The sequence below is a fragment of the Rhinichthys klamathensis genome, unplaced genomic scaffold (assembly GCF_029890125.1).
Source record: "Rhinichthys klamathensis goyatoka isolate OS25496 unplaced genomic scaffold, OSU_Roscu_1.1 h1tg000090l_1, whole genome shotgun sequence".
NCBI classification, from domain to species: domain Eukaryota; kingdom Metazoa; phylum Chordata; class Actinopteri; order Cypriniformes; family Leuciscidae; genus Rhinichthys; species Rhinichthys klamathensis.
This window is the reverse complement of record NW_026606629.1, coordinates 1,940,603-2,517,318: the sequence shown is the minus strand read 5'-3', so window position 1 is coordinate 2,517,318 and position 576,716 is coordinate 1,940,603. Positions and strand designations below refer to the sequence as shown.

The window sequence follows — 576,716 nt, the reverse complement described above, 5'->3', positions numbered from 1 at the left end:
TATGGCGGCCTCTAAAGCCTTGTTATTTGGGGTTTCCCTCCAAGACGTTTGTGATGCGGCAGGCTGGTCCTCACCGCTCACATTCGTCAGGTTTTACAGCTTAGACCTGGATGCTGCCCCAGGTTCTCAGGTGCTTAGTGCTTAGTTTCAACAGACTGACACTCAGGTACTTGGAATTCTGGCGTTTTGGGTATTCTCGCTCCCAAGGCGTCAAGTGACGCATCGAGAGTTCCCTCGAAAGGGAACGTCTCAGGTTACGACTGTAACCGTAGTTCCCTGAGAAAGGGAACGAGACGATGCGTCACCCTGCCATACTTCCTGCTTCCCTGTGATCGGCTTGCTTCGACTTTTTGAAGCTAATGCCGCGTTTCACCGGGTGAGCCTTTATCCCTTCCTGGTCATGACGTCACCCGCCCGTGACGCTCATTCTTTCCATTGGACTAGTTGACATTGATGCTCAGACGCATGCACGCTGGGGGCGTTCCCAAGGCGTCAAGTGACGCATCGTCTCGTTCCCTTTCTCAGGGAACTACGGTTACAGTCGTAACCTGAGACGATTTATGTAATAGTACACAGAAAAACACCCATGATTGAGCATTAATTATGAACACCTGCTGTTAACAAGCAGAATGACTGAAGGAAAGATAAACACAAGAACTACAACTGACTTCACCCACAGCTTAGATGAAATCAACTGAAGATAAAATAAGACATTAAATCTCTCAAGATCTCTGCAGAGGAGGGTTTAAACAACTCCACAAATTACCAGCTTCACTTATTACTAACCAGATTTACTTTATTTAATTTCCGGTTTAATGAAATAAACAGTTGTCACCATGATGGTGGTCAGTGTTTGCTTTAGTTGGGCTCTTGACCCTTGACTCTTTAATATTAGATTTTCTCTGGCTGTTGTAACTTTGTGTTTATAAAGCACATTAGCTGTAGCAAAAAAGCCAAGAGAAAATGAGATCGAAATTTCCTGACCAAATTTACCATTTTGATCAACAGTACATTTTTTGTTAACCTTTTACAATGTCTTGGAGTATCGCCATAATATCGTATTGTTGGTTCAGTATCATGATATGTATCGAATTGTGACATGTGGGTATCGTTACACCCCTAAATTGCAATATTTTCAAGAAATGGATGCAAATATGAATATACACCTTTATACCTGTAGTGATTGTATTGCACAATTTTGTTCTTAGAAACACCACTTACAGGGCTCTTTGCAAAATGCAAGTCTCCTTCTCAAAGTCAAGGTTGTGAGTAATATGTTCTGCAGCTCAACAAGAGAGGGAGTGGTGCATCATTCATTGTGTATGCACAGCGCTGATCTACGGTATATGACAATGCTTAATGTCCATAGAGAGCATATACCGCATTGGCATTAGCATATCTCAGAGATCTTACACACACACACACACACACACACCAATGCATTGATTAATGCCTGAGGCAACCCCGCAGAGGACTTTAATGGCTGATACAGATACAGATCTACTGGTAATTGGTGCGTCAACACTGAAACAGACGCAGAAGTCTAATATGATGGTAGCAATACATCACATTGCATAGATGACAGTTAAGGATCGTAAAACACATACTTGTTTGTCATGCAATGAAACGTGTCATTACCCTCATTATCATCAGGTGTAATGTTTTACTTTCTGTGGCCTTAACTCATCTGTCAAACAGATGAGTTAAGAAGATTACCTTCCAGAAAAAAACAAATATGTTTCAGATTAAGGGCTTTTAAGCAGCTCCATAAGTCATAATTCAGACATTACTGCTTCCAATTCTTCAAAAAAGGACAGCAGATTCTTTCCGACTAGCGTCTCTTACGCAAAATATTGAGTCAAATATTGTCATCTCCTGTGTTTTGAAAGAATTCTATTTTTTTGTCACATATTTTTGTGCAATATCTGGATTAATCACTATCTGCGAATACACAATTTAAAGGCTGGAGGGTTGTGGAAAGCACCTAAATTTCATTTTTTTTCACACAAGGCGAAGGTTTGGGGACTCCTTTTGGTTTTGATATCTCTGAAAAGAAAACCCAATATAGTATCTTCACGTCGTGACATTAATGAGGGGTCTCCCTCAAAAGCAGACGACCTTTCAGAAATAGAGGACACGCCACCCACGCAAAAGACTATGAAAGTCTCCGTAGGAGTTTCTTGGTGTTGGTGGTGAGACATTAAACAAACTTTTCCGCTTCATTTCTGGTGGTGTCAAAAAGTTTTCTGAGTCATGGTGGAAATGGAATAGACCGAAAGAATAAACAAACAAGACACTGGACAACTGCAGAAATGCCAGAGCATCACTCGAGAGAAAAAAAATGGATAAGGGGAATGAGGTAGAAACAGTTGATGGGGGAGGCAAATCAACACGATACCTCCTCCACAGACCGAGGAAGAAAGGTGAAAAAAAAAAAACAGGTCATCCCACGCTGCTGGTTAATCTGTGCTCAGCTGGAGGAATGCAAACACAATGCAAAGAAATGAGCTGACTCAAATGTCATGCTTTCACCTGACTATACCTAAAGCATCAATGCTGCACTGCCCTAAAGGTCACACGCTAGCAGTGGAGCTCTGCACATACCGCAGCACACGCTTTGCATTGCAGATGACTTTAACCCAACCTGTTTGCATATCTTTCTGCTTTGAATGTAATATTACTTTCATATGATCCTGTTTGTTATGCAACCTGTCACATGATGCCACCTGGCTCTGCTCTAGACTCTTGACCTTGAGTGATTTAATCCCAACAAACATTTAGGTCATTGCACAGTTATAATATTGATTCTCAAATTAGACTTTTTCAGAGAAACTGCCCTTTCACATTAAAGTCAACCTCAAATGCCATTTGCAAACCATTTAGGTTCCATATTCTGACATTCTGCACCATTATTATTATTAAGATGCATTATTGAGCTAAAGTAGAGGGAAATATTCATGAGCACTCAGACATGTCTTATTTGATCATAAAACACAAATTATTACATTTTAATAGAACTTTTTTACAAGGAAACAGAAAGACAATGTACATTTATCATCTGTGGAAGTCTCAGGACCAAAAAATGTCCGAATGTAATGGATAAGATGTCCTACCTGCCAGTCAACGTATGTATTTTCATCACACGTCATCAGCGCTTGTTCCTTAAGGCAATGAGACAGATGTCAGTCACCGAGCGCCATAAACAAAGAGCAGTTATCTTTTACAGTTCCTCCTGAACCAAAACAACAAGTTTATGCTGTGTTCACGCCATATCATAACTGTTGACTGTAACTACGAGATGGCAATCTGTGACGTTCTGTTCCCATCCTCAGACTCAAATTTTATGTATTTCTATGTCAACACTATCAACACCGAAATGAACCTGCAGCAGTCAGGTGGTACAAGTAAGAGCTCTGTCAGTTGTTTACGTTCATTATCATTGTAATGTTATGTGCTTTGAGACATGAGGTAATTTTACTCTGATGCTTTGCAAACTCTGCTCTGGCTGTGCGTGTTCACGTGTTTTGAAGGATACATGGCTTTGGAGACGCTCTGAATGGAGGGTGGGATCTTATGCTTTCAAAGCTAGCTTACTATTGCCTCTCCCTACCTTTAATTGTAATAGTCAAAAACATTTAAAATATAAAAAAATGTAACATGTTAAAATATATTAATCAGAGCGATGGTTATAGATGTATTATATTGTGTGATACTTGAATTTCATCATTCTCATTTTCAGTTATTTCTGCTCATGAAAGGGGGGAAGGGGTATTTTTTTGTATGACAGATCGATAAATAAAATTTCAATAAATAAAAAAGAAATCTCATGGTTAAGCAAAGAAGATCATCGTATGTTTGTGTGCAATCAATCATTCTGAGATTTTCTGTATTGATGCCACATAAAGATGATGAAAAGAAACGTACTACATCTTTCTAATTAATTTAAAGAAACACTACCATGTGTAAAAGGTGCATTAAATAATTATTCAATAACACATGCAAATACATACACAAATTTTCCCTAAATGGTCAGGAAAGGCTATTGGCATAGGAAATGATTCATGGTATAACTTGCAGTTTTCTTCTGACGTTACTGTGAAGATGACCCAAGAGAATGTTTGGATATGTGTGTTTATAGGAGAGAGAACGAGGCCTGAATATAACAGTTTGTTACAAAAGCCTGTGTAGTGGTTTGACTAATTGTATTAACTGACTTCAGTTGTCTAAAGTGTTTTAGCTGTGATCTGATGATGACTAACCACCCACGGCCTAGCCATACTACTCCATACTGCTTTGCAAACATCCCATCCAATCAAAACAGACATGGTGGCACCCAAAACAATCACTGTTTACTCAAAGCTATAGAATTAGCATTCTGTCCAAGTCATATTGCCATATCATTACCCAGTTACACCCTATTTACCTTCACTTTTTTGTGTCATAAAATAATGGCTCTAATCTTTGCTTTTCATTCCTCCATTATACACATACATGGCATACTTTGAATTTTTTTAAATGGTATCGTTTGCGAAACTAATGCCATCACATCTGCTTTTGAAAGCTGCATTTCTCTGTACCACCCCATTGTTTGCAAATTCCTTGTTCTCGTACGTCATTTATCACCACAGCATGATAAATTACACTCACATTCAGCTGCTAATCTACAGAGCTATAATGAAAGGAATGAACATGTTTAAAGTCTTGTCATACCAAAACATTATAAACTATGTTAGGAGTGGCAAAATTTCACAAGCCTTTGTTAGCACGTGACATTAACTCTCTCACCACCAATGACCGAATTTTCAGAAAACAGAAGCTCTGGACCAAAACACAGGCAAAAAAGGAGCAGGAACAAGTGATTAAAGCATTGCTCATGCACGTTGTAGTCTTTTCGGGGCTGATTTTTCTCAGCTTTTTGTTCAAAATGTAGCTTTTTTAATTAGACTTACCCTCATTTAAGTCTTGATCATTTTTTTTTTTTTTTTAAGACTGCATAAATAAAACGTTTTTATTTTAAGTAGAGACTCTGTTCTTTTGATATATTGCATGTTCAGATAATCATTCAACAAAATTGAAAATGCTGAAGGTGGCTGCAATTTTTTTTTTTTAAATCTGGCGGGGAAATAGTTAAATGGCTTTTTTTTATTTTACACTGGTTTATAATAATGGGTCAGAAAGGATTTCCCTTGAAAACAGAGTTTGCGATGGAAATTACCACAGCTCTTTTGTGTTTTTTAGGAAATACCACAACAGCAACCACCATTGTTAACCTTAGTCACACTGAAATACAACTCCCACTAAATTACACTCATCTTAGTTACACATAGCTATTGATGTCAGAATGCTGCATTGTTTTCTCTGTTATCTTCATTGTCATGTAACCACTGTACATTATTATGCATTGAACATGTCCAAATGTTTAATTTCAAGTTGAGTCTTTCCTGTTTTCTCATAAAGACAATCCAGATTCAGAGTCAACTGCTGCCCACTATTTAACACTTTCCACAAAAATATTGAGCAGCACTATTGATTTCAACAATGATAATAATAAGAAATGTTTCTTGAGCATCATGTGTCACTGAAGACTGGAGTAATGATGCGGAAAAATCAATTACATTTTAAAATATATACAAATAGAAGACAGTTATTTTAAATTGTAATAATATTTCACAATACTTTTTTTTACTGTATTTTTCATCAAATAAAGCAGCCTTTGCAACCATTAAATACCCTGAACTTTTGAACGGTATTGTATCTAACTAATTTGAACCAAAACAAACTCTGTTTGGTCGCATTTCATGCCGGTCCGCCAGACCTTCTCCTGCCCAAGTGTTGGCCCAAATAAGCTACAAAGTAGACCAGACAAAGTCGAATAGACACATTTTGTGATCCAAAATGTGTTGTGACCCAAAACTATTGTGGGGATGATGAAGAGAGAGAAGAGGGAAGGAAAGAGAGAATAGAGAAGCTTTTCTTCTTTGACTGATTATTGACTTTGTTTTCCCAGTATCTGTTGATTTTGGCAGCTACATCCCCACCTCGTGAGTTAGGACGTCAAAGCATAATTTTCAAAGAAGTCTTTTTTTACAAACAACAGTACTGACTATTTGGAGCTTCTGTCCTCAGAATTGAACGCACAATGTTAATGAAACACATCCTGCACATGCACACAAAAAAACACAGACAAAGGACGTGCAGGAACATTTTGTATCTGAATCCCTATTTGGCTAATGGGTCAGAGTTCAAAGTTCATAAAGCAAAGCAGTGCTGGCATCTGCAGGGTATATGTCAGGCAAACATACGGTCATTTCCCGTAACTCAATCATCTCTGCTGTGTTAATCAATGAGCCATCAGCTAAATGAGAGACAGCTCCAGATATTTATTGATTACTCTGTCAATGAATCAATACCTTGACATATATATTTAAAGATATGCTGACAGTACATTTTATGCTTCCTTGCCGTAATTTCCCTAATATGACCAAGTGTATTGTGTTTTATGATCCGGAAAACTTAGAAAACTGAGATATTAATCAAACACCCCTTCCTAAGACATTCTCTCTCATACATGACACATTGGGCCATCTGATTCATTTAGTGAATCAGTTTGTTTGAATGATTCATCTGAATGAATTGGTCCGTTGATGTAGCCTGGCTAACGTCAGACCCAAGTCTCATTGAGACTTGGGTCTGGGAACCATATGTTCATTTTCTCGTATTTGAGGCGTGGTTTACGAATGCCCAGAGCCATTTATTGGGTGCTAAGAATGTCTATCAAATGCGCCTGTACGTAGCTCATAGCCAATCGTTTCAATTATACCAGATGACGTATGCAGAGCGACAGCAATTAGACAAGGAAGAAGACGATGGGTCCGAGATTTATGTGTACACGATGGCGTGTATCTAACGGCCGTTTCACATCGCATGCATGAGCGGCGCGTATTTTTTTCGGCATGCATGATAATCAATGAGTGCAATCACACCGGGAGCAGGAGCAGCGCGTGAGCGTCGAGCGAGCAGCAGTGAAGCGGGGATTTCGGCGTCGAGTCTGTTTTTGCTGCACTGCTCACGCTAAATTAAAGTGAAAGCACACTTTTGATGGACAAAAATAAAAATGATTTCACACAAAAAGTGCCCAAAATGCACAGAATAAGCAAGTCTAGTGAGTTTTAACAAGAACTTGAATAAAAGAAAATCAAGACTCAAAAATATTTATAGAAGATTTAGGCTACCCGGTAAAAACTTGTTTTTAATTATTCAGTTTGGGTGAAAGTTGTGTATTATATAAAAACAACTAGAGAAAATATTATATATAAACGTTCTTGTAGTTTATGTAACACACAGACAGCTACATAGGCTAGGACAACCCAAATCAAACCCGAGTGTGTGGTTTATTTGTGTGTTTTGTTTTTTATCCGCGGAGTTTGCAGTCTTGTAAACATATCGAAAGTATGACTGAAACTAATAGATTGGAGCCATTTTCTGGGTTGTTTTGTTGTTTAACATTTATGCGAATGTTGTACACCTTCCCATAACAAACTTTCAAGACTATCAATGTTAGAAATGACCAACTTCTAAAAACAAATGTATAGTTGTCTTTGTAAAGAATTGCTCGCTTATGTAGCTTTGGAGCCGCTGCTGTGACACTGTACAAACGCTTCCAGTGTGAATACTCTCGCGCGTCTGCAGCTGCAGTGACGATGTACGCTGACGCGCTGCTCAAGTGCCGCTCATGCTTGCGGTGTAAAACGGCCGTAAGGCTGCATCGAAAGGTAACTTCGTGTCTGCTGCCATGTTGGATCAATAGGTATAAACAAACTGCTTCAGTGTGTCGCATAGACGTCGTCATCGTCTTGCTGCTCCCCCCCCGTTCTGTGATTGGTTCCCTAGATGAGGCGAAAATCTGGATCATGGAATCCAGACTGCCTAGCAGCGTGAATAAAATCGAGCTGCGGCAAGGCAGTATGGGGAAACGTCTCGGTTACGTAAGGTAACCCTCGTTCCCTGAGTAGGGAACGGAGACGTCTCGTCGGAGGAGTTTCCAACGAATTGGGATCACGCTAGGGAGACCAATTGCCTTCGAGTGAATTAAAACGAGCCAATGAATATTGGCATGCAGGACTTGCATTCCGCATCCCGCCTACTAGTGCGGGTATAAAGCGGAAGCGAGCGCACACACATTTGCTTTACCCTGAGGAGCCGGACGGTGTCCAGTCCTCCGTGAAGGTACAGCAAGCATGGCGATGGGACGAGACGCCTCCGTTCCCTACTCAGGGAACGAGGGTTACCATACGTAACCGAGACGTTCCCGTTTGTATGGGAACTCCTACGTCTCGTCGGAGGAGTTTCCAACGAATTGGGATCCCAAATAAAGCGCCATGGTGCTGGCCCCTTCCAGCGCCCAGCTGAGCTCCCCGCCAAGCAGTTTCTTAGTTTCTTTAGGGCGGGGGCTAGCTAGGAAGAAATCACACTGCTGTTCCGCAAGACCCGCTCAGTGGATTTGGATAACACTGGGGAAACGTGCCCATGTGGGAACGTTGCGGAGCCCCCGGCCAGCCCGAAGGGAGGCACTGAATGCACATATGAACTAGCCCGTAGGGTAGTAAAACATATGGGAGTCCTCGAGGTAGTCCCAGCCCGTAGGGTGGGGAGCATACTCAGCAAGGACGACAGAGTGAGTCTGTCGAGGGGAAGACACGGAGCTAGCCCGTAGGGTAGCAGGAACGTGGAAAAATGATCACGAGGAAGTCATCGTGAAGGTCACCCAGTCTACTAGCAACTTCTTAAGAGAGGTAATAGACCTAGCGACAGGCGGTCCGCCACGCCTGATGCCGAGGGGTGATGGAGGAGCTCAGAAGGTTAGCCGTTTGTTGGGGAACCAAGGAGCAAAAAGGCGCACGGATCCAGCTCATAAGGCGGAATGGCGCAGCAAGCCGACAGAACCTATTCCCTCGCGCCACTGACCGTAGCGAGTAAACGGGAGGAAACCGGTTCAACACGTAAGCTATAAAACCTGGCAAACGTGTTAGGTGTCGCCCAGCCCGCAGCTCTGCAGATATCTGTCAGTGAGGCACCTTGCGCCAAAGCCCAAGAGGAAGCGACACTCCTAGTGGAGTGAGCCGTCAACCTGGGTGGGCAAGGTACGTCCTGGGATTCATAAGCCCGGACGATAGCATCCACTAGCCAGTGGGCTAACCTTTGCTTGGAGACAGCCTTCCCCTTCTGTTGGCCTCCGTAACAGACGAAGAGCTGCTCTGAGGTCCTGAAGCTTTTGCGTTCTGTCCACATAAAAATGTAGTGCACGTACGGGACAGAGAAAAGCCAGGGCTGGGTCTGCCTCCTCCACGGGCAGCGCTTGCAGGTTCACTACCTGATCTACAAATGGAGTGGTAGGAACCTTGGGCACATATCCGAACCGGGGTCTCAGAACCACGTGAGAAAGGCCCGGTCCGAACTCTAGGCACGATTCGTCGACCGAAAAAGCCTGCAGATCCCCGACCCTCTTGAAGGAAGCTAGAGCCAATTGAAGAGCAGTTTTTTCAGACAAAACGTTTAGCTCTATATCATTTAAGGGCTCAAATGGGGGCCTTTGAAGCGCTCTCAGCACCAGGGCTAAGTCCCAAGAGGGTACAGGGTGCAAATTTCGAGGGGGATTTAACCTCCTAGCACCCTTAAGGAATCTGATGATCAGGTCGTGCTTCCCTAACGACTTCCCGTCGATCACAGCATGATGGGCAGCTATTGCGGCCACATATACTTTGAGGGTGGAGGGAGACAGCCTTCGGTCCAACCCGTCTTGTAAAAAGGAAAGCACGACACTGATCGGGCAAGTTCGGGGGTCTTCCCGGCGGGAAGAGCACCAAACGACGAACAGGTTCCACTTCAACGTATAGAGGGGGCTCTAGTGGAAGCGATGGTATCTACCACTGCCTGTGGTAGGCCACCTAGAACCTCCGCGTCCCGTCCAGGGACCAGACATGAAGTCTCCACAGGTCTGGACGCGGGTGCCAAAGAGTGCCCCGTCTCTGAGAAAGCAGGTCCTTCCTCAGAGGAATGGGCCAAGGAGGTGCTGTCGCGAGGAGCATGAGTTCCGGGAACCAGGTCCGGTTGGGCCAGTACGGCGCAACTAGCAAGACCTGCTCCTCGTCCTCCCTGACTTTGCACAGTGTCTGTGCGAGAAGGCTCACTGGGGGAAACGCATACTTGCGTGGGCCCCGGGGCCAGCTGTGTGCCAGTGCATCCGTGCCGAGGGACCCTCCGGTCAGGGAATAAAACAACTGGCAATGGGTCGTGTCCGGAGAGGCAAACAGATCTATCTGAGCGGCTCCGAAGATTCGCCATATCAGCTGGACCGCCTGGGGATGGAGTCGCCATTCTCCCAGAAGGGGTGGTTGCCGTGAGAGCTCGTCTGCCACGCGGTTGAGCGCACCCGGGATGTGAACAGCACGAAGCGACCTCAGAAACTTCTGACTCCATAGGAGGAGATGGTGGGCGAGTCGCGACATACGGCGGGAGCGTAGACCACCTTGATGATTGATGTACGCAACGGCCGCAGTGCTGTCCGAACGGACCAGTACGTGCTTGTGACGAAGCAACCCTTTGAGGCGGCACAAGGCTAAGCGTACTGCTTGCAACTCTAGGCAGTTGATGTGCCAATGCAGCTGATGCCCCGTCCACAGACCTGAGACTGCATGCCCGTTGTACGTGGCCCCCCATCCGATGGCTGAGGCATCCGTGGAGACTACAGCATGCCTGGACACCTGGACTAGGGGCACTCCGGCCCGTAGAAACGCAGGGTCCGACCAAGGGATAAAGGTTTGGCGACAGTGCGGGGTGACTTTGACCCGGAACGTGCCGATCTGCCACGCCCATCTCGGGACTCGATCGTGAACCCAGCGCTGAAGCGGTCTCATATGTAACAGGCCGAGCGGCGTTACTGCGGCTGCCATATGCCCCAGGAGCCTCTGAAATTGCTTCAGTGGGACCGCTGACCTGCCTCGAAAGGACCTGAGGCAGTTGAGCACTGACTGGACGCGCTCCTCGGTGAGGCGCGAAGTCTGGTTGACCGAGTCCAGCTCCATAACGAGATAAGAGATCCTCTGCGCAGGGCAAAGTTTGCTCTTGTCCCGGTTGACCTGAAGCCCCAAACGGCTGAGGTGCCGGAGCACCAGGTCCCTGTGATCGCACAACAGATCTCGCGAGTGAGCCATTATCAGCCAGTCGTCGAGATAGTTGAGAATGCGAACGCCATGTTCTCTCATGGGAACAATGGCCGTCTCCACGACCTTCGTAAAGACGCGGGGTGACAGGGCCAGGCCGAAGGGTAGGACCTTGTACTGACATGCCCGACCCTCGAACGCAAACCGAAGAAACGGTCTGTGTCGAGGCAGAATCGAGACATGAAAGTACGCATCCTTCAGGTCGATCGCTGCAAACCAATCCTGGGGACGGATGCACTCGAAGATGCGCTTCTGCGTAAGCATTTTGAACGGGAGCTTGTGAAGGGCCCGATTCAAAACACAGAGATCCAGGATTGGTCGTAACCCACCGCCTTTCTTGGGTACAATGACGTAAGGGCTGTAGAACCCAGATCTCATCTCGGCTGGAGGGACCGGCTCGATCGCGCCCTTCGCCAGCAGGGCAACGATCTTTTTTCTCAAGACAGGGACGTCGCCACTCCGCACTTGGGTGAATAGGATGCCCCTGAACCTGGGAGGCCGGCAGGCAAACTGAATTGCATAGCCGAACCGGATGGCGCGGATGAGCCACCTAGACGACCTCGGAAGAGCTAGCCAGGCTTCGAGAGACCATACCAACGAGCCCACCCGGACCACCGGCGTACCCGCGGAGGGGCAGCGAGGTGGAAGGCAGAGACCCGCCTCCGGAGGCATTACTGCGGCCAAAGGAGGGGTCTGGGTGTGTGGTGCAACACTTACCTGCTTCCACCGGGGGGCAAGCAGCAGGGAAGGCCCATCTTTCTCTGGGGCGTTCGATTGCTGACTGTCCCGAGGCGAAGGTAGGAGGGGAAACGAGGAGCGAGGCTGGGAGGCGTCGAGTCCTGGCTTCTGCGCCTCCTTGCCCGGCGACAGATGAAAGTGACGAGGTCATAGCGTTGACACTGGCATCTGAGTGCTTTGGCCAGCGACAGACGAGAGCGACGAGGCCGTAGCGGCGTCACTGCCATCTGAGCGCTGGGGCGAGGGGAATGAGAGCGGCGAGGCAACGTGGCGGCACGCACTGTCATTCTCACCCTCTAGGAGGGGAAACCAGGAGCGAGGCCCGGGGGCGTCGAGTCCTGGCTTCCGCGCCTCCTTGGCCAGCGACAGACGAGAGTGACGAGGCCGTAGCGGCGTCACTGCCATCTCAGTGCTGGAAGAGGGGGAAAGGAGTGGCGAGGCATGGGAGCGTCACTCACTGCAGTCCGCACCTCTTGTGACCCAGAGATGGAAGAAATTGCTCTATTGATAATGTGGGTACCACTGGACTCAGGGAGCCAGCAGCGGAACAGGAACTGAACAAATTCTCCACCCGGCCCTCCTCCGGGGGCGGGAGAGGTGAGGACACCATCTCCCTGAGAGCAACTACCTCCAACCCTGTGTCACCCGTCTCAGGGCTGCTGAGACAGGTGGCGCCGTCCTCCTGCGAAAGCTAGACGTCACCATAAAGCTGGCTGACATCTTTTTCACAGGGGGCTGACACCCTTGGCGACAAACAGACCGAGGAGAAACCAGGAGTGAGTCGACAGCATATCGGGTCAGCTCCTGGTCTCCTCAACCTGCTTCTGAACTGTGGAGAGCCGCTGGGCACAGTCTCCAACAGTGTCGCCGAAAACGGCAAACCCTGTGAGATAGGAGCACCGAGAAAGCGAACTTTGGCGATGTCTCGTACCCCACAAGGCTTAGCCGAGGGATGCTTCTGGACCACCAGTGTGGACATCGTCTGACCGAGGGCCAGTGCTATAACTTGCACAGCTCAACCCCGACTCAGAACTACCCTTGTGTAGTCAAAGCCACCCCACCACTAAGGGTAGTGAGAGAGGAAAAAACTTTCTGCAGATTTTGGCATGTCTGGCTTTCCACAGCAGCAACATGCTTCCATACTGCCAAAAGCTTTTTCACACGCATCCGGGCAGGCACGGGGGCGGGGCAGGGCGATTACGCGTTGCACTGCGCCCCCAGAGTAGCCCAGGAAGTGTGACTGTCAAGTCTGAATCCGATTCAGCATGAGCACACACACCATTACAGTGGGAACTCAGCGTCATCATTTCCAGAGTGTAACAGCCCTCTCTCCGATGCAGCGATCGACATCTGATCCTCCCCTGGAGCCCTGAATGAAATAGCTGGCCCCTCATGAGAAGGACCAGAGATTCCACCCGAAAGCTGCCAGGCATGCAAAACAGTGAACGTGGCCATACCTGATGGCACACGGCACGCTGAGCGCTCAACCCCTCGAGAAAGGCAAGACGAACAACGTGCCGACGTGGTCATGCTCTCGTAAGAGAGCATAAACCACCCACGAACACAGTCTCAGCATGTTTGCGATGCGCTAGAGGAGTGAGGGTTCCGAGGAGGTGGTCTCGTCAGAGAACACTCACTGTAATCCTCTAATCACCAATGCTATTAGCCAAAATAGCCCTCCACCGTTGGCCACCAGAAGAGGTACTAGATCGGGGAACAGTCAAAGGCGCGCATCTAGAGCGCCGAATGACGTGCGCTGGGTTGCCGTGACAACCCGTGCTGACAGCCGGCAGCTCGACGGCACACGGCACGCTGAGCGGCTCAAGCCTTTACGAGAAAGGGGAGACGAACAACGTGCCGACGTGGTCAAGCTCTCACGAGAGAACATAAACCACCCACGAACGCAGTCTCATCATGCTTAAGCCCAGGCACGTGAAACAGTGATCGTGGCCGTCAAATGAGGACAGGAAACGACCGCATCCAGAAACACACGGGTGAAACGTCATCCTGAAAAGGACGCGATCTTCACCCGTGTTGCTCTTTTCACAGAAAACGCTCTCTTATTGTGCTGAAGCACACAGGGATAAACGCGGCAACACAGCGGGGAAACTGCAAGCCCGCTGTGCGCACTCAACCGAATACCAGCTGTGACAACAGCTCTTTGAAAAAACAGCAGATCGCGTGAAGCAGCAGCTGGTACCCGGGAGATCGCGAAGATCGCTGAAGCGCCGTCACACCAACACAGAGAGGTCTCGGAGAAAACAGCAGACTCGTTGAGCGTGAAGATAAATTATTAATCTTGAAGCTCATCCACTCAGAGGACACCACCGGTCGGCTCCGAAGCTAAAAGCAAATGTGTGTGCGCTCGCTTCCGCTTTATACCCGCACTAGTAGGCGGGATGCGGAATGCAAGTCCTGCATGCCAATATTCATTGGCTCGTTTTAATTCACTCGAAGGCAATTGGTCTCCCTAGCGTGATCCCAATTCGTTGGAAACTCCTCCGACGAGACGTAGGAGTTCCCATACGAAAGGGAACCCAGGCTGCCGTTGATGCATTTGTCTATGCAGTTTTACATTGTGTTTTTATTGGTTAGCAATATATATATATATATATAAATATTTTAATGTTTATTGCAATAATTTTACAAAACAATATAATATTTAGTCAGTCACTTTTGTTTTCTCATCATCCCTAATGTGAGATAAATTATGGTGTTTTCTAGCTTTAATGGTGGTATTTGGTGTAATCCGATTTGTTCAAATGCTGTTTTATGTTGTTACATTAAATGGGATACTAATTGTTTTTGTAGAACAAGTAGATATTGATACAAATTTTTATAGTCTGTAATGCACACTAATTGTTTTAAAAAAAATAGTTAAATTGCATCATGTCTCAAAGCACATAACATTACAATAAAAATGAACATAAACAACTTAAAGAGTACCTGTACCACCTGACTGCTGCAGTTTCATTTCGGCGTTGATAGCGTTGACATTGAAAAGCATAAATTCGAGTCACAAACTGCTCCAAGTATAACGTCACAGGTTTACAACTCTTTCAAATTACAGTAGTTTTGGCATGAACTCGTTATTTTGGTTCAGGAGGAACTGTAAAAGGTGGCTGCTGTTTCGTTTGCGGTGCTCTGTGACTGACGTCTGTCTAACTCTGCGTGATATCTGCACGAGCAGGTGCTCGGAGGTATACGTTGACAGAATGAACATTTTATGGTCCTACCCCTTCCACAGACAAGATATGTACACGTGTACATAGTGTTTCTGGAACAAATCACCTACCCTGCCTTTATATGGAAAATAATTATTTTAAATTCTAATATTATTTCACAATATTACTGTTTCTACAGTATGTTTTGATCGAATAAATGCAGCATTGGTGAGCATAAGAGTCTTTCATAAACAAAATCGTTCCAACAGTTGTGAACAGTTGTGCATCCAACTAATTTGTAAAAAGAGAAGCTTGACAGTAGTTAACTTTTGCTGGCAAGTCCACAAAACTCCTGAATATGTCAAGACCTCAGTCACATCTTTTCTTAGAACGTCTCTCTCTCTCTTAAGACAACAAACATCAAAGACTCTATCAAACGCTCTATCAACCACTGAACGGCTTACAAAGTTTCCTGTAAATATGGCAATAATGAGGTACGCTCACATGGTATAAAGGTCCAAATGCATGTGATATTGTCACAGGGCAACTTTTACATCACTAAGCAGCCCATCGCAAGATCCAGACGAGGACACATGAAATATGTCATCCATTCTGATTAGAGGAGCAACAAAACATTCATTAGCACAGTCTCAACCCATATTCAGTAGTCTATGAATCACCATATTCTGATATTTGAGTCATAACATGCATAACGTTATTGGAAGATTAGTCAACGGGAGTGTGTTCACACCTGCTGAGGTGAGATGAGATATATGACCCTCACAGCCAGCATTCATTAGTGAGAAATACTGTTTATTACCTGGCATGCCTTCACACGCATGGCTCATGTTCATGTACAGTTCATGTCCCCAGCATGTCTCTCTCTCTCTCTCTCTCTCTCTCTCTCTCTCTCTCTCTCTCTCTCTCTCTCTCTCTCTCTCTCTCTCTCTCTCTCTCTCTCTCTCTCTCTCTCTCTCTCTCTCACCTCCTTTTTAGAGAAACGAATATGTTTGTTCAAATGCCTCTCTGCACAAAAACCCTAAGTGCGTCATTGCTGGTAGACAGTCCTTTGTCCCTAAGGAGAAAAGAGAGGCAGAGAGGCAGAGAGACAGCGGTGATACAAAGAGTATTGGAGGGAAAAAGTGAAAATTAGGGTAAAAGCTAAAAGGATTTAGAAACATGAAATACAGAGAGGAAAAAAAGAGAAAGAGAGAGAGAGAGAGAGAAGCAAAGCATGGATTGAATAGAGAGGTCGAGAGATAAAGAGGTCAGACATTTGGTTTTATTATGCAACTATTATTATAGGCTACCTCCCAAAATCAGAATAAAATGTCCAAAACTCTTTTTATAAAACTCTTTGCTTTAACTCTGATTGGATGAAGCACATTCAAAGCTGCTATGAAATTCAGATGATACACTCAATTGACATATTCTGTATTAAATACCCAGTGATATCACTTTTTTCCTGTGTTGATGTATTTCACAGATCTAGGCATTTATTAGTTAGTAATGCCTAGCATTGAATATTTTCAGAATCAATTTTTTTTAAATATTTTGTTGTTACTATTTATACAATAATTATTTATAATAATAATAATCTGAATAAAATAATGATTTCAGTTTATGATTTATTTATTTAGTTAATTAATTATTAATAAAATATTACTTTTTAATTAGTAATTTTTAAGTTTAATTAATTAAGTTAATTTAAATTCAAAATAAATTAAAGAATAAATTATTATTATTATTATTATATATTAGGGTTTTTGTTGTTAATCAGAACAATAATAAATAAAATAAAAATAATATTTTCTTCTTTATTTCTTTATTTGATTATTACTTTTTTCATTTAAATGTATTTAGTTGTATTTATTTTTATATTTCAAAGTGAATTAGCCTAATGGAAATTAAAGAATAAATTAAAATAGTTAACAAATTATTACTATTATGTTTGTTGTTATGTCATATCAATAATACAATATATTTATATTTGTTTAGATTTATTTTCATCCATTCATTAATACTGATTTATTATTATTTATGTGAGCACATATTTTGTGGCCTGCCCTTTAGACAGACAAATACACATAGACAATAATAATAATTAAAAACAAATCAGAGGTATTTTCATTCATTATTAATAATAATAATAATCATTTATTATTATTTTGTGAGTGCAGATTTTGTGACCTGCCCATTAGACAGACAAATACACATGGACACAAGCACACACACTGCAGTAATTATTGTAAACAGTACAGAATGACTGACTGAGAGGCAGAGAGAGAGAATGCGGGGGTTTGCATGTGAGACAGAGAAAGAGAAAATCCACAGGATGCTATTTCTATGAAATGAATGAATTTAATATGCAGGCCACTGGGTTTGATTAAATGTGTAGGAGGTAAATAAGAGCAAAATAAATATGTCAGAGTGGACGAGTGTCTCTCAGACGCCCAGTGAGTCAACAGAAAGACGTATGAGTGGAGAGAAATGAGGTAGATGGCATATGAGCACAGTATATATTAATAGCAGACGTCACATATTGCATATAGGCCTACTGTGTGTGAAAGAGAAAGTATGAAAAATCCAAAGCTGAAATCCAAAAATCTGCATTTAAAAAAAAAAAAAAACATCACTTATGATTATAAGCTGTTTTACACACACACACACACACACACACATTTATATATATATATATATATATATATATATATATATATATATATATATATATATATATATATATATATATATATATATATATATATATATATATATATATATTTCTTTAACCCTTTGATGCGCAAGCTATGGATACCCCTTCTAATGCGCAACATGGGTCTAAAAAGACCCGTATTCATTTCCTATGTTATTTCAGTCATGGCTGAATGTTTCTTTGCTGAATCTTTAAAATATATGCATTTTATCATTTGTTATTCCAGGTATTGATTAAATATCTTGTTTTTGATTTCCACAAATCATTATGTTTATGTTTCCTTTCTTACTTTATAAACAAACACAGTTTTTGTATTTCTACATCAATTTTACATACATGGGTCTAAAATGACCCGTATTCATTTCCTATGTTATTTCAACCATGGCTTAGTGTTTCTTTGCTGAATCTTTAAAATATATGTATTTTATCATTTGTTATTCCAGGTATTGATTAAATATCTTGTTTTTGATTTCCACAAATCATTATGTTTATTTTTTCTTTCTTACTTTATAAACAAACACAGTTTTTATTTCTACATCAATTTTACATACACGGGTCTAAAATAACTGTATTCATTTCCTATGTTATTTCAGGTGGCTTTGACAGTTACAGATTTTAAAATCAAAAGGCGGGGAAAAAAGGACCCTAAACTCTTAACACATCGAACCATTTCAGCATAATGGCTTATTCAAGACTATACGGTTCTTAATAGAACTTTTAGGCCTATTACATGTAAATAAGCTTTAAAGGGGCATTTGGCAACTATTTCAACTTAATGAAACCGTTTAGAAATCATTTGGATGGTTTAATAATTGTTCTGGTGAAAATGGTGACTTTCCCTGCTCCCCCCAACGTTCCTAGGCGGAAAACCAACCTTGCAACATGGGGACTAACGTCCCAGTAAGTTGGAAACAGGAAGTCTTGTGAGAAGCGAGAACGAGCGAGAAACACAAAATGCTTTATGGCAATTCGACATAAACACACACGCCGCCCTCAATGTGTATGATGTATTACCCACCTCGGTATAGCTCCACACGATAAAGTTGGCCGGCTCCGATAATAACAAATGCTCATGAGCAGCGGTAGAAAGGGGGAGGAGGGGCTGCAAGTGAGTTTTTTTACAACATTGTTGTGAAATATACATCCCACAGCTGTAGGGGGAGCTCGTTGAGAAAACATGCGACAACAAAAGTGAAAATCAGCGAAGAAATAGCTAGAGTTGCTGAGTTCCCCTTTAAAAACCCATCTTTTTTTAGTGTAGCTAACATTAGCTAGCTAGAATAGAATATGTCGACAGCTAGCTAGCTAATAGTATTGGATATGTTTCTCTTTCTCACAAGTAATTTCTCACTAGGATTTCGTGGTCAAGTAACCATAGCCTAATATTCAAATATTATGTCCAGTTATCTTTTACAAAATATCAAATATTTTCTGTGGTTAAAATAAAATAAGACTTGCATCAAATATACAAAAGCAGCAGTGTTGAATTGTGAAATGTGTGGCAGGTGAATAGTATTATGTAATAATACCATAGTAATAGTATTTATGCAGTAAATATGTTCCTACTTGCAAATATGTGCAAATATCAAAGGTTTCTATATGGGTCATTTTTGACCCATGTATGTAAAATGTATGTAGAAATACAAAAACTCTGTTTGTATATAAAGTAAGAAAGAAAACATAAATATCAATATTTAATGAATATCTGGAATAACAAATGATAAAATGCATATATTTTAAAGATTCAGCAAAGAAACACTCAGCCATGACTGAAATAACATAGGAAATGAATACGGGTCATTTTAGACCCATGTATGTAAAATTGATGTAGAAATACAAAAACTGTGTTTGTTTATAAAGTAAGAAAGGAAACATAAACATAATGATTTGTGGAAATCAAAAACAAGATATTTAATGAATACATGGAATAACAAATGATAAAATACATATATTTTAAAGATTCAGCAAAGAAAACACTCAGCCATGACTGAAATAACATAGGAAATGAATACGGGTCATTTTACTAGAGGTCTGCTACCCGACCCGAGCCCGACGGGTCCCGAAAAATGTGCGGGTTTCGGGTCGGGTTCGGGTTAATGTTAATGAACAGCCTCGGGTTCGGGTCGGGTTCGGGTTTAACTAAGAAAAACGAAATAGGCTATATATAGTTTGCGTGCCGTGTGCTTTGCCTGCTTGCTGTGTTGTGGTGACCGGCACGCGCGAGAGAGAAAGTATAGGCTACGTCCGCAGATGTGCAATATGTGCATACAGGCTCTCTCTCTCAAATATAATGATATATGAATATAATATTTTTAATTATTTGTTTTATTTTATCATATCATTTATATCACAAAACTGTTTTGCGCATGTGCTACCGCTCTCGCGCGCTATTTCAGTCAAAATACAAACAGCCGACGACAACAAGCAAACCATGAGTCTGATAAAGCAAAAAATTACTTGGTAAGTTTTTTCTCTTACTGCTGTGCTGCCTGCTGATAGGGCCGCTGCGCCTACATGTATTTGTTTAATATGTCAAGCAATCATTAAATACAACATAGCATATTGCAAAAATGGTATTGCTGTGAGAAACAGAATGGACCTCGGGTTCGGGTCGGGTTCGGGCTTAATATGTAAATGTAATTGTCGGGTCGGGTCGGGTCGGGTCGGGTTAAATGATCGCGGGTACGGGCCGGGTTCGGGCTTCAGTTTAAAGCCCGTGCAGACCTCTATTTTAGACCCATGTATGTAAAATTGATGTAGAAATACAAAAACTGTGTTTGTTTATAAAGTAAGAAAGGAAACATAAACATAATGATTTGTGGAAATCAAAAACAAGATATTTAATGAATACATGGAATAACAAATGATAAAATACATATATTTTAAAGATTCAGCAAAGAAAACACTCAGCCATCACTGAAATAACATAGGAAATGAATACGGGTCTTTTTAGACCCATGTTGCGCATTAGAAGGGTTGTGATACAAAAACTATTTTTATTCAAAAAGTAAGAAAGTAAAAATAAAAATAAGGATTTGTGATGATCAAAAACAAGTTAATTGAGGAATACCTGGAATACTGAATGATGAAATTAATTTCTTGCAAAGATATAGAAAATTAAAACTCAGTCGGGTCTATTTAGACCCATGTTGTGCATCAAAGGGTTAATTTAGTAATCCATGTCCACTGTATGTTTATTATGTTTATTCATGTCCAGTAAAGTATGTCGGATCTTGTATGTCTTTGTATGAAATATAGAGAGGAAAAATGAGAAAGAGAGAGAGAGAGAGAGAAGCAAAGCATGGATTGAATATAGAGAGGTCGAGAGATAAAGAGGTCAGACATTTGGTTTTATTATGCAACTATTATAATAGGCTACCTCCCAAAATCAGAATAAAATGTCTTTTTTATAAAACCCTCAGATAAATTGCTGTATCCTCCACAAGCTAACGCTCAGAACTGACTTGCACGATCATGATTGAATTGCATTCAGCTAAATTGCAATCAGCATATAGGCCTATTATGTATAGTAAATGCTATCATGAGGTGCAGAACATTCTTGTGATTCACCGCTCGCAAGAGTGTTTTGTTTTCGCACCTGCACAGAAAAACAGTAAGTAGCCTAGAGCATAGAATATAGAGTAAAGAGCAGCTCAGCAGGGATTAGAGGATGTATGTGTTTGTTTGTGGGGTGTGGGAGGGGTGAGGGACACCTGTTGGGCTGTTTTTGCCATGTGAGGGTAGATAACACACCACACACACACACACACACACACACACACACAAGATACAATATATTTTTTAGGGATGATAACCAAAAGTAGGAAAATTAATAATAGTTGTACTCAGAGTAAATCTTAGACTCAGACATGGTTTCCTGCCATAGATTTTCAATCCAAAGTACAATTTACAGGGGCAGTATAAACAAAAATAAAGATGCCATTGGATAAGCTTTTCAGGTTCCTGTAACGCTGTTGGAAATCCTAATAAAGTTCTATGGCTGGTTATCTTCTGTCTTGCTGGAAGATGCGGTAAAATATCATTCAGATGCCACAAAGCAGCTTCTGATGGTCATTCAGAAGTAGCCACATATTCTGACATGAAAATATTTTAAATAAACAGTTTTTTGGATGGCCTTCAATGGAGAGAGATGGTTTTTGGAAGCCTAAGTTACATATCATGTGGAAACAGTCTATATTAATTTATGTTTCAGTGGTAGGCTACAAGTTGGAGCTCTCTGAAAATTCAGAGTTTACAGATTGAAATGATAAGATCTTTGAGTTACGGCTTTTTACAAGTTAAGAATCTCGTAATTACAGTAATTTCCACATGGCATGAACGTACCTTTTTTCTTTGTCTGCTGTATTTGACATCGCAGCTCTGGAAAAACCTAGAGAAGGTTTTAAGACTATGTGTGATTTTCTGGTTTCATCTGCCAATGAGCACTTTTGTACTTTAATACAGAAAAAAAAAAAAAAACCTGCTTGAACTTCGTGCCAGAGATGGCAGCATCCAAACCTTACACTTCTGAGGGAATGCTAATGCTAACAAACTCACTCAACTCACTTCAGCTATTATAGACCTCCTCGGTCGCATGTTTAATATTACTCACATCCCCTGACACCATTATTCTATGCTTGACATTATTAACAAATTCAGCAAGCACAAATTAAACTACTTAATCTACTAGTAACTTCAATGTTGTATATGAAACACTGCTAACATCTGAATGTAATGGCATAGAGACAATGTCTAATTTATTCCCGTATGCTTAAGAGCACTCTGGAAAAAAAATGTCATGCTGGGAAATGTCACTTCATAGAAAAAGGACTTGTTTCGACAGAACAGCAGAGCGTAGCCTAAATCAGGAAGTATCGATCACTCCTGAGGGTCTCATTCACAGGAAGTAGGAGGAGCGTCACAGGAAGGAGGAAATGGAAAGCACGGTAGTGTTTGCGTCACAGAGAGAAGAGGACTAGTGGAGGGAACACGGGAAACACAGTGGAAACGGCAGCTGACTCAGTTCAATTAACGATACTATGGCACTGGACTTTCTGACATGTTCCAGATTTAGACGCAGTAATTTATTAAGTGGTTTACATCACATACAAACGAAAACACACCAAACACAAAGTAGCACAGCCACCCTGGGAACTACAGAAGTCAGAAGTACTGGTAAACCTCAAACAGGAAATGAAGCGCTTCAGTTCTTGTGCAAAATAGGAAGCATTGAAATGTGAAAGAAAGAGTGCATACATTTACTTGAAGTAAAGCAGCATTGAGACTAGCCATGCATCAGACGCATCCACAGGATTAGCTCGACATCCATGAGTTCAAAAGACAGTTGTAGTTAAGAGTAAGACAGTACTTGGCTCCTAGGGGTAGAAGTCTGCATGAAATACAAGTGATATATTTACAAAATATTTCTTCTCATTCAGAGCTGTATAGCTCTCTTTCCTGAACGGCCCCTTCCCACAATCTTGTGTTCCTTTTCCAAGTAATAGCCAGGTTCTCTGCCAAAGAAATAAATCCTGTGGGAGACTCTCTCCCCCTCTTTCCCTCTTATCACGCCAAGCTTGGAAATGATCTACAGTCAGCAGAGAAACAATGCTGTCACTAAGATATTAATATTGAGATTTAATATTAATATTAAAGGGATACTTCAGGATTTAGCATTAAGCTTTGTATCAGTAGAAAACCAGTAGTATTTTCGAATTACTGTGCTTCCCCCCTCCCCCTCCCCCCCTCCCCCTCCCCCTCCCCCTCCCCCTCCTCCTCCCCCTCCCCCTCCTGGTTTGTAGACAAGATAGAATCGTTGGGTGACAGAGTTGTTGTCAACTCGTGTAGTGCGTTACCTCCTGTTGCGGATCAATCACGTTGCGTCGTGTGGTGTGAACTAGCTCAACAACTTGAACACTCCTGATTTCACAGAGAGCAAGTCATGTAGTGTGAACCGCACAGTTCAGCCCGACGTTTTAAAATCATGTAGTGTGAACTAGGCTTAAGCTACTCTGTTGACATGGTCCTGCCTTGCATCATATTTTTAATGTGAAAGTCTAAGTTGTGTTATATACATTAGGCTATACATCCCGGTACAACGCAATTTAGCACCATTTCGATGGAAATTTATCAAATAACTCACGATGTATCAAAGCAAGCCTAGTTGTATCCCTTTTTCGGATTCTGCCGCCTGTAACCGGTAGGCGTGGTTTGGGAGTGGCCTCGTAAGGGCAGCAAAGCAAGTGCATTCTGGGAGTTGTTGTCTTTCAGCCACATGAGTAAAAAATACATTTTCTGCCTTTTCTCAGTCTAGAATGGTTCAATTTCAAAAATAATTTCATATTTCTACTTAAATGACCAATATTAAATACACATTCATCTTCCCAGAGGTGAAGTATCCCTTTAATATTGAGGACAATTCACAAGGTTCAGGAGCACATTTTTATGGACGAACCTGCGCTTCCTCAGGGCAAACGAGAAGGCTTTACCATAGTTGATCTCCTCATCACAGGTCCCTGGACAACATTCCCAGCTTTATTATACGGCTTTCTAGCATATTTGATTTTAGACTTGTTGGTCAAGTATGGGTGTAAGTAAGGGTGACTAGATTGATCCTGAAGTATCAATGCAGAGAAGAATCGTCCTCACATTAAAAAAGAGCAGTCCTAAGTGTTTTAAACTAATTATTTTATTTTATTTTTTAAACAAAAATCCCTTTTAATGTTTAAGTACATTTAAATGAAATTAAAAAAAGTATCATGCAATTAAGGCCTATTTAATGTAAAAAAAAAAAACATAAAACAAACACAAAAAAACACTGTGTGAATTGTGTGATTAGAAGGTCTCTGCTCCCTGACATAGTATAAATGTGCATAGTGCTCATCCAAAAAACAAACAAACAAAAAAATACCAGAGGTAGAGCTAGACAGACAGATTGGAGTAGAATAATTAGGTAGTAATTTTACCCACTTCTGTCACCCTCTCCACAAATGAATATTAAGTAAGGTTATGCTCCTTCTTATTGTCCCAGCTGTAGTACATAGCTGGCTGTGTTGCCATAGCAACTTCCTATTCTCTATGACAGTGTGGCTGAGCAGTCAGATGTTGGTATGCACTTAGCCGAGGCTAATGTCTATTTTACTGGTAGCTCTGCTCTGATGATCTGTACCGTCCTGGAGCCTGGCTAGGAACTGGTTCATGGGTCCCTTTTGGGCATGGAAGCTGCAAGGCATTTCCTAAAGCACTGAAACTAGTGGCTAAAAGAAAAAAAAAGAACCTAAATGTAGAGCTAGACAGAAGATTGGAGTGAACAAATAAATGATTATTATACTCTCTTCTGTCACCTTCTCCAGAACTGGATGTTAATTAAGGAAACTTCATATTCTGAATTATAGCCTGGTTGAGCAGTTAGATGCAGGTATGGACTTAGCTGAGGCTAAGGTCTATTATCCTGGTAGCTCTGCTCTGAGGATCTGCACCGTCCTGGAGCTTGGCTCATACTGGTTTATGGTTCCCTTTCGGGCATGGAAGCTTAAGGGCCTTACCTAATGCTCTGACACTAGTTGCTGGGAGCAATGGTGTTACAGGTTAAATACCACTTGCTTGCTAATGCCCGATGCTGAGGCCTTTTAGAAACCTAGACCTGAGGTAATGTAAGAGGTGAAAAGTAATTTTCACAAGAGTCAAGTCAAGTCAAGTCACCTTTATTTATATAGCGCTTTTTACTATACAGATTGTATCAAAGCAGCTTCACAGTGATAACATGAAAATAATACAACAAAGTTTGATTCTAGAAGAAAATTGCGTCATCGTCCACCTGAAGTAAGGCAGATCAATAATATTGTTGAATATTAAATGTCCCCAACTAAGCAAGCCAAAAGCCAAGGCAACAGTGGCAAGGAACCAAAACTCCATCAGGTGACAGAATGGAGAAAAAAACCTTGGGAGAAACCAGGCTCAGTCGGGGGCCAGTTCTCCTCTGGCCAACGAACGAACAGTGTATGATTATGATTTAGGCAACATTACAGGTCAGAAGTCAAACTGAATCAGAACATTCACAATATTTATCCAGTTCCATCTGGTTGGAGGTCGGAGTCATCATGCCGGTATGGAGACGAGTTTGTTGAGGTGTCCTTGAGGCCTTCACAGGGCTGATGAGGCTGGCACTTCAGGGATGCGTTATGGTCGTGTCCAGGCGCAGGTTCACCATCTGATCTGGATACGGCCCGGATCCGGCTGACTTCAGTAAACCTCGGAATAAACGGAAAGACTAACATTTGCGTAGATGCCATTCTTCTTATGATGTGACGAATACACCGGGTGTTATAGGAAGTGTCCCCGGTTCCGGCTGACCTAATTTAACTGACTTAAATAATAGAAATGTATAATGTTCTGTGTGAATGCCAGGTAAAAGAGATGTGTTTTTAGTCTAGATTTAAACTAACAGAGTATGTCTGCTTCCCGGGAAATGTTAGGGAGACTGTTCCAAAGTTTAGGTGCTAAATAGGAAAATGATCTACCGCCAGCAGTTGATTTTGATATTCTGGGTATCATCAACTGGCCAGAATTTTGAGATCGCAATGGACGTGAATGACTATAATGTATTAAGAGCTCGCTCAAGTACTGGGGAGCTAAACCATTTAATGCTTTGTAAGTAGTTAGCAATTTTTTAAAATGTATACGATGTTTAATAGGGAGCCAATGCAATGTTGACAGAACGGGGCTAATATGGTCATACTTCCTGGTTCTAGTGAGAACTCTAGCTGCTGCGTTTTGGTCCAACTGGACTTTGTTTATTAAGCGTGCAGGGCAGCCACCCAGTAGAGCATTACAATAATCTAGCCTTGAGGTCATGAACGCATGAACTAACTGTTCCGCATTTTTCATTGAAAGCATATGTCATAATTGAGATATTTTTAAGATGGAAGAATGCAGTTCTCTTACGAGAGTATCTCTCGTACTGCGTAATAGCTTACGCTAGGGGAAAAACTCTTTTCCGCGAGATATTGAAGCCAAAAATTATCCTTAATTTTTTATTAATGTAAAACGCTTTGCAGCAGCAAGCAGACATAGGCGAAACAGCTCGCGCGCCTATTGGTTGCTCTGCAGCAAATGCAGCAGCCTATCGAGAGAGACTCTGCGTGACGTAATGACCAATGGGGGCAATTCGCGCCCATATCGTCACGTCCCGCCAGAAGGGGCGTGGTCTCACCCTATAAATGTGCTCGTTAGGCTGATACAAGCTGATTTTTACCTCTTCAGCGAAGCACACGCATCGCTGGATCCGGAGTGAGAAGCCGCGCCGTCGAAGCAAGCCTTTCAGCGGGACGAGCTCTGGAGTCGCTGGCCTCGCCGCCTTCAACTGCCGTACCTGCTGCGCTTTCCGGCGTTCTATATCCTTTTCATACTCTGTGTGTATTTACTCTGTTGAGAGTGTGCGCTCGCTTACTTGACGCGACTCACACTTCTCTCACAAAAAGAGCTGCGTCTTTTTAAAGATGCCTTCCTGTGGCTCGTGCCGCGCCCCGCTCAGCGATGGAGACCGGCACGTCATCTGTGTTTCCTGCCTGGGTGAGGATCACGCGGCTCTCGCGCTCGCTGACGGCGGATGCCCTCATTGCGAGCTTTTGCCCATGGTGACTCTGAGGACTCGCCTGGCATCATTCTCCGAGCCTTCACCGCAGCCCGCCGTGGTGCCGCGCCGCAAGAAGCGCCGCGCCCAGCGCGCTCCCGAGCTTTCTCCAGCCCGCCAAAGCTCGCCGGTTCGCCCGCCAGCTTCGCCGGTTTCGCTCGAGTCGCTCACTGACGGACAACGGCCGCCGCCTGCCGCCGCGTCCATCCACGAGTTTGACGAACCCACCGAGGCGTGTTCTCTTCTGGCATCCGATAGTGAGGATTGGGCGAGCTCCGTGGATCTCCCCTCCGCTAGCGTTTCCCGCCAGACCACTGGTAAGAGAGCCGGCATTGAGACTGAGCTGATGCGTCTGCTCTCTCAGGCCGTGGAAAGCATCGGCCTCGATTGGGAGGCGCCCGCGCAGCCGCCGCGCAACAGAATGGACGGACGCTTTCTCGGAAATGACGAGGCTCCGACGAAATCGCGGCCCGCGCCCTTCCTCCCGGAACTTCACGAGGAAGTGACTAAATCGTGGAACGCCCCCTTCTCCGCCAGGCTGCGTACCTCTGCCTCTGCTGCTTTCTCCTCGGTGGATGGCGCGAAGGACAGAGGATACCTTTCTGTTCCTCCGGTGGAACCAGCTGTAGCGTCTCATCTCTGCCCGCCCTCCGCTGGACGGCGCGCTCACACGACGCTACCCTCTAAAGCCTGCCGAGTGACGTCAACCATGCACGGTCGCGCTTACACCGCCGCCGGGCAAGCAGTTTCAGCGCTGCACACTATGGCTATCCTGCAGATCTACCAAGCCGACCTTCTCCTTAAATTGGACGAGGAAGGACCCGGAGCGATCTGCGTGGCGGACCTGAGAAGCGCTACAGACCTCGCTCTTCACGCTACTAAAGCCGCTGCACAGGCCATAGGACGGAACATGGCCTCTCTCACCGTGGCTGAGAGACATTTATGGCTGACGCTGTCCGAGATGACGGAAGCCGAGCGCTCTGTGTTCCTCGACGCGCCCATTTCACAAGCGGGCCTTTTCGGATCTGCCGTCAAAGATTTCGCGGACAGATTCATGGAGGTGCAAAAGACTTCGCAGGCCATGAAGCACTTCCTTCCGAAGCGCTCGAGCTCCGCTGCAGGTCGCTCAAAACAGCCGTCTGCTCGCAGTTCTCAGCCGCAGCCTGCACCGCCCAAAACACGCCCCGCTGTGCGGCCCAGATGCTGAGTTTACTGCAGCCCCATGAGTGTTGACACACGTATGGCCACCCAGATCAGGCTGAAAGCTTTCACCCTGGCTGCGCGTTTTATTGTCATATAATAGCCCCGCTGGGTGCTTTTTTATAGGGAATGACGCTTCCAGCCTCTCTTCCTCCACTCTATGTGAGTTTATGGTGATTATGCATTACATGAGCCCTGGGCTTCGGCCCCCGGGACTTTGGTGTTGGATCCCTGTACGCACGGCGTGTTGCATTGTGTTCCCCTAGCGTAAGCTATTACGCAGTACGAGAGATACTCTCGTAAGAGAACGTACTCGGTTACTAACGTAACCTCGGTTCTCTCTAGAGAGGGAACGAGTACTGCGTATCTTGCCGTGCTTGGAATACGCTCTGGTTCGCTTCAGTGATAAAAACCAGCTTGTATCAGCCTAACGAGCATATTTATAGGGTGAGACCACGCCCCTTCAGGCGGGACGTGACGATATGGGCGCGAATTGCCCCCATTGGTCATTACGTCACGCAGAGTCTCTCTCGATAGGCTGCTGCATTTGCTGCAGAGCAACCAATAGGCGCGCGAGCTGTTTCGCCTATGTCTGCTTGCTGCTGCAAAGCGTTTTACATTAATAAAAAATTAAGGATAATTTTTGGCTTCAATATCTCGCGGAAAAGAGTTTTTCCCCTAGCATAAGCTATTACGCAGTACTCGTTCCCTCTCTAGAGAGAACCGAGGTTACGTTAGTAACCGAGTACGTTTTACAGATGCTAGAAATGTGACTTGCAAATGAAAGATTGGTATCAAAGAGCACACCCAGGTTCCTAACCAACAACGAAGACTTGACAGAGCAGCCATTTATTGTTTAGTATTCTAGTTTATAAAGTGAGTAAGTTTTTTGGCCCATAATTAGAATCTCTGTTTTTCCAGAGTTAAGTAGTAGGAAATTACTAGTCATCCAAATTTTTATATCAGCTATGCATTCCGTTAATTTTGTGAATTGATGCGTTTCGTTGGGGCGCGAAGAAATATAGAGCTGCGTATCATCAGCTTAACAGTGAAAACTAATGCCATGCTTCCTAATGATATCTCGCAAGGGTAGAATGTACAGAGTGAATAGCAATGGTCCTAGTACTGAGCCTTGTGGTACTCCATACTGAACTTTTGATCGATATGACATCTCTTCGTTTACTGCTACAAACTGATAACGGTCAGATAATTATGATTTGAACCATGCTAGTGCAATTCCACTAATGCCAACATAATTTTCGAGTCTATTCAAAAGAATGTTGTGGTAGATGCTATCAAATGCAGCACTAAGATCCAGTAACACTAATAGAGAGATACAACCACGATCGGATGATAAGAGCAAATCATTTGTAACTCTAATGAGAGCAGTCTCAGTACTATGGTACGGTCTAAATCCTGACTGGAAATCCTCGCAGATACCATTTCTTTCTAAAAAGGAACATAGTTGTGAGAATACTGCCTTTTCTCGTAATTTTGACAGAAAAGGTAGATTCGAGATCGGCCTGTAATTGACTAATTCTCTAGGATCAAGTTGCATTTTTTAATAAGAGGTTTTATGACAGCCAGCTTAAAAGTTTTCGGTACATATCCTAGTGACAAAGATGAATTAATGATATTAAGAAGAGGATCTATGACCTCTGGAAGCATCTCTTTCAATAGCTTAGTCGGTGTAGAGTCTAACATACATGCTGTTGATTTAGATGATTTAACGGGTTGAGAAAATTCTTCCTCTCCTATAGTAATGAATGAATGGAATTTTTCCTCAGGGAGACTACAATGCACTGTCTGATGCGATACTGTAGTAGACGGTTGCATAGTTATAATTTTTTCTCTAATATTATCAATCTTGTAAGTAAAGAAGTTCATAAAGTCATTACTGCTGTGCTGTTTGAAAACATCCAGTGTTGAAGTTTTATTTTTCGTTAATTTAGCTATTGTTTCGAATGAATACCTAGGGTTGTGTTTGTTTTCTTCTAAGAGTGTTGAAAAATAAGCAGTTTTTAAGGCCTCTCTGTACACAATCGTGCTCTCTCTCCGCGAAATGCGAAAATTTCTGGCTGCTCTCTTAAGGGCCTGAGTGTGCTCGTTGTACCACGGCGTTGGACTATTTTCTTATTATTATTATCTTATTTAAGCGCAATGGAGCAACTGTGTCTAAAGTTCTGGAAAAGAGAGAGTCAATCATTTCTGTTGCAATATCGAGTTCTTCTAAGCTATCTGGTATGCTGACGAGATTAAACTGATCAGGAAGATTATTTATAAAGCAATTTTTAGTGGCAGAGGTGATAGTTCTACCTTATTTATAACACAGAGTCGGCTTTGCAACCTTGGCTAAATTAAGTATACATGATATTAAATAATGATCTGAGATGTCATCGCTCTGCTGCAGAATTTCAACGGCATCAAGGATAGGCACCGGTCAGCATGGTGTAGTTGATATTGACGTCCCCATAGTGTCATTCGACACAGCGTGGAGTTCCCTCAAAAGGGAACGTCTAGATTACGTATGTAACCCCAGTTCCCTGAGAGGGAATGAGATGTTGCGTCACGTTGTCATGCTTTGGGCATGGCTGCGTGTTCTTCAGAAAATATTAACCAGATGACGTGTTTATATGGCGCCCTCCTTATACACTTTGGCGCACCTTGTGACGTCATCGCACTGCGTTGGCCAACGTTCCTCAGGCACTGGTTCAGCTGGATGCGTCCCCATATAGCGTCGTTCGGCACAGTGCCCCATTCCCTCTCTTACATACATAACCTAGATCTTTCTCTGGGAAACACAATACTGTTGTGAGAGAGAACACAAAAGAGTGAATGCAAAAGTGGTAAAATATCATTTTTCCCTCTTATCTCACCATGTTCACTTAGGGGGTCCATAGATACTGGCCTTTATATAGAATGAAAAGAAAATATGTGGTATTGCCCATCCCTAGTATTTTTGTGTAATGACCACAAAACTGTATACTTGACTTAATTTCTTCTTATATAACATTCAGAATAATGTCAACCCAAATCAATACTGATATAAATCAATATTAAATCAAAATGATGATTTATGTAAATCAATCAAGGTCCATTTATTTGACCCATGTCTGCTTTGTGTCAGGGTTTGTTTTGTTATGACAAGTTGTACATTATATCTCATATCTAATATTTGGGCAGCTGAAGTGTGTATGAGCTAAGTTGTAATATCTGGTTGTGTGTGTGTGTGTGTGTGTGTGTGTGTGTGTGTGTGTGTGCGCGTGTGTTATAAAATGACTGATTTGACAGAGCAGTACTGACAGATGGGCTGGTAAAGTGAGGATGAACATCAGCACATCCTTCCTTTCTAACACATCTTTTTCTGCCTCTGTCTGGGTGATCCGTCTGTCCTCATATCTGTCTCTCTGCTTTTATCTTACCAACATCCTTCTCTCACTCTCTCTCAATAATTGAGCATTTACCCTCCGGCTTATGACCGAGAGCTGTTGGCTGGTGGTCACCTGTCTTCATCTGTCACCATGAACAATCTCCATTCACACGTTGAAAACGAGCCGGCGACACCAGGCAACCATTGGGGTGTGCGAGACGTCACTGGGCCAGACTGAAAGCAGCGTGACGCAGAAAGAGCGGGATTGGGTTACCTGGGCAGGGTGACCTTCCAGCAAACAACAAGAGTGAAATAAAGAGCTGTAGGGGAGAAGGGTGTCAGGTTAGATGAATCTCCAGTGTGTTCACTCAGCCTTTTTTTCTGTACATCTCACTCTGTCTGTGAGAAGAAAAAAAAAACTAACACATAACAAGCCCATCTTGCACTCATGTAACAGCTCTGTACCACTCTTTTTTTTCTTGTAACTATAGGCTTTCTCTGCCTACATGAGGTGAACCACCACGCCCACTGCTAAGTGTCAGTTTGGGGGTGAGTGATATTTAAATTGATTTTCAATGCGTGCACTCGAAAAAGTTGAGGTTATGGTCCCCATTTTGGATGAAGCTTAAAAGGGCAGAGGTCAGGGCTACAAACAAATGAAATACATATTTTATGTTACATTTTATTTGTGTGTGTATGCATTTATCTATTTTTTTATTTATTTTATATTACAATTTATTTATTTGTTTATTTGCATTTACTGTATGTTTTCATTCATTCATTCATGCACTGGTGCCATAAGTAAGACAAGACATGGAGGGGGACAAAAGCAAAAACTAAATTTGACAACCAGTTCCCTTTCGAGGGAACTCAAACTGCGTCGATACGACACTTTGGAGAACGCCCTTAGCGTAACGCATCTGAAGTATGAATGAAACCAATCCAATCCTGATTTGTGCTGCGTCTTGACGTAACATGTGACGGCGAGGTGGTGAAATCGATATGCGAGAGGTTCGGCCCAGTGGAAGTGAATTTGTTCGCGTCTCGAGGGACGTCCCACTGTCCTCTGTGGTTTTCTCTCACCCATCCAGCCCCATTGGGGTTGGATGCCTTGGTACAGACGTGGCCGAGGCTACGCCTGTACGCTTTTCCCCTGATCCCTCTGCTCCCGGGAGTTCTGGAGAGGGTCCATCGAGACGGGATCAGCCTACTTCTAGTAGCCCCGTACTGGCCGGCCCGAGTATATGGTTTTCAGACATCATAGCACTCCTGGCAGGTCAGCCTTGGCAGACCCCTTTGAAGAGAGACCTGTTTCCACAGGCCGGGGGCTCAATATTCACCCTGGACCAGACCTGTGGAAACTTTGGGCCTGGCCTCTGAGGGGGCTCAGTAACTAGAGGCTGGCCTGTCGGCTGGAGTGGTTGAGACCATACTCAGTTCCAAAGCTCCTTCCACGAGGAGATTGTACGGCCTAAAGTGGAATGTGTTTCCACTTGGTGTAGAGAGCGTGAGGTGGACCCAGTTAACTGCCTGGTTGGCTTCAGTGCTGGAGCTCCTCCAAGATCGCCTCTCGGCTGGTCTTACCCTGTCCACACTCAAGGTGTAAGTGGCTGCCATTGCGGCTTTCCACGCTCCTCTGGGTGATGGGCCTCTGGGGAGACATTAGCTAGTCGTACGATTCCTCCGCTCGGAGGATGAGACCTGTGGCTCGTACCAGAGTTCCCACATGGGACTACTTCTCTGAGGAGAGTAGGATACCTTCAGGCGCTCTCTATATCTCATGGGTGCCTGAAGTTGGCTCCAGGCGACATTAAGGCTATCTTGCATCCCAGGCCGGGCTATGTGCCTAAAGTGCCATCTAATGTGGCATGGCCTACGGTTCTGCAGGCTTTTCATTCTCCACCTCACGAGACTGCGGATGAAGAAAAACTTAATTTGCTCTGCCCTGTCAGAGTTCTCAAGATTTATGTCCAGAGGTCTTCTTCATGGCGGAAGTCAGACCAGTTGCTGGTGTGCTTCGGGTCGCCCAAGAAGGGGCTTCCCGCATCCAAACAGACCATCAGTAACTGGATCGTTCAGGCTATCTCTATGGCCTATCAGGTGCGCAGCTTGCCTTGACCTTTGGTCATGAGGGCTCATTCAACCAGAGGCATGGCGTCCTCTAGAGCAGGGGTTCCCAAACTTTTCAGCCCATGACCCCCAAAATAAAGGTGAGACTGACTCGCGACCCCTACTATCCTCTGAGGTGGTTAAAGTATACAAATGTTGCGTAAAACTGTACACACGCACTAATAGGACTATGCAAACAATAGCATAATTACAACACAAAAGAACACAACAGTCAAAACAACCATTATATTATTTCATAGTAATTTACTCATTACTTTCATTTAAATATTAACATCACCTAATGAGATGGGTGGGCACAATGTCGTTGCGTGCAACGGTGCACACCCACTGATAGGCCTATCCAAACACGAGAATGTTTATAACACAAAAGAACACAACAGTCAAAACAACCATTATAATATTTCATAGTAATTTACTCATTACTGTCATTTAAATATTAACATCACCTAATGAGATGGGTGGGCACAATGCTTGGAGCACAGCAAGTCCATTCTTGGTTTAATTTTGGAGACCGCCACTCGGAGTTCATCCTCTACATTCAGTCGCGATCTGTATTTATTTTTAATGTATGTGAGTCCCGAGAAAGTCTTTTCGCACAAGTAGGTAGTGCCAAACGGCATCAGTACATCCATAGCGGCCTTGGATAGCTGTGGGTATTCCCTCTCAACTGAAATCCAAAACTCAGCCAGCGTATTGGAATTAAACGCTGTCTTTAAGGTTCGGCCGCTTGACAGTTCAACCAATGCGTTCTCCAGGTCGGATGTCAGATGATTTGCCCTCGTCACAGTGAACGGTGATCTTGTCCAGTTATATTGTTCTGGAGCTGTTTCCTCTGGGAACTACTTGTTGAATTGTTCCAGGAGGGCTTGAAGATGAGTAGTGATAGACTTCTTCACTATGTTAACACTCATTTTCCTCCATGAACTCGTCCAGCTCAGAAAACATGTCAATCCTACCCATTTCAACTCGCTCAGTCCAGCGCTCAAGTTTTCTCGTGAATGCGCAGATTTTATCATTCAGTGACATGATGCTTGTGTTTTCACCTTGCAATGACATATTAAGGCCATTTAGTTTTTCAAATATGCAAGACAAATACGCTAGCCTTGTTAACCAGTCAGGATCAGTGAGGTGGTCAGCTAGTTGGGACCCATGCTCCATCAGAAATAAGCACACTTCGTCCCGCAGCTCAAACAGGCGGCTGAGCACATTCCCTCGCGAAAGCCACCAGAGTTCTGTGTGGAACAGCAAGCACTTATGCTCCGATCCCAGTTCGTGACAGAGAGTGGCAAACAGCCTGATATTGAATGGACGCACTTTTATGTAGTTGACCATTTTTATCGCAGTCTCAAGAACACGTTTAAGTTCTGGGTCAAGTGTTCTGCTCGCAAGAGCTTCTCTGTGTATAATACAACGCGTGAAATTTACATGAGGCGCCACTTGCAAGACTCTTGCTTTAAGACCTTTATTTTTCCCCAGCATCGCTCCAGCATCGTCTGTACACACACCGATGCACTTGCCCCAAGACAGTCCCTCTTCTCTTAGTTTGTTGTCAAGTTTTGTGAAAATGTCCTCGCCTGTGCACGTTACCTCAAGCAGGGTGCAAAACAGAATGTCCTCATTAAGTTTTCCGTCAAAACTGTATCTGACAAATACAAGCAGCTGGGGAGAGTTTGATACATCTGTGGATTCGTCTAACTGTAAAGCATATTTCCCTTTCTTCACTCTGTCCACCAGCTGACACTTTATGTCCTGGACCATGTCAGAGATACACCAGGCAATAGTCCCGTTAGACAGAGGCACTGATTCTAGCTCACGGGCCAGTTTATCCCCATGCATAGCCCGACTTATTGCTATAGCAGCGGGTTTGATAAGGGTTTCCCCGATCGTGTGTGGCTTTTTTGCCTGTGCAATTAAATATGCCACCTCATATGATGCCTGTTGAGCTTTGGCAGGGATTGTTGTTTGTTTAGTTAGAGCTTTCTTTTGGCCTTGCAACTCTCACTTCTTTCGTCGGAAAAAATCTACTGGTTTAGCAGCAAAGAGAGCGGTGCTTGGTTTTGAAGTGTCGTAGCATTTTTACAGGCTTTAGGCTTTCATGTGCAAGCACCTCAGTGCACACTACACATTGGGGATGTTGTACTTCGTTGACGATGACGCATGTGAATACATACTGAATAAATTTGTCTCGATACTTTCGACACTTGGAGGAAGGCTGATCCGACTGCTGATGGATGTCCTCTTTATGCACACGCCGGTCTCTTTCCGTACTTTAGGTCGATGGCGTTTCTGACGGTGGTGCTTCTCCTCCACTGGCCCCTCTGCTGGCCTTCCTTCATTGTCTTTGGTCGATATTAACCAACGTTTCATTTCGACAAAAATATTATCCTAAGCTTAAAGCCAAAAAAATTACCTACGTGTCAGAATGTTTAACTTGGTGCTGTAAATTGACCGGTCATTAATCTGTCGTCATCACCTCAGGAGTAACAGTCAAGGAAAATCGAAAGGCTGATGGCTTTTTTTATTTGCATTATTTAAAAAAAAAAATTTTAACTATTCTTAGTATTTTGTTAAAATTTTGGATAAAATATGCTATTTCTAATTGTTATACATTTTTGGGGGGGATTTTTGGAAATCATCTTGCGACCCCCCTTCGCTGTCTCGCGACCCCCGGGGGGTCTCAACCTCTTCTTTGGGAACCACTGCTCTAGAGCCCTCCTTTCATGGGGCCACCCCTCATAGTTTTATCAGATTTTATAGCCTGGACATTCCTTCTATGCCAGGCACTCTAGTGCTCTCGTCCTAATTGTGCCTGTGCGCAGCTTCACACAAATATTACTTTAATTCTCAGAGTTTACATCTCGGAATTCAGTTGGTTTTTTTTCGCCACGGAATAACAAAAAGGACTTTTTATCTGAAAATTCTGACTTTTTTCTCGCAAATCCGAGTTTATATCCCACAATTCTGACTTGTCTTCTCAAAATGTATAGTTTACACCTCGCAATTCTGAGTTTATGTCTGAATAATTTATATCTGAATCACGAAATAAAAAAATAAAAAGGAAATTGGACTTTATAACTCGAATTGGGGGTTTATATTGAAAAAATTCAGAATTTTTTTCTTGTAATTACAAATTTATATCCTACAATTCTAACTTTATTTCTCACAAAGATTAACACAATTCTGACCTTTCTCTTTTTTTGTTTATAGAGAGTTTATAACTCTTGAGTTTATATCCTGCAGTTCAGAAAAAAAGTCTGAATTGTGAGATAAAAGTCGCAATTACCTTGTTATTGCATCTTTATTAATTCTTCATATGTTATTGTACTCTGTGACTCTTTTTATTGGTCCATACACACTGTGTTCTCTTATTATCATTGTTATCTGTCTTCTTCTCATTTCATTACCAGTTTCATTCTGTGCCTCAAAAAGTGCTTGTTTTCCTGCCCCTCTCTCGTCTGAGTCGTCTGTGCTGGTCAGATGGTGAGATGTGGAGTGATGTCAGCAGAGTGCGTCAGTCACAAGATGCATGTGCCCATTCTCACTCTCAGGCAATGAAGAAGGCTCATTAAACACTACTCAAAGTGATCAGTCCACAGAGTCAGTGTTTGCCTTTGACAACCGTGTTTACTCCTGAATAATCCTGTTCATACAACAATTTACAGCCCATACAGTGAAAAAAAAAAACTTTTTTAATTATATATTAATACTAAATGGTTTTGTAATGTATCAATAATAATATACAATAAATGTTTCAAAAATATATTGTTCACTCACATAGATAATAACATGTATTTACATATATATTTCTGCTATCTTTAAGTTACTTATATTTCTTATTCTTATTTCTTATTTTCTTATATATTATCACATATTTTTTTCTCTTTTATTTTTAGGCTTTATATATATATATATATATATATATAATGTATATTGAATTTGCCCAGAATTTATTTTAAAATTAGAAATCATTTTGCCAGCCCCATTTTTTCACATTTAAAGATCTTAAAGAAGATATAAAAACAAAATATATTTTAAATTTGAAATATATATTTCCTTATGCTCACAGCATATATTTAGCATATATTTGAAATGTATTTTGGGCAAAATATAATTTATCATAATTTACACTAAGTTATAAACAATTAAGATTTGATGGATGAACTTCCATCACAAGTTTATTCATCAAATCTTAATTTACCAGTTAATCCGGATCATTTCCATTCACACAGCATGCTTTTTTTTTTTTATTTTTTTTACCTTTTCTCAATTTAAACCAATCAGTTTGGTTACTGAATGTGGTTTTCACTCTTGTTTATAACTGAACTGTGTGCGAACATAACCACATTTTATGCATAATTGAGCATAATTGCTTTGCTGTTATCATAAATATATCTAAGCAAATGTCTCTGCACACATGAAGGCATACTAAAAAACAAGTGCACACAGAATGCCATTTTGTTAAACAGAAATGCAGCTGGAATGGTCCATTAGAAAGCACAGGATTGCTCATGTGGCGAGTTTTTCTCTCAAGACTGATCAATGAAGCCGGTCGATCACATCCAAGGCTTACTGATTTCCTTGTGTCCTCCAACTGTGACTTTCACAGGAATGAGGCACATGCACTATTCACTTTGCTATTCCACTGATAAATACAAAGAGATCTGCAAATTTGGCAAACAGATGTGCTTTGAGTGTTGACCAATTTAATGCATCCCTAATCAAATCCTGTGCTTTTGCATGCAGGATGGTGCAAAACATACAGAACAAAGGACAACCCTATCCTTCTCCCTCCCTTCACAAAAACAGTCATAAGCACCAGGCCATATACCATGTGACACTCCGAATAAAATACAAGCTGGAGGATTCAACTACACACACACATATCACACCCACACAGGAACATCCTCTGTCCAAGCATTTTCCCAAGAACATCATGACACAAAATTTGCAACAATTTGCCTTTTGCAAGAGAAGTGCACAAGGTTGTAGGCATGAGATAGCAGCCAGTGCTACAGATGGGCTCAGAGACAAGCAGCTTAACACATTAGATGTTTTGCTCTGTCAGTTAAAGTTCAGACCACACAAACAAAGCAGTTGTGTTGTATTTACGTCAGCAAGAGACCACAGACAGACTTGAGGCCACTCACTCTCACACACACACACACGCACACACACACACACACACACGCACACGCACACATGCACACACATCAACAAAATAAGACGTTGCCATGGGTAAAAGGACATAACACTAATAAATTAAATACATTAGAGACAATTGCTGATCTGTTCAAACTGTACACAATAAAAAATAAATATAAAACAGTATGGTAATGGTGCAGATTAAAACAAATTATTTATCTTGTGGCTTTTCAATGTATCCTGACTGGTATTTGTTTAGAATCCAGAGACGTAAGAGGAATACTACGAAATGTAAAATATATAAGAATATAAGATAGATAGATAGATAGATAGATAGATAGATAGATAGATAGATAGATAGATAGATAGATAGATAGATAGATAGATAGATAGATAGATAGATAGATAGATAGATAGATAGATAGATAGATAGATAGATAGATAGACAGATAGACAGATAGATAGACAGACAGATAGAGTGTAAGCAAAAGTTACTTTTAAAAGTAATGCGTTACAATATTGCACTACTCCCTGAAAAAGTAACTAATTACGATACTTTTAATGGAAAGTAATGCATTGTTACTTTTGCTTTACTTTTTATCATCTGGCTGAGGCTTGCTCTCTTTCAAGCCTTTAAGGTGTTTTTGACTGAAGTTCTTTCTCGCAAGTGTTTAGCGCAGTAATGCATTCTACAAGCCTTTATAACATACGCCTTCATTTTCTTTTAAAAACGCATTTAGTATGTTATATTCTGACCACTTGGAATATTTTCTGATCCCTAGAGCTATGTATGCCAAACAAAAGATCTCTCAACATTACGGGTTAATGTCCTTGTTGTACAACCATTTTTACTGAAAATTTGAACTTTTTTGTACTTTTTGTCTGTTCCCACATACTTGCTGTTGCATGTGTATGTATTTGTGTATACAAGCATTTTAAATATGCACATACACATACTATACACAAGTACCATCTACGTTATTTCTGGAATACATCTGCCTTATTCAATACTCCAAATAATAAAAAAATAAATCTCTATATTTGTGTCACGTTGTCATAATCTTAGTTTGTTTTAGTCATGTTTTCTTGTCATGTTCTATTTTGTCATTGCTTTGAGCTTGTTAATTAGTTCAGTTCTCCTTTGTTCCCTGCCGTTTAGTTTCTATGGTTACAGTCCTCAGTTCAGGTGTGTATTGTTGAGTTACCTCTTTTATGGCTCGTTTCCACTCAGCGGTACGGTACGGTAGAGTACATTACAGTACGATTTGGGACGGTAAACCCTGATCCGGCTTGCGCTTCCACCGCCAAGAGTACCCTTACTTGATAGGCGTGGTGTAGCCTATGCCATAAAAAAAGCGATCGACGTCATTTTTGCTCGAAGAAGAACATATTTGCTCGACATAGTAAACAACAATGTAGGACATACAGCAGATCTTGTTCTTGCTTCTCGGCATGTGGCTGCGATCGGTCTCTCTCCACCCTACGGCTTCCGTCTGGCTCTGCCCTTCCTCCGGCTCCACCTCGGCCCTCAGTTGCTCTGGCTCCACCTCAGAACTCCGGTACTCTGGTTCCACCTCGGGGGGTCGTCGCTACGGCTCTGTCGCGGCCTTCGAAGCCTGCGGTGTCGTTCTGGTCCATCTGCTCTCCGTCTGCGCTCTGGGCACCCTCTCCACTGGCTCCGTCTCCATTTGTTGTCCCCATGGCTTAGAGGAAATCTCCACCATTCCTGCTCCCTCCCTTGACTTCACCGTGGGGCATCGTTCTGGCTGGACTCTGGGTCACCATCTGGATCCTCCTGCTCCTGTCTCTGCCCACCATCTTTGCCACCCTGGTCTCCTTCTCAGTCTTCATCCCTGTTTCCCTTTCCTCTTCCTGCTCTGTGCCCTCCTCAAGAGCCCCGGCCCTTCCTCCTCAGTTGGACTTTTTACTCCTCGAGGCCGCACCTTTTCAGGGGGTATTTTTGTTGTATTTAATTTATTGCAGATCATTAAATTGTTATGCTGCCTCAGAAGCCTGCCCAAAATCAGTTTTGTGAGCTACCTTCATGAGCAAATGCCGCCTGCAAAGTTATTGCCTGATGGCAAGGCAACAAGTCAGCTGCCCAAGATTTCGGACACAGCCTTAAGACAGAGACACACCAAGCCGACGTTTTTTTATTTATTTTCTGCCCTATTTAACATGTAGAATCTGTGTCGGCCTGTCAGTGAGAGAAAGAGAACTCTGATTGGCTGTTCAGTTTAGCAAACGAGTCAGTGCACGAGTTTAAAAGCAAAAGTGATGAAAGCGATCAAAAAAGTCATGACAGCACAGACAGAAGTCCAATTTTATGTCATCTTACGTGAACATTACACTACATGAATATTTTCAGAATAATATGAGCGGAGTGGAATAAAGAACGTGATTAGCATGATTTATATTCAAAATGGTAAGCAAGCTTTGCTTAGTTTATGGTTTGTATACCTGCAGTCTTAGTTCGCTTTCTTTTTTTGAATGACAAATATAGACGAATATAACTGCTTTTAGACAGTTATCTCCTTTACACGCAGGCTCAGAACACACGTGCTAGTTGACATTCGCATGTAGTCCTTTCAGTGTGTTAAAGAACAGATTTTTTTCCCCGACGCAAGGCGCACAGTCGGCTTTCATCAGCGATTCAGCGCTCTTTGGCGTCTGTTTGGTGTGTCCCTACCCTTAGAATACTGTTGATCATTAGCCTAGCAACATGCTAACGCCAAACTGTATTAGTTGTGAGTTGCTACTACTGTGTGTTTAGCATGCAGAGTGTTATTTGTGTTTCTGTAAAAGTATGCTTGAAATTAATATTAAATGTGCTCCAACAAAATTGGACTGTACTGACAAGAGCACTGCAATACAGCACATCTTCTGACTGACATTTTCATTGTGCACTTCAGGTCCTCAGTGAAGGAAATTATGTATATGGATTGAATTAATGTTTTATTAGGGACCTATACAACATGAAGGTAAAATAATACAAGTATTCTGACATACCTTGATTATAAATGTGTTTTCAGAGAATGGGAGAGGCTGTAGTACTAGAGAAGCTACAGTACTGATAACAGCAGGTAGGCTACATTCATACATTCAGCATTCAGTACAAACTTTGACACTGTTTGTGACAAGTAGATAGGCTGCGTTACTGTCAGTCTGTTCTAAAATGCCACACTGAAATATCATATAAAACAGAATGACACCAAATAAAACAAAATAAAGCAACCATTTACGAGGAGTCTGGCCAGTGGAAAAAAAGCTTAAGAACGTTTTAACAGAATGAGATCAGCACTGCCACCCTGAACAACCGTCTGCCTCTTTCACTGCAGGGAAATGCAAGAAAGCCTTATTTTTTCCTAAAAGCAACATTTATTTCGTAAATAAAGTCGTTAAGCAGAGAAAATACGGCATGTCTGACGTCAGTGGTGTCCTGAGGGAAAGACTTGATGAATATGATAGGGCCAGGCTTTATTTATTATAAACCCACTAAAGTATACTGCAAATTGTACACTGCAACTAAATGTGAATGCTTTCATGGAAATGTTACAATTTGCTTTCTACAAAGGGCACACTCCAAAACTGTACTCACTAGATATTAGAATGGATATTTTTATTTACTATACAAATGTATTTATGTATACAAGCATTTTACACACACACACACACACACACACACACACACACACACACACACACACACACACAATATTATACTTAATTCACACTGCATATTGCAGAGTTTGCATTGGTATGTACATACTATATTATTCCTACTACAAGTACTACTACATTCTAAGAGCATACAATGCACTGCATTCTAGTAAAGTACAAAGAACAGCAAACTATTTTAGGCCACAGATGATTCACTGCTCAATTTCGCAGGCCTGGAAGTGACAGGGGCCTGGCAGAACGGGGCGACAATGGAGGGAGCGAGGACCAACGTGGAACCGGAGGGAAGGAAGATCCCGATTCAAAGCCGAGCTGAAGGGCTGACAGGTTGAGGTGAAACAATGGGCCTGGAGGCCTAAGGTGTAGCCAGGGTGATCCACTTCACAGAGTGGATCACCCTGTGTTTTCATAAATGTGTGGAGCTGGTGGTGAATGAGGAGCCAAAGAGGAGCTGCAAGACACCAGTGGTGCAGGTAAGTCTGGGGACTTAGATGGAGTCAGCTGAGAAGATGTTGACAATGGAATGGGCAGGATATTGGGTAGGATTGGGTCATCCATGATGTCGAGGGTTGTGGGCGGGAGAGGGACGAGCTCTGTGGCTAAATTGATAAGCCAGCGCTCCTCAATTGGCTCATCAGAGAACTCTCACTGGACTTGACTCATTGCTGGATCTGGCGATCGGCTCCAGCCTCGGGACGGGTGCGATGACCTGCTCTGGCTCCGGGTAGTGATGTTACGTCTGACACCGACGCTCCGAAGCTTGCTTCAAACTCGAACGGTCCTTGCAATGAACTAGTCACATGAAAATGACGTATGAAGCAAACACACTGGTTCACTCCTGTAGTGAACCACCTGACTGCTTTGACAGCCCAATCCAGTGTTGACAGGTTTGAAACCTGGCGGCTGTATTTCTTATAAAAGTGAAGCCAAACCATGGCAACTCCGTGGGTTGTAGTAGTCAGTGTTTGGATTGGCGTTATTGTTGAGGAGAGTGGATTGAGTTTATTTCAGTGTTGTGATGGAGCCAGTGAGAAAGAGAAGTCGTTCCCAAGTTTGGGAACACTTTAAACTTATTTTCCCGAATAAGGTTAGTTCTTTGACATTTCTGCATACAAATATTTTTACATATGTAGTGAATGATACTGGAGAAAGACAGAAACTTCAAAAACCCTATGCTACATTATCCAAGTACAACCAGTTACACAAGCACATCCTTTTCAACATACAAAAATATCAGTCCCACCAGTTAACAAGTTATAGAGTTCTGCTTCCCACAGCTAAACAAGATAAAGCTTTCACACGTGATACTGCCCTGCTAAAAAAAAACAATAGAAACTATTACAGAAATTCTATTGGATTTAATGGTTTTCATGGGAATTTTATTGGTTGTAATGGGAATTCTGGTGGTCTCTGTGGGTCTCTACTGATATGTGTTGGGTTCTATTGGTGGGGGCATTAAATCCTAATGGAATATGTCCCAAACACAGAACAAAAAAGAATTCTGTAGTGGTTTAAATGGTAAAAGCCAATGGTTCCTATTGGTATTTTAATAGAAACCATTAGAATTTCTGTGATGTTTCCAACTTCTTTTAAGCTGGTCTGATCTTCTGTCCTTGTCTAAAGAAATAATTACACACACACATCATGCTTAATGTTTTATTATCAAGGTGAACACATGAAATTCTAGCCTGACTACGTCAGACTTCGTACTTCCGCTCAATTTCAGTTCGCTTCTGTACTCAGTCTGAGACAGCGGCCTATCTATCCGTTTTCCTCCGGCCTGAAAACAGCCGGGCCAATCAACGAACAGAGGGCGGGCTGAAAGCCGCGACGTAGTCGCTAAGCGCCGACTCCGAGTTTAAGATTAGGTCAGGGAAATCGAAAACGACCACGGATATGGGGGCGCGGATGCAATTCGCTCAGTTGTGGAGAATATTACCGGCATTAGCAAACTGAAGCCCGAACAAGAAGAGTGTGTATTAAACATTTTGAATGGAGGTGATGTTGTGGCCCTACTCCCTTTGGGAAAAGTTTAATTTATCAACTATTACCGATCGTCAGCGAGAAACTGGGGAGCCTTTTGACAGGTCAGTGTCTCCTTTCTTTTCCAGGTCTTAAATATTGCCATGACATGCTGTAATCTTGCAATTAAGTTGCAGCATTTCCGACAGACTCAAGATGAACAAAGAGCTGTGTTTAACAGAACTAATCCTAACTTTGACAGTTGGCTGCAAATATTTTTTTGTTTCTCTTTACTGTCAAATATCAGTTTAGAGGCCCTGATTTTACCGTGGATGCGTAGATTAACTTCGCATAATCTGCAAAAGTCGTTTACAGCCATGTTCACTCCGGTATTTCGCTCGCATCATCAAGTGCTTCAACCAGCAGGTTTACAGTGGAAGTTCGATCATAGATTTGAGTTCGATGCATGATGTCTGTGGTTCGATGTGGCTGTGTTGGCACATAACATATATCATATATAAACTTATCTGATTGGCTTACGAGTAACCAATGATTTTAAATTTCAGACAAGCGCCCCCTAGCGAGAGAGAAAACACTTCTCTATTATGCCATTCCAGACTCTGTCTACGAAGCAAAGTGAAGTAGCAGAGTCTGGTATTACCAGGCTAATGAAATTCATCAGTATCTGTAAAATTCACCTACATAAATGAGTAGGTGAATGATCTGAATTTGCCTGAATGAAGCTTCGAGTAATGAACCATTTTCGACACAATTGTATCAGAAAGCAATAATGCTTCGAAACGCTTCATTTGGCCATCACTAGCTCCGGGGTCTCATCGTTCCAGCGCGCCTTGTTGTAAAGTTGAAGATAGAATATCCACATATTGCTCCAGCGTTCATCCATCTAGCATGAGACAGTCCATATTTTTGCTCCTTTTAACTGGTCGGTGATTCTGTCACGTTTGGTAATACTATTGAAAACAAGAACACAGGAATTCAGTCCAATAATACTTTAATCCACAAAATAGAGTTACGCAGAAAAACACAACCGTTTACCACATTAAATACTGACAATCACAGACAAAGAACTGAACAAAACAGGGAGTACTTATACACATAGGTATCAAGGAAACTAACGATCAACAGCTGAACGTAATAAGTAACCAAGGAGACAAACTAGGAAACAATCAAGGCTAAACTGAACTGAAGCACAAATAGGTACAAACAGATAACTAAACTTTTATCCTGAGAGTGCCAACTAAAGTGTGTGAATTGGCACCATTTTGACTAATGGTGTTCAACCTTGAAATCCCATTTAAAGACCCTGAGGTAGAGGGCAAAATAGATTCCATCTGTAAGGGTTATGAAGAGGAAATATCTGACCTCATAATCGTTGAGAAGATTATGACCAATGATTGATAAGCTGACACGGGGCCTGCCAGCTGTAAGAGGTCTGGCCTTCAAACACAAGGGCAGAGTGAAATTGTAAAAATCAATCACAGTTAAGTTTGGAAGATCAATCTATCTGGACATATTTAAAGGACATTTTATCTTCCAAGGCACTCTCTGACATTTGTCTAAACAAGGTCAAAAGTAATGGAGCAGACAGCTTTCTGTCTAATGTCAAAGTGTTTCTTTTGTAGGGTCCCTCGAACCATTTAAGGATGCATATACATTCAGCAGCGTCTACTACAGTTTGTGACGTAGTGTGAAACAGTGACCTTTCAAAAACCTCTCTACTTCCAGTTTAGATGAGCTCAACACTGTGTACTGGAGAGTTAATACACGTGCATTACATTTTTCTGAGAACAAATGCGAGTGGTGCTCTAACAAGCCTTACTTTAGGTAGTAAACAACTTGTCCAAATGTTTTGTGAGGTTATTTCTGAAGGGAAAAACACACTGATGTTAATAGCATTGCGTCAGGAAGCATATGACTCTTTTGAACAGGCGGATGATCTGAAGGAGGAAAGGAAAGGGGAGAGAGACCGGGAGGTGAATTCGGGACAGTAGATGAGGATGACATTGGGTAAACAAGCTGAGACAACACCTTTATACACTTTATTTCGATAGTCCACTTTAGACATTCTACTAACTATAAGTAACTTTGCAACTACATGTTAACTAACTCTCATTAGAGTATTGGTAGAGTGTAGTAGACTGTCAGTAGACTGTTAGGTTATGGTTAGGTGTTAGGGTTCGGGTTAGTAGAATTAGTTGACTTGTATTTGCCAAGTTACTTATAGTCAGTAGATATCTGTTGGGGGACCATTAAAATAAAGTGTTAGCAGATATTAAGCAGACAGTCTAATACTCTAATGACAGTTAGTTGACATGTAGTTGCAAAGTTACTCATAGTTAGTGGAATGTCTAAAGTGGACTATCGAAATAAAGTGTTACCACACCCTTTGAATGAGTCAGTAGATTAAGTGCCCCACCTTTGTGATTGTAAATCATTCAGGGTGTCACACGGCACATTAGAGGAAAATATTGCTCATAAATTAAACTGCTCTTTTCACAGGAAATTCTTTTTGGGTTCTTCATGGTGGAAGTATTATATTTCATTAATCAACTTTGTTTCAGGTGTTTCCTTAAATGGACAGACCGTAATTAATTTGTTATATTGCACTGATATGGCAGTCAATGCATGGATGCATTGTTCTATTTTTTATGTGTAAACTTTTTTTTTAATAGAACTATACTTTTTACATTAAACTCTCTTCGAAGGATTTATTTTCTTTTAGTTTTTATTGCAGACATTTACTCTAAAATTCTAAATGAATCATACACTATCAATCAAAAGTTTGGATTGTTTGTTCATTCGTTCTTTCGCTTATGATACATTGACAACAAAAATAAATGTTCCTTGAGCAGCAAATCATCATATTAGAATGATTTCTGAAGTATCATGTGACAGTGAAGACTGGAGTAATGATGATAAAAATACAGCTTTGCCATAGGAATAAATTCCATTTTTAAATATTTAATTAGAAAACAGTTATTGTAATAATATTTCACATTATAACTGTTTTTACTGTATTTTTGTGCAAATATTTTTGAGCAGAAGAGACTCCTTTTAAAGACACTAAAAATCTTACCAACCCAAACCTTTAAACTATAGTGTGAGTAATCATTTTCATTATGATATCAAAGAAATAGGAGACTCAAGCGAAGTTTTCATTTTAATCTCATTACTATCTAGGGGAAACAATTGAAATATTAATTTGAAATATTAATCTCGCTTCTGTTTTTTCTTTTTCCTGTGGGTTTTTCCCATTTCATGTAAATGAAAATTAGTGCATACGAGGAATGCATAAGAGGTCCTCTTTTTAATAAAATTCGGTGAGGTTGTGTCTTTCTTCCCAGACTCAGCGATGCACCATCCACATAAGTGTGTTTGTGTGCATAAGCGTATCTGACTATGTGTGTGTGCGTAAGTGTGCACGCAATAAAGCAGTCAGTCTTAATCATCTCCTCTCCTCTCCTCGACACGTGAGAACTGCTTGGCGTCAGAGAGCTGTGAGTAGATAAAGCTTGATGTCACTGGGAGAACATCCCCTCCTCCTCCGCCTGTTCTGAGTCCAGATGGGCCACACTGATCCAAAGCACAGGAACTCCAGATATGCCAATATAAACTGATAAATTAACCATCTCTTGTTGACAGTCACATATTGTTGTAGATATTTATGGCTGTTTTGACCGAATAGAAGCCTATAAGTGATCAATAATGCCCCCCTCCTTTTCCCTGTGCACCTGTCACTCCCCGAAAAAGGGAATCTCCCTCATAAAAGGATTATTGGGACTTGAGTTAAGAGACTTACCTATGGTAATGAGATTAATGTGGAACTCTAGCCCTTTGGGTCCAATGGTGAGAGTGTCAGCATAGAGGCCACACACACACACACATGCTAGAATGCTATGCTGACGTCATATGCCAAACATGCATAAACCGATAGATAAACAAGAGACGTAAAAGACCACATGTAGGCTACAGGTGTTTGAAATTTCATGCAACCAGTAAAGAACATGCCTGGGTCCTCAAAATTTACCTCAGAATAAGAAATTCTATTTTGCATAAAGAAAATGCAATTGACTAATATTCTTGCAATAGACTATTTATAAAACTATTAGGATTTTTTTTTTTTATCGACATTATTTTGATTATAGTTGATAGTTCACCCAAAAATGAAACTTCAGTCATCATTTACTCACTCACATATCGTTCCAAACCTGTGTGACTGATTTTCTTCTTCTGATCACAAAAAAAATGTTGACAACCAAACATTATGGTGACCACTGACTTTCATTATGGCCAAAATGCAAACCAACAAACAATAAAACATTTCTCAGAATATCATATTTTATGTTACACAGAAGAGAGTCAAACGGGTTTGGAACGACATGAGAGTGAGTAAATTTTGACAGAATTTTCATTTTTGGGTAAACTATTCCTTTAAATATTCTAATATTCATAATCTGCTATGTATGTGTTCTAATATTTATAAATGTTAATGTTAAATCAATACATATAGATGTTATAATTATTGTTACGAATGTTAAATATTGCAATTTAAAAAAAAAGAAGGGAATTTGGGGATAAAATGTTCTAAATTGTCTTGTACATATGCCCCCCCCCCCCCCCCCCAAAAAAAAAATCACAATGCTGAAAAATGTTAATGGTCTTTATGCAAAATATATAATTTGTGTTCTGTTATTTAATGGTAAAATGTGACCTGAGAATGTTAACCTCTTTCAGATTAGTAAAAAAAAAAGGTCCAAACTAAGGTATAATACATTCATATTATTCCAACCAAACAAATAGGCTACACAATCACAAAGTAGAAGCAAAAGCAACTGAAACACGGGTGTGCATAAAATGCAGTTACAGTTAAAGTTACGAGAAAGAAGACAAAAGATAACAGAGAGTATTTGAGGAAGCAGCTGGGTGTCATTGCTCTGTCTGGCTGTGGGCTGTGTGGGTTCCTTTGCCGTTAATGACCGCAGTGGTGTAACACACGAGAGTAATTTACAGGTTTCGTGGAAGTCACATTTAATCTCACGCAATCCACGTCAAATATTCAGGAAAGGGAAGGCTTTGTTCTTTTATTGAACTGTTAGAAGCCAATCTTACTGAAACTCATGATTTAAAGCATAAGGAACAAGTGTTTGTAGGCTGAACGCTGCCATAGCATGTGCAGAGCAGGCGGTGACTCAAGAAGACTGCATGCTAATAGAACTGAGTCCAACCCTCAACAAACAGACATGATTCATCTCTGAAGGGACGTGTCCCTCATGTCTGCATAAATGAAAACTGACAGGACTCAGACATGTCAGATTCAGTCGCTCCAGGAACCCACCGAACGCACGACAAATCTGCAGAATAATGATAAAGCACATAAGAAGTGAACAACATCCCTTTATACCAACGCATCCCAATGAGATTACACTTTTGTAGCTAAATAAAGTGGTAAATTATGTTTTTTTTGCACAAACAAAGCATTCATGTCATAAAATTGAGGTTAACCACTTTAATGATGTCTTTACCTTTCTGGGGCTTGAAAGTGGTATTGCTTAGGAGGCTGTGTCAACGGAGGGAGAGAAACCTCTCAGATTTCATTAAAAAGATCTTAATTTATGTTCCGAAGATGAGCGAAAGTCTTACAGGTTTGGAGCGACATGAGAGTGAGTGATTAATGACAGAAGTTTCATTTTTGGGTGAACTATCGCTTTAAAAATGTAGCTGTTTATTATCTTAAAATCCTTTTACAGTGTGATACGAGAGACATAAAAGAAGCGCCGGACTCAAATACCCGGATGAGAGGTCATTATACAGCATTACTATTGACGACAGTCATTTTTGGGGAATAACCGACCTCGGAATGTCACGACTGACCAATCAGAATCAAGCGTTTCGGAGAGCTGTGTAATAAGCATGTACCAATGGGCAGTATGTAATTGGCGGTAATTTCATATCATATAAACAGTATATCACAATATAGTAATTAAAAAAAATAATCATGTGGTAATGTCATTTAGGTAATCCAGGAAATAAATAGGCCTACTTAAGAAATGACACTTTATTCAAATGAAAGGCACTGTAGAACTTAATGGATGCGAAAACAAATAGGGCTGACAACAAGTCTGTGCAAAGGCAGGTTTAAAATTAGTACCAGTTGACACATTTCTACAGTTGTCTGGTAAATGCCGCCCAGCCCTAATGTGAACTCTCTTTTGGAACAGTCTTCACGTCAGGAGTGGGCTTACGATGTCATAAAAAGCTACCTACGTAGGCAGATCACTCGGCTTTGGAAGAAATCCACACTGAGGACCAGCCGCACTCTTTAGACCCTTCATTCTGAGCTCTCCACAGTAATCAAGCAAGTTAAGACTAACCTCAGCTGAACAGCAGCAGCATTTGCGATCAGGTGACTGCTTTAAACTTGCCAAACAGTTGGTGAGGTATGAGGACAGGGCTGTGATGTAACCTATCCTCTGCATTTTGAGACCTGAAGCTGGACGAGACACGGGCCCAAGTCGTTTTAGCAGAGCTTTGGTCTCATTTGAGGATGTGAACAACTGCTCTGCCACATGTGTAAAACGCCAGTGGAATAAAGTAGGTTTTTTGGATTAGGAGCATGATTGCGAACATACCGGTCTGTTACGTTCACCGCAGAATTTCCGGTCTTTCATTCCTGCACAGAAGGAAACATCAATCTCTCCCTCCTCATACTCAGGAAGTCTTGTGTAATGTCTCATTTTTGTCTCACCTCTTTCAGCTGGATGTGCTGTTCATGTGCTGCACACATGCGGTTTCCCTCTCTCTCTCTCTCTCTCTCTCTCTCTCTCTCTCTCTCTCTCTCTCTCTCTCTCTCTCTCTCTCTCTCTCTCTCTCTCTCTCTCTCTCTCTCTCTCTCTTCCTCCTTTTCTTCCTCTTATCTCAACAGTGCACCTGCAAGACAAGGAGACTTTCCATATGCAGACTGCAAAGAAATGTTATTCCTCCCACTCTTTTTTTCTTTTTTCCTCCACCGTCTCCACATGCATACGTGCACACAATACGAGCACACTTTCCGTCCCTCTTCCTTAAAATACTATTAAAGAAATACACACCATCGCACAGATGCATTACAGTAGAGGAACTACGTCAGCGTGAAGCTTGAGTAACAAAAGACAGACTCCATGAAGAAAAGAAATGAGAAAGAGAAACAGGAAAGGGAAACTTTGTCTGAGGTAATCTATCAAAGTAAGTCTCAATTGGTGGGTCTTTTCTAATGAAAAGATCAGCAGGGGAAAATACTAAATGCATACTAGAAGCAAATAATAAAATGCACTAGATTTGCATAGTTTGTATAAATAAATAGGCTTATCAAATTTTAACAGTGAGGAAAAGTCTTTTCCCATATCTTTTGTTGTTGACGTCAAAATGTTAAAATGCCGTAATCCACAAACAGTGCTGGGTAGATTACTTACAAATTTTAGTCGGTTACTGATTCCAAATTACATGAGAATAATTGTAGTTAGTAACGTAATCCATTATATTACACATTTAAGGTAATATAATCCGACTACTTTTGGATTACTTTTAGATTACTTTTGAACTAACTCGTTTATACTTACAAATTTTAGTCGGTTACTGATTCCAAATTACATGAGAATAATTGTAGTTAGTAACGTAATCCATTATATTACACATTTAAGGTAATATAATCCGACTACTTTTGGATTACTTTTAGATTACTTTTGAACTAACTCGTTTATCACATTGATTTGAATAGGATAATATTGTACCATATTGATAAAAATATGCAAAGAGAAAAAAAAATATTCCAATCTTTGTTATCAATAACATGAAGTGCATTAAATATTACAATACGGGTCAGGGTTTCCCAGACTAGGGCTTGAACTGTACTGTAACTGTAATCTGAATACGAGTATTTTAAAATGTAATTACATGTAATCAGTTACTATAAAAAGGACAAACTACGCATGGTAAAAGAAAATACATATAAACAGCCCATCTGAAAAAACAGACAACAATGTTTTTGTGCTGTGAGGTGAAGACCAAAATTATGTTTTCCTATTCAGTTTATCTCAATAATTGGCTTATGTTAATACTTTTCCTATGTAGTTCACAGTAAAATGAATCCGAATTTGTTCAACTAGCTTTGTGTAACAGTCCACTGGTGTAAAACCAACAAGGTGTTAAGAGTGTTAAGAGTGAATGACTATTGGGAAATTTCTGAAACTGAATTGTGTCAATGGAGTTACTGGCAGAGGAAAGTCAAACAAAATGTGATACATTATATAGGGGTGTAACGATAGCCTCATGTCACGATTCGATGCATACTGTATCACTATACTGAACTCATGATGCAATATTATTGCGATACTCCAAGACACTCAGGTTAACAAAAAATGTACTGGTAATTTAAAATGCTAAATTTGATATTACATTGTGGGTGTAAATGAATATGCTTGGACTTGGTGCTGATAACCCAATGCACCGGACAATGGTGAGACCAGAATAAAAATATTAATGCTTCTGAAGCTGAAAATACAGAATTATTTTAGACAAATATGCTTACACTCTGTCACTGACTAGATGTATTTAAAATAATGTAGGCCACTTTTTACTGGTAACATAAGACATGGCATTATCATTACCCACAAATATTCCCCCATTGCATAATTATACATTATATTCAACATTATATATAGTAGTTTAATATAGTACTGACACTAAAACTCTGAAAACTGATTTTTTTTCTCACAGTAATTTTTTTATTTTAGTAATTTAGTAAAAACTATACACAATACATATTGTTGCATTTTTAATTGCGATATATTGTGACACGATATATTGTTACACCCCTAATATTCTATAATATATTATTTTAATATCAAATAATAGACTCACCTAAAGGATTATTAGGAACACCCTTTTCAATTTCTCATTAATGCAATTATCTAATCAACCAATCACATGGCAGTTGCTTCAATGCATTTAGGGGTGTGGTCCTGGTCAAGACAATCTCCTGAACTCCAAACTGAATGTCAGAATGGGAAAGAAAGGTGATTTAAGCAATTTTGAGCGTGGCATGGTTGTTGGTGCCAGACGGGCTGGTCTGAGTATTTCACAATCTGCTCAGTTACTGGGATTTTCACGCACAACCATTTCTAGGGTTTACAAAGAATGGTGTGAAAAGGGAAAAACATCCAGTATGCGGCAGTCCTGTGGGCGAAAATGCCTTGTTGATGCTAGAGGTCAGAGGAGAATGGGCCGACTGATTCAAGCTGATAGAAGAGCAACTTTGACTGAAATAACCACTAGTTACAACCGAGGTATGCAGCAAAGCATTTGTGAAGCCACAACACACACAACCTAGAGGCGGATGGGCTACAACAGCAGAAGACCCCACCGGGTACCACTCATCTCCACTACAAATAGGAAAAAGAGGCTACAATTTGCAAGAGCTCACCAAAATTGGACAGTTGAAGACTGGAAAAATGTTGCCTTGTCTGATGAGTCTCGATTTCTGTTGAGACATTCAGATGGTAGAGTCAGAATTTGGCGTAAACAGAATGAGCACATGGATCCATCATGCCTTGTTACCACTGTGCAGGCTGGTGGTGGTGGTGTAATGGTGTGGGGGATGTTTTCTTGGCACACTTTAGGCCCCTTAGTGCCAATTGGGCATCGTTTAAATGCCACGGCCTACCTGAGCATTGTTTCTGACCATGTCCATCCCTTTATGGCCACCATGTACCCATCCTCTGATGGCTACTTCCAGCAGGATAATGCACAAAGCTCGAATCATTTCAAATTGATTTCTTGAACATGACAATGAGTTCACTCTACTAAAATGGCCCCCACAGTCACCAGATCTCAACAAAATAGAGCATCTTTAGGATATGGTGGAACGGGAGCTTCGTGCCCTGGATGTGCATCCCACAAATCTCCATCAACTGCAAGATGCTATCCTATCAATATGTATGGGATGATTATAGTATCAAAATGCTTAACACGTGCAAGCACACTTATCAATGAACTTGATACATGTTGCAGAAATGTTTTATCCATGCCTTTCAACTTGCGTGTGCAAAATTCAAAATTGAATGAATGTGAAGCAATTTGTACAAATAGAGACATTTTTGTGAATACAAATGTTTTCCTTTGTATTAGTGTATCATAATTTGCACATGCAACACAGAAGATGTGCATGTGTGGATCAGGTAACACGCGTGCATTCATTGACGTCTTTTCTTTGTCGATCTCATTTGATTCATTTGGATTTTGAGACTTTCTTTTCGCGGTTTTTAAGCATTTCACAACCCACACACAAACAACTACAAATGAATAGGCCTAGTGCTAATTATTAATGTGTGCACAACTACCCATCTATTTGACAAATTCACAAATGTGCGTCACTACATTTAAACTAATACAATACAACTTGTGTGTGCAAAATCCAAAATCACATGAATGTGCAGCATTTTGTACAAATAGAGATCGTTGTTAATACAAAACCTCGATTTTGTATTAATGTAGGCCAGAATTTGTGCATGCAACAAGTAAGATGTGCAGGTGTGGATCAGGTGACACGCGTGCATTCATTGACTCGTTTCTGAGTCGATTCTATTTGATTCATTTGGATTTTGAGACTTTCATTTCGCGGGTTTCGCCTTCCACGATCCACACACAGCTGTCTGAGAAAACCTGCTACCACTAGATGGCAGTATTCTGCTAAAACAGACAACGGCAGCATAATCAGGCGTTCTTCCGCATTTAAGACGCTTAATGAGAGTGATATTGAAGCACCAAATTTAGTACACAATAATATAGGCCTACCCTATTAATAAAGCATATTTTATAGAGGCAAACATTACATCAGATTATGAACAACACCCATAGAAAACCATTATAAAACGCTTAACGTGCAATCGCGCGTTGCATGATAGGTGTATTGGCTACTGAGTTTAAATATCACCGTCTTACTGCATTGACGTTAAGCTTTTTCTTTATAATATGCTCTATGGGAGGAAAACTATATACATTTTATTAACTTGAAACGCCGTACGTTGCGTTCATGTAGTCTCTTGTCTGTAGGCTATATAGTTTTCCTCCCATAAAGCATATTATAAAGAAAACTTTGGATTGCACGTTAAGCGTTTTATAATGGTATTCTATGGGTGTTGTTCATAATCTGATGTAATGTTTGCCTCTATAAAGTATGCTTTATTAATAGGGTAGGCCTATATTATTGTGTACTAAATTTGGTGCTTCAATATCACTCTCATTGAGCGTCTTAAATGCGGAAGAATGCCTGATTATGCTGCCGTTGTCTGTTTTAGCAGAATACTGCCATCTAGTGGTAGCAGGTTTTCTCAGACAGCTGTGTGTGGATCGTGGAAGGCGAAACCCGCGAAATGAAAGTCTCAAAATCCAAATGAATCAAATAGAATCGACTCAGAAACGAGTCAATGAATGCACGCGTGTCACCTGATCCACACATGCACATCTTACTTGTTGCATGCACAAATTCTGGCCTACATTAATACAAAATCGAGGTTTTGTATTAACAACTATGTCTCTATTTGTACAAAATGCTGCACATTCATGTGATTTTGGATTTTGCACACACAAGTTGTATTGCATTAGTTTAAATGTAGTGACGCACATTTGTGAATTTGTCAAATAGATGGGTAGTTGTGCACACATTAATCATTAGCACCAGGCCTATTCATTTGTAGTTGTTTGTGTGTGGGTTGTGAAATGCTTAAAAACCGTGAAAAGAAAGTCTCAAAATCCAAATGAATCAAATGAGATCGACAAAGAAAAGACGTCAATGAATGCACGCGTGTTACCTGATCCACACATGCACATCTTCTGTGTTGCATGTGCAAATTATGATACACTAATACAAAGGAAAACGTTTCTATTCACAAAAATGTCTCTATTTGTACAAATTGCTTCACATTCATTCAATTTTGAATTTTGCACACGCAAGTTGAAAGGCATGGATAAAACATATCTGCAACATGTATCAAGTTCATTGATAAGTGTGCTTGCACGTGTTAATCATTTTGATACTATAATCATCCCATAAATATGGGCCAACATTTCTAAAGAATGCTTTCAGCACCTTGTTGAATCAATGCCACGTAGAATTAAGGCAGTTCTGAAGGTGAAAGGGGGTCAAACACAGTATTAGTATTGTGTTCCTAATAATCCTTTAGGTGAGTGTATATTCATATATTGGTGTTTCAGTTACTTGAAATAACAATCAAAATAACCACAGTCAAAACTGGTATTTATGGAAATTGATATACAGTATAACTCAAATTAATATTCCATGTCCAAATATTTATTTATCTGGCAAGTATAATAAGCAGGATAATGTACAGCCAGCCTGTTCTTTCACAAAATAAACCCCTTCAGAGTGACAAGACCCCTTAGCTTATAGTTTATTTTGCGATAATGACCAGTTAACTGTACATTAACACTAATTTGTGTGAATCAAATTTGTGCAATTCAAAGTTTTCCATCTGATTTGTTTTTAAGATCTTTGTTCGTGGCAGGGTTGTAAGCAGCCATATTGTGCTGCCAGAAATCTACAACCCAAATAAACATCTTCAACAACAAAAACAGCCTCCCACTATTCATTACCAGAACTGCATGTGCTGAATGCAAGGCCCCAGTGTGTGTCGGCGGATGTGTGCTGCGGGTATTTTTAGAGGTGCCTCACATATGCGCAGTTGATGTCTGTGGCTCACTCATATGGCTAAATGTGGACAGCAGTTTGAGCTCTCGAGAACACATGAACAAACGTGCGTACTACTTTACAGCCAAACACGCAGGGCCTCCATGTGCACCCACCCACAGCACGAGAAACCATTACACTGTACATTAAGCATGAATGATCTGCTTCCAAATCATATAAATCGTCCAAAATGTGCATGTAAGTTTTTAAGTAATCGAAATACCCTTACACGCAGTGATGTAAAAAGTGTGCTGTCAGAGGCTACCAGAACTGTCACACAAAAAATTTAATGATTTCACACTGGCAGTATGAATCTAGTGCACCATGTCACAGTCTCTTTTATGCTAGCATGTTAACCCTTCAAGGATTATTGGCATCTGTTAACTGGATCGTATTAATAATACACTAGAGGGTTATTATTATTGCATTACCAATATATTTTTTATTGTATTTTATTGGGATTTTACCATGGGTACGGGGTGCTTTTAGGTACAACATGAAGCAGAGGGACAATTTGGCTGATAAATGCACACTTTGTGACTGCACATGCTATATTAATATGTCAAGTTGCTACATTGTTTGGCAACCACAAACAGTCTAATGCATAATGCCAGCCTATGGTCTTCATTGGCTTCTTTGACCATCTCTCAAACACTGTAGTGGTAGTTGAGGCCTGGAAGAGTTTGGTTCATGTTGTCGACATGTCGAGAAGATGCTGTTTTTAGATCTTCGAATCCAATTTTCATGCACTTCCAAAGGATGAGGACTTGGGCTTGAATTGAAACGGTAAAAATACGGCATTGTTTCTGTTCGTATCACTGTGTATTCAAGTGCCGAGGAAGCTAAAATTCAGATATGGTAATGGCTGTTTCATTTCCGAAATGCGCTGTAAGCGGTAGACCAATCACAATTAACTGGGCCATCTGACCAATCAGAGTAGAGTAGGCTCTCAGAAAGGAGGGATTTAGAGAGACTGAATCATTGATCCAACCATTTCAGACACTGTGAGAAAAGAGGTGATTCTGCAATGTATATTATGAGAAAATTACGGTGTATTTTTTACCTTAGATGCATGTAAATCTATTGTAGGAGACTTCCAAAATAAAAGTAGGAACCTTTAAAATAGTAATAATAATAACAATCTTGTTATAGCACCTTTCCAGAGCTCAAGGATGCTTTACAATGGTGGTACAATAATACACAGACAATGACAGTCATAGGCAAACACAAATGATGATGGCATGACATTACAGTATCACTTTTCCAATTATACAATCGTTGAGAACGACTCCATGCATAATTTAAGACATATAGCATTTGTGTTATAGCAGAAAACAGTTTTTGAGTTGAAATATGAACTCCGCGATTGACATTGTGTTGAGTTTCAGATCTTGGGTGCTACTGCAGTACAATGATTGACCTGAAATCTAGGGACAGAGAGGAACCATTTTACTTGCTAAATTAAAATTTATTCTCTCTTATTGTTGTTATGATTATTACTAAAAATGTACATTTTTAGCAAATTTCTTAATGTGTAGATATTTGTATTAACATATAAAGACTGAACATTGATGGGGCACATCTGGGGAGACATATGGTTACACACTGTTTGGCACTGCAAGGACGATCAGCTGTCCTTCCCGTCTCCCTGTAGCACTGTCTTAGGCATCTCACATTACAGTTTATTATTGCTCTGGCCACATCTGCAGTCCTCGTGCCTCCTGCAGCAGGACTATGGCATGTTCACAGCTGATCAGGGACCCTGGGCATCTTTCTCCTGGAGTCAGTAGAAAGTCTCTTTAGTGTCCCAAGTTATTAGTGTCTTAAGGACTGTTGCATGTGCACAGGTGCATGTGCAAGAATTATTTATGGTTCATTGAACAAGCATGAAAAACACTGTTTTTTTTAAAACCCTTTCCTAAAAAGATCTGTAAAGCTTATTTGGATTTTAAAAACAGTATCTTGAAAAGGGCATCAGTTGGGTGCCGAATGTAAAAATTCCGTTCATTTTCTCGGAATTTATTTTTAATAATAACTTATGAACAGTTAAAGACAGACCTACTGTTGGCTACAAGGTTATTAATTGATGGTATTTGCCTTTGTTGAAGCTTCATGGGATTGTAGTTCTTTACCTCATTAAAGACATTCAGTTTTAAAGTATAGAGTTCGTCCCAGATCCAAGTGGGTTTGGGTCCAAGAATCCAAGTGCCAGACATGGGTTAAGTATTAGTATTAGTTTTGAGTTTTAGTGGCCTTGGGCAGTTTTAAATGAATGTGCTTTTACAAAATGGATCTCTGAAGGCCTAAATTCTTTTAAAATACACTTTTAAATGATGTTTCTTATTTGTAATCTCTGATTTCGGTCTATGTCATACCCGGTCCTGCAGGCTGTGCAGAGGTCGCTGCTTATTACATGACACCTACTTACATTCGGGTCAAGTCAGGATTATAAAAATAATGCCATAGGGTCAAATCAGACTGCCATTTTGAATGATCCATGTTAATTTTCCATCCTTGCTTTTTCTCATTACTTCCACACAATTGCCAAAGTAGCCAGAGCTACTTTTGTCTTTGCATGACATGACAGAAATGGGCAAAATGACATATCTATGCAATTTCCCACAAAATCTGTCCCGACAGCTCTAAAAAAGAAATCATTATTATAATTTATGAGAGTGTATATGGGTAAAGATCTAATTTTATTTTTAAAAAGTTACAGTACGAGTTATATACATACACACATATACATATACATACACATACACTCATACATATACACTCTATATAGTGCTGGTGATGAGGACTATATGAGATCCAGGTAGATGGGTAGATAGATCGTAGTTAGGTGCCGAGGAGGAGGATGGGAAATGCTGTCTGTGACAAAATCAAACTAATGTTGTGATTCACCTCGTGGCTGGTTATTATCAAACCATTAAACTATTAAACGTTTCAAAAATCCCTATGACAAAAAAATGTATGGGAAAAATACTTTTGGAAACAAGGTTGCTTAAAAGTGGGCAGACACTGTTATATAACATGTTATTGTTGTTACCATAATTTTATAGAGGCAAAAAAATTTAAATTGTGTATTACACAATTGTGTATTGCAAGGCTGAATTTTTGGTGCAACATGCAGCTTCTTTTGTGCAGGGCTTCAATAAAAGTGCAGCAAACGCATTATGTTAAAAGATCTAACCTAATAAAATGCTATACGTATTCGTTTATTATCATCGGAATAAACAATTTTTCAGCCATCAAGCTCATCCACATCAATCAGAATTTAGTTTCAGAATATATTAAAATCAACCGGTTAACATACAACACTGTCTCTCTTTCCCCCCACACATTCATAAACAAACACAGGCACATGCAAATTACATTTACTGCGGGCAGAACATCGTCTCTATTCAAAACGCTATCTCATTCTCACGCTCTCCTCCTCTCACAAGCACACAGATCCAGCAATGATGTGAAAAGCATTAGACTTGACGGTTTTCCTGGTTCTCTCCCCTGGGCAGATTGAATCGTCACAGTGAAGGCTGGTATAAATATTTAACCTGCCTCCTGATGGGGTCACCCTGTCCGGGGCTGTTGGTTTTTCACAACAGCCCGCATGGTTCGTGTCTTACACACACACACACAAAACTAGGGCGATGACCCGACAACAACCTCAGAGACCTCACACGTCAAACGAACACATGAGCGAGCTGATATATTGACCTCACACCCTCATCTCTCAAAGCATCTGGACGCTCACAGTGCAGTCGCAGCGGGCTGCCCCATCTGATTTCATCCCCATTGGCTACAACTCTCTCACACACTGTGACATTTACGCAAGACAGATGAAACACATGCACATGACCCAGCAGGGAGGCTTATCGTGCACGAAACGAACCAGTAAGTGACACCATGACGGCACAAGGCCTTTTTATTTGTGTTTGTGTGTGCATTTGCACACACACCTGAGCGTCACAACCCTATTAGCCATTCCCATGAATGAGGCATGAAAATAATGAGGTTTTTTGTTAGACCTTCCATGTACCTCACTAACCTGACAATATTTGTCTCATCATAAGTCATGAATCACTGTTTGAAGGCATAATCCGAACCCTTACCCCAAATCTACTCTTAGTCTAATTATAACCTTATCCCTATAGTCTTGACCCTCAAACAGGCCTTTAAAGGGCTCTCACAAAGTCAGGACCAGACAAAATGTCCTCACTTTACTCTCTTTGTCCATACACAGTGAAAACCTATAAATGGTTTAGCATCACATTATATGTAATTTTAATGTAAAATACTGTCTGAAAATACAAATCTGCATTTATTTTGTAGAATTACTATATAAATTCCAGTGAAAAGCAGTTCAGAAGTTCTCAGTTTTAATTTTAGTTTTGTTTATTCTTATTTTTGTTATCAGTAATGTACATTAGGGTGTTTTGTGTTACATTTTGGGTTATGTAATATATTTGTATTTTTTTTCGTGTCGTGTGTTACCCTGATGATGTTTTGTCTTTGCATCTATGTCCCTGTGTAAGTATTGGAAATGTGTGGCCCATCTTTCTACCCTACGGTCTGTATTATGGTGGTTATAAATACACTATAAGTTATCAAACGTACAGGCAAAATATGCCATCCTTGCAATAACGGAAACATTGACCTCATATTTTTTATGGTGAATTTCTGGCAACCATTGCTGCTGTTTTTTGTACTATACATTTTTACAAGATATTATATTTATAACAGGCTAACCCTACTTGTTTGTGCATTTTTAGAATAAAAACCCTTATTATGCTGTAATTTTTATGCAATTTATTATTTACACTATCAATGGAAAAATTAGTCTGCAGCAGTCGGTACAGATGGGACAAGGGTCACACAAGGTAAAAGTCGGAGCTCTCCAAAAATTCTGAGTTTACAATTTGAAATAATAAGTACTACGAGGACATGAACGCTTTTTACGTCGGGATCTCGTAATTGCGGTAATTCCAACATGGACATGAATGCACCTTTAATTTGGCAAAAACTTTACAAAAAAGTTCAATAAAATGGTTGTAGAAAGTTTTATAATCTAAATTGATCATTTAATTAATTTAGTTAATGCATTAGATATAATGAACTAGCAACATTTATTACAACATTTATTAATCTTGGTTAAAATTAATTTCCACATATATTCATACATTTTAAGTTCTATGTATTAACATTTGATAAGATTATTAATGAATGGATGAACAATAGTATATTTATAAATTACCGTTAATATTTATTAAATGTAAAATGCTGTAAAAGTATTATTGTTAGTTGCGTTTATGTTTATGTTATGTTACCTAATGCGTTTATGCGTCTAACTAATTGAACCTATTTGTTAAGTGTGTGAATCCTTTTGTCAAATGACGACATCACTAAATATTCCCAAAGGGAGGTTGTCACATTTATCTCACTGTAGGGTGCAGATTTGCCAGCAAACTAGTAAGTACACACACAGAGACACACACACACACACACATTCAAAACATAATTAACTGATGAAAGGTCAAATCTCGGTTCCACGCATACTTTTCAAACCCGACTGGAAGCAACACCTTGAGTTCTATTTTAACCTCTAAAGACGTGGAGACATACATATAGACCAGCGTCTGCATTATTGTCACAACTCTGCGTCATCGCCTTTCATCATCCCTGCGCTCACAGACCTGACTCATGGATCACAAAAAAAATGCATTTGTGGGTCTCGCATTGAGGCTAGACACACACCTACCTCTGCTCTTTCTTTTGAACAGAGGTGAACCATCACCACTCTGTGTCAAGGCGTTTGTATTGATTGCTCTGTTGTGTCACCGTAGGACTGGGTCATTTCTGACGCACCTGCAATGACGCCCCCCACCCCCATGGTCAGTCTGACCGACCTAGACAAACAGAGACAGGGTAGGAGGGAGTGCTAAAAACAGTTCGATGTTTACCAACTGATAGCGTACGAACCCACATTCCTCTGGTTGAGATAACAGCAGAGCTCTGGAAAGCAGACTGGGATCAGAGCCATGCAGACGGGTACAGGAATTATATTGCAATCAGAAAGTATTCACACTGAATACTATTTTATGTTGCAGCCTTATGCTAAAATGCTTGACAGTGCAGTGAAAGAGGTTTCAAAGACGGATGTTGTCACGGTCTTGTGACCAAAGATAGCCTGTGATAATTTAGCACGATCATCTCACGGTGCGTGTGCTGCTACGATCTAGCCAGTAAAAACGTAACATGAAATGGCGTATTGATCAACGCAACATGGCGCTGAAACTTGAAACTACCTCAAGCTCCATTTGCAAAATTGGCATGCCAAGTTGGCCTCTTTTCCCTAGCCACATCCATATTCTCCTCTTACGCTTCCTCCTCTTTTTTTCAGCGCACATAAAAATTCATCTTGCTCTATTTGTTTACCACTAGCGATTTATTCTTCTATACTAACTTGAGTTGTAGCCTACGATTCAATAGGTGCCATCATCGTACAGTCTACATACATGTCATACCCAAGTTTATTAGATCCATGTCGTACAGTGTGTGTTTTATAATGATCTTATAGGATTGCTGAAATCGAACAGTCTGTAGCAGACATTAAAAAAGCTATAATAAAACAAATCTCTTATGAGTAGGTAAGTAGCTGTTGCCACTGTTGTTTTGACCTGTTGAAATCGATTGTTTTAAAATGTTACAAGTTTGCCAATGCTGACATTAGACAATGGAGGAAGTTTTAAGTTGGCAAGACTATTTATAGGCAAACAGACCAAAACAGTAAGTGGTTTAGAGACTGGCATTGTTACCAACATAAACATTGTTTTGTGAACCTATAGTCAATGCACAGCAAATGTGATCATATGCAAATTATGTAGATTCGTATTTCATTACTTTCGCTTTCCCTTATTTGCTAGCAAACTCATTTTGTTTTGAGATTCAGTTGCTTCAATCAAATCTGTCCAGACAGCACTACAATATAAAAAAATATTAGGCTTTCTAATATTTTCCAAAGTGACTGGGAAGGCAAAAACAGGTTTTGAAGGATTGTTTTATGATGTGCCTTTTTAAATCATGTCCAATCAAGCGAATTTGCAGAAGGACACCAATCAAAGTGTACAATATCTTAAAGGCCCCCTGAAATCAAAATTTAAGTTTTTTAGCTTTTAGTACGAATATGTTAGGCTTAAGGTTATGAATATGCTGGTGTGTTCCAAACCAATGACAAAATTTGCATTTAGGAGATATAAACATTCAAAACTTACAGTCTCTCACTTCCGCTAAAATGGATCACGGATTTTTATGACATCACAGCGGACTTCAGCTTCTCATCACATCTTCTGTCCAATCAAAAGCTCTCTAGAATCTAAAGCGTCCCGCCCCCTATGCTATAAACACCACCATGGCCAAAGCGACCGTTGACATGTCGCGAAGCAATATGGGGTTTTGCCAGGAATTGTCCCCACCACTTTTTGAAACAACTCGCACGGATGTACACGGATGTATAATACAAATAAATAAAACATCTCCAGTTAACTAGCAGAGTATTCATTGCGTTCATTTGTCAAATAAGAGGCGTTCTAGCCCTGAAATGTGTTGTTTTTTAAATCAAGCTGCTGAGCTCGTTGCCGCTGCTATCAGTGGCGCGGATACAGTGTTCTCTTGTGGCTCTTAAAAGTATTCAAGCAATGTTTACATTTGAAAAAAATATTAAGTCTGAAACTGGACTGTAAATTTATCAAAAGAGCATTTTCATCTTTCTTTTATCTTCTCGGTCACTATACTCTCATTGTTCTCCTGCTAGATGACACAACAAAATTAACCAATAATAATCACCATCTAAACATCACACAGTGCCAAACTGCAATCTTCTTGCACTTAGAAGATGCTCTCTGACTGCTGTGGTTAACTAGACAGGATGTGAGAGAAGATTATGAAATGATAATCAAAAATATTGTACAATAGCTTCACTGCTGAACGAAACAAAAAGAGGAGAACTCAGACAAGGGAACGAGCACATTCAAAGGTGAGTGAAAAGGGAGTCTGACCAGAGATTTGAAGCGATGGCGAACAGCTGGATATTGACGGTCATCCTCCTAAGCATCTTTGGACCAGGAAGTCACACACGAGGTGAGTTTAATTTTGTAATATGGTTACAATTACATCTCTTAATAAATGGTTTGGCCTTTCATTGTATTATAGCATAATATGTTTGCAGATGCCACTTATATTTTACTGAGATTTTATGGAATGAGATTCACACATTTCTATGTGTGGCTAAAGTCCCCGAACACTGTATTTGTTTCATGGCGAAAATCATGGCCTTGTTTAAATCTGTCACAAAAAAAAGTATCAAATAAATTATTGTGGCTAAGTTTTGTGGATAAACAGGTATAACGGACAATAACTGTTGATCAGGATTTTTTTTTTTAACTTTTAAGCACAATGCTTCTTTGATTTAATGGTCATAATGATTGTACAGAAGAATGAGGAATTTGTTATTTCATGCACATGTGTTGGATTTGTGTTTGAAATATGACAAATGTATGAAATAAAAGCTTCCTCGTAACCTTTAATATCCCACATTTACATTTGTGTAAGAGACAGGAATACTCACTTCTGTTTCCAGCACTCACACGAACCTGTACTAACATGCTGTGCACTAACTGTCCTAGGAGAACACATATCACATCAGAATCGAGAGGCTGTGATTGAAAAAAAACATACAGGTCAGACAATATGCACTTTTATTTATTTAAAGCTGTATTGTCGATGAATGGGATACAAAATAGAAAATGAAGGGAAAAAACAAAAAAACAGAATGGTGAGTGAAGGGAGGAGATTGACCTCGCAAAAACATTTTTTTTTTTGTCAACCTCAAGAGGTCAAACTAAATCTTATCTGAACTATTTGTTACCTTTTTAAAACAATGACCATTACACTGTTTTGCATCTATTGTAAGAGCTGCTGCATGTTGTAACTATTAGGGTTAAAGAAGGAAGTGACACATGTAAGGATAAAACCAGTCTGGATTGGCAGGGAAATATAGGTTCCCTTTCGTAGTCACTCCGAGTTACGTCGGATGACGGAGAATGGGGGTTTCGCCAGAAAGCCTATCATCTTCGAGTATTAAAAAACGAGCCTATGGCAATGAAATGCCATGGGTCTGCGCAATTTGCATAATGTATCTCCGCCTCACCGCGTGAGTATTTAAGGAGAGACACCTGCAACAGCAGATCATGTTTTCGCTTCGGAGCCAAGAGCATCTCTTCACTCCACAAGCCAAATCCTGAGTTTCCAGTGACTTTCATCTCTTCGAGACGAGCGAACTCTCCGGTGTTGGTGTTACGGTGGCATCCAGCGAGCTTCACATTGCCTGCGATCTGAGCAGTGGTCTGCTGTCTGTGTGTCTCTCCCTGGTCGCCCCAGCATCGCAGAGTTTTTCCTCTCTAAAAGAGCTGCACGTGGCACGTCTTTTTAAAGATGTCTCGCCCGTGTTCTTCTGGGTGCGGTCGATATTTGTCATCCTTTGATGGGCACAATCGCTGCTTTGCGTGTCTGGGCTTAGAGCACGCTAAAGCAGCGCTTGTGGATGACTCATGTTCCTTCTGTGGGAACATGACCATCGCAACACTGAGGTCGAGACTCAATGATCTCGTTCGAGAGAGAGTCCCCTCATCCACACCCCGATCTACACCCTCCACGAGAGGTGGTACTTCGGCTGGTGGACAGGGTGACTTGAGGGTGACGGTGTGGAGTAATCCGACGATGCGTCCTCGGACCACGCCCCCCTCTACAGTGTTGCAACCCGCGAGTGCCGCGGTGATTCAGGCGGGTCCATCTGCGGATGCCCCGCGTGTTTCATTCGGCGCTCCAGAGGAGGATTCAATGTCGATCGCGGCATCACAAGGCGGGCAAGAGTCATCGGGAAGTGATGATGCGGCTGCGTTGCCTCCCCTCAGGAGTGCCAGCGTTGCCCGTATCAGATCCCGAGATGACCACCATGCTCTCCCGGGCCGCCGCGAGCATCGGGCTAGAGTGGAACCCTCCGCCCTGCCCCGAGCGCTCGCGGCTGGATGATTGGTTTTTGGGTGGCTTGGTTTTTTGCCTCACGGCCACAGCCAACCCCAATTCCATTCCATTCCATTCACGAGGGCAGGACTGACCCCGAGCTCCTCGATGAGCTGCGTGCCGCCACTGACCTCGCTCTCCGAGCGACGAAAGTGGCCTCACGTTCCTTGGGTCAGGTGATGGCCACCTCTGTGGTCCAGGAGCGTCATCTGTGGCTGAACCTGGCCGATATGCGGGACGTTGAGCGGACTCGGCGGAGCGGTTGAAGACTTCGCCCAGCAGTTTTCAACCGCACAGAAGCAGTCTGAGGCGATTAAACATATTCTGCCCCGACGGCCAGCTGCTGCCTCCACCCAGCCGTCGGCACAGACGCCTCAGCCTGCTCGCCGCCGAGGGCGCCCTCCTGTGGCTCCCGCCCCTCCCGCACGGCCCCAGCAGCAGCCTTCACCCGGGCCGCGTCGTGGAGGAAGCCGCAGGAAGGCGCCCCAGCCCTCTCCAGCCCCGCGCCCCGCTAAACGCCAGGCCAAGCGGCGCTCCTGAGACGGGCTGCTCAGTGATGGTGTCGGTTTTTTCCCAGGAGGCGGTTGCAGGCCCCCTCCTTCCCCTGGTGGAGGGCCGGGGGAGAATCTTTTGTTCTACACTCCCCGCTGCTCACCCACGGGTGGGCAGCACCCTAATGTGGTTAAAGATAGAACCGAAATATCCATCACTGAGCACACAGAGCCGGATGACAGTGCGCGACGCCCCCGGGCCTCGCCGCTCTCGTCCCCCTCTGTCCCTGAGGGCGCGGATGACAGTGTGTGCCGTCTCCGGACCACACCACTCTCGTCCCCCTCTGTCGCCAGACCCCTGGCAGAGCAGACCCCCGTGGAACGCTGGTCCTTCCCTGGTCTCCTCTGTCAGGACGCGGAGTATGACCGCGCCCCCGCACAAGGCCGCTATGCCACCCACGCCTGGGCCGGTCACTCCGCTTCGCTGCCCCTCCGGGGGGACGTCTGTGGTTCGGATGATTCCACTGGTTCAGTTCTTGGGAGCTTGGTTAGAGCTTCCCAACCTGTCCCGCTGGGTCGCCCGAACTATCAGGCTCGGCTATGCGATTCAATTCCTCCCCGCTTCAGGGGAGTCCGCTTTACGATGGTCGGTGCCAATGCCCCGGTCATGAGAGCGGAGGTTGCCACCCTGCTGGCGAAGGGTGCAATCGAGACTGTCCCTCCAGCCGAAATGAGGTCAGGGTTTTACAGCCCGTACTTCATTGTCCCCAAGAAGACCGGTGGGTTACGGCCAATCCTGGATCTGCGCGTCTTGAACCGCTCCCTTCGCAGGCTGCCGTTCAAGATGCTCACGGCCGAACGCATTTTCAAATGCGTGCGGCCACAGGATTGGTTTGCAGCGATAGACCTGAAGGACGCCTACTTTCATGTCTCCATTTTACCTCGACACAGACCGTTTCTTCGGTTTGCTTTCGAGGGGCAGGCATACCAGTACGCGGTTCTCCCTTTCGGGCTGGCTCTGTCTCCTCGCGTCTTTACGAAGGTCGTCGAGGCAGCCCTTGTTCCCCTACGCGAACACGGGGTTCGCATCCTGAATTATCTCGACGACTGGCTAATATTAGCTCACTCTCGAGATCAGGTTTGCGAACACAGAGACCTTGTGCTCCGGCACCTAGCCCGTCTGGGCCTTCGGGTCAACTGGGAGAAGAGCAAACTCTGCCCCGTGCAGAGGATCTCTTTTCTCGGTATGGAGATTGACTCGGTCGCCATGTCCGCGCAGCTTACGAGCGAGCGTGCACACTCACTGCTGACTTGTCTTCGACAGTTCGATGGCAAGAGTGCGGTCCCACTGAAATTGTTTCAGAGGCTCCTGGGGCATATGGCATCTGCAGCCGCGGCAACGCCACTCGGATTGCTTCATATGAGACCGCTTCAGCTGTGGCTTCGCGATCGAGTCCCGAGGTGGGCATGGCATCATGGCACGCTCCGAGTCCCAGTGACTCCGACCTGCCGTCAGACCTTCACCCCGTGGAGGAACCTCAGTTTTCTACGGGTCGGAGTTCCCCTAGAACGAGTTTCCAGGCATGTTCTTGTCTCCACAGATGCCTCGTCCACGGGCTGGGGCGCCATGTGCAACGGACATGCTGCCGCGGGCTCCTGGACAGGACCCCAGCGCCTTCTGCATGTCAATTGCCTCGAGTTGCTGGTAGTACGCCTTGCCCTGCACCGTTTTCGAACGTTGCTCAGGGGTCAACACGTACTAGTCGGTTCAGACAATACAGCGACAGTAGCGTACATCAACCATCAAGGTGGTCTACGCTCCCGCCGTATGTCGCAACTCGCACGCCACCTCCTCCTATGGAGTCAGAAGCACCTGAGGTCCCTTCGTGCTATCTACATTCCGGGAGATCGGAACTTTGCAGCCGACGAGCTGTCACGGTTTCGGCCCATCTCCGGCGAATGGCGACTCCATCCCCAGTCGGTCCAGCTGATTTGGGACCAGTTCGGGGACACACAGGTAGACCTGTTTGCCTCCCACGACTCATCCCACTGCGCCCTGTATTACTCCCTGACCGAGGGCACGCTCGGCACGGATGCACTGGCGCACAGCTGGCCGCGGGGCCTCCGCTTATATGCGTTTCCCCCAGTGAGCCTTCTCGCACGGACTCTGTGCAAGATCAAGGAGGACGAGGAGCAGGAATCTCCACGTGTGGCTCCTGGACGGGACGAGGCAGGTTTGAGTACCCTGCCACCAGCGGTGGCGGCTACCATCACTTCCGCTAGAGCATCGTCCACGAGACATGTCTATGCGTTGAAGTGGAACCTCTTCGTCAACTGGTGCTCTTCTCGCCGAGAAGACCCCAGGAGATGCTCGATCAGTGTCGTGCTTTCCTTCCTGCAAGACGGGTTGGAGCGAAGGCTGTCTCCCTCCACCCTGAAGGTGTATGTGGCCGCTATCGCCGCTTATCACGAAGCAGTTGAAGGTAAGTCTCTTGGAAAGCACGGCCTGATCATCAGGTTCCTGAGAGGAGCGAGGAGACTGAATCCTCCTCGCCCTCCTCTCGTTCCCTCTTGGGACCCCTCAGTGGTGTTAAATGCCCTGCAGAGGGCTCCCTTTGAGCCTCTGCAATCAGCTGAGCTTAAGTTCCTGTCAATGAAGACAGCGCTCCTGGTTGCACTGGCCTCCATCAAGAGGGTAGGGGACCTGCACGCATTCTCCGTTGACGAAGCGTGCCTGGAGTTCGGGCCGGGTCACTCTCACATGATCCTGAGACCCCGGCCTGGATATGTGCCCAAGGTTCCTACCACTCACTTCCGGGACCAGGTGGTGAACCTGCAAGCGCTGCCCCGGGAGGAGGCAGACCCAGCCTTGGCACTGCTCTGTCCAGTACGCGCTCTCCGTGCTTACGTAGACAGGACGCAGTGTTTCAGGACCTCAGACCAGCTCTTTGTCTGTTATGGTGGGAGACTGAAGGGAAAGGCTCTCTCAAAGCAGAGGTTGTCTCACTGGATAGTGGATGCCATTGCTTTGGCTTACCAACAGCAAGGCCGACCGTGCCCCCTTGGTGTGACAGCGCACTCCACCCGGAGTGTGGCTTCCTCTTGGGCTCAAGCGCATGGCGCCTCGCTGGCAGACATCTGTAGAGCTGCAGGCTGGGCGACACACATTCACCAGATTTTATAATCTTCCCAAATCAGCTGGACTGGATAGTCCAGAGGACTATCTCTGGAGCCTGTGTCCTCTCGTGTACTCGCTTCAGTTAGCTAGTACTGGACCCGCTCAGGTGCCTTCGCTTGCTCGCCATTCCACTCCACGGACTGGATACGTGTGATATTTCCTCAGGTGAGCCTTCCTCTCTGAAGCCCTGAGTTCCTCCAGCACTGTTGACGCTGGCGCCAGTGTCTATTGCCTGTGCGTCGGCTAGGTGGCTCCGTGTGCATGGTTCCTCCTCTGAGCAACCCCCACATGTGTATTTCCACTGTAAGCCTCTTTGAGCATGTGTCTTTCCCTCGGCAAGCCACCTTGCCACTCCTGGAGTTCAAAGTTGCCACCCCACGGGCTGGTCACTCCAGTGTTCCTTAATATGAAGCCCCCTCGGGCCATATGTGTATTCCTAAGTCCTCCCTACGGGTAGGCATGCTGCGGCATATCTCCCCTGAGATATGCTTCCCGGTGTGCCTTGGTATTCATGTGTTAAGTAGGACTCCTTCGTCCGTGCCTATATCACGACAGGGAGGTCAGACTTCGCAGGGCACTGGAAGACAGCTGTGAAGGTGGCGTGATTACACGGGGACCCCCATTCTCCGTCATCCGACGTAACTCGGAGTGACTACGAAAGGGAACGTCTCGGTTACGGATGTAACCCTCGTTCCCTGAGTAGGGAACGGAGACGTTACGTCTCCTTGCCACTTCCCCTGTACCGCTGGGTAGACGCCTGAGTTCAGTCTCGGCTCCTCAGCGAAGACATGATCTGCTGTTGCAGGTGTCTCTCCTTAAATACTCACGCGGTGAGGCGGAGATACATTATGCAAATTCCGCAGACCCATGGCATTTCATTGCCATTGGCTCGTTTTTTAATACTTGAAGATGATAGGCTTTCTGGCGAAACCCCCATTCTCCGTCATCCGACGTAACGTCTCCGTTCCCTACTCAGGGAACGAGGGTTACATCCGTAACCGAGACGTTTTGTGTATAAAGAAAAAAAGGCAAAAGACGTTGTAATACCCAAATTTTATTATATTTTAATATATTTTAAAAAATCACCTCAGCGTGTCAAAAGCAGATCACATTTATTTATATATTTATTTTAGTTCGAATAAACATACAATTTACTTTAGTCCAATATTTAATCTATATTTAAAGACGATTTAAAGATTTGTTTTCCTTTTTTTTTCAGATTTCAAAGAGCAGATCTTTGTGGCGGGCAGCGATGTGTCTTTATGGTGTGCCAATAATGTCACTGATGTCAAATGGAATAAATTAATTTTTATTGTGTGGAACATCAGCATGCAGGGCAGAAAATGTTTTCTTGGTTTGGCGAAATTGGCACCCAAACTGGACAACACTTGTAATGATGGAAAGAGGCTGTACAACACTTCAAATGGAGTTTCATTATTCATTCCCAAGATTTCAGTGGAAGATGAAGGATTTTACTATTGTGATTTAGCAATAACAGGAGGAAGCAAAACTGTAAATGTCTCTGTAAGCGGTGAGTACAATTTCAAATTATTGCAACACTATTGTAAAAACTGAAAATTTTAAAACACAGGTTAGGTGAAATTCCACTAACTGAACACTAACAACTAATGTTACCTAGTTTCATTCAGTGATAGATTACTTACATCTCTCTGTTTCATTGTAGTCATCATGAACCAGTGAATAATTCAATTTGTTATACAAAAAATAGTATTTAGAATTAGCATAAGACAACAATATATAATGATGATATCTTACAGATATTCAAATTAAATTAAATTTCTTTGTTTTTAAGTTACCCGCCTGAAAACTCGTCTGGACATTGAAAATGGTCAGAGGATTGCTGTCTGTGAGGCCACATATAAAAAGACGAAACGTCTCAGGTTACGTATGTAACCCTGGTTCCCTGAGAGGGAACGAGACGCTGCGTTTGAGACGCGGTGGGAACGCTCTGCGTGATTGCGTCATGAAGCACGTGTAAAATCAGTCCAATGGAAGCCCGATACGTCAAAGGTGACGTCATAGACCAGGAAACTATAAAGCACCCTTGAAAACAGACCGCGACAGCTTCTGAAAAGTCTGAAGTAAGTCGATCAGGGTATGCAGGAAGTATGGCAGGCAAACGCAGCGTCTCGTTCCCTCTCAGGGAACCAGGGTTACATACGTAACCTGAGACGTTCCCTTACAAGGGAACTTCGAGCTGCGTTTGAGACGCGGTGGGAACCCCATACCCACTACGCCATAGTGACAAATGCCCGTTCTGTGTGAAGTCCTTGGCGCACACTAAGAAGCAAGCAACCTCGCCCCAGGAGTGGAGAGGTCAAGGTCATAAAACCTGACAAATGTATGCGGAGAGGACCAGCCTGCCGCATTACAAATGTCAAGAAGGGAAACACCCGAAACTAAGGCCGTAGAGGCCGCCATACTCCTAGTAGAATGGGCCCGTACAGCCATAGGTGAAGGCTGACCGGCCGCTTCATAAGCCAATGAAATAGCCTCGACTATCCATTTGCTCATAACCTGTTTCGATGCAGGGCACCCTCTTCTGGGTGACCCAAAACATACAAATAATTGCTCTGACTTACGCCACAGGGCAGCTCTGTGAACGTAGGCATCTAATGCCCGAACTGGACATAACAGGTTCAATTGTTCCTGATCTGGGGTATTAAAAGGTGGAGGATAAAAGGCCTGCAACACTATTGGACCCCCAACATTCACTGGGACCTTAGGTATATAGCCCGGTTTAGGGTATAGAAATGCCTTCACCATACCAGGTGCAAATTCCAGGCATGAAGGAGCAACCGACAGGGCATGTAAATCTCCAATTCTCTTGATAGAAGAAATAGCAAGGAGAAACAAAGCTTTCAAAGTGAGGAATTTTTCTGAAACCTCTTCAATAGGCTCGAAGGGAGCCAGAGCCAGACCCTCAAGTACAATGGCTAAATCCCAAGCCGGTGCTCTAGAGTGCAGTGCAGGTCTCAACCTCAATGTACCACGGAGAAAACGAATAATCAGAGGATCTCTCCCAATAGAAGTACCCCCCAGAGGGGTATGATAGGCCGCTATAGCCGCCACATACACTTTTAAGGTGGAAGGAGATAATCCAGCAGAGAAACGGTCTTGCAGAAAATCGAGAACTGAACCAACAGGGCAGTTAACAGGATCTAACTGACGCTCACCACACCAGGTGGAGAATAATTTCCATTTCAGCGCATAAAGTCTTCTCGTGGAAGGGGCTCTGGAATGGAGAATGGTCTCAACGACCTCAGTCGAGAGACCGGATTCTATGAGCCTGGCCCCCTCAGAGGCCAGGCCCACAGTTTCCACAACTCCGGCCGAGGGTGAAAAATCGTGCCCTCTACCTGGGACAGCAGGTCCCTCCTGATTGGAATCTCCATGGGAGAGCCGTTCAGAAGAGACACCAAGTCCGAGAACCAAACTCGAGTCGGCCAGTAAGGGGCTATTATTAGCAGACGGGCCCCTTCCCGGCGAACCCTCTCCAGAACCCCCGGGAGCAATGATATCGGGGGAAAAGCATACAGGTGCAGCCTCGGCCACACCTGCACCATCGCATACAGTCCGAGAGGAGCTGGGTGCGTGAGAGAGAACCACATGGGACAATGGGTTGTATCTGAGGATGCGAAAAGGTCTATCTGAGCACGACCAAATTTCTCCCACAGGAGCTCCACCACCTCGGGGTGAAGTCTCCACTCCCCGGGCCTCAGCCCCTGCCTTGACAGTATATCTGCTCCCACATTCTGACGCCCCGGAATGTAAACTGCTCTGAGAGATAGCAACTTCCCCTGGGCCCATAGGAGGATCTGATGGGCCTGCTTGCAAAGGTGACGTGACCTCAGACCCCCCTGATGGTTGATATAAGAAACCACTGACGTGTTGTCCGTACGAACCAACACATGATGGCCTCTCAGGTCTGGCAGGAAATATTTGAGAGCTCGAAATACCGCCATCATCTCCAAACGATTTATGTGCCATGACAGATGATGGTCCTGCCAAAGACCTTGCGCCGAGCGGCCACTCATGACCGCCCCCCATCCTGTGAGGGAAGCATCCGTCGAAAGCGTGACGCGTCGACAAGAAGCTCCCAGCACTGGGCCCTGGGCGAGGAACCAAGGTTTCTTCCACATGACCAAAGCACGAAGGCATAGCCGCGTGACCTTGATCTTGCGGAACGGATTTCCCCTCGGAGAAAACCCCTTGGTTCTGAGCCACCACTGCAGGGGTCTCATGTACAGCAGGCCAAAAGTAATCACGTTGGACGCTGCTGCCATGAGCCCCAACAGTCTCTGAAACTGTTTCACAGTGAGTGACTGGCCTAGTTTTACATTTTTTACGGCTGTGAGAATCGCAGTGATCCGAGCAGGAGACAGACGTGCCTGCATTGTGGTCGAATCCCAAATTACACCTAAAAAAGTGGTCCTCTGAGTAGGGAGGAGAACACTCTTCTTGGTGTTGAGCCGCAACCCCAACTCCTTTATGTGAGACAGAACGACATCTCGATGCCGAACCGCCAACTGCTCTGACTGAGCTAAAATCAACCAATCGTCGATATAATTTAATACGCGAATGCCCTGGAGTCTCAAGGGAGCCAGAGCTGCATCCACGCATTTTGTAAAGGTGCGGGGTGATAAACCTAGGCCAAACGGCAGAACCCGATACTGGTAAGCTTCGCCCCCGAAAGCGAACCTCAGGAACTTCCTGTGATGAGGATGGATAGATACATGGAAATAGGCGTCTTTCAGGTCTATTGTGACAAACCAGTCCTCGGACTGAATCTGTGAACAATTTGCTTGAGTGTGAGCATCCTGAACTTGAGTTTCTGAACTCTGCTGTTTAACTGGCGCAGATCTAGAATAGGACGCAACCCTCCATCCTTTTTCGGAACAATGAAGTAACGGCTGTAAAACCCTGACTCTCTGCTGGGAGGAGGCACCCTCTCTATCGCTCCTTTTTGAAGAAGTGTCAGAACTTCCTGCTCCATAACCAGAGCCTGCTGCGGGTCCACCACTGTGGGAAGGACCCCTTGAAATCTGGGCGGACGAGAACCGAACTGAATTCTGTAACCCTTTTCTATTATGTGCAGGACCCATAAAGAAATATTTGGCAGAAGTTTCCACGCTGCCAGAAATTCTGATAAGGGAACCAGTCCCTCGAGACTGGCCTCTGGATTTGATTGAACAATCATTTCGGCGCCCTGAAGCGGCGAACCGGCAGGGAACAACCGAACTGACCGTTCTACAACCCTCCTCAGAGGATTGTACGGGGACGCTGACACCTCGGTGCCCTGAAACGGCGAACCGGCAGGGAACAACCGACGTGGCAACGCTGCGACTCTCCTCGGAGAATCGCCCCCCGGAGGGCGCCAAAGAGAAACGGTTCCTCGGAATCGTTCCTCCTTGGAAGGGACCACCCTCAGAAGCCTGGCACACTCGGCGTCAGGACTTCTTCTTAGTCCAGGCTCTCTTGGAGATGACAGTCCTCAGATCCTGTCTACCCCCACCAGGCCTGGACTGCGAACGCCACTCGGGAACCCCAGATTGTGGAGGAGCCCGAGCAGCGACGCTCTGTTTCTGCTGGAATCTGTGTGCGGAGCTCGTAGACGGACGAGGCTGCTCTATCTTTATATTACGCGCAGCCTCGGGGACACTGGACCGGCGAGGAAGAAACCTCTGAAACGCAGCCGCTTGTTTTTTATTTTCTTGAAACCTATCGACAACACAATTTATAGCATCGCCGAACAGACTTGTAGGAGAAAGCGGTGCGTCCAGAAGAACAGATCTATCTTTATCCTTGATTTCAGAAAGATTCAACCATAAATGACGCTCCGTGGCCACCAGGGCTGCCATAGAACGGCCAACTGATTTAGCCGTCTCCTTGGTGGCCCGGAGAGATAGATCGGTTGTGCGACGTAATTCACGAACAGTCTCAGCACTAACTTCCTCACAATCATCCATGTCCCTCAGCAGGTCAGCCTGAAAAGCTTGTAAAATCGACATCGTATGTAAACATGCTGCAGCCTGACCTTCTGCCGAATACGCTTTACCCACCAGCATTGATGTATTTAATGGTCTGGTGGGTAACGTCGGGGCTTTCAGTGATGACGCTGACTCGGGGGAGAGATAGCTCGCAAGCGTCTCTTCCGCACGAGGCATCGTCAAATAACCGTAATTATCCATACCTCTAACTTTACTATAATTACTAGTTTGAGGATTATGAACTCTGAAAGACGCCGGTTTATTCCACGATCTGGACACCTCAGTGTGAAGATCAGGAAAAAACGGGAGTTCCCGACGAGGAGGTCGTGATCTAGATGGTAAATAACGTTCATCTAGAAGACTCTTTCTTGATTCAACATCAATATCATCAGCTGGCCACTCAATATTTAATTTAGTAACAGCACGAGATAAAACCTCCATAAGCTCCTCATCAGCAGGGGTATGAGCTGGCGAAAACTCAAATTCCCCCATATCCACGACATCCAGTTCCTCAGAACTGGATAGCCGCAACAGTGGTGCCTCAACCTGGGGAGGAGAAACCGCAGAGCGGGCTCCTTCCTGGGCTGGGACACCGGGTCCAGCAGGTAAGGGCTGAGAAAGGGCGGGGCCCGTCTCAAACCCCGCTACTAAATCCATATGTGAACCCCAAGATGAACGCCGCCGCAGTGCCTCGGCAGCCGCGGGACCCGCACCTCGGGGAACACGAACCGAACCATCCTCCTCAAAGAATGCCCGGCGAGAGCGGAGAGTTTTCATGGACAAACTCATGCAATGCTCGCAGTCAGCCCCCTCGAGGACCGACTGAGCATGCTCCACTCCCAAACAAGCAACACACATCTGATGTGTGTCCCCACCCGTAATGAAACGAGGGCAAGGGACAACACAACGTTTGTAATCTTGCTTGCTCGCCATAATGATATATATATAAATGATCGGACAGACAACAATAAATAGACAAGGACAGAGTAACAGAGAGCGCTTACTGAAGACAACAGAAGCTGTCGCGGTCTGTTTTCAAGGGTGCTTTATAGTTTCCTGGTCTATGACGTCACCTATGACGTATCGGGCTTCCATTGGACTGATTTTACACGTGCTTCATGACGCAATCACGCAGAGCGTTCCCACCGCGTCTCAAACGCAGCTCGAAGTTCCCTTGAAAGGGAACCCACTCTTCACTGGGAACCTGCCTTGAACTTTTCCTTCAAACACACTTCTGTCAAGAAGGTTGACACGTTTTTTATTATGGAGAATCGAGTACATCTTCCTGATGATGTGACCATCAGTAACCTCAGCTGTGTGGCGTCATACCCCTCTGTGTCCGGCTCTCTGCAACAGAAGAGCACACTGCATATTACAACACAAGGTGAACACACTTTATTTGAAAAGGAATTGACAATCGTTCTTTTACAAGCACATTTACAGTGTCAGTGCATTTAGAAAGTATTCACACCCCTTAATACTGTTATCATTTTGTTATGTTGCAGCCTTATGTTAAAATGCTTTTTTTTTTTTTTTTAAATCACAATCTACACTCCAGGCCCCATAATTACAAAGTAAAAAACTAATTTGTGATACTTTTATAAATGTATTAAAAAGAAACTCCTGAAATATGCCAATGCATAAGTATTCGGACCCATAACTATATAATGAAGGACCTTTTTGAAAATGATGCAACAAGCTTTGCACATCTGGATTTGGGGATTTTCTGCAATTTTCCTCCGCAGATCCTCGGACCGTCGGGAGACAGAGATTTCAGCCCGTTCTCATCCTTTGACGTCATACATGTGACGCTTTGTACATTTCGTTGAAATCTTACGCACATGGCATCCTTTAGCATCAATATGAGACGCAGAACCCAAGGCGTCATACAGGTGACGCTCGTCTAAATCCAACGCACATGGCATCGTTTAGCGTGAATATGAGACGCAGATCCCAAGGCGTCATAACCGTACCCTACCCCAGACCTAAACCTACCCATAACAGTGCGTGTTATATTGACGCTAAAGGATGCCATGTGCGTAAGATTTCGACGAAATGTCATATGGCGTCACCTATATGACGCAGTTCTTGCTTTGCCATGAAGTGTAGAGTGTAGATTGTTGTGGAAAAGAATTTTAATTGAAAACATTTCGCATAAGGCAGCAACATAAAATATAAAAAGTTTTTAGGGGTCTGGATACTTTCTAAATGCACTGTAGCACTATCTACTACATTAAAGCTTAAAGTCTCCAGGCTGATTAGCCGCCAGTGATGCCGGAAAAGACACCAGCCAGTGAGAGGAAACCAGTATGACAGGAGAGGGAATGAATGTCCTTATCAAGCAGTGGCACTGAGCAGCTCGAAGACCATAAAAAGTCAAAATCATGTTGATTAACTGCTTGTCACCATAAGAGGAGACAGCGATCCACCGGCTTCTCATTCTTCGTCTCTAGTTTCACTATATACACGGGCTCTCACACACATACAATACACACCCCGCGTAACAGCATGCCAGGATATTCTCCATCTAAACTTTATAAACAAGAGTGAATCTAACTGATTTAGGGACTATATGACTGTATCACAGAAAAATGTCTGATCACATATACATGTACAAGTAGTCACTGTTTCTCAGACTATGCAATCTAGTTACATAAATAGTCTGTGTGTAGACTTATGTGTTGTACATTGACTAGTAGGAACATGTGGAGAGGGAGAGCCTCTTCATGTATGTCTGCAATGTCAACAAAGATACATTCAAGAGTAACATAAGTGTGACTGCGCAGTTATTCACCTATTAATTGGTTAATAGAAATCTTAAGTTTTGTACAGGGAGTTTTTCCGCATCTAAATTGTGTTCTCTTTTCCCAACAACTTCTGGGGTCGTACAGGAATAAGATTTTGTCTCAGAATGAAGGAAGAAACACCAACCAAGAGATGAAGAAATACGGAGGATAAACAGGAAGTGGGTGGCAAAAAACAGGCACGATAAGAAAGTGAATTGGAGGAAGGGGTTTATCTGAGAACCGCTGACATTGCATTTGAGCATCTGAAAAAGTACAGCAAAAGCAGCAAAGAGGGCATTAAAAAATGTAATTTATGGTCTTAGTTTTATGTTTATTTTTGTCTTGAATGAAGATGCAATTAAATTTGATTTGGCCTTTGAGTCAACAGTATTTATTAGTAATAATATGGTCCAACATTTTGCTTGTACTGTCATTCTTCCATATAAATGCCATGCCATTTGATATTTTGTTATATAATGTCAAGACATTTAAGTGTAGTTTAAGAGTCCAAATGCTTTTGGGTCAATTGTAAAGCTAGCAGTTATTTGAAGTCTCACAAATGTCCACAAATCCTTTTTTAAAGAAATACAAGTACTGAGATGCATTAAACACAACCTTACACAAAGAAAAAATAAATCTGGGTCTCCTATTTCCCTTTATTTATGGTAATCTGAAGTGATTTAATAATTTAAACTTACGCAATAAATTCCAGGGTCATTGTGTGTGTGTGTGTGTGTGTGTGTGTGTGTGTGTGTGTGTGTGTGAGAGAGAGAGAGAGAGAGAGAGAGAGAGAGAGAGAGAGAGAGAGAGAGAGAGAGAGAGAGAGAGAGAGAGAGAGAGAGAGAGAGAGAGAGAGAGAGAGAGAGAGAGACTGGAGAGGAGTTAGGCTACTCACCAGGAGGCTCAGCACCATCAGCACTTATTTAACTTGTATTGATGAACTCATTGATGAAGTCAATCAACGTTCCTAACCTTTCTAACCCCCACCCATTACCAAATACCTGAAAACCAATTCGGATGACTCTAAACCATGAGCCTAATTACATATTATCCAACGGAAATGAATTGACTGTGGAAGAGTACTTAAAGTGAGCTAACGGTAACTGTAATCTATAGGACATTGTGACTCTATGATGGGTCATGAGATTCATCAAAGACAAGAGGAGTGTTTATACTGAAAGGGCCTGGACAATGAGTTTACGTCATGGGAAATCTGGAGTCATTAATTCTCGGCAGCTTCCTGAAGAAAAGAAATAGACGGGAGCAAACATTCTGTAATCCTTTTACAGCATGTTATGGTAAATATTAAGATTTAACAAATATACTACAAATAATTAAGACCCTTTAAGGTACGCACCATGAAAAAAGCAAAGGAAAAATTATTTCTTTGCATTTTTTATTCAATTATGATAACAATAACAACAATCAAAAAAAATTTTTTAATTAGACCTTACAGTATTTTAGATATCCTCTACCAAACGGTTGAGACGTCTGTTCATAATAAAAGAACAACATTCAGAACAAGTCATATTAAGTGCATTTTCTTGACCAATAAAAAAATCTGTGGCTGCTATTGATGGCTCTTACAATGCTAGTCATATAGTAATACACAAACATAGTCAATTTTAAATTATGAAATTAGTAGTAACACCAGAATTGGTTTTAATTCTTCAAATGTATTCTTGATATTTACCATAATACAGTACAGAAATGCAGGAAAAATGATATTGATCAAATATTTTTCATCAAATATGTAATTGAATAATATTAAAATTAATCATTTTAACAACACTAACCCTTTTGTTCATTGTAAATAGCTAATTTTACCAACATTAGCTAATTTTATTAGCTAATTTTTACTACCTTAAAAGGACAACTCAACCGTTTGGTAGAGCACGTTTAAAAAAAATTATTTGACCCTTATAAGACTTATTTTTGTTTAATTAAATTACATAATTATGTTTAACAACTCCTCTGAAACGATATGTCAACCAAATAGTCTTACCTTTAAAAGTCCCGCCGATATGCGTCATCAAAGGAGGAGCAAATTTTCGCTGTGTCATCCATGTGTGTCATGTGCTGTTTGAAGGAACCATGGAAGGAACACTGAAATGGCATGCTGCTCACAGACACAGTGCCATCTAGTGGATTTTTTTAGCATTGCACAACTACACCAAACGGTAGAGATGGCTCATTCAGGTTTAGTTAAGCTTGATGCATTTTTCAATAAAATATAGTGACTTTAAGTGTGGTCTACCAAATGGTTGAGTAGTACCTTAAAGGGTTATTAAGAGCTTGCACAATAAGATAAAGTACTGAAGTGGGGAATTTATATAATTGAAATGCAAAATAAAGTTGTGGATTGACTATGTATCGGGAAATGTATGCTGATTCATGGGATCTGATCATTTGACAGAAAAACAAAATCTAAGAATACGAATTAAATTGTAAGAGTATTAATTAAAAAGTGAAAAGTATGTGGAAAATGACTATTCATAGAAAACAACAACAAAATATGGTAACACTTTATTTTAAGGTGCTTGTAATAAGCAGTAATTAACAGTTAATAAGACACTTATAAGACCTTATACGATGCATATAAGATGCATATAAGCATTAACTAATGATAATAAATAAATTAAATTAAATAATAAATTTCTCAAGTATCAATACATTGCACTTTTAGAACAGCCGAACAAACATAAATGGTAACACAAACTCCCAGGCCCTTAAAAATTGACCTTCCCAAGAGGGAGTAGTTTCCCTGATCTCTTCAGGGCCTGGACCTTTAATTAACCCTTATATGAACTAGTTAATGCTTATATGCATCTTATATGCATCTTATAAGGTCTTATAAGTGTCTTATAAGGTCTTATAAGTGTCTTATTAACTGTTAATTACTGCTTATTACAAGCACCTTAAAATAAAGTGTTACCCAAAATATTACCTTCAGAGCGTCTCTAAATCCACGCCTCCTCCTCCTCCTTCAAAAAAAAAAAACCTTAAATGGTCATTATCCCTAGCTTGCGAGCGTTTACTCAACACCCTGATTCTTGACATTAAGTTAATGTGGAAAGTGACCAATGGTCCAAACTCTGAATCCTCCATTGACACTGAAATGCGTAAGAGGTGATTTTTTACAACACCGCTCGGGTCAGAGTACGTAAGACTAGAAGACTGCTGTTCTGGCCTCTGGAGAACTTTATACACATTTTCCCCTCTCACTGTGACATTTCAGTCATCTGACATTCTTACTGCTAATAATACAGATGTACAAAGAACTACTTTACAGTTTTTTAAAGGTCATTCTCACAACTGTTAAAAATGTAGGATAACTCTTCAGGGCTGTAACGGAAACAAGAGAAAAATCAAGAGAAAATAATATAGATGTTGTTCCAGTAAACAACAGAGCTGAGGATAAACAACATTTCAGAGTCTCATTGCCTTAACATAAGTGACCCCTGCAGGACATTCATGGTGCTTTAAGAATGCAACTTTTAACCTTTCAGCACAAGATTTAAATGATCCAAGTATCTAAAGAATATTTAGAGAGGACAAAATTCAAGATGTCTGAGTGAGATATTAAAATAATACATGAAAGACTACAGGCATTCACAGGTGTTTAGATTGACTGACAGTACTCTGAATGTAATAGGCTATTAATGATATTGAATATCTTACTTGATAATGAAGCTAAAATATCAGAATAACAAGAAGGGAGAAACACAACACAACACACACACACACACACACACACACACACACGTTGGTATATGGTTTACAAGGACTCTCAATAGGCCGAATAGATTCTCTACACATACAAACCATATTTTCTACACTAGCCCAAACCCTACCCATCACAGTAAACTTTATATTTTAAGAGACACTTAATACTAATGCAGTTATTGTCAAATAAAGGTTGGATAAAAGCACTTAATTAATGACATTTTCCCATTTTCTGTGACCTAATAAAGTGAGAACTATTTACGGTTAATTGTTAACAAACATGATCTAACTCTTTACATATGAACTAATTAAACAATAATAATAATTTGGTTAATTATGAAGTCCTCAGTATTTACTATAGCCTATTAATAGCCTATAGAGACTACAATATATAAACTATGCATTAACTATAAACTAATAGTTTGCAAAATGATTTATAGTAAGTATACAGTAATAAATTACTTACAAAGTATTACTGATTTTCTTTTTATTTGAATTCACGTTTATATTTATTAATTTGTACATTTTTTTGTAAATCTTATTTATTTATTTTTCTCTAGACTTTTATACAGTTCCCAGTTCGAAAATTCCTGTTCAGCCCATTCCACCCAAGCCTAAAACTAACATAGACGTGTCGGTCATTCATCTAAAATTACCGTTGCGTCGAAGTCTTGCTATCAAACGCCACCAAGCGTCGTTACGTGCAACTACCGTTATTCTGCGTCTCTGTTCTGCGTTAAAGGTTTTGCTCATGAATATTAATTAGATTCCGCGTGCCTAGACACCCCTTTGGAAGGTTACGGAGTAACGTCGGCGTAAGGTAATTTATATTCATGAGCTCAGTCTCCGCCATAGAAGCGTCACTGGTCCTGCAAAAATCAATACAACACGTACATGAGTAACTTTTCTCAGCTGCCCAGACTTTTAATTCTTAAGACTAGGATACAATTATTATTATTTCTATTGCCCTACCAACCTCTTAAATGCGTTTGAAAAGATGCTGAACCCTTCTTCAAACGGCGAGTCGTCTCATGTTGTGGTGAAATATGTTGAGGAGTATTTGGAGCTGGTCGAGTCTTTGCCGCTGGACCTACAGAGATGTGTGTCTCTCATGAAGGAAATAGACGCCAGATATCAAGGTGAGACTATACGGACACTCGCACTCGTGTAAGAAGAAAACACTGCATTGTTTGAGCAACGGGTGTTAGATGTCACACTAACTAGCTGGCTAGCGGCTAACAGTTAGCACATGAAACTCGCAGGTTTCCCCCCCACTGAGAGGTTAAATCTACAAAGTTGGTTAAATATGTATGGTTAATGTATTTGTCATTTATACCTTAAATAATCTAATTTATAACTCAATTGTGTAGCGACTTCTATGAAACCGAGGGGTCTGGCAAATTCTAAGCGCCACTAAACTTCCTGTCTAAATTATTATGCAGCTTGAAATCACAGTTGTGTGCTAGTGTTGCGTTAATACGAAATATCATAAAGACTGCACATATACACATGAATGGCCAGCGACTGTGTCAACCGAATGTAAAATGTCGACGCTACAGGAAAAAAAACATTGTTGTTCTTTTTTTTCATGCACTGGTAAATTTTAATACTTTGGGCTACATTTCAATGTTTATTTTATTACACTTAATTTATTTGTATCTGTTAATTTCAATTACAATATAGTTAAAGGCCGTTTTCTCAAAATGAGTTTTTTTCATCAAGCACCAACTCCACTTCAGTAGCACTTACATATACCAAACTTTACAGTTTTATTCCTATTTATATTATGAATGTTTTTACAGATGGCTTTGCTCCTTTATTAATAATTTTATTCCTAAAACATGATGGGGTTTTTCTGGCGGTAGATACAAAATTAATTAAATCCCTTCTGTTAAACACATTTGTGTCTCTAGTATGTAAAAAAAAAAAAAACTGAACCTGACTTTAAAGAAAGTCCAGATGCCAAATGAGTGCATATTTAATTAAATAACGCTGCAATTGCCTGGCAATTACTCATTACGCTCTCAATCAAGTTATAATCTTTGTGTGCCCCTTGTCAGAACTGAGCTTGGTAAAACTTCCTTCAAATATGACGCCTGCCACCCCGGATTGGAATCTTCTCCAGACGGAGATGAAGCTACAAAACTTTCATTTTAAATTTTTACTACGTAACCTAGAAAGTGAATTAATGGTGTGTACATGTTTTTATCTGGTTTCATGTTGGATTTAGTATTGTATGTATAATTGTATATGCAAACTCGGCTACCTATCTTGGCCAGGACACTCCTGTAAAAGAGATTTTTCAATCTGTCTTTTCTCCTGGTTAAATAAAGGTACTTTTTTTTTTTTTTTAAGTGCATAGATTGACATACAGTCTGTGCCAGTATGATATATATATATTTTTACACAAATCCTCGTTTATTTGTCTTGCAGAGATCCTCAATGAATTGGACGAGGCTTACGAAAAGCACAGACATGAATCAGACCCTGTGCAGAGGCGGCGTCTACTTCACTGCATCCAGCGCTCTTTGATCCGCACTGAAGAACTCGGTGATGAAAAGATCCAGATCGCTGGCCAAATGGTGGAAATGGTGGAGAATCGCAGCCGGCAGCTTGAGTGGCAGGGTGAGATTTTCCAGGCCTCCCAGGACTCTCCGGAGAGCACCGTGTCGGTGGGCAGCACCCCCAGTGCCGTAGCAACCGTTACTATGACACCACTTTCTGCTGCGATGCTGTCGGCCAGTAAGCCGTCTGTGGACCGTAGACGAGATGAGACCCCGACTTCAGTTGACAAATCTGGTGGAAAGCGTTCACGCAGGCAGAAAAACGGTTCCGAGAACCGGGAAAACTCCAGTTGCACCATGGAGCAAAGCGAGGAGGTTGCTTCAGGCACGCCGAAAGAGAAGAAGGCTAAGACGTCATCCACGTCATCGAAGAAGAAGAAGAGGTCTAAAAGCAAGCAGGACAGGGAGCCGTCACCGACGGACCTGCCGATTGATCCCAACGAACCCACTTACTGCCTGTGTGAGCAAGTGTCCTTTGGAGAGATGATAGGGTGTGATAATGAAGAATGCACTATTGAATGGTTTCACTTCTCATGCGTTGGCCTGTACCATAAGCCCAAAGGGAAATGGTACTGTCCGAAGTGCAGAGGAGACAATGAGAAGACAATGGACAAAGCATTAGAAAGGTCGAAAAAAGACCGATCGTACAACAGGTAGTGACACGTGTACCTGGTTGCCATGCAATGTTTTTCTATTCAGGAGTTTAGTACCCAGCTTTGAGATGTTACAAACTAGAGTTGGTCATCAGTTAGTAAATGTATATCTTTTAGGGATATATTTGAGATAGGCTTCACTTATCAGCTACTTAGTTATCAACGTTCTACAGTATTGGAAGTATCCTGTTCATCCAACCACAAGTATAATGCATTTTTGTAAAAATCATTTTCAACTATCGGTTTTGTATTTATGCTTTGCATAACTGTACATATGTTCATTAAAAAAATAATAAACCATGCTTCTTGTAGTGTTGTTTTAAGTAAACATTTAGACGAGGCCTTAAAGTACATCGCAAATGTGGGCCAAAAAATGTGTCTTTAACTCTTCTGTGTTGCATCATCCACTTTGCATGTTCTCGGTTTCTTACAATAATTGTGTGATCGTTTTTTTTTTTTTTTACAGTCTATGGTTTCAACTAACTTTGTGTTAGTTTTGAAAATTGTGTTATTAAATGGAAAGATGAAAGGCTCCGTTTTAGTAAATAGAAAAGAACTGCTATTACTATAACGATAATGATGATATGGTGCCAAAAATCCTTCTAAATACACAATAATAGCAGTCCTCAGCACAACTATAACGCCACAGATAAACAATATCGTTGGAAACACTTTCAGATTATTATTTTTTTTACAACTGATGAACGTCAAAAGCTTAGAACAAACAAAATAATATTGTCTGCTGGTGTAAACACTAACACACTTTTCCCTTTTCTGTTGAAGTCGACCGAAATAATAACTAACTAATAAAGTTATTGTTATAAGTATCTTCTGTAGTTAGCATTCTCGGTGTGAAAACTGAACAGGTATTAAGAAATTATGCATTACTCACAAAGGTAGTTTCACCTTTTATTTAAGTAGCCTATTTACAAGTGCTGGAAAATGAGACTGCCAACCAGTGCAAAATCTGTACACAAAATTTTGTATATACAAGATTAGTAGAGGAAAGGACACGCTCGGCCATTCATGCATGTAACAGGGAATACATCTGCAAAGATTAAGGGCTTGGAAAAAGACCTGAAGACATTATTTGACTTGATTGATTGGACTTGTGATGCAAGCCATGACCAGTAAATAACTGCAGTGAATGTATATCTCAATAGTATTTTAAAGGATATTTGTGACATTTTTGAATTCCAGCAAAATCTCTTTTTTTTTTCAACTAGTAAATATATATATTTTATACTCCACACATATTGCCATTTTCTGTCAACATATTTTGACCATTTATATAAACCCTCACATCTGTCTACCAACATTGAATGTGTTTTCAGTGCGTACTATAGATTCTTACCACTCTTGTGGTAACATGCCAACCATCCTCTGGCAGAGCCAAGAAGAGTCGTGACTAAATCAGCATAACGAATCCAGAAAAAAAATGGAAGCAAAACAGAAATTAAAAGGACACTTTTAACGGCATGATATTAAAATTGGCAATGAAGCACCAAGAACATTTTCATCAACACTACTATGACTTAGATTAAAGTCTCTTAATGAGTCATGTGTATCCAGATTAGAACGCCTTGATTGAATCATCCATAATGTGTTTTTCTTTAGAGATGCAAATGCATTTTGCAAATATGGACAATTACTGCATGTTCATGCCGGATGCAAAATTAGTCGAGCCTTATACACCAGGGGTATTTCCCCTTTCAGTGATCTTAATGCGGGCTGAAAATCAGTCCAGGCAAAAATGTGGGAGAGAAATAAAACGAAACAAAAGAAAAAAAAAACAAATCACAATCTTGCATGAGTAAAGTGCATGAAAACTTAAAAATGGAGATTAGAAAAACTATCCTCCAACAACAGAGCCAAACAAAAGGAAAACAAAGTTTCAGTGAGAACATGGTTTTGAGAATGTGGTCAACTGTCCCTCCAGCTCTGCTCTACAATGGCTGACACCCGTTTCTCATATTCTCGTTTATTTTCTTGATACAGTTGTGCTGCCTGGCTGTTTGCGGGGCTGTTGGGATTGGGCTCATCTAGAAGCGACTGTAAAGAAAGAGAAATCAAATTTTAGGCCTCAAAGGTATAACCTTTTCACATACTGTGATGACACGTTTACAGTTATCAACATCCCATGTCTAGTAAAGCTTTTTATATTTTCATAAACATTTTTTTTATACATTTATAACTATATAATGTTTTACATTACCTTGTCAGTAAAAAAAACAAATGAAAACAAAAACAAATGAACGCTTTTAAAGGGTGTTTCTAATAGACCAACTGAAGGAGTGATGACAAATTTGATATCTTTCTCTCTTCTGACCAACGTAATCAATCTCTATATTTTTTTACTCTTTTGGAAAGTCGTGAAAACTCCAGCACAGATTTTTTGGAGCAAATGGAAATACAAAAATTATATTTGCTGTCGTCTCCCGTTCCCCGCTATAGAAGTTTACCCAACTATGACGACTTCCGAAATGTGAAAAGGGTCCATTTTAAAGGGATACTCCACCGTTTTTTCATATTAAACTATGTTATCCCCTTAACTAAGACGAGTTGATACATGCCTCTCTCGTCTCAGTGTGTGCACTGAATCGCTCTGGCGCGCGAGACACTTTGATAGCACTTAACTTAGCCCAGTTCATTCATTAGGATCCAAGCAATGGTGACACAAAATAAAACGTTGCGCTTTTCTAAGCGTGTAAAGTGGATAACTATAATGTATGGCGGAATACCACAGCAAGTTCTTGGGAGCACTTTGACTCGGCGCAGTAATATCATCACTCGTGAAAAATCCTCTCCCTCTCCGGAGTGATGATATTACTGCACCGAGTCCATATATATATATATATATATATATATGCGCCGAGTCGAAGTGCTCCCAAGCACTTGCTATGGTATTCCACCATACATTATAGTTATCCACTTTACACGCTTAGAAAAGCGCAACGTTTTATTTTGTGTCACCATTCTTGGTCGAGTTACACTACTCGTGTAACTGTATTTAAATAGGGAAAACGTGGAGGTGTTTGCTCGCTTCTCTGCTTGGCCCGTATTGAATGAACTGGGCTAGTTAAGTGCTATCACAGTGTCTCGCGCGCCAGAGCGATTGAGTGCACGCACTGAGACGAGAGAGGTATGTATCAACTCGTCTTAGTTAAGGGAATAACAGTTTAATATGAAAAAACGGTGGAGTATCCCTTTAAATTTTAAGTTACATTTTGAAGTATTGCAAGCAAAACTGCACTCTCTAAACCACAAATCAAAACAAGCATTCTAGACAATTCTCAGATTTAATAATGTCAAAATGCAACAGAAAGCCGTTTTTGTTTTGTTTTTTTACTGGACTATAAAACAAAGTTAATTAACACACCTGAATTGATGTCAGAATAGAAGAAACATCGTAAGTTGGACTCCAACGATTCTGAAGAATATCTAGGCAGATACTGCCATCAGCATACACTGAGAAAAACAGCAAAAGTTAGAGCAACATATTCCCTACATTCACAGTCAATACATAAATTAAATAGAACATAAATGCAGTAACTTTTTTTTTTTTTTTTTTTTTTAAATGGTAAAATAACTTTTAGAATGCTTCCAAAACATCTTAACACCGCTTACTAATACTGTACAGAAAATATGACAGCAGTAACTGATAATTGCTTTGAAAATATTGAAAGTAAATATTAGGGCTGGTGAGCCAGTTGGTACTAAATAAATACAGTAGGCATGTCGGTAAGTTGTACTGTATCTTTTTCCATTTATGTTTATTTTGCGCTGTAACTGGTAGTAAAGAGGAAGAGATGATCAGTTCACTGCTGCTTCGCTAGATCTGAGGCAGCAACAGCGATCTGTCACGCCACATTAAAACGGTATTAATTAGGGCTGCCCCTGACTAAAGATTTTTCTAGTCTACTATTAGTTGTACAATTAAGCCATTAGTCGACTAATCATTCATTTATATTAATTTCATTTCTTAAAGGCCCACTGAACTATTTTCACAGCATTATTTAATGTGTTGACGTAATCTCCACTGAAACAGGAAGACAGAGCGGGACATATAGAACAGCTCCTCCCCTTTTTAAAAACAGCCAATAGCGTTTCATTTATATCACAGCTAGGCCAGAGACGTTGAGCTCAGTAAAGCCGCATTTGACAGCCACTGTCTAATAGATTCCTCTTTTAGATTTAATATGAAACTGTTACTAAAACTACACATCCTCCTCATGACTATGTATATAGCATTCTGTACATAATTTAAATGGGTCCTATACGTTTTGTGGTCTGCGCCGACTCACGCATGAGATTCGCTCTGTGCTTTTGTCAAGTCAAGTCAAATATATTTATATAGCGCTTTTCACAATACAGATTGTATCAAAGCTGCTTCACAGTATCAATCAAAACAACTTAACAGTGTTTGTTTATTACTGGAAAAGACATCCAAGTTTGGTAGAGCTGATCAGTGGTATGATGGGTCATTTAATTTGAATATCCCCAACTGAGCAAGCCAAAGGCAACAGAGGCAAGGAACCGAAAAACTCCATGTGTCCTTTTGTGTCTCTAAAATGAAGCAGGATCACGTGACCCTAATGTGAAAAACCACACTTCATTTGCCCCAATGAAAAGCATATTTACACTGTCCGAATCATTCCCTGCCCCCTATATAGTGCACTATGTGGCATTCACCATGTAGAAAATAGTAATTGTGAGAACAAGTGACCGATTTCAGCTTATAGATAACAGTAAGGCTAACATATTCATACAAAAACAAAAACATAAATTTTGATTTCTTGGAGACTTCAAATATAGCTATATACTATATATTATATAGGCGTAATGTATAGCCTATTCCGTGCTGAAGCGCCTATACACTGGGTTTCGGTTCTTCAATTTGAAATCTGAGACATTTCATATCAAAAGTAAAGTTCAAAAGTTATAGTGATTTATTAGATGGGAGGCACGATATAATGTTCTGTTCATTCATCATTTGAAAACAGCAGAGACTAAAAGATCAATTCTTGGGATTTAATAATCCATATCGGTTCATAAAAACGATAATAGATTAAAATAGTGAAATCGATATTTTTTTTACCCAGCCCTAGTAAATACGGTCACAAATTTATATTATTGACCAAGAAATGCATATGCATTAATTATTATTAAATATTTTTGCTGAATTGGTTTATTACTACATTTTTTTTTTTTATCAAAACATTTTATTATTATATTAACGTTATGTGTAGAACTTTGTAAATGAGGGACTAAATAAATCCTACAGGAGCAGATTCTGTGTGGGAACATACTTGATCTCGAGTAGACTTTAGAGAGCAACGGGGTTCAGATTGTCTTTGACAAGGTTTCTAATTTGAGACAAACAGGAAGCACCACTCACCATTTGGATGAAACATCTTTGAGACAAACCGCACAGTTGGGGGCTTGTTTGGATATTCCTCTGTAAACTCAACTGTGAGTTTGAAGGTACCTTGTGTGCAGAGCAGAAACAACATTGTATCTTTAATCAGTAAAAGACAATTGCAACTAATTTTCTTTACACATGCAATTGACCACGCGTGAGGTGTCTAAGTCACTTACCATCTTCAAAAGGCGTTCCCTCTGGACTACATGTAAAAACATGAAACACAATAATCAAGTCAAAGGCAGGAGGAAACTGACATGAAACATTTGTGTCACTAAAAGTACAGCATGTTGTCCACGATATCAAATAACAACAATGCACATGCTGCACATATGAACCAGATTTACTCCAGTCAAGCCCTCAAACTCAAAGGAGTAATATGCACACAATAAAATATAGTAGAAAAAAGGACAACAACAACAATAATAATAAATAAAAAAAGTGTGTTTATTTTCCCAAACTAATTTTCAAAAATTTAGGGTCGGTAAGATTAAGCTCTTTTTTCCCCCTCTTACGCTCACCAAGGCTCCATATTATTTGATAAAAAAAAAATACAATAAAACCAGTAAAATTGTAAATATTACAATTTGTACAACTGTTTGCTGCTTTGATATATTTTAAAATAATTAGAAATCATTCTAACATTTCTCAATATTATCAATGTTGAAAACAGTTGTGCGGATAAAGATTTGGCAGAATTCTGTGATGCATTTTTTCTTCAGGATTCTTTTAGGCCAACAGACACTTCGTCAGGTTTAGTCAGATCAGTGTTACATGCTGAATTAGTATGTCTGAGAAGGGATGTGCAGTAAGTAATCTGGTGACTGTCTGCATCTGTCGGTTCAGTGTGAATTGACCTTTTGATGAACGGAAAGTTCAAAAGAACAGCATTTCTTTAACAGAAATCTTTTTTGACATTATAAATATCTTAAATGTCCACTTTTGATCAATTTAAGTCTTTGGGTTTCTAGAGTTTTGCTGAATTAAAGTATGAATTCTTTCAAAAAACATTCTCACTGACCCCAAGCTTTATTTAACAGGGAGTTGCATAATTTTTAAACATAACATTTACAGGCCTGGAAATGTCCATTTTAAAATTCTCTCATATTTTCCATGATCGTGGGAACCCTGTTAGCCTGGTTGTCTCAGCCTCCACTCGATCAGCTTGATTTGCTCTCTTCTTACCCGAATATAACTGCATTCCACACCATGATGTTGTTCTCAGATGGAGCTCCACTAACGCCGGCTGGCGGATCCTCCTGGAGCCTGTGCGGAACCAACACAGAACACCGAGTCAAAACTATATTTTAGTGCCTCGATCAGGTTCATTTATTAAAAACCTGTGATATTACACGACAAAGTGTGGCTTCTGTTTACTTTATATTTTTTAGCCAATATCTCTATTTCTAGTAATGTTTATAATCACATTCAGACAAGTCAAGCTTGAATAACTTCTCTAACCGGCTTACACTATCTAGCTAGCTACCTAACTTAGCTAATACGCTAAGATAAACGTGGAGTTTCTGTGAATCCTCACAATGTAAAAAGGCAATGTGATACTACCGACAGACTCACATCAATAAGAACAACATTAAATGTCGTGTTTTTAATCGTTTATGTTACGTTTAATAATCGCCTACCGAGCTGAGTGTTATGAAGCTAACTAGCTAGCTAGCCTGCTATTCCAAACAGATCTATCATTTTTCAGCTACTCACCGCTTAAAATCTCGCATGAGCCGCCTTCTAGCTGGAGTAGACATCTTTAACTACACTAAAAGCGTCAGGGATTATTTTTAGAGCCCTACTAACAAATCCTAATGTAACAGTATATATGTCACAACAACAGTGATGATTAATATTCCTTTCTGAGTACAAGACGTCTTTTCACGATACACGATTATACCACCTGTCCAACACAGGGGGATATTTGCGACTGAAAATACAAAATCATCATACACTATGTAAATTAATCAATTTTGAGATTTGTTTTTAGAGACGGAATGATTGACATATCACTAATCGTTTGAAGTATTTATAGGTTAAGAAAAGCAATAAGATAATCTGCCTGAAATGTTCTTCTCAGACTACGTAAATGGCAGAGGTCCCCCTATTGTTCTAATAGTTGGCACGGTCTTAGTCGGAGGAACAGCCTCGATGACGTTTCTGTGGGAGGAATGAGGTCAGTGTCCACCTAGCGGTTAAGGGCGGGAAATGCAATAAACGACTATCATTGTACTCTGACGTGAAGGATATTTCACAACAGGTAAACGATTACTGTTCATTTGTTGTTCACATTTTCAGTCATATATCTGATAATAATTAGGAGGGATGGCCTTTGATTTTAGAAGTGTGTGAACTATAGTATAAATATAACCAAAATTGTACAGGTCAATAAAACCAGTGAACACCAACAGGTTATCTTACCATAAGTTATATGCTACAAGCGGTGACAAATGTAAAAATGGTCGAGGGTGGAAATTGATTCATGATTCAGTCAATTCATCAACCATTTTATTCATACAGTACACAGCTACTATGTAAGAAAATGCTGGCAGTAAACAATTACATTTTATATGTAGGCACAATTAATACAATAAATGTCCTTACAAATACATAAAAATCAACAGCTTCTGGGATTCTCCAACTGAATTAAATGGCCAAAATTAGAAAACAATTTAAAAAAAAATGTTTTTACAACATAAATACAAATACAGTGACCCTGTCAAAGTACACGGACTTAAAGCAATTCAGCACATTCTCTATGGATATATAAAGGCATATGAGTCCGGACGGGACATCCTAACAACCATGATAGAGGTGCATGGTGTTGAAGGTGATGTGGTCATACTGCTCCTCTACACTGACTGACTTGCGGTGCTCTATCTGACTGCTTGCGTCCTCCATGTTCTCAGCTGTATCTCCATTATGATGCCCAAAGGGAAGGCCTTTGTCAAAGTAACCAATATGTAAAGAAACACCCACATTTCCAATATGATCACAGTTCTCAACCTCGGTTGAATTCCCATTTACGTTCCCACGCGTCAGGTCACCACCATTGAGGTGCTGCACAGGATGGCAGCGCCCATTTAAAGGAAGTCCTGCTGTCAAAGAGAACAAATGAATTATAATCTCATCAACACTAAAATATTAACTGAATGGGTTTGTTTTGCACAACAATTTCTAACAGGTTTCGTCTTTGATCCAAACTGAATTCTGCATCGTTAATGTTCTTTAGTGGACATTTCAGGGGTACACGGTAGATTGTTCAGTTTAGGGTTTTCAAAATCCCATCCAGTTTGGTTCACATAACATGATTACATCTGAACATTTGACCCCGAGATTAAAGTCCTGCTTCAAGTCGCTGCAACCTTCAACATTTTGCCGAATTAATATTTATTCAATATTAAATAACAGGGATTAAATCTTAATCTCATTTATGTTAAGTGTGGAAGCAGCAAAGTTGTTTAGGGGTTACAAAGGAAAGTGCAAACCACTGGATTATAATCTATGAAAAAGGGTATCAAATGACCATGCATGTGGCTTCTATTTTGATAAGTTCTAGTAAACAATTCATAAGTACAAACCCAAGAGTCAATTGTGATTGTTAAATGACAGAACATTTAATGAGTATAGAAATTACATTTGCATCAATCTTAGGCATCCACACATGAACAATATTTTCCATCTCAATCTCATGTTTAAATGAGCACTTACAGTCAGACGTCCCTTTGTAATTCAGAATAGTTTGAGTAGGAAATCATGCGTTAGTCTATATGCAGTTCTAAATTTCTGCCATTTGTTCTGTGTGAAATATGACAATTTTTATATGAATTTATATAAAGTACAATGTAATCAAATAACCAACTTTTTTTCAATTAATAGCTACTATCATACGAAATCAGTTTAGCAAATATTTTCTACACTGAAATTCTATGCAAAACATTAGCTGGGGGAAAAAAAGCCTCGTACAGTAACCTGACTGATAAACACTTGAGACTGAATAAATCTAACGAGACAGATCCTCTTCATCAGATTTTGCAATAACAGCAACAGAAAGAAAGAGAACAACAATCTAAAATATAGTAAAATAGTCTAAGGTTAAAGAAGTGACTGAATAGCACCTAGACTTCCAAACAAGAACACACACATGAAAGCTGCACAGCGAAGGTCCATGGATGTTCTCTATACATTCATGAAAAGATATGCTTTGGCATAACAAGATAATAAAAAGTTCAAGAAAAAAAAAAAAGATTGAAAATAAAATGCACAATATTTCATGTTTCAAACATGGAAAAAAATGCATTCACCTGGAATTCTTTTTTTTTTTTTTTTGCTACTCTACAGGAAAATAATAAGGGCTAATTAACCAGCAACAGCCTGAACCAAAATCCAACAACATTACAAAACTCAAGGGCAGGAACTTGGCAGGGAAAATACGAATTCACAGCAAAACCTGTCAATCAGTATCGTACTAAGACTGAAAAGAAAATAACATTGACAAACTTTCCAAGTGATGATTTCAGGGCATAAACAGCCTCATAACAAACTTTAGAGAGAAAGAAAAATATCTGAATATTTTAATTGTTCTTGCAACGCTTTGGAATCATAATTAAAATGGCATTTAGGGAAGTCATTGTGCAAAACAAAACTCAATTTGCTCCTACTGAGCAAAAGAATTTCTCCATTTTAGTTTAAAACAAAGTGCATACCACCAAAAGTTAAAAGGACGTGGTGGTGTGAGTAATTTATGATCAAATGTTTTATACATGCGATGTGTGCCAAATTAAATTATTTTCCCTCCCAGACACACATCACCAAAAGAGTTGAAATGAAGCAAGGCAAATGCCCCTACAAATAGGCATAGGAATTAGTGCAACGACACGGTATCTGCATGGAGGTCACGGTGAAGACCTCCAACTCTTTGTGGACTGAAGGTCCACTTGAGGATGAGCTCTCCATGTGGACCCCCCTGTCTTGCTCTGGACTCATGTAGCCATTGGACGCCAAAGGCAAGGATCCATTTAAGAGTCGGTTCCCACCTGTGGTACTCAGTGGTGGGCCAAACTCCATGTGCATGTTCTCCATCTGGTCCTTTCCGCTGGATCCGTTTATTGGCTGATAACCGAGATCTGCAATGACACATGTTGAGGTATTAACATGTGGTGATGACAGTCCAATGATTTTGCTTTAGGACCAAATGCAGGGTTTCACGAGAAGAATTTTATTGTACAGACTCGATTGGGTTTTTACCTGCCCTGTCAAAAAAGTAGTTGTTGTTTTGTACCCATGTAACCTTTTTTTTAATAAGCATTTTAACCGTATTTAATAAGCAAATGACACCAACATTTCACAATTCTCGATTCCAATTTCAATACAATATCAAAAACGAGCCTAACTAATATAAAGTTCAAACATTAAAGACAAGTGAACTGTCAGTAATACAATAAAGAACAGATAAACAAATTACAAGCAATAGCAAAAATAAATACAACAGAACAAAAATTAAAATTACATCAATTTTCTTTACATCAAAAGGTTTTAAGGTAGTTCTACCAGTAGTATTTCAGGTACAGAAACTAAATAAATGTAAAACAACAGGGCATAGTCTTCACTCTAAAAATAATACAAAAAAAAAAACCCGGATTAATCCTTGTTAAAGCTAATGATAATTATACAGACAGCAGCAGGTGTATTAGTCTGCTGTCACTTTAAGATCTAATGCACTTAATATAATGATGATACAAACCTGATTTCTTTATCAACTGTTTACACTTACTTAAAACTTGGGCTACGTTCAGACTGTCAGTCCAAATTATTTGTCTATCCGATTGAAATCGGATCTAAAATGATTGATGTCCACACTGTGTATCACAACTGTTCAGATCCGATTTGTGGCTTTCGTTTTCCAGAATATCTGCATTGGTTTCTATGGCAATGATGTTGCGTTGGTAGGCATATGCCAAAAACAACAACAACAACAACCACCACAACATGGAGGGGTTTGCAATAGAGATGTCTTATTTAAATGTTACAACATGGAAATGTGTAGCCGCTGCGATGGACTATGCATCTTCTGAGGCCGTGGTAGAACCGGAGGCGGCTGGTATGCACAGCTTTTTTCCACGCTGTCGTCTCCGCCGGTTTCAAAATATGTCTCAGTTATATTGTCCTTTTCTGCTCATCCGGCACTTTGCAACAACACAACCTTGTTTCGGCAGAGACTTTCAGCATGTTTCCTAAAACAACGTCTGACGGTTATGTTTTATGCGGCGTGAGAAAGTCACAAACCACGCGAAATCCGATCAGAGCAGTCAGACTGAAACGTATTTCGAGAAATGCAATTTGAATAGGATTTCAAACCACATATTGATGTAGGTTGAAACGGATTTAAAAAAAACGTCCATGTGATTTTTTTTGCCGTTCACACTTGCTAAATCTGATCGGATTTCGATCGGATATGCACACAAATCGGATTTGGACTGGCAGTCTGAACGTAGCCATATTCAACTGTTAACGAGGATACGCAGCACAATGGGTATTTTGTCATTGTGTGTGTATTTGTCTGCTCAAGTGTAAGGAGACACAAAAGAGAATTCTGTCAATTCGGTGTTTAAGTACTCTAAATACCAAATTGAGTTTTGTGTTGCATCTCCTTGCACTTGAATGGTAAATTCACTTGAATTTTTAATCTTTGAAATATTCAGTCAAGACTTACCATCTGTTCTGGCCTTTTTAATGTGATTGGACTCCATGCAATCAAGAGACCTCTTTCGGCTGGGAACCCCATTAAGGGTGCTCCGCTCTTGGATTAGCTTGCGGTCCCCAAAGCACACAGAGCCATTGGTTGAGAACCCGTTAAGCTGACTGAGCTGCTGGTTCTGGGCATTGGAAAGCAGCTGGGCACACTCTTGAAAGCCCTGGGCATGGGCTAGGTCAGCTGCGGTCAGTCCACTAGCGTTCCTCATGCTGCGCAATGATAAAATTAGCGTGTTAACACTGCTGCACTATGGCAAATGTTTGTAAACCACTCATATATACACACACACACACACACACACTGTCCCTTTCTGCATTTCATATCCTATTTTATTTCTGACATATGTTCTTTAATCAGGGTAAAAAAAATTCTGGACAAATCATTTAAAATGTATATAATTTAAAGACATTTATAATGTTGTGACTTCTCAACTGCAATAGAAAATGAAAAACCATTGAAGCATACACAAGTAGACAAGAACATGAAAAGAATACATGAAAAATACAACCATAATTCAATTACACCAGTCAATGGTAAATATCTGTTAATGGCAAATTTGCACAAGTGGAGAGATTATTTCCACAAGATTGACTGGCAAGAGGAGTTTGGCACTGCTAAATGAATTTTTCCAAGAATTCTCTTAAATGCAAGAGATGAACTGGACAGATGATTCATTTAAAAATAGTGAAAAGGAAACAATGCTATTGTTTATTAATGCCATTAATAAACATAGTAAAGCAGTTGCAATTAAGATGACAATAACTGTAGATAGAAAAGTCTTCTTGAATCTGTAATAAGTGGCCTGGAAAGCTGAATGAAAATATCATGGCAATCCATCTTCTGATAAGAAAAAAAGAAAGAGTGACTTGTCCCTTAAAGAGGTTTTATGGTGGGTGAATCTTCATTTGCATGGCTGAAAAAGGACAGCTTGGAAGCGACAAGAGGAGCGAGACCTGGTCAGGAAATTCTTCTTTAAACACTCAAAGATAACAGTACAGCAAGTTAAAGAGAAAAGCATCCTGGCTTCATCAAGAGGAAGATTTGATCAAATGGTGAAAGCTGATACCGTAAAGCATTAAAAGGCTAATGTGAGATGCAATCCCATTTAAAATTAGACATGACAACAAGAAAGGATTGAGAGTGTGCATTTGGCATCAACAGTCATTTTTTATTGCAGTGAAGAACCAGAATACATGAATGAACAAAATCAAGGACAAAATAACTGTTCACACTTACCCCTGGGACTCCAGTTAACACTTCTATCCTGAATGCAGTGAGAATACAGAAATGTCACTCTTGGCAGCGCAGTGCACTGTATACACACAGACTAGCCTCAGACAATCCAAACCAATTTATATCAGACACCGATAATTTGTTTAATGTCACTAATTTGTGTGTTGTTCTCTCTTATAAGCAAATGTGTGTGTATCTGTATGGGGTTTGAGTAACTGCCAGCTTTTGCCGCACTCTTTATTCATATTACATGTAACATCGAAGCTAGGACTAGACGCAAGATTTGTTACCAACTACATTTAAATTGACTGGGGATACGAGCAATTTATACCTACAATACATCATTCCACATTGCATTAAGGACCCATTAAGAAAATTGTACTGAATCTATTGCAGAAAAGCATAACCTAAATCAATGTTTTCCAACCCTTTTCCAACCAACAGAACACATTTTGGATATCTCCCTTACCATCCATTTTAGGAGCCACTTGGGAGGAGCCTCCAAAGTTAGGAAAAAATGGATGAATGAAGTCCGGACATACTACATCTGCACAGTACTTATGACCTACAGCACCAGTTAAGTTGCTTCACTTCCATTCACAACACCCATCTCGTGGCCTCATGGGACATTAAAGTGTCCATCAGTTGTGCGCTTCAGAACCTAGGCAGTAGGTAATCTGGGTATTTTACACTTACCGTTTTATGAAAACTATGAATTCAGAGATACTACTCTTTTTATGTACTGTTATTTTCCAACTGTATAGTAGGGAATTAGCCTAGGCATATTCAAATGAAGGGCATCTCTGTTTTAAGTCTCTACCAACAAGCTTATGAGCTGAATTGTGTTTGATTAGGAAGAGTCTGAAAATGTGTACTGTTGGTCTGCCTCCAAAACAGTCCAAGATATTTTAGCACATCAATAGCACTGTACTGTGGGGAAACAAAAAGTCTAAAGAACAAGTAAATCACTGTGAGTGAGGAGGACATGATGCTTAGGTGCCAAGACCTTGGTATTTGATTGGAAAGAGGAAGGAAAATGCTGGCAGTCTCCTAAACCCTATATCTCATTTTCATGAATCTGAACCTGTGTGGAATTTGTGCAAAAGAAAGCATTTCATAAATATTTTAAACTAAGCATTGTTACATTATAATATATTTCATATTAAATGTTAGACTGAGCAAATAATCAATAGGTAACAATTAAACTCACTTTATCCATTTTAACTGATGTATTTTATGCGCTACCACTGAGTTACATACATGAAGTAAGGGGTTTGCTTGTGGCTTTAAGAAAAAGTTTTGTTCATTCATGGATTCATTATAAAACCATCATCATAGTATTCATTAGAACATGTTTTTTTTTAATCTCTAACTATATCACAGTCCATACACCCACATTCATTCCAACACATAAAACATCTTCAAATCATACATCTAAAAATAAAATACAATTTCCAGCAAATAAAGTAAAAATAAAACAATTTCCATTGTACAGACCCTCCCCAATTATTCCTACCCAAATCTGAAGAAAAATATGAATGCTTCTCGGATGTTCTGATGTCAAAAAGACATTTGTAATAAATACTTCAGAAGATGTGTGGCCATCCTGGCAGGTCTCAATTGGAAATGAACCTCTTAGGGTGCAAGAAATCTGAAATAATTACCAACACAAACACAAATGATCATGTGGACAACAGCTTCATAGTTCACATTTTTCCACTGTTGTTTATTGGCCCAAATCTGAGTGACTTGAACATAAAATACAATTCAGATTAATTTGTTCCTTAGGGTTAGTTACTTTTGCTGCTTTTATGACCTCAATAGTTATTTATATTGTACATTCATATTGCCAATATAGGACAAATACCGTTGTTAAACATCACTTAAAGGACAAGTTCGGTATTTTACACTTAAAGGCCTGTTTTAAAGGGATAGTTCACTTTGAAATTAATTTTTGATATGTTTTAGCTTACCTCAAGGGCATCCAAGATGTAGGTGTCTTTGTTTCCGCAGTAGTTTCACTTTTGATATTTTTAGGTCAAACCGTTGTTGTCTGTCAGTCATATAATGCAGGTCTATGGTCACCAGATCAAAGAGCATGCACAGAGAAGTCCAAATTAAACATGATTTAATGACTTGTAAGTACACATTGATGGCCTAAGACACGAAACGAGCGGTTTGTGTGAGAAAACAAACAGTATTTATTAGAGCCCGACCGATATATCGGCGGGCCGATATTATCGGCCGATTTTAGGCATTTTTCTAACTATCGGTATCGGCATTTATAATGGCCGATAAATGAATATTTAAAAAAATGCGGGTGCGGTGATTCATAGGGTGGCGCTGCCAATAAAGCACCTAAAAGCTGTCACAAGAACTGGCAAAAGTAATGATTATGAATACAACAAATATAGCAAGGAGACATTTTAATTGTTTATTAATAAACAAGTGTTTTCAGTCAGTGTCAGCCAAAGATGAAGTTGACGATGCTGACTCGCGATCTTCAGTGAGCGCGCGCCAGAGAGAAATGCACATTTCATACGATTGCATGAATCTGTCTGTCTTTCGTTTTGAATTGTTCTGTTTAAAAGTAGACATTTCAATATAGATATATTTCAATTCTCAGGTCTATACGCTGAGTTTCGGTTCATGAGACGAGCTCCAGCTCACCCGCAGGCGCCTCCGTGTCGAGATTAAATTAAGATATAAATTAAATCCAGGCAAATGGCTGATGAAACATTGATTAAAATTAAGATACAATTAATACAAAACGAAATTCACTTTGAAACGAAAGGTTTTGTGCTTTCTGTTTGATGTCTATGTGAAAGTTTCAAACGCCTATTTTAGTGCCGCTTTCAGAGCGCTCACGTCCGTAGTGCTGAACTGTCGCGTCTGTAACATCATGGTTTTTTCCTCATAAATGCGAACACGAAAAATAAAATAAAATAAAATGAATATTTTATGTAGCCTGAGCTTCTTCATCCGGTGGGTAGTAGCCTACTTGTGATTTGCGCAGTGTAATTCATAGAATTGATTTCTCTGCTACAAGCCTCTGTCACGTATTGTGTGAGCTTGTGACTATTGCAAGCGCGCAGCTGAGAAGTCCTGATTATATTGTCTGCTATATTTAGGCCTACTTCTTATTTATTAAGGCAATTGGTTGATGAAACATTGATTAAAATGCGTGGCGCGAGCGATCTCCGACAGTAAACTGATTCTGCTTTGTCTAGGGTAAACAGCTGTTGCGACGCGAGCAATAACGGCCGCGTCCGGTGTAGACACCGTGTTAAAGCTCATTCTGCCTGATAACGCTACGTTTCAACATCAAGCAATATTCCAAAAATGTATATAATTATAACACTTTATATAGGGCCATTTTGCATTAAGAGTAGCCTAGTTTCACGTTTAGTACATTTTGCTTACTAATTATTTAAAATAGTATAAAAGTACTGTACATATGTAATTAAAAACGTTTTCATTATGATATTATTCATTTTACTTTAGTAAAAAGATCTGAGTTATTCCTCCACTGGTAGAGATTAGAGGAATTAAGAGCAAAAATAGAAGATAATAATGTTTTGTCAGGGACACTTTTTATATATGTATTGATACAAGTTATGACTAAATTAAAAGACAAAGTCGTCGTTAGTAAAGATTATGCAACAGTATTTAGAATATAATATAATATAACATGCAATGCAAACTAGTTTGGTTACAGCTCAGCTGTATAATTCTCATTCTATCATTCCCCCTGCCTCCATTACATATCTGTGTCACACAAGTGTTTGATTACCACATTTGAGTGATCATTGCAAAACGTGTTTATAAAATATATTTATTCTGTTTATAGCTACTGTGTAAAGTACCCATCAAAAGTTTGTACACACCAATAGGAAAGTGTCCAAACTTTTGACTGGTATACTGTACTATAATACACATAAATAATATTGCTACTGTATTATAATATACACATAAATAATATCGGCCGATATATCGGTATCGGGCTTTTTTACTCCCTAATATCGGTATCGGCCCCCAAAAATCCATATCGGTCGGGCTCTAGTATTTATATCGTTTTTCCTCTTGTAACCACAGCCACGTCCAAGTGATCTGAGGGCGCGGGCGCTTCGGTCTGCGCAAGCGCCGGAAACCGCCGGAAGTGATCTCTCGCGCGTGTACGTCACTCATTGTTTACACAGAGATTTCGGAAGTGTTACCTTTCACTGTGAAGATCTAAACATATTTAGATATACAGGAAATCGCAATGGAAGACGATTTCGATATATATCAACAGACAACGTTGAATTTTTTTCCCAACCGCACGAGAGATCACTTCTGGCGCTTTCCGGAAAAGACTGAAGCGCCCGCGCCCTCAGATCACTTGGACGTGTCTGTGGTTACAAGAGGTAAAAACGATATAAATACTGTTCGTTTTCTCACACAAACCGCTCGTTTCGTGTCTTAGGCCATCAATGTGTACTTACGAGTCATTAAATCATGTTTAATTTGGACTTCTCTGTGCATGCTCTTTGAGGTGGTGACCATAGACCTGCATTATATGACTGACAGACAACAACGGTTTGACCTAAAAATATCAAAATTGAAACTACTGCGGAAACAAAGACACCTACATCTTGGATGCCCTTGAGGTAAACTAAAACATATCAAAAATTCATTTCAAAGTGAACTATCCCTTTAAGATCGTTTCTGATGAAATAGAACGGTTAAGATTGAAATTTGGACACATGCTGCTGGCCCGAGAATTTTCGGTTTCTGTGTTTGCACCCCCCCACCCCCACAATGGTTGCATAGGTGCACTGGAACAATCCTTCATAAAACGCATTAAACTTTAGTTTACAAAGACGTTAAACTCACCGAGTGGTCTGGGGTGTTCACTGATATGCTCACACAAAAATCGCTGCAAAAGATGCTTTCCAACAGGTTTTATCGTAGTGTTTGTCGTTTAATGCGTTTTATGAAGGATTGTTCCAGTGCACCTATGCAACCATTGGGGGGCAACCATATTCTCTGAAGGCGAAGCACTGCTACTTGGGCGGAGTGATAACCGCAGCACCTGAGACGTGCCGTGGTGAGGAGCAGAGAGAGCGTCTCAGGTGCTGCGGTTATCACTCCGCCCAAGTTGCAGTGCTTCGCCTTCAGAGAATATAGTTCCCAGTATTTATACGGTTAAAATATGTCTGTGTCTCATGTGACTTTGTTTTTTGTACACTCTGTGACTATACAAATCACAACATGTAAATAGGAAAATGTTTGCGTTATTTTGTCACTTATTTGGATTAGTATGCTAGCTGCAACCATTTACATCCAGTCTTTGTGCTAAGCTAGGCTAGCGGTGGGTGCGTCAAACAGACTTATAGCACGCACGGAGATGAGAAAGGTATGTATGGACTTATCTAACTCTGGGGGATAAGGTGAATAGGCTAAAGTCCCAAAAAGTCGGAGTGTTCCTTTAAAACAGGGCTTTAGGTGTAAAATACCGAACTTGTCCTTTAAACAAATGAGAAATAAAAAAAGTATCATGTAATCTGAAATAGTACATTTTACTTTGATGGTTGCAAGGTGTCTAACCCTTGCTACGGTGGTGAAATGCGTAATGTCCCCCGAATTAGATGCCTGAAACCTAAGTGTCAGTTCAGTTTAGAAAGCCAGATTTTCTGAAAACTGTTTAGTGTTTTGTTTACATATTGTCCACAATGTTGACAGAGTTGCATCAGATTTCTGGTACCTTTAATTAGAGGTCATTTCAGTTAACGTAAATGTAAAAGATACATGAACAGAAACCCTGTTATTCATTTGCATTGATTTGCATTTAGTTTCCTCACTGCTACTTGTGTTCTTATTATTTGGAATTGAAATAAATTTAATTAGAAATGTGGCAGTTAATACAATAAGTTATGTTTATTTACTTTGCTTTTTGAACGGAGACATATTTTAGTGTTTGGGCCAAACTTTACAGTAATTTGATTACACTATGGTCACGCACACCCTGCAAAGTTTTCAGAATCCCCTCTCATTCTGTGTGTACAGAATATAAGATTCAGTCTAGAAGTTGCCAAGTTAGGTAATTTCCCATTATGTGACAGTAAACAAGAAACTTTGATGCCAACAGTAGATGAAACCGTTAATGAAATAATTATTAGCAACTGAACATGCTAATATTTGGCTTTTTTTTTTTTTGTAGACTGCTGTCGACGTTTTGTTTATATGCTGTTGCATTAAACTATGCAATTGCAAATACTTAACCATTTTTCTGTACTAATCAGATTCAGTTGAATTAAAGAGTTCACCCCAAAAAAAATTCTGCCATCATTTACTCACCCCTCAAGTTGTTCTAAACCAGTATTCATTTCTTTCTTCTGCTGAACACAAAAGAAGATATTTTGAAGAAAATGGGTAACCAAACAGTTGATGGACCCCATTGACTTCCATAGTATTTTTTTTCTCCAAACAATATGGTATTTAATATTTCTACAATAGGGTACATCAACTGCTTGGTTACCGACGTTCTTCAAAATATCTTCTTTTGCATTCAGCAGAAGAACGAAATGAATACAGGTTTGGAGCAACTTGAGGATTGAGTAAATTACATAATTTTCAATTTTGGGTGAACTATCACTTTAACAGCTATTTTAACAGACAATATAGAACCTCTCTGACAATATCAAACACTAATTTACAAAGACTGTTTAGATACATGCATATATTCATACTTAGACACGCAGATATGTCAAACATTCTTGAGGTTTTAAATAATAATCAATCTTGGATTACTCTAACCTATTGCTCATAATTTTTTCGTAGTTCACAAATTGCTTGAATTAGCCTCTTAAATGTAACCAAGATGGTTTATTACCACAGATGTATTCTGGTGGCCTTCTCATTAATTTTAGTACCTCAAATGGCGTTTTGCTAAATTTCTGGATTGGATTCACAAATACATTCACAATTTTTCACGATTTTCAGTAGGGATGTGCGAGACTTGTCGACTAAACGATGATGCTGCTACGTCGACATTGGAAATACTAGTAGTTTACATTAAATCTTTTTTTTTTTTTGCACATTTATGTTTTGCTTTATGTTGTTACAAAGCCCATGTTCAAATTACTGTCATGTTAATGTTACATTTAAAAAATGATACATTATTTATTGCATATCTGGAGTGGGGGAAAAATCAGTAATATCCACTCGGAAGCCGAGAAAGGTGAAGGAGTATTGTGGCATAACAATTAGGCTCGCTTATTGGATTGTTATATTAACGGTTATGAGGGAAAATAGCCTACTGAAATACACTGCCCCGGCCAAAAAATAGTCGCTGATTGGATTTGAATAGGCAAATACTTTATATAGTCTATGACTGGATCCTTATTGCTGTGATCTTAAATTCAGACCTTAAATTCATTGAAAGTCTTTGGGTTGTGCTGAAGTAGACTTTATAGTGTGCTGGACTCTTGAATTGTCAATACAAGATCTTGACCAAAAATTGGTGCACATCTGGATGTAAATGAATGTTGTCATCCCAAAAACTTTCAATGAATTTGAGGTCTGGACTCAGAGGTGCCAATTCATGTTTGAAAATAATTCTTCATGCTCCTCCCAACCATTCTTTCACAATTTGAGCCTGTATATCTTGACATTGTCATCCTGGAATATGGCCATGATGTGTCTTCCTACATGGGTGTTTAATAAATTAAAAGCTACATTCTCCATCAATTAGGGTTAGAAGACATGTTGCCAAACATATAACATGCTAGAAACATAATAATCACTGCAATAATGATCCAGTCATAAACTCTTAAGCATTTGCCTATTTAAATCCAAGGAGCGACTTTTCCCCACCGGGCAGTGTATTTTTATACTGGTTTAAAGGAAAACCATTATGAATGAAACTTTAAAATAACAAATAGAATACCCTTAAATAATGTACAGTTGCACATCAAGCTTTTCTTGCAATGTTGTCACCAGTCATGTGTACAGGTACTTTTCACACAAGACATGTTAAAACCTGGACACTGAAGCGGTGGTAATGAACAGCAAATCCTTGACATACTGATTTACTTATGTTGGCTAACTTTTAGAGACAGGGATAGCTCCAGGTCGTAATGGGCATGCTGAAACGTAACTACAACAGAAACTAACCCCTAAACTTACAACACACCCTAACAGCTTAAGTAACCAATTGAAAAGACCTTTCAGCACGCCCATTACTCCAACCTGCAGATACCCACACTTGAACTTTTAATTAGGGAATTATCTTTTTGATATGCTATTGAGATAGTACTTACAGGTCTGCACTGCTTATTGATTCGGTTGATTTTAATGCATATATTTAATAATTTTAATTAAAACTAAGGAGTTGCACATTACGGGTTAGTTCACCATGAAATTAAAGTTCTGTCATAATTTACACACCCTCATGTCGTTACAAACCTTTCATTTATCTTCGAAGCACAACATGAAGAAATTAATTAAACCCAAGAGATTTCGGTCTCTCTATTGAAAGTCCATTACACCAAAACTTTGACGCTCAACCAACAAACAAAGTGGTATGGCAAACAGAAGCTCAAACGTGCTTGCTTGAGGCATAAGAACCAACAAGATTTATTCTCATGCGTCAAACAAGTTCGGTTGAGCTTCGTGTTCATGTGCTCTATGTATGTGGATTGTTCAATGTTTATATGTGAACAAAAGCCTACATTAAATCGGTTCATTGCATAACGCAATCATGTCTTTTCAGAAGACTTCTAAGTCATATGGATTACTTTTCCAATCTCTTTAGGACCTGTTGAATTGTTGGTGGAATAAAATTGTCAATGGAGGGAAAGAAATCATTCAGTTTTCATTAAATTTCATCGTTTCGAAGATTAACAAAAGTCAAATAGGTTTGGAATAACATGAGTGGGTAATTGATGACAATTTAAATTTTTGGGCAAACAATTCCTTTAACTTGCAATTTTCTAACATAAAAAGTAAAATAGGTTTATATATACACATTAGACCTGCCAGGTTTGCCACTGTTTCCTGGTAATTTCAATGTTCAATACAGTGTGAATAACTGTATCACTTTGGCAAATTACAATTTCACTTTGGCGAATTAAAGTTTTATTTCAGTAATGAAACAGAAGCATTCATTTTGTTTCTTCATTCCTGATATGCTTTGCTACTCTCTATTTCAACTTCATAAATTCTCTTCCATAGCCCTACCACATATCTTCCTGAGCATCAGACCATGCTTACTCTGGACGTGACTAAGGGACTGATTAGACCTGTCCTATATACGTCCTATGGTTAGTCTATAAAAAAAGAGGAAATACATAAACATCAACTGCATTGATTTAAGGGCACAATTAAGCAAAGCATGCAGGTCAAAAACAAAAACTAGATTTAAAAAAAACAACAAAAAACTTTGTCTTTTGAAAGTTCTAGTTACAAAATGTCCTATCAGTAAAACCAATCACCGCATGAAATACCTCAACAGTTTGCCAGTGTGTTGATACTGAAGGGAGCGATAGTGAGAACACTCCTAATGCCACAACAGTGTAGTTTCGTTGAGGGAACTTGGAGTGAGTCAGCAGTGTCTATTTGGAATGCTCTCCCCCTTTTCTAGGATTACTTGAAAAAGTCAAGTCATTTCGAATTCAATAGCTGCAAAACATTGAGATGTGTAGATGTTCTCTAGAATTTTGCCGTAACAGTTAACAAAATGCAATCTCCATTTCTTTTGTCATCATGCCACTTTCATAAGGACAAAGGTGACAGATGATTCATAAAGAACATGTTTTATTATAAGGTAATCATATCATAGGTTAAATTCTGCAGGCGACATTGTAAATACAAACAGTTTCTCTCTATGAACAAAGTCTCAGAATAATAGATGCAGACAGGTTAAAACAAAATAGTAATGCTATTACTACTATTAAGGTCTAGTAATGCAAACCCTCTGATATTTAAGCCTGTGCTTTACCCTGCTCTCCTTTACTATTATAGTACCTAAACCACACTTTCTCCTGTCAGACTTTTGGATCGAGGGCTTTGGGAGACTGGAGAAAAAGAAAAAAAAAGATAATAGTCATGGCAGGAGGACCATCTACTGTATGTTTTAAAATGGTTTAGGACTAACTAGAAGTGTTGTTTTTCCCATATGATTTACTTTAGAGAAGGGACAGGAAGTGATAAAGAGAAATTGGACATGTTCCAATCAGACTTGTGCCGTCCGGATGTCAGAGTTACATATTTAAGCCTCAAAAATATAGTGTGCCTTAAAAAGAACAAGTTAAATTTAAGTTAAATGGACAAGTTAAGTTAAATGGACATTTAAACATAATTTATAAGGATATTAGACCAAACTCTGTAATTTCAACTGGACATTTTATCTGAAATACCTCCTTTGCAGAATTTAAATAAAACAAGGCAATAAAGAAAGATAATTGTCAAAATGTACACTAGAAGCCTTGCACGTCACTGGTAAAGAACACAAGAAGCTGAACAAAGTGAATTTAAACCAACATGAGAACCATGAGGCTTTAAAAGAGAAGGGAGTGCAAACCTTTCTGTATCACAGAAAGAGATAAAAGAAAGAAAGAAAATGTGACAAAGCACTTTTTTTTCCCCAAAGGACTTGGCCTTCTGAAATTATAGACATGTTTGATAAAGACAGAATTATTGAAGACATCTGAGATAAAGACAGAATTATTGAAGACATCTGAGTGAAGTAAGAACCAAGATTTCAATGACGAGACGGGAGATGTATGAAGTGTGTCCATCCATCAAACATAGTTAAAGATGGGGATGTCTTTTCAGTAAGCCATGAACAACTGGAGACGTCCAATAGAAAAAGAAAAACATATTTAGATGAGAATACACATTTGTGCAGTTGATAATTGTGAATCTGATTCCAGTGCATTTAAGATTCAAGCAGAATTTGGTGGGGATCCATTCTCACTCTCTTTGAAAAAAAAAAAAAAGGTTTTCAGAGGACATTAAGCAATTCCTTTGTTGCTGTTTTTTTTTATTTAAATTTGCTGGGATCTGGTGGAACAGTTCCAGCAATAAGGCAATAAATGAATGTTTGTTTCTTGTAAGCTCATTTGTCTTCTCTTCGCCATTTATGTTGTTTAGGTTTCAGTTTCCAAGAGATCTTCAAGGAATATCAGACAATTTGATCAGAATGAAATGATGCTCTTTAGCCAGCTTTTAGGGTAGGAAAATGGTGGTCTGTTCAAGTGTCCAGAATATTTTCACTGGTGGGCGACATGTTTTCTCCAGTAAAGTAAAGCATCATCTGGACTCGGGTCTCAAGAAATCAATTCAAATAAAAGCTAGAAATAGATAGTGAGGAATCAGATAAAACATCCAGTTTTGCATTTTTTTTTAGGTCATGTAGATTTAGAAAAAAAATCATATTACTCTGTCTGTACTAAGAATAACTCCAAGTTTCCATGTATTACACTGATAATATGGTGAACAAGACAATTCTGTCGTTTGTGTCCTATTGTGTTTGAACTTACAAATCTAATGAAAATTATGTAAACGATTTCAGAATAGACAACAAAATGCAAGTGAGTGTTAAGACAAGACCTCACCATGGATGAGGAGCAAACTAACTCAACCTAAAACTAGTTAGCTGAAGTTTTCAGATTTAGCAATATGAAAAAAAGTAGCTTTAATTTTGTTAAAAGTGGGAGAATTATATTTTGTCTAGGATTCAAGGCAAATGTTTAAATAGATTTTTTTAAATATAAAAACCCAAAACCCTCGTTCCTTTCAATCTCCTACCTAGGCCTATATATTATAAAAACCCTTTTATTTTAAACCTTCCCTTCTGCTTTGAATTGGGTCAGTCTGACACACTATAGCTGTCATCAGAATTAATGTTGCCTGGGGCTTCAGTGCCACTACCACTGCAAGACTTTTGAAACATTGCTTATACTGCCATAATAAAAATCCTACTTGTGTGGCTGCTAAATGCACATTTCATCATTATCTCAAAAGCATTTCCAATACGGCAATAAACATGCACTAATATAAATTGAACACTTAAAAACAACCCCTAGTTCCAAGATGTTTCTCCTCTGTTTTTTTTTAATGCCACGTACTCAGGGAAAAGTAAGGGATATTCCACGGCTAGCTATGGATTAAATTATTCTAATGCACGACGTCGAGGCAAAGAACCACCCGACGTGAATCAAAGTGCATTCAAATAGTTTAATGCACAGCTAGCAGTGGATTATCCTGCTTATACCATGGTCATTTGCCAGCATAAGATGTTATTGATGTTTGCAGTACAATATTTGACCAAAAGGGTAAACATTACGGTTATTTTTGTCAGTTATGGCTCGTTAGATCTAGCCCTCTGACCGCTTTGAATCAGACACAGAGATAAAGTAGTGCTGTAAGATTGCATTTATTTGAATGAATGAATGCACTTATTTGAATTAATTATCGAGAGAGAGAGAGAGAGAGAGAGAGAGGGAGAGAGAGAGATATTAATTACCTGTCTCTGTGCAGTGTCTCCCTCTCTCTCTATTAAAAACGAAGCTGTGAGTTTAATTACTTAAAAACCAGCGATGTCACCCCTGTTGCTGAGAAATATAATGTAGCGATTCAGAAGTGAAATCATTTTATTAAAAGTCGCGGGCAGCGTTGATAAGTTTCTGTGCTCCTGAAAGTTTCTGTGTGCAGCGTGATCTCTGGTCTCTGTGTGCGTCTGTGCGAGTGACGTAGGTGTGAGTGTGCTTCAATGAAACCAGCGCATTAATATAGAACAGTTATTAAACTGATTTGGAATAGCCTGTGCATTAAACTATTTTATTGCACACATTTCAGCCAATCAGAATCGTGTATTCAGACAGACGATTGTATAAAGCAATATAACCTTAAGTAATCAGACTACTTCTAACACTGATTTGTTTAAAAAAAATAAAAGGTTATCAATTAAAATATAGCATGGTCTAATTTAGATAGTAGGTATGGTACCACTGGGCAGGATATAAACGGTTTAATCAAGACTTTTGATGCAATTATTTCTCTCTCTGGTGCCTGTTTGTCTTCCTAGACAACTGTCTGTGAAACTTCAGGTGTGTGAGGTCTCTCTTTTTCCTTAAACACAAGGCCGTGAACTATTCAATCTAAAGAAAAAAGTTAAAAGCTTCTCTAGTTAAAAGACTATCTGTTATGAATCACAAACAGATTTGCCATGTCAATTTAGAATGAACATATCGTATTTAGAATAATTTCAATTGACAAAATGCTACCCCTGAATTGAAGAATGTTTGAAGTGGTTTTACACTGCATTGTTTTTCAATATTTTCTATTGACTGGAAGTGAATTAAATGCTGCGAAGTCCACAAGTTAGCCAAACAGTTGCTATATTTTAATACAAATGCTAGTGTACTGCTCAATTAAATGTACCATGTGACAATAACAGAATGCAGCCTTCTAGTCATTTCTATACTGTACATTTTTAACAAATGTAATTGATTTCTTTTTTTTTCTTTCAATGTAGCAACTATCTTAGTTTTATTGCAAAACTTTACTATAAGATTCAATTTGTTAACATCAGTTAATTCATTAGGTATCCTGAACTAACAATGTACAATACGAGAATAGCATTTATTTATTTAAGTAAATGGTAATTTACATTTACGGTTATTTTCGTCAGTTATGGCTCGTTAGATCTAGCATTGACCGCTTTGAATCAGACACATAGATAAAGTAGTGTGGTAACATGACATTTATTTGAATGGATGAATTATAGCACTTCATTATCTAGAGAGAGAGAGAGAGATGAGAGATGCGTGTGTGAATTACCTGCATCTGTGCAGCGTCTCTCTCTCTCTATTAACGACAAAGCTGTGAGTTTAATTACTTCAAAACCGATGTTACCACAGGGTTCCAGACTGCGACCGTTTTTTGAGAATGTGCGAGTTAAAATTGTATGTGGTCGCATTTGTGCGAGTGGACGCTCGCGCAACAGAACGCCGTTGTATCAGCAGCTGCTGCAGTCCGTAACGTAACTTATGTTGAAAATGAACGAGTGCATCATAAATACATTATCAAAACCGTGTTTTTGATTTATCCGGAATCACTACGGTACGCCTATAATAAGTGTTTATATTCTGACTATTTTATCCCAGGCTCGGCTCGGTTGCGGAGTTGCCCAGTGCCTGCGTGACTCGCCATAGACATTAACGGAGAGAAGGAGCTCCGGCTACAGTGTTCTTCCGCAAGACACGTGCAGTTTATTTATTGACGAACGTACACGTCACGCGCATTGCACACTGATGGTGAAACGCGCCAATTAGGAATTCAGGAATTAAGGCATATAAAAATGAAAAGGTCTCACGAAACACCGAGCCCCTTCCTACGTCTTTTCAGCGGTTAGATGAGAGTAATCACTCCACAGAGGAAAAGGAAATGATTATAAAATGCAGAAGGTAAGGTGTGAGATTTCTGATTTTTGTTACAACTATAAACTTTGATAACGAAAATCTGTATCAGCGTATTTAATATTTTAAAATGTAATGCATACATTTGAATGTTTAATGATTTTTAAAAGATAGAAAGATGATAATAGACAGAAAGATGATAATAGATAGATATAATATAATTCAAATGTAAATATATAGATTGTATAATTCAAATGTAAAATGCTTAAAATTACAGATTAAAATTACTGTCCAAAATCCATGAAAATCCTGAAATTTGGCAATGATAATTACCATATATTACATGTGTTTTTATATAATATATTACAGGCAGGCTATTTATGCTGCAACCCAGAAAGCCTTTGCTAACCTTGGTCCATTAAAACCACAATTCATCAGCTCAGCATGCATTGATTAATCCCATGGCATGTAGCAAAAAAAAAGAAAAAAAAGGTGCGACCAAATCATATGCTGGTGCGACCAACTGAGAAAGTTGGTAGCACCAGTGCAACCAGTGGAAAAGTTAGTCTGGAGCCCTGTACCCCCGTTGCTGAGAAATATAATGTAGCCATTAAGTAATGCAGCTATTTTATTAATAAAAGTCGCGGGGCAGCGTTCATCAGTTTCTGTGGTCCTGAACGTTTCTGTGTGCAGTGTGATCTCTGGTCTCTGTGCGCGAGTGACGTATGTGAGTGTGCTTCAACGCTGAATAAACTGACTTGGAACAGTCTGTCTTCCAGCCAATCAAAATCGAATATTCAGACAGACCATGGTATAAACATGAATTAACAATAGTACATTTACAAATTATCCTTAACATAGATGAATAAATTAATAATTTTAGTTCATGATACAAAATGCAACTGTTAACAAATTAAAGTTAATAGTAAAGTATCACCAGTTTTAATGAAATGGCATAGACTATTGTTATAAATTATATTAATGTATGTTAACACTTTTCTGAAAATAACCATATGGCATTCAAAAGAGGAGCACAACATCTGCAGATCAAATTTGCTGTTGTAGTGCTTTCTGCAGACATGTGCTCTTTAGACCAAATGCCTGCAAGAAACACTACTAAGATGACCGCTGTTCCACAAAACACATCATACTTTGTTTTACAAAATAGGACTTTGTTTGAGTCAACTAACGCTAGTTTGAGCATAGAAAACACATGTAAATAGCATAAATACACATATATTACGAACCAATCAAGCACAATAGATTTTAGACTATTTTGCAATTTCATGATCTGGTAGTGTAAAATGACAATGAACAGATTTTCAATTTCAACTTCAAATTGAGCCAAAATGTATTAAAACGTTTCAGTCAGTAATAGAAAGGTTGTTTTGATGTATAGATGTGCCTCTGTGGAAGAACAGATCATTTCCAGTTATTCATTATGTCCACTATCATCATTAAAGTATGCCTTAAATTCCCAAGTGGCATTTTTCATTGTCAAGAGATATGAAATGGTGAGAGTCTGTTAAGATTCAACCGTTGTATTTCTCCAGAATGAGCAACAAGGACACTCCTGCACCATTGAATGTGTGCGATGCATTTTTCATTCAAGTGACAATTCTTAATATACAGTAGGTTATACTTCCAAAACCAAATCTTAGTACGAGAGCCTTGTTGCAAAACTCTGGAGATCTGTAGACAAACGATCAAGATCATGTATGAGCTTCCATCAAAATCCCTCTGCAAAGTCAACTGCGGGTTTTATAAAAAATGCTGTATGAGCAGGTCAAACTACAGCCATATACTAACATCTAAATGCTGAACAAGGTGTTGGTGAAGAGAATGTGAAGTAGATCTACACATGTCTAAGGCATATGACTGTCAGTGGTGTCCAATACTGCTCCTAGGCTTTTCTGCTTAGTTTAGCTCCAACCCTAATAACAAACACCAGAACCAGCTTATCAGGATAACTAGAAACTTTCAAACAGGTATGTTGCAGCAGGTTGGAAATAAACTCTTCAGGATTGGATGATGAACACTATCGGCATAGATTTGCAGCTACCATTTATTTTCTTTTAAAATATAATACAGTGTTTTCACACAAATACAGAAGAATACACCCAAAAATAAATTCTGTCATCATTTACTCACCCTCAAATTGTTCCAAACCAGTATGAGAAAGAAGAAGATATTTTGAAGAATGTCGGGTAACCAAACAGTTGATGGGCCACATTGACTTCCATAGTATTTTTTTTCTATACTACTCCAACCATTTGGTTACCAACATTCTTCAAATTATCTTCTTTTGTGTTCAGCAGAACAGGTTTGCAACAACATAAGGGTGAGTAAATGATGACAATTTAAATTTGAAAAGAAAATATTTTATTATTTTAAATAACGATAAAGATATAGTTTAAAAAGTGTCTTAAAAATAAAAGAATAGTCCGCACCACAACTATAACGATAACAGATCAGAGAAAAAAAAAATGTATCGTTCTAATCACTTTAAGAACAATTTTCCAGCTGATGAATGATAAAAACATTGACAGCCAATCATAATCCATCCTGCTTTAAAGAGATCGAGCATTTTAAGTAGCAGACAACAAAACTGCAGCGCGTGCTTATAGTAAACAGGACATTATCGTACGTTGGTGTGGACGCTAATGTAGTTATCGTTATAGGTGTGAACGGGCCTTTAGAATTCTAGGAAAACCTAAGAAAATATCAAATGCAATAAAATGCATTTATTAGCCAAATAATGACACTGCAGAGACATTGTGAATGGAGCTCAATTCATCCTTGATACTATAGGGGCTCTCACACTTTATTTCATCTCATCTCCCAACAAGGAAAAAAAATCCTTCTCAGGACAATTAAAATAGCAACAGTTGTTGTTCGCTTTTGAGCTATGAGGAAATGTGCAACGGTTTGCAACCTTGTTATGACAACACATTTAAAATCAAAAAGTGAAGAAAACAAAAAGGATATTACTGTACCTCCGCACTTCACAGGGGATTATAGAAGACATGATAGAGATCATCAAATTACTAAATTCAGAATACATTTCACATTTAGGCAAAATCAAGCCAATAACACCAAATCTGGTCAAATATTTCAGAAGAGCTCCATCAAAATACATTTCAAAATGGATTGAGTGTATTTAGGTCACTTTTCAAAATCACATTTTCAGCTTTAATGACAAAAAAATAATTGAATCTTGATATATTCAGTTCCAACCCTGATCTTGCTCCTGAATATCTTAATTAGCTGCTTCAGTTGTGTTTGATCAGGGTTGGACCTGAACTTTGCAGGAAGATCTCCAGGAACAGGATTGGGCAACCCTGGTCTAGCACAATGGACGAAAGCTGTACTAAACTGTGTATAGTGATACATAACAGTAGGGTTCAATTTGTTAAAATCAGTTAATCCATTAGGCATCATGAACTAACAAGAACAGCATGTAGTAATCTTGGATAAATGTTAATACATTTTTGTTTTATCCATAATGTATTATGAACAAACATCAATAAACAAAAATATACATTTATAAATTAACTAATTAAATGCTGTAGAAATTGTTAGTTCATGGCAATTCATTAAAGGGTCAGTTCACCCAAAACTTTGTCAATTCTGTGAATAATCACTCACTCATGTCGTTCCAAACCCGTAAGACTTTCGTTAATTTTCAGAACACAAATGAAGATCTTTTTAATAAAATCTGAGAGGTTTCTATCCCTCCAATTACAGCCTAAGCAACTACCACTTTTTAACCCCAGAAAGGTAGTGAAGACATTATTAAAGTAATCCATGTGACTCCAGTGGTTTAACCTCAATTTTACGAAGCGATGCGAGTGCATTGTTTGTGCAAAAAGACAATTTACCAACACGCATTCACAAGAGCACCCCGACGCATTCGTGTTGTGTTGACACAAGAGCAGACGTTGTTGCGTTGAACGTGCGTCGGAGATTAATATTTTGTAAATAAAGTGGCAAATTATGTTTTTTGCGCAAACAAAGCACTTACATCGCTTCATAAAATTTAGGTTAAACACTGGAGTTACACATGGATTACTTTAATGATGTTGTGTATGTTGTTTGTTGTTGTTTATTTATTCATTGTATTTCTATGCTGTTGTGACACATAAATTTCCCCCTGTGGATTAATAAAGTAAATCAAATCAAATACTACATTTCTGGGGCTTGTAAGCTCTCAATTTCATTAAAAATATTTTTATTTGTGTTCCGAAGATGAACGAAAGTCTTACGCGTTTGGAACGACATGAGGGTGAGTAATTAATGACAGAATTGTCATTTTTGGGTGAACTATCTCTTTAAAGGTTTACATGTTTTGTTACTCTGTTAACACAAACTTTAGTGAAAAATATCTAATAAACACTCGTCATCCAAAAACACTGTAGGGGGGATTTTTTTTTATAGTAGCAATATACAGACTTGTATTGTCCAAGACTTTACCATTTTTCATAAACTTAAAATCAATTTCCCTCACATATTAAAAAGCTTTCAAATCATTATAAAATCCAAAATAATCAGCAGAAAAATCTGACTAACAGATCTGACTGGTTTACAATGTTGTTAAAGGGTTAGTTCACCCAAAAATGAAAATTCTGTCAGTATTTACTCACCCTCATGTTGTTCCAACCCCGTAAGACCTTCGTTCATCTTCGGAACACGAATTAAGATATTTTTGATGAAATCTGAGAGCTGGATCACTCCTTCATACTAGTCCATAGGCTTCTTCAGAGATTGAAACTTGCCGGCCTCGAAAAGTTATTAAAGACATCGTTAAAATAGTCCGAGTGACTACAGTGGCTCAATCTAAAGTATATCATGCGACGAGAATACTTTTTGTGCGCAAAAACAAACATAAATAACGACTTTATTTCAACTATTCATTTCCTTCTTTTTGGGCCTCTAGTCAGTTAACGTAGTGTGATTCCGTAGAGCTACGTCACACGTAGGCTCACTATTGGCCGACGCTGGTCATGTGCGTGATGCATGTGACGTATAACAACAGAAGCTTACGCTATTACACTAGTGAACTGACTCGAGGCCCACAGAGAAGGAAATGAATAGTTGAAATAAAGTCGTTATTTTTGTTTTTTTTGCGCACAAAAAGTGTTCTCGTCGTTTGATAAACTTAAGATTGAGCCACTGTAGTCACTTGGACTATTTTAACGATGTCTTTAATAACTTTTCGAGGCCGGCAAGTTCAATCCCTGAAGAAGCCTATGGAGGAGTGATCCAGCTCTCAGATTTCATCAAAAATATCTTAATTCGTGTTCCGAAGATGAACGAAGGTCTTATGGGGTTGGAACAACATGAGGGTGAGTAAATACTGACAGAATTTTCATTTTTGGGTGAACTAACCCTTTAACTTGTTAATATATGCATATTTATTCAATATTTATGTCTTTTTAATATTGGTTGCATGTCATCCAATGCCAGATAACATTTTTAGGTACAAATTGTAACAGCCTCACTTCCATGGCGTAAATCTTTAACAGTTAACAGCATAATAAAGAGAATATAAACATAGGCTATATATAAACATAGTTCAAATTATTTTATTTATAACTCATGCATGCAAGTTTTAAAATCAAGTGAAAATGTGAGATTGAAAACCAGTCAGTTTTCTCCCACTCAGGACAATGGGGCTCATTTGTCTTTACAGAAAAGGGTTAATAAAATCTTAATTCAAGATGGTCTAACTATAATTCAGCCCGTATTGTCATGCAGCAGAAGAAATGACATGTAGAGCCCTACATTCAAGAGAATCCACATTTCAGTTTTGATGGAGCCCTTCTTAAATGAGGCACCCGTGGGGCATTTGAATGGATGCAAGGGACAGAGAGAGAGATACAGCAGTTAGAGATGACTTACTCTGCCTTGGCTCCCTGGACCAGGAGGGTGGTAATGCAGTCAATGCTGCCTGCACGGGCCGCTTTGTGGAGGGGGGTTTCACCAACATAGTCCTACAAAACAGACAGACAGAGAGAGAGAGAGAGAGAGAGAGAGAGAGAGAGAGAGAGAGAGAGAGAGAGAGAGAGAGAGAGAGAGAGAGAGAGAGAGAGAGAGAGAGAGAGAGAGAGAGAGAGAGAGAGAGAGAGAGAGAGAGAGAGAGAGAGAGAGAGAGAGAGAGAGAGAGAGAGAGAGAGAGAGAGAGAGAGAGAGAGAGATTTTTGATTTTTATAAAACAACTTTATTACATGTCACTTCAATTCATCAAAAAGTCAACACCACAAAATATCAAAACACAACTCTCCCTCCTCCACTGTACAGATAGCATCATTGTAACACCACTGCTGTACAAAAGTTCCCACATCATTCATTGCTCTGTAATACCTAAAATCTATTGTGATTCTAGATCTTACAAAAGCTTTGAAAACAGGCAAAAGCTCCTGACCATGTGTATTCTCAATTGTATTTCTTCTTGTGATAAGTGTGGCAAGTTTTGCTTGACCTACCAAAAAATTTATCAACTGCCATTTTATCTTTTGATTCTGCCTATAGCCAGCTCCCAAAATAAAAGTGCTTTGAGTATATACCTCTCCACACTTTAAAAAAAACTGGCTTAATATATCAAACAGTGGCATCAATCTTTCACATTCTGAATAGCAATGAAATACAGTCTCTCTGTGCCCACAAAAAATACACTTGTCATCAACACTAGGGTTGATAACAGATATAAAAGCATTTACTGCCACAACACCATGTAAGATTCTCCACTGTAAATCACCAACACGTTTTATCAATGGTGGTTTATACAGCACCCTCCACACTGGTTTTACTTCATCATCTATTGCAAGTTTACTTCTCCACACGGTGTCAGGTCTTTTATCTAACATTGTTTTGTTATACACTTTCACAAAACATTTGTACATCAATTTACCCCCCAACATGGTCAAGTCCAAATCCGTTAAAACTTTCAAATCCAATAAAGGTCCTGTTGCATCTTTAAAATCTGGTGTAAGACCAAGTTTTGGAAAGGAATCAGTCTCATCCAAACTTACAGACCCATCTTCAAATCCTTTTAACAACTTTAAATCATCATCTGTTAATTTTCCCTTCCAAAGTTCAATTATTTTTGCAGTTTGGCGAGTTGATCTCTGCCCCAGCAAAGTAGCCACCGCATTAATGTCATTCAGTTCAGGCCCGGCCACATCAATGATATGCTTCAATTGAACATTTTTGGAGGTGCACAGTATCTGGGTGAGACCCATCATGCTCTCGCCTGTTACATCCAGCCTAGCTCCTTTAACCAGGGGTTCTTCAAGCAACCAGAACAAAGAGTCTGTTTTCTCCAGTCTATGAATGACAAAAAGTCTCCAGACTTTAAAAAGTCCACGATAGAAAGATGGTAGTCCATTAAGGCAAATGTTCTTGTGGTCCATTAAAAACAGTGCAGCATCCAGGCCAAGACCTTCTACTCTTTGTAAGATCGTTTTGGCCATCATTCTCCACACCAGATCCGCAGATCCCTTCAAAAACTTTTGTACAAATTGTAAGCGGAAGGTCGCTAGCCGACTTTGCAGGTGTACCAGGCCCTGCCCACCCTCCTCTCTGGGCAAATAAAGCACACTTTGAGGAATCCAGTGTAGTTTGTCCCAGAAAAAATTTACCAAAATTGTCTGTAATTTTCTAAATTATTAATGACTAGCACTCTTCCTCGAAAAGACATTTGTGGATGGATCCATTTCCATTTTTTAAGTCTGCCCTCTATCTTTTCCACAATTCCCTCCCAATTTTTCTGTTGTGCAGCTTCATCACCAAGGTATACTCCCAAGTATTTGAAACCCCCCCTTTTCCATATCATCTCACCAGGTAACTTTGGTAAGCCCTCCTCCCATTTTCCAATTGCCAGAGCATCACTCTTCTCCCAATTTACTCTAGCAGATGAAATTAAACCAAAGTCCTTTACCACAGACACCAAGTTTTCAATATCCTTTTGACTATTAACTATTATTATAACATCGTCAGCATATGCTGACACCTGATGCTGTAACTCTGTGCAATGCAATGATAACCCCACAATTTTATTTCTTAGCTTAATTAGCAAAGGTTCAATGGCTAGGGAGTTTAACATACCTGATAGTGCACACCCTTGTCTTATACCCCTACTGATATTAAACGGGGCGCTTAAACCACCATTGACTTTCAGCATGCTTTCAATGCTCTGGTACAACACTCGAATCATTTTAACAAATTTTGATCCAAAACCAAAAGACTCTAAAGCCTTCCACAGATACTGATGTTCAATTCTGTCAAAGGCTTTTTCCTGGTCAAGCGAGATGAGCCCTAAATCCACCCCCAAAAAACCAGAAACATCCAAAACATCTCTTATTAGATGAATATTATCTAAAATGTATCTACCTGGCACACAATACGTCTGATCCAAATGAACAACTTGGTCCATTACTTCTTTCAGTCTGTTAGCCAAGGCCTTAGATAGAATCTTCATATCAGAACATAACAAGCTTATAGGACGCCAGTTCTTAATCTCCTGTAGATTGCCCTTCTTAGGAAGCAGTGTTATAACAGCTCTTCTGCAACTCAAAGGCAACGAGCCTTCTGTCAGACTCTCATTAAGAACACTTAATAAGTCCTCACCAAGCACAGACCAGAACTCCTTATAAAACTCCACAGGGAGTCCGTCAATACCAGGAGACTTCCCACCCTCCATATCTTTAAGGGCATTCAAAAGTTCCTGATTGGACAAGGGTCTTTCCAGATGTGCCTTTGAGTCTTCAGCAACACTGGGCAATCCTTCAAGGAAACCGGCAGACAGCTGAACATTCTCTTTATATTCACTCTTGAACAGTTTGTTGTAGAAGCTTACAGCTCTCCGTCTTATTTCATTTGCTTCAGTTAAATCCTGGCCACTTTCTGACCGTAGAGAGTGAATATATCTGCATTGTCCATTCTTTTTCTCCAAGCTGAAGAAAAATTTAGTTGGGGCGTCCATTTCAGTTACATTCTGCTGCCTTGACCTTATCAGAGCTCCTTGTGCCTTTATACCAAGCATATTTTCCAAAAGAGACCTTTTGGACTTTAATGTCTCAGCTTGTCTTGGTTCTCTTTTAACATCAGCCAACGCTTGTAAGTTAACAATTTCAGATTCCAATTGTCTCATGTCTCGAGTGATGTCTCGAGAAACATTGAAAGCATACTGTTGACAGAGCATTTTTATTTCGATTTTTCCATAGTCCCACCATTGTCTCAAATCATTAAAACCTTGCTTTCTTAATTTAAATTGACTCCAAAAGAAAAATTCAAATCGCTCAACAAAGAGGTATTCAAATGCCAATACGCACTTTTAACTTTAACATTTGCAATAAACACCTGACATGAAACCAAGAAATGATCAGTAAAACCAACTGGCACAATTTCACATTTCTTCACAACATTTACATGGTGTTTAAAGCAATAAAAACGATCAAGTCTTGCCATGGAAAGAAAATTATCTCTTGTATGGAACCACGTATACTGCTTCACATTGCTATTAAATTCTCTCCATAAATCACATAAACTATGTGTCTCTATTAATTCACGAAGAACTCGGCTTGAAGCCGCATGAGGCTCAACATGGTTCCTGTCCAACATATCATTTTCTGTGCAGTTGAAGTCTCCACCCAAAAACACATATTCATCAGTTTTACAACTCTGTAAAGTTGTATTTAAACTATTAAGAAAACCAATTCGTTCTACACCATTTGTAGGGGCATACACATTTATAAACACCATCTTGCACTTTTCAAAAGTAGCCCGTATTATCATGAGCCTGCCAGCTATTACCTCTTCCACCTGACATGATACAGGCAAAAACCTTTTTGCAAATAAAACAGCCCCTCCTCCTCTGTTAGAACTCATATGTGTTAGCAGACTTCTCCCTCCATTCTCTTTTCCAATCAATTGCATTCATGCAGTCGCTATGAGTTTCCTGTACATACATTACATCTATATTCTTTTGTTTTATTAACTCATACAGCAACATCCTTTTCTGAACATCTCTTGCACCGTTTATATTAAGTGAGCCCACCCTTATTGCACTCATTAATAAAAGTGTAAAAAACTGGCACAAAATATTCCTTAAAATAAAGGAACACATGGAATTATGTTGTTTCAAACCATTTTCTGTTTGTATCTCTTGTCTCAATTTAGCGACAAACTTTTTAAGCCTGTAAATTTCTTGCACAGTGAATTGTTCAGTTCCTTCACCCCTCATTAGTGTTCCAACTGCCTCAATAAACAATCTCCGATCAGGAAACGAATCCACAACATGTACGTTTTTCATATTCTTAGTTTTGTGCAAAAAAGCCCTGATTTTCACAAACGAATATTCACTCTGTTTTCCTCTATTTTTACTATCAGTTGCCTCATCTGAATCATCCACTGTGCTGTATTCACTATCATCATGTTTAACATCACTGTCACTAAAATGACTGGCTCTTTCCATCTTTGTCTTAGCCCTTTTCCTCTTGATAGTAGGAGTTTTGAATTTGTTTTCCTCATTGACTGGTTCACTGTCACTCCTCCTCCCTCTAAAACAGCCTCTGCAGCCTCAACCACATGACTACATTCAACAAGCACTTCCCCATCTGTCCCCTCTATCTCCATGTCATTCACCTGTTCACTCACATTCTCTTGTGTTTTCTCACCATCCATCACATTATCCTGTACCTGCTCTTCCACTACACCTTCACCACCATCCTCAGCAGTGACAACATTAGCACCATCAGTCTTTTCTGGACACGCACGTCTTATGTGGCCCTCTCGTCCGCATCCAAAACACTTCATTGTCTCAGATGAAACAAAAACGATCTAATCAAATCCATCAATCTTAAATTTAAAAGCCACACTGAGTTCATCTATTTCACTTTTCAAAATCATGTGAACCTGACGTCTAAAACATTCAACATGTTTTTAATAACGGCGATTTACAGCCTAAAGGAATCTTTTTCATTTGAGAGACTACCTTTCCGTGCCTTGATAATTCTGCCAACAATATCTCATCCTTTATGAAGGGAGGGACATTTGACAGTGTAACTTTCCTTGCTGGGCTGAACCAAAGGTATTACCGGGGTAAAAGTATCTTTTATTACCACCCCACTTTGAACCACACTAGTCACTTTCTCTATACTGTCGAGAAAAATAACGACGGGACTACTCAATCGTGACGCTGACATGATACTCTCATACCCGACGGCCTTTCCAACCGCGAGACTGCACTCTTCAACCGAGCAATTCATCACCGGCACGATTTTAATTCCGTGCCTGCGTGAGATTCTGTCAAACGCCGCTCGCTCTAAAGCCGCCGGCGCCGCCATTGCCAGTGTGCAATGCACCTGGCCAGCAAACGCTGGCAGGCGGCGTTCTCAGCTTATAACCTCGCACAAAGACTTTCTTTCCTACACAAGAACTCGAACTTTAAACTCCTTCAAAAAAAAAAAACCGTTGTACTCAAACACAGCAAGAGAAAAAAGGACAGAAAAGGACAGAAAAAACTCACTCGTTTCGCACCACACTCTCACGCAGCCTCCGCTCACACTCACTCCCAACATCCGCTCAGAGAGAGAGAGAGAGAGAGAGAGAGAGAGAGAGAGAGAGAGAGAGAGAGAGAGAGAGAGACAGAGAGAGAGAGAGAGACAGAGAGAGAGAGAGAGAGAGAGAGAGAGAGAGAGAGAGAGAGAGAGAGAGGAGAGAGAGACAGACAGACAGAGAAGAGAGAGAGAGAGAGAGAGAGAGAGACAGACAGACAGACAGAGAGAGAGAGAGAGAGAGAGAGAGACAGACAAGACAGACAGAGACGAGAGAGAGAGAGAAGAGACAGACAGAGAGAGAGAGAGAAGAGAGAGAGAGAGAGAGAGAGAAGAGAGAGGAGAGGAGGAGAGAGAGAGAGAGAGAGAGAGAGAGGAGTGAGAGAGAGGAGAGAGAGAGAGAGGAGAGAGAGAGTTCACTTTTTAACTCGTCGTCTGATAACCAAAACAGCAAAAAATAACCAGCAAAACTTACTACATTATGTGAACCTTAAAATAAAGTGAGAGCAGAATGTCAGCGTGCAGCGAGAAACGACACTCTCCAGAGGATGCTACTCAATCTTTCAGTCCAAATATAGAAATGCTATGAAATCAGCCTTTTGCTTAAAATGTGGGACAATTGTGGTTCTCAAAATAATCTAGATTAAATTAACTCAACTAATTGCAATCATGTTAATAATCGTGACAGGCTGAGCTGATCTATTAGATAAAGCAAATGTCTGCAAAGTGTTATTTTAGCATTATTCATTATTACCTTTATAGCGTTTATTAATAAAAGGAGCTAATTCACTTTCATTTTAGTTAGTTTTAGTAATTTTGTCATGTGATTTTTTTTATTTAGCTTTTCAGTTTTAGTAATTTTAGTACTTCAACTGTACTTCAAACCGTCCTCCTCTTAGCTAGTTGCTAAGGCAACATTTCTAATTTTTTATTTATTTATTTATTTATTTTTAATTGTTTGTTTGTAATTTTTCTTCAGCTTTATGCCAATTTTGGTTACACTTTACTGTAAGGTGAGGTAGATACATTGTACTTAATGAAGTACAGCACATCAATTAACGACATGTACTTAATATACAGTTAAGGTTAGGTTTAGTGTTAGTTACTTGTAGTCATGCATAATTTACTGTTATTACTATAGTAAGTACATGTAGTAATAACAGTAAATTATGCATGTATTTACTGTTGTTACTAAAGTAAGTACATGTCATGTAGTAACATGTAAATGTCACCTTAAAATAAAATGTAATGTGTGTAGACTACCCAGAGTGCTGCTGAATATGGCAGCATTCACCATTTTGCTGGAAGTGAAAGTGCAATCTCTCCGTCACAACCCAGCATCATCATTTATTTAGAAGCTGGTGGATCATCCTGGCAGAGCAGCAAAGGCGCTCCCAGCAGGAGCAATACACTTTTCTCTTTGACAGAGAGCTACAGTAAACACTTAAATGAGTGGCTGAGCTTCACCCAGCCCTTTCAGCAAAAATGATTCACTGGAAAAGAATGTGTGCAAAACTCATCGAGGTATCAAAAGACAAGACTGTGTGAGAGAGCAGTCGATGGGAAGGGTCATGCCCTTAAATGAATAATGCTGAACTGTCTGAGCCACCGGGGATGTGAAACTAGCCTATATTTGGAGAACACATCACGGGTTATGTAACAATGGCCTAGTAATCTCATTTCTCTGCTGTAACACACCAATGAATGGTTGGGGTGGAGAATACATGAACAATCGGAAATGTGCTCATATGCTGACGGGGATTACCACATTCTGCACATATGGAAAACATAATAGTGATGCAGTACACGAACACAGCGAAACAACCACAGTCGTGATTGAAGGGCCCAGGGCCGCAAAAAACTCTGCACCGAGTAAACTCAGGCTGATTGGGTCTGGTATAAGCCATATTTTCATAAAAACCTCTACTTTCAAATGGGGAAACCGTAGGGGTTTACGGTATGACTACAGTCTTAAATCAAGCTGGGACTCGATATCTTGTTAGATTTACAGAAGCGGTTGCCAGAAATTCACCTTAAAAACTACAGTGACAATGTTTCAGGTTTTACAGGATGGCATATTGGTACCTTTTTATTTTAGAACTCATAACCAAATAATTTCATTAAGTGATAGGCTATAATGTTTAGGCCCCCATATAAGTAAAGCAAAATCGGATAAAGAACTTGACAATTTCAAACAAAATCAGGCCAAAATGAAGTTCGTTTGGAGTTTGAACAAGCTTGCCAAAGCGAACTATCCGAAAAAGGTCGTGGTCAGGTCAGACGTCCGCCAGTAAAAACACGAACATACTGTAGAGCCACTTTATAGTAGAAATTAAATTACGTAAACAAATTAAAAGTTATTTAAAAAGTACAAAATATCGAGCACTATATAGAATTTTTTTTTATATCGTTACCGACAATGGTGTACCGTCGATAAATACCGATACCGTTTTATCGCCCAGCCCTAATCAGGGCCTTTAATATACCAATCTACCAAACTTACGAACAACCAAAATCTGTTTTTTTACCTTAAATGTACTGTTAACCACCATGATAAATCATAAACGGCCTGTCCATAAAACATGGTCAAAACTCCTATATAGACACAGGATCATACACACAAACACCACACTAAAATAATGCAATAAACATTAAACAAATAAAACTAAACATCCTAATGTACATTACTGATAAAAAAAATGAGAAGAAACCAAGTCACATCATTCCAGTTTTTCCACAGAAAATTATGACCACAGAAATCATAGTTTTTACTATGACACTACAAACAAATTTTAATGTATTTTATTGTAAAATGACAATTCAATGTTAGGCCATACAGTTTTTTTTTGTTGTTGTTGCAAAAACAGCTTCATGTTCTTGAATTAAAAACAAAAGTTGTTTGAGATTTGTTTTTTTTTGTAAATTTAGGCTAGTTCAAATATAGCATAGTTCAAATTATCAAAAAATGTGTTAATAACAAATGATCTGTGTGGCGGTATTTATGACAGTTTTTCCTGTGGTATCGAAAATCGATATTTTTCAAGGTATTGTATGGAAGTTGGAAATTCCAGGATCGTGACAACACTACTGCTTGGTTTTCTCACATAACTCCACGTTGATAGCTGCAGTTTTAAATAGGCCTAGCCTTAGAACGCCGATGCATCTCGTATATCGCCTCATAAGACAGTGATGTCTTACCTGTCTGTTTAGATCAGCTCCAGCTTGCAGCAGCCAGAGCAAGCACTGAGGATGACCCCCAAAGGCAGCAATGTGAGCAGGCGTCTGGGCAAACCGAGAGGTCACAGAGTTCACACCACATCCCACCTGCACCAGACGCATTACACACTCCAGCTGGGTGATGGGAGAGGACAAAGGAAAAGTGCATTTAAATAGTGCTCAACTGATATGGGCTTTTCAATAGCTGATGGTAATTGATACCGATAGAGCAGGATAGCAGATGTAATGCCGATATTGAAAATACAATACATAAATGCATAAAACAATTTAATGATAACAAATGAGATGTAGACAAACTGCTGAAATTTCTGTAGTTTTGTATATGGACCCTTCACATTTCCGGGGTTCTCAGTAGTGGAAGTCGTCATAAGTTGGGTAAACTTGTATAGTGGTGAACGAAAACTACACCTAATATAATTTTTACGTTCCCATTTGCTCCAATAGCAAAAGAAAAAAATCCACAATGACATTTCTATGACTTTACAAAAGTGGAAACAAATATTTAGCTAGAGATTGATTACGATGGTCAGAAGAGAAAAATGTCAAATTTGCCATCACTCCCTTAGCCGTTGTATAGGCCACATATTCTAAACACAATCATCGCTTTGACCAGTCGAATGAGAAAAGACAGCTGTCCGTTACTGCATTCACTACTACAGGTAAGAAGATAGCTGAGAAGATAACTTATCTGATCCGAGGGAGACGAGTTTAAGAACAGAACACACAAAGCGCAGTACGAAACTGTGTTTAGCACACCGTTATTTGTGTCCATGCACCATCTGTGTTGTTTTCTCTGCAGCCTCTCTGGCCTTCTGAGGAGCCAACTTTCACCCGAGCATATTCATATTCGAGCATGAACATGTAAAACAATATAAAAACACGATAACCATATGTCACAGTCTGTGAAATGAGTCCATTATTCTCCAATAGGTTTAACAACACCTCTGTTAATCATCTAAATCAGACATAATAATTGGTCTTGCTTTAACGCACGTGACTAAGAAAACAATTGCATTTGACAAAGGAGCCATTTAGTACATTTGATAGATGGTTACTGTTGTGTTTTCAACATTCCTTGATCCTCGTTCCTGCAAGATCTCAAATGTCACCCTGACTCTTCCTGTTATTCATCTAATCAACAGTGCAGTGCCTTAAAAACGATTCTACTCTAGACACTCCCATGCTTAGAAGACATTACACCCATCCAGATGAAGCAAACAACACAGAGAAAGTGGGAGTGGCACCAGAACAGAGAAGTTTATAGCTTCCTCATTCTCTCTTTTAGAAGTCATATATCAGATTTGGCATCACTTTAATTCAACTGGAATCTAAAACCCTTTTGATCAAGCTCATACACACTGACACTGCCTTGAAACATTGCGGTGCAAGTTCATGCATGCATCCTGTGGAGCTATAAACGTGCAGAAAATGTTTTCCCTTTTCAGTAACACATTTCTAAAAATAAACCGATGGGTTGATGATGTTTATATCAGCCTGCTGTCTCTCATACTTCATCTGGTTGGGTAACTTTGAGACATCTGAGAACACGACACATCAGGCATCAGTTACATGAATAATGTAGCCATTCAGAAAGTGAGGGGAACCTGAAGTTCAGCATCATTACCTGAGAAAAGACTACACCCACAGGTATCAATCTAAAAATACACCTGTATGAATACTGACATGTATGACCATGTGAATCAAAAACACTTATTCATAAACTTATGTCATCATTTATTCACCCTCAAGTTGAACCAAACCTGTATGAGTTTCTTCAGTTGAAGACAAAAGAAGATATTTTGAAAAATGTTGTTAACCAGACAGTTGACAGTAGCATTGACTTCCATTGTATTTTTTCCCCAACTATGAATGTAAATGGGTAACGTTACCGTCCACTGTCTGGTTCACAACATTATTTAAAATATCTTCTTTTGAAGGAACTCGTGCAGGTTTGGAACAACTTGGTAATTTTTGGGGTGAACCATCCCTTTAAATCAGTGTAACCATATTTCATCGTGTCCAAACAGAAATTATCTAAATATTCTTCTGAGGCCGGTTATTCATATGGCAACGTAAAATGAAAGTGTTATTTATTTGTCATAAGCTATATAGTATAAAATGAATGAATAAATCAATGCAACATTTTAGTTCGTGTGATATTTTATTTTATATGGAATGCATTCAATTCATTTTTGGTGCGTTATATCTGCTCTTTTGAATGTCATCGTCAGTAACAACTGCATTTCTTTTCTACGTCTTCAAAATACGAAAGGGTCGGTAACGGTTTTAACGGCAGCGTTAAAAAAAACATTCGTCTTCGTATCATTCTTGGCTTCTTGCTCTTTTATATTCACTAAGGGTTTATAATCACTAGACAAGCCTGTTATAATCACGACACAGTAAAATGGGAAACCAAATGAAAAGGAAAGATCAAGCCAAACTGCCGCCTTTTCAACTAGATCGTCAGCGCACGTCAGATCCAACACGATGACATTTGCATGGATTAATGATCTGCTTCTGACGCGGTTTGGGTAGCATCGCGAATAACTTAACATCTTTATGGGAAGTAACGAATACATTTGTCCACATTGTGGCTGGGTGATAATTTAACTGTGCATGATGATGATGTACCTTGCCGAAGTGTGCAGCCCAGTGTAGAGGCGTCCACCCGTAGAAGGAGTCCTCCACCGAGAGCTGGTCTGCGCTGCACTGGAGGAGCGAGCACAGCGCGCCCACATCTCCATCTCTGCACGCCCGGTGAAGAGGGAAGCGAATATTCAGCACCTCCTCGCTAGAAAACCCAGACTCCAGTCCCACCGACATTACTGAACACTCGCCTTTACAAATGCGTGCAAACAGGAATTGTCTCAAAAATGGTGGACTTTACACGATGTCTGCTCTTATTAAGTGCACCGCCCAAACAAAGAGCTTACAAGGGGGAGGCGACGCGAGACTAGACGCACAGCGTGCTCACATACACACACTGCGCGCTCGCTGAAGGAACGAAACTTCACATTGGGAATCTCTCGAAACCTAAAACGGATCATTTTAGATTCAGGACTGGAGCTATGCCCACTACAATATGACCGTACACCAAAGCCCGAAACGGATCACTTGAGACTCCGTACCGAGGCTGCGCATGCCCACTACAATCTAAACCTAACACAAAACCAGACACGGAATGTTTCAGACCCGGACGGGGCCTGCGCGTGCCCACTAAACGACCCTCAAAACCAGAAACGGATCCCTTGAGACTTCGAACTGACACTGCGCATGCTCACTACAAAATAAACGTACCACAAAACCAGATAAGGGAGACCTCGAGGATCCGGAGGATGGAGTCACGCATGCGCTTTGCAATCTGAACGTGGCGTGGCGAAGAGCACGGTTGCAACAATGTGGCAGAACCGTCACATAAAAATATATATTTTGAAAGTAGCCTACTAAAATGAAATACTTATCTCCCATAAGAAAATACGGGAACACTTTATTTTATAGTTTCATTGTTACATATGTTGCATGTTGTTACTATAGTAATAACTTTACATTATGCATTATTACATGCAACTAAACCAAACCTAACCCTATAGTAATATACCCTGAAGTTACTTAATATTACTCCATTCTTAAATGTATAACAGTGTAACAAAGACACCTTAGAATCAAGTGTAACCGATAATACATTTTAGCCCATTAAATGTTTTGTAAGATTAAAATGAATAGATTTTTGTTGGATAAAGTTAGAAACTACACCTTTTGTCAGGTATTCGTCATACAATTTACAAATTGTTTGGTGACTAATTTATCACAAAAAAGTATTTGAATGCATTTTTTTAAACAAGTGTAATGCAAATGAGACATAGCATAGGTGTGAATTTACCTAATAAAAGCCCCATACTCTATGGTTCTCAAGATATTGTAAACCTTATAGAAACTACAGTGAGTACAAACAGGAATGCTATTAACTGGACACTTTTTGAACAGTTTTTTCACCATTTGATTTTTGTTTCAACCATCTCCATCATACCAACCAAAATCATGTCCAGACACATTCATTATCCACACAGAGGGAATAATACAAAAGATAAACAGTTATAAGTAAAACTTTCATGTTAGTTTAATATGTAGAATAACAAACTATATCTAAAAGTGACAGCCACTTTCAATTATTTGTAATTTGACCCACACATTAAATGGGGATTGTGAGTTATTGACAGAAAACAATGTGTTAAACAGCTTATTGTAAGTAGAACATCCACTATAAAGGTATTTTTTTGAATACTTGAAAGTGAGCATTTTTCAAGCAGACCAATAAATAAATTGCAGCTGGTAGTAAGACAGCAATTCATTCATAGAGGGACATTGTTAAAACTATCTCTTGGTGGATTATCATATACAAATCTAAACAATCGCAAACTAACACACATCAATAGACATACATAAAAACAATAAAAAAAAACAGTGTTTGGACGTTTATAGAGGGCCACCACACAGATATGAAAGTGGAGAAGTAGTTGATACTGTATCGCAGAACTACAAGAGGCACTTTAAAATAAAAGGGAAAAGAAAAAAAGAACATAGATGCTCAACAATGTACTTCATGTTTATTTAACAAGTAGCGTTAAGATGCAGACCTTTAGTCTTTATAATGGCCATAAAAAGATAATGGATACACACACAATTTAGCTTTCAAACAACTTCTTGAAAGCGCTGCTTATTTCCTGGATCATGTCAGAGGTGGTGGTTGATCTGCTGTGTTTGTGGAAGGCCTGGCGATTACATTGCCTTGTCAGAGACGTAGCACCGAATGCAGCTACCAGCGAGGGATTCATGCTGAAAAAAAAAGAGAAACATTTACAATTAGAGTGGCCATATTTTCTTTTACAAATCTCTATTTTGATTTTGAGGTCTACTAGAATAGGTTAAATGCTTTTTTTCACATATTTGACATTGCAGCACCTCGCTTCCCAGTCTGTCAGTAACACCGTTTAGTTCCTGTCTCTATGAAGCCCAGTGTGTGTGTTCTGATTAGTCAACTGGGCCATTGTGTTGTGATTGGTCAACCGCATCAAGTGTGTTTTGGAAGTATCATGCCCTTTACCATAACCGTGAGTTTCAACACACGCAACTCAACCAAATTTTTTGGGTGGGAATTATTTAAAAGAAGAATATTGTCACGTTTCCAGTCGAAAACTAAAGACTACAACAGTGTTTACTGATATTAGAGAATAACTCCCTTTGGATTGACTTTGTTACATTTTCAACATTTCTTCAGTGTGTAATGCTGCAGTTTGAGCATGAAAAAAGTACAAAGCATAATTGGTCCTCTTTAAACTCAGAGTGATATTCAATGACGCATCAAATAACTACTGAAGACGGAGCACTCTACCCTTTAGTGGCATCTGGAGGTGAGCTGAACGCCCAATGAGCGAAAACTCCTAAGGAACCAGACAGCAGATCTCCCTGTCCTCCGCAGCGCCGCCCACTGCCCTCTTGACTACAGGTCAGGACTGAAAGTATGTAGAAACACAACACATAAGAGAAAGAAAATGGTGCATTGGAACCTTATAAAGTCTAAATATTTCAAGAAAGCCACTTACTGTTCTTTCCATCAGTAATAATGTCCTCTTCCCCCTTTAAAACCATGGTCAGATTGCCCAAGGCGATGGTCAGTTGTTGAGCACTTCTCTTGTGGTCAGTGCTGTCCAGAGGTTCATGATGCTGAAATCAAAGTTTAATTTAGCATGTACACTGCAACTGTTTGAATTAGGTGTCTGTAAAAGCCCAGATATACTCTGGGTGAAGTTCTTTTTCGCCTAAAGGAGAACTCCGGCACAAAATGAACCTTTGGTCTAATTACACATTGTTACCTAGTCAACCGTTATCTGAGATTTGTTTTCATGATTATCGAATGTAAATAGTTTTATCTCTAAAAACAGTTTAGCCTATAAAGCTAGTATAACGCTAGTATATTGGGCATAGTGTAATGACAAATAAAAATCGCTTGTTAATACCACTAACAAGGCTGAAAATAGACCCACACTAACACGGTAGCATAATGAGGGTCCCTACCTTCAAACCGAAGCATTGAGAACTTTGTCAGTGTCCAGACAGTTTAATAAGAAGATATTTTAAACATACAGTCAACTTCGCGTATACAGGCAGGAGCCATCTTTGAAATACAGTCTTTACCAGTCGATCTACGAATGCCGATCCAAGTGCGCTGGTGAGAATGTGAACGAGCTATAAGTTGTGATAAGGTGAGTGCGAACAGCAGGCTTGGATCGGCGTTCGTAGATCGACTGGTAAAGACTGTATTTCAAAGATGGCTCCTGTCTGTATACGCGAAGTTGACTGTATGTTTAAAATATCTTCTTATTAAACTGTCTGGACACTGACAAAGTTCTCAATGCTTCGGTTTGAAGGTAGGGACCCTCATTATGCTACCGTGTTAGTGTGGGTCTATTTTCAGCCTTGTTATTGGTATTAACAAGCGATTTTTATTTGTCATTACACTATGCCCAATATACTAGCGTTATACTAGCTTTATAGGCTAAACTGTTTTTAGAGATAAAACTATTTACATTCGATAATCATGAAAACAAATCTCAGATAACGGTTGACTAGGTAACAATGTGTAATTAGACCAAAGGTTCATTTTGCGCCGGAGTTCTCCTTTAAGGGTAAAAAGAAGATTTAAATGCATGACCCGTGATAATACTGTTAGTGAACAACCCGATGCCACCCACACAGTTTAGAGGAATATGAAAATATGTGCTGCACACGTGGCTTTCAACAATAAATTAAATAGGGATGCTAACGATTAATCGATGATTGATTCAATTTCAATTGATAAAACGTGCAAGGTCAAGGTCAACCGCGAAACACGTAAAGCAGCTGAGGAAAGATGAAGCGAGCGCGCCGGAGGTTATGTGTGGGGTCATTTTATGTTTAAAGGCTAGAGTAACACCTTTATGACTATACGTTTGCATTCGCAGAATTTTGTTGTGTGTAAATGTAAGTTGTAATATGGTGTTTATTTTGCGTAGGCCTATATGTATCCGATTTATCCTCGGTTGCGAATTAATGGTGTATAAAGCACGCCGGCGATCATCTTCAGCGCATGCAGCTCACACAGCAATGCATGACTAACAACAACTATGACTGGAACTGTCATATTACATAACATTAAAAAGAGAAAAATATAGTAATAAAACATTGTTAAATCCACTATAATAATAATAAATTTTTTTTGAGGCGCCTTTCTTGGCACTCAAGGACACCGTACAGAAATGCAAGACATTAAAAGCAGCAAAGCCAAAACAATAGAACATTAAAACAAGATAAAAGCAAAATCACATGTGGTAGGCAGTTTTAAACAGATGCGTTTTGAGTTGTGATTTAAAATGAGAGAATTAATCGATGTTTCTAAGGTGAGGTGGTAAAGAGTTCCAGAGGCGGGGGGCAGAGCGGCTGAATGCTCTGCTCCCCATTGTGGTGAGACGAGCAGGGGGGACAGACAGGTGTATGGAGGAAGAGGATCTAAGGGAGCGGGTGGAAGTTGGACCGTGCAGGAGATCAGATAGGTATAATGGGGCAAGGTTGTGGATGGCCTTGAATGTGAACAGAAGGATTTTGAATTGGATACGGGACAGGACCGGGAGCCAGTGAAGCTGTTGGAGAACAGGAGTGATGTGGTGGAAGGAGGGTGTTCGGGTTATGATGCGGGCAGCTGAATTCTGGACCAGTTGAAGTTTATGGAGGTATTTGTGAGGGAGGCCGAAAAGCAGAGAGTTGCAATAGTCCAAACGGGAGGTGACTAGACTGTGAACAAGAATGGCGGCAGTGTGGGGGGTAAGGGAGGGGCGAAGGCGATTGATATTACGTAGATGGAAATAGGCAGACCGGGTAATGTTATTGATATGGGACTGAAAGGATAAAGTGCCGTCGAGGATGACTCCCAGACTCTTAACCTGGGGGGAGGGTGAGACGGAGGAATTGTCAATAATGAGAGAAAAGCTGTCAGTTTTGGATAAAGTGGATTTACTTCCAATGAGAAGGATCTCAGTTTTATCACTGTTTAATTTGAGGAAATTATTTGTAAACCAGGTTTTTATTTCCGAGACACAGTCAGTGAGTGAGGTAGGGGGGAGAGAGGACGATGGCTTGGTCGAGAGGTAGAGCTGGGTGTCATCGGCATAGCAGTGGAATTGAATATTAAATTTGCGGAAGATATTGCCCAGGGGAAGGAGATAAATGATGAAAAGTAAGGGCCCCAGGACAGAGCCCTGGGGCACACCTGAAGTGACAGGGGAGGGAGAGGATTTAAAAGACTTAAGTCTTTTAGATATTAGATATTCTAGATATTCTGAATAGCACATAACATTCGTATCATTTTGTGCACATATAATTTGTAATATTATGTTTACTTTGTATATTATATCAGATTAATCTCAAATAGGATGCGTTACGTTGAGTTAAATAACCCGCTAGCAAAGGGCTTCAGTTTACCAGTGTTCATTCAGCGCATGCAGTTCAAACAGCAATGCACGACTAATAATAGCTATGATTGCGACTGTCATATTACATCACGTTTTATTACAATTTTGTTCTCTTTATAATGTTAATTCATCGGGTTTAGTTGCAGTGTTGTTCCAGGAAGAGCGCATCCACAACAGGAGTTACACATTCTGACTAGCAAGCATCTGAGGCAGCGCTGGTGACACATTGTACTAGTCGTTATATTTCATTATTAAACAATTTAATTAAATGATCAATCACACCGACTCATTTTACAATCCTACTAGCCCTTTATTTAAACTAAAAACCCTTTTTAATCATTTGGTGAGGAACATTCCAGTCACATTTATACAATAGATTACTTTAAAGGGTTAGTTCACCCAAAAATGAAAATTCTGTCAGTAATTACTCACCCTCATGTTGTTCCAACCCCGTAAGACTTACGTTCATCTTCGGAACACAAATTAAGATATTTTTTATTAAATCTGAGAGCTGGATCACGTACAACCTAGAAGCTTTGCGTAGACACTACGTGAACTCACTCGATGCCCACAGGGAAGGAAATGAATAGTTGAATAAAGTCGTTATTTTTGTTTGTTTTTTTTGCCCAAAAAAAGTATTCTCGTCGCTTGATAAACTTAAGATTGAGCCACTGTAGTCACTCGGACTATTTTAACGATGTCTTTCATAACTTTTGGGCCGGCCAGTTTCGATCCCCTAAGAAGCCTATGGAGGAGGGATCCAGCTCTCAGAATTAATCAAAAATATCTTAATTTGTGTTCCGAAGATGAACGAAAGTCTTATGGGGTTGGAACAACATGAGGGTGAGTAATTACTGACAGAATTTTCATTTTTGGGTGAACTAACCCTTTAAAGTAAGCAGGACAAAAACACAGTGTTGCTTTTAATTGGAATTGCAACTTCATATTCTACTACAATATTTGTATTTTCAATATTTGTTTTTACACTTGTGAAGCACTTTGAAACGCATTTCGATATATGAAAAGTGCTACACAAATAAACGTTTATTATTATAATTATGAAGTGGCTCTCCGGTGTGTTCGTGTTTTTACTCGCGGATGTCTGACTGAACAGAAGAAATGGACCACAGACCATTTCTACATCAACGTCGGCAGAGCCACACCTGCCTATTACAATGATAGTTCGAAGGCGTTTACCAGCAAGAGCGAACTTTTCCGGAAGATTCGTTTTGGCAAACTGTTTCAAACTCCAGAAACAAACTATAACAATATTCATTTCGGCCTGATTTTGTTTGAAATGACATCATTGCAGTTTCTTTGATCTGGCGTGAAGTTTATATGGGCCTTTATGATTCTCTATTTCAATGTTCTAGGACAGGTTCTTAAAGTCCCCATGAATTCAAAATTGACCATACTTACTTTGTTTGCCTAAATTGATAGTTTTGTGGTAAACAATTCATCCATGCAAGTCAATCCACACAAAAAAATTTTTTGGCTTCAAAATCTTTAATCAAAATCTGAAATTTCCCCTCCCCTCTGCATTGGAGGACCTTCCCTGATGACGTAGGTTTGACGGTTTGGGTGTCTGCTTAACATCCGTAATCACGCCCCTCCAACTGACAGTAGACAGGCTGAATGAAAACACCTACTTTTCTAGATCCAATCAGGTGCTAGTTGGAAAAAAAGCCACTCCCACTATTTTGCCTCATTTAGTATTCCGTTTCTCTCGGAAATACGTCAAAACACTGGAGAAAAGTCGTTTGCAACTTCCGGTTCACGGGGACTTTAACCTTTTTGGATTCAGCCTTCGTCCAAGACAATATTCGAAGGCCCTCCTATCTAAGCTGATATGTGCCTCTGGTACTGCTTTTGTAATTTAAATAAATAAACTAAATCAAAAAATATAATGTCAGTTTAATGTTGTATATTGTTATTTTTGGTTTCTTTTAGTATTTTAATTAGGATAGTGTTAATGCAACAACATTTAAATAATTGTAAGTCCCATCTGAGATACCAGATTCAAACAGAGCCTTAGATATTACATATAAATAGAACTTGTGCAGCTACATAGAATGTTTTAGCACGTCCAAAACTCACCATGGCCTCGTACAGACGAGTAAACTCCATAAAGTTGGGTGTGAGGATTCCTCTCTGATATCCTTGAATGACTGATGGTTCTTTTGCCACTAACCAAAGGCCATCCTGTATAAGAAAATTAAATCAAATAAAAACACTTTAGTTTACAAAATTGACTATTTTATTCAGCATTTAGATTTAGATCATGCAATATGCATTAATACTGTAATATTTAAAAGCTATGACGGAGCTATTATCTCTGACCCAGTTCACTGAATCTATTGGCAACATGCCCAGTAATGAAAGCTTATTGATCAGTGAAGTGACGTTAAGGCCAAGTATGGTAACCCATACTCTGAATTTGTCCTCTGCATTTAACCTATGTAAGTTAGTGCACTTTAGGAGCAGTGAGTAGTAAACACACACACTGCAAACCATGACTAACCCGTGTGATTGGGGTAAGGTGACACCTCGGTCATTTCCTGCTGGTATTGAGAGTCGTACCCGCGACCTTCTGGTTGCAAGTCCGACTCTCGAACCATTAGGCCACGACTGCCAGTGTCAGTTAAACAGTACTCACAGCATCAATGATGATTGGTATTCCTCGGAGTTTTGACCTCTCAATAATCTCCTAAAAAGAAACATGAGCCAAACATAAATTAAACCAACATGAACACAAATGTGAAAATACATAATGTTAGCAAGCTCTCTAGAAATAAAATTTTCAAAATCTTAATTTACACAAGCAGTTAAAAGTGCGCGCACTCCTGGTTTGTGTATCATCGACCGTTCAGTTATTCCATTAAATCTGTCAAACGAAATGCTGGTGTTTCATGGAGGAATGCGTGATAAATGGAAAAATGGCTTTTTTCGTTTTGTTTAACAAATGGAAAACAAGATTTTGGATAGATATCCCCCTATTTTTTTGTGGTTCATGGCTTCAATATTTAATTTGCGAAGGTGGCACAGTAACGCCCCTTTTATCTGACTGGTCAAATCGCATCATCTTCAGTACAGCATTAACTCATAAACGGTCGGCACAGCACTGCCAATGTTTTTACACTTTAATAAAATATTGTCGCACACGGTTAACTGCGCTTGCCATTTTAGGCAGAAATGTGTTTCTGGGCACATAATTAGACCTGCTGTGGTCTACACAGCCTATTGTATATTACTTGTTCAGCCTATTCTTTTTATATTTAATAAAATGTTATGATATCAACACAAGTTCCATTAATGAATACAATGAAAATAGTTCTGTGACTTTGGACAAAAGTGAAATGTTTGGTTTGCGTGTTTCTGTATGGGAATTTGGGCAACAATTCTACATCGCTACATTATCACGACTGTGTGTGTGTGTGTGTGTGTGTGTGTGTGTGTGAGACTGATGAATAAATCATTGTGAAGATGATGTCCCACAACTGCACTGAATTCGTTTTTCATAGGTGCATTTAAGTATTTCAAATTAATATTGATTTTACTATTTCACAATCATATTATTGCCTATTGTTGTAATGTTTTCGCATTTATTTTACAATTAAAAAGTAGGCTACGGTCAGAGATTCATTAGAAATATAATATTTAAAAAGTCTATAAAAGTTTTTTTTTTTTTTTTTTTTTAGTGGTAAAGCTTTAGCAAGAGGGACGGTTTCTGCAGGTATCTTAAAATTAAATGTTATACTTTTTAATGCCATTTTTATTTTTTATTTTAATGCCATACATGACTAACCACAGATATATATATATTTTTTTTTAAAGTTTTTTTTTAAGTTTTTAAATAGACATGTCCCAAATTCTGAATTTCAACCATTCAGTTTGACAATGATGCAATGATGAATCTAGATCACTCTGAACTGAATTAGAAATGGCTCATGAGGCAGCTAAAAAAGTCAATTTATTTGGAGAAATTTCTAAATTTCTCATTCTATCAGCCTGGACAATGAAGAAAAAAACTCTGAAACTCTGAACTTTTAAAGGCTGAAACTGAATGTGAGTCCATCAAATGTTTGCCTAAATTTTACAGTATTATAGGACATAGCCTACATTATATTAAGTGGGCTCCTTAAATTTTAGGTTTGATAATATTAAATTTCATCTCACAAGCTCAAACAGGATAGTATAAATTGGCGCTGGATCAATTGCGCAGCAGCGTGTATCTCTTGTATGGTTTCACACGTTAAAAAAAAACAGACATTTGCATGTAGGTTCTGAATTAATGATTTGGTGAGATTGGAAATGTTTTCATTCCTATTAAAACTTTTGTACCTAAATAAATTAGCCGGGCTCCGATCAATGCCTACTCCTTTTAGATTGGAGATTACTGTAATGGTAGTAGCTACTTATACCCAAGCGGTTTACTTTTAACCAATGAGGAAACTATTGCATTTATCAATAGCACATGGAAAAACAGTTAGGATCTACTTCAAAAACATAATTAATGTTATTACATAAAAAATAATAAACAACCCTCCGTATCAGCATGGGCTTATTAGCCTATACCAGTGGTATTCAAATGGCGGACAGCCAATTCAAACCCTGCACCCCCAGTATCTTTTCTCATTCCCAAGGCCTTCTATGTGGCATACACGTAGGCGTCTAAATGTAAAATAAAAAAAATATCTGATCTAACCTTTTTATAATATTCATATCCAGATGGGAGAAACATTCACTCTCTTTGGTAAATATTGGTAAAACAAATCTTAGAGATCACATCTTTTATGAGTATTTTGAGTGTTTAGGATTTTTTTCTTTCACAAAGTACGACGGCTGCTCTGATGGAAATGTTTAGAGTAAGAGGCATTTAAGGTTTAAAGGGTTAGTTCACCCAAAAATATAAATTATTCCATAATTTACTCCATCCTAGGTGTATATGACTTTCTTCGTTCAGCCAAACGGAGTTATGTTAAAAAATATCCTGACTCTTCCAAGTTTTATAATGGGAGTGAATAGTAACTGAATTTTTGAAGCCCAAAAAAGCACATCCATCTATCATAAAAGTAATCCACACGGCTCCGGAGGGTTAATAAAGGCCTTCTGAAGCAAAGCGATGCGTTTTTGTAAGAAAAATATCCATAGAAATATCCATATCCATACCTTTAATATGGATTGCTATAATCTATAATCACTATAAAGCAGTGGTCTCAAACTCGCGGCCCTGATATTTTGTGGCCCCCTACTTGACATTAAAGTTTAATGTTAGTGCGGCCCGTCGTTGCGTGTGCCGCGTTTTAAAAAAAAATATATTTTTTAAACCCTTTTGGGCTACCATAGATAGTCTCATGACAGCTTACGGTGGGTTTGTTGTCAATAGTTGTCATAGACAACCGCGAAGTACAAACTTACTGCGCCTGGAAAAAATGAGCGTGTCGCTTATGAGCGCGCTTCCCGCGCGCCTACATTTGAAATAACGAACTTGAGCAAGCAAAATATGTGAGCGCGATATGTGAACATGCCACGAGCTACTGGTAGCTCGCGAGCGACGTGTTGGAGACCCCTGCTCTAAAACAATGTGAGAATAATCATTTTGAGCTTGTAATATGTGTCCAGCAGGTTGATAAGAAGGTTTGCTTTGATTTGTGCAAAGTCAGTAATTTGCCTGAGACACTATACATGTGTAGAAATAATTAAATAAGGCTGAATTCACATTTAGCACCCAAAAACGCGTAGAAAACGCTAGGCGCGCCGCGTTCTCCTTTTTCCAAAGCGCTAGGGCGGTTGCGCTCCGTAGGCGTCTGTCGTTGCTAAGCTACGGTGCGCTTGCGGCATTCTGAAAAGTTGAGATGTTTTTATCTCGATGCGGCGCGCACGCGCTTGGAAAAAACGAGCGCGTCGCACCACGACCGCGTCGCTTCCATTATGAGCGCGCATTCCGCGCACCTACATTTGAAATAACGAACTTGAGCGCGCAAAAGACGCGATATGTGAACAGGCCCTAAGACAGGCAGACATGACTGCAAATATTTGTATTTCAAAAGCAATAATCGTTTTTCTAAGTATGATAAAAGGAAATGTGCCTTCCAAAAAACATCCAATAGCATTAATGTGTTGTATAAAGAAAATAAAAAGGACATAAGCAAATATAAGTATCACAAATATGTATTATAAGGAAAAGAAAAAGAATGTTTGTAAAATGAAGTATCACAAAGATTTTGTGTATAAGGAAAATGAACTTCAACTGTCAGAAGGACAGCTCATGAAGATTGAATCAGTTGTGCTCCTTTTTTGGAATACTTGAATACTATTTTTTGTGGAATACTTGATGTGGCCCAGCCTGACCCAGACTCTACCTCCAGCGGCCCCCAGTTAAGTTGAGTTTGAGACCCCTGCTATAAAGTATAAATCACTGGCTTCTGGTAAAGGCCGTATGCAAATCTTGTTCTGGCCGAACAGTGACCTCTGACCCGACGCATGATGTAGGAGTAGCGTAAGCTTAGGTGAGAATAGACGCCTCTCGCAGTTCAAACAAATAAGGCTGGTCAATAAACTCAAGCTCCTCTGACATTTCTCTTTAAAAATTCTCATTTTAGGCTTCAAATTTGTGACTGGCGTTTTGTTTTGCTCTATCCTCTGCCCTTCCGCGTTCATCAATACATCATGCGTCGGGTCAGAGGTCCCTCTTCAGCCGGAACTAGACTCGCATACGGCCATTATTAAGTTATAAATATGTATATTTTTCATACAAAAACGGATCACTTATGGCTCGTTTCCACTGAGCGCTACGGTACAGTACAGTATGGTTCGGGTCGGTAAACCATGATCCGGCTAGCGTTTCCACCGCCAACAGTACCCTTACTTGATAGGCGTGGTGTTTGCCGGAAAGCAGCAATTGACGTAATTTTCGCGCAAAGAAGAAAGCGACATAGTAAACAACAATGGATGACATACAGCAGATCTTGGTCTTGCTTCTCGGCATGTTTGTCACAAGACGACAAGCGCCGACATTAGGCGTTTCTCAATACCAAGTACGCAAAGTTTGGACTTGCCAAGACCGACTCAGTATACAAATATACAAATTCAGCGCTCAAATATATGAAACTTCACTTAGCCCTCAGCCAAAACGATTGGCCACGGAAAGAATTATAGAATCACGAGACCAAAGATCGCCCGTTAGGTCTACACAAGACGAATTGTTTAACCACTACAGAGACGTCAGAGTCAGCGGCAAACATCAGAACGACTAGCCGAGGAAAGGCTGTTCCAGGCGAGGAACATGATCGCCTGGAATGGATCTCATAACCTGGATCAAATTATCATAAATCTTTATAAATAAACCACAGATTTGAGCTTTAAACAACTACATTCTCGCCTGAAAAACTCTTAAAACTACATTTCGTGACACAATAACAGTAGTATTATATTTCAACTGTATATAAAAAAAAAAATTGGCGCTTCTAATCTTGTCATTCCCCTTGCAGCACGCGCAAGTGACGATACTCTGTCAACCAATCAACGTTCTGCAGTGAGTCTAGCTCCACCCTTAAAGGGATACTCCACTTTTTTTGGAAATATTTTACAACTCCCCCAGAGTTAAACTGTTGAGTTTTACCGTTTTTGAATCCATTCAGCCGATCTCCGGTTCTGGCGGTACCACTTTTAGCATAGCTTAGCATACATCATTGAAGTGGACAAGCCCATTAGCATTTCTAAAAAAAAAATTACCAAGGAGTTTCGATATTTTTTCTATTTAAAACTTGACTCTTCTGTAGTTACATCGTGCACTAAGACCGACGGAAAATGTAAATTTGCGATTTTCTAGGCTGATATGGCTAGGAACTATACTCTCATTCCTGCGTAATAATCAAGAAACTTTACTGCCGTACCATGAGTGCAGCAGGCGTAATGATATGACGCAGCGCCTGGGTTAATAAAGGGCTTCTGAAGCTAATGGCTCGTTTCCACTTAGCGGAACGATACGGTACAGTACGGTACGCAATTATTTGCGTTTCCACTGTCAAAAGTTGTGAATGGTACCAAAATGCCGAACCGTACCACTTTTTGGGTACCCTTCCGTTGGGGTACCTACTAGCACAGTGGTACGGTACGGTTCGGTATTTTGGTACCATTCACAACTTTTGACAGTGGAAACGCAAATAATTGCGTACCGTACTGTACCGTATCGTTCCGCTAAGTGGAAACGAGCCATTAGCTTCAGAAGGCCTTTATTAACCCCCTGGAGTCGGGTGGACTACTTTTATGATGGATGGATATGCTTTTTTGGGCTTAAAAAAAATATTTGTTTAATATAACTCTGATTTTTGCTTAAAGGCGAGTACATTTTCATTTCTGGGTGAACTAACCCTTTACCCATGTCTAAATTTGTGATCGATACTACATAATAGATTCAGAAAGAAATTGACCTTTTAAAATGAAATGCTTTTAGTGTTGCATATTAGTATTGACTACATTACCACAAGACATGTTCATAAAGCATCATTTCTCTTGCCTTTGCATTCTTCAGAAGCATATCCTCCCTCCCCAGACCTGGTCCCACAACCAGACTGTGAAGCCTGGGCAGCCATTTTTCAATCTCCTCCACAGCATTGGGACTGTCTCTGGAGAAACACACAGCCAGGAGCGAAACAGCACCACATAAGAACCGTCATACAAAATTTTCTCACGATATGACATTGACAATAAATAAAAAAATGTTTTAGCCTGCATGATACACAGAATCAATTCACTGGTAATCAAAGTTCCTGCTCACAGCACTGGATGAACGATGAGTTCAGGACTGTAGGACTTGATGACCGGAGCTGCATCTTTGGTGCAGAACACATGAGACAGATCGGCTCCCTGGAAACAGAAAGGAAGAGTAGAAAGTTAATGACTAGTGATTTAATTGATAAATAAGTGACGAAGTGATCGATAAATGAGTCGATCTGGAAATGCAACCACTTAAGGATTTTGGAGACAATTTACTGTGCATCTCCCTAAACCAGGGAAAAGTACTTACTACTTTCAAAGCCGAAATAGCTGCAAAGAAAGGTGCTCCTGTGTACCTAACAAGAAAAATACAAAGACTTAAGTTTCACCAAGCAAAAATACATACAGAGAGGTTAAAACAGCTTGCTAAGTACTATAACTCACATCACATAGCACCTTATAATACTATTTGCGGCAGAGAATGACTTGATGGTATGTGGTTGAAAGTGAAAAAGTGAGTTAGGTGCAAGCTCTAGAAATTAGACAGTCTAAACATACCAACATTGGGAAAAGAGAAAATGTAAGATGGGATGAAATTGTAAAATTGTAATACAATAGGTTGATTAATACAATATGTGATCGTTTAGCTGACCATGAATTAACAAACCATTGAAGCGCCATTACAGCAGCTTACCAAGTAATTTGTTAAGTGTATAGCCCTGAGAAAGAGCTGTGCGTCACTTACTCTTGACATCCTCCGATGATCCCAATGCGCCCATCCTGACCCTTGTGTTTTTTGGATGTCAATGGAGGAATTGTCTTTCTTACAAGAGGAATGACACTGTCCATTCCTCCCGTGCCCAGAGAGAAAGAGCGCTCTATGACTGAAGGAAGAACACAGTAACAATCAATCAATAATAAACAAATAACAATCTTTAGTTTCATTACAAACCAGAGCTGCTTTGTTCAGTTCCATGCACTGGGACTATACTAGTTGACAGAGATACAGTCATCTTAGCTGGTTTGTTAAAATGACTGTTTAACAGAACTTGTTTACCTAAAATGAAAATTCTGTCATTATTTATTCATCATTTATTTATCTTATTTTAAACCATGTTGTTTTTCAACGAAACACAAAAAAGATATTAAGAATGATGCACGATATATCGGCCACCATATAGCTATTGGGACATATATTTTCATTTTTAATGTTATCGCTAGCAGCCCGATAAGAAAATATGACCGATATATTAAAGCTCAGAAATAATGTATTATTTCCTTCAGCTGAGACACTTCAGATGCGCACTGTTCAACATGATGGTTTTGAATTGCTTGAAATATGATTGGAATCACTTAAAAAAGGGAAAATACAGTAAAGTTCATATAGGCTACATAAAATTATAATGAGAATGATGGCTTTTAATTGTGAGACTTTTGTTTTTGTAATCAGGCTCTCAAAAATTATTACAAAATTTGGATTTAGATTTATCGGCCAATATATCGGTTATCAGCTTTAAAATATAAAGAATTATCGGTATCGGCCAAAATTTTCCTATCGGTGCATCCCTAATAAAACCAGTCCATACAGCTTGTACTTTCAGAGTCTTCTGAAACCACTTGAACTTTAGGCTTTTATTCACTGAAAATCTTCCCTTCTGCTGTAGCTCATATTTCTGTATTTTACATACTCAACCCACAGGTTCACTTATGATAAACTTGAAAACCAACGCCGTTTTAGCACCAATGACATCAAACCTACCACTATTTTTTTAATTCTGAGCTTGAACCCAAATTATATTTCAGAGCTTGAGTGGTGAGGAGGATTATCAGTGAACGATGACTAAAATATATGTTCCACATAAAGCTATAATATTGCTTTAGAAGACTTGGAATATAGCTGTATGGACCACTTTTATGATGTTTTTGGGAGCCTTTTCAGTCACAATGTAGCATCATCAATGTATGGAAAATATGTCCATTGTGTTCCAAAAGAAAAACCGAGCCGAATTTTTCTTGTTTTTTGGGGGGGGGGTTTAAGTCTTTTTTTGGAAAAATAAACGTTTCTAATTATTCTGCTTTCAATATTAAAAAGGGTAAAAAAAAACACTTGAACAATGCGAACAAACTAAAAAACAACAACAGAATTTCCATCTTTGGATGAACTACCTTTTCATTTTATTTTAGCATTAAAGCATTGGATAAAATGACGGTTTTTGATTTCATATTTGGCAATTCAAAGTAAATGGCAACTCTAGACGAACATTTAGCTTCACCCTCTTCCATGAGCAGACCTGGGCCAGCTGGTTGGCTGTGGCTGGCAAACTCGTTCAAGGCAGACGGATGGTTACGATTCCCAAAAGAGGGACGCATGAGTGGTACGGTGGGGTTAGTCTGGGGTATACAAGAGGGCTGCGGAGTGGCAGGCTGCACAGGAGAGGATGTGCTAATGCCAGCGAAAATCTGGCCCAACATCTGCAGCATCTGCAACTCTCTGGAATGTTCCTCCTCCCTGCGCTTATCCTCAGCCTGAAGACGCTGCTCCTCGAGCCGGTAGAAGTTGTCTTCTGCTTCCATGCTCTGCTCCAAGAACTTCTCCATCAGCTTCTCCAGCGACATGTTCGCGAATCGCTTCTTGCTTCTCCGTGGCCTGCTCGACGAGGATGCGGGCGGGTTGGTCTTTGTCAGGCTGCTCTGTTTGGTTGGAAATGAACCTTCGAAAGAAAAAGATACAGATATTAACATGCACATACATAGAGCAAACCAGGCCGATTGGGCTAAAGATGGCAGATCATTGCTTTCTGACTGATCAGAATAAGTTGACATACTCATGCCTCCTACTGTCACCGGAATGGGGCAGGATGGATACTCAGTTTTGACTGTATGCTCCATAAAAGAGCATTCACCACTGCCATCCATGTGAGCCTCCTGCAAGAGTTCAGTACTCTCAGCATCTTCATCCATCGTTTCATCTCCCCCAACGGCAATACTATCAATATCCTGCCTCTCTACTAACGGTCTATTGCTCAATATCCTCTCCATCTCGTCGTAGAACTTGCACATCTTGTGGTACTGCCCATTTTTCCTGGATCCCTCCTTCGCTTGGAAATACTGCCTCTTTAAGCTCTTAACCCGTATTCTGCATTGGTCTGGTGTCCTATCGAAGCCCAGTTCGCACAAACGGTTCGCGACGTCTCTGTAAACGTGGCTATTCCTAAAGTTTCCGTCCAGCGCCGTCTGCACATCGTGCTCACCCCAGATATTCAACAGCGCTCTGGTCTCCATGTCCGACCACAGGAAACCGCGCGTTGCATTCACTAGCATGATGGTCGAAGCAACCGAGCACGGATGCAACTCGGTTTCGCATCGAACAGGCGGCGGCGATATCTAGGCCTTGCTTTGACGACGTCTCATGCAGTTTCCGAGCGCATAGCGACAAAGGCCTCGCCGAGATTAACTGAGCTGGTTTATGCAAAGCTGCTTAGAACTTCGCCAGTGTTTACCGCGCCAACAACAGTAAGAACGTCACCACAACGTTGTGTACTACGTCATCGCAATCGTGCGCTCCACGCCACGGCTCAGTGGCGAAAGACGTAAAATAGCTTTGAGAATGTTTCCAAGAATACTTTTAAGAAAACACTTTCACTCTGCATGTTCAACTTATCGTGTTCAGTGTTTGAAAAGTGAGTAAAGCTTAATAAACAAAATAAACTAATACAATAAAGTGTGGTTCAAAACTTACAGGGTGAGGATATGCGATTCAGTTTAAACCGGACAATAAGCTGAAGAATCTTAAATGAATAAAACATTAATGAAAAACAAACAAACATTTGTGACATGTGAACTCCTTCGGAACATACTCAAATCATACATAAATCACCAGGCTTTGCATAAACTCGTGGAGTTCACTCAAAACGTTGATGCTTTCATTTATAATGAAAATGCATTCAATTAAAAATAGATCGGAAGCATTTGGACTCCACTACTAAGTGGCACTTTCCTTTGGCATTTACCTTTATCATACAGCAACACTGCTACAATCGCAATGGTTACAGTTATCACGCCGAGAAGTGAGCATTTACGTCCATGCATTCCGTCCTCCTCAACCTACTCATAGTTTGGGAAAGCAACCAACGATAAACTCCGATCTTACCAATTGCCAGAATTAGTGGCTGTTCAGAGAAAATGAAGGTGGCACGTTTGAGCAGATTCATCAAGTTCACGGGTAAACAAACACTGTTCAGGTAGAGAGTGGGCGCTGTGGAGCTTTGTACAGGGATTAGATGCAGTATCCAGTCAGATAACAGGAACAAAGTTCAATATTTGTTCTAATTAATGAATCTGTGATCGGACTTCTCTCGATCAGATAGACACAGATTGTCCTCCCTCTACAATCGTCAGACTTCCGCTGACGCTCTGCTTTTGTCGCTTATGCGTGATGACATAAGCGAAATTCAGTCCACATGTGACATGAAATACACCCAAAACAATGCCACTCACTGTAGCGACGACTGTTTACAATGATATTAAAACTGCAAAAACAGCGATATTTATTTAGCGCCGCCTTAACTGTTTTACTTCCTGTGACGTTGGCACTGAAGTTAAATTTGCTCCGCCCCCCACTGTTAAGCTGGAAAGAACTCTGACTCATGTAGGCGAATCGGTTCTTATGAACAGCCATTTTCAAAGAACCAATTACAAAAGTGATTCAATTGATTTATTTAAAGGGATAGTTTACTCAAAAATTAAAATACTGTCATTTATTACTCACCCTCATGACGACTTTCGTTCATCTTCAGAACACTAACGAAGATAATTTTGATGAAATCTGAGAGCTTTCTGTCCCAGACAGCTACACAACTATCACTTTGATGCTTCAAAAAGTCCATAAAGAGATCGTAAAACTAATCCATATGAATTGAGCGGTTTAGTCGATTAACCAATGAGGTTCATTCTCGTGTGTTATGCAGCACATTTGAGCTTTGGCAAGAACCAATAATGTTAATTCTTGTGTTACGCAGCACTTTGTGCTTCAGCAAGAACCAATTAGGTTAATTCTCGTGTTACGCAGCACATTTGTGCTTCAGCAAGAACCAATTAGGTTAATTCTCGTGTTAAGCAGCACGTTTGAGCTTCCACAAGAACCAATGAGTTTCATTCTTGTGTTACACATGCACATTTGAGCTTCATTAAGAACCAATGAGTTTCATTCTCATGTGTTACCATGCAGCATGTTTGAGCTTCCACAAAATGTTTGTTCTTGTTCGTCATGCAGATTTGGTTGAGCTTCTGTTTATGTTCACTGATCAATGTTTATGTGAATAAAAGCCCTTAATTAAATCTGTTCATCATACAAAGCGATCGAGTCTCTTCAGAAAATTTGGATTAACCGCTCAATTGAAATGGATTAGTTTTATGTCAAAGTGGTAGTTGCGTAGGCTGTCAACGGAGGGACAGAATCTCTCAGATTTGATCAAAAAGATCTTCATTTGTGTTCAGAAGATGAACGAAAGTTTTACGAGTGGACGACATGAGGGTGAGTAATTAATGACAGAATTTTTCAATGAACAATCCCTTTAAGCCAGGATGTCATCACATGGTCCCTTGATCCAAGCATATGCTCTAAAATGTTAGCAATATCATTTGATGATTTCATTCTTTGTATATTTATTTTATTTAGTTGTATTTTTATTTTCCTTAGAACTGTCCTGTACCACCTATTGTTGTAAAAAAAAAAATGCTCAAACATTTTCAAATAAAGATAATGTAGACATATGATTACATTGTATCAATTAGACATTGACATAGACATATTGATTATGTTTGTATTAATTAGCGCATTCTGCATTTTCATGTGTCCCAGTTTATGTTACAGGCATCATTACAATTATAAAAACACAATTAGCATTTGCATTAAACAATAACAAAACTTCATTTAAATAGGGAGCTGGTTTTTAGCACGAAAAGCACTCGGACTGATTCAATCAGATTCTTGAACGAATCTTGACTCAAAAGAATGATTCGCTGACGAATCGGACAGCCCAGCATTACCGCTGAACACAACTTGAAAGTTCTTTAGTTAGAAAATCGGCGTCGTTACTAATTTTCTGTCAAATCTTTTTTTTTTATTTTGTTTATTTTCTGACTTAACCCACACAAATGGGATTTATTTCGCCAAGCTTTGTACGGAGGACGTAATAAGATCATGCACTTTAAAACGCATGGTTCGAAAGCCCGTCCTCTGGATTGTTTATGTAGAGGTTTTACCTGTAAGAGTTGAGTGTGCATGAGTGGCATGTGTTTGGAGACATGCCTCAAGCCTCAAGGACCAAGAAACCCGACGTGAAAGTCGTCATTCTGGGGGACATGAACGTAGGAAAGACTTCTCTCCTCCACAGATACACGGAGAGGAAATTTAAGGACACTATAAGCACCGTCGGAGGGGCGTTCTTCCTCAAACAGTGGGGACCCTACAACATATCCATATGGGACACTGCAGGTTGGCTACTTCTACTCTTTTTTTTTAGGAAAACAGAGCCCAAAATATATAAACACGTTATCACAGTGTGTTTCGCAAAAGCTGGATGTCTTTTAAAAGAATACCAACCAAGTCAGCTGAACTTTTAACTAAATAAACACAGTCTTATGTCAGATGATAGTTATTTCAATAATATCTTGTTTTGTTACTATGTTTTTTATGAGTTTCTGCTTTATTTGTTGGCATTTGTTACATCCTGATTTAAGAGCTCAGAAATGCTTTCTCACAGTGATGGTAATTGGCCTTTTTTTCGTAAATGTCAGCACTTTTTGTTCCTCATTCAGATAACTGGCCCTGTCATGCGTGAAGTTCATACTTGACCTACTTCAAAATTTACAGGAAAAAAAATATATATATATTTGGCCTATTTTATTTATATTTAGAATGTCATATGGAGACCGTGTTTTTTTTTTACTTCTGCATATTTTATCTGATTTGTATGTAAATGAGTAAATGCCTAAATGCCTTGGTCAATGTTTGAAAACTTCACCCATTAAAGGCACTTTTTAACTCTTTTGTTTAGTGTAAAATAATAACATTCTTAAGGTCTAAACAGACGACATATTATCATTGTATATGGATATAATCTATCTATCTATCTATCTATCTATCTATCTATCTATCTATCTATCTATCTATCTATCTATCTATCTATCTATCTATCTAATGTAGAAAGTAGCCTATGTCATTTCCTGTGGAATTTTATTTTGTTCAGATGACAGATGACCCCGTGTACTGCTGTTTGGTCTCTTATCTGACAAAAAGTCACATGCTTGTGTTGTGTGCTAGTCAGATGTGTGTGTGTGTGTGTGTGTGTGTGTGTGTGTGTGTGTGTGTGTGTGTGTGTGTGTGTGTGTGTGTGTGTGTGTGTGTGTGTGTGTGTGTGTGGAAACTAAAGGTTTTACTGGTCACACAGTTGTTTCTCAGGGGTGGGGATCTAGGAGGGAGGAACGAAAGACATTCACCATCAAGTTATGAAGCTGTACATTTCTCAGTTTTTCCTAAATGTGGGAGTGTGGCTCTATTTGTGTTTAATGGAAAAAAATAACCTGGATTTCCAGGAATGTAAAGCATGCAGATCATCATATGAGCAAATTGACAGTTTGTCATATATTTTTATTATTATTTAATTTTCATGTTCCAAGACTTTAACCCCGTAAAGCCCTCTAAATTACCTGCATGATCAAAACATTGCTTCTGCCCTCTGACTGATCTGATCTGATCTCATTTTTACAAAGTAAAAGCCCTTTTAGTATATTTAGAAAAAAAAAAATTGTCAGGTCATTGTTACTCCTATATTTTGTTGGGAGATATAGAGTGGCAACTGATATTTATATGCATTTTATCTAAGTAGTCTATGGAAGTTTGTTACTGCCACAGAATACAAAATAAAAAAGGTATTGCAACTTTTATCTCACAATTCTAACTTTTTTTTCCCACAATTGCAAGTTTACATCTCACAATTCTGACTTTGTTTATGTAAAAAATGTAATTTAACGTGTAAAACACGTGATGACGTCAAACTTTAGCGCTTCAGTAATTTTTTTTAATTATTAACACATTAACAGCTCATTAACACATTTTACCCTTATCATTAGTTCATCTGGTGATGGTAGTAATAGTATATATGGCTTACTTTCTCTGTATTACCTCACCATGTCTGAGTGGATATTGTTGGTGCTTCTGAAGCTCATACAGCAGAGCACAATGCCAAGTTCATGCGTTTGAATTCAGGGAAAGTATGGACTAATAAATTGTACACCATGTATATACTGTAAATCCCAATGTTAAGTGTATTCATTTTTATGACATCTCGATGTTGTGTAAGCTTATTTCACTGGGGAAGGAGTTTTTAGTTGTTAAAGTTACAGTATGTACAAATTTATGTACGAACTTGGGATGGTCCAATTGATCAGCCGCAGATCATTATCAGCCGATAACCACATTCGATGGCTGCGTCTGAAATCGCATACTCTCTTGAGTAGGTACTTGTTTTCAATAAGTAATTACTTCATAACCGCAAAAAAAAAAGCATGTTCTATAAGGTATGAATGTGTGTAGTATGAATTTAATCTGGACGTAGTACATTCACCATGTTGTCATTATCATGTGACCTACCCAGCCTCAGTTATGTCGCTTCACTGCAAGTCATAAATCCTCTCCCGTGGCATCATGGGATAGTAAGGTGTCCATCATATGCACACTTCAGAATCTCACTGAAAGAAATAAGTCATCCTGCTACTTTTAGCTTACTCTTTTATGAGTACAGTGAATTCGGACATAGGCTACTTATTTTGCCGAACACTGTTTTTTTGCCTACTATATTGTAGGGAAGTATACGATTTTGAATGCAGCCTATGATTCGATCGGCATAACATAGTCACTAAATTTGGCCAATCTCACAAACCTATACCAATTTGATGACATCAAACACGCGATGACGTCATACTTTTTTTAAAATTACATTTCAAGAAACATACAAAAAACATTTAACAACCAACAGACATGGGGGATACATAACAGAGCTTTCATAGACATTTTCAGAAGAAAATCTTTTGGTCATCTCTGTGTCTAGGTGGCTGAGGCAGCTCCTCCTCCTCACACTCTTTCTCACACACATACACACACTCACACACACACACACACACAGAGCAGACAGCGTGTGTGATTACCTGCGTCTGTCCTTCATCAGGTCAAGTCATATATTTGTGAAAAAATCAGTTTGCCATCAGTTGTCAGAAGATGAAAGCGATATCTTTGTTGAAGTATCCTTTCAACGTTTAAGGGGATTTTCCATCCGTCAACGCTGTTCAATGCATTGAATCAATGTGAAGCTTCAGCGTTACCCAGGTGACGTGTTACACAACGATTGAGCCTTGTAAAGTGGTGCTCAAAGTTAAATTAATTTCAACACCTTGTTTCATCCGCATTTTTAAGCGTATTATTGAATGAACTCCATCACTTTCTTTGCCCGCCTCTGGATGAAGATACGGAGCCAGGGCTGGCACCAAGGGGAGGCATTCATGGGCCATTCTCCCTCTCCCAAAAAATAAAAACGAGTTACTGTTTAAAGTCTTCTAGGCTCTTTGATAAGCCGAAGCATCTTAATATGGATAGTGTTTTGTGGAAACTCTGTTTTTAAAGGCCTATTAACATGTTCATTGTAAAATGAATATTTGTTGTGCTTGTTTATTTGATTGTCAATTAAAATAAAATAGGCCTACAACATTACTGTAAATAATATAACCAAGGCAACATCTGTGGTATTACTTTATCAGAAAAAAAAAAGGTTAGCCGTGACAGTCAACGGAGAGCTTACATATCACTTAAATAAAGCTTGAATGATCGGGATCAGTACTGGCCGATCATGATAACAAAAAAATCAGTGGTCGCATCGGCTGCAAAAATCCTGATCGGATCATCCCTACGATGAACATTTGATCTCAAATAGGAATTAATTAGAATGAATTTCTTATGATTTTAACTTTGAACTTGATTTGGTGGCATGCAAGTATTTGAAAAATTAAAATGAGCCATGCTTATTATAAGTATTAGACGTTTAATTTTCATTAGAGGTCTATAATTTTACACATTTTGCTGCATGAAATGCATAAGAATAAGGAACAAAGCTCTCTCTCACATCCTTCAGACACAGACAGTAGAAGCCAAGTTGGTTGAAGACCACTACATATTTTTACAACAATAAGCTCTTGTATTTCTGCTGTTACAGCTCTCAGTATGATGACTGACAACCTTTGGCTTTCTTTTTTTATAGGAGAAAGTGAAAAGAGAAAGTGATAAGTTTACCCCCATCCGTAACTTTTTATTTCTTTAACTAAGTAGATTTGGCCCCTTAGAACTATTCAGGCTACTTGTGTTTAATTCTGTTGACCTTTGTACCGTTGAATCCTCATCAGTAGGGTTGTAAAACGTACAACATTTTCTAACTGTAACGGTAATGCACAAACTTTGTATACAGCAGGCAGGTTGTATTTAATGTTTAATATGTTTTACTTTGTAAGTCTCAAATATACACCATATTTAGTTCAACTCAAACCAATGTCCTGAAAACTGTTACCTAACCGTTACCTTTGTGTTGTTGTGACTGATGAAACATTTCCATTTTTGAGAACAAATGATCTAGTTGTGGCCAAATACATTTTACACTCGAATGGATTTCATTGAATATATTGACAAAAGTATTAGGACACCTGACCATTACACCAACAGTGACTGTAATGATGTCACATTCTAAATACATAGACATTAATATGGAGTTGGCTGCCCCTTTTCAGCTATAACAGCTTCCACTCTTCTGGGAAGGGTTTCCACAAGATCTTAGATTGTTTCTGTGGGAATGTTTGCCCATTCATCCAGTATAGCATTTGTGTGGTCAGGCACTGAGGTTGGACAAGAAGGCCTGGCTCACAATCTCCGTTCCAGTTAAACCCAACGATGTTCGATGGGGTTGAGGTCAGGGCCAGTCAAGTTCTTCCACACAAATCTCATCCAAACCATGTATTTATAGACCCTGGTTTGTGCACTAGGGCACAGTCATGCTGGAATAGAAAAGGGCCTTTCCGAAACTGTTCCCACAAAGTTTGAAGCATAGCATGGTCCAATAAGTCTTGGTGTGCTGAAGCATTGAGATTTCCCTTCACTGGAAGTAAGGCACATAGCCTGAAAAACAGCCCCACACCATTATCCCTCCTCCACCAAATTTGACAGTTGGCACAATGCAGTCAGACAGGTCATGTTCAACTGGTTTCTGCCAAACCCAATTTCGCCCATCAGACTTCAAAATACAGAAGCGTGATTCGTCACTCCACAGAACCTGTTTCCACTGCTCCAGTCCAGTGGCGGCATGCTTTACTCCACTCCATCCGACTGCTTGGCATTGTACTTGGTGATGTGAGGCGTGCGTGCTGCTGCCCAGCCATGGAAACCCATTCCGTGAAGCTCCCGCCCCACAGTTTTTGTGCTGATATTAATGCCAGAGTTTGGAACTCTTCAGCGATGGAATCAGCAGAGCGTAGGCGAGTTTTACGCACCATGCTCCTCAGCACTCGGTGAACCGCTCAGTGACTTAATGTGGTCTTGTGTTTCATGGCTGAGTTCCTAAATGCTTACACGTTTTTGATAATACCACTTTCAGTTGACCTTGGAATATCTAGCAAGGATCAAAATTTCATGAACTGACTTAAGGTGTGTTCACACTTGTAGTTTGGTTCGCTTGGTTTGTTTGGTCCGGAGTCCGAACCTAACACTGAACCTAAAGATACCAAACCTAAAGGCATAGGGTTATGTTCACAACCTGATTGGTCGGCTTTTATTATGTATATTTCGATACGCAACTGACAGAACATCCAAAACAATGCTGTGTGCTAGGTCGGATAAATGCACTCGTTGTATGTGCGTAGCCTACATATGATGGTATTCCCGACCAGCTGCGAACTCGCGAAGAGCTTATAAATGTGTAAAGGAGTCAAAACAGTGGCAGGAATCCCTCTGTCACACACACAAACATAGATCTGCTGCTAGGGGTCGCGGTTCTGATGCCTGTACTGAAATGTGATGGGCAATATTGTGACTATGATGAGAAAAAAACAGGTATGCTTGAGCATTGTCCTTTTTAGAGACGCATCTTGTGACATCATGTCCCTTTTTTGGTCTGTGTTGCATTCATATATCATTCGAACCGCACCAGAGTTCATTTGGAAGCGGGGCGAGACCCATCTTTTCAGCGATCTTGGTCCACTTGTTTGGTGCGTACCAGGGCAGCGTTCACACTTATTCAAATGAACCGCACTAACTGAGCAATCGCACCAGGGTTCGTTTTAATCGAACCAAACTGGCCAAGTGTGAACACACCCTTATTGTAAAGGTGGCATCCTATCACAGTACCATGCTAGAAATCACAGAGCTCCTCTGAATTACCTTTTTTTTTTTTCATAAATGTTTTTAAATGAAAACTTCCTTCCTAGGTGCTTGATTTTATACACCCGGCCAATGGGTCTGTTTGAAACACCTGATTAAGTGTGTCAGTGTCCCAATACTATAATATAATTTTTTTTGTCTTAGAAAAGTAATGTACAAGTATTCCGTTTAAATTGTACTCAAGTAAAGTGCAAATTCTCCAAATGAATACTGATTGTCACATTCGGTGCTGTGCAGGTCGAGAGCAGTTCCATGGCCTGGGCTCCATGTACTGCCGTGGCGCGGCTGCAGTCATTCTCACCTATGACGTTACCAACTGGCAGAGCCTGGCAGAGCTGGAGAACCGCTTCCTGTCCCTGACCGACACCGCCAACACTGACTGCATATTCGCCATAGTGGGTAACAAAGCAGACCTTACGGACGCTCTAGCTCAAGGGCCAGACACAGAGAGCGAGCGAGCGGACGAAGCCCAGCCCGAGGTCACGTGTCCGACTCCTCCCGGCACTGCGCTCCAGCACAAACAGGTGAGCAGAGAGGACGCCGTCGCTCTGTACGCCCGCGTGCTGCGCTACAAAGGCCTGGAGGAGAAGGCCTGTCTGCCTGCCGAGACCGTGTGCTTTGAGACGAGTGCTAAAACGGGTTACAATGTGGACGTTTTGTTTGAAACCCTCTTCGATCTGGTTCTGCCCTCCATTCTGAAGAAACGGAGCGAAGGAGAGAGTTCCACTGTGGACCTGGAGACGCCAATGGAGGTGAAAAGGACTAAAGCAGGATGTTGTACCTAGAGCCAGGCAAACATAGGAGGCGTGAGGATTGTGGGATTGTGTTGTCAATCAGTGCCAAAGAAGGAATGGATATAAATCATACCGCCACTAACTTAAACTAGAGTTTATTTGAACTACTGCTATGTGCTGATTTTTTTATTTTACTCCAGAGCAGTATTAAAACAAACTTTTTTGGGGGGGAGGAATTAAAAGATAGAATAACTTGATCTTGCTGAATAGTCTTTGTTTTAATTTTGTGAAATAGGTTTTATTTTCTTTGTTGTTCTTTGCATTAATGGAACGGAATGGTCATGATCTCTGTGATTATTATTATTTTTTTGAAATTATTTCTACATTATATTTTGTAAAAATTCTATGAGCATTTTCTGATACTGCCTCACTAATTCTAATATGAGAAAAATAAAAATTCTTAAATCTTGGAATAAATGGGTTAATCTGTGTGGTTAGTGTGAGAAAGCTTCACGAAGTACACTGTCATTCAAAATGCTGGTAGTTATGCTGATTTGCTGCTCAAGAAACATTATAATCAATGTATAATCAAGAGTTGTGCTGCTTAATATTGTTGTAGAAACCATGATACATTTCTTTAGAATTTTTTGATGAATAGAAAGTTCAAAAGAATAGCATATGTTTGAAATAGACAGAAAGTGGTCTTCAATTACTTTTATTTTTACAAGAATTGATGTGGGCCCTATATAAGGTGCTTTATAAATGAATAAATAAATAAACTTCATACTTTCTAAAAGGTAGATCTTGTTCAGATATAATTAAAATGAGAGATGACACAAATGTAACAAACAAAAAGCATTTATTGTTGTTTTATTCAATAACACTATGATTCAAAATCAATGTCTTCAAATATTCCACATAATTACATTGAAAGTACAAAAAAAGAAAATATGCAAAAAAAAAAAAAAAAGCAGTGACATTCTAAATGCAAATATTCTGAATTATAATCTTATTTGGTTCTCTTTACTGGTATCACATACATGTTAGTGGTTTATGGGCTTCAGGGCAATAATACTTGTGCAATGTGCACTGAAAAGTCCAAAACTTTTAGGTGACATTGTTTACAGACTCAATGGAGAATATAGCCTGTTTGTGCATTTATGTGGAAGTGGGACAAAGATTGAACTACAGTCTTCTAATGACCTGACCATGTGTCATGTAAACATCAGTGAAATCAGTGCAATTGGTGTAACCAACAGAGGGTTCAAACAAACAAACCAGAATGAGCCTCTTGACTGGACAAAATTCTAGTAAAAAGCTTCAAGTCTCAAAGTTTATGACCTTTTATGAAATAAAATACCCAATGAATAGTGTGTGACAACATTAGATGATAAAGGGTTCATGCTAAAAAAATACATATCCAAGAGTGATGATTCGAAGCTGTTCATTACATAAACAAACACAAAGCAAAAATAATATACAGGCATCAGAAGATGGTGTTAGTGTAAGTCTTGTGAAATTATATTTATATAATGAATAAAAATAGCAGATAGCATTGTGTTTAAACGGCCTTGTGGTTAAGCATTGTGTCATTGAGCCTTAATAATCATGTGTTATTAAATTATTCTGGTTCAGATTCTGATTCAGTTAGTTCCTCAATGGTTCTGTTAACAATTATTTTAGTAATTTTAAAGAAGAGGGAACGTTCTTATTGAAATTTTGATTGCCATCACTATCCTCAGAAATCATGTTGTCAAATGATTAGATCCTTTCAGATTCCAATAGAACAAAGCAACAATCTAAAAATGAACTGTATATAATTCAAATTGTATTTTGCAACTTTGCTATCTGTTGTTGAATTCAGATGTTCAAAAAGCCATTAAAGTCCCCCTGCAGTCAATAGTTTTATCCCTTAAAACTAATCTTTGATCATAAAAATTACATATTTAAAGTTTTTTCCTTTGAAAAAAAATCTTCATGCCTTAAAATAGTTTGAATGGAACTCTGCACCCTTGCCTCATTTAGTACGTGCGGTTCTATGAATATGCAAATTATCCCCGCCTCCACTCACTCACACCAGCTCAGAGATCCACTCGTTGATGATCACATGTTGACGTGATTGGTTACAAGGTAGTTTGTGACGTCAGAAACACCAGCGATTTCAAACCGTGTTTTTGAAACTGTCTTTGGTTCACTGCAGTTTTAAGGAGGAAATACTCAGCAATGGTGTTGACTTGTGAATTTGCACATGGTTTGTCTTAAAGCATATTAAAAACACCACATAGACATAAACAACATTAAAAGCTTGATTTTCACCACAGGGGGACTTTAACTGAAATCACTGGGTTCCAGTTTTTTTAAAAGGCAGTGAAAGAGATGGCAGATGCCACTTCCATGTGTGGTCCTAAAACAGATACAGATTGGATGTTTTGCAATGGGACATCAGTTTGAAGTCATATCGTTCGTAATCCATGTGACTTTTACGCAACATTCGTCACAATTCTGCCCTGATGGAAGTCACTCTTTGGTTCTTTTAGTTCTTTGGAAGTACGTGAATAACTTGAACAGCCAAAAAGGAAAAACAATTCTAATCTGAGCAATAAATCAGAATTGAGTACTAAGGCTTGCAGTGTGAATGTAGCCTAAGTGTAACAAAAAGTAGATTCTGTTTACACCAAATGTGAACAGCAACAAATTGCAATAGACGCTTAATAGAAGTCATATGCTATTTGTACTAAGGATAAATAGCCTTTGCTAACAATGTCGGCTATTTGCATTTAATATATAAATAGACACTGCCTTTTAAAACAATGGAACCAGTTCTGAATAAGAACCGGTTCTTGATTCACATAAAGCACTACCACATAACACGAAAGGGCAGAGAAGTGCATAAGCATGGGCTTCTTTGGTTCAGCTGTATGTATTAATAACAAGAGATTCAGGTTTCATAATGCTGAGGTAATAAGTTAGAAACTAAGCACCATTTCATACATAGAAAAGTAAATAATACAGAGAAATATCATAGCTATGCTTTCATGCATCTCTTGCTTCACTTCTCATTATGCACACGTACGTATATCTTCGGTCATAAGGCACACAGTAGTGATGAAGAGTGAATCCGAGGGCATGTCATATGTGATGCATTAAATACATGAAGTCATTTCAAAAGCCTAACTTGCAACATTGACATCCGATTGCAATTTGGAATGAAGAATTCTGAATTGTGCAGGTGTTACTTGTAATGCTGCTGCAATAGTGTCAAAGTTCATAGGTTACAGGTCACAGGTTCTTCATACACACTTGGCAGCGGCTGATGCGTGACAGGAGCTGACCGGCTTTAAGTGTCTCAGAGACAGGGGAACTCTGGAAGGACTGATCGATAGAGGTCAACCAGAAACTCTGCTTGTTGGCGAAGTAGTGACATGTACCTTTGGCCCCGTTACACTCGATGAAGGGAGTGGTGCGGAAATCTTCGAGACAAGAGCCCGGAGACACCAGAGACTGACCGCCACCTTCATCTCCAGCTGCCGTGTGCTGTGTGAGTGTGACAGAACCAGTTAGAGGTCTTGGCAAACACGTTTCAATGATGAAAGTGTAACAATTTTGAACTGAAGTCTCACCATAAGGAAGGAATAGCCAATCCAGAGACTTCTCCAGCCTGCTGGGCATTGTGGGATAGTTATATCTTGGCTGTGTATGGCGATGGCCACAGTTGGAGCTTCACACACGGAACAGCGGCTGATGTATGGTTTTATCTCGGCCTCCTCCACAGGCATCATGGGAATTGGTGCGTTGGTGGACAGCCAATAGGATTTGTCATTGCGGCTGGCATAGTAGCATACGTCTCCCGGATTGCAGTACAGGAAGGGCATGGTGTTAAAACGGGGGAGACACGAGCCGGCTAGACCTGGAAAACAAAACAGAGACCTGTGAGGCATTTTAAAGCTTTCAGAGAATCACAAAGTAGTTACTGATAATTAAAAAAAAGAAGAAGAAGAATAGAACAGAACTTGCCAGTTTCGGTTTTCAAGTTTATACATGTCCTATCAAAAGCATGTTTAAACTAACCCTTACAATCCATACCGCATTTGGCCAATTCATTTCGAATGATGCTGTTACATATGACTTTTTCTGACTGTGCTACTAGTCCGGTTTCAAACTAATATTAGGGTCCATGTAAATGCAGATACTGTAGAAAATGCACTTTCAATTTCATAAGCGAACACTACACAATGCTATGTAATTCAACATTCATATTCTGGATCTAAAGTTGTGATGGCGGTGTCAGACATGCAATGACTCAACATCTTGTTATTGATTTTATTACGTTGTCATCTGCACTCACCCAGGTCTTGGTTGTGGGCCTTCTCCTGTCCCTCAAAGTACAGAAGGCTATAACCATCCCATAACTTGGACATGCCCACAGGGCACATGGGGGTCTGTTCCGACTGACTGTGCTTCACCAGCAGGTAGCCAACGTTGACACTGCGGCCAGCCATTCCAATTGGACCGGGTAAACCAGAGCGTCCTCGGGACCCTGTGAATTCAGATTCATTATCGACTTGTAATTCAAGTGTGCAGCCAGACAGAAAAACAATTCACATGGAAATTATTTCCATTCTTTTCATTTAATTCTTTCTGTTTATACAAAACCAATAATTTAAAAATGAATACAATCTAGAAACTTTGTTTTAAACAATGACATTGTCCTAACTGAACAAATTAAAGAATGTTACCAGTTCCCAAAATTACACAACGAAAAATAAACTCATAATCATTTAAAAATAAACCTGGACCTCTTGGTGACCAGTCGTCTGCAACCCTTAATCCACTAATCTAGCCCAGAATCCCATAATCCTCATCCATCTACACAAACACACTATTTACCTTCTTCTCCTTGAAGACCAGGGTGGCCCATTTGTCCAGATTTTCCACGGAAGCCTGGATTTCCTGGTATTCCAGGGAGACCTGGCATGCCCTTGTGCCCCTTTGGACCCAAAAACCCTGTAAACAGATAATAGCTATTTACACAATGAACTGTGATTCTGGAGCGCAGCAACAGTACCACAGAAGAAGTTTATATGTCACATTCATGACTGCATTAGTTGAGGCTAAAATTGATGCTTTGAATTCTTGTACCTGCATCACCAGGAGGTCCAGCAGGGCCTGGATTTCCATTGTGTCCATGAGGTCCTTGAATACCCATTGGGCCAGGTGCTCCTATCTCCCCTGGAAGTTTCTTTGGAATTGGTGGAAGTCCTTTAGCACCAGGTAACCCAGGAAAACCTGAAAGAACAAGGTAGAGAGAATGAATAAGGAGCAGTCAAACTAGATTTGTATTTCGAACACTGCAACAAATGCTTCTGAACCCGTTTATGGTCTGAATAAACCAGTAATTTTAAATGTTCAATATACAATCTAGATCCAGCCAACACATTTAGATGTACTGGTCAAGCATCTTGTTACTATATACTGTATATATAAATTGCAGGCCAGACAACATGAATGCATGAATACAGTATGCAGACTAAATTCGTTGTATGTGGAAGTATATGTACATGGAAACACTGACTAATGTCTTTGAAACAAAAAAGCATGTTGAATTGCACTAATTAAAAAAAATGTATTGCATTAACAGTGCTTGCATTTTAATGCATTGTATTTTCACGGCTTGCATTTTTGGGGGCTGAAATTCAACATGGTTGTATATTCAAGCTGTGAATATTTCAAATGAAAACATTTCATTCACAATGTCATTATTAAAAATTCAAAAGTCTGTTTAAAAATACCACCTATAATATTCGACAGGCAATTTTCAGTCCATTTTATTTTGCTTTTAAAAAAAAAAAATCACTTCAACAAATTCAGTGGGTCAAATTCAGCAGAATATTCAACATTGTTCATCAACTGCAGGAATAGCAGTCGATTACCGATGCTGTTGGTCACCTAACAAGCAGGTGGTGCAAGTGGGTGATGCGGAAGACCAAAACAACAGGTAGGCTGCATTAGAAATCGCATACTTCTCTACTATATAGTAAGTGAATAACAGTATGTGACAAAAGAATTATGTCCTAATTCACAGTAAAAGATTCCACAGGAATCAGCAGAGGATTTATGAATGACAGTGAAGCGACGCAACTGAGGTAGATGTGATTATGTGGTAGGTCACATGATAATGACAACATGGTGAATGTTGAACGTCCATATTACATTCATACTACACACATTCATACTATATAGAACATACTTTTTTAGCGGTCATTAAAACTTATTCAAAATAAGTACCTACTCAAGAGAGTATGCAGTTTCGGACACAGATGTGATTAACTCATTCTGTGTTTGTTGCATTCATTCATTCATTCACAAAAACTGATTTACAGAAATGGAGCAAATCTTACTTCCTCCGACGCTGATGAGCAGATCATATATTACATTTCAAGACTTTTGCGCCAAGTCAGAGGTCACTTTTCCACCGGAACAAGACTCGTATCCGGCCGTTACCAGAAGCCCGTGATTATAATTTATAGTTATAAATATGGATATTTTTCTTACAAAAACGAATCGGTTACCTAACGTAACCTCGGTTCTCTCTAGAAGAGGGAACGAGTATTGCGTAAGCTAGCTTACGCTGCGGGAAAGATTCATCTTTGCTGAGATATTGAAGCCAAAAAATTATTTCATAATTTTGTATCCATACACAACGCAGTTCCTCTGCGGCAGACCTAGAGCGGGCTAGCTAGCAGCTCATTGGTTCGCTCAGAGAGAACTGCTTAAGCCTATGGGAGAGCGGGGCTGAACCCGCTTCCAATGAGAGGCGCCCGCGCGCTCATTGCGTCATGACCCGCCAGAATGGGCGTGGCCATGGTGTATATAAGGCGCTCTCCCAGGCTTATATGTTGATTTATTTCAGCGTGAAGCGAAACGCTAGTAGCGCAAGCACGGCCGGGAACGCAATACTCGTTCCCTCTTCTAGAGAGAACCGAGGTTACGTTAGGTAACCGATTCGTTCTCTTACGAGAGGTTCTCTCGTATTGCGTAAGCTAGCTTACGCTGCGGGAACACCTGGCCAACGCCGTGCGCGCTACGAATCCACTCATGAAAAACCCAGGGATATACCGGGGGAATTTCTTAACGTGGAGTGAAAGTACAAAGAGGCCGCAGAGCGGGCTCATGAAGTGTACACATAAGCATGTATGGGGCCAGCAGAGCGGGCACATGAAGTGTATAAGCATTACAGGAGAGCACAAGGGGCGAACCGGTTGTGAGGGACCTCCAGAAATGCAGCTTCTTAGAGAGCTGTTCGTCAGACAGCTAGTAATTTTGCCTGCAAGGCGGGAACTTCCAAGTTATAAAACCTGACAAAAGTGGACGGGGAGGCCCATCCCGCGGCCACACAAATGTCATGAATGGAAATTCCACAGGACCATGCCCACGATGAGGCCATGCCTCTAGTGGAGTGCGCCCTGATGCCCAGAGGGCAGGGCAGGCATTTAGATGCGTAAGCAGAGGCGATAGCGTCCACTATCCATCTAGACAGTGTCTGTTTTGAGGCGGCCAGACCCTTGGTGCGCCCCCCAAACGACACGAAAAGCTGCTCAGCGCGTCTGAACGCGGCAGCGCGCGTAGTGTACAATCTCAGAGCCCGCACCGGACAAAGGAGATTGGCATCGCGCTCACTATCGGATGAAGGCAGAGCCGATAGGGAGATAATCTGAGCCCTGAACGGGGTACCAATCGCCTTCGGGACATAGCCATGCCTAGGTTTGAGAATGACAATCGAATCATTCGGTCCAAACTCAAGACACGCGGCGCTGGATGAGAGCGCGTGAAGATCCCCAACGCGTTTAACTGAGGACAGAGCCGTCAGGAAAACGGTTTTGAGCGAGAGGTATTTCAGATCCACAGACTCGAGCGGTTCGAACGGGGGTGCTTTCATAGCTTCAAGGACTATAGAAAGATCCCAAACCGGAACCGACGGGGGCCGCGGAGGGTTCATCCTCTTAGCTCCCCTGAGGAAGCGGATGACTAACTCGTCTTTGCCCAATGACTGAGCGCGTCGGGGTTCAGCGAACGCCGCGACGGCTGCCACATAAACCTTGAGAGTGGAGGGGGACCTGCCCTTGTCCAGCATCTCTTGAAGGAAAACAAGCAAAGACGGCACCTCGCACGACCGTGGGTCCAGCTGTTTGTCGGTGCACCATTTTGAGAACACAGACCATTTAGACGCATAGAGCCTTCTCGTGGAAGGTGCTCTAGCCTGTATGACAGTGTTTCTTACTCCCTCTGGCAAATCAACGAATAGTCGTTGATCACCCATGCATGCAGCGCCCAGCGCTGTGGATGGGGGTGCCAGATCGTGCCGCGAGCTTGAGAGAGGAGATCTGCTCTGACTGGGATGGGCCACGGGGCTGTCTGTGACAGCTGCGTGAGCTCCGGAACCCAATTCTGACTCTCCCAACGCGGGGCTATGAGGAGCACCGAGTGGCGTGTGTCCCTGATCCTCTGAATTACCTGTGGTAACAGAGCGATCGGAGGGAATGCATAGAGCGGGCGGCGAGGCCATTCCTGGGCTAGCGCGTCCTCGCTCTTCGAGAAATATATTGGGCAGTGAGCGTTCTCTTCTGACGCGAAGAGGTCTACTTCTGCTCTGCCGAATAGTCGCCACAGTAACTGGACCGTCTGTGAGTTCAGGGACCATTCTCCTGTGGAGATGAGGTTCCTGGACAGTATGTCTGGACCGTCGTTCAGATGGCCCGGCACGTGCGTCGCTCTGAGCGAGAGCAGGCGGCTCTGAGACCAAACTAGAATGCGGTGCGTCAGTCGACAGAGATTTCTGGATCTGACACCGCCCTGACGGTTGAGATAGGAGACCACGGCCATATTGTCCGAACGGATCAGGACGTGGTGTCCCTGGATGCGCGGGAGAAAGTGCGAGAGCGCGTTCTCGACCGCCAGCATTTCCAGACAGTTTATATGTAATGGGCTTTCCTGAATCGACCAGTGGCCGAAGGCCGGTGAGCCCTCGCAGACTGCACCCCAACCCGTGTTGGATGCACCTGTCGAGATGACTTTTCGGCAGGAAAAGGTCCCCATCGTGACGCCTAGACGAAACCATTCTGCTACTGTCCATGGCTGCAGCGCCGTGAGACACGTTTGCGTAACCCTGATCAGCTGGCGACCCGTGTTCCACGCGCGGTGGGGTACACGGCTGTTCAACCAGAACTGAAGCGGGCGCATGTGCAGAAGGCCCAGCTGAAGTACAGCGGAGGCTGAGGCCATGTAACCCAGCATCCTCTGAAAAGTTTTCAGAGGCCTGCGGGTGCCCATCTGGAACGAGGCGGCTAGACGCTGAACACTGCGCGCGCGCTGTGTAGACAGGCGAGCCGTCATCGTGACCGAGTCCAAATCTATTCCTAGGAAGGAAATCGATTGACTGGGATGAAGGGAGCTCTTTGTCCAGTTGACAGAGAGGCCCAGCGTTTCCAAATGGTCGAGGAGAACTGCGCGGTGCGACAGAAGCTCCGTCTGTGATTGGGCCAAAATCAGCCAGTCGTCCAGATAATTCAGAATGCGCAGCCCCTGGCTTCGCAGGGGGGCGAGCGCCGTATCCATGCACTTCGTGAATGTACGGGGCGCCAGAGATAAGCCGAACGGGAGAACGGCGTATTGATAAACAAGACCCTCGAAGGCGAAACGTAAGAATGGCCTGTGACGGGGATTTATCTGGATCTGAAAATAGGCGTCTTTCAGGTCTAGAGATATGAACCAGTCCCCTTGGCGCACCTGCGCGAGGAGTTTCCTGGTAGTGAGCATCTTGAACGGTCTCTTCATGAGCGCTTTGTTCAAAGACCTGAGATCTAAGATCGGTCTGAGGCCGCCGTCTTTCTTGGGAACCAGAAAATAACGGCCGTAAAACCCCGACTCGGTCATAGATGGCGGGACTCTCTCTATCGCGCCCTTTTGCAACAGCGTCGCAATTTCTGAGCGGAGCGTGCCGGCGGCCAGCGGGCTGACAGAAGATTCGAGCTGCGCGCGCGCACGAGGCGGGCGGCGGCGAAACTGTAGCAGGTAGCCGTTCTTTATAATGCTTAACACCCACGGGGAAATGCCTGGAATGGCTTCCCACGCTTTGGAGCATGCGGCTAGTGGCCGAATGGCTGTATTGCCCTGATTGCTGCACATAGCGGGCTGGACACAGTGTGTGGGCGCGCTTTGAATGTGTGTGGCAACGGGATTTGCACTCAGAGAGGAGTCTATGGGCCGTGACACAGAGCGAGCAGAGAGGGGACACGTGCACGAGCTCGTGGGCGTGTTTATGTTCTCTGATATTAGAGCGGGCTGTGCCCGTTTCATGTGATGGGGCTCTGATAGAGACACGGGATATGTTATGCTTGTGTGTATGGGTGAACACATGATAGTGGGCACATTTTCTACACAACTGGCAAAATTTCTCTTTTTGAGATTTCTCTGGGTAGCCGTAAAAACGGCTTTTTGTCGCTCGCAAGCGGGCTGGGACACCGGCTTGTTTGTGGCGGTCAACACTACAGCAGTCGGCGAAATAACGGGGACTGGCAGAGGGCGAAGCTTTGACGGCGGTCCGGCCGCGGCGGGAGAGCACCGTCGTTTTCTTGACATTGTTAGGCAGACTTCTGATGATCAGGCTTCAGCGTGATCTTGGGTCGCGGGCCACGGGGGGGCGGCGGTCTGCGGCGGCTGTCAGAGCGAGAGCGAGGGCGAGGGCGGCCGCTCTGACTGCGCTGAGTTGTTTGAGTCTGCGGAGGGGGGCGCTGTGATGGGGCTCTGGCGGAGGGCTCGTGAGAGCGGCCCGCTGAAGAGCTAGCGCGGCGGGGTAGAAACAAGTTCATCGCCTGAGAAGCTTTCTGTACTTCAGAAAAGCGATCGACAATTCCCGTGACGGCAGATCCAAACAGGCCCGTCGGGGAGAGGGGCGCGTTGAGAAACGCGGCGCGCTCAGAATCTCCCATGTCGGCGAGCGTGAGCCATAAGTGTCTCTCAGCAACACAAAGGCTGGCCATGCATTTCCCCAGAGCTTGTGCGGCGGCTTTAGTGGCGCGAAGGGCGAGATCCGTAGCACTTCTCAAATCCGTGACGGCGGGGGGGGGTTTTCTACCGCCTTCGGCCCATTCACGGAGAATATCGCTCTGTAACACTTGGAGGACAGACATAGAGTGAAGCGCAGCGGCGGCCTGACCGGCGGCGGCGTAAGCGCGAGCATGAAAGCTCGAGGTCGCTCTGCAAGCCTTCGAAGGAAGCGTGGGTGAAGAACGCCATCTAGCGGAGGGCGGGCAGAGGTGTGTGGCGACCAAGTCCTCGACGGGCGGCATGGCTGCATAGCCTTTCTCGGCGGCTCCGTCCACCGAGCGCAGCGAGGCGGATACATCGGAGCGATTTCTAGCCGAGAGCGGTGCATTCCAGGATTTTGTCAGCTCTGCGTGAAGTTCAGGCAGGAATGGAGCGGCCCGGGTGCACGCGGGGGTCGAGCGCCGATGAAAAAAGCTACCGTCCATTCGGTTCGGGGCCTGCTCGGGTGGAGGAGACCACTCGAGACCGAGGCGTTCGACGGCCTGTGAGAGGAGGCGCATCAGCTCCTCTTCTATCCCGGCGCGGGTCCCCGTCGACTCTCTCGCGGATCCGAGAGATGACCAGTCTTCACTGTCAGAAGCGAGCAGTGAACAGGAGTCCTTCTCCTCCGCGGCGTCATCGGAAACAACAGAGCGGCCACTCGGCGGCAACTGAATGTCCGGCAGGGGCGGGGAGGGAGAGCGGGAAGCGGGAGGCGGCGGCGGCGGCCCGCATGTTTCCGCTGGGGGCTCCGGCGGCCTTTGAGAGCGGCGTTTCTTTTTACGCGGCGAGAGAATAGGCGGCGCGGGAGCGGTTTTCACTGCCAGAAGTCGTGCCCGCAGGGACGATAACGGCAGGCTTTCACAGAGGTCGCATCCTCCATCAGCGAGGGCGAGTTCTGCATGCTCGAGTCCCAAGCAGAGAGCGCAGATGACATGGCGGTCTCCGTCCTCGAGACGAGCGCGGCAAGAGCCGCAGGAAAAACGAGACATCTTTAAAAAGACGCTCGGCTCTTTTAGAAATAGAGAAAGGATACAATCGTCGGATGGCCTAGCTTGCTGGGCGGCTGAAGGTGGCGAAGACGGCCGGCTTCTTCAGGGTCCTTGAGCTCGCTAGAGGATGCCTTCTTCGACGGCGATGGCTTTTCTCAGGAACAGCAGAAGCGTGCAGCTTGCTGAAGATGAAATGAATCAACATATAAGCCTGGGAGAGCGCCTTATATACACCATGGCCACGCCCATTCTGGCGGGTCATGACGCAATGAGCGCGCGGGCGCCTCTCATTGGAAGCGGGTTCAGCCCCGCTCTCCCATAGGCTTAAGCAGTTCTCTCTGAGCGAACCAATGAGCTGCTAGCTAGCCCGCTCTAGGTCTGCCGCAGAGGAACTGCGTTGTGTATGGATACAAAATTATGAAATAATTTTTTGGCTTCAATATCTCAGCAAAGATGAATCTTTCCCGCAGCGTAAGCTAGCTTACGCAATACGAGAGAACCTCTCGTAAGAGAACGCATCGCTTCGCTTCAGAAGGCCTTTATTAACCCCCTGGAGCCGTATGGATTACTTTTATGATGGATGAATAGCCAGAATATTTTTTAATATAACTCTAAAAAAGCTAAAAAAAAAAAGCTAAAGTTTAGCTAAAAAAAGAAAGTCATATACACCTAGGATGGCTTGGGGGTGAGTAAATTATAGGACAGTTTTCTTTATTGGGTGAATTAGCCCTTTAAGGCCTGGGTATACTTCATTTTCCGCGTTCCGCTCCGTCTAGCGCACGGTTGAGTGCACAAGCCTTTCAAAGTACACTCCTTTGGCCATGAGCGCAGAAAGAGGGGTTGGGCGCGTGCACACTGTCTAGCGGATTTTGTTTTCAAGCGCTCAAGTTACTCACACATGCTCTGTTGTACACGCATCATCTGTGCGGTCACAAAAATTGTGCTACATGTGGACGGGGTGTCGGACTTCTGCGGACCCTCCTGATGTCGAAAATTACGTCACGCGGACGGTGCACGGACACGGATGGCTGAAGTCAATTTTGGGCATACAAACCCTTAAAATACAATGCAATGCAAGCACTGTTAATGCAATGTATTATTTTTCAATTAGTGCAATTCAACATTTTTTTTTTCAAAGAGATTAGTCATTATTTTACTTCCATATTTGTATAACCAAAATACTATAACCAAAATATGAAACATATGATTGAACTGGTTGACTAGAAAAACCATATAGTAGAGCTATTTCAGCATATTAAGTTTGGATAGTAAATTGAAAATATTTTATTAAATTAAACAAAAAATGATCATACAGACAAATCATTTAGTGGTTTCAAATAATCACCTGGGGGTCCAGTATCTCCTTTAGGTCCAACAGGTCCCCTGTCGCCTTCAAAACCACGTCTTCCTGGAAAGCCCATCATTCCTTGTTCTCCTTTTTCACCTTTAAAAGAAATAAAGCATTCCTACATGACTCAAGTTCTTTTTCAGTTAACAGGTCTCATACCAAAACAAAGTGAGCAAAATATGTGAGTGTAAAACAGGGTGTTTTGCTCAGCTCATCTAAAACAGTTGAATATGATTTACATATAAGAATTCCACATTTTGTCACATTTAACAATTTTATTCTCTATTTATTTCTCTTTTGTTCACGTTTGCCAATGCAATGACCTTTACCATATTCATATTTCATAATCTACCTTTTCTTCCTGACACTCCAGGCTCCCCAGACGGTCCTTTTTCTCCTCTGTCCCCCAGGACTCCTTTTTCTCCGGTGAATCCGAAATCACCTGAATTTCCTTTATCTCCTTTTGCTCCGAATGGAGATGGTTCACCTGTAATCCCTCTAGGACCAGGAAAACCTGAAGAATGACAGCAACAGGTATCAAGACATTTTTTTCAAAATTCATTTTCAAGAAAGATTTTAGATTAAGAAATAAGTTATTTTTGTTTGACAAAGTGACACTTTATATTTACTTCACTAATTTACAAAACATATTTAACCCTCTTTTGCAAAATAATATTGTAAATAAATAATAATTCGTTGTGAATAATTTGGACAAACGGGGACCAAAGTCCCTTTAATTAGTCAATCTCCTTCTTCTTATACAGTCTATAGTACTCATTACTAATGTTTATTGTAAATATATAGTAATGGGTCCTTCACCTGGAAGTCCTTTAGTGCCTGGAAAGCCATAGTCGCCTGGAACTCCTTGTATATCAGAGAATCCTTGTGCGCCTGGAGGACCTGGGACACCTGGACGCCCAGATTCACCCTTATCACCTGTAAACACAGCAGTTCCAGTGTTAAGAACTAATGCATAGTTGCATCAAATAAACAATGCACAATGCACAAAACGTCATTTTTGGAACAGGGGAGGTGCTAGCGGTGGGCTATGGGGGATTAAGCCCCTAAAGTTTTGTTACCTTGTTTTTCTTTTAGAGCTCAACACTTAATCAGAAAAATAATTGTGAATACGATTACAGCTGACGCGATGACCTAATTATGAAAAAAAAAAATCCCCTTTGGCATCAAAGGTTACTACTTACAACATGCTTTTTCAGCGTTGAGCATTGTAGCCAATCACAGACATGTCTGTTGAACGCAACGGCCAATCAGAGGTGTTTCAATATGCTGCGCTGAAGATCTGATTTGCGCAAGCTCGCTGAGTTCTACACTTTTGCGATCCTGTCATTATAGCCAATAAACCGTATATGGAAATTATAGATTCGCTGCAATGTATTTTAAATTATTGATGCTGATCTGTCGCACTCCATTACACACTGCTTGGTTTGTTGACTAAAAGTTCAGCAGTCAAACACAGTGCTCGTCAATGGCCAATCAGATAAAAGAAGGCGGGGCTTACGTTCACAGAAGACGAGTGCGAATTCCAACACGATGCTTTAGTTTTAACAGTGAAAGAGTGCTAAAGCGCCGCATTTCCAAGGACTATTGAACTGCCCCTGATTCAGAAAATGATATGCATTTTAAGCTACCTAGATCTCCAGTGGAGCCCTTGAGGCCCAGATCTCCAGGGATGCCAGCCTCAGTGCTGGGGATACCGCTCTCTCCTCTATCTCCTTTCGCTCCTGCGTCACCTGGAGGACCCCAGTTGTCAGTGCCTTGCAGGGAACAAAATACACCAAAGATATCATTAATTCTGCATAAAAACAATGAGGCTTTACATAAGGTAATATACATGAAAATCTAAATAATATTAATTTATAATGATAATAATTAATAATAATGATACAATTGCTAAACTGTAAATCATGATATATAATTAATATTTATTAGTTAATATAAGATTTATAATGTTCAAATTTCTAAGATAACAAATACAACTGAAGAGGTACCTGGAACACCCTGGATACCCTTTTGACCTTTCAGGCCATCCAATCCAAAAATGCCTTTAAGACCAGGAAATCCTAGAGGAAAAATTAGCCAGGAAATGTTTGAGCATATATTGAAATATATAGTGGTAGAAATGACAGAGATTATTAATAAATAATTTCAGATACTATAAATAATGTGATAATGATGATCATGGAAGTGCAGGCCTCAAAAACCTGAACGAGCGGACATTATATAGTGTTGCTATTGACAACTGTCATTATGACCGATTTCGGAATGTTACGATTGACCAATTAGAATCAAGCATTCCAGAAAGAATATACAAATAAGGTGTATTAACATATCTGTGTTTTTGTTTCATTAAATTTGACAATTAGAGCCACAAACCTCGTTGTCCCGGTTGGCCTTGGAATCCAGGGGTACCTTTCTTCCCAGGCTCTCCTGGCCAGCCCTTATGACCTTGATTTCCTGGGAAACCCTGTTGGCCATCAGAGCCTGATGAAAAAGTGGATCCAGTTAAAAACTATTTTCGAAAACAACGAAATTGCTTAATAAAAGAAAAATGATCAAAACTCTTATACCTGGTGGTCCAGATTTTCCTGGTTCACCCGGCTGGCCTTTCATCCCTTCAATGCCATCAAAACCAGGACCTCCTCTATCTCCAGGTTGACCTGCGACTCCCTTCTCACCTAAGATATGTAAATTAAAAACTCATTTAAGAAGTGGTTCACAGGGACCAGGGCCACCTGCAGGATTTTATCTCAGGGTACAGAAGTACCCACGTCCCCACCCGTCCGCAAATAGCTATTAAATAAATTATTGCTTTGATACCATATTTGTTGCGTTCTATTGTGTCTTGGTGTTAACGATCTAATATTGTACAAATCGACAGTCTCTTTCCATACACTTAGAAAAGCTGATGCAAGTAACTGAGTACACTCTGGCTGCTGTAAATCTTACCTGGCAAAAGATGGCACTGTTTTTGACACTCTTGAAGCTTCGAATCTTCCCGAAAGCTTCAAAGATTTAAGAGGCTTCGTTGTTCCATCCCTACTAAAAAGTTTTAGGTCTTTTTGCAAATGTTTCAATCAAGTGTAGCTGTTTTAGAGAGCGTTTACTCATTTTGAGCCTGGTTTTAAACATTAACTATCTGTAATGTCTTTTTCGTGTGTAAACTAAACTAGACAACTAAACTTTTCATTCATCCCCCACCCATGCACGCACATACACACATTTGACTTTACAACACACAAATGCAAACCTTTATTTATTCTCAATCTCTTTTGTTTCTCAATGTCATGAGTGTTGTACATGTTAATAATCTTTAAAAAAAAGATGATGTAAAAAATTAAAATGGCATTAATTAACCCCTCTCAAGGTACGCACAGTGCGTACAGCAATACGGCTGCAGGCGCCACTGACAGGGACAGTAAAATATCATAATAATATCATAATATTATATAATTGTCACGCTTATTCAGTTGTGTTTGTTCCTAGTTCCATTTTCATGGACTTTTAGTTTGTTTTCATCAGTCACATGTGTTCTTTGTCTTCATTACCTGTCACTTATCTGTTTCTATAGTACACTAAAAACCTTAGAGACGTCTATTTGATGTCTGTATTTACATCTGCAAGATGTATTTTTTAGAGTGTTTGCTCATCTGCAATACGTCTCTGAGACGTCTCCTGTCAGATGATATATAGACATAAGATGCCTATATTTAGAATGTATGTAAAACTGCTAAGTAAGATGTTTCTCAGATGTTTTCCAGATCTCCAGATCTCCAGCAGACATCTTACAGACGTACCTGTGCTATAATCATCCTCACAGCTGCTCATCATTCAGTTCATCACCATCATGTATTTAAGTTCCTCCCTGTGGACCCTCAGTTGTCGGACGATGTTTGTTTTTGTGTTTGCTTTGCTGCACGCACACACTGTTACACCATCTGTCTGTACCTGAGTTTTTTCTATTATTAAAAGACTTTTTGTACAGGAACCTATTGTTATCATCTTCTTCTTCATCCTGTGACAATAATATTGTTTGATCAACTATAGAATATGGAAATTCCTAACCTGAAGTTCCAGACAGCCCAGTTTCGCCTCTCAGTCCTGTTGATCCTGGAAGACTCATGGTAGGACCCAAGTCACCTTAAATAAAGGTATCGTACGTAAACTTTTTTGGCAGTTTATTCCAGGATTATGAGAAAGTCATACATCAAGCATAATATGGACACTTCAGAGGTTTATTTAGGAGCACCTTTTATTCCTTTAATTCCAGAATCTCCAGGCCGTCCATAGGCACCAGGTGAGCCTTTGTCACCCTGCAATATAAGCCACAATGACTAAAAGCACAACACCCAAAACATTCTAACAGGACCCCATATACAAGGAGATTATCTGCAATGTTTTAATTCATAAATAGTTTTAGGAGTCAGAAAGAGATGGGGCTCATTTTCCTACCCTGGGTCCAGGCATTCCAGGGAAACCTTCAATTCCAGACTGTCCTGTAGGCCCTGGCATTCCCTTAGGCCCTGAATGACCTTCTTCTCCGGGAACACCTTTAGTACCTTTTGCATCACTGGGCTCACCTGGATGTCCATCTTTCCCATCGCCTCCTGGATAACCTGGCCCACCTTTTGTACCTATAGCCAAAGGCAAGTTGAAAGAAAAGCTCTAAGTATCTATCTGAAAGGGATCTTTTTGTTCTATTCACATCAGCAAAAACCAAACGCAGAAATGTAAATAACCAGAATATGACCAAATTCTGATTTAACCCTCCTATTGAATCCGGGTCCGTTTTGACCTGGAAGACGTACAAAAACACTTCTAAAAAAAAATCCATAGTTTTTAGTATGAAAATGAAACTTGACTGTTTTCAGATTTAGGAGAACTACTTGAACTAAATTGTTACACCTTTTGCAAACAAGTAAGTTTTGACCCGAAAGTGAACTGTGGCTTAACACGTAACTTTTTTCTCTCCATCTATTAGATAAGCTGCTTTTCTACCATCTGGCCAAACCCTTCTCATTGCTTAACCGTTCCATTTCGTGGCGATCAGGCCCAGTCGTTACGGATATGTTTTCATTTTGCACTGTGGGGCTCTATGTATTGTGATACAAATGCATCAACCTACCATCAGTCCGGGCTGAGAATGGTTTGTAATCGTGCCGTGCCAAATCAAGCTCAAGTTGAAAAAATAACTGGAACTGTTCCTTACCATTCTTAGAACTATTCCCCCGACAGTGAAAAACAGCTTTAGATAGGTCTCGAATTACTGCCTTTTAGCTTTTTTCCTACACTCACGCAAATTAAAATAAAATTATAATGTCTGTTTGTAGATCAAAAGTCCATAGACCAAATAGTCTAAATTTGAAGAGAAAGAGGGTTTGAAAAGGAAGAAGTCCACATTTCACTCTACTGCCGCCTTATTGATGAAGCACTGCAGCATGAAAAGGAGATTGTTTATCATCTTTTTTTTTTCATCTGAAAGTAAACGTTTATGCAAGTAAAATGAACATATTTTGTTTGAAAACATTTCAGACTAATATTGATATTGAAAAAGAACATGCAGATTTCATACATTTGGACTGTTTTGAGCAGTCATGAGTTATAAGTTCAAAGGAATTTAATAAAATCTCATAATTCTCATATTATATGTTCTTATAAATTTCACATGATATGTTCAAATAACTTATTCAGTAAATATTGATAAAAATAGATATTATTTCGTATCACACTGGTTTTTGCTGCAGTTCTTGTAACAATTTCTTCATATTTTAATTAATAAACGGGGGTAAATATAATAATAGCATGGTGAAAACCGAATGGACCCGGAAATGCAACAGGTGTATCCAGTTTTTTTCAATGCATTAAAAGGGTTAATATATGGAAGTAAAATAATGCCAAATGTTTTTGAAACAAAAAAGCCTGTTGAATTGCACTACCTGAAAAAAATAGGCATTGCATTTTTTTAACCATGCTTGCATTTTAATACATTGTATTTTTAGGGCTTGCATTTTTATGGGATGAAATTCAACATGGTTGAATATTTAAGCTGTGAATATCTCAATTCAAAACATTTCAAACACATTTTCATTATTAAAAATCCAATAATCCATTATTCACCTTTCATATTTCACTTCCAAAATATTCAAACTGTTTAAAAATACAACCTATAATATTCAACAGGCAATTTCCGGTCCATTTTATTTCGCTTTGCAAATTCACTTCCACAAATTCAGTGGTTCAAATTCAACAGTAAATTCAACGTTGACATCCAGGAACTGCAGGAAAAGCAGTAGATTACCGAGCATTATCTCCATCTGCTGTTAGTTCGTCTCACCAGCAGGGGGCGCAAAACCGCGTGTTGTGTTGACGAAGACCAGAACAACAGTTAGAGAAAGCCATTCATTCATAAAAACTCATTTACAGCAATTGAGCATTCATTACGTTTTTGTGATGATTTTCTGGGTCAGTAGCAGCAGAAAAGATGATAAAGACACAAAAGCTGTGTTCATGTTTCATTCAATAACTTCATTGTTACTTTCCCTGTGTAGCCTTACATGTTATCAGCTTTTTCTACCATGAACGGGATTATAATCGGTTTCCCTCAATACCTCATCATACTCAAGGATTCCCCTTCCGTCAGGACAAAACGCTTAACGTAGCTTAATGGACTAATAGCCTGTGATATAAAAGACCAAACTGGCACCTTATTGGGGATGTAGGCTTTACTATATAGGCTACAGGCAAGCAGATGGACTCAGAATATGAACATAAAGTCAAAGTTTCATGCTGAGCGTTTCCCAGTGATATACTGGCATTCAATCAACACTTGATCAATTAATACTAACACTTTCTATTCTATTCTATTCTATTCTATTCTATTCTATTCTATGGTGCTTTGGATAATGACTAAATGTAAAATTAGCTTGACATTGGACATTCGGGACCGTCTCTAAAGTTGCATACAACATTGGTATACACGTTTCTAACTTCAATAGCAAACTTCAATTTATTTGAATAAATATCAAAAATCTAAAAGGTGCACATTATGCCTGACACCTACATGAACTCTTTACAGTTGGTTGACTGTAAGTCGTTCTCTTCAAATGCTATTGAAGTTAGAAACGTGTATACCAATGTCATATATAACTTTAGAGACGGTCCCTAAATGTGCGAATGTCCAATGTCAAGCCAACTGTATTTCACCTGGAAATGCTCAGCATTAAACTTTGCACATTAAGTTCATATTCTGAGTACATCTGCTTGCCTGTGAGTTTGGTCTTTTATATCACTGTGTTAGTCCATTAAGCTACGTTAAGCGTTTTATATGTCCAGCAGGGGAATCCTGAAGTATTGAGGGAAACCTAGAAGCCTACTGCATGCAGCACATCGCCGCAATATAACGTTAAGGCAACTAAACAACCAGGAGTTGTTAATATATGTCAACCTCAAATGTAACATTGGATCTGTACATCCACATCGGGGGAATAACATTATAATCTCGTTCACGGTAGAGAAAGATGCATGTAGGCTACACAGGAAAAGTAACCGTGAAGACACCGAATTTAACATAAAACCGCGTCATAATAATCACAAATACACTAGTTTTTATGAATGAATGGCTTGCTCTAACTGTTGTTCTGGTCTTCGTCAACACAACACGCGGTTTTGCGCCCCCTGCTGGTGAGACAAACTAACAGCAGATGGAGATAATGCTCGGTAATCTACTGCTTTTCCTGCAGTTCCTGGATGTCAACGTTGAATTTGAACCACTGAATTTGTGGAAGTGAATTCGCAAAGCGAAATAAAATGGACCGAAAATTGCCTGTTGAATATTTTTAAACAGTTTGAATATTTTGCAAGTGAAATATGAAAGGTAAATATGGATTATTGAATTTTTAGTAATGAAAATGTGTTAGAAATGTTTTGAATTGAAATATTCACAGCTTAAATATTCAACCATAAAAATGCAAGCCCTAAAAATACAATGCATTAAAATGCAATGCATACTTTTTTCAAGTAGTGCAATTCAACAGGCTGTTTTGTTTCAAAAACATTTGGCATTATTTTACTTCCATATTAATATTGTAATGTACTCGTACATGTAAACGTGGTCAGTGTATGCAGAAATAAGGCTTCTACTAAATACACAGAAAATATGAGACATTCAGACATTTCAACATTTAGAGCTCTCATAGCTTCTGAAATTCATATGAACAGGTTTGAAATTAACAACCACCAACACGTCATATGCGGGTAAAGATCAACTGTGGCAGGTAACGCTGTCAAATCACTAGCCAATTTGGCGAGTTACTATATTTACTCACTTACTCGTGTAAGCCAAATCTGCGCATATTTGGCGCAATACAGTCATCATGATATATTAAATACAGCGTATTGCACTGAATCTGCGCATACTGTATCTGGCTTACTTGTACATGCACGTCAACAAATAACGGCGAGCGCTTGTTCAATCAATAGCGAAGATTAAAAAGCATTTGGTTAACAGAAAAGTTATTTTCCAACATCCTACATTTTTTTTATTTTCTTTGTACTGTATTGATCTGTCTGTCCACCTAAAATGCATTTTTGGTGATGAGGATAAAAGAGGAAGGGATGAGATGGCTGGATGACAGGATTTTGTTTGAATAAGAAATGAATGTATGAAATCCAAATTGTATAATATATATATATATATATATATATATATATATATATATATATATATATATAAAGCTGTGATTTAGTTAATCTGGTTTATTTATTTTTTTATTATTATTATTATTGGCTAGTAGAAGTTCTGAATGGCCGTTAACCTAAAGATTTTGTAGCCAAATTGGCTGGTGAGTGAAAAAGTTAATTTCAAACCCTGCATATGAAGTATGCTACCCTTTGTGTCCTTGAGTAGAAAATAAATATGATTGTAGTCACCTCTGGGACCTGTGAAGCCAGGTTCTCCCATTGTTCCATGGTCACCTTTAGTTCCCTTCATGTTGTCTATCATCTGTGGTGGTATTTTCATGATTGCCTTTTCACCTGGAGGTCCCACCACCCCTCTGTCACCTTGAGAAAAAGTATGTACACCACATACTCAAGACATTATGCATATTTCATTTTCAATATAATCTTAAAGAGTCCACCAAGATTACAATATATATACTACAATGAAACATACGTCATTAATAAAGATGTTATATAATGAGAAATTCAAGCAAAAGTTCCTCCACAGTCCAAATACAGGTTGCAAATCATTTCAGTCTAACCTTTGGTTTGAGCAGCACATTTAAGCACAGATTGTTTAATCAGTCTGTTATTTTGCAAAGAGGCTGTTGTTAACAGATGGAACAGTTAAAAATATTTTAAAAACACTAAAAAGAAAAGCCAAGAAAAGGCCATGAAAAACGGAATTATGGAATTATTACATTTATAAGGGAAACGTGTAATTGGGGAAAAATAAATAATAAATCAAACATATGACCACAGTAGAATGTATATTACATATTTTGCATACACATGCATACATTATCATGCTCTTGATTCACCTTTTTCTCCTGGAAGGCCATCAAATCCTTTTGCACCTTGTTGTCCTTGAAAGCCTATCTGCCCTTTCTTTCCTGAGGGTCCTTTCAAACCTTGCTCACCTAGGTTTCCAGGAAAACCTGACATGCCCTGACCACCTTTGGAACCTTTGTTGTTTATATAAAAAAAAAAAAATCGCAACATTCAATTAGTGCCATTTTGAGTTTAAGCACCATCAATGATCAAACTATTTATATCTGCTTATTGCAAACTATACATATTTAAATCTGCCAATTCTAAGTAACATTAAATCAAGAACAAAAAGACTTACCTCTTAACCCTGGAAGACCACTAAATCCATAGGGCCCTGGTTGTCCTGGATCTCCTGGGGCCCCAATATTTCCTGGTACCCCAACATTTCCAGGGTCTCCAATGGCACCCTTTACTCCACTGGGTCCATAAAGGCCTGGGTCTCCCTGGTCTCCCCTTATTCCACTTGGACCTACAGAGACATAGTATATTTAAGCATTGTTAGGAGAAAGAGGATTTTCTTCATACCACTGAAATCAAATCTAATCTAATGTATAATATACACTACAAGTCAATTGGTTTGGACATACTTGACTGAATTTATGTTTCTGATCCTAAAGACCATTAGATTAAGAATCTCCTAAAGACCAATTACCTTGATTTATATTATAGAGTTGGAGCAGAGAATAAAGGAAAATAAGTCAATAAGAGTCCAGTACACTGGCCATTGATTTCCCAGTCTGTTTCCACGTACGGTACTGTTGAATGATTGCTAGATAAACATGCATGCTTAAAGGTGCCATGTGGAATGTCTGCCAAAAAATAAATTCATACTCCACATATTCCATACCAAATGGGGGCAGTATACCTCCAGAAAGTTGGCCTACTCTAGTCTGTTTTTTAGTTTCGGGTTGTTAATCTTCTAAAACCGTCAAATCGTCCGCTTTGTCCCGCCAAAGCCTATTTTGATCGGTGAGTGATGTAGAATATAATGACTGCTGCGCCTGACAGGGCTTATAACGAGCAGAGAGAGAGAGCGCCCCGGCCGCGCGCGCGCACTCTCACGTCTTCAAACAACACGAGCGCAGTCCTCCTGCTCTCTCTCTCCCTCGTGCATACTAATCAAATCAATTGACACGATAGTAAGACCGCAGTTCATTTGGAGATTTTTAGAGATTAGAGACTCAATGAACAACATCTCAACACTAAATTATAAAGGCCGGTCTCATATAGACGCGATTGACATCAGGTTTAAGTTCAAGTACGCCCACAAGCCGTGCGAGTTATTCGTGTACTGCAGTTTGGCTGGTGGTTATGTATGTTGCCCGCATACCGCCTCCCATGGCCGAAACTGGTATTACGACACCAGTCGGGCCGGCGCTAGTAATTTAGCATGCTAATTTAGGTTTATATCTCGGCAGCACTATAACTCGTCAATTTTTTAATGACATCATTGCACTTATTTCTTCTCATTCTTTTGATGCGTGTAGCTTATTTTTTGGATAATTTTACCTCAATTTTTACATAGGGCACCTTTAACTGACCCTAACATTAAAAAATGAGGAGTGAGCTTTGGTAGATCCCCTGTTATTGAAGGTATTTGGTAGTTCTGGGTTTATTCTCTACTTTTCTTATCCGGTATGAGGGCAACAAAAAAAGATTGTTTTTTCCAGTCAGTTTAGTTACCTGGTTCTCCATTTTTTCCTGATGGTCCGGGAGGTCCTTTGTAACCGGGCTGCCCAGGAAAGCCAAATGTCCCTTGCGGTCCAGGTTTTCCTATCTCTCCTTGAAGACCCGGAGGACCACCTTCACCCTTGAGGCCGATCATACCTGGCATCCCCTCCATACCTGTGTGACATCGCATCCTTTAGTGAGTGTCAATAACAACAGAACTGATCCACCTTAATCATAGAAAGACTTTCACTTTTGAGCTTCTGAGGGTTGGAGACAGAGAAGTTTTATAAGTGGCATAAAATATGCTCTTTTTTTACAGATGCATGAGGTGGCATAAATGTTTTTACATAGGATTCACAATCACTAAATCATACATTTCATACATGGATTGTTGACACACTAAACATTTTAAAACTATTTTGGATTTGGCACATGACTTTAATATGCAGCCCTAGCAAGAAACTAGAAAAGGAAAGTTTGTTTGCCTGAAATTTAAAATGCTTATAAAAGTCCTGAAGTCAGAAGACTATAAACCATTAGCATATATGTCAATCATTATGGGTTTGACAGACACCTGGGGCCCGTTCTTCGTACGTTGCTTAAAACATCCGAGATCAAATGAGACATCCAAGATCATATCATCGTGCTAAGCATGATCCTGCTAATTGGGTTCTTCGAACACACCTGTTGTTTATGATTAGTATCGCTGGATTGAGTTATCTGAGATAATTGCGTGTTCATGCGCTGGTTTAAAAGGGGATATGTATCGATAGTAGAAACATTGATCAGCAACGCTGCTATTGGCTGCTCAGCGTGGCCAAAGAGCGCGCTCAGTTTTCACCGCAGCAGAGCAAGAGTTATTGCTTGAAGAATATGCAGAATTTGAAAACTTAATTAAAAGTTTTCACCTCAAATGTGCAAAAAGCACCAAATTAAGTTTGTAGTGACCCATGTTAGATGTTTTTATCACTTATTACAGTATATATTTTTGTATTTTAATAATTTCTAAATAATTAACAACTTTGTTCATTGTAATGTCAGAGTCACCACCCACTACTAGAACATGGGAACAAGTAAAAGTGAAGTACTAGAATATTCTACATAATGGTAATTTGAACAACTTATACTAATCTATTTTAAAAAGGCACTGTTAATAAATGTTTGCCTGTTTATAAAAACAACCAAGAAAAAGGCTGAGAAAAAAAAAGAAAAGAAAAACAAACAGGTGGTGGTCCTGCACCCCCGCATTATACCCCGTCAGAAGAGCTGGCCCTTATTGAATGTGAACCGACCCATTGTGGAGGGCATCCCTGGGTTCAGCTCTTCCTCAGACCCACAGCCAGAGGCCAGGAGCAGCAACACCTTCACTGCTGGTAAATGAACTTTAAATGATCCTAGTACACTGTAAAATAATTTGTTGCTGCATTAAATTAAGTAGGCCTATAATCCCAATGGCTGGTCCAGTCATATCAACTGTTAAACGTTGAGTAGTAATGAATTGCTTTGACTTGTGAAACATGTGTGAAACTACATTAATGTAAAAAAAGATGTTGCCATGAGTTATTGATTAATGAAATTGTGTTTTCCTCTTTTGTGCAGTTGTAAACAATACACCAACACTTTTATCTGTTCCCAAGAACGTGTTGGCTGAAGCATGTGCAGTAAGACTTTTTTTATCTTTACATCAAAAGGGAAGAAAGTACAACACTTTGTAATGCCCATTTTTCCCCAATGCACAGTGACAGTGAAGAAACCCTCTCAGATGAATGTCTTTTGGAGAGAGTAGGCTATCTGTAACTGCTTAAATAACTTAACTTAATTTACACTTGAGTACCTATTATTTCTGAATGCAATATGAGTTGCAAGAGTCCACATCAACAGAAAAGCCTACAGAAGAGTCCGCACAAAGCAGTGATACAGAGGTGGCCAGTGTTCTACTTTTCCTTTTAATTTTTGTTGGCATGTGTTGACAGGTTTACCCCAAGTCCCCCTCACCCTAGAAAATAGAGTATTTTGAAAGAAAACTTGACAACTTAAAGAAAAAAAAACGTCTCGGGTTATGACTATAACCCTTGTTCCCTGAGAAGGGAACGAGACACTGCGTCGTAAGATCGACACTTTGGGGACGCTCCCTAAGCGTGCGCCTCTGAAGTAAGAATGAAACTAATCCAATCCTGATTGGTGTTGCGTCGTGACGTAACATGTGACGGCATAACCGGATGCATAAAAGTGACGCTGACACATACACATATCAGCTCCGCGATGAAGCAAGACGCTCTCAGGCCTCGAGGGGCGTGGCAGGACGACGCAGTGTCTCGTTCCCTTCTCAGGGAACAAGGGTTATAGTCATAACCCGAGACGTTCCCTTTCGAGGGAACTCGAACTGCGTCGTAAGATCGACACTTTGGGGAACGAATGCCCACAGGCCTACCCCGGAGTGAAACTGATTCAGGCACTCAGCTAGGACGAGAGCACATGTGCGCCAGGCATACTAGGGAGGTGCAGACTATAGAACCTAACAAAAGTGTGTGGGGTAGCCCAACTGGCTGCCTCACAGATCTCCTTGATGGGAACTCCCGAAAGGAGGGCCCTAGAGGACGCCATGCCTCTAGTAGAATGAGCCCTAACGGCCAAAGGTGAAGGCAAATTGTGCACCTTGTAGGCCTACTTATGGTTTGTATAGCCGGGAGCCCCTAATAGGTGATCCAAAACACACTACAGTAGGTCCGACCTCGTCCAAGAAGAGGACCTCCCAAGGTAATACTCGGAACTCTGACTGGCAGAGCAAGGAACCTCTCCTTTTCTGCCGACACATGAGGTGGAGGATGAAATACTTGCAGGACCATGGACCTAGCCATGATAAATTGCACTTAAGGCACATAGCTGGGTCTCGGATGCAGGATGGCCTTAACTCCGCCGGGGGCACACCCCAAGCAAACTGGCGATAATGCCAGGGCTTGAAGATCTCCCAGTCTCTTTAAAGAAATAGCTAAGAGAAAGGCTATCTTGAACGTAAGGTCCTAGGCGAAGCCGACTGGAGGTATTCGAAGGGAGCCAGGGATAGCCCTTCGAGAACCACCGCCAGGTCCCAGGAAGGAACCCTGGACCTGACTGTCGGTCTCATCCTCCAATACCATGGAGAAAATAGTATGACTAGTTGGTGCCTCCCCAAAGGCCCAACATTTAGTGGTGCATGGAACGCCGTAATGGCAGCCACGTACACCCTACGTGTGGATGGGGAGAGATTCGCAGAGAAACGATCTTGAAGAAACTCCAGAACTGAAGCCATTGGGCAGTTAACTGGGCCTAACTCAAGTTCTCTACACCAAGTAGAAAAATATTCCACTTGAGGCCATATAATCTCCTAGTAGACGGAGCCCTAGAGATAAGTATGGTTTCGACCACTCCAGATGATAGACCAGCATCTAGGTACTGCGCCCCCTCAGAGGCCAGACCCACAATTTCCACAGCTCTGGATGAGGATGGAATATAGTGCCCTCCGCCTGAGACAACAGACCCCTCCTCAGAGGAATCTGCCATGGCGGAGCTATCAGGAGTGAAATTAAGTCTGAAAACCATACTCGGGCTGGCCAAAACAGGGCTATCAGAAGAAGACTGATGGCCTCCTGACGGACCCTCTCCAGGACTCCCGGGAGCAGAGCGATCGGGGGAAAAAGCGTACAGGCGAAGCCTTGGCCAGGCCTGTACCATGGCATCCAACCCCAGCGTGGCTGGATGAGTGAGGGAGAACCAAAGTGGACAGTGGGACGGACGTCCCTCGAGACGCAAACAGATCCACTTCCACTGGTCCAAACCTCTGCCATATGAACTCCACCACCTCTGGATGGAGTCTCCATTCCCCGGGCCTCAGCCCCTGCCTCGACAGGATGTCTGCTCCCTGATTCAGAACCCCCGGGACATATATTGCTCTTATAGATAATATTTTCCCTTGGGACCATAAAATGATCTGATGCGCCAATCTGGATAGAGGGCGCGATCTGAGTGTCCTTTGTCGGTTTAGATAAGCTACCACTGAGACATGGTAACCTTTGATGTCTGTGAGGAAGCTCCTCAGAGCCCTGAACACAGCCAACATCTCTAGGCAATTTATATGCCAAGAATGATGATGGTCCTGCCACAGACCCCTGGCAAAGCGGCCGTCCGAGACCGCGCCCCAGCCAGCGAGGGAAGCGTCTGTCGAAACAGTTTCCCGGCGACATGACGCCCCTAACACTGGCCCTTGGGACAAGAACCAAGGTTTCTTCCATATTAATAGGGAACGAAGGCATCTGCGTGTAACCTTTATTATACGGAACGGATTCCCCTAGGGGAAAAAACCCTTGAGCCACCACTGAAGGGGCCTCATGTGAAACAGGCCCAAAAGAATTATGTTGGATGCCGCTGTTATGAGGCCCAGCAGTCTTTGAAATTGCTTACAGTGATGGCCTGGCCTAGCTTTATCCCGGACACCATGGCCAGGATGGATTCGATACGAGCGGGAGACATACGTGCCCGCATCGTAACCAAATTCTATACCACGCCCAGAAGAGTAGTCTTCTGAGCTGGGTCCAACACATTTTTCTTAGTGTTGAGCCTCAACCCCCGGTTCTGAATGTGGCCAAGGACGTCATCTCGATGCCGAACTGCCATTTCTCGAGACTGGGCCAATATGAGCCAGTCGTCGATGTAATTCAGTATATGGATGCCCTGAAGCCTCAGTGGAGCCAGAGCCGCATCCATACACTTTGTGAACGTGCGGGGAGAGAGTGCTAGGCCGAACGGAAGAACCCGATTTTGGTATGCTTCGCCCCCGAAAGCAACCTCAGGAACCTCCTGTGACATGGAAGGATGGAGACACGAAATAAGCGTCTTTTAGATCCATCGTGACAAACCAGTCCTCGGATCTGATTTGGTTCACGATAATGGGAATAGTAAGCATTTTGAACCTGAATCTCCTCAAAGAACGATTCAAAAGCCCTAGATCTAAAATTGGCCTCAGTCCGCCATCCTTCTTTGGAACTATAAAGTACCGGCTGTAAAACCCGGACTCCCTGTCTGGTAGGGGAACACATTCTATGGCCCCTTAATTCCAGTAGAGTCTGTACCTCTTGTTCCATAACCCGAGCCTGTTCTGGAACCACTGCAAACTAGGGAGGTCGGTGACCGAACTGCAATCTGTACCCATATTTTATAATATTTTATAATATACAGGACCCATATAGATATATTCGGAAGGCATTGCCATTCTTCTACAAAATCTACTAAGGGAACCAGCCCCTTGAGACTGGCCTCGGGTATTTTTCGAGCACTATTCTCGACTTCCTGAAGCGGAGGACCGGCAGGAAAAAAGTCGATACAGATTTTGTGACCATAGTCGGTGCCCTGTTGCAAGCTTTTGGGGCGAACGCCACGGTGTGCGTTCGCTGGAAATCGATGTGGCCCGAAGCGTCAAAGACGGCGGGACAACATCTTCTTCCCCGAGGGCACCTGCTGCTAGAACAACCTCGATTGTTCCATAGCGGGGGGGCAGCCCTCAGAGGTCCTACACTACCATTAGGACCTCTTTCCCGAAGCCTTCTTCGCCTGAAGGACGGCCCTCAGGTCACCCTTCTGGCTGGAGGACTTCGGTTGAGAGTGCTTCCTCTGTTGCCAAACTCCCGCAGGAGGGGCTCTAGAGGCAACGCTCTCTTTTTTTTTTTTTTTTTTTCGCTTCCTGAAACCTGTCAACGACTGTAGTGACAGCGTTGGAAAACAGGCCAGAAGGAGATAGCGGAGCGGCCAACAGGAAATATTTGCCTCACTTAGATCTTTAAGAAGATCGGCCTGGTACGCCTGCAAAATCGTCATAGAGTGCGGCACGCACCAGCCTGACCTTTTCTTTTCTAAATATTTTACCAAAGGAACCAGGCTCTCGAGCCTGGCTTCGGGTATTAATCGGGATTCGTTCTCGACCCCCTGAAGCGGGTTTCCGGCAGGGCTGGACCGAAAACGATTCTCGATTGGCGAACGCGAATGCTGCCTGGCCGCAAGCCTGTGGGGCGGACAGTGCAGCCTGCGTTCGCTGGAAACCGATGTGTCTCGAAACGTTTTTAACGGCGGAAGAGCAACATCGATTTCCTGCACCATATAAGCCCAGCCAACCAGTGCAGAGGTGTCCCTGCACGGTTTGTTGGGCAGCGCCGGGGCTTAAAGCGAAGATGCCGGATCAGGACAAAGATAGCTCGCAAAAGGTTCCTCCATCTGCGGCATCTTGCCATAACCCGACTCTCTCGCACCCACCACATTCGAATAAACATATAATGAATGTGGTGAGATACGTAAAGAGTGGGGTTTTTCCCAGGATCTACACATAAATATATATTTTTTATAAAGATCTGGGAAAAACAGTAAGCCCCGGCTCTGAGGTTGTGAACGGTGCTGCAGGAATCTCTCGTCTAGTTCATTTTGACGGGGATCATCCTGCTTATTTTGTGGCCAGCTGATATATTTTATATATATATATATATTTATTTAGTCTGGCCACAGCACGCATCACAACCTCCACGAGCTCTACATAAGCAGAAACATAAGCCGGCGAGTGTGACTCATGTTGCTCGTTCCCGATGCTGTAGCACATTTACTTCCTTATAAACAGATAGCTCGAGCACTGGGCACTCGTCACGGGCAGAAGAAGCCGCATCGCGGGCTTCTGCGTCGTGAACGAGTGTCATAGAATCTGCGGATGATGAACGAAAAGGTGCCTCAGCAGTCTCGTTCTCATCCGCGAGATCCTTCTGCGATCTCCACGATCTAAGCCGTCGCGCCGCCTCAACGGACGCGGGACCCGAATCGCGGGGATCGCGAGCCTGGCCATCATCAGGAAATAATATAACCAAGCGGGAGCGCAGCACTCTAATAGGAAGTGCTTCACAGTGTTCACAGGCAGCCCTCTCGAGAGCTGACTGTGAGTGCTGCGCCCCTAAACAATACACACACACACAGCTGATGCGTGTCCCCACCCGTGGCACATATATATATATAATCTTGGGCAGGGGTGCACACACTTAGTGTATTGTTCACTCGCCATAATATAGAGCTTTGCACAGACAAACAACACCAAATAAGACAGACAGTTTCACAGAGAGCGCTTGCTGAAGAGCGAAAGCTGATATGTGTATGTGTCAGCGTCACTTTTATGCATCCGGTTATGCCGTCACATGTTACGTCACGACGCAACACCAATCAGGATTGGATTAGTTTCATTCTTACTTCAGAGGCGCACGCTTAGGGAGCGTCCCCAAAGTGTCGATCTTACGACGCAGTTCGAGTTCCCTCGAAAGGGAACTAGCACTAGAGATAGAGTTGCTTCAAAGGAACTTCAGATTAAGTGCTAATACTTCACACAGAGCACTATTGCTGACCTTGCATAATATCTCTTATTGCAGGCAAAAGATGACTTGATCACTGGCTTTTCTTTACAAAGAAAAATTGAAATAAAACTCAAGGAACTAAGCATGTTTGCCTTGTCTTTTATTAATGAAATGTTTTCTTTTTCTGATGATGGCAATGTTGTGTAATATGGCACATGCAATGTCACAGGCCCTGTCAGGTGCAATCCTCAGACTTTTCAGACACTGAAATCTTCCCTTTAGTTGGCCAAAGTTCACTTCATTGTGTGCCCTTGTCCTGATAGAGCTGCATTGTAACTGGTCTGGGGTTTGGGTCAGGGAATGGGGTCACCTGTTTGCCTTTGTGTATATAACACAGTGAGCTTGATATTTATATTTTCCCTTACCACGTTCAAATAATGTGCATAAATGTGAATCTCTGAAAATTCTTGAGTCATGCACAGATCCTCCCCATTTTGCTTCCACATTTGTGATATGGAACATAGTCACACATCATCTAAGAGATTTTAGTCTGTTAACTGCCTTTTTTAAACATTTTATATAATATTAAGAATCTGGAATATTAAGAATCACTATAGTAACTTGCCTACACATTTACATTGTCATCCCCCTTTCGGTTCACAAAATCCCCTTCATTGAGGCCATGATGGGAACATGTGCAGTCTATGGCACCAATCACATTAAGCCTGAGGGACATATAGGCTACTGTAAGTCATATTAATCGGCATGGTCATGATTGCATGATCTTCATTAAAAATTATAATGTACCTGCGTTGGAAAAAAAACCCCCCAAAAAAACAACCTGCTATAGCCTACAACATTGGGTCTTAAGTAGCTTGGAAATGCCACAAAAAAACCTAAAATTTGCGAATGGCACAACAGACAGACAGCACTTATCAAGTTCTCCGCATCTCTGCATGAAAGAGCCGCTCACAAAAAATACATGGATTTTGATTAAAATCGCTGTTAATATTCACATCATTTCAATTCGCTTCCTTTTGCCCTTGCTCGTAAGCATAATGGCTTCATTCATTAAATTTTTTGCGTTGCAGTTTGCACTTCTGCGAAAGTGATGTAGAGTGTGACAAAAACAGAAGGAAGGGTCTACTCTTGACGGAATCTGAACAAAAAACAGGAGATGCATTTAAAATGCATGTTAAAAATACCAGTCATAAACCGTAATGCATCTAGGCTGACCACCTGTGATCGGTTCACTGAAAACTCATCTTATCAGGTGTAAACAGGGCCATAGATACATGAAGTTCTCACCTGGGTATCCTTTTTGGCCTGGGTCTCCTGGAAGGCCAGTTTCACCCCTCTGTCCTGGCAGTCCTGGTTCTCCAGGAGCTCCAGTAGATGCTCCTAAAACTTCTCCATGTTCACCCTTTTCCCCTGAAGCACCATCCAAACCTGGTATACCAAAGATGCCTGGAGCTCCTTCCACACCTTTGGTGCCAGGATATCCTAAATTGCCCCGAGGTCCAACAAAACCTATGTGGTCAAAATCAAATGATCAGAGCTAAAAAGGAGACAGACCTAATAGACAGACAGGGGTTAAAGTATACAGAATGGTTAAATAAAATGTACAATAACATACAGGCCATTCAATGCTTACCCCTTGGCCCAAGTGGGCCTCCTCTTCCTGGTTCACCTTGCTCTCCTTTGGCCCCGGGTCCTCCAGAAAGACCTGGCATGCCTTTGGCACCTGGTACTCCTAAAACGTAAATAGAGAGAAAATTATTATAATAATAATAGTTTTTTTTATTGTGGAAAATATTACAATAATACTTCCAATTACCAGGAAATCCTTCCAACCCTGGGAGTCCAGGCTGCCCCGTCTCTCCAGGTGGCCCGGGATCTCCAATACACTCCACTGTAATAAGATTAACATATGGGATGATTATAGTATCAAAATGCTTAACAGGTGCAAGCACACTTATCAATGAACTTGATACATGTTGCAGAAATGTTTTATCCATGCCTTTCAACTTGCGTGTGCAAAATTCAAAATTGAATGAATGTGAAGCAATTTGTACAAATAGAGACATTTTTGTGAATACAAACGTTTTCCTTTGTATTAGTGTATCATAATTTGCACATGCAACACAGAAGATGTGCATGTGTGGATCAGGTGACACGCGTGCATTCATTGACGTCTTTTCTTTGTCGATCTCATTTGATTCATTTGGATTTTGAGACTTTCTTTTCGCGGTTTTTAAGCATTTCACAACCCACACACAAACAACTACAAATGAATAGGCCTAGTGCTAATTATTAATGTGTGCACAACTACCCATCTATTTGACAAATTCACAAATGTGCGTCACTACATTTAAACTAATACAATACAACTTGTGTGTGCAAAATCCAAAATCACATGAATGTGCAGCATTTTGTACAAATAGAGACATAGTTGTTAATACAAAACCTCGATTTTGTATTAATGTAGGCCAGAATTTGTGCATGCAACAAGTAAGATGTGCAGGTGTGGATCAGGTGACACGCGTGCATTCATTGACTCGTTTCTGAGTCGATCCTATTTGATTCATTTGGATTTTGAGACTTTCATTTCGCGGGTTTCGCCTTCCACGATCCACACACAGCTGTCTGAGAAAACCTGCTACCACTAGATGGCAGTATTCTGCTAAAACAGACAACGGCAGCATAATCAGGCGTTCTTCCGCATTTAAGACGCTTAATGAGAGTGATATTGAAGCACCAAATTTAGTACACAATAATATAGGCCTACCCTATTAATAAAGCATATTTTATAGAGGCAAACATTACATCAGATTATGAACAACACCCATAGAAAACCATTATAAAACGCTTAACGTGCAATCGCGCGTTGCATGATAGGTGTATTGGCTACTGAGTTTAAATATCACCGTCTTACTGCATTGACGTTAAGCTTTTTCTTTATAATATGCTCTATGGGAGGAAAACTATATACATTTTATTAACTTGAAACGCCGTACGTTGCGTTCATGTAGTCTCTTGTCTGTAGGCTATATAGTTTTCCTCCCATAAAGCATATTATAAAGAAAACTTTGGATTGCACGTTAAGCGTTTTATAATGGTTTTCTATGGGTGTTGTTCATAATCTGATGTAATGTTTGCCTCTATAAAGTATGCTTTATTAATAGGGTAGGCCTATATTATTGTGTACTAAATTTGGTGCTTCAATATCACTCTCATTGAGCGTCTTAAATGCGGAAGAATGCCTGATTATGCTGCCGTTGTCTGTTTTAGCAGAATACTGCCATCTAGTGGTAGCAGGTTTTCTCAGACAGCTGTGTGTGGATCGTGGAAGGCGAAACCCGCGAAATGAAAGTCTCAAAATCCAAATGAATCAAATAGGATCAACTCAGAAACGAGTCAATGAATGCACGCGTGTCACCTGATCCACACCTGCACATCTTACTTGTTGCATGCACAAATTCTGGCCTACATTAATACAAAATCGAGGTTTTGTATTAACAACTGTCTCTATTTGTACAAAATGCTGCACATTCATGTGATTTTGGATTTTGCACACACAAGTTGTATTGTATTAGTTTAAATGTAGTGACGCACATTTGTGAATTTGTCAAATAGATGGGTAGTTGTGCACACATTAATCATTAGCACCAGGCCTATTCATTTGTAGTTGTTTGTGTGTGGGTTGTGAAATGCTTAAAAACCGCGAAAAGAAAGTCTCAAAATCCAAATGAATCAAATGAGATCGACAAAGAAAAGACGTCAATGAATGCACGCGTGTCACCTGATCCACACATGCACATCTTCTGTGTTGCATGTGCAAATTATGATACACTAATACAAAGGAAAACGTTTGTATTCACAAAAATGTCTCTATTTGTACAAATTGCTTCACATTCATTCAATTTTGAATTTTGCACACGCAAGTTGAAAGGCATGGATAAAACATTTCTGCAACATGTATCAAGTTCATTGATAAGTGTGCTTGCACGTGTTAATCATTTTGATACTATAATCATCCCATATTAACATGTCAAACAATATATATATATATATATATATATATATATATATATATATAAAAAACTATAAAAATAAACACAGTTGGTTATTGGTGATCATGGATGGTGGATTGACTGCAATGTGGTGAAGCACTAAAGGCCCGTTCATGCCAAGGGTTACATATCACTGGATAAACTTTAAGAACAGTTTCCAGCTGATGAATGATAAAAACATTGACAGCAAATCAAAATTCACCTGTCTTTAAAGTGTTCCAGTGTTTAAAGTGGAAGATGACAACTGCAGTGCTTGCTTATTATAAACACAATGTTATTATCCATTGGTATGGACAACAACAGTTAACGTCATAGTTATCTTTACAGTTATCTTTTTTAAGATCTTGTTGTAGATTTGATCCAGCTACCTTCGATATTCCATTGATCTTCTCTTGAGCTACAGTCTCCTGTAAAACACATGTAAGATAGACATGAATACAAAGACTAAGAAGAAGAGTATAACATACTGTGCATTTGTTAAACTCACAAGGAAAAAAAAGAAAAATATTCAATACAAAAAGCAAAACACAGAAATTACAAATTTCTAGTGGTCTTAGGGCATTTTCACACCTGGCTCGTTTGCTCAATCCGCACCCAAACATTGTTTATTTACTTTATAATAACTTTCATTAATATCTGCTAACTCTTTATTGTGATGGTCCTCCAACAGACATTTTACTGACTATAAGTAACTTTGCAAATACATGTCAACTTATTCTAACCCTAATGAGAGTTAGTAGACATGTAGGTGGAACGTTACTTATAGTCAACAGAATGTGTTAAAGGGACCATCAAAATGAAATGTTCATTCTTATATTGTTAAATTTTCTGTTGAACATTTGGATCACTCATAGCTACCAAACAGCTTTTTGTATTTCTACTTTTGTAAATCTAAAACAAAAAGTGCACTAGGTTATATATGAACTGAAGTTTAATGACATTTGCAAGCATTTTAATGCACATTAAATAATGATCTGTTAAGCAGACAGTCTAAATTTAATAAGAGTTAGTTGACATGTAGTTGCATAGTTGCTTATAGTCAGCAGACTGTTCAAAAGGGACCGTCAAAATAAAGTGTTACCAGAATAACTGGTTCCACTTTATATTATATTTATATGCACATTTTATTTCACCCACATAAGGAGCAGGACGTAACTCCAGCCAAGTGCGGTGGCTGCGATATGCCCTATCGTTTAAAGACACGGTGTCTAATAAAAATGACAATATCAAACAACAAACGCGCTACTCCCTCTAACCCCTGGTTATCTGAGGTTCTTCGTGAACACCGGACCAAACTCAGGGCAATGGAGAGGAAATGGCGCAAATCAAAAGACACGACTGACCTAAGTATGTATCAATCTCTGCTCTCTGCCTTTTCTGCTGATGTTCACGCTGCAAAATCTTCATATTTCCACAGCAAGATCAACAGTGCCTCTAACACACGAACACTTTTCAAGACATTCAACTCTCTCCTCTGTCCACCTCCACCATCACCCACCTCCTCTTTAACTGCTGATGACTTTGCAAACTTCTTCACCAACAAAACAACCTCTATCAGCAGTCAGTTCTCAACTCCACACACACAGGAACCCAAACCATCCTCTCCCACTACCAGAAACCTTCTCTTTACCTTCTCTCCGCTAACCGAGGAAGAAGTATCTAAACTTCTCCTTTCCAGTCATCCTACCACCTGCCCTCTAGACCCCATCCCCTCTCACCTTCTACAAGCCATCTCTCCCACACTTCTACCAGCACTCACACACATCATCAACTCATCCCTCCACACTGGCATTTTCCCTACAGCATTCAAGCAGGCTCGGGTAACTCCGCTGCTTAAAAAAAACAACATTAGACACATCACTTTTAGAGAATTACAGACCTGTCTCTCTCCTACCATTCATTGCGAAAACACTTGAACGAGTTGCTTTCAACCAAGTGTCATCTTTCCTGTCTCTGACCAACCAGCTAGATGTCAACCAATCTGGCTTCAAGAAAGGCCATTCAACCGAGACTGCATTGCTGTCGGTCACAGAAGCCCTGCGGATCGCAAAAGCTGCTTCCAAATCTTCAGTTCTCATTCTGCTGGATCTTTCTGCTGCCTTCGACACTGTGAACCATCAGATCCTTCTGTCCACCCTCTCATCACTGGGCATCAAAGGAACTTCCCTCCACTGGTTTGAGTCCTATCTCACAGGTAGGTCTTTCAGGGTTACATGGAGAGGCGAGGTATCCAAAGCACATCAACTGAACACAGGGGTTCCTCAGGGTTCAGTTCTTGGACCGCTCCTCTTCTCCATTTACACCACATCATTGGGACCCATCATACAGGCACATGGCTTCTCTTACCATTGCTATGCTGATGACACACAGCTCCACCTCTCATTTCAACCAGATGATCCCACAGTAGCTGCACGTATCTCAAGCTGTCTGGCGGACATCTCGGTATGGATGAAGGAACATCACCTGCAGCTCAACCTGGCAAAGACTGAGCTTCTCGTTCTCCCTGCTAATCCGTCTCTACAGCACGACTTCACTATCCAGCTAGAGTCATCCTCAATCACCCCATCAAGGTCAGTCAGAAATCTTGGAGTAATCTTTGATGATCAGCTGACCTTCACAGACCACATCACAAAGGCAGCTCGATCATGCAGGTTTGCAATGTATAACATCAGGAAGATCAGGCCTTTCCTAACTGAGCATGCAACACAACTTCTCGTCCAGGCCCTGGTTATTTCTAGGCTTGATTACTGCAATGCTCTTCTGGCTGGACTTCCATCATGTGTTACTAAACCTCTACAAATGATCCAGAATGCTGCAGCCCGCCTTGTCTTCAACGAGCCCAAAAGGGCCCACGTCACTCCGCTGTTCATCTCCCTGCATTGGCTACCACTCGCTGCTCGCATCAAATTCAAAGCTTTGACGCTTGCTTACAGATCTACCACAGACTCAGCTCCGTCCTACTTTCACTCCCTACTACAAGTCTACGTCCCTACCAGAAGCCTACGATCGGCCAAGGAGCGACGTCTCGCGGTGCCATCACAGCGAGGCACTAAATCACTCTCCAGAACATTCTCATTCAAGGTTCCATGCTGGTGGAATGATCTCCCCACCCTCGTCCGTAATGCAGAATCCCTGACAGCATTCAAAAGACAACTGAAAACTCATCTCTTCCGTGAGTACTTAACATAAAAAAAAAAAAAAAAAAAAAATCTTCTCTTTTAAATCTTGTCTGGCTTGTCTTCCCTTGTCTGGCTTTTGCTACTCTGAGCAATGCCTGAACTTTGTATTTTGAGCACTTCTTGCGTCGTTCTTCCGTCTTCACGATAACTCGCTTGCTTTAGTCCTCAGATGTAAGTCGCTTTGGATAAAAGTGTCTGCTAAATGACTAAATGTAAATGTAAATGTAAATGTAAAATGAGCAATTCTTTAAAATGACAAAAATTAAAGTGAAAACAGAAAAGATAAAAATTAAAACCTAATTCAAAATATGAACACAAACTATAATAATACTGTATATTGATGATACACAAATAACACTGATACACACCTGGAGCACCAGGCAAACCTTTTACTCCTTCAAAACCAATTTGTCCGTTATCTCCAGGAAGGCCCCTTACACCTTTAGTAGCTCCAAGAACTTGGCCAGGTTGTCCTGTTAGGCCTTTTGGACCCGGAAGACCTGGAGCACCTTGGTATCCCTTCTCTCCAGGCTCACCTACAGGACCATCTCCCTGAAGGAAAAACAAGCATGCAGATACATCTAAATTACATACTTTGGTTAAGACTGGCATCAGAGTTAAAACTTTTCCTGATCAATATCACGGACGTCACTACAGAATGGACCGTGCACATCAATACAGATTAGTGTTGTTTTGAAGTGTTTTGAAATTCAAGACTCACAGGAGATCCTCTAAGACCTGGTTCACCATCTTCTCCACTAGGTCCAGGCCTTCCCTGCACTCCTGGGAAACCAACAGCACCTGGGTCCCCTGGGTCACCAGGTAATCCTGCATTTCACAAGTGCAGACAAAATATTACAATTTTCACATCGTTGCTTTCAGGAGGAAACCTTGTATGTCCAAACCGCTACTTTTCAGAATTGTTTTATTTTTATTTTTTATATAATTAAACACTGTGTTGTCAAAGTTGATATTGTGGCTTTATATATGATCAGACACTTACATGTGTCATTATATTATTAACATTTTACCAAAAGCAAGCTCACAAGGTTTTTGACCAGCGAATGTCAGATATATGTGTTTTGTCCATCATTAGGCTGCATTTGAGGCACTAAGTACAGTGCATCATATTAGGTTCTCTTTCAAGGGAATATAGACGTCGCACCATGGTGTTGACGCAATGGGATTGCCTTCAACGTGAAGCGGTGTCTGAGTCATGTGTAGTACACGCTAAGCCATTGGCCTGTGACGATGGCAGAGTACGCAACGACGTGCGTGCTTAATCATGCTTAATCATTTCTACAAATAACACCTGCACGTGAGTGTCAACAGCTTCTTGTTTTCAGACGCCGCTTTGTCTGTCACTGTGTGTGCAAATCTGTCTATTTTTCTTAGAACAGGAGTGGAAAAAAAGGAAATAAATCATGTGCTATTCCTGGGGACGACAAACACGAGTTGTGTGTTCTCTGTCTCAGAGTGGAGCACGTTTGATCAGCTCTCGAGGGAGCGAGTGCGACCGGCAGGCGGTCTACATCTTCCTCTAAGACGTATGAGAAACTGCTAGAGGTCATCACTCGTGCGGTGGCTACATTAAATATCGAGTGGCCCGATTAGAAGAGGGAAGCGGCGTGTAGTAAACAGGACGAGCACTTCTTTACTAGCAATCGGGCCCAGCCACCCAAAATGAACCTCCCCTTTCCTGATCTTCATGATGAGATCTTGAAGTCATGGAAAGCTCCTTATTCTGCCCGTGTTCATAACCCAATGACGTCAGATTATTCAACTATCATTGGGTTTACTGAGCATGGGTAATAAGTTGATGCCTCGGGTAGAAGAGACCCTCACAGCCATGCAGAGTAATGTCTTTCTTAGTGGGCAAGGCTTATGAGGTGACAGGTCAGGCTGGTGGGTCCCAGCACACCATGTCGGTGTTACAGGCCAACCAGGCTAACCTGCTCAGAAAACTTGACACTGGTGAGGACCTTAGCCCCAAAGCGGTTAAATAGACCCACATGGCCACAGATCTCCACCACTAAGCAGATGGCCCGTGCTATCGACTGTTCTATGGCTGCTTTGGTGGCTACGGAGAGGCATCTGTGGCTCAACCTTTCGGGGATATCGAATAAAGAAAGAGATTTTCTGCTGGGCGTCCCGATCTCGCCATCTGGCTTGTTTGGCGGCGCTGTCAGTACAGTCATCGACGGGTTTTAGGTAGCAAAGCAATCCGAGGCGTTCCGGAAGTTCATCCCTTGCCGGATTCAGCAGGCTGGTCTTTCAACCGGTTGACATTAAAACTTATTGTATCTCACATCCAATACGAGGATTGGTTTGTCACAATAGATCTGAAAGACACATAATTTCACATCGAAATTTTACCCATTCACAAGAGGTTCACTTTTGGGGGGCAGTGGGAAGCGTACCAATATCGGGTTCTTCCTTTTGACATAGCCTTGTCTCCTCAATCCTTTACCAAGTGCATGGATGCAGCCCTGGCTCCACTGCGACTCCAGGGGATCCGTGTACTTAATTTGAGTCAAGTCGCAGGAGATGGCAGTTCGACATCAAGGTATCGTTCTCGCTCACAGCAGGAATTTAGTTTGCTCTGGATGGCAAACTGCTTTCCCTGAGGGCAGTTTACATCCCGGGACACCTCAATACGGGAGCAGACATCCTGTCGAAGGCAAAGGCTGAGGTCCGGGATTGGCGACTCCACTTTCAAATAGTGGAGTCCATATGGCAGAAGTTTGGCAGGGCGGAAGTGGACTTGTTTGCCTCCGAGAAGTCAACGCACCGTCTCCTTTGGTTTTCTCTCCATCCTCTTGCTCCTTTGGGGCTGGATGCCATGTCACAGACGTGACAGGGAGTTCTGTCAAGAGGGGTTGTGGTTAATTTTGGTAACCCTGTTCTGTCTGGCCTGATCTCTCCTTGAAAGTTCTCCATGGGAGATTCCAACCAGGAGGGACCTTCTGTGTCAGGCTTGGGGGACATTCTTTACCCCCTGACCGGAAATCTGGAAACTGTGGTTCTGGCCCTTAAAGGGGTACCAGTTCATAGATTCTGGTCTCTCAACCGATGTTATTGATACCATCCTAAATGCTAGAGCTCCTTTTACTAGAAAGCTGTATACTCTTAAATGGCATCTTTTCTCATCATGGTGTGAACAATGCCATCTTAACCCAGCCGACTGCCCAGTTGATTCAATACTGGAGTTGATTCAGTACTGGAGTTTCTTCAAGAGCATCTCCCAGTTGGACTGACCCCCCCCTACCCTTAAGGTTTATGTGGCCGCTATTTCAGCTTGCCACAACCAGATTGAAGGGGCTTCAGTGGGGAAGCATGCCCTGGTGTTCGGTTTCTTGCGTGATGCTAAACAGCTGAGGCCTGGCTGCAGCCCGCAGGTTCCCTCATGGGATCTCTCTATTGTATTGGAAGGGTTGTCAAATGCTCCCTTCGAAACCTTGGAGTCAGACTCTGTGAAGCTTCTGACTCTCAAGGTAGCTTTGCTTATTGAAGTTGATGTTAATCAATTATGTTATTGAAGTTAATCAAGTTGATACTGCACCCTAGGCCTATGAGGTGCACGGGGTCGCTTCGCCTCTAGGAGTTAGGACCCATTCTACCCAAAGTTTTGCTGATTCTAGGGTGTTAGCAAGAGAGGTGTACAATGTTCGTGCTGGGGTAGACTTGTCCTCTCCACACACATTCATCAGGTTTTATAGTGTGGATGTGGAGTCAACCCCAGGATGTCAGGTCCTCTCAGGATGAGGCCTTCCTTTACTACAGTGCTTTTGCAAACTTCCACAACCTGTATGCAGGCATCCTCTCAGTATGGCAGCATGGGTATTGTCGTTGCCATTGGGTGAACACCATGACGTGGCGTCAAAATACACATGGTGCCATACTTCAAGTATGCCTGAGCAACTTCTTCAGACAACTGAATCTAGTGACAATCTCCTGCAGGTGTTATTTATAGAAATTATTAAGCTATCATTGCGTCACCTGACTTCGTCCCAGGCCAATGGCTTGGCGTGTCCTACATGTGACTCAGACACCGGGTCACGCTGATAGCATTTCAATTGCGTCAACACCATGACGCGGCATCTCGTTCTATCTTTTGGTCAAAATCTCATGTTATAAAAGATGAAGTGCTATACACAGGCTATTTAAGACAGCATTAGCTATGACTTGATGACAAATGCTAGACTAAGACACTCTTCTCCGCTACAAATATACTATAGCCTTTATATATGGTGTTTCTTGAGTAAAGAAAACGTTGTACTTATTTAAAGAACCAGTTCAGTATTTACCCTTGCATTGCAAACAAGCAGAGACAGTCTAAACATGTGCGACACTTCATTCAAGATTGAGGCGGGGTGGAGGTATGAGGTTTTACTACAGTTTTAGGAGCCAATGGAGTTACGAGGTTTAGTCAAAAGCTCTTTTTAATACTTTTCATTGGTTAAATACTTGCAAAACCCACAGATGTAAAGGGTGACCAATAGTAATGATTATTTAAAAAAAATTAAATAAAAGTGATGAAATACAGAGATATGGAGGTTCCTGCCCGACAGCAACAATGTACTTTCTGTTTGTTTCCTAAACATATAACGGATGACTATTGCACCTTTCTGTATAGCTGCTCTCATCTCTCCTTTTCTGCCTTTGGGTCCAGATAATCCACTAGCACCATGATGACCCTGCAAATCGGAAACATCGCAAAAGTTAAATGGATTTAATTGGATAATGTAAAGATTTCATATACCTTGTGACCTTAACAAGGCATGACATCAAGGCATGGTGTATGTCTACTTACAAGTACACCATCAACACCTTTGGGTCCTGCATCTCCCTGATCACCCTGCTGACCCCACTCCCCTGCCATTCCAGGGTCCCCAGCATCACCAGGAGGGCCCGTAAGGCCAGGCTGGGATTTTACACTGCATTCACACAGACCATGGTCACCTGATCAAATGATAAAAACATAACCAATATAGCAGGATTAGCAACTGACAAATATCAAACACCTTCTATGTTCATAGAGAAGATAGAATAATTTATGTCCCTGCTCTAAAATAAAAACATTCCCACAATGCCATGTACAACATGACATGATCTTGGCCATGCAAATAACCCTAGCAGTTTATTAAAAACTTAAAGCAACTTTGTTTCCACTTATCTTACCCTTTGGTCCCTTTTTTCCTGCATTCCCTGGACGTCCACGTTGTCCGGCTGGGCCTCTGAAGAAGTCTTCCACTGTATAAAGACATATTAATAGTTTTTAATAAAGTCTTTAGTTCTAATTCAGTTTAATGTAACTTTAAGATAAATCACTTCCATCAGAGTCATTTTGGCCATCACAGTCAATAATCCTGGGCTATTTTTTGAAGCAATAGTCATACAAGTGGGGAGAGACTGAAATCTTCAGTCAAATGGAAAATATTATATTTAATAATTGCACCACACACACACACACACACACACACTATATACACTACTGTTCAAAAGAACAGTCAGATAAGGTCAGTAAGATTTTCTTGAGCAGCAAATCATCATATTAGAATGATTTCTGAAGGATCATGTGAATTTGAAGACTGAAGTAATGATGCTGAAATTTCAGCTTTGCCATCAAAGGAATAAATTACATTTTAAAACATTTTTTTATTAAATAAATGGAGTCTTGGTGAGACTTTCAAAAACATTAAAAATCTTACCGACCACACACTTTTGAATGGTAGTGTGTATACAAAAAGTACTTGCTTTATTAGCATCACACTTATCACACTTACATGACCCCTTGGGTCCAGGTGGTCCCTGAAATCCAGGCAGCCCATCGGAGCCAGGCGGCCCAGACTGAGTGGCAGGATTACCAGGTTCTCCAGCTTCACCTTTGCCTCCCTTTGGTCCCCGTGGTCCCTCTGGACCCCACATATCCACTGTGGATCAGAGAAACAATCATATCAGAGACAGAATTTGGTTAAAGTAATGTCTAAAGCCGCGTTTCCATCTAAATTACCCGGGAACTTTTAGAACTAAATTACCCGGGAACTTTTTAGGAACTTTTTCCCCCCCAGACCTATTGCTGTCTGCATTTCCATCGCGGTCTAAAGTACTGTGAAGATAAGGCAAATTAGTCTGGTGACGTAGGACTGCGACTATCCAGTTCTCGCTGAATTTCGTCCTCCGCATATGAGCTTAAAGGTACAATATGTAGGAATTTTTCACCACAAGAGGGCGCAGTTACCAACAATAACAAAGGCGAAGCTTGGTGACGCTATGAGGGAGAGTTGAACGATGGGAGATGTCGTTTTCACCATCCAGAGATGTTATGGAATTAATGAATCATGATCACGGATGAGGTAATTTATTTGTTTTTGTGTTACCTGTACGTCTGATTGCAATATTTTATGTCACCATAATGAATTAACTGCAAGGAATGCGAAATGTTATGCTATATTATCCTGTTACAGCTATTTGTCAAATGATTTGTTGGGTTAATGCTGCGCAGTTTTACATGTTTATGGTTAATGCCGTGTTGTTTTACGTGTTCAAACCAATCGTACTCAAAGTAAATTTGAACAAACATTTGCAAGTAATGGCTAAATATTGTTTAACAACACATATCCGATTGTATTTAATTGCACTGCCATAATCTCGGTCAAAAACACAAGTGATAAAAAGCATTACCAAAGTACAAAGAGCAATATAACTGTGAATTTTCATCAGCATAACGATCACTAGATAGTTTTTGAGGTGAATCAACATATGCATAATGATTGATCTGTCACGTCATATAGGCCTATGTATCTCGCATTGTTTATAAGTGATATTATTGACAGTTGCATGTGTTGCAAGGAAACACAGATACATCCTTTTGTTTTATGTACATTTGCTCACCTGTCTAATAAAGTATATGAAAGAGCGGTGTTGCTCCAAATTAGTCGCGGACGTGGAGCTCTCTGTATCTCGAAAACGCCACGCTGATATTGATCCTCATTTTAGTTCTCCTTTTTTGTCCCAAAGTCTGCTTGCCATGGTCCATAATGTTTGAACGAAACAATAACAGCGTGCAGCTAAACATTACGCACTACACAGTTGTCCACGTCTGTCGCCATGGTTACACAGCAAAATATCCAGTGTAGTTTAGAGTTGTTTTTATGGTGTTAAATTATCAGAGTTAAAAAGTGTTGATTCTGGTGTTAATTTGAATTGCATTAACACTTGCAGAGTAAATCAGTGGCCGGAGTCAGCGTAATTACAGCGAGTTGACATAATTGACACTGGTGATGAGTTGATCCGATTTCCGGTTCTTGCACATTATTTCCTTTTTCATTAATGGCGGACGACCACGAGGAGAGGAGTGTTCAAACAGGTATAATATGTTTTAACCAATTTATTTTTTAACCAATTTTCTTGTTTAGTTTACATTTATCACCATTTAGAATAATATTAATACATTTCTCAACATTGCCTGAGTGCTAACATAATTTCCTTTTAGATAACACGACAGACCGATCGGACCTCGAGGACGTTTTGTTAGTTCACTGGCAAATTGAGGTAAGAGTTGCATAGTTTATGTTAGTTAGCAGTTGTAAGCTTACGTTTTCTTATTTTTTAGAATCTGGGATAGATAACAGTGTAATTTCTGTGATTTGTTTAACGTTAACTGTTTAATTACTGCAAATTGCGTAGCATCCACATTCTCCCTTCTTGGGGAGCCCTCACGTTATTTGTTTTGCCAAAATAAGGCATTGTAAATGTGTAATGCATTTTTATCTCCAATATTTCAGTATAACTGTGCACTTGTTCCACAAATAATCTCTGACTGTTTAAGTGGGCAGCAGTAACGCGCGAATCTATTATTTTTTAACCTTGAACGCGCCGCTTCGGTAATCTGGTATTTTGAAGTAAGTTATAGGCCTACGTTATAGCGTTTACTCTTATCTACAAGGTAAAAGGCAACGGAGATAAATTATCAGATAATCAAGCTCTAATGGTGTGTTCACACCGAACGCGAGCGTCAAATACGCGTCTATCGCGTCTAGTTAGACGCTTGAACATTCGCTCGAGTTCAAATTTTTCAACTTGCGCGGAAGACATTCGCGGCAAACGCGTCGCCCAGTTCGCGTCATTCGCAACGCCCGGCGCGAATGATGTGTCTATTCGGGTCTTTGCATTGACTTTGTATGTAATCTACTCGCGCAAATAATTAAATTCGCGTTCGGTGTGAACACACTATAAGGGTTTTGCCTAACTTTCTGCCAGTGCATATGAACTGTTTGCTCATCATATGAGACACGTGTTTGACGTGCACGCTTCATCTGCAATCGTATGCATTTATGAAAGTAGATATACGAATTAATTTGCTGCAACTTCACTTGTGGGGTGACAAATGGAGCTTCTTACAACAGCAGCTCGTAGGAACTTCTTTAATATTAATATCTTCATAATCTGCATTTTTCTTGACCAACAGCTTTCATCATGCTGGTTAAAGTTCAGTATCAAGGTGTAAAGAAATTTGTGAAATTGCTCAGCGATCGTACGTTCCAAGATTTTCTCAATGAAGGTAAGTGAAGAAGCTTGTGCTACTTCTTAGAAATGTACTTAAGTCATATAGCAATATTGTATAAGCCCACTCAAGTCCACAGGGCTTGTGCATGTTAACACTTTACAATAAGGTCTCATTTGTTAACATTAATATGCTAACTAACTTTATGATTAGTTAATAAAAGTATAACTGCTTGTTGTGTTAATTTTAGTTCATAGTGCATTCATGTTAAAAGAGACAACTTTTGATTTGTATAATGTATTCAAAAATGTTGATTAACATTAACACATGCCATAGAAGTATTGTTCATTCTTAGTCCATGTTAACTAATGAAACTTTTTATATATATATATATAATTTTTTTCATGTTATTGTTAAAATTATTTTCAGTTAAAAGCAAATTTGGTTTGGCAAGAACAGCAGCTCTTCAAGTCTTTGATGTGGAAGAGGACATCTTTCATGAATTGATCGAAGGCAGTCCACATTTATGCCTAACTGTAAGATGTCAAGAAGAAAATATTACTGCTGGTTTGTCTGATGGTAAGTCTATAATAACACTTGAGACATACTTTTAAGGACTCAACTGTAATCCCGGGGACAAAATGCATTTGGGTCAGATAAACACATTTATCTTTAGCAGACACTAATACAAAAAGGGATTCATCATGAGATGGCAATGACATGAGAAGTGCTAATAATGCATACATTGTCTAAAATAGTCCAGGTTACAACATTAGCTAGATACAATTAAGTGCTCACTTATCAGTTTATTGAATATTGTCACAGATTTGTTTGGGTTAATATCTAAAACAGGGAACTGAAGTTTTTTAGATCCAGTGATGAAAAGGTGGACAAAAGGATCTGGTGGTTAACAGTGTCAACTGCAACTAGATATAGCAGAATGAGAATTTACAAGGGTGTATCCTTATTTTTATTTTAAAGGGTTGGTTCACCCAAAAATGAAAATGTCATTAATTACTCACCCTCATGCCGTATCAAACCCGTGAGACCTTCATTCATCTTCAGAACAAAAATAAAGATATTTTCAATGAAATCCGAGAGCTTTCTGAACCATCCATATAGGCAGCAACGTAATTACCACTTTCAAGGCCCAGAAAGGTAGTAAATACTTCGTTAAAATAGTCCATGTGACTCCAGCGTTTCAACTTTAATGTTATGAAGCAACGAGAATACTTTCAGTGGGCAAAAACAACGACTTTATTCAATAATCTCTTCTCTTCCATGTCATTCTACTACACTATCCATGTAGTAAAGAGCAGGACAGCACTGGGCCATGAAAGTTGCAATGTTGTTGCTGCCTATGGATGGTTCAGAAAGCTCTGATTTTTAAAAAAATATCTTAATCTCTCTTTCCGAATATGAACGGAGGTCTTTTGGGTTTGGAAGTAATGAGGGCGAGTAATTAATGACAATTTCAATTTCTTCTAAACTAACCCTTTGATTTGATAAAATTCTTGCTTCAGAAGTAAATAACATTTTGACAAAGCCCTTTTTGATTTAATGCCTTTAGAGAAAACATTAAAATTATGTTTTGCTTTTCCCTGTCAAGAGTTTTCACCCACAAGATCCTCAACCCCCAGCACATGCACTGATACTCTTTCACTCTCTTCAACTGACCATGAAGAGACCGAGAGAGCAGTGCAAAATCAAACAGCAATGGTCAGCAACACTTTTAGCATAGACGCTGAAAAGGCAAAACGGGTATGTATACATGTTTTTCCTTATGGTTAACTTGTCCTTATTATTCTTTCACCATTTTATTAGTCTTCATGTGTTCACCTGTATGTGGTCATGTTTAATCAGATTGTCCGTCATGCACTGGAAAAAAAATCTGGTGGTGAGGAAGTGCTTGAAGAATACCAGACAACTAAAACTTTAAAGCACAGCACCAGACGTCAGCTTGTTAATATTGTTGTCAGTCACATGACAGAGATTCATGGGTAAGACTTCAATGCACAAATGCATGAAATACACACAGCTGTCAATTGATGTAGAAAACAAGGTTAAGTTTACCATTAACCATATATATTTTTTTACATTGCAGGAGGATTCCCACCCGCAAACAGCGGGAAACTTATGCTTTGGGCATTATTTCTCTCTTTCCTACCCTGAGAGACCCATTTTCAACAAAGGGCTATGTAAGAATCTTTTGTATTGATGTAATTGAAATACAAGTTTGACATGAAGTTAAATGCTCCTTTTTTGTGGCATGTAATGGCAGTTTCTGTTAATATCTATCCATGTAACACAATGATTGTTCAGATTTTTCAAAAATTGTTCTTGTCTTTTTGACAGGAGCATTTCTATGATCCGGAAAAGGGAACAGGGTTCATCTCCTGGCGCCTTAAAACTTTGTCGAGGAAGAACCCAAAATGTGTTCGCTTGGAGATGACTGAAAGTGGGGGACCAAGTCGACGAAGGAGGATAGATGATGTGCAACAACTTGAAGGAGATGCATGCAGAGAGGCAATTTATTTTCTTATCCACACAGCTGATGAAGCTGAAGTTATGCAGAAGATGAAGGAAACGTTTAAGCATAGACAAGAACTGGTACATAATCCTGAAAGATCAGCTGACGTCCTTGATGTCTTCCCAAGATATTTGGATGTAAAAGGATTGGTAAATAAAACATTTATTGTACTTTTCAAAGATTGTTTTAAGTGTGTTTTAGATATGCCTGGTTTTTTTTTTTTTTTTTTTTTTTTTTTTTTTATGAGGTTACACTAACATAATTGCTACTTTGACTCATTTGTTCATAGATTTATCACTCTTGCTCGTACATGCCTTTCAGACATGGTGATAGATTTTGAAAGAATTCAAGTAAATACACATTCATGATTTCTTAGTCTATCAAAACATGCGCACACTATCCATTTTGGTGCTAAAGGATGAAAAAGTCCCAAGTAACCTCTTAGCAATCTTGTAATATGCTTTGTCATTAGATAAATCAGGACTTTGCTCTGCTGTTCAATGCTGAAACATCCAACAAGTTTCTTAAGAGGTGGGAGACGGCATTCAAGCAAAAGATCATCAACGAAGCCAAGTCTCTTACTTCAACAGCAGAAATGCGGTGTCTTCTCAATGCAGCAGGTGGACAAGGATCTGAAAATGGTTGGCATGATTTGTGAGGATGTCATAATTTCATATTTGCTCTGGTTTCTTGTTGTGAGCACTAAATCTTTTTTCTTTTTTTTATCTTAAATCGCCCACCAATCCCTAAACATCTACTTATTCAGATTGGGACAGTGACATGTCATCTGTCCTGCTGCTGTTGCATCTCCTGCCTCCTCCTCCAGGGAGGAAGAAGACTAAGATCAGTCCAACAGAGGCTGTTGACAGACTTGTGCATTTCCATAAGGTAAAACTTACAATACTGTTTCAAAGTCATTGTGAACATTTCAATTAAGATTTGGGTTATAAATCCTAAAATGCAGTGGTTTTCATTCATGGTCCTTGGGACTGAACCCTCTGCACATTTTGTCTCTCTGACCTGACAAGCATAAAGATAGTTCACCCAAAAATTTCACCCTCAGGTTGTTCCAAACCTGTATATATTTCTTTGTACTGCTGAGCACAAGGGAAGAGCCTGTTTACAAACTTTCTTCTAAATATCATTCTGTGTGTTCAGCAATACAAACAAATTTATACAGGTTTGGAAAAACCTGAGTGTGTGTAATGACAGAATTTTCATTTTTGGGTGAACTAACCCTTTAGTTTAGTTCATGGAGCTCTTACCTAATGAGGTGAAGATCTGAAACAGGTTTGTTGAATAAGGGAGACATACAACGTGTAGAGCCGTTGACCCACAGGACTGGGATTGAAAATCGCTGGCATAATGTGACTTGTCTAATTGTACCTTTTAGAATCTCTAACTAATTGCATGCATTCAGTTGCATTCTATTGACCTACAGCTCTCGGATTTCCATGTACAACTCTTTGTTCTAATGAAGTAAGTCAGTCAGTCAGTCACATAGCTTGGTTTGGCTGAGGGTGTATCAGCAAAAGGTGTTTTTGTTTTTCTGGTGGTGGTGGTGGGAGGCGGGGGATTCCTTTAATGGTGATCCTTTCATTGTAATGCACAAAGCATGATACCAACTGGTTTTGTCAGGCACAAATTGGGTGAAGGTGTGTCATGGGTTGTTTTGTTTTTTTCGTTTTGTTTTTTTGGTTCATTTGAATGTGAGCAAGTTACCAGTACCAAGTTTAATGCATTAATCCTTTCACATGTAATTCGTTTTTTTTCCTGTATCTTTAATCTATTTTTTTTTCCAGTCCTGCACTAGTATTGAAGGCCTTCTCAGTGGGAGGGAGGGCCACCAGCCATTTCTTCTGGGATCAGGAAGGATCAAGGGCAGGATCGACCACTTTTACGTCACTGTAGACAAGCGCCTTATCCCTTGCTCTGGAACCAGCTCCTTAAGTGCCTTTGCTGAACTTTTCAAAGTTCACTATGTCTTCAACTTGTCCTACGAGGAAGCCCTGGTCAACTTCTTTACCTTCCTGCAGACCACAGTTTACAACATAGATGTTGGTCTTTCAAGTAGGGCTGCAACGATTAGTCGACGTTGTCGACAACGTCGACAATAAAAATTTGTCGACAAATATCTTTGTTGTCGAGTAGTCGTTTGATCTCACGTGACCTAATGTAAGGGCCTGCAATCCCGCGATTTGAACGCTACGGCGCTGTAGCGCTAGAGTGTAGTGCAGCCCTTACAAATGCTATTGCGGTAGAAGAGAAAACAGCGCGAATTATGACAGTGCAAACGAATCCGAACTAGCAAGGTTTAGGTTTGGGAAAGTTTCACAAAACTTCAAATCAAGAATGCTGTCGTGTGCAATGTTGAGGTGCAAGAGGAAACATCCCGGCAAAAGAGGAGCCGGTGAGAAGTGAGTGTTCTCCAGCTGGAGCTAACTAACCACCAGCGGCAAATCTCTCTTTATTAGAGAATGCAATACTACTAATAATAGTAATAATATTATCAATAGTAATATAATTACAGTAATGTGATGACTTATTTTGTATAGAATAAAGCTTGATCGAGCTTAGGAGTCAGGGCTGTTTTTATTATTGTAACACTATTAGTATATTAGGTATTATTATAGTCTTATCACTTGCCTGTATTTTGTTCAATAATCATGAAGACTTACAAAACGAGATGTTATATCCTTCCTATGATATAGGAAGAATATCACGGCAGTCACTTTATCATACTATAAATTAAAAGGGAATGAGAACGTCTCTGTCAGCTCAATTGTCATGTAAAAAAAGATTGTAATTTTATAATTATAATAATTGTTTGCAGATTAATATTTTACCATTCTTTGTGTCCTGAAGTAAATGTCCCTTTTTCTGTTTCAGTTCTAAGAAAAGCAGTGGGCCTATTAAACAATGCTTAGAGAGCATTTGTGTGTGATTTGAGTTGGACCGAAATCTGAAAACTTAAAGAGAATGACCTGTTTAGTTGGCTCAAAGTTCATTAAAACAACTATTTCAAAAGCTGAAGTGATTTTCTTTTTTTATATTATAGTTAGAAAATGTATAACTCAATGTTTTAACTAATTGGAAAAGCTGAATAATCGTTCCAAACTTACTGATTAGTCTGCGAAATAATCGACGATTAGTCGATTAATCGTTCTAATAATCGTTAGATTAATCGATTATCAAAATAATCGTTTGTTGCAGCCCTACTTTCAAGTGAGTCTCCCAGAGTAAGGGAACTGCGTGCAAAGCTTTTAAATTAGTTTAAATGTTACAGTGTTTCCTCTGTAAAAGTTTGCATGCAAACAGCCACTCTTTGATAGCTCATTTAAGAGTCACACACAGTTTCTATCCTTCGTTAAAGTTTAAGTTGTTGTGTGCGCAAAGTGGCTGTAGTCGGCAGTTTTGCTCATATTCTGGGTTTCGAAAGCATTTGAACCGTTTTCATGCTGTTGATGGCTGTCCTGCTTTTGAATTGTCATCTGGTGAACTGTCATCTCAAAATGTTGATGATAATCAGTCAATTCTTTGTTTGTTGGAGAAAGTGATCCCCAAGTTGCTCTCATTGAGAATGTTACCTTTTCCAGGAGAGAAACAGCAGATATGTGCCTCAATTGTGGCCAAATTACAGTGCAGTGGAGTAGCCAATAGCTTGGTATCATCAGTTGTTTCAGACCTTGAGGACCTCACCACGGAACTGCATAGCCAAACTCGTCAAGATGTGATTTCTGTCATTCCTCTTAATAACCCTGTCAGATCAGCTGTCGAAGATAGTTTAGAGCATTTTGAGAGTCCCTTTTCCATGTTTAACACTGAAACTAAAAGAACTAATTATTTCGTTGACAAATGGGGTGTTGTGGAGCCGGTTGAAATTGTGCTTGGCATGAGATATGACATGAGGAGAAACAAAAAGACTGGATGTTATGATCAGGTCCCAGTAAAAGATACATACGTGTATGTCCCAATTTTGGAAACATTAAAATGTATGTGTCGAAATGTAGATGTATGTACTCTGCTGACAGAATTTACAGGAATGCCGAAATCACATTTTGAGGACTTTTGTGATGGAAGTTACTTCCAGAATCATCCCTTATTCTCAAAACATCCCAGTGCTTTACAAATTCAGGTGTACTACGATGATTTTGAAACCGCAAACCCTCTTGGCTCTAAACGTGGGGTACACAAGGTTGGTGCTCTTTATTTTGTGCTTCGAAATTTACCTCCCAAATTTAATTCGAGACTGATGAATATCCATTTGATTGCTCTATTTCATGCGCAAGATGTGAAAAAGTACGGTTTTGACCCCATCTTGGAACCATTGATTCGTGACATAAAGATTCTAGAGACGGATGGTATTGAACTACCCATATCAATGAGTAGAGTTTATGGCACAATATGTCAAGTAATTGGAGACAACTTGGGGATGCACTCAATACTTGGGTTCACAGAATCATTTAGTGGACATTACTCCTGTCGTCTATGTTTAACTGAAAAAGCTGATGTCCAGTTAGTTCACAATGAGGATGATTTTAGGGTTATTTTGCGTGATCGTTCAATTTATGAACAGCACTGCCGTAAGTTAGAATCTGACCCTCAACTTAAGTCAACACATGGCCTCAAAAGAAACTCAACACTCAATAGTCTGCAATATTTTCATGTGTGCCACAACTACTCTCTAGATGTGATGCATGACCTCCTGGAAGGAGTTGTGCAATTTGAAATGAAACTACTGTTTGAGTATCTTTCAGAAAAATTTGTTACACGGAGTGAATTGCTCTCCAGAATATATTCATATGATTATGGATATTTGGAGAGAAAAAATCGTCCTACAAAGGTTAATCTAGAGCACAGCGGAAATAGCATAGGGCTTAATTCTATTCAGGCACTCTGTCTTGTCAAAAACATTCCATTGCTGTTTGGTGATATTGTACCCTTAGGTGATCAAAATTGGCATTTGCTCCTACTCTTGCTTCAAATTCTAAACCTGGTGTTTTCCCCTTGTATTTCTAAAGGCATGACTGTCCTCCTGAAGTATTTAACAATTGAGCACCATGAATTATTTAAAGAGTTGTATCCACAAAAAAATTTGCTGCCCAAACACCATTTTATGGTGCATTATCCAGCCTGTATTCGCAAAATTGGACCGCTAGTGCACATGTGGAGCATGAGGTTCGAGGCCAAGCATAAAGTTTTTAAGAATACACTAAAGAATTTCAAAAACATCACCAAATCACTGGCAAAAAGTCATCAAATGTCAATAGGGTATCTTTGGGAAACGACACCATTGAGTCAAGTTGAGTGTGGACCAATGAAGTCATTTTGTTGGAATGATGTTGACAATGGTGAAAAGTTGGCAGGAATGCTACAGAATCCCATGCAAACAAGCATGCATTCCATGAACTGGGTCAAAATAGATGGGACAGAATATAGACAAAACCTCATTGTATGCAATGAAATTGAGGATGAAATTCCTGTTTTCAGTCAGATTCGGAAAATACTTTTCATTGACAGCACTGTGTATTTTGTTGTCGACAAACTTTTCACAGAACATTTTTCAGAACATTATCATGCATTTAAAATACAGAGATGCTGTGAGTTGAGTGAACTTGTAAAAGCCAACAGCTTGAAGTTCTACAGGCCTTTTGATCTGCAGTGTTTATATGGGTCAGATGATGGGGAATATGTTGTATCTTCCTTTGTGTTGGTGTAATTGTTGCATCTGTGTTGTTGAAAATAAAATTTCAAACTGATACAGCGTGTCGACTTATTTAACTGAATGCACACATGCATTTTTTTTTGTCAAATACCGATTACACAATTACCTTAATCAGGGTTTGTATGAACACTATATTAGTGCTGAAATAAATCTCTTGGTGTTAAGATATTGACACACCTAGTGTAGTTTCAACACTAACTTAGTGTAAATGAGGGGGGCGGGGGACACTAATGGTGTTAACGGTGAACACTGACAGTGTTGTTTTTACACTAAGCAAGTGTAAAAAAAAAGTAACACTATTTAAAGTGTAAGTTTAACTCTATTTAGTGTGGACCTATATAAACCCCGAAAAAGTGTTAATTTTAACACTGTGCGTGTTAATTTAACACTTTCAAATTTGCTGTGTACGTCATGGCTATGGCAGTACGAGCATTTTTTTTCCGGGACGGCCACTTATTTAAAATTGGAATTTCTCTGAAATAAAAAATCTTTGGAGACTTTTGGGATATTGTAAGTACACAACTGCAGGAAATATATCACACTGTGCAAGTGAATTTTGGATATTTTATTACAAAATTCCTACATATTGTACCTTTAATAAAGCCTGAACCTCGTCGTCGGCCCATCTGTCATTTCTTTTAAACTCCATTGTTGATTCGAAAAGCAAACAACTCTTACTGCAGGCATTGCAACAGACTTTTAAAAATGGCCATGCTTTCCCAGGCCGCCAACAGGATCGGGCTCGTGTGGAACCCTCCACCGTGTCCCGAGCCCTCGAGGCTGGATGATTGGTTTTTCGGGGTGGCGCGTGCTGGTTCTCAGCAATCCACCACGTTCCTTTCTTCCCGGAGGTGCATAAGGAGCTCACTGGGTCGTGGACGGCACCTTTCACTGCCTCCTCCCTCACCACCCTTGATGGCGGGGCGGCTGAGGGTTACACGTGCGTCCCACCAGGTATGCAACTGTGCCCTAACTCCACTTGGCGTGGAGAGCCGTGTCTCCCTTCCCGGGCCTGTAAGTACTCGTAGGACTTAGCCGGCAAGGCTTACAAGGCCTGTGGGGAAGACGCCTCTGCCATACACGCCATGACGTTGTTGCAGGTCCATCAGGCCAAGGCACTGAAGGACCTGCATGAGGGTGGTCATGATCCTCAAGTTCTCCAAGAACTTTGTGCCACGACGAACCTCGTGCGACGAAGGTCACCGCGCGGTCGGTGGGTCGTGCGATGTCCACTATGGTGGTCCAGGAATGCCATCTCTGGCTGTGACTGGCTGACATGAGGGAGACCGACAAAGTCAGGTTCCTTAACTCCCCCGTGTCCCAGACCGGCCTCTCCGGCGATGCGGTCGAGAACTTCGCCCAGCAGTTCTCGACTGTACAACAGCAGACTGAGGTGATTAAGCACATCCTGCCGCGGCGGCCAGCTGCTGCCTGCGGCCCCTCAGTCTTCTCATTGCTGGGGGCGTCCTCCCACCAGCGGTACCCAAATTTGCAATAAAAGAGCAGTTTCTTCCATCTCTGGGTCCGAAGAGGGCCCGGAGAGCAGTGGGGGGAGAGAATCCTCACCACTTTCATCCGCCTCTATCGCCAGCGGGCAGTATCGTGCAGTTCGAGAACACAACCAAGCATCCTCCTGCGCCTCCTGCCCAGTGGAACCAGGTAAGTGTTGTACAGCACACCCAGAGAGAGCCTCCCGAGCCGCGTCCCTGCGTTCCACCTCGTTGCCCCAATGCTGGTACACCTACGGCCCCACTGCTGGTACGCCTACGGTCCCTATGGTCCCGCTTGTACGGTCTCTGCGAGCCTGGTTAGCGCTTCCCAGTCCGTCTCGCTGGCTCATTTGGACCATCAGGCTATGCGATTCAGTTCGCCCGGCGTCCCCCCGAAATTCGGGCCATCCACTCCACTACAGTAAAAGAACAGCCAATGCCCATGTCTTGCGAACGGAGATCGCAGTCCTACTGGCGAAGGACGTGATAGAGCTGGTCCCTCCAGCCGATATGAGGTCAGGGCACTAGAGTCCCTACTTCATTGTACCCAAGAAAGGCGGTGGGTTACGACCGATCTTGGACCTGCAAGTTTTGAATCGGAGTCTCCACAAGCTACCGTTCAAAATGCTCACGCAGAGACGCATTTTCGAAAAGCATCCGTCCCCGAGATTGGTTTGCAGCGATCGACCTAAAGGACGCGTACTTTCATGTCTTGATTCTCCCTCGACACAGGCCGCTTCTGTGCTTTGCGTACGAGGGTTGAGCATATCAGTACAAGGTCCTGCCCTTTGGGCTGTCCCTGTCTCCCCGTATCTTCACGAAAGTCACGGAGGGGGCGCTTGTTCCCATGGGAGAACAGGGCATTCGCATCCTCAACTATCTAGACGACTGGCTCATACTAGCACACTCTCGAGATCAGTTATGCAAACACAGGGACCTCGTGCTCAGGCACCTCAGCCAGTTGGTGCCATTTTCGGTCGACGAATCGTGCCTAGAGTTCGGACTGGGTGACTGTTGTACTGAGACCCCAGCCTGGCTATGTGCCCAAGGTTCCAACCACTCCCTTCAGGAGGCAGACCCAGCCCTGGCTTTGCTCTGTCCTGTCCACGCTCTGCGTCTGTAATTGCACAGAACTCAAAGTCTCAGGACCTCAAACCAGATCTTTGTCTGTTACGGAGGCCAGCAGAAGGGAAAGGCTGTCTCCAAGCAGAGGATGGCCCACTGGATAGTGGATGCCATCGCCTTGGCTTACCAAGCACAAGGCATTCCCTTCCCGCTCAGGTTGCATGCTCACTCCACGAGAGGCGTTGCATCCTCCTGGGCGCTGGTACGTGGTGCCTCGGTAACAGATATATGTAGAGTTGCGGGCTGGGCGACACCTAACACGTTCGCTAGATATTATAGCCTACGTGTACAGCCGGTCTCCTCCCGTGTTCTCACCCTAAACGGGTAGAAGCACTGAGAGGCCAGGCTCTGTCGGCTTGCTGCACCCTACTGTGCACCCTTATTACTCCAGTGTTAAAATCCTGTTGAGTCCTCCAACACCCTCGGCCCGGACGTGGCTGAGCATCCGGCGCCAGGCCATTATCCGTTGAATCCTTGAGAACCGGGTCTAGGCTGGGTCAAATATGTGTGACCCTGCGGGGATCCCATATGTGTATTCTTCCACGGCTGCTCCTAAACGGAAGCCTGTGTCTTTCCCTTGGGTTAAGTCACCCAGTTTTTCATATGCAGTACAACCTTCGGGTTAGTCCATATGTATATCTCCACATAACTCCTTCGGGGAAGAATGTGGATTCCGCAGCATTCTCCGCACACTTTCCCAGTGTTATCCAATAATCTCACTGTATGGGTTATCATGGAACAACAGTGACTGATACACTCTGTGTAAGCCTTTTCCTATCGTCCTTCCTGGCAAGAAGGGGCAAGTGGCTTGCACGGGGCGCTGGATGGGGTCAGCAGCTGTGGCGCTTTGTTAGGGATTCCTATTCGTCGGTCACGACGCACGTGGAGAGTGACCAACTGATAGGGAACGTCTCGGTTACATATGGCAACCCTCGTTCCCAGAAGGAGGGAACGGAGACGTATGTCCCGTCGCCACATTTGCTACAGCCCGCTGGGGCAGCCAGGTTACCGACTCGGCTCCTCAGCAAAAGGCTGAGGTGCAATCGCACCTGCTGCTCGTTGTGTGCCTGCGCTGCGTGGCGGAGCAGCTGTTGCAGGTGATTGCACGCCAGTGTGCATTGGCTCGTTTGGTTTCACTCTGGCGAGATTCCTATTCGCCGGTCACGACGTTCGTCTCCGTTCTCTCCTTCAGGGAACGAGGGTTACCATATTTAACCAAGACATTTCTGTGACAACAGGTTTACATACTTACAAGACTTAAAAGTTTGCAAGCACCATGAAGGCGAATAAATAATGGCAGAATTTCCATTTTAGATTGAACTATCAGTGTTTAACTGTCAGACAAGGCTCAGTCATGAAATACCTGGTTGTTGTTCAGAGGGAGGGGGTCCTGGGGGACCTGGCTGTCCTTTAACACCCTTAGAACCATAATTTCCAATTAGGCCACGCTCCCCTGGAGATCCTGGAGGACCCACTGTATTAACAAGAAAAACAGACAGAAGCAAAGAAAGAAAAATATTAAGAATGTAGTGAAAAATTGTATATTGGAGGTTAGACTAGGACTACTCAAATACCAAACATTTAAGGGGCCCTATTATGTCCTTTTTCAAAGTCTTGATTTTGTTTTTGAAGTCTACTAGAGTAGGTTTTCATGATTGAATGTTAAAAAATATTATTTTTCACATCATTTACATTATTGCAGCACCTCTCTTCCCAGTCTGTCAGTTACACTCTGTTTAGTTCCTGTCTCTATGAAGCCCCTCCTTCCGAAAAGAGCACTGTGGTTTGATTGGTCCGCTGGTTCAGCTGGACTGGTGTGTTGTGATTGGTCAACCGATTCGAGGGTGTTTTGGAAATGTCACGCTCCTTACCATAACCGCGAGTTTCAACACACTACTAACACAACTCAACCGGGCCTCGACGCTTTTTTTGCATATGCCTCGGGTGGGACTTATCTAAATGAGGGATATTGTGACGTTCCCGGAAGAAAACTCAAGACTACAATCGAGGCACTTCAGGGAGATCAGAAACAGTATTTATAGAGAATAACTGATATAGAGAATAACTGATATAGAGAATAACTGATATAGAGAATAACTGAATAACTGATATAGAGAATAACTCCTTTTGGAGTGACGTTGTGCTTTGAAACTCTGTAGACATTTTTCATTATCAAACAGCAATTATACACACTAAAGAAAGTTGAAAATGTAAAAAAAAAAGCATAATAGGACCCCTTTGAACACCGATCAGTGCATTATTTTTAGTACCTCCATTATCTTCAACTGAACCTCCTATCAGCTCTCCGGGTTCTCCTATGTCTCCCTGTTGAATGATATGAATTTAGGTCATAGAACTTATGATGCAGATTGATTGGTAAGGTATGACAAGATGTAGGACTAAACCAGAAATTAATTTATTACCTTGCGGCCAGAAGTTCCTGGGAAACCTGGTAGTCCAGTGTCACCCTGTAGGAATGGAGAGAGACTTGAAAAAGGTTTAATTAAACACAAATGCTTTACACTGTTGGGAAATTGATCAAAATGTCATACCCTCGGTCCTGGCCAGCCATTTAATCCTGGGTTTCCCTGTAATTAATAGTAATTGGTTACATTGTATATATATAATATATATATATATATATACTGTATATATATATAAAGGTTAAATATGTGTGCACATCCAAAAACCAAAATGAACCCAAATGGGCTTTTTTTTTTTTGCACATTTTGATAGACTTTGCATAGCGTTAAAAAAGAGATTTCAGCACTTAAACAATCATACCCGTTGTCCCGGAAATCCTGACACACCAGTCTCTCCTTTCGTAGATATGTATCCCTGAAACAAAAAAATAAAAAAAGATTATCATTAAGATATTGCCAAGTCTCTTTTGGTTCATTCAGTGGTTAGTTACATTCCCAGCTATTTTCAAGTCACATACTGCTCTTATCTGTTTGAATGAGGAAAGACCATCTGTAAAACTCAAGATTACATTTCAATAACATATTTCAAATGACCAATACAATCAATGTGATCCAGCTACTCCGAACGTCAATCAAAAAGAACCTTTTAAGGCGAGACACTACAGGTGAATAGGGTAAAATTTTAAAATAATAGATATCACCATGAAACTTCCTCAGTTGATTACTTACACAAGTATATAAAAAAAATGTATTACAAGTTTTTGAAATTTGTTTGTTTAATTATGCAAATTAGGCATTATCTCATTAAATATGCGTGATTTTGCATATATTTTCGGTAGATAGATCTGAACATATGATAAAGCCAGGTGCAAAATTCTTTTTTCATTTTGTTTACACACAAGATAAAAATAAAAGTTCAGAGGGATTTGAGGATATATGCTTTAATTACCTAGGAAATCAAAATATACTGTCCATAGCCTTAAAAAATCGATTTTCGCCATCATTTTTTGATTAAAATGTCACATAAATCAGGCCAGGAATGATTTATTAACAAATCCCTCTGAAAATATCTTCAGAATACTTCTAAGTGTATAACTGGAAAGTTTGGTGTACATAGGTGCTACATAGGCTGAGATGTTTCTACTGGAGAATGACAAAAAACTCATTTTGAGAAAAAGGCATTTAAAGATTTAAGTAGGGAATTTAATACATTTCTATTGGAAAAAAAGGCTCAAAAACAGAATAAATGCTCAGGCCCTTAGTAATAATAATATATAATATTTCAAGCTCATTAAAACTGATTATTTAATAACATGGCAGGCATTTAAGGCCTACAACTGCAGTAACTCAATGAATTAACATTGGCAGAGTACACCACGTGATGCGTCTGAGCGAATCACGTTAGCAGAAACCAGCAGTAGCCAATGAGATTTCGTCATTTCTTTAAATCACCCTTTGGACATTCACGATTGGTTACTGATAGAAAGGAAATGCCCATATTTGGGTTACATAAGGTTGTGCAGGAGACTCAGAGCTTTACAGCGATACCGCTCATGACAGACTTCAGTAAACAGACGGAGCGCGGCATGTCGCGCTGGAATGCGAACTTCTTGGTAAATTCGGGAGAAACTTACTGTCGCAAGTAAACAAAATGTAATAAAATAAACATCTTAATGTATATTTTCAACGTTTTCTTTATAGCAGATTGAAAGAACACATATTGAAGGAGTAAACTAGCCCAAAATCTCAAAACTGATCACTGCATGAAAAATCGATGTTTTTGCCTGCCGTGTCTCGCCTTAACTGAAAGATGGGGCTTTTATTCCAACAACCACCACATTAAGAATTACAATTTCTCCTATGTTTTTCTCCTAAGTGGTTTGTCTTCTTCTATTGTTTCTGACTATTCCACAAATATAACATGAACATCCTTGTGTTAAAGGAATGGAAAATTGTGTGCAAAAAAGCTCAAATGTAACCTACCAAATCTCCTGGTTCACCTTTATTACCCTTCCACCCCTTTTCACCCTGTTAAAGAAAACCAGAAAATGAACAGAAGTTGAAAATTACAGTAGCAAGATCATTTTCTCCCCCTGAGAGAAAATATTTGTAATAAACTTAAATCATGTTCTTCCTGCCTGGAATTCTGTAATGTTTGGTCTTGTCTGCGAGTAAGTTCCTGGTGGGCCTGGCTCTCCAATGTCCCCCTGAGGTGAGTATATGAAATTCAGATGGGTTAACAGTGCAGATTAAACAGAATAATATTAGTCTGACACTGTGATATATGACACTAAATATTTGTCTTACCGATTCTCCTTTGAATCCTTTTAATAGTTTACTGCTTTCACCCTGTATAGAGGCGACACATGTACATTAACATAGATGTTCATTTACCAAAGTGATTGTAAATGATTGTGGGATTGTGATGCCATAAAAATATACCTGTTTGAATGTAGTTTTTAAAAAAAATAAAATTAAGCAAAATATTGTGTTTTATTACCTTTTGTCCTTTAGCACCTTTACTACCAGAGGGACCCTGAAGAAAGATCATACAGTGAGAAGAAGAGATAGTAGGTTTGAAATAAAACAAGCAGTATAATTTTATGGCAGATGCTAAGTGCAAATAGTGATAGATGCTATTTAAACTAAGTGGAAATAGCAGTACTTTCTTTGCACTAAGGGTAAATATAGATGCTATTTGCAGTTTTGCAATTATATACCAATTAAATACCCATTAAACACTTTATTCTCACTATTAAATACCCGTTAGGCACTTTCTTCCCACTTTTCGAATATCATTTTGATTAAAATATTTTTTTAGCTGATATGTGATAAGAAAAAGGAGAAGAATTAGTTCAGAAAAAAGCCGATTCCAACTTGGGTCGGTGGTGACAAAAGCTACTTTCCACGCCACCGTTCGTGTAATCAGATAGGTTCCTTTTTGTCTGGTTTAATCAGACAATGTGATACAACCAATACAACAAATAGACAAATAGTCCAACAAATAAAAACTCAGTAATTTTATTGTATGGCTAACTCACCCAAGGTCCTTGATATCCTGGCAGTCCACTGTACCCTGGGTTACCAGTTAGTCCCTTTAAGAGTGAAATTAGATGTTTCAGAAAACACATCTATCCCTTCATCTTTTCATCCCTGATTGCTCAGTTTCTGATATCACAAGATGAATAACGAAACTTACAAAAAATCCTGGAACACCTGGTGGCCCTGGATCTCCCTGTAATACAACAGAAAAAGGGACAAAGTGACAGGAAACCATTCCTATTTTTTTTTATTACTTAAACCTAATGCATTGATGTAAACTGCATTTAAACTAGTAAAGGTCCTCTTACTGTCAGGGTTCTGCCCTGGCAGCTTTGTCTGTGTTGTCTTTGTTTCATGTCTCTATGTTTGTGTTGTGCTTGAACATATGGTTGTGTTTGTGTTGGCCATGTGCTCCTCTGTTCCTGCCTCCTTGTTTCCCTGTACCACGCCCTCTTGTCAAGTTGAGTCCACATTTGTCTGAGTGTTGTCACCTGTTCCTCATGTTCTCTGCTCCCTTGTTTGAGTCCTCGTTTACCTGAGTGTGTTCACCTGTTCCTTGTCTGAATGTGCTCACCTGTTTCTCCTGTTCTTAACTCCCTTTATATGTGTGCTCTTTCCCTCATGTGTTGCCAGATATTGTGCTACTGTGTACTTCTGTGGTACATAGTTTGTTTCTTGTTACTAAAGTCTATAGTGTTTTATTTGTAGAAGTTGTTTAGTGCTTTAGTTCTGCCATCAGTCCTGTCTGTCTTGTCTCCTGTGTCTCTACTTCCAGTTAGTGATGGCCAAATGAAGCGTTTCGAAGCATTATTGCTTTCTGATACAATTGTGTCGAAAATGGTTCATTACTCGAAGCTTCATTCAGATAGAAATTGCAGCACCATCTCTATGGGATTAGATTTCGGTCACAATTCTGCGCGCGCAAGATCACATTTTGAGCGCGCAAAAGGGCATTTCGCACGCGCGTGAACTGAGTTTTGCAGAGAAATGTTCGTCTCGCAGATAAGAAAATATTTCGAGCGAACGAAAATCAATTTTGCATTTAAAATAAGTATTTGGATGTGCGCAGACGTTCTCTTTCGCACGTGCAAAGTTTCACTTTCTTGCTCCTCTCACACCAGCCATAAGCGCTCTCGAAGCACAGACGGCTCGCGTGCTCAACACAACCCAGCGTTAACTTACAATATGCCATAATGCCAGCCAATCAGAGATGAGGCTGCTAAATTCTGATTGGCTGGATTGAAAACCAATCACAAGACTCCCTGCATCACCGACTGTGGACGAGGAAAAATACATGGTGGAAAATGTTTATGTTTAATTTGTTTAATGGCTTGAGCACTTCTATTTAAGTTCAATTGTCTACCACTCGACGATCACAGTTTATTTTTTAGCTTATTTTAAGCAAATTTTCTTTAGCTTATTTTTAATCAAAATCAAATCGTACTATTACTGTACATAATGGCATTTCCCAGTGTTTGCTATACCTCAAGAGGTAGTTCTAACTTCTAATGTAATTAACATTAGTGAAATATGAATGTGACCGAGCTGGGGTCTCAAATGTTACACATTTTCAGAAATGAAGACACTTTTCCCCTTTTAATGAAATAAGTGTGTAAAAACGGTACACCACTCACATCAGAATAAAAAAAAAAAGCCATCAAATAAACGTAGAAATGCAATGTAATAACGTTAAAATAATAATCAATCTACTTCATATCCTTGGAATTATTTAAACAAAAACATTCACAGCAGATGTCATGTAAAAACAACTATCATACTAAAAAAAAATATACTGTATTTTCTTATATACAATTTTAAGATGGATAGTGTGCACATTGGGATGCAGGCTTGTTCCCCTCACTGCAAAAAAATAAAAAATCTAATTATGCGAGTAATTATATAGAAGTCTTGTGGGTCACACATCCAAGATTTTCACTTACAGTTATATTTACATATATGTTTGCATTTTTACCCACGTCTGTCTTTTTTTTTTTTTTTTTTTTTTTTGCAGTGAGGGGAACAAGCCTGCATCCCAATGTGCACACTATCCATCCTAAAATAGTATAAAAATACAGTATATTTTTTTAGTAAGATAGTTCTTTTTTCCAGAACATCTCTGCTGTTAATGTTTTTGTTTACTTGAACTTAAATTGAAGTGTTCAATCCATTAAACAAATTAAATAAATATCTTCCACCATTTATTTTTCCTAGTCCACAGCTGCAGGGAGTCTTGTGATTGGTTTTCAAGCCAGCCAATCCGAATTTAGCAGCCTCATCTCTGATTGGCTGGAATTATGGCATATTGTAACGCTGGGTTGTGTTGAGCACGCGAGCCGTCTGTGCTTCGAGAGCGCTTATGGCTGGTATGAGAGGAGCAAGAAAGTGAAACTTTGCACATGCGAAAGAGAACGTCTGCGCACATCAAAATACTTATTTTAAATGCAAAATTGATTTTCGTTCGCTCAAAATATTTTCTTATCTGCGAGACGAACATTTCTCCTCAAAACTCAGTTCACGCGTGTGCGAAATGTCATTTTGCGTGCTCAAAATGTGATCTTGCGCGCGCAGAATTGTGAACGAATTCTTACCCCATACATCTCCTGGTGAAGTAAATGTAATGCAACAAAGCTGACAACCATAAAATGCAATTAGGCTTATATGTTAACGCCCCGCTTATTACGTGTTTACCGAGGCGATCAAAGCTGAAACAGTGTTACTCATTTATGTAGGTGAATTTTACAGATACTGATGAAAGATAAAATGGTTCATTATTCGAAGCTTCATTCAGATAGAAATTGCAGCACCATCTCCTGGTGAAGTAAATGTAATGCAACAAAGCTGACAACCATAAAATGCAATTAGGCTTATATGTTAACGCCCCGCTTATTACGTGTTTACCGAGGCGATCAAAGCTGAAACAGTGTTACTCATTTATGTAGGTGAATTTTACAGATACTGATGAAAGATAAAATGGTTCATTATTCGAAGCTTCATTCAGATAGAAATTGCAGCACCATCTCCTGGTGAAGTAAATGTAATGCAACAAAGCTGACAACCATAAAATGCAATTAGGCTTATATGTTAACGCCCTGCTTATTACGTGTTTACCGAGGCGATCAAAGCTGAAACAGTGTTACTCATTTATGTAGGTGAATTTTACAGATACTGATGAATTTCATGTGTTCACCTTGATAATAAAACATTAAGCATGATGTGTGTGTGTAATTATTTCTTTATACAAGGACAGAAGATCAGACCAGCTTAAAAAAAGTTGGAAACCATCACAGAAATTATAATGGTTTCTATTAAAATACCAATAGGAATCATTGGCTTTTACCATTTAAACCACTACAGAATTCTTTTTTGTAGTGTGTTTGGGACATATTCCATTAGGATTAAATGCCCCCACCAATAGAACCCAACACATACCAGTAGAGACCCACAGAGACCACTATAATTCCCATTACAACCAATAAAATTCCCATGAAAACCATTAAATCCAATTGAATTTCTGTAATAGATTTAATAGTTTTTTTTAGCAGGGCAGTATCACGTGTGAAAGCTTTATCTTGTTTAGCTGTGGGAACCAGAACTCTATAACTTGTTAACTGGTGGGACTGATATTTTTGTATGTTGAAAAGGATGTGCTTGTGTAACTTGTATAATGTAGCATAGGGTTTTTGAAGTTTCTGTCTTTCTCCATATCATTCACTATATATTTAAAAATATTTGTATGCAGAAATGTCAAAGAACTAACCTTATTCGGGGAAATAAGTTTAAAGTGTTCCCAAACTTGGGAACGACTTCTCTTTCTCGCTGGCTCCATCACAACACTGAAATAAACTCAATCCACTCTCCTCAACGCCAATCCAAACACCGACTACTACAACCCACGGAGTTGCCATGGTTTGGCTTCACTTTTATAAGAAATACAGCCGCCAGGTTTCAAACCTGTCAACACTGGATTGGGCTGTCAAAGCAGTCAGGTGGTTCACTACAGGAGTGAACCAGTGTGTTTGCTTCATACGTCATTTTCACGTGACTAGTGACGTAATGATACAAGCTCCGAAGCAGTGGTTCATTGCAAGGACCGTTCGAGTTTGAAGCAAGCTTCGGAGCGTCGGTGTCAGACGTAACATCATCACTTCCAGTCCTATCCTGCTAGCAGAGCGTCCCTGGCTGCTCACACTCTTTGCTTTGGAGCAAGTCTGGTGCTGAGCCTGAGATCCCTGAGTGCCTTGCTGTTGTACTTGAAGTTCCTGTCTGGCTATTGCTAATATTCTCAGGTCTCATTCTGCTCTGCCATTTCTACTCTCCAGCTTAGTCATCTTGCTAGTTACTGCTTCTCGGCTAGTTACAACGGCTGTCATTGTGTCTCATCCCTGCTTATAGTCTGGACTGTTCACCTCTCCCACCACATCTTGTCATCTGTCTACTGTTTGTCAATAAACCTGTTAACACTCGTTCTGCATTTGAGTCCTCCTTCATAGACCCGTGACACTTACCTTGAATCTTTCCATATAGACCCACAGCTCCAAAGGGTCACCCTTCTCCCCCTTTATTCCTGGCTGACCCTATACAGAAGGTAAAAGTTATAGATAGGCAAGTACACAGAGACAAAGTAATTGAAAGAGAGTGTGAGAGAAAATAAAATCGTTATAGGTTAGATGGGTCATGTGTGAGTTATGAATAGATTCTGTCTCAATAATTCACTCTGTGACACACAAATAAATTAACATTCATACTGATATTCCAGGTCCAGCATCGAATCCTGGAGGGCCCGGAGTTCCTGAATCTCCCCGGGTTCCATTACAGCCATCAGCTCCTGGTTTTCCACGAGGCCCAGATGGACCAGGGTGGCCCTGATGAGAGATTACCAATGACCCAGATTTGATGAATCCAAAACTCACAATAAAAACTGCATTTAGAAGTCTAAGGCAAAGTATTTATGATATTTGAACTATATTACTTAGAAGGCTTGTTTATTTCTGTGATTAATTTTCATAAATGGAACTATTTATTGAACATTGGTGTCTTTTGTAATATTGCTGTTGCTTTAAATGCTTCACTTCACACATCTAAACATAATATTGTTGATATAAACAAAATACTTACCGGAATACCATCTGCTCCATCAAACCCTGGAACCCCCACCATTCCCTAAAGAAAGACACAAAGACATTAGCATTACACTTTTTCATATGAAGTTTCACTTTTTAATTCGCTCTCAGAACTGCTCTTGAGTATGTTTTAAACAGAAGGCTAAAGTACAACAAGGTGAAAATGGCTTAAAAAAATAAGTATCATTAATTTAATTTAATGTGCACTTGTAGTGTTCATTAGATCTTAAACGTATATATATATATATATATATATATATATATACACTCACCTAAAGGATTATTAGGAACACCATACTAATACTGTGTTTGACCCCCTTTCACCTTCAGAACTGCCTTAATTCTACGTGGCATTGATTCAACAAGGTGCTGAAAGCATTCTTTAGAAATGTTGGCCCATATTGATAGGATAGCATCTTGCAGTTGATGGAGATTTGTGGGATGCACATCCAGGGCACGAAGCTCCCGTTCCACCACATCCCAAAGATGCTCTATTTGGTTGAGATCTGGTGACTGTGGGGGCCATTTTAGTACAGTGAACTCATTGTCATGTTCAAGAAATCAATTTGAAATGATTCGAGCTTTGTGATATGGTGCATTATCCTGCTGGAAGTAGCCATCAGAGGATGGGTACATGGTGGCCATAAAGGGATGGACATGGTCAGAACCAATGCTCAGGTAGGCCGTGGCATTTAAACGATGCCCAATTGGCACTAAGGTGCCTAAAGTGTGCCAAGAAAACATCCCCCACACCATTACACCACCACCACCAGCCTGCACAGTGGTAACAAGGCATGATGGATCCATGTTCTTATTCTGTTTATGCCAAATTCTGACTCTACCATCTGAATGTCTCAACAGAAATCGAGACTCATCAGACCAGGCAACATTTTTCCAGTCTTCAACTGTCAAATTTTGGTGAGCTCTTGCAAATTGTAGCCTCTTTTTCCCATTTGTAGTGGAGATGAGTGGTACCCGGTGGGGTCTTCTGCTGTTGTACCCCATCCGCCTCAAGGTTGTGCGTGTTGTGGCTTCACAAATGCTTTGCTGCATACCTCGGTTGTAACGAGTGGTTATTTCAGTCAAAGTTGCTCTTCTATCAGCTTGAATCAGTCGGCCATTCTCCTCTGACCTCTAGCATCAACAAGGCATTTTCGCCCACAGGACTGCCACATACTGGATGTTTTTCCCTTTTCACACCATTCTTTGTAAACCCTAGAAATGGTTGTGCGTGAAAATCCCAGTAACTGAGCAGATTGTGAAATACTCAGACCGGCCCGTCTGGCACCAACAACCATGCCACGCTCAAAATTGCTTAAATCACCTTTCTTTCCCATTCTGACATTCAGTTTGGAGTTCAGGAGATTGTCTTGACCAGGACCACACCCCTAAATGCATTGAATCAACTGGTTGATTAGATACAGTAATTGAATTAATGAGAAATTGAACAGGTGTTCCTAATAATCCTTTAGGTGAGTGTATATTAGGGCTGTGCAACGATTAATCGTGATTAATCGCATCCAAAATAAAAGTTTGTGTTTACATAATATATGTATGTGTGTACTGTGTATAATTATTTTGTATATATAAATACACACACATGTATATATTTAAGAAAAATGTGTTATTTATATATAACATTTATATTTATATATAATATATATATACAGTATATAGTAAATGCAAATATTTCTCATATATATATATATATATACATGCGTGTGTGTGTATTTATATAAGCAAAATAATTATACACGGTACACACACATATACTATGTAAACACAAACTTTTATTTTGGATGGGATTAATCACGATTAATCGTTGCACAGCCCTAATTAGATAAAATAGATTAACCCTCTGGGGTCTGAGGTGTTTTCGGGGTCCTTGAGATGTTTTGGCATGCTCTGACATTTGTGCATTTTTCAGTTGCTTATAAACATATTAATGGCACAGGTGAAATTACACTCTATATAGCACACACAGGGCTACCATTATATGTGAGCAACATGTATGTACATGTTTGTATTTTTGAGAGAATATTGTTTATGCGTGGTTATTGAAAAAACTAAAAAATAAATTTTCTAATATATGGCCACAAATAACATACTAAATATCTGTCCACAAGACTTTTGACTAGTGGATGTTGTCGCCTAGAGTATTTGCTTCAAATTGATCTGAAAATCATTCTGGCTAATCATTCACATAAAACAATAGATTGTTTTAAATTGTGAAAAACATTTTTTTGTTTGCAAAGGCAATATGCGGATGGGCGGATCGGCCCAACCCCCTCATGAATAATTAGGCAGTTCTCACCTGAGCAGACTGCATACTAATGAGCCTTTCATTCAGGGGTGTCACACAAGAAAGAATGCAAGGACAATATATATATATAAATAAATAAATATTTATATACACACACACACACACACACACACACACACACATATATATATATATATATATATATGTGTGTGTGTGTGTGTGTGTGTGTGTGTGTGTATATAAATATTTATTTATTTATATATATATATATATTGTCCTTGCATTCTTTCTTGTGTGACACCCCTGAATGAAAGGCTCATTATATATATATATATATATATATATATATATATATATATACATATATATATATATATATATATATATATATATACATATACATATATATATATATATATATATACAAACAATCAAAATATAAATGAAAGCCAAAAGCACATTTTTAGTCACACATTTTAGCCATCCACATACCATTTTTAGCCATCCACCGCGGTAAAAATAAACCAGTCGCATTTCAAAGTCGTACGCGAAATGACCGCCAGGTGGCGCAAAGGGACATTTAGCAAAACGTAAGTGGGGCTAATGTCTATTAACAGTAGCCTAAGGATGAAATACTACAAGTTATGGTAATTTCCAAATAAGCCTACAACAAATTGTTGGTCATACAGATAAGATATAATCTTTTAAAACTGTAAAAGGTTAAAGTAGGCCTACACTCACAGGCTAAAGACAAAACGTTTTCTCGCTCATGTGAGAATCAAACGTTTGGTTATTTCTCAGTAACAAAATTCATAGCCGAGCGGTAGAACTGATGGTTCATCATCAAGATGACACAGGTTCAAATCCCGCACAAACATGGTCTGCTGTATATTTTATATTTATTATTGCAGAGAGATTTGTCTAGCTCTAAAACTCTGTTACACCATACAGTTTTGTTTTATATAGGCTATATATATTTTTTTATTTATTTATTCCAGGCTCTCACGCCACCCCCCCGATTTCTCACGCTGAAGTGTCAACCCGGTCGGTCAAATTCCTGAAAGATATAGTTTATCTATAGATCTACCTGTTGAGCCACTCGTGATCGACTAGTTATACCGTAAATTAGTTAAAATATCCCGTAATCTATTTAGAGCGAGCGTGCATGCGAGACAGATATTGTGCTCCAAACCGTGCGCGCGCATGGCAGAGAGGTCTGTTCCCTACAACCTAGAGTTTTTTTTAAAAACATGGTTTTAAGTAAAGTGTGATTTGCCAGGGGGGACTGGGATTTCCTTCTGGTCTAAACATCCCTACTTCTGCTGAATTATTTTAATCCCCACACCCCTCCCTCCACAGCTAATCAATGCTATAGGCTACTTCACCAATATCAAATATATAAAATAGAGATATGCAACAGGCACGTTTAAACGAAAAACAATAAAATCAAAACCAGCGTTTCAGTTGTTCATTAGTTCCAGTGGCCTTAATGCATGCACGGCTTTTCAAAATTTCACAAAGCGTGTTGAGATTATTTTGAATGAAATATTGAAGTTTATAATTAAGTGTTTTGGCACACCACGCCGAGTGACCCTATGCATTTTTCTAAAGTCGGGTTTTATTCTGGCATCGTGAGTTAGTGTTCGACAAACGCGGCGGCGCGTTCATTTAGATTAATTTATTTATCTCATTATTACAGCTAAAATAACTTAATAGGCGACTCCGTAATTTTTTGGTCATACAGATAAGAGTAGAGTAGCTTACATCGTTCAAAACTGTAAACTTGTATTCATATTAGGCTAACGACAAAAACAGTATATCTGTCCTCTCTGTCTCCGGGAACTGCGCGTCACAAAAATGAACCGAAAGCCACTTCAGCTCAGTCACGATAAGAAATCGGCTATGTCTAAAGCCTTTAAATGTCTAAATATTTAGGCTAATAAATGTTATCTGATTATGTAGGCTAATCCATATGAAAACGAGAGGTACAGAGGATCTACTCAAACATGCGCTTCCCAATGAGAAAATGACAAGACATGGGTGAAAATCTCGCTCTAATTAAATGTAGGCTAAATCGCCCTGAATTAAAATGTAAAAACATAATAATGTATTTGTCGAAATGTTGCGATATTGTTTCATTTAAGTTCATAATTATTCTATAAATGTTATTTAATTTAGCAGCATTACCACGAAGCACCGTGTTTCGATATTTATTTGAATAATACAAAATAAAATAAAAACTTAATTCACAAATTGCATGCCTGGTTGTAAGGATCCAAAGATCCCTGTAGACTTTAATATTAAGTGACAACAAATTCACAAGCGTTTTTTCAGATTATATTTAGTTTTGCTTGGAAAAAGCTGCCCCAAACCAGTTTTATTTCATCAATTATTGAAATAATGAAATATTTAGTAATAAACTTTTATGACAGAAATATCACTAGGCTACATGTAACTTAAATCATTTAATTCCTTCATTATCAACACTGTCTAGAATGGCGATTTAAGTGTGAATTGCGACTTCTCTTTGTGTTAAGTCAGCCTCAGACTCCGATAGCCTGTGGGGGGTTGGAGGGACAGTTGCTGGACAAAGGTGTTAATGTTCCTCTTTCATATGGAGAGTGTCGGATAGCCAGCCTGATGAGCAGGCAAAATTATTGTAAGGATAAATCTGTGTCCAAATGTAGGCCCCATATCTTATTAAATTATAAATATTGTAGTTTATTTATTGTAGCCTATTTAAAGTTTTTTTTTCACACAAAATTTCAATTGAAGTTATTGTAAGGTGAATTCAACAAGGCATGCTGTGTCTTTGAAGCAACAATTAAAGGTTAAATAATTTTTTCGTGATTTGTATGGCTGACACGCAGCGACATATACAGTATTATCAGCTGTATGATGTGTTTTTACCCTGAAATGATTAATTTCGAGAGAGAGACCCGCGCGCGCAGCGAGGGAGACTAAATAAACTTGTTAAAAAGAGATCCAGCGCGAGAGAGGCAAAGAGAAACGCATGTTTTTAATTTAATTATGTTTCTTTGGACAATTTTCGTTTTGTAGGCCTACTGTTTTAATTGTTTAATTTAGCTGTAATTTCTTTGGCAATACAAATTTAAAATGTCGCAAGAATAAGATTAGCCTAGTGTTTCTTATTTTGCATCGCAAAAGAAATAAACTCTAAACAAGATGCAACCCTGTTTTAAATTAAACAATTTAAACCTTGAAATGTTCGAACTTGGTTTCAAACTTAAGTAATTTTAGTGTTCTTTTACATTACACAATAATTTAGCAGACTAAAGACGAGCTTCTTCATTTTCATTTTCTGATCGGCTGACAATCTTCATCAGTTTTTGTCATTTGTGCAGCGGCTGCGGTTCTACAGGAATGTAGCAAATTTATGTTGTAATGATAATCAAACAAAACTCTTGACTTTAAATAAGTAAACAGATATAAACAGTTACCTATTTAAGCATCAAGGTGGGAAAATATAAACGTAGGACAACATCGGTTAACAACATCTATGCTACATTGAGATTCGATCTCGGGTCTGTTGAAGCTCCTCGAAGCTCGTGTCGTTGCGTTGATCACTGAGCTATCGTCTGTACGCTGTTAAAGTTGTAAAGCCTCGTTCATGTAGCCTAAATGTTTTTATTGCAATGTTTTATGTTGAAATGTTTTCATTATTTATTCAATTACATTTCAGTAGCCTAATTTCAGTATTGTGATTATGAATTATTTTAACTACGTTTCACTTGTTGAATTCTTCTGCTACCAGCTTTCAATCGCTCTGAATCAGCGCGGTGCGGCAGCAGATTACGCATTAGAGAGAATAAACCGGAATAAACGAACACTTTTCAGAGTCTATGATTGTAGCGCCTCTTAGCGGTAAAAGGCAGCAAATACACCACACATTTTACCGCCGCGGTGGAACAGCTGATGTGGGCGTTGTCATGGCTTGCCTCGACATTTGCGTTTGAATAGCGCGCGTCGTCCGTGGGCGTGTCAGATTAACGCGTAATGAAGTGTAATGAGCTGGGGGAAAAAATACTGACAGCACTCTCTTTTCATACAGATTGCATAAACTGAGAATATTTGTTTTTTATATAAATTACTTCATTTAAAAGAAGAGAATTCAAGCTTCATAAAGAAAAACCTCTCGTGCCTGTGTGACAAGTAATCGCGGAGTTACAGTTAATCTTAGGACGCGTTTCAGAATGGACTTCACTGACAGAGAGAACGCAAAACTCGCATCATGTTTGTTTTTCTTTATTTGGTGAAAAGCACAACACTTTGTTTTTATTGTGAGTATCCACAAAAAAAATAGAAACTTAACAGGATCTAATGATGTACAACACTTATATGTAAGATCAAAATTAACAGAGTAATTTGAGTCTCTTTTGCACTGATAAGGAAAAAAGTGAGCTGGTATCGCCGGCGAGACCGCCGACCCCAGAGAGTTAAAGTAAATACTTAAGTGATAACTTTTGTCGTGCTTTAAAGAAGTACACTTATTGAGTAACATACTAAAACACGTAAAAATACTTTATTATAATTGTACTGTAAACTGTAAACTGTAGTGTGTTATTCGATGCTACATTTAAAAGTTAAAATATTATGTTCTAAATTGCAACATCATCATAAAAATGTGTAATTACAAATATATTTAAGGTTCAGTAGAATAAAGTATATTTTAGTTTACCATGAATACTTGTCAATACATTCGGCAGCAACGAAAACCGACAAACTTGAAAATTACAGGGCTATAAATACACAGGTCCAACATAGGTAACTAGATGAGGCACAGTTGAAACTAATCAGAAAAAAAAAGGCAACTAACTAGGGAGTAATCAGGGACTAAACCGAGGGGCTGTTCCCCTTCAGGGACTACCGCTGCGTGTAATCGCAGTGGGAATGCCCTCCAGCGTGACGCGTCTGAAGCATGAATGAAATCAGTCAATGGAGAGAATGAGCGTACGGCGAGTGACGTCATTGACCAGGAAGCTATAAATATCCCCTGAGCACACAATACGCCAGCTTTTGTTACTTCAGCAAGCTCTGTGTGTGTCTGAAATCTATCGATTGTGTTTGTCTGTTTTAGACAGGAGTTTATCACTATATATATATATATATATATATATTATATATTAAAAAACCAATATGAGCGAGCAGTATAGGAAGTGTGTTCCCCCCTGTACACGATACATCAGGGGTGGGGATTCACACGAGCTTTGTGTGGCTTGTTTGGCAGTGCAGCATGCCCAGTCGGCTCTCCAGGGAGTCGATTGTCAGCATTGCGAGCGTTTTCCCTTAAGAACTCTGCGCTCGCGGCGATCGCTCTTCGAGGAGAGTGGTTTGCTGCGAGCTCCCCGAGGCTCGGGTCCCGCTTCTGCTGAGGCAGAGCGGCGGCGCTTGTCTTGGGGCTCGCAGATGGATCTCACTGGCAACGTTGAGACGGGCTCCGCCCTATCTCAGCTATCTCCGGCGAGATCTAGTGCCTCTCACCCGGCTCTGGAAGCACGCGCTGCGGCGGTTACTTCTGCCCGGGTGGAGGCACATGATGATGTTGAATTAAGATTATCCAGTTCTGAGGAGCTGGATGTCGAAAGTTTTGCATCAGAGGAAACTAGTTTGTCACATTATACTGCAAATGAAGAAGGTTTGATGGATGTGTTATCTCGGGCTGTTGAAAAGCTCAGTATCGAGTGGCCAGCTGATAGACAGGAGTCTAGTAATAAAAGTAAACTAGATGATAGATTTCTGTCTGCACGACCTCAACCTTCTCGCCGGTGCTTACCGTTCTTCCCAGATTTTCATGCTGAGGTTTCAAAGACCTGGGTTAGACCGGTTTCAAGCAGAATTAACACAAATCAGTCCAATGCTTTTTGTAACATAGTTGGTGCTAAATCTGCTGGTTATGTGACGATGGTGGAGGCGGAGGAGACGCTCGCGAGCTATCTCTCTCCAGCTTCATCATCTTCACTTAAAGCACCGGCTCTGCCCTCTAAACCACTAAAAAATACTTCTGTGTTAGTGGGGAAGGCTTACTCGGCGGCGGGTCAGGCGGCTGCATGTCTACACACTATGGCCATTATGCAGGCTTATCAGGCTGACCTGCTTAAAGATGCGTGTGAAGGGGGGGAAATTTCTGTTGAAATGATTAATGAGCTCAGGCAGACTGCTGATCTCACTCTCCGGGCCACCAGGGAGACAGCTAAATCTATCGGCCGGTCTATGGCAGCCATGGTGGCCACAGAGAGACACTTGTGGTTGAGTCAGACCTCTATGAAGGAAAAAGATAAGACTCTCCTTTTAAATGCTCCAGTTTCGCCTATGGGCCTCTTTGGTGACGCTCTTCTTTCTGTCACGGAGAGGTTCCAGGAAGAGAAGAAACAGGCGGCTGCTTTTCAGAAATTTATGCCCCTTAAAGTGCGTGTCGCTGAGGCTGCTGAGCGAGGGCAGTCCCAGTCGCCGAGTACCTCAAAAAGAGCGCAGCAGAAACGAAGTGTCGCGTCTCGTGCCCCCCCGCAGAGAAACTGGAGGGACGAGGCGGGGCGCTCTCCGGCGCGACCTTCCCGCGGTAGGGCTGATCTGAGGACAGTCATTATCGCCAAGAAAGCCGCGTCGAAAAAATCCTGACGTACTGAACGTCAGGACTCTGAGGGTGGTCCCCATCGTGAAAGACTTGAGTTCACTGCACAAAAACACGGTGCCCTGTCTTTCCCGATGCCCTCAGGGGTCTGCTCTACTTACCCTGCCTTTACAGGGCGTAGAGAGACTCGGCGAGCGATTTCCCGAGGGACGCTCGCCCCCTCCGAGGAGGGTTGTGGAGTGCCCAGACCAGCTGTTCCCTGCCTGTGTGTTACAGGGCGCTGTGTCTGTCACTCGGGATGTTCATCCAGAGGCCAGCCTCGAGAGGCTGGTTCCCTTAGTAGAGTTCCTGGCGGAATGGAAAATTCTCCCCAACGTTTCTCAGTGGGTCCTGAATACTATAGAGAACGGGTACGGTATTCAGTTCAGAACACGTCCACCTCGGTTCAGAGGGGTTCTGCCCACAGTGGTGGGCCCCGAGCAGGCTCTGGTATTAGAACAGGAGGTAAAAACTCTGCTGCAAAAAGGGGCTATAGAACGGGTTCCCCCACCCAGCAGGGAGTTAGGATACTACAGCCGGTACTTCATCGGGGAAAAAAAAATCCTGACGTGCTGAACGTCAGGACTCTGAGGGTGGTCCCCATCGTGAAAGACTTGAGTTCACTGCACAAAAACACGGTGCCCTGTCTTTTCCGATGCCCTCAGGGGTCTGCTCTACTAACCCTGCCTTCACAGGGCGTAGAGAGACTCGGCGAGCGATTTCCCGAGGGACGCTCGCCCCCTCCGAGGAGGGTTGTGGAGTGCCCAGACCAGCTGTTCCCTGCCAGTACGTTACAGGGTGCTGTGTCTGTCACTCGGGATGTTCAAATCAGATCCGAGGACTGGTTTGTCACGATAGATCTAAAGGACGCTTACTTCCATGTATCTATCCTCCCTCAACACAGGAAGGTCCTGAGGTTCGCTTTCGGGGGCGAAGCGTACCAATATCGGGTTCTTCCGTTCGGCCAAGCACTGTCACCCCGAACATTCACGAAGTGTATGGATGCTGCTATAGCCCCGCTGAGGTTACAGGGCATCCGCATTCTGAATTATATAGACGATTGCTTGATTTTAGCTCAATCGGAACAACAGGCGGTTCGGCACCGAGATGTCGTTCTTGCTCATATCAAGAGACTGGGGCTGAGGCTCAACGCCAAAAAGAGTGTTTTTTCTCCATTACAGAGAACCACTTTTCTAGGTGTAGTGTGGGATTCAACGACGATGCAGGCACGATTGTCACCTGCTCGTATTGCTTTGATTCTCGCCGCAGTAGATCAGGTCAAGCTAGGCCAGTCATCCACTGTAAAACAGTTCCAGAGACTGTTAGGTCTCATGGCAGCTGCGTCCAACGTGATACCTTTTGGCCTCTTGCACATGAGACCGTTACAGTGGTGGCTCAGAACCAAGGGATTCTCCCCGAGGGGAAATCCGCTTTGCATGATCGTGAGTTCGCGACGGTGTCATCGTGCCCTTATCATGTGGAAAGATCCTTGGTTTCTGTCCCAAGGCCCTGTGTTAGGAGCTCCTTGTCGTCGCGTTATGCTAACGACAGATGCCTCTCTCACGGGTTGGGGGGCGATCATGAATGGTCGCTCGGCTCAGGGTCTGTGGGAGGACCGTCATCGTCTGTGGCACATAAACTGCCTAGAGATGTTGGCGGTGTTTCAGGCTCTGAAACACTTCCTCCCAGACCTAAGGGGCCACCATGTTCTTGTCCGGACAGACAACACATCGGTGGTTTCTTATATCAACCATCAGGGGGGTCTGCGTTCTCGCCCGCTTTACAAACTGGCACGTCAGATCCTTCTATGGTCCCAGGGGAAAATTCTTTCTCTGAGAGCTTTTTATCTCCCGGGGTATTTTAATCAGGGGGCAGACATCCTGTCAAGACAGGGGCCGAGGCCCGGGGAATGGAGTCTTCACCCCGAGGTGGTGGAACTCCTATGGAAACATTTCGGTCGTGCCGAGGTAGACCTATTTGCTTCTCGAGAAACATCACACTGCCCGCTGTGGTTCTCTCTCAGCCATCCAGCCCCGCTGGGGTTGGATACGATGGTACATCCGTGGCCGAGGTCACGTCTGTACGCATTATATGCCGCGAGGTGGAAACTTTTCACCTCTTGGTGTGGAGAGCGCCAGCAGGATCCAGTTAACTGCCCGGTCGGTACAGTGCTGGATTTCCTGCAGGACCGTCTCTCCACAGGGTTATCCCACTCCACACTGAAGGTGTATGTGGCGGCCTTAGCTGCTTACCACACCCCTTCAAGTGGAGGTTCCCTCGGGAAACACCTACTTATGTCTCGCTTCCTTCGTGGCACCTTGAGGCTGAGGCCTGCAGTTCGCACGAGGGTACCAGCTTGGGATCTGGCCATCATCTTAGAAGGTCTCTCCCTTGCTCCTTTCGAGCCCATCGAGGAAGTTTCGGAAAAGTTTCTTACTCTAAAGACTATCCTTCTTCTCGCTATCTCGTCTCTAAAAAGAATTGGAGATATTCAAGCACTTTCGGTGGCTCCCTCGTGCCTGGAATTTGCTCCTGGTATGGTTAAGGCCTTTCTCTTTCCGAGACCAGGTTATGTTCCTAAGGTTCCAACTGTTTCTGTTAGACCTATAGTTCTGCAGGTTTTCTGTCCTCCGCCTTTTCTGACGTCAGACCAGGAGAAACCTAATTTGCTGTGCCCAGTTAGGGCTTTGGATGCTTACGTCCACAGAGCTGCCCTGTGGAGGAGATCGGAACAACTGTTCGTCTTTTTGGGTCACCTAAGAAAGGGTGTCCCGCATCTACGCAAAGGATGAGTAAGTGGGTGGTCGAGGCCATCTCACTTGCTTATGGTTCGGCCCATCAGCCTTCACCTTTGGCTGTAAGGGCTCATTCCACCCGGAGTATGGCTGCTTCTACAGCTCTTCTTTCAGGAGCTTCTCTTCAGGACGTTTGTGATGCGGCAGGCTGGTCCTCACCGCACACTTTCGTCAGTTTTTATTCCCTTGATCTTAGCTCCACTCCCGGGGCTCAGGTTCTCTCGTCGGTTTGTGTCTCCGAATGACACACGACGGGGATTTGGTCGTATGGGGATGTGGGTATTGCGTTCCCACTGCGATTACACGCAGCGGTAGTCCCTGAAGGGGAACATCCCGGGTTACGTATGCTCATTCTCTCCATTGACTGATTTCATTCATGCTTCAGACGTGTCACGTTTACACATCACCATTTTCAACTAAAAACGGAAAACTTTTTTGGCCGTTCATTTACGTCAGCGGCGTTTTGGGGGGCAGGAAATGGAAACTTTTGAAAACAGGTTTCAGAGTTCAAGTTTTCGAAAAAGATACATGTATTGTCTCCGTAAACTACAAAAATACAAATTTGTGAAAACGGTGACGTCATGTGCATGTGTATTACGTGTTCAGTCTATAGTGACGTGTTTCTTTACAAAGTCACATCGCCAACTACTGGCCTGGCAGCATAATACAGCATTTTTAGTCGATTTGCGGATTCTTGTGAACGGGGATCTTTTGACATTGCTTTTGTTTATACACGAAAAACACAAAGGAAAAGCTTTTCCGTTTATAGTACATTGTTGTCGTGTAAGCGTACCCTGAAAAAGAATACAGGAAGCAGAAACACACAATGACAACAACTAAACATAACTCTGACACTCTGCATTTAATATAAGTTTAAACTATAATATATTTTCATTTAATTGCAATTAACATTTAAAAAATTTAAGTTTTCACTAAAGTATATACTTTTTACTCTTTTCCCGCCATTTATGACACAACTCTTCCCAGCCATTGACGGAGTTTTCACTGTTATACGGTAGGGGGGCGCTATTACGCATCTTCTGAAACTGAATCTCTGGATCAAAAGACAGGCGAAGAAGAAGAAACAATTTAAATGAAACTTTAAACAGTACATAAAACAAAACTGCCAAACATTACCGAATGAAATGTCGACCCAGGAAGAGGTACAGGACTGTACAAGCATTATGGTGTTAATGGACACGATCTACTCCATCTATGTTTTGATCAACATTCTGAATCCAATACTGACTTAGTCTTTGACCAAAACATGATTTTCTCAGCTTTTTGATCAAAATGTTGCTTTTTTTAATGAAACGTACCCACTTGCAAGAGTTGATAAAAAAGAATGCATTAAGCTAGAATCAAATGTTTTGCTCGATATCCATACAACAAAAATATTCTGGGGGAATGAAAGTTTTGTGAAAATGATAAAAACAAAATGCTGGTGCTGGCTGGCAACGCTGGAGAAAGAATTCATGTAAATTGTTTCGGTAACTCTTGAAAGTATTTTTAAGTTGATGTCTGTTCACAAGAGCCTGCGACCACCAGACTGAATGTGATGTAATCTAATCAAAAAATAAGAGCGCAAGGTGAGAACTACCAACTACCATAACATGTTATTCTTTAAACACTATTCCTGTAAAATGGGGGATTATGAATACTTATGTCTGAAATAATTATAATTATTTAAATTGATTTGCCTTCATTCATTCACTATTCTTTCATTTTACCATGGTGAATAAATGAGGGTAACAGCTTCAACACGGCCAATTTGAAAGTTCATTGCAATTGCCACGAGATGAAAAGAAACAATAGTACATGAATGTCGGAGATAGTGAAAAGGCAGCTTAAACTTTAAACCTATTGTATTTTAAAAAGCATTTTACTAAGTCCTTACATAACAACAGAAATAGAGAGCAGGACAGAGAGACTCACCACACTTCCTTTTGGGCCCATAACGCCTCCTTTGCCATGGTCTCCCTTCTCTCCTTTAGAGCCCTGGAGACCAGTGTCACCTTGTCGTCCATTAGGGCCTGTGGGGCCCTGGGGACCAAGGGCTCCAGGCAAACCCTGTAGTTCACATACAGAGGTAACAAAATTAGTTTAAATTACATATAGAAGAGGTACATTTATAGTTATGCATTTATAAGTTATATCATAAAAGCAAAAAATAATAATAAATATATATATATATACACACACACAGTAATGTGTAAACCTCATTTACACTTAAGACCACAAAGAAGTTTCTCACATGCATTAAACAGTAGTATGGAACGTTGCAAAAATGCATAATGCATTTCGTTTCACATACCTTTTAATAGTACACAGTATAGAGTGCAAACTGCACACTTTTTAGTAGTAAGTAAACTAGTATATTTAATTTAGAACAGAACCCAGAAATCTTTTACATTTCAAAACATGCCCACCAGATGGCAAAATATACTTTGTATGAATACAAATATGACTATTTTTTATAACACATTGTAAAGCTCTATAGCACCATCCAGTGCTTCCAACACCACACTGCATATATGAGTGTTTGATAAATGGTGGAGTAGGCCTACACATGTTGAGTTTTTAGTTTAAACGTGTTGTTCCTTAACTTGATCTGAATACATTCAGGAGCTGAAACATGTCAAACTGTAAAACTATGATATTAGATGTGTGATTTGTAGTCTGCCCTATTATCTGTAGATATGTCTGCTTCAAATCTAAAAGCAACCTGTAAATGCAATTAATGTTGATCAAATTATATTTTTCAGTGCAGTTTTTTTAGATGGAAAATGGCAATGAAACAAGATTGTGCTTGTGTTCATGTCTAGAGATTTGTGTGGGTAAGAAATTAGTGTACAAACCGTGTTCTACTCTGATGGGATAGATTGATAAACAGACGCCCTGCAGTCTCATGCACACTTAAACCCCCTGCCCTGCCCCTAATCCACAGTCAGCCAACTGATCTGAGACCCTGTTAAGAGTGCAAGACTCCGTCTGATCAAAGACAATGCTATGTACTGGATGTCATTCACACAAAGCCGGCCACATCAACAGAGCATAAAAAAAACATTTCAGATTAGTAGCGGCATCTGGATAGTGTGCTGATTATTTGAGAAAGAGACTTGATGAAGTCACTGAGTGAGCTTTGCATGGTAAGTACTATGGAGGTCTAAGATAGTCTACAGTGAGCACAAAGTTGTTTCTCCACTCTTCCATAAAGCTCTGTATACACTCACAAAATAAAGGTTCTATAGGGTCTTTCACAGTTATAGGAACTCCGTTATAGGGACTAGCCACCAGGGCATACCCCCGAGAACTAAATGTTCCCCTATCCTATAGGGCCATTTTCCTGGTTGCATTCGCAAAGCCAGTAGGAACCTTGCAATGAGTTAAGCCGGCTGACAGAGACGTCATTTAAGCGCAACATTCAATAAAGTTAACAGCTCCGTAGCATAAAGGTTGAGAAGTGACTTTGGCGCGCGGTTCATTTTTTGCTGTTTTCCATGTTTATGGAGTTAGTTTGTAGAGTAAGTATGTAAACTTTTTACAAATGGCAGGGAATATCATTCTTATCACTTAAATCGTTCCCAATTCCTGCTGTCCGAACACGCAAAAAAGCGGGTATAGTTATAGGAACTATGAAAACGATCCTCCGGTGCGAAAGCCGCCCTTTTTATTACCATCAATGGTTCATAGAACCACATCCATGGAACCTTTCCATTGCCCAAAGGGTTCTTTATAGTGGAAAAAGGTTATTTAAATAATTAAACTGTTCTTTACACTAAGAAGAAAATGATTCTATTAAAGAACTCTTCACTGAAAGGTTCTTTATGGAAATCAAAACGGTTATTTAATGGGATCTCTGCCAAAACCCCATTTTAAACCTTTATTTTTTATTGTATCATCCATTCAGACAGAAATGAGCATTATTATTATTATTAATAATAATATTATACACTGGGGTGTAAAAACAATCAGAAAATTTAGGGGAGACACATTTTAATTCATCAGCCTCTCTTACAATATGTTGAAGTTTCAAAGTTTCAATGAAATCAAACTTGACAATTCTTGTTTTATGTAATATTGCAGTATTTATTAAATGTTTTATCCATGCACATCTTTTTTTTATTTTTTATTTGTGTGCTTTCGTAATCTTTAATCAAAATAACTTCTCCTCCCTCTTAAAGCAACACTGAATAACTTTTCCTCTGCGGTCGCCCTACAGGTTGGAAGCGGAATTTTCCGTTACCGCTGTCGTAAATGATTTAGCCTACCGCAGCCTACTGTCGCACGCACGCTCGTTGTTTATCCAGCACCGGCTTTGGAATGAACGATGGCCACAGACAAGGTCGAGTTTGCTGCATGATTTCATGAAAGTATGATGTATTGCGACATCAGAAACAAAGAAAAACGAAATAATGACTATTGTAATGCTTGATGTAAAGCAAGTCAAATTTGTAGTTTTCTTATGTCTCATTCGAACTACAGAAACATGACCCGGTCTGGCAAACTTGCATAGTGTGGTTATAGCAGATATAGGGCTGCAAAGCGAATCCAGAAGTGCCTTTCACTCTGTTACGACTTGATGAACCACTGATACGATTTTGGAAACATTATTTTAAGGTAAAAAAAAATATTTTGTGTTGCTTTAAAGGGACTCTTCTCTTCTCTGATGATGCGTGAGGGTGGGATCAACCTGTCACTCATAAGCATGCCACACGAGTTCTGAAAAGTGAAGCCAAAGCATCTCAATCACCCCCAGGTGGTTGGTCCCAGTATAGGTCATAATCCCCGCCCTCTCCATGTAGTCTAATGGGACGCGAGGGAAACTAAACAATCAATTTACATTTCAAATATTTTTCTTCCAAAGATGTTTTCTGTCATTTTAAGTAGTTTTTAATCATGCTGATGTAAGTGTAAGTGTTCGTTTTTGGAAATAAGTTTTGGTCTTTAAACTTTTGGTCACACTCACTACTGCGCAGACTCGGGTCCCACGTTCACTACTGTGCAGAATCAGGTCTCAAATCAGCGCAAGATATCAGCGCCATATTGGGACTTTGGCAGCTTCACTTTTCTTCAATGGAAGAGAGTGAAGGTGCGTCGTCCATCTTTTTTTACAGTCTATGGTCACTCACATGACGTCAGAGCAATAGCAAAGCACAACCATCAAATCAAGTCCCGATGGACAAAATTAAGTCTCGCCCTACATTTATTCTTGTTCAAGAAGCCACTTCACTTGGATATCCGTCACAATAGGGGTAAAAAAAAGACTGTCGCAGCTGACATGCTGACAGTCCCCATGAAATCAAAATGATAGTTTGTTGGCTTTTAGTATGAATATGCTAGACTTACTGTTATCTATAAGCTAGTGTGCTCCATAACAATGACATAATTTGCATTTAGAAGATAATAAGTGTTACAAAACTTACAGTCTCTCACTTCCGCCAATATGGATAAATGATTTTGATGACATCACTCTGCACTTCAGCTTCTCATCAGCTTTTCAGTCCAATCAAATACTCTCTAGAATCTAAAGCGTCCCGCCCTCTACACTATAAATAGATGCTGAAGCTGCGGCTAAAATCGGTCACTTGTTCAAGCATTTACTATTTTCTATATGGTATATGGCAAAAAGTGCACTATGTAGGGGACAGGGAACGATTCAGACATTGTAAATATGCTTTTCATTGGGGTGAATTAAGGTCGGGTTTCAAGTTAGTGTCATGCGAACCGCCGCAGTGCGCAAACAGACTGTTTCAGTCCAGAGACACAAAAGCACAGAGCGGATCTCATGTTCGAGTCGGCGCAGACCACAAAACATTTCGGACCCTTTTAAATTCTGCACAGAATGCTATATTTTAAAGCGATATGGATGAGATTAGGAGGAAACTGCGGCTTTACTGAGCTCAATGGCGCATGCCGAGCTGTGATATTAACTAAACACCATTGGCTATTTAAAAAAAAGGGGAGGAGCTGCTTGATATGTCCCGCCCTGTCTTCCAGTTTCAGTGGAAATTACATCAACACATTGAATAATGCTGTGCGTTTCAAGGCACTTCTGTGGGACTTTAAGGGTGGTGGTGTGTAGGGGACAGCCACTTCACATGGTGGCACTGTGCTTCTATGAATTTATAATTGGTCAAGAGAAAAAATTACTTGAAGATGAACATGATTACTTGACTGAACACGAAGTGGCAACTGTGAGAACTCATTTTTTATGAACCAAATTTATCTGTCATAGTAACAGTAGTAGTGAGGTTGGTGTTGGGGGCACTTTGTTAATGTCCCATGGTAGAAAAAAACAAGTTCTTCTAGAAACATCTCTCAGGAAATGAGACATAATGTATTACAAATAATTATTTCCTTTTTTTTAAACACAAGGGAGCATTTACAACAACATTTCTTAACTCTGCAACTTATTACCATGGAAATGGGGCATGGGGAATGTCTCAATGCCATGGAGAAAGAACTTGACGGATAGATCAACTAAAACAGATTTTGTTGAATGTCTATAGACCTTATGCACCAGAGAAACGAGGGCGCCGCCATCTTTAGAATATTGTCTTTGAACTTCCGTTTTTGCGGTCGCTCTGTATATTTCTATGGCATTGCTGTCCAGGAGTAATTAGCTGGTGAAGTTGATTTACTTATTGTAGAGTTAACGAAAGTTATCATGAGCATTGTAATGTTTATGATAAGCATTGTAAAGCATATGTCTTAACAAATGGACCTTGGGAATTTTTTTAACGAGCCGTTCGTTCATAACTACGCAAGATCGCTGTGAAAATACAGACCGGAAGTCAAAAGACAATGAGCTCAGCGCGGAAAAGGGGCATGTTTACATAAGGACTATACTGAGCCTAAAAACCTTGCAATTACGGCTTGATTTATATTTCTTTTTTTTTAAATGACACATTTAATTTAACATACAGGTCATGTTTATACAGGCTAAAATGTTTAAAATTTGGACCTGATACACAGGCTGTAGAATTTTAAATAATAAACAAGTAACCAATGCTTCAATTATAGCAGTTTTAATAGCTCAAGTTGAATGAGCTATGAGCTGAATGAGCTGAATGAGCCACAAGTTTGTGTCAAAATGATGATCATGTTCTTCAGCATGATTTCCCTGCTGAAAAATCCAGCTAGTTAGAGCTGGTATAGTGCTGGTGGATCTGCATAGTAATGCTGTTCTCAAGCAAAACTGAGCTGGTGTAGCTGGTCCAAAGGCACTCCCACTTCCCATGCTGGGGTCCAGCAAACCAGTAGCCCATGGTGGTCCCAAAACATACCTTAAGTTGGTGACCAGCAATGCTGTATTTTTCAGCAGGGTTGAGATCATCCAAAGACCAAAGACCTTGAACATCTGACTGACTGTACAAAGAGTCACATTATATATATATATATATATATATATATATATATATATATAATCCGTCCTTCGGATGAGACGGTAAACCGAGGCCCTGACTCTCTGTGGTCATTAAAAATCCCATGGCACTTCTCGTAAAGAGTAGGGGTGTAACCCCGGTGTCCTGGCCACATTCCACCCATTGGCCCCTGCCAATCATGGCCTCCTAATAATCCCCATCAACTGAATTGGCTCTATCACTCACTCTCCTCTCCAACTATAGCTGGTGTGTGGTGAGCGCACTGGCGCCGTTGTACTGTGGCTGCCATCGCATCATCCAAGTGGATGCTGTACACTGGTGCTGGTTGAGGAGAGAACCCCTGATATGATTGTAAAGCGCTTTGGGTGTACAGTAGTACATATGAAAGCGCTATATAATGCCTCATTCATTCATTCATTCATATATATATATAGTCTCAGACTACTCCGACTCCACTGTGAATTACTGCCTTACAGTGAGATTATGGCTAGAGAGGAAAGGAAAGTAACTGACATGGATTTCCAGAGTGTTCTCCATAAAATGCACCACAAGTCCTTACATAGACATACAATAGCCCATATAGTTTTAAGCAGCTCATTATTTAGCTGTTGTATTATCCAGAAAAATCCTTTCTTTCTCAAGAACCAAATGTTTACCTGACCCTTTCTGCCAAATATATTATGCACATCCCAAAAATTCAGCAAATATATGGCCCATTAAATATGATGTCCTACCCTCCACTTAAAGTCTACGATTTGTTGTTTTTACATGTGTTAGCCACATCCTAGCAATCACCCTACACCCCTACAAAACTAGCAACGACCCAAGAAATCAAATGGTCGCTGTTGTTTTTTAAAGTAAATATAAACATCCTGTGTAATGCCCTCCAGCACATTTTTTCACCCTTACATGTCCTTGATATGCTTTGTGCAGACACATTATCTGTTTTTAGCTAAATAAAGCATTAACGTATCTGGGCTTAGTCTATCTGCAAGTCACAGTCAATGAAAATATAACAAAGTTTACTAAAATAACATTACTCCATGGCCACAACCTTTTTTTTTCCTTCAGAAAAAGCTTTGTATTTGTGCCCAGATGCAAAGCCTTCAAGGTATAAAAGATCAAATACGTGAGGTTTGTTATTTCCTGGTCCGTCACCACCAACCAGGTCAATTCCCTGCTGGCCATCAAACGTCCTGTCCCCTACTATGTGTCTTCCTGATTCCTTGACCCATTTTCTATTCTGCTCAAGGGGGAAACCAACCTGCTGTGCCCTACGGAACCAGCAAACTTAAAAAAAAAAAAAAAAAATAGTAACATAAAAAATACAAAAACTTATTTCAGTAGGGGTCTCTCTTTAAACTCATGCGTCAATTCACGGCACTCATAGAAAAAAAAAATCAATGGGGTTCTATATAGAACCCTAGGGTTGAGCCCTACATGCCAAAAAGGTTCTATATCAGGATACATTTCTTGATCAAATAAATGAAGCCTTGGTGAGCATAATATACTTCTTTCAAAAACAATAAAAACATCTCACCAACCTCAAACTTTTCAATGGTAATGTACTGTATTTCATGAGGCCTTGGCAGTAATGGAACTGGCAATGCTCTTTAGGTGTACATTTGGTGAAATGAGCCAGTAACAATGATAGACAAGCATGAGCACTGGCAGTCTGCAGTACTTAAATCTGAGATCAATTCCTGGCACACTACACAGCAAATGCACTCAGATGAAAAGGTTCTTGGCCCAAGTCCTATCAATCGCAGATTAGCGTGAAAGCATACAAGCGTGTGTTTGGGTGGAGCCATAACCTTCCACACACCAGCATAAACACACTCAGATGAAGCCAATGTCTCTGATTAACTCTACATAGGTAGATTTAGGGTCTGTTAAATTTAAAAACATTTTTTTGTTCACCATCATCTGGCATTGCTTTAAGATCAAACGTCCTTCAACCTTCAACTGTGAATACTCATTACTCATCAATACTCATTTCTGTCCTGTCCCATCCTACCAGTGCAGATGCTAATGAGGAGTGAGCGGCACAACTCAGAACTGACAACAAACCAAAAACAAGAGTTGACATGAATAATTATTCTGTATAGTGAGAAAATTATGGCAAAATCTTCATTTTTGGGCGAATTATCCCAGTAAAAGAATAGTTAACCAAAAATAAAAGTCTGTTCTGTTAAATTTAATTATGCTCCCTGGTGACGTTCCAAACTCCTGTGATTTTTTTTTTTTCTGGCAAGACAAACAGTGAAATTTTCAAGAAATGTGCCCTTTTTTCATAATGGAAGTGAATGTGACTGGAGCTGTCACTGTGCACTGCAAAGTCCTCCAAATCTTCTGAAGACATACAATAGTTGAAGTTTTGTGAAGATAGACAGTCATTATTCACTTAAAATTGTGAATTCACTTGGAAAATATCTCTTGATTATAGTACTTTTAGTTGCATCATGCCAGGTTCGATGTCAAAACCGAGTTACATTTAAGTTAAATCTGTTTGTTCAGTAGACAATGCTATCGCAAGGCTTTAGCAGATTTGGATTATAGTGCACAGGTCATATGGAGACCATATTGCAACCTTTTTGACATTTTGTCCCTATTCACTTTCATTATATCGAAAAGAGTGGCCAGGATATTCTTCAAGAAAAATATTTTGTTGTCAAGAAAAACAAAAAGCAAGCCAACAAAAAGAACATGATAAATATAACAAAAAGTTTGGTGTTAAGAATGAGTGTGAGTTTGATGAGAGAGAGTCATTTGATGGCAAAATCTTTATTTGAAAGCTGGTTAAAAATCAGCAAACTTGTCCTTTAAAGTTCAGCTGTGTGTAAAGAGGGAAGAAAAGAGTCAGAAATAGGGCAAAGCAAGTCTAAAAACTCCAAGGAAACAAAGGAAAACAAGAGGAATGGGAGAGCTGAATGGCACTTAATATATTTAGAAAAATACAAACAGACATGTCCCTAAGTGTACATTTGTGTGAGGAGGAAATAAGCAATTAGCCATTAGTTCAAGTCACTGACAGCTCCTGGGTGTGCCAGGTGAGAGTGAAACTCTCCCAGGGTCCTCCAGTTCAGAGAAGCCCTGAAAGTATAGGTCATTTCCTGTTTCTCTTACCCTCTGCTTCTGCCCTACACGATTGTTTCCTCTCTGCATAAATCTCATGTCTTTTGTTTTGTCATTCCTTTCATTTCTCTGCATGTCTCTCCAAGAAAAATTAGTTTAAATTCTGTTATTTAATCTGCTCACCCTGTTGGCCTTAACGAAATTCAATTCTTCTTGAACTTTCCATGTTTCCCATGCAAACTCCCTGTGTGTTCACTGAGTGTAACAGTAATGACACATTTGAAGGGTTAAGTGTCTCCTCACCTCCTCCATTACCTCATCACCCAACAATCTGCAGGAAAAAAACAGGAGACACGGAAGAGTTGAGGAGGTGGGATAGCAGTAAATTAAGAGGCAGTTATTTATGTTAATGTATTTGTCTGCAACTAAGCAAGATGCATAGCAGGATAATACTGGCGTATAGACTATAATACACTGTATGTTTAAATGCATAGTTGAAACCTTGAGCTATCAGAGACTACATTTTCTGGTGTCCATTGGATTAGGGCAGGATATTGCAAGTACTTATATAAACTCTACTGCAAAAAAAAAAATATATATACACTACCGTTCAAAAGTTTGGGGTCAGTACGATTTTAAATACTTTTAAAAGAACTCTCTTCTGCTAACCATGGCTGCGCTTATTTGATTAAAAATACAACAAAAATCAGTTATAGTAAAATATTATTCCAGTGTAAATCAGCTGTTTTCTGTGTGAATATATAGTAAAGTGTAATTTATTCCTGTGATCAAAGCTGAATTTTCAGCATCACCAGTGTCAGTGTCTTCAGTGTCAAATGATCCTTCACAAATCAGTATAATATGAGGATTTGATGCTCAAGAAACATTTATTATTATTATCAATGTTGAAACAGTTGTTGGTCTGTCAGTTGTACAGTTTTTTTTTTTTTTAGGATTCTTTGATGAATAGGAAGTTCAAAAGACTTTTGTAACATTATAAATGTCTTTACTGTCACTTTCGATCAAATTAATTATTCCTTGATAAATAAAAGTATTGATTTCTTTCCTCCAAAAAATAAAAATAAAATTCTCACTGACCCCAAACTTTTGAACGGTAGTGTATATATATTTTATATATATATATATATATATATATATATATATATATATATATATATATATATATAAATAAACATTGTAATTAAAGAGAAGGAAAATTACATAATATACTAAATCTTGTTTTTAGAAATTTAGAAATAATGTAATTCAAAGGGATTTTTTTTATTTTCTTATTCCTAATTGACTATAATTTTTTACTTGTATAATAAAAAAATAATTATATTTATCTGAAAACAAGAATTAATGTGGGAATTACATGGGTAATTTGATATCATGTCCCAAACTCTTAAAATGGCTTAGAGCTTTCATCTTTGATTGTAACAGCCCGGTATGAATGATGCGCGCTGTACTAGTTAGTAAAGCCTTGTGGTACATGTGGTTGATGCAAGAGGGGACACAGCTGAAACTGGTGCTGTAGAACATGTGAGCCCTCCCACGTAATGCCCAGGGTCTTTCTTCTGGTCTGCTGTTCATAGTATGAAAAATGAAACTAGACTTCATAGGCCAACTACAGCAAATTTAGAGCAGATGTTTAAAATGGTCTGGAGACAGATGTTGTGCTTGTGAGTGACAGAATACAGAATACAGAAAAACAGAATACCCATATTTATATATGTATATACAAATACATACATGTAAAAAAAAAAAATACATACATGTTTTTTAAAGAAATTAATATTTTAATTTAGCCTGGTTGCATTAAATCATCAATAGTAACAGTAAAGACATTTATAAAGTTACAAAATATAATAACAAAATAATGTCAAATAATGTGACACTGAAGACTGGAGTAATGATGCTGAAAATACAGCTTTGCTGCCACAGGAATTAATTATTATTATTATTTAAAAACAACAACAACAGAAAACAGTTAATTAAAATGTTAATAATATTTCACAAAATTACAGTTTTACTATTTTGATCAAGTAAATGCAGCATCAAAGAGCTGCACGTGAGCTCTGAGTCACGCGTTTCTGAATCAGCAAACAGTAGCTGTAATCTGAGAGGTTGACTCAGGAAACGGGAAGTACTCTGAAGAGTAAAGGCAGGAAGCACAGACAAATGCCTGAGCATGAGGAATACACTCTGAACTACTGTAGGAATGCAGGTTCAGAAAGGTCTCAGAGCAAAAATGCCACTAAAAGTGGATACCAGATATCTAAAGGAATAGTTAATAAAAAAAAATTCTCTCATAATTTACTCGCCCTCATTTGTTCAAAATATTTATGCTGTTTTTTTTTAGTGAAACAAAATGAGAACGTTCGAAGAAAATTGCAAGAATTTCTTTAGTGGACTTTTCCCACAAGTTTTCGAAACACAGTCCAACCCAGAAAAGGATGGTTGCGTCCCAATTCGCCTACTTATACTACGCCCTAAAAGTATGTACTCTTTTTATGAAGAAAAAGTACATACTGATACTTTTGAGTGTGTAGCAAAAGAGGCAAGCTTTGGGACACACTACTTCATCATCTTTAACGGACAGCTCTGTCGCGTGCATCCTGTCACCGTAAACTGCCCTGTCAATCATCTTGTCACAGTTAAAATCCTCCATTTAATCTAATTTAATTTCTTACCGTTTCGGAGAGAAATGTTGTAGAACATGTAGAGTGCGCATCGATCTGCCCTTCGGATTCTGACCTGAAATAATAGACCATCCGGGTATCTTTGGAACACTCATTTCAACATACTACGATTTGGGATGTACTAATTCTATTTTTGAATAGTATTTAGGACATCCGGTATGCGAATTGGGACACAGCTGGTGAGAATTTCACAGCAATCCATGATCATTTCAATGTCCTCGCCCACTTGTATGATTGTGTAATATTATGTTCCAAGGCAGAAATCCAAGCAGTAGTGAATAGATCCAGCCCCAGCCCCAGCCCTGGATCAAATTACCCACAAGAGCTCTTTGAGGCCACAACACGACTGTGGGAAAAGAACAAAGAGAACAGTGCATTCCCTTGACCCATAGAATTCTATTGAAAGTTCATTCAAGTAATACAGCCAAGCATGAACACAGAAATAGTGTCTAGCTTATATTAAACCCATAACATTCCTTTAAAAACACCCAAGACAGATATGTAACTGCTAACAGGCAAACACATTTTTAGAATTTTTTTTTTTTTTTTTTAAACTAAGAACATCTGTCTGAGGACATGAGTCATTTATCCTGATTACAATAAAAGTGAATGAGAAGACGGCACTCAAGGTGCCCTATTTGTTTTCACACATTGTCTAAGGCAGGACCAGAACAAAATTAACTGCAAAAATAATATACTACCTATCATGAGAGTACATGTGACATCATCATGTGTTAAACGTGAATCACTCGAGCAGGTGCGGAGGGTCTCGTAGGACTGGGTTGGGTGGTCTGTAATGTTTCCTCTAATATTTATTTTTGCTTAGCAGAACTACGTCTACTGGGAAACTGAACCTTCAGACACCTGAGCAGAAATGTCAGGGTTCCCAACTTTGGTTGCCTGGCAATAGTGAGATTTTGATGACATGGGTTGAATCATTGACATGTCACTATTGGGAGTTTTAAGGATCAAGCAATTCATTTTATTGTGTCTTAACATATGAAAATGACCCAAAATACTAACCAAATGAGGGTAGTAGATCAAATAAAACATACACATTTGATGTTCAAGACAAATTGGGTTGTGCTCTTTTCTCAATGTGGTTTGCTGTGTGCTCTGAGGCCATTTTTAAACACGCATTTTATCTTACAAATGCGTTTTCACTTCTATAAGTTACGTTACTGACAGTAGATAGTAGAAATATTCACCTGCTTCGGAAGTTTTAATGCCCGTTGGCAAACCAATGAGAAATGTGCCTTTCTGACATCTACTGGACTGGAGTGTCAAGCGCTGCATGGTGGACAGGAGAACGATGGCAGCAGTCGTGGTTGTATCAAAATAGTTTAAAAAGCTGAATACTGTTTTTCATCAAAACTTCAAAATATTCAGCAAGCCACATGCACTTTTTTGCTGACACTCTTGAGTGCTTTATTAAGTGTTAAAAAGTGAGGTGTACTGCCATTTTATGGAATTTGGTATTATGGTCATACTGGTTTGGATTGACATGAAGGTGAGTAAATGTTGACAGAATGTTTATTACTGAGTGAAATATTTGTTTATATTGGCCTTGCATTGCTGTTATGTTTTTATCAAGGTCTCAAACTTGAGGGAAGCTAGGATGCAGGGTCAGAAAAAACTGATTTAGTACTTGTTTCACAAATATAATCAGCAATGTCTGCACTGTTTAAATAATGCACAGTCATCCATCTCTGAAAATCTCAAAAATACTTAATATTTTTTTCTACACATTTTGAGTCTGTCTTACTTTTGGTCTGCACGGAAGCAGCATCAGAGGTGCACGGCTGGACACAATCCCAGCTACTGAGTACCACTTAACCAACCCTCACTGTTTCCCATCATTGGGAAGGTCCAGTGACTGTGGATGTATTTATACAAGAGAGAGGCTGATGCCAGAAGACTTGGCATTTAAAAGATGCAAGGATCCTTGTGTGCCTTTAAGCAATTATAATGACTTGGGACTGTTGTTTAAATTTCTTTTCATTTGTTTGACATCTCAGTTAGTCTTGTGGATACTAAGCACTGATGTAAGGTATCTAATAAAGAATAACGTCATTAGTGATGTGCAGATCCATACAACGTAAACAGTGGGCAGGTCATGTAATGTGAAGCATGCTAGTGATGTCATAACAGTGAGGTGACATCTGACTCAACAAATCAGATACAATTCTTTGGTTAGACATTTTGGCTGAGGGTAGAACATATTTCAGCATGATCAAAGGGTATAGCAAATAAATTTCATGAAGATGTGAACCTGAGAGTGACCTCGGCCGACTGTACAGTGAAGTACTTACCCAGAATTCTGCCCAGCGCACTGTCTTAGGCTTTAAATGGTAAATGTGAGCTTCATTCTCTCAACTTCCCCTAATGGGTGCCAATAAACACACAGACACAAAGACAGACTGGGCAAGATAGAGAGAAAGAGAGAGCTGGTGAAATAGAGTGTGAGTAAGTCCAGACCTCCATGTGCATCTATGTGTGTAAGTGCACTGTTAATGCCATGCCAACAACTGTACAGAATTATATACACACATGCAGACCCAAATACAGTCATGCTGAGCTCTTTGGGAGTCCATTAAGTAAAAAAAAAAAAAGCTCAATTAAAACTCTGTTCCCACGGCATTATGAATTCACAGTCCACCACTGAATGTTTTACATTTACATATTTTGCTGATGCTGTATATGTGTAATTTAGAGGGTCATTCTAGTATTAGAACAGAATGAACAAAAATGGCAAGCATCTCTGCTATTAATGGCTGATGTGCCAAAAGACCATAAATTTAAATCTGCTCTGAGTGCTTAATCTCCATGGGGAGCATTCAGGAAAGCCCTTTAACAAAAAAACGATGGGAAATAAGGCCAAAAAGTGACTTTTACCCTCTAAAACACAAACAAATAAACATTCTTAAGGCCAGGACGTGCAGGTCAGTGTGCTTGGATGATGGGAAAATCCTCCTGGATCTGAATCCAATTGAGTCACTTTGGAGCTTAGGCCAAGGGTTACGGGTCAAAGGTAGTGTCATGAATGCTCACAGATTGAACTGAACCTTGTGCTTCATGTTCTTATTCAACTTTTGCCACATAATACAGCTCACAGACACAGGTCTTCATTAGGACATTTATCACATGTTGGTTCATCTCCTTTTTGAGGTGGATTATTATATACTGTAACTAAATATATATTTGCTTTTATGTTTTTTTTTAAAATACGAATATTACCTTTCATGCAGTGTATAATACAGCTGATAGAGAATGTAAAAACTCAGCAAAGTTTTAATGATCAAAGTGCACGACAAACAAAGTTATTGTCTCCTAAAATATATAATATATTCTGAACTGCTGAAATGAGTCGTCAGCAATCCCATTCTCTCTTCCTGTAACAAAATTGCACAATGCCAGTCTATGTCTTCCTTGGCTACCTGTGCATGACATCTACTTTGACCAGCCCTCAAACACTGTAGCTGTTGCTGAGGCCTGCACAAGTTTGGTTTGTGTTGTCGAAATGTCAAGAAGATTCTGTTTTCAGCACTGCAAATACTCTTTTCATGCACTTAAAAAAGATGTGGACTTCTGGAATTGATATGGAAAAACCAACGCCATCGTTCGTATTACTTCGAATCAAGCACTGAGGAAGCCTCCGGAGCTGAAATTTAGATATGGTAATAGGCATTTGGTTTCCGACTCGGGCTGTAAGCGATAGACCAATCACAACAGATTGGGCCGTCTGACCAATCAGAGTCTGGTAGGCTGGCGGCAAGGAGGGGTTTAGAGAAACTCAATCTTCAAACGAACCATTTTCAGACTCTTTGAGAAATGAGGTTATGTGCAATGTATATTATGAGAACATTAAAGGCACACTATGCAGGAATTCCGTTTTTGTCAAACAGCGACCCCTAGAGTCACTGTGGAGAACTTGTATTTAATGTTACTGTCGTAAATGCCACTCACGCAGAGCGTCTGCCATAGACTGGTCTCTGCACTCACGGCCTGATACCCCTTTGAAGCTGTTATATTAAGGTACAAATCTTGCATAGTGTGCCTTTAAATAAGAGATCTAGCGCTAAAATGTGTTTTTGAACTCAACCTGAGCGCTCGTGTCCGCTGCTATCAGTGTCATGGATACATAGTGTCTCTTGTGGCGGCGCGCGCGCAGTCTTCACTCGGACGCGCTCTTCAATCTATCGCCGTTGTGGAGACTCTCTATTCATTCCGGTGAAATCACAAAATAAAATGCACACAAACTTAGAAAGATTTACTTTCTAGTCCATCAACAAGATCGCCAGGTCAGCATCACTGTTGCATCCAGTGCTGCTTTTTAGCTCGCACCAACGAGTGAAAGCCAGACCGAGTGGGACTCTTGTCCGGTTCCTCACGCGGTCAGATTCTCTTTTCCTTTTCCTAGTCTCTTCCCACCGTGTTTTCTTTGCTTTTTCCATCGTCGAGTATCACGTCTGAATTGCGCGCAAGTGTCTTCGTGCTTCAAATGTTGTTGTTGATGTGTGTGACGTCATTGCTGATGTGTGTGACGTCGTTGCCGTAAAGCATGTCGTGATTCTCGCGAGATTTGTCGGGGGCGCTCCTCTCAAACTTGCATTGCTGGTTTTTCCAGCGGCGTCCCCCCCCAACTTTACAACCAGGATGATTCGCCCTACTATGAGTTTGTTTACCACCGAAATGACTTTGAAGCTGTTATATTAAGGTACAATTCTTGCATAGTGTGCCTATAAAGTGTTATTTGACCTTGGATGCAAGGAACCTTTAAAAATAGCATAATAGGGCACTTTAATATTTGTGTTTAAAGGAATAGTTCACCAAATAATTTACTAACCCTCATGTAATTTCAAATCCAGTGTGTCATATTCCAGTCCAGTAGATGGTGGAAAGGTTCACCTGCTTCTTCTGGTGTTTTATTGCCAATTGGTAAACCAATGTAAACAGTGCTTTTCTGACACCTACTGGACAGGATTTGGAAGCGATGAATGGCGCACTGAAGAGCAATGGCTGCAGCCATGATTGTAATATAAAACTGCTCAACCTCGGCCAAACTCGGCCCTTGTCTCACACCAGTGTCTCACAAATTTTGGCCACACTGACTACATCTGGAACTTGGTTAAAACTTTGAGACCATTCACATGGAGCTATTTGACCATGGATGATGCAGAATCAATGATTTTGAGCAGGGCCGGTTGAAGGTACTCCACGATTACTGAGTGACTAAGAAGGGCATCGAGAGAGTTGATTCATAAGACTTTTCTTTTTTAATTTTAGAATGTTCTTGAATATGTAATACTGTTACAAACTTCAGTCACTTTATACTGAAATTTTATCTTTGGTCAACTGTTTTTATTTGTTTAATTACTTTCCCTTTTTTGTTTACTTGAATAATTACTTGATAAACTCGAAGCAATGACTATTCAGTTGTTATATATAACCTATTTTTGTTTCTGTGGTACTGAAAATGGTATTTATATTGTCTATTGGTACCATGGCAACTCTAGTTCAGATATTGATATTAGAAAGCAAAAGAAAATATATCATAATCACACAGGCAGCTGAGCCTGGTAGAATTGAATGAAAACAGGTATATCTGTAAACCTCTTCATACACATCTGTATGTTCGATGCATTCTGCAATTTACTAACTGGATATGTGAATTTGACCATTCAGCATAAGAGCCCCAGCAAAACTTCCATACATGGTGTTCTGACAAACAGATAATGTATTAATGTATTCTATGTTAAACACTACAGTTGCTTCATGTCACTAATATTTCATGCTCATCCGGAGGTATATTTGGAAACCATGTCAGGGGTTGCAGTTCATTTAACCTCCCACTGGAGATGATTTTATTTAGTCTATGACTAATCTTCATAATGAAATATCTCCGGTCCTTGGGAAAAGCGATAGTCCAAATACAAGTGAGGCTCTGGGACTGCTCCCACACAAATACAGCACATATACCCCCAATCCTTTTTTCATATACGCTCTCTATTTTATCCCCACCGTATTTACACAGTGTTGCTGACTGGGCTACAGGGCTGGAGTGGTTGCCATGGTTCATACTGTTGGTTTAGTAACAGATATCTCCCTTAAGGAAGGAAGGAATCCAAACAGGATGGTGGAGAGATAGATTCAGAGAGAGGCACTAAGTGGGTGTCTGATAATGTCAAAATTTGAAGTGTCATCCCTGTCTGATACCATGTTTAAGCAAAACATTTATAGTGGCCCAAAACGTATTTGGAAATTTTAGCCACACTTTAAACAATATGAATGTCATTGTATACAAAGTATCAAACCAAGAGTCATCCCAACCAAAAATAAATACATTTCAGAACCATTTTACATTAAAGGTAGGGCAGGCAATTTCGGAGAGACTAACAATAGCGAACTAGCTTTGAAAGCATGAGATCTCACCCTCCCATCCTCCAATCATTGCATTTGGACCGAATGCAATGATTGGACAAACATTTTTTGGTCCTGAGACTTCCACAGAAGAGTTCTTAGTTCAGTTCTAAGTTCACATAGGTGTCCCATCCAAGTAATCACAGGTGTAGTTCATCACATTACATATGAACATGCTCCACTAACACTAGACAACCACAAAGTGGACAAATACTTTCCTTATTGTTGAACAGTATGTTGATTATGTTATCATTTAAAACCTAACAAAAAAAATTGGAGTGACATTTAGTTATGAAATGCATTGACATTCATATCATTATTTTTTGTGTTGCATAAGTGTCCCAAAGACTCTTTTTGGTCACTCTGCTTATTCACAGTGGTGCTGACATTAGTGTTAAAAATAGCTGCTCTCTCTGAAATAGGTGACTAAATAAAGTGCCAGAGGTGTTCAGCCATTAAAACTTTCCAAACACATCCTCTTAACTTCAGAACCCAGAGCTAAATAATAAAGCTTGTGGGAGTCAAAATTAAATATTACAGTTTTTCTCGATTGCTTAAACACATTTCTTGAAACTATGCCTCGTATTCTCAAAACAGTAAACACAAATCCATAACGTCTCACCCAATTCCCCAAACATCCTATTTTCAGGTCAAAATGAAGCTCTACACTCAAAACCATTCACTCTTGCTGAAAAACCAAACTTTGCCCTCAGACAGGACACACAAGCCCTCAAAAATACACACAACATAGTCTTACACACTGGTGCTATAAATTCAAAACAACATTTCCAAAACTGGTAAGTCATGTTGCTTGTGGTCCCCCCCAAAAAAACATCCTCCGCATCAACACACAGGCCAACATCTGTAGGCAGATGTTGAACCACTTGTCAGCAGTACTATTCGAAAGAAAGAAAGAAAGAAAGAAAGAAAGAAAGAAAGAAAGAAAGAAAGAAAGAAAGAAAGAAAGAAAGAAAGAAAGAAAGAAAGAAAGAAAAAGAGAAAAACAAAGAAAGAATGAAAGAAAGACACTGTCCAGCCATAGAAAGTCCTTTACTGACATTCTCCTGATAGCTGGCCTGGTCAGAGGATGTATTCTACACAGATCAGCTACACTGATATCCTGTGTTTATTATACTTTTAATGTGTTTAGATTTGTCTTTAATTGGCCCAGATAGATCATCTTTTGGTGTCTGGCCCACGTGTTGCCACACGTGCCTCACATTGCATTGTATTGCAAGTAATTCAATCCAGAGTTAAAGAAAGAAGACATGAAAGATATTACAGTAAACAATGCAGCGAGTAAACACAGACTGTGGGTGAAATGTTTTCCTCCCATCGGTTTTGGTTCATTCTGTTTTACAAATGCCTTGTGTTTACACAGTTTCCTCCATTAGCACGTCTATGCGAGCGCATGAGATTCACGTGTGTTGGGAGGCCTGGTTAGGCCCCTCACTTTTTGAGGAGCCAGAGGCACCTGCGCCGTTGCCTCAAGATTCAGGAATGAGCCCTCTGAGGCACGGCTTATGAGTGCAGACAGGATCCAGCTGTAATATAAGTGAGAATGAAGCTGGGGAACTGTGCTATATGGGAAGAGCTCCACCGGACAATCAATAACATCATACGGACACATTACCTTTCATATCCTAACAGACATGCCCATGGGATTCAAAGACCTGGTTTATAAAAGCAAACGCCCCTTGAGCTGGAAATATCAAGTTTCCCTTGAGGAAACCATGAAATGTTTGTCACTCTAAGTAACATGTTTTTTTTTTCATCTTAGAATAGTTCAAGGCTGATGGAGTGATGATGGCTACAGTACCACACGTTTGAGTGGCAACGAGTTAAATTCATGTAACTTTTTTTTTCCACAACAGGAATTTTAAGTAACCCTCGCTTGTCATGTTATGCTTAGTCGACTGCATTTGTGACATCATTTTGATGACCACGGAAAAATTATTTTGACTCGTCTCTCGTTTACTGTAAGGCACTTACAATGGAAGTAAATGACACACAACAGTTAACATATTTTCCCATTCATATCAATTCTAGAAGAACGATTTGGTCATAGCGTTCAGATTAAACAATCGACTCTCTTAATAAAATATATAATTTACATTGCATTGAACAGGAAATGTATCAGAGGCAACTAGGCCATGTTGTCCCTGGAACACCCATTCCCTATTAACAATGGTACATTCCCAAACTTAGCGGAACAAAGAATTTCCCCATCTGACTTTTCAGGCTATGGGACAGACAATACTGCACAAAGAAACCAGGTATTTCAATCCTTTCGCAATTTGTACGATACCACTATCACTGTCACACATCCCACTAGTAACATCTACTCACTAGTTCTAATATTACAACAAAAAAAAAACAAGTCAACTGTCAAACACCCACAAGCTTTAACTAAAATCAAAACTACTGTATCTGTGTTGGTTCATCCAGTAGCTGTTTGGTACATCACTTAGCACGCTTCATGTCTTCTCTCTCACAAAATGACCTGCCACCCACTCCTGTCCCAGCTGTGCTAAAACATTGCTCACCAGCAGACCAACTGGACAACCAGGGCAGAGATCCAAACGTGGGTGGACTGAAGGCCCGCAGCTTGATTCTTGAGTCTTACACACAATAGTCAATTGAGGGAAAGGATCCATTGCTGATTTGGCCACCAAACTAAACCACAAACAGATTATCCTGTCATTTCAATTCTTCCACTGGAGCATTTGTAGATTCCAGAAGATGCCAGTATCATTAGCAGTCATGAAAAAAATGTGATTTGAGTGTTACCAACTTGCAGACATCGTTGAGGGGGATTTATTTGAAAGGGAACATATGTACAGTGTTGTCGAGCTACCAACTGCTAAACAAATAATTTATATGGATTTTCCTAATCCGTTTAAAGACTATATTCAAAGATATTAAACTCTAAAAAGATATACAGATATTCACTCTACTAATACTAATTATCTCCTTCTTACATATATTGCAACAATCCACTTTTTTTCATTTTTAATTGCTGGATTGGTGAAGACTTAATTTAAGAATGCAAACCTTATTTTTTTGTATTACTTAACTTGGTATTGGACTCAACAGGCCTTTCCTTGTGTGAACATCTGACTATCCATATTATATTATACCAGAGAATTCACACTGCAGTTAATTATAGTATTTTCACCAAGACTGCATATTTAGTTTTTAATCAAAAATACAGTAAAAACAGCAATACGGCAAAATACTATTACAATAACTCTTTTCTATTTGAATATATTTTAAAATGCAATTTATTCTTATGATGGCAAAGCTGAATTTTCAGCATCATTAGTCCAATCTTTAGTGTCACATGATCCTTCAGAAATCATTCTGATACACTGATTTGCTGCTCAAGAAACATTTCTTCTTATTACCAATGTTGAAAACAGTTGTGCTGCTTAATATTTTTGTGGAAGCTATTTTTTGTCAGGATTCTTTAATGAATAGAAAGTAAGAAGAGCATTATACATGAGTTTTGCTCTCATGTTTGGTCCATTTAATGCATCCTTGAAGAATAAAATAATCTTAATAAAAATCTTACTGACCCCAAATGGTACTGTATATATTCTATACATATTTCAATCACAACAACTATCGGAATAGTTTTGGCATGTTATTGAATATGGATGTGTTAATGTATTTGACCTTGGTGGACTTGATCTGCTACACTTCTGCTGCTGCAGCTGCAGAGCAAGTAAGGACTTGCTACTGCTAATAGATACACAGAAACGCTGCTGTGAGCATGTAAGATATGCTGCTGCTGCATAAATAGACATACATAAATCCCGTAGCAGATCTAGGCAGGTGGAGCTGGGGAGGTGGTGGATTTCAGAGGAACTCTGATAGCACACTGCAGGACTAGCTTAGCAAACAATGAACCAGACTATTTAAATGTTGAGCAAGCAAATTCATTGGCTACAGGATCAGCAGAGGCCAATCAGCTTGTGCCATGTGGTGAGGATGTGATTGATTGCAGATTGCAACCTGTAGAGTTTCATGACTGGACTAGATACATTCTCCAAATCAAATCTATACATATAGATTGTTTCCAAAAATGTAAAACTTCACTGGGTTAATTAATTAATTATATATGATTTAATGACTAAACATAGGATTAACCACAGAACATCACATAATTGCATCTACATAACCATCACTGAATCTTTTTGTGTGGCCTTCTAACAAATTACACATTTTAAAACACTTCATTTGTTGGCCTGTGTGTTTGAATAGTTCCTAGAAATGCAAGTGGTTTCCATTCCATAGTGTGTTTATCATTGTGACATTTAAGTATAACACATGGAAGCAGAGCAAATGTGCATCAGAACATGTGTGAGAGGTCTGGGTGTGTGTCACATGTATGGGAAACCTTCCTGTGGGCAGAAGGGCCAGAGCAGGGAGGGAGGGAGAGGAGAGAGAGGGAGAGGGAGAGAGAGAGAGAGAGAGAGAGAGAGAGAGAGAGAGAGAGAGAGAGAGAGAGAGAGAGAGAGAGAGAGAGAGAGAGAGAGAGAGAGAGAGAGAGATAACATGACCTGATTCTATTCACTGACATGAGAGACTAAACTCCTCCTTCCTGTATAAAAAAATGTATTATTGTTATCTCCCAAAAAGAGAGGGAGAGAAAACGAGTGACTGATAGAAAGCGTGAATAATTCATCGCCCTATTTAAAAAACTTTACTTATATGTCACACTCACAGATGAAAAAAATAGAAAATTTACAGTAAGCGAAAGGCAAAGGTGGTAAAGGTAGCATATTGTACCTACCTGTACAAATATATATAAAAATATATATTTAATAATGATAATTATAATGTCATTTTTGACCCAGTTCTTTATACAATCTTGGTGCACCCGTACCTGAGCAATAAAGCTCTTCACATTGTAGACAGATAAGATATGATAGGATGAGACAGACAGACTGACTGACTGACTGACTGTAAATCACTCCAAAGCAAGACTTCCTCTACAGGAAATGTGCCTCTACTGAGACAGGCAAACAGATGTTTCGAACATACGTCAAACCTCATGTGCATCTTTTCAGCGGCCTTCAGCTTGGTTCCTTTCAAGTCACTCATGTTGATTACTCTAGATGACTGTTTAGACTGCCAACCGAGTAGAAACTACTGGTCTAATTCCTGTGTTGAGACTAAAACAAAAGAGCCATGGCCTTTAGTAAAACAGGGGCATCTTTTTCATATAGCCTTAGGAGACCACATATATCTCAAATGGCTGGAATATAGGGTTTACTACTGTACTGTCAATGCCATTAAGTTATTTACTAGTCCCTTATGACATATTAGACAAAAGTAATCATAAATACATTTTTACAACTCAAGGTCACTTTTTTTTTTTTTTTACTTTCTAGTATATTGTGTAGTTGAATGGAAGCTAAAGGCCTATGAATCTATTTTGACCTCCACATTTTCTTCTTTGAAACTAGAATTTAAATAGAGATGAATGTTTGTCAAGACAGGAAATGTCAAAACAATATATTATATGTCCTTAAAGGTGACTAATCATCAAAAATGAAGTCGTTAGGGTTTGTGTTTCCAGTGAAACAACAATTTACTAACAATGCACATTAGTCGATTAATTGGTCGATAGGTTCTGGTTCGACCAAAATTCTGATTGGTCGATTTTTTGCCACGTTCATTTCATCAGTTTTGCCGCGTTCATTTCATCAGTTTTGCCGCGCTCATTTCACCAGGCAGAAAGCACTAATTGCTAATGGGGGTGTTTTCAGAGTACCCCTGTTTCACAGGTAACAGTCTGTCTTCAGAACACCCCCCTTGTTTTCACTTTTTTTGGATTAGCCCAACCCAAGAGAGAACGATAAGTAGGCTATAGAAGGTTTGATGCTGAATATTACTTATTTAATTATGAGATCGTTTAATAGTCCGTCCTCTTCTAACATGTCAACAACAAAGACATCGACAGTGTGGCAGCATTTTGTTAAAATTGATAACGGGAAAAAGGTCGAATGCAAAGTTTGCAAGCAACAGTTCACACAGCTCGACGACAAACATGACATATCATCTAAAAGCGGTAAGCTAACTTGTCTGCGTTAGGTTGCCCTGTCTGTTTTGAGTAGGCTATATGAACATATCAGAATTGGCATATTTCAATGTTTTAGTGTAATTAACCTAACTTTTTTATTTGGAGCCTAATGCGCAATTGCGCTGTGCCGACTGTTTGTGTTAGTTTTGAGCCTAAGATGCTTTATTTTTCAGTTATGCATTTTATTTCGTTTCTGCTCTTGATCTGGTTTGTTTAATAAATATTCTTTTTTATTAAAGTGGACGTGCCTTTTGTGTTTATTAAGAGTAAAAGCTTTAAGTTAATAGTCTATTCGTGTCTCAGCCGCGAAGCTGAGCTCCTATGTTCAGCCTCGCTCTGTGCGAGGACATGCACAGAGCGGCTGAAATGATAGTGTCTGACAGTTCCCTTTCGAGAGGTTCCTCTTATTGCGTAAGTAGCTTACGCTATGGAAAAACTCCTTTTCTCGAGAAATATTGAAGTCTTTATGTAAAACGCATTGCAGCTGCACAGCATACAGCAATGAGCGAGGGAGCTCGGTCATTGGCTGTGCTGCGGCAACTGCACGAACCAATGACGGGGCGACTCTGAACCCGCTTCCAATGAGCGTGCTTCGCGCCCGCGCGCGTCAGAGCCCGCCAAGATGGGCGTGGCCAAGGGCTATATATTGAGCGCCCCGTCGTCTGAGTTCTTTAGATTTAATCTCCTTCAGCAAAGACCTTCTCTTCGCTGGATCCTCCGGATTTCTTGGAGTCTTTTCGCCGCCGCCGTCGACAAGCCTACAGCAGGACTGCTTCGAGGACGCCGGCGCCTTCAGCCGCCTTCGATCGCCTTCTGCTAAGCCATCCGGCGCGCATCATCTCATATCCTTTTACAAAGCTTTCAGTGTTCGCCCCCGCGACACTTCTAAAAGAGCAAATTAACAAGGCGTTGTTTCAAATGCCTTCCTGCGCCTCGTGTCGAGGCCCTCTTCAGGACGGGGATCGTCACATCATTTGCACCCGCTGCTTGGGACCGGACCACGCAGAGGCTGCCCTTACTCGAGGCGGATGTCCCGAGTGTGACGCCCTGGGCCTCACCGAGCTGCGCGCTCGCTTCGCCGTTTTCACCGCGAAAGAGCCCACCTCCTCCGTGCTGCCATCCCCTCTGGTCGAGCCGCGCAAGAAAAAGCGCCGCTCACAGAGGCCGCCAGAGCACGCGGTTTGCAGTGATGTCACGCCGGGCCAATCCCCGCGTGCTTCACCACCACCCGAAGTGTGGTGTCCAGTTCACACAGGCGGACCAGCACCCCTCCAGCGGAGCGATGGGGCTCGTCTCGTTTGGCGCGTCAGGGGATGACGATGACAAGGATGACAGCTTTTCCTGTGATGCTGCATCAGACGACTGGCCGGGTTCGTCCTTCGACCCCGCGCCATCGACATTAGCGGGCACGAGCGCGGGCTCCAGCATGGACTCGGAGATCGTTCGCATCCTTTCTAAGGCCGTGGAAGACCTCGGGCTCGATTGGTCTTCCCCGGAAGAACCCGCCCGCAGCCGACTGGACGAGTGGTTCCTGCAGGGGCGCCGACAGGCCCCTCGACAAAGGCCCTCCCCCTTCTTCCCGGAAGTTCACGACGAACTCACGAAGTCGTGGAAAGCCCCGCACTCCGCTCGCCTGAAGCCTTCTTTTTCTTTGTCGCTCTCCTCTGTGGACGGCGCGAAAGAAAGAGGCTATGAGGGGACTCCGCCCCTCGAGGAGGCTGTGGCCAATCATCTGTGTCCACCCTCCAACGCTGGATGGAAAGCTAAAGCTTCTCATCCCTCGAAGCCTTGCCGGTCTACTTCAGCTCTCGCCGGTCGCGCATACGCCGCCGCCGGCCAAGCTGCATCAGCGCTTCACTCTATGGCTGTCCTCCAGGTGTTCCAAGCTAAACTTCTCCGCAGTATGGACGAGTCTGGACCCGATCCTGAGGCATTCAAGGATCTGCGCAGCGCCACTGACATAGCACTGCGAGCTACAAAAGCCACCGCCCAATCCATCGGCCGTGCTATGGCTAACCTGACTGTCCTTGAGCGCCATCTGTGGCTGACGCTAACAGAGATGAAGGATGCAGATAAGGCGTCATTTCTCGACGCGCCTATCTCCCAAAGCGGCCTGTTTGGACCAGCGGTGATGGAGTTCGCCGAGCGCTTCACCGAAGCCCGTAAGGATTCGCAGGCTATGCGTCACTTCCTGCCCAAGCGATCTAGCTCATCGCAGAGCCGCCAAAGGCCGCCTCAGCAGCAGCGAGCTAAGACGGCGCCTCCCGTCTCTCAGCCCAGACCTGAAACGGATTTTCGACGCCGCTCGCGCTCTGCCAACAGGAAACAACCGCCCGAGCGACGGGGACCTCGGCCCAAGATTGTGCTGAACCCAGAGCCTCGTAAGTCCTCCTAGCTACAGGGAGAAAAAGGGAGAGCGCGTGTCTCGCAAGAGCCGGACCGTTCTCTCCAAAACGTTTAAAACATTACCCAGTCCCCTTACAGGCGGCTGGAAATGTCTATACAGCAGCCAATGTGCCAGCCACACAGCTCGCCCACCTGCAAACAAACGCCTTTTTTACGGCGACACACAGAAATCACATAAAGAGCCATTTTCTGCCTGTGTCATTAAAGGGTCACGTGTCCACACCAAAGTGCGCATTCCCACATATCAAAACTGTCAACGCAGTGCCAAATGTTTTCCCAGCTCAGGCTGGACGCCCCATAAATGTAGATTGTGTGCCAACTGTCACGTATGCACCACTACACATAAGCACTGTTCCCACAGTTATAAGCACTTCCCCAGTAAAAGCGGGAAGTTCTATGAAAGTTTTATGAAAGTGGCGCGCGTGCCTACCACAGTCTATGCACCCCCACCCATAAGCACTATCCATACAGTGTTAAACATTTCCCCATCTCACTCTGTGAGCATTACGGCGAGCGTGCCTGTAATCTCACACGCACCCCTGCACTCGGCATTCAACAAAGCTGCTCAGCGCGCCCGCGCCGCTGAGAGCTGTCAGCTCGGTATTAGCACAGGGCGATTCGCTGGCGGGAGCCATACGTCACTGCGACACGCCCCCAGCCAGCATTCAGCCCATATCTGTGCGAGCGAAAGCTTGGGAAAATATCCCCGACATGCCGAAATGGGTTTTGAACATAATAAAACACGGTTACTCGCTTCAATTCGCTCGCAGACCGCCCCGCTTCACAGCAGTGGTCGAGACGAAAGTGAGAAAAGATGTTTCACATGTTCTACGCACCGAGATGCTCAAACTGATAGAGAAAGGCGCCATAGAGACAGTTCCTCCCTCTATGAGCGAGGCAGGTTTTTACAGCCGCTATTTTCTCGTCCCGAAAAAGGATGGCGGTCTCCGCCCCATTCTAGATCTCAGACATCTGAACAAAGCTTTAATGATTCGCTCGTTCAGAATGTTAACAACCAAGCATATCCTCGCGCAAGTTCGCCCGGGGGATTGGTTTCTATCAGTGGATCTGAAAGACGCTTACTTTCACATTCCGATAGCGCCTCATCACAGGCCTTTTCTGAGATTCGCTTTCGAGGGACAGTCATACCAGTACACAGTACTACCATTCGGCCTGTCACTGGCACCCCGTACATTTACGAAATGTATGGATGCAGCACTTTCCCCCCTGAGACAGCGGGGAGTGCGAATACTAAATTATCTCGACGATTGGCTAATCCTAGCACAATCAGAGAGCCAGTTAGTGACACACAGGTCTTGGATTATCAGTCATCTAGATTGCCTGGGTCTAAGAATCAATTTTGCAAAGAGCATGCTATCCCCCAGCCAGAATATTTCTTTTCTGGGAATAGCGCTAGACTCAGTGCAGATGACGGCGCGTCTCTCATCAGAACTCGCGCTCACTATCCGGCGCCTTGCAACATCGTTCAGAGCGGGTGCGCGCGCCCCCGTCAAGCGATTTCAAAGGATGCTCGGTCTCATGGCCTCAGCATCAGCTGTACTCCAGCTAGGATTGTTGCACATGCGTCCTCTCCAACGCTGGCTCAAAAGCCGTGTCCCCACTCACGCGTGGCGCTCGGGCCACTTTTTAATCAGAGCAAATCACGGCTGCATAAAAGCCCTGACACCCTGGAAAGCTGTCGACTGGTATCAGTCCGGCGTGAGTTTGGGCGTGAACACAAGGAGAAAAATGATCACGACAGATGCCTCCAAAATAGGCTGGGGGGCCCTTTACGAGGGCAGGCCTGTCTCCGGCTTGTGGTCAAACCCGGAGAAGCGCCTACATATAAACTGTCTGGAATTGAAAGCGGTCGCTTTGGCTCTCAGAGCCCTGCTCCGGTACTTGAAGGACGAGCACGTCTTAGTCCGAACGGACAACATGACGGTAGTCTCGCATATAAATCGTCAGGGTGGACTCAGATCGAGCTCCCTACACTCGATGGCCAGGGAGCTCCTCCTATGGTCCCAGCACAACCTGCGCTCGCTGAGAGCAGCGCATGTGCCAGGTGTTCTGAACCAGGGAGCGGACATGCTGTCCAGAGACAAAGTTCTCCCAGGAGAATGGTCTCTCCACCCCCTGACGATTCAGTGGTTATGGCAAACCTTTGGCAGAGCAGAGGTCGACCTCTTTGCCTCCAAGGAAAATGCGCACTGCCCTCTCTTCTTTTCAAAGAGCACAGACGCGCTCGCCCAAATCTGGCCGAGCCGCCCGCTGTATGCCTTCCCTCCGGTCGCGATGCTACCTCAGGTCATCAGTCGGATCAGGGAGGAGAAATGTGCAGTGCTCCTGGTAGCCCCACTCTGGAAGAACCAGACGTGGTTTCCAGAACTGATGCAGATGATGCAATCTGCCCCATGCCCGATTCCACTGAGGCTAGACCTCCTCAGGCAGGCCAACGGGATGATCCTCCATCCCCGCCCCGATCTGTGGGCCCTCCATGCGTGGCCCCTCAACGGGTTCCCGAGAACCTCCCCAGTGGGGTGTTGAGAACCATCACTGAGGCGCGAGCGCCCTCTACGAGGCGCTTATATGCCCAGAAATGGAAGGTGTTCAGTGACTGGTGTAAACCCAGGAACCTGAACCCTGAGACATGCAAAGTACCGAGTGTGCTCGTTTTCTTACAAGAGCTGTTGGAGGCAGGCCGAACCCCCTCCACGCTCAAAGTATATGTAGCTGCCATAGCGGCATCACACGACCCTGTAGAAGGACGCACACTAGGGAAAAACTACCTAGTTGTTCGTTTCCTGAGGGGAACAAGGAGGATAAATCCCCCACGCCCCCCCTCGGTGCCGATCTGGGACCTGGCCACGGTCCTGGACGCACTCAAGAGTGCCCCGTTCGAACCCCTCCGAACTGTGCACCTCAAACAGCTCTCGCTCAAAACTGCTCTCTTGCTGGCTCTCGCCTCAGTCAAGAGAGTGGGCGACCTGCACGCGCTGTCATCAAGCGCTGCCTGCCTGGAGTTTGGACCTAACGACAGCAGGGTTGTCCTCAGGCCAAAACACGGGTATATTCCTAAGGTGCTCTCTACACCTTTCAGAGCACAGGTGATATCTTTGGCCGCGCTATCGTCTCCAGCAGACGAAACCGACGCTAATTTACTCTGCCCGGTCAGGGCGCTCAGAGTATATTTGGAACGTTCTGCCCTGTTCAGACAGACAGAGCAATTGTTCGTATGCTTTGGCGGCCGCACCAAAGGTCTCGCTGTTTCATAGCAGAGAATATCGTGCTGGATAGTTGATGCTATAGCGCTGGCTTATGAGGCCAAGGGCCTTCAGTGCCCCTTGGGCATCAGAGCTCCCTCTACGAGAGGCATGGCCTCCTCGTGGGCGTGGTCGAGTGGGATACCCATTCAAGATATTTGTGCGGCGGCAGGCTGGGCCTCGCCGTCAACATTTATCAGGTTTTATAACCTACAGGTCCCCTCATTGCACTCCAACATACTGTCGGTCTAGCTGTGCATAGGCTGGAGTGTGTACATGCTGAACATTATCTCCTCCCTTATAGGGTCCGTCTCTGACTGACTTAGAGGATTTTTCATACATATCAGTACATGAAAATGTGCTTATGTGTGTTTCTCTGGGCGCCCATTGGGCCGTTCCACATTGTCCCTTATAAAACCCGCCTTCGGCCGGCTCGTGGATAATTACTTTGCTTAAAGGCTCAGGCATCTGCCTCCGGCTCAATAGAGCGAAGTCAGCACGCATGGCGTTTTACATGGCGTTCCCATAGCGTAAGCTACTTACGCAATAAGAGGAACCTCTCGAAAGGGAACGACTCGGTTACTAACGTAACCTCGGTTCCCTGAGAAGAGGGAACGAGTATTGCGTAAGCTGCCGTGCTTGTGCTTGGTCAGTTCGCTTCAGTCGATTGAACCTAAAGAACTCAGACGACGGGGCGCTCAATATATAGCCCTTGGCCACGCCCATCTTGGCGGGCTCTGACGCGCGCGGGCGCGAAGCACGCTCATTGGAAGCGGGTTCAGAGTCGCCCCGTCATTGGTTCGTGCAGTTGCCGCAGCACAGCCAATGACCGAGCTCCCTCGCTCATTGCTGTATGCTGTGCAGCTGCAATGCGTTTTACATAAAGACTTCAATATTTCTCGAGAAAAGGAGTTTTCCCATAGCGTAAGCTACTTACGCAATACTCGTTCCCTCTTCTCAGGGAACCGAGGTTACGTTAGTAACCGAGTCGTTATGCCGCGTTCCAGGCAACCTGTAACCCGTGTTTTTTCAACTCGTAACTGGGAGTACATCGATCTAGTACGAATTCACGGGTGGGAAGTCACGGGTTTGACTGCCGTTCCAGTGCACTTTCATGGGTATAAGGTTGGAAAAACACGGGTTACAGGTTGCCTGGAACGCGGCATTAGAACCAGTCCTTCCAGAAAAACGCTGAGTTTTTTGTGATTGTTGCGGGCAAAAATCCTTGATTATGCGGCCTGTTTTCTTTAAAAATGCGATGGAATATGTGGGATATTTATGCAATTTTTGGCGATGAAATTGCGGGAACTTGCAAAAATTGCAGTTTGATGAAAAAGAGAAAAAAAAAGTGATTCCCCCAACACCCTGTTCTCACCTGGCTACTACCTTAATGTAAAGAGTCATTTCTTATTACTTCCTATGATAAGCAAGCATACTACATCACAGAAAGTGCTGGAAATATTTAATTTCTCATCTTGTTTTATTTCAGACTGTAACGAGTGGAAATAAGGTGTGGCCCCTTTAAGAGCTGCGCGCTCCCTGTTGAACTGTCTGCAGTATTATATTGTATGTGCCATGCGCCTCGAACACCCCATGTGTGCGGTTAATTTCTGTTTGATGCTACTTCTTTTATATTATTTTGTTTATTAAGTAACGATGTGGACGGTAGAACGTGTGACAGACAGTTATACGAGTTCGATTTGGGAATAAAGTGCGAGTTGCGCTTCATAACGTTCCCATGGCAACAGGGGGAAATGGCTGCTCTTGTGTGAAGCAAACGCAGCATTTTCCAACTTTCTGCTAAGATATATGTGACTTTTTTGCGACGAAAATGCGTGGATTATGAAATCATGCAAGCCCCGCATATTTTGCGCGGAAATCAGCAATTTATGCGGCGTAATTGCGGAGTATTTGAAAAAATGCGACCCCCGCATATGCGGACTTTGGCTGATTATGCATTGAATTCAGCGATCGCACAATCGCGTTTTTCTGGAGGGACTGGTTAGAACTTATTATTATAACATATGACAAAAAGAATTGTCTAAATTATGTTGCATATCCCTCAACAGTTCTTGTGATGATATTACTATTTGACAACATAGTAGCCTACTATTTTCGGAAATCATAGGCTATGATATTGCGCAGGTGCACGTGATGCAACGCTGTCAGAGCCGACAGACTCGTGTGTCAGACTCATTTCAGTGCAAAATAATTAGGTCAAAAACGATTGAATATACTGCAAATAGCCTAGTTTTTTATGTTTATTTATAATTCATTTAGGCGGACAACAAGGCTACCAAAGTAATGCGCAGAGTGCGCAGCTAATTCATTTAACTAACGTCATTTTTAGTCGAAAATTTCAGGACTTCAGTTGACCAAGATTTACTTTGGTTGAGTACAGCCCTAGTATTTTGCATGCTTGTGCATTTTAAAGAGAGATTTAAAGTCTGATGGCTGTAGGCTGGTGTACTGTAAATACTTTGCAGTAGTCAACTGCTGGGTGGGCGGATGGATTGATGGATGGATGGATAGACAGACAGATATATACATGTTATACATACATATTATATGTTGTCCCACACTAGCAATAACAGAGACATGACTGCAGTCTCTTGTATGTGGGGGCAATGCTTTTCTGTATCCATGAAATGAATTGCAGTTGTTAGATCGCACCCTCCTAACTAAAAGTAAAAAAAAATCTCTCTGTGCCCAGTTGCATCTTGCGCTTCTCCCTTTCTACAATGCTCCTTTTGTTTGTCTATGTGCTCTTTAAATCTGAAGAGACTTTTTCCAAGACTCTACAGCTGAATATGGAAAGGGCACAGACAAAGTGGAAGATAGAAGGGGGGATATTTAAAGGAAATAAAAAAGTCCTTTGAGAAACAAGAGAAGAAAAGTCTCTTTCAGTATGGAGGCATGAGGAAATGAAGATGGCATTCGGGAAATATTTGTGGTATCTGTTTGAAGGAGAGAAACAGAGAACATGTTCCATAACATTACGTGACATCTCCAAAAAAAGATATCAAAATAATAATAATAATGCTGGCTGAATGAATCTCATAGAGTTGCAGTCTTCAAAATAAATCCATTTTTAATGTAGTGAGAGTAAAGGCATGGACTAGAATGTGTGTGATTAAACGGACAATGAGAGCAAACAAGCAGTTCAACAGATCTTTCCACAGAGACAGACTGGGAATTCAAGTACTCCATTTCTTCCTCTCTCACACAGACACATTGAAGTCTATGAGAAGAGATGCAGGATGCATAATCTATTTACCTGGAACATGGATTCATTCATAGAGAATTGCTTTTTGATACAGCCAAAAAAAAGAAGGATAGGAGCAATTGTGCCTCTTTCCCAACAACAAGAAACTATCATACGGAATTATCTGTTGAAACGTATCGTATTACACCTCCTGCTAAAAAAAAAAGAAAAAAAGCTAACTGTCCTGTATGTGTGTCTCTTATTCAAAACAGTGATGGAGTAGTGAATAGTGATATCATTGTCTTCACTAAAGAGTAACATTTCTTCTTCCAACTAACAAATCTCAACTCACATGAAGAATATTGCTAATATGGTTATTTTGGCTGGCAGGCACTACAGGTCCATAGTATCTCTTAAAATATCCTCAAAAAGTAACAGCCAAAAAAAGAAAAAAAAAAGAAAAAAAACATTAGATAAATAATGTTCCTTTTAACACAATAGAAATGTGCATAAATAAGTGTTTGATACTTTGTTATGGGAGGGGAAATGGGAACGGAACGGAACAAAACAAAACGAAAACTAAACTAAACTAAAATAAACTAAACTAAACTAAAATAAAATAAAATAAAATAAAATAAAATAAAATAAAATAAAATAAAATAAAATAAAATAAAATAAAATAAAACAAAGGCCTCAAGGATTCAGTTAGGCTGTGCAGTGCCAGTACAGTTACATTCATAAAATTTAGACAATTTAATGTGTTTAATATGAACCATTGGGTGATCCTATAAGATTCATTTGACTATTTTTCTCTGATAAAATACCACTGCGAATAAATCTAAATCATCAAACTACTGTAGATGTATTACATTTTCCTGTACAAATAAACACTTCAAGTTATATTAGGCCACAGAAATAATAATTTAAAATGTCCACAGTTCCTCTGGCCAAAAAAAATATCTCTCAACTTAAATGTTGCAAATAAAGGGCCCTGTCATTTTTACACAAATTAGTTTCACGTTTATTTCCTCAAATGTCAAGGGCGGACAGAGGAGGGGTCACAAGGGACCCAGTGGGAGACATGAACTGTGTCCAGACATCTGTGAGGCTGTTTTTTCCCTATAAACATCATTTAGGAGCACATACATCAAACTAAGGACTACACAAACAGTGGAAAAGTGTGTTTGGCTAAAGTAAGATGCTGACAGATCCTGGAAGGAAACAAAACTGTGAAATTTGATAGTAATTTTGTATGGAATCATTTTTGCTCTCTTTTGCATTTTTCCGCCACAGTGCTGGAGAGCAGTAGGTGGTTGCCAGGGTGCTGCTATGCAGTTGCTAACATGTTTATAGGTTGTTGTTGTTATGGAGTTGCTCAGAATTCTCAGAATTTTCAAGACATTTGTCTTCCGCGAGTACTTCAGCTAAGCTCTCACTATTCCTCAATCCTTCCCTATTCTATCGTGTGCTATCTTGAATGATGTCTGAAACTTTGTATTAGTAGCACTTCTCATGTTTATTGCATTTTTAGATTAATTGCTTGTTGTATTCCTCATTTGTAAGTCGCTTTGGATAAAAGCACCTGCTAAATTATCAAATGTAAATATTCTGGGTGGTTGCTTATATTTAGTCCCTGTACATGGCTAATAGCACAACAAATATCAGAGTGTAATTGGTTTAACAATGTAAAACCTGTCGTGCATTACAACTATAAATCAGAGTGAAAAGCTGACTTATATATAACAGAATGTCAGACTGAACAGAAATATGACTTTTCTGTTGTGTGTCATGTGCGTCAGAAATACAAACAGGGAGTGTTTGTCTACAATTCCTTCCCTTCTGTGTTTTCATTTATGTTTAACAAAAGGAAAAAATGTCTTTTGGAATGAGTGCACTTTACCCTCAGCAGACTTGGCACTTATATGGCTCAACTAAACAATCAAACCCCTTTTCCTGCTCCTTTACAGTGCAGGAAAAAAGACAACTGAACTGACATCTCAAGTCATACTCACGAGGCCCTTCATATCCTGATGTTTGCTAAGGAATGTATTTCCTCTCTCCTTCACCCTCCCTAAGGAGCTTTACTTTTACAACAGATGACGAGAGGTCACAGATTTGGTGAACAAACAGCCATGTCTTGTACAGCCGGAAACACTGTCAAACACCTAGAATTCAATCTGAAATACTCTGTAAAAAAAACTGAGATCTTGAATAAATGGAAAAAAAAACCCACATCTAACTTCAGTGCTTGTGTGTGTGTGTGTACTTTCAGTGAACATAATCAGTTCAATATAAGTTCAGCAAATCTAAAAAAAATGATGTTTCAAGTTCAATAGGCCTGTGAATTGAAATGAAGCTTTATGTATTCTTGATGTAGTTAGTTTGGAAGTGTTGCACAAGATAATATCAATATTATTTAGCACTTATCCATTGAAGTATTGCATTTTATTTACTGCATGCCACTGCAGGATTAGTATGAAAATTATATTGTTTCATTATATTTTAGGGATGCGTGAATCCTCGAGTACTCGGAAGTGACAGCGATGATCGATCATGAAAACGATGAACGCCGTGACTTAAAAAAATATATTAATTCGGTAACACTTTACAATACGGGTGCACTAATATGCATTAATGCATGTTTAACTAATGCACAGATAGTCATGAGTTAATGTATGACTCAAGAAGAACTAAACCATTAATTAATTAGTACTGCATTAGCAACTAATAAAGAGTCTATATGATTAATAGATTAAGTAATACATGAATTGCTATTAATTCAATGTGTCATTGTGTATTAATTCCTTAATAACATATTTTATTAACTAATAGTGTACATTAAAGGTATTGTAGGTAGGAGTTTTATAAAAAAAACTTTTTTCCAAATTTGTTTAAACTTTCTGTATATATCAATGCATAATTAAAATGTAAGTACTCTAAAAAAAAGAAAGTATAAAAATCGAGTGTCTGTAGACCTCTCACAACTGTTTTAAAGACAGCTCATTATTTCCATTCACTCCACCCCCTCCCTTCTGGGCTCCTTCCAAAGCCACGCCCCAAAAACACATGAACGCGCGACTCCGACCGCTGAGCTGAAGACGCATTATTTACCTGAGACGAGCGGAGAGGAAGGAGCGCAGTGCATGTAGTGACATCATGTCAGAATCACATGTAATAAAAAAATCTAACTTTATCATTATGAAGATAAACAAATAAGATGTATTTTAGTACTCACTATCAAGCTAGCATATTGATATTGGTAAAGTTTAAAATATGTATTTATTGATTCGCTAACGAGCTAGTTATCTATAAGGCAAAGCTAAAAACAGGTTGCACGATACACGTTTTTCCATTGCCATCTTTTACACTGTGATGAAGATGAATTTCGTGTAACATTCATAACATATAGGCTATGGTGTTCTGCATGTAAGAGTTTCCATGATGAAAGCATTGTTGACTCTGATGATGAGGACTACACAGAGACAAGTACCGCATCGTCAGCTCGAGGACAGATCCGGGGTCGAGGGCGAAGCAGAGGAGGTCGTCACAAGGCGTCACTTTTCAGCCCCTTGAGGTCTCTCAGTTCTCGCCATCGCTGGAAAGCCACACCGATATTGACACGCGTTTTATTTCGTTGTTTATCCAAAGACGTTTTGTTCATTACCTTTTCTAGTAACGTTACTGTCTTCCTTTTTTTGCCTGGTTTGCCTTCGCGAACTGCATATGTGAATTTTGATTGGTCTTTCTCTGCCATTGTTTTGCTATTCCTAGGTTCCGTGCCTCTTGAATTCCTCAAATCAAACGGGTATGGGCAAGTGGGCAGGTCCTGTGTGGCAAAAGGGTGGTTGCCATGGTTGGGAGAGAGTGACAGTCGCCTAAGCCAATCCTTTGTTTCGTCCCGGATGGAAATAATGAGATGTGTTTAGTACAGATTAAACTGTCTAGAGTCACTCGATTTTTATACTCTTTTTATCAGAGTACTTACATTTTAATTATGCATTGATATATACAGAAAGTTTAAACAAATTTGGAAAAAAGTTTTTTATAAAATTCCTACCTACAATACCTTTAATGTGTTAATTATCACAATTAGTCAAAGCTATGCACATCAACTTCCAGTTGTCTGCTTTAATTAATCATTAGCTAATGATTTGCAAAGGTATCATTATGTTATGACTTTACTTGTTGAGGCACATGACTATTAACTATTATTGTTAAGTAATATGTAAATTATGGTTTTGACATCCACACTATGGATTTCAATTTCCCACCTTCTACAACCGGGATTCACTGTGCCAGATGAACCGCCGCATCCAACAGTTCATAGTGTGTCAGGTTAAGCTTGAGCTCTAGGATTTAAAGGAAGAACACTGAGAATATGCGCCCGGGCTCTGCTATTTCATAACACTGTGTCTAGACCGGACAAAGAAACTAGAACCCATTATAATCAGTGATACAACACTGGATGCGACACAATGCTACACGACACAACAAAACCCCGACAGTAGACTGATGCCTCACTCTATTTCTGACGTACTCCGAGCTCTTGCGCTACTTCTGTTATGAAGGACAAATGGACTTGCAATGGTCTGTCATGTCCAGTGTAGACAGCTGTAATGGTCTCGTCCAGTTTAAACGGTGTAACAGCGTCAGTATTTCAGATTCTGGTGTGCTGATATTTGTGTGCGACCCAACTTACCCATCCTTCAAACACTCTCTGACATTACACTCACTGCATGTGCAACTGCCCCACAGACCTTTAGTGGGGATGACAAAACCCATAACCATAATGACATATTACTTAACAATTAGTTAATAGTCATGTGCCTCAACAAGTAAAGTCATAACATAATGATACCTTTGCAAATCATTAGCTAATGATTAATTAACCCTCTGGGGACTAAGCCCTTTTTGGTCCGTTTTCTCTATTTTTACATTTGGGCTTATAAACCATATGTAATGGAGATGGATCACTATGTGGTTGGTATCTATGGATTCAGAAGACCCTAAGATAACATAAGCATGCATGTAATGTGTTTATAAAGGAAGTATGAGTGAAAAATGTACTATAAACTAGAGAATTTCAAAAACGGAAATTAGATTTTTCTCATTTATTTCTGAAAATCACACATCACACAAAAATAGTAAACAGTTTTTGAACAAGAAATATATTTGTCAAAGCCTTTGCTTGACAGACATGTGTAATTGTTAAATAAAATGTGTAAAGAACAATGAAAAATGTAACTTTATTTACAAATAGTCCCAGGCGTTTTTCTTAGGAATGCTTAGAATTTTCTAAGCAATGCTTTCTCCTCGTCACTCTCCAGTAATTGTTCCAGAGCTTGTTCCACCGTAAATCGTTTACTGCTTGCCATCATAAAAGTGCTAAAACAATAAATAATGCTATAATTGTATATATATATATATATATATATATATATTATAATTGTTCTGTCTCTCTCTCTCTCATATAAATCTCTGATAATCCGCTCCGTAAGCCTCCGTTCGCTCTCTCTCCTTCTCTCCATTCAACGCTGTTTGCGTCATATCCCTAACTATATAGTACCACCCCTTGCAAGGCTACAGAGTCCTCTGATTTGCTAGAAAGGTCATGGTAACCTTCCTCTGATTGGGTAAGAAAAATATTTCTCCATCGGCAATTTTTCAATTGGTTGTTGTTCGCGGAATCTGCCAAACAACATCGATTTCATTGGCCTTTTACATAGTGGTATTGCGCAACAAGGAAGTGTGTATATTTACAAGCCGGCTATCACTGTTTTCAGCGGAATCTGAGGAAGACGGTAAAAAAGACCGCAGCTCTCTATCATTAATAGTTTTTAAGATAATTACACATTTGTAAAAGTATGCCATTTCGGGCGGTACCGCCCAATCCGTCCCCAGAGGGTTAAAGCAGACAACTGGAAGTTGAAGTGCATAGCGTTGACTAATTGTGGTAATTAACACATTCATTTACACTATTAGTTAATAAAAAAAATTATTAAGGAATTAATACACAATGACACGTTTAATTAATAGCAATTCATTTATTACTTAATCTATTAATCATATAGACTCTTCATTAGTTGCTGATGCAGTAATCATTAATTAATGGTTTAGTTCTTCATGAGTCATACATTAACTCATGACTATCTGTGCATTAGTTAAGTATGAATTAATGCATATTTGTGCACCCGTATTGTAAAGTGTTACCATTAATTCTTTGTGCTTTAGTTATCTTTGTTTCAGCGTTACACATTCAGACAAGCACAATCAAGAAGTTCACTAGCGCATTCACATCTTTTTGTGCAGATGTAAATTACTTTTATAGTGTATATATGTGATTAATTTAATATATGATGCATTTGGTTGAGTTTATTAACCTGCTAGGAAAGCGCTTCAGTTTACCGGTGTTCATTGACCCTTCAGCGTCTGCTCAGACGTCAATGCCTAACATTATTGACTGTGATTGGGTTTTTTGAGACAGTCATATTTCTTTTAGATGGTTTTTTTTTTCAAAAACATCGATGATATTATTAATAATCCAGCAGTGTTCTTTTTTTTTTGTCTTGAGATATTTTTTCAACAGTAGGCCTATATGTTTTAATTAAAATCGTTTCTCATCATGGCTTGGAAAACGTGCAGGGATGTCACTTGATAAAGTAGATAAAAATACAGTTAGGTGCAAGATGTGCAGTGCCAATCTGCCATATACATAACATTACAATAAGAAAACTATAGAATGTTGTGAATTCTTTATGCTTTAGTTGCCCGTGTTTCAGCGCGTTGTCACGGGGAGATCCCATCCACAATGAGAGTAACACTTTCTGACTAGTACGCAACTTAGTTCAGGTTCACTTGCATTTGAGTCTTTCTGTGCAGATAGAACTTATAATGTTACTTTTATGTTGTGTATCTAGGATCTTAAATAGGATGTGTCATATAGAAAAGGCTTCAGTTTACTGGTGTTCATTCACTCTCAGCTTCACCTAGATGTTTCTTTTTCAAAAACATTGATGCATTATCGATAGTCTAGCAGTGTTATATTTCTAGTCATGTTTTCATATTTGATGATGGACACGCCCTTCAAATCCAACATAGCACTGGATGGATAAAGACACTTAGGATGGGCTATAAGACTGAAACAGACTTACCCTCGCACCCTTCTCAGGATAACACTGACACCCTCCGCTGCAGTCTCTCCCCCCACATGGTCCACTGCTCTTCTTCACTCCCTGAGAGAGGAAAGAAAAAGTGTGAAGACAATGTTGAATGGCACGTTGAGTTGTTTGGTTTAAAAGCTTGCTCAGTGCCATCAGATGTTAAGCCATTTAAAATGACACATTTGATTCACAGCATGTTTTTCCTTAAAATAACAGACAAGAATGCTGCAAAGTTATGATGTTGTGCTAGAGGCTGTCACTGTACTGTCGGTTTTTCTAATGTGGCAGCTTGACGTGAATCTCCATCAAGTTCCAGACACTCGTGTGACTCTGCAGCTGTGCTTGGTCAAACTGTGTCACTCAACAGACCATCATTTATTTGTTTATTTATTTTCCTGGTCATTTAGAGGACAAGATCATTTTCAAAAATATCCACGATAATGTAAAATGTTTAACATACCAAAGGTGTGTATATATATATATATATATATATATATATATATAATTTCTTAAAACAAATTTTTGGAAGATAACTGTTGGTAGTTTGGTTTAATTAAAACTATCAGATTTAAACTTTTTTTGTTTCTTGTGTTAAGACAACATTAAAGCTTTTAAAATGCCTTCATCCTTTATCTTTGATACCTTTCAAATGCATTTTATGTATAGATTTTATTGCATAACCCTAATGCCAGAGCCAATCAATATTTGAATATGGAAATTCATTATGAAAATATGAGATATTATTTTTTAACTAAAATAATCTGAAGCATCAGAATCATTGAAGAACATACTTGAGATCAAATATGAGATGCATATGATGACAAAAAGCAACAAAAAACATTTTGTGAAGAGAATTTTTTTATAGTGCATGATTTATCTATTTTTGTATGTATATAGCATACATAGTTGCTATGAAATGAGCTTCAGCAAGCAGCTATTCTAAATACAATAAAAAAATAGAATTAAACAAATAAAATAATAATAATTTGCTAATATAGCCCTTAAATGAAAAAAACTGCAACTGTGAATTAGAAACACGCTTAAAACTTAAAGCTGCAGTCTGCAGTTTTTCCTCTTTGTCGCCATCTCTGTTCGAAATGTGCAATTGCAGTTATTCGCGGAATTATCAACTATACGTGAGTTGTGCCTCGGCACGGCACAGCACGGATGAATCCCATGTTTTGAGGAGAATGTGCGGCTGTCAGTCGCCGCGCCGGTGTGGATACTGGCATTCAGAATCACAGATTCTACTTTTTGGAAGTATGACCAACATAAGAATTTTCACCCTAAAATGTCATCTGAACAAGTAAGTAACATCCACTTTTGTTCTTTCTGATCACCTAACTGAAAAAAGGCATTGCAGTAAATTGCGCTGATTAAATCTAACGATCGTTCATCATATCACATCAAACCGGGCAAATTATACTTTGTTCTCAAATTGTTAATGTTAACAACATCAGCATTGCGTGACTACATTTAATGCCCTTCAGATATTTATCCTTGTTTTCGCATGGGCCCGGTTCCAGTCTCTTTTTCCAAATTCTCAGTCCAAAGTCTTTTGCATTTTACAACGGGTGAGTCTCCAGTTGTCACTGGTGATTGTCGTTTGAACCTTTCTGGATCCACCATCACATTAATAAGTTTATATATATCAAGTGCTGTGAGAAAAGGCTATAAATCTCCACCTTCAACATCCTCACACGCAATATAGCTTATACTAGCCGAGACTCCTTCTTTATGTGTACAGATGTGACGTAATGACGCAAAGATATGCTAGAATCTCCCGCGGAAATCCACCAGTACCACTGGAATTAAAAACATTATTACAAGCTTACCGTTTTGAATCGAGCTAAGGCAAACAAATAGTTTTGAACACTGGCTGGTTATGTACTTGCTCCAAAACAATTTGGGGATAATTTTTAACCCAAAAAAGTTACGGTCTGCATGGAGCTTTAATACCCCTCATTAAATGTCCTTCAAAGCATGACTATAGTTAGACTAAGTTAGCTATGGCATTTCACCATAAAGGAAAGTTAATTTATAACATACATAACATTAACCCATAACAGGAATTCAGTTAAGGGGGTCTGTAAATTACTGAGCTAATGAATAGATGATTTATTATTCTCTTTGCAAGAGGGGACCTCATTTTTGGAGGGTCTCGTTCAATGACGACAGTATGTCTGCTCACACCTACACACGGATCCCACAGACTGCTGAAACAGCCCTGTGTGTCCATGAAACCTTTAAGGCCAAGACAAAACTGTCTGCGACAAAGTGTTTCAGAGACATTCTGTCTTGTTCGTCTGATATGAGATGCTGGACAAGCAACAGACAAAGGCCACATTGAGCCTTCTGCCTCAAGTCACAAAGAATTCTTTTTGAATGAGACCTCAGAAAGATTCATGATCCTCTAACAGAAGAAAGACTAAAGTTATATATGTCCTTCCTCTCGAATATTCATACTGCAGAGCCCAGGTTTATAATACACATTTAAATATTTATTAAATATGTGGATAAATAGTGGATAGAAGATAAATACGGTAAAGGTGTGGAACTGCTATTTTCTCTGAGCACTGTTAGTCCTGAAACAGTGACTCCATAGGGAAGCATTGTCTTACAGAAGGTGGGAAAGATGACGAACTAAAAAGCAGCACAAACGTCAAGGCAATAAGTGTAAGACTGGCCAGTTTCAGTTTATTGCTAAATAGTTGATGATTGCAGCAGATGATGAGAGGAGTATTGTGTTCTATCCTGTTCCACCCCACGCTTTCCCCACACAAAAAATGACCTTTTCCTCCACTACCTGGAAAAACATTTTCCAGCTAGCCTGAGACAATGATCACCTGATTAGCATATGTCTGCTTCCGACACAACCTGAGAAAAAGGTCTAAAGTATATGCACTCAGGAGTGTGTTTTTGTGCATGAAGGAATGAGGTTTTCCAAATCAAATCACCGGAGGACAAAGGGTAATGAGTAACAACAGTTCATAATAACTAAGAAAGCTTGCTCAGTTTCATTTGATCCATTCCTGTAATGCCTGTAATATGACAGGAGCTGAGAGAAAAGTTTCACACATGATGAATTTATTTCTTTAAACTTATTTGCTGTTCAAGTGTAACGAAGGCGAACTAAAAACAACGAATGAGAGCTGGATCCGAATAAGAATGAATGAAAACAACACCAGGGAACACAAGGAGCACACCTGGAACAGAACTGAGGAAAATCAAAAAACAAGACCTAACAAAGAACACAGGAAACGCTGGGGCGTAAATACAAAAGGGCTATATCTAACTAGACACCTGGGAACAATCAAAACGAATGAACAGGGGAACCAATGAACAAAAGGACTACAACCATGGCACAAGAAACATGAAACACTTCAACATAAGTCCAGGAGCAAGCATAGGGAAGATGTAACATCAAGATACATTTCTTGTTATTATCAATGTTGTGCTACTTAATATTTTTGTAGAAAATTTGATACACTTTCAAGATTTCCAGGATTCTATGACGAATATAACAGCTTTTATACATTATATATTTATATTTTACATGATAAATGTCTTTACTGTCATGTTTGATCAATTTAATGCAGCTTTGCTGAATATAAGCATTAAAAAAAAACATCTTACTGACCACAAATGTTTGAACGATATTGAATTTTGCCTCTTTGATCGTTGAGTGCTGACGTAAACACTTCACCTTTAAATAAACTAAAAATTGAACTTTGAAATTAAAAGTGTTGGTAACACTTTACTTGAAGGGGTGTGCATAAGACTAACATGACACCTTCATAATCATGACATGACACATGTTATGAATATGAAGGAAGTTTTATGCATGTTTGTGACAACTGTCATTAAGGGCCCTATCTTGCACTCGGCGCAAATGACTTTGTACGCTGACGCATGTATCATTCCTATTTTGCACCCACGCAAAGCGGGCTTTTCCCTCCTCAGACACACGTCGGTTAACTAAGAAATACACTTGCGCTCCCCGGGGCGGTTCAGCGCAAAAAGGAGGCGTGTTCCGGCGCAAACTTTCCCTCATGCTATTTTGCTGTTCTATGTAACAAATGCGCCACTGACCAGAAAAAAATAGTCTAAAGTCAGTGGCGCGTTGCGCGTTGTTCATTATGCTATTTTAAGGGCGCATGCTTGGCCATAATCAATGTAGCGTGTGCACAACGCGCATACACTTTGATTCTCTCATCTAAGCAGCAGTTTTCATTTTTGCAAATCATACATTATTACGATAGATAGATAGATAGATAGATAGATAGATAGATAGATAGATAGATAGATAGATAGATAGATAGATAGATAGATAGATAGATAGATAGATAGATAGATAGGCAATTTATTATAAAATCATACATGTAGCTTACACATTTACCCAAATTATCATACGCCTGTTTAACAGAAGTTAATTTGGGTGGGTTTCTACATCCCCAATGTCACTTCTCTGTGTTTTACGGCCCTGACGAGAACGTTGCTCTCCTCGGCTATGAACCGCTCCTGGCGCGCGCCTGGCAAATCCGCCGTTATAATAGGAATCCGCTTTAGAACAAGCGCACCTGCTCTTAAAGGGAATGTGAGATGACGCTCTGATTGGTTTATTTCACGTTACGCCCAAACCACACCTATGAATAATGAAGCTACTTCAGACCAACCCCTTTTAGATTTGCGCCAGGCGCAAGAGGCATTTATCCCGCCGGGAAAATAGCAACAGCGCCGGGATCCGCCCACAAAGTTACTTGCGCTTTGCGCTTTGACACTTGCGTTTCAGATCGTTAAAATAGGGCCCTAAGTGTCATTCGCTCAATTATGACATTTTTAATGCAAATATGACATTGTTTGAGATATATTTGTTATGACACCTTGACATAAACCAATACATCATAACCTGTCAGTGTCTTTGTCATGACAACTTGACATTACTAAGACAACACAACCTGTCATAAACATGACATAGCAGATTAATTATCAAACTTAAGAAACCACTTAGCTTTATTGGTTAACATTACATTAAACTGTCAGGTGGTTGGTTTTGACATTGGCTGTCATGAAGCCATTATAACTGTTTAATGACAAATTCAATTTGTACCACTGTAGTTGAGGTCACGAAAAATATTCATGACACAGTTATAATGGCCTTATGACAGCCAATGTCAAAACCAACCACATGACAGTTTAACTTAATTTAATGTCAAGTTGTCATGACAAAGACACTGACAGGTTATGATGTTATGGTTTATGTCAAGGTGTCATAACAAAGACATCTTAAACAATGTCATATTTGCATTCAAAATGTCATTATTGAGCGAAAGACACTTAATGACAGTTGTCATAAACATGCATAAACCCTACTTCATATTCATGACATATGTCATGTCATGGTTATGAAGGTGTCATGTCAGTCTTATGTACACCCCTTCAAGTAAAGTGTTACCCACGTGGGTATAAGTGTCCTTTTCATACTTGGGGAATTCATATAAAGTGAACGATAGTATCTTTCCAACTAAAAGGGATGTCCTGATGTTTAAATGTACTATTTGGTCAGTGTGCAGTCTGTTCAGCCCTCGCAGAAAGGTCAGAAGGCTGAAGTCTGTTAGGCCTTTGGCTACGTCTAAAACAAAAAACAATACCCAACAAAAACAGAGAACAAAAACACAGACACACATTTGTAACTGTCCCAGAAATGTCCCAGACGACACTGACCGCTAAAACAACAATGAAATAGACAACAGAGGCATAGATTAATGAGGAACGAACTAGCAACCGTCTAACTATGAAGCTCAAAGCCACACTCATATAAAACAGCGGAAGTAAATGATGCTTACACTGCTTAGTGTCAAGAGGTTGTTGCTTCAATAGCTTGGCCCAAACTCACCACCTGCAACTTCCCTTTTAAATCTCTTTCCACATACTGTTGGAATGATGCGAAAAATCTGCTTCAAACCAACCATACAAACCAGAATCAGCCGTAGCCTCAACGCACACTTAGAGACCATAGGGCATGCATATTTAAAAGGCATCTGAGTCTTGTTGTCATGTAGAGGGAAGTTGAGTGTTCAATAGGCTTCATTCATTTAAAGACATTTTAAGGCTCCTTAAATAAGACACAGAGGGAAGTCTATGCTCCATTCCAGAGCCATGACGTGCATTCATCTCTGATGATCATTCAACAATTATGCCCAAATTACATATAATCAATGTCAGAGACCTATTCTATTAGTAGCTGAATTTTAACACATGCTGTAAATAATGTCGTAATGAATAATTCTTTGTTAATTTTTTTAGGAATTTCAAACCTTCTGAGAAGTACACTTTCGCAAATTTTATAGAATACTTAATATGAAAATAATATACTTAAAAGGAATACACTTGTATTATAAATTAAATTGATATTAATGCTATTAGATATTTACATGTAATTCTTATAATTAATTCTATGGTCCTTGAAATATGGTTAAAGTGTACTGCCGAATATACAAGCATTCAGGGTGCACTAAAGTGTAGTTTAATGTAATTTCTATTGACCATGTCATGTATTTGAATATATTTGTAAATACACTATTTATAAAGATGAAGTTGCAATTTACATTACTAACTTCAAATGTAATATTGAACAGGGGCGTAATTTGTGTGGGGTGGGGGGGGGGTGGGGGGGGGGGGGGGGGGGGGGGGGGGTGGGGGGGATATAACCCCCCCAATATTTAAATCTATGCATTACAACCCCCTCATTATTTATACCATGATCACAATATCAGGAGGCATACCCAAACTTCAACCCCCCCAATGTTCAAACCAAATCTACGCCCTTGATATTGAATAACAACACTAAATTTAAAACATTCAAAAGTATAATCAAGCAACTTTACATGTGCTTTAGTCTACACGTCAAAATAAGTGTACTTGACAAAGTTTTATTAAAATGTGTTTTAAAATGTACTTTTTTTATTTGAAATGATTACAAAGTGTACTTAAGTGTAGTCATGAATGTATACTCTCTTTAAGTGGCCTTTTATTTCACTTCTTTTTCACAAAGGTGGCGATGTGTCAGTATGCAAAAACCCATATTTAGTCTAGAACTTGTCTTAGACTAGACTTTATGAAGGAAGTGCCTATAGTGTCAGAGATTAATGTGTCTAATAAAGAGAATAGAGTCAGATAACAGTGATATGTGTCCTTTTCCTCTCAAAGACATAACCTGTCCCCTCCTCCACGCTCCATCCGGTCTTGTTTTGATGCTATAGAGTGAGTGTTCAGATAGATATCTCTTACTTTCCCTCCTCTACGAACATACATATAAAAGGGAAACTATTACATTTGCACAACATAAACAAAACAATACTAAGGGCACATTTAAGGTTCGAAGTGTTTGAATGATAGCATCATTATAAATTAGTATCAATTGTGTGGTTAAATGGCATAAGACTCCCACTGGGTGGCCATTTTAAAAGTCCCCACAGTTAGACATGACTTTGTTTGATATCTCTTGTTGGACGTCACTCTTTGCGGTGTTCACTAGACAGCGTGATGACATTATAATGACTCAAGCACCAAATGTTTACATAACTGTGTGGGTACCTGGCAGGAAAATGACTTCTATCCCATTTGTTTAAATGGGAATGCGTTCTTACGATAAAGAGAAAGAAACATCCATTTATGGACGTCAGTGTTTGGCTGTATACACAAAGACAATATGACTCATGCTGTTCTCAATGTACCACAGTCATAACTCTCTGTGGTTAACCAAGTAACCGTAATTCCCACAATAATTTCAATACTGTTGTCCAGCCTTGGCCAAACCATCTAACAGGTGTCTGGAACACACTGGGATCCAGATGCTTTAGGCCTTTTCCACTGGAGAGTGAAATCGGCGTGAAGACTGATCAACAACACACACACGCACACACAAATGCTTTACAAACGTTGATTATAGACTTTAGTCACGGTAGATGCCATATTTCATGCATCACACATTAAATCAAGGCTGTGGAGGAGAGATGGATAGTCTGCTCAGTGGGTTTTAATGTTTTTTTAATTTTGCTGTCAAACATTAAACTGATGAAATATCGTATCTTTAAAAAAAAAAAAGGTCCTTCCACAGGACCTTAAGATAGAACAATGCATTGAACATTGACATCTAGTCCTTACAGCCTTGTTTTTGTGAAAAATTAAATATGCAACAAAGTTACTAGGGTTTCAGGAAACAGTCACGTCTAGTTAATTCTCTGATGCATCATAGTTAAGCATTAAGTTACGTTGTTGTATGGTAAACGCACGCCAAATTGTTAGATGAAGACATGAACGTTAAAAGTAATTATCGTCGCTTCATAACATTAAGGTTGAACCACTGTAGTCGCATGGACTATTTTAACAACGTCTTTACAACCTTTCTGGGTAAAAGCTCTCGGATTTCATCACAAATATCTTAATTTGTGTTTTGAAGATGAACGAAAGTCTAACAGGTTTGGAACGACATGCGAGTGAGTAATTCATGACACAATTTTTATTTTTGGGTGAACTATCCCTTTAAATCTTTTTAGTTTTTGTCCTGAACCATTAGCGAATGCACTAGAGATAACCAAGATTTCCTCTGTGAACATTGTGAAATACTGTAGGGGTTTGCCATAAATATGCTAATGACTGTTTGCAGATGACACCCTCCGGACGGGGAATTAGGACATCCTTTCTGTAATCAATTCCAGGTCTGAAGCAGCTAGAACAGAATGTGTAGTTGTTTGTCATTTTTCAGACCTTTTCAGTGCAATTTCTTCTCTTTCAGTATGTGCAATGTTTTTGTACAAAACGTATCATGGAATGATCAGTTACAGAGCCATAGAGAGAAAGAGTTGCGACACTCCCATAGACCACCATAGGAACTTTGGAATGCGGAAGTAACGCGTGTCGTGGAGCAGCCGATAGTTCCAAACACTGATAGTTCCAGCATTGAACGCCATTCATTTTCAGTGCTTCCGAAGTACCCTCGCAGGTAAATTAATGAAATTACTGTATTTTTTTACTTTTACACACATTAGCCGACCTCTCGTGAATCTAGTCTGTAGTTATATTTTATGTAGCCAGTTTTAGTAAATGTTTATTGGAAGATAATAGGTTAATTGCAGCGATAGCTTACGTGACCAACACTTCACTAACGTTAGCTTACTTACGGTAACCTGATGTATATAATATATAATATTTTTAATAATATTTTATATGTATGTATATATATAGCCTATATATAATATTATACATACACACACACACTTAATTTATTTAAATGGGTTAGGGTTATGCATATATGTGCTTATATGTATTTAGGAACATAGTTAATTTACTCATTAACTATCTCTCCGGTTTATAGTAGGGAGGTTAAGCCCAAAAAATAGGCCTTTGACTTCAAGTCATGATGCAAAGGTCTCCTTTGGTATGGAAGTACCTTAGGGTCATACAAATAAATTTATCCCAAGACACAAGTGAGATCACACTTTGTATCAGAAATAAACATGTTTTTTCAAAAATGCCCGCCAATGCGCCGAAAATACTCTAGAGCCCATATCTTTGCTTCTGTTATCGCTATAATGACAAATTTGGTGTCAAAGTGTACATTTTTGGGGTCAAGGAATCCAATAAAATTGGTTTCAAGTTTAAAAAAATAATAATTTTCCCCATACCATGACAATTGGGGGTAAATATGCACATTTCACATAAAAATTGTCATCAGAGTGACTTTACTTATCTTTTCGTTCAAAAACTTTAATTTTGTATTTAAGCAGTGCAGCTACTTCTGTACAATACATTTGTCCTAAGTAGCATGAGATTTCGACCAGTCAGGAGTAGCCTATAGCATATCAGTTCCTGCAACAACACATCCCATCTGCATCAGGAGCTGTGACAGCTGTTGAAGGTCAGAGGTGACAGGTTAACACTTTGAGGTTCGTATGACTTTCTCATTAAATAGAAAAATGTTTTTAATGTGTGATAACTAATAAATAGCTAGCTAGTTGACTATGGAAAAAAAACCTTAGAGGGAAAACCTCTTTTCTCGAGAATACTGAAGCCAAAAATTATCCTTATAATTTGTATTAATTTAAAACACACTTGCTGCAGCTAGCAGACCTAGGCGAGGCAGCTCGCGCGCCTATTGGATGCTGTGCGGCAACTGCTGCAACCTATCGAGGCACTGCTCGTGACATAAGCACCAATGAGTGGGCGTGTGGGCGAATGGGCGTGGCTTATGCCTATATAAGCCAGAGCTCGATAAGATGCTCCTTGGTTTTCATCGACTGAAGCGAAACCAGATGGTAGCACAAGCACGGCAGGGTTACGCAACACTCATTCCCTCTTCTAGAGAGAACCGAGGTTACGTTAGTAACCGTGACGTTCTCTTACGAGAGTACTCTCGTGTTGCGTAAGCTAGCTTACGCTACGGGAATCCAATTTAAAACGCTGTGCGTGCTAAATCTACCACAACACTGACCCAAGGGCGAGCGCCCTGAGTTCATATGATATTGGGATATAAAAAGCCGACATTGGGAATGGATGTATAAGCCAGTGAGATAGCGTCCACTATCCACCTGGAAAGGCTATGTTTCGAGGCAGCTAGACCTTTAGATCGGCCACCAAACGAAACAAATAGCTGTCCTGACCGTCTGAAAGCAGCCGAACGTTCCACGTAAATTCTAAGGGCCCTAACCAGGCAAAGGAGATTCACGTCAGATCCGAAGAGAGAATGTCAGATTGAAGAGGCGGTGGTACCAGTACCAGTCGGTCGTCTTCCAAGGTTTCAGAGCTGCGACGCATTTCTGATTGACCCTGAGGCGAAACAGATCGGAGGCCCAAGCTTGAGCCACCACTGCAGTGGGCGCATGCGCAGCAGACCCAGCTGGAGTACTGATGATGATGAGGCCATAAGGCCCAGCATTTTCTGAAATCTCTTGAGCGGGACTATAGTGCCGCAATGTTCAGTATGCGCTCTCGCGATAGTCGCGCTGTCATTGACAGCGAGTTCAGCTCTGTGCCCAGAAAGGATATTTCCTGGCTGGGGGACATCGAGCTCTTCGCCCAATTGACTGTGAGACCAAGATTCTCGAGGTGTTCGAGTAATATGGTCCTGTGTTCTATGAGCTCTGAATGAGATCGAGCTAGAATCAGCCGATCGTCCAAATAGTTCAAAGCTCGCATGCCCTGAAGTTTCAGGGGCGCAAGAGCCGCGTCCATGCACATCATAATATACAGGATGCCAGGGACAGGCCGAACGGTAGGACTGTGTATTGATATGCCTGGCCCTCGAAGGCGAATCTCAAAAATCGCCTGTGACGAGAGAATGTCAGACTCGCTGTCAGATCCACAGAGACTTGTGCTCTGAAAGGAGTGGCAAGTACTTTGGGGACATAATCATGTCTTGGTTTGAGGATGACCTTGGAGTCATTAGGCCCAAACTCAAGGCACGACGCGCAAACAGAAAGTGCGTGTAAGTCACCCACCCGCTTGACTGAGGCGATAGCCACCAGAAAGGCGGTTTTCAATGAGAGATACTTAAGGTCCACAGACTGTAGAGGTTCGAAAGGGGCACCCTTCATGGCTTCCAGGACCAAGGAAAGGTCCGAGGGGGGGCGAGGAGGGTTCATCCTTCTAGCTCCCCTGAGGAAGCGGACTACAAGGTCGTTCCTACCCAGTGACTGGCCATGCGAATGTTTGACAAACGCAGCAATAGCCGCCACATATACCTTGAGCATGGATGGGGATCTACCCTTATCCAAGAGCTCCTGTAGGAAGGAGAGAACCTCCAACACCCCACAATCTTGTGGATCCAGGTTGCGAGCTGAGCACCAACCTGAGAACACTGACCACTTGGAAGCATAAGGCCGTCTAGTAGAGGGCGCTCTAGCTTGCGTAATCGTGTTTAACACTCCGTCGGGGAGACTGACGGGTACCCGTTGATGGCCCACACATGCAGAGCCCAAAGCTCGGGTCGTGGGTGCCAAATCGTACCCCCGGCCTGTGAGAGGAGATCTCTCCTCAACGGGACAGGCCACGGAGGCAAGCTCTGAAGCTGCATCAGCTCCGGAAACCAAACTTGGTTCGGCCAGAACGGAGCTACTAGAAGTACACAGGAACCGTTCTCCCTTATAGGCTTGATTACCTGTGGTAACAGCATGATCGGAGGGAAAGCATAGAGAGGGCGGCTGGGCCAGTGATGGGCGGCCCAGCCGCCAATGATGGCCTGGGCCAGTGATGGGCGCTGAACCCATACAAAGATGCGTTCTGCCAGTGCATGAAGGTTCCGTGATCTCAGACTGCCCTGGCGATTTATGTAGGAAACCACTGACATGTTGTCCGTGCGGACAAGGACATGGTGGCCCTTTAGAAGGGGAAGGAAGAACCGCAAGGCGTTCTCGACCGCCTTCATCTCTAGACAGTTTATGTGCAAGCTCTTTTCTTGGCTTGACCACAGGCCAAAAGTCGGTCTGCCCTCATAGAGGGCGCCCCAGCCCGAATTGGAGGCGTCTGTCGAAACCACTATCAGTTTAGAGATTACTCCCAGGTTTACACCTGTCTGATACCAGTCGACCGCCTTCCAGGGCTCCAGAGCTGTGACACAGTTCTTAGTTACCTTGAGACGTAAACGACCGGATGCCCATGCTCGACGCAGGACCCACGTCTTCAGCCAGTGCTGTAAAGGGCGCATGCGAAGCAGACCTAAACGAAGAAATTATTAAGTTGTGAATGGACTGTGTGTTTGGCATGCGTTTTTTAATAAAAAAATTGCATACTTCACCTCCAATTGTCATGTTAAGGACAACATTATTGTTTTTTAGTCTTGGAACCTATTTTATTGGACTCCTTGACCACAAAAATGTACCCGTTGATACCAAATGTGTCATTATAGCTATAACAGAAGCAAAGATATGGGCCTCTCAAGTATGGTCGGTGGCCATTTTTAAAAAATGTGCGTATATAAGATACAAAATGTGATCTCACTTGTGTCTTAGGATAAATTTATTTCTATGGCCCTAAGGTACTTCCATACCAAAGGGGACCTTTGCATCATGACTTGAAGTCAAAAGTCACTTAACCTCCCTACTATTAATTTTATGAAGAATATTTTTCGGTTGAATATTTACCGAACATTGCTGTATATAGTCGTTGCAATATGGGAGCAGTCTATTTCCCTCCTAAATCATTCATTTGTACATGCACAGCGTAATTATTTATATTTTATGTTGGTTGGAGTTCTGGACTGCAGACCTCTTTGCGTGATCACGAAGGTAGGCTAATGGCTGAATCGGAATTTATAAGCAAGATCACGAGAATCAATAGCCTAATACAGCCCAGTTGTGCTAAAATAAATATCATGAGACGTCCATCATCAGATGAATGACATGGAAAAGTTAAGTTAGAGCCGCTAAAGCCAGTGCTACTAACGTTACCCATGCGAACATGAACACTAAGCTTTTCCCTCCAAAAATATAGCCTAAAACTTATATAAGTTGTCACCCTGCCTCTCCAAATGCAAAACTGACATTAACAAAATGCAATAACAGCTTAAAAAGTACTTGGGTGTGTGTTTTATTTTATATCTACCGTTTAATAATGCAATCGCTGCTGTCTGTCCATAGAAGAACATGACAGCCCGCATATGTTTTGGAACTATTGGGGCTTACATGAACCACGTGACAGCCGTCGCGGCGACATCAAAGCGTGTCGCAACTCTTTCTCTCTATGGCTCTGATCAGTTACAGTCATGGTCAGAATTAATGGCACCCCTGGTAAATATGACCAAAACTGGCTGTAAAAAATAAATCTGCATTGTTTATCCTTTTGATCTTTCATTCAAAACATTTGCAAAATTCTAACCTTTCATTGAAGTAAAAGAACCTTTCATTGAAGGGGGGGGGGATCACATTATGAAATAAATGTTTTTCTCCAAAACACGTTGGCCACAATTATTGGCACCCCTACATTTTTTTTTTACCAGTAAAATATCTCTGAAGTATATTCCCATTAATATTTACCTTTTTTAGCACACCAGGGTGACTAGGAACATGAAATTGTCCAGCCATGACTTCGTGTTTCACAGGAGTTTGAATTTGAGGAAACACAATGGCCAAATCCCCTTAATCATTCATTACAATGAGTAAAACCAAAGAATATAGTTCTGATGTCCATTAAAAAATTGTTGACCATTACAAAATAGAAAGTGGCTGTAAGAAAATCGCTAAAGAATTGAAAATCCCCATTTTGAACATCAGGGCAATAATTAAGAAGTTCAAATCAACTAAAGATGTAACGAATCTGCCAGGAAGAGGACGTGTGTCTATATTGTCTTAATGCACAGTGAGGAGGAAAATTTGAGTGGCCAAAGACTCTTCAAGGATCACAGATGGAGAATAGCAGAGATTAGTTGAGTCTTGGGGGTCAGAAAGCCACAAAAAAAAATAATATCAAACAACCCCTACATCAAGACATGTTGTTTGGGAGGGTTTCAAGAAAAATCTTCCTCGCTCATCCAAAAACAAACTCCAGCATATTCAGTTGTCAGACACGACTGGAACTTCAAATGGCACAGGTTTCTGTGGTCAGATGAAACAAAAAAAAGAGCTTTTTGCCAGCAAACACAGATGGGTTTGGTGCACACAAGGATAAAAAGTACCCCATGTGTACAATTTAATATACCGTTGGATCTTTAATGTTGTGGGCATATTTTTCTGCTGGAGGTCCTGGACTTCTTGTTCAGATACATGGCATCGTGGATTCTATCAAATATCAACAGATAAAAAATCAAAACCTGACGCCTGCTAGAAATCTTATAATGGGCCGTGGTTGGATCTTCCATCAGGACAACCATCCAAAACAAACATCAAAATCAACACAAAAAATTGTTACGAAGCACAAAATGAAGCTTCTGCCATGACCGTCCCAGTTCCCTGACCTGATGAGTGCAGAACTGAAGAGAAGAAGCACAAACATGGATCTGGGAATCTGCATGATCTGGAGAGATTCTGTATGCAGGAATGGTCTCTGATCTCAGGTCAGTTATTCTCCAAACTCATCAGGCATTATAGGAGAAGACTCAGAGCTGGTATCTTGTCAAAACGAGATTGCAAAAAGTATTTAATAAAAGGGTGCCAATAATTGTGGCCAACGTGTTTTGGAGAAAAACATTTATTTCATAATGTGATTATATTGAATTTCAGATATGTCCATTTCGGTCTATTACAAATTATATACATTACAGAATATTTCCATTAATGTAGTGACAGGAAGTGATGACAAGACTATCATAAAGTGGAGCAACATCATAGTTTAGAGTGTGTCCATATCCTGACATCCCCGTTAAAACACATTGATGCACTACACTATAGACACCATTTGTGCAAGCTACTGAATATTACTGTAAACATAAAACATTAAATATTAAATATTTACATTTTTCAAATGGCCTATAGGAAAATTCAACAACTGTTGTGTTCAAAAGGTCTCTAGTGATTGAAGACCTTGAGATGGAATCTCAGTTTACAGGAGTATAAACACATTCGTCCTCATAGCAAACCACTCTCATATACATTACAAAGCTATGCATGTTTGATGTTTGCACTTGTATAAAGCCACTTATGTCTTTAAATTTAGTCAGATCCAAACTGGAACTGTACCCTGACTGATTCACTTATTGGAGGGAGATGTTTTGTAACTGAATAGGACTTTTAACTATTCAGCTGTCTGCTTGAACAGTGACCTAACTCCATTTGGTCAAGAATCTCAGATCACTTTAAAGCTTTCTGAGCACTGACTTTTTGCCCCCTGTTGGCCTTTGACCTTGGCTGAGGTCTCGCCTTGGCTTGGGATCCTGATTAGAAAGATGATAGAGGACAAGTGCTACTGTTATGAGCGTTATAAGTGTTAAGTGTTTTCTGGATCTTTTTTCTTTTTAGTCTATTATTTTACTGTATCTTTCTTTCTGTATTTGATTGAATAATTTTATTTTCATATAAATCATTTATATAAGATTATATGTGTTGCTTGGTGACGCAAGCTTGAAACTTCTTGGAACTATTAGCCATGTTTTGCAGCTTGAGGAAACAGTAACCAGACGTCTTGTTCGACAGATTTAAACTCATATCATCCGCGTAAGCACTGTAGTTAAATGTGTCAAAGCATGTGTGCTAACCACTAGGCCGCGACTCTGACAGGATGTTGTTCCTGCTTTCTGGAACATGAAAAACAAGAGACTGAATACAATTTGCAATAATTTTACAATAAATACATTTCTCTCGCAACAGATGGTGTACAACAAAACAGTTTAATTCCCAGAACTTATTTACTATTCAGGCCAGGCACAAAGCGGTTCCTGAACAACACTATCATTATATGGACACACGAACCGCAGACAAACTTCCCTCTGAATCACCACTTGAACATTTCATTCATTCATTTAGCCCTTTTTCTTCTACTCTTTGGTCATTAAGGACTTTTTTTTAAGGAGCACCAGTGGAAGTTCTGGCTCAATTGATACACGATATCGATATGAGATCAGACACGACCAATGGAGTAAAAAAACAAAACACTTTAAGGAATATTCAGAGTAGAGCCCTGCGCGGGACTGTTTTCTTCATCCTGCTCCCGCCCGCCGAATTTCTGACCATTGCCGCCCGCTCCGGCAACGTATGTGTTACACTCCCGCCCGCTCCCGCAATATGTATGCCCACTCCCGCCCGCACCCGCAAAACTCTGAGAATTTATTCCCGCACAATAATAGAGATGCATTGATTCTGTGTCTTCTCCCGTCCCGCAGGAAAAAAACACGTATTTGTATTGCTATTATTAAAGAGATTCATGGGGTTGTTTGTTTCGTTTCCCTGGCCTGCATGTATTCTGACGCACTGATCAGGAAGATAAATATTAGCCTGGCTAGGCTATCGGGGACATCTAAAACGCTTAGGCTACCGTGCGGGTTTTTTTTGCCGCCCATTCCCGCCCGCAGCAAAGTTCAAACCACGCGCTCCCGCGAGATTTGCGTTGGGTCCCGCGGGACCCGGCGGGACTCAATCCCAATGCAGCCCTCTAATTCAGAGTTTATTCAAATAGGCTGAAATTGACAGAGCTTAATGTTGATCATCACAACAAAATATTTCAGCTGAAATATCGAGCTTGAACATTACATTTCATACAAAAAATAAAACACTTCAGTTAAAACTTATTTTATTTTCTGTATTATCTGAGCTGTTTTTCCACATAATTTTTGTGGCCATTTTAGCCGTTACACTGTAATGGCAATGAAATTGTAAAATTGGCTATAACTTTACAGAAGGCTAGAGTTTTTTTTTTCCTTTTCATTTACACACATCATGTTAACACACATATAGTTTTTTTTCTTGTGGCTATACTAATTAAACAATATTTTGACGTTTATGGTACCTATTATTATTATTATTTTTTTTTTTGGGATTAACTTTATAAAAAATTACTTTCAGTTTAAATAGGCATGATGCGTCTGTGTTTAATTACTCCAAGGAGGACTGACGGACTGAGAGGAGGGATCCATACCACTTGCCGATTAAAGGACTTTATAATGAGTTGCTATGAGAGTGGAATGTGACCTGTGTGTATGTGTGTGCATGTCTGCATGTGTGTGTGCTCGTGTGTGTTGCTAACACAGGTCAGTGGGAGTTCAGTGGGACTGTGCTGTTTCACATGTCTGAGGGAGTGTGAGCAGCAGCTGGGCTGTAAAGTTCAGAATACCAGCACACTTTATGAGTTACTTCAGCATTTCACCATGACGTCCTGCTGATACACATATGTTCTTGTGTAGCATAATGCATGATACCGTGTAATAGAATTCGACCACACAAACAGACAATCATGACTGGATCAGCATGATTGTGTTTATGACAAAGGTCACATATGGCATGTTGTGATATCCACCTTGTTTTTAAAATCACAATGACATCCAGAAACCCTCCACCTTCCCCAGCTCCACCTGTATAGATCTGCTATGGGTAATTCATGTTTGCTATTGTCCAGCAGAAGCATGTCTCGCTTGCTCACAGCAGCGTATCCCAGTAGCAGATCTATTCCGCCAAGACCAAACATATAAACATTGTCTTATCCTTTACCAGTTGTCATGACATAAATGAAATTATAATGCATTGGAAAATAAATTATGAACATCTTTATCATGGATTAAGACTTCAAGTAAAATCTTTTTTTTTTCTGACAGTTCATAACTTAAATAAACTAAAATAAATGAAAAATGCTGTATATTTGAGTGCATGCATTTGAGTGCCTGTAAATTTATTGTTAATGCATTCATTCTTGTGAAGCTACAGTTTTAGAGTAGCTTCCTCAAAACTTCACATATTAATTTGTTTAAAGGGTGAAGGCTACACCTTTCAGAGACAGAAAGTTATCTCAGCTATGTAAAGAGACAGGATTTACCCAGTAGCCCCCAATCCAGAGCATAACAGTCTGAGTTATCAAATCTTAAAATCAACCCACTTATCTTTAATCCTGTAAAATAGTCCACAGCACTTTAAGGAATTATGTTAGAGTATTATACAGATATTGTACAAAGTTTTTACACATGGGAATGTCCATATTATACAGTCATTAAGGTAAAATAAGCCTTGAAGGGCTAGTGCCCAACATGAAGCAGAGGGGTCTTGTATAAACCAGATTGTTTTTTTGTTTTTTTTGTGCGATGTAAGTTAATGTTTAAATTAATGCTAATTCCATTTGATGTTTACCTGTTTTTTTCAGGTTAAACCACATATGCCTTACACTATCAACAAGCAACCAACACTAAAATAAGTTGTTCATATTAACAAACACAACCATTCAAAATTGTGTTTTAATAAAGTTAATACTTTTATTCAGCAAAGTTGCATTAAACTGATTAAAAATTACAGAAAAATACATGCATAATGTTTTAAATTATCATTTCTATTTTCAATATAATTTCTGGTGAAGAGTAGCACTGAAGGACATTGCTTTAATTGCATGAAATGCCATCAAATGCAACAAGGAGACTGTAATATCTCCTTCAGAACCAATACATTCAAATAGTTTTCCCTTCAGACGTTGACTTTTGTAACCTGCAATCCTGTCTTATCGGGGTTCAGAGGATCTGCCTCTTCTGAGACAGTGCGCCAGCATCCCATCTACCACGGACAAAGACAGAAAGCCGAGGATGCTGGGTAAAAGGGTGTATAGACGGCCCCTATGAGGGCACTCTGAGTAACCATGAACCATGAGAAAAAAAAAAAGTTTAAATAAGAAGATCAGAGTATGGCACGGTGCATTTGTGATTATGTGCGTGTAGGCACACAAATGTGTTATGTCTGTGCCAGGTACCTAAAAACCAATTCCCATTTCCCACTGCACCGACAGACACAGACCAAGGGCGACACTAAGTCACCAGATTACAGCTTGTCACTTCTCTGACATTTTAACGCCGATTCAGCATGTTCCATAGCCAAAAACGAATCGGTTACCTAACGTAACCTCGGTTCTCTCTAGATAAGGGAACGAGTATTGCGTAAGCTAGCTTACGCTACGGGAAAGATTCATCTTTTCTGATTTATTGAAGCCAAAAAATTATCCTTAATTTTGTATCCATTGTCAACGCAGTGCAGCAGCTGCAGACCTTGAGCGGGCTATCTAGCGAGCTCATTGGTCGCTCTGCGGGAACTGCTGCAGCCTATGGACGGACAGAATGAACTCGCGTCCAATGAGAGGCGCTCGCGCCTTCATCACGTCACAGCCCGCCAAACTGGGCGTGGCTAGAGTGTATATTAGAGCGGTCCAAAGGCTGCCTCCCTGGTTTTCATAGAATGAAGCGAAAAACGCTCGTGGCGCGAGCACGGCCGGCTACGCAATACTCGTTCCCTCATCTAGAGAGAACCGAGGTTACGTTAGGTAACCGATTCGTTCTCTTACGAGAGGTTCTCTCGTATTGCGTAAGCAAGCTTACGCTACGGGAACCCATTGTCAACGACGTGCGCGTCAAGCATCCACAGCATGAGCCCAGGGGGAGAAAACCCCGGGGAGCCCTATGAGTGGGGAAAGCATTTTAGCCAGCAAAAGCGCGGGCCAGTGTGAATGCAATACATAAGCACATAGCGGGAAGAGAGACAGAGCGGTAGTGCCGGTCTGTGGAGAGTTTCCCATCAGTGCAGCTCACCAGAAGAGCTGTAGCGTTTTAGACCGCTAGCAATTTAGCCTGCAGGGCGGGTACTTCCAGATTGTAAAATCTGACAAAGGTGGAGGGGGAAGCCCAGCCCGCTGCCACACATATGTCGTGAATGGAAATCCCGCTGGACCACACCCACGATGAGGCAATGCCTCTAGTGGAGTGAGCCCTAATGCCCAAAGGGCATGGCAGGTCTTTTGATACTTTGAGAGTGGATGGGGACCTGCCCTTATCCAATAGCTCTTGTAAAAACACGAGCAGCGGCGAAACCCCACATGTCCGTGGGTCCAGATCCCTGTCGGTGCACCATTTTAAAAACACAGACCATTTGGACGCGTAGAGTCTTCTCGTGGAGGGAGCTCTAGCGTGTATGATAGTGTTCATAACGCCCTCTGGCAAAGCGACGGGTAGTCGTTGATCACCCACGCGTGCAGCGCCCAGCGCTCTGGGTGGGGATGCCAGATCGTGCCGCGAGCTTGAGAGAGGAGATCTGATCTCACTGGAATGGGCCACGGGGCTGTCAGTGACAGCTGCGTAAGCTCCGGAAACCATGTCTGATTCTCCCAGTGCGGGGCTATGAGGAGCACCGAGCAGCGCGTTTCCCTGATCCTCTGTATTACCTGTGGTAATAGCGAGATGGGAGGGAAGGCGTAAAGCGGGCGGTTGGGCCAGTCCTGGGCCAGTGCGTCCTCGCTTTTTGAGAAAAACACTGGGCAGTGAGAGTTCTCCTCTGACGCAAAGAGGTCTATCTCTGCTCTGCCGAATAGGCGCCATAGCATCTGGACTGTTAGAGCGTGCAGAGACCAGAGAGTTAGAGAGTTAGAGCGTGTCTCTGGACAGTCTGTCTGGGCCGTCGTTCAGGTGGCCTGGCACATGCATCGCTCTCTGCGAGCGCAGATGGCACTGGGACCAACTCAGTATGCGTTCTGTCAGGTGGAAGAGGTTTCTGGACCTGACGCCGCCTTGACAGTTTAGATAGGATACCACAGATCTGTTGTCCGAACGGACCAGGACGTGGTGACCCTGAATGACCGGGAGGAAGCGCACAAGCGCGTACTCGACCGCTATCATTTCCTGACAATTTATGTGAAGGAGCTTTTCCTGTACTGACCATAGGCCAAACACCGGTGAGCCCTCGCAGACCGCGCCCCAACCCGTGTTGGACGCGTCTGTCGAGATGACTTTTCGGCGGGACACAGCTCCCATCATCACTCCCCGCTGGTACCATTCGGCCACTGTCCAGGGCTGCAGAGCTGAAATACAGGTCTGAGTCACTCTGATCAGCTGGCGGCCTGTGGCCCAAGCCCGGCGAAACGCGCGGGTGTTTAGCCAATGTTGAAGCGGGCGCATGCGCAGTAAACCCAGCTGGAGTACTGCTGAGGCTGAGGCCATGTAACCTAGCATCTTCTGAAATAGTTTCAGAGGCATGAGGTTGTTCATCTGAAAAGATGCGGCTAGTCGCTGAACACGGCGCGTGCGCTGTGTTGATAAGCGAGCCGACATAGCCACGGAGTCTAGCTCTATTCCAAGGAAGGAAATCGCTCGACTGGGCTGAAGTGAACTCTTGGTCCAATTGATTGTGAGACCCAGGCTGTTCAGATGACTGAGGAGAACTGTCCTGTGAGACACTAGCTCCGTCTGTGATTGTGCCAAAATCAGCCAATCGTCCAAATAGTTCAGTATTCGCAAGCCCTGGCTCCGCAGGGGTGCGAGCGCCGCGTCCATACACTTCGTAAAAACACGGGGTGCTAGGGACAGGCCGAACGGCAGGACGGTGTATTGATAAACCTGACCGTCGAAGGCGAATCTCAAGAATGGCCTGTGACGGGGATTTATCTGAATCTGAAAATAAGCATCTTTCAGATCGAGAGATATAAACCAGTCCCCCTGGCGCACGTGCGCGAGGAGTTTCCTGACTGTAAGCATTTTGAACGGTCTCTTCACGAGCACCCTGTTCAAAAATCTGAGATCCAAAATCGGTCTGAGGCCGCCGTCTTTCTTGGGAACAAGAAAATAACGGCTGTAAAACCCCGACTCGCTCAGAGAAGGCGGCACTCTCTCTATGGCCCTTTTGCACAGAAGGTTTGCTATTTCTGAACGAAGCATGCAGGCTGCTGCCGCGTTCACAGTCGTTTCGAGCCACGCTCGGAAGCGGGGAGGGCGGCGATCGAATTGTAGCAAATAACCTTGTTTTATCGTGCTTAACACCCATTTGGGTATCCCTGGAATAGCTTCCCATGCTTTGAAGCGTAACGCTAGAGGGTGAATGGCCAAATCGCCCTGATTGCCGCGCACAGCGAGCTGAACAGAATGTGTGAGCGCGCTTACTGTGCTTATGCATGACGGCTCGCAAACAGCAGGAACAGTCGACCGCCTCGACCCCGAGGCGGTCGACGGCCTGTGTGAGGAGGCGCATTAATTCCTCTTCGACTCCGGCGCGGGTCCTGCTGGATTCGCGGGCCGAGGAGGAGGCGAGAGAGCCTGACCACTCCTCGCTGTCCGAAGCCAAGACGGAACAGCAGTCTTTCACCTCCGCTTCGTCATCCGAAATGGCAGCAGTGCGGCCGCTCGGCGGCAACTGCGCTTCCGGGGAGGGCGGGGGGGGGTGAAGGCGAGGCTCGAGGGAGAGGCTCCGGCGAGACGGTCGCTTCTATCATCGGTTCCGGCGGCCTTTGGGAGCGGCGCTTTTTCTTGCGCGGCGAGACGAAAGGCGGCGTGGCGGCTTCGGTTTTAAATGCTTCGAGTCGAGCCCGCAGGGTCGACATCGGAAGCTCCTCGCAGAGGTCACATCCGCCGTCAGCGAGAGCGAGCTCTGCGTGCTCCAGTCCCAGGCAGAGAACGCAGATGAGATGGCGGTCTCCGGCGCTGAGAGGGGCGCGGCATGAGCCGCAGTTGGTGCGAGGCATCTTTAAAAAGACGCTCGTGCTCTTTTGTGAAGTTCCCTGAGGAACTAGATTAGCTCTAAAAAGGACACGTCACCGGATGGCGTAGCTTGCCGGATGGCTGAAGGTGGCGAAGGCGGCCGGCTTCTTCAAGCGCTGTCCAAGCTCGCTAAAATGCCCCTCAGACGGCGACGCGGCTTCTGTGGATCAGATGCGAAGAGCTTCGCTGAAGAGATGAAAATCAGGGAGGCAGCCTTTGGACCGCTCTAATATGCACTCTAGCCACGCCCAGTTTGGCGGGCTGTGACGTGATGAAGGCGCGAGCGCCTCTCATTGGACGCGAGTTCATTCTGTCCGTCCATAGGCTGCAGCAGTTCCCGCAGAGCGACCAATGAGCTCGCTAGATAGCCCGCTCAAGGTCTGCAGCTGCTGCACTGCGTTGACAATGGATACAAAATTAAGGATAATTTTTTGGCTTCAATAATTCAGAAAAGATGAATCTTTCCCGTAGCGTAAGCTAGCTTACGCAATACGAGAGAACCTCTCGTAAGAGAACAGGCTCCGACAGACTCTGACAGGGGTAACACACTGATCCGACAAAACCTGAAGAAGTGTCTGTTGCTGTCTGTTTGTGCAGTGTGAATTGGCCTGAAAAAAAAAAAAACTGACTTTGGGTTTATTTGTCAGATTGTCAAAAACTCACTTAATTGTCAGCTAGTAACTTGACATGCAGTATTTGCGCCAATGACACAAGTTATTCATCAAATCATGCTTAAACGGCTTTCAACCCTCTGTGACGTTAAGATTTTTGGTCTCAAAGTTAAGGTTCTGGGTCTTCAAATGAAGATGGGGTTCAAATCCCTCTTTTGATAGTGAGCTTTACGTTTGAAGAGTACAATGATTTTCAAAGCATTAAGCTTTATCATTAACATTAAAATGTATAGCACTGGGCAAGCTCCAGTGATAGAAGTGAGATTTTTTTTTTTCTGCCGCAATGCATAAAAGTCAGAATGGCAGGTTTTCGGCCTCTCTCATGTTGAGGTCTCTGGTCTCTGAATGAAGCTGCAATCCCACTTCTAGCAAAAAGGATTTTACACAACTAGAAGTAAAAGCTTAAACCTTAACAATATTCACAACTTTAAGTGTTATTATTGCTATGAGGCTTTTTACCATCGGGAAAGCTCCAGAGATAGCGATGACCATCAAGGTGCCAAACTCAAAGGCTTTCTGCCTTCTTAGGTTCCTGGTCTTCAAATAGAGGTGTAGGTTTTAATAAATACGAGTTTTTGAAATCGGGCAACCTCCAGTGATAGCGTTGGCCATCACTTTTTTTGTTGCTGTTTTGCCTAAAGTAAAAATGATAGAGCATTCTAAGGTGCCAAACTTCAAAGGATTCGACCTTCTCACATTTTGAGTATTCTGGTGTCCAAATGAAGGCATCGGTAAAAATCCCACTTCTGACAAAACTGGAAGTAAAAACTTGAACGATATTCAAAGAAATAAGTGATATCATTATGATGAGACTTTTTGCCATTGGGTAAGTGATAGGACTGACAATCAAGTGTGCTGCTGTTTCATCTGTGTTATGATGTTGAAGGAGAGAAACCAAACGCAGACGATATGCAGACACTCAAGTTTTAATACGACACAAAACAGAAAACAGAACCCACGAGGGGGCAAAACAGGACTGGAGAGAGCACACCTGGACAGGAAACAAACTCACAATTCTCATTAAACTGGAAACAAACTCACAATTCTCATTAAACTGGATACAGATGAAACACTCACAGAAATTAACACACAATGTTTGACAATGTACCGACACAGGACAGAAGACATAAGGGGATTAAATAGGGAATACTAATGACGAAGACAGGTGAAACTGACTACACAATGACAAGACGAGGGTAACAAGGGGGCGGAGTTACATAACGAGACAACACAAGCACATGGCCCAAACAACAGACCATGCGCTTGTACACAAAACATGGGTCTGTCATGATCTTGCCACAAGACTAGGAAAAATCAAGGACATGACGGCAGAATCATGACAGAACCCCCACCTTAAGGAGCGGCTTCCAGACGCTCCTCAAGGAGACATCAAACACGGGACAAGACTGACTGAGACATAAACATGAACCAACAAAACATGACAAATAACATTAAAGGCATACACGAAAACACGACAACAGGGTTGGGATGCAACAATAAAAATAACAAACACGGGAGGGGGGGGGCGGAGGAACAAGAGAGTTCATGGGGGATAGTCCAGGGTGGATGGGTGGACTGGGGGTCTTGGGTTTTCGGGACGAGGGCTGAGGACAAGGAATCCAGGTAGACTTGGATGGGGACACATGAGGAAAAGTCTTGGGGGAAACAGTCCGGGGCAGAGAAGTGGCGGGGGTGACCGGGGGAACAGCAGGTAACGGAACAGGATACATGACAGGGGGTGTAGTAGGCGGCCGAGGAGTGGAGAGAGGCAATGCTGCATCTGATTCGGTATTAGCGTCTTCTGCAACCAACTCAGGAACAGCAATCCGTGCAGCCGACTCAGGAACATCACTCTCTGACACTGACTCGGGAACAGCACTCTCAGACAATGAGAGTTTGGAACTAAATGACTTTACAGGGACTTCAAGGATCTTGACAAGACGGGACAAGTACTCTGACAGGGTTCTTGCAGCAATGACGACCGGCATCTCTTGATTAGCTGAAACTGAGCGCAAAACAGCCTCAGCAGCTGAATCAGCCGCTTCCCTCTCTGCAGCACTCACGACTGCAAGCTCGGGAACAACCCTTACTGCTGCAGACTCTGGAGCCGCGCCCTCAGCAGCCAATAGACAGCGCTTTCAGTTGCAGCGGGCTCAGGGACAGCGCTTGCAGTAGCAGGCTCTGGGACAGCGCTTGCAGTAGCGGGCTCTGGGACAAGCAGAGACGAAGGACGGGAGGCTCCCTTCCTCCTTCTCTTTCTCCTAGGGCGCAGTGCGGGCGTTATAGCTGGACTAGCGGCCGGTTGGAGAAGCACCACGGGGACCGTAACTGGTGCTGGAAGGGCAGTCTCAGACAGCGTTGACTCCGTCGAGGATGATTCCGAAGGAGAATCCCATGAAATCCGTCTCCCTCGTTTGCCACGGAGATCAGCGGGTGTGGACGAAACCTCGGGAGAAGAAACGGAGAGAGCCTGATCCCCTTGAGTGACAACGGCCAAAACACGACCCTCCGGGATCACTGGCAGACAGGCAGAGGGTGGAGACCCCGAGAAAGAAGTCTGCGGATCATCCCAGGAGAAATGATCAAAGAGACAGGCATAATTCTTCAGGATCCACTCACCCAGGGACGGGACTGGACAGTTGACCCTCTCTCCGTCGGTGGGAGCCAACAACCATCATTGTTCCCGTTGTAGCCGGGACCGGGAGGACATACTGTCTGCTGGGTTCGTTCTTGGTTGGTACATTCTGTTATGATGTTGAAGGAGAGAACCCAAATGCAGACGATATGCAGACACTCAAGTTTTAATACGACACAAAACAGAAAACAAAACCCACGAGGGGGCAAAACAGGACTGGAGAGAATTAAGACTCTGACTTGATAGGAAACAAACATAACGAGACAACACAAGCACATGGCCCAAACAACAGACCATGCGCTTGTACTCAAAACATGGGTCTGTCATGATCCTGCCACAAGACTAGGAAAAATAAAGGACATGATGGAAGAATCATGACAATCTGAAAGTATTTTGGCCTGTTTGCCACATAAAGCTGTCATGTGGCTTCAGAAGACTTAACATTGGACATAAGCATGAGCTTTTTTTCTGTTTTAAACATTGACAGCTGTATTTACAGCATACTTTCACTGTATGGAAAAGAGCAGCATGAAAATTGTTCAAAATTCCTCATTTTGTGCTCCACGAAAGATGTGAGTGACCAATTCCTTTAACATAGTCTCTGTATGAATATATGTGTGTGTGAAGGAGAGTAGTAATAACTTTATAATTAATAGACTGAGGGTTATAACGGCTGGTCTCTGTCATCTGACAGAGTGAATAAGTGCTGAGAAAAACAGCTAGCAGATGGAAACTAAGGACATTCCTTTGGCCCTCTCATGTGAGCAGCTGTGGGTCTGTACACAGGATATGCAACTTCTAAGTCCCAGTTCCAAAAGGAAGTTTCTGGAAACCTCTGTACTACCAAGTTTCATCTAAACCACACTGAAGAAGAGCTCTTGGTTTAATTTAGCAGGGAACACAAGAAAACCCGTACAATGGAAAGGAACCAAAAATGGTCGCACTGCTCATTTTGTATGTGGGAGACTAAACATGTAACAGAAACCAAAAGATTCATAACAATTAGATATTGATGTTAAGTTAGTTTTTCTCAGCTTAATATGCAAGGTCAAGTAAGCCATTATCTCCCACCCCCCCAAAAAAAATTAAACACTGTGGCACTGTGATGCTATCCATCCCCAAATCACTTCAGCAATGTTTATTCTGTAAGAGGATTCCTTTTGAAGATTTTGCCCTAGTTCTTTGTCTTTTTCTGCATCCATAGAAAGCCTTTCTCTTACTATTATAGAGAAATGGTTTCCAGATGGGTGATATCCATCCACTCTCCAGCAAGAAAAAAATGATTAGGAAACAGAGCAACTATGGGGAGATAAGTAAAGAAAACTGACACTATTTTGATTTGGTTATTCCGGTTGTTGTGCCGTGTGACAAATTAGAAACGGTCTGGAGAATAAATTCCATAGGAATCCTTCGAGGAATTACGGATGGATGAAACAGGGAGCGATAGAGATAGATAGACCGAGTGCTGGGGGAGCAAGATGGGAGGAGAGGAAGGGGAGAGTGGACAGGACTGGGATATCTCAGGAAGAGACAAATTAGAAAAGCTGCCAAGCTTTAGGACTGTGAATACTTACAGATTGTAGAAGAACTGCTATTTGCCAGTAGTACAATTGTCCATTCATAGTGAATATACATTTTTTGCATTAAGGGTTCTATGTGATAAGCCATCATAAACAACCAGTAGATCTGAGGATGTAGGAATACCTTGATCAGGGTGTGTGATCAGGTCACTTGATCAAATAAAAATGTATAATCCAAGTAGTGTAGCATACTTTGTTGTTACAGGACCTCACTACATGCATTTGAAATGGTTACTGTTGCATAATGTGCACTGTTTCTCAAGCCCTTTTCTCAAGACTCTAGGAAAATTTAGTCTCCCTAATATGGCTTGGTCCCTCTATCAATCCAAGTCTAAAGGATTGTATTTTCATTTTTTTTTTTTTAAATCCAATCACTTAGAAATGTAATAGCAAACTTCACATAAACAAATCGCATGGACTTCCCTATTCTGTTACACTTTTTTTTTAAGGTGACACAGTTACATTGTACTTACTCACATTGTACTTAATACTATAGAGTTGCAGTTAGGGTTAGAGTTAGGTTTAGGGTTAGTTAAAATTATGCATAATTTACTGTTATAACTAGAGTAAGTAGATGTAGTAACGTGTAGTAACTATGTCACCTTAAAATAAAGTGTTACCCCCTATTCTTGTAGAATTAAAACGATTATTTTGAGAACTGACATTCTTCTTCTACTACACAGCGCGCGTCTTACAAGCAGAGGAAGACGCGCGCTGTACATAGTAGTAGAAGAAGAACGTCAGTTCTCGCGCATGCGTCCTGGAAATCTCTTGAACTCTCGTCTCAGGCCCACAAGGAAGCAATGGAATAGTCGAATAAAGTCGTTATTTTTGTTTTGTTTGTTCTTTAATGACTTTCTGGGCCGTCAAGTGTCATTCCCTTAGGCAGCCTATGTAGCAGTGATCCACCTCTCAGATTTAATAAAAAATATCTTCATTTGTGTTCCGAAGATGAACGAAGGTCTTACGGGGTTGGTACAGCATGTTGGTGAGTAATTAATGACTTAATTTTCATTTTTGGGTGAACTAACCCTTTAAATCTTTAGTTATCGTCCTTGGTGTTGTTGAACAGCCATTTATTCTTTGGTTTAGGATGATCATATTATGACCAATAGTAATAGCAATCCTTGCTTTAGCCGTCTTACTAAATTAGATAATTATGTGAAAAGGGAATCGGTGGTGACAAAATGATATTACGTTGGTTTTTGACAGTAGCACTAAAATCGAATTAGTGCGCGAAAATTATCAGACAAAAAGTTGCGAAGTGCAAGTTTATTTCTCGCAATTGTGCCTTTATAACTCACAATTGTGAGTTTATATCTCAACGTAATCTGGCAATTTTGAGATTACCTTAAAATGTTTTATTCCGTGGAGGAAACAATCTTCCATACTGCCTCTAGTGTTTATTTCAGGCTGAAATAAATACCTACATAATAGATGTTCATTGCTGTTTAAGTGTCTGGTTTAGATACACAAAGCAGAAACAATTCTTGATGCTTCACATATGCTCTGTTCCACGTTTCAAATCAGTAACTTTTGTGGTTCCATGATGGTTAGGATGTTGATTTAAAAGGTCTATTCATTAATAAGATGAATGCGTTCTTAAGGGGAGACATGCTTCATGTCTCTTTGAGGACAAGTAACATGACCAGCTTTGCACAAAATAAAAGTGGAGATAGAGAGAAAGAGACTTCGAAATCATGAATGAAGACTAGAGCAGCAAGCAGGCTATAAAAGGAAATGAGAGAGAACAGCATTGGACATCCGGAGTATTTAGCATTGTGAAATCTTCACATGCCTTTGTCTACACTCCTTGGGTGTAAAGAATGAGTAGACGTCCTCAGGTCTATTATACAGCACATTAAACATGAGGGGTTTGACACAAACCCCTGTTCTGGTTGTATAACAGTGTTGAGTCTACGTTTTGCACATTACTGTTTTTTTGACATGGCTGCTATCAGGAACTTGCTGAAATTTGTTCGAATATCTTACCTTAAAAAGGTATGTCTGTGTTTCAGACACATTAAAAAAGCAGTTCAAATCGACCATTTAAAAAGGTAGTTCACCTAAAAATGAATTATCCTTATTAGAATCGAAACATGCAGTTATATTTCCGAGGAACACAAAATAATGTTTAACTGTTAATAACTGTTTTAGTGACCACTGACAAAATGCACACAGGACAAAAATATAATTCATGAAATTACACCTTTTCTATTTTATTCTGAACAAATAAAAGAATACATGTTTGGAATGTGAGTACACTCTCATTCAAAAGTGCAGTGGGGTCAGTAATATTTTTTTCTTTTTTGAAAGAATATATTTTATTCAGCAAGGACTTATTGAATCGACCAAGTGCCATTAAAGACATTTATAAAACATTTACATATCCAAATAAATGCTGTTCTTTCGACATTTCTATTCATCAAATTATAATTTAAGCAGCAACAGTTCATCATAGAAAGATTTCTGAAGGATTTGACATGATGATGCTGAAAATTCAGCTTTTCCATCACATGAATAAATTACATTTTAAAGGGGTCATGAAATGTTTTTTTTTATGTTCTTTGTGATTATAAGTTAAAGTTTTTTTTTCTTAAAACAGGATGTGTCAAAGCAAACGTTCTTTTACTCTTCCGTTTATCCTGTTGTCAGACTCAAAAGCGTTGGAGTGTGTCAGAAATTGAATGTGCATACTGTATCCAGTGTAGACAGTGTCAGTGATTATAATGGGTTCTATTTGCTCTTGTAGACAGGTGTCAGCCGTCAACCGACTGAACGTCAGTGGCTTATGGTGCTGTCACGATTTGGTTTTGTTGCATGTTCTTGTTTCATGTCTGTCATGTGATCTCCTGTTTTAGTCATGTGATCCTGCCATGTGTTCTGTGTTGTCATGTTGTCATTGGTTCATTGTTTCATTTTTCACGGGTGTCCCTTGTCTAGTCATTAGTCTAGTGTATTTAACCCCTCATGTTTGCCATGTGTCTTGGTCAAGTATTGTTCCTGTATCCACTGTTTGTGTCACGGTATACAAACCACTGGTTCCTTCTTGTCTCGTGTTTATGTTGTTGTATGAAAGCACGTGTGTAGTGGGTGTGACTGAGTGACGTTCCTTGATCCGCTCCAGCTGTTCATCATCTCATCACCAGCTGCAGCCGATCTCATCCCTCTATATATACTCACCATTTTCTCATTCCCTTTGTCAGATCGTTGGTTGATGTCTCGTGTGTGTTCCTGTTCCGTTCTCCTGCCGTTTGCCTCGTCGTGTTGTTGTGGATTCGTTGTCTCGGTGTTGGATTGTCGTTTCGTGTCTTCACTGCACGGATTCCTCACCTCACGGATCGCACGTCACGGATTCTTCTCTGCACGGACTTCTCTTCACGTATTCTTCTCTGCACGGACTTCACATCACGGATTCTTCACTGGCCATCAAAGTTCCTGCGTCATCCGTCCACGCCCGTGTCATCCTTCTGTGTTCGTGTTATCTGACCAATAAATCTTTGAGTACCTGCTTTTGCTTCCAGTCTCGTTTATAGATCATGACAGAACGATCTGACCCAGCTATGGAAGCAGCAGGAGGAGCACCCACCACGCTGGAGGATTTCGTCCACCTCAGCGTGAGAAGAATGGATGCCCAAGAGAGGATCCAGAGTGACACGGGTCGTGCGATACAAGCCTTGGTGACGCAGGTGTCCGAGCTCACCCGACAATTCCAACAGCTTCAGATGCCCGCTGCGCCCCCCACACCCGCTGTTCCTCCCACACCACCGGCGAATCCTGCATCAGCGGAGCCACGCCTACCGGCTCCTGAACCCTATGCGGGTGAGTCAGCTTACTGCCGTGCATTTTTAACGAGATGCTCCATGCACTTCGCTTTACAGCCCAGGACATTCCAGAACGAACAAGCCAAGGTGGCATTTGTGATAACTTTGCTGACTGGAAAAGCGGCGCTATGGGGAACAGCGGTGTGGGAGAATCAAGATCCTTGCTGTGCCTCGTTCCAGGCACTCTCAGCAGAGATGAGGCGGGTCTTCGACAGAGCCGTCGCTGGGAGAGAGGCCGCTAGGGTGTTGGCCGACCTCCGCCAGGGGGAGAGGCCGGTTTCGGATTATTCCATCGAGTTCCGCACCCTGGCGGCCGAATGCCATTGGAACGAGGAGGCGCAGTGGGATATGTTCCTGCATGGGTTGGCTGACCGCGTCCAGAGGGAGATCTACGCCCTGGACCTCCCCACGTCGCTGAACGGGTTGATCGAGCTGGCTCTTAGAGTGGACGCTAGACTTTGTAGAGCCGGAGGAAGAACTTCATCTTTCCGTCCACCGGGAGAGACTCAACGGTCCAGTGGCAGGGACGCGGTCGGCCCAGTCTTCGATCACGAACCCATGCAGGTGGGTCGAGCTCGGCTTTCCCGGGAGGAGAGGGAGAGGCGGAGGTCCCAGGGTCTTTGCCTATACTGCGGTGGCGCGGGACACTATGCCTACAGCTGCCCGGTAAAAGGCCAAGCCCGATAGTAAGTATGAGGCTACTATCGGGTGGGATCTCCGCCGAGAAGACCTCATCCACATCTACCCTCCTTCCGGTAAGACTGAGATGGTCAGTTCACCAACAGGACTGTCGGGCACTTCTGGACTCTGGGGCGGAAGGTAATTTTATGGATAGCACCTTTGCACACAGATGTCAGATTCCCCTCAAACCACTCACACAGAGGATTGCAGTACATGCCTTAAATGGTCAAGAACTTCCCACTATTTCTTTCATCACTGAGGACATCACTCTCATTTCTTCAGGCAATCACTCAGAGACTATTTTTTTTTTACATATTGGATTCACCCCTGGCACCCATCGTTCTCGGACATCCTTGGCTCATCCGTCACAACCCCCGAGTGGACTGGCATCAGAAAACCGTGTTGGAGTGGAGCAAGGAATGTCATAAGTCTTGTCTCGTGTCTGCTTGTCCGTCTGTGCCTGTTTTTGTGTTTCAGGAGGAGGCAGGGGATTTGTCTAACGTGCCCGAGGAGTACCACGATCTGAAGGAAGTGTTCAGTAAGTCTCGGGCTGCTTCTCTTCCTCCGCATCGTCCCTATGACTGTGCTATAGATTTACTGCCAGGTAAGTCTCCGCCTAAGGGCAAATTATATTCGCTTTCTGTCCCGGAGAGGGAGGCTATGGAGAAATATATTTCTGATTCTCTGGCAACCAAGTTCATCCGCCCTTCCTCTTCTCCAGCGGGGGCGGGGTTCTTTTTTGTGGGGAAGAAGGATGGGTCTCTACGACCTTGTATTGATTACCGGGGGTTGAATAACATCACGGTAAAGAATACTTATCCTTTGCCGTTGATGTCTTCAGCCTTCGAGAGGTTGCAGGGAGCATCCATCTTCACGAAATTGGACTTGCGTAACGCTTATCATTTGGTTCGCATTAGGGAGGGGGATGAATGGAAGACTGCTTTTAATACCCCCAGGGGGCACTTTGAATACTTGGTCATGCCTTTCGGGCTGTCCAACTCCCCAGCAGTCTTCCAGGCACTCATCAATGACGTGTTGCGAGACATGATCGATCAGTTCATATATGTCTACCTGGATGACATATTGATATTTTCCTCGTCTCTCCAGGAACATGTGCAACACGTCCGACGAGTGCTTCAGAGGTTGTTGGAGAATGGGCTTTTTGTCAAGGCGGAGAAATGCGATTTTCATGCACAGTCTGTTCCTTTCCTAGGGTACATCGTTTCGTCTGAGGGAATGCGGGTGGACCCTGAGAAGGTTAAGGCTGTGGTAGAGTGGCCAAGCCCAGATTCCCGTAAGGCCCTACAGAGGTTTCTGGGGTTCGCCAATTTCTATCGGCGGTTTATTCGCAATTTCAGCCAACTAGCCGCACCTCTGACTGCCTTGACCTCCCCCAGAACTCCGTTCAGGTGGTCAGATACAGCCGAGGCTGTATTTGCCAAACTCAAGAGCCGCTTTGTTTCAGCTCCCATCCTCGTTGCCCCTGACTCTTCACGGCAGTTCGTGGTGGAGGTCGATGCGTCAGAGGTGGGGGTAGGAGCAGTTCTGTCCCAACGCTCTTCCGCAGACGACAAGATGCATCCCTGCGCGTTTTTTTCTCATCGTTTGTCCCCAGCGGAACGCAATTACGACATTGGTAATAGGGAGCTGTTGGCAGTCAAGCTTGCGTTGGAGGAATGGCGTCATTGGTTGGAGGGTGCGGGGGTACCTTTTATCGTCTGGACCGATCACAAGAATCTAGAGTACATCAGAACCGCCAAAAGACTGAACTCCAGGCAGGCTCGGTGGGCACTTTTTTTCGGTCGTTTTGATTTTTCCCTCTCGTACCGCCCGGGTTCTAAGAACATCAAACCCGACTCTTTATCTCGCATTTTTGATCGTTCCGAACGCCCGTCTACTCCCGAGTGCATTTTACCGGAGACCCTATTTGTTTCCACACTCGTATGGGAGGTCGAATCGAAGGTCAAGACGGCCTTAGAAGGGGTAATGCCTCCGCCCGGTTGCCCACCGAATCGCTTATTTGTGCCGGAGGGATTACGGTCCGACGTTATCCAATGGGGTCATGGTTCCAACGTGGCTTGTCATCCAGGTGTCAATCGTACTAAGTTTTTAGTAAAGCAACGATTTTGGTGGCCTCTCATGGCTCGTGACATTCACAGTTTTGTTTTGGCTTGCTCGGTTTGTGCCACTGGTAAGACTTCCAATCGACCTCCAGATGGGCTTCTTCAACCGCTGCCTGTCCCTTCGAGACCCTGGTCCCATATCGCTCTAGATTTTATCACCGCCCTCCCGCCCTCCCAGGGTAACACAGTCGTTTTGACCGTGGTGGACCGGTTCTCGAAGGCGGCTCACTTTATTCCCTTACCCAAATTACCCTCAGCTAAGGAGACAGCGTTGACTGTCGTTGACCACGTCTTTCGCTTACATGGCCTCCCGATGGACGTGGTCTCCGACAGGGGACCCCAATTTGTGTCCAAATTTTGGAGAGAATTTTGTAAGTTACTGGGGGCGACGGTTAGTCTGTCCTCAGGGTTTCATCCCCAGAGCAATGGCCAAACCGAGAGAGCCAACCAAGATCTGGAGAGAGCGTTGCGATGTATGGTGTCCAAGAATCCTTCCTCCTGGAGCCAACAGCTGTCTATGGTGGAGTACGCCCACAATACATTACCAGTGTCGGCCACGGGCCTATCTCCGTTTGAGTGTAGCTTAGGTTACCAGCCACCTATTTTTCCCAGTCTGGAATCCGAGGTCGCGGTCCCCTCCGCCCACGCCTTAATCCAGAGGTGTCACCGCACTTGGACTAGAGCCCGTGAGACTTTACTCCAAGTGGGGGCGCGCACCAAGGCTAAGGCCGATCGCCACCGGTCAAAGCCTCCCGTATACGTCGTTGGTCAAAAAGTGTGGCTTTCTACCAGGAACATTCCACTCCGATCCGTCTCCAATAAACTTGCTCCCAAATTCATTGGCCCGTTCACTGTCACCAAGATCATTAGTCCGGTGGCAGTCCGCCTTAGTTTACCTCCAGCGTACAGGAGGGTACATCCCGTGTTTCATGTTTCCAAAATTAAACCCGTATTTCATGCTCACATTAATCCGCCAGTCCCGGTTCCCCCACCGCCGCGCCTCGTAGATGGGGATACCACCTATTCGGTAAATCGCATTCTGGATTCTAGGCGGAGGGGGCGTGGGTTTCAGTACTTGGTGGACTGGGAAGGTTACGGTCCAGAGGAGAGAAGTTGGGTACCTGCCAGAGACATCCTGGATCATTCTCTGATCGATGATTTCAATCGACAGGTAAAGGAGGCTGGGAACGCCAGGAGGCGTTCCTAGGAGAGAGGGTACTGTCACGGTATACAAACCACTGGTTCCTTCTTGTCTCGTGTTTATGTTGTTGTATGAAAGCACGTGTGTAGTGGGTGTGACTGAGTGACGTTCCTTGATCCGCTCCAGCTGTTCATCATCTCATCACCAGCTGCAGCCGATCTCATCCCTCTATATATACTCACCATTTTCTCATTCCCTTTGTCAGATCGTTGGTTGATGTCTCGTGTGTGTTCCTGTTCCGTTCTCCTGCCGTTTGCCTCGTCGTGTTGTTGTGGATTCGTTGTCTCGGTGTTGGATTGTCGTTTCGTGTCTTCACTGCACGGATTCCTCACCTCACGGATCGCACGTCACGGATTCTTCTCTGCACGGACTTCTCTTCACGTATTCTTCTCTGCACGGACTTCACATCACGGATTCTTCACTGGCCATCAAAGTTCCTGCGTCATCCGTCCACGCCCGTGTCATCCTTCTGTGTTCGTGTTATCTGACCAATAAATCTTTGAGTACCTGCTTTTGCTTCCAGTCTCGTTTATAGATCATGACAGTTTGTAGTTGAGTTTGAGTTTTATGCCATGCCACGCCACGCCTTTGTTTTATGTTTGATCTCGTTTAGTATTAATAAAACTGCACTTGGGTTCTACAACTTGCTGCCAGTGGACTCCTTATTAGAGGTGCACACATACAAAAATAAAATTGTCATGTCATGGCCATTTTAAAATGTATTATAATAGAAAATAATTATAAAAGGCTGTTGAGAGTAAGGTGGGTGGCAATATTTTCTGACGCGACCGACCCGAGTTCAAATCCACATTTTACCAAACTCATTATTCTTCCTTTTCCCCCATCCCGTATCATCCCGGATTAGCTTTTAATTTAAATAAAAAAATTAAAAAAAAATCCAAAAGTTGAAATAAAGTGCCTAACGGGTATTTAATAGTGGGAATAAAGTGTTTAACGTGTAGGGTTAGAAGTAAGTGGTACGGTTGGGAATTGAAAATTGATTCCAATTTTGGAATCGGATACTTAAAGCTCCAGTCGGCAAGTCTGGCAGATTGAGTGGATTTAGGAAAATTTTGAATGTTTACAACTCTCATGCCCCTCCCCTACTATCAACGGATACCCTCCCACCCAGTTCATGCTCGTCAGTGCGTGTGCACCAGATTTTCAGTGAACGCCAGGACTCTCAAGTGTCACGCATTGAGCGTGACAGTCACTCATTTCGGTCTTTTGTCACGCTCTCCCGCCACACATTGTATTTCTCACGCTGAAAAACTATTTGAAATATATTTAATATGCCGCAGCGCCCAAAACTTTAGATTTAACGCAACAACCAATGACAAAAATGTATCCAACCCCCCGTCGGCTGGGTGTCACTCTTACCTGTCTTCAAAACTTGAGAGCCCTGGAACGCGCCCGTCTCATCAGCATCCATCAACACCATGGAGTATTTGGAGGTATGCTGTCCTGGCTAATCTACCGATAGATTGCAATTGCTAACGTCATTTATACTCTAAATGAGCGTACTTGATTTTCCGCCATCACTCTTCGTTACTGCGCGAACTTCAGGCGTGTGCATGTGATTGTAACGTGTGCGAGGGGTGGCGTGTGCCCGATCTGTGATTGACAGTCAGATCTCACACCCCCCTGCGCTGATTGGACAGGATGAACCGGGAGCTGTGGATTTTTGCAAAACAAATAACACGCTCCAGGTGGAGTAAGAAGCTCGGGTTTTTTTCTAAAACCACTTTATTTATGTTGTTCTGTCAGATTATAGTGTCGATTTCACTGAATATGATCAAAAAAATGTTGCCGACGGCAGCTTTAAGGTCAGGAATTATATGTTATAAAATTTTAATTTTTATTCCTCTTATCAAATCCTTTGTGTGAATTTTAATATGACTTTAAACCATTCAAGTGCAAGAAGACCCGCACACTGTTATCTGTGCTGCACTCACATCCAAAGTGTATGCACAGAAAAAAAGTGATTTTAATGTGATTTTAAACCATTCAAGCGCATGAAAACTCGCGCGCTGTTTTCTGTGCTGCACACACATCCAAAACAATGTGCACACACACATCCAAAACAATGTGCACAGAAAGCCGCCTCTCATACAGAATGCGCTATACTGAACAGAGTTCTCTTCCGCATCTTTTTAAACTTGAATGGGCAAATACACACAAAAATATGTTAAAATATCCTCGTAAACACAGTCGCTTATTTCTTAAGTGAACGAAAACAGTTGACAAAGAAAACAAATGTCTAACAGTATATTGGATCTGTGCAGCTCTTATAGTGATAGAAGCCTAATATTCCTACTGCCGTCTCTATAATAACGTTAATCAAACAACAAAAGACAGAGAAAATTCACTCTGTTCTTGACTGAATAACTTTTGTAACTACATTTGTAATGTATATGTTATTTATAAAGTGCAGTGTTATTTTACATTTGATCTCAGTTTGAATGCCTGAAAATATTTATCTCAAGCATATCTTTGTTCAGTTGTATTTATTTGTGCGATTTCTAATTTGTTTATTGGTTATTTTTTAACTACTGAGAGTTTACTTGTATTTAATAATGCTTGAAATTTATGTTAGTTAGGCTAGTTGTTTTTGCTATGGTATTTTTAAAAAAAAAATTTTTTAGCCTGTTGATTTTTGTTTATGATATTCAGCTACAATGAAATGTTTTGCGATAAGACTTAGGAGCTGTTTACACTTGGCCACTTTATGTGTTTTGATTTATCAAAACGATTCCATTTATACCTGGTCACATAAATGTGTTTTCGCAAAACGGATATAAGTCCGATCTTCAATTCCCGCACTATATGCAGATTTTCACGTCACCGAAAGCAACAGATATGAGCTGCATTTTATTGATCATCAGCTAATTTCAAAATCAAAGACCGCAATAAGAGAGAGCGGACACAGCCCTGGTAAGATCATTTCGTTTCTTTACTTTTAATGAAGCTGATTGTGTGTTATTTTCTGCGACTTACTTTCACTTTGATTTGTGATAATTTGCACATTGGCTTGATGAATAGATGCTCAGCTGCTCATTTGCTGTGATGCGTGCTGCAGTAGCGTAGTCATATCTGACTATAACATGACATATAGCCTATATAACACGCTCTCACACGTTTATTTTTTAGCATTGTTGGGAGGAGTAAAATTTACATATGTGGTTTCAAAAACCAGATGCATTTACACTTGTCTAGTTTCGTCTGAAATGCTGTCCAGACCACCTCCTGAAGTGGTTTGAGCGATCGGATTCAAATCTGTCTCGAATGTGTTTTGGAGGGCATTTACACCAGGTCTTTTCATGATCGGATAGCTTTCCGATCACAGAAAACGCATGAAGTGGCCGGGTGTAAACAGCCCCTTAGAATATTAGGAATCGATAAGCAGAATCGGAATCAATAAAAATCAAACGATACCCAACCCTAGGGCTAGGGGAGGTGATGTAAATTACAAGTAATGTCCCAATAAAGCAGCATCCATAATACATAGCAAAAATATAATCATATACACTGAATATGTTGTTATTATTGCATAATACACTAAAATACACTGAGGTGCAAATAGTATCTGCCACTATTTCCACTAAGTATAAATAGCATCAGACATCAGACACTAAGTGTAAATAGCATTAATGCTATTTGCACTTAGTGGAAGGCCGCTGCTTTTTGGTTTTGGATGCACTATCCCTTTAAGCTTCCTATAGTGACCACTTCTGTACTCCACATGAGGTCTGTCTGTAGAGCCTCGGGCCAACAATTACAAACAAATTACTACTCAACATGAAAAGAGGGAAAGGAGGGGTGATGTGTAAGAAGGACAAACACTATAAGGAATTCAAGTTCAAAAGAATCAAGTCAAAAAGCCACAGAGAGCTACTGTAAGACTGAACAACAAGAACATCCACAGATATCCATTTAGCAGAGAAACAAGTGCGTCATGTTCCAGAGTGGCCCGCATCTCCATTCACAGTGATCTATGGTGTAGATAAAGTCTTGTCTGGCATACATGTAATAATCAGAGAGAGATGAATGCGAGGCATAATAAACTGTGGTTATCTGTGAATAAGACAGTAGTGTCTGCAAGCCCCCTTGTTTTCCCCAAAGCCCCTTACCCCTTATCTTACAGCTGACTGGGTATTTTTTAATTCATTCTCTATGAAAGCTGAGCAGGCTAATGCAGAGTATTGTGGAAATGACAGCAGAGGAGCCAGGGAGCTTCAAAGAGTTGTAGAAATGTAGTTTTGCATCTACAGATGCATTTATGCCTTCTGTTTTCTAATTGATAGTTAATGCTTTTTTCAACATTTAGCAAATAAAATATTTTTTATAATTCTAAAAATGTCCTCCTTCATGTCATGTGTTACGAATTGCTCCGAGACTTGGGGTTGAAGATCCAAATGCAGCTTTTTTTGGGACAATCTAGAATCGTAATCCACATAACACTAATAGGAAAAAAGGTCAAAAACACGGGCAAACAATCCAAACAAGCAACAGGGCAGAAAACACAGGGGAAAAGGGTAATCCAGAAAAGGAAACCATGAAGGATAACGCTCAGATTTGAAGTGTAACACAAATACAAGACTTCACAACGAATGAGTGAAAACACTGGGCTTATACAAGCTGAGTCCCAATTCAGAGGCTGCATCCTTCGAAGGACACGAAGGTCGGAACGAGCATTGTTAAACTGAACGGTCTAGCCTACAAAGGATTGTTCTTGTCGCCTAGCAACTGTAACAGCTGCCGTTAATGAGTGACAGTAACATTTATACTAGACTTTTTGGAAAGTTATATTAAACTGTCTGAAAACAAAATAGGGTTCACAAACTGTCTAAAAATGTTCACCAAGGTCCATTTCTATATATAATAAAGAGTATAAACTTTATTTAAACATAGCTTAGTTAGATATAAGTCAACATTTGAACTGCTTTTGAAGTTTTTATTTTTGTTTTTACATTTGTATCAAGATATCCGAGTAAGTTGAAACCCAAACGCAATATATTCTGGGGTATGCAAGGTCATGAAGGATCCATCTGTTGTATCCTTCTTTCACAGGAAACGAAGGACGCATTTGGAGGTCACATTTGAAGGAGCTTTTGAATTGGGACATCCTTCGTTGCACAGCGGTGATGCTATCGTCCTTTGAATACGGCCTTCGAAGGATGCAGCCTCTGGATTGGGGCAGCAACTGGCAAAGCTAACTAGATGATGACACAGCAATCAAGCATAATGAGTCCAGGCAGTAGGTTATGGGAAATGTAGTCAATGATAAGATAACACAAGAGTCAGGGGAGGGCCCTCTAGTAGAGATTATGGATGTGACATCAATAGCCGCGTTTCCACTGACGGGCCAGGGCCGGGCCGTGCTAGTGCGTGCCAGGGCCAGTCGCGTTTCCACTGTCACTTCCGGGGCTTGATCGGGGCTTACTCGGGGCCAACGGCCAGGATTTCTGGCCCGTCGAATACCTTGGGCCAAAGTGGGCCAGCTCGGGCTAGAGGAGTGGTTACGAACAGAGGCGGGGTTTACCTGAGTCACGACAGCGCTGGATGATTCTGTCAGCTACTTCATTTCATTTAGGCTACTTTTAAAATAGTTTAACTCACTTTCATGTTTGAATGCCTTCTGTTTGTGATCTGATCTGGATTCTGATCACCGTATAAGGTAGAAATATTTATACACGATGCAAAAGACTATGCGCGCTAACCATTACCATAGTAAACGCTTGAAGATACGCATAGTAAAAAAACATGGTGAACGCTTGAAGAAATCAATCATAAGGCTATCACAATCATGTTTTTATTCTATCTGTCAGTAGCCTACGTCTCGCTCTTTATATACCGGACTATCATAAAAAAGCAACTTTTTTCGGGAGCTTCCTCTTTTTCTCTGACTGAAAATATAGCCGAGTCGAGAGAGTGCTAAAGCTCATCAGGTCGAGTTTTTGGTGGCACATATTTGTAGAAAGTATCATTCTTTCTAAATGTGATTTATGCCCTGTAACTACCAAATAAACAGAAAAAGCCTCGACTGAATAAGTAAGTGTGTCCTCTTTCTTTTGTGAAATAGACCTAACGGTAATTTATTTCTGTGTGACTAATGTGCAATTTTGACATAACTTAATTCATTATGATCAATGTATCACTTTTTATTGTAAACCTGTGGTAAAACATCGATGCTTGGGTTTTAAATATTCAAGTAAACAACAAAAATGCCAGCAAACCGCCGCTTTTATCATGTTTGTTTTGTGATGCACGCTCTTTCCAGTGATTTCATTCTGATTAGTTTTATGATAAAACTTCCATTTCTTGGTGAAATGATGGGTTAGTGTGACGTTGTTCCAGAGAGGCGTGTCACGGGCGTGTTTTAGTGACGCGCTGTGGAGCTTCTGGCCCGGCAGTGGAAACGCAAGCCAGGTGCTACTGGCCCGAGGCTATTAGCCCGGCACGGCCCGTTTAAAGCCCTGGCCTAGCACTGGCCCGACAGTGGAAACGCTGCTATTGTACATGTACATCAGAATCTCATCTTACTTTTTGGCCATTTAAATATCAGCAGCTGCACCAATTTGCATTTATTTGCTCAGTTAGGGCCTCTGAAAAACAAAAAAAAACAAAAAACGAGGTGTTTTTTCTCCTCCAGTGCAGAAAGCATAAACAATTAAATATTAATGGGCCTTGTGTGAATCATGTGAATGAGTGACTGCCTTAAGTTCAAGTAAATGAAGGCATTGAAATGAAAACTCCATTGACAAAAATAACTAGTTAGGTTAATAAACTAGTCTACTTATCAATATTTAAATAAAAATCTATAATTGAACACCTTTTTATCAAAATGTTGTTGCTGCTAGACTCTCCACAGTAGGCTATATGATACTACCCGGTTAAACTTGCTACATAAACTTGCTGATCCTTGTTTCTATTCAATTTATGAATCAGATCACGAGCCCGAGACCCAGACCCAGTTCGAAATGAACGACTTTGAGGCTACACTAGAAGCTACTAGACTGGTTATTGAACCAAATAACCAGTTTGAACGGAATTAATAAAAACAGGCAGAGTTGAAAGTCACCTTTTCGGTCATGTCTGACTCAAAAATAACCGAATGAGCCGGTTTAACAAGGATTACAGAGGAATCTTACAAGCGAGTTGCCAATATGCGCATGAGAGCTTAATGCACGTACTGGAAACATACTTGAATAGTATTAAATAACGTTTTATTAAAACATGCAAAAATATTTTTGTTGAGTTTATAAGACTAATTTATTATTTTTATAGTTTATTTTTCAATCCGCATTTGTGGAGGAATGTCTGCATTGTATACTTTAGGTGTAAAACTTCAATGTAGGAAACTTTCATTTAAGATTAACTACTCAATATGTGTCACTTTATTCGACATGCAGGATCACAAAATGAAACTGTGACAAACAACTTGGTGAATGAAAATTAATAATCAGTAATATGTGTTCACATGACTTTATCTGAATGTTTCAGCATGATCATACCATGATACTGAGTTGTTAAAAATATGCGTTTATGAACCATCCAAAAGAAATGGTTCGGGGAAATGAATCAGACGTCCTATTACTATACTTAACTTGAGAATAACAGTTCTTTCTTGGCAGGTGAGATGAGAACACGAGGACAGGGAGCAAACACAGCGGACCAACGAAGTAGGAGATGGAAAACAACAACAAAGAAATCCAGGGAAGTATATCCAATAAGTGAGATCAACACAGGAGTCTTGAAAAGACAGATCAACACTTGAACACTTTAAATAAACCGTTTAGAACAAAAAGAGATGCATAACAGCGCCCCCCTACCATATAACAGTTTAAACATGAAAAAAACCCTTCAATCTCGTCAATGGCGGGGGAAGAGTTAAATGTTTTAGGCCCTCTGCTTCATACTGAGTCTATCAATACCTGAGAAAGCTGAGAAAAGTGCGTTTTAGTCAAAGATTTTGTCAGAATGATGATCAAAACATAGATTGAGTAGATTGAGACCATCAAAGTTTGCCCTGTCCAGCCCGATCTCATGAAAGTGCGTATCTATACCACGAATGTCATTTCTCGTGCCATTTATACGCCAAAAATGTTTTTTGCGTCTATATGATACGCAGTTTTCGCGTGCATATGATACGCACTTTATGGCGTGTAATACGCACGCACTCCCCACCCCCCTCCCCCCTAAACCTACCCAAGGGGTTTTCAGTGCGTAGCATATGCACGCAAAAAACATTTTTGGCGTATAAATGGCACGAGAAATGACATTCGTGGTATAGATACGCACTTTCATGAGACTGTGTTGCCCTGTCCAATACTTTTTTGTCTGTTCAACATTTCATACTGTAATGTTAGGCAGTTTTGATTTATATGCTGTTGAATGTTTGATGTCAGTTCTTCCTCTTTGCTTTTTTTTTATCGATATGGAGATGCTGTACTATTTAAGAAGATGCATAACAGCGCCCCCTACCATATAACAGTGAAAACATGGAAAAACCCTTCAATGGCGGGGAAGCATTTTGTTATGAATGAAGGAAAATCTTGTCAATGGTGGGGAAAGAGTTAACCATGTTTTCGGTCCTCTGCTTCATACTGATTCTACCAATACCCCTTACCTATGGAAAAAAATGACTGTAACTCATGGCATTAAGTGTGTTATTGCTTTCTTCTCAGTAGCTCTACTTAATTACTTTTCCCCGTACCACAGTGTTTACTTGGAACTACATTATGCAACAGGCAAGTCCCATAGAAACACTGAGTCACTGAGGCAGGAATATTTAGTTTGTCAAATGTCCACATGCTCCTCTCAGACATGTGACATGTTCATAGTATTATACTAAAACAAGGATGTTTTCTCTCATGAGATGTTTAAGCATTCTGGATGGGCGCACACGTGCACAAAAAACCACAAGCAAACAAGGATGATGGGGAGTGTAAATATTTAGGCTTAATGAGGGAATTAATCATCCAATAATGTAAGAGAATTCAAGTTAATTCAGATCAGTTCTATGCAATGTCATAATGTAGTAACCAGAGACCAACAGAAATTCACAATTCTGATAAACATGGGGATGAAAAAAAGCCGGAAATGATAAAGTGGTAATAAAAATAATCTTAACATTCAACGACTGCACTTTTGAAAGTGACATACTGTAATAAGTGCAGAGTGAATTCCTGAGTACATTTAATTGACCTTGGCTGTATGTCTTAACTTTGATTACTTCAATTAACCATTTGTGATTCACAAAAGCCCAAATTTTAAGTACAGGGATAAGATTTATAGTATAATATGCTAAAAGTATATTATACTTTAAAATAATATACTTTAGTGCAAACTGCATGTAATGTTTTGCTAAACTTAACTGCATGTTAAAACAGGGGCCAAATACAGGTGTAAATAGGGTCTAAAAGGTTTTGAGTCATGTAGCTAGACGGGATTTAAACTTTTGTTTAAAGTTTGGTTTGAAGACTAAATATGTACAAAGCATAATGTTCTCTCACCATTCCTGGTTTCTAACACGCACTCACCGCATTCGGCGCAGTCTTGCTGCTGTCAGAGCAGAAACGAAAACTGCTGCTCTACATATGTTTTTCCATCGTCTCCTTTCGCGTTCATATGTAAATTGCACAAGCTTATTTTGTTTATCAGATCAAAAGAAGTGCTTGAAAGTGGACAGAAGAAACGGATTAAAACACCTTGTGTAAATGAGAATGTGTCTCCCTCGTCTACTTGTGATCTGATTGAACTAACACATCTTAAAGTGTAAATTGCAGGTTACATTTTTCACGAAGATAATGCAATATGCTTACTAAACATAAAGATAAGAACTGCCCACCATTGTTTTTTTTATACCAAAATGCTGCATATAATATGAAAAGTTAGTACGTTTTACAGTGGTTTTAAGCACGCTCCCTCCCTTCCACTAGGCTGTGAGTGACATCATAAAAGGGACTCCAAGCTTTTACTGTCTATACCTGGTCTATGCTCCAAGCCTAGAGTTACCGTTAGTCTAAACGGCAAGTAGCAGTTCTATTGGAGACCTAGCTAGCAAAAATGGTGTTTGTGCGGGATGTACGAATACCGGTACATCAAAAACGGGGGAGAGGCTCCACAAGTTCCCCAAGGACAAACGACTGATTCGTGCCTGTAAGTGTTAGCATACCCGAGGTAGATCTCGGGTATGCAAGCCCGACCCTACCCGAGCACGTTGTGTCCGAGCCCAGCCCGGCCCGACACATTAACTGTAATTATGAGCCCGATTTAAACCGACATTTTTTAATACGTGGGTCATTATTATAACTGACGTTCTCAACTGCTTTCTTTTTCTTACTTTCTCCCGCCTGCAACATTTATGTTTTGTCCCGCTCCCGCCCGCAAAAATACTTTTTTCTGTACCTCCAAATACTTTCAAGTTAGCCTACGTGTCGCCACCATACACACCAGCATAAATGCTCCTGATACATTATTTGTTATTAAAGCATTAACACACAAACCACACTGTTATAACATAAAAACAAGCAGGCTAACTTACAGTCATGCATGGTTTGGCATGACTGCGCGCAAAGTGCGCTCCCATAATAATTCCTAAAAAGCTGACATCAGTTCATCGCGATCTCACACATCTCTGTTATTATCAATGAATCTTTCATAATATATACACTTTGTTTGTTATAATTCGAGGATTTGCCAGCATACAGAATTCATCACTGAACAAAAAGTCCGTTTTGAGCGGTGAGGGAAGTCTATCGTAAATGCTTCTGATTGGCCATTGCGTTCCTAGAAATCAACCATTTGTCTGTGATTGCTCAACGCTGCAAACATGTTATAAATAGAAACTCTGGCCTGTAAATCGTTTCTATTTTGTTTTAGCTGTTCTTGTTACTTTTCTGGGTAACACTTTAGAATACGGTTCCTTCGTTAATGAATAACTACACAAGAACCAATGAGTAACACAATATTAACAATCTAGTAACTATTATTAACTAACAAAAAACTCTGATTAACGAACTAGTAAGTAATAGCGCACAGATGAAAGTGGTAGTTCACTATTAACTAATCAATAACTACTATTTTTTTAATGGTTCCCAGAGAACTACTGAAAAAGTTTATTAACAATCTAGTAACTACTATTAACTAAAAAGAAACACTGATAAACGAATTAGTAAGTAATAGCGCACAGATGGTAGTTCACTATTAACTGATCAATAACTACAATTTTTTAATGCTTCCCAGAGAACTACTGAAAAAGTTTCATAATTCATGCAAAACTAATCAATAACCAATGCAGGACAAATGACTAGCACAAAATTTGCACTGCGACTGTAAACGAATACACAAGGTTGTTTACATTATCAACATGTAATAGCATAGCAGACTTATGATTTGGGAAAGCTGTTAATAATTGGCCTATGGTGTCTATTTATCAACTGAATAATTTTAAAGAAATGGATTTTTAAATGCAGTTGTCGGGACCTTACTTGTCCTGTGGCCAATTTTCCAGCATTCCTCTGGACTGGCATTGAATCACTAGAGTCATGGTGAGTACTGGAACATATTGAGTCATCAGCCACCAAATACCATATACAGTTATTTTATTATTTAACCTCCCAAAAAAATGTTTTTTTATATATGTCTCCTAGCTCATATATATATATATATATATATATATATATATACATATGTGTGTGTGTGTGTGTGTGCATATCTTGTGAGTGATAAGATTCTACACTTTATTGGCTTTTCATTAGTAACTACTGTAAGAATCATGGGAACAAACTAGTAATGACTCAAGTGTTACTACATACTTCTATGGGAATTACTAATTATTTGGATCCATATTTTTAAAGTGAAGATCATGGGAACTTACTAGTAATGACTAAAGTGTTACTTACTACATACTTCTAAAGAAATTTTCTAAAAGTATACTATTTAAAAGTTCACCAAAAATCTCAAACGCTTGAAATGACTTGTGTTTGGTTGCACAAATCATGACTAGATCATGTAGTAACACTTGAGTCACATTACTAGTTAGTTCCAATGATCTTCACTTTAGAATACGGATCCAAATAACTAGTAATTGCCATAGAAGTATGAAGTACCACTTTCATCTGTGCGCTATTACTTACTAATTTGTTAATCAGAGTTTCTTTTTAGTTAATAATAGTTACTAGATTGTTAATATTGTGTTACTCATTGGTTCTTGTGTAGTTATTCATTAACGAAGGAACCGTATTCTAAAGTGTTACCCTTTTCTGCAACAGATGAATAAAAATGTATTAGTTCTCTTACGAGAGGTTCTCTCGTACTGCGTAATATCTTACGCTAGGGGAAAACCTCTTTTCCTCGAGATATTGAAGCCAAAAAATTATCCTTAATTTTGTATTAATGCAAAACGCATTGCAACAGCAAGCAGACATAGGCAAGGCGGCTTAGCGCGCCTATTGGCTGGCCTGTGGCAATTGCAGCAGCCTATCGAGAGAGGCCATTCATTGACAGTCCAATGAGGGCGCTTCGCGCCCATTGCGTCACGCTCCCGCCGTAACGGGCGTGGCCTAGCCTTATAAATACGGCTCGATGGGCTGATATACTCTGATTTTCATCTCTTCAGCGGAGCGTTCGCACCGACTGGATCCTGAGTGAGAAGCCGCGCCGTCGATACAGCTTTCTGCGGGACGAGCCCTTGCTGCTGAAGTCGCTGGCCTTCATCTCGCCGCCTTCAGCCGCCGTTCCTGCTACGCTATCCGGCGTTTCTATATCCTTTCACTGCTCTGTGTTGTGTGTGTGTGTGTTCGCCCCGCGACGCACACTTTACCTAAAAGAGCCGCGTCTTTTTCAAGATGCCTTCCTCTTGTGGCTCGTGCCGAGCCCCACTCAGTGACGGGGACCGCCATGCTATCTGCGTTTCCTGCCTGGGAGAGGATCACGCAGCTCTCGCGCTCGCCGACGGCGGATGACCTCACTGCGAGCTACTGCCAATGGTGACTCTGCGGACTCGCCTGGCATTCTTCACAGAGACTGCACTTCAGCCCGCTACAGTGCCGCGCCGTAAAAAGCGCCGTGCTCAGCGGGTCCCTGAGCCTCCTCGTTCCCGCGAATGCTCGCCGGTGCGCCCGCCAGCGTCGCTCTGCTCGCTCACTGACGGTCAGCGGCCGCGGTCTGCCGCCGCTTCCGTCATCGATGACGACGAGCCAGCGATCTCTGCAGGGGAGGCCAGCTGCTCTCTACTAGCATCGGACAGCGAGGATTGGGCGAGCTCCGTGGACCTCCCCCCTCTGCCAGTGCACCGTCATCTAAGAGAGCCAGCATCGAGTCGGAACTGATGCGCCTTCTCTCGCAGGCCGTGGCGAGCCTGCAACCGACTAGATGGGTGCTTCCTGAAAGGCGACCGCACCCCAGCGCCGTCCAGGCCAGCACCATTTCTTCCTGAGCTTCACGAAGAAGTGGCGAAGTCCTGGACCGCCCCCTTTTCGGCCCGAGTGCGTCCCTCTGTTTCTGCTGCATTCTCCACGGTGGACGGTGCAAAAGACAGAGGCTACCACTCCCTGCCCGCCGTGGAAGAAGCCGTAGCAGCCCATCTTTGCCCGCCCTCTGCTGGACGGCGAGCTAAGACGGCCCTACCATCAAAGGGTTGCCGCACCACGTCAGCCCTGCACTCCCGCGCTTACACCGCCGCTGGGCAGGCTGCGTCGGCTCTCCACTCTATGGCCGTGCAGCAGATACTTCAAGCCGACCTTCTCCGGAAAATGGACGAGGAAGGCCAGGAGGCTATCAGCGTGCCGGATCCACGCAGCGCTACAGACCTGGCTCTTCGCGCTGCAAAATCCGCAGCACAGGCCGTGGGACGGATCATGGCGTCTCTCACCGTCGCCGAGAGACATTTGTGGCTTACGATGTCTGAGATGCCGGACTCGGAACGCTCTGTGTTCCTCGACGCGCCCATCTCACCGACTGGACTATTCGGATCTTCCGTCAAAGATTTCGCGGAAAGGTTCGTTGAAGTTCAAAAGACATCACAGGCTCTGAAGCACTTCCTCCCGAAGCGCTCTAGCTCCGCAGCAGGTCGCCCTAAACAGCCGTCTGCTCGCAGCTCTCAGCCTCAGCCACCGCCAGCCGCCGCTCCACAGCGCCGCCAGGCCCGGGACCATAGACCACGCTCTCGCTCTGCACGCCGCCGCCCCCCTCCGCGCGGGCCCCGGCCAAAGATTGAGATCAAGCCCGAGGCCTCGAAGTCGTCCTAGCACGCCTAGGAAAACGACGGTGTTCAAGTCCCGCTGCGGCCGGATTTTCACCAAAGTTTCTCGCTCTTTTAGTTCCAAGAATTGTGACTGTCCCAGTGTATTATGCAGTAAACAAGTCAGCACCACAGCCCGCTTGCCTGCACCCAAACGCCGTTTTTACGGCGACCCAGATAAATCAAATAAAGATTGCAAATTCTGGTGTTCCGGCCTCGGCCGATGGTGTTATGAGTGTAATAAAAATGCCCACAAACCTGTGCCCATTTCTACACACAAACACAGCCCGCCACAGTGCAGGGCTCGCACAAATAAAATCGCCTCGTATCGATTGTGCATCAGATATAGTGAATGTGCCCACGTCCCAGTGCCCACAAACACTACACACCACATGTCCCACGGTTTCTGTAAAAACGAAACCAACACACATTCAGTCAGCTCAGGCCGACGGTGTTTTCAGTGCAGTGAATGTGCCCGCTGTTATGCGCCCACATTCTCTAACGGACATGTTGAGCCCGACGGGGCTCGCCCCGCTCACTCTCCCTCAGCACACCGCTATAGGTGATATAGGTATAGGATTTGAGCGCGGCCAGGCTGCACGCCCCCATCGGCGCGCCCCCTGCCTCACACACTGTAAACACAGTATCTGTGTCAAAGCACACCGGAGCCCCCGTGCAGTCGGTAGATTACGGCCAGAGCCCGAATCGCATTCTACCCCTAGCTCTTCATGCGAAAGCATGGGCGCAGCTTCCCGGGGTATCAGAATGGGTGCTGAACACTATAAAAAGAGGCTATTCGCTACGGTTCGCTCGACGCCCTCGCCGTTTCACGGCGCGCGTCGAATCCACGGTCAAAACAGAAGTAGCACACCTACTTCAAGCCGAAATAGCGACACTTTTGAGCAAAGGGGCAATAGAGCCCGTGTCTCAAGCTCAAAGCGAAGGGGGTTTGTACAGCAGATATTTCCTGGTCCCAAAGAAAGACGGGGGTCTCAGACCCATTTTGGATCTAAGGCATCTGAACAGATCGCTTATGAAACGCCGGTTCAGAATGCTCACAACCAGCAAAATCCTCGCGCAGATTTGCCAGGGGGACTGGTTTGTGTCAATAGATCTGAAGGACGCTTATTTCCAGATTCAAATAGCGTCACGTCACAGGCGATTTTTGAGATTCGCCTTCGCGGGCCAGGCATATCAGTACACAGTCCTACCGTTCGGCCTGTCCCTTGCACCCCGTACATTTACGAGGTGCATGGACGCGGCGCTCGCGCCTCTGAGACTTCAGGGCATGCGAGTCTTGAACTATTTGGACGATTGGCTGATTCTAGCTCGGTCCCGACCGGAGCTCATAGAACACAGGACCATGCTACTCGAACACCTCGAGAATCTTGGTCTCACAGTCAACTGGGCGAAGAGTTCGCTGTCTCCCAGCCAGGAAATTTCCTTTCTGGGCACAGAACTGAACTCGCTGTCTATGACAGCGCGACTATCGCCAGAGCGCAGGCTGAACATTCAGCGCTTCACGAAATCCTTCCGCTGCGGCACCATAGTCCCGCTCAGGAGATTTCAGAAGATGCTGGGCCTCATGGCCTCAGCGTCATCAACACTCCAGCTGGGTCTGCTCCGCATGCGCCCACTGCAGTGGTGGCTGAAAGCGCGAGTACAGCCTCGAGCTTGGGCCTCCGGTCATTTTCGCCTCAGGGTCAATCAGGAATGCGTCGCAGCCCTGAAACCTTGGCAAGCGAACGACTGGTACCAGTCGGGTGTAAACCTGGGGACTTCCTCGAGTGTGCAGGTAGTGTCCACAGACGCCTCCACCTCGGGATGGGGAGCGCTGCTCGAGGGCAGACCGTTCTTCGGCCAGTGGTCAGAACGGGAGAAGCTCCTACACATAAACTGCCTGGAAATGATGGCAGTCGATCTCGCGCTGAGGCGCTTCTGTCCCCGAATAAAAGGCCATCACGTCTTAGTCCGCTCGGACAACATGTCAGTGGTGGCCTACATAAATCGCCAGGGCAGCGTCTGATCCCGAAACCTTTACAGGCTGACGGAACGCCTCCTGGTGTGGGCCCAACACAATTTGCGCTCACTGAGAGCAGCACATGTGCCCGGCCACCTGAACCTGGGTCCGGACAGATTGTCCAGGAACAATGTTCCAGCAGGAGAATGGTCTCTGCACCCGCAGACGGTCATTCTGCTATGGGAGACATTCGGCAGAGCGCAGGTAGACCTGTTTGCGTCTCAAGAGAACGCTCATTGCCCGAAGTTTTTCTCCAAGAGCAGGGATGCGCTGGCCCACATCTGGCCCCGCTGCCCCACATCTGGCCCCGCTGCCCCCTCTATGCTTTTCCCCCCATCTCGCTCCTGCCTCAAGTGCTGGATCGGATAAGGGAAAATGGATGCTCAGTGCTCCTCGTGGCGCCACTCTGGACGAACCAAGCATGGTTTCCGGTCCTGATGCAGCTGACGAGCACTGCCCCATGGCGTATACCGATGAGGAAGGACCTCCTCTCTCAAGCCAGGGGTTCAATCTGGCATCGATCAATGGTCCCTGCACGCATGGGCCATCAACGGGTACCCGCAAACCTCCCTGAGGGAGTGCTAAACACGATCACACAGGCTAGAGCACCATCTACCAGGCGGCTCTATGCCTCAAAATGGTCGGTGTTCTCTGGATGGTGCAAAGCACACGGCTTTTCACCTCCTGACTGCGGGATTAAGGAAGTTCTCTCCTTCCTTCAAGAGCTACTGGATAAGGGCAGAACCCCATCCACGCTCAAAGTATATGTGGCGGCTATAGCGGCGTTCACAGAACCTGCGACCGGCCGGTCACTGGGAAGAAATGATCTGGTCATCCGCTTCCTCAGGGGAGCTAAGAGGCTGAATCCTCCCAGACCCCCCTCAGTCCCCATATGGGACCTTTCCACGGTTCTGGAAGCCATGAAAGGTGCCCCATTCGAGCCAATCCGCTCGTCGGATATGAAACACCTGTCATTCAAAACAGCGTTTCTCATGGCTCTCGCTTCAGTGAAGCGCGTAGGGGATCTGCAAGCGCTCTCGGTGAACGCGACGTGTCTGGAATTTGGGCCAAATGACTCAAAAGTCATACTCAAACCGAGACATGGATATGTTCCCAAGTCTCTCAATACACCGTTCAGAGCCCGGGTTATCTCCCTGTCCGCTCTGCCGGTCTGTAGCGAGGAAAGGGACGTGAGCTTCCTTTGCCCAGTCAGGGCATTAAGAGCTTATGTGTCTCGCTCGTCAGCTTTCAGACAGACTGAGCAGCTTTTCGTTTCGTTCAGCGGGCGTTCTAAGGGACTAGCCGCTTCGAAACAAAGCCTATCCAGATGGATATAGTCGATGCCATAGCGCTGGCATACGCGTCATTGGGCCTCGAGTGCCCTATAGGCGTTAAAGCGCATTCCACGAGGGGTATGGCCTCTTCGTGGGCTTGGTCTACCGGAGTTACACTTCAAGATATCTGTATGGCGGCAGGCTGGGCCTCCCCGTCTACATTTATCAGGTTCTATAACCTGGAAGTTCCCGCCTTACAGGCCAAGCTGTTGTCAGTTAAATAAGTATTATCTGCCCCAAACTTCGGCTCAGAATGCTGCATCCGCTTGAGCACGGCTCGCGGCCGACTAAAGCTAACACGGGCAACTAAACCTGTGATTTTTTGCACAATTCAGGCTGAATGGTTCACCCTGGCTGTGTGGAACACTTAAGTGACTAGCTCCCTTAGGATGCTAAATATCATTGAGAATGATGCTTCCAGCCTCTCTTCTCGGACTCTGTGTGAGTCCCTGGTGATTGTGCACTATATGAGCCCCGGGCACATGCCCTTGGGACTTTGGTGTCGGATCCCAGCACGCACGGCGTTTTGCATTGTGTTCCCCTAGCGTAAGATATTACGCAGTACGAGAGAACCTCTCGTAAGAGAACGTACTCGGTTACTAACGTAACCTCGGTTCTCTCTAGAGAGGGAACGAGTACTGCGTATCTTGCCGTGCATGCAGTACGCTGGTTCGCTTCAGCGATGAAAACCAGAGTATATCAGCCCATCGAGCCGTATTTATAAGACTAGGCCACGCCCGTTACGGCGGGAGCGTGACGCAATGGGCGCAAAGCGCCCTCATTGGACTGTCACTGAATGGCCTCTCTCGATAGGCTGCTGCAATTGCCACAGGCCAGCCAATAGGCGCGCTAAGCCGCCTTGCCTATGTCTGCTTGCTGTTGCAATGACTTTTGCATTAATACAAAATTAAGGATAATTTTTTGGCTTCAATATCTCGAGGAAAATAGGTTTTCCCCTAGCGTAAGATATTACGCAGTACTCGTTCCCTCTCTAGAGAGAACCGAGGTTACGTTAGTAACCGAGTACGTTTTTATGTTTTATTCATAGATATTTCTAGTTTGCGGGAGTCCCGCGAATTGTTTTATTCTCCCTCAACCTGAACACACAGAGTGAGTGCATTACCACCCGCGCTCCCTCTTATGACGTCATCACCCAGTTACTGTAAAAAACATGCTACCTTTGAAGAAACCCCAATAAATGTTATTATAACGCATTTTAAGACAGAAATGTTTAAATATATACATATTGAGCACTTTAATTTACACATTAATTGGTTGTGGTGGTTAACCTGCAATTTACACTTTAATACCAGGAGTAAACAGGGCCTTAGTGTGTCATTTGTATAAGTCATAGCTACTGTCTTAAATAGTGTGTGCATAGCACTTCATCTTTGGTAACATGAGATTTTGGCCAAATGAAAACACTGAGCACCCACATAGCTACAATAAATGTGATTATCTGTAAATCTATGACAACGTAATGTGATTCACTTACATTCACCGGTCAAAAAAACTCATAACTCCATATGTGTCATGGTCATGTTTAGCTTCTGTCTTGTTTAGTTTTCATTGTCACCATTTGCATTAGTTATAGTCATTCATTTGTCGTCATGCTTTCTAATTAGTCCATGCCTAGTTCTGTTAATCATTATCTTCTGTGAATTTAAGCTTTCAGTTCTCCTCAGCTCATTGTCTTGTGCTAACATTACGTTGATGTTATGTAGACTATCGCTCTTTGTGTTTATTAAAATATATTTCTCGTTATCATACTGTGTCATGCATATCATTGTGGATTCAACTACAAGAAACCTGAGACAATCTGAGCTTGATTTTGGTAAAATGTTAATAACAAAGACACATGCAAGTATCTGACCATATATAAAGCCGCAATATCAACCTTGACAAATGTGGTGTTTAATTATTTAAAAATATCCATGTTTTTTTTTTTTCATTCGTGGGCAAATGCGCCGACATGTGCTTCGGGAGACCCGAGTTTGAGTCCTGGCTTGTGGATCTTTCCTGACCCCGTCCCCCCAGTTCACTTCCTGTCTAGCGACTGTCCTAAAAGGCGAAAATGCCAAAAATATATATAAAAAAAAAAAAAAATATATATATATATATATATATATATATATATAAATACTAGTGCTGTCAAACGATTAAAATATTTAATCGCGATTAATCGCATTAATGTCATAGTTAACTCGCGATTAATCGCATTTAATCGCACATTTTTATCTATTCTAAATGTCTCTTGATTTCTTTTTGTCCCATAATTTTTTCTCATTTTAATGCTCTTATCAACATGGAAAAGTGGATCGGCTTGCTTTGTGCAAATGTTTTTTATTGAAAACAATATTGGCATATACTGTTCAATTTCACACTAAAACATTATCACTTGGAGCAAATAATCTCTCTCACACAATGTAACACTGTCCATCAATAAAAGGGTGAAATAAATACTGACAAAGTCCTGATATTGACGAGGGGGCGGAGAATTCGCATCAGCTGTGTGTGTGTGTGTGCTGGCCATCATCAAGTGGTATTTCAGACTGGACGTGCTGCGATGATGATCAGTTCACAACGACAAAACACACAGATCACTTTGGTCTTGTCAATGGAACCATTTGGCAACTTTTTAAAAGTAAACTTTCCATTCAGAATCTTATTGGCATCCATTTCGGCGTCTCGCGCTCGTCATCCAATCAAAACTGGACGTTTTGAACGTTCCTATAACATTCAGAAATAACGTTTTTATAACTTAAAGGGAACGTTATGAAAACGTTCTTATAACCTAAAATTGTTAGCTGGGGAAGAGGAGAGATTCGCGATTGCACTGAACACATTTTTAAGTGCAGGCATATTCTCTGAGCGAGCCCAGAGAAAATTCTTACAAGAGCAGCATGTATCTGAGAGCGCGCGACTCGAGCAGAGAGATTCGTGCTCGGCACATTTTATTCCGCGCGCGAGCAGAGAGATTCGCGCATCCGGCTCGCAAGCCCAAACAAGTGTGTGCAGCGTGCCTGTTGTTTTGTAGATCCACTTGCGTTTTCAAAACGCCCGCATGCCGTCCTGTTGCAAAAGCATGTGAAAAAAAAAACTACAAAGTTTGCTAGGCCAAAAAGACCGTTAATCGTGCGATAAAAAAATTAACGCCGTTAAAATGGGTTTGCGTTAACGCCGTTAATAACGCGTTTAACTGACAGCCCTAATAAATACACTTATGGTATATTGCTTGTATGTTTCTAAGACACTTGTAATGAATTTGTATACTTGTAACACAAATAAAGTACACTTTAATATCACTAATCAAGCATGTCCCTACACAGGCATTGTCACGGTTCTTGAATTCACTGTCTCTCCCTCGTCTCGTGTGAATGTGCGTGTGGGTGTGTTCTCTAATTACCGCTTGATCATCAGCGCCAACTGATCCCATTCAACACACCTTTATTAGGGGTGTAACGATATTTGAACCGAACCGAAAAACCGCGATACACCACCCACGATACGTATCGCGATACTCTCATGGCGAACCGAACACGCCACGCCCCCTGCTGCCCCGCCCAGCCCCGGCTCATTGCACCTCATGTGTTATGTGTACACAACGAATACAGGGCTGTTGCCTAACCACCATTAACCACATATAATCGCAATAAGCTCAGTGTTTTGTTACTTTTGATAATAAGCAAGGTGTAATCTTTCAAATTATGTCTATTTGATCACGAAATGCAAACAATAAATGCCGTTTTGGCGCTCTTAGATGTGGCGTGACAGATATCACTGTATGCATGCGGCAGAGCGGAGCGCGATCATCTCTTCCTCAGTTACAGAATAAACATGAATGGACACCCGAAGGTATGTTGAAAGATACAGTATACTTACTGAAAGGCATCATAACTCGTGTAAACACTCAATCAGTGTTTCAACAGCGGAAATACGTCAATAAAACGCTTAGTTTTTCACATAGCTTTATATCTACCTCAGGCAAGTCATTCAGTGTCCACAGCTTGCTGGTTTGCTAACTCTTTCACTAAATAAATGCTATATATTAGCCTATATATTATATTTTACTTAACCTGTTTATGATATCTTGATTATTTAATGTATGTTTAAAATAGTTGTCATGAAAATAACAGCAACTGTGTAAATTATTATATAACAATAACAAATTAGAGTAAAAACATGTTAATGCAAAAATTGCCTTATGTGCAGTTTACATGTTTTCATACAATTTGTTATTTGAGTGTTGATTATTATTATATCATTTAGGCTAAAAGTCTAGGCTCTGTTGTTAAGCTTTAATGTTATAGTAATGTGCAAGTAAGGGCTGTAGTTTACAGCATTAGCGGATAATTTTGTTATCCTTGAGAAACGTTTACTTGTAATTGAATTAATTTAAAGACAAGGACACAATTTGTTCATTAAAGCACTGTTTAATAAAAAATAAAAGCAATTTTAGCTTTCTAAACCCCCCCCACCCCACCGAAATGAACCGAACCGAACCGAGACCTCAAAACCGTGGGACGAACCGAACCGTCAGGTTTGTGTATCGTTACACCCCTAACCTTTATATGTTCAGTGACTGGTGTCTTGTGTTGTCAGATCGTTGTGGAGTCTACCGGTGTCTTGTCCTGTTTCCTGTGTTTGCCTGGCGATCTTCTTGTGGATTCCCATCCGAGTTCGGCGTTCCCGCCTGGATTGTTCTCACCTCTGGTACTCCGTGGATCATTCACTTGTCACTTATCCACGACCACTGGGTTGCCCATCGCCACTCATCAGCTACCGGGTTTTGTGTGTTTTCTGACCTGACTTCCCTGTTGTATTCTCATTAAAACTATTTTACTTGCATCTTGCATCCTCTGTTGTTTTGTGACAGAACGATCTGACCCACTATGGATGCAGCAAGTTCAATCAGCTTGGATGAGTTCATCTCCCGCAGCACACAAATGAATTCACAGGAGGAGAGTATCTCAAACCTGGGTCGGGCTGTGCAAGCGCTAGTGGCGCAGGTGTCCAAGCTCACCCAGCAGTTGTGGTCGACCGATATATCGCCAAGGCCGATATATTGGCCGATATTTGCCATTTTTTAAATAACGGCATCGGCCGATAAGTTTTTCTAATTGGCCGATGTGTTGGAAGCAGGACTTTTATTTTGACGGCGCTCCGGACTTTTATTTTGACGGGCGGCGCTGAGAACACCAGCGCCTGAGAAGAGAACGGCCTGATCACACAGCGCTCACTCACATCAAATAACTTATCACATTCTCCATCTTCATTAGTTCATTAGTCAAAAGGCAAACAATCAGGCTAAAATACTTTCTCATTTACCGTCAACATTCAGCAAATACGCATCTACATCATTTAAACAAATCTCTGAATATCTAATGAACATTTCATTTCACAAACCTTGCAGATTTAATCGAATCCAGCTGTGATATCTTGTGAAGAGTGCATCTGTAGCCTGCATAAACGTGTTACTGCGAGTGACGGTCGGTCCGTGCAAAGTGAGTGAATGCGAACAGAAGATCAGCTTCACAGGAGACGCGATCGAAAAACTTTACATCTTTCATTTTAAAATATGCTGTGCTATATCCTATGTAAAATTAGCGTTACCTTGTCTTTATTTGAAAAAATATGATTAGCCTACCAGTGCGCACCAAATTACCAGATTACTGAGTGCCGTGTCCTTTTTATTCACATATTCATATATTTTTTAACAATTAATTTATTTGTGAAAAATACTGTAATAGGATTGCAGATTCAAGAGGTTGCCAGCTAAAGTATAAGCATGTTTATTTTAAAGATTTTTTGTCTAATTTATTTATAATTTATTAAATATTGATTACAATAAATATAAAGTATATAAAAATATCAGCTTTATATCGGCCATCGGCCACCCTGCTCTCTGAGATATCGGCATCGGCGTCGGCCATAAAAAAAACAATATCTGTTGACCACTACCCAGCAGTTCCAACATCTGAGGAGTCCCGCTGCGCCACCCACAACGCCAGTTCAACCCACACCACCAGAGCCGAATATCCAGCCAGAACCACACCTACCTGTTCTGGAGGCTTATTCGGGAGAACCCAACTACTGCAGAGCCTTCTAAACTAGATGCTCCATGCATTTCTTGCTGCAACCCTGGACCTTTAACAGGGAGGAGTCTAAAGTGGCGTTCGTTCTGACTCTGCTGACTGGAAGAGCGGCACTATGGGGAACGGCGGTGTGGGAGAACCAGGATCCATGCTGCACCTCGTTCCAGGCACTCTCAGAGGAGATGAGGAGAGTTTTTGACCACGTGGTGGTGGGTAGAGAGGTCGCCAGGATAATCGCCAACCTCCAACAAGCAGACCGCCCCGTGTCAGACTACTCCATCGAGTTCCGCACCCTGGCGGCAGAGTGCCAGTGGAACGAGGAGGCGCAGTGGGACATGTTCCTGCGTGGGCTGGACCTTCCCACGAGTTTGAATGGCCTGATCGAGCTGGCTCTGAGAGTAGACGCTCGGTTGAACCGGATTGAACGACGCGCATGTCCTAACAGACCACCTGGGGGCGCTGAGAGCCCACGCACCAGCGGCGGGGACAGGGTCAGCCCCGTCTTCGATCACAAGCCCATGCAGGTAGAGTTCGGCTTTCCCGGGAGGAGAAAGAGAGGCGGAGATCCCAGGGACTCTGCCTCTACTGTGGGGGAGCGGGCCACTTCCTACACGCCTGCCCAGTAAAAGGTCAAGCCCGGTAGTAACAATGAGGCTAGTATCTGGTGGGATCTCCGCCAAGAAGACCTCATCATCCACTCTCCTCCCGGTAAGACTGAGATGGGCAACCCATACGCACGACTGTCAAGCCTTACTGGACTCAGGAGCGGAAGGTAACTTCATGGACCTTAAGTTTGCTCACAGACTTCAGATTCCGATCACATCACTCACTCACAAGATTTCTGTCAAAGCTCTTAATGGTCAAGAACTTACCAACATTTCGCTCACCACCGGATCCATCACACTCACCACATCAGGCAATCACACTGAAACATTGTCATTTCTTCTCATGGACTCTCCACTAGCACCCGTTGTTCTTGGTCACCCCTGGTTAACACAACACAACCCCAGAGTTGACTGGGGCCAGAACTCCATTTCCACATGGAGTATTCAGTGTTATGAGTCCTGTCTAGTGTCTGCTTGTTCATCTGTGTCTGGTTCTGTGTTTCAGGAGGAGGCAGTGGATTTATCAAACGTGCCCATTGAGTACCTCGACCTGAAGGAAGTGTTCAGTAAGTCCTGTGCTGCTTCTCTTCCTCCGCATCATCCCTATGACTGTGCCATATAATTACTTCCAGGTGAGTCTCCACCTAAGGACAAGTTATATTCGCTTTCAGTCCCAGAAAGGGAGGCCATGGAGAAATATATTTCTGATTCTCTGATGTGTGTATGTATATATATATATATATATATATATATATATATTGTCCTTGCATTCTTTCTTGTGTGACACACCTGAATGAAAGGCTCATTATGCGGGTCTTTGTCTTCTCAGGTGAGAACCACATAATTATACATGGGGGGGCTGGGCCGTTCACGCCCATTCGCATATTGCCTTTCCAAACTATTTTTTTTTCACAATTTAAAACAATCTATTGTTTTATGTGAATGATTAGGCAGGATGATTTTCAGATCATTTTGAAGCAAAAACTCTAGGCGACAACATCCATTAGTCAAAATTCTTGTGGACAGATATTTAGTATGTGTTTTGTGGCCTTATTTCAGAAACTTACATTTTTATTTTTTTCAATTACCATGCATAAACAATATTCTCTCAAAAATACAAACATGTACATACATGTTGCTCACATATTATGGTAGCCCTGTTTGTGCTAAATAGAGTGTAATTTCACCTGTGCCATTAATATGTTTATAAGCAACTGAAAAAAGCTCAAATGTCAGGGCATGTCAAAACATCTCAAGGACCCTAAAAACACCTTAGATCCCAGAGGGTTAACCGCACCAGTTTTTCGGTTAAGCAACGATTCTGGTGGCCATTAATGGCTCGCGACATTCGCAGTTTTGTCTTAGCTTGCTCGGTTGTGCCACTGGTAAGACTTCCAATCGACCCCCAGATGGGTTACTCCAACCGCCCCAGGGCAAGACGGTCATTTTGAAGAAGCACTGTTCTGTGAGATAGCAGCTCTGTCTCTGACTGTGCCAAAATCAGCCAATCGTCCAGATAGTTCATTATTCGCAGCCCCTGACTTCTCAGGGGGGGCGAGCGCCGCGTCCATGCACTTCGTAAATGTACGGGGTGCTAGAGACAGGCCGAACGGCAGGACGGTGTATTGATATACCTGACCGTCGAAGGTGAATCTCAAAAATTGCCTGTGACGGGGTATTATCTGAATCTGAAAATAGGCATCCTTCAGATCTAGAGAAATAAACCAGTCCCTCAGGCGAACGTGCGCGAGGATTTTCCTGGTCGTAAGCATTTTGAACGGTCTTTTCACAAGCACTTTGTTCAAATGTCTCAGATCTAGGATAGGTCTGAAGGCTCCGTCCTTCTTGGGTACGAGAAAATAACGGCTGTAAAAGCCTGACCCGCTCAGAGAAGGCGGCACCTTTTCTATAGCCCCTTTGCACAGCAGCTTTGCTATTTCTGCGTGAAGTAGGTGTGCTACTTCCGCATTCACTATCGTCGCGGTCCGGGCTCGAAAGCGCGGGGGACGGCAAATTAATTGAAGTGTATAGCCCTGCTTATTGTACTCAGAACCCATTCTGAAAATCCCTGGGATAGTTTCCCACGCAGCTATGCGAGCCGCTAGGGGGCGAATGGCCTCCGGGTTTAGATCGCCGCCATTTGCGGGCTTGTGAAACTGAGCCGGAGCCGAAAGCGCGGCGCGCGCGCTCTCGGTTCTCGGCAATGGCTGCTCGCTGAAAGCCGAGACCGTCTGATTTATGTGAGGTGTCCCAATCATAAGGGATGGGGAGCATTTTATTCTCACTTTTTGACGCGCGAGCAGCGCTTTGGGTGGAAAAGCTTTCTGTAAGCGTGAGCGCGTGTGCGCGGGCACGAGACTTACAAGTGTATTTGACGCCCCGATCATAACGGATGGGGAGCGTCTTATCAATGCCCTGCGTTTTGTGATACCATTTAAACGCGCGGGCGGCGCCCGGGGGGAGGTGTGTGTCAGTAAGCGTGAACGCTCTCCGGCGGGCACGAGACTTACATTCATAACCTGTTTTATTGACCGTGTAACGGGCAGATAGTGGGCACAGACCTGTGGACACATTCCTTATATTCAACACTCGAGCGGCTTTTCTGCGCTTTTTGAGAGTGTGCTCTGTGAGTGACACGAGATTTGATGTGCTTGTGTGTAGGGGTGAACACTGGGGCGTGGGCACTTTCACTACACTTAAAACACCAACGGCGTGAGCCGGACCAGACATTATACTCTTTGAGATTTTCTCTGGGTCGCCGTGAAAACGGCATATGTGTGCAGGCGAGAGGGCAAATGAACCGGCTCGTTGGCTGCTAAATGGACCACTGCAGTAGCCTGATTGAAGGGGACTGACAAGGAAATAAACTTGAATACGGCGGCTCGCTGAGGAGATAAATTTTATCTGCAGCGGGAGACGGAGTCAAACACGGGTCTCCGGGGCGAAAGCTTAAGGTTTAGCCACTGAGCCACAGGGGAAACAACATAAGCTTTAGTTGGCGTGAGCAGATAAGAGAGAGAGCGTCATCACAGTTTTCGTGCGTGTTATAACAGGCTCTCTACTGCAGTATAGACATTACCAGCCGCTCGAACTAGGAGGAGCTGGAAAATGTTTGAGAAAAAGAGGGGGTTTGTCAGGCCTCGGCGGGACAAAAAAAAACACACTCTCTCCTTCTTTCGCCGGCGACGCATGCGCTCGGGGGCGCGCGCTCGCTTTCTGTACGTAAGAAAGCTGGTCGCGAGCTCAGAGAGGAGAGCTGCATAATTTTTTTCTGCTGCGAGAGCCGGGAATCGAACACGGGTCTCTGGCGCGAAAGCTTAGGGTTTAGCCACTGAGCCACAGGGGAAACAACGTAAGCTTTAGTTGGCGCGAGCAGATAAGAGAGAGAGCGTCATCACAGTTTTCGTGTGCGTGTCGGCATTGTCTGCAGGCGTGCGTGTTATAACAGGCTCTCTACTGCAGTATAGACATTACCAGCCGCTCGAACTAGGAGGAGTTGGAAAATGTTTGAGAAAAAGAGGGGGTTTGTCAGGCCTCGGCGGGACAAAAAACCACACTCTCCCCTTCTTTCGCCGGTGACGCATGCGCTCGGGGGCGCGCGCTCGCTTTCTGTACGTAAGAAAGCTGGTCGTGAGCTCAGAGAGGAGAGCTGCATAAATTTTTTCTGCTGCGAGAGCCGGGATCGAACACGGGTCTCTGGCGCGAAAGCTTATAGTTTAGCCTCTGAGCCTTGTAATGTAAAGGAAGCTAGCCGCGGTTAGAACAGCAGTCCATAGCGTGTCCCTCGACCTCATCCTCAGACGCGACGGCAGTGAGGCTCGTGAGCGGCAGCTGCGCGTCGGTGAAGGGAGGCGGGGAAGGTGAAAAAGCGAGGCTCGAGGGAGGCTTTCCGGCAAGCTGCGTCGCTGTGGCTACAGCCTCCGGCTGCCTTTGGGAACGGCGCTTATCACTGCGCGGTCTCACAAAGGGCGGAGTGACTGCTTCTATGGGGGGCGCGGTAGCTTCCTTGTAACGTAAAGGAAGCTAGCCGCGGTTAGAACAGCAGTTCCTTGTGGCGTGTCCCTCAACCTCATCCTCAGACGCGACGGCAGTGAGGCTCGTGAGCGGCAGCTGCGCGTCGGTGAAGAGAGGCGGGGAAGGCGAGAGCGAGGCTCGAGGGAGATTCTCCGGCGAGCGCGTCGCAGTGGCCACAGGTTCCGGCTGTCTCCGGGGCCCTACACGAGCCGCAGGAAATGCGAGGCATCTTTAAAAAGACACTCGCGCTCTTTTAGGAGAAGCTAGAAGAGAATACAACAGAGTAAAAAGGATATGTCGCCGGATAGCGTAGCTCGCACGGATGGCTGAAGGTGGCGAAGACGGCCGGCTTCCTCAGCGCTGTCCTAAGCTGGCTGTTCGCTGTTCGACGGCGGCGGTGGCTTCTCTCTGATCCAGCGATGCGGAGAGCTCGCTGAAGAGTCGAAAAATCAGGGAAGTCAGCCTACAGCCCCTTCTTTTATACGCTAAGCCACGCCCATTCTGGCGGGCTGTGACGCTATGAAGGCGCGAGCGCCCTTCATTGGGCGTGACGTCACGCGGGGCTCACTGGTAGGCTGCAGCAGATGCCAGCAGGGCAGCCAATGAGCACGCGAGATGGCCTGCTCTAGGTCTGCTAGCTGCTGCACTGCGTTGACAATGAATACAAAATTAAGGATCATTTTTTGGCTTCAATATCTCGAGAAGATGAATCTTTCCCGTAGCGTAAGCTAAACTTACGCAATACGAGAGAACCTCTCGTAAGAGAACAGACTGTTTGAATCAGAGGATGAGAAAAAGGGCGGGAAAAGGTCATAAATCACAATAAAAAAAAAAATGTGTCCAAAAAAACTATAGTAATACTTTAATTGCACCTAAGGGAACATAATACAAAAAAAGAAAAAAAAAAACATGTCATGACCCCTTTAAAGTATTCTAAGTATACTTGAAGTTGGTCCAATTTAGTACACACAAGTACACTAAATATGTTATTTTATACTATATTTCAAGTTAAAATATATTAACTTGAAATACAGTATAAAATAACACACTACAATTAAATTTATAATTAAGTACTTCTCATGTGATTTACAGTATGTTCGTCAAAACACCAAATAATTGTACTTCTTTAAAGCACAAAAAAACATTATTAAAATAATGATTTAAAATATATTTAAAGTAAAAAAATGTAGTTAACATTTTTACAAAGTGCACTTTTCAAAAGTGTACCTAAGTGGTTTTATTTCTTTTATTTCATTGATCTTATATTGTCTTCAAGTGCAGTTTTTAAAAATATACAATTTGATGTACACTACAAGTGTACATTCAATATAATGAAGAGCTTTTCTGTTTCACAAGGGTTTACTTTAGTTAGTTTTACTTAAATTTCCAGTGGTAAGCTATTTTATTTACATTGTTGAAGATGTCACTAATATGGATTTGTCACATTTGGTTAGGACATGTTGTTTAACAATTTAATACCAAGAAGCCTCCAGACAGAGGATTGAATAACTGTTTTTCACTACCTTTGTGATATTTTATAAAAATGTAATGCATATTTTACTGCTTTGTGTGTGCTGCTCTTTCCCAGCTTTAGGGAAAGTTCACACGAGACACAAACTTCATACCAGCCTGGGGTCAAAAGGGTCGCTATTTGACACAGGACATGGGTGGTGCCACTACAACTCATTTGTGGGAACTACCCCTTCAATGTGGGCCAGTATACAGTCAACTACATACATTACTTACACAGACATGCACTGTAGATCTAAAGAATGTGCATTCATTTCAAAACCTAAACTTCCGTAAAAAAATTCAAAAGCTCTGCTATCTGCAATGCTACTTCCAGTGTCGCTTGGGCTGAGAGTTCTTAAGCACAGGTCTTCCCCTTGGAACAATTTTACATCCTGCCTTGATCCCTCTATCGAACACAATAGATTTTCCCCCAATTGTTTTGTTTTTTTGACGGAGCAGATTATTTTGGCAGGCGATGTAGCAGCGTTTTTCCTGCCCTTATCACCAGTAGACATCTTTTGTGCTGCGCTGGTCCACCTATTCAAACTGGTATAGAGTGCACACACTTACTTCACGTGCGCTCTTATCCTTGTGCACAACCTCAGGAACCACCCAGTGACCACATCCATGTCCTCTTCCCTTATATGGTAGAAGGACTTTCCACAGAGGACATTGATGAATAGCATGCAGTTCATAAATACAGTGTTTTTAATGCAGTTATTGCTGTTGCAAATGGGACAATTTTACGTACCAACTTTTTCACTTTCTTTGATTTTCTATCCAAACATAGGTCAAGCAACAAGAGGCAGTAATCAACAGCAAAGGATAAAGATAATATCGTAAAATAAATCCCACATATACATCAAACAATATGTGCTTCCTGACAATGCAAATGTCTCTCTTTCTCAAAATTTTACATCCCATCCCAAAATGCTAGTCTTCAAGCTAGTGTTGTAGTTCTCGAGAGTGGTCTTGGTGTCAAGACCATTTTTTGGAGGTCCTGGTCTTGTCTCAGTCTCGACTGCATTTGTACTTTCTGCATTTGTACTTTTTGTGCATTTGTAATTTATTCTTGTCTCGGGGGTAGAACCGGTACTGTGAACACAAAAACAGCTAGGCGGCACTGCCTGCCAAACACCAGGATACGCACAGTTTGATTTTAGACTGTTTATAGTCAGGCAAACAACACGTAGCAGCTTTACGTCATTGTTCGTTCGTCAGGTCTGTGGAAACATGCGGCCAGTTCGCAACAGGCTCCAGTTCACCTGGCCGAGAACAGGCTCTGGCTCCAGAACGCGAACTGTTCTGGTGGAAAAGAGCTATTTTACGGCAAGACCACAACTGCAGGGATATCACTGAATTGCCGGTGCATTGCCTGATTTATTTGTTAACACTATTACTGTGATTGGATTTAAATCTTCCTGCTTCAAATGCAATCAATAACGTATTTCTAATTTGATTTACTGTTGTGCCGGGTCAGAAATCAATGATTGGTTGGGTCAAAGAATGTCACCAAAATTAATACAAAAATGCCCACAAAATTCAAGATATGATTGCAAAAAAAGTACTTGCATCTTGATTTATATGATTATGATTATAACGTGATATAAATAAGCAAATTGGTAACAGCTCTTTATAGTGTCTCAGTGTTTCCCCTACCATTGTTTTGAGGGGGCGGCCCGCCCCCCCTAAATTGCTGACGAAATCCAGTCATAAAAAATAAATTTACTGTATAACGCGGAATTTCATGGAATTTGTCAATCTTTTGAGGAATAAATAGAAAGCAGTTCAGTATACACTTGAAATCAAATCGCGATGTAGACAAGTGTGTGTGGATATTAAACCACAAAGACAATTTAAATACGAATCCTGCTTGTTCTGTGTGAAGGAATGGTGCAGCCGACGCGCAGTTTCATTTACCACACACACACACTGAAGCACGTGTGACGCTTGCGCTGTTTTTTGGCCTATATGAAGACACAAATGCATAAACTTCCTCTCCAGGCTCTAGATCCACTCCGAAAGTCACTTCGTGATCATTTAACCGCTTCATTTGAGAAAAACTATCATCATGACATAAACACACAAGGTCTTCATGGCAACCCGTCAAAATAAAAGTTCGGTTTAACTTGACAGAAATATATTACCGTTGTACAGTAGAATTTAGATATGTCCCAATGTAATAATACTAACACTAATCCAAATAAATTATCATCAAAACTGAATTTTTTAAGGAATAATCCATGTTTTAATTTTAACAGTAAAGCTCATTGTGCAGCACGTTATTTGACAAAAAGTTTATTTAATTTCATATGATTAAAATTGATGATAAATGATAAAATTTGTGTTTTATGTCTTCATTTTATTGCCAGAAAAAACACAACACAGAATTAGTGTGAATTTTTTTTTCCATATTTAAAAAAAAAAATTGCATACGTTTAATGATTCATAATACACTATTTCAATTAATTAGACATGCTTTTTGATTGCTAAAAAATTTACACCACGTATCCGTAACACGCCCGCTCCGCAACACTAGCAGTCATCCCCCTCCCCCCCACCCCCCGAAAAAAAATCCTAGGGGAAACACTGGTGTCTAATTATAATTGTATTATTGATTAAATATAATACATTTCTCAGGCAGTAAATCATGTTTCTGGTCTTGGTCTTGGTCTTTGTCTTGACTCAGTCTAGCCCTGCCTTGGTCTTGTCTTGGTCTCAACACACACTGGTCTTAGTCTTGACTTGGTCTCAGTTTGGCTGGTATTGACTATAACACTATTTGAAGCATTTTCATCAGACCAAAGTTGTGAAATAAAGTGCTGAATCTCCATGACAACACTATATAGCCATAAAACATACTTAAATGCAGTAAAATAGTGGAAACTCCCTTTCAAAAGACAGGCCTGCATTGGTATGTCAATATATCATATATTAATGTTCAACCAGTTTCCATTTGTACCAGCACCTACAGTATTTACCAGCTGGCCTCCGTTACACATATCATTAATCCAGCTCTCAAAAAAAAAGGTCACTTTTGGATAAGAATTGTGCATTTGGTCTTGGATTGCAAAAAGGCTCAACATCAGAGACTCAATGTATATGGGTATGACCATGTTATATTTAGGTTCTCTAATCTCTAATGTTCTTCATCATGCACCAAACAGTCTTTACTGTCTAAGTGAGGTCACCTACACTGACCATACCCTGTAGGCCGGATCATTGCCTGTCTAAAATTAGCTTGGCCTGAAACCTGAAATCACTACACTCCTTGTACCAGTATAATGCAGAGCCTCAGCCTACTGCTGTCACAAGTTTTTGATCGGGGAGGCACAAAATCTGATAAAGCTTTAGACAAGGAGGTTTATTCTTCTTCTATTCAGGGAAATCAGTTTAACTGAAGAAGAAAAAACATACTTGATATTTATTCCTTTTTGCAGAGAGGGAGTTCTTGGCAGAAAGACACCACAGGATCCTGTGCAAATCTGACTGACCTCTCACAGACCAAAAGGGCCTTTGAATAATGCACAAAAAGTTAAAAATTTGTATGCCATATAAAAACTTAAATATATAAATGTTGACAAGTCAAATTCAATTAAATTCAAATTTATTTGTATAGCGTTTTTCACAATACATTTTGTTTCAAAGCAGCTTTGAAAATGAGCAAAAGCATCTGAAAGAAAGTATAAAAAATACTTTTATATACTTGTATACTTTCTTCCAAAGGTGTTGTTGCTTTCTAAATTCCCATGGCTGTGCACAAGTTTAAAATCTCATAGTTGTATTGTTCCAACCATGTAAAACTTTAGAAAAGAGTGAAAATAGATTTTTTTTCTGAAAGAAAACCTTCCACTGACTGCACATAAAGATCTCTTTTGGGGCAAATTGCCAAATCAGCACTTAGGCTACTGTTTAAAATGAACATTTGTATCAGCACACAACCTTGGAATGGACCAAATTGAAACTATTGAGAGCAAACTAAAGTAGAACATGAGAATGACTGAACGTAACATGAATAACATGTAACTGAAAAGTAGGAATTGACACGTTCCAGCCACGTCAGTGTAGATTTGAGATGCTATTATAAAACCGGCTTACACGGTATGCAATGTCTTCTTCAAAAAATAAGGTGCCAAGGTGCATATCGCAGCTAGATCTAGAGCTAAAAGAATGAGGTTACAGATGAAGGAGCTTTTACAGGCGCCTGGCAAACGATCAGCTCTTTTGAACTTGCTGTGTTTGCTGCTGGTGATGGGCGTGGCCAGAAACACATATCAGCATGAGGATCAGGAAAAGAAATATGATCTCATGTTGAAATCATCCTCAAACTGTAAGAGGAGTTCACACACTCATCATAACACATGCAGAGACTATTGTCCAATGGTAAAGCTACTACTATTCTGTCCAATGGTGATTATTAATCTGTGCAAAACATAACAATAATTATGATGATAACTTACTGAATAACCTAGGCATGATGACAGCAAAATAATACACCAATCATCTAAGTAGCCACTTAATTTAAATGACAATTTCATGCAGAATAACCCTTCATTGCAATAACGACACAAAGTTAAATGAAATAAACATTCGCTCTATCTATTTTCTAAATGCTTGTTATAGATTTTGCTGTGAACAGTTAATCTGTTAATCCATTTTAAAAACTTTTTTGACCTCGTAATGTTTAATCAAAATGTCATAACTCGATCTTCTGGTTAAAACAACAGACTTCTCTCTGGTGACGTATGCTGGACTTCCCCAATCATTTAGCCCAGATAAATCCACCCTTACAAGCTCAAGCTAATCTCATTTCTGAGTGCAATGCCCACATTTCAAAATCCAAGCAACAACCGATGCATGGAACCAAATCCTTACCTATTTTCTTTTTTTCTTTTTCAATAATCCATCACTCTTGGATGCATGACACAATATGGAAGAAAAGATCTGTCGCTACTTCCATTTCATTGCACTGGAACATTATGGAGATTCTAGAAAGTCCAGTTCACCCTAAGGCAGCATTGTTCATCTTAAATAGTTTTTCAAATTAACACCAGCAATAAGAGACAAAAATGTAAATAAGCAGATGTGTATTTTATACAGTATGATCACACCAACAATATCTCATGACCAATTCGTACAAATTTGTACGAGCGATTAAAAGTTGGCTGATTCGTACATCCTCTTTCATATGGAATCATACGAATTGGGCAACTCCTAAAATATGTACGATTTAGCAAACATCGTACAAATTCATACGAGTGAGGTCGTATGAATTCGTGCGATTTAGCCACCTCATAAAATTAGCACGAATTGCCGTGAGATCGGGTTGGATCACACACATTACCACAAAGTGTCAGTTTGTGAGTATTAAAACATAATCACTTACAGACTCTGAACACATTTTCCTCATTAACTTCAGGTCAGTGTCTAATCTCTCACTATGGGATAGTTATATTACCACTAACAACCACACCTAATTGATGTGGGACTGATGTGAAACGGTCACATTTCAGCCTTATAATGGATTGGCAAAATTAAAAGTGGCTTTTAAAAAACATGCTTTCAATTAAAGAAACATGCACACTGCAAAGAGCTGTAAACGGTCAAACATCTGCGAATTGCACATGAGGAAATTTAAATCCAAACAAGGACACTCCCACTCATCTGAGGGGTTTAGTTCAGCATGTTGCACCATACATGAGGCATAAACCCTACACCACAATCTGCACTTAATCTTGTCCACTCAATATAGTCAAATTAAAAGCACACTTACTGCGTTGACCTCTGTTGTAAGGACAAGGACTGCAAGGCACAACAGAAAACACCTGCAATATGAGAAAAACGTGAATTAATACACGTGAAAAGGGAAAACAGATGCTTCTAAAACACAAAACAAAACAACAGACTTTACCTTAATGTGTTCCAATGCTGTAGATGGTTCTCACCCTCCATGTGAGCCTGAAAACAGATTAAATCTCTTCTTCTGCTCAATGCCAGTGTCCTGTTACTGCATACTCAATGATCTGAAAGTTACAGATGGACTGAAGTTAGTTCTCACTGTTTTAAGCATATTGTGTGCATATATAAAACACATTAAATGTACTGTATCTTAGATCTCATGTTACTTGTTATCCAGCTTTAGCCGGTAGTTGTGTTTTGGGACATGGCAACTAGCTGGCCCAATCTGTCATTAGCTTATACAATCATGAACTAGCTAAAAACATGGCTCAAGGTGGTCATATATAATCGACCAACTAATAAGCATATTAGACGAGCTAGAAACCAAGAACATGTTCCAAAAACACAACTACCATTTTGTACTAAATGTGTCAAATAACTTCAAACACTTGGTTTTGTTATCATTTGATCGCTTTTAATGACAACAAAACACATTTAAGCTGAATAATTTTAAAAGTAAGCTATTTTTGTGCATTATTGAATGTGAAGTAACGGCAGAAGTTTACCTCAGATCTCGCACGCGCTCAATCCTGATGCGTTCGCGCTTTCGGAAAGTTAGTTATCTCACCTAAAATCCACCTTTCCAAAGCTGTTTTAAGACAATTGCTGTTCTTCAAGACTTAAACTTCTCCTTACAATGCTAACATGCGAGTGGTAGTTGTTCTAAACAGGGTTGTGTTGGTGCGTATTGATGGGTGGTCGTCCTGACAGGGGGTGTGGTGGGCTCTTCTACAAGACATTACTTTCAACAACAGCCACATAACGTTTCGGGCAAAGATGCAGACAAACGTATAGTTCAGGCTCGGGTAGAAGAGAGACAAGAATTGCTTGAAACGGAGAAGAATCCGTCATCTGCGTGTCCTTTTGGACATTAGTCATAGGTGTGAAGATGCGGCTTCCATGTGTCACTGTTTTTCTTCTCACGGTCTCTTTGAGCATAGACAAGAGCACAGCTAAGGTAAGTCCAACTAGAAAACAAACTTATGCTAACTTAAATGTTTGTTTATTTGTAATGTCGTCAGTTTGGCCATAAGGAGTGCCGTTATACGCTCGTGAGGCTGTCGCGCGCACAGAGAAGTGCGTGTAACTTGCGCGCGACTTGCTTGCGCTCAAGTTCCACTTTAGTTTTCAAATGCGAAAATATCCATTTGACAAAGTTAAAGGATGGGATACAACTTAACTGTATTTAACGACAAAATTGTGCAGAAATAGCACACTAAATGGAGATGACTTATTAGAAACAAGCAGAATGATTATAGCTATGGATGTTCTGCTGCTGTAAGTAACCAAAATAATAAATGCATGCCAGTCCAGTATTATCAAATGCATAATGTATATTCATATATTACGACAATTGTTTTAACAATAGTCCCCCACCCCCCTTAATTCAATTGCAAAGTAGCCTACTTTATTGGCATTACTGTTTAACACAAAATAATGCTAAAGCAAATAAAACCAATGACAGGGGAACAAAATACAATAAAATAGGGCTCCAATACTATAAAAAGTAAACCAAAAGAATACTCAGCAATATGCATTGTGCAATAGCATGGAATAAATATTCAATAAGACATTAATGTACAACATTCAAACTCCTGCATTTGATATGTTTCTGACAGTTATTTAATTGTTCTACTATAAAAAAATAAAATAAAAAAAAGTAAATATGAAATGAAATATGGTCTTCATTTCAAAGCCATGTTGAGTCTACCTTTTTCTTTGCCTATGGGAAACCACAGACAACCTTGGCTTCTCTTTCAATGTGTTGTACTCGTGTGTGCACACATCTACAGTTAACACAAACGTTTGTAAACTTATTCTTAACCATCTGGACTTTGTTTTCCATTTGTTAAAGGCATTTTGCAACTCATCTAAGAAATCATGACTTTTAATTGACTTCCACTACACTGTTTACCCAAGATAAAGTATGCAACTTATGCTTTCTCCTGCATGTTAGTTGCATAAGGATCTAGATGCAGTAATCTGAGAGATCTAGCTGGACATGTGTTTTTATTGGGGGTGTGGCTGGGGGCGGGGCTCCAGTGGGAAGTGCTTTCAGAGCAAGGATTTGGGAAATGACAGGTGTCTGGGTGATAAGACCAGGCAGGATGATTGATTGTGTCATGACAATGATGAGAAAAATTCACAAAACAGTTACATCTGGTGATTTTGTCATATTTCTGAATGCATATAAGGGCATATCTGCTGGATGAATAAACTGCCCCTTGATACTGCAGATATTTGTAGGAGTAACCTATGTCTGTATGAAGAATAACTCTATTGATTTCAAAACACAGCCAAACAATGCCCCAAAATAGCAGAACATGCCTTGCAACTCTATTCCAATGGAATTGGTTGATGGATTATCACTACAAGCATTAATTTGTTTAAACTGGTATGTCACATATTGAATAAGACGTATAATCAACATTTACCATATTTTCCACAACTCTGCAATACTGAATTACAATTGGTCAATTGATTTTTTTTTTTCATATTAAAACTTTATAATTGATAAACTTTATGATTGATCATTGTCCTTGGCAATAGATTTCTTACATCTGTGCTAGTTTCATATATTTTATTTTAGATTACTGTACAGTGTCTTCTGTATCTCAAACTGTAAAGCATGACACTAGCAACACATGCGGTGTACTCTGGATGTATTTTTTGTTTTAAATCATAAATGTGTATATTAACCATGTCTCTCCACTGTATGTTGGGGTCCTGATCACCCTGACGGGGTTAATGGCCGTCATACATTATCACCTAATTATGTGAGCTGTTCTGAACTGATTTTTTTGTTCTCTGGCATGCATTTACATTGAAAGTGTGTGAATCTGTAATCTCTCAGCACTTTTATAGTGGAGTTCCTATTATGTCTCCCACAGCTGCCTCTCTCTGTCACCTCAGCCTTGGATTGTAATTGATGCCATTTGTGAGTGGTATAAAAGTTAGGTTTGTGAACACTGTTTAAACAACTACAACAACAATAGCCCTGAGAACAATAATGTTTTGCTTTGCATTGTGTGTGACAAACACCAAAAGGTGTAACCATTTGTTGTTGACATATTTGTTTCTAGTCATTTTTTCTAGTTAAAGTAGTATTTATTTGGTGAGTGCAATCATACTTATCCAGTCATCACATACAACTGAAAAGTTATTAATGGGAACGCTATAAAGCGAAGGCATCCTGAGCTCAATCAATTTAATTAAATTTTTTAGGTGAAATGGGTGGAAAATAACTATTGTGTATTGCAAAATCCACCCTAAATCCTTGCAGCATTAGTGGTATGTGTGGTTCACCATACATTTTTGTTTCTCTTCTTGGGAGTCTAAATATTTGTTAAAAAAAAATACGTTCATGATGACTAAAGATGTGTGTTTAGAATGGTTTCCCTAGGCTTATTCTTACAAATACAAAGGGTGAAGAATATCCCTAACAAACAAATGTTTGTTTATGTTATCTATGTGTATCTGTCTGTTTCAGTGGCATAATTAGTCTACATTGGCAGTTTATTTATTCAGAAAATCTTCTCCCTGTTCTATTTGTACATTAATGGAAGGCTGGTGTTCCGGATGAGTTTCAGTTGAACACTATGTTTTTCCAAGCTTGTTTATCAATTGTGATTCTCATAAGGTCAGCATGGTCTCACGTGTATCCAGTTCATATCAGATTAGTGGTAACAGCCTCTAGCTCCCTTCTTGGAGTTAACTCACTTCATTAGGATGGCATTACAAATTAGATTCTCCACTTGACTGCAGTGAAGAAACAGCCTAAGTAAATGAAGGTGAATTCTGTAAACATAACTGATAGTAGTGCAATCTCTGAGCGAACTCAGTCATGGCAAAACAACAGGATGCACCCGACACACCCTGAAAGATGAATTAGAGGACCTATTTACACTTCATTTTATCAGCCTAGTCACCTAGTCTTGATCAAGTGAGACAGCTGTCCGATTGGGTATGAATTGCATTTACACCTGACCACGTAAATGCATTTCCCTAAAAATGATGTAATGTTCAGGAGTGATGGATTTCACTCAGGAAAAGTCATCAATATTTTTGGAAATTTTCACTGAAGAGAAAGATTGTAAATATTAAAGGGCCCCTTTATGCTCATTTACAAGTTTTATTTCTAGAATACATTATCTTGATTTAAAGATAGTGTGCATTGCTGCAGCACCTCTTTTTACCATCTGCCTGAAATGTTCTGTTTTAGTTCCTGTCTCTTTAAAGTACAGTCTGCTCTGATTGGTCAGATGGCGCAGTCTGTTGTGATTGGTCTACTACTTAGACAGAATGTTGAAATATATAACGACCATAGTCCTGTTTCAGCTCCCAAGGCTTCATGTGCAGCTGTAAACAATATTATATCTATGGTAACTATAGCGTCGGTTTTGGAAGTCAGTGCATTGTTTTTTGTTTGTTTGTTTGTTTTTGCCCGCAGCATCTTTTCAACATAGCAAAATCACTTACCCAACTGCTCAGTGATGGTGGGCCAAAGCAGCCAGTAGGCAGGCATTATGCAAATGTGTAACATGGTAATGTAGTTAAGTCACAGAAATAATGTCAAGACTATACAAACAAGGCATTTCAGGCAAGTGTTTCCTGTTGAAAAGATAAACTCCATTTGGTGTGGATTTCTTGCTTTAAAACTTTACAGATTGTATGCATTACTTGGAAGTGCTCACTTATTGAATGCATAAACCTGTGCTCATGGTCAATGAAGTATACTTTGAAAGTCTTGCATGCTCAACTGTACTCAGACAGAGCAGAACATGGAAAATGAAGTATACAGTATTTAGGCCTTGAAAGCCATACTATGTTGGTGTTTTTAAATACACATACTCTCTTTATGCGCTTTATGTAGTTATGTTCGTGTCCTGTAATCCGTCTTATCACACCCTCTGATAGTAAAAGAAATTCCTCAAGTGACTTATGTGCAGTGCAGTGCGTATCTCTCAGGCCTGCTCTGCCCCTTGAGACTAAAGTTTCATGTGGGTGGGTTGTCTGTCTAATTCTTGGAAACCGCACGTGGTGATGGGTGTGAGAAAGAGTGAGTGGGGAGACTAAGGATGGACAAGGTCCAATTGGAGGGAAAAACATGACGGACATCACTAGGCTTACACACTGTTCCGCCTACGCCTGATCGGACTGTTCCAGCATCTCCCGAGAGAGGGTGGATGGAATGCAAGTGCAGAGGAAGCAACAGTTGCAACTGTTTACCTTCTTGAATCACAGTTCCTTTCCCCTCGCCCTGGACATTTCTTTCTCATTTTCTGTGTTTTATTTGTTTTCACGTTTTCAGAAAACAACACATAGTCTCATAAAGCACTTACATGTGCTCTCTTTTTTAGCCAAGCAGCCCCAATAAATGCATTTTTTATTTGATATACACGTTAATTGTTGGCTGGACTGTGAACAAAATGTTTGTAGAATTGCACCTAAAGACAGGGTTCCCACATCATGATTGTTTTTAAATTGTGATTTACAAGCCTGGAAAAGTAATGTAAATTAAAATCGTAAAAATTGAGACTTTTTTATACAAACATTTCTAGATAGGGTCAGCTCCAGAAATTGTTTTTTGTGAAAAAAAAGAAGAAAAAAAAGCTAAAATCTAATAATAAATGTATTGATCCCTACACGACACGAGGGGGCAAACAATACATAATGTGGCCAATAATTAAGAATTCTTTCCCACAACTTTCCCACATTTTATTTCACTTGTTCTCTTGTTTTAGTTCAAAGTGACCACAACTTATTTATTCATTCCCTTGTTTAGGTAAATCATGTACACTGAACTAACTTGTTCCCTCATTTAGTTTAATCATGGCCACGATTTAAGAGAGAGTGGCCTCATGGGAGAGTAAAGTGTCTATCAAATGAGTTCTTCAGCGGAAGTAGTAGGTCATCCAGTTACTTTTTGCCTACTGTTTTCTGAATATTATGTATTCGGACATACTACTCTGTTGGCGAACGGTTTTTCGGATACTATATTGTAGGGAAGTATTCGATTCCGGACGCAGCGATGGTGTCTAGCACGTTTATGATTAGTTGTCATGGTTACTTATTGTTTTATTGATTTCACACAACTGTTCCTCTTTTTGAGCCTTTGTTAGTTGTGTATATCATACCCTCAGTTTTATTCACTCATTGTCTGGCTCTGGCGTTGGTTGTGCCTCGCCAACTGTTACATTGCTTTTCTCATCTCGTTGTTGGATTTCTCTCTTTTGTTTTGTTTAGATCCGCTTCACCTCGCTGGAAAGTTAGAACAACCCTTGTGGGAACAATTTCCATGATTTTTCCAAACTTTTCCAATCATGGTCCTTTAATTGTTCCATGAATGAAAAGCTCCTAAACTGTACTTAAAACCTCAAACTTCAGATAACCTAAAACCAGATTACAGGGAAACAATCTTATTTTATTATCTTAAACTCAATTAACTGGCAGTTTAGAAATGGCCCTGAAATCCCAAACACAATTCAGACTGACTGATACTTATATGCATCATCTTAAGCATTTTTCTCTTTGACTAAATGCCCCAAGCTAAACCGAAGAACCCTGGCCCTTACAGAGGGCCATTGCTTAAGTTCACAGGGCCTGGGACAGAATTACCCCTGATGGTCCCCCCTTTGCCTGAGACCTTTGTGATAGGGCATGCGGCAACCTTCATCTGGCGAAGGCATTGCGCTTCTAGTTCATGAACTATTGCTTTGTGACCACCCTGCTTTACTTGACTTTAATAGGCAACCACAGAGGTGGACAGGTGGAAGGAGTTTGTGATTATGATAATCATTGTTTTGGAATAGTTGAGTTGTAATGTGTTGTTTGAAAGATAAAACGCTTTATTACCGCTGAACATCATTTTATGACAGTGAAGTATAAAGTGAAATGTTATACTCGTGCAATCCGACCGCACACACACACAGCTTGTAAAAGCATTTTTAACAGGCTGTGTGTGTGTATATCTGGGTGGTCTGGGGAAACAGTTCTTATGCCCTTAACCTATTGATCTGCTGCCTACAGTGTAGCAAGTTTTGTCATTATATCAAGTCTAGATTATCTCAGTGGTTTATGTACTAATACTGCACAGAGAGAAAGGCATGTACAAATTTGTTATGGCTTAATGGAATAAGTGCTGTAGTTCGTCATTACTGATTAACTTTGTTGCTGGCCCATGATCAGAACAAGACAAGGGCAACAGTTTTCCTATAGCTTAAACAGTTAAGTTTGTCAGAAACACCAAGGTCATGGGTTCAATTCCCAAGAAATGTGAACTGGTCATAATCATGGCATTGCTTTTGCATTCATACACAATTAGTAACTACTCCCAAGATGTGTAAATACTACCAGGTGATTGGAACATACCTTTTTGGGGATATCTGAAACCTTTCATTGAATCTGTGCACTCACAGTATCTTTGTTCCCTTTTGCTGTAGTTAATCACTAGTCTATTTCACATTGTCCGAGGTATTGATTGTTTTATACTGGGATAAGGGCTGTTATCCCATGGCACACAGGGAGTCCCAGATCCCAGGCTTTCTCTGCAGGAATGTGGAACTGAGCCTGGGCAATACCCATAGCGGATCATTTGGTCTCGGTAACTGGGACTCAGCCAGCCCTACTGGCCCATAATGCATGAGACAGCCATCTGCCCTGTCAATCAATGTGGGATGGAAGATGACTCAGAGAAGATGCCTGTGTTAATATTACTATAAACAGGGGCATCTTGCATTGTTATTATTAGTATTTTTTAGAAGGGACACCAGGGGCCTCATGTACAAAGACTTGCGTTGAATTCATACTAAAACATTGCGTACGGACAAAGCTGTAAATGTGCGTACGCACAAAAAAAAGCAGATGTATGAATCTCTGCGTACGAAGGATCCCACGCATATTCTCTTTGTACATCCCAATTAACGTAAAATTGAGCGCACATGCACGAGCACAACGCCCCACCCAGTCTCCTCCCCCAATTAAATTAATTTAAATATGGTAATTAGTCCAATTTGGCAAAAGAAACCTGCAAGAACATGGCTAAAGCAAGCAAGAAACGAAATTTCACTGAAAATGTCTTCTATGTAAATATATAGTAAAGTGTAATTTATTCCTGTGATCAAAGCTGAATTTTCAGCATCATTTCTCCAGTCTTCAGTGTCACATGATCCTTCAGAAATCACTCTAATATGATGATTTGCTGCTCAAGAAACATTTTTGAGTATTATCAGTGTTGAAAACAGGTGTGCTTCTGCTTCATATTTTCGTGGAAACCGTGATATAGTATTGTCAGGATTCTTTAATGAATAAAAACTTAAATCAAACAGATATAGAAATCTTATAATCTTTTGTAACATTATAAATGCACTCTCACTTTTAAACAAATTCAATGTGTCCTTGCTGAATAAAAATTTTACTTTCTTTTTTTATCTTTACTGACCGAATTAATGAAGTTTATTTTTTATTCATAGTTATGCCATTGCTAGACGGGTTGTATCAATTTGGACATGCTTTATATAGCCTATGTTCTTACTTAATTGCATAATATAATATTTTAATAAAACTCGTGTGACAATAATATGTCAAATAATTTATCAATTACAAATTATAAGCAATATCTGACAGCTGGTGGTGCGATAGAACAATTCGTAGTGTAATGTTTTTCACTTCACTTTATTGCCTGAGTCGCCAACAGACAAAAATCACGACAAATGTACGTACGCCAGACATGAAGTTTACTTGGAGGAACGCACATTCTTAAGTTAATTTCACTGTTAGTACATCTGGCCGTGAACGTGAAAGCTGACGTACGCCGTGTTTTTGTGCGTACGCAGTGTTGATACATGAGGCCCCAGGAGCTGTGAGGATTCACTTGGTGCCCTATAGGCACAATAAGACATGACCAGACCCCACAAAAACTGCAAGGGAGGGTTGTTTTAAACAAACAGACAAACAAACAAATAAATTAATCATTTATATGTTGGTATAATCACATAATCCAAAATGTTGCACTACCAAAAACAGACTCCTGGGCAGAAAAAAAAAAAGACCAAGCCAAAATTTGTCTCAGGTCCAAACAGAAGTGCAGTTTTCTTCTGTCTGACCTGGTGGCCTCTCTCTTTGAAAGATTGGTCCTTCTGTTTCTCACCATGTCTCCTGATCATCCGAATTGGAAGGAGTTTGTGTTGTTCTCTGTATTTTGTTTATACAGCTGACTCAGTGGATCTCAATACATTCAGTAAAAGGTTTGGACTGGTCAGCACAATCTTTACTCCAGGTCATTAAGCATAGAAAAATGTAGGGGTCGACAGTTTGTTACATTTGTCATTAACATTTGACACAAGCCTTTACCGCATATTTCCAGACCGTCTAACACATTTACTGGCCATTTAAAACATTTTCTTCTTCACAAAGTCGCAATGCAGCTGTCTGGCCAGACCCTACCAGAAATCAGGTCAAATTTAAAGGGATTCTTTTCACGTAAATTTTAATGATTAGAATATAATTGTAATTATTTTTATTTATTTATTAAATTACAAAAATGCAAATATACTGTAAGCATTTTCCAAACCAGGCTCATTGGAAAAATACGCCTATGGTGACATCTCTGCAAAATTACATTACTTTGCTTCTTGCTCATTTCGTGACACTTTCGAACAGAAATGTCCAGTGAGTGGTGCGTTAAAAGTTTTATTATGTTGCTTTTGGTAATCCTGTAAAAGTGTTTTGAGGTCATCCCAAGGCGTCATATACTGACGCTTTTGCCAAAGTGTCTATATCCAACGCACATGGCACCCTTTAGCGTCAATATGAGACGCAGATATATGGCGCCTCCTAGTGGTCTAACCCTAACACTACCCCAGACCTAAACCTACCCATAACCGAAGCGTGTTAAGCCCACTGATCTATATAATGACTGGATAGCTCATGACGTTCTAAACTGCCACCAGGCAGTGAAGCCACCGGAAGTGTTCGATCGGCCATCTTACGATTCCCTACCAGCAGAGGGCTCCAACGGCCGTTATACAGAGATAGGTAGCTCCGACGGCACTTTTAAGATGACCCGCTGCGCATCAACAAGTGTAAAACGAAGATCACAATAGGATCTTGAAAAACTGCTCACAGGTTGTACTTTAAGCTCATATATAGTAATTTATATGCACAATTGTCGCTATTTCCGTGTTGTTTAAAAAAAAATTATAGCCTACTATGCATTCTTTCACAGACGTATTCAAGTTTAAACCCAATAAACGTATTATTCAATGCATTACTTCTTATAAATTTAATTAAATGCATATGTTTCATATTTTCATGTCAACCCGTGTTCAGTTTGACCACGAACCATGCGCTGTCACTTTAATTCAGCGCCTGCTGCAGCACAAACGATCTCTGCACGCACCGGACAGGACGGGCATCCGCGTGCAGTGAAAGCTCCAACCTGTTGACATGGGTATGGTAAAAAATATGCACTGCAAACGGAGTAGGCCTATGTGTAAACCCCTTATTTACACTGCACACATCTGCGGCGCATTATGGCTCCGACAATGTTTTATTCCTACCTTCACGCGGTGTCAACTCGCACCGGGAGCATTTCCACGTGATTTGCCGATTTGTGGGCGCGATCAGCTCCGGTAGCCGTGTCGCAGCTGTAAACGCGCCGCAGACGTGTGCAGTGTAAATAAGGGGTAAATAAGAGGTGAAACAGGTGTACATTAACCCATACAATTTGTATTATGCATTTCCTGGACATGTTCTTGCTAACTAATCAAATACTTGAACAGACTACTGATCTATCTGTAAAACACAATCAGAAAGAGCTACATTTTAAGTTCACAATTCACATATACTTAATTTTTAGTAAGCAGGAATAATTTCCGACTTTAAACAAAACCCATTTAAATGCTTAGGATGTTTGCGTTGTAAGACTGTTCAGGGAGACTTTAGATTTAAAGACGGTGTCTCGTTATGCAATGTTTTCTCAGTCAAATCATACAATTTCCTATTGATTCAATAGAACGCGTGAGCTCACTAGGGAATCACAATATGGCGGCGCGGTGGCTTCACTGTTTATGACGTCATGAGCTATCCAGTCATTCTATATAGATATTGACGCTAAAGGGTGCCATGTGCGTCGGATGTAGACGCTTTGGGAAAAGCGTCAGTATATGACGCCTTGGGATGAGAATGCGTTGAGTATTGTGTAAGGAACTGTGTGAAAATAGGTCTTTATTAATCTATGTTGTGTACCTGCTATAATCGTAATTTTGTGAGAAACGGAATAATAGCTGTTTTATGTGTTTTACTGCCTCTAGAGGTAAATTTTTCCAATGAGCCGGTGTTGACATTTTCACTACTGGTCTCAGATTCTAGACCCCTTTGTATATGTAAACAGTCATTTTCAATTTAAAAATATAGATGCAAATGATAAAAAAAAAAAATACTATTTAATTAAATAATGTTTCCAGTGATCTACTGTCAGATAAGCTATTGGTGGCAACTTATATTAACTGATTGCTCTAGTTTTGTTTCTGGTTTGCATCTTTAACCTGAGGTTTTTGCCATGACATAACATGCTCTTTCTCGCAGACATACATAAGCACAGACTGGCATTAGAGAACCATGAGTTAGATGCCAGCATGCTATTTTGGCCTTTCACAGTGCCCCGTGAACCAAATTAGCCCACAATCCATGCCAGCTCTGCCACAGGAGTGTTTGCAGAGAGCATCACACAAGGAGGCGTCTGTGGACTTTATTAGGAAGAATGTCATGTTGTCATCGATGTTAAAGATCAGATGAACAAGCTGCAGGCAGTAAGACAAACACTAAAGACTCATGTTGAGTTTATGACTAAAATAATTCCAAATTCATGTGATTCCAAGAAACAGAAGACTCAGATGTTTTGGCAAAATCTCTAACCTCGCTTCGATTTATCCGGAAAGCATTTACAAGTAGGCCTCACAGGCTTCTGCGCAATTTTTTGGAGAACAGATAACTATTGTTAGTGACAGCCTCTCTGTCAAGTTCTCTGAATGCAGTGTTTCAAATGCTGTTTGATCCCTCTATTGTTCGATGGGCCTGTAGGGGCGAGTTAATGCACATTTCGCATTGGGGTCCGTACTGCATGCACATGAACTCATACATTGTCATGTTTCTGTGTGTGGGATTTCAGATGAGATTTTAATTGATGTGAGATCATTCGTAATCTCTCTGTATCTGATCTAAAATCACTGTTGACAAAGCACAGCGCCTGCTATTCCAGCATGATTCAAGGAAGAGAGAGGAACAGATAAACATGGATGGTACAAAACGATAATCACCAGGACAGATAAACAGAAGTAGTTTCTTCTCTCGGGTCTTTACTTTCCGTTTGATCTGGTCTTGATTGTTGTAATTGGTCGCTCCAACCCTTGTTTTGCAGCATGGAGAGTTTGTTTACAGTGTTAATGGTTTAGCACCTGCAACTTGAGCACATGATCCATGTGGCGAGACCATCATTTTCTCATGAACGCAAGTTATGAACTAGATTTTTACATTGCTAGTTGGCTTCTTACTGGCTCAGGTCAAAAGAGGGCACCAACAAATTTCTACGATATTTTGGATCCTAGGTATATTTGAAGAGTTTGGTTCCAAAACGCAATAAATCCATTTAGATTAATTTGAGTAAAAATGTGTTTTCTTTACCAAGAAAGTGGAAAGATGAAAACCACTATTTTCTGTTTCAAACTTTCACATAGCATTTGTAGGTCATAATAACAAATAAAATTAAAATCCAGGTTTTGATTTTCAAAGCTTTATTATAAAAACGGATTATTTTTTCCCCCAAAATGCAATAAATCCATTAAAAAAAAAAATTCTAAATGCAATTAATCCATTGAATCAATATAAAAGTTTGTTTTTTTCATATTGAAACTGTTGAAAGTACACAACAACGTAAGTTTATTAGTATAATATTTTTATTAAGAACTGTATAAAGAAGATTGAAAACATTTTTCCTCCTCCCGAGTGCCTCATCTTCTTAATCTCCTCACGTAAATGATTCGATTTCGATGCCTTACGTTTCTTACCCACCGCAGAAACAACCACAGGTTCATCAATGCCGTCAAAATTATTCATTTTTTTGTTTGTTTATTGATCGAAAATTACAAAATAGATAAGAAAAACTAGGAAGCCGGGTGTATTTAAGGCGCTGCCGTTACTGTTTACATTGCGTGGAATGGTGCGTTGTGATTGGTTGAGAGCGGATATATCGCATTCTGCAGAGAAGGGAGACTGGCGTTTGTCGCGGTTTGGAAAGAAAGGGAGAAAACATGACAGAATAACACGGCGGATATCGCATTTTACTTAAAATTAAACATTGACTTTTCAATACCAACCAGATACAATACTGATTTTTGCAGTAACTATTTTTTTTTTTTTTAAATGGCGTTTATCGCGTTTTGGAACCAAACTCTTCATTTCTCAATGCGAACATTTGGGCTCATTTTATCACCCATAAGGTGAACACATAATTTTTGTTGCTTAGAAAAGTGAAACATCAAACATCTGCTCAACTAGCCTCATAATTTTAGGTATCAATTTTACAGCAAATATATTTTCATCTTGAATACATGAGAGTGAACATCTCATAATTATTGTTATATTCAATAATTATTATCTTACACACAATCACTGCCCACTTTATTAGGTACACCTTGCTATAGAGAGTTGGTGCTGGAAACATTCCTCAGAGATTTTAGTCCATATTGTCATGATCAAGCTGTTGCTGCAGATTTGTCGGCTGCATATCCATGATGCGAATCTCCCCTTCCACCACATCCCAAAGGTGCTTTATTGGATTGAGATCTGGTGAATGTGGAGGCTATTCGAGTATAGTGAATTCATTGTATCCCATTGGAAGTAGCCATCAGAAGATGGGTACATTGTGGTCATAACTCAGGTTCTAACAATACTCAGGTAGGCTGTGGTGTTTAAATTATGCTCAATTGGTATTAAGGGGCCCAAAATGTGGCAATACAATATCCCCCACACCATTACACCACCACCACCTGAACTGTTGATACAAGGCAGGATGGATCCATGCTTTCATGTTGTTTATGCCAAATTCTGACCCCACCATCTGAATGTCGCAGCAGAAATTGAGACTCATCAGACCAGGCACTTTTCCAAAGTAAGTGGCTCGGGATGCACCGATCCACATTTTTTCACTTCCGATCCGATCCCGATACCTGAATTTGGATATCGGCCGATACCGATACTTTTCCGATACCAGAGCTGTGTTTGCTTTAATATTATTATTATCATTATTGTTGATTTCATATGATGCTGAAATAAACTCCTCTCTACAGGCAAGTATGATATGTACGTATGTATGCATGTATGTCAATATATATATATATATATATATATTAAATAGATAAACAAAAGATAGACAATTAAACAAAGATACACATTATACAGGCCTACACAGTGCTTTAATTTCAGGAAGGTCTACTAACATTATTCAGGTATGGTCTAAAAATAATTATAATAAAGTAATCAAAAGTAAAATAGCACTGCAAAGTTTATCATAGATAGATTTATGCTTATTAAAGCTAAAGTTATTCATTCAAGAGCTGTGTCTCATTGAGCCGTGCCTCCGTTCAGGATATCCATTCCACAGTTTGCAGCCAGCTAGCAGACTAGCCGGCGGGCCGCGGGAATCACTTTTGGAGTCGTTTCAGCAGACTACGTTAAAGCGCAGACATGGCTCATGGATATCGGATATCTCCGCAGGTTGGATCGGGAAAATCCGATACGTGAATTACGCTGGTATCGGTCCCGATACTGGATCGGATCGGCCCCATCCCTAAGTGGCTGTTTAGATATTTGTGTTAACGAACAGTTGAACAGGTGTACCTAATGTGTGTGTGTGTGTGTGTGTGTGTGTGTGTGTGTGTGTGTGTACTTGCTTTGCACAGTATAAAAATCATTATGTCTATGGAGAGCCTAAACTCTAAACCTATGGGACCAAAATAGACAAAATCCTTGTCTTTGTGGGGAAATTTGTTGGTCCCCATGAGGGAGACAGCTTATAAATCATACTAAGTAATGTTTTTTGAAAATGTAAAACTGCAGACAATTTTCTGTGATGGGTAGATTTGGGGGTAGGGTTAATTTAAGTGGATAGAATATACAGTTTGTACAGTATAAAAATCTTTAGGTCTATGGACAGCCCCCATAAAACATGAAAACACAACGTGTGTGTGTGTTTGTGTGATAGAAAATTGCCTACCTACATGTTTGAAGTTTTCATTTTTGAATAACTATAGATTTTGTTCAAAAATAAAAAATAAATAACATGAAAAAATAAATACATCTCATGTAACTGACCCAGCATACACCATCAGCCAAGCTCTGGAATCTCAGTGCATAATGAGGAGGCTGAAACTCCCAAGTTAACAGTTGACCCTTCCAATGGAGGAGTGGACTATTACTTTTTATGTGTCTGATAAAAATCCTCTTGTTAAAATGAAACTACATTGTCTGACCTCCCACTGTTCCATCCAGCTTTAGTTTTATTTGTCACTTTTACATTTTCTTTTAATCTGCAGTAAATAAACCGTTGGTGACCTCTGACACCCACTCTGTTTTTCACCTCTGAGGATGTGGAGGAAGAAACTGGATTTTTTTAACCAGTTGGACACGTATCAGACTGAAACGAGACACAGATGTTATTTTAATTATTAAACCTGAAGCCCGTCTGACATCCAGCCCTAAATATAGAGCAGAGCAAATGTGTCTATTCCAAAAATGTAATGACCTGATGTTCCATTCCAGTCCTTCCTGATCTGTTCAGGACATCAAGTGTGGAGATTTCCTGTCTCAAACACAATGTAGGGTTATTGTTAGCTTACACATGATCTGAGGGAAAGACATGGCATTTGACTAAGGAAGTCATGATATTCTTGACTTTAGTTCACTCTTGTGCTTTACCTTTGGGAAAAGATAAAGAAAATGCTATTCCTGAGTTATTCAGATGCAGATATTTTTGAGTTACTGTAATACAGGGGCGCTTATTTGTCATGTGTGTGTATGTACTGTAGACATTGCAATTGTAATGGAAGCAAGCTAGTAAGAGCTGTATGTGCAAACCTCACTCCCGTGGCCTCAAGTGCAGCAGCAATAGAATCCCGCTTGGAGCAGGTCGAGTAGAACCAGTTACACAATGTTTAAACGCTTTGACTCTTTGTATCGCCTCTGTGATCATGAAAACCAACAGAAAGCATTTCCTCACCTTTCATCTGCATTTTTTCTCTTGAGGCCCGAAAGCAAATGCCAAACACTTTTACGGACCACAGACTAATGTGAGATTATGTCCATAGATTGTGAGAAAAATTATCAGCATTTTTTTTGTTTCTATTTCCTGCATGTTTTAATGTTGTTTGAGAATGGAATGTAGATTTCTTTTTAATACATTACCTTACATTAACTTAAAACAAAATATGAGATTAATTGTAATTAAATCTTTTTAGCAAACTGAAAGCACTATAATCTAATCTAGAAAACAGCCATTCTCCTAGGCCTATCTTCTGTCCTTTAGATGCCCTTCACATTCAGTGAAGAAAACAGCTATGCCCTACAAAATCTTCTCACCCCTGTTTAGGACCAGAACTCTATTTTTGAGCAGCTTTACAAGGTTTATTACATCCAGATTAAACACAGAGGACTGCCTCTGAATGCTTGTCTTTTCTTAGCTTTGTGCTCTCTGTCCACTACCTTTCTCTCTTCTCATGTTTCAGGCCTTTAGTCCTGTTTTTAGAGTCTGACCATGTGCTCTTGTTCAATTGGGATCTCACTGTGAATTTTCTCAGAGACTTGCACTTTCCCACAAGAACAAGGACAATATTTTGTACAATAAATCAGATTAAGTTTACCACCCTCTCTTTGAATCGTAGCAGAATATGAAGCACCTCCAAACGTCCATGTGCCTTAGATTATTGCATTAGCAGGAATTCTCATATGTATGCATGCAGTTTCATTATAAACACAGGGTCATGTCTAGTTTATCTATTGATGTTTATGACACAGACAGTATCTGTGTCAGGGTTGCATGCAGTTTAAATTCCATGAATGATGCGTGACGCAGAATGAACGATGATAATATACTTTAATTAAGTGCTATAACACACAAGAACCACAAATGTTAATGTAGAACACTAAACTTAGAACACTAAACTGAAGACACTTAAATACACAGGGCCAGATGATTAACAGAACTGGGATTATCATAAGCATGACTCCACATTTACTAGCTCTCTCATTAACACAACATTAATGCAGTCTCTTGAATGCTCTCACATATCCATGCAAAACATGAGATGCTTGATTGGAGATGCAACATTATGGAGTAATAGATACAAAGGGGAATATAATGATCCACTTTATAATAATCATATTGCATCAATACTTCACAAACTTTTAAGAATTCTTTGATTTGATACGTAATAATATATGATCTGCAATCCAGTTTTTTAAATTTACTTTGATTTGATGTTCACTACAAGAAATGCATACAGATTTGGAATGACATGAGGGTGAATAAATACTGACCTTTTGCTAATCTGTGGGAGGTTTTATCAGAGTAGCATCTAAAATAAACACTATAATTGCTTTTAAAACTTTTGCAATCCAGTTCAAACAAACACATTCTTTTGGAACCCATCTCAAATTGTAATACAAATCAAACACTAACACTGTAATTTGAATCTATGTGCAAACCTTTATGCAAATCTCTCTTTTTTGAACTGTCGTTTTTTTTCCATGCCTATTTTGCATGCAAGTCATATCTATTCGCATCTTGCATAGCCGATGTAATAATGTGGGTTATGAATTTGTCTTAGGGCACTTTGTCAATAGCACTTTTGGTGCGCACCCGAATTCGATTGGTTGGTTTGGATGATATGAATGCTGTTTTCCGAACTTGCTGTACCCGAATCCGCCTTAAAAGGATGGTCTGTCTGGGGTACGGTTCATGTGAACTCCGGTACAGTTCGTTGCTGATATGAGCGCAATCGTACTAAACTGCGGAAGTGAACCACTATTAATGATGTATGATTTGATAAAACCAAAGGTTCAAAAACCAAAATAGGCTTTAAAAGTGAGGTGAGCAATACTATGTAGCCCCTCCTCTTAGCACTGCACAGGTTGTGTTCCTTCTTCTGGTTTGTGTTTACACAGCATGATGGTAAGGTCTTATGAAATTATGAATGAACCTCTCATTTTAAAATCTTCCCGCTCTACTGACATGTTGTTGTGACATCCGCTTAAACATTATCAAACATGACTTTCATTATTTCTACAATAAGTAAATCCACTTCACCAGCTAATTCGACAGCTATGCCATAGAAATATACAGAGCTACAGCAAAACGAAAGTTCAAACACAAAATTCTAAAGATGTCTGCATGCTTGTTTCTCTAGCGCAAAAGGGCTATGCATCTTACATCTGTATCGTCATTACAAAGCAACAGGTGTACAAATGCAAACAAATGCACTGCGGTTCAGACCCAAGTAAAATAATGTGAATAAAATCCAGCAGGGGGAGGGGGGAACATTTAAACTCGGGTTCAGACCAAGCAATCGAACCAAGTGTGAAAGACTTTACTTCTACTGTTCAACTGATTGAACTATGTGTATGTGTCTGGCATACTTCACTGGCTCATTATGCACCATGTGGTTTTGGTAAAAGCTTGACACTCAGGCCCGGATTAACACAGTGTAGTGCCCTAGGGTGACCACATTTTAAGTGCCCCCCACCCCATACAACTCACATGTTAGTGCAACATGAACATGTCATTCTAAATATCTTCATTTCCATCATAAATGGCATGTATGAGGACTACTTGCAAAACCTTATGTCTAAAACAAAACATATACCAAATAAGCAAGCCCAAGAATCAGATAAATTCAGCACCACAGAGACGCACAGCAGCAAAACAATGCAACCAAATCCATTAGTAATCGGATTGACGGCTCAATCGAACTGAAAAGCTTTTATTCAACCTTTATTGATCCGATTGAGCTCGATCGGAATCAAATTTCGATCGGATTGAAAGGGGTGGGTTATTCCTTTTTTTTATTCGGATTAAAAAGCGAAACTGAAAGGACTGCGTATGTGCAATGACTTTGAAATAGCGTAATGACGTATGACGCTCGAAATGTTCTTCCTGTTGAATAAAGTGTCATATAATCAAGTGTCCCGTCATTTTAAAATTCTCCTTTCACTCAGCGTCTGTGAAGTGGAGCAGGACAATGTCCCACCAGTCATTTTTCGGATTATCACCCAGAGACGACTGGTTTTGGGCGCGAGAAGGGAGGGGCATTTTACTGATAAATATAAGCAACACGGTACAACAACGGTTCATGTGCTCATTGTCCACAAATTATGACCAGATATGGATAAATATTAAGCCTGCTGTTTAAAACAAATAAAGAACCAATGTAGGAGATAAGTATATGCACAGTATAGCCTATACGTTACCTCTTCCGATTTTAAGCTTGCGTATTTAAACGCGCACATCAACCCGATCACGTTTAGCGTTCATGTAAACATAACATTCAGATTCATCGATCGGAATGAATTCAGTCCGATTGAAACAAAAGTTATGCATCTAATAAGCATCTCTAACTAAGCAACCAGCTAAAAGAGAAAACCGTTCCAAATTTCAAATCGACAACAGCGTCACATACAGTAGCCTATTTGCCCAGAAATAATGGTAAATAAGCCTTACCTTTAGCAGAACAACTTTTTCTAGACTTTGTGTTAGGCTACCGCCTTTGCTCACAACATTAGCTGCTGCTTGAGTATCGGTTGAGGCATTTTTCGCTGCTATGGCTTCTGCTGGTGATGCCGATCGATGTCTCTGTCTTTTCTTCATTTCGAAGAAATAGGCTACACTGTGACCTGACCCAATCGCGATTCTTTATTTGCATATTTTATAGTCTCTCTGTATACATGTTATCATTAACTGTTCATTTTATATCTGCATCTCTTCCAGCAAAATAATATATATACAAAACATGAAAACTATTTTAAAGGTTTAGTCATTCTCTTAATCATTTGGTGCCCCCCTATTGGCTGGTGCCCCAGGGCACTCGCCCAATCCCGTCTATGGATAATCCGGCCCTGTTGACACTGCCTTCGTGAGCATGAGGTAGCCGTGCTTGTGACAGATTGCTATTAGTCATTGTTTGATAAGTTTTGGACAGAAGGAAATAGCAATATCTATCCTCTTAAGGCAGGGAAACCCCTCCATGGCTGGAGCATTAGTGTGGGAGTTCCTTCCTTTTTGTGGGTCTGGTCGGCCTCCTACACTCAGCAGAATGAGATGAGAAGAGGCTGTGTGTGTGAGAGAGAGAGAGAGAGAGAGAGAGAGAGAGAGAGAGAGAGAGAGAGAGAGAGAGAGAGAGAGAGAGAGAGAGAGTTATCTATGTTCAGCCTTCTGAACCCTTTATAGCAGCTTTATGTTCCTCATTGGTACATATTAGTCTTCACAATGTATTGCATTTACATATTTTACCCAAAGCAACTTACAATGCTATATTACACATTTTTATGGCTTGTGCGTTCTGGGAATTGATCCGATAACATTGGCATTACTAGCACCATTCTCTATTCTCTATATTTAATTAATTAAATACATATATAATCAAATATATTATAAATAAAACTCATTTAAAATATTTGTGTACTATGTATTTTGATGCATATTAAATAATTGCATCTTTATCACGTCAGTGAGAAAAAATTTAGCAGTTGCAAGTGATTATTTATTTATTTAGTTTAGAATGAACTGAATTTATTATATTATATTATATTATATTATAATCACAATGTATTATGTGATTGGCATAACATAAAGGATACATGTGATGCATAGAACAGCCTTTGCATCGGGAGCACTTTCGCCTATACAGAGCCGAAATCTTAAAAACACATTTATCCACATCGCTGAAGAGAGTCAACATTGGAGGTGCACAGGACATGGTTAAGGGTCAGTGTACTGACAGGTTAACCTGTAGACGTTGAATAAATAGATCCCAGGCTGGATGTTGCCCCTTAGAGGTCATGCAACAGCTGAAAAACTAGTCAGGCTGGAATGGAATATTATGGATTTGAATGTCATACTTTTAAAGGAAACCTCCCCTGCATCTTCACAGAATGTGTTCTTCAGAAAATGTGCTGGACTACGAGATGCAATGTGTTGCTGATTTTATGTTAATGAGCAAGATGTTTTATTTCCTGCATAAATACTCAGACATGCAAGAATGTCATTAAAGAGACAGTCTATTCCTCTCAGAGACACACTTTTATTGGTTCCTTTTGAACATAGCGGCAGCTGTTGACAGCCTTCGCACTCTTGTCACTTTTTAGAGCTTTGGATTGTGTCCTAATGGAGTCATGACATGGTCCACCGAGAGTTCTGTCGTCATTTTGGCAATGCTGGTGGATGGTGGATGTAGCCTTTGTCCTTTTTAAGCATTCAGCGTTAAGACTTCTGACTCTCTCTGATTTTCACTTTTCTGATGGCTACATTCTAATTTGCATATACAATATGAGTCAGTGTTGTTATTGTTAACTAAAACTAAAACTGTTAAAAATAATTTGTATTATTTGAAAATAAATAAGATAAAAATATTAAATGAAAAACTTAAATGAAAACTAGAAATGTTGCATTGGCAGCTAACTGAAAAAAAAGTTCAAGTATTAAAATTAGTGAAACAAATAAAATACAAAATAAATTAATCTAAAATTAAAATGAACTAAAACTTAACTAAAGTGAAAGTAAAAAATGAAAAGCTAAAAATAAAAGCTAATTAAAAAAATTAATAAATACTTTAATCATAAATAAATATATAAATATAATTATAAATGAACACAACACTGAGTTCACATGGAGTTATTCTCTGCTGCACGTGACCAAAGTTGTGATGTGCTGGTTTAATCTGTAATATTCAGACATGTTCACTCAATTCAACCCTACAGAAAAGTCCTGACAGAAAACATAATGTCCCTTGATCTGATCAGGGTCATGTGAAAAGCAAAGAAGTGTAGAAAGTGAACTGATATAATTACACTTTTTGTCAGCCCCTGGCTTCCAGCAATTAAAGTGTGTTTTTAATTCCACTGAGCACTGAGCGAGCCAAAATGCTTACTACTACAGAACATCTGGAGTATGTTAAAAAGTGAATGTTTGTGTTGTTGCCATGAATTCCTGATGTTTTCATTACGGTGGATATAGCCCATGCTTACATGCAGCATATTTGTGTGCCCAAAAAACACAAAAGGCAGTGGCACACAGTAAAATATAAGATGGGGCCCCGCCCACAAGCTGTGATGTCATGATTTTAACATCTTTTGTCTTCTTTCTGAATTTTTGTCATTTGAAAAGTTAAAATATTGCCGTTGTTCTGTTGGATCCCTAATTATTTATCTACTGTTAGAGTGAACATCTGCATACTAAATGCACAGGATTCATCCACGATACATGTGTGTCTGTTGATTTAATCTAATATGTGAATAATTTGGTTTTATTTGAAAAACAGCAGCATGCTGAATGTACTCTGGCGTAAATCTCTGGTTTCAACAGCTCTGACAAATAAATAATGTGACATCCAGCTTAACATTGTTAAAATTATTTTAAGAAAAACACACAGCATCTTGCGTGTAAATGTCAGTGTTTTATATATATATATATATATATATATATATATATAGTTCTCTTACGAGAGGTTCTCTCGTATTGCGTAAGCTAGCTTACGCTACGGGAAAGATTAATCTTTTCTGAAATATTGAAGCCAAAAATTACCCTTAATTTTGTATCCATTGTCAACGCAGTGCAGCAGCTGCAGACCTTGAGCGGGCTAGCTAGCAAGCTCATTGGTTGCTCTGCGGCAACTGCTGCAGCCTATAGACGAACTGAATGAACTCGCGTCCAATGAGAGGCGCTCGCGCCTTCATCGCGTCACAGCCCGCCAAACTGGGCGTGGCTAGAGTGTATATTAGCGAGGTTCGAAGGTTGCATCCCTGATTTTCATCTCTTCAGCGAAGCTCTTCGCATCTGATACACAGAAGCCGCGTCGCCATCTGAGGGGCATTTTAGCGAGCTTGGACAGCGCTTGAAGAAGCCGGCCGTCTTCGCCACCTTCAGCCATCCGGCAAGTTACGCCATCCGGTGACGTATCCTTTTTAGAGCTAAGCTAGTATGGCGTTATTATCCTGTCCAATGTCGAGAGCGCATTATTGTAGCGCGAAAGTACATTAATATTATGCGCGAGCGTGAATCTCTCTGCTCGCGCGCGGAATATGATGTGCCGAGCGTGAATCCCTCTGCTCGCGCGCGGAATATGATATGCACAGCGCGAATCTCTCTGCTCGCGCGCGGGAACTGGGCGCGCGCTCTCAGATACACTTCTCTTGGAAGAATTCTCTCTCTGGGCTGAGTGAGCTCGCTGCCTCGCTCAGAGAATATGCCTGCACTTAAAACGAATCGGTTACCTAACGTAACCTCGGTTCTCTCTAGAAGAGGGAACGAGTATTGCGTAAGCTAGCTTACGCTGCGGGAAAGATTCATCTTTGCTGAGATATTGAAGCCAAAAAATTATTTCATAATTTTGTATCCATACACAACGCAGTTCCTCTGCGGCAGACCTAGAGCGGGCTAGCTAGCAGCTCATTGGTTCGCTCAGAGAGAACTGCTTAAGCCTATGGGAGAGCGGGGCTGAACCCGCTTCCAATGAGAGGCGCCCGCGCGCTCATTGCGTCATGACCCGCCAGAATGGGCGTGGCCATGGTGTATATAAGGAGCTCTCCCAGGCTTATATGTTGATTTATTTCAGCGTGAAGCGAAACGCTAGTAGCGCAAGCACGGCCGGGAACGCAATACTCGTTCCCTCTTCTAGAGAGAACCGAGGTTACGTTAGGTAACCGATTCGTTCTCTTACGAGAGGTTCTCTCGTATTGCGTAAGCTAGCTTACGCTGCGGGAACACCTGGCCAACGCCGTGCGCGCTACGAATCCACTCATGAAAAAACCCAGGGATATACCGGGGGAATTTTTTAACGTGGAGTGAATGTACAAAGAGGCCGCAGAGCGGGCTCATGAAGTGTACACATAAGCATGTATGGGGCCAGCAGAGCGGGCACATGAAGTGTATAAGCATTACAGGAGAGCACAAGGGGCGAACCGGTTGTGAGGGACCTCCAGAAATGCAGCTTCTTAGAGAGCTGTTCGTCAGACAGCTAGTAATTTTGCCTGCAAGGCGGGAACTTCCAAGTTATAAAACCTGACAAAAGTGGACGGGGAGGCCCATCCCGCGGCCACACAAATGTCATGAACGGAAATTCCACAGGACCATGCCCACGATGAGGCCATGCCTCTAGTGGAGTGCGCCCTGATGCCCAGAGGGCAGGGCAGGCATTTAGATGCGTAAGCAGAGGCGATAGCGTCCACTATCCATCTAGATAGTGTCTGTTTTGAGGCGGCCAGACCCTTGGTGCGCCCCCCAAACGACACGAAAAGCTGCTCAGCGCGTCTGAACGCGGCAGCGCGCGTAGTGTACAATCTCAGAGCCCGCACCGGACAAAGGAGATTGGCATCGCGCTCACTATCGGATGAAGGCAGAGCCGATAGGGAGATAATCTGAGCCCTGAACGGGGTACCAATCGCCTTCGGGACATAGCCATGCCTAGGTTTGAGAATGACAATCGAATCATTCGGTCCAAACTCAAGACACGCGGCGCTGGATGAGAGCGCGTGAAGATCCCCAACGCGTTTAACTGAGGACAGAGCCGTCAGGAAAACGGTTTTGAGCGAGAGGTATTTCAGATCCACAGACTCGAGCGGTTCGAACGGGGGTGCTTTCATAGCTTCAAGGACTATAGAAAGATCCCAAACCGGAACCGACGGGGGCCGCGGAGGGTTCATCCTCTTAGCTCCCCTGAGGAAGCGGATGACTAACTCGTCTTTGCCCAATGACTGAGCGCGTCGGGGTTCCGCGAACGCCGCGACGGCTGCCACATAAACCTTGAGAGTGGAGGGGGACCTGCCCTTGTCCAGCATCTCTTGAAGGAAAACAAGCAAAGACGGCACCTCGCACGACCGTGGGTCCAGCTGTTTGTCGGTGCACCATTTTGAGAACACAGACCATTTAGACGCATAGAGCCTTCTCGTGGAAGGTGCTCTAGCCTGTATGATAGTGTTTCTTACTCCCTCTGGCAAATCAACGAATAGTCGTTGATCACCCATGCATGTAGCGCCCAGCGCTGTGGATGGGGGTGCCAGATCGTGCCGCGAGCTTGAGAGAGGAGATCTGCTCTGACTGGGATGGGCCACGGGGCTGTCTGTGACAGCTGCGTGAGCTCCGGAACCCAATTCTGACTCTCCCAACGCGGGGCTATGAGGAGCACCGAGTGGCGTGTGTCCCTGATCCTCTGAATTACCTGTGGTAACAGAGCGATCGGAGGGAATGCATAGAGCGGGCGGCGAGGCCATTCCTGGGCTAGCGCGTCCTCGCTCTTCGAGAAATATATTGGGCAGTGAGCGTTCTCTTCTGACGCGAAGAGGTCTACTTCTGCTCTGCCGAATAGTCGCCACAGTAACTGGACCGTCTGTGAGTTCAGGGACCATTCTCCTGTGGAGATGAGGTTCCTGGACAGTATGTCTGGACCGTCGTTCAGATGGCCCGGCACGTGCGTCGCTCTGAGCGAGAGCAGGCGGCTCTGAGACCAAACTAGAATGCGGTGCGTCAGTAGACAGAGATTTCTGGATCTGACACCGCCCTGACGGTTGAGATAGGAGACCACGGCCATATTGTCCGAACGGATCAGGACGTGGTGTCCCTGGAAGCGCGGGAGAAAGTGCGGGAGCGCGTTCTCGACCGCCAGCATTTCCAGACAGTTTATGTGTAATGGGCTTTCCTGAATCGACCAGTGGCCGAAGGCCGGTGAGCCCTCGCAGACTGCACCCCAACCCGTGTTGGATGCATCTGTCGAGATGACTTTTCGGCAGGAAAAGGTCCCCATCGTGACGCCTAGACGAAACCATTCTGCTACTGTCCATGGCTGCAGCGCCGTGAGACACGTTTGCGTAACCCTGATCAGCTGGCGGCCCGTGTTCCACGCGCGGTGGGGTACACGGCTGTTCAACCAGAACTGAAGCGGGCGCATGTGCAGAAGGCCCAACTGAAGTACAGCGGAGGCTGAGGCCATGTAACCAAGCATCCTCTGAAAAGTTTTCAGAGGCCTGCGGGTGCCCATCTGGAACGAGGCGGCTAGACGCTGAACACTGCGCGCGCGCTGTGTAGACAGGCGAGCCGTCATCGTGACCGAGTCCAAATCTATTCCTAGGAAGGAAATCGATTGACTGGGATGAAGGGAGCTCTTTGTCCAGTTGACAGAGAGGCCCAGCGTTTCCAAATGGTCGAGGAGAACTGCGCGGTGCGACAGAAGCTCCGTCTGTGATTGGGCCAAAATCAGCCAGTCGTCCAGATAATTCAGAATGCGCAGCCCCTGGCTTCGCAGGGGGGCGAGCGCCGTATCCATGCACTTCGTGAATGTACGGGGCGCCAGAGATAAGCCGAACGGGAGAACGGCGTATTGATAAACAAGACCCTCGAAGGCGAAACGTAAGAATGGCCTGTGACGGGGATTTATCTGGATCTGAAAATAGGCGTCTTTCAGGTCTAGAGATATGAACCAGTCCCCCTGGCGCACCTGCGCGAGGAGTTTCCTGGTAGTGAGCATCTTGAACGGTCTCTTCATGAGCGCTTTGTTCAAAGACCTGAGATCTAAGATCGGTCTGAGGCCGCCGTCTTTCTTGGGAACCAGAAAATAACGGCCGTAAAACCCCGACTCGGTCATAGATGGCGGGACTCTCTCTATCGCGCCCTTTTGCAACAGCGTCGCAATTTCTGAGCGGAGCGTGCCGGCGGCCAGCGGGCTGACAGAAGATTCGAGCTGCGCGCGCGCACGAGGCGGGCGGCGGCGAAACTGTAGCAGGTAGCCGTTCTTTATAATGCTTAACACCCACGGGGAAATGCCTGGAATGGCTTCCCACGCTTTGGAGCATGCGGCTAGTGGCCGAATGGCTGTATTGCCCTGATTGCTGCACATAGCGGGCTGGACACAGTGTGTGGGCGCGCTTTGAATGTGTGTGGCAACGGGATTTGCACTCAGAGAGGAGTCTATGGGCCGTGACACAGAGCGAGCAGAGAGGGGACACGTGCACGAGCTCGTGGGCGTGTTTATGTTCTCTGATATTAGAGCGGGCTGTGCCCGTTTCATGTGATGGGGCTCTGATAGAGACACGGGATATGTTATGCTTGTGTGTATGGGTGAACACATGATTGTGGGCACATTTTCTACACAACTGGCAAAATTTCTCTTTTTGAGATTTCTCTGGGTAGCCGTAAAAACGGCTTTTTGTCGCTCGCAAGCGGGCTGGGACACCGGCTTGTTTGTGGCGGTCAACACTACAGCAGTCGGCGAAATAACGGGGACTGGCAGAGGGCGAAGCTTTGACGGCGGTCCGGCCGCAGCGGGAGAGCACCGTCGTTTTCTTGACATTGTTAGGCAGACTTCTGATGATCAGGCTTCAGCGTGATCTTAGGTCGCGGGCCACGGGGGGGCGGCGGTCTGCGGCGGCTGTCAGAGCGAGAGCGAGGGCGAGGGCGGCCGCTCTGACTGCGCTGAGCTGTTTGAGTCTGCGGAGGGGGGCGCTGTGATGGGGCTCTGGCGGAGGGCTCGTGAGAGCGGCCCGCTGAAGAGCTAGCGCGGCGGGGTAGAAACAAGTTCATCGCCTGAGTAGCTTTCTGTACTTCAGAAAAGCGATCGACGATTCCCGTGACGGCAGATCCAAACAGGCCCGTCGGGGAGAGGGGCGCGTTGAGAAACGCGGCGCGCTCAGAATCTCCCATGTCGGCGAGCGTGAGCCATAAGTGTCTCTCAGCAACACAAAGGCTGGCCATGCATTTCCCCAGAGCTTGTGCGGCGGCTTTAGTGGCGCGAAGGGCGAGATCCGTAGCACTTCTCAAATCCGTGACGGCGGGGGGGGTTTTTCTACCGCCTTCGGCCCATTCACGGAGAATATCGCTCTGTAACACTTGGAGGACAGACATAGAGTGAAGCGCAGCGGCGGCCTGACCGGCGGCGGCGTAAGCGCGAGCATGAAAGCTCGAGGTCGCTCTGCAAGCTTTCGAAGGAAGCGTGGGTGAAGAACGCCATCTAGCGGAGGGCGGGCAGAGGTGCGTGGCGACCAAGTCCTCGACGGGCGGCATGGCTGCATAGCCTTTCTCGGCGGCTCCGTCCACCGAGCGCAGCGAGGCGGATATATCGGAGCGATTTCTAGCCGAGAGCGGTGCATTCCAGGATTTTGTCAGCTCTGCGTGAAGTTCAGGCAGGAATGGAGCGGCCCGGGTGCACGCGGGGGTCGAGCGCCGATGAAAAAAGCTACCGTCCATTCGGTTCGGGGCCTGCTCGGGTGGAGGAGACCACTCGAGACCGAGGCGTTCGACGGCCTGTGAGAGGAGGCGCATCAGCTCCTCTTCTATCCCGGCGCGGGTCCCCGTCGACTCTCTCGCGGATCCGAGAGATGACCAGTCTTCACTGTCAGAAGCGAGCAGTGAACAGGAGTCCTTCTCCTCCGCGGCGTCATCGGAAACAACAGAGCGGCCACTCGGCGGCAACTGAATGTCCGGCAGGGGCGGGGAGGGAGAGCGGGAAGCGGGAGGCGGCGGCGGCGGCCCGCATGTTTCCGCTGGGGGCTCCGGCGGCCTTTGAGAGCGGCGTTTCTTTTTACGCGGCGAGAGAATAGGCGGCGCGGGAGCGGTTTTCACTGCCAGAAGTCGTGCCCGCAGGGACGATAACGGCAGGCTTTCACAGAAGTCGCATCCTCCATCAGCGAGGGCGAGTTCTGCATGCTCGAGTCCCAAGCAGAGAGCGCAGATGACATGGGGGTCTCCGTCCTCGAGACGAGCGCGGCAAGAGCCGCAGGAAAAACGAGACATCTTTAAAAAGACGCTCGGCTCTTTTAGATATAGAGAAAAGGATACAATCGTCGGATGGCCTAGCTTGCAGGGCGGCTGAAGGTGGCGAAGACGGCCGGCTTCTTCAGGGTCCTTGAGCTCGCTAGAGGATGCCTTCTTCGACGGCGATGGCTTTTCTCAGGAACAGCAGAAGCGTGCAGCTTGCTGAAGATGAAATGAATCAACATATAAGCCTGGGAGAGCTCCTTATATACACCATGGCCACGCCCATTCTGGCGGGTCATGACGCAATGAGCGCGCGGGCGCCTCTCATTGGAAGCGGGTTCAGCCCCGCTCTCCCATAGGCTTAAGCAGTTCTCTCTGAGCGAACCAATGAGCTGCTAGCTAGCCCGCTCTAGGTCTGCCGCAGAGGAACTGCGTTGTGTATGGATACAAAATTATGAAATAATTTTTTGGCTTCAATATCTCAGCAAAGATGAATCTTTCCCGCAGCGTAAGCTAGCTTACGCAATACGAGAGAACCTCTCGTAAGAGAACGTGTTCAGTGCAATCGCGAATTGCTCCTCTTCCCCAGCTAACAATTTTAGGTTATAAGAACGTTTTCATAACGTTCCCATTAAGTTATAAAAACGTTATTTCTGAATGTTCTAGGGAATTTCAAAAAGTCCAGTTTTTTAGACGTTGTATTAACGTTATTTCTTGGTTATAAGACCGTTCAATTCTCCCGTTATGTAAACGTTGTATTAATGTTTTTTCCTGGTTATAATAACGTTAGAACGTTCAATTCTCCCTTTATATAAACGTTGTATTAACGTTCTTGCTTGGTTATAAGAAGTTATTCAAACGTTCAATTCTCCCATTATATAAACGTTCTCTTAATGTTTTTCTAAGATAATGAAAAACGTTTTATTCATAACAAGGTAGCCTATATAATAGGCCTATATGAAGAACCTAAAACAAGAACTTTCAGATTTTAAAATTAAGACAAAAATAAATAAAAAAGACCCATGAATCATGTCTATAATATGTGTAATGTAGTCCACTGAAGTCGAGTTGAATTGAACCCAAGTAGGCCTATAGTTTATTCCAATAAACCGATTTGGGTTGAAGTGACCATATGAAATTAACATAAACATAAACTTGGAAATTGTTGTAAAAATGAGCTATATAAATTAAGTTAACTTTAACTTGTGGATGTCATTGGTTGTTTTTGGTCATAATCCTTGTCCTTGTGTTCCCATTGTCTCTTGTCTAGCTTTGTTCCCTGTACCATTGTTGGTGATTCTATGTTTAGTCCAAGTTTATGTTCATGTTAATTTCATATGGTCACTTCAACCCAAATCGGTTTACTGGAATAAACTATAGGCCTACTTGGGTTCAATTCAACTCGACTTCAGTGGAGTAGGCTACATTACACATATTATAGACATGATTCATGGGTCTTTTTTTTTTTTAATTTTAGGTTCTTCATATAGGCTAGGCCTATTATATAGGCTACCTTGTTATATAAAAAACATTAAGAAAGGTTTTAATAATTATTAAAACATTTCTTAATGTTTTTTTTATTGAATGAAACGTTTTTCATTATCTTAGAAAAACATTAAGAGAAGGTTTATATAATGGGAGAATTGAACGTTTGAATAACGTTCTTATAACCAAACAAGAACGTTAATACAACGTTTATATAAAGGGAGAATTGAACGTTCTAACGTTATTATAACCAGGAAATAACATTAATACAACGTTTACATAACGGGAGAATTGAACTTTTTTTATAACCAAGAAATAACGTTAATACAACGTCTAAAAAACTGGACTTTTTGAAATTCCCTAGAACATTCAGAAATAACGTTTTTATAACTTAATGGGAACGTTATGAAAACGTTCTTATAACCTAAAATTGTTAGCTGGGGAAGAGGAGCAATTCGCGATTGCACTGAACACGTTTTAAGTGCAGGCATATTCTCTGAGCGAGGCAGCGAGCCCACTCAGCCCAGAGAGAGAATTCTTACAAGAGAAGTGTATCTGAGAGCGCGCGCCCAGTTCCCGCGCGCGAGCAGAGAGATTCGCGCTGTGCATATCATATTCCGCGCGCGAGCAGAGGGATTCACGCTCGGCACATCATATTCCGCGCGCGAGCAGAGAGATTCACGCTCGCGCATAATATTAATGTACTTTCGCGCTACAATAATGCGCTCTCGACATTGGACAGGATAATAACGCCATAAGCTAGTTCCTCAGTGAACTTCACAAAAGAGCACGAGCGTCTTTGTAAAGATGCCTCGCACCACCTACGGCTCATGCCGCGCCCCTCTCAGCGCCGGAGACCGCCACCTCATCTGCGCTCTCTGCCTGGGACTGGAGCACGCAGAGCTCACTCTCGCTGACGGCGGATGCGACCTCTGCGAGGAGCTTCCGATGTCGACCCTGCGGGCTCGACTCGAAGCGTTCAAAGCCGAAGCCGCCGCGCCGCCTTTCGTCTCGCCGCGCAAGAAAAAGCGCCGCTCCCAAAGGCCGCCGGAACCGATGCTGGAAGCGACTGTCTCGCCGGAGCCTCTCCCTCGAGCCTCGCTTTCACCCGCCCTCCCCGGACGCGCAGTTGCCGCCGAGCGGCCGCACTGCTGCCATCTCGGATGACGAGGCGGAGGTAAAGGACTGCTGTTCCGTCATGGCTTCGGACAGCGAGGAGTGGTCAGGCTCCCTCGCCTCCTCCTCGGCCCACGAATCCAGCAGGACCCGCGCCGGAGTCGAAGAGGAATTAATGCGCCTCCTGACACAGGCCACAGAGGCTGTGTCAGACCTAAGGAGCGCGACGGATCTCTCCCTTCGCGCCACAAAAGCTGCAGCCCAAGCCCTGGGAAAGTGCATGGCCTCGCTGACTGTGACCGAGAGACATCTATGGCTAACGCTTTCCGACATGGGAGAAACTGAACGCGCCACGTTCCTCAACGCGCCGCTCTCTCCTTCCGGTCTCTTCGGTTCTGCGGTGAGTGGCATTATTGACCGCTTCTCAGAAGTCCAGAAAGCCACCCAAGCCATGAACCTTTTCCTGCCTCGTCGCGCTAGCTCCTCTGCAGGCCGCCCACGTGACCAGCCTCCTGCACGAGACCCTGCACAGCGCCCAGCTCAGCACAGCCAGACTTCTCAGCGTCGACAGGGCGGCCGTCCTAGATCGCGCTCAGACAGCCGCCGCAGACCGCCGCCCCCCCGCGGGCCTCGGCCTCGGATCGCGCTGAAACCTGAGAAACCGAAGTCCTCCTAGCTACGTTGAGAAAACGACGGCTCAGTCCCGCCGCGGCCGGACCGCCGTCAAAGCTTCGCCCCCTGTCAGTCCCCTTCTCTCAGGCTACTGCAGTGGTGTATACAGCAGCCAACAAGCCGGTGGTACTACCCGCTTGCCTGCATCCAAACGCCGTTTTTACGGCGACCCAGAGAAATCTCTTAAAGAGCAAACATGCCTTATGTGTAGAAAATGTGCCCACAACCCAGTGTTCACCCCTACACACAAGCATTACACTGCCCGTGTCCCTGTCAGAGTCCACTCCCATAAAGCGGGCACAGCCCGCTCGAGTGTTAGAGTCAATAAACGTGCCCACGAGCCCGTGCGCGCGCCCCCTCTCTGCCCACTCTGTCACACGGCCAGCCCCTGCTGTTTGCGAGCCGCCAGGCATAAGCACAATAAGCGCGCTCACACATTCTGTTCAGCTCGCTGTGTGCGGCAATCAGGGCGATTTGGCCATTCACCCTCTAGCGCTACGCTTCAAAGCGTGGGAAGCTATCCCAGGGATACCCAAATGGGTGTTTAGCACGATAAAACAAGGTTATTTGCTACAGTTCGATCGCCGCCCTCCCCGCTTCCGAGCGCGGCTCGAAACGACTGTGAACACGGCAGCAGCCTGCATGCTTCGTTCAGAAATAGCAAACCTTCTGTGCAAAAGGGCCATAGAGAGAGTGCCGCCTTCTCTGAGCGAGTCGGGGTTTTACAGCCGTTATTTTCTTGTTCCCAAGAAAGACGGCGGCCTCAGACCGATTTTGGATCTCAGATTTTTGAACAGGGTGCTTGTGAACAGGGTGAAAAGACCGTTCAAAATGCTTACAGTCAGGAAACTCCTCGCGCACGTGCGCCAGGGGGACTGGTTTATATCTCTCGATCTGAAAGATGCCTATTTTCAGATTCAGATAAATCCCCGTCACAGGCGATTCTTGAGATTCGCCTTCGACGGTCAGGTTTATCAATACACTGTCCTTCCGTTCGGCCTGTCCCTAGCACCCCGTACTTTCACGAAGTGCATGGACGCGGCGCTCGCACCCCTGCGGAGCCAGGGCTTGCGAATATTGAACTATTTGGACGATTGGCTGATTTTGGCACAATCACACACGGAGCTGCTGTCTCACAGGACAGTTCTCCTCAGTCATCTGAACAGCTTGGGTCTCACAATCAATTGGACCAAGAGCTCACTTCAGCCCAGTCGAGCGATTTCCTTCCTTGGAAAAGAGCTAGACTCCGTGGCTATGACGGCTCGCTTATCAACACAGTGCACGCCGTGTTCAGCGACTAGGCGCATCTTTTCAGATGAACAACCTCACGCCTCTGAAACAATTTCAGAAAATGCTAGGTTACATGGCTTCAGCCTCAGCAGTACTCCAGCTGGGTTTACTGCGCATGCGCCCGCTTCAACATTGGCTAAACACCCGCGCGTTTCGCCGGGCTTGGGCCACAGGCCGCCAGCCGATCAGAGTGACTCAGACCTGTATCTTAGCTCTGCAGCCCTGGACAGTGGCCGAATGGTATCAGCGGGGAGTGATGATGGGAGCTGTATCTTGCCGAAGAGTCATCTCGACAGACGCGTCCAACACGGGTTGGGGCGCGGTCTGCGAGGGCTCACCGGTGTTTGGCCTATGGTCAGTGCAGGAAAAGCTCCTTCACATAAATTGTCTGGAAATGATAGCGGTCGAGTACGCGCTCGTGCGCTTCCTCCCGGTCATTCAGGGTCACCACGTCCTGGTCCGTTCGGACAACAGATCTGTGGTATCCTATCTAAACCGTCAAGGCGGTGTCAGGTCCAGGAACCTCTTCCATCTGACAGAACGCATACTGAGTTGGTCCCAGTGCCATCTGCGCTCGCTGAGAGCGACGCATCTGCCAGGCCACCTGAACGACGGCCCAGACAGACTGTCCAGAGACAATATTCCGCCAGGGGAATGGTCCCTGCACGCTCTAACAGTCCAGATGTTATGGTGCCTATTCGGCAGAGCAGAGATAGACCTCTGCGTCAGAGGAGAACTCTCACTGCCCAGTATTTTTCTCGAAAAGCGAGGACGCGCTGGCCCAGGACTGGCCCAACCGCCCGCTTTACGCCTTCCCTCCCGTCTCGCTATTGCCACAGGTAATGCAGAGGATCAGGGAAACGCGCTGCTCGGTGCTCCTCATAGCCCCGCGCTGGGAGAATCAGACATGGTTTCCGGAGCTTACGCAGCTGTCACTGACAGCCCCGTGGCCCATTCCAGTGAGATCAGATCTCCTCTCTCAAGCTCGCGGCACGATCTGGCATCTCCACCCAGAGCGCTGGGCGCTTCACGCGTGGGTGATCAACGACTACCCGTCGGTTTGCCAGAGGGAGTTATGAACACTATCATACACGCTAGAGCTCCTTCCACGAGAAGACTCTACGCGTCCAAATGGTCTGTGTTTTTAAAATGGTGCACCGACAGAGATCTGGACCCATGGACATGTGGGGTTTCGCCGCTGCTCGTGTTTCTACAAGAGCTATTGGATAAGGGCAGGTGCCACGCTCAAAGTATATGTGGCGGCCGTCGCGGCGTTCGCTGAACCCCTGCACGGCCAGTCACTGGGAAAAAACGAGCTGGTCATCCGCTTCCTCAGGGGAGCTAGAAGGATGAACCCCCCGCGCCCCCCATCGGTTCCTATCTGGGATCTTTCTATAGTTCTCGAAGCTATGAAAGCCCCTCCTTTCGAACCGCTTCAATCCGTGGATTTGAAATACCTTTCACTCAAAACCATTTTTCTGACTGCCTTGTCATCAGTTAAACGTGTGGGAGACCTTTATGCGCTGTCTGTCAGCACCGCGTGTCTTGAGTTTGGACCAAATGACTCCAAGGTCATTTTAAAGCCTAGACACGGCTATGTCCCCAAGGTGATCGGTACCCCGTTCAGAGCGCAGATCATTTCCCTATCGGCTCTGCCAACATCCGATAGCGAATGTGACGCCAATCTCCTCTGCCCTGTGAGAGCACTGAGATTGTATACTGCGCGCTCTGCCTCTTTCAGACGCACTGAGCAGCTTTTCGTTTCGTTCGGAGGGCGCACCAAGGGTCTCGCCGCCTCGAAACAGACACTGTCTAGATGGATAGTGGACGCTATTGCTGCTGCGTACGCGTCAAAAGACCTGCCATGCCCGTTAGGCATTAGGGCTCACTCCACTAGAGGCATGGCCTCCTCATGGGCGTGGTCCAGCGGGATTTCCATTCACGGCATATGTGTGGCAGCGGGCTGGGCTTCCCCCTCCACCTTTGTCAGATTTTACAATCTGGAAGTACCCGCCCTGCAGGCAAAATTACTAGCGGTCTAATACGCTACAGCTCTCCTGGTAAGCTGCACTGATGGGAAACTTTCCACAGACCGACACTGCCGCTCTGTCTCTCTTCCCACTATGTGCTTATGTATTGCATTCACACTGGCCCGCGCTTTTGCTGGCTAAAATGCTTTCCCCACTCATAGGGCTCCCTGGGGTTTTCTCTCCCTGGGCTCATGCTGTGGATGCTTGGCGCGCACGGCGTTTACAATGGGTTCCCGTAGCGTAAGCTAGCTTACGCAATACGAGAGAACCTCTCGTAAGAGAACGAATCGGTTACCTAACGTAACCTCGGTTCTCTCTAGATGAGGGAACGAGTATTGCGTAGCCGGCCGTGCTCGCGCCACGAGCGATTTTCGCTTCATTCTATGAAAACCAGGGATGCAGCCTTCGAACCTTGCTAATATACACTCTAGCCACGCCCAGTTTGGCGGCCTGTGACGCGATGAAGGCGCGAGCGCCTCTCATTGGACGCGAGTTCATTCAGTTCGTCTATAGGCTGCAGCAGTTGCCGCAGAGCAACCAATGAGCTCGCTAGCTAGCCCGCTCAAGGTCTGCAGCTGCTGCACTGCTTTGACAATGGATACAAAATTAAGGATCATTTTTGGCTTCAATATTTCAGAAAAGATGAATCTTTCCCGTAGCGTAAGCTAGCTTACGCAATACTCGTTCCCTCATCTAGAGAGAACCGAGTTTACGTTAGGTAACCGATTCGTTTTAATGGCTGACAACAACTAATTTATTGTGGTTTCATTTGAAACATGTAGAAGATGCATTAGTCCAGTATAAACCATGTGCAAAACACACAATGGGACATTTTGTCAGTGTTGACTGATGAAGTCATTTCCAGTCTCCTCAGGGGGATTCCAGGCGTGTGTAGGACAATGCATGTGGACAGTCTGATGAAGGAATGCTTAGCTTATGCCCTATGCTTTCAAAGGCTTGTCAATGTGTACATGTAAAAACAATAGAACATTGAATGGCTATGTGCATGTTTCATGTAGGCGGCTGTGAGAAAAGCCCTTTCTGACCACACTGCTGGAATGCCAAGAGCGGATCACAGTACAGATATGCACAGATGATTATAACAATGCCGAAAATGTGGAGTAGCGATTTCATCTAAAAATGGGATGATCCCAAAAGCTGAATCACCAGATTTCCTTGTATTCTCCTTGCTATAGAGACCTTTTCCTCACTGGCGGTTCTCTTGGCTGCAGTAGTAGATCCAGATAAGAGTCTTTTGTCAAGTACTGAGACATATATGCTACTGCAATGAATCAGGATTGGTCAGGAAACCAATGCTCCCTGTTAATTTTGGATGTTTCAATCAAGTATTGAACAAAGTGGAAGCAGTGGTAGAAAGCATCCTTTGAACATTTTTAATGCAAGCTGTTTAACCCTATAAAACCTGCATATTTGATACACACATTTACAAGGCCTTCTAGATCATCAACAAGATCAAAACTTTCATGAAAAATCTGTTGTTTATAATCTGCTAAAGTAATGACTATATTATATATAAAATAAATATGTACTGGGCAAAAGCAACAACTTAACTTGAAAATCATGTTAAAATATCAGGCTTTTAAGGAACATTCATTTGTTCATCTCTCAATGAGCATTGTATTACATTGGATCATATGTTTTCCCCCACAAAAAATAAATAAATAATAATAATAATACAGCAATAATTTGATAATAAAAGCATTAAAATATAATCTTTTTAAGACATTATATAAGTAAATATCTAATCTGATATTTAAATGCATTTTATGTTAATAGTCTGCTATACTGATCTCATTGATTTACATTACAAGCTACAAGTTATCAGCAACTTCACCAATGTGCATATTTTTGCTCAGTTTGGGCCTCTGAAAAAAATGTAGGTGTTTTTTCCTCATCAAATATGAGCTCATTATACAATATGAGCCATAAAAGCCTGATGTATCATTAAAAACCTTTTTTGGAATATTAGTGAAAAACTGTACTCATCAAGCCATTTCATGGGGTCTTTAACATGAGAAACTGGCCTACATTTTACAAGAACGAAGCTACATGTAACTCACAATGTGTGAATCAATCAAAAACCTGACTGGAACAAACACATATGATTTTTTTCTTCTTTAAATCAAAGGTGATGAAACGTCATTCCAGCCCAATTCACTTCACATAACGGTCATGCTTCATGGTCACTTCAGTCCTGCTTCTCCATATTAGGAGCATGGCCTAGTTTCTCACACTCTAAACTCTCACTGTTACTTTTATGGGCAGTTTTAGTGTGTCACAGCCTCAGTTTCCTCCTTAAATCTAAAATGTTGCACTTAGCTTTTCCATGCTAATGACATCTTTAGCAGAGCCCTGTTTAATGTGGTAACACTATCTTAACGGCCTCCATGGCAACTGTAATCAGAGATCTGTTGACAGGAATGTCATGCAGCAAGCCTGATTTTCTGTTATGGTGTGTGAGAGATAAAGACCGGACGTTCTCAAATCCGTTTGCAAATATCAATGTATTGAACGTACAATGGATTAACACATTTATCGCTGTGTTTCTCTCAGTGCTTTTCTATCTAACACATTTATCGCTGTGTTTCTCTCAGTGCTTTTCTATCTGTAAAGGAGGTAGATATACGCTTTACAGATATAAGAAGCGAGAAAGACTAAATGTTGCAGTTGGCAGGGCACCAACGGGAAAGCTTTTGTTTTAGTTGTTGTTGTTTTAGAAAACAACAAAAAAAACAATACAGATAAACGGCCCACCCGATAAATCACCAAAGTAATCAGGCAATCTTCAAGAAAGCGCCCTTACATGTTTAAACTGCAGGAAATATACAGACTCGCATCGAGACACAAACACATGTTAAAATCACCCTACAAATCAGCTTAAATATAGCTGTCTTTACACATTGAACTGAGAGAGGAGAAATTATTTTTAAAGGAATAGGTCAAGTTAAAGTTAAAAGTTAAAGTTATTTTCTCATTTCATCAGTTTGTATAATTTTATACATTTTTATTTATTAGTTTTGGTTTATTTAGTTTTAGTCATTTTAGTGAAATTCTTATATGTTATTTAAAGGGATAGTTCACTTTGAAATTAATTTTTGGTATGTTTTAGCTTACCTCAAGGGCATCCAAGATGTAGGTGTCTTTGTTTCCGCAGTAGTTTCAATTTTGATATTTTTAGGTCAAACCGTTCTTGTCTGTCAGTCATATAATGCAGGTCTATGGTCACCACCTCAAAGAGCATGCACAGAGAAGTCCAAATTAAACATGATTTAATGACTCGTAAATGTAAGTACACATTGATGGCCTAAGACACGAAACGAGCAGTTTGTGTGAGAAAACGAACAGTATATAGTTTTTACCTCTTGTAACCGCAGCCACGTCCAAGTGATCTGAGGGCGCGGGCGCTTCGGTCTGCGCAAACGCCGGAAAGCGCCGGAAGTGATCTCTCACGCGTGTACGTCACTCATTGTTTATACAGAGATTTCGGAAGTGTTACCTTTCACTGTGAAGATCTAAACATATTTAGATATAAAGGAAATCGCAATGGAAGACGATTTCGATATATCAACAGACAATGTTGAATTTTTTCAGAGAGATCACTTACGGCGCTTTCTGGCACTTGCGCAGACCGAAGCGCCCGTGCCCTCAGATCACTTGGACGTGGCTGTGTTTACAAGAGGTAAAAACGATATAAATACTGTTCGTTTTCTCACACAAACCGCTCGTTTCGTGTCTTAGGCCATCAATGTGTACTTACATTTACGAGTCATTAAATCATGTTTAATTTGGACTTCTCTGTGCATGCTCTTTGAGGTGGTGACCATAGACCTGCATTATATGACTGACAGACAAGAACGGTTTGACCTAAAAATATCAAAATTGAAACTACTGCGGAAACAAAGACACCTACATCTTGGATGCCCTTGAGGTAAGCTAAAACATACCAAAAATTACTTTCAAAGTGAACTATCCCTTTAAGGCTTGAAGGTTTGTCAAGGCAAGATTTGTGTGATAGGCTACTTTTTCCCACATTTAAGGAAAAATATAAATCACAATATTTATTTACTTATTAGCTTGTCATAAAGAATCAGTTGTGTTCTCCCAGTTAATGCCTTGGTGAATAATATCTTACAGAATTTGCTGTCTTTTTTTAGGGATACAGAGTTACAGACTCAGGCCATGTTCACACAGCAGAAGAATAAGGTTGTCACTGTCAGTGCTGTATTTGAGTCCTTATTACGGTTCACACACCGTTTAGTTATTTACAGGAGTGACAAGAGCATTCGATTACCGAACCTATACACCCGTAAACTTTCAAGACTCACAACCACGTTTTCGGAAAATGTGCCCTGAACGGAGCCGGACTGGACAACTTATCCGTCACATCATACAATGTGAAAGAGCCGCTCTGCATTGCACAAACACGTGTATACCGTGTGTTGCGGGTTTTCATGACTGAGATATGAGGGTTTTAAATCCAGTCACTCTTCTCCACCGGAGCTGCTCCCATCTGTTTTGTGTGTGACTCAAATACTCCTCTTTCCACCCAGATATAGCCTAAACGCTGCTCTTGGTTAAAGGGGGGGTGAAATGCTATTTCATGGATAGTGAGTTTTTTACACTGTTAAAGAGTTGGATTCCCATGTTAAACATGGACAAAGTTTCAAAAATTAAGTTGTACGTTTGATTGAGTATTTCTGTTCTCAAAATACCCCTACCTACTGGGTTGTCACAAGTTTCGGAAAGTTTTTTTCGAGTATGGGCGCCTATGACGTCAGATGCGCCGGAATTTCCTTATACGGTCCTAAGGGCACTTCTCTCGGAAGGGCGCGCGCGCAGCTGTAGAGCGATAGGGCCCTTACATAGTCAACGCATCGGTACGCATACGCGTGCGCAAGGCTACACATCGCTACGCTTCGGCCGCCATTATGCGTCGATGCGTAGCCAAATGTGTCATCCTAGTTTTTGATACGCGACGCGCCGATGCACGCAATACTATGCGTTGTCGGTGGGGGCGACATTGCAAGTAATGTACATAAAAAGGTATATTATTATGTTTACAGAAGAAGAAGATTTGAATACAATGGCGGGCGAAGAGGAAAGTTATGCGAGCTTGTTCGTATACATCCTTTGTTGCCGCCGATGTAAAATCAGCAATATGCACTCCTCTTCAGTTGCCATTTTGATCTGAATTTTACGTGACCCGACTCTAGACTCTACTACCCCCTGCTGCGCGATCGGTGTATTGCATTTCACGCATCGCCGGTGACGCTTGTGTACTATGAAAAGGAGCGCGTAGCTCGCGTCGCTCGCGTTGCTTGCTCGCGTTGCTCGCGTTGACTATGTAACGGCCCATAGCCGTAACCTATGCCCATCAAAGCGCTGTGCATCGGCTAAGCTGCAATATGTCACCAAAGAAGTGTGTTTTCGGTTGCCAAGGCAAGACAACACTGCACAGATTCCCAAAGAATCAAGCGTTAAGGGACCAGTGGATGGAGTTTGTTTTTCCAGAACATCAACACAGTTGTGCAAGTGTTCTTGTTTGTTCCATGCATTTCGAGGATGATTTTTTTATAAACAAGGCCCAGTTCGAAGCCGGATTTGCTAATCGTTTAGTTCTCAAGGATGGAGCAGTCCCAACACTAAAGGTTAACGGTCTTGCGTTGGAACCGCAGGCGGGGAGTAGAACTGCTTCAAATATCTGTGTGTCTATATCGGCGTGTTAGCTCCGCCCACACGGCACGCCTCCACCCGCTCGGCTTTTTCCGGAAAGACTCGGTACAGCCTATCTTTCTTTTATAAATATAATAAAACTAAAGACTTTTTGGAGATATGATGGATGCAATATTACTCTATAGGTACTCAAGATTAACATGAGATTGACTGAAACTGAGTGTTTCACCCTTTTTCACCCTGTTTCATTGAAGTGTTTCATCTTCAATGAAGATTTGACGGATAAACCCAAAGCTTGATTGGACTCGTGTTAAAAGTGATAAGACTTTGCAGTTTTATGGACGTCACCATCTTTTCAATATCACTTTGGTCACTGTCAGTGTCACCATATGATTACGTAAGCGAATACGGGCTTGACTCCCGTTGCATGTTCATACAGACAGAATTCGAGACGCTACTGTGAACGGGACATTTCGTGACTCACACCTGTTAATGCGGTTGTCAATCCCAAACACTGACAGTGTGAACGTAACCTAAAATGCATTCTGCTCAGGTTATAAATCTGAGATTCATAGTTACTATTAACAAGAAAAGGTACATAATTTAGGCTATATGCAGAGGTGTAAAGTCCTAAAGGTCAGAAAGTAAAAGTCCTGCCATTCGATGGACTCAGCCAGCTGATTTCACTAATCTCCTGGCTGAAAAACTGTGCTAATTAGCAAATCCAGGTGATTGGAACAAAATACTGAGGAGGACTTTTACTTTCTGAACCTGGACTTTACACCTCTGGCTATATGATGTGGATTCTTTCATACACTAACTGTTAGTTTGACTGGATAGCTGGTATCAGTCTTCCTTCTTTCCACTGCTGTATCCTGTCAAATAGAAAGGCCAGCATGACACATGACACATGCTGTTTCTCTCTCTCTCTCTCTCTCTCTCTCTCTCTCTCTCTCTCTCTCTCTCTCTCTCTCTCTCTCTCTCTCTCTCTCTCTCTCTCTCTCTCTCTCTCTCTCTCTCTCTCTCTCTCTCTCTCTCTCTCTCTCTCTCTCTCTCTCTCTCTCTCTCTCTCTCTCTCTCTCTCTCTCTTGTTCTTACATACATTACACCTTACATCTGTCTTCCACACTGTTTAAGTAAAAGAAAGACTGTGTTGGCTTCTCACTGTTGAAATACACATGGGAGGAAGCCAAACTGACAGAATCCACCCAAACTGTTTGTACCTCAGGGATTTAGGGGCTTAATTTCACAATCTTTTTGACTATGCAACACTCCCCTGCTCTTGCTTTCTGTACTCATCAGGTTAAAATACTGAGAGCAGCCTCAAAGTGGCCTCTAAATGCTCCCTCCTAAAACACTCTCCCTGCACATTTTAATTGAATGTGTACTTTCCACTGCTCCTTCACCTTCACCTTCACCTTTATCTTTATCTGCTTGATTTTACAGAAGATGTCTTCAGACTCTGAAGACCACGTACACATGCTGATATGTTCTTTTTTGTTGTTGTTGTTGTTGTCTAAAATAAATGTCTGTTCCAGATGTTCAGAAAGCTTTTTGATCATGAAGCATCATTTTACCCACCAGTTCTACCCATTCAGGCTGATATGCGGAATGCAAATCACTTTTTTTTTTTTTAGTATATCTAAACTTTCAAACTTTCTTAGATCAATATACATTAGCTTGAGAGGCAAAATGACATAAGACATTAAGTGTTGTTTTCTGAAAAATGAAACAAAATTAAGTGATTATAAGCTTAACCTAGTGCTGTTCAGTCATATTAAGTTTTTTTTTTTTACTTCATCAGAATGGGACAAAAGTTGGTAAACGTAAAAAATCATGGACATGATTCGAAAAAGGTAAATGGTCCTGAAAAATATTAGTCATACTTATATTTTTTGCGGTCAAAAATGACCCCATTGGAAATTAATAAGAAACTAATTTTATCTAGTGTAAACGTTTGTTACTGCACCCAAACAAAATCTTACCGGCTTTGATTTTCTCACAGGTTTGGAGTTAATTTAAAATGAGTATTTTTGTGCAAATTATTGCCAAGTATGTTTGCACACACAAGGAATTTGTTTTGGTGTCAGAAGAAGATTCCAGTACATAGAGACAAATACATTACACAGATAGTAAAATAAAAAATAAAGAAAACAGATATACGAATAAGACACATATGTAATAATAAACTTAAACTTATATAACTTTTTTTTCCCACTTCAGCAATAATCTGCCTAGTATCTTCTCTAAAAAGAGATCAAACTTAAGTCTGTGCTCCAAAGCATTCAAGATTTACAACAGTTTAAGTTGGAAATGAAATTTTCAGGTCTATGCTCAAAAAGTGGATAACAGGTAATAAATGGAGCTTAACTACTCCATAAATATAATTTAGTAGGATACAATGGGGCTACAGGCACACCTTAAAAAAAGCGCTTTTCACTCTTCACAAAGTGTATGATTGCAAAAAAAAAAAAAAGTCTGTATTGAACATTGATGGAGCAACACATTTTGAGTGAAAATAAATCATAAAAGTGGTTCATTTTGTTTGAAAATCTTATAAATGTACGAGGTGGCAAGGGGGGCAAAAGGCACACAATATTGATACAAATACTTTAGCTAAAATAATAATTTTAATAATAATAAGTTAATACTTGAAGTCAAAACAATCACCTTAGCAAACTTTGTACTATTTTCTGTTTATTTTGATTCATAAAATAATTCATTCGATTTTGTTCAAAAAATATACTATCATTAAAATATTTTGATTAAAAAATGTATTTTAAAAATACAGAAACAATATCATTTTAAAAAGTAAAGATTATGAAACACTGAAGGAGATCACATTATTATTATTATTATTATCCCAAATTAGCACAGAATCAACTTTGCGCTGTCCGCTATTGCGTCAAGGATCAGCCAAATTTCTACGTGCATTTTGAAAAGAGAATGTTTTGGAAAGTGCTATGGCAAGTTTTTGTGCCATCTAGTGGTTTAGAGAAAAAATTTAATCAAAGGTGCCTTTTACCCTCCCCTAAAAATACAAAATATTAAATTAAAAAACATTATTGAACTAAAATATAGTGCATACATTTAATTGAAATAAAAGTTGTAAAATACATCTGCGATGCTACCATACACCCATTTCTAATGGATGAAGCCTTGGCCTGGGAGAGAGGTCATCAGGTGGTCCCCAACCTTCAGTGGGTGATTCGACCCTTAACCACAACACCCTCCAGTTGGCGGGTCAGCAGTGACTGGCCAGGTCACTGCCCCTCTCCTCCAGGCTTCCAGCTTGTTTCCTCTCTCTTGTGCCAGAGCCAACAGGAGGCTCTCTCTGACGCTTCTCCCAGCTTACGAATGGCTGCTTTCCTTAAGTGGCCTCTCAATCCAACCTTTGTTAATAGATTCCACACAGATTGAGCCGGGAATCCCCGACATCCGACTTCCACCGTCATCAGCCACACCGTCCACCCCTTGTCCCGGCAGTCTTGGACAAGTTGCTGGTATTTGGCTTTTTTCCTCTCTGCAGCTTCCTCACAGCCCTCCTCCCACGGCACCGTCAACTCCACCAGAATGATCTTCCCTCCCTCTGGAGACCACATGATGATGTCAGGCCTTAGAGTTGTGGACAATACCGCCTCGGGGAAGTGGAGTTTCCTCCCGAGATCAACCTCCATTTCCCATCTCTGGGCTGACTGCAGGAGATTCTGCCTGGCTTGGCTGTGGACGACAGGTCTTTGGCCCTCTTTCACAAAGGCGATGGTGCTAAGCAGTGGTCTTGCTTTGGCTGATTGTTTTTTCCTCCTTTCTTGCTCCAGGATGTCTGTGACGCCTGCCAACACCTCGTCATGGCGCCACCTGTATCTCCCCTGTGTCAATGCGGTCTTACACCCTGACAGAATGTGCGCCATTGTTCCTTTCCCACCACACAACCTGCACAGTGGGTCCTCCCTCATCCCCCACCTGTGCAAATTGACTGGGGTTGGTAAGATGTCGTACACTGCTCGGAGTAGAAAGGATATACGGAAGGGCTCCAGCCGCCACAGTTGTGATTGTTCTCTTGGGTAGGTTCCACCTCGTCCAGGCGTCTTGGGTTGCGAGCTCGATGGATTTTGCTCTTCTCCCTTCATCCTCAAGGTTTCGGACTTCATCCTGGATCATGGTTCTCTTCTCCCTAGGGGTGGACTTTGACCACTACTGGAAATGTGCTGTTCCTAGACCCTGTCTTCCAGTGCAAGGGTGCAAAGTAGCACCAGAGGGTTAAAACAAGTAAAACAAAATAATAAGAAAACATCTAAAAATGAGTTTGGAAAAATAAACTCTTTTCTGTCAGGTTTGGGGTTGAAGGATGAAGCGAGGACTCAGTAACGCAGAATTAAAGGAGAACTCCGGCGCAAAATGAACCTTTGGTCTAATAAAACATTGGTACCTAGTCAACCGTTATCTGAGATTTGTTTTCATGACATAGATGCTCACAAGTCTCTGAGCTAGAGTCCAAGTCAAGTCTCAAGTCTCTGAGCTAGAGTCCAAGTCAAGTCTCAAGTCTTTGAGCTAGAGTCCAAGTCAAGTCTCAAGTCTTTGAGCTAGAGTCCAAGTCAAGTCTCAAGTCTTTGAGCTAGAGTCCAAGTCAAGTCTCAAGTCTCTGAGCTAGAGTCCAAGTCAAGTCTCAAGTCTCTTGTGGTTATAAGTGTTGCATCACGTACAGCGACCCATCCAGGTTGCTTAGAACACTGCATAGCTTTATATTAGGAATTCAAAGCATGTAATATGTTAGGTTACACTTTATTTCGATAGTCCACTTTAGACATTCTACTAACCATGTACATTTTCAACTACATGTCAACTAACTCTCATTAGAGTTTTAGTAGACTGTAGTAGACTGTCAGGTTATGATGTGGGTTCGGGTTTGGAGAACAAGTTGACTTGTAGTTGCCAAGTTACTTATAGTCAGTAGAATATCTGTTGGGGAACCAACAAAATTAGAAATTATAATATATAATTAGCAGATATTAAGCCTACTAATACTCTAATGAGATTTAGTTGACATGCAGCTGCAAAGTTACTTATAGTTAGCAGAATGTATAAAGTGGACTATCAAAATAAAGTGGTACCATATGTTATTATGACTCCTTTATCTATTAGCATACAGTATCAGCTTTGATTTTTGTATATAATCAGTATAAACAGGCTATTGCAACATGACAAAAACACCAAGAATGCTTTACCTTTAGTTAATTTCTTTATTTTGCTTTGTAGCTTGAACATACCAAGACATAAGACCAAATATAGAAAATGATATAACTCACAACACTAAAATTGACACACTCCTATTTAGTGCAAAACATCAGTGTAGCTAAATGCAAATAAACTATTGCATCCAAATGAAATTTTTAACACTACAGTGCTCTTCCAAAACATTAAAATGCTCAAAATCTTTAGTGTAAATGTGAAGCAACTGACCAACTTATGGCATGTAACTTGTTAAGAACAAAATGTTTAGAAATAAAAAAATCCAAAGGGTGAGATCAAACTGGTTAACCTTCTCTTCTCTTAACACACTAGGTATGGGCCACACAACATTTCTGGCTTTTTCTGGTTGCACTGCCTATGTAACTAATCATAGCTTATGTACTGTAAGTCAACCCATCACAGACTCTCAAACCAGTGTAACGTTATAACTAAATGAAACTGTAACGTTACATGATCAACAATAATCCTGTAACCTGTTTGTAGACAACGGGCAGCCAGCGGCACGTAAATGATTAACGTTACGTTAATCGACCACCACAAGTTTGTCAATTAAACAAACGCTCATTCATATTTCATAACGAAGACAATCGGAGTTAACCTCCCGTAACGTTAGGTAGCTAAAGCAATAAGCAAGCTAACGGTAGATGGTCAATGCTGAGCCTGAGCTAAACATGTTTACTCACCTATCAGGGTGCGTTTTCAGATGCCTGATAAAATTAGATGTAGTCGAGCCAGAATCTTTTATCGTGATACTGCATATTTTGCATTGAGCGCGTCTTGTTTGAAGTTTTTGAACCCAAAGCTAACGATGAATGGCACAGCAGCGGCCGGTGCAGTCGAACTTTTTGTTTGTTTTCCTCTCATGTGTGGTCGCGCGCGCGCTGCCAGCAATAGGCCACGTAGTACGTGGTTACGTAGGCAGGCTGTAACGGAGGGAGGGGGATAACAGCGAGCTCATCAGACGTTTCCTAAAAATAAACATTGTTCACGAGTCCCGCAGCTCGAGTCCGAGTCGAGTCTGAAGTCTTTCGAGGACGAGTCTCAAGTCGAGTCTGAAGTCACTGTGTGTGGGACTTAAGTCGCACTCGAGTCCGAGTCTCAAACTCGAGTCCCCATCTCTGTTTCGTGATAATCGAATATAAAGAGTTTTATCTCTAAAAACTGTTTAGCGTATAACGCTAGTAATGGGGGCATATAATAAGTAAAAAGAAATCGCTAGTTTATACCACTAACAAGGCTCAAAATAGCCCCACACGAACACAGTAACATAATGAGGGTCCCTACATGCAAAACGAAGCATTGAGAACTTTGTAAGTGTACAGACCGTTTAATAAGAAGATAAAGATAAAAACAGTCCACTTCGTGTATACAGACAGGAGCCATCTTTGGAAAACAGTCTCGACTAATCAAACCACAAACGACGTGCTAAGTGAGCTGAACTGTATGAAGTTCAGTGAACTTCTGAACTGTATGAATGGCGTTCGTGGTTTGATTAGTCGAGACTGTTTTCCAAAGATGGCTCCTGTCTGTATACACGAAGTGGACTGTCTTTATCTTTATCATCTTATTAAACGGTCTGACAGTTTCCCTTTGAGTTAAGTTAATTTTTGGCAGATATTTTTTCTTGTTATAAGTTTGAACGTACTTAACCCTTAAGAACCCGATGTGACGTGGGTGTCACAAACACTAATGATCATCGGAAAAGGTTTTTTAAACGATTATACCTCACTTTCAACCCAGGAAGTCCCTAAGGGACATATAAGGAACATCCAGGTTCAGTCATGTGACAATGTGTGCATTTTTGTTGCCATGGTAACATTTCCAAAATGGTGGCCTGTCTGGTGTGCACATGTTGCAGTGTCAGCACTTTTTAAAGACGCTTATTTTTGTTACTAAAGGTATGTTTCAACCCATGCAACAATTCTAATGTTTTAATAACATATCCTAGATTACACTTGACCTGATTTTAAAACGTTTCTTGTACAAATTGATATCTTGTACAAAATGTTGTTGTGACATGTGTCACATCGGGCTTTTAACAGTAAAACAGTAAGTGGAATTTTGATGTGACGTATGTGTCACATTAAGAAAAATGCTAATGAGCTGCTCAAATAATTTAGCTGAATCAATTATTTTAGTATTATATATAATCTGCTGCTCAATTCAAAGCATATTTTAAACAAAAAAATGTCAAATTAATAACATTGTTAAAGGGTAACTAAACCCCTGGTCAGAGCCTGACTCCACCCACTGGCAATATTTGAAAAATGCTGGAAAAGTGGGCAGAGGCCAGCGGAGGGGGGGCGTGCACCTGAGACAGGTCTCTCCGTAGGCAAGGGTGTGGTTAGCTTGTGCCTGCTTACGTCACAGGGCACCACAAATTGAAAATTGAACTGCAGTAGCCACCGTTCAACCTGAAGAGGGCAGCACTCAGATGTTTTTACACCATATATTGTAGAATTAAAACACTTTATACCCAAATGTCCAAAAAATTACTTGAATCAATGAACAGCAATAATAAAGCCCCAGTCTTACAGATCATTAACTAAAGAAAGTTGGTTTAGGGTTTACCCTTTTATGAAATGTATTTTGAAAATATGTTGCATATCTGTAACTAAAACAGCTATGCAACATATGGTACAAAACACCATATTTATTTTTATTCAGTTTGCACATTTTCGAGTTGTGAAAAAATAATCAAAAAATGTATTTCTGGTTAACCGTATACCTGAAAAGGTAGAATTTTGCAATGTTATTGCACTACATGCATGTTCAACATGTTGACCTCCGGTGTGAGGTAGTTATTTATTTTTATTCATTTTGCACATTTTCGAGTTGTGAAAAAATAATCTAAAAATGTATTTATGATTAAACCGTATACCTGAGAAGGTTGACTTTTGATGTTACAAAACAGTTGTTGTAAAATGTAATGGTCACAGTGTGGTTTTGAAATATGTGGCAAAGCAAATGAAATGCAAAAACTATTACTATTGAAAAAGTTTTTTTTTTATTTATCTTCCCAGAAAAGTAATAATTTAGAAAATGTTGTGGAAAAGAAAATAAACAGAAAAAAAACTGTTTTTAGCAAGAAAACTGACCAAATAATTTTTTTTTCAAATGCATCATAAAAGCCCAATGTGACATATATGTAACATTAAAAATGCATCATAAACGCCCAATGTGACATATATGTAACATTACAGATCTTTGACAAGGAGTGGTTGTATTTAAAAAACAACGGCAGAAAGATGTTTTAAGTGGTCCATTTAGTCTGTTTTATATGCCCCATAATTTTCCTATAAGGGGGTCCGGGTTCTTATGGGTTAATTTTGATGCATTTGTCAGAACACTAAACCTAATGTATATTGATTTAGGAAAGTTCACATATTTTGTTTTGGACATCTATGAGAACACACAATGCGCTCAAGAAAAACAAATGTTAGAAATGGAAACTGGCATACACCCATCAAAATAAGCTATTCAAATCAGTTAATTTCAATTGATTAATCATTTGTTTCCATGCATTCATGGAAAATAAATCAGTCCAATGTTTATTTTTCTGCCTCAAAGAGTCTAAAAATCATAACTCATTCAGAAATACATGTTTAATATACAATCGGTCCAAGCCTGAAACCAATCATCAGTCATTCCTTCCAAAATTTTAGCAAATTAATTCTAAAAGCCAAAGAAACTACATTAAGGCTTACAAAAAAGCCTCCTTTCACAATGAGGGTGTTAAATATCTCACTTTTGTACTGCTCTTTAACCCAGCACAAAAGTAAAGGTGAGGACAAGTTGTGTCTTTGTGTTTTCACGCCTGATTCATTTTTCACGCTTTCATGGGTTGTTTGCTCCAAGAGCAATGCCTAGACAAAACCAGAAGAGAGATAGTTTATGTATCACTGGCCAAACACAAAATATCACGATAATGTCTTTGAAAGCAAGGACATTTAAGCAATCACATTTTTCACATCTATAAAAACATCTATATTAAGAGTTTTATCAGCACTCTTGTCTGCTTTTGCTATTTTTCTGCTCAAGTCATGTTTGGGTTTGTTGGGATGCAAGACTGACCCGGGAAGGAAAAACACAATTCCCATTTCAAAGCAGTTCCCCTGCTGTGCTGATCCAGGCTGCAGATTAGCAAGCTGTGGTCTGAACTGGGCAATAGTCATAACAGGATCCCTGAGTGCTAAAATATACATTAGAATGATAAAACAACTTATACACATGTGCGTAGATCACGCTACTCTATATGTCGACGGTCGGGGTCTGACCTCAGTCATGCGTTGGAGAAAGAGGAATGTCTGATCCCTAACAGATCTGACTTTGGCCTTCAGAGATCTGGTGGTTATTTCAAACATGATGGCGCAGAAAAGAGAAGATGAGGGAGAGTCTTTTATAATGAAGACAAAACTATAGATTCTAGAAACTAACTTCGGATACAATGTTTCCACTTTAGACATTCTGTTGACTAAGTAACTTTGCAACTATATGTCAACTCATTCTCATTAGAGTAGTAGTAGACTGTAATAGACTGTTAGGTTAGGGTTAGGTGTTAGGGTTCAGGTTTGTAGAATAAGTTGACATAGTTACAAAGTTACTTATTGTCAGTAGAATGTCTGTTGGAGGACCATCAAAATAAAGTGTTAGCAGATATTAGGAAAACAGTCTGCTAATATTCTAATGTCTAGTAGTTGTTGTGTAGTGTTTCCCTAACTTTAAGTAGGACATACTCCACCTTCCAAAAGTGTGGGGTCAGTATGATTATTTAATCTTTATGAATATTTTCAAATATTACTACTTAAAATTGTGTAACACTATAAATGTCTTTAATGTCGCTTTTGATCAATTTAATGTGTCATTGCTGAGTAAATGTCACAGGTGATAGTATAGAAGAAGCGCACAGAGACGAAGGAATCAGGAAACGGTCTTTAATTCACAAAGCTCACAGGGCAAATTACTCACGTTAACATTAACGAAGACAGGAAAAAGAATGCAGGAACACAAGGAGTATAAATACTAAACCAAAAGAGGAACTAATGAGCTAATTAATGAGACAACAGGTAAATGGGATAGATACACTGAGAAACTGGGTCAAAAGACAGGCCCAGGAAAAACAGTAACCGTATCAATTACTTAAAAAAAAGTACTGTCCCTAATGTAATATGCAATTAATTAATTTAAAATATTTCAAAATCAAATGAAATAAAATCAAGTATATAGAATGTATATGAACTAAACATATACATAAATAAATCGGTTTCACTTTATTTTGATGGTCCCTTTAACACATTCTGTTGACTATAAGTAACGCTGCACCTACATGTCTACTAACTCTCATTAGAGAGTTAGTAAAGTGTTAGTAGACTGGTAGGGTCAGGGTTAGAATAAGTTGACATGTAGTTGCAAAATAACTTATAGTCAGCACAATGTCTGTTAGGGGAGCATCACAACAAAGAGTTAGCAGATATTACAGGTTTTCTCAATTGTTTACACACAAATACTGGTACTTGAGACACAATGACCACAACATGTAACTCATGCACCAACCCCCTGAACCAATTCTGCTAAACTACAAGCACAATTCCTGCTTTACACTCAAATTGCAGTTCTAAAACACACTTTTTTCAAAACACTACACACAATTCTCTGCTTTTGGCACAATTTTCATGCAGAAAATCTCTTGTTTTCACAAGGAACACACTGCCATTCAAATATGCACACTGACTCATTACATGGGCAAACACCTGTCACACAGTTTTACAATTAGCAATCAGAGCTTTAGCATAAAAGACCAAAACAGAAGAGAGGATGCAGCATAGTTTTTTTTTTTTTTTTTTTTTTTTTTTTTTACTGTAACTGTATACAGTACATTTTTCTGTTGTTTTGTATGTAGACCACTGTATGTGCAACTTTGTGTTGGTTGGGATGTGCACTGTGTACATTGTTTTTGTGGGAAAAATATATTATATTTGTTACCGTGTATTCGTGTGTTCTGAATATAAAAACAATATTCTCAAACATTTTACAACACACTTATGTATGTACTGTCTGTAGTAAGTGTAACACTGTACAAAACAAAGGCCTAAGTCATGATGAATGGAGAAGAAGTGTTTTCCATTCATCATGTTTTACATTGAGCACATCAGTGTTCAACTGGTTCTTATAAATGTCTATTCATATGATGGTTTGTGTGTGTCATTTGAAAACAAAATACCATTTTGAGAAGAAATAACTTTGTTTTGAATGTAAAGTTGCATTTTGCAGGAGAATTGAGGGGTTTTGCCCATTGTGTGTGTTTTTTTTTTATTTGTGTGTAGAGTTCTGAGAGTATGAGGCATGCTTTCAGAAAATGTGTGTAAACAATCGAGAAAAACTGTAAGTAGACAGCCATCTAATACTCTAATGAGAGTTAGTTGACATGTAGTTGCAAACTTACTTATAGTCAACAGAATGTTCAAAAGGGACCATCAAAAAAATGTGTAACCAAAAAAAAAAAAAATCCAGATTATGTTTCTTCTTGGTTGTCACAGTTATATAAAATGTTAACTTTTTTTCTAATTGAAGGAAATCCTGCAATAACAGTGTTGTACATAAAATGCATTTTGAGATAGCTAAATATTGTTTTCTTTTGGTATTTTAAATGTTAATAATAAGATGTTTGTAGTATAAATTTAACAGATTATGATGACATTGCTGTTTTATTTAAATTGTTGGGTACAGCAAGAAACTGGCCTACTTTTCATACTAACATATTTAATAATGTTGACAACAAAAACATGGCATTTGTGCCTTACAAAAATGCTTTAAATAAGTCCTGAAATGCCAGTGGCTTGTTGCTGGAAAGTACCTACTTGTTTTAATAGACTGGCTGACTGTTAAGAAGTAGGTCAGCACTATGTTTAACTGTTCAAAAACAGGCGGGATAGTGTGTGTGTGTGTGTGTGTGTGTGTGTGTGCGTGTGCGCGTGCGCGCGCGCGTGGGCGGTGTGTGAGTGTGTATGTGTGTGTGTGTGTGAGAGAGTGAGAGAGTGGGCATTCTACTTACAAGACATTCAGTTCCCTTGTAGAAAAAAGGGATATATTTTTGTCAGCTTGTCTGTGAATTGCTGGAAGAATGCCTCTCATTGGCACTGAGATTGCATTAGGAATGTCAGATCTCACATTATAGCCAGAACACGGTCTGTTCACATACGGAAATTACACTCCAGGGATGGCGGGCTTTTTGTAGAAATGGCCAGAGTGGGTCACGCCAGAGCCGATATTTGAGACTGAAAGCGGTGTTTCTCATGGTCCTCAGCACCCACATGCTGATTCAGTTAGGCCTTTAGGAGGGCTCACGGTGGGGGCAGTGCGGTCTCAGACCCGACCCCGGCAGCTGGTGCTAGTCCTCGCCAGGCCTGCTTCTCCAGATGTGCAGACATTTGGCTGCCTGCCTCACACGTGAGCGGGAGAACGACTGCAATGATAGAGGGATGCATGGATGGAAGAAATGGTTTCCCAGGGTCCAGTATCATGCTTAGACCAGCTGTCCATCTAGTGATATAGAGAGAGGCCTTTATTAGGGTCTTAACAGAAGAACAGGTCTGTTAAATTCTTGGCCTGATGCCTCTGTTTGGATGTACAAGACCCTCTCCATGATATCTGTAATCTTTCAGTAGGCCTATAGACCAAACAATCTGTATGCATGCCAACTACTTGTTTTATCTCCATGGTAACATACAATACAATGTGTGTGTGAGAGAGAGAGAGAGAGAGAGAGAGAGAGAGAGAGAGAGAGAGAGAGAGAGAGAGAGAGAGAGAGAGAGAGAGAGAGAGAGAGAGAGAGAGAGAGAGAGAGAGAGAGAGAGAGAGAGAGAGAGAGAGAGAGAGAGAGAGAGAGAGAGAGAGAGAGAGAGTGTGAGAGAGAGTTCTTGTACATGTTTTTTGTCATACTAATTTTCAGTGTTTACAACAGTTAGCTTGTAAATAAATGTCTTGACTTGAGCTATTATACACAATTTTCACCTTACAGTTCATCAAATATTCAAGTCATATTCCATCTTTGTAGTGCAATGCAGCAAGCTCTGTTGTGCCTTTATATCATAAAAATGTTGGTACAATAATAACATACTACTCTTACATTTTCTGAAGTATGCATTATATTAAAGGGTTAGTTCACCCGAAAATGAAAACTCTGTCATCTATTACTCACTCTCATGTCGTTCCAAACCCATAATACTTTTGTTTAATTTCGAAAACACATATGAAGATAATTTGAATGAAATCTAAGTCTGTCCCTCAATTGAAAGTCTTTTCATCCAAAACTCTTGACACTTCAAAACGAGCATAAGAGTTTGTAAAATAAATCCATATGAATCAAGCAGTTTAATCCAAGACATCTGAAGAGACCTGATCACTTTATATGATGAACAGATTTAATTTAGGCTTTCATTCACATATAAATATTAATCAGCAAACATGCATAGAACACTTACATTTGGTGAAGCTTAACCATATGCATTGTTCTTGCGGAAGATCAAATATGCTGGGGTGAGCCTTTTTGGTTTTCGTACGTCATTCTTGAGCTTCCATTTACCAAATCGAATTGCTCTACATACGCTGATCAATATTTATATGTGAATAAAAGCCTAGATTAAATCTGTTCATCACAGAAAGCGATTGTGTAAAAATATCTTCATTTGGTTCCGAAGATAAAAAAAGTCTTATGTGTTTGAAACAACATGAGGGTGAGTGTGTTGAACATAAAAGAAGATATTTTGAAGAATGTTGGTAACCAGACAGTTGACTGCACCCATTGACTTCCATAGTACTTTTATTTCCTACTATGGAAGTCAATGGGGCCCATCAACTGTTTGGTTATGAGAAAGAAACTCATACAGGTTTGAAACATCTTGAGGGTGAGTAAATGGTTTTAATTTTTGGATGAGCTATCCCTTTAATGGCAGAATTTTAATTTTGATGAACACACCCTTTCCGATTTTTTGTGGGGTTTTTTTATGCATGCGTGGTATCAGGTCTATAGGTAAAATCCACAGGGACTGTAGTAAAACTTTATAGGAACTCTCTCTTATGGGTCAAATGAGTAGATGATCTACATTTGCTGAAATGTGAAGTATACTAGAGAATACTAAACAGGATAATGTATACAACAATCTACTTGACTTGACCTTTCCTTTATGCAACAAATTAAATGGAAGTAATATTTCTTTCCTGAGTCATCATTTGACGTTGAGACACAACATTAGAGTAAAATGCAAATGCAATGCAAATGTGGACCTCTATTCTGCAAAAACCTTCAAGATTTATTCATTTGAAACTGTAACCCTTTCTTTAGCTTATATAAGACAACTTTTGCTTATGTTATACAGCCCAAAGTGTAACTGCACAATTAAATGTACAATAACAAGAACAATTCAGTTCAATCTGTGAATCTTTGTATTAATTCGTTTACAATAACCGTCTGAATGAACTTGCAAGAGCTACATATGAGAGATAACCGTTTAGGTTAATATGAAAAGAGGTACGTTTAGAACGAACTGATTCATTAATGAGTCGGACTGTCCAGATCTACGTGTGTAAAAGAGAGCAGAGGGTGTGTTTGTTTGTTTGGTGTACACGCAATACAATGGGAGTTTACAGTGTACATCAAAGTTTGGTTGCATAACAACACTAATTGTTGGAAAAGGTAGATTGTTACTGAAAAAGCTACACTGTTTTGAAAGCAGCTTAGCTTTTTTCAAGCTATACTGAACATGTAAGTCAGTAGCGTAGGGATTAGATATTTCCCAACACTGCATGAATAAATAGTTCCAACTAAGCTTCCTTTTTGCCAAGTAAGACATCTTTTGTTGATCCTGGAATAACATTCCTGTCCAAAAACCAAAAACCGTAAACCTCAACATAACCTTATCCAGTACTTTTCCCTACCAGCAGAGGGAAATCGTAGGTGAATAAGAATGTTTTAGCCCTAATGCTCTAACCCTTGTTGTAAGCCTTAAAGGGATACTCCACTTTTTTTGGAAATAGGCTTATTTTACAACTCCCCCAGAGTTAAACTGTTGAGTTTTACCGTTTTTGAATCCATTCAGCCGATCTCCGGTTCTGGCGGTACCACTTTTAGCATAGCTTAGCATACATCATTGAAGTGGACAAGACCATTAGCATTTCTCAAAAAAAAATGACCAAAAAGTTTCGATATTTTTCCTATTTAAAACTTGACTCTTCTGTAGTTACATCGTAATCAAGTAATCAAGAAACTTTACTGCCGTACCATGAGTGCAGCAGGCGCAGGCACTTAGTCCCTGTCACGTTGGAAGTTACCGAGCTGGGGACTATTTTCAGGCGCTGCGTCATACAGTGTTGCCAGATTGGGACGGTGATTTCCAGCCCAAAAGCTCACCAAAACCCGCCCACTACAAGAAAAAACCGCCCAAATTTTTACTGCCAAAATAATGTGATATAATTTCATTACCATGTCATTTAAGGTTGATAAGCACAATTTGTATCTCCTTAAAACAAAATAACGATGATAAAATAAAATAAAAAATAAAAAAAATTTCCAGCAAAACAGATCAAAACAGGGCAATAATTAAGGAGAATTAGCCAATATGACTAAAATGTCCAGGTGGACACTGTCAAAACGGCAATCAAGAAATGAACCGATGACTTTAACCCTCGGAAGTACACATTTGCAGAACATAACGCAGAATTTAGCAGTCAAAACGGATTCATCGTTGATTCAAACCTTTTTCAGCAGCTGTCAGGGACAAGTAGAGTGCAGTCTGGATGGTGTAAAGTTGCAGATGTTTGGTTAGGCTAGTGTGCACATATGACATGGACAGGAATCGTCCCATTTTTGATTTCAATTCAAGTCATTCAACTGTGCTCTCCTCTCAGAGTTATATTCACCATAGAGTGATCTCCTTCCACGTGTGCGTTTTTTAGAGTTGCTCACTACTGTACACTCTTTTGTATAGTAGGCTATGTCACTTTGCCTTAGCGATCACTTTAATATACAGCTACAACTTCTCGCGCTCAATCGCGTCTGCCTGCGGATCGCTGATTGGCTAAAAGTGCGTGCTCGTCGGTGATGTCAACACTAACGCCAGCTGACTCTGCATGAGCGTGTGTGTACAGTAATGTCATGATGACTGATTTTATGGACTACATGCACTTTAGTTTCGTTTTTTTTCACCAATTAGACTTTAAAATGTAGATGTTTGAAAACCGCCGAAATGATCCCAAACCAGCCCAAATTTTGACCACCCGCCCAAACCCTTTTTTACCCGCACAATCAAATTCAAAACCGCCCAATTGGGCGGGAACCCGCCCAATCTGGCAACACTGGCGTCATATCATTACGCCTGGTGCACTCATGGTACGGCAGTAAAGTTTCTTGATTACTACGCGGGAATGAGAGTATAGTTCCTAGCCATATCAGCCTAGAAAATCGCAACTTAACATTTTCTGTCGGTCTTAGTGCACGATGTAACTACAGAAGAGTCAAGTTTTAAATAGGAAAAATATCGAAACTCTTTGGTCATTTTTTTTTTGAGAAATGCTAATGGTCTTGTCCACTTCAATGATCTATGCTAAGCTATGCTAAAAGTGGTACCGCCAGAACCGGAGATCGGCTGAATGGATTCAAAAACGGTAAAACTCAACAGTTTACCTCTGGGGGAGTTGTAAAATAAGCCTATTTCCAAAAAAAGTGGAGTATCCCTTTAACATAACATTAACTGTAAACGTATCCCTCAAATCTGATGGAATTTTGTTCCAGGATCAACAAGGATGTTCACTTGGTTAAAATCACCCATCACACAATTGTGTGTTATGTGGTGTAGACTTTATCTGTATTTTTTATTTCCAATGTACCCCAAAAATATACATGAAGCACAAATGCAAATGTACAGATTAAATATAGTACTATATAATATGGTACTAAAAAGTGGGAAGGACAAGCAAGCAAGCAAGGGCAATAAGCAAACAAACAAACAACTAAATAAATATTACATTTAAAACATACTGCATACTTTAACAAAATAAATTAAAAAGGCAGCACAGGTTTACTATCTTTTATTTTGCTTTGGAGTACTTCGAAGATGAAATAGGATAAATTGCTCGATATCTTTTTTTTAAAGACAATGAAAAGGTTTTTTTTTATCACTGAATTTACTACAATATATGTGGCAAGGAGCAATAAAATATTAATAGTAAAATACTCTCTTTTTTTTTTGGTCCATGTTATAAAAACCAAACAACACATTCTTAAACAACACTGAGAATCCTAAAAGCACATTTTGGTCTATAAACTAAAAAAAAACAATACAACAACAACAAACAAACAATAAATACATAAATAAATAAAGTGCAGTTTCACTAGGGGCACCACAAAAAGAGCTTGTGTCTATATCTAATTTAAATCTTTTTTACATATAGTTTGGCTGGGTAAAATTTATGTCGACTGCATCTCGGTTATTAAAAACTGTATTGCTGCAGACCCACAGATAATTACAGTACATAATTGTACTATTGAAATTGATTTCTGGACATTGTAATGCTATTTTTTCTGCAATTGTTATTGTTGCCCCACCCCCCATTCCCTGACTCCTATCCCACCCACTTTTTAAATCAAATTTACGCCACTGTAAATAAATACGAAATGATGTGCATATACAGTATGCAAGCCATTGGTTCATTCTGCCAGTGCTGACTTACTGGCCCAGTGCCAACCACCCTTGTGTCACCCCTGATTCAGTCCAAATCTCTTGTCCTTCACAGGCATCTCCTTTAGGAACCTGGTGCCAATGCCAATGTCATGTGTTTACTGTCTCCAAGTGGTTCAGTGTGAAACTTGACATTTTCTTTCTTGCAGGGAGGATGCTCGGGGTCTTCATGTGGCGGATGTGACTGCAGTGGTGTTAAAGGCGCAAAGGTGAGTATGTTTTCCTCTGGTTCCTGCACATCTCACCTGTTTTTTATATTGTTTCTTTCAGACATCTTCACTAGCACTTTGACCTAGTAGACGAGGTCAAATTAGACTTGAGGAGGGAGTGTGAAAGTAAAGATTAAAGTAGGGATCAAGCATTATACTAGTTATAAAAAAAAGTATATTGTTAAACATTGTAATACAGCATGAACTGTGCACACCCAGCACAAGAACACAGTGATCACTTGAGTGTGTGCCATTCATTATATTTGTATGTAGTTCATAATGTCTGAGCACTGATCCTACAATGAAGGATCTGTTGCGCCATCTTGTGGTGCTGTTCTGTTAACAGCATATACTCTGACATATAAGGTCATTGAAATCATCAGCCTTTGTTCTTCCTTATTAGGGTGAGGTTGGGCTCCCTGGTTTAATGGGCCATGTCGGATTTCCTGGATTGCAAGGTCACGAGGGCCCCCCAGGGCCAATGGGACCAAAGGTGAAGTACAATACTGATTTTGAAGTCATTTTAAAAGACTATTTGCTATTCGAAAGTTTCCTTTTTTGGAGAGTGTGACTACAGTGCAATGGTTCTCAACTGGTTTTGCTTTAATACCCTCATTTTCAGACCTTAACAAAGTGTCCGGTCGGAACTTCCAAACTGCCTAAAATGTCTGTTTTTTGGTTTTGTTTCTAATCTCTAAAGTCCTCATACATTCTATATATGCATACTTGCAATGCTTTGACGGTTCTTTGTAGATCCCGCCTTCTTGCACATCACAATTGGTCGATTATGCACAATGCCTTAACGCTATTGTTCGAACTACTATTCTATCATCAACTTCAGCAAGCGGAACAGCAGATCCACATATCACATACACTCGTATTTACAGATTACAGCAAACCCACTGGGAACATGAGCTGTGTGTTGTCACATTTCAGAACTCACCCCATTCACTGATATTTAAACGCCTCGCTCACCCAGTATGTGTGAAACTGGCCTAAAAAGTGCAGCACAGCTTCAGGTACATTAGCAAATGGCTGACTCCATCTACATAAACAAAAAAGAATAATAATTTCGCAAAAATCCTTTCATCCTGGTCAGGATCACCTGCAAAGCTAACATGTGTCAGTGCCATATAAAGGTGCAAACCATATAGAAGCACACATTACTCCAGCAAAGCACAAAGCCTTAGCCAAAAGAGTTTGTGAGCTCAATTAAACACTTTACAACTAGGCACATTAACATTGGTTAATGCTGACATGCACAGTTGCAAGAACATACAATGAAGAAGAATAGGTTCAGAAAGTCTTTAATAAACCACAAGAGTAAACTCAAACCCAGGCAGGCAAACTAACACAACTATAGCATTAACAAACTAAAGAGGAGCATGCATGAATCAAATTAGTTACTATCACAACAAAAGACTAGCGGGAACTAGAAAAAAAGGAAAGAGGAAACAAACAAACTAGAAGTCTATGAAAATGAAACTAAGACAAATAACAGAAAATGTGTTACAAATGCATTAGGTATCATGAACTAACAATGAACAATACTTATTTTATACATTTATAAATAAAAGTAAATGCTAATTTCTGAATATAATAATTTTTAATATCTAACAAGTTTTGTAAATAGTATACGGTATATACCCAGATGAATGGTTCACACAATAACTAGAGTTAATAACTTTATTTCAGTTTTTACCATTAAAAGTAATAGTATTCTCATTTTTGAAAAGCACAAAAAAGTCACCCTATAGGTTTTACAAATGGCAACCAACACTTTGCTATTATAACTATAGACAATTTTAGGGTGAGTAAGCAAAAGCAAATATGAATTGCAGTGTTCTTTTAATATGTTTTATGTTTTCTTCCAGGGAGATACAGGGGAGTCAGGAGCTCCAGGAATGAAAGGAAGCAGAGTAAGTGTCTGCTCTTGTCTTGTAAACATATAGTCATATTTTGTAAGAGTGATAAAAAAAGAAAAGACAAAAATGTTACATTATAGCAGCACTGCAATATGTACTTTTACATCATTATAGCATATAGATGTTTCTTTTGTAGGGCCCACCCGGTGTGGCAGGTTTCCCAGGACGCCCAGGTATTCCAGTAAGTTGAACTGAGAGTCTTTTTTTGGAGAAAATTGATCATCATGAATGAATATCATGAATTTTTGGAAAACAAAACTGCATCTCTGTATGTTTCTGCTATTGTTTTGATATTCTACAGGGTCTTCCAGGTCTAGAAGGCGCACCTGGACCTCATGGAATTCCCGGCTGCAATGGAACCAAGGTACAAAATGTTTGTTGTGTTTTTGATGAGACCTATGATTTTTTTATTTAAAGTGAGTCAATTGGGAATTGAGGATCAATATAGGATTTATTTTGTGTTTTCTAGGGGGAGCGTGGTTTTGATGGAATTCCAGGTGTTCCAGGACTGCAGGGACCACCAGTATGATTAGTTTTTATGTCATGTCATATAACTCTAATATGTCAAATTTATATCAGTGCTTAATAAACTGTGCCATTAGATAAAAACTTTCATCTTGTAGTATGTGTTATAACTTATTGTACAATGTTAATCCAGACCAACAACAGATTCCTGACTTAACATATATCTTTCTGAATCTTCCTTAGGGTATTCCAGGTTTGAGGGGAGTAAAGGTATGAAACCCATTTTAAAGCAATATATAAAGGTAGTTGAAAATCTGCAATCTTACCCATGCACAACATATGCACAACATAAAGCATGAAGAGTGCCTAAATGAACCCTAACCATGGTAAAATTACTATTACGTACGGCCTCGAGTGCCTAGTTGCTTTTATAAAATGGTGGTAATCACCAAGAAAAAAAACAATTCTTCTGTCAAGCCAACCCAATCTCACGGCAATTCGTACGTATTTTAAGAGGGAGTTTGTATGAATTTGTACGATTTTTGCTAAATCGTACATATTTTACAAGTTGCCCAATTCGTATGAAGGTGAGTGAGGTTAATTAGCCACCTCGTACGAATTGGTTGTGAGATAGCATTGGTCAAGCAGTATAGTTCATTAGTCATTGATGTGTGTCTTGAAAATGGTGTAGTGATTTTTTTTGTGTGAATATTTCACTCTCATAGGGAGATCCAGGTGGTGTTATTGGGGTACCCATCCCTCAAAAAGGAGACAGGGGCTTGCCAGGACCACTCGGTTCACCAGTACGGATTTTAATTTCAATGCCCCTTTTTGTGTTCATATTGAAAATGTGCATTTACCATTTATATTGTATTGCCTGTTGTATGCTTTAACATGTTTCCATAACTTTTATCTGATTCTCTTTTCATTTTTTTAGGGGCAAAAAGGATATCCTGGACAACAAGGGCCACTCGGCCCACCTGGACCAATTGGACCTCCTGTGAGTCTAAAGTTAAAATCTCTAAAACAAATTATAGACTAAAACATAATAAACCGACACCAGTGAACTCTCACCTGAATCTCACACCATGCCATTTTTCTGAATCTCACACCATGCCATTTGTCTTTGAAGGGAAGGCCTGGCGAAACTGGTCAAAAGGGAGAGCCGGTAACATCTGAAATCTTTTGCATAGATGATAATGTTTGTGTCTAGAGTTTGTGACTAGAGGCTGACTTACCGGTTCTTGTTGCAGGGTGACAAGCTGACATTTCTTGGTGAGAAAGGAGAAAAGGTGAGTTCTGGGAAACTATTGGCTCATAACCTTTAGTGGCACTTGCAGCATGTGCTTCATAGGTTGTAACAAATTCTGCCTTAGAAGGATACATTTGTGTGCTTCTTACTATTGAACATGACTTGAAGTTGGCAACATAATACAAACAATCATTAGAATAAAACTCTGTACCCCATTTGTCAGATAACACCCCCACATATTGCATTATCAAAGCTGATCAGCATCTTTCCTGGTTTAGTCTCACTCATTATCATGATCATCCCTGTTTCTCTTTTCAGGGACAACAAGGTTTAACCGGTCCCCCTGGTCCACCAGGGAGACAAGATGAATTTGAAGGCCCTGGCACAATAATTTATATTCCTGGACCAATGGTATGATATCATCAAATCCCCTATGAAATGTATACATTTTTGTGTGGCTTAGGTGTCCAAATATTTTGGGTCTACATTTATTTGATCTAAGTTATACTGCTAAGTGTTCCTTGTGCTTTGCATGTTTTCTAGGGTGAAACAGGCTCTAAAGGAGACCAAGGAGAAAAAGTAAGTGACAGCACACAATTGTGTAACTCTATAAACAAATACAACTGGATTGTACAGAATCAATTTTATAATTATAAATATATTATAAAATGTGTCATTGTATATTTTTTTATATATTTTTATATATGACCTGTAAAACAAAACTTAACCTTGTGATGTTGTTTGAATCTTTGAATTTATGAGTTTGTCTACAAGTTTTAAGGAATAGTAATAAATATTAATTTAACATTTGTCCTCTGCACCAAGGGTTTTTGTGCACCACATCAAAATGGAATCAAAGGTGAACAAGGACCACCAGGACCAATAGTAAGTGACTTGTACAAGAACATAATAAATGCTTACTTACATAATACATTAATCACAAATCACTCAGCTTTAACAGTGGGGTCAACATTTCCTAGACCAATAGCAAAAATGTGTTATATTGTGTTTTAATAATTTAATAGTGTCTTTTTTTTTGTATAATTATAAATTATATTATCAGAATAAGTAGATTAAAAAAATAATTTAAAAAGTGAAATTTAGTTCTCTTTTGCTTTAATGACAACAGCACTTGAGCTGCATGAACTCAACAAGTTGGTTTAAAACCTGATGATCATGATTTAAGAAAGATCCAGAGAGCATTGAAGAAAGAACATCTGACCATCTGTACAAAGAGTCACAATAATCAATCTTAAATAATTGTATTAAGACCATAAAATAAAATAAAATAAAACATTGTTAATTTGCAGGCTTTGAATCCCAGACTTTCCTCCACTGTACATCTTGTTTTGTATTAATTGTGATTGTATGATTGTTGTGATTGTGTAGTTGTATGATGTAAATATATTATTGTTGACCTTTTCATCATAGGAGAGTGTTTTATTTGTTATGTGAAATCTGAGCTTCACTTGTTTTTGTTTTTTTCAAGGGTAAACCAGGAAAAGATGGACTGAGTGGGGAAAAGGTATGGTGATCTTGGACAATGTCTTGAGCAGTGCAGTTACCTGTTGCCAGCTATTATTTCAGATTTGATAATGGTTAATTGTACTCTCTTATTTCAAATACTTAAATCACATTGAATAAGATTATTTTTTAAACCCTTTGTTTGTGATAGGGGGAAAGTGGCTTCCCTGGTACTTCTGGGTATAATGGCTTAAAGGTAAGAAATCCCATCTTGGAGGGGCATGCTGTAACTCTAGACATAAAATGCATTTTTTATTTTTATTTATTTCAATTATGATTTTGGTTCATGTTAGGGTGACAAAGGAGAAAAAGGACCACCAGGATATGTAAGTGGTTCCAAAATACTTCAAACTCAGATAACGGCTGCAGTACTGAAACTGTACTGATGACTAACAAAGCCACACACTACTTGCCACACCTAATTCACTTAGAACAATGTTATGGACTGGTAGCTACTAATGATAATAATTATCTTACAGGGTTTTGGTCGTCCTGGCCCTCCTGGTCCTCCTGGTCCCCCCGGAGCAGAAGGAGAGACAGGTGATTGATGTCTTGTCCTTATGCGGTTGTCCTGTCAAATTGTGCAGTCTTTTTATCGGTTCATCTGTTTTCTTCATTCATCAGGTTATCCGGGAGAGCGTGGGTATCCTGGTCCCCCAGGTGAGAGAAGCACACTTTGATAAAGTGTTATGTAGAATTAGGTTGGTATAATTTAGTACAATAGTTCACAGTAATGATGATACTTACCCTTATGTCCATGGTTGACTGCAGGTGGATATATTGAGGGTCCTACTGGACTTCCTGGCCTTCCTGGAGAGATTGGCCAGAAGGGAGATAAAGGAGCTGATGGAGTGTCTCTTAAAGGTCCAAACGGAGCTGCTGGACAACCCGGCCCACCCGGATTACCAGGGCCGATCAGTAAGAACATCTTAAACATAAATTACTGTTTTTGTCATGCTGTGATAATAATCATAACTCAAATACCTCATGGAATGAATGGAGTGATTATGTCATTTCTGGTAAGAGGCTAATAATAATAAGACACAATGTGTGAAGATGATTGTGTGGTTCCTTTGATTGTCCATTGCAAAATATAATTGGCATTAATCTTGTTTATTTTAGATGAAGACTGTAATATTGAAAAAGGACTTCCAGGCCCTCCGGGACCTACAGGATTGCAAGGAGAGGTGGGACAGAAAGGTGAGGCTGTAATTCAGTCATCCATTTGTTCACTGTAGTTTCAGTTTCCTCAAAATTGGTTCTGAGTTTTTTTTACTCTTTCAGGCGATCAAGGCGAAAAATGCACAGAGTGCACTGATTCCGGACCCCCGGGTTTGCCTGGTCCCCAGGGGCCAAAGGGTCAGCAAGGTGAGAAGCAATGAGCAAGGCTTTGTTTTGGTATGTTTGGACTTTCTAAGATTATGCATCATGCTGGATGTTTTCATTTTAGGTTTTCCTGGACAAGTAGGGAGTAAAGGAGAGAAGGGTGTGCCAGGACCTTTTGGGCCTGCTGGAAATCCTGTACGTACATTTTATATTGTTATATAACTTTTCTTACTTAGAATGTCAAAGTCCATTTTGGGGCACCAAAAACATTGGATTGGATACAAACTCAATTGGTAGTGCACTGTGGCTACGTTAAATGTGGATGTTAACACAATAAATCCTGTCTGCACAAATCTTACCTTTCTTCTTGCATTTCTTTGGACTTTAGGGTCAAGATGGCTCTCCGGGTTTAATGGGTGCCCCTGGCGCTCAGGGTGAACCTGGTGATGTATTTGTGGCTCCAGGGTTGAAAGGAGATAAGGGTTTTCCTGGTACTACTGGAGACAGAGGATTCCCAGGTGTTGATGGGCTCCCAGGAAGAGATGGCCAACCAGGGCAATCTGGAGCCAAGGGAGAGCCTGTGAGTTCAAAGATCTGACTAAAAAGACTTCTTTACTTAAATAGCTGAATTCACTTTTGCATCTAATTCACAGTGCATCTAAGCCCCAATGTCTATTCTGCAGTGTTTTCCCTAACCATAGAAGATATTTTGATTCATAAATCTTTTCTATGATTAGGCTAGAGTTGGTATTAAGGGTGATCGTGGCCTGGATGGAGATGATGGTACCACCGGCCCTCCGGGTGAGAGAGGTCCCCCAGGTATCCCAGGTGTAGGACAGCCAGGTGAACCTGGTGAAAAAGGCTATTCAGGGTTGCCTGGTGCACCAGGAAAGCCAGGATTTCCAGGTCATTGATTTAGAGTAATACAATTGCTTATCCACTGGTTGTAAATGCTATGCTCTTTAAAATAACCATAATCCCAAATATCTTTATAGGAAGTAAAGGTGAACCTGGTACAGTAATAAGTTTACCTGGACCTCAGGGTGCCCCAGGGACTCGTGGAGAGACTGGCAGACCTGGTCTTCAAGGTAAATTCAGGTTATGCTAATGTTTCATACTGCTTGAAAACTGCACTCAGTGGTGTGATGCAGAGCTGGCTGTGTTGACGTCTTTTTCACGTTGTCACTCAGGTGATAGAGGTCTTCAAGGTGAACATGGACTTCCAGGATTCCCAGGAAACAAAGGTGACCCTGGGCTGCCAGGAATTGGACTTCCTGGGCCCCCAGGGCCAAAAGGTAACCTGCAAGTGCCAGACTGTAACAGTCAAATTAAAAGTTTAAAGGAGAAATGTGCTAAAGCACTGAAACCTTTAACTTTGAAACACTAAATGTGTTCATAGATAACAACAGCTACAGTGGAAAATAAGTGCTATATAGATTTAGGTTGGGCATACTTTATGATCAAGATCACTATATTCTTGCAAAAAAAGAAAAAAAAGAAATCAGACTAATCATATTCTAGGGAATGCACATTTTAGTCCCAATTACTTTTGCATAAATGAGTGTCAATTTTTTTTTCAGTTATCTAATCTGTAATGTTTTCTAACTATCCATCATTCCCTCTGCTAGGATACTCTGGGATTCCAGGTCCCAATGGAATACCAGGAGAACCTGGTCAACCAGGCCAGGATGGCTTTCCTGGTCGTGCAGGGACACCTGGGCAAAAAGTATGATGGTGGCTGCCATTTAGATTTTGATGTATAATATTTTATTGAAATAGGTGAGAAATTGTCACTTTGTCATTGATTTTGATCTGTATCGTATACAGGGTGAACCTGGCAGGGGTCTTCCTGGTCCTAAGGGTGCCATAGGTCTGCAAGGAGTGTCAGGATTTCCAGGGGAAAAGGGTAATCCTGGAATGGCAGGGGTTCCTGGAACTGAGGGACGTACTGGGCCACCTGGACCTCAAGGAATCAAAGGTACAGTAATATGTTGGTTTCACATAATGCTTTTGAATAGATTATATACCAGTTTTCAAAATGTACTTTGAGAAGTGACTAATGAATTTTTAGCAGTTACTTTTGTTCCTTGTAACTGATTTTGGAAGTTAAGGAAGCATGGAAAGTGATGAGTGTACACAAATTTGAAAACATACAAAAAAATAAAAAATCCTGATGGTTTCATTGATGCATTTCTAAAAAAAGGAAAAGGTTCCCTTTCGAGGGAACTCAACACTGCATCATTTTGTTGATGCTACGGGAATGCTTCATATGATGTCATTTGTAGAGTTCTCAACGGGCCTGAAAATTACAACCCGACCCGACCCGGCCCGTGGCTTTTATAGCCTGGACCCGATGTAACCCGACACATCAACATGAATTATCTGCCCGAACCCGGCCCGACGCCCGACGCCACCCTTTTGATCGGTGAGTGATGTAGAATAGAATGACTGCTGCGCTTGACGCAGAGAGAGAGCCCCGGCCGCGCGCGCGCGCACTCTCACGTCTCCCACGTTCCGCCCATCCAGCTGACATAAACCACATTTCAATAAACGAAAAAAACTATCCAGTGATTAAATGTTTTCTGTATTGACGCAAATCTTGTGCGATGTCCTAAAATGCCGAGATAATCACACAACGTGTGCCGTGGCTAGACATCCGATACGCAAACGAATGACTCATTTTAACCATTCACTTTAACTCACCACTGAACTCACGAGACCTCTGAATCGGTGTATAAAAAAATCGGTAACACTTAATTAGATTAGTTAACATTTACTATTAATAAACTGCACTTCTACTGCATTGTTAATGTTAATTTCAATATTTAGATAGTCTGTATATAGGCCCACTATATGTGTTGTTGCCATTAAATAAGCGCATTTAGTTTCATTTTTGTTAAAATATTATAATGTTGTTGTTTCTTTTACATCTATGCTGATTATGAAAATTGAACAGCATGAGTAAGATGCGCAATATATATCGGAAGATATGATGGGTCAGACATGATTAAGAACCACTAAATTAAGTTTTGTTTTGTAGAAAGCCTTTCTTTAAAGTGAATTTCGTTTTGTATAAATTGTATCTTAATTTTAATACATTTTTCATCAACCAATTGCCTGGATATAATAAATAAGAAGCAAATATTGCAGACAATAATGATCATGATATAGGAGGCGCGATTGCATTGCACGTGAACTGGAGCACATCTCATCATAAATTTTGCTCATTTAAATAATAGTGTGTGTGTATATATATATATAATTGCGCAGCTCCCTGTCAATGATCTAGCACCCCCTCAGTACCTGCGTTAAAAATTATCTGGCGCCGCCCCTGAGCGATGGTGATTTCACCTGCGGCAAGTTTACTTTTCACCAACTCCATCTTCTTCAGGTCTGCCCTTGCGTCGCGATGCACGTTGCACGCAGCAGCCAGACTTTCTTTACAGTGAACAGCAGCGATGAATAATACATTTTTTTTTCACTCTACAATTCAAAAGATTAAGCCCGAGGTCCGACCCGACCCAAGTCATTTGCAAATATTTTCGACCCGAACCCGCGGGTCCCGTCGGGTTTGTTGGGCCGACCTGACCCGTTGAGAACTCTAGTCATTTGGTGCACCGGCATTTCTATAAATGGGTGCCCGCATTAAACATCATCAGCTTCTTTGTTTTCAGGAAGCTGCTTTGTTTGTGTGTGCATGTGAAAATATATGTGGTTGTTTGTCCATTCAATGCTTAGTTAGACATAATGGCAAGCTCAAGGCCTGTCGCGAATATTAAATAACCGCCTGATTGCGGTTATTTTATCTAATTGCGATTATTTTTGTCATCCACGGTCATTGAGCTCTTTTAAAAGGCACAAGAGACATAGACACGGGGTTCCCCCTCGGTCGAAATCACTCTCGAATTCACTCTTTTTTTCGGAGGGTAGTTTTCTTTGTAGTTGGTGCCCTACAGGGAATGCATACTATGCGTATAGGGAGTAGGGGTGGCAATCACAGGGTACCTCACGACTGTCACGTGGGGATAAATCAGGAAGCGTGGATGCAATTGCAGGTGAAAGGTGAATTTAATGAAACAACAAACAAACACAAGCTACAAATCAAAACTCCCTCAAGGGGGAAAACGGGAATAATACAGACCACGGACATAAACGCTAGGAACCGGGTACTTGGACAAACGAACCAACACTGAACTGCAAACACATCAGAGACTAAATAGAGAACAAACAAGGCTAATGACACGACAGGTGAGGAAGGTTAACCACTAAACAGATAACGAGACGCGGGGCTGACAATTAGACAGAAGAGCACATGGCCAGGAATACACAGAAGCCATGTGCTCACATGAAACTAGACTTAACATAAACACGAGACAGACAGGAAATGCCATAGCTCTGTCACCACACAAAACTAGTAACAAAAGCAGAAGTGACCGAGCTATGACAACGATACGATGTGATACGGTACACGATACATGGCTCACGATACCGATAATATCACGATACAGCAATTCTGCAATAATCCATATATTGCTAGACAATCCTATAATGAATCACGATATCTGTCTAACTATGAAAACAAAATGCCAGTGAAAAGGTTAAGTGCAGGTTTTCTCTCTTTATTTAACTGTTAGAAAACAGCACAACGTTTTTCAGTCTGTAAATTAAATTTAAAGGGGTCATGGGATGCAAAATTCACTTTTATATGGTGTTTGGTTATACCAACTAGGGTATTTTAAAATTCGAAAAATGTGACTATACCAGCATTACCCCCTAGAATTTTGAGCGCTGTTAGGCGGATTCTTAAATACCTCTGATTGGCCATTGTGTTCACACGCTCAATATGCAGTATGTCTGTGATTGGCTACAATGATTGACGCTTCCAAAACATGTTGTAAATACCGTAAAACTTAAAATAATAGCCCGGGCTTTTATTTTCCCAAATCGCCGAACTGCACCGGCTTGTATTTGAGACAGGCTTCTATATGAGACATGCCTTTAATTTAGTGTTGAGATGTTGTTCATTGAGTGTAGGCCTAGAGATAACGATCCAAATAGCATAGGCTGATAGACGGAAAGCATGACAGTAGGAGGTTACCACATTATATAACGTTTTATTTATAATTCAAATGTGTTTAACAAATCAGTTAATGCAAGAATTAGCCTACTATATTCTCTAAAGGGGGTCGCACACCGGACGAGAAGCTCAGCACCGCGCCGCGAGTGCATCTAGGACAACTTGAGGTATCCCACACCGGACGCGCACTTTCTCAGTGTATTGTTATGTTTAAGGTAGGGGTGTGCAAATTAGCAGCCGGTATTTATCTGTATTTGTATTTGTTGAGGGGGGAAAAGTATTTGTATTTGTATTCGAGTAAAATTAAAAATAGGCCTAAAAATCTAGTTTGGAGTTGACTGGATTGTTGTTTGGGGTATGGGGGGATGGTGACTAGCTTTCATAACGCACACACGCAAGGTCTCTCGCTCTCTCCCTCTCCACCGTGCGCGTGCTACACGGTTTGTAGCACAGTACCGGTATGTTCTATCTCGCATGAGCATTAGATTCCGGGAGATTTGAACTAATTTGCGGGCATCAGGGAGCCGCTATCAATAGAGACTTGGGATGTCTGCGTACCATAATATAACTCCCACAAGTGCATACAATTCGACAACTACACAAGCATTTTTTTAACCTTTTTAACCGAACGTTAACGTTACTCTGTCAACAGCCTATTGTCTAAATTACCGAGCTAACAGAGCTACTAAAACAGAGCGAACATGAGAGCATCCGACTGCAGACGTCAATAATGCAGCGTAATGGAATAATCTCCCGATCAAACTCCGCTTCCCAAAAGTTATAAACTGCCTCCGGAACCCAAGGTACAAAAATCTATTCAACAAAAATATGATGCAGTTAAGTGTTTTTTCGCTCAGCCGAGCCCTCTCTGTTGCTGTGTGGAACAGCCTGTGTCAGTCACCTCTTCCTGAACGTCACTCACTCACTCACTCTAACTCACTCATCCGTGCATGCACTGCAGTCTTGTGAGGAAACGCAGCTTTTTGATATAAAGTTTTTCTTGTTCCCGAATACAAAATATTTTTTTAAGTATTTGTTCGAAATAACTATTCGTAAAAATACGTTATTTGTACCTTTCCGAATACCGTATTCGGGTTCGGCTCCACCCCTAGTTTAAGGACATTATGGAATTAAGATAATGTTTGTACGATGTTATGATTGTACTGTACAATTAAATACAATCGTTGCTAAGTCTGCAGTCTGAACACTTTATCTCAGAGCGTCCGTTAACTGAATGAATTGAGAATATCATTAAACCCCGAGTTGTCATAGACGCAACGCTGAGCGGCGCTGCGCTTCTTGTCTGGTGTGCGACCCCCTTTAGATTATTGGCAACGAAACGATGTGACAGCCATGGGCCGAACAATACAAGTTACAAGTTCATTGGTGAATTCCTCCTCCTCGTCGGATTACTCTCCGGCCTCCGCTAACTCTGCCTGCCTTTCTTGCGCTAACAGCTCCCGCCCAGATGCGCAGGGCTCTCTTGCGTGCGCAATCTGCACAATAGAACTCGCTTAAACAGACAATCTGACGGGTTTTAGAAGATTAAATACAACCCGAAACTAAAAAACAGACCAGGCCTCTATTTGAGACCGGCCTTTAATTATCCAAACCTGTCACTACACCAGGCGTGTAAAAGAGATAGGCGTCTATTTGGGACTCGGCTATTATTTGAAGTTTTACAGTAGACATCTTTGACGCTTTTCACAGAACGCTTACACAGGTACACACGGGAGCATTTGAAAGCAGGCATCTATCAGCGGATCCCTAATATACACACTGATAGACGGATCCGCTGATAGACGCCTGCTTTCAACCGCTCCCGTGTGTATCTGTGTAAGCGGATTTACAACATGTTTGTCCCATCAATGGTATAAAAGCCGAAGTCCTTCCAGACTTTGAACTTAAACGTAGCTGGGGCATCTATTATTTTACTCACACTTAGGGATGGGAATCGAGAACCGGTTCTTCTTCAGAACCAGTGCCCAGCGAATCGATTCCTTGGAACCGTTATCATGCCTGCTTAACGATTCCGCTTATCGGTTCTGCTCGTTGCAAATGTGTCATGACGTCACACACGCGCTGCGTTATTTTGGTTCAGAACGCAGCAAACATGGCATCGAGGCAGAAGCGCTCTTAAGTTTGGTTATATTTCACGCGAAAATACGACAATACTGTCACTTGCAAGTTGCAACACTTGAAAAAATTCCATTTCGTCAAAGGGAACTACCTCCAATATGCAGAAACATTTGGCCACACAGCATGCAATTCATTTGACGCGATTGTGAGTAATTAAAAATGCTCCAACTACTTTAAAAGCCTACACATTTCGGCTTTTATGAACAACCTGGTAAGCACGACCTGTAGAAGAGACAGTGCGTGTGCGCTGATGTCACGCACAAATAGAATATGCAGGAGGTAATACCACTAACTTGAAATACCACTTTTAGCCGTGTTCACTCGAGCTGTTATAACGCCTGCAGAGTCTGACTGCTTTAGAGTAAGCATGAGCTCCAATATCACCCGGATATCAGCCAAAAACAAATCATCCACCCGCCCTAATGTTCTCTGATTTAAGTATCCGCACCCGATGGTCAAATTACAAGTATTCTGTGTTGTTATGCGTGATTATAAATGGATGATCGTCTTCAACAGCGGACTCGTTGACGGATGCGCGTGTCTCTAGGGTAACATATACACTGATGAATGAGCGCTACTTTTAAATGAACATTTCTTTAAAACAAAATTGATTTGACAGAATTTTATTTTCTTAATGGCATAAACAGACTATAGTTCCATGAAACTTAAACTGGAATGTCACTGTTTCAGTCACTGCGACTTCCCGAACAGGCGAACACGCACACACACACGCACACACACACACGCACACACACACACACACACACACACACGCGCACATCACTTTTGAAGTAAAATTGAAAATTGGATGCAGTGCATCGTAATGCATCGAGATATCGAATTGAACTGAATCGATGACATGATAATCGTAATCAAACCGAACCGTGAGACCAGTGTAGGTTCACACCACTAATACTCTGTGCTGTGTCTTCTGATCAGATATTAAAGCGAGTTAATACAAACAAACAAATTTGTACTAGTAGTAAATACCAGACACTACCTGTCAAAATGATTGATGACAGGTGGGCTTGGCTATCCTTTGATCTCCCCCCGCCCCTTCCGGTTCCTCCCCTTCCTGCCCCGCCCCTTGTCCCGCCCCTTCCGGTTCCTCCCCTTCCTGTTACCTTTGACCCAGTTCCGCCCCCTTGCGGTTACACTTTCTGTCAAAATGATGGATGGTGACAGTTAGTTTGATCAAGAAAAGGGAGGTATTGGCCTTTGATGTTAACATAAGCTTTGATGTTACCATCAAAGTGATGTGACAGTTAGTTTGATCGTTTGAAGTTAGTGTTTTGTCACCGCATCCCCTTCCTATCCCTGAGCTTATCATGGCAGGTGTGAAAGTGATAAGAAAAACTGTAAAAGTTTATCTGACACAAACGTAAAAAATAAAAAAACATTATTTTCTTTAAAAGAATATAAACGATTATAAAATAAATAATATAAATAAATCATACTAAAACCTCACACAAAAGTTTAAAATAAATGTAGAACTATTCACTGAAGCAAGCATTTCAGATTAAATAAAATGGAGTCATAAAAATTGTAAACAGTTAAAAATGTATTAGAGTTGAAGAAATGATGGATGGTGACAGTTAGTTTGATCGTTTTGAAGTTTATCACGGGCAGCTGTGAAAGTGATAAGAAAAAAATGTAGAACTATTCACTGAACAAAGAATTTCAGTTTAAATAAAATGGTGGACGTTTATCTGTTCTTTAAAAGAATATAAAATAAAATCTCACACAAAAAGTTTAAATAAAATGGAGCCACAAAAATATTGCAAACAGTTAAAAATGTATTAGAGAGTTAAAGAAAAAACAATGCAATGTATGAATGATCTCACTCTGCCTCAAAAAACAGGGAGCGCGCGTCTATGTATGTGTGTGTGTGTGTGTGTGTGTGTGTGTGTGTGTGTGTGTGTGTGTGTGTGTGTGTGTGTGTGTCAAAGCAGGAATTCCCCTCCCTCCGTATTGCTGAGGACGTTGGAAGTTTTATCTCACACAGAAGTTGAAAAAGCATTATGTTCATTTAGTCATTCACAAATATTTGACACTGACTCAAGTTGAAAAACCATGCTGTTCAATTAAAAGTATATAAATTAAACAAAAATAAAATCATCTTACTGTTTCACCATGGTTGAAAAAAACCCACACGTGTTTCCCCTGAAGTCTTTTCTCTCTGTCACACCAGCGTGTGGCTGGCCTGGTATCTCCTTTTGTGACACGTTCCTGAGCCCATTGAGAAATATCTTACACAACAGTTGAAAAGCATTGTGTTCCTTTAAAAGTGTATAAATTAAAATATATCATATATAAAATAAATAGTTTACTAATTTAACTAAAGTTGAAAAGCATGTTGTTCATTTAAAATCTTACTAAATTACTGAAGTTGGAAATCATGCTGTTCATTAAAAAATCTTACTAAATTACTGAAGTTGAAAAGCATTCTGTTCATTTAAAATAAATATTTTACAAATTTACTGTACCAATTATGTTAGATTTAGATAAAAATAAAATCATCTTACATTTTCACCAGGGTTGAAGTAGCTCCTATCACATAGATGTCCATATTGACCATTTAAAGTTGAAAAGAACCCCAGAGTATTTCTCTCTTTCTCACACCAGCGTTTGACAGGTGTGTTCAGTGATCAGAATGAGACTGTGAATGTTTTGCTAAATTTATTTCATAGTGTATAAGCATTAAAAGTTTGAAATAGATCTTTTTAAAAATATGATTTTAATTAAATTCAATAAAAAACAAATATGCTATATCGATGGTCTCTGGGGAAAACTTGACTATATATTTTTATTTATCAGGGTGCATGTAAAGAACTTTGTAATTTGCGGCTCTCACAACTTATCACACACATTGTGTAAAATGTTTAATAATTCCTCAAGTAGTATCTGTGAGAAACTCCCCACATAGGCCTATCTGTAGTGAGAGAGCAACAATGAAGACTTTTAGAATCTGTGATGCCTCAGGCCGAGCCCCATTGATAGCCTGCTTATAAGCTCCTTCCGATCACCAGCACATCTTCAGAGAAATACGTTACTTTACAATAATGTTAGCTTCAGGATATAGGGTGACAGAGCAGATGAGCCTCTGTGCATCATGTAATGTTAGTCTGCTAACGCCTTTCCAGAGCCAAAGTTTTGTTCGTACTAAATTTATTTCAAAGCATAATCGTAAAAGTTTAAATATGATTTTTTAAAAATGAAAAGATTGTTTAAATTAAATCTTTACAGTTTTAATACATTCATATCTTTTAGAAGATTACTGTAATGATTTTGTTTAACGGTGACCTAAAGTATAATTGTTATTAATATAGCCATAATGATTTTTGTACTGTAACAGCATATTCTACCCCGTACACCTAAACACGACCATCACAGAAAATTGCATTTTTACATTGTTTTTTACACTGTTTTGCACTCTCACACACTAAGTTGGTTCCATAAAATCAAATAAAGTATATAACTCAATGTATAATGACAAATGTATTCAAACAATTTAACCTTAGTTTTAGCTAAATTCATATATATAAATATAAAAAATAAAAACTCCTTACATTTTCATAGAACTGAAGAAGTAGTAGAAACTAGATATATGCAATGATAAAAAAAAACAAATAGTTTAAGTTGTGATAAACAAAAACCCTCCCAGATCCTTCAGGGATAAACTACAGGGTGAGATGAAGCTTCACACCCTCACAGAGACGAGAGGAGTGACAGGCCAGATGAGCCTCTGGGGTCACAATGCCCCAGCATATGCACAGTTAGTCTGCTTTCCACTGTTTTATTCATATTAAACTCGTTTAAAAGCATAATCTTAACATTTTAAATGAGATCTTTTAAAATTAAAAGACCATTTAAATCAAATCTGTAAAGTTGTATTAAAATCGTATCTTCTACTTCTGTATGATATAAATGATTTTCATAAATTTAACCTAAGGTATTATTTTTACTAAACATCGTTTGTTCAAAAATAAAATAAAAAATGTTATAAATCAAGAACTGTGCTTTGGCGTCTTAGATCTCATTTCAAACAGTATTTTTGTCCATGCGACATGAAACATGTTGTCACAATGTTTTTGTTTTAAAAGAAATCCCAGGACTCTACATTGCTCTTATTTAGATTAAGTTGTATCATTTAGAAAATCACCACACATGTTCAGAGACGCGATGTGCCTCTATGGTCCATGACGCTGCATAAGTAAAGTTTGTCTTGAGCGAATATTTAATTTTACTCGTATTAATTCAAAGCATGATCTTATGGTAGCTATGATCTATTGTACGTATAAGATCATTTTTACTTTTCTTGTATCTCCCAAACTATCCTTATTCATTGTGGAAACACACAGGGTGAACCCCTTTACTAAGAGTATACTATCGGTTATCTACTCAAAATATATGTAGAATTTTAAAATGTTAGCCTTTGTTGATGTGACAGCCAGGCCACATGAACAGACTTTGGAGAGAGCTGATGATACTATAGCGGGAAGCATGCCCTTTGACCTCCTCGATTTTCTAGGCTTTTTGTCAAATACCCTACAACTTAGTCCTTAATGGTACGCTGTGTAGGAATTTCTCCCATCTAGCGGTGAAATTGTATTTTGCATTCAAACGCATAGTGCTCTCTAGCGTCTTGCTTTTTCAAATGCGTGTTGCAACTACGGTAGCCGTTATGTGCCAAGAAGCTATGACAACACGTCTTCCAATTGCACTTCATCGAGTTTAACTACATGTTCTACTGTTATGCTGCCTGCCTATATAATGAATTACACAACCACGGAATGAAAAAGCTTGTAATTTAGACCGTAACATCGACTTACCTGTCGAGGAGAAAGCAGACAACTTCTCCTTCATTAGCTCTATCCATCTGGGAAAAGCTATCCCCATATTTACCCTCGTTTTGAATTTGCCGGTCACGTTCCGGCAAATTCCGTTCACGTACAGGTTTTAGTATGATTTATTTATATTATTTATTTTATAATCGTTTATATTCTTTTAAAGAAAATAATGTTTTTTTATTTTTTAGGTTTGTGTCAGATAAACTTTTACAGTTTTTCTTATCACTTTCACACCTGCCATGATAAGCTCAGGGATAGGAAGGGGATGCGGTGACAAAACACTAACTTCAAACGATCAAACTAACTGTCACATCACTTTGATGGTAACATCAAAGCTTATGTTAACATCAAAGGCCAATACCTCCCTTTTCTTGATCAAACTAACTGTCACCATCCATCATTTTGACAGAAAGTGTAACCGCAAGGGGGCGGAACTAGATCAAAGGTCGTCATCCATCATTTTGACAGAAAGTTTAACAGGAAGGGGCGGAACTAGATCAAAGCTCACCATACATCATTTTGACAGAAAGTGTAACCGCAAGGGGGCGGAACTAGATCAAAGGTCGTCATCCATCATTTTGACAGAAAGTTTAACAGGAAGGGGCGGAACTAGATCAAAGGTCGTCATCCATCATTTTGACAGAAAGTTTAACAGGAAGGGGCGGAACTAGGACAAAGGTAACCGGAAGGGGCGGAACTGGGTCAAAGGTAACAGGAAGGGGAGGAACCGGAGGGGGCGGGACAAGGGGCGGGACATGAAGGGGAGGGACCGAAAGGGGCGGGGGGGAAATCAAAGGATAGCCACGCCCACCTGTCATCAATCATTTTGACAGGTAGTGTCTGGTATTTACTACTTGTACTTATTCCCTCACCCAATGAGAATCGATAAGAGAATCGATAAGGAATCGATAAGCAATATCGAGAATGGAATCGGAATCGTTAAATTCTTATCAATTCCCATCCCTACTCACACTGCTGTCCACCATGCCATTAAAAACCTCTTTTTCTTAGGCTAGTTATCTTGTGTTCACATTTCCCTCATTCATGTGTTGACCGCCACCTCAAGGAGCCATGAAGTAGCGATGCTGGAAGTAGGGAAATCTATTTAGAGCGCCTTATTTTATTAATTAAAATATCGATATTTGGCGCCAGCTTATCGATTATCGCATCGCACGGAGAAGGTCATTAGCAAGCATTGACAAGTTAAAGCTTACTGGATGGGTATGGATTAAATAACGGTTAATTTTTGTTAGTTATTTGGCCTGCGGGTAGTTAGATCCAGCATTTTGTTCACTTTAAAGGTGCTCTATGTAACTTTTCTACTAAAATGAATCCTTTTTTTATTGCCTGTGTGTGAAGGGGTTGTAATCACACATTAAAATGATCCACTTGTCGAGTTTTGCTATTACCTCTGAAGGCCAGTATTCCTATTTCTATGTGAAGTCTCGGGGTCGGATTTACCGCGAAATCCAACGGATGTGACGTGCATGCGCGCTCCCGAGCCTCTCTCCTTATATACAGTCTATTGTAGACGGTCAGGGAGTTACGTCCGGTTAAAGGCGCACGTTTTTCGGCTTATATCTCGGTCAATCTTTGATCAATATTCCCAAGACTCTAATCGTTCGTAGTGCTGGACGGGGCCTTTCGAACGAGCCCACCCCCGAGGTCCAACTCGCCCGGCTCCCCGAGTTATAGCCGTTCGAAAACGGGGGTCCCAGCGAACGGCGATCCGGTAGGGGGCATCCCCGAGGCCCGCCACTCTAGCGTTCGGGCAAGGGTTCCCCTGGGACCTCCTCCCCCGAATTTGAGCTCTCTGGGTCTTTGCGTTCCAGAGATACGAGCGATTTTCTTCTGAGATCGTGACGTCACCAGCGTCGCAATTTTGCAGCGCGCCCGATGGTTTTCTGCTAATATCTCTGCGAAAACACCACCAAAAACTATGGAACTTATATGGTTCTTTTCAGCTCGACTAGATGGTCCCAACGAGCTCGGTGCTAGCCGAATCCGTCTAGTATTCGCCGAGATATTTGCGTAATAGACGGTATTGTCTATGAGTTCGAGCACGAGCGCTCTTGTAAAATTTGGTTGCAATCTGAAACATCACCACTAGAGGCCGCTAAAAGTTACATAGAGCACCTTTAAATCAGACACAGAAATAAAGCATTGTGTAGAATTGGATTTATGTAAATCAATTAGTGAGAGAGAGAGAGAGAGAGAGAGAGAGAGAGAGAGAGAGAGAGAGAGAGAGAGAGAGAGAGGGAATGGAGAGAGATTGGGCTTGTGTGAATTGAGTTTGTGCAACGTCTCTCTACTAATAGTGACGCTGTTAGTTTAATTACTTAATTACGTAATAACCATATCAAACCCCTAAAACTGTCAGGGTTCTGTCACTTCAGTCTGTTTATTCTTGGTTGATTAAGCGCTCTGACACTCCCTCTGTCCACATGAGTTGTTTTGTCGGCACTTCAGTTTAGTTTGGGTTCTGTATCGGGATGCGGACATCATGCTCCGTGTATTTGTCTTCTGTTATGAGCGCATCTGCTTTGTTGTGTGAGCGTGCGGTTTTGAGGTCGCTCTGCCTTACGCTCTTTTGTCTGTGTGTGTTGTTGTGTTTTGTGTAGCATGCGGTTCATGTTTTCATCAGCCGAGTGCTTTCATTCAATGTTTTGTCTTGTGCTGTATAGCACAAGGCTTTTGTTTTTCACTGGCTGTGTCCTTTCATGTTGTCGTGTTCTATGTGAAAAAGCGGCGTATGAGTGTTCTCATTAGCTGTGTGTTCATGTCTTGTTTTGTTTGAGCACATGGCTTGTGATAGTGTTCGCTGGCCATGTGCTTGTGTTTTTGTCATGTTTTATGTGAGCACATGGCTTGTCATGTATGTTTCCTTGTGCCATGTGCTCTCCTGTCTATTATCTTAAGCCTGTCTATCTTGTTACCTGATTATTGGTTCAGCAGCCCTAATTCGTTAACATCTTAGTTTGCTACCCTATTTATTCTCCTTGTGTTTGCAGTCATGTGTTAGATTGTCTTCAAATGTTTCTTCTTGTGACAGCCGTAAGCTCTAACAGGTTTAGGAGATGTGCATTTAATTTTGGGGATAAAACCACAACTTGTGTGATATATATTTAGGAGTTGAGCATGCTCGATTAGCTCCGTTCTTTCCTGGCTCTTTTCACAAGGGATGGAAGCCAGGCATCTGCACCTTGCAGATTGTTGGAAACACAGGTGGAGCTGGCGGAGGAGTTCAAGACGAGTATATCCCTTTCTCTTCACTTGTTAGCTGCGATTCTCTCACAGAGAGGTGTCTGTGGCTAAATCTATTGGGGATAAAGGAGATAATAATAAATAATAATAATTCTAGGGCTGACTTCTAATAGTCGAGGATTCGACGATTCGATTCGGAGAGGTCTGATTCGACTATGAACCTCATAGTCGAATAGTAGGCAAGTGTTATGAGGGGTGTGACGTTATTATATAACCGTGAGACCGACGGTTATAGTTGAACACCGTCATTAGAACTCTATAACCGCCAAAACCGTGCTATTAAAATATTTTTTACAAACATTTTTTATCATAGAGAATGTTTAAATACTAATATCATCTTACGAGGGAAACGGAGGCGGAGTTAGTGGTGCGATCGGAGGCTGCTACTGCTGGAGATGATTCGGGAGAGGTCTGTGCACCTTTACCGATCAGAGCGCGCGCTGACACGGAGTAAAGCCTTGTTTATACTCGACGCGTCCGCATGAGCGCGAAGGTGCGGACGGCAAAAAAATGACGCGTTGGGTGCGCAAGACCCCATTTTGCTTGGCTGTGTGGTGTGCACAGCTTTTTTTGTAACAGCGCGCGCGACGCCGCGTCCGAGGATGAACGACTTCAAGCCGAATCTGCCCGAGCATGTAGGCTACGTCTCGCCGCACCGGCACGCAGTTTGCGCGTCTAAATTGCTAAGTTCATTGCAAAGTTTTTTTGTTAAGGTTTTGTTTACTGTGTGTGATTTATTTAAAACAAAGCACGTTCATTGCAACGTTTTTTGTGTTAAGGATTCATTTAATGGAAAGCACATTCACTTCTAGTTGTCTTGCTGTTCATTTTAAATAAACGTAGAGCGAGTTGTCCTATAACAGACGAATAGTTATTCAACCGAACGACTATCAGTCGACTATGGCAAAATCTAACGAATCAGATTCGACTATGAAAATCCTTAGTCGAAAACAGCCCTAAATAATTCATTACATTTATATAGCGCTTTTCTCAGCACTCAAAGTGCTTTACATAGAAGGGGGGAATCTCCTCAACCACCACCAATGGAGATGGAGAAATCCTTTCTCCTCGATGCCCCAATCTTGCCCTCTGGCCTCTTTGGTGCTGCCATAGAAATGGTAGAAATGGCTTTTCTCGGCACTCAAAGCACTTTACATAGAAGGGGGGAATCTCCTCAACCACCACCAATGGAGATGGAGAAATCCTTTCTCCTCGATGCCCCAATCTTGCCCTCTGGCCTCTTTGGTGCTGGTGCTTTTGGTGTTAAGTTTTCTTCGTTAGCTGCATTAGCATGTATCCCTGATGGATCCATGAGGGAATTAAGGAGGGCATGTCAAGCAGAGATGGAGTGTAATGTTCTGTCTCTCGATACCCCCTTACCCTCCATCATAAGTCTGAAGATGGGGTTGGCTCCTCATGAGACCTGTGTGGCATTACACTCTCTCGTCTGTTGCCCTTCCAGCTTATAGGCTGGAAGATTTTCCCGGCTGGATCTCCTGAAATTAATTGAGCTATTCTCCTCTGAGGGATTGAGGGTTAGAGCAGCAGTTGATAGATTAGAATGGATCGAGTTAATATCCCTTGCTATCTTCTGTATCCTCCTCCAGTTCTTTGAGACATGATGCTGAAGTATTTGATCCTTTTAAGGAGCTTTACTATTTGCCAAGGCCTGTGGACAGCTAAAGTGGCGGAGCAGTAGTCTGCTCTCTTCCAGAGTGGAAGTTGTCGGTGGACACAGCTGAAGCTGCGGCCTCCTTAGTTAGTTCTACCAGAAAGTCTCTGGAGGCAAAATGACGTAACAAAGCATAAATCTATTAACAGCCCAACAAGCTGAAAAAAAGTTTATAAAGTTCTTTGGCGTAGGTCCCGTCCGTAGCTCACAATCCGAGGGTAACGGAATGCGAAGGCAGGGGCGCAGACGACCCCCTGGGAGGTATGGGAAGGGACCATCCTGGTGGTGGTGGGGAGGATGGATGTGAATGTAGGCGTCAGCATCTGCGAACTCAGACATGTGTAAGTACTGATCTTTTATACTACGAGTATTATAACACGATTGGTTAGATGATAAGGTACAGTAAGTGACGTAACAATTGAGTCTAAAGCTTTCATCTTTTTTCCTGGGGGCTCTAGCAAGGAATTTCTTCCTTTGAAGGATTACCAAAATATTTGTTGGTCTCAGGAGCAGTCTGGTTGCAGGAGTGTCCCTGCCAGGCAAGTTTGAAGGGGGCATCTGAGCTGCAGAATATTTCCGTGCTTCTAAAGCACATGGTATGTGTCTTGTATGGCAATCCTAGACTCAGATCCTTCGGGTTGGGCTATGCTTGGTTCGCTGCAGCTGGTGAGCAGGCATTCATTCAGTATGGCGTAGTGGGAGAAACGTTCCCATAGTGTCGTCAAAATGGCAACGTTTGAGTATGTAACCCAGGTTCCCTGAGAGGGAACGAGACATTGAGCCTCGTTGCCATACTTCAGGCATGCCTGCGCATATCCCTTCAGACAATTTAAAGTTGATGAACTTTAATGCGGGCACACTTTAATAGACAGGTCAGCACACCTAGTGACAGCATATGAGTGCTGTGGCCAGTAGTGCATCAGACATCAGTTTCGGTGAAGCGTCCCTATAGCATCAACGAAATGACGCAGCATTGAGTTCCCTCTCAGGGAACCTAGGTTATATATGCAATCTTTGATGATTTGTTGAATGTGGCATCACAAAAGTTCTGTGAACATAAATTCACCAAGACCATCCTATCTTAGGATGGTAATTGTGAATTTACGTTAAAGAACTAAACAGCTCTGCACAGAGTTAAATGCATTGGGCAAAGTTGTACCTTTAGGTTGACTGTAGATCAGGCATGTTCTGGAAATTTTGTATAGGTTGTATTGTGCATGCTAGGCGGAAAATAGAGCATTGAAGTAATCCACTCTAGACAATGACTGTGTTAGAGAGATGGTTTGCAGGAAATTAAAGAGGATGGGTTCAGGGGGTATAATTGCTTTAAATTCATTTGGATTTTTGCAGGTAACCATGGACCGCCTGGAGTTCATGGTGCGGTGGGGCCGCCAGGTCCTCCAGGACTTGGAGAACCTGGACCACCTGGACCAATGGGACCACCGGGAGGCCCTGGACCCCTTGGTGAGTTTTTCAAGCGAGTAACACCTACACAGGTGTATAGTATATGCACACACATGCATAGATGTTCACATCTTACATGGTTTGTAACATGCCTTGATGACATCCCAGGTCAGATCGGTATAAAGGGTGAAAAAGGTTATCAAGGTCTACCTGGTTTGGACATGCCTGGCCCTCCAGGAGACAGGGGTAACCCTGGTGTCCCAGGTCTAACAGGATCTAAGGGTTTTCCTGGTCAACCAGGAGTTCCTGGAAAAGATGGCTTCCCTGGTGAACGTGGTGAGTGCTTTTTTGATACCCATTTTCTGGCATTCTCTTGACACATACTTGTTTATTTTAAGTTGATTCATATTTGGATTCTTATTTGGATTTTTTTCAGGTCCAAAAGGAGAAATTGGAAACATGGGAATGACAGGAACCCCTGGATTTCCAGGTTCCATTGGAAACCCTGGAGAACCTGGACAAAGAGGTATGAAAACACATTTAAGACTATTCTTTTTATTTGGACTAAATAAGATAACTTTATCTTTCTCTGGCAGAGGCCCCCGCAGAGTTGCATTAGCTTAATCTTCATGATGATGTTCTGTCTCTTTCAGGTGACCCTGGTTTGATTGGGATCAGGGGAGAGTTTGGTGATTCAGGTCCCAAGGGTGAGAGGGGAGAACAGGGTCTACAGGGGCCACCTGGTAACATGACTGATGTGGATATGGTGAACTTTAAAGGAGATAAAGGAGACAGCGGAGACAGAGGTACAGAGAGCAGAAGGTGTTTGCCATAGAGCTTTCAAGATCTAAACCAATGACATGTTTTTGTGTAGTCTTGACAACTGTAGAAAAACTGGACAAACTAAATCTTTTAAGGCGAGACACGGCAGGCAAAAACATATTTTTTTTTTTTCACTGGTCAATTTTGAGATTTGTCTTCAATAACATGTCTTCTTTCAGACTTGTGGTGAAAAAAGTCAGAAAGACACATTTAGGTCTTTATTTTACGACACTTTGTCTGTTTGCGTGTGTAGATTTCTCATAAATTCATCAAAAGTTGGAGTTCTAAATCATCCTGCTGCTCCGCGATCGCTGTCTGCACCCTGTCATCACACACACCGTTAGAAAGCTCTCTCTCTCTCCTGTACAATGCTGTCTGATCCAAATATGGTAATTTCCTTTTTATCAGCAACCAATCGTGAAAGTAAGAGGGGGGATTTAACTCTAAATGCGCAATCTCATTGGCTGATGCTAAATCTTTAAAGCCCGTTTTCTCTAAATGACTTTTCTCTCATACTCCAATTCCGAAATCTCCACTTCAGTAGCACCTATATACACCAAACTTTCCAGTCTTGTACCTAGTTATATGTAAGACATTTACAGAGGGATTTGTAAATATATTATTCCTAGGCTGATTTATATAACATTTTATTCCAAAAAACATGGCGAAAATCATTTTTTAAGGCTATTGACAGTATATTCTGATTTACATGATAACAAAAGTAGATATCCATAAATCCCTCTGTAATTTTTTTCCTATCTAATATGTGAACACAATGAAAAAAATATTTTGAACCTGGCTTTATCCAATACTCAGATGTTTTTTTTTTAATATATGCAAATTAGCGCATATTTAATTAGATGATGCTTAATTTGCATATTTAAACATTAAATTACAGAAAACTTGGAATATATTTTTTTTCTCATCTTAATGTAGGTAATCAACTGGGAAAATTTCATGGTGATATCTGCTAGTTAAAAAAATTACCCTATTCACCTGTAGTGTCTCGCCTTAAATCAAAATATTGTCAGACATTTTTTTCTGTTTTAAGATAAACAGATGCAAGTAAATAACAATAATCTTTGATTAAATGTTAAGGAAAAACACATTTCTGGATTGGTGGCGTCCAACAAAAGCAACAATCAAAGATTTAGCTGATTTTGCTGTTGAAAATCAGTGAACTGTAAACAAAAAAAAGATTTGTCTATCAGGTGATCCTGGTCCTACTGGAGATAAGGGGTTCCCTGGAACACGCGGAGACCCTGGAATGCAAGGAAAAGATGGAATGCCAGGATCACCTGGACAGCCAGGTTAGTCCCTACTAAAGCAAAAATCTGACTTTTAAACGTCAGTTTAAAGTTATGATAGATGTTAAGCACTATGACACAATAATGTTATTATGAGAACATTATTTGATTACTGTGTCTACACTGTAGGTCAGAAAGGAGACTCTGGAATCCCTGGGGACCCGGGACGTATTGGAGAACCTGGAGACACAGGTCCAAGAGGAGACATGGGATATCCAGGTGCATATACTACTCTACTCTTCTACATGTGGGTTAATATAAAATACAGATTTTTTTTTTTTTTTTTTTTTAATTAAAAAAAAGGAAGGAAAGTGGGTAACACTTTAGATTAAGTTCTGTAAATTAGATTAATAATTCTCACTATTAACTTGTTGCTTATTAGCATGCATATTAGTAGGATATTGGCTATTATAAAGCACATAATTATTCTGCATGACCATATTCTGCATCCCTTAATCCTACCAAATACATAAACTTAACAACTACCTTACTAACTATTAATAAGCCGTAATTAGTTTAGTGAGGCAAAATACATAGTTAATAGTTGGTTAATAGTGAGAATTGGACATACTCTAAAGCATAGGTTCTCAAAGTGCGGCCCGCGGGCCAATGGCGGCCCGCCGAAACATTTCTGGCGGCCCGCGATAACATCTGTAAAACTGTTAAAACTATTGCTTTGAAAAAATGAATATCTCCGTTTAGTGGTGTTTAGCGGCATCCATAGGCATAAGCGGTAATTACATGGTCCGACCGACCGATCGCACTTGACCTCACTCCCAAGGCCACCAGGAACAGTGGTTGTCTACACAGGAATATAGGAATCGTGGCCAACCGAAACCAGCACCACAAATCCCATTGCAATTTAAAAGGGTATGTTGACCAAGTAATCAATATTCAATGTGACTTAATAATAATCTTAACAATGTCAAGCTTATTAATAGCCGCGTTTCCATTACCTTTCAAAATGTTCGCGGGCGCGAACACTTGCATTTTCCTATCAACAGTGGAAACAACTTAAACTAGTCTATCATTTCTGGTCATACAGAAAATAATAATGCATTATTCGCAACTACTTTTATTTGTGTAAACTCATAACAAGAAAACGTGCTTTTGTAAAATAAAATAAAACAATCAGTAGTAGAGCCCGCCCGATATATCGGCGGGCCGATATTATCGGCCGATTTTAGGCATTTTCCTAACTATCGGTATCGGCATTTATAATGGCCGATAAATGAATATTTAAAAAAATGCGGGTGCGGTGATTCATGTAAGGGTGGCGCTGCCAATAAAGCACCTAAAAGCTGTCACAAGAACTGGCAAAAGTAATGATTATGAATACAACAAATATAGCAAGGAGACATTTTAATTGTTTATTAATAAACAAGTGTTTTCAGTCAGTGTCAGCCAAAGATGAAGTTGACGATGCTGACTCGCGATCTTCAGTGAGCGCGCGCCAGAGAGAAATGCACATTTCATACGATTGCATGAGTCTGTCTGTCTTTCGTTTTGAATTGTTCTGTTTAAAAGTAGACATTTCAATATAGATATATTTCAATTCTCAGGTCTATACGCTGAGTTTCGGTTCATGAGACCAGCTCCAGTTCACCCGCAGGCGCCTCCGTGTCGAGATTATCTATCGTCTGCTAAATTTACTTCTTATAAATTAAATCCAGGCAAATGGCTGATGAAACATTGATTAAAATTAAGATACAATTAATACAAAACGAAATTCACTTTGAAACGAAAGGTTTTGTGCTTTCTGTTTGATGTCTATGTGAAAGTTTCAAAGCATTAGTGCCACTTTCAGAGCGCTCACGTCCGTAGTGCTGAACTGTCGCGTCTGTAACATTGTTTTTTCCTCATAAATGCGAACACGAAACACGAACACGAAAAATAAAATAAAATAAAATGAATATTTTATGTAGCCTGTGGAGACTGAGAGCCAACCCTTCTTCATCCGGTGGGTAGTAGCCTACTTGTGATTTGCGCAGTGTAATTCACAGAATTGATTTCTCTGCTACAAGCCTCTGTCACGTATTGTGTGAGCTTGTGACTATTGCAAGCGCGCAGCTGAGGAGTCCTGATTATATTGTCTGCTATATTTAGGCCTACTTCTTATTTATTAAGGCAATTGGTTGATGAAACATTGATTAAAATGCGTGGCGCGAGCGATCTCCGACAGTAAACTGATTCTGCTTTGTCTCGGGTAAACTGTTGCGACGCGAGCAATAACGGCCGCGTCCGGTGTGTAGACACAGTGTTAAAGCTCATTCTGCCTGATAACGCTACGTTTCAACATCAAGCAATATTCCAAAAATGTATATGATTATAACACTTTATATAGTAGCCTAATTTCACGTTTAGTACATTTTGCTTACTAATTATTTAAAATAGTATAAAAGTACTGTACATATGTAATTAAAAACGTTTTCATTATGATATTATTCATTTTACTTTAGTAAAAAGATCTGAGTTCTTCCTCCACTGGTAGAGATTAGAGGAATTAAGAGTAAAAATAGAAGATAATAAGGTTTTGTCAGTGACACTTTTTATATATTTATTGATACAAGTTATGACTAAATTAAAAGACAAAGTCGTCGTTAGTGAAGATTATGCAACAGTATTTAGAATATAATATAATATAATATAACATGCAATGCAAACTAGTTTGGTTACAGCTCAGCTGTATAATTCTCATTCTATCATCCCCCCTGCCTCCATTACATATCTGTGTCACACAAGTGTTTGATTACCACATTTGAGTGATCATTGCAAAACGTGTTTATAAAATATATTTATTCTGTTTATAGCTACTGTGTACCCATCAAAAGTTTGTACATACCAATAGGAAAGTGTCCAAACTTTTGACTGGTACACTGTACTATAATACACATAAATAATATTGCTACTGTATTATAATATACACATAAATAATATCGGCCGATATATCGGTATCGGGCTTTTTTTACTCCCTAATATCGGTATCGGCATCGGCCCCCAAAAATCCATATCGGTCGGGCTCTAATCAGTAGCCTAGGCTACTACGCGCTTTCATGATCTCCGTGAACTGGAGCGCGAGAACTGAAACAAAATATAGCCTATGTAGGCTAAAGCTTAAAATGTGCACTTTTAAACAAACAAACTCGAATCGAAAGCAAATACCTGATTATGTAATCCGTATGAAAGGTGGATTTCTCTCTAAAAGCGCATCTGCTTAACAGCGGAGATGGAGATATGTTTTTAGCCGACACTTAGAAAACAATAGTTTATTAATAAACAATTAAAATGCCGCTGTTTTTTCAGACGCATTTATTATCATTAGCCTATAACTCACCTATAAATCAGGCTAGATCAGACACGTACAGGCTATATGGCTCTTCTCATTCATCACTGCGGGAAAAATATAAATTCCAGGTTCTAATTTGGCCTTAGAAAACCAGTAAAATCGACATGTTTTCCATATTAATTTGTGAATATTTAAAATGTTTAATAAAGGGGCAAAAAGTCATTTAAACAAAAATCTGAAAAAGTCTGTCGATATTTACTTTTTTTGCGCAGCAGTTGGTGAAGCCAGTTCAAATTAAAATTTTGTTCAACTTTGCGTTTTAAAAAGACAACAACCGTTCATTTTTCGTTTTTCAGTTACGGGTTAAAAAAGATAGATAATAATATGCAAATCTGCAATAATGGAAACGCGACTGACAAGCAATGATAGAAATGAATGATGATGATGACTTGTTTGGTAAGCTTCTATTTTAAAAGTTTCTTTCTCTCCCCCCAAAAATTTTCACAAGTTTTGCCAGGTTTAGCCTCAGTTATGAATTAAAATGTGTTTATTGCAACTAATGTAAACTGTAGAGATGCAACCTGGTCATTAAAATAGTTTCAAATGGGATTTTCTTTTCAGTTTTTTTTTCTTCGTTTTCTCCCCCGCCACTTTGGCGGCCCTCAGTTCAATGTTGGGTTCCTAAATTGGCCCTCACCTATCAAAACTTTGAGAACCCCTGCTCTAAAGTGTGACCGGAAAAAAGCTAGTTCTTAGAAATGTACATTGCAATCGTGTACGCCAATCGTTCATTTTTATAATTATGTTAAAAAAAAATACATATTCTAAGTAAGCAATAAGGTACGAGAGGCTGTGCTGTATCGTGAATAAGTAACGGCTGGAGGGCGTTGTTAGGCACGACGCGAAGCGGAGTGCCTGCAACCCCTTCAGCCGTTACTTATTCACGATACAGCACTTGCCTCGAGTACCTTATTGCTTTTATAAAACGGTTGCCACACAATAAAAATATTAAAGCCGAAAAATATGTATCTATGCAACTTTCATGAAGTAAAATCACTAAAAGCCTGCCTTCCGCTGGAAAAAATAGTCCCGGAACGTGAACAGCAACAGAAGTTACATATATTATTTCGCCAATAGATGGCGGCAAAGACTGTCTTTATGAGTGAGTGAGTGAGTGAGTCTGTAGAGAAGGCTTTTGAAAGGACTCGAACTTGTGATCACGGAGAAGACAGACGCAACTGACAGATGACTAACGTTATGCACGGAAAACCCCATGACTGTTAAAAGGACAAAATATGCAGCGGACATTCAAACGCATTTTTTTATTATGAATATAGGACTGACCTGAAGGAAAATGCTACGTCTACTGTAAATGCAGGTACACTCGCTTACTCGATCTCTCACAATGCTCTGCTCTAGCTTTAAATGAACAATATCAATGAGATGAAACATCTGTTTAAGTTGCTAAGAGTGGTTGCTAGGGGTGTTGTGTAGTGATACATAGAACCGTTGGGTGAAGCGGTCATAGCCGTGTTTTATCGTGAATAAAGCACAGCTATTGACCAATCAGAATCAATGATTGGAACTAACCGTTTTATAAGTAAAAAGATAAATGCAAATATTATAAATCATGAATTATATCATTACGATTATTGGAGAGTCACACCACAAAAATATGTAATATATAAAGATGGTGGCGTGTGAAGACGCAGCGGCTCTGCGCCTTCCTACACAATGCTTGTTAGATTGTATTTTTATTTTTATTTTTTTTGTATTTAGCTTAACCACAAATACGAATATTATATATGATCACACAGAATTACTGAATATCAGAATAAGCTGCTGTCATGATCCCCGTGCTGTGTCTTTTGTTTTGAATGGACTTTTATGTTGAAGTGTATTCTCTATTTTCATTGTTTCAGTGTTCTCTTCCTGTTTTCTGTCTCTCCTTGTTGTCCTATTAGTTGAAATAGTTACCGTCATTAGTTACACCTGTCTTTAATTATCATTGATTTCTCTGTGTATTTAAGCGTGTGCCTTTTAGTTGGTCCTTGCTAGTCGTTGTTTGATGGTGATCTTGTTCTTGTCTTGGATCATGACTTCATGGATGTTCCTGTTTGTGCCCGTTTCTGTTATGATGATAGCAGAAGAACCCAAGCGCAGACGGTAGACAATTACACAACGTTTATTATAACAGAAAAACAGGGGAAAACAAAACCCACGAGGGGGCAAAATAGAGACAATACGAACGAGGGATTACTAAACTAGAAAACACTTGACAAAACTAGACTAACAGACAGCAAATACGAGATCAAGAACAATACAAGACTTTCTACTTAGACAAGGTACTCACGGGTAGAATCTCACAATGTACAACAATGAACCGGCACAGGACAAGCAAACACAAGGGGATTAAATAGGGAGAAACTAACAATCAACAGGTGATGAGGACAGAACGAGGATAACAAGGGGGGCAGGGCAAGGGAACGAGACAACACAAGCACATGGCCAAAACACAAGACCATGTGCTTGCACACAAAACATGATTCTGTCATGATCCTGCCTCAAGACTAGAGAAAATCAAGGACACGAGGGCAGAATCATGACAGTTTTGCCCGATTGAGGATTACATTCAAGACTTTATTGAATTGGCAAATTTAACTTCCCTACACTCTGTGTTCCTTATGACTCTGTATTCCTTCTGAATGATTTGGTAATACTTGAGTCATTACTAGTGGGAATTAATTATACATTATGCATTCTTCATGTTATTTATGTACCTGTATAGTAGTTATTTGCATCCTGGTTTAATTTTGTTTCTGCTAAAAATAAGAAAAAAATTATCCAGGGTAATCAAACAGGCATCTAAATTTATTGGGGCCCCGCAGATTCAACTAGACCTCTATAATTGTGCAGTAAAAAGGAAAGCAGACACCATCGTTACTGACCCCTCTCATCCTCTGAACAGCTCGTTTCAGTTACTGCCATCAGGTTGCCGCTTTAGAGCTCCTTTGGCCAAAAAGAAAGCGTACAGGAACTCTTTTATTCCTACTGCTATTTCTATTTTAAATAAGACTAAAAAGTGTCATTAGTATATTGGGCTTGAGCCTTTATTGTTTTACATAGTGTAAGGCAGATCTACTGTTTTAGAAGAGGAAATTGCTCAACTGCATTTGTGAGACAATCGAGCCGAGAGATCTCATAAAAAGCCATGTGTCTCACAATCATAACAGACAGATATGCATTTGTATGCACAAGATTTGGTATTTGTTCAAAGGTTACATGCAATTTGTTGGATGTTTTGTATTTATTTTTTAAATATTATCTAGGCTCATTTATTTATATTTGCAAAACACAATGCATATTCCTTTGCAAAGCAGATCAAGTTTGTTTGCGAGTCGAATTTTCCTTTGCAAAGCAGATCGAGTTTGTTTGCAAAATGCTGGATTTGTTTGTTTAATTATGGCACAATATTAACTCCATAGAGACTGAACAGATACTTATATTGAGCACACATAAGGTACAGTGTACATTGCGGATGATTAATCCAAGGAAAGCCACAGGCCCGGATAGGGTCTCAGGATGGGTACTTAAAGAATGTGCTGGACAGTTAGCTGAGGTCTTCATGAGCATCTTCAACCTGTCCTTATCGCAGATAAGAGTCCCCAAGTGCCTGACGTCATCTATCATAGTACCAGTCCAGTACCAAAGAAAACAAACATCAGCAATTTGAACGATTGCCGTCCAGTTGCCCTAACTGCAATAATAAGGAAGTGCTTTGAAAGACCGGTACTCTTACATATGAAGACCATTATTCCTGCCTCTCTGGACCCGCACCAGTTTGAGTATAGAGTCAAGATCCACTGAGGATGCCATCTCTTTGACCATCCACACTGCCCTGTCCCACTTGGACAGACTGGGCACAAATGTGAGAAAGTTATTTGTTGACTTTATCTCTGTTTTTAATACTGTTAACCCAATAAGCTCATTCTTTAACTTCATGATCTACTGTAGGACTCAGCTCATCATTCTGTAACTGGATCCTTAATTTTGTGTCAGAGCGTCCTCAGGTGGTGAGATTGGGCACACATCTGTCTTCCACCATAACATTGAGCACTGGCACACAACAAGGATATGTACTGAGCCCCATCCTTTTTTTCATTTTTATACATGACTGTGTTGCTGCATTTTTTTTAATAACATCATTGTAAAGTTTGCGGATGACACAACAGTGATTGGTCTAATTTCTAATGAGTGTGGAGTTTCAAGTTTCTGGGCATGTGCATCTCAGAGGACATCACTTGGTCCATAAACACTACTGCATTGATCAAGAGAGCACAGCAAATATTGTTTTTCATAAGGATGTTAAGGAAAGCTGGTTTGCCTCAACACATGCTGAATACCTTATATCTGTGTACTATAGAGAGTATCTTAATATACTACTCTTCTGTGTGGTTTCATAGCTGCACAGCTAGTGATAGGAAAGCACTCAAGAGGGTTGTCCTGCGAGCACAGAAAATAATCGGAGTTGAACTACCAGCACTGCAAGATATCTATAGATCACGTTGTCTGGCGAAGGCTGTCAGCAATCAGCATCTGTAAGGATCCTACATCCTTGCCATCATATGTTTGAATTACTCCCATCTATGCGCTAGGCATTTATGCCCGTACCTCAAGACTGAGGAACAGCTTTATTCCCAGAGTCATAGATGCTCTGAATCAAGCCTTTTTTTTTTTTTTTACTTTCAAACTGTTCTGTAACTTAACTGTTTTGTAGTCCCTTAATTGCTGATCAGAGAATGTGAATTTTACTGGAATATATATATTTTTTTATGGTGGTGTATATTGTGTATACTGATGATGTTAACTATTGTTATATCTTCTTTTTTTACATTAGATTGGTTATATAAATTTAAATTGTTATTTTATTTATTTGCTTATCTTATAAAATTGTATTGCTTAATATTAGGATCATTTTTAACATTATTTTGACTTATCATATGATTGCATCTAGTGAGGAAGCTACAATTGTACGCATACAATGACAACAAATAAATTCAGTTCAGTTAAATTCAATTCAACAAGACATTTGCTCATCATAAGAAGAGGTGTATTCATTTTTGTGTATGTTCATGTGCATTTCAGGTATTTTTAAATAAATATATAAATTAGGGCTGTCAAATAACTGGTTAATTTATTTGATTAATGTTTATGTATGGCTATAATCACTCATTTCATAAAAAAATATAAAGAAAAATAAGAAAAGAAATATAAGAAAAAATATATTTAATATAGACATCAGGGGTGTATTCCAGAAAGCAGGTTATGTGACATACCCGGGTATGTTTAAGAGTAAGTAAGCGGATAACCTCAACTTTCGGTTCCAAAAACGGAGGTAACTTTCAGGGTATGTTAGTAGTCATAGCAACTCACTCTCTGAACTTAACCTGCTCCGGAGCAGGTTATGTTCCAGGGTTAGTTTGTTTCAGAGAGGTGACAGAGCATGGCGTCCCCTGACCATTTTAGTTACATAGCACTACTTAATCTAACCCTACTTTATACAGTCACAATAATTTTAAATGTTTCTAATTATATAACTTTCAATTTCAGGGTTCCCAAATGTGATTGGGTGCATTGATGGAACCCACATTCACATTAAAGCTCCTTCCATCAATGAAGGAGACTATGTAAATAGGAAGTCAATGCATAGCATCAATGTGCAGGTGACAATAGATTTTTTGGATGCTAAATGTTTGGGTGTTTAAACCATTAAATCACCCTCATCACTGGTCCCCACTAACTAGGTAATATGTGGCCAAGAGGAACCCCCAGTGAACCCAGTAGACCAAAGAGATGGCAGGGTGGTACAAGACATGATTTGCCAAAATCACTTTAATTAAAACCAGTTAACAGTCAAGTGTTGTTCATTGTTTCTTTATTTCCTGTAACAAAAGACATTTGTATTTATTGCTTTAGATTTCATTCAACAACAAATGACAGATTAATGTTTACATACTGTTTCCCACCTTAAGCTAGTGCTCCAGCAATTCAATTTCAAGTCTGGCCTTTTTTAGGTTAAGCCTTTTCTCCTCCATTTGAAGCTGTATAAGGTCCATCTCCATGTCACTTTTTCTGATTTGCTTTTAAAGGTGGACCTTATACAGCTTTTTGGCAGGCAACTAGAAAGACTGAAAAAGTCTGTAATACAAACACAGACCAAATATTTAAATGAGGAAGGAGAACTGCAGAACATTTCTTACACTGCTAAGATTCTGTGTGGAGGTAGATGGACCCTCATCTGTATTAAAATCTCCTGCCATATTCTGTAAAATGACAATGACAATTTATTTATTCTCTTGTGTAAAAAAGGGGGAATGCATTCTATGCATCATACCTCTATGGGCCTCCCCACATTTTCTGTTTCTGTCACAGCAGAAGTGGTCTCTTCATCATCATCCTACAGTGAAAATAAGGAAGGATGCTTGGTCTAGCAAACAGAAACCTAAAGACAATAATCACTTACAACTGTGACAGAGTGTGGTGTTGCAGGAGGATCCAATAATACAATGTGGCCATCAGCAACTGCAAGATAATTAAACCATGATAATCATGCATATTCAATTCTCAATGTATATTCTTAAGCAAATACAACTAATAAGGACATTAGGAGCATCTAAGTACTAGTAATAAGATTACAGTATGCAGCATATGCAGTCAAAGCAGCATGCATACTGCACAAGTGAATCAATGACTGTAAAATGAATTCAAAATGCCTTTTTAAAATGGTGACAGTGTTGATGATTTTATTTATTAAAACACTGACAAAAACAGTGTAAACATCAATAAATCATAAGTATTAATATGGTACACCAACATTTTACTAAGCCACTTGTCTTGGTAGCTGAGTCTGACGAACTGCCCCCTGGAATCCCATCGACCACAGGTGGCCCTTTATTAAGGGACAGTGCCAGCTCCTCAGCTCCCTTCTTTCTATTGGCTACATAGAAAACTAAATTACATTTAATACTAAATTAGTATTAAATGTCAGTAACAAGTTTAGTAAGTTTAGAAAATATTACCTTGCTGGAGAATGTTTTTGTGTTTCATTTTGACTTGGCTCACACTTCTTCTGGCTCCAGAAGGATTACACCTGATAAAACGAGAAGCCAACATATAACTAGCCAATTATGTGCATTACTACTGTAATATTAAGACATGTATGGAGGCCAACAAGTAAATACTTGTCTATTTTTACTACATGCCCCCAAAGAATTTTTGCGTCACAAATTATAAATGGGGTAGGCTATTTTCCCCTTTCATTGTGACTCACAAAGGGAAAATACCCCATTTATAATTTTCTAAACTCAAGCATTTACTCTGTCCATTATTATTTGCCAAGCCAACTTTCTTTTGCTGATGCAGCAGTATTGCTTTTTTATTTATTTATTTTTTTAATAATGGGCTTAGGCTATAGTCTTCATAAGCAAGCATTAAAACCTCCAACTCAGTTTCACCGAAGTATCGTATGTAGCTCGCTTTTTTTCTCACTTGGTTTCCATGGTGACTCCTGAAATCGCGATCCATTGAAAATGTCTTTATGTACTCGTCGTGCGCGCGCATTAACTCTGGGTTACCAATAGGAGGCTGATTAAACTAACTCAACATAGGTGTTTTGGAACCGACATACCCAGAGTAAGCAAGTTTGGGGTTAACCAACCAAGAGTTCAAGGTTTATCTGACGGTAAGTTAACCTTGCTTTCTGGAATACACCCCAGTAGTATTGGTATCTGTGATACTGGCCTTCATTCGAAGTACTTAGTAAAACGATGCCATCAAAACAATTTAAAATAAACAGTCTGTGTTTGTTTCTACATTCATTTAGAGATTTGGTGTAAAAGTATCTATTACAACATAAAAAGATAGTACAAATGTTAATGTTCACCGATCAACAATTAATTACAGAAAAATGTATGATTAATAAGATATCTTTTAAAATCGATTGACAGCACTAAAATCAATAGGACAAAAATAAGCATCACATCATTGACCCTTGTATGACTTTTCATAGATAATAGGCCATTACGTATTAAAAAGGTACTTAGTCTTTGTCTACAGGCAGGTGTTGAACCATGGCTGTCCCACTGTCTGGGTACTTTTGTTTATGCCGTTTGACTGTTTCTTAATGAGCATTTTGTGGTTCTTTAGGTTCGACTGGGGAAAAAGGTTATAAAGGTGTTGGTGGGTTGCCGGGGCACCCTGGATTTAAGGGTTTTGATGGCTCCAAGGGAGATAAAGGAGATCCTGGTCCAGAAGCAATAGGAATCCCCGGTCCCCCTGGAGAGAAGGTTTGTGTTGTTGTATGAGACTCATACTATGAGTATAAGTATAAGTATAAGTTATTATACTATTTAGTATTTAGTATAAGTGTAAATTTGCACATTATCAATGCTAATAAATATCTTCTTCTGACTCATCTCATACTTACAGGGAAATGTAGGAGCCCCTGGTTTCCCTGGTGAACCTGGATATAAGGGACAGAAGGGTACAATGGGTATCCCAGGGAGTCCTGGATCTCACGGAACTAAAGGAGACACAGGATTTATTGGTTACCAAGGCAAGATAATTCCAATGATCAATGCATATTACACTTAAATTTTGCACATTACACTTAATGTGTTATTAACACATTTGGACAACAATACAATAAAATGTGTCTTTCATTCATGAGCAGGCAGTCCAGGGAAGCCAGGTGAGAAAGGTGTCAGTGGTTTACCGGGGTCCCCAGGAGATCCTGGGTTAGCAGGACGTCCAGGTAAGTCAAACTGAAATACACGTGAGATCTGTTTAATAAGACACCCATTTAATGTTGCTAGACACATTCAAAACGTTTCTGTCCAAGGTAGAACCCTTCTGAGAAAGACAAAATAAATGTGCATAAAGTTACTTTACAGCAAGCTTCAAATGTGCCACAAACATTTGCTGGTGAAAATCCTAATGAGATTTTTTTTTTTTTTTGATTAGGTGAACCTGGTCTGCAGGGTCCTCCAGGTCCATATGGGGACAAAGGTGAAGCAGGGGTAGATGGAATTCCTGGATTCACTGGAGAGAGAGGAGGACCCGGTAAGATTGTGTAGCTCTAAAGGTGAAAGGTAGCTCAAAAAGGGAAATCCTGCTTCAGAGTAACATTCAAATCTTGCAATGGGTTTCATTCACTGATAAATGCGTAGATTTTTCGTATTTATATGCACAGGAGAACTTCTCATGACAATTAATGGATTTTGAGTATTGTAAATGAGGGACTGCGTGACTGAGGTTAGTTATTTGCTAAAAACATCTCCGTATAAGGGCTTTCCGCACAACCTTTCATCACAGAAAACATATGACGCACTCTAAAGATGCGCTAAGATCCTCGAGCAATGCCAAGTGTGCCATCCTCAAAACCAGTTTAAACACTTGATTTACAATACAAAGTTGATGAATCATGTTTTGTTTGTTGAAACATTTCTACGCATTATTCTCACACAAATGTGTGCATACTGTACAAATGGTTAGTGAATGAGACCCGATGATCTAAAGACAAACAATTGTTCTGTTTCTTCAGGTTTACCTGGGAAAGGACTGCCAGGAACCCGCGGAGAGGCTGGCAGCAAAGGTTAGAATCACGGAACCTCAATAATTAGGTTGTCATTTATGGAGGACTACGAGTTCTACTAAAAATGAATACATTTTTCTTCTTTCCTTCCAAATTAATAATTTAAGGATATTTAGTGAAAATGAAATTAAACATTAACACGTCTCCTTGTCTCCACACAGGTGACAAAGGCAACCCTGGTCTTCATGGCATTCCTGGGAGTTCAGGTATTCCTGGAACCAAAGGTGAGAAAGGTGTGCAAGGATTCTCAGGGGAACTAGGTCAACCTGGAGAGAGAGGACTTCCAGGAACATCCATGGAGGGGCCTAAAGGGGACAAGGGACCTCAGGGGCAGCCAGGAGAAAAAGGTGAACCCTAAACATTCTCAATCATTTTCTTGTTAGTAGTCTAACAGTTTACGGGTTTCACTATGATTATACAATGTTAACTGTATTGAACTGCATTTATTACTCTAAAGCATGACTGTGAATGTGGCCTGCATTATCTTACACCCAGTTAAAATTTGTACTGCAGGTGCGACTGGTGTTCCAGGCCAACCTGGCTTTCCAGGCAGTGTTGGATCTAAAGGAGAGAAGGGAGATGTTGGCATCCCTGGCCCACAAGGCTCTCAAGGGTATAAAGGAGACAAAGGTTTCATTGGTGGTCATGTGAGTTTGTAAAGGTTACATCTTCTAAAATAAAACATGTGTCTTTAAAAATGATAGGGTATAAATTAATACAGTTGTGCTATGTAGGGTGAGCCTGGATTGCCTGGTTATAATGGACCAAAGGGTGAGACGGGAACACAGGGTGTTCCTGGTTTCCCTGGTAAGATTTATGATGAAATTTGACTTGACAGAATGATGAAGTGCAATTTATTTGTCCTTTGTGTCATCCTTCATATTTATATAAAGCAATGCTTGACAGAGATGATAGATTGAGTGACTTTCATTCCAGGTATAAAGGGTGAGGTAGGAGTGTTTGGTTCAAAGGGTGATGGAGGTGATAGAGGATTCCCAGGTCTCAAAGGTATGAACAAAACTTGAACTTAGATTTTCATTAAATTGTATCATTAGTGTCTATCCATGTTTATTCAGATAAACCTTGTTTATTCAGATAAACCTTTTTAATTGTATAGCTAATATTATATTAATAGTATACTTCAAGTGTATTGCTTTATATTGTACATAATTGTTCATAAAATTAATTATTAAAATTATTTTAGTAATAATTATAATTATAATTAGTATTATTATAATTATCAATTCATTATACAAATAATTAAATAATATACAATATAGTGTCATTTAATATTAATATTGTATAATTCTGAAAATATAATTCATATTATATTGCTTTGACTGTGTTCTGATGCAGGATGTATTCACATAATTACAGATTCAAATTGCTTCCACAAATCCCTATTCTAAACACCTGAATATGTGGTGACGCATCTATAATAAAATGACAATTTAGGTCTGAATGGTCTATTTTCTGTAAGTTTTACTGAATTTCTGCTTTTAATATTTTTATTTAAGGTAGCGAAGGCCCCCCTGGACCCCCTGGGCCGCACACATATGTAAAGGGAGATCCTGGTCTTCCAGGACCACAGGGTCCCCAAGGTCTAGTTGGAATCCAAGGCTCCCCTGGACCGAAAGGACAACACGGTGAGTCTTTCAACTATCTGAACTTACAAGTCTATGAAAAAACTTGACAACACTTAACACAAAACCACTCTCCTAGGTGTGATGGGACCTCAGGGTTTAAAAGGATCTGATGGGACACCTGGCTATGATGGACATCCTGGAGCCAAAGGAGAGCCTGGACAGACTGGACCTTCTGGTAGGTGCACAGATACTCCAATTATGTTAACAGACATTACCAGTCCCAGGCAGAAGAACTGGAGGAAAGTTCTGGAAATTTCAGCAACACTGAAATGACTTTCATTCATAGGATCGCTTATGCTCACTGATCTCTTTTTTATTGCCCAATTTATATTTTCTGTAGGCCCCAGAGGTCATCCTGGGCCCTCAGGGCCTGATGGTATCCCAGGTCACATCGGCCCTCCTGGTCCTTCCTCAATGGACCATGGCTTCCTTGTAACCCGCCACAGTCAGACTGTTGATGTTCCACAATGTCCTGATGGAACAACACTGATTTACGAAGGATATTCGCTGCTTTATGTCCAGGGCAACGAGAGATCACATGGGCAAGACCTAGGTCAGCACAGTAATCACACAATTTTTATAGCAACACTATTATTATTAATGTTGAAAACAGTTGCTGTTTAATATTTTTTGTGGCAACCTTGAGGCAATAGCATTCAAAAGTTTGGGGTAAGTAAAAATAAAAAAATAAAAATTAATACTTTTACTCAGCAAGGATGCATTACATTAATCAAAAGTGACAGTAAAGGCATTTGTAATGTTACAATATATTTCTATTTCAAATAAATGCTGTTCTTTTGAGCTTTCTATCCATCAAAAAAGTATCATGGTTTCCACAAAAAATTTAAGCAGCAACAAATTTAACATTGATTATAAGAACCATTAATAATAATTGAACACCAATAATAGTTGATAATAATTGAGCAGCAAATCAGCTTATTAGAATGATTTCTGAAGGATCATGTGGCACTGAAGACTGGAGTAATGATGCTGAACATTCAGCTTTGCATCACAGAAATAAATTTAATTTTAAAATATATTCAGATATAATAGAAATAATTATAGAAAACAGTAATTTTTTAATTGTAATAATATTTCACAATATTACTGTTTTTACTGAATTTCTGATCAAATAAATGCAGCCTTGGTAAGCAGAAGAGAGAGAGAAAAAAAAAAGATTTCAAACTTTTGACCGGTAGAGTAGTTTTTATGGAATACAAATCAAAGTTAAACAGTCCCTGACATTCCTGCTGTCTTTACCCTATAGGTACAGCTGGTAGCTGTCTAAGGAAGTTCAGCCCAATGCCTTTCCTCTTCTGCAACATCAACAACGTATGTAATTTTGCATCTCGTAATGACTATTCCTACTGGCTCACCTCTCCCGAGCCCATGCCAATGAGCATGGCCCCTGTAACCGGTCAGAGCATCAAACCCTTCATCAGCAGGTTTGAGATCTTTTATGAAATATTTGCTATTTCCATGACTAAGAATTCCTCTTCCTACTCATGTGCATGTATGTTTTCCTGTGACAGATGTGCAGTTTGTGAGGCTCCTGCTATGGTGATAGCAGTGCACAGCCAGACCATCCAGATCCCAACCTGCCCTCGCGGTTGGGATTCTCTCTGGATCGGATATTCTTTCGTCATGGTGAGGAGAATTGTTTTTTTAGGGTTGCACCATAGTATATATAAAAAAAAAAAAACTCAGTATCACGATATGGCTTAATGTGATAGTCAAATCACTAAGGCGGCAAATTATTTAAATAAATGCTGCAGGTTTCAGAGATACAGTGTTCCCTTTCGTAGTCACTCCGAGTTACGTCGGATGACGGAGAATGGGGGTTTCGCCAGAAAGTCTATCATCTTCGAGTATTAAAAAACGAGCCAATGGCAAGAAATGCCATGGGTCTGCGGAATTTGCATAATGTATCTCCGCCTCACCGCGTGAGTATTTAAGGAGAGACACCTGCAACAGCAGATCATGTTTTCGCTTCGGAGCCAAGAGCATCTCTTCACTCCACAAGCCAAATCCTGAGTTTCTTCAGTGACTTCATCTCTTCGAGACGAGCGAGCTCTCCGGTGTTGGTGTGACGGCGGTATCCAGCGAGTTTCACATTGCCTGCGATCTGAGCAGTAGTCTGCCAGTCTGTGTGTTCTCCCTGGTCGCTTCAACATCCGCGGAGTTTTTTCCTCTCACTAAAGAGCTGCACGCGGCACGTCTTTTTAAAGACGCGTCTTTCTAAAGACGATCTGCCCGTGTATTTCTGAGTGTGGTATTCTGATAGATTCAGCTGATCGGCGCGAGCGCTGTTTGAGTGTTTGGGCGCGCTCAGACAGCGCTCGTGGGTTCTCTCACTGGGAACGTGACCATCGCAATGTAACGGTCGAGACTCGATGAGCTCTTTAGAGTGAGAGTCCCCTCATCCACACCCCGATTTATTTTTCTCCACGTGAGATAATACTTCGGCTGGTGGCCAGGGTGACCTAAGACGGCAGGTTTGGAACTAAGCCGACGAAAATTCCTCGGTCCACACCCCGTCTTTCACATTGCAACCCGCGTGGTCCCGGGTGAGTTCGCCGGCCCGCCCGCGGGCCCGCGGTCTCATTCGGTCCCCCGGCTGATGAAATCATGTATATCACCGCATCACAAGGTGAGCTGGAGTCCTCTAGAGATGATGGCTCGTCTGTGCTGCCGTCCTCGGATGTGCTAGCATAACGAGTTTGATCCAGAGTGCACAGCTATGCTTCCCGGGCTGCCGCGAGTATCGGGCTTGTGTGGAACCTTCTGCCATGTCCCGAGCACTTAAGGCTGATGATTGGTTTTTGGGGGTGGCGAACCCAAATCCTTTCTACCCGGACGTGCATGAAGAGATCATGAGATCGTGGAAGTCTCTTTTGACTTTTCGCGACTGCTCAGTGGCCTCTTCCGCCTTCTCTGCCCTTGTAGAGGCCGCGGCCTAGGGTACACTGGGGTTCCCCCTGTGGAGTGTTCTGTGGCAACACTTATGTGTCCCCACAGCGCCTCCACCTGGCGTGGCGACCCTAAGCACCCCTCCAATGCCTGTAGGTTCTTGTCTACTCCGGTGGCGGGGACCTATAGAGCTGCGGGGCAGGCTGCCACCTCACTGCGTGTTATTGCCATCCTTCTGGGTGTTCAATGACATGCACGAGGGTAGGGCTGATTCAGGGCTCATCCTTGAGCTGCCTGCCGTCACCGACCTTGCTCTACGAGCGACGTAGGTGACCGCACGCTCCCTGAGTCAGGTGATGTCCACATAGGTGGTCAGACATCTCTGGCTAACCTGGTTGATGTGCGCGAGGCTGAGTGAATACGTTTCCTCAACTCCCCCATATCCCAGGCTGGCCTCTTCGGCGGCGCGGTCGAGGACTCTGCCCAACAGTTCTCGGCCGCCCAGAAGTGGACTGTGGCTATTTGTCTGACCCCGTGGCTCTGCTGCCTCCAGCCGCCGGCTCAGACGCCTCAGTCCGCTTGCTGCCGAATGCGCCGTCCTGCGACTTCCGCCCCCTCCCGCCCGCCCCCCAGCAGCACCGGGCCGCGCCGTGGAGGTGGTCGCAGGAAGGCGCCCCTGCCCGTACCAGCCCGCAGCCCCGCTAACGCCAGGCTTGCGGCGCTCCCGTTACGGGCAGCTCAGATGTGGGTTGCAGTTCTTCAGGGAGTGGTTGCAGGGCCACTCCTTCCCCCGGTGGAGGGCTGGGGGAGAATATTTTCTAAACCAAAGAGCTGCATCCCATCTCTGAGCCCTCAGAGGGCCGGACGACAGTGCGCGACGCTCCCGGGCCTCGCCGCTCTCGTCCCCCTCTGTCTCTGAGGGCGCGGATGACAGTGTGTGCCGTCTCCGGACCACACCACTCTCGTCCCCCTCTGTCGCCAGACCCCTGGCAGAGCAGACCCCCGTGGAACGCTGGTCCTTCCCTGGTCTCCTCTGTCAGGACGCGGAGTATGACCGTGCCCCCGCACCGGGCCGCTATGCCACCCACGCCTGGGCCGGTCACTCCGCTTCGCTGCCCCTCCGGGGGGACGTCTGTGGTTCGGATGATTCCGCTGGTTCAGTTCTTGGGAGCTTGGTTAGAGCTTCCCAACCTGTCCCGCTGGGTCGCCCGAACTATCAGGCTCGGCTATGCGATCCAATTCGCACGGTCTCCTCCCCGCTTCAGGGGAGTCCGTTTACTATGGTCGGTGGCAATGCCCCTATCATGAGATCGGAGGTTGCCACCCTGCTGGCGAAGGGTGCAATCGAGACTGTCCCTCCAGCCGAAATGAGGTCAGGGTTTTACAGCCCGTACTTCATTGTCCCCAAGAAGACCGGTGGGTTACGGCCAATCCTGGATCTGCGCGTCTGAGCCGCTCCCTTCACAGGCTGCCGTTCAAGATGCTCACGGCCAAACGCATTTTCGAATGCGTGCGGCCACAGGATTGGTTTGCAGCGATAGACCTGAAGGACGCCTACTTTCATGTCTCCATTTTACCTCGACACAGACCGTTTCTTCGGTTTGCTTTCGAGGGGCAGGCATACCAGTACGCGGTTCTCCCATTCGGGTTGGCTCTGTCTCCTCGCGTCTTTACGAAGGTCGTCGAGGCAGCCCTTGTTCCCCTACGCGAACACGGGGTTCGCATCCTGAATTATCTCGACGACTGGCTAATATTAGCTCACTCTCGAGATCAGGTTTGCGAACACAGAGACCTTGTGCTCCGGCACCTAGCCCGTCTGGGCCTTCGGGTCAACTGGGAGAAGAGCAAACTTTGCCCCGTGCAGAGGATCTCTTTTCTCGGTATGGAGATAGACTCGGTCGCCATGTCCGCGCAGCTTACGAGCGAGCGCGCACACTCACTGCTGACTTGTCTTCGACAGTTCGAGGGCAAAAGGTGCGGTCCTACTGAAACTTTTTCAGAGGCTCCTGGGGCATATGGCATCCGCAGCCGCGGCAACGCCACTCGGATTGCTTCATATGAGACCGCTTCAGCTGTGGCTTCGCGATCGGGTCCCGAGGTGGGCATGGCATCGCGGTACGCTCAGAGTTCCAATAACTCCGGCCTGCCGTCAGACCTTCACCCCGTGGCGGAACCTCAGCTTTCTACGGGCCGGAGTTCCCCTAGAACGAGTTTCCAGGCATGTTGTCGTCTCCACAGATGCCTCTGCCACAGGCTGGGGCGCCATGTGCAATGGACATGCAGCCGCGGGCTCCTGGACAGGACCCCAGCGCCTCATGCATGTCAATTGCCTCGAGTTGCTGGCAGTACGCCTTGCCCTGCACCGCTTCCACGCGCTGCTCCTGGGTCAACACGTACTTGTCCGTTCGGACAATACTGCGACAGTAGCGTACATCAACCGTCAGGCTGGTCTACGCTCTCGCCGTATGTCGCAACTCGCACGCCACCTCCTCTTATGGAGTCAGAAGCACCTGAGGTCCCTTCGTGCTAATTACATTCCAGGAGAGCGGAACCTTGCAGCCGACGAGCTGTCACGGCTCCGGCCAACCTCTGGCGAATGGTGACTCCATCCCCAGTCGGTCCAGCTGATATGGGACCAGTTCGGGGACGCACAGATAGATCTGTTTGCCTCCCACGACTCATCCCATTGCGCGGCACGGATGCACTGGCGCACAGCTGGCCGCAGGGCCTACGCAAGTATGCGTTCCCCCAGTGAGCCTTCTCGCACGGACTCTGTGCAAGATCAAGGAGGACGAGGAGCAGGTCATTTTGGTCGCCCCATACTGGCCCACCAAGACCTGGTTCTCCGAACTGATACTCCTCGCGACAGCACCTCCTTGGCCAATTCCTCTGAGGAAGGACCTCCTTTCTCAGAGACGGGGCACCCTATGGCACCCTCGTCCCGATCTTTGGAGACTCCACGTGTGGCTCCTAGACGGGACGAGGCAGGTTTGAGTACCCTGCCACCAGCGGTGGCGGCTACCCTCACTTCCGCTAGAGCATCGTCCACGAGACATGTCTATGCGTTGAAGTGGAACCTCTTCGTCAACTGGTTCTCTTCTCGCCGAGAAGACCCCAGGAGATGCTCGATCAGTGTCGTGCTTTCCTTCCTGCAAGATGGGTTGGAGTGAAGGCTGTCTCCCTCCACCCTGAAGGTGTATGTGTCCGTTATCGCCGCTTATCACGAAGCAGTTGAAGGTAAGTCTCTTGGAAAGCACGACCTGATCATCAGGTTCCTGAGAGGAGCGAGGAGACTGAATCCTCCTCGCCCTCCTCTCGTTCCCTCTTGGGACCTCTCAGTGGTCTTAAATGCCCTGCAGAGGGCTCCCTTTGAGCCTCTGCAATCAGCTGAGCTGAAGTTCTTGTCAATGAAGACAGCGCTCCTGGTTGCACTGGCCTCCATCAAGAGGGTAGGGGACCTGCACGCATTCTCCGTTGACGAAGCGTGCCTGGAATTCGGGCCGGCATACTCTCACGTGATTCTGAGACCCCGGCCTGGATATGTGCCCAAGGTTCCTACCACTCCCTTCCGGGACCAGGTGGTGAACCTGCAAGCGCTGCCCCGGGAGGAGGCAGACCCAGCCTTGGCACTGCTCTGTCCAGTACGCGCCCTCCGTGCTTACGTAGACAGGACGCAGTGTTTCAGGACCTAAGACCAGCTCTTCGTCTGTTATGGTGGGAAGCTGAAGGGAAAGGCTCTCTCCAAACAAAGGTCGTCTCACTGGTTAGTGGACGCCATTGCTTTGGCATACCAGCAGCTAGGTCGACCATGCCCCCTTGGTGTGACCGCCCACTCCACCCGGAGTGTGGCGTCCTCTTGGGCTTTAGCGCGTGGCGCCTCGCTAACAGACATCTGCAGAGCTGCAGGCTGGGCGACACCTAACACATTCGCCAGATTCTACAATCTCCGAGTGGAGCCAGTCTCCGCCCATGTACTGTCTTTTTCAAGCTAACATGGGAGCTGTTAGGTGTCTCGCTTGCTCGCCATTCCACTCCACGGACTGGATACGTGCGATATTTCCTCAGGTGAGCCTTCCCCTCTGAAGCCCTGAGTTCCTCCAGCACTGTTGACGCTGGCGCCAGTGTCTATTGCCTGTGCGTCGGCTAGGTGCCTCCGTGTGCATGGTTCCTCCTCTGAGTAACCCCCACATGTGTATTTCCACTGTAAGCCTCTTTGAGCATGTGTCTTTCCCTCGGCAAGCCACCTTGCCACTCCTGGAGTTGAAAGTAGATGCCACCCCACAGGCTGGTCACTCCAGTGTTCCTCCATATGTAGCACCCTCGGGCCATATGTGTATTCTTAAGTCCTCCCTACGGGTAGGCATGCTGCGGCATATCTCCCTGAGATATGCTTCCCAGTGTACCTTGGTATTCCTAGGACTCCTTCGTCCGTGCCTTATCACGACAGGGAGGTCAGACTTCGCAGGGCACTGGAAGACAGCTGTGAAGGTGGCGTGATTACACGGGGACCCCCATTCTCCGTCATCCGACGTAACTCGGAGTGACTACGAAAGGGAACGTCTCGGTTACGGATGTAACCCTCGTTCCCTGAGTAGGGAACGGAGACGTTACGTCTCCCTGCCACTTCCGCTGTACCGCTGGGTAGACGCCTGAGTTCAGTCTCGGCTCCTCAGCGAAGACATGATCTGCTGTTGCAGGTGTCTCTCCTTAAATACTCGCGCGGTGAGGCGGAGATACATTATGCAAATTCCGCAGACCCATGGCATTTCTTGCCATTGGCTCGTTTTTTAATACTCGAAGATGATAGACTTTCTGGCGAAACCCCCATTCTCCGTCATCCGACGTAACGTCTCCGTTCCCTACTCAGGGAACGAGGGTTACATCCGTAACCGAGACGTTTCAGAGTCTTAAATGAACGCAGTGCTGTGCTTCACTCTGAAAATGGCTGCACAAATATGTATTTGCCGGTAACCCACCAAAATAAAAGGACAATGTTTTAAATGTTCGAAAAATGAAGAAATTTAGACAGAAATTATAATATTATAATTATAACAGTATTATAATTTTACTGTTGTATTATAAAATGAAATTCTTTTTATTATTTTTTTATTAAATACTTGATTTTTTATAGATTTATTTTTACAATACAATAGTATTATTGAAATATATAATATCCTCATTTTGTTAAATATCTTTAATCAATTATCATAATAAAAAAAATCATTATAATATTGTAGTCATATTAAATGTGGCATATTGAAACTCAAGTGGAAATAGATTTTAAAAAAACATATTTTTAAACTTTTTCTTATTTTTTATGCAGATGCACTATACAACATCACCCCCATCATTCTTGAATGATTCATTCTTTCCAGGTTTTTTTAAAACCAGGTTTTAACCAAGATTTAAGTCACCTGGCTAAATATGTTTACATTAATAATTCCCAAGGACGATTCAGTGAGAATGTGTACTTGTGGATGGTCAGTTAAGGTCTCACTTTGTGTGTCTGTGTAATAGCACACCAGTGCTGGTGCTGAGGGCTCCGGTCAGGCTCTGGCCTCTCCTGGCTCTTGTCTGGAAGAATTTCGTTCGGCTCCCTTCATCGAGTGTCATGGTCGCGGCACCTGCAACTACTATGCTAATTCCTACAGCTTCTGGTTAGCCACCATAGAGGACAGCGATATGTTTACGTAAGCTTAAAACACTTTATTTTCTTTGACAACTGGCTGAACTCTCATGTAGTTTCCTACCCTTTCAATGGATGCACCTTCATTTTTTTCCTTCAACTTCACACAGAATATATCAGCTGTTTTTTTTATTTTTTTTATTTGAAATATTTATGCTGTATATGCCACATGCACCCATGGTGAATTTCAAAGCTAAAGTAAAAAACCTCTCTCTAAGCACAAGAGGGCGCAATACTTTCTTGATAATTAGGTGTTCAAGCACGAAGTGCTGAAAACCTATTGTATTTGTACTGATTTTTATTATTATTATTATTATTATTATTATTATTATTCTTCTGCCGTAAAACGCATCGTGCAGAACAAACCGTAAGTGCTGGAGCTCTGAAACTTTGTCAGATGGTAGTACAAAAATCGAGGAGAGCCTCAGAAAGTATGACCCCGATTGGCCTATAGGTGGCGCTACAGCAATCAATTGCGCGAAACTGCTCATAACTCCTAAACCGTATGTCGTAGACTCAAGTGTCTTATATCATTGGAAAGCTGGAGGCCTGAAGAACAAAACGTATATCTCCGATTTCATTTCCGGTATGCAAATTTTTCCGCCATTTTGAATTTTGTCAAAAACCTACTTTTGCGAACTAGTCCCTGGTTTTTCGCCCGATCAAAACCAGACAAATGCATACATGTTCTCTGGAGTCTGAATATCAATAATCATTGAAAAAAAGTTGAATTTTCGATTCACGGTCGCTAGGGGGAGTAAAATGATCGTTGTGGGAGGAGCCTATTTTACTAATATGGCTATAACTCGAGAAGTAAATGAGATATCTTCACCAATCTTGGAACACATGTGTATGAGTTCAATCTGAGGTCACAGTAAAAAAATCGCGTCGACCTAACACTAGGTGGCGCTATAACACACAAAAAACTTAAATCGGGCTATGACCACCTGACCGTTAGTCCGATTGACTTAAAAATTGGTATGCAGTGTCTTGGTCCAAGGTGGCATGTATGTGTATGAGGAAATTGGCGTAACTCAAAAAACATGGCCGCCATCGGCCAATGAATTTGAGCACCTATTACACAAGGTTAACGGAGGCCAATCGGAACGAAACTTGACGGACATGTTTGACTCATGGCCCAAGAGGTCTGTAAGAGTTTTGAAAGAAATTGGCCACTAGTTGGCGCTAACGAGTTTTACGGCTCTGTAATCACGTGATGTTGCACACATCCCGAAAATATGCATATCATTTGATAGATCTCCTCAGGATGAACAACTTTCCCTCTAGAACCATTGCTGTCAATCAAATCGTTCATTAAATATTCACGAATATGTTAAAAACCTACTTTTGCGAACTAGTCCCTGGATTTTTGCCCGATTGGAACCAGACCAGTCTAGGACAATTCTCTGGACTCTCTAGATCAATAATCATTGAAAAAAAGTTGACCTTTTGCATTTTTTCGTATGGCTATAACAGGGTCATTTAGAAAAGGGGCGTGTCAAATACACACAAAAGCCTATAAATCATAAATAAAAACTCAGAACTAAACAAAAATTGGTGAGCATATGTGTCATAACATGGTGAAGAAGCATGCAAAGTTTCATGGAGATCGGACCATAGTTGGCGCTATAACTGTCAAAAAGCTTTAAAACCATACATTTCCTATGGCAAATTGCCTGTATTGGCTGTAAATGCTGATCTCTTAAATGAATGCTCAGATCTTCTTTAAAAAAGGTCAAGAACATGTGTAATATCACTCTGTACGGCATTGAAAAATTTCAGACAAATCAGACAAAATTTGCCTCTATAATTAATTGTCACAGGAAGCCTCAAAACGAAAGTAAAACATTGGGCCACGCCCCCCCAAGCACGAATTCACTCATAACTCGAAAACGGAAAGTCTCTGCCCGCTCAAATTTTGATGGTAAGGTCCTCTCGGGGATCTTGATCCAAATCTTTCGTCGCGGGGCTCGGGAGCGCCCCCCCCCCCCCCCCCCCCGCGGATCGCTAATCTGTGAGAACCCCAACTTGAAACGGCTGTAACTCTTTATCCACACCATCTAGATCCTTGTGGAAGAGCTTGTTGGAAAGGGCTCGTCCTCATCTAGCTTCGATTTGAGTTTGGTGCGATTTGGCCTGGGCATTCCCGAGATATAAGCCCACAAAGATATGCATTTAAACGGACATTACTCCCGACAGCAATCACTCAGCAACACGGGGATGGTCTTGTTCAAGAGGGCTCCTCTAACCCTATCTAAGTTCTGAGTTTCAGATTTTTTCACTTTCTCGTTCCCGAGATATAAGTAAAAAAAAAAACGAATTTCCTGTCATTCATTTCAACCGTTTATGTAGGCTGTAAAACCGCTGTTGTCCACTAGAGGGAGCAACAGCATTAGATATTTTTAATCTTTTTTAACCAGTTTTCAGCAATGGCTAACAAAACAAATGCTTATAATATAATATTAAATAATGATTTATTAGAAAGTTTAATATTTTTACATCACAAATAAATATCTGAAATGCTTAAGGACCACAAAAAGAGATTTTCACAATATCATAACCCACAATTGTGTGTGTGTGTGTGTTTGTGTGTGTGTGTAAGCATGCATAATGGTATTCACATTGAAAGACTGGTTTGCTTTAGTGCACAATACTCAGGGTTTCTGCAGGGTTTAGTCAGTCAAATTTAAGACCTTTTTATGACCAATATGATTTAAATTTATGACCTACTCGAATTACGAAAAATAACTTCCTTTCAAAAGTCTTTTTTTTTATTGACTTTCATTAAAAGTAATAAGTTTAATTATTTAAAGGTTCCATTTTCTTAAGAGTAACAAACTGAAGGCTCCCTTTTCCTAAGTATCAATAACACAGGAACAACACAACACTTATCACGATAATATCAGTCAATATCGATAATTATGACGATAAATGTCAATTCTTTATTTCTTTGAACTTTGAAGGCAGATTTTTGTTCCTAACTGAAAGTTGTAGAAACCAGAGCGTTAATTGTGGTTTTAAACTACTCTTTATTGTCAAAACATATCATGACAAACACTTGCCAAACAGGTAAACATTTCACAAATCTGAGGTAGAACATTCAAACATTTGTATTTTTTCCTTAACAAAAATAATATCTTTATTTCAAAATTAATTTCTTAGTTTCTGCATGTGCTAATGGGGGATATTGTTTCAAGTCTTGAAACAGGTTTGTGTTGCCTGACTTTGATGGCACGTATCTTTATGAAATGTATGAAAAACAGTAGGCTATAGCCTAAATACATAAATACTGTAATTATATTCCATTAGTCCTTTAATACATTGTCTACATTAATAATATAATACAATTCAATATGTATCCCACATTTCATGGTGCAGTTAATATTACTAGGCTAACGTTACAGTAAAACCATGGTAAAGGATGTAAATGTGTAGATGGAAAAGCTTTCTGACTGTATAGTTGCGCACAGTGTTTCTCCTGTTCGTCAGCGCTGTTTCATCTGCCTTTAAACTGGTTTAAATCACTGAGACATTTGTGTTCTTCGCTGAATTCAAGTGCTTCTCACTGGATCTCGTGATCGAGACTGATCAAAGTTAACCATAGACAGTAAAAGAACGCGTCTGCTCTAGTGATCTTGATCGCGCTGCGCTGCTGTTTGGACTTTGAGCCGAGCGGATAAACGCTCCGTGAGGCGCGCGCGGTTCAAATGAGTTTCGTTCCGCTTTTGGCGCATAAACATGATCTAACATTTATCGAACTCTTGATATCGTTTTATAGAGAAAACATTATATCGCGATAATGAATGAATGAGCATATCAATTTAAGATGTGGCTAAATGTAATTTATGACCTTGTATGGAAAAGCCGGACGTTTTTATGACTTTTTATTGCCTAAAATTCTTATTATTAAATTTAAGACGTTTTATGACTTTTTATGACCCCGCGGAAACCCTGATACTGATTAAACCAAGTAGTTCAAAATAAAAGTGGTACTATAGCAATAAGTGGTCTTCTACTACCCTCTGCTGGACATTATACTTATTAATAGTCTTTTCACATGTGCTTTTGCATTCATATATTCAGACACTAAAAAATAACCTTATGTGACAATTACTATAATAACACAATCATATTTTGTCTTTCAATTCACTTTACTGTTCTGAAGCTTCACATAATTGCTAACAACGTGGTAAATCATAGTAAATCATGCTACAATCCTGCTGAATCATTCTAGAATGTGGTATATCATGATAAATTATTGTGTAACATTCGGTCACAACAAGGTAACATCAAGGTAAACTAAGACAAACCATGGTAAACTGACTATTGTAGTACATTGAGAAATATGAATCCTGAAGGACAATTGCAGTAAACATTTCTTTTTTCCATCACATAGTTCAAATATCTGTATCTACAACAGAATGTGTGTGTGTAGTCCTAGGTTTCTGAATAAATGCTGAATAATCTGATTAATAGCTTGCAAAGACATTACATGCTTATAGACCATTAAAATATATTTATATAATGACTTTGTGTGTATGTGTGTGTGTGTGTGTGATCAAATGTCTACATAGTGTAAAAGCACCTGTGAAAACACTTTATTAATAAGTAGAATGGCCAGCAGAGGGCAGTAGAAGACCACTTATTGTCTCACTCTCATTTTGACACACTTGATTTTCAACAGTAAATCAAAGCACTAAAGCAAACCAGTTTTTCCATGTTAACTATTATAACACAATCATTTTTTGTCAGAGTTTATCACTTCATTTTTATTGGCCCTTCACATCAATGCAGCAATGTGGTAAATCATGGTAAATCACGATAGAAACATGGTAAATCATAGTAAAAAATACTATTACATGGTGGATCATGGCAAATCATGCTAGCAATGTGATGAATCATGGTAAATCATGCTACAATCCTGGTAAATCATTCTAGAATGTGGTATATCATGGTAAATCATCCTATAACATGGGAAATCATGGTAAACTGTGGTAAATCATGCTAGATTCATGGTAAATCATACTGGAACATGGTAGATCATGAAAAATCACACTAAATTTGGTATATCATGGTAAATCATGCTAAAACATGGTCTATTCCATCTATGATGTCAATGTTTAAATGCTTGCTACATAAAACTTAATGTCTTTTGATGTTTTTGTGCTTAACGGCCTTAAAGGCCTTAACTGCTTGAACACCGCTAAATGCTGCTAGCAGCTTTAATTTTAATTGTATTTATGTATCAATAAATAGAACCACTGTCTAATATGACCAATAACCAGGTCAACTTAAAAAATGACAAAGTACAAATACATTTTAATTTATTCTTAAGCTCAACTGAGAGACAACTAATAAAACAACATTTTGTTTTTTAGAATGTGTCCACTTTACACATTACATTACATTGCATGGTACTGTAATTAATTACAATAACATTGTTTCAGAAAATAATGATTTATATATTATATATCTTGCTAATTAGTATTACTTAGGACTGATGGTACAAAGATGTGTAGCATAAAATTAAAGTGTAGCATATAATTAAATAACCATTTAAACAACATTTATCGAATTTCATATTTTTTATGATTAGTTTAATAATTAGATCATTTAATAAATAAATGAAATAATCATTATATATGCAGTTTTGGAATATTACCACCATCATATATTACAAATTTCACTCAAGAAAATTGACCAGAACAACATATACTCTCCTGTTTCCACAACGGAATAAAAAAAATAAAAATGTAATTGCGACTTTCATATTAGAATTCAGAATTTATTATCGATTTGATATGATATTTATTGCCAAATTCTGAAATTATGTAGATGCATCAGGCAGGCAATTATATAAAGTTAATAATAAATAAGTGAATAACTAAAAGAAAAAAAAAGTCAGAATTGTAAGTATAAACCCGCTTTTCTGAGAAAAAAATGCCAAATTGTGAGATTCTAAGAAATTCTAACAAAGACCACATTGCAAGATTATAACTTACAATTGTGACATATAAACTTAGAAAAGAAAAAAAAAAGTCAGAATTGTCTGTTAGAAACTTGCAGTTATGAGGAAAAAAAAGTCAAAGGTAAAAGTCAAAGTTACAGATAGTGAGATAGTGATAAGAGATAGTGACTTCAACTTTTATTATTATTATTATTATTATTATTTTATTCCATGGCAGAAACTTCCATGGTTTCCACACTTCCAACAATTGGTCAACTGCTCTTTTATCACTGTAGATTAGTACAATAATAATAATACTAATAAAAAATGGAAATATGTATTTCCCTGTTCTCCTGTTAAATATCTGTTTTTATTGTGGTTACAGGAAACCTGTCCCTACAACACTAAAAGCCGGGAATCTACGAACTCACATCAGCAGGTGTCAAGTGTGCATGAAGAGGGTATAGACCAGCCTCAGCATTGCATCTGCTCTTTATCTTCCAGATTTACGAACAAACGACGAACGTATGGTGCTACTTCTATGAAAAGCCATAGAAAAAAAAAAAAACTTCAAGAACACATATAGAAAAATACCTGTCTCAACGTTTATAGCAATGGAACCTCAAGATCTACTGGCACATTTGCTTCACACAGAGCGCTTAACTAACATTGTTCCATTGTGTCCAATGAATGACACCTGTTTACACTTGCACTGAGTATATGTATTAGTAAGCAGGTAACCATCTTCAACAAATCCATATGCTATTCCGTCCAAGCCTTCTTATTTATCATGCCACTCAACAATATCAGATGCAGATAGCCTATCTTGTTTATTTCTCTCTAAAAATGTATAACCAAGCAACACTAACATTATAGAAGAATTATATTTTCCTACTGTCAGTAAGTTTGTCAGCACCCTCTTTGTATGATGTAGGAAAGGCAAAGATCAAGCTTTGTTGTAAATATAGTGCTCTATTTAGTTAACACTCTGTCACCATAATCTCTTCAGGTAAACGCCATTGATTTTGTTATACTTAGTTATTTATGAAAACGTATGCGATGAGAGTTTAAGCACCAAGGGGCCTTTCCTTTCTACATTGATTTATTTGTTAACCACTGCAAAAGACCTTTGGCACATAAACTGTAATATTTATGTGGGGGGGTTTTTTCCCTGTTTTTTTTACTTTTTTTTTTTTTTTTTTGTGCAGCATCAGCATGTGGCCTTTCGACTGAAACTTGCTTTGTTGAGTATGTTTGTTTATGTGTGTATGTTTCCACTTTCCTTTTGGTGCAGAAATGTTGTCATTACTATTATGTAATGGCACAGTTTCAGTCTCAAGCTGTGTTCGAAATCGCCCCTTTACACTTATTCACTATATCCTACATTAGCCCACTAATATAGTCAACTTGAAGGAGTGAATGAATACGATTGAGTGAATTCGGACACTGAGTGCACCGGAAGGGCTGCCGCTTGTGCATAGTTTGTGATTGCTGTTTAATAAATCATTTGAAACGTAGCAAACTGGCAGCTCCAGAAGTAATGAAAAGATTTATTTTGAACTATGTCATGGAAACTAGCATGTATAAACCTTAAACAATTTAATAATCAATTAAAAAGGAATTCCCAGACATCAGTATAATGTCGGCCCAGATCCGGCCCACATCTGGTACGTGTGCACGTGTTCCAGATGTGGGCTGGATCTGGGCCGACACAATGTTGCTGTCTGGGTTTATACCTGTAGCCACATTGGACCAGCGGTTTGGAAAATGGATTCAGCTGCAGGCGCCATCTTCTGGCGAGACGTGAGGAATTCATTCGGCGCGACCTTCACAGTGCATTATGGGTATTCTCTAGCCATTGAGTGTACATCAGTCGTACACTCGTTATTGCGGTGCAATCTGGGATTGAATGAGTGTACTCGATAACGTCCACTATGGTTTCGGACACCACTACAAATGGCTGTCCCCTCAAATAGTGCCCTATTTAAGGGTATAGGGGGCGGTTTCGGACACAATCTCAGTTTTCCCATGATGCCATTTAACTTCCTATAAACATACACTACACTCTTAAAAATAAAGGTTATTCGCCCAAATTGTTCTATGAAGATCCTTTAACATCCATCGAACCTTTCTGCACAAAAAGTTTTTTTTTTTTTTTTTTATAGTGGAAAAAGGTTCTTTAGGTTATTAAAATGTTCTTTACACTAAGAAAACCAGGGTTCTTTTAAGAACTGCTCACCAAAAGGTTCTTTCTATGGAATCGCCGTGAAATCTTCCATTAAGAGTGTCCGGTTGATCTCATTGCAGGTCAAATATACACATATACAGTCCCTAAATAGCTCTAATCAAAATAATCATATGTTGAACATACAGTATGTCCAAATGCACTATAGTAAGTCACCTCTGTTGCCTTTAAAAATGATTTTGTCAGAAATTCAAGCTCATCACATCTTGTTTGTTTACTCCTCATTTTCTCACTCTATTGACTTGAACTCATCAGTGAACTCACCTGACTTGATTCCTATCACATCTATGACAAACTCGTCCAGAATTTAGAGTCTGTGTCTGAAGTAAGCATGTTCCCTCTTGTGCTATCTTTAATTTGAACAGAATCTTATTGCCTATAGATTCTGCTTTATGTCTTGAGTTTATTTTGTCTTAATGCATCAGATACCAGACCAAATAACCGGCACATGTCCCCCTTACACAGTGGATTTGTTGCTCATGATTTTTGTTTGTTATCATTTTACACTGATAATACTTGACTATGCAATCTACAGTGCTTGCTTTTACGAAACCTTCCCCGCAGTTGACCTTTTTCTGTAGAATTGATCAAATTGTTCCACTAAGTAAATAGCTGGTTGTGTTTAAATTGTGCCTTACATGAATTTGTGTGTGAAGAGTCACGGATGTGAGCCCACACAATGTCACTGATCTTGCACACCGCTGTAGCTCTGTGCATTGATGTGTCCATGAAGTATTAACGGCTCTTGCTTTGGAATATGTTGATTAATACAGAGGTTGATTGAAATGGATGAAAATATATATTTTTTCAGTGTCAAAGGATTTCAGTGATGCCCCCATTCTATACTATGTCATACAATAAAATGTTTGTATAAATGTGTAATGTGTTTGTCTTTTTTATGACAAAAAAGAGGGTTATATTTTTATTTTTCCCCAACAAAAATACAATTAATGCAGTTGAAAGTATACGTTTCCCCCAAAATTTAAATTCTGTTTAAATTTACTCACCGACCGTCATGTTGTTCCAAACCTGTATGGCAATGTTGTTTGAACTCACCGTTCTTTTGTGTTCCACAGAATGAAAAAGTCATACAGGTTTTGAAACAACATGAGAGTGAGTAAATGATTAAAGAGTTTTCATTTTTGAATGTAGCCTACTATTAAGTTATTGCTCCAAACACATAATAGTGTTTATTCGTTGACTTCGATTTTATTGTTAATTTAGTGATTTTATGTGCTTTTGTTATTTTTTTATTTTTTATATTTCTAGTTAGCTTTGATTTGTTTTTATATTTAAGTTTTAGTAATTTTACTATGTCATTTAAATATTTCATTTTATTTCAGCTTACATATAATGGCCTGGAGAGGGCGCTCTAAGAACACTTAGTTTTTACAAAGCCGTGACCCTTTCTACAGCTCATTCCTGTAAAGTAGGCAACATATCATATTACAAAACAAGGCTATTAAGTATTTATTTAGATTACCTTTCATAATATTTACTTTGCTTTACCACTTCATTTAGCCCTCTATGAGACTAATTATGAAATCACAGCTAGAAAAAAATAAATGACTTTATATTTTATTTACATACAGGCTATTTAAGACTAAAATCACTTTCCAAAATTGTTATTTTTTTTTACATCTGACCTTTTCTTCAGGGTGCAATCAGTAGACTGACTTTGACTGAATTTTCAACTGACTTTGTCCTATAAGGGTAAAAAAAGAAAAAGAACAAAAAACCTGAAACTGTCTGAAACTTTCAAATGCATTTTCACTATCTGAAAAGTGGTGAAAAATTCTTAGTGTGTCAAAAAAATTAAATATATATATATAAATATTTAATCTATTGTGCTACTCAAATTCTGATGCAACTTCGCTGCCTGGAAAGTAGTGAAACCTTGTCTTGGTGTTTTAAAAAGCATTAAAAACATTTTTTGGAATTCCAAATCAATGATTGAAGCACGAGTGACAATCAACACGACTCTTCTTTTTTCAGCGTAGCATACTTTCCACTCGTAACTCGATTTTAACCTGTTTAGTCATCATTTTGGGAGAATCCCAGCTTGTCAGTGTAATGGGACCAATAGGCAGTGCCACTTTCCTGACCTCTGGTTGTATGGATCACATCTTCCAAACTAGCATAGGATAATATACCCAAATGCCCAACTTCCTCAACAATCTATGACTTACAGTATATTCTTTATCTCTACCATCACCCTCACTGCTTCTATCCTCCTTAATCTTCAACTTCATCCTTTCTTACTACGACCTCATTTTCTGTTGTGCTGTCATCACTATCATCAATAGTGCAGCTACACAGACATTATGTACAATGATTTTTTTTTTATCCAATGTATTTTCTAGTCTAAAATGAACTCACTATAGTGCCTTGAAAGCATGTGACCCAACATGTGCTAATGTCTCATTCACTTCCACTTAGAACCAGTTTGTGAGTTTTGATTAACCAACTTTCATCCTCTATATACTCACAACAAGTCACGATATGAGTGAAAATATTTTCACACGTGTCCTACATACAGTATGTTTCACCCTGTATCTGAGACACAGTAGGTGTTCTACTGCATCTGGATTTCCAAGAATATTTCACATTTCACATTATTTGACAACATACTCTGAGAAACTATCCCATTTTCTTGAGTGAGACATTGCACCCTTCCTTAATTCTGCTGAAGAAAATAAGTTTTCCTGCAAAAGAACAAAGACAAACAGTCTGACACATTCACAAAAGGTCATTTCCCCCCAGGTTTCCTTGTTGCCTTTCCTAGAAATGTTTAAGGATAATATCTAAGGTCCCGCTGGCCTTCAAACGCGCTCATAATTATTGACCAATCAGCTGGCTCAGATTTTGAAACCCTCCCACTGGTCAGAATGAATAACTGCATTAAAGAACTGCATTACTTTTTTAAAGCAAATCTGTACTTCTCTGAGCAGGTTTTATTTTATTATTTTTAGTTTTTTGGGGGGTTAACTCTGATGTGTGTAAAGTGGTGTGTGTGAGCACCCAGGCCCGTGCACACAGATCAATGAGTGAGAGAAGAGATAACCTTTCTCTTTCATCTCTCCGTTTTTATAGGAATCTCATTCTCTTTCTCTCCACTCTGTTTGCCAATCGGACAAACATAGCCTTTTACCCCATTCAGTCATGAGCTGCTGTTAAAATGACGTGTATGAATGGGTGACCTTTGACCCTGTGCAAAGTAAACTAGATAGAAGTGTTTCAGGATGCCCCTTGCAACATGTGTGATATATTCATCCCCTTTGATCAAGCAATTGACATTATGTAAATACTGGAACATATATATATAATGTCAGATGATTTATGATTGTCTTATTTTAGCTATATGTTTAAGTTCCTGTTCCTTAGAGTGACCTTGAGCATACAGTTATTTGAGTATGGGTGTTTATGGGGTGAGAGGAGCAGCTGAGAAGTGTTGTGAAACTCTGTCGGTCAAAGGGAACACGCTGGAAAAGAGGATGGCAGTAAATTGAGGTGAGGGGTCTGTGCTGTCACTTAGACATGGGGACAGATAGACACACAATAGATCATTTTGAGATGGACGAACTTCATGGAGACCGTACAAAGCGGGCAAAATACATTTATAGCCAAATTGTGGATTCATAGAGAGAGAGAGAGAGAGAAAGAATGCAAAGCACAGAACAAATATTTCTGCGATTGACCAACCAGCTGATTGAAAATGGTCACACTGGTATGTGGAAGCACTGGTACATATTCAGTTCAAGTTCATTTTGAGAAACATTCTTACTATATTAGACAAAATATTCTAATCACAAGTTTTAATAATGGAAAATATTAATATTTATAACATTCCTGATATGAAAAAATTGCCATTTATTTAGAAATGTCTGATTTTTTATTTCTTTCCTTTAATCGAAATGTTTCAAACATAAAACTGCTGCATCCGAAATGAATCACATACTCTCTGGAGCAGGTACTTATTTTGAATAAAAAAAGTACTATATAGTATGAATGTGTGTATTACGAATGTAATCCGAATGTACTACATTAGCCATGTTGTCATCGTCAGGTGACCTACCAGCGTCAGTTATGTTGTTTCACTGGCCTCATGGGATAGTAAAGTGTCAATCGTAGTTCTTTTCATCGCAGTCCATTCGTGTACTTTTTTGCCTCTTTTATGAGTACTGTGAATTCAGACATACTTCTTTTGCCACATACTGTTTTTTTTTCATACTGTTTGATCCTGTCCCAAATGATACTTCATCTTCAGGAATATCCCTTCAAGATATTTGCTCACTGACACAACCCTCCGAGAAGTTACATCATCTTGGAGGAAAAACAGTGGCACAAACCTCAGTAAGTATCAGCAATGGATTTAATCAATTCTGTAATTTTCCCCGCAGGTTTAAGTTGGTTGGTATCACTCCAAAAATCCTGTTTGATTACATTTCTCGAATCAGAGTAAAGATAATAACATTTCAAAACAGAGTTATCCTATTGCAAATATTCAAGTTAAAGTTATCTCATTAAAGCTAATTGTCACTGCCTCATTGGCTAACTTTATCTTTTGTCAATTTATGGCCATTGTAAGATGTTTCTGAAAGTACCTTGAGAAAGTACCCCCGCCCCCTCCCACCCCCCTCCCTCCAAAAAAAAACATTTCCTCACAGTTTTTTTATTTTTTAAGATATTTAGATGTTGATATATAAATTATTACATACATTTTTTTTTTCTAAGTTACAGGGCACTGTGCAACTTAAATAAAATTGCCATGCTGTCATTTCTTACAGTCCCTGTTTCTTACAGTCCCCCTGTGGTGAAAATAGAGCTTTTAATGTTGTTTATATGTCTGAGTGTTTTTAATATGCTTTGAGACAAACCATGTGCAAATTCATGTCAAAACAATTGCAGAGTATTTTCTCCTTAAACCTGCAGTGAACTAAACTAATTTGCATATTCATAGAACCGCTAAATACTAAATGAGCCAAGGGTGTAGTTACATTCAAACTATTTTAAGGCATGACGAATTTTTTTCAAGGAAAAATTTTTTAAATATGTAATTTTGGTGATCAAAGATGAGTTTTAAGGGATACAATTATTGACAACAAGGGGACTTTAAGTACTATTTAGAAATGTGTTGTGCATAAAATCCCATACTGGACTGTAATGCTACAACTTGTCTCTTTGTTGTAGTGACTGTTATGTATAATTATCTGTTTTGCACTTGCACAGTTCTGTTCAGATTTTTGCATGCTGTGAATAAATCATATCCTAACCTTGGCTAAAGCTGTATTTGTTCTTGTAGCACTGCTGTGCATTTTCTAAGCTTTGGGCATTTCTGTAGCCTTGCGTTAAAACAGGTCTATCTGATATGATGGTTCCATGCCTTGAATGCTCATGCTATGGATTCCCAGCATGTCCCTCCTCCCCCTGCTTATCTTTTGCCAAGAGCACAACAAAGGGCATGTCTCAACACTCCACACCCTTTTCCTTTTTTCCTAAGGTTACTCTATTCCTTCAAACAAATGTTTATTCTGCCCTGTGCCCATGGAGTCGTGAGTCATGAGGGAAGACTGGGGTGAGTTTTGGTCTAGTGTAGCCCGAGGCATGCTGGCACTGCAAATTCCCACTGCTCTATCACCTGAGTTCACCTGTGACTGCTGTGGGCATGCATACATCAGCGCCAACAATCTATACATAAAATGGGTTCAATTCTCAAAATGGATGTTTTTGCCATGCTGTTGTTGTAGGTTATTCTGTGTTCAAATGTTTTCTCATTTCCTGACTTACTAAAAGTGTAAGTAAACCATTTGTAGGTTAATTGCCTTTGTGTGATTGTGGAACATTCAAAACGCTATCAACCAATAGAGTGCAACAGTCATGTTCTGGAAGTAAATATCCGTTCTCTTACGAGAGGTTCTCTCGTACTGCGTAATATCTTACGCTAGGGGAAAACCTCTTTTCCACGAGATATTGAAGCCAAAAATTATCCTTAATTTTGAATTAATGTAAAATGCGTTGCGGCAGCATGCAGACATAGGCAAGACGGCTCGCGTGCCTATTGGCTGTCCTGCGGCAACTGCAGCAGCCTATTGAGAGAGGCCCTTGGTGACGTCAGATCCAATGGGGGCGCAAAGCGCCCACTACGCCACGTCCCGCCAAGAGGGGCGTGGCCAGGGCCTATAAATACAGCTCGATGGGCTGATATAATCTGATTTTTCATCTCTTCAGCGAAGCTCACGCATCGCTGGATCCGAAGTGAAGAAGCCGCGCCGTCTGAGAAAAAGCCTTCTGCGGGACGAGCCTTTGCATCTGAAGGCGCTGGCCTTCATCTCGCCGCCTTCAGTCGCCGTACCTGCTACGCTTTCCGCCGTTTATATCCTTTTCCTCGACGTGTATATCCTCGACGCGCCCATCTCCCCAGCTGGCCTCTTTGGATCATCCGTCAAAGATCTCGTGGATAGATTCGCTGAGGTTCAGAAGACGTCACAGGCTATGAAGCACTTCTTACCAAAGCGCTCTAGCTTCGCAGCAGGTCGCCCAAAACAGCCGTCTGCTCGAAGCTCCCAGCCACAGCCAAAGCCTCCGCCCGCCGCCGCTTCACAGCGCCGTCAAGCCCGGGACCAGAGACCACGCTTTCGCTCTGCCGGCCGCCGCCCCCCTCCGCGTGGGCCCCGGCAAAAGATTGAGATTAAGCCTGAGGCCTCAAAGTCTTCCTAGCCCTCCTAGGAAAACGACGGTGTTTAAGTCTCGCCGCGGCCAGACTTCCACCAAAACTTTTTGCTTGTTCAGTTCCAGAAAATGCGACTGTTCCAGTGTATTTTGCAGTAAACAAGCCGGTACCACGGCCCGCTTGCCTGCACACAAATGCCGTTTTCATGGCAGTGTTCGCCGCTGCGACTCACACTCTCTCTATCTAAAAGAGCAGCGTCTTTTTAAAGATGCCTCGTTCCTGTGGCTCGTGCCGAGCCGCACTCAACGACGGGGACCGCCATGTCATCTGCGTTTCCTGCCTGGGCAAGGATCATGCAGCTCTCGCGCTCGTTGACGCATGTTTATGCCACCATTGCGAGCTATTGCCCATGGTGACTCTGAGGACTCGCCTGGCTTTTTTCTCCGAGTCTGCACTTCCGCCCGCTATAGTGCCGCAACGTAAAAAGCGCCGTACTCAGCGGGTCCCCGAGCCTTCTCCATCCCGCGAAAGCTCGCCAGCTTCACCAGCTTCACTCGAGTCGCTCACCGACGGACAACGGCCGCCTTCCGCCACAGCTTCCGCCATTGATGACGACGAGGTAGCTGCATCTGTAGAGGAGGCCAGCTGCTCTATCCTGGCGTCGGACAGTGAGGATTGGGCGAGCTCTGTGGACCTGTGGAAAGGGGCCATAGAGCCTTTATCTCAAGCTCAGAGCGAAGGGGGTCTATACAACAGATATTTTCTGGTACCGAAAAAAGACGGGGGTCTCAGACCCATTCTAGATCTAAGACAGCTGAACAAAGTGCTTGTGAAACGCCAGTTCAAAATGCTCACAACCAGGAAAATCCTCACGCAGATTTGCCAAGAGGACTGGTTTATGTCAATAGATCTAAAGGACGCGTATTTCCAAATACTAATAGCGTCACGACACAGGCGATTCTTGAGATTCGCCTTCGAGGGCCAGGCATATCAATACACAGTCCTATCGTTCGGCCTGTCCCTAGCACCCCGTACATTTACAATGTGCATGGACGCGGCTCTCGCACCCTACGCGGCTCTCGTTTTGAACTACTTGGACGATTGGCTGATTCTAGCTCGATCACACTCAGAGCTCATAGAACACAGGACCATATTACTCGAACATCTCGAGAATCTAGGTCTCAAAGTCAGTCGGGCGAAAAGTTTGCTGTCTCCCAGTCAGAGAATATCTTTTCTGGGCACAGAACTGGACTCGCTGTCTATGACAGCGCGACTGTCGCCAGAGCGCAGACTGAACATTCAGCGCATCACGAAATTCTTCCGCTGCGGCACTATAGTCCCGCTCAAAAGGTTTTAGAAAATGCTGGGTCTCATGGCCTCAGCATCATAAGTACTCCAGTTGGGTCTGCTTCGCATGCGCCCGCTGCAGTTATGGCTAAAAGTGTGAGTACCACCTCGGGCATGGGTCTCCGGTCTGTTTCGCCTCAAGGTCGATCAGAAATGCGTCACAGCTCTGAAACCTTGGAGAGCAATCGACTGGTACCAGTCAGGTGTAAACCTGGGGACTTCCTCGAGTGTGAAAGTGGTGTCCACGGATGCCTTCACCTCAGGATGGGGAGCGCTGCTCGAGGGCAGACCGTTCTTTGCCCAGTGGTCAGAATGGGAGAAGCTTCTACACATAAACTGTCTGGAAATGATGGCAGTCGACAACAGATCCCCAGATTTTTGTCCCCAGATAAAAAATCACCACGTCTTGGTCCGCTCAGACAACATGTCAGTGGTGGCCTATATAAATCGCCAGGGTGGCGTCAGGTCCCGAAACCTTTACAGGCTGACGGAACGCCTCCTGGTCTGGGCTCAGCACAATCTGCGCTCATTGAGAGCAGCACATGTGCCTGGTCACCTGAATTTGGGACCAGACAGACTGTCCAGAAACAATGTTCCAGCAGGAGAATGGTCTCTGCACCCGCAGACGGTACTACTGCTGTTGGAGACATTCGGCAGAGCGCAGGTAGACCTGTTTGCGTCCCAAGAAAACGCTCACAGTCCGAAGTTTTTCTCCAAGAGCAGGGATGCGCTGGTCCAAGTCTGGCCCCGCTGCCCACTCTATGCCTTTCCCCCCGTCTCGCTCCTGCCTCAGGTATTGGAACGAATCAGGGAAAACAGATGCTCGGTGCTACTTTTGGCTCCGCTCTGGAAAAAAACAGGCTTGGTTCCCAGTTCTGATGCAGCTGACAAGCACTGCCCCATGGCCAATACCAATGAGGAAAGACCTCCTCTCTCAAGCCAAGGGCTCGATTTGGCATCCTCGCCCGGAGCTGTGGTCCCTACATGCATGGGCCATCAACGGGTACCCGCTAACCTCCCGGATGGAGTGTTAAACACGATCACGCAGGCTAGAGCCCCGTCTACTAGACGACTCTATTCCTCAAAATGGTCTGTGTTTTCTGGCTGGTGCAAAGCTCGAGGCTTTTCACCCCTAGACTGTGGGGTTACGGAAGTTCTCTCCTTCCTTCAAGAGCTACTGGATAAGGGCAGAACCCTATCCACGCTCAAGGTTTATGTGGCGGCCATAGCAGGATTTATTAAACGAGCGACTGGCCATTCACTGGGGAAGAACGATCTGGTCACCCGCTTCCTTAACCCTCTGGGGACCAAGAACGCACCCATGCGTTTTGCCAGATTTTTTTCACATAGCAGAAAAATAGACTTAAACTACTCCATCATTTCTGGTCATACAGAGTTATGAAACATATAAAAAAAAACTGTTAAATGTCTACTTTTTTATGTGCCCACCTACAATCGAAATAAAATATTGTGCTTTTGTAAAATAAAGAAAATAAACAGGATGTGCGACTGTGCGTTCTGCCTCTCCGTGTCCGTGAATTTTTTTTCTGGAGCACGTCTTTAAACTTAAACAAAACTCAGCGAATACTATTCACCCAGACATGAGCAATATATGTTTATGATCATTTAAGTTTGTACTTTTAAATTATCTAATTTAAAACTAAAATAAATATTCCCTGTTTATGTAATCTATATAAAAAGAGAGAGGTGTCAGCCGTTCTCATTATCGTTCTCGCATCTCATTATCCCGCTAATGTGACACGCCCACGGTGAGCGCGCGCTATTCAAACGCTAATGATCTGAAGCAACACATTGAGACGTATAAACTCCCACACAAACTCTGTAAACACACTATATTTAGTCAGATTAATGTACTGTCGTCTTGCGCGGCTGTGAGTAATAATCCTGGGACATTTACCTACCTCAGAACAAGTGCTGGTTTATTTTCACTTCGAGGAGCGAGCTGAGCAGTAAGTGTTTTTATTTTTGTGCTTTGTTCTAATCACGATATATAATAACGTTAGTGTCTGTAAACGCAAAAAACAGCCTACTGTTTAAATTTGAATTATGTTTCTGTGTGTGTGTGTGTGACTAGTTTTGGGTAGATTATAAAGTTTTAACTCTAAAATAGACATCAAATATGTCACGATACAAAAGGGGAGAGAGAACTCAAATGCAGCATAAGGATTTATTTAACAAAAGAAAACAAAACACAAAGCAAAAACCCACAAGGGGGAAAAAACATAATCGAAGAAACATGAACAAAACTGAATACGCAAAACAAACACCGACTAAAAACACGCAGACCAAACCAGGAAACATCTGACAATGAACCGACAAAGACTGCAAACAAGAGGAGACTTAAAAAGGGAACAAATCAAGAGGGGACAGGTGGAACAACTCAAACACTAATCAGATAACGAGGGGGAGGGATCAACAATCAAAACAGCACATGGCACAACATAACAAACACCCATGTGCAACACAAGACAGGCATGTGACAAAATAAGCTTTTGTTAGCAGTTTCTGCTCATATGTTAAATATATAGTATGTTTTGTCAATAAACTAATCAACTAAGAATAGTGTTTGTTCCAATGCAAGCTATATCAAAATAATGAATCCTTAACTTTGAAATATGTATGATAAAATGTATTGGCCTACTAAGACATTTATGGAAAAAGACAATTTTCTTTTCAAGATGTTTCCAACTTGTTTCTAGGTATGACTAAAAATGTGCTTTTGACTTTCATTTATATTTTGATTTTACATATATATATATATATATATATATATATATATATATATATATATATATATATATTTATATATATATATATATTTATATTATATATATATATATATGTATATGTATATGTATATGTATGTATGTGTGTGTGTGTGTGTGTGTGTGTGTATATATTGTCCTTGCATTCTTTCTTGTGTGACACACCTGAATGAAAGGCTCATTAATATGCGGGTCGTCTTTGTCTTCTCAACCACCTAATTATTCACAATGGGGTTGGGCCGTTCATGCCCATTCGCATATTGCCTTGGCTAACAAAACAATTTTTTCACAATTTAAATGAATCTATTGTGTGAATGATTAGAAAGGATGATTTTCAGATCATTTTAAAGCAAAAACTCTAGGCCACAACTTCCATTAGTCAAAAGTCTTGTGGACACATATTTAGTATGTGTTTTGTGGCTTTATTTCAGAAACTTTAATTTTTAGTTTTTTCAATAACCATGCATAAACAATATTCTCTCAAAAATACAAACATGTACATACATGTTGCTCACATATTATGGTAGCCCTGTTTGTGCTAAATAGAGTGTAATTTCACCTGTGCCATTAATATGTTTATAAACCACTGAAAAAAGCACAAATGTCAGGGCATGTCAAAACATCTCAAGGACCCCAAAAACACCTTGGTCCCCAGGGTTAAGGGAGCTAAGAGGCTGAATCCTCCCAGACCCCCTTCAGTCCCCATGTGGGACCTTTCAGCGTTTTTGGAAGCCATGAAAGGTGCCCCGTTCGAGCCAATCCATTTATCAGACATGAAACATTTGTCGTTCAAGACAGTGTTTCTTATGGCTCTTGCTTCAGTGAAGCGCATAGGCAAGGCAAGGCAAGGCAAGTTTATTTATATAGCACATTTCATACACAATGGTAATTCAAAGTGCTTTACATAGAAGAAATTAAAATAATCAAATAAATAAGAATAATTAAAACAGTTTAGAATAAAAAATAAAATAAAGTACAGTAAAAACAGTCGGACGAACAGTGGCACAGTGCTCATTCAGTAAATGCATAGCTAAACAAATGTGTTTTGAGTCTGGATTTGAATGTGACTACTGTAGGAGCACATCTGATCTCCTCTGGAAGCTGGTTCCAGCTGCGGCTGGCATAATAGCTAAAAGCAGACTCTCCTTGCTTAGAGTGAACCCTTGGTATTTCTAGCTGATGTGATCCTAATGATCTGAGTGATCTGTTAGGTTTATATTCAGTGAGCATATCTGCAATATATTGAGGTCCTAGCCCATTAAATGATTTATATACCAGTAATAATACTTTAAAGTCAATCCTAAATGTAACTGGAAGCCAGTGTAAAGACCTAAGGACTGGTGTGATGTGTTCATATTTTCTGGTTCTGCTCAGAAGCCTGGCAGCAGCGTTCTGTATGAGCTGCAACTGTCTTATGGTCTTTTTAGGAAGGCCAGTGAGGAGTCCATTACAATAATCCACCCTGCTGGTGATAAAAGCATGCACAAGTTTCTCTAAGTCTTGATTGGAAACAAAGCATCTAATTCTTGCAATATTTTTCAGATGATAGTATGCTGATTTAGTTATTGCTTTGACATGACTACTGAAACTAAGGTCTGACTCTAGAGACACACCAAGATTCCTGACTTGATTTTTAGTTGTTAGACCCCTAGAGTCAAGGTATGCATTCACCTTGAGAACTTCATCTTTGTTTCCAAACGCAATGACTTCAGTTTTGTCTTTGTTTAACTGAAGAAAGTTTTGGCACATCCAACTGTTGACTTCATCAATGCATTGGCACAGGGAGTCAATGGGGCTGTAGTCGTTAGGCGATAGGGCTAAGTAGAGCTGTGTGTCGTCTGCATAGCTGTGGTAAGAGATTCGGTTCTTTCTCATTATTTTGCTCATTGGGAGCATATACAGGTTGAACAGGAGTGGCGCAAGAATTGAGCCTTGGGGGACTCCGCATGTCATGGATGTCCACTCAGACTTATGGTCTCCTATACTCACATAATAACCTCTCCCTTCTAAGTATGACCTGAACCATTTTAGGACTATCCCGGAAAGCCCCACCCAGTTTTCCAGCCTGTCAAGAAGTATGTTGTGATCGACAGTGTCAAATGCAGCACTGAGGTCGAGTAGTACCAGCACTGATAATTTGCCTGAATCAGTATTTAAGCGAATATCGTTTATTATCTTTATGAGAGCTGTCTCTGTGCTGTGATGTGATCGGAAACCAGATTGAAAATTGTCGAAGTATCCATAGGGGTATGGATCTCACTCGTCTGTTTTCAGGCAGACTGAGAAGCTCTTCGTTTCGTTCACCAGACGTTCTAAGGGACTAGCCGCATCGAAACAGAGCCTATCCAGATGGATAGTTGATGATATAGCGCTGGCCTACACTTCTAAAGGCTTGCAGTGTCCTTTGGGTGTCAGAGCGCACTCCACAAGAGACATGGCCTCGTCATGGGCTTGGTCTAGCGGGATTACCTTGCAGGATATCTGTATGGCGGCAGGCTGGGCCTCCCTGTCTACATTTATAAGGGGTTATAACCTAGAGGTTCCCACCTTACAGGCTAAACTACTTTTGGTCTAAAGATCAGTACTGTCTGCCCCGTTGCTTCGGCTCAGAATACTGAAACCGCTTGAGCACCGCTCGCTGATCGATAAAATAACTCCATGGGCAATGACTAAGACCCATACTGTTACCCGGTTCAGGCCGAACGTTTTCACCCTGACTGTGTGGAACACTGTTGATGTGATTAGCTCCCTTAGGATGCTACTTATTGGGAATGACGCTTATAGACTCTCTTCTCAGACTCTCTGTGAGTCCCTGGTGATTATGCACTATATGAGCCCCGGGCACCTGCCCTTGGGACTTTGGTGTTGGATCCCAGCACGCACGGCGTTTTACACTGTGTTCCCCTATAGCGTAAGATATTACACAGTACGAGAGAACCTCTCGTAAGAGATTCAAAATTAAGGATAATTTTTGGCTTCAATATCTCGTAGAAAAGAGGTTCCCTTTCAAGGGAACTTCGAGCTGCGTCAAACGCTGTGGGAACGCCCCTGCGTTGTGCGTCATGAAGCACTTATGGAATCAGCCCAATGGAGAGATGGAACGTCATAGGCGGGTGACGTCATCGACCAGGAAACTATAAAGCACCCCAAAAACACAAGCGCATCAGCTTCTGTGCTTTCAGTCGCGCTTTATGTGAATCTGTCCCTGTGTGAATATTGTCTGTCTTTACATACTCTGCACCACACAAACAATGTATCATATATATATTGAGAGAAATGGTGAACGAACAGCAGTTTAAGAAATGTGTTCCTCCCTGCTCGCGCTATCTAACGGGCGGGGATACACATGTTCTTTGCGTTGTTTGTTTGGGAGTGCAGCATGCCCAGTCAGCTCTCGAGGGAGCTGATTGTGAGCATTGCGAGGTCCTGCCTTTGAGGACGCTCCGCTCCCGCCGGGCGCTCTTTGAGGAGGGCGGTTCGGTGCGTGCTCCCCGCGGTTCGGGTCCCGCTTCTGCCGAGGCAGAGCGGCGGCGGTTAACGTGGGGATCGCAGATGGATCTCTCAGCGGGGTTAGAGACGGGCGCTGCCTTATCTCTCCCTTCACCTGTGAGATCCAGTGCCTCAGTCCCGGGTTCGGAAGCACGCGCTGCGGTTTCTTCCGCTCGGGCTGAGGCACCAGTACTGCAATTATCCAGCTCCGAGGAGCTGGATGTTGTTAGTATTGCGGGAGATGTGGAGGATTCGCCACCTCACACTCCCGAAAGTGACGAGCTGATGGAGGTTTTAACTAGAGCTGTAGAAAAACTCAGCATTGAATGGCCAGTGACTAGACAGGAGTCTGTATTAAAATCTAAGTTGGATGAGAGATTTTTGCCATCACGAGTTCAGCCTCCACGCAGGTGCCTGCCGTTCTTCAACGATCTCCACACCGAGGTGTCGAAATCGTGGAAGAAACCGGTTTCATATAGAGTTTTTAGTCCCCAGACTTCAACATATTCCAATATTGGGGGGGCTAGAGCTCATGGTTATGGCGCTATGCCGAGGGTAGAAGAGACGCTCGCAAGCTATCACTCTTCCGAGGCGGCGTCATCGCTTAGGGCACCTGCATTACCCACCAAGCCGTTGAGAAATACTTCGGGGTTGGTGGGTAAAGCGTATTCGGCGGCGGGTCAGGCTGCGTCATGTCTGCATACCATGTCTATTTTGCAGGCATACCAGGCTGACCTGCTAAGGGATGTGAGCGAGAGTGAGGAGGTTTCCAATGACGTGGTTCGAGAATTGCGTCAGTCTGCTGATTTATCTCTGCGTGCCACCAGGGAATCGGCCAAACTGATTGGTCGATCTATGGCAGCCCTGGTGGCCGCAGAGAGACATTTATGGTTGTGTCAAACTAATTTAAAAGAAAAAGAAAAATAATTTCTTTTAGATGCTCCTCTCTCTCCAATGGGTCTTTTTGGTGATGCGGTGAATTCTGTTATTGACAAATTCCAAGAAGAGAAAAAACAAGCAGCCGCTTTTAAGAAATATATCCCATTAAAAGTTCACGTCCCTGGGGCTGCTGGGCGGGAGCAGCCCCGGCTGTCTACGAGCTCGTCACATAGGGCGCAGCAGAAGCAGAGTGTCGCGTCTCGTGTTCCCCCTGCTGGACAGTGGGCACAGTCGCGGCACTCTCAGCCGAAACCATCTGGAAATAGAACTGATCTGAGGACAGTTATATTGGCTAAGAAGGCTTCGGCTAAGAAAAAGTCCTGACGCCGAGGCGTTCAGGATACTGAGGGTGGTCCCCACCGAGGCGGAAAGGTGTTCACCTCTTTTACCGTAAAAAGGCCCGTTCTTCCTCGGTGCCCTCAGGGGCCCGTCTTGCCAACCCCGCCTTTATGCCGGGGCGTAGGCGGTCCCAGCGAGCGCTTTCCCGAGGGACGCTCGCTCCCTCTGAGGAGGGTCTCAGAGCAGTTAAACCAGTCGTTCCCTGCCGGTGCCATTACAGGGCGCTGTGTTTGCTGCTCAAGTTACACCAGAGGCCAGTCTCGAGAGACTGGTACCCTTAGTAGATTTTCTGGCAGAGTGGAAAAGCCTTCCAAGAATATCTCATTGGGTCCTGCAGACAGTAGAAAAGGGTTATGCTATCCAGTTCAGGTGTCGTCCACCAAAATTCAGAGGGGTTCTGCACACTGTGGTGGGCCCCGAGCAGGCTCTGGTAATGGAACAAGAGGTGAAAACGCTCCTTCAAAAGGAGGCTATAGAACGGGTTCCTCCTCCCAGTTTGGAGTCAGGTTATTACAGCCGATATTTCATCGTTCCAAAGAAGGATGGGGGGTTGCGTCCAATTTTAGACCTGCGTCTGTTGAATCGCTCGGTAGGGAAGCTAAAATTCAAGATGCTCACTATCAAGCAGATCGTGTCTCAAATCAGGTCCGAGGACTGGTTTGTCACGATAGATCTAAAGGACGCATACTTTCACATTTCCATCCTTCCACAACACAGGAAGTTCCTGAGGTTCGCCTTCGGGGGCGAGGCGTACCAATACAGGGTTCTTCCGTTCGGCCTAGCCTTATCTCCCCGCACTTTCACGAAATGCATGGATGCAGCACTAGTGCCTCTGAGGCTTCAGGGCATTCGCATTCTCAATTATATCGACGATTGGTTGATTTTAGCTCATACGGAGCAGATGGCGGTTCGGCATCGAGATGTCGTCCTCGCTCATATCAGAAAGTTGGGGTTGAGGCTGAATGCAAAGAAAAGTGTACTATCTCCGTCTCAGAAGACCACTTTTCTGGGTGTCGTTTGGGATTCGGTTTCGATGCGGGCGCGACTCTCTCCGACCCGCATCGCTTCGATTCTCTCAGCTGTGAAACAAATAAAGCTAGGCCAGCTACTCACTGTGAAACAGTTTCAGAGACTGTTGGGTCTGATGGCAGCAGCGTCCAACGTTATACCTTGCGGCCTGTTGTACATGAGACCGCTACAGTGGTGGCTCAGGACCAAGGGATTCTCCCCGAGGGGAAATCCGCTCCGCACGATCAAAGTCACGCGGCGCTGCCTTCGTGCTCTGGTCATGTGGAAAGAAACTTGGTTCCTATCCAAAGGTCCTGTGCTGGGGGCTCTTTGTCGTCGCGTAACGCTAACGACGGATGCTTCCCTCACAGGGTGGGGGGCGGTCATGAGTGGTCGTCCAGCCCAAGGTCTGTGGCAGGACCATCATCTTTCATGGCATATAAACTGTCTAGAGATGTTGGCGGTGTTTCAGGCTCTGAAGCACTTCCTAGCAGACCTGAGAGGTCATCATGTGTTAGTTCAGTCAGACAACACGTCGGTGGTTTCTTATATCAATCATCAGGGGGGCCTGCGGTCTCGCCGGCTTTACAAGTTGGCCCGTCAGATCCTCCTGTGGTCCCAGGGGAAGCTACTATCACTGAGAGCAATGTATCTTCCCGGGTATTTAAATGTGGTAGCGGACTCCCTGTCGAGGCAGGGGCCGAGGCCGGGGAAATGGAGACTCCACCCCGAGGTGGTGGAGCTCCTTTGGTTGAGTTTCGGTCGTGCCGAGGTGGACCTATTCGCTTCCAAGGAGACCACGCATTGTCATCTGTGGTTCTCCATCAGTCTTCCAGCCCCTCCTCCATTTATGTCATCGGACCAGGAGAAACTTAATTTACTCTGCCCTGTTAGGGCGTTAGACGCTTATGTCCACAGAGCTGCCCTGTGGAGGAAATCAGAACAACTATTTGTATGTTTCGGGCCACCCAGGAAAGGGTGTCCTGCGTCTAAACAGAGAATGAGCAAGTGGGTGGTCGAGGCTATCTCACTTGCTTATGAGTCGGCTGGTCAGCCTTCACCTTTGGCTGTTCGAGCCCACTCTACTAGGAGTATGGCTGCTTCCAAAGCTCTATTGTCGGGGGTTTCCCTGAGTGATGTTTGTGATGCGGCTGGATGGTCTTCACCGCATACTTTTGTTAAGTTCTATGACCTAGACTTAAGTTCTACCCCTGGGGCACAGGTGCTCTCGTCCTCTGTGCGCTAGTTCTCACATGACGGTCACTTGGTCCTATGGCGACGTGGGTATTCGCGTTCCCACAGCGTTTGACGCAGCTCGAAGTTCCCTTGAAAGGGAACGTCTCGGTTACGTATGTAACCCTAGTTCCCTGATAGGGAACGAGACGCTGCGTCGTTCTGCCATACTCCCGGCATTCCCGTTAAGCGCTCCTTCAAGCCTATCAGAAGCTGATGCGCTTGTGTTTTTGGGGTGCTTTATAGTTTCCTGGTCGATGACGTCACCCGCCTATGACGTTCCATCTCTCCATTGGGCTGATTCCATACGTGCTTCATGACGCACAACGCATGGGCGTTTCCACAGCGTTTGACGCAGCGTCTCGTTCCCTATCAGGGAACTAGGGTTACATACGTAACCGAGACGTTTTCCCCCAGCGTAAGATATTACGCAGTACTCGTTCCCTCTTCTAGAGAGAACCGAGGTTACGTCAGTAACCGAGTACGATTTGTTTTCTCCAGATAGGGGAATAGATTTTTAATGACAACTTATAAACCGTTAAAGACAGACCTACTACGGGGTTGTTCATTGCTGGTAAACATGCTTTTGTTGAAGTCATCAGCCCACATTATTTCAACTTATTGGTAAATAATCATGTTTAACACTACATTACCCATAATTCTGCAAATAATCTCCACCAGTAAACAAGCACACTGCGCCAAAAAAAAAAAAAAAAAAACGGCCCACTCCCAGGAGGAGCTGCAAATGATGCTATCAAACAGCTATCAAACTACTTAAATGTTTGTATATCAATGCCTATTTTGCAATAAATGTAAAATATATTGCTTCTGTATACAGAATAAACATATTTCAATCAATAGTTTTATGTTTATCCATATGTTTTATTTTCACTCTCAATGCTTCATGGGATTGTAGTTATTTACCTCATTAAATCTGTTAAGTACACATTATTGTTCTGTATTTTTGGTCTGATTTTCAATTACTTTTTTGTTTTAAAGCAAAGTTTTTAATGTTGTGATTCGTTGCTGACTGGTTTGGTCCATGGTTTCCCTTTCAAAGGAACTCGCGTTGCGTCGATTGACGCTAAGGGAACGCTTTGCGTGATGATGTATGGAAGCACATGTAAAATCAGTCCAATGGTGTGACGGGACGTCAGATGCGGGTGACGTCATGAACCAGGAAACTATATAAGCCGGTTCAAACCCAGCCGCGACAGCTTCTGTGTCCTCACAAGTGCTCTGTGTGAAATTGTCCCTGTTTATTTGGTGTTGTCTGTTCTATATATATATATACATATATATATATATATATATATATATTCAGATATGGCGAGCAAGCAGCAGTTTAGAGTGTGTGTGCACCCCTGCCCGCGTTATTTAACGGGTGGGGACACACACGCTTTATGTGTTGTTTGTTTGGGAGAGGAGCATGCACGGTCAGCGCTCAAGGGCGCTGGCTGTGAGCACTGTGAAGTGCTTCCCTTGCGGACACTCCGATCCCGCCTGGCGTTTTTTAGCGAGGACGCCCAGGCTCGCGTTCCCCAAGGCTCAGGTCCCGCTGCTGCTGAGGCACAGCGAAGGCTTCAGACTTGGGGTTCGCAAATGGATCTGTCAGCGGGGTTAGAGACGGGCTCTGCCTTATCTCTGCCTTCACCTGACAGATCTAGTGCACTGTATCAGGGTTCGGAAGCACGCGCTGCGGTTTCTTCCGCTCCCAAACAGGCACCAACACTACAACTATCCAGTTCTGAGGAATTGGATGTTGAAAGTGTTGATATGCGTGAGTCTGTGGATTCGCCACCTCAGTCTCACGCGTATGAGGAGCTCGTTGAGGTTGTCACGAGAGCGGTTGAAAAATTAAATATAGAGTGGCCAGCTGATAAGCAGGACGTTCGTTCAAAAAGTAAGCTCGACGAACGCTTCCTGCCCTCTCGTGCACAGCCTCAACACCGGGGTCTTCCGTTTTTCCCTTATCTCCACACTGAGATGTCAAGATCGTGGGAGAAACCTGTATCATACAGAATTTACAGTGCACAAACATCTCATTATTCTGCTATTTCACAGTATAAAGAACATGGTTATGGGGAGATGCCAAAGGTAGAAGAGACGCTTGCGAGCTATCTCTCATGAGGCTGCATCTTCCCTTAAAGCCCCGGTATTACCCACCAAACCTGTTAGAGTCACTTCCTCGTTGGTGGGTAAAGCTTACTCTGCTGCTGGTCAGGCTGCAGCATGCCTACACACGATGTCATTGCTGCAGGCTTACCAGTCAGAGATTTAAGGAGATCTTGATGAGGGCGGGGGTATTGGCCCGAAAGCAGTTTGCGAACTGCGTCGGGCAACAGATTTGTCTCTCAGAGCCGCCAAGGAGATGGCTAAATCGATCGGCCGGTCTATGGCAGCCCTGGTGGCGACTGAGAGGCACTTATGGTTGAATTTGAGCAATATTAAAGAGAAAGACAAACATTTCCTCATGGATGCGCCGATCTCGACTTCTGGCCTCTTCGGCGACGCCATTAATTCGGTCGTCGAGAGGTTTCAGGAGTCAGCCAACAGGCGGCGGCATTTCAAAAACTCCTCCCCCGTCGGATTCATGTCTCCGGGGCTGCTGACCCAAACTTCTAAAGCTAGCTCCTCACACCGAACCACTCAAAAACAGAGTGTGGCTTCCCCTGGTCCCAAACTGGGGACACGGGAAGCCCGCTCAGCAGCAGCCTTCTAGGGGTAAGACGGATCTGAGGACCGTCATTATGTCCAAAAAGGCTGCAAAGAAAAGGTCCTGACGTCCGAGGGCGCAGGCCATCGAGGGCAGTTCCCCCCCATAGCAGAGTGGTTAACACCTCATTATACACCCAGGTTTATGGGGGTCCTACCCACCGTGGTGGACCCCGACCAGGTTCTGGTAATGGAACAAGAAGTGAGAAACCTGTTGGACAAGGGGGCCATAGAACATGTACCTCCCTCCAGCAGGGACACCGGGTTTTACAGCCGTTACTTCATCGTTCCGAAGAAGGATGGGGGGTTGCGCCCCATTTTGGATTTGAGAGTTCTGAACGAATCAGTCATGCAACTAAAATTCAAAATGTTAACGTTGAGACAAATCGTGCCACAGATCAGATCCGAGGACTGGTTTGTCACGATAGATCTCAAGGACGCATACTTTCATATTTCCATCCTTCCATATCACAGGAAGTTCCTGAGGTTTGCTTTCGGGGGCAAAGCATACCAATATCGAGTTCTTCCGTTCGGCCTAGCACTATCACCCCGCACTTTCACGAAATGCATAGATGCAGCTTTGGCGCCTCTGCGTCTGCAGGGTATTCGCATCATGAACTACATCGACGATTGGTTGATTTTAGTTCAGTCGCATCAGTTGGCGGTTCGGCATCGAGATGTCGTCCTCGCCCACATGAAAGAGCTGGGGTTACGGCTAAACGCCAAGAAAAGTGTACTTTCTCCATTACAGAGGACCACTTATCTAGTGGTAGTTTGGGATTCTATGTCAATGCGGGCGCGTCTGTCTCCGGCACGCATAGAGACCATTCTGTCAGCCGTAAAAAGGATAAAGCTAGGCCAGTCGCTTACTGTGAAACAGTTTCAGAGACTGTTGGGTTTGATGGCAGCAGTGTCCAATGTGATAACTTTTGGCCTGCTGCACATGAGACCCTTGCAGTGGTGGCTCAGGACCAAAGGGTTTTCGGTAACGCTTCTTTTTACAGTCCTGTTACCCATGTACTTACTATGTACTTATTATAGTAATTATAATTACTGGGTAATAACTAGGTACTAACCCTGAACCTACCCCTAAACCTACCCCTAACCCATGTACTTACCTTATATTAGCCAGTACTTTCTAGGTAAGTACACTGTAAGTACATGTAAGTACTGTACTGTAAAAGGAAGCGTTACCGGGTTTTCCCCGAGGGGCAACCCCTTTCGCATGATCAAGGTTACGCGGCGATGCTTACGTGCCCTGGTTATGTGGAAGAAACCTTGGTTCCTGTCCCAGGGACCCGTGCTGGGAGCTTCTTGTCGTCGCAGGATGCTAACGACAGATGCCTCCCTCACGGGCTGGGGGGCGATCCTAGAGGGACGCTCGGCTCAGGGTCTTTGGGGGGACCATAACCTCTCCTGGCATATCAATCGCCTGGAGATGATGGCCGTTTTTCTTGTTCTCAGGTATTTCCTCCCAGACCTCAGGGGCCACCATGTGTTGGTCCACACGGGCAATACATCGGTGGTCGCCTATATAAATCATCAAGGGGCTTTGCGTTTACGTCCACTGTGCAAACTGGCGGACCAAATCCTCTTGTGGTTCCAGGGCAAGCTGCTTTCATTCAGAGCAGCTTATATCCCGGGGGCCCAGAACATAGGAGCAGACATCCTGTCGAGACAGGGGCCGAGGCCCGGGGAATGGAGGCTCCACCCCGAGGTGGTGGAGCTGATATGGAGGGAGTTCGGCCAGGCTCAAGTGGATCTGTTTGCGTCTCGAGAGACGTCTCACTGTCCACTCTGGTTCTCCCTCACGCATCCAGCTCCTCTCGGACTGGATGCGATGGTACAGACGTGGCCGAGGCTACGTTTGTATGCTTTTCCCCCGATCGCTCTGCTCCCGGGAGTTCTGGAGAGAGTTCAGAATTCGAGTTCGATATTTCACCCTCGTCCCGAACTGTGGAACCTGTGGGCTTGGCCTCTGAGGGGGCCCAGCTCATAGGGTCAGGTCTCTCAACCGAGGTTGTGGAGACCATTCTACAATCCAGAGCTCCCTCCACGAGAAAACTTTATGCCTTGAAGTGGAAGGTTTTCACTTCATGGTGCAGTGACCGTCAGCTGAACCCAGTTAACTGCCCGGTTGGTACAGTGCTGGAGTTTCTGCAGGATCGGTTCACTGCAGGTCTATCTCCATCCACTCTGAAGGTCTATGTGGCGGCCATAGGTGCTTACCACATTCCTTTGGGTGGAATGTCTGTTGGAAAAGACCCTTTGGTATCTCGTTTTCTGCGCGGCACATTGAGGCTGAAGCCTGCTATGCGCACTAGGGTTCCGACTTGGGATCTGGCGATTGTCCTCCAAGGCCTTTCCCAGGCTCCCTTCGAGCCCCTGGAGGAGGTTCCAGCCAGTTTTCTTACTTTAACCCTCTGGGGACGGATTGGGCGGTACCGCCCAAAATGGCATACTTTTACAAATGTGTAAATATCTTAAAAACTATTAATGATAGAGAGGTGCGGTCTTTTTTACCGTCTTCCTCAGATTCCGCTGAAAACAGTGATAACTTACCCGGCTTGTAAATATACACACTTCCTTGTTGCGCAATACCACTATGTAAAGGGCCAATGAAATCGATGTTGTTTGGCAGATTCCGCAAGCAACAATCAATGGAAAAATTGCCGATGGCGAAATATTTTTCTTATCCAATCAAAGGAAGGTTACCATGACGTATCTAGCAAATCAGAGGACTCTGTAGCCTTGCAAGGGGTGGTACTATATAGTTAGGGATATGACGCAAACAGCGTTGAATGGAGAGAAGGAGAGAGAGCGAACGGAGGCTTACGGAGCGTATTATCAGAGAAATATGAGAGAGAGACAGAACAATTATAATATACACTCACCGGCCACTTTATTAGGTACCCCATGCTAGTAACGGGTTGGACCCCCTTTTGCCTTCAGAACTGCCTCAATTCTTCGTGGCATAGATTCAACAAGGTGCTGGAAGCATTCCTCAGGGAGTTTGGTCCATATTGACCTGATGGCATCACACAGTTGCCGCAGATTTGTCGGCTGCACATCCATGATGCGAATCTCCCGTTCCACCACATCCCAAAGATGCTCTATTGGGTTGAGATCTGGTGACTGTGGAGGCCATTTTAGTACAGTGAACTCATTGTCATGTTCAAGAAACCAATTTGAAATGATTAGAGCTTTGTGACATGGTGGAAGTAGCCATCAGAGGATGGGTACATGGTGGCCATAAAGGGATGGACATGGTCAGAAACAATGCTCAGGTAGGCCGTGGCATTTAAACGATGCCCAATTGGCACTAAGGGGCCTAAAGTGTGCCAGGAAAACACCCCCCACACCATTACACCACCACCACCAGCCTGCACAGTGGTAACAAGGCATGATGGTTCCATGTTCTCATTCTGTTTACGCCAAATTCTGACTCTAACATCTGAATGTCTCAACAGAAATCGAGACTCATCAGACCAGGCAACATTTTTCCAGTCTTCAACTGTTCAATTTTGGTGAGCTCTTGCAAATTGTAGCCTCTTTTTCCTATTTGTAGTGGAGATGAGTGGTACCCGGTGGAGTCTTCTGCTGTTGTAGCCCATCCGCCTCAAGGTTGTGCGTGTTGTGGCTTCACAAATGCTTTGCTGCATACCTCGGTTGTAACGAGTGGTTATTTCAGTCACTGTTGCCCTTCTATCAGCTCGAACCAGTCTGGCCATTCTCCTCTGACCTCTGGCATCAACAAGGCATTTCTGCCCACAGAACTGCCGCTCACTGGATGTTTTTTCTTTTTCGGACCATTCTCTGTAAACCCTAGAGATGGTTGTGCGTGAAAATCCCAGTAGATTAGCAGTTTCTGAAATACTCAGACCAGCCCTTCTGGCACCAACAATCATGCCACGTTCAAAGTCACTCAAATCACCTTTCTTCCCCATACTGATGCTCGGTTTGAACTGCAGGAGATTGTCTTGACCATGTCTACATGCCTAAATGCACTGAGTTGCCGCCATGTGATTGGCTGCTTAGAAATTAAGTGTTAACGAGCAGTTGGACAGGTGTACCTAATAAAGTGGCCGGTGAGTGTATATATTTATATACATACAATTATAACATTATTTATTGTTTTAGCACTTTTATGATGGCAAGCAGTAAAGATTTACGGTGGAACAAGCTCTGGAACAATTACTGGAGAGTGACGAGGAGAAAGCATTGCTTAGAAAATTCTAAGCATTCCTAAGAAAAACGCCTAGGACTATTTGTAAAAAGTAAAAATTTTCATTGTTCTTTACACATTTTATTTAACAATTACACATGTCTGTCAAGCAAAGGCTTTGAAAAATATATTTTTTGTTCAAAAACTGTTCACTATTGTTGTGTGATGTGTGATTTTCAGAAATAAATGACAAAAATCTAATTTCCGTTTTTGAAATTCTCTAGTTTATTGTACATTTTTCACTCATACTTCCTTTATAAACACATTACATGCATGCTTATGTTAGCTTAGGGTCTTCTGAATCCATAGATACCAAACACATAGTGTTCCATCTCCATTACATATGGTTTATAAGCCCAAATGTAAAAATAGAGAAAACGGACCAAAAAGGGCTTAGTCCCCAGAGGGTTAAAAACTCTGTTCCTCCTCGCCATTTCTTCTCTTAAAATAATAGGAGATCTTCAGGCTCTGTCGGTTGCACCCTCGTGCTTGGAATTTGCACCTGGCATGGTCAAAGCATTCCTTCATCATAGACCAGGTTATGTTCCTAAGGTCCCCACTACTGTGGCCCGATCTATAGTGCTGCAGGCCTTTTGTCCTCCTCCATTCCAGGATGCGGACCAGGAAAGGCACAATTTGCTATGTCCGGTTAGGGCTTTGGATGCTTACGTCCACAGAGCTGCCCTGTGGCGTAAATCCGAACAGTTATTTGTCTGTTTTGGACCCCCTAACAAAGGGTCCCCTGCATCTAAGCAAAGGATAAGCAAGTGGGTGGTCGAGGCTATCTCACTTGCTTATGAGTCGACCGGGCAGCCTTCCCCTATGGCTGTTCGGTCTCACTCTACTTGGAGTATGGCGGCCTCTAAGGCCTTATTGTCAGGAGTTCCGCTACAAGACGTTTGTGATGCGGCGGGCTGGTCCTCACCTCACACATTCGTTAGGTTTTATGCTCTGGACTTGGACTCTACACCAGGGTCCCGAGTGCTCTCGTCCTAGTGCTGCTCGCCTGATTTCACACTGGACAGGCACTTCTCGCTATGGTGGCGTTGGTATAGACGTTCCCTGTCTTTATACAGTACTTGTCTGACAGTAATGGAATTTAAGTATTTAAGTTGTGTAATTTGGGTGAAAAGGTCCTATGGTCCAAAACTAACACTTGGCAGGCACCAAATGGGCTTTGGTTGGCAGGTAATTTTATTAGGAACTGTACCATAATACATGGTTTGGAATTGGATAGTGAATTATACTCATTTATGTCAAATATGTGCATTTATTTATAGGTGTAATTTAACGCTGAAATAACACTTGTCTGTCTAAGCTAATATTAAGCAATATTACTGATCTTACTGCACTGACACTATTGGATAAGAACCCATCTTAGCTTAGCTTAGTTTTCTGCAGTAGCTCTTTATAGCTGAATTGAACTCATTTCATAATGGAAGAACTTTACACTGTTATTGAACTGAAATTAATCAACATTGAACTGATTTCAACGGATTAATGACTGTTTACTATTGTCTTTTTAGAGCTGCTTTACAGCAGAGTTGAACTCTGTTTGCATCATTGAATCGTTATTTTCCCGTTTATCAAAAAAAAAAAAAAGCTGCTATGAAACAATCTGTATTGTATAAAGAGCTATATAAATAAAGGTGGCTTTACAACTATGCAGTAGGCATGGAAGTTCAGTAGTGACTTGTAAGTAACTTTTGAGTAAGTAAATATGCATGACTCCACTAATTTAAGCTCTGTTACTAGGGGGTGGGTGGACACAAGGTCAGTTTTTACTGTCTGATCGTGTCCTTCTGTAACCCTCTGAACACATGGCCCCATAGCGTGTGCTAGCCACAACTACAAATCACAGATATAAGGGCCCGATATAGTATGTTCACGTGTGTGTGCCCTGATTTTGTAAAGCAAAATCCTACAGGACATTCACACTGTTGTGCACATGAAAGCGTCAAGGCAGTTTTCTTTTAACCTCCTCTCATAACACTACAGCATGCTCTCATTTATAGCCGTGGCGCTCTGTGACTAGTGCATGGAATAGGTCTGTAAATCGTTTTAAATTCGATTTACAGACCTATTCATTTACAGACCTAGCCATTCATTTAGCGCTCAGACATTAGTGTCGCGCACCCTCTGGTTCATTGTTGACATGTGGCGATACTATAGCTGCATGTGTGAAATGTGGAATGGCTGGGTAACTTGGTTGTGTTGAATTATTAACCAGGTGTAGCATTAGCCATATGCAATGCTGCCAATAAAACATCTACGAAGCCTCCTTCGCCAATGCTTCCCATTTGAAACATTATTTTCTTTTTTTTCTTTTGCTCTCCAACTTATTGTTATGGACTTGAATCTTGCTGGTGCACAAGTCACAGATATAGAGTATCGCTGCGAGCTCATATTATAGTACTACCAGGTTCAGTCAAGGTATTTGAGCACGGCGTGAGCGAGCCGTTCCAGGGCTGGAAGATTGCTCTCATAGCAATTGGAACACTCTATGTGCATGTGCCAAACAGCTCTCAGTCTGCCAAATAACTCTGCTGTTGGCAATACCCAAACAGAAACCTTCCCCCAGCACATGTGCTGAAAAGACCAGAAGGCTGGTTTATGCTGGTTGAAGCTAGTTTGGTGCTGGTCTAAGCTGTTGGACCAGGATATTGGTGGGCAGAGGAAGCTGGTTGACCAGCATGGTTTTCTGGTGGTTGCTGGTTGATCAGGTTGGTTAAAGATGTATGCACAGGAATCTTGCAGATCTATGCTCCAACATTCAGAATCAAAAACAATACCTGCCAATGGTGAGTGAACTGAAAATAATATATACATATGCACACATTGAGACTAATCAATACTTTTCTTGAGTAAGAATGCATTAATCAAAAGTGATAGTAAATACTTTTAAATTGTTACAAAAAAAAAACATTTTTCAAATAAAGGCTGTTCTTTTGAACATTCTGTCCTGAAAAAAAAAAAAATCAGTTTCCATAAAGAAATATTGATAATAATAAGACTTATTAAAGAGCAAATCAGCATATCAGAATGATTTCTGAAGGATCATGTGACACTGAAGACTGGAGTAATGATGCTGAAAATTCAGCTTTTGAATAAATTACATTTTAAAATATAATCGTTTTAGAAACGATAATGCAGCCTTGGTGAGCGTAAGAGACTTCTTTCAAAAACTGTACTTTACTTTTGGAGCTTATGCAGGTATTTTCAACACGGTACTGTAACACTCTTCTTCCGTCAACACAACACGTCTTTTGGAAAAAGTGCTTCACACAGCCAGAGAGCAGAGAGGATGCTGTTGTTAAAAGTCTCTCGCAGTCCTCAAGTAAAACGTATGTAACCCTAGTTCCCCGAAGGGACGGATGCTGCGTGTAATCGCAGTGGGAACGCCCTCAGCGTGACGCGTCTGAAGCATGAATGAAATCAGTCAATGGAGAGAATGAGCGTACGGCGAGTGACGTCATCGACCAGGAAGCTATAAATATCCCCTGAGCACACAATACGCCAGCTTAAAAGTTACTGAAGCAGCGACCCAAGGGGATGCCGAGAGTATGGCAGGACACGCAGCGTCCGTCCCTTCGGGAACTAGGGTTACATACGTAACCCGGGACGTTCCCCTTCAGGGACTACCGCTGCGTGTAATCGCAGTGGGAACGCAATACCCACATCCCCATACGACCAAATCCCCGTCGTGTGTCATTCGGAGACACAAACCGACGAGAGATCCTGAGCCCCTGGAGTGGAGCTAAGGTCAAGGGAATAAAATCTGACGAAAGTGTGCGGTGAGGACCAGCCTGCCGCATCACAAATGTCCTGAAGAGAAGCTCCTGAAAGAAGAGCTGTAGAGGCAGCCATACTCCTGGTGGAATGAGCCCTTACAGCCAAAGGTGAAGGCTGATGGGCCGAACCGTAAGCAAGCGAGATGGCCTCGACCACCCACTTGCTCATCCTTTGCTTAGATGCAGGACACCCTTTCTTAGGTGACCCAAAACAGACAAACAGTTGTTCCGATCTCCTCCACAGGGCAGCTCTGTGGACATAAGCATCTAAAGCCCTAACAGGGCACAGCAAATTAAGTTTCCTCTGGTCTGACGTCAGAAAAGGTGGAGGACAGAAAGCCTGCAGAACTATAGGTCTAACAAAAGTAGTTAGCACCTTAGGAACATAACCTGGTCTCGGACAGAGAAAGGCCTTAACCATACCAGGAGCAAATTCCAGGCACGAGGGAGCCACCGAAAGTGCTTGAATATCTCCAATCCTTTTTAGAGATGAGATAGCAAGAAGAAGGATAGTCTTAAGAGTAAGAAACTTTTCCGAAACTTCCTCGATGGGCTCGAAAGGAGCAAGGGAGAGACCTTCTAAGACGATGGCCAGATCCCAAGCTGGTACCCTCGTGCGAACTGCAGGCCTCAGCCTCAAGGTGCCACGAAGGAAGCGAGATATATGTGGGTGTTTCCCGAGGGAACCTCCACTTGAAGGGGCGTGGTAAGCAGCTAAGGCCGCCACATACACCTTCAGTGTGGAGTGGGATAACCCTGTGGAGAGACGGTCCTGCAGGAAATCCAGCACTTTACCAACCGGGCAGTTAACTGGGTCCTGCTGGCGCTCTCCACACCAAGAGGTGAAAAGTTTCCACCTCGCGGCATGTAACTTCCTCGTGGAGGGAGCTCTGGATTGGAGAATGGTCTCAACGACCTCAGCCGAGAGACCAGAATCTATCAGCTGGGCCCCCTCAGAGGCCAAGCCCACAGCCTCCATAGCTCTGGACGGGGGTGAAGGATCGACCCACTCGCCTGAGAGAGCAGATCTCTCCTGATCGGTATCTCTAGGGGAGAGCCGTCGAGGAGAGACACTAGGTCCGCAAACCATACTCGGGCCGGCCAGAACGGGGCTATTAGCAGCAGACTGAGCCCGTCCCGGCGAACCCTCTCCAGAACTCCTGGGAGCAGAGCGATCGGGGGAAAAGCGTACAGGCGTGACCTCGGCCACGGATGTACCATCGCATCTAACCCCAGTGGGGCTGGATGGCTGAGAGAGAACCACAGTGGACAGTGTGATGTCTCTCGGGACGCAAATAGGTCTACCTCGGCACGACCGAAATGTCCCCATAGGAGCTCCACCACCTCGGGGTGAAGACTCCGCTCCCCGGGCCTCGGCCCCTGCCTCGACAGGATGTCTGCCCCCTGATTCAAATACCCCGGGAGATAAAGAGCTCTGAGAGAGAGAATTTTCCCCTGGGACCATAGAAGGATCTGACGTGCCAGCTTGTAAAGCGGGCGAGAACGCAGACCCCCCTGATGGTTGATATAAGAGACCACCGATGTGTTGTCTGTCCGGACAAGAACATGATGGCCTCTTAGGTCTGGGAGGAAATGTTTCAGGGCCTGAAACACTGCCAACATCTCTAGACAATTTATGTGCCATAGACGGTGATGGTCCTCCCACAGACCCTGAGCCGGGCGACCACTCATGATCGCCCCCCAACCCGTGAGAGAGGCATCTGTCGTTAGCATAACGCGACGAAAAGGAGCTCCCAACACAGGGCCTTGGGACAGAAACCAAGGATCTTTCCACACAACCAGGGCGCGATGACACCGTCGCAAACTCATGATCATGCGAAGCGGATTTCCCCTCGGGGAGAATCCCCTGGTTCTGAGCCACCACTGTAACGGTCTCATGTGCAGGAGGCCAAAAGGTATCACGTTGGACGCAGCTGCCATGAGACCTAACAGTCTCTGGCACTGTTTTACAGTGGATGACCGGCCTAGCTTGACTTGATCTACTGCGGCGAGAATCGAAGCAACACGAGCAGGTGACAATTGTGCCTGCATCGTCGTCGAATCCCACACTACATCGAGAAAAGTGGTTCTCTTGTAATGGAGAAAGAACACTCTTCTTGGCGTTGAGTCTCAACCCCAACCTCTTGATGTGAGCAAGAACGACATCTCGATGCCGAACCGCCTGTTGTTCCGATTGAGCTAGAATTAACCAATCGTCTATATAGTTCAGAATACGGATGCCCTGCAGCCTGAGCGGAGCTATAGCTGCATCCATACACTTCGTGAACGTGCGGGGTGACAGTGCTAGGCCAAACGGAAGAACCCGATATTGGTACGCTTCGCCCCCGAAAGCGAACCTCAGGAACTTCCTGTGTTGAGGGAGGATAGATACATGGAAGTAAGCGTCCTTTAGATCTATCGTGACAAACCAGTCCTCGGATCTGATTTGTGACACGATCTGCTTGAGAGTGAGCATCTTGAATTTGAGCTTCCCTACAGTGCGATTTAAGACACGCAGATCTAGAATGGGACGCAGCCCTCCATCTTTTTTCGGAACGATGAAGTACCGGCTGTAGTATCCTAACTCCCTGCTGGGTGGAGGAACCCGTTCTATAGCCCCTTTTGCAGCAGAGTTTTTACCTCCTGTTCTAATACCAGAGCCTGCTCGGGGCCCACCACAGTGGGCAGAACCCCTCTGAACCGAGGTGGACGCGTTCTGAACTGAATAGCGTACCCGTTCTTTATAATATTCAGGACCCACTGAGAAACATTGGGAAGCATTTCCCATTCCGCCAGGAACTCTACTAAGGGAACCAGCCTCTCGAGGCTGGCCTCTGGATGAACATCCCGAGTGACAGACACAGCGCCCTGTAACATACTGGCAGGAAACAGCTGGTCTGAGCACTCCACTACCCTCCTCGGAGGGGGCGAGCGTCCCTCGGGAAATCGCTCGCCGAGTCTCTCTACGCCCTGTATAGGCAGGGTTAGTAGAACAGACCCCTGAGGGCATCGAGAAAGACAGGGCACCGTGTTCTTTAGCGGTGAACTCAAGTTTTTCCCGATGGGGACCACCCTCAGAGTCCTGACGTTCAGCCCATCAGGACTTTTTCGACGCGGCCTTCCTGGCGACAATGACTGTCCTCAGATCAGTCCTTGCCCCGAGAAGGCCGTGCCGGAGAACGCCCCGCCTCGTCCCTCCAGTTTCTCTGCGGGGGGGGCACGAGACGCGACACTCCGCTTCTGCTGTGCTCTTTTGGAAGAAGAACTCGACGGCTGGGACTGCCCTCGCTCAGCAGCCCCAGTGACACGCACCTTCAGAGGGATAAATTTAAGAAAAGCAGCCGCCTGTTTTTTCTCTTCCTGGAACCTCTCCGTGACCGAGTGAAGAGCGTCACCGAAGAGGCCCGCAGGCGAAACAGGAGCATTTAAAAGGAGAGACTTATCTTTTTCCTTCATAGAGGTCTGACTCAACCATAAGTGCCTTTCTGTGACCACCATGGCTGCCATAGACCGACCAATAGATTTCGCGGACTCTCTGGTGGCACGCAGAGTGAGATCAGCAGTCTGCCTGAGTTCGCTAATCATATCACCAGAAATTTCACCCCCCTCACACACACCTTTGAGCAGGTCGGCCTGATAAGCCTGCATAATAGCCATCGTATGCAAACACGCAGCCGCCTGCCCAGCCGCCGAGTAAGCCTTCCCCACCAGCACAGAAGTATTCTTTAGTGGTCTAGATGGAAGAGCCGGTGCATTAAGTGAAACCGAAGAAGCAGGAGAGAGATAGCTCGCGAGCGTCTCCTCCGCCTTCGGCATCGTCACATAACCAGCAGATTTAGCACCAAAAATGTTACCATAAGCATTTGACTGATTCGTGTAAATTCTGCTTGAAACTGGTCTAACCCAGGTCTTTGAAACCTCAGCATGAAGGTCTGGGAAGAACGGTAAGCACCGGCGAGAAGGTTGAGGTCGTGCAGACAGAAATCTATCATCTAGTTTGCTTTTAATTTTAGAATCCTGTCTATCAGCTGGCCACTCGATACTGAGCTTTTCAACAGCCCGAGATAACACATCCATCAAACCTTCTTCATTTGCAGTATAATGTGTCACACTAGTTTCCTCAGATGCAAAACTTTCGACATCCAGATCCTCAGAACTGGATAATCTCAATTCAACATCATCATGTGCCTCCACCCGGGCAGAAGTAACCGCCGCAGCGCGTGCTTCCGAAGCCGGGTGAGAGGCACTGGATCCCGCCGGAGAAAGCTGAGATAGGGCGGGGCCCGTCTCAACGTCGCCGGTGAGATCCATCTGCGAACCCCAAGACAAGCGCCGCCGCTCTGCCTCAACAGAAGCGGGACCCGAGCCTTGGGGAGCTCGCAGCAAACCATTCTCCTCAAAGAGCGATCGCCGCGAGCGCAGAGTTCTCAGAGGAAAGCGCTCGCAATGCTCGCAATCGACTCCCTCGAGAGCCGACTGGGCATGCTGAACTCCCAAACAAGCCACACATAGCTCGTGTGAATCCCCACCCGTGATGTATCGAGTACAGGGGGGAACACACTTCTTATACTGCTCGCTCATATTGTTTTTTTTATATAATATATATAGTGATAAACTCCTGACAAAGCAGACAAACACAATCGACAGATTCAGACACACACACAGAGCTGCTGAAGTACGAAAAGCTGGCGTATTGTGTGCTCAGGGGATATTTATAGCTTCCTGGTCGATGACGTCACTCGCCGTACGCTCATTCTCTCCATTGACTGATTTCATTCATGCTTCAGACGCGTCACGCTGAGGGCGTTCCCACTGCGATTACACGCAGCGGTAGTCCCTGAAGGGGAACTTGGTTTAATGTCACTGCTTTGCAAAGCTTCAAGCTTTAAAACTTAAATGTTGGCTAACGCTGCTGAACAGACAAGTATGAATGTCCCTGCTGGTTTGGTACTTCTCTAGCATGTCTGTTAACCAGTCAAATTTAGCTGTTGAAGCAGGGCTCGTCTAGGTATCTCTTCTGGTTTAGCTAGTCAAGAAGGCTTTTGGGGGCAGCACTACACCAGCACCATCATTGCAAGTTGCTTTCAGTTAAAACAGCTCAAACATGCATTTTAATCGGGGACAAGGCTTAAAGGATTAGTTCACTTCAGAATAAAAATTTGATCATTTACTCACCCTCACATCATCCAAGATGTTCATGTCTTTCTTTCTTTAGTCGAAATTAATTAAGGTTTTTGAGGAAAACGTTCCAGGAGTTTTCTCCATATAGTGGACTTCACTGGGGTCCAGCGGGTTGAAGGTCCAAAGTGCAGTTTCAATGAAGCTTCAAAGGGCTCTAAACGATCCCAGTCGAGGAATAAGGGTATTTTCTAGCCAAACGATCTGTCATTTTCTAAAAAAAAAAAAAACAATTTATATATACTTCTTAACCACAAATGCTCGTCTTGCACTAGCACTGCAATGTACCACACATTAAGTAATCACGTGTGTTCAAAACTTTCTATTTCAAAATCGACCGACATCGTTGTTTTACCTTTTATTTATTTGTATTATTTTTTTTACAATGACTTAGTCTTTGCACGTTCGCTATGTAAACACTAGGTCGGTACTTCCGCCTACATCATGCGTGACCTTTCAATGGGATTACGTAATGCGTGGCACATTGCAGACCTATTGCAAGCCGAGCAATTGTAGTTAAAAAGTATTTATACTGTATATATATATATTTTTTTTTTAGAAAATGACCAAACGTTTCGCTAGATAAGAACCTTTATTCCTCAGCTGGGATCATGTAGAGCCCTTTGAAGCTGAATTGAAACTGCAATTTGGGCCTTCAATCCATTGATAACTGTTGAAGTCCACTATATGGAGAGAAATTCTGGAATGTTTTCCTCAAAAACCTTATTTTCTTTTCGGCTGAAGAAAGATGCGAACATCTTGTGACGTGGGGGTGAGCAAATTATCAGGAAATTTTAATTCTGCAGTGAACTAAGCCTTGTCCGTGAAACTGGGGGAGAGTGTTATATATTGCAGTAAATGTTTGTGTATGCAGCACAATTTGATTTGGCTCAAGCTCACCCCTTGCCTCAGTAGTGAAGTCTGTGACAGATTAAACAGGCTGAAAAGATCCCTAACCTTTTTCAACCAAGTGAAGTCATCAGCCAATTGATTCATGGCCTTCAGTTACAAACGAACTGAACCTTCTCTTTGTGCAAGACCGTCTCCCACTGTGTGGATCGAAAAATGTGTACTTGGTAATTGCACCTTGTGCGGAATGCATTGGTATCAGTTGAATTAATTAAAATGATTAAGTATTCATGAGCCCCATGTAGAGCATTTTTTTTTTTCTCAGAAAGACTCACAAATCATTGGTGATTACTTGTTTGAAGCTACAGTACCATGATAGATGACTATGTTGTTTTCTCATTCAGTGCATGTGCTTTTCTATCTATAAAAAAATGTCCCAGCAGACCTCTGAAGTGACCGCAGTGTGACAGACTGGAGCGTGTATGACCTTTGATCAGTCCAAAATCAAATAAAAAGGCTTATTCCCCAGGTTACCACCTAACTCTTTTTTTCTGATCAGGGATTACTCTTTTATACATAAACAGATACACACAGATTCCACAAATCCCACTGCCAAACTGCTGGTGACACGTGGGGATGAAAGGCTGATCTGATATGGGTGTCACAGGGTTCACTGCTGCATAGCACTTCAACTCCATAGTTCGACGTCACAGCTGGGACATTGGTAAGTGCAGCTTGACACAAGGTCACATAAGAGCATCACGGGGGTGTCTAGACTTTCCAGGAATTCAAATGTGTTTCAAAAGATGGTAATACAAAGCAATGGCAATCACAGCATGGTCAAATTTCAAAGGCTCACATGTTTCAATTCACTGGGATTTACATTTATCTTCTAAACTCCACACAGAGTCAGAGTTCACGCATATACAGTACGGACATGTAGTTGGCATGAAGATTCTAAAAATTGACCTTTAATGCCAGGCCTTCTTTTATGAAATGATAGCATGTGGAAATAGAGTATATGTCACACTTTGAAATTAAAAAAATCGTAGCTTTAGCGGAATGGTACGAAACTTGGTGAATTTTATGGCACTTGGTATATGAATACACACACAAAAAATGAAGGCCGTGAGTCTAAGTGGTCATACAAAATTGTCACACTTGTGGTCTTCGCGGTAAAAAAGAACGTGCGCGAGGTTAAAGCGCACAAGCAGACCATCTACGGGACAAGCCGGATTCCACGATATCTGTATGTACACAATAGTAATCTTTTACATTGTAATCCTTTCATTTTTAATATTTGGCATGTTTGTGTGCTGCGTCCCTGTGTGTGTAATAAGCAGAGTGTACATGTGTTGTGCACCCGCCAATAGGCGCATATTACTAATGTGCCCTTTAAATAACAAAAAAAAAATAGTTTTTTTACAGCAGTCTATTTCAGTTGCCTCAAAATAGCAACAAGCCAACAATGCGCCTCGTTTTCAGACCAGCACACCAATGGGCGCAAATACATTTGCTATTTAAACAACGTGGCACAGGACGTGAAAATGGTAACTGGGTCGGGCTGAAACTAGCATAAAACACTTGCTTCAATTTTGTTTTGTATTATTTTCGATGGGTAAAAAATGGATCATAATTATTGCATAAATGTTAATTAGTACCATAAATTCTCTGAAAATAGAAAAGAAAAAAATATTTTTGAACCAAAATATTGTATATTACATTGATTTTACGGGAGGGGGGGGGGGGGGGGGTATAAGCTCCTTCAGTATTATCAGCAGCTAAAAAAAAGATTTAATTTTGCAGTATAGTCAGCCAACATATTTCGTTTATTCGTATTTTTGTCTTATCATTTTGAGTGACAGATGACGTATTTAATTTAGCCTATTTTTCTTTGTGCCATTTTTTTTTACTCTGTTGACAGCATCATGATATCAAACAAAATTCTTCTATAGCCAACATTTTATCACCATTTACTCTCTATTTCTTTTGGGGAAATTTAAATGTGAGATTTGTGGGATTTAGCGGGATTGGTCAGGTATGGAAGGAAATCATTCTAAGCGGATGGCGGGTGCTATGTTTATGCTTCCAATGCTAGCTCGCTATTGCTAGCCTCTCCGAAAATTGCCTACCCTAGAGATCTCATTTTTGATTTCTCTTTCTTATGGGTATTGTTCTAGCCACAATAAATGATTATGAATTCACCAAGGTTGGTTCACTGCTTTCTGGCTAGAAGTGTAGACTGAGGCTGATTAAAGCAACCTTCATATCACAATCAAGTGACTGTATGACACCTGGATAGGGGCCTATAAGCAAATGGTCCGTTCAAAGCTGTGTGTTGCTCAATATATTTGAACAACTAAATTGATCATTTTATACTTTTAAGAAGGTCACATAATAAATAATGACAAAATGTTTTCCCAATTTCTTTTATTCTTTTCCAGAAGTTGTTAGAAGCCACACAAAATAAACATAGTGTCATGCTCAGGCAAACAGAAGAAATCAGCCACCACACACGCTTAAGCTAATATTTTGTGAGCAAAATTGATATTTGTATAGGTTGTCAATAAATCCTGCTGTGAGAAAGCATGTCAATAGATGAAATGTCATGTATACATGACACGTCAATATAAGAAATGTCTGAATGACATCAGAAGAACTTATAATAAATTGAATTAAAATGCAAAGATCAGCACTTGGTATAACATCATAACCTCAATCTATCATGTAAACACCTGACAAGCATGTCTTTAAAGCAGGGTGCGACATATAGCACAGTCTTAAAATATAACTTTATGTGTGCTACTGTTTGAGGTGTCAAACTCACACCTCTTTACAGAGGTGAAATAATATGATGATGACATCAAGTCAGATCAAGATCAACCGATATATTGTGTGCCTACTTAAGTGCCTTCAAGGGCAGCATCCTAAATGAAATGAAAACTCATATGTAACTGATTTGCTCTCAGTGCTCTCATGCAAAATGCTCAGGAGATTTAACTTTGAGTGTACAGTTAGCATGTTGCTAAGCGAATGATTTGATACTCTAATAAGCACAGAAAGGGTATAAACATCGGGTGAGGTAGTAGGCCTACATTTTGTACCTGCATTGTGCCTGCATTCTCTGCCATTTTGGATGATTTTCTTTTCTCTGTCTTCTCTGTGAAGGATATATGTGATATTGCTTTAATGTTTGGCTAAAAGAAGGTATCAGGTAAAGTACCAGTAAAGATGCTTATTGTGCTGCCAACGTAGTCAGTGTCACCAGTTAACCACTGTTAATGTGTTTATCCACAGCGTGCTGTTTTGTTAACTTATTGCGTAAAAGGTTTTCTATGATGAAATAGTCATATGAAAGCATGGGAAAGAAAACAAATTACCCTGATCTTTGATTTCAGCAAGGTACTGTTGATTTATTGCTCTCTAGATAGGAATGGAGCAAGGTGTGGAAAGAGAAGGCATGGTTTAGATTTACACACATGCAAACATGCACACACAGTAAAGTAAACAGGTTTCAGGGCAGGGTGGGGCTTTTGGCCCAGGTGTAATGTGTCATGACTTTTCGGTGGTTACATTCCAATATCATAACAATAACCTGCTCGTCTTTGAGTTGTTATGAATAGAAGATATAATCTATTACCACAAGGGAGGAGGAACAGAGAGGAGCAGAGAGTCACCGAAACTAGCAGACAGTGGAGACGGTCATAATTTCCCTTCTTATGAGCCTCCAAACAAAGAGCCATGGGTTAGTTGACCAAAAGTTCAAAGCCACATTGGAAATCTGGGATTCAAAATCCAGTTTAAACCTGGAAATGAACAAAAACTTTTTAGGATTTATTTATAGGTCACTAAGTATATGTTCCTGGATCAACATCTTTGTTGATCCTGGAACAACATTGCAATCAGCCAATCAGATTTGAGGGACAAGTTTAAAGGTTATGTCAAGTTTAGGCTTACAACCAGGTGGTAGGTGCTTAGTGTCATTTCCCTCTGATTTTAGGGATAAGTTATGGGTAAGGTTAGGTTTAGGGGTAGGGATAGGGTTAAGACTACATTTTCAGACAGGAATGTTGTTCCAGGATCAACAAAATATATGGTGATCTAGGAACATGCATGTCTTGCTTGGCAAAATCACAGTGACCTTCCCATAATAGCACCCCTTCAACGCCGAGAATGCAATGTGGACCAGTGCTTCATTATGAATTGTGTTTTCACAAATTTCAAGTAAGAGAAATTACAAACATTCACACCCACAGCACACGCACACACTGAAGTGAGCTCTGCAGCAGACTTCTTCCCGACAGTCAAAGCGGCGTTACGTCATGAAATTGTGGACTCCGTAGGAAGACCGCGAGTGTTTAGGGTGCCATTTGGGACAGGGACAAAGAACTAGTGCTGATGAAAGCCGACTGTTGTCCCTGCTTCTGTGGAAAAAATCTGTTCTTCAACACAGATTTGTAGTAGAACGTTGGGCCCAACACAACTACTAGTACGTGTGTTCTGCGCCTGCGTGCAAAGGAGATAACTGTCTATTTAAGCAGTTATATTCGTCTATATTCATCATTCAAAAAGGGAAAGCAAAACTAAAGCCTGTTTTATGCTTCTGCGTCGAATCGACGGCGTACCCCCGCAGACCTCTCTGCGTCGCCGCGAACCCCTCTCCGACCCCTCCGCCGTAGCTCGACGTGCACCTCCAAAAAATTGTAACTACGCGTCGAGGCGACGCAGACCACAAGGGCTGTGATTGGTCAGATACATCATTTCGGGAGTGAAGCTTTACCGGTTTCCCCTTCCCGCTATACCGCCATTTTTAAAGTGACCACTGCACTGTTTGTTTTAACGATATCAAGTTGAGGAACGTTTGATTCTTCTGCGATTAAACATTTGCAATAAAATCATTTGTTGTTCAACGTCGATTAGCTCCAGCTGCAACAACAATCTCTCTCTTTCGCTCGCCATCAGGCGCGTTTCCATTACAGATTTGCGCAAAACTTTTGCGATTTTTTTCTATTTGTCGACGTTTCCATTAACCGATGTTATGCGACTAAAAAAAAAGCCATTATAAAAATCATGGTACCGGACGTTGGTAGGTTTAACGTTATAGCCTATAGCCACCGCACTATACATTATTATTATTAATGGAAGGAGACGTGGTGTGTAATCCAAGCATTGATGGCAGGGAAAGACACGCAGGGAGAGTTCTCCCTCATTTCTGCTCCGAGGTCTTGATTGTGGCATTTCTTTGAGGTTTAGAGTCCATAGGCTATTCCTGTAATTATTGTTTATTTTATGAATTTAATAAAGAACTCTGTCTCGTATTAATTCCAAACGGTCAGTGTACTTTTGTGTCCATTCGTTTTCCCTTATTTAACCCGTAATTGCAAAACGAAAAATGAACGGTTGTTGTATTTTTAAAACGCAAAGTTGAACACAAAAATTTTAATTTGAACGGTACACCAAATGCTGCGCAACAAAAAATATATATATCGACGAATTTTAAGATATTTGTTTATGATTTTTTGCCCCTTTATTAAACATTTAAAATATTCACAAATTAATATGGAAAAATGTAGATTTTACTGGTTTTCTAAGGCCAAATTAGAACCTGGAAATTATATTTTTCCCGCAGTGCTGAATGAGAAGACCATAACCACAGCCTACAGAAAGGTGATTTATAGGCTATAATAAATGTGTCTGAAAAAATAACGAGGCATTTTAATTGTTTATTAATAAACTATTGTTTTCTAAATCAATGTCGGCTAAAAACATATCTCCATCTCCGGATGCACCTTTAGAGAGAAATGCACCTTTCATACCGATAACATAATCAGAAGGTATTAGCTTTCGATTCGAATTTGTTCGTTTTAAAGTGGACATTTCAAGCTTTAGCCTACATAGGCTATATTTTGTTTCAGTTATCGCGCTTCAGTTCACGGAGACCATGAAAGCGCGCCTGATTGTTTTATTTTATTTTACAAAACCACAACGTTTTCTTGTTATTGTGAGTTTACGCAAATAAAAGTAGTTGCGAATAATGTATTATTATTTTCTGTATGACCAGAAATGATAGAGTATTTTAAGTTGTTTCCACTGTTGATAGGAAAATGCAAGTGTTCGCGCCAGCGCGCCTATCCCTGCCATCCAGTGCACAAACCGCACAAACACTTGGACATGCGTCAAAATCTTGTGTTTATTTGTGATAATCTTAGCCCCGTATTATTATTGCCCAACCTGTATTTTGAATGAGATGTGACGAATTGCTTTGTTCCTTTTTTGGATAAAAGCGTCTTCTACATATGTAGCCTAATAAATGTTATAATAATGATGATAATTATTATTGTTATTTGCGGACACGGACCCCAAACACACCGCGTCTTCTAAGTCAGGTGACTGTAAATGCGCAAAACCTTCCATTGCAGTTTTGCTAAATATTTTGCGAGCATAAAGTCTTTTTTTGCGATAAACGGGAGTTTATGCGAAATGGACGTGGTTCCATTGTGCGTATTTTCAATACGCAATTTCAATTTGCGCAATTTGAAGGGTAATGGAAACGAAAGCGGAACCGACGCACGGAACCAAAACAAACTAGCAAAAAGATTCGCGAAGCACACACCCCCCTAGCGTTCTGGCGGTGAAATACACCGCGATGCAACGCAACCTGACGCAGAACCATAAAACGGCCACGACGCCGTAGGAGTGACGGCGTAGCTACGCCGTGGAGTTGACGCAGAAGCATAATGAGGCCTTAAGACTGCAGGTATACAAACCATAAACAAAGGAACGCTTGCTTGCTTGCTGTTTTGAATATTAATCATGCTGATCACGTTCTTTATTCCTCTCCGCTCATGTTATTCAGAAAATCTTCATGCAGTGTAATGCTCAGGTAAGATAAAGTAAAATTAGAACAGCCTTCTGTCTGTGCCGTCATGACTTCTTTGCTCTCTTTTATCACTTTTGCTCTTATTCTCGTGCACTGACTCCTTTGCTAAACTGAACAGCCAATAACAGTTATCTCTCTCGCACTGACGGGCCGAAGCCGATTCTGAATCGCTGGTTCGAATTAATCGATGTTGAATCGCCCCAAAAAAACCTGATAGAGCCAATGGTTCGGAACACACCGAAAAAAGACAGTCGCCGCTCAAAAACGGCCCAACGTTGCCCGACGAACGACCGTCGGCTTAGTGTGTCCCTGTCTTTACACAACACCAAAGGTAAATTAATTAAAAATTTCTAAGCACACTGCAATGGTCACAATATGACGTCACACTCTGTGTGTATGTTTTAAAAAAAACATGATTTAACATATAAATAACACTTTTTAATAACCCACTTAAAGTGTTTATTACAAATAAATTACTAAATCCGTGTACATGTAAGCGAACACACATTTGTGTTGCATTTACAATCCTGAGAACAGCCATATGGATTTCATAACTTCATAACAGTCACATACTGATAGCACGTGAGCTGAAAGAAAACTGTTAGTCCACCCACATAAATTCCAACTGCAAACAAACAAATACATCCATCCACATGCACTGTTTGTTTTTCACTGAAGACATAAATCCAGAAAGGTTTGCCTCTGGCATCCATATTAATGAGATCGCAATTACCAATCTTTGCCTCTTCAATGTCTATTGTTATGAATATGTTAACTCTTTTTTTTTTCAAGTGTTTGCATGCACTGAAAAAAAAATGTGTTGACAATTCTCACTCAGAAATACATTTCATAAATAGTTAGAAAGAAACAGCAAGCATACAGTTAATTAAACTTAAATATTCATGTGCTTTATGCTGCTTCACATTGGAATTATTGTAAATACAGAAGTTGCACATGAACTCCCATTAACAAATACATATCCATTATTATCTGCACGCTGGTAGCTAAATAGCTGAATAGAGTCTGCAAGCATGGCTTATGGCTATCTTCTGCACATTTTTTTGTTTTTCTTTATTGAATGTGACTGTAAATAACATGATTTTGTCTTCTATTGCTAGAATGTTTCAGTGACTGTATCAAATCAGGATTTCCCTAAGAAATATGCTAGAATAAAGCACTTAAACATGACATACCAGTAATTCGATTTCAGAAGTGGGTAGTTGGATCATTTTGATAGCATGTGAAAGCAGCATTAATGTCAAGTCAGTGGAAAGTTCTCATTATTACCAGTTACAGTGTGCGCCTAAGTCTTGATAATGGGCAAAAAAGGCCATATGTGGTGTGTTGGTCCGACCTCAACCTCGTCACATTAATTCCGGCTATTAATGAGTGATGGTGCAATAATCCTCAACATTGTGTGACCATAATACCACAGGAGACATTGTCCCGAGAAACAGGCTGGTCTCCATGGAAAGTATGATGCGTGTTTTGATAGGATTATGAGTGAGCTTCGGAAAAGGCTGTAACTCCTGGAAACCAGCCAATTGAAATTGAAGCCTGGTACATCAGCTTGAGGTAACATTAGGACACAGGCAGCTGATGAAAGATGGGAGCACCTCTGGATCCAAAATTCTTGTTATCGCAACCCGATGCAAACATGAAATGGGATAAAATACCGTGGCTTATACAACAACATCTCTGACTTTAGAGAGTCTAAACATTTTAGTCAGGAAGTCAAACAAATAGTACATTCATGCCACCAAACATGGTGTGCTTCCCTCTTCCAACTCGGAGCCCAAAGCGTGTGGCACTTTTGGCCGTAGAAACCATTGAGAGGCTGGAGAGGAGGATGTGCGGGGATGAGAACAGTGTGAAGCGGAGGAGTGCGGATGAATGGGGGAGCAGACACCCACGCAGACATGTGGGGGGATTTGAGTGGACGTCACAGGAACAGAGTGTGTGTGGGAGAGGAAAGGAAAAGAAAGTGGGCGTCTAGTAGGCTCGCTGCCACTGATGCTCTCATATAGTGTGTTTCTTCACTCCTGTTCCTTCTGTTTCTTACAACCACCCTCTGAATTGGGTCAGAATATAAATTCATTTTCAATTCATAACTTATTTGCATGGTTAACACGTTGTTATATATAACGCAATATAGTTGTCCATGTAAAAGTATCACAGCCTGTCCTTCGGTTCCATCTGTGCTGATTTTAAATAGTTGTTGTATAAGAATGTGTCAGACGGACGTCTTTGTGTTGCGTCTCACTGTTTCTTCAGCGCCTTGTGGCATGTGCATTTCGGTTTTAACATAACTTAAATAATGAGCGAGTACATTTTAAAAAAATCTTCCAAACTGTTTTTTTGCCTTACCCTAAGTCACTATGTTATGCCTATTATAATTATTTTTATTATCAGGACAGATTTGCAGAAAACTGCTAATTTTGGTCATTCCTCCATGTGTGTTTACGTCATATTGTTAAATAAAAGAAAGAAGATCAGGCTTTTACTATATGCAAAGTAAGTAACTCATCATTGCCAAACTTTTCTCATACAAGCACTTTTTTCACTTTATAAGTTACCATCAGAATTTTCCCTTTTCACTTAAAGGTGCAGTAAAGGATTTCGGAAAAAACATTGTTGATATTTGAAATCAACCCAAACAAACACACCCCTCCCTTTATTGCTCCGCCCCCAAAATGCATGAACATGCAATGCAAGAGGGGATGTTTTTTTTTTTTATCATAGCAGAAATAACCAAAATAAAGCTTCTTGAAAAATTAAGCAAAAATGACAAACAAACGACAAGGAAGAACAAAAAATAGCATACAGTACATGAGTATATACAAGCAATAGTTTGTTGTTAGTCGCCAGCAGCACACACAACTCAAAACCAGTGTTACTCACGTATGGAGCAGAAACAATACAACCTCGCTGTCCGTTTCATGCCTTCCCGCTTAGGTCTCTCCAGCACTGGAAAGCTTGTCTAATATTAGCATGGGTCCTAAAGCTCTTGCCTGATCATAACCCTTCTTTTTTTCAGTGATATTCCTGACCTTTTCTCTTTTGTAATTTCTCTCAACCATATCTCTTTCTACAGTCTTTCTTTAAATCTCCCTCTTGCTCACTCTCTCCTCCTCCATCACGAGTGGACACGCCCCCTACTGCTGATTGGGTACAAGTGTGTTGTGGTGCTCAACTTGTATCATGATCATATAAATCAAAACGGCCTAACGTTACTAAAATAAATGTTGAACCCACAAAGAGGAAATTACTATGAAGCTTTGGGGGTGTTGATGGATGCGATCTACTCCATCTATGTTTTGATCATCGTTCTGAATCCCATCCAGACGTAGTCTTTGATAAAAATGATATTTTCTCAGCGTTTTGTTTAAAATGTTGCTTTTACAATGAAACCCGTTAGAGTTGATAAACAAAGAATGCAGCTAGAATAAAATGTTTTTGGGATGGAAAGAGTTCCCACTCTTTCCATCCCAAAGTATAGTTGTATATATGAGTATAGTTGAAGGTATATTTCAAGTATGAAAAATTAAGACCTAAATAGGAACATATAGTAAACTTAAGTATAAAATAAAAATAATATTAACACCAACATAATTGGTGTTATGTTAACTCAAATAAATTCTTATACACTAAAAATTGGGCCAATTTAGTCCCAAGTTGAAACAGTACACAAACAAGTATACTACTAGTAGGCCTACATTGATATTAGTATACTTACTACATAAAGTATTAAAAATAAACTTGAACTTTACTTAAGTATACTTAAAATGAATTTGAAGGATACTTATTTTTGTGAGGGTTGGAGTGTGGATTCGACTCTCGAGACACTGCATCTGCTGTCCTATAATCTTTGTCCTCAATTCTGACTGGCTGGTGTCTGATATTCAATGCATGAGAGTCTGCTTGAACCTCCTGTTATGCCACTACCATCAGATGGTTGGGGTGCCCATGCTTAACCAAATGTCTGGAAGCAGATGCACATGTACCAACAAGCACACAAACACACACTTACAATGAGACAGATGAACTGAGAACACAATCTATCTAGACGTGTATGGGATATTCTGAAGAATTCAGTTGTCCTCTACAAGCACATACATCGTGTGCTTAACTGTAGCTTTGTACATTGCTGATGTAATGATATGTATGGAGCATTAATGTAAATATTTACGGTGCAGCACTATTTCAGTGCATGTAGCATGTGAATAAAATTGATTTTTCATGTTTTTGTACTGAGATGGCATGTACAAAACTGATTACTGAATTAATCTTGAAACTTTTAAAGAAATATTCAGAATTTCTGTAAATTCGTGCTGGGAGATGCCCTGTATTTGACAGGATGCTAATGTTACTTGAGGCTCTTTCAAGGTTACCATCCATCAAGAAAACCTTGGTTGTTGTCCAGGCTCGGCCTTGCCCCTGACTGTGACCTCATTATCATTTTCAGGGTCAGGTCACAGAGCAGAGTCTACAGCAGGTCACAGATCAAAGCAAAAACAACTATTCTGCTTCAAATGGGAAAGTAAACAAACCACATATGCATGTATTTAAAATAAGGGTTCAAAATGAACATTTTCAACCTAGTCTAATTGAAAAAGAAACGTAATGATTTTATGAGGTGACGATTTTGAATTTGTACGATGTGACGTGTATGAAAACGTAACCGTAAACTAACCGTCACTGGGGCGTATAAGCATATCATCCGAAAACGTACAAACTCTTGGTGGTTAATTTGTATGAATTCGTAAAATCTCATTTGAATGTTTTCGTACAATCTGGGTTGGGGTGGACCTTCATGCTTAAAAAAAATAAAATAAAAAAATATTCACATTACTCACAGTAAACATTACATAGGCCTACATAAACGTACATTTTTCTTGCCAGATATGAAATTGTATTTTTCATGGTGTCGACTTGGTGAAACAGTGAATCAGAACTGATGTCATAAGCTGAACGAGGTAAAGAGGTTGAGGCCGTGTAACAAAACACATGGATTTTTCAGGATCTTTGAGGTAATGAGAGTGATGGTCAAGAATTGGAGATTTCCTCTCTGTCTGTTTCTAAATGTTCACAGCACTGATGACCTTTCACCTCTGACCCAGACATTAGAGTCAACATCCTGGTGAAAACCACCCTTTAGTATAACATACTTCTCTGAGAGACACCTATCCTGTCCCAAATGCCTTTAGCCCTTGCAGTTCTCATTTGAGGTTTGACTTTGGTGATGTATTGTGGACGAGTATAGACTCTTTTTAATTGAGTTTCCGAACACTCGCCTCATCTTCGATTGATCAGACAAACGGCACACAGCGGTGGTTGAGTTGGTGGTTGAATAATGGTACATAGATATCCAGATATCGGATATCCAATATCTTTCCAAATCATCTGTAATATTGGCTAATATAATAGTATGCAAACTGTGGAGAATGTGGAGAAGTTCACATTTGGGGTATCTCAATATACCAATCTTTACGATAACTGTGATATTTAAAGAATGAATATTGGTATCATATTCACACTACACATATAATATCGTAAATAAAAATGTTTTAAACATTTTGTCTAAAATTATGGTTACAAACTCTGTCTCCACCTACCCACACTCAAATTTTGAGTGTGATTCATTGGCAAAAAATAAAATAAAATAAATCACTGTAATTGTGTAGTAGTAAGAAATCTGAGGATAATTTTTGAAACACTTTCCAGAACATTAGGTATTCTTAGATTCTCAAATTTGTTTCATCCCCTACCCTGAACCTAACCCCCACAGAAAGCTTTCTGCGTTTTTATATTTTCATCAAGGTATTATTTAGCTTGTGGGGACATTTGCTCTTCACAATATAGGCAACCCCCAAACACTCTTTAACACTTTTATTGCATGACTCATGAACTGCGTTCTTCTCCATGTATTCTCTGTAGCCTCTGGTGTTTTTAAATGCTAAATTATGTGATGTGATAATACTCAAATACTCAATACTCAATACCCCAAACTTCAGCTGAGCGCCTTCCACCACACACACACACACACACACACTTATTTGAGGTTGTAGCTCACATTTTGACAGTCAAAAACATCTGTTCATTAAAAACAGATATTATTTATTCTTTTTTATATTCTGATATTATTGAAGCTTAACATATTGGTACCATGGTAAACCACATAAAGTACACTTTAGCATACTTTTACAAAAAAAGCATGCTTATTGTGGAAATAATATACGTTAAAGCAGTGGTTCGATCTTTTTTTAACTCCAAGGCCCCCCTACTTCTCCAAATCAATACTGCAAGGCCCCCCTAGAAACTTGACATTTCCTCTTACACTGTACTTTTGTGGCAAAGAGAAAAGTGTTTTTATTAACAAAAACATGTTTTTGCTAGAGTTATTACTCTTCTACTGCATGTTAAATTTTAAACAAAATAACTTCGAGATAGATTTAAACCTTCAGTATAATTTTTGCAAACATACTTTGTAAATTAAACCTATACTTATAACTTCTTAAAAAAACTCAATCGGTTCAATTGAAACTTTTTTTAAACAATATATAAGACATATACAAAGCTCCTGAATTCTACACTACAGACATTATTTACCACTTAAAAAGTACTTACTCTTAAATAAGCACAAGTCAACCTACCATACCAAAAACAGGACCACGGGGAGATGTTGGGGTGTTCCTCCTGAAGTCCACAATCATCTCAACTGTTTTGAGCATGTTCAGCTCCAGCTTGTTATGACAGCACCAGACAGCCAGCTCTTTAACCTCCTGTCTGTAAGCAGACTCGTCACTATCCTGGATGTGGCGACTGAGTGTGGTGTCATCTGCAAACTTGAGAGTGAGGTTGCTGGAGGTCTTGATGGAAGCATGGAGAGAAGGTCAGAATGGGTGTGGGATGTGAAACAGGGTTTTTCAGCCCTGCAATAAAACTCACTCAAATCATCGGCCAGTTGTTGATTCCACACAGTACTGGGGGATGGTGTCTTGCAATTGGTGATGTCTTTCAGGCCTTTCCAAACTGATACAGGGTCGTTGGCTGAAAACAGTTTTTTGAGCTTTTCAGAGTAGTTCCTCTTAGCCACTCTGATCTTCTTTGTTAGTGTGTTTTGGCCTGTTTATATAAGACTCTGTCCCCATTCCTAGGCATCCTCTTTGGCCTGATGAAGCTGCCTGAGTTTTGCAGTGAACCACGGTTTGTCAATTTTTTAAGTTAAATGAGTCCTGGTAGGCATGCACATATCCTCACAGAAACTGATGTATGATGTTACAGTCTCTGTGAGGTCATCCAGATCGATGGCAGCAGCCTCAAAAACACTCCAATCAGTGCACTTAATAAAGCAGGCTTGTAAATACCACTCTGCTTCATTAGTCCATCTTTTATAGTACTTGTTACAGGTTTTGCTGATTTTAGTTTCTGCCTGTAGTTCGGTATAAGATGAACCAGACAGTGATCAGATACCCCTTTTCCACCAAGGCAGAGCTGGTGCTGGTTCGGAGCCAGAGCCTAGTTTCAATTCGGTTCTTTGTTTTTCCACACGCAAAGCACCAGCTCCGAACCAGGAAAAGTGGTTCTTAAGTAGCACCAAATCATTGCTGGTCTAGAACAGAGCCAAGTAAGAACCGCTTGCGTCAGGGGCTGGGGGCGGGGTTACCGTGACCAACAAGACGAATAGAAACTTGTGACCGCCATTTTTAAATAGCAGCTAGTCGAGCTAATAGCAGCTTGATTATAATATCCGTCTATGTAAGTTACGGCGAGCTGCACAAACGCGTTGGATTCCGATGTATTTTTGCAAACCCATGAGCATCCATAGTAACGCAACGTCCGTTATTGTTGATGGCTTGTTCGAGATGCATCGGAGCGGCGCGGACCGATCGGAGCTGCGGGAGTGTTTGGAGATCATACGACTCCTTGTGCTTTTGGATCGCTTTCGCAGTGCTTTGATGTCATGCGGCGATCGATCTGCGAGAAGCCGATGCATCTCGAACAAGCCTGGCGTGTTTGTGTTTGGCGCTACCGCACTAGCGTTGCTGGGCAACATGAGACGTATGCAGTGACGTAAGATCTGGCTCTGTTGTGGCTCTCTAGCCGGTGGAAAGGCAAACCGGTTCTTAGTAAGCTTGTCAGTCGAACCAACTCCGAACCAGCTCTGGCTCTGGCTCTGAACCAGCACCCGGTTCTTGTTGGTGGAAAAGGGGTAAGAGAGCCCCAAAGCTGCATGTGGGACAGAGCGATGTATAGATGCATCCTTTATTGTGGTGTAATAGTCGTATATTACTGTCTCTGGAAAGACATGTAATGTGCTGTCTGTATTTTGGCAGTTTTGGCTTATTTGCTTTATTAAAGTCCGGGTGTTGTTGCTCCGTGTCTGTTGCAGCACTGCGTTCACACATGCTTGCGGTGGAATGTAAACACTTACGAGAATGAGCAAGGAAAACTCCCGCAGCGAGTATAACGGTTTACAGCTGATGAAGAGCACTTCTGGATTTGGACAGCACATCTTCTTCAATGCTGTTACATCTGTACACCACCTTTCTTTAATGTAGAAGCATGTCCCACTGCCACTCAATTTCCCAGCTGATTCTGCGTTCTGCTCTGGAAGCCCGGCAGATGAAATGCACTGTCCGGAATTGGTTCATTTAGCCAGGTTTCAGTGAAACATAGAGCAGCAGAGTTTAAAAAGTCCTTATAGTTTGGGACAGGAGAAGAAGTTTGTCCGTTTCGTTGGGTACAATTGAATGGTAATTAATGATTACCATACTGATGTACCATGGTTCTCCGAGGTACTTCAAATAATGCAATAGTTACTGTGGTACATGACAATAAACAAAGTATTGCCATGGGACTCTGGGGAAAGAAAGAAATAAAGAAAGAAAGAAAGAAAGAAAGAAAGAAAGAAAGAAAGAAAGAAAGAAAGAAAGAAAGAAAGAAAGAAAGAAAGAAAGAAAGAAAGAAAGAAAGAAAGAAAGAAAGAAAGAAAGAGATAAACTACTGAGCACAAATCTCTTTCTCTCTGAACGCTTGAGTCAGGGGTAAAGGCACACAATTTGTTAGTGGCTAAAGGCTCATTATTTCTAATAGTAGCTTAAATTGAGCCAGAGGGACAAATCCAATAAGGCTGTAGCAGCAACGACAGACATCCAGAGGATTACCACAGTCACTAGATAATCACTTATAATGATTTTTTTTTTTACATGGACGTCTGGAGAACATTCAAAACATAGCGTTTAGCATTAGCCTGTGTCTGTAGCCATACCTTAAAGACCCCCCTCCCCTTTGTAGTTTTGTATCTAATTCCCTAGCATGCTTTATGGTGGATTTTGTCATACTGCAGGTTTGCATGTGTAATCAGGGGCACAGTACTTTCTCTGGGGCTTTGGAATGCTCGTTTCCTGGTGACTTTGAGAGGTCCTGCACCACCAGCTGTGCTGATAGCCAGTATAAGATGGCCACAGAAAATGTATTCTGTTATGATAATGCAGTTGTTTTAATTTTGTGGCTGCTGAATTAATTAATGTATGTTCCCACTGGGTCATTTTCCTCAAGGTTGACAGGGTTAGGAAAATAACAAACACAAATCAAGCCTTTTCAATAACGGGGCAAATAACAACAGCAAAAAAAAAAAAAAAAAAAAAAAAAACCTACATGACTTGTAGCTCACCTGACAGAAAATTCAATAGTGGTTAATATTATATTCCAGTAGACATATGTTTGTAGTCCATTGCATGTGTCTGGGAGTGTACTGTATTCTTGCTTATACATTAATTCCTGTTTCTGTATGTTTGTGTGTAGGGAAAATATGTCAGCTATTCAATTATTTAAGAGTTCACTTCTATACATTATGTATAAGAAGTGGGAAAGGCTAGACAGGTCTGGTGTGCTGTCTATAATGAACGGGCCCGAGGTGTGACACAATTTGTAGCCGTGGAGAGACACAACCATAGTAAGAAATTTAGAGGCAGTAGTTTCCCATTAGTCCTCAGGCTGACAGAATTATATGGACATGCTCCTCCCAGTTTTCATTAGAAAGACAGTTCACCTGAAAATTGATTTTTTTATAATTTAATCACTCTCATGTCATACCAAATTATACTTTCTTGTCTTTTTTTCAGAGAAACAAAAAAAAAGCAGATGTTAGGTATAGTGTTTGACCACAAAACAAGAAGTTGTATTGGAATGACAGAAAGAGGAATTTACTGAATTACAACTTAAAGTGTCATGAAACCCCACTATTTTAGCATGGGTCATTCACACCTCAGATATGAAAAAGACTCAATAAATGGGCACATAAAGAATAGACTGTAATAAAAGACGGACAGCGTGTCTCTTCTTCCTTCCTCTGTTGAAAAATGAAGCCAAAATATCCCAGTAACGATCGTTACCGATCATGACGTTGCACCTCACTTTTTAAAGCATCAAATAGCTAACTGAAACCAAAATTATTTGAAAAACGAACACTTGAACATACGTCTGCTTGATAATAACTACCTAAAATGGAAAAAAATATATATATTTTAAGTGTAATTGGATTTTTTGGCTCGCGTCTCATTCAATTACATGGAGAAGGTGGGGTTTATGACCTATACTGCAGCCAGCCAACGGGAGATCAAAATGCTTTGGCTTCACTTTTCAGGACTAGTGGCACATTTGTGACACTGTGTCCGAAACCGCCCCCCATACCCTCATTCACTATTGCTCAAATTGGTGCACTAATATTGTTCACTTGAAGGAGCGAATTAAAATGAGTGAACGAATTTGGACACTGAGTGTTCCGGAAGGGCTGCCACTTTTGCATAGTTTGTGCTTGCTGTTTAATAATTATTTGAAACTTTGCAATCTGGCTGCTCCAGTAGTAAGATGAAAAGATTTATCTTAAACTCTGTCATGAAAACATCTAGGTTACTAATTTAACCGCCGTTCCCTGAAGGACGGAACGGAAACGTTACGTCGGACTGACATCATGGGGTCTTGCCATCCACCAATACCCAGGAGGAAGCAAAACCTAGAGTGGAGTGAGCTCTCACCCCAAGGGTGAGCTTTATGGCCTCCGTCTGCTTTTGGACTGCCGAGAACTGGTGGGCAAAGTCCTCAACAGCGTCGCCGAAGAGGCCGGCCTGGGAGATGGGGGCGTCGAGAAAGCAAACTTGGCTAAACAACCCCAACTATGCTAGAGGAGTGGGAGGTTTGTGGGGGCGGACCCGACAAATAAGCTCCCACTGTAACCCTCAGGTCTCCCAGAGTCCTAACCAGACCCACGGCTCTACCATGAGAAGCGGCGGGGAGCTGGGTAGCAGCAGAGGGGACTCGTGCCTCCATATTAAAGAAGTAGAGTCGCGACCGCAATGCCAACATGGACATGCTCTTGCAGTGAGAGCATGCACCATCTACTCCATCCACTCCAACCATGATGGAGGCCGTCAGATGAAGTCAGGAAATGACCGCACCCAGACACACATGGACGAAAATACATCTAAAAACACGGATTGCCCATGCTTGCTCTTTTAGGGAACTGCTCTTTCAGCCGAAACACCCAGGGATAAATGATGCACTGTATGGACAGTAGGGCTGCAACAAACGATTATTTTGATAATCGATTAATCTAACGATTATAAGAACGATTAATCGACTAATCGTCGATTATTTCTCAGACTAATCAGTAAGTTTGGAACGATTATTTAGCTTTTCCAATTAGTTAAAACATTGAGTTATACATATTCTAACTATAATATAAAAGAAGGAAATCACTTCAGCTTTTGAAATAGTTGTTTTAATGAACTTTGAGCCAACTAAACAGGTCATTCTCTTTAAGTTTTCAGATTTCGGTCCAACTCAAATCACACACAAATGCTCTCTAGGCATTGTTTAATAGGCCCACTGCTTTTCTTAGAACTGAAACAGAAAAAGGGACATTTACTTCAGGACACAAAGAATAGTAAAATATTAATCTGCAAACAATTATTATAAGTATAAAATTACAATCTTTTTTTACATGACAATTGAGCTGACAGAGACGTTCTCATTCACCTTTTAATTTACAGTATGAAAAAGTAACTGCCATGATATTCTTCCTATATCATAGGAAGGATATAACATCTCGTTTTGTAAGTACTCATGATTAATGAACAAAATACAGGCAAGTGATAAGACTATAATAATACCTAATGTTACAATAATAAAAACAGCCCTGACTTGTAAGCTCGATCAAGCTTTATTCTGTGCAATAGAATAAATAAGTCATCACATTACTGTAATTATATTACTATTGATAATATTATTACTATTATTAGTAGTATTGCATTCTCTAGTAAAGAGATTTACCGCTGGTTAGTAAGCTCCAGCTGGAGAACACTCTCCTCTCACCGGCTCCTCTTGTGCCGGGATGTTTCCTCTTGGACACATGCATGTTGTGCTCCAGTGAAAAGCAAGTTCCGCTTTGCATGTATTGCACACGACAGCATTCTTGATTTTAACTTTTGTGAAACTTTCCCAAACCTTGCTAGTTCGGATTCGTTTGCCCTGTCATAATTCGCGCTGTTTATTCTTCTACCGCAATAGCATTTGTAAGGGCTGCACTACACTCTAGCGCTACAGCGCCGTAGCGGTCAAATCGCGATATTGCAGGCCCTTACATTAGGTCACGTGAGATCAAACGACTACTCGACAACAAAGATATTTGTCGACAAATTTTTATTGTCGACGTTGTGGACAATGTCGACTAATCGTTGCAGCCCTAATGGACAGCGTGCTGGATACACACACCACTGGAATGCGCCTTCACACCTGCAGAGAGATCCCACAATGAGCTGCAAACAAAAAAGCAATTCAAATTGCTTTTTTCGGTGAGGTTCTCCTAGTAGCAATTAGACTTGCTGTTTGTTGCTCTTAGTAAAAAATGCTCTCTTCTTAGTAGTAGAGGTGACTGGAAAGAGTGATCGCTGTGCAATTGCTCGGCTCCGAAGCAAAGTATGAATGAAGTGAGTAATGCCGGTCATGTGGTCCGCAAGGCTGCAGGTTTTCCTCAGCCCTCCAGTCCATTGGTGTCACCCTGGGTCTCCCTCTCTTCAGCTCCGCATGGGTCTCCACCATGCTTAGGTTCACCTTATTCGTTCGGGTTGCTGGCTCCTCTTTCCTTGGAATCCACCCTGGGCCTTCGTCCTAATGGCTTTGCTCAGGGTAACTCCCTGGCTCCATCGTCTCTTCACTGACTCTGTCCTTCATCATCTCCTCCCTGGCTCCTCTCTCCATCGTTTTCTCTGTGGTCCTTTCCTCTTCCAACTTCCCCATGGACTTCCTTTTCTGCAAGTGGACCACCTTCTGTGATTATTTTTTTATAGTGTTAATAAAAGTGCCTGCTGCAATTAGATCTTGCCTAAATTACTCTCTTGCTGGATCCACCACCATCACATCTACCCAGCACTGCATATGACCACTTTAAACCTGGCAAGTTTAATGGCACCTGAGATTTGATATTGACTTTAGTTGAATGGAAAAGAGCTACACAGACATTCTGCATAGCCAATAATCTTGTGTGTTTCATGGAATAAAGTGTTCCATGGAATAAAGAATGTAATAAGTGGCAATAAATGACATAAGAGCAATTTAATCAAGATAAATTCTTCCTTTTGGGTGAACTATCCCTCTAAATGGGTTGTATTATGCTTTTTTACATTTTTTACATTTTTTTTTTACTTTCTTTAGTGTGTAATGCTGCTGTTTGAGCTTGAAAAACATCTGCAAAATTACAAAGCTCAAAGTCCACTCCAAAGGGTCTTCTCTACATAAGTAAGCACTGTTTCTGAACTCCTTGAAATGGCTAGATTGTAGTCTTGAGTTTTCATCCGGTAACATACATTACTGAAAAATCACTGCCCAAGGCATATGCCAAAAACAAAGAGGTGAGGGCTGGTTGATTTGCATTAGTATGTTGAAACTCAAGGTTATGGTAAGGGGTGTGACATTTCTGAAACACCCTTGAAGCAGTTGACCAATCACAACACACTTGACCAATCAGCACATTGCTTTATGGAGACAGGAGTGCGTTTCCCAAAAACATTGTTAGCCAGCTATGGTTGCAAGTTTTATTGAATTCTATTGGTAATGACGGAACTTGCGACCATAGATGGCTTTGTGAACGCACTCATGAGCATTAAAGACAGACTAGGAAGAGAGGTGTTGCAACAATGTTGAATATGTGAAAAATGTTTTTTGAAAAATCAAGCATGAAAACCTATGCTAGACACCCAAAAACAAATTTAAGACTTTATAAAAGGGCGTTATAGGTCCCCTTTAATAGGTTTTTATGATTTACTAAAATCAGTGTCTATCTGACATGGGAGAGGCTGATGTAGGTGTTTGTGTCAGCATGCATTTAGAACGTCTGTCTCAGAGGAGCGGAGAGTAACCCACAATCTTTCAATGGGATGAATGAATGCTGTACGTTCCCTCCTCTAATCTCAATTCTTCCCCTTGAACCACAGGCAGTGAACATGCCTCATGCTCTGTAAGGAGGACGCACAATGAACAAGCCAACAGGGGAGTTGAATGCCGACGGAGAGGGGACGAATCAGTAAATGTGCTTACACAACTCAAACACATGCTGGCTCGACACTTTCCAACAACCAACTGTCTCTCAGTGTCTCCAGAGGAGTCTTTAGGGTAGAGATCGGATTTTAAAAAATGCCTTTCCATCAAACGATTCACAGCTGACCCACACGTTCGTGTCCAGACCTTAACTGTTTTTCATCTACAATGCCAAGAAATAGAGTTTGGTTGTGCACACAGCATTATTTATAGTTCTGAGTACTTCACGTGAACTGAGTGAACACATGACTGAAACATGCTTACGGCATTCACATGTGGTAATATGATGGAGGTTAATCTTAATGTTGTAACAGCAAACTTTCCCTTACATTCTTTGTTTGAGTATGGCTGTGTGGTTTGTAGCTGCAAGTTTAAAAAGCTGGTGTTGGTGCATTCCAGTGTCAGGTCAGTAGGTCAAGGTAAAAAGCAGCGTGCCTGTTTTGTCGGCTAGTCATTCAAGAGAATTATGTACATCTATTGTTGGCTTCAAGACGGAAAGCAGAGAACAGGTTGACAGAGCCAGAGCCATCTTCCCAGCACCCAGGGGAGGAAAACAGACATGTCCTATAATGAGCGATGTTGGTGGTATTATCCCTTGTGTTTTTTGTTTTGTTTTGTTTTTACTACAGATAGACAGAAGCAGTAACTCAGAGAGTGTTTATACTTTAATTTAAAGATGTTTGAGGAGATACTGATCCTGTTTTCCACAGAAAATACCATTCTTGGTAATCTGATGAAGTTGTTTATTTTTGGTAGCACATTCTTGCTCTTGGTTTTATTGGGTACTTTAATTTAAATTAATGGTTTAAAACTGTTTATTTCAAATAACAAGGCAATTTTCACCAAGTGATACATTTTTATATTAATATTTTATTATACTATTAAATATAATTAATTTAATAATTTTAATTATATTTAATAATAATAATATATTTAAAACATGTATTTAAAATAATAATATAATATACCATAATGATAGGAATACGAACATGTGTGTTTGCGTGTGCTTTATACCATGTGTTTTGCACCCTCTGGCATTCTAATACCATAGTATAATTTAAATGTATCCTGTGGTATTGTAGATACCATGGCAAATTAATATGGTAATGATTTATTTATTATTATGACTTAAAGTATGTGGACATCCAGTAACCTTTATTCATCCAGCATACTTTTTTTGTTTAAATCTAAAGCAACACACAAATGAAAGCACAGCACATACATTTAAATTAAAATCCACTGACAATGATAGGGAGTTGATCTTCCTTTTGCTTACATTCCTCTAGGAAGGTTTTCCAGTCTTTTGTAACATGGAAGCAGCATTTGCTTCCATTCAGACACAAGCGCATGAGTGAGCTCAGGCATGATATTGGGCGATGGGGTCTGGCTCGCAGTCACTGTTCCAGTTCATCCAATGTTTGTGTCTGTGCACTAGAGTCATCATATTATAGGACACACAGTAGATTGGGGCAACATCTTTCTGATTGTGTGTGCTTGTCTCTGTGTGTGTGTCGCCACCATGCTGCTCTGACCTGTGTGGCTCAGGGGTCAGCTTTAGAAAACAGAGTGTTTCATCCATCATACCACAAAGCTGACAGACCTAGTCCAGCCTTATCTAGGAGTCTGTCTCTCATCATCGCACCAAAAAAAATCAAAACAAAGAAGTCGAACAACTGCCTATTACATGACTGATCACTAGCCAAATAGGAAGTCATTGTTCTGAACCAATAAATCAGCCCATGAAAGCTTGCATGGCGTGAGGCTCGCTCGTCTCCCTCCAAGACTGACAAATGCGCCTTCAGTGAGAAAACAAGATGGATGAACTAGCAGTAATGACTTTGGACTGGCTGTGAGCATGTGCTCTCCGTTTTGGTGCCTCTTTTTCACACCAGAGTGTGTTAGGGATGTGCAAAGCTGACTGACCTGTCTCACATTTACAAAAAATTGCTCTCTCTTTCCTGAGAGGTGAATTTGGCTATAGCTTCGGATTCTGGGTGGTGAACTGAGTCACATTGACAGAGGCGTTTCATTTGGATGTTGCTTCATTTTAGTGTGAATGCCTGGTTCTTTTGGGCGGACAATTTTTACAGTGCAATGTATAACAGGATGAACCTTAAGACGGTGGATGTTTTAAGCAAAAATAAAGCCCATTTCTAGCTAGGAAAGATGCTAATAGAAGATTAGCATTTAACATTTAATATACTGTATATACTGTATATAAAACCTATTATCTATTTAAAAACAGGGTGGACATGTTATGTTTTACACTATCAGATAAGTGTTCTAAAAACTCTCGCTATAGTGCCTTAGAGGCAGCAACATCTCGGGTAGAATGGACCCTGACTCTAAGAGGCGAAGCCACCCTGTGCGCCCCATAGGCCAGACTTAAAGCATTTGAAATACAATGAGATATCGTCTGTTTGGAGGCAAGAAGTTGATCAGATTTACGCCACTGGCCTAAGCGGTGGATGTAAATATTAAGAGACCTGACTGGACCTGATGTTTCAAAGGATGGAGGAGTGAAGGCCTGAAGAACAACAAGATGAAACGGTAAAAAGGCATCTGAGGGACGTAATCTGGCCTAGGTTGCAAAATCACCTTTACCAGTGCAGGGGGCCAGCAGCCATATCACCCTGTAGCCCAAGACTGGTTGCCCTCTGAAGCTAAGCAGGGTTGAGCCTGGTTAGTACATGGATGGGAGACCTCCTGGGAAAACTAGGTTGCTGCTGGAAGTGGTGTTAGTGAGGCCAGCAGGGGGTGCTCACCCTGTGGTCTGTGAAGGTCCTAACGCCCCAGTATAGTGTTGGGGACATTATACTGTAACAAGCACACATCCTTCGGATGAGACGTTAAACCAAGGTCCTGACTCTCTGTGGTCATTAAAAATCCCATGGTAGGGCCTTGCCAATCATGGCCTCCTAATAATCCCCCTCCATTGAATTGGCTCTATCACTCTCTCTCTTCTCTCCTATAGCTGGTGTGTGGTGAGCGCACTGGGACCGTTGTACTGTGGCTGCCGTTGCATCATCCAAGTGGATGCTGTACACTGGTGGTGGTTAAGAAGAGATCCCCTGATATGATTGTAAAGTGCTTTGGGTGTACAGTAGTACCAACGCATTCTCATCCTTTGGCGTCATATAGGTGACGCCATATGACATTTCGTCGAAATCTTACGCACATGGCATCCTTTAGCGTCAATATAACACGCACTGTTATGGGTAGGTTTAGGTCTGGGGTAGGGTACGGTTATGACGCCTTGGGATCTGCGTCTCATATTCACGCTAAACGATGCCACGTGCGTTGGATTTAGACGAGCGTCACCTGTATGACGCCTTGGGTTCTGCGTCTCATATTGATGCTAAAGGATGCCATGTGCGTAAGATTTCAACGAAATGTCCAAAGCGTCACATGTATGACGCCAAAGGATGAGAACGGGCTGGTAGTACATATGAAAGCGCTATATAAATGCCCCATTCATTCATTCATTTATTCAAAATCCAGACAGGAGGAGGCGACTGACAAAGCTCAGAAAATCCACCTTAAGAGTCAGAAGCTTCACTTCAAGTACCACAGAAAGATCCCAAGACGGAAACCACAGTCTGCTTATCGGCCTCAACCATCTGGCACTGTGCAGAAAATAGGTAACCAATACATGTTTACCCACTGACATCCCCTTGATCTAGTTGTGGCAAGTCAACATAACGGCCACATAAACCTTAAGAGTCGCAGGGGTCAGTCCAGCTGACAGACATTCCCAAAGAAACTTCAGTACTAAACCAACTGTGCAGTCAACTTGGTTAAGATGGTGTTTTTGACACCATGACGAAAATAAATGCCTTTTAAAGTAAACTGCTTTCTAGTAGAAGGAGCCCAAGCATTGTAAATGGTATTGATTACTTCTGTAGAATTAGAACGTTGCCCCGGCCACATCTATACCGTGGCATCCATCCCCAGAGGAGCTGGAGGATGGAGAGAATACCACAGGAAACAGTGTGTTGACTCCTCGGAGGCAAACAAGTCCACTTCCGCCTAGCCGAACTTTTGCCATATGGACTACACTACTTGAGGTTGGAATTGCCAATCCCTTGGCCTCAGCCCATGCCTCAACAGGACAACTGCTTCCAATTTGAGGTGTCCAGGAATGTAAACTGCCCTCAGGGTGAACAGTTTGCCATCCACTCAGAGCAGGATCTGCTGTACCAGCCTGAACAGGGGGCACAAGCGCAGCCCGACCTGTTAATTTATCTAAGAAACTACCAATGTGTTGTATGTCCACACCAACACATGATAGCCCCACAGGTCTGGGCTGAAGTGTTTTAGTGCTAAGAAAACAGCCCTCATATCTAGGCAGTTTATGTACCAAGAAACCCCGAGCTGTACGGCCTTCCATGAGCGTCCCCTTAGTCCATAAGTGAGGTGTCAGACGTAAATGATCTGGCAATGGAAACGTTCCTAGAGAGGGACCCAAGTTGAGAAACCGGGGACTCCTCCAGATAGAAAGGGCACAAAGCGCCCAGCGCTTGACCCTTACCATATCCATGGGTTTTAATAAGGAATGAAACCTTTGCTTTTAAGCCACCTCTGGAAGGGTCTCATGTACAGCAAGTCCAACGGAACCACACTGGCGGCTGTAGCCACAAGACCCGTCAGAACCTGGCATTGGCAGACAGAAAGCTCCTGGCCTAACCTCAGACTGCCTACCATGGTGAGAATATAATCCACCCAAGCCGGGGACAATTGTGCCCGCATCGTGGTCAAATCCCAAACCACCCCGAGAAACGTAGTTCTCTGGCATGGTGACAGATTGCTCTTCTTTAGATTTAGTCTCAAACCTAAATTCTCAATATGAGCGAGAACGACATCTCGATGTAGATCTGGCAACTCTCACAATCTGGCTAAAAAATGTCGTCGATGTAGTTTAGCACCCGGATTCCCTGGAGTCGCAGTGGAGCCAGAGCTGCATCCATGGATTTGGTGAAGGTTCGAGGAGACAAGCCTAGGCCGAATAGAAGAACCTGAAATTGGTATGCTCAACACTCTCCCTTCCTACAGGGGATACCTGAGATCAGGACTATGCTATTACAGTCCTGAGGTCAGGTCTGCCCTCTGCAGGCTGGGACTGAAAGCATCGCGAGGCCAACCCTCCTGGAGCTGGGCGGAGGAAGGCAGGTAGAAGAGCGAGCTTGCTGAACTCAGCGAGGGATCAACTGCCGGAATACCTCAGATGGCTTGGTTTTTAAATATGAGAGGAATATGGGGCTTTCCACGACTTCAAGATTTCGGAATGAAGATAGGGAAAGAAGGGGAGGTTGACCTTGAAGATGAAGGAGACTGCCCACCGGTTGCACCCAACACATAACCGTCCTCAATGTCCAGCCAATGTCCAGAGTGAGCTTCCATATCCAAAACGGGACCCTCTGTGTCTGTCAACAGAACGAGAAAAAGAGCTTGTTTAAAGGGTTAGTTCACCCAAAAATGAAAATTCTGTCAGTAATTACTCACCCTCATGTTGTTCCAACCCCGTAAGATTTTCGTTCATCTTCAGAACACAAATTAAGATATTTTTGATTAAATCTGAGAGCTGGATCACTCCTCCATAGGCTTCTTAACACTAGAACGGCCACGACGGTCATTTTGACCGTTTTGAATTTTATATCTGCAATAACTTTATTGAAAAAATAAATAAAATCCTGCTGGTACCTGACTTTTCCTAAAAGTGTCTGTATTTTCATTTAAAATGTTTTTAATATAAATTACACATAAGGCAAAAAAACAATTGAACATATTTACCCATTTCGGCCATATGGTCATATTGACCGGACTGAATTTCGCAGTATTCTTTTGTTACATTTCCCGCGGTTGACCTTTTGTCTGTTAGGAAATAATCAGAAGATTCAATTGCAAAATGACATATATGTTTATTGAGAGTTGGTCAGATGCTGGGAGAGTTAAGGTGTGCAAATGTCCGGTATGAAGCCCTTGGCAGCACAGGGACGCTGCGTGTAGAACCATGGAGTGTAGAACCATGGAGTGCTGAACACGGATGGATGACACACGGAAAACGGATAAAGGCAGGGAACAAACACGCAGGAAACATTCACAACGGTCTGACAAAGACTAGGCGACAACAGACACTAAAAAGGGTTCGCTGATCAGTTGCAGCTGGCGCGTTGATCAGAAGCAGCGGGCGCGCTGATCAGCGGCAATGATCAGCGACCACGCACACACGCGCACACACACACATAACAAGACGAGAAAGGAGACAGCGAATTCATAAACCGTGACATTGTCTCTCTCACTGTCAAAAGATTATCTAAATAAGATACTTTTAGTTGTTATCTTTTTCTCAGTTATGTTGAATGGATATGGAATATAGGCCCATAGCCTATCTGTTGTGAATATGCAATAATTACGGGCTAGCCTACTAATGATATTATTATTTATAAATGTATAATTAAACTTGTTTCAATAAATGTACAGTTTGGTGTTTTGTTTTTAAAAGATATCCTAATACAATAAATGCATTAATCTCTCAATTGGGTATATCATTAAAGCTATAGAGTTTGGAATCTAACGGTCAAAATGACCGCTTGTGGCAGTTCTAGTAGTTATGGAATTCTGGCACTTCTAATGTTAAGGGATCGAAACTGGCCGGCCGAAAGTTATGAAAGACATCGTTAAAATAGTCCGAGTGACTACAGTGGCTCAACCATAAGTTTATCAAGCGACGAGAATAATTTTTGTGTGCAAAAAAACAAACAAAAATAACGACTTTATTCAACTATTCATTTCCTCCCCTGTGGGCCTCGAGTGAGTTCACGTAGTGATATTACGCAAAGCTTCTAGGTTGTACGTCACACGCATCACACACATGACCAGCGTCGGCCAATAGTGAGCCTACGTGTAACGTGCAACACAGAAGCTTTGCGCAATATCACTACGTGAACTCACTGGACTAAAGTTGGAGGGACTTAAACTAATTATATGGTTTTACACATAAAAATATGTATCACAATAAATTGCAAAAGAGAGATATTATTATAATTATTCTTAGATACTAATTATTATATGTATTAGCCGGGGTACATCTATGCATGGAAAATCATATTGCATGAAAGTTGATTAAAATTTTTTGTAAAATATGCAGTACTGTTTCAGGGGGACATACAATCCACCAAACTATAGGAATGACCCTGCTGCTGTTTTTCACTTATAGGTTGTATTTTGCCTAATCAGGCATGTGATAATGAGGCTTTGCTTTGGGTGGGGTGTTATGGTCTCGGCCTGTGTTTGTGTTTGTGTAGCATGAGGTAGATCGGCGTGTTCAGACACGCTGTGTTGCTGATGTCAACAGAAGGTGTTTATGGCCTTTTCTGATTACAGTCACACCTCACTGCCAGGCACAAGGTGTTCAGAGTAAACCACCACTGCGGCACACAGTGTGCAAAGTTACTTCACACAAAGGTCTTGGTGTGTCTTCAGCTAAACACCTCTCTGGAACCTTGCCAACAAGTGATTTTTATTTATTTATTTATTTTGGATCCCATCAGTAAAATCATCTAGCAGATACCTATTTGATGCATCACATACCACCACATACCAACTTAGAACAAACACATACTACCGTTTCAAAACTTAATACTTTTTTTCAGCAAGGATTCATCAAATCGGCACAATGCCAAATGATTTTGTCTCATTATAACAGCGGAAACAACAACTTAACTACTTAATAATCAAAACCTTTTCTAATCTTGACAAAACATATCGTCAGAAAGGTCTGAGTCTCAAGATTCCCTATTTGGTGACTATTTTGTGATAGAAGTGATATTTGGACAGAAATGTATTTCAGTCAGGACCACTTTGAGAATGAAATTTATTGACAATCTTTGGATTTGGCGAGAGGCTTAGGCTCTAAGGTGCTAGAGCTGCCATACTAGACAGAGATACATACTTGAGACACAAATCCCCCAAGCCTTTTAATAACCAAATGTTTCTTAGCATATGTTTACAAAAGGAGATACAATGATTACGTACATAAGCCGCTTTCCGACCGGAGGGACTTTTGCAGTTCCTAGAACCTAACGTTCCTATAACCCTTTTTTTCGCGTGTTCCGACCGGACTAAGTTGGATTTTTTAGTTCCTCAGACCGTAGTTCCTATAACTCTTTCAGTACCTAGTCTAGAGCGAGGACTTTTTTAGTTCCCTTTCTCTAGGTCCACGTTGATTGGTTCAACTTATAAGTCACGCCCACTGTCAACACATTTTCTTCACTGTCTGTTGCAATTCGCCTATGTAGGCTATGCTAACTCATAACTTAAGACAAACATAACGCATTCAACCAGCTAATTGCTAATGCTTGCTAAACTTACCCGTCGTTTTGTTTGCCTCCTGCGCTCTGCTCTTCTATCTTCTTCCATCATATTATTTAAGATCATATTACGCTGGAGCCTTCGTCTTCTGTGTTTCTCTGTACAGAACTCAAGATCTTTAAACGCCGCCGTTCGTACTCGTTATTAAGGTCCCGGCAAGGCAGAACAGGAACATTCCGATAGCCTCCTCCACGCTGGTTTGTTGTTGTTGTATGTGGCGCCGCCGCCGCCGCCGCCGTGCTTGCGTCACTCCCTTACCCCTCCTACCAGTTCCTATGGCCACTTGGCCAGTGCGAACGCAAACAGCAAAACCGAGTTTGGGGGAGAGTAGTTCTTAGAACTGTTTAGAAGTGGACAGTTCCTATAACTAAGTTCCTGTAACTACTTGGTCGGAAAGCGGCTATTGAGTTTCTTTATAGAATCCACTGCTCTATTATGAAGATGCTAGAAGGTGAATGGGGTGGAGGTGGGTGTAAATGTCTGTGCGACAGACTGCGGAGCATTTGTTGAAGAACCTAAACGAAATCTCATGGGAATACCTAAAGTACCTAAACAAAGTACCTAAACAAAATCTCATGGGAATAATTGTGATATCAACTTCAAATTTGGAACACAACTTGGTTAGACATATGGCTTTGTAAAATATATATTCTAGGGCTGTTTTCGACTAAGGATTTTCATAGTCGAATCTGATTCGTTAGATTTTGCCGTAGTCGACTGATAGTCGAACCTTTTTTTTTTTTAGATGGCAGCTAGACGTTCGGTTGAATAACTGTTCGTCTGTTATATAGGACAACTCGCTCTACGTTTATTTCAAATGAACAGCAAGACAACTAGAAGTGAATGTGCTTTCCATTAAATGAATCCTTAACACAAAAAACGTTGCAATGAACGTGCTTTGTTTTAAATAAATCACACACAGTAAACAAAACCTTAACAAAAAAAACTTTGCAATGAACTTTGCAATTTAGACGCGCAAACTGCGTGCCGGTGCGGTGAGACGTAGGCTACATATGATTCGGCTTGAAGTCGTTCATCCTCGGATGCGGCGTCGCGCGCGCTGTTACAAAAAAAGCTGTGCACACAGCCAAGCGAAATGGGGTCTTGCCGGTCTTGCGCCCCCAACGCGTCATTTTTTGGCCGTCCGCACGAGCCGTCGAGTATAAACAAGGCTTTACTCCGTGTCAGCGCACGCTCTGATCGGTAAAGGTGCACAGACCTCTCCCGAATCATCTCCAGCAGTAGCATTCTCCGATCGCACCACTAACTCCGCCTCCGTTTCCCTCATAAGATGATATTAGTATTTAAACATTCTCTATGATAAAAAAATGTTTGTAAAAAATATTTTAATAGCACGGTTTTGGCGGTTATAGAGTTCTAATGACGGTGTTCAACTATAACCGTCACCGGTCTCACGGTTATATAATAACGTCACACCCCTCATAACTCTTGCCTACAGCGGCCTACTATTCGACTATGAGGTTCATAGTCGAATCAGACCTCTCCGAATCGAATTGTCGAATCCTCGACTATTAGAAGTCAGCCCTAATATATTCTATATGTAAAATATATATTTTTAAATGCTTTCACTTCAGGAATAATCTGAAGTGAAAGTTAGTGGAACTTTCCTTTCTGTGAAGTTAGTGGAAAACGCGTCACAAAAATTAATTGAAACTCAGCGTATAGAACGTGACGTCACTATCAGCGGGAGTGACTGCGGTTACGCCCACTAAGTGGCAGCATTGTTTTTCAGCGCAAATGCCGCGAAAAACACACAAAATAGATCTAAAACAGGAAAGAGCTTTGAGATTGACTGTACAAATAGATTTGGCAAGAAATCTGAGGTAAATTTTTACAGACTGCCGAAAGCTAGAGAAAAGAGAAGCAAATGGATCGCTGCAATTCACAGACTTAGCTGGACTCCAGGCCACGAAACTTGGATTTGCCGTTATCATTTTGTGTCAATATATTGAATTTTTGGGTAAAATCATACCCTATATATTGTATTGTTATATATTGTTATGTTATGTATTGACAACTCATCAATTATTTAACATCTTATATTCTGCATAATTGGATGTTTTTAAATAAACACCGATAAAAACTATAAAAGTTTTAGGGCTGGGCGGTATAGGGCTATTTATTCTATTTGAATTATATGGTTTTATGTATCAGGACATAATCTGGTCTTTGGTAGGTCTTAAAATTAGATAAATATAACCTCAGATGAACAACAACACATGACATGACATATTACACCGTGTCAATTTTTATTTAACAAAATGGAAAAGCCATGGGTGACAAACTAAGTACACCCTTACTGCTTCCATAGGAATTAAGAGGGTAAGTACCAGTCAGGTGCTGCTAATCAAATGTTGTGATCACCTCTATAAAAGCAGAACTTTTGGCAGTTTGCTGGTCTGGAGCATTCAGGTGTGTGTTAACACAATGCCAAGCAGGAAAGACATCAGGAGCAATTATCTTAGATAAATAATTTGAAGTCCATTATTCTACAGCAAGGAAGATTATTCACAAGTGGAAAACATTCAAGACACTTGCCAGTCTTCCCAGGAGTGGACGTCTCAGCAAATTCACCCCATGCCAGACTGTGCAATGCTCAGAGTAATAGCAAAACACCCAAGAACTACATCTCAGACTCAACAGGCCTCAGTTAGCATGTTTAATGTTAAAGTTCACGGCAGTACAATTAGAAAAAGATGGGACAAGTATGGCATGTTTGGAAGGGTTGCCAGGGGAAAGCTTCTTCTCTCTAAAAAGAACATGGGAGCACAGCTTTGGTTTACAAAGTTGCATCTGAACAAACCTCAAGACTTTTGGAACAGACCTCAAGACTCATTTGGACAGACGAGACCAAAGTGGAGATATTTGGCCATAATCAACAGCACCAAGTTTGGCGAAAAACTAAACACAGCATATCAACATAAACACCTCATACCATACCAAGCTGATGGAGGGTTGATGATTTTTGGCTTGTTTTGCAGACACAGGACCTGGGCACCTTGCAGTTTTTGAGTTCACCAGGAACTCCTCTGTATATCAAAGTATTCTAAAGTCAAATGTAACCCCTATCCACCAACCATTTACACTAGGCCAGAGTTTTCTGATAGGGACCTGAGTTCTTTTATTCCTAAATGATCTTTTAACCCTGTCTTCTAATATAGATTATCCTCCAAGGAATCACTTTATGCAAGCAGTCTATTTACTTATAGAGCATGTTGCTTCTATATTACTTTTAAACTGCAAAAATCACCCACACACTCACAAATAAACGTTTAAACCAATAAAAAAAATTGTATTAAATGTCAATGAAAGTGAAACTTTGTATTTAAATGAAATGAAATAGATCAAGAATATGAATTTGACAATGTAAATGAAAACAAAAAACAAATAAAATGTGTCAAAACAACCCTCTGTGATTGTATTACTTTTTAACAGTAGCTAAACACCTTTTTCACATTATCACACCAGGATTGTCAATTTTAAGTCACTTTCTGAATGTATTTAACTCACTAAAGTTAACCATATAGGCATAAATCTTCTCTAATTTCTGTTTAACTTTAAGTTATAGGCCTACTATCAAATAAACTTATAACACTGTATAACTATTGTAAGCTTTACTAAACCTTTAAGCTTTTCAAATATGCAAATATACACTCAAACCGAAAAGGGAAAAAACAGTCACAGAATCATTAGTGCACTCAAATGTTTATACACATCCCACCCCGTTGCAGGCCTGATTCGGAGCTTGAGTGCGTAGTGGCCGAGAAAACGAAACTGGCCCCTTCACTCAAAAGAGCAAACAAAAATATTGGTTAGGGTTAAGGCCAATTTATACTTCTGCGTCGGGTGCGCGCAGTAGGTACGGCGTAGCATACGCACAGACGCGTACCATACGCCGTACCCTTCGCTGTAACCTGACGCGCACCTCCTCAAAAATGTAACTACACGTCGCGACGACGCGGACCGCAAGATCTGTGATTGGTCGGCTTGGTAGCATCGCGTTTCCTCCTATGCATTTCCGGCGTGTTCTTCTGCACCGCCCGCCATTTTTAAATTCTAAGTACAGCGAAACTGTTAAAAAAAACTAAAAATTTACCTTTTCCACCTCGATAAGCTCCAACTCCAACATGATCTGCTCTCTTTCAGTCGCCATTGCTTGTAGTAACCTAAACTCAAAACAGCCGCGAGGAATCTTCTTCTTCTTGCCGCGAGGAATCTAAACACAGTGGAACATTAAAACCCTCCGCCGCCAACTAGCGTTTCGGCGCTGTACTGCAGAGCAACGCAGACCTAAACGCAGAAGTATAAATGCTCATGACGCCGTCGCCTACGTGCGTAGCCTACGCCGTACACTACGGCGTACACTCGACGCAGAAGTATAAATTGGCCCTTACCTCAATCTGGTTACTAGTGTGCGTTGAAACACATTCGTCACATTCAAACGGTCCTTAGTCCCGTGTCGCAATCTCCGTGCACAACAGATGCGGTGGTCGTTTGCACGTTGAATTCTCAAAGTTACTTAACAATGCTCACAGTCCTTTTCATCCCGGAAACGAAAGTCTGCACATTTATCCTGAATCCCCGCTCGGTTTAAGCAGATAACAACAACAGTTTCATTCCAGAGAACATTCACATGCACAGCGTTCAACTTTGGCCGAGCCAAACATACAGCGTCTGCCAACTTACATGAAACAGTCCGATGTCATGACGATCCACTTCCTTAGCGAAGAAATACGAGCAGTACTTCTCATTACAAGAAAGATTCGCGTTTTTCAAACACTCCAAGCATCACTCAAATCATGTCTGTTCTCCCTCGAACTTTCTCTCTCTCGTTTTTTCTCTCCCCCAATCTCATTGGCTCACCAACTTGTCAGTCTCTTAATCGACCAATGCACATCAATTCACAACCCAAAATGATGTTAGACACGTTTTTCGCGTGTACCCCACAACCAAACTCTAATATAGAAATGAAAAAAAAACAATACATATTAAACATTAAACATTTCAAATTACAAAAAAATAAAATAAACATTTTATCATCCTTTCACCCTCAGTAAATATAGAAAAATGACAAATACATACATCAGGGTTACACAAATGTAAGGTCATTTCTCTGACAGCTAAAGTTTGGCCTAAATTGGGTCTTTGGGTCTAGGTCTTATATATAACTTTGATATAAGTGATCACCCAGATTTAGACCTAGGCCTACCTATTTTGTATTTATATGAAGCATTCACAGGCAAATTTTCTTTATGTATTTCCCCGGTGGTGAAATCAGGCATATTTAAATGTCAGGAAACACGATTCCTTGCTGCATGCCAATATCGGACCACTGGATCTTTGGTAAGTTAAGGAATACTATCGAGTCCAACCTTTAGCTTAAACTGATAATCGTTACTTCCGTTTTCTCAGTTCCCTTTCGAGGGAACTCGCGATGCGTCATCGACGCTTTGGGAACGCCCCCAGCGTGAATGCGTCTGAGCATCAATGTCAACTAGTCCAATGGAAAGAATGAGCGTCACGGGCGGGTGACGTCATGACCAGGAAGGGATAAAGCACATCCGGTGCAAACCGGCATTAGCTTCTGTGTCTCAGCAAGCGATCTGTGTTACTCTGTCTCTGTCTATTTATTGTTGTCTGTTCGATATTATTGGGAAGAGTTATGGCGAAACAACTTTACTGCCCGCGTTATTTAACGGGTGGGGACACACACAAGCTTTGTGTAGTTTGTTTGGGAGTGGAGCATGCGGTGTCAGCCTTCGAGGGGGCTGATTGCGGCATTGCGAGATGCTTCCGCTCCGCATGCTCCGCTCTCGCCTGGCGCTTTTCGAGGAAAGTGGCCAGGCTCGCAATCCTCAGGGTGCAGGACCCGCGTCTGCCGAGGCAGCGCGGAGAATGCATTCCTGTGGATCGCGAATAGGATCTCTTTACGGGGTTGGAGACGGGTCCGCGGATCTTATCTCCTCCCTTTCCACTAGGGATCCAGTGCTCTCTCGCCGGTCTCGGAAGCCCGCGCTGCGGTCTCTTCCGCCCGGGGAGAGAAATCAATGCTTCAGTGCTCTACCTCCGAGGAGGTAGATGTGCTGGGCATTGAAAGTGACACAATCATGGGAGAAGTGGATTTGCCATCTCTTCCCCAGCGTATGAGGAATATATATAGCCTATATATATATATATATATATATGATAGTTTATATATTATATATAAAATAAAGTGTATATATATATAAAGAATGTATATATAAAAAAATATATATATATAATAATAAGCTGGTGGAGGTGTTCACTAAGGCTGTAGATAAATTAAATAGTTAATGGCCAGCAGAAATAAGGGGGCACTCGTCCTTAAAATAAATTGAACGAGTTTCCTTCCCTCTATTTTTCCACCTCCATCACGGGGCCTTCCATTTTTCCCGATCTGCACAGCGAGCTGTCTAGATCATGGAAAAAGCCTTACTCATTTTTTAGCCCCACATTCATGTATATTCAGATGGATTGGGGGTTAAGAGAGTATGGCTATGGGGCAATACCCCGGGTAGAACAGACACTTGCGAGCTATGTCTCCCGGTTCAGTATCGTCCCTGAAGGCGTCGGCTTCTCTCACTAAACCGTTAAAGAAAACTATTTTTTAATCTAGTGGGAAAAGCATATATGGCAGTGGGTCTAGCATGAGCCTGCTTGCACACTATAGCAGTGCTGCAAGCATATCAGGCTGACCTGCTGTGGTATTTGGACAGAAGTGAGGGAGTTTGGCCCGATGGGGTTTGAGAACTCCGTCGGGCCTCAGATTTATCTCTCAGGGATGGCAGCCCTTGTGGTCACTGAGAGACACCTCTGGCTCAATTTGATGGGAATCATGGAGAAAGATACAAGATAATCTCTCCCTCGCTATGTCCAACCCCCTGGGGCTGCTGGGTGTGAGCAGCTCCAGCCGGCTAGTTTCTCATACACAACACAGCAGCCAAAGCCTTCAAAGCAGAAGCCGGATCCGAGGACCGTTCTTCATGCTGAGAAGGCTGCGGCTCAAAAGAAAAGGTCTGGCGCCACCGGCGTCAGACCGGTGAGGGCAGCCCCAACCGGGGTGGAATGGTGTACACCTCATTATACGGTGCCCTTTCCATCTCTGTGCCCTCAGGGGACCGTTCTGCCAACCCCGCCACCCTTGGTGCTTCGGGGCGCAGCGTTCTCCAGCGAGCTTCTGGCGCAGCCTCAACTCGACATTGCGTTGGACTCGCGCCCTCTGAGGGGGGTTCGAAAACAGTCAGTTCGGGTGGTTCCTGCCAGTATGTTTCAGGTCCCCGAACTGGCTGTCTTTATTACACCAGAGGCCAGCCTCGAGGGGCTGGTTCCCTTGGTAGATTTTCTGGCAGCGCGGAAGCTACTGCCAAATATATCTCTATGGGTAATGGTAATCTCTCTGGTAATGGAGCAAGAGGTAAAGGCCCTGTTAGCAAAGAAAGCTATAGAGCAGGTGTACTCACCCGACATTGCGTCGGGTCTTTACAGTCGTTATCTCATTGTTCCAAAAAAGGATGGAGAGCTGCGTCACATACTAGATCCTCGTCTGTTGGAGTGTTAGATGCTGACACTCAAACAGATCGTGACTCAAATCAGATCCGAGGACTGGTTTGTCACGATAGATCTAAAAGACGTATACTTCCATATCTCCATCCTCCCTCAGCACAGGAGGTTCCTGAGGTTTTCTTTGGGGCAAAGAACACCAGTATCAGGCACTTCCTTTCGGTCTAGCTCTATCACCCCGCACATTCACAAAGTGTGTAGACGCAGCTCTGGCCCCGCCAGGCTGCAGTGTATACGCATTCTGAATTGCATATATGACTGGCTGATTCTAGCGGAATCAGAACAGTTAGCGGTTCGGCACCGAGGTGTCGTTCTCGCTCATATGCAGATGTTGGGGTTGAGGCTCAATGCCAAGAAGAGTGTGCTTTCTCCAGTACAGAGAACCACTTTCCTTGGTGTGGTATGGGATTCAGTGACGATGCGGGCCACTCTAAAAGTCGCCCGTTCATGTAGCTGCTATCCTAACAGCCACAAAAGAGCTGAGGCTAGGCCAGTCACGCACTGTAAAACAGTTCGAGAGACTGTTGGGTCTTGTGGCAGCAGCGTCCAACGGGATACCTTTTGGGCTGCTGTACATGAGACCTTTACAGTGGTGGCACAGGACCAGAGGGTTCTCCCCGAGGGGAAACCCACTTCGTATGATCAAGATCACGCGGCGGTGCCTTCGTGCCTTGGTTATATGGAGGAAACACTGGTTCTTAACCCAGGGTCCGGTGTTGGGAGCTCTTTGCCATCGAGTTGTGATCTCGACAGATGCTTCCCTCACCGGCTGGGGAGCGGTATTGGAAGGCCGCTCAGCTCAGGGCTTGGGAGGAGTCATCATCTCGCTTGGCACATGAGTTGCCTAGAGATGATGGTCGTCTTCAATGCGTTGAGACATCTCCTCCCAGACCTGAGGGGCCATCATGTGTTGTTCTGAAACAGTGACTGTTAGGCCTCAGGGCAGCAGCATCCAATGTGATACCCTTTGACCTGATGTACGTGAGACCTTTACAGTGGTGGCTCAGGACCAGAGGGTTCTCCCTGAGGGGAAACCCACTCCGTACGATCAAGATCACGCGGCAGTATCCCCGCGCCTTGGTTATATGGAAGAAACTCTGGTTCTTGACCCACAGACAACACGTTGGTGGCCTATTATTTTGGTCCCTCAGGAAATTACGCTGTCTGAGGGCAGTGTATATTCCAGGGGGGCCAGAATGTTGGAGCAGACACCCTGTCGAGGAGCAAATATGGGAGTTTTATGGCCAGGCAGAAGTGGATTTGTTCTCGTCTCAGCATACGACGCACTGTCCACTCTGGTTATCCCTCACTCAACCAGTCCCCTCGGGGCTGGTTGCTATGGTGCAGACGTGGCCGAGGCTACGTCTGTGCGCATTTCCCCCTGTTGCTCTGCTCCCAGGAGTTCTGGAGTGATTCCGCCAGGATGGAATAAGCCTATTTAGTAGCACCACCCTGGCCGAGCTGAATTTGGTTTGCGGACCTAATATTTCTCCTCGACGGACCTCCCTTGGAGGTCCCGATCAGGAGAGACCTTCTGTCTCAGGCAGGGGATGCAATATTGCTCCCCCGGCAGGGGATTTGGAAACTGTGGGTTTGGCCTCTGAGGGGGCCCAACTCATAGAGAGTGGTCTCTCAACCGAGGTTGTTGAGACCATTCTAAGCTCCAGAGCTCCCGCTACGAGGAAACTATATTCACTATTTCGAGAGTTTTTCACTTCTTGGTGTTACCAGCGTCAGTGGGATCCGGTTAACTGTTCAGTAAACACAGTATTCGAGTTTCTGCAAGAACGCTTTGTATCAGGTCTATGTCCTTCCACGCTTAAGGTATACGTGGCGGCCATTGCGGCTTTCCACGCCCTGGTGGGTAGTACTTTTTTGGGTCGAGACCCCCTGATCACTCGTTTCCTTCGTGGCACTTTGAGGCTGAGGCCTGCAACTTGCACTAGGGTGCTGGCTTGGGACCTTGCAATAGTTCTAGAAGGCCTATCTGGGGCTCCCTTCGAGCCCTTAGATTTGGTCTCAGAGAAGTTCCTTTCTTTTAAGACTATTTTCTGCTAGCTATTTCGTCCCTATTAGAGTCAGACCTTCAGGCCCTTTTGGTCCCCACCTGCCTTGAGTGCACCGGGGATGGCCAAGGCATTCTTACCCGAAACATGGATATGTTCCAAAGGTGCCTACCATTATTCCGAGGCCTATTGTGCTGCAGGTTTCTGTCCTCCTTTTACATCTGCGGACCAGGAAAGGCTGAACCTCTTGTGTCCAGTGCGAGCACTGGATACTTATGTTCATCGGACATCTTCAATGAGGTAGTCCGACCAGTTATTTATTTGCTTTGGATCACCTAAGAAGGGTCTTCCTGCTTCTAAACAGACGGTTAGTAAGTGGATAGTTGAGGCTATTTCACTTGCATACGAGTACTCTGACCAGCCGTGTCCTTTGGTGGTCAGAGCTCACTCTACGAGGGGTATGGCGGCCTCTAAAGCCTTATTATTTGGAGTTTCTCTTCAAGACGTATGTGATGCGGCAGGCTGGTCCTCACCGCTCACATTCGTTAGGTTTTACAGCTTGGACCTGGATGCTGCCCCAGGTTCTCAGGTGCTTAGTGCTTAGTTCCAACAGACTAACACTCAGGTACTTGGAATTCTGGCGTTTTGGGTATTCTCGTTCCCAAAGCGTCGATGACGCATCGCGAGTTCCCTCGAAAGGGAACGTCTCAGGTTACGACTGTAACCATAGTTCCCTGAGAAAGGGAACGAGACGATGCGTCACCCTGCCATACTTCCTGCATCCCTGTGATCGGCTTGCTTCGACATTTTTGAAGCTAATGCCGGTTTGCACCGGATGTGCTTTATCCCTTCCTGGTCATGACGTCACCCGCCCGTGACGCTCATTCTTTCCATTGGACTAGTTGACATTGATGCTCAGACGCATTCACGCTGGGGGCGTTCCCAAAGCGTCGATGACGCATCGTCTCGTTCCCTTTCTCAGGGAACTATGGTTACAGTCGTAACCTGAGACGTTTCCCCTAGTAAATCCAGTCACGCATCAGACTCTTTTGCCACTCAATCCGGCTGAGGGGGCATGTTCCGGCGGGAAAGTGACGTCAATGCCCTCTAGATGCTACTAGCAAGCTCTTGCATGATATCTGAACTCTTGTTTTGGGTTGGTGGATATAACCTCTCTTCTTCTTCTGCTCTTTTCCCTGTTGTGGCGGTTAGCAAACAGCGTTGCATTACCACATGCACTCCTTTATGGATTGGAGTGTGGATCGCCTGTGACTGACTGTATTCGTTGTCTGACTGTATGAACCGTCAGACGAATAGGTTAGGAAATAGCTTATTACTTATTCATTATGATGTTTTTGAATGTAAAATCAATGCAAACGGCATAATTTGATCTCAGACAAAAATATATAAGAATAAAAAAAATTATATATATATATATATATACACTCACCGGCCACTTTATTAGGTACCCCATGCTAGTAACGGGTTGGACCCCCTTTTGCCTTCAGAACTGCCTCAATTCTTCGTGGCATAGATTCAACAAGGTGCTGGAAGCATTCCTCAGGGAGTTTGGTCCATATTGACATGATGGCATCACACAGTTGCCGCAGATTTGTCGGCTGCACATCCATGATGCGAATCTCCCGTTCCACCACATCCCAAAGATGCTCTATTGGGTTGAGATCTGGTGACTGTGGAGGCCATTTTAGTACAGTGAACTCATTGCCATGTTCAAGAAACCAATTTGAAATGATTAGAGCTTTCTGACATGGTGGAAGTAGCCATCAGAGGATGGGTACATGGTGGCCATAAAGGGATGGACATGGTCAGAAACAATGCTCAGGTAGGCCGTGGCATTTAAACGATGCCCAATTGGCACTAAGGGGCCTAAAGTGTGCCAGGAAAACATCCCCCACACCATTACACCACCACCACCAGCCTGCACAGTGGTAACAAGGCATGATGGTTCCATGTTCTCATTCTGTTTACGCCAAATTCTGACTCTACCATCTGAATGTCTCAACAGAAATCGAGACTCATCAGACCAGGCAACATTTTTCCAGTCTTCAACTGTTCAATTTTGGTGAGCTCTTGCAAATTGTAGCCTCTTTTTCCTATTTGTAGTGGAGATGAGTGGTACCCGGTGGAGTCTTCTGCTGTTGTAGCCCATCCGCCTCAAGGTTGTGCGTGTTGTGGCTTCACAAATGCTTTGTTGCATACCTCAGTTGTAACGAGTGGTTATTTCAGTCACTGTTGCCCTTCTATCAGCTCGAACCAGTCTGGCCCATTCTCCTCTGACCTCTGGCATCAACAAGGCATTTCCGCCCACAGAACTGCCGCTCACTGGATGTTTTTTCTTTTTCGGACCATTCTCTGTAAACCCTAGAGATGGTTGTGCGTGAAAATCCCAGTAGATTAGCAGTTTCTGAAATACTCAGACCAGCCCTTCTGGCACCAACAATCATGCCACGTTCAAAGTCACTCAAATCAACTTTCTTCCCCATACTGATGCTCGGTTTGAACTGCAGGAGATTGTCTTGACCATGTCTACATGCCTAAATGCACTGAGTTTGGCCATGTGATTGGCTGCTTAGAAATTAAGTGTTAACGAGCAGTTGGACAGGTGTACCTAATAAAGTGGCCGGTGAGTGTATATATAATAGCCAGTTCATGACCCCTTTAACTGAAATCAAATAAAATATAAAAAAGTATTTTATTTCATTTAAATTATTTTATTTAAAAATAATTAAGAACTATATAGACATTTTTAAAAAGTCTGAAACCTCATTGAACATCTAATTTAAACCTAGAAAAAGAGAGAGATTCTGAAATCCATGTTTTGCTTCACTCAAATTTTAATGTTAATAGTATAATTTAAAAAATAAAAAGAGAAAAATTAGAGACAATACAATAATAAAAATAGAAGCAGTTTCACTATTGGTCTCATACTTGTGAAATTGTATATGATTTTGAAGCCAAGTATCACAAAGGCACTTTGTTTCTGTCGGAGGTACTACAGTATGTGCTTGTGAAAACCACCCACTCCTCATTCTTTAAGCAAACCCTTGGAGGAGCCATGGTTGATACCCTCCAGATGAAAAATAAACAACTGAATTCATTACAATGGCAATAAATAAATAAATTATAAAACAAAGGCGAGATAAATATTATATATGAATAGGGAGTGAAAAGAGCGGGTGAAAGAGGTTTATGGCAGTAGTAGCGATCTAACACACAGCGAGCGTTCAAGGCAGCTCTGCTGACTACAGTGCAGGAGAAGCATTCTGTAGCGCTGCCAAGCTCACATACAGAGCTGTCAATCACAGCACCATCTCAGTATTCAGTGTCTGAATTTGGCACTGAAAATCACCCGGATTCCTCTTGGAAATCTGCATGTTTTTTTTTCTACTAGATCAAAGCCAGATTCTGTTTGTTTTATATCTTTTCTCTTTTTTCTTCCTTCATATGGTTTCCTTTTCTTTCATTTTTTAGAAGGATGTGGTTTAAGGCCAGTTTAAAATTACTATACTTTTTCATGCTAAACCTCATACAGCTAGTAAAACACTAGTATTTCATATATATATATATATAATGTGTGTGTGTGTCAGTCTACCCCTCGCACTGCATTATTCTGTATGAATGAGGTACATTTGCTCTCTCCCAGTTCTGAGAGCTTCTGTTGATATCCTGTATAACTCAGGCTCTTTTTTTGAAAATAATCCTCCAGAGGTGAGACGAACCTCAAATGCTCTCAGTCAGGAGGGCATGACAGGAGAGAGAGGAGCGAGCCGCTTCAGATTCCTCAGATTCTAGCCCATCTCTCATCAGCAGAACAGAGATGCCTCTCTCTCCCCCCTTCAGCCTTATATAAACCACTCACATGAGAGACGGACCGAAGGAGAGGACACAGGAGATGGTCATGTACTGCCCAAGGCCTTCATTGTGAGTCATACGCAGCAGTATGGAATCTAAAGAATGTAGTCCAGGTCACCTCAAAATCAAAACAGAGAAATAGACAATTATTACATTACATTACATTAAATTACATTACATTATCGGTGTTGTTTTTGTTAACTAAAACAAAAACTATTAAAATAGTCTTCATTCATTGAAATAAAGGTGAAATTAAATAAAATATAAAAGATGAAAATCTTATGTTTAAGTACCGAAAATTACTAAAATGGAAAAAGCTATATATATGCTATATATATAATTTAGTATTTTAGGATCATTAAATACCCAATGAAATAAAGATGTTGGTGGATTGGATCAGCTTTGAGATCAGCTATAAGCAAGTATACTTCTAAAAGCTGACAAAAAATAAATATATTTTAATGCATATACACAATTATAATTTGGTATCCTTCTCTTCTTGGACAATTAACTAAAAATATTGATGACTATTTTTTCAGTTGTTTAAATTGTAAAAGATGGCACCAGCAAAGGCAAGGTCATGGGTTCGAGTCCTAGGGACTAAAATGACAAAATGCATACATTGAATGCACCATAAGTCACTTTGGATAAAAGCGTGTGCAAAATCCAATACACAGATTTTTCCCCAATCAAATTAATTACTATCTTACAACAATGCATTGTGAAAGCTTTTTTCAAGACAAATAACTGCAAATATTTTTTCTCATCACTGTAATGCAAAATTGTGTATTATTATTATATTTTTAAATGGTTTAAATAATGAAGTATTCATACATAATTCTTTAAACTTTGACCCCACTCTCAAATCTGCACCCACTCAAATGCACAAACTTCTGCACACAGAGCCACTCATTCTTTATTTAGCGCAGACAGCCGAGGCTGTGCCCTATATGTGTGGATGTTACGTTAGCATGCCGTCATCAAGAGACAAAGAAATGTGTCAGGTAACTGGATAGTGGTGGAATGTATTTTCCGAAGTATGGCAATAGAATAGGTATGTGGTCAGCTGGTTCACTCAGACGTTAGTGCTGTGTGGTGTTTCAGAATGTGAACTTCTGACCCTGGAGTCACCTGTCATGTCAAATGAGTCGTGACGTCTCTCTCTCTATCTCTCCCCCTTACTTCTGTCAGTGGACAACAGCTGCCATTTTCACACTTCTACACACACACACACACACACACACACACACACACACACACACACACACACACACACACACACACACACACACACACACACACACACACACACACACACACACACACACACACACACACACACACACATTACCTTACACACTGAACACATATCCTTCCTTCAATGGAAGACTTTTCCCAACAATTTAAGTTAAAAAATAATATGTTGCTTTAATACACCGCACTACTCAATTTCATATTTACATACAGTTGTAATCAAAATTATTCAACCCCCATTGCAAATCAGGTTCATTGGCAACATTTACAGACTTTCAGCTGTTTGCAATGAACAAATCAAACAAAAGTAATTGAAATAGCTCAACACAACAAATGTTCCTAGAGATACCGTTGGAAGCATTGTTCGCAAGTTCAAAGTTAAAGGAACAGTGGTTACACTACCTGGACGGGGCAGAAAAAGGAAGCTATCAACAATTGCAACCAGGTTTCTTAGGCCCCATCCACACTACTGTGTTTTAGTTTAGAAACGGATAATTAAAACGAATACGATCTCCGTCCACACCAGCGTTTTAGCTGTGTATTAGAATTGATCTCCGTCCACATTAAAACGACTGAAAACGTGGATCACGTGACCATTCACCAACACTGGGCATGCGCGTGCCGGTGTAAACACAACTTCATTGATAAAATTATCCCACCATGCTCTGGGTTAACCCCAAACCGACGCTCCATGTACGGTCAACGCCGCCGCTGCACACGGGAATTGTCACAGATCGCTCGAATAATAGCTTGACTCCGGCGCATGTAGGCAGTTATAGCGTTGTAAAATGCAGAATTTACTTGTACAACAGCTGCTAGCAAAGATATACGCCATGACTGATGACACCCAATCATAGAGCCAAGCGTGAGCCTCTACTACGTCATCGTTTCTAAAGTCCTCCGTTTTGACCCGTCTACACTAAAACGCCCTCCGGAGATTCAAAACGAAAAACGGATCGGCACCGTTTCTAAACTTCTCCGTTTTGGGTCTCCGTTTTTGCCGTTTTAGTGTGGACGGGAGGTGCAAACGTAGCAAAAGGTCTCCGTTTTTAAACGAAAACGCAGTAGTGTGGACGGGGCCTTAGAATGCAGTTCAGATAAAACCCTCGAGTGACTGCATAAGACCTGCAGCAAGACTTGGTGGCCACAGGCACTGAGGTTTCAGCTTACACATTAAAAAAGCACAAGAAAAGTGCTCAGAATCATATAAATAAGCAACATATGTTTTGGGATTCATTCCCAAACAGGATAATGATCCCAAGCAAACCTCAAATTCCACCAAGGCTTGATTGCATAAGAAGTCCTGGAAGATTCTACAGTAGCCATCACAGTCACCTGACTTGAACCCCATAGAAAATCTCTGGTGGGATTTGAAGAAGGTGGTTGCAGCTCGCAAACCCAAGAAGAATATTACTGTACTGGAGGCCATTGCTCATGAGAAATGTGATAAGATTCCTCAGAAACGCTGGCAGAAGCTGGTGTCTGGTAATATATATCTTTTTTGCAGCAGGTTAGAACAGCAAAAGGGTGTTATACAAAGTACTAAAGATGCTTGCCATGAAGGGGTTGAATAAATAATGCAGTACACCACAAATACACATTCAATACAGTTAAGCTTTTTTTTCTGAAAGCAAAGTATTTGTGTGTAAATTTTCCTCACTCCCGGCAAGTCTTGAATACAAAAACATAACTCTTCAGCACAGTGTATGATTGACAGGTGATTGAGCGTTTATCGAATTAAAAAATGTTCTCACTGATGATAATATGCTTTCTTTGGCAAACACACAAGTTACTCCATTGCTTCCTAATTCAGTCTGTTTTGTTCATGTTTATGCAGTAGTATTCTTATTTCAGCTAGCTTCACATTGATTTGCTGCCAAAATGGGCTTCTGCAATCCATGACAGGGAATTGGAGAGAAATGTCACAGTCAGTCGTTAGTCTGTCACTCCTCTTCCATTCTTAATCAGTGAGTGTGACAGACCTCCGACCGAAGAGGGTGAGATTTCAGCAAAAAAAGTCGGTAGGCATGACATCCACTACAAAAATCACATTGTTTAGAGATGACTAGTGGGACGCCACCTTTTGTCAATCAGAAAACTTCAAGTACCTTTCTCTCTATGAATAATTTTGGATGTTCGGGGTGGCTGACATTGGGTTTGATGTCTGTAGAGGGTGAAGATGTAGAAAGAGAGGAGTTGGAGTTAAATTTAGTCGTCTGGTGGTTAATAAGACAAGTGACTAACTAAAATATTAGGGAACTCATTCATAAGTGTGTTTATTCAAATAAGCTAGTATGAGTGACAAGTTCGTTTGAGCCCCACACTTGATCACTCAAAAGGGCACAATTGCAGTAGATTGAGGGTGTGTGGGTGTGTGTGTGTGCGCGCACGTTGGTGGTATTACCATCCCCACAAAGAAGATAATACCAAGCCAAGTCAAGTCAAGTCAAGTCGCCTTCATTTATATAGCGCTTTTAACCCTCTGGGGTTCTTCGTTTTCCAGTCACACTCAGGACCTTCGCGGTCAAAAGTGACCGGACCCCTGAAATCAATGTTTATTTTTTTTCAGAAAAATCAATGAAATTTATTTTTGTTCAATAATATTTTTTCTTTTTTTTGTGTGTGTTTTGAGAGAATTTTATGAAAATAATTAATATTTATGCAATAATTATGATCAATTTTTTCCCATTGAATATAATAGAAAATTTATATATATATATTATTTTTATTATTTTTTAATTAATGCTGTATTTCAGGTTAAAGTGGATCCTTGGCCTATAGAAAACATTTTTTTAAATCACATTGGAGCCATCTGGTGGATGTAGTGAGCATAATTATCATGCAATATCATATTTTAACCACTAGATGGATTTACAGCCTCTGTGGAAAGGCTTGTGAATTCTAGTTGTTTTTGCACATATTTGCCTATTTTTTTCAGGTTGTGGATTTTAATTTATAATAAGTTATTCTCAAAGACTATTTTTGTCAAGTTTTTTTTTTTTTTTTTAATAAAATAAAAATTCTATTATTTTCGCATAGACATGAAAATCACTATCCAAACTTAAATGGTTGTAAGTCAAGAATGCTTTGGAATATAGACCTATGGTTGGTCTTGTTTTAAAGAAGACATTTGCCAGATTATTGTAGAAGTGAAAATAATTATGAAAGTGAAACAGAAAAAAAGTTATGTAAGTTTGAGTTAATGAAAATGAACAATGTAAAAATTTTATTATTTATATTTTATATAAAATATATATATTACAAAATATATTTTACTCTAAAACTGCAAGTTGTGTTCCAAATTTTAGGTTGATATCTCAAAAAATAAGCTTTCAGTCAAGATTTTATTTTGGCGCATACCAAACTTTTTCACTAGATGGAAAGCCAAGCTTCCTTACTGACCATATAAGGGCACCTCCATTTTCATATATGTTTTGAGTGATCTGAACCATGTATTTCCATAATTTTCATACAATTTATGAAGTAGACATCCTATTCAGAAGTAGTATGGGTGGTTTGACAGTATTTGATTTGAATTAAACCTCTAATAAACGCATAAAAAGAGCACATATTGCTGCAATAGGCCTGGAGGTTACTAAGGAAGAATTCCATCGTTTGATCTTACACTGTGTGTGTGTGTGTGTGCGTGTGTTCAAGAGAGAGAGACATAGTGTGTGACCTTTGCATTTTGGACCCAATGTCTCCCCTTTATTTGATTCCTTGATTTTATTTCACATATTCTCACATTTCTCTGTTACAGTTTCACCAGTCTCATATTTCCCTATGTGTGTATGTGTGTGTGTGTGTGTGTGCGTGTGTGCGTGTGTGTGTGTGTATTTTGCAACCTTGATTGTTTACAGTCTCATGCGTTCATTGCTGTGCACTTTATTTCTTACATTGATGAATAATTGCTTTTATTTTCACACGTTTCCCAAAATTAGCTTTTGCAATGACACGCGTTAATTTGTGTACATGCGTGTGTTTTTGTGTGTATAAGTGTGTGTGTGTGTGAGTGTATTTGTCTGTTTTGCACTCTTGATGTTTTAGAGATTCCCCCCTTCACTGTTGTGTGCTTTTTTGCTGCATCGTGGCTGATTTGTAGATTGTACACTCAAATAAACTCTGTATTTTCATATTTTTGCCAATTTCCCATTCATTTCCTATGGCCGGTCATTTTTGACCCGAAGGTCCTGAGTGTGACTATTTTTTTTATGACCACTTAGACTTTTCAAATCCTGTCCCCAATTTTTTTGTGTGTTCGTATACCAAGTACCATAAAAGTCACCAAGTTTCGTACCATTCCGACGAAGCTACGATTTTTAACATTTTTTTATTTAAAAAAATCCGGTCAGAAATGACCGAAGTACCCCGGACTGTTTCAAAGCAGCTTTAGTGATACTAGGAAATTAAAGTAACAGAGATTGTTTTGGCTATACAGGAGCTCTAGAATAGAGTTATTGTCCAGCTAAAGTTATTTTAGATTGATTCACTTCCGCTGCAAAGATCATTAGTTATTAACTTAGGTGCCGCACAACACCGTTTTAACAGAAAACCCTTAACGCGCTCCAGCCTGCTCATTCACACAACAACAGTGCCTGGTGGCTCAAGAACGCAATCCTTGAAATAGGTTCCAAGGTGCAAGCCTTAAATTTTTTTTTTTTTAATTTTATATATATATATATATATATATATATATATATATATATATATATACAGTGTACATATCTTTTTTTTTATCTCTGCACAAGCTTTAAAAACGCAAACATGTGAAAACGCTGACGGTGTGCACATGCGTATTACATGTTTAGTCTATAGGTATGCGCATTTGAATATATGTGCGCAGGCATGTACCAGAAATCTGAAATCTGTGACCAGATATTTGTGACCTTGTGGGGACATATTTTGGTCCCCATGAGGAAAACAGCTTATAAATCATACAGAATTATGTTTTTTTTTTTTATGTAAAAAAATCAGAAGGTTTATTTGTGATGGGTACCCTGACAGCAACATAGTGTGGATTCAACGCGTACCAGATATGGGCCAGATCTGGGCCGACACTATGTTGCTGTCTGGGTAGGTTTAGGGGTAGGGGTAGGGTTAGGGGTTAGGGGATAGAATATACAGTTAAAAATCAGAATATACAGTATAAATGTTTATGTCTATAGAAAGTCCCCATAAAACACGGAAACCCAACAAGGTAATGTGTGTGTGTGTGTGTGTGTGTGTGTGAGAGAGAGAGAGAGAGAGAGAGAGAGAGAGAGAGAGAGAGAGAGAGAGAGAGAAAGAGAGACCTCATTAAAGTTAAACTTCTCAAACTGTCACTTAACTCCAACAACCATTACCACCATATCCTCCTCCTTATCATCATCATTAAGGTAGACACAAATGCACCATGAAGCTGCGGCACCGGCACACTTTTAAATCCATCAAATAAACCAACAATAAAATGAAAGTAAAAGCGGCAGCCCCTCACGGACGACTGCCACACACACATAAACAAAACATAACATAAAGTCCAGGCCTGGTCCGCTCTCATCTTTCACTGTTGTCGCTCCTCCTTTTATGCTTCTGAAGCTCCGCCGTGAGAGATACGAGACCTCGCGCCGTTCTCACAGCCCTTGACCTCGCCCTGCTTGCCATACCCTCATTACCTCATTTCTTCTTGACTTAATTGCAGTTAGACACATACAGTAGATACAGTACATACAGACTCAATGAAGTATTGCAGGTGACCTTCCGGAAGTGCCTGTACTAATCCAAAGGTTAAGATTAAAGTTGGAATTTACTTTTCAACAATCAGAGAGATCAAAGTGACAGTTCTGAATCCGGCCTCCTAATCCTCCACTTCCCACAGTTCAGAAATAAACAAGGGGCGCAAACAAGCGATTGATGCTAGAGGCTGCAGTCTTTAGCGTCCTTGTTAGCGTGCCCGCCTTCCATGCCGGAGATGCCAGGCCGAATCCCGCTCGGAATGGTAGGAGTACAACTGGAGGGGTTACAAGTGCACAATTAAAGCTTCCATTGAAACATTATTAATAATGTTCTAATACAGGTGTCCAATCCTGATCTTGAGGTTCAAGGTCTGGCAGACCTCCATATTTATTATGCTTTTTTTTGATTTGGAGAGTGTTCTTAATTGTCATGAAAAAGATAGATAGATAGATAGATTAATTGTCATGAAAAAGATAGATAGATAGATAGATAGATAGATAGATAGATAGATAGATAGATAGATAGATAGATAGATAGATAGATAGATAGATAGATAGATAGATAGATAAAGAATGACCAGTCACAGACACATGCGTGTGTGTGGGCCCTATTCATTCTTCACAGACAGAATCATGCTGTACAAATGCATTTAAATGTCTCTTTTATGCACACATGCCCTGCAAACAGAGATAAATCATATGCAAATGTCTGTGCTCATCTTGTTTTAAAGTGGGAACCGTGAATATACAACCATCTGTAATGTGAACGGACTATGCTGTATGTGTTTGTGTATTCATTTCTGCATTCATTTTCCACACTTAAAGAAAAAAATGAAATTCGTCTTAATTTACTCATGTCATTCCAACCCTGTTTTACTTTTTTCCTTCTGTTAAACAGAAAAGGATCATAAAGGACCTATATTTCAGGGATTTTCAAACTGGGGCCCTAAAACCCTCAGGGGGCTGCAATAGGGTTCCAGGGTGAAAATTTGAAAGGAGAAAAATAATAATTTTGGGAGTGTTGAAGTTAATTGTAAAACTGCTTTGAAACTATTTCTATTGTACGTATACAAATACATTGGATTTTACTGACACATCTTTACTCTTCAGGTATATACAGTAGATCCTTTCTAGATTATAAAGGCCTATTATTTCTTTGAATTGGCTTCAGTGCAATAACAATATCAAACATACTTATTGAATAACACAAAATAAAAAAATATATAATAAAAAAAAAACCTTTATACATATATTCAATGCATTTTAAGAATAAAGTCCCTGGCAAGGGGCTCATCATATTTTGGCATTTAAAAGTTTGAAAATCCCTGGTCTACATGACTCGTTAACATGTTAACATACAAACAAACTAACAAACAAACTGAAATTGAAGTCATTATTCAGTGCTAATAAATGTGAAGTATTTGGTGGTAAATACCATCGGGTATCGGAAGATTAAGGCCCTGTCCACACGGAGACATGTTTAGCTGTATACGCACAAATTTTGTATCGTATTGGCATTTCGTCCAGACGGATCCGTCGTTTTGGGACACTGAAACCGCTATTTTTTGAAACCGGATCCCAGAGTGGATAAATCTGAAACCGACACCCTTGCGTTTTCGTGTGTGCGGCCAATCCATACATTTTGTGAAACAATGATGTCATCACACCACGTGTCAGCATTAGTCACACACCGCTACGTCACATGTAACAGCAACAACAATGGCGGACTATATGTTTGTGTTCGTGCTGCAGAAGCTACTGAGCCTGTTAGCTTTACTAAAGCAAAATCTTCTGCTCCTATGCTACTACGGTGAGCAATCTTCGTCTTCACCTTGCTTTCATGTTGGGTTCGAGAGCGCGCAAGGTTATTCGCATGGTCCAAGTCTTCTTCTCCTTGTTTAGTGTATCTCTGTGGCAGAATTACAGCGCCACATACTGGTCTGGCATGTATAGCACATTGTTTTCAGTCAGTTTCAGTGGTTTCGTGTGTACGCATAATTTCTTGAGACGAAAAAAAAAATTTGAACGAAGGAAAAAAAAGATAGGGAAAGCTCTGTCTTCGTGTGGATGTGGCCTAAATCACTGAACAAAACTTCAGTCAGACTTTAGCCTGTTTGTCCCATAAAGCTAATTTATGGCTTTAAAAGATTGGAATCATATATGTGTCATTTTTTGACCACTTTTATGACACTCTCGGCGTGCTTGTTTTGGAGCTTGATAGTATAAATCACTATGGACTTTTGTTGTATATAAATGCTTTTCTCCTATTATGCTTTTACAGAAGAAAAATTAATAGAGAGAAGGAGTATGACGGCAAATTTCTATTGCTTAAAATGCTGTTGTGCTCAATTTCTGTTGAAAAATAATGAAAAATAATGTCAAGAGATTCGCCATTCAAGACACACATCATTTAAGCAAATGTCAGATGGGGGAGTGTTCGGAAAACCTGTTTGAAAACAGTGATTATTTCAGCGATTTGTGGTTACACTGCTTTAAATCTCACCATAGAATCAAGCACGCTGCACATAGTTCTAAATCACCAGCAAAATAAGCATGTCTGATGGCAAACAGTTATCGGGTTTCCCCCCCCCCCCCCCCCCCCCCCAAAAAAAAAAAAACATCTCTTTTATGAGGCAGGCAAAGAGGAGGGACATGGGGGCACTGATGCATACTGAACACCTCTCCCCTCCTCCTCGTCCTCCTATCCTGTCTTCCCTCCACAGCTGTTCCCCTCCCCATCTCTTTAGCCTCCCATGAGCCAGCGACGATGATTGATCCCACTTCTAATTCAAATGTTACATGTAAATCTATTTACGTGCCCATATATTACCCTTATCAAATCCATACAGATGTCTTCCTCCATCTCCCCTTCTCTTATAGACAGTCTGTCCTCATGGTGTGGTGGAGAACCTTGCAGTGGGATGGAAATGTATGCAAATGATAGGGCGGAGAGAGAGAGAGAGACGAAAGGAGACGTGTCTCTGATATGTTGTTCCTATAAGTAAACGGCTGTCCTGAGATACAATAACAACCTTGCTGGTGTCTTCACAGAAGGGGGTGGACATGTCACTGTTTTTAGAATCATCTGTTTCCTTTCTTAATGCTTCAGCTGTTTGTACTCGCCAAGTCACTTCCATCTTATAAAACACGACGGTCTTACTCTGAAATCTGATTGGATGAGCCTTGTTTAAGGCCACCTATAAAATAAAATAAGACACACCGTTATAGACACACCTGTGTCCGCACATCAGTTGAATTCAGTATTAATGCCAAAACTTTATGTCTTGCTTTATAAAATATAATCATAAAAAAAACACCTGTGACCACACATATTATTTTAACGCTGTGTTGCTTAGCATAGCAACTATATAGATGAAAATGTATAATATCTTGTTTAAATAAATAAAATGTAAAATATATGTAAAACTGATATACATGTTGAAATTTGCTAAATATTACATTGAACAGGATTACTAAATTATTCATGCTTTTATTTTATAACTTTAAGTGAACTTTAGAAGATGGAAAAAAGGTCATCTAAATGTAAAAGTAGAGGAAATGAGCATGTGCCTCATTTCAGAGAATCGGATCTGTTGGATTTACAACATGTTAATTCATCCACTTCTCCTGAAATTAATGAAAGTAAGTGGCTGGTGAACTGGGAGAAGAATAGAGTAAACATTAAGTTAAAGTTACTTATACAATATGTATCTGATATAAAACGTGTCGTCTAATTATAATGGAAATAATTATTATTGCCGCTTCCAGACATCAGTTTGTATTGTACAAACTCTAAATGTATTGTTTTTTTTAGTACTTATGTGAATTTAAATGTCTGAAACCTAAAATAAACATTATGTGGTTGAAAAGACTGAAAAGTTGTGATATATGACAAGCGCTGAGCGTGTCTGTCTCTGTCTCAACACCAGCCAACGTGTGAAAGCACATTTGAATTTAACAGTTGATCACGTGATGCACTGACCGTTCTAATCACACCGGTGTGAACGTACGCGGAAAATTCTTTATTTATCAATAATCTGCCCCTGCAACAGCAATTTGTGTGAAAGGGAATAAAAAATGTTGTTTAACTCTCCCAATATTTCAGCTGCAGTGAATTGTATATATAGGGAAATTTTTGGAGTTTTTGCAAAAAATATAGGATTGAGCAATGAGCCTATGTTGAAAATAATAAATCTGATTGTAATGAGCAGTGCTGTATCTGAGGTTCAAGTTGATGTGACTCATTACACAGTAAGAAAGAATGTGGACGTGAGGTCTAATTTCAACCTTCAGTTTCTGGCACAAATCACCATACAGTGCCACCCTTCGTCCTTTCTCTCTCTCTCTATCTCTCTCTCTTTCCATCTTTTAAGGAAACATGGATATGCCAGTGCTAATTGGAGAAGCGAATCAAAACCCTAAGGGCCGAATCATATTGTTTATTGCATAGTTTAAAGGCTCTGCCAAATCATACCAAGCCTGCATGCTGTGTTATGGCTTTTTAGACTGGCAAAAGTGGAAAGTCCCATTGAGGCATGTTTGTACCGCTGCAGGCCCGCTCTGCTGATGGCCCTCATTAGCCGGTTTGATTGGAGGCATTGAGAGAGAGCCATTAGGCCTAAACATAATACATTTTGTAACAGGCATCCAGCCACATCCAGGCTCTTAATTGCTTATGGTCTGAACGGTCTGTATGACAGATCACAGGATCATTGAAAAAGTGAAATTCTACATTCATAGCATGCACTGAATTAAATTAGGATCTTAATTTTTACTACTCTTTTATGATGTATGTTTTATTGGTATGTAGAATAAATACATTCATAGAACATTTGCCCAAGGAGGTCTATATATAATACCGGGATAAAGCTATCCATTAGCATTACTATTTATCTCATTGGCAGTCTCATCAGACCCCACAGAAGTGTATGATCTGAAAGCGACACCTTTGCTCATGGTCCTCCATGTGGTAAATAAAGCCTGTGACTCAGTAGTGTGACGGTATGTGCGAAAGAGGGAGCGACAGACCCTCAATGTTTCGCTTGCCTGACCAGATCATCTCCTCACCCCAACATTGACATACACAGTCTGTCCTAATCATTTCTGTCCTATCCTCCACACTTCACTACTCAGACCGTCCTGAGATACACTGGCGAACCAAACAAACCCTGAGGGCAAAGTCATGAGAATGAACCAGTCAGATAGACTACACAATGAACCATGGGCTACACCTGTGGGAAAGAGATTCCTTTAAGGTTTTCCTCTGGTGTTGGCTTCAAGAAACTGAAGAGAAAAGTGGGAATTGACAGTGGGTGGTGTGTATCTTCTTGTCTCTTTAATCTTTGGCCAGGTTGGCAGACACAATACCTGTGTTAATGCATTTTTTATATACAGCTTTATATACAGTACAGTATATATTTATACAGTTGCATATACAGTACACAATATGCACATAGGCCTTCTACTTCCATCTAAATGTATATTATATCCTCATTGTGTTGATGCCACCCAGCCATTAGGCAATAATAACTCTCATGCAGATACAGATACAGTTATATTTATATACTGTATAATCATATTATTAATTTAGGCTATTTTATTTTAATTTTATTTTTTGGAACTTGACAGACATGACTGTCTTCTTTCTACTGATCACATTATATCTCTGCTCTTTCCTCAATTTTCTCCAAAGGTGTCCCGTTTGTGTACAGTTAGTTTCACTTTCATGGACTTTTAGGGCCTGTTTACACCTGGTCACTTCATGCATTTTTATTGATCAGATAGCTATCTGATTTATTAAAACAATTATATTTACACATGGTCACAGAAATGTGTTTTCGCAAAACGGATATAAATCCGATCTTCAATTCCCGCGCTATATGCAGATTTGATGGAGTTGATGGAGGTCTCTGCAGTGCGCTGAGCACCAGAGACAGGTCCCATGAGGGTATAGAGGGGGGACGAGGCGGATTTATTCTCCTTGTGAATCTGGAAGAATCCCCCCCTAGGAACCTGACAATCAGGTCATGCTTTCCCAATGACTTACCTTCAACTGCATCGTGATGCGACGCAATATTATTCCCGTCGGGAAGAACACCACTCAACGAATAGGTTCCACTTCAATCCATAGAGGCGCCTCGTGGAGGGGGCTCTAGCAGAAGTGATTGTGTCTACCACCGCCTGGGGTAGGTCACCTAGAACCTCCCTGTCCCGTCCAGGGACCAAACATGGAGTTTCCAGAGGTCTGGACACGGGTGCCATAGGGTGCCCCGTCTCTGAGAAAGCAGGTCCTTCCTCGGAGGAATGGACCAGGGAGGAACTGTCGCGAGGAGTACTAGTTCTGGGATCCAGGTCCGGTTGGGCCAATAGGGGGCTACTAACAGGACCTGCTCCTCGTCCTCCCTGACTTTGCACAAGGTCTGTGCAAGAAGGCTCACTGGGGGAAACGCATACTTGCGTAGGCCTTGAGGCCAGCTGTGTGCCAGTGCATCTGTGGCGAGGGTTCCGTCGGTCAGGGAGAAGAACAACTGGCAATGTGACGTGTCCGGGGAGGCAAACAGATCTACCTCTGTGGCCCCAAAGTACCTCCAAATCAGCTGGACCACCTGGGGATGGAGTCGCCACTCTCCCGAAAGTGTAAGCTGTCGTGAGAGCTCGTCGGCTGCACGATTGAGCTCGCCAGGGATGTGAATGGCACGAAGCGACCTCAGATGCTTCTGACTCCATAGGAGGAGATGGCGGGCGAGTTGCCACATGCGACGGGAGTGCAGACCACCTTGTTGGTTGATGTACGCAAAGGTCGAAGTGCTGTCCGTACGGAGTGCTTGTCTCGAAGCGGCACCTTGAAGCGGCTGAGAGCAAGCCGTACTGCTAGCAACTCGAGGCAATTGAAATGTCAATGCAGCTGAGGCCCCGTCCACAGACCCGAAGCTGCATGCCGGTTGTACGTGGCCCCCCCAGCCGGTGGCAGAGGCATCCGTGAAGACCACAGCATGCCTGGACACGTGTTCTAGGGGAACACCTGCCCGTAGAAACGAAGGGTCCGACCACGGGCTGAAGGTTTGGCGACAGTGCGGGGTAATGGAAACCCTGTACCATGTACATGAGTGGAATTTCACACTCGTGTAAGCTCTCTTAGGAAAATTTGCTATCTCTCTCTTTTTAATGAAGATGATTGTGTGTTGAGTGTCTGCAACTTACTTTCACTTTGATTTGTGATAGTTTGCGTGTTGGCTTGATGAATAGATGCTCAGCTGCTCAGCTGCGGTGATGCGTGCTGCAGTAGTGCTGTCATAGCTGGCTATAACATGACATAAAGCCTATAACACGCTCTCACATGTTTATTTTTCAGCATTGTTGGGAGGAGTAAAATTTACATATGTGGTTTCAACAACTAGATGCATTTAGATTTGTCCAGTTTCATCTGGAATGCGGCCCAGACCACCTCCTGATGTGGTTTGAGCGATCGGACTGCGCTTCGGAGGGCAACACCTGGTATTTTCGCGATTAGGTAGCTATCCGATCTAAGAAAACGCATGAAGTGATAAGGTGTAAACGGCTCCTTTGTTTGTTTGTTTGTTTGTCTTCAGTCACGTTTCATTTGTTCTTATTTCCCGCCACTCATCAGTAACCATGGACATTCATTCATCACAGCTGTTCGTCATTTAGTTCATCACCATGTGTATTTAAGTTTGTCACCTTCACTCAGTGTTTGCCCAGTCTCGTTTACGCTACGCTCTGTGTAGGTTGTGTTTTCTTTGTTTACCTGTTTATGGAATGTCCTGTGAAACTAATTTACCTTCATCTTCACCTTTGTGTGTTTGCCACAAGCCCTTGCTGACAAAATGATTGTGCTGTTTCCTGGTCTGTCTACTATTTTCACTCATAGGAAAATAGTAGTGATGGGCAGATCGAGGCTTCGTGAAGCAATGAAACAGTCGAAGCAAATGTGCCATTTTGTTTCGAGGCTTCGAATCAATCCGAAACCCGTCTCCACGGTGACACCTAGTGGTCACTTGCAGGTGTTGATCTGAAACAACCTTTACAAAGAGCTAATAATTTTTTTTTTTAATTTTTTTTTTTATTATTGTATTTTTGTAATATATGAAGCTTGTAACCTGTAGTCTCTTCACATTGCATAATGTGATTTTGGTCATGAAAAATGAATATTAATAAAAATAAATCAAGCCACAATGTCTCCCTTTCTTATAGATTTTTATTCAAAAATATTAATTTCTCTGCTGTTGAAGGACTCAGCCTACTTCTTTTTTTACAGATAATTTCTCCAGCCTTTGAAAAAATTCTCTCACAAGGGACACTTGTTGCTGGCATACAAAGATATTTTTTAGCTAGGACATACAAATGAGGAAAGATTACTGCTCTCTCTTTCCAGTAAGTTAGAGGATCATGAGTTCTGGGCAAAAACGCATCGCTGAGGTATTTTTTCACTTCCACTGTGGCATCAGCTGTAGGATTGTGTATCATCTGGGTCTCACGGATACGATTGTCAAAATGTTCCCATAAACTGTCTTGTGTTTCAACTGGTGTTGATGATGCTGGGCCTGATGTTGACATTTGTGGTTCTGAATTAAAAGAAAACGGCAATTAGTAACAAATCATAAACTGACAACACATATGAAGTATAAATTTCATGAATCACATTACATAAGATAACATAGACTGAAACTCACCAGGAGTTGTGTTTGAACGCATCAGTGAAGCACACTCCAGTGTGATGTGCTTTTCAGCATCCAGGGCTTTGGCAGGATGTCAGTAGCAGGCCTTGGTACAGGGGGAACACTACCATCCTCTGCACCCTGCAGAATGGCAGGATGAATGCTCCTCAAATGGCGCATCATGGATGATGTATTGTTGCAGTAGGCTAGCTGCCGATCACAATACACACATCTCACTTTATTTGGGGTTTCCAAATGGAAATGCTCCCACACCACAGATGTACGGCATCTCTTCTGTGGAGCCTCCATTTCTATCTATCTATCTATCTATCTATCTATCTATCTATCTATCTATCTATCTATCTATCTATCTATCTATCTATCTATCTATCTATCTATCTATCTATCTATCTATCTATCTATCTATCTATCTATCTATCTATCATCTATCTATTTTATATGTAGCCTATCTATCTAATAATCTATATGTATCTGTAATATATGTATCTATCTATTAATATATATATATATATATATATATATTTCTATCAATGCATCTATTAATGTGTCACTATATGTACTCTGTGTGTCTCTAAGTCAATGTGTAAATGTAAATTAAATCCTAAATATAACTAAACAAATCGCACTATAAATGTCACTATATCACCAAAAATCCGCTATCTCAAAACCAAACTCCTCTCACAAAAACCCACGATATGAAAATGCGTTGACAAAACTTTTATACTGTGTGATTGTGTGATTTGTTCCCGAACCGACCAATCAATGAAACCCTGATTCGGAGGAGCACTCCACCTGATGAAACACTTAGACGCTTCATTTAGCCGTTGTCACGTGACGTGGGTGTTTTGAATCACGCTTCGGATCAGTGTTTCGAATCATCTTTGCTTCGGGATCTCGCAAAGCTTCGGAACGTCTGTTTCGCGCCAGCCATCCTTAGAAAATAGCAGTAATGTAAAAGTTGTACATGTCCTGGATGTGGAACAAGTAAGTGATTCCGCAGTGTCAAGGTTCAGATATTTCCATATGACCTACATGGTAAAAGGCACACCATGTTGCTCAGAGAGGAGCTGGTCATCACATGGTCACATAAATATTTTTTATGTGTGTGTGCATGTAAGTGTGAAAGGGTTAAAGATGAGGAAATGTTACCTGTCAGTTCTTACAAGGCCTGGCTGACAAGGCCGATGACAGCTGTTGATAACTTATGTGTCCTGATTGTGTCTTCCTGTTGACACACTGCAGACATGCAATACATTACAACAGCAAGAGTACAGTACATACTGTTTACTAAATGTCACGTTCCACCTTTGCTCTTCCTGCTCAGGCCTTGTGCATTTCCTGTTCTAACCTGTGTTGTAGTTAACAGCTAACCTGTAATTACCTGCCGATTGGTGTCGCCTGCTGGGAAACAGCTGAAAAGCCGAGACACACCCAGAATGAGTCTGAAACCGAAGGCAGCTGTCTTGTCAGGTAGTCAGCCCGTCATTGGCCTATTACACAGTGTTTTAGCATGAAGGCACTTTCCAAGACAGCATAACGTCATGTCTGATTATCTAACGTCATGTCTGATTATCTTGCAAGGGGCATAACCAAGCTGATATTTAAAGTGCTATTTTATTATCAATGCTATTTTAAAGGTTTTTCAAAAGGTCTACTTTTGTTTTGGAGGCCTTCTACAGTAGGTTTACATGCATCCAAGGTCAAAAACTCTTTAATGTTCTCATAATATACATTACAGCATGACCACTTTTCTCACAGTGTCTGAAACAGTTGGCTCTCCTTTCCGAGTGGTACTCTGATTGGTCAGATGGCCGAGTCTGTTGTGATTGGTCTGCTGCTTAATGCTTTCTTATTAGTTGTAAACATTAGCAAAATTCATAATATGAAATAACAAATTGGACCACCTTTTCACATGTGGGTACCCAAGTTTGAAAAACTGCTTTCACAAAAACCAAATCAAACCAGTCTGACTTAAAAGCGGCAGTGGCTCAGTGGTTCATGTAGGTTGTCTACAAACCGGAAGGTTGGTGGTTCAATCCCCGTTTCCACCTGACCAAGTGTCGAGGTGTCCATGAGCAAGACACCTAACGCCAGCTGCTCCCGACGAGCTGGATGGCGCTTTGTTATTATGGGTGTGTGAATGGGTGAATATGAGGCAAAATGTAAAGCGCTTTGGTGGCCATTGGGTCTGTGAAAGCGCCAAATAAATGCAGTCCATTTACCAAAACAAATGCCAAAGCTTTAGTTCTACAGCGGCCAGTACTCTTAAAAATAAAAGTCTGTTATTGGCATATATGGTTCCATGACAACGTATCTTTGTAAAGGAAAAAGGTTCTTCAGATTATTAAAATGTTCATCACACTAAGAAAAATGGTTCTTTTAGGAAACTGTTCACTAAATAGGTTCTTTGATGAACTCAAAATGGTTCTTCAGTAGCCTTTTGGAACCTTAACTTTTTGATTTCTTTAGCCAAGGCTGCAAAAACTATGTATAATTGTACTTATGTTGAGAACTTAACATGATAGATCAATGGCTGAATGTACTACATATGTTCATACATCCTTTAGACTGTGCTTAATACCATGTATATTAATGGTTCTCGGTAAAATTATATCACGTCACTTTAGGGCAGTTTGTGTAATGTTCCGCATCAGATCCACAGTTCATATCAACTCATTTTGATTGATGACAAGATCTTGTAAAGTCAACAAGTAAATCCCCAGGGGCGGTCAAAAGACTTGAACGTCAATACTTAATATCATCTTCATAAATATCTCTCTGCATGTTCACAGCATGCAAACCTGAAAATTCCATTTAAGACAGCTGTCGTCAGTTGTCATGATCAATTATGCAAATAAAGACAGGATGAATTATTGATTGCATGAATACTGATCAAGGATTAAGGGTTGCATCGGAAATGTATTCGAAGTAGAGACGCATGATGAGGGTTGGGGAAAGGCGAACTTCTGGGTTTGGAGTTTGGTTCAAGTGTACAGAAAGGTCACTCTAGTCCACTGCTGTCTCACTGCACTGGCGAAAAAGCCCAGAAGCGTAAACACTGGAGTCCGATTCCTGCCAATGGCCTGATGGATTCCTGGAAAGTTTCACTGCTGAACACACTAAAAATATACCTGCATTTGACAAATTTGAGGGGGCACGGCTTCCTGGGCAGTGGTGTGTCTGAATGGTGAGTGTATACACATGAAACCTGTTGACATAATTGTGAGAAACCGTGAAATTTGTAGATTATAAACCATATGACTCTTAATAAAATGAAAAGGCTCTTAATCTCAGTAGATGATGGCATGAAAGCTACTATTTGTGATTGTGGTGATTATATTTGTGTCTATTTATGGTGTGCCTCGGTAAAGTATGTGTTTGTGTGTATGCTGTGAGTAAACACCATGATCAGACCCCAAGAATAGTGTGGGAATATGTTTTGCCACATGCAGTGCTCCCATAGAGGGTCTCGGGTTCCTCCAGCCTCTCCTTCCATCTCTCAATCTCCTCGTCTGGAACTTTTCCCAGAAACTTTGGCCTGGGGAAAAGACTGAGACCTCTCTCCCACACACAAACTCAGACCCGGCCTTTAGCGCTCTGCCAAATATGGCCGCTCTGTACACTCACGCAGCTTCTAAATATAGCCTTATATTCACATGACGTGTCATTTAGAATAATATTAGTGGCACACATGCCTTAAAACAGGTCATTGCCTTTGTGATTGGCTGGCAGAGAATGAGAGTGCATGGGAGTGGGCTGCATGTGGGATGGCTTCTTTCTGCTCTGGCTTTTTTCCTGAGCAATTTTGCCTACCATCAAAAATCTGTCTTTCATGAATTCAAAGCAAACAAAGTTAAAATTCCTTTTGGCAAACTGCAAATAAGGTGACCATCCTATACTATGTTTAATCACATTAATAATGAACTTAGCATAGCTCTTTTCCAACATCTAGTACACTAAACTCCCTTACTGTCTACTGACTACATAGGCAGCTGTCTTCAAGGAGCCTCATAACTGACTTCAACTGCACTCAACTCAATAGATTTAGTTGAACAGATTGAATCTACTGAATAGATTTAGCATTAGCATGCGAACCTGTTATAAAATATTGAGTAAAATGCTATTTCTATACTATTTCTAATTTGCAGTATTGAATGAAATACATGTACAACCCCCTTCAAAAGTTTGGGGTCGGTAATATTTTTTTAACGTTTTTGAAGAAAGTCTCATACAGTATGTTCACCAAGGCTGCATTTATTTGGTCAAATGTGAAATAGTAATATTGTGTAATATTATTACAATTTAAATTAATTGTAAATTATTATTATAATTTGTTAATTTAAATTAATTAATTGTCATGGTTACGTATGTAACCCTCGTTCCCTGAAGGAGGGAACGGAGACGTAGTCGTACGTTATGATCATAACTAGTCGACTAGGGATGGGAATTGAAAACCAGTTCCACTCGAGAACCGGTTCTAAGTTTAACGATCCATCGATATTATATGCCCTCGACGTTAACGAGTCCTCTTATCGATGCTCCTGCTCTGAGTCAGCCATAGTATGTAGGCTACAGACCGTGAACTCACAACTGTCCCTTTTGTCCTTTATCAAGCACCATAGCACGGCGTCCAAAGCGAATTTTTGTACCGCCAAAGTCTTATTTGATCGGTGAGTAGTTGAACTGCTACGCTTGTGAGAGGGCGCATGTTAAACTGAACGAGCAGAGAGAGAGAGAGAGAGAGAGAGAGAGAGAGAGAGAGCCCCGGTCGCGCGCACGCGCGCGCGCACGCTCTCGCGCACGCTCTCTCTTCGGAGCAAGGCTTCACCGTCTCAAAACTACGCGCTGTCTTCCTCTCTCTCCCTCGCACATATTAATCAAAATAAACGACACGATGGTAAGGTCGGGAGACTAAAGTTTCATGTGGAGCATTCAGAGATTTGTTTTTAGGCTACCGCTGGGTGTGAATTGTGCTAAAATACGTTGCCTAATCTTCTCTGAAAAGCGTTCCGCACATTCAGCTGACATAAACCACACTTTAAATAACGGAAAAAAAGAACTATCCATTGATGAAATGTTTTCTGTGATGACACACACGTCTTGTGGGATGTCCCAACGCGCCGAGATAATCACACAACGCGCACACGTCCGATAATGACACGTCCAATTCGCGAACTAATGACTCATTTGAACCGATTCGTTTTAATGAATGGTAACAACTTCTCTTTCCAACACTGAACTCACGGGACGTTTAATCAGTGTATAACTAATCGGTAACACTTTACAATAAGGTTCCATTTATTACATACATTACATAAAAAGTACAGTTTTAAGCTTTAAAACAAATAAAACCACTTGTTCGACTACTTGTTGTATGACTACTTCCACACAGTGCTATCAGGAATCGATAAGAGAATCGTTAAAGAATCGGATCGATAAGCAGAATCTTTAGTGGCATTAATATTGATAAAATCTTATCAATTCCCATCCCTAGTTATGACTGATTGGGATCACGCCAGGGAGCCAGTCATCTTTGAGTACTATTGAAACGATGACTTGCATCACACACTCCGCCCCATCCCCCTGATCCTCCTGATCCCCCCGCAACTTGAGGCGGAGATGGCAGGGCTTAGGCCAGGGAAGTCACTGCTGTTCCACAGGACCACTGGGAAAGCGTACCCTTTTTAATGGAAGGAAGGGACGCTGCGGAAGCCACATCCTGCCCGAAGGGAGGTAACATGTGGAGAATACACATATGGACTGTGCGGATGACCGGGCAGTACAACAAATGGAATGTCACTGGGGTGGCTCCAGCCTATGACAGTGGGGAGACTCACCGGACAGTGGCGGCAGAGCAGGCTCGCCTGGGAAGACACGGGCTCGCCGCAGGGAGCCGTACCATAGAAGAATACACATATGGGATCGCTGTAGGGATCACAACATATGGACCCAGCCTAACACAGGTTCCACCAGTGCATACAAGGGATAGGCCTGGCTTCGGACATTCCGCCACGTCCGTTGCCGAAGGGTATGGAGGAACTCAACAGGGTTTGGCTAATAAGGGGAACTCTACTGGATTGCACACTTATGGGGAATGGCGCAGCAAGCCGACACTTCGAACCCGGCTTACAGTGAAACTGGCTTCATGTGAAGGGAGCCCACGGGAAGCAGCGGTTCGACACATAGGCTCGTTCTCTAGCGAACGTGATAGGTGTCGCCCAGCCCCCAACTCTATTTATCATCTGTTCAGTGAGGCACCCTGTGTCAATGCCTAGGAAGAGCAATACTCTCACTTAGGATGAGCTCACCACCCAGGTGGGCACGTGCATCTTGGGAAAACTTTCTCACCAAGATGAAGGCAACCACATATAGTGGGCCAACCTCTGCTTGGAAACAGCCTTCCCTTCTGCTGGTCTCCGTAACAGACAAGAGCTGGTCTGAGGTCCAGGCTTTGCATTCTGAGCATGTATAACCGCAATGGAGCGGAAGGACAGAGAAAAGCCAGGGCTGGGTCTGCCTCCTCCGGGGTAACGCTTGCAGGCTTACCACCTGGTCCCGTAGGAGAGGTAGGAACCTTGGGCACATATTCAGGCCGGGGTCTCAGATTCCACGAGATTTAGCCAGCCCGAATTCAAGGCACGATTCGTTGACCGAAAATGAGTGTAAGTCCCTACCCTCTAGATAGAGACCAAGCAAGCAGGGGAACTGTTTCTCTAAAAACAGGATTTTTAACTCACTGCCTGCAGGGCTCATGGGAGGTCTCTGCAGTGCAGTAGCACCAGAGATAAGTCCCAAGTGGGAATAGAGGGGGGCGCAAGGCGTCTCCTTGCTCCCCTCAGGAACCTGGCGATCAAGTCGTGCTTCCCACGGATTTGTATCCACTGCATCATGATGTGCATCAATACAGAGGCAACAACATTATGAGGTGGAGGAGACAGCCCTCACTCCAACCCATTAGCAGGCCCGCTGTGGCATGGAGTTTTTTTCTGTGTCGAGGGATGTCCACTCAGACAGGAGAAAAAACAACTGGCGGAGGGACAGGTCCGGAGGGGCAACAGATGTAACTTTTCGGCCCCGAAGTGGTCCCAAACAGCTGGACCGCCTGGGGATGGAGACTCCACTCTCCCTGGGCCATAGGCTGTCATGAGGCTCGTCAGCGGCACGATTGAGCAGGCCAGAAGTGAAAAATGGAATGAAGCGAACTCAGAAGCTTCTGACTCCGAGGAGGAGGTGGCGGGCGAGTTGTGAAATGCGAGGGAAGCGTAGCGCAACGGTCGCAATGTTGTCTTTTTAGACCAGTACAAATTTGCTGAGAAGCGGTGTCTCAAAGCGAGATGAACTACAAGCAACTCGAGGCAATGGATACCAATGCAGTCGGAGGGCCACCCAGACCTGCGTTGCTGCATGCCCTTTGTACGTGCCCCCTCAGCTGGTTTTGATGGACACTCGTTCTAGGGACCGTTGGCCCGGAGAAACAAAAGGTATGTTACGAACTGAGGGTTTGGCGGCAGGCCAGGGTGCTGTCAGACGGAACGTGCCGCTCTGCCACGGCCACCTCGGGACTCGCCCATGATATCAGTGCTGAAGCGGTCTTCATATGGAGTAAGCCGAGGGGCTGCGTCTACCATATGTCCCAGGAGCCTCTGAAGAGTTTCAGTGGGACCCTTTCTCACTTCTATACAGCGGGACTCTTTCTCACTTCTATACGGCACTAACCATCCACACACTCTTTTCAGAGATGCGGTGGCCCGAATCCATCTCCAAACTAGAAAAGAGATCCTCAGTCCGTGGACGAGTTTACTCTTTCCCAGTTGACCTGAGGACCCAAATGGCTATAAGCACTTGAAGGGTAGGACTTTGTACTGATACTTCACACCTTTCGAACGTGGTGCTGCAGACCAATCTTGGGGACGGAGCATTTGGAAATGCATATCTGTGTAACAAATTGAACGAAGGCTTTCGAAAAAGGGCCCGTCTCAATTAACACAGGACCAAGATGGTCGTGACCCACCTCTCTAGGGTACAATAAAGTACGGGCTTATAGAAGCCGGCCTTCATATCGGCTGGAGGGAGCGGCTGCATCGCATCCTTCGCCAGTAGACTGCGATGTGCGCACACAAGACAGGAGCACTGCTCAACACTTAGGTGTGACTAAAGTCACTATTTTTAGGAGCATATTTGCTCAACAACTAGGTGTGATGAATGTCACTGAGCTTGGGTGGAAGCCCAGCGAAAAGGAATCGCAAGCCGAGTCTGATGGTATAGTTTGGGGCCATCTGGACCGGTTGGGAAGCATTTTTGGCTTCCATGAATCGGGCCAGGGGACCACAGACATACCTGAGGCAGTGAGGTGGAGGACAGGGACCCGGCTTGGAAGGCCTGAAGACGGCCCGAAGCAGGGTCTGTGTGTGGTGCACAACACTTACCTGTCTCCACGAGACGGCTAGGGATGCATGAGAAGGTGGATGACCGGGTCCTCGAACCGCACCCAGCTTCCGTGCTGGCGAACAAGAGGCTGAGAGGTGCAAGGCTTTATAGGGTGGAACAGACACACACACACAAACGAAGACTCCACCCAGACCTCACCCAGGGGGAGGGAGTGGATCGTGACCAACTCCAAGGGCATCCTCCTCCAACCCTGAGCGGCCCGCTCAGGAGTGCTTTCGCTGTCGCTTGCCACCTGGCTTGGCAGCGCCTGGAGCAGGCTGAGCGTCCCTACTGAGGCCTGGCTGGAGGCTGCTGCGGAGGCCCAGCGGGCCGCCGGGGCAGGATGTTTGTGGGCAACAATTGTGACCGTCAGAAAGGAACAGGGAACGACCGCATCCAGAAACGCACGGGTGGAATGACATCTTGAAAAAGACGCAAACGCACCCGTGTTGCTCTTTCAGGAATTAAGACCCATCACCAGTGCCGGAGCACACAGGGAAATGACCGCGGCAACACTGAACAATGAACTGAAACAGTGAAGCACTCACCTTTCCGCACTCTAACCAGCCGTCAACAAACACAAACATTTAGAAATTTGTTGCTGTTAAAACAGCAGTTGAGAGCTCAAAGCTTGCGATCACCGCTGCACTCGCGCTGTAGAAACCACCAGCACTGGGAGAGTCTTCCAGAAGAACACCGACACACGCGCTCGTTGTAAACAACAGCACTCTTCAGAGACATCAAACGATCAGCTCCGAAGCGAAAGGCAACTAGTGCGTGCATCCACTTCCGTATTTATACCCGCGCTGCGGGGCGGAGTGTGTGATGCAAGTCACGCACGCCGATTCCATTGGGTCCTTTCAATAGTACTCGAAGATGACTGGCTCCCTGGAGTCAGACTACGTCGAACATGAGCGACTGAAAGGGAACTGAATTTTCAGCATCATTACTCCAGTCTTCAGTGTCACATGATCCTTCAGAAATCATTCTAATACACTAATTTGCTGCTCAAATTTATTTTATTTTTTTAATTATTATCAATGTTGAAAACAGTTGTTGTGCTGCATAATGTATTTGATAATACTGTGATACTTTTTTTTCAGGATGCTTCGATGAATAGAAATTTCAAAAGTGCAACATCATAAATGACTTTACTGCCACTTTTCCATCAATTGAATACATCCTTCCTGAATAAAAGTATTCATACCTTAAATAAAATGTACATGCATTATAAACATGTCTTGATTCATCAACCATCTTGATTTTTTTTTCACTTGTTACAATGCATTGTGGTATTACCTTTCTTTTTTTGTTTCTTTTTTTGCCAAGAATATATGGAATTCTGCTTTAAAATATGTCGGAAATGAAGTGTCTTTGATGTCTTAAAATGGGATTAAACTGGGTTTTGAAACAAAACTAAAATATACAAATAGTCATCACTTGTCTGTGATTTCTGAGCCAGAACAAACTCAATTCAATCCATGAGGATTCTACAGGGTGCAAAACAAAGGGGATAGTCCCAATTTCCCTCAGGTCATTTTGTTGTAGTACAAGAAACAGAATTCCAGACCAGGGTCTCACGGGCAGCTGTGCTTCCATTTATACCATTCCCATGGCCAGAGGAGTCTCCACAAAGTGATCAAGGAGCCCCATATCTTCCCCCACAGTCTCACCCTATAGGCAAATCTTATCTCTTTCTCCCCCACCATAGCCAAGCTCCACTAAGGGGTACAGAACGTATTCATTGGCAATTTAACTACCCAGTACCATCAGCATCAGCTTTTCGAAGGTCTCTGGTGGACAAAATATGGTTACTACCAGAAAGTGAGTTGTTCTTAAAGAATATTCTGAGAATCATTCAAGGAAAAAAGCTGCAAGTAATTCACCAGCTGCTTCTTTATAGAGATCAATAATCCAGAGGAAAAGCTCTTCCACTTTTGAAATGGAATAGAATGGATTCAACTTCTTGAAGTGCTAATTTATGATGAAGGCAAAAGCAATATGGTTTCCTGTACAATTTGAAATGATGATTATAGACCATAAGTGTGGTTCAATATAGGAAACTACACTGTGATTATTGTACAAAACAGCTCCTTCACAAAAAGAGCATAGCTATTCAATGCATTGTAATACGCAAGCTATCCACAGCTAATCCAGGAGTATTATAAACCCCCATGCCCAGCGCTGCACTCTCAGCCTTAACCTTTGTTCCTTCAATATAAAGCTAATAATGCTCCACATGGCAGGCAGCATATGTAGGGCATTAATATTTAAGGCCAGAGGCTGAGAGGGCAGGAATGAGAGCAGCCTTTTATGACCAGAGACAACATTATGTATTAATGGCCATCTTAATAGCCAAACACCTCATATGACTGAAA

At 41.4% G+C, this 576,716-nt stretch overlaps 8 protein-coding genes, 1 long non-coding RNA gene and 1 pseudogene across 16 annotated transcripts; 6 read left to right on the top strand and 4 right to left on the bottom strand.

Moving 5' to 3' along the window:
- Positions 1–78,659: 78,659 nt before the first annotated feature.
- Positions 78,660–80,622, top strand: LOC130085784 (uncharacterized). The gene is made up of 2 exons (XR_008807174.1): positions 78,660–78,854; positions 80,362–80,622. It is a non-coding gene; the product is annotated as an uncharacterized LOC130085784 (long non-coding RNA).
- A 4,200-nt stretch (positions 80,623–84,822) lies between these two features.
- Positions 84,823–87,501, top strand: ing1 (inhibitor of growth family, member 1). The gene is made up of 2 exons (XM_056251819.1): positions 84,823–85,121; positions 86,416–87,501. The coding sequence occupies exons 1-2, from the start codon at positions 84,980–84,982 to the stop codon at positions 87,201–87,203; spliced, it is 930 nt and encodes a 309-aa protein (XP_056107794.1). The 5' UTR covers positions 84,823–84,979; the 3' UTR covers positions 87,204–87,501.
- A 594-nt stretch (positions 87,502–88,095) lies between these two features.
- ube2al (ubiquitin conjugating enzyme E2 A, like) lies at positions 88,096–94,527 on the bottom strand. The gene is made up of 6 exons (XM_056251818.1): positions 94,338–94,527; positions 93,807–93,887; positions 92,798–92,823; positions 92,598–92,687; positions 90,579–90,667; positions 88,096–89,251 (listed from the first exon to the last, which is right to left on the bottom strand). The coding sequence occupies exons 1-6, from the start codon at positions 94,379–94,381 to the stop codon at positions 89,123–89,125; spliced, it is 459 nt and encodes a 152-aa protein (XP_056107793.1). The 5' UTR covers positions 94,382–94,527; the 3' UTR covers positions 88,096–89,122.
- A 588-nt stretch (positions 94,528–95,115) lies between these two features.
- ankrd10b (ankyrin repeat domain 10b) lies at positions 95,116–132,777 on the bottom strand. 2 transcript variants are annotated; one of them, XM_056251817.1, is made up of 6 exons: positions 132,440–132,777; positions 129,770–129,922; positions 120,918–121,009; positions 99,337–99,587; positions 97,661–97,750; positions 95,116–95,719 (listed from the first exon to the last, which is right to left on the bottom strand). In XM_056251817.1, the coding sequence occupies exons 1-6, from the start codon at positions 132,629–132,631 to the stop codon at positions 95,421–95,423; spliced, it is 1,077 nt and encodes a 358-aa protein (XP_056107792.1). In that variant the 5' UTR covers positions 132,632–132,777; the 3' UTR covers positions 95,116–95,420. The 2 variants fall into 2 exon arrangements, with proteins under 2 accessions (XP_056107792.1, XP_056107791.1); XM_056251816.1 differs by having other exon boundaries at positions 95,116–95,722; positions 132,440–132,776.
- Positions 132,778–133,900: 1,123 nt separating this feature from the next.
- On the bottom strand, positions 133,901–153,420 carry naxd (NAD(P)HX dehydratase). 7 transcript variants are annotated; one of them, XM_056251812.1, is made up of 11 exons: positions 153,292–153,420; positions 149,289–149,738; positions 147,773–147,911; positions 147,338–147,383; positions 147,089–147,177; positions 146,828–146,936; positions 140,966–141,016; positions 140,407–140,511; positions 135,409–135,529; positions 135,198–135,318; positions 133,901–134,641 (listed from the first exon to the last, which is right to left on the bottom strand). In XM_056251812.1, the coding sequence occupies exons 2-11, from the start codon at positions 149,641–149,643 to the stop codon at positions 134,491–134,493; spliced, it is 1,287 nt and encodes a 428-aa protein (XP_056107787.1). In that variant the 5' UTR covers positions 149,644–149,738; positions 153,292–153,420; the 3' UTR covers positions 133,901–134,490. The 7 variants fall into 7 exon arrangements, with proteins under 7 accessions (XP_056107787.1, XP_056107785.1, XP_056107786.1 ...); XM_056251810.1 differs by lacking the exon at positions 153,292–153,420 and adding an exon at positions 151,038–151,535; XM_056251811.1 differs by lacking the exon at positions 153,292–153,420 and adding an exon at positions 151,178–151,535.
- Positions 153,334–160,502, top strand: rab20 (RAB20, member RAS oncogene family). The gene is made up of 2 exons (XM_056251815.1): positions 153,334–153,523; positions 159,737–160,502. The coding sequence occupies exons 1-2, from the start codon at positions 153,334–153,336 to the stop codon at positions 160,282–160,284; spliced, it is 738 nt and encodes a 245-aa protein (XP_056107790.1). The 3' UTR covers positions 160,285–160,502.
- A 2,910-nt stretch (positions 160,503–163,412) lies between these two features.
- col4a2 (collagen, type IV, alpha 2) lies at positions 163,413–355,117 on the bottom strand. Its single transcript, XM_056251804.1, has 48 exons — positions 354,981–355,117; positions 354,428–354,539; positions 354,290–354,341; positions 282,843–282,923; positions 243,077–243,211; positions 229,451–229,495; positions 229,081–229,197; positions 228,841–228,909; positions 224,493–224,528; positions 224,335–224,388; positions 223,794–223,829; positions 223,601–223,642; positions 223,432–223,500; positions 223,277–223,321; positions 221,655–221,708; positions 221,423–221,458; positions 221,294–221,338; positions 221,141–221,195; positions 220,234–220,344; positions 205,281–205,427; positions 204,676–204,747; positions 204,308–204,456; positions 204,119–204,191; positions 200,216–200,322; positions 199,863–200,046; positions 196,684–196,722; positions 194,080–194,154; positions 193,897–193,995; positions 193,551–193,772; positions 184,906–185,067; positions 183,521–183,691; positions 183,213–183,356; positions 182,602–182,733; positions 178,126–178,307; positions 177,923–177,986; positions 177,739–177,813; positions 176,244–176,351; positions 176,050–176,157; positions 175,665–175,736; positions 175,305–175,430; positions 174,475–174,591; positions 174,008–174,169; positions 173,653–173,751; positions 165,373–165,519; positions 165,121–165,237; positions 164,579–164,770; positions 163,854–164,140; positions 163,413–163,767 (listed from the first exon to the last, which is right to left on the bottom strand). Exons 2-48 carry the CDS (start codon positions 354,466–354,468, stop codon positions 163,513–163,515), a joined length of 5,010 nt encoding a protein of 1,669 aa, XP_056107779.1. The 5' UTR covers positions 354,469–354,539; positions 354,981–355,117; the 3' UTR covers positions 163,413–163,512.
- On the top strand, positions 209,633–212,415 carry LOC130085842 (uncharacterized). The gene is made up of 6 exons (XM_056251806.1): positions 209,633–209,761; positions 209,864–210,000; positions 210,105–210,198; positions 210,356–210,679; positions 211,003–211,171; positions 212,333–212,415. The coding sequence occupies exons 1-6, from the start codon at positions 209,717–209,719 to the stop codon at positions 212,341–212,343; spliced, it is 780 nt and encodes a 259-aa protein (XP_056107781.1). The 5' UTR covers positions 209,633–209,716; the 3' UTR covers positions 212,344–212,415.
- A 116-nt stretch (positions 355,118–355,233) lies between the features above and the next one.
- col4a1 (collagen, type IV, alpha 1) lies at positions 355,234–471,015 on the top strand. The gene is made up of 52 exons (XM_056251805.1): positions 355,234–355,432; positions 413,897–413,956; positions 414,360–414,449; positions 415,831–415,875; positions 416,018–416,062; positions 416,183–416,245; positions 416,351–416,404; positions 416,590–416,616; positions 417,072–417,149; positions 417,284–417,346; positions 417,479–417,514; positions 417,600–417,638; positions 417,917–418,009; positions 418,142–418,177; positions 418,424–418,483; positions 419,088–419,123; positions 419,274–419,318; positions 419,416–419,448; positions 419,602–419,662; positions 419,747–419,782; positions 419,894–420,040; positions 420,245–420,322; positions 420,407–420,490; positions 420,573–420,643; positions 420,837–421,028; positions 421,186–421,354; positions 421,444–421,536; positions 421,639–421,743; positions 422,077–422,174; positions 422,276–422,426; positions 438,801–438,914; positions 439,023–439,190; positions 439,291–439,380; positions 439,508–439,660; positions 440,888–440,986; positions 441,113–441,202; positions 452,475–452,614; positions 452,757–452,883; positions 453,001–453,081; positions 453,291–453,389; positions 453,871–453,921; positions 454,083–454,268; positions 454,435–454,568; positions 454,656–454,728; positions 454,858–454,929; positions 455,439–455,567; positions 455,644–455,742; positions 455,908–456,120; positions 456,835–457,012; positions 457,100–457,214; positions 463,995–464,167; positions 470,496–471,015. Exons 1-52 carry the CDS (start codon positions 355,364–355,366, stop codon positions 470,575–470,577), a joined length of 4,923 nt encoding a protein of 1,640 aa, XP_056107780.1. The 5' UTR covers positions 355,234–355,363; the 3' UTR covers positions 470,578–471,015.
- A 59,999-nt stretch (positions 471,016–531,014) lies between these two features.
- On the top strand, positions 531,015–531,131 carry LOC130085953 (5S ribosomal RNA; annotated as a pseudogene).
- Positions 531,132–576,716: the final 45,585 nt, after the last annotated feature.

Bases quoted from the DNA above. Each gene is read 5' to 3' on its own strand.
- ing1 (XM_056251819.1), top strand. From the start codon at position 84,980: ATGCTGAACCCTTCTTCAAACGGCGAGTCGTCTCATGTTGTGGTGAAA. The intron at 85,122-86,415 runs GTGAGACTATAC...TTTGTCTTGCAG, and splicing joins AATAGACGCCAGATATCAAG to AGATCCTCAATGAATTGGAC.
- ube2al (XM_056251818.1), bottom strand. From the start codon at position 94,381: ATGTCTACTCCAGCTAGAAGGCGGCTCATGCGAGATTTTAAGCG. The intron at 92,688-92,797 runs GTAAGTGACTTA...TCTGCACACAAG, and splicing joins GGGAACGCCTTTTGAAGATG to GTACCTTCAAACTCACAGTT. The intron at 89,252-90,578 runs GTGTGTTAATTA...CTTTCTTTACAG, and splicing joins CTATTCTGACATCAATTCAG to TCGCTTCTAGATGAGCCCAA.
- ankrd10b (XM_056251816.1), bottom strand. From the start codon at position 132,631: ATGTCGGTGGGACTGGAGTCTGGGTTTTCTAGCGAGGAGGTGCTGAAT. The intron at 97,751-99,336 runs GTAAGTCTTGAC...GTGTCATTGCAG, and splicing joins TAAAAAGGCCAGAACAGATG to ATCTCGGTTATCAGCCAATA. The intron at 95,723-97,660 runs GTGGGAACCGAC...TCTCTTTGACAG, and splicing joins CCCACCACTGAGTACCACAG to CAGGACTTCCTTTAAATGGG.
- naxd (XM_056251808.1), bottom strand. From the start codon at position 150,348: ATGCTAGTGAATGCAACGCGCGGTTTCCTGTGGTCGGACATGGAGACC. The intron at 149,739-149,852 runs GTATGTCAACTT...TTTCTTTCGAAG, and splicing joins GGTGACAGTAGGAGGCATGA to GTTCATTTCCAACCAAACAG. The intron at 141,017-146,827 runs GCAAGAGAAATG...GTTTCTTTTTAG, and splicing joins TGCTTCTGAAGAATGCAAAG to GAGATTATTGAGAGGTCAAA.
- rab20 (XM_056251815.1), top strand. From the start codon at position 153,334: ATGCCTCAAGCCTCAAGGACCAAGAAACCCGACGTGAAAGTCGTCATT. The intron at 153,524-159,736 runs GTTGGCTACTTC...GGTGCTGTGCAG, and splicing joins ATCCATATGGGACACTGCAG to GTCGAGAGCAGTTCCATGGC.
- LOC130085842 (XM_056251806.1), top strand. From the start codon at position 209,717: ATGGTCAGCAACACTTTTAGCATAGACGCTGAAAAGGCAAAACGG. The intron at 210,199-210,355 runs GTAAGAATCTTT...TCTTTTTGACAG, and splicing joins CATTTTCAACAAAGGGCTAT to GAGCATTTCTATGATCCGGA. The intron at 210,680-211,002 runs GTAAATAAAACA...CTTTGTCATTAG, and splicing joins ATTTGGATGTAAAAGGATTG to ATAAATCAGGACTTTGCTCT.
- col4a2 (XM_056251804.1), bottom strand. From the start codon at position 354,468: ATGGAGGGTGAGAACCATCTACAGCATTGGAACACATTAAG. The intron at 354,342-354,427 runs GTAAAGTCTGTT...CTCATATTGCAG, and splicing joins CAGCATTGGAACACATTAAG to GTGTTTTCTGTTGTGCCTTG. The intron at 205,428-220,233 runs GTATTTCATGAC...TCTGATCCACAG, and splicing joins TCCCTCTGAACAACAACCAG to TGGATATGTGGGGTCCAGAG.
- col4a1 (XM_056251805.1), top strand. From the start codon at position 355,364: ATGCGGCTTCCATGTGTCACTGTTTTTCTTCTCACGGTCTCTTTGAGC. The intron at 355,433-413,896 runs GTAAGTCCAACT...TCTTTCTTGCAG, and splicing joins TAGACAAGAGCACAGCTAAG to GGAGGATGCTCGGGGTCTTC. The intron at 452,615-452,756 runs GTTTGTGTTGTT...TCATACTTACAG, and splicing joins CCGGTCCCCCTGGAGAGAAG to GGAAATGTAGGAGCCCCTGG.